The sequence below is a fragment of the Pelecanus crispus genome, chromosome 18 (assembly GCF_030463565.1).
Source record: "Pelecanus crispus isolate bPelCri1 chromosome 18, bPelCri1.pri, whole genome shotgun sequence".
NCBI classification, from domain to species: domain Eukaryota; kingdom Metazoa; phylum Chordata; class Aves; order Pelecaniformes; family Pelecanidae; genus Pelecanus; species Pelecanus crispus.
In genome coordinates this window covers 3,926,873-4,497,387 of record NC_134660.1, presented here as the reverse complement: position 1 = coordinate 4,497,387, position 570,515 = coordinate 3,926,873, and the positions used below count along the sequence as shown (strand labels likewise).

The 570,515-nt window shown below is 46.1% G+C and overlaps 11 protein-coding genes across 23 annotated transcripts in view; 8 read left to right on the top strand and 3 right to left on the bottom strand.

Annotated features, from left to right (window-relative positions):
• MRC2 (mannose receptor C-type 2) overlaps positions 1-10,110 on the top strand; it is a 15,620-nt gene extending 5,510 nt beyond the window's left edge. Inside the window, exons 10-30 of the mRNA XM_075723029.1 lie at positions 1,872-1,987; positions 2,143-2,291; positions 2,414-2,631; positions 2,874-3,016; positions 3,431-3,533; positions 3,650-3,788; positions 4,086-4,121; positions 4,435-4,595; positions 4,907-4,974; positions 5,220-5,320; positions 5,439-5,584; positions 5,922-6,036; positions 6,119-6,282; positions 6,498-6,606; positions 7,073-7,311; positions 7,398-7,566; positions 7,764-7,913; positions 8,196-8,315; positions 8,736-8,915; positions 9,329-9,355; positions 9,890-10,110. Coding sequence (XP_075579144.1) covers positions 1,872-1,987; positions 2,143-2,291; positions 2,414-2,631; positions 2,874-3,016; positions 3,431-3,533; positions 3,650-3,788; positions 4,086-4,121; positions 4,435-4,595; positions 4,907-4,974; positions 5,220-5,320; positions 5,439-5,584; positions 5,922-6,036; positions 6,119-6,282; positions 6,498-6,606; positions 7,073-7,311; positions 7,398-7,566; positions 7,764-7,913; positions 8,196-8,315; positions 8,736-8,915; positions 9,329-9,355; positions 9,890-10,110 — 2,874 coding nt within the window. The remainder of the gene's footprint in view (positions 1-1,871; positions 1,988-2,142; positions 2,292-2,413; positions 2,632-2,873; positions 3,017-3,430; positions 3,534-3,649; positions 3,789-4,085; positions 4,122-4,434; positions 4,596-4,906; positions 4,975-5,219; positions 5,321-5,438; positions 5,585-5,921; positions 6,037-6,118; positions 6,283-6,497; positions 6,607-7,072; positions 7,312-7,397; positions 7,567-7,763; positions 7,914-8,195; positions 8,316-8,735; positions 8,916-9,328; positions 9,356-9,889) is intronic.
• A 121,739-nt stretch (positions 10,111-131,849) lies between these two features.
• TANC2 (tetratricopeptide repeat, ankyrin repeat and coiled-coil containing 2) lies at positions 131,850-343,983 on the top strand. 3 transcript variants are annotated; one of them, XM_075722712.1, is made up of 28 exons: positions 131,850-131,916; positions 183,834-183,905; positions 185,845-185,847; positions 189,353-189,532; positions 217,157-217,267; positions 235,242-235,390; positions 242,200-242,386; positions 257,221-257,484; positions 269,816-269,941; positions 279,287-279,568; positions 281,911-282,044; positions 293,290-293,521; positions 296,644-296,810; positions 298,849-299,456; positions 313,386-313,494; positions 317,861-317,983; positions 318,738-318,974; positions 320,730-320,915; positions 323,090-323,183; positions 328,616-328,749; positions 329,210-329,333; positions 333,617-333,792; positions 334,443-334,575; positions 335,130-335,159; positions 336,067-336,158; positions 337,618-337,764; positions 339,854-339,954; positions 342,024-343,983. In XM_075722712.1, the coding sequence occupies exons 1-28, from the start codon at positions 131,850-131,852 to the stop codon at positions 343,981-343,983; spliced, it is 6,228 nt and encodes a 2,075-aa protein (XP_075578827.1). The 3 variants fall into 3 exon arrangements, with proteins under 3 accessions (XP_075578827.1, XP_075578828.1, XP_075578829.1); XM_075722713.1 differs by lacking the exon at positions 217,157-217,267 and having other exon boundaries at positions 189,353-189,421; XM_075722714.1 differs by lacking the exons at positions 217,157-217,267; positions 335,130-335,159 and having other exon boundaries at positions 189,353-189,421.
• A 7,041-nt stretch (positions 343,984-351,024) lies between these two features.
• On the bottom strand, positions 351,025-352,837 carry CYB561 (cytochrome b561). The gene is made up of 5 exons (XM_075722930.1): positions 352,633-352,837; positions 352,313-352,411; positions 352,138-352,241; positions 351,902-352,059; positions 351,025-351,223 (listed from the first exon to the last, which is right to left on the bottom strand). The coding sequence occupies exons 1-5, from the start codon at positions 352,832-352,834 to the stop codon at positions 351,025-351,027; spliced, it is 762 nt and encodes a 253-aa protein (XP_075579045.1). The 5' UTR covers positions 352,835-352,837.
• Positions 352,838-363,527: 10,690 nt separating this feature from the next.
• ACE (angiotensin I converting enzyme) lies at positions 363,528-380,748 on the top strand. 3 transcript variants are annotated; one of them, XM_075722818.1, is made up of 25 exons: positions 363,528-364,110; positions 367,339-367,506; positions 368,899-368,986; positions 369,233-369,376; positions 369,629-369,820; positions 369,981-370,078; positions 370,611-370,783; positions 371,076-371,299; positions 372,705-372,849; positions 373,160-373,258; positions 373,490-373,612; positions 374,086-374,297; positions 374,834-374,970; positions 375,273-375,431; positions 375,828-375,915; positions 376,116-376,259; positions 376,491-376,682; positions 377,027-377,124; positions 377,418-377,590; positions 378,059-378,282; positions 378,521-378,665; positions 378,869-378,967; positions 379,385-379,507; positions 380,085-380,272; positions 380,552-380,748. In XM_075722818.1, exons 1-25 carry the CDS (start codon positions 363,901-363,903, stop codon positions 380,746-380,748), a joined length of 3,843 nt encoding a protein of 1,280 aa, XP_075578933.1. In that variant the 5' UTR covers positions 363,528-363,900. The 3 variants fall into 3 exon arrangements, with proteins under 3 accessions (XP_075578933.1, XP_075578935.1, XP_075578934.1); XM_075722820.1 differs by having other exon boundaries at positions 363,901-364,110; positions 380,561-380,748; XM_075722819.1 differs by having other exon boundaries at positions 363,901-364,110; positions 380,085-380,281; positions 380,561-380,748.
• Positions 380,749-388,975: 8,227 nt separating this feature from the next.
• KCNH6 (potassium voltage-gated channel subfamily H member 6) lies at positions 388,976-421,673 on the top strand. Its single transcript, XM_075722894.1, has 14 exons — positions 388,976-389,051; positions 392,170-392,400; positions 400,604-400,759; positions 407,496-407,707; positions 412,262-412,690; positions 413,463-413,862; positions 414,167-414,366; positions 416,405-416,657; positions 417,151-417,344; positions 418,330-418,429; positions 418,699-418,986; positions 419,446-419,626; positions 420,795-420,993; positions 421,386-421,673. Exons 1-14 carry the CDS (start codon positions 388,976-388,978, stop codon positions 421,671-421,673), a joined length of 3,207 nt encoding a protein of 1,068 aa, XP_075579009.1.
• A 2,763-nt stretch (positions 421,674-424,436) lies between these two features.
• On the top strand, positions 424,437-436,355 carry DCAF7 (DDB1 and CUL4 associated factor 7). Its single transcript, XM_075722911.1, has 7 exons — positions 424,437-424,574; positions 430,800-430,958; positions 431,378-431,489; positions 432,566-432,684; positions 433,305-433,514; positions 435,018-435,135; positions 435,668-436,355. The coding sequence occupies exons 1-7, from the start codon at positions 424,437-424,439 to the stop codon at positions 435,838-435,840; spliced, it is 1,029 nt and encodes a 342-aa protein (XP_075579026.1). The 3' UTR covers positions 435,841-436,355.
• Positions 436,356-456,301: 19,946 nt separating this feature from the next.
• Positions 456,302-493,384, top strand: MAP3K3 (mitogen-activated protein kinase kinase kinase 3). 4 transcript variants are annotated; one of them, XR_012831744.1, is made up of 19 exons: positions 456,302-456,378; positions 456,743-456,832; positions 459,905-459,945; positions 464,032-464,131; positions 465,678-465,791; positions 469,254-469,374; positions 473,183-473,316; positions 474,000-474,061; positions 475,721-475,788; positions 476,029-476,121; positions 476,959-477,150; positions 478,779-478,927; positions 480,741-480,872; positions 481,583-481,712; positions 483,358-483,535; positions 485,964-486,758; positions 490,710-490,772; positions 490,901-490,993; positions 491,911-493,384. XR_012831744.1 is itself a non-coding variant. In XM_075722899.1 (16 exons), the coding sequence occupies exons 1-16, from the start codon at positions 456,307-456,309 to the stop codon at positions 486,190-486,192; spliced, it is 1,905 nt and encodes a 634-aa protein (XP_075579014.1). In that variant the 5' UTR covers positions 456,302-456,306; the 3' UTR covers positions 486,193-490,540. The 4 variants fall into 4 exon arrangements, 1 of the variants encoding a protein (XP_075579014.1); XR_012831745.1 differs by lacking the exon at positions 491,911-493,384 and having other exon boundaries at positions 485,964-486,596; positions 490,901-491,022; XR_012831743.1 differs by lacking the exon at positions 491,911-493,384 and having other exon boundaries at positions 490,901-491,022.
• Positions 493,385-498,455: 5,071 nt separating this feature from the next.
• LOC104034281 (potassium inwardly rectifying channel subfamily J member 3) lies at positions 498,456-509,305 on the bottom strand. 6 transcript variants are annotated; one of them, XM_075722901.1, is made up of 4 exons: positions 508,655-509,305; positions 506,527-506,535; positions 501,873-502,080; positions 498,456-500,018 (listed from the first exon to the last, which is right to left on the bottom strand). In XM_075722901.1, the coding sequence occupies exons 1-4, from the start codon at positions 509,303-509,305 to the stop codon at positions 499,417-499,419; spliced, it is 1,470 nt and encodes a 489-aa protein (XP_075579016.1). In that variant the 3' UTR covers positions 498,456-499,416. The 6 variants fall into 6 exon arrangements, 4 of the variants coding, with proteins under 4 accessions (XP_075579016.1, XP_009485506.2, XP_075579017.1 ...); XR_012831746.1 differs by lacking the exons at positions 498,456-500,018; positions 506,527-506,535 and adding exons at positions 500,620-501,061; positions 501,211-501,342 and having other exon boundaries at positions 501,873-502,089; XM_009487231.2 differs by lacking the exon at positions 506,527-506,535 and having other exon boundaries at positions 501,873-502,089.
• Positions 509,306-523,386: 14,081 nt separating this feature from the next.
• MPP3 (MAGUK p55 scaffold protein 3) lies at positions 523,387-545,828 on the top strand. The gene is made up of 18 exons (XM_009482411.2): positions 523,387-523,460; positions 524,704-524,822; positions 525,319-525,396; positions 527,463-527,543; positions 528,112-528,249; positions 529,189-529,270; positions 530,741-530,826; positions 532,327-532,401; positions 533,449-533,645; positions 535,478-535,542; positions 536,724-536,744; positions 538,477-538,518; positions 538,935-539,099; positions 539,826-539,906; positions 540,929-541,022; positions 541,847-541,955; positions 542,822-542,944; positions 543,848-545,828. Exons 1-18 carry the CDS (start codon positions 523,436-523,438, stop codon positions 544,025-544,027), a joined length of 1,761 nt encoding a protein of 586 aa, XP_009480686.1. The 5' UTR covers positions 523,387-523,435; the 3' UTR covers positions 544,028-545,828.
• Positions 545,829-551,520: 5,692 nt separating this feature from the next.
• LOC104030653 (ras-related protein Rab-18-B-like) lies at positions 551,521-557,457 on the bottom strand. The gene is made up of 7 exons (XM_075722919.1): positions 557,393-557,457; positions 557,268-557,323; positions 557,081-557,142; positions 554,870-554,942; positions 553,775-553,893; positions 552,845-552,911; positions 551,521-551,956 (listed from the first exon to the last, which is right to left on the bottom strand). Exons 1-7 carry the CDS (start codon positions 557,455-557,457, stop codon positions 551,781-551,783), a joined length of 618 nt encoding a protein of 205 aa, XP_075579034.1. The 3' UTR covers positions 551,521-551,780.
• Positions 557,458-557,682: 225 nt separating this feature from the next.
• On the top strand, positions 557,683-570,004 carry DUSP3 (dual specificity phosphatase 3). Its single transcript, XM_075722924.1, has 3 exons — positions 557,683-557,822; positions 564,907-565,133; positions 568,710-570,004. The coding sequence occupies exons 1-3, from the start codon at positions 557,701-557,703 to the stop codon at positions 568,913-568,915; spliced, it is 555 nt and encodes a 184-aa protein (XP_075579039.1). The 5' UTR covers positions 557,683-557,700; the 3' UTR covers positions 568,916-570,004.
• Positions 570,005-570,515: the final 511 nt, after the last annotated feature.

Below are 570,515 nucleotides of genomic sequence, written 5' to 3'. Positions count from 1 at the left end.
GCCTCTTTGCAAAGTCTTGGAGCGGCAAGCCTGGCATCGCCGCTGCTCTTGAACGTCTCCCAGCATTTCAGAGCAAGCCAGCGTGCGCTCGCGCTTGGACTAGCAAACAGCCCCTCCGGGCCGGCTCGCAGAGGTGCCGCCGGGCTGCGCAGGCGGCTCCTCCCAGCTCCTTACAGAGCAGAGACAAACCCTGGCAGCAGAGACAAACCCCAGCAGCCGCCTGGCTCTGCGTGAGCTTGCGGGGAGCGCGGCTGGCAGCCGGGTGAGCTGGCGCGCCGGGCCAGATTTGGGGGGGGCTGCCAGCCGGAGCTGGAGGAGCCCCGGTGTCGGCAGGTGCTGGGGATGAGGCGCTCGGTGGCAAAGTGCCGCCGCCACCCGTCCGCTTGTCCCCGCAGCAGTCCTGAGGACTACTAGGATGTCCCCGTGCAGATTTAACTCCCTCCTGCCTCTCCAGCCACAGTCTTACCCTGGCCCTTGGTGCCCAGCAGAGAGATGCACCTGCTGGGGAACAAGCTGAGAGTGGTAAATGAACTGAGGAAAGACCTTTTCCCATCCTTCCTCCCCCTCCTCATCCTCAGCGGGGCCATTTGCCGCCCAGATGCAGAGGCTGATGGAGAGGAGGCAGTGTGTTGCTCGGAGGCCTCGCCCCGCTCCTCTCCGCCCACTGTGCTGGTTTTTCTTGGTGGCTTTGCTGCTTTTTCTCCCCCTTTGCAAACCCCCTTTATGTTTGGAACAGCCTTAAAGGAAGCGATGGGAGATGGAGGTTTGGGCAGTGGGGAAGGCAGGGACGGAGAGGGGTGCAGGGGCACACCGGGATCGGGAGCTGGAGGCAGCAGTCGGGCTTGACGGTGCCGTCCTGGCCCCTTTTTGGATCACAGGGGCTTGCTGTGGCACTCGGTGTGTGGGAGAGCGCCTGCGTGGTTTTAGTGATGCTGAGGCCTGGGGCTGGTTGGGGACCCGTCTGTGGCCATCGGGGACCCGCACTGTCCCACGCCAGGCCCCTTTCCTGGCTGCTCAGGGGCGTCCATGCTGTTCCTGGTGGGACCCGGCTGGTGGGTCCATACCTGCGTTTGCTAACTTTGGGGAAAGGCTGCAGGAGCAGGAACTTGGGGGGAAAAAAATGGGATTTGGGGTAATTTTCCTCTGGGTCTCCCAAAGCTGCGCTCCTGCTCCCCTCCCCACCGTGCTGATGATGCTGCGGATGGCAGACGTCCCCCGCTGTCCTTCCAATGCCCGAGGTCCTGGGGGTAAAACCCTGGCGATGCTTCCCACCGTGCCAGGAGGGTCCCTGAACCTGGGGCCGCTTGCCCCACCGGCTGAGCCCCTTCACCCTTCACACCCCGGCTTGCTCCTCCATCACCTGGGTGTCCCCTCTCGCAGACGAGCCCCCCTGTCCCTCCCCGCGCCACCGCTGCCAGCCCCGGGGCCACCCCGCTCCCTGCTCTGGCAGAGAACAGGCACTATTGTGTCTCCAGCCCCGGAGAGGCTCCAACATCAACAAGGCGGGGGATTAAAGCAGGCTGCGGTGGGACTCGCTCTGGACTCGGCCCCGCGGCGTATAGAGGAGGATTGTGTTCCCCTCCCCGCGCCCCGGCCGGGGCTGGACATTGGCAGCGAGAGCTGTTTCCCTGCCTTTGAAGCTGCCTGGGTGTTTGTTTTCCTTGCAGCCGTGTCCGCTGGGGCCGGGGGCTTGTTAGAGCTCAGAGCTGAGCGGGGTCAAGCCAGGGCAGCGGGGGCAGGAGACCTCCCCGGAGAAGGCAGAGGCGGTGGCAGGGGATGTGGGACGATGCTCTCGCCCCCCGGGTTCGCTCCTGTCCTTCGGGGAGGGCTGGGGTGAGCGGTGGCGGACGTCTCCTGTCGCCCATCCCCAGGGCTGGAAGTGGCACAGCCCCTCCTGCTTCTGGCTGGGCGAGGACCGCGTCCCCTACAGCGACGCCCGCAAGATGTGCTCCGACTACGGCTCCACACTGGTCACCATCACCAACAGGTCAGTGCTGCGCTGCTGGTGGTGGGTTTGCCCCAAAACGAGCCCCCCGAGGAGGGGGGTGACCCAGCAGCTGGGCATCGCACGCATGGGCTGGAGCGTCGCGGGCTGCTTGGCATCTCGGCTCGCAGCATCGCCCGCTCTCGCCGCCCCTCCAGGTTCGAGCAGGCCTACGTCAGCAGCCTCATCTACGGCTGGGATGGGGAGTATTTTTGGACAGCGCTGCAGGACATCAACGAGACGGGCGCTTTCCGCTGGCTGAGTGGCGACGAGGTCACGTACACCCACTGGAACCGTGACCAGCCCGGTAAGAGCGTGGGTGCGGGTGGGATGGGGACGTCCCCTCCATGCAGGGCAGGTGCCGGCTCTGCGCTCCGGCGCGGTCCGACCCTAAGGCTGCCATCCTCCCTGCTCCCGTGAGCGCTCCAGGTTACAACAAGGGCGGCTGTGTCGCCCTGGCCACCGGCAGCTCCATGGGGCTGTGGGAGGTGAAGAACTGCAGCACCTTCAAGGCCAAGTACATCTGCCGGCAGAACCTGGGCACGCCGGTCAACCCCGAGCTGCCCGGTCCCTACCCCACGCCCAGCCTGGCCGCTGCCTGCCCCCCGGGATGGAGCTCCAACTCCAAGCTCCATCACTGCTACAAGGTACAGGGGTGCTGGGGGGGCGTGCCGGGGCCGTTGTGGGGGTGCGTGTGCCTCCCCACTGGTGCAGGGCGGGTGAAGCAGTGCGTTCTGGTCCTCGCGAAGGGCAGCCCGGACCCCACGAGCCCGGTTTGGGCTGGGTGGTGGCAGCGTGCCGCAGGATGCTGCTGCCTGCGGGGCGGGGACGACGCTCCGCTCCTCTCGCAGCGCTGAGCCCCCTCCGCTGCCGGTTCCTCCCTGCCCAGGTGTTTACCTCTGAAAAACTGCAAGAGAAGAAGACATGGATTGCAGCGCAGGAGTTTTGCCGGGAGCTGGGGGCCCAGCTGCTCAGCCTGGGCAGCTACGAGGAGGAGCACGTCGTCGCCAACACCCTCAACAAGATTTTCGGGTGAGCGGCTGGCTGCGCCGGGGCACGTCCCGCTGCCTGAGAGTGCCTGGCACGAGCCTACGCCCGCCCCCGTGCTCTGGCACACGTGGGTGCGTGGGCAGGGCGTGGACGTGGCGCTCTGAGCACGAACTTGCGTGTAGGAGGTGCATCAGTTGGTGCGGCTACAGTGAAGAGGGGATGCGGGAGAAGTGCAGGAAATTCGGTGTAATTTGGGGACGGAGCTTGGGTTTAAAATCCTTCAGCCCTGAGCCGGCGTGCCGTTATCCGAGCTCCTGCCTTTGGGTGTTGTGGGGACAGCGGGCTTTGAAAACAAACAAAAAAGGCCAGATTATAAATAGGTATCTGTATATAAATATAAAAATCTCCTGTTTGGAGGCGGGTTGTGTTCTCACCCTTCCTCCTGGCTCCTCGCAGTGAGTCGGAGCCGGAGCTCCACGAGCAGCACTGGTTCTGGATCGGCCTGAACCGGCGGGACCCCACGGGGGACAGGAGCTGGAGGTGGAGCGACGGGCTGGGGGTGAGTCCGGGGGGGTTTCGGCAAGATGACTCCGGTTGGCGTTTGGGGGGGGGGGGGGGGGGCAAATCCGGCGCTGGTGGAAATGCCCAACACTGCCCATCTCTCTCGACCCCCAGTTTTTCTACCACAACTTTGACCGCAGTAACTACGATGACGATGACATCCGGACCTGCGCGGTGCTGGACCTGGCCTCCCTGCGGTGGATGCCAATGCAGTGCGAAGCCCAGCTGGACTGGATCTGCAAACTGCCCAAAGGTACCCGGCGAAGAGGCCCCCAAACCCTTCGGCTTTGAATAACCTGGCAGAGGATGGGCTGTGGGATGGGGGAGCAGGTGCAGGGGCACCCTTTGTCACCTCCCTTCCGAAGGTTGCGCTTTTATGGGAGGATGAGCCCAAATTCAGGGGCTGGGAGAGGTGGGAGAGGTGCTGCCCATCCGGGGGGATTTGGGAGGGCATCTCGCCCTTGGAGCCCACGGGCGGTTTGCAGGCAGGCATCAGCGGGAGCATCCCAGCCCACATCCCGCTGAGAGCCTCTCCTTGCCCTTTCGCCAGGTGCTGACGTGAAGGAGCCGGAGATCACGACGCAAGGTGCGTTGGCCACGGCCGTGTGTCTGTCCGGTGTAGACCGTCCTCAGGCATCTGCCACCCCGTTGCGTGCGCGAGCGGGGCGTGGTCCGTGCGGGGCATCCCTGCAGCGTTATCCGGAGGAGGACGGATCTGGGTAGGGTCATAGGAGGGAGGGGAGCCCGTGCAGGGACCAGGCAGGATCTGGCCCCTCAGCTGCAGGAGAGGAGGAAAAGCAAAGCAGCCCAACCCGTGGAGGACCGAGGGACCGGGTGGCGGGCGCTGGTGGCGGCAGGGAGTGGCACAGCCGCGGCGTGACACCGGTCCCTGCCTGCAGGCAGCAAAGAGTGGGTGAAGTACCAGGAGGCCGAGTACAAGTTCTTCGAGCACCACTCGACGTGGGTGCAGGCGCAGCGCATCTGCAGCTGGTTCCAGGCGGAGCTGGCGTCGGTGCACAGTGAGGCTGAGCTCCGTTTCCTGGGCCAGAACCTGAAGAAGGTACCAGGGGGACGGGGACTTCCCTGGATGCCGACAGGCTCCGCTCCCTCCCCAGCTTCTTTCATCCTTTGCTGGAGGGACGTTATCTGGGGACAGCTGGGCTCTGCTGGTGTCACGATGGGTCTTGTGCGGTGGTGGCAGGTCCCGGTGCCTGGGTGCGGGTTTGGGGCTCAGCAAGGTGATGCTTCTTGCCGCAGTGCAAGCTGTGGGGGCCAGGGGGGCCGCCTGGTCCCTGTGCCTGGGTGGCCGCGGTTGTCCCCAGGGACAGCGGGTCCCTGCAGGGCACTGACGTGTGCTCTCCGGGCGTGCAGTTCTCCAGGGGCCAGGAGCAGCACTGGTGGATCGGGCTGCACACCTACGAGAATGACGGGAGGTTCAAGTAAGTCAGAGACCGAGCCACCGCGTCCCCGTGCATCCCCGTGCGTCCCCCGTGCCACCGTCCCCGGCTCTCAGAGCACTGTGGCTCAGTGTCTGCATCTCGGGGGTCTCATCCTGGGGTGCTGGGATGGAGGTTCCTCACCCAAGAGAGGGCAGGGGTGGGGCACGCTCCCAGTTAGGGCGTGCAACTGGTCCCATTTGCCAAGTCACCGCTCAACCTCATGCTCCCACTGGTGCCTTTCCCAGGTGGTCCGACGGGTCTCTCCTCAACTTCGTCTCCTGGGCGCCGGGCAAGCCCCGGCCCATCAACAAGGACAAGAAGTGCGTGTACATGACGGCCAGCCGAGGTGAGGGGCCGGATCCGGCCGTGCTGGGGCTCTAGAGGGTCTGGGGGCCGCAGGCTGAGCAGAGACGCCCCTACCCCGGTGCAGCGGGGGGGTCATGGCAGCCTGTCCCTCCCTGCAGAGGACTGGGGGGACCAGAAGTGCCTGACAGCGCTGCCCTACATCTGCAAGCGGAGCAACGGGACGGCCGCGAAGCCTTCCCTCCCACCGCTGCCCGCTCCTGTGAGCGGGGGCTGTCCCCGCGGCTGGTTTCCCTTCCTCAGCAAGGTATGGAGGGGACGGAGAGGGGACGGAGAGGGGACAGCCCCTCCTGGCCCCCCCCAGCCCTGCTGAGGCAGAGGGAGAGGGGACTGAGAAATGGTGGGCTGGGGAGGAGTTTGGGGGGAAATGCTGGAGGCTGCATGCTCAGGGCTGCGGGAGAGGTGTGCCATGGGGTGTGGGTGCAAGAGAGGGTGGGGGGCTGGCGGGGTCGGGGTGCAAAGGGGAGAAGGACTGCTGGGGCAGAATGGGGCTGCAGGGGGTGGGTGCGTGGGGAGGGTGCAGGGCTCGGGGTGGGGGGTGGCGGCTGCACCCCCTGGACCATCCCGTGCCCCTGCCCGCGCAGTGTTTCAGCTTCAACGGCCGCGACAAAGCCGAGATAGTGAAGTGGCCAGAGGCAAAGCAGGCGTGCGAGAGCCAGGGCGCTGTCCTGGCCACCATCGCCAGCCCCCTGGAGCAGGGTAGGTCCCCCCCGGCCCCCCTGGCCCCACTGGCTTGGGACCTGCCAGGGCTGGTCCTCAGCGCCTTGCCCGTCGCTTGCAGCTTTCATCACGTCCATGCTGCCCAACATCTCCTTCAACCTCTGGATCGGTCTCCACGACGCCCAGAGGGAGTTCCAGTGGGTGGAGGGCGAGCCGCTGCGGCACGTGAGCTGGGCGCCCGGCGAGCCCTCGGGCTGCGGCGCCTCCAGCCCCCGCAACAAGCCGGTGAGCGAGACCCCTCCGTAGCATCCCTCGTCCCCCGGGAAGCTCTCGGCCCCGTGTACCACCACGAGGGTGGAAGGTTTTAGCGTGCCGGGGTGGCTCTCCGAAGGCAGAGCAGGGTCTGGCCCTGTGGGGTGGGGGTCCCTGGGGTGGCGGTGTCCACGGGGGTGGGATGACGATGCTGAGGGCAGCGCTGACCTTGCGGCTTGGCTGTGCAGACCAACTGCGTGGTGGTGTGGCACGGCTTGCCCCCCCACTTCACGGGGCGCTGGGACGACCGGAGCTGCCTGGAGGAGAAGCACGGCTACATCTGCCAGCGGAGCATAGGTAGCAGAGGGACGGGGGGACAGCCCCAATCTCTGCTCCCTGGGGACCTGCCACCGCCGCCCCATGCTGTGGTGGGGCTGTGGCTGGGGGGCTCAGGGCGATGGGCTCAGCCTGGGGGGAGCTCAGGGTGCTGGGGGAGATGGGCTTGAGCTGGGGGGGGTCCCTGGTCCCAGCAGTTTGTGGGGCACCCCCAAGCCTGTGCACGCTAGCCTGGCTCTGCGTGTCCCATAGGGCCGTGCATCCTGAGGGACAGCCCCAAGGTGGGGGTGGCACCGGGGTGGCACTGCCCATCACCCCTGGGGACGTGGACTCTCTGCCCTCCCCGGCTGTATCCGGAACGTCCCTAGGGGTCTGTGCCCTGTGCGCAGTGCTGCCAGGGACACCCCAGCTTGGGTGGGGGGTGGATGAGGGGGTGACCCCCTGGGATGCCAGCCTGTCCTCTCACCATGTCTCTTTGCTCCCCCAGACCCGACCCTGAGCCCCGCGCGGACGCCGTACCCCCCTTCGCCCACCGGCACCCTCTTTTACCACAACAGCACTTACCGCATCCTGCAGAAACCCCTCAGGTGGCACGAGGCGCTGCTGCTCTGCGAGACCCTCAACGCCACCCTGGCCACCATCCCGGACCCCTACAGCCAGGCTTTCCTCACACAGGCTGTCAGCAGCCTGCGGGCTCCGCTCTGGATCGGGTTGGCCAACGATGAGGTTAGGGAAGGGGGCAGGTGCCCGGGGCGGGGGTTCCCAGGGGGTTGTGGAAGCCCCCCCAGCTTCTCCTCCCCTTGGTTCTCCAGGGAGGCCGGAGTTACTCGTGGCTGTCAGAGGAGAACCTCTTCTACACCAACTGGCAGGACGGGGAGCCCCAGCAGCTTGCCGGCTGCGCCTACATGGACGCGGACGGGAGCTGGCGCACGGCCGGCTGCGACACCAAGCTGCAGGGGGGCATCTGCCAGCTCCGAGCAGGTGCTGGCCCCGGGGGGACACAGGGGCTTGGCGGGAGGTGGACCGGGTGGAAAGCGCCCAAGGCTTGGAGATGGCATCCCACGGGGGACCTTCTGGAGCTCTGTGCGCGTCCCTGCGGGGCTGGGTGCCCCAACATGCTGCGGGACCCCGAGACCCTGTGCCCCTCCGCCCCCGCCAACGCACCGTGTGCTCCCCAGGTGCCCCCCGCACGCACAAGTGGAGCTACAGCGGCAGCTGCCCCAAGTCGCTGGAGGACTCGTCCTGGATCCCCTTCCGGGACCACTGCTACACCTTCCACATGGAGATCACCCTGGGGCAGAAGGACGCCATGAGAAGGTGCCAGAAAGGTATGGGGGGGCTGTGATGGCCGGAGCGGGGTGATGCACCCTTGGAAATGGAAGAGGATGGGGTCCCCAGGATGCCTGTGGGTGCATGAATGGGACCTCCTGGCCCTGCACCTGTGTCCAGCCTTGGTCAGCCATCCTCTCCTCCTTGCTGTTACATGTTGGTGTTCCCCAACTCCCGTGTGGTTTGTGCATGGTTCCTCAGATTTGTCCTCTCGGGCACTGCTGCTCCCAAGCTCCATCCTCCGAGCTCTGGGCTCTTCCCTGACACTCCTTCCTCCACAGTTGGTGGCACAGTGTTGTCCATCCAGGATGAGATGGAAAACGTCTTCGTGTGGGAGCATCTCCAGGCGTACGAGGGCCCATCCAAGGGTGCCTGGCTGGGCATGACCTTCAACCCCAAAGGTACAAAGAAAGGAACAAGTTTTATCCCCTTAGGCAACACCATGAATTCCCACCAGGGCTGTGGTGAGCAGAGGAAGCCCTTGGTGGTGGCATCAGCATGGGGGGCTCACGCCATGGTGCAGCCAGGAGCCCCATTGCCTCAGGCCATGCTGGACGTGCCATGTGTGTCCTTCTCGGGCTTGGTGGGGTGGGAGTGGGGGCTTTCAAGCCCAGAGCCTCCTCCAAGGCGCTGGAGCCTGCAGGTTCAGGAAGGTGCCCTGCAGCCCCTGGTCCTCCCCATCGCCCCATCATGCCTCCTGTCTCCCCGTCACCCCATCGCGTCTCCCCGTCGCCCCATCACACCTCCCCGTGCTTTCTGAACTGCAGCAAAGATGGGGTGTCCCCTTCAGCCTCTCCAGACCTAATTCTTCCATTTCCCAGGTGGTACCTTGGTTTGGCATGACAACACCGCCGTGAACTACTCCAACTGGGGTCAGCATGACACGGGGCCCAGCATGCTCAGCCAGAACAGCTGCTACTGGATCCAGAGCAGCAACGGCGTGTGGCGCCTGGGCTCCTGCACCAACGTCACCATGGGGGTCATCTGCAAGATCCCCCGAGGTAGGGCCCCCCCGCTCCCCGAGGTGCCTGGGCTGATGTGGGGTGAGCTGGGGGTCCAGGCAGGGTGCTGCAGGGCAGAGCTCCGTCCCGCTGGCAGCACCGGCCACGTGCGTTGGGCAGTTCCAGTGTGGGGGGACAGTAGGGGCCAGTGCTGGGGTCTGCAGGGCCCCACTGGGCTCTGGAGCTTGGGGGGGCTGTGCACATCTCAGCGGCCGGGTCAGCACCTTGGGGCAGGATGAGGCTGGTGGGGGGGTGGCAGAGCAGAACCAGAGGACCCCCGCAGCTGCGCGTCACCCAGCGCCTGCGCGGTGCGGCGCTGGGAGCAGCGGAGGACGCGGGGCCGGCGGTGCTGGCGTTGGGAAGAGGGGAGGGTGCCGTGGCTGCGCGCTCATCTGTCTGTGTTGCCGTTGCAGCGGAGGAGAGCAGCTTTTCCAGGGCAGGTGAGTGGCACCGTTGGCCTGGGCACAGCACCGGGACAGGCACTGGCACGGGGGGGCCGTGCTGCAGCTTGGCTTGCATTAATAACCAGAGACATGGTGTTTGTGGGTGGGAAATCCCATTGCCAGGTGGCTTTGGCCCTTGGCTAGGACTCCCCAGCAGCAGGAGCCGTCCCTCCGTGGCGGAGTGTGTCCGGCCAGCCCCTTGCTGGGCTCTCCTGCCCTTGCCCGCGCTGCCTGGCCGGGCTGGGGGACAGGCACCGTGTTGCTGCGGCGATCCCAAAGATCCATCCCAGGCAGCTGCCAGGTGTTCACGCGCATCAGGAGCGACCCAGAGAGGCTGCCCAGCCCTGGGAGCTCTGTCACGGGCAGGATGTCCCCAAAACACCAAAGCAGACTCCAGTCCTGTCCTGCTCCAACCCCTCCTGCCTGAGAGCCCCTGTCCAGCTGGAGACCCACCAGCCAAAGCCCCTCTTGCGGGATGAGACGGTGGGAGACGGCAGGCTGCCTTTCACCGGCCGTTTCCCCTCCCTGCAGCTCTGCCGGAGAACACGACGGCCATCACGGTCGTGGTGCTGTCGACGCTGGCGCTGTGCGCCGTGCTGGGCGTTGCCGTCTACCTGTACAGGCGTCGGCGGAGCGCGGAGCGGGGTGCCTTCGAGAGTGCCCGCTACAGCCGCACCACCTCCAACCCCAGCGAATCCGCCGAGAAGAACATCCTGGTGTCGGACATGGAGATGAACGAGCAGCAAGACTAACGGCAGGGGGGACGCTGGGGACGGGGACCTGGGGAGGGGGGAGGACGGAGAGCATCACACACGCTATCCCCACGGCGCACGGGGCAGGGGCGGCAGCGGGACCGTTGCAGCAGGGCGGGCAGAGGGGCTGGGGTCGGGGCTGGGGGCCGGCCAGGCGGGCGAGCGGAGGGAGCTGGGGCTCTTCCTGCCCCGCGCGTCGCTGCCACCACCTCCGGGCTTGTCCTCGGCGGCCGGGAGTTTGCCTGCAGCAGCTGTGGAGGCAGTTTCAGGGCTAAAAAGTTTTGAGGAAAGTTGCCCTTCCAGTTCAAGAGCTTTCTGGTGGCGTGAACAGGCTCCGAGACACCTTCCCCTCGGGAGAAGGCAAGCGCGGGCGTTCAGGGCCCTGCGACGGGCTCGTTCCCCCAGGAACCGAGCTGGTGTCCGAGGTGACATCCTCCTGGGCAAGAGGTCTCTAAAGACGATCTACCTCCCCTCCGCGCAGCGGCGAGGGCCCTGCCAGCCCCCCGTCCCCGCCGCCGTGCCGCTCCTCTCCCCCTCCTCGGCCTCGTCCCCCACCTCCGGCAGAAAGCAGCGGAGACGCCGTTGCAGCAGTCGGAGCGTGGACCCCCCCGGCATCAGCGATGGGACCCCCTCTCCTCCCTGGCACATCCCTAGGGCTGCGTCCAGCCCCGGCGAGGCTACGGCTGCTCCCCCCGGGCTGGCAGCCGGAGCCCGCCCCGCTTTCTGTCACTTTGGTGTGTGTCCCCCCCAAATAACTGCACGTGATGGCACCGGAGCAAACCGCTGGCCAGGCCCCTCCCCGGCGGGAGCTCCCTCGGCACCCCAGGCTCCGCCGGAGGAGCTGGGTGCTGCGGCACAGGGCGCTGCCGGAGAGCCGGGGCCGGCCTCCGTCCCTTGCCGGGCAGGGCCGCCACGCGGCTGCGGTCGCTTGCCGCCGGTCCCTTGTTCGGGCCAGGAGGGCGAGCGTCGGGGCTGTAGGGTGGGGAGCGATCTGGAAGCTTTGGTGGATACTTGGAAAGTTCGGTGGTTGTTGGGTTTTTTTTTTTTTTAAGGAAACGATAGCTTTTTTTGCTATACTGTATTGAGTGCGTGCTGAATATATACGTTCTTTCACACAGCTGGCTGGGGTGTTTGTGGTTGCCTGTTTTACGCGTAGGGTGTAGTGGAGGAGGAGGAAGGCGACGCGGGGTAGGCCCTGCCCGGGGCTGAGCCGTCCTCCATCGGCTGCCTGCAGCGGCATCCCCGGGGCCGGGGCCGCGACCGGGGGTGCCTGGAGACAGCGGGAGCCGTTCGGGCCCCGAGGGGGGTTCCCTGCTGGGAATGGGACCCAAAGAGCCCCGTAGCCCTCTGAAGGGGGGCGGCGCAGCCCCTGCGAGAGACGTTGCATTTAGCCCTCTGCCTCTGAGGCTCGAGTTGGTTTTTTTGTTGTTGTTATGACAACGGGAACTAGCTAATTCTTGTTACTCTCCTTTTTGACACCTGTGTGGATTTGAAAATCTGTTGGTTTCACTTAAGCTGGACATTAAGTGTTTAAGAAACTGTTGGGGGGTGGGCTGGGGGAACAAGGGATCATTGGGATTTTGTTTACTTTTTGGCAATGTCCAAAAGCCGCCGTGACGTTTCAGGGCAAGCGAGAATCTGGAGCGCATGGAGCTGCCCCGGCTCCGTTTCTCTCTCTTGGCTTTCTCTGCATTTATTTTCTGAGGTTCTTTCTGGTTTGGAGCTGTTGATTTTGTCCATGGGCCCATGGCTTTCTGACGTGGGTGCTGGATCCTGAAAAGCCGAGCATGAATTCCTCCTCATCCCCAGCAGGCGTTGATGTACAAGCAGGAAGCTTGGAGTGCGCTGGCATCCCCGCTGCAGGGATGGTTGGAATAGCAGGAGGGACGCTGAGCTGGAAGTTGTGCTGCTGGTGGGGATGGGGGTTCTGGATTAACTCCTCCTGGATGAGCAGAGCTGTTAGGAAGTCCTAAAAAATGAAGGTTGAGGTTAGGATTGGTGGGAAGGAGCGGGCGAGGAGCGGTGCTGAGGTCGAGGGGTGCAGTCGGGCAGGCCTGGGGCTCGTCTGGAGAAGCGCATGAGACCCGGGCAAGGTGGGTGCAGGGAAGGACGGGGGGCATGGCTGGGGCGGTGGTGAGTGAGCGGCGCCGGAGGAAAGCCCGGAGGAAAGCCCGTGCCGCGGAGAGGCGGGGAGCGCTGCGGGCTGGGGAGGAGGTCCCGTAGCCGTGCGGGAGGGATCGCGCCTGGCTTTCACGCAGCCCTGCCTGGGAACGCCTCGTTTAAGAGAGTTTCTTTTTTTTTTTTTTTTTTTTTTCTCCTTGATTAATTTGTTCTCTTTTCTTCTCCTTTGCTTTCAAGAAAAGAAATCTGTACAGTCTAGGGGAAATTTTGTATGAAAAGAGTTTTGTCAGCTGTCGGCAGCGATCAGGATTACAGGAAAAACGCATATATGGTTAAGTGGTATCTCCTATCACCATTAGAATAATGTGAAGAATTGCTTACACAGACCTTGTCAATTATATATATATATATAATATATATATATATATATAGTTTTGCATTTTTTTACTCTCTGTGGTTTGTAAGATCCTTTTAGAAGCTTGGAAATAAAATTTCCTTCCCCACCGATTTTCTTCCCTTTTTTTTTTTTCTCTTTTATTTGGGAAAAACCAAACTTGTCTTGCCCTGTGTCCCTAACAAGTAGCGAACATAAAGCTGAAATTGCAGCTACGTGTCTTTAGCGGAGGAGACTCAGAGGCTGCCCGGGTGAGGGGGGTGCGGTGTTAATTCCTGGGTGTGCGTCCCGTGGGTGTGGGGCTCTCCTCTGCTGGGGGCTGTTCGGAAGAGTCGGCCGGAGGGAGAAGATGAAGGAGAATGGGCAACGTTTTCTTGCGGATGACTCCTAAGCTCAAGGAAGACGCCAGATTGAGTAGAATCCTTGAAAAAACACTGAAACTTCCGTTTCTCCCCAAGGCTTGGGAGATGGGGCTGTAACCCAGCTGAGCCTGCTCCACCCCGTAGCTTGTACCGGAGCGGTGAACGGCGGATGCGACCGTCCTAGCACCAAACACCCTGGCCGGGCCGTGGCGTTCCCAGGCCCCGCCGAGGGAGGAAGCCCGCGGGCGCGAGCTGCACCCACGCCGTTGCAGAAGAGCGCTTCTGAAGCAGGGAGGTCGGCAGCGTCCCGCGGGCACGGGCGTCGCACGGGGGGCAGCTGCCAGCAGCGTTTCTGCACGAGGCTTCGCCCTGCTCGCACCGCGTTCGCGCAGGGTGCTGTTTTCTCACCTCCCTCTGCTTCAGGGCTTCCCCCCGACCCTTCGGTAGCCTGGGGCTGCCCGCGCCCACCGCTCCCTTCCCTGGGGTACAGACCCAGCGCCCTCCCCCCCCACGCCCCGCGGGTGCGGTTGGGAGAGATGGGATCTCAGCAAGGTTTCCCTCGGGTTTGCCGGGGCCATTTGGTTTTGCCTTTCATTTGGTGAAGAGCACAGCGCTTGGAGCAGAAGCTCGCGGGATGTCTTTGAAGGAACAGATGATTTTCCTCTTTTGTTTTTCACCCAAGAGGTGAGGAGCTGGCGGGGGGGCAGCGAGGGCTGCTCCGTTTAATTGCAAACAGCAGTGGAAATAATGCTGAGCAACACCGCACTGCAGCGGGGGCAAGGACGCTCGGGTCATCCTTGTTCTGGAGCTTGAACGCTCTCAGGGTGACCTGACCTGAATTCAGGTATGCGGCTTCTCTTCAAAGGAAGCCCAGGGAAACTTGCACTGCTGATTCTAAACAGTAAAGTGCAGAATGCACTTCTTTTTTTTTTTTAAATTTAAAATAAATGCGGCCTTTGGAGAAGATAATAGTTTGTAGTAACCAAAGACCCTTTCTCACGGAGATGAAGTGTCTCTGCCTTTTACCTGGTCTTCTAAACTTGAATTGAGCACATCCATTTTAAAGGAGTCATTAGAAAATTCCATGAGGTCTGGTTCAGGCTGGGTTCATCTGGAGAAGGATACGAAATAGCATCATTATTTTAATCCCCTTTAATTTCCCTACCGACTACTTAGGTATTGGACAGAGGGAAGGCAACACCTCTGAGGCTGGCAACTAGGACACTCTAAAATTAGCCATTGGCAGGTGTGCTTCTCGCCAGCCCCTGGGCTGCGGACTAGCGGTAAGGGTTTTGAAGAGGAACGTCGGTTTTGTTCTCAGAAGGGATTTATAGCATGTCTGAGAAGCGCAGCACATCGCACCTAGACTCCAATGCGGGCTTCATCTGATAAATCTGAGTCAACCTGGGCTGCGGGCATAGCCTTAGGCTCCCGTCGTAGTCAGCCCTGGTGCGCTCACTGGGCACTAGCAGGTCTGAACTGGGTCAGATGAATGGTGACCTGAAATGCTCTTTTCTCTTGCATATAAAAAAAGAAGGCTGAGGCAGCTAGCCGAGCTGCAGGTCTACATCGCACCTGATGTTAGGTGAGCAGAATCCTGCCCTAAGAGGCCAATTCCTTTGATTTTTGCCTGCACTGATAGATAAAAGCAGACCTAAGCTGCTTAGGACTTGCTCATCATCTGCGTTGAATACTTTCAGCCCTGCACTGAGATGGTCCCAGTATCCAGAGTGTGTGGGAAGTGCTCAAATATATTTGGGAGCCTTATGGTACGCGCAGTGCAGAAGCAGTTGTGCCGTGCTTGCCTCTTCTAAGACATGCCGGCTGTTTTGGCTAAAAGCTGTAGCAAGCAGTGTGCACAGAAAGGGTGAGGAGCCTGCTGGGCTGAGCCTGCTCTTTACCACTCAGATGTGACACAGCGGTGTTTGCGGAGGTGAGAATTCAGTGTTAAATGTTCAGGAAAAAAGAAAACGCTCAGTGGCTGTAGCGTATCAAAGATCGGGGCTCCTCAGCCGCCGAATGTGTATGACATGCATGGAGTGTGACCAGCAGACCCTGCCTTTTTGAAGCAAATTGCAGTTGGCAGCTGCTTCCATTTCACCCCATGGTAAAAACCACTACTCTGAGAAGAACCAGTTTGTGCAAAATGAGTAACCACAAGATCTTTGTTTCCTCATTCCCAGAATCTAGGCGTAAGTCTGACTCAGAAGTTACTAATCTTTGCTGGGTAAAGAAGGAATGCAATGTTCTGTGAATACAGTGCTTAGTAAGTAATTTTGTTCAGGAATAATCACAAATATGCTAGGTACTCTTCACTTGGGATGGTTATCAGTCACATCATCAAGTATAGTTCATGTTTAATACTTACCTTCTAATTCATGCAGTTAGTACATAGTTCGTAAGGACCAGCCTGGAGACCAGTGAGCACAGCCACACACGCGGATCAGGTTTCCAGTGACGGACAATAACCAGCACAGTGTTAGCAAGGAGCATAGGGGATATTAAGTGCCTTAAAACGTGCAAAATTATACCCTTTCATCACACACAATAAAAAGAATTGTAATTTATTAAGTAATATATTTCAAGTCTATGTGGAATTGAGAAGTTAGGAAATGTGTTAATCAGACAAGAATTCGGAAGGTTCATATACAAATCTGAGCATAGCTTAAAAGAATTTATACAGCAAATTTGTACCAATCAATCCAATTTTTTTTCTGAGATACAAATACTCGGGGCTTCTTTCTGTACAGTACAGCAAAGCCTTCAGGCTCCTTCCTATCTTCGCTTCCAAACAACAGCAGTATTTTCTAGTTGCTTTGCATGGGTTCAACTCAGTGTCTTTGTATGTCAGCATTCAAGTCAAGATCTGAGTAACTGCTTTCCTTCTGCCTTCATTCTCGCCTCCAAAACAAAGGAAAGACCCTCTTTGCTCAGGCCATGTTAGTCGTTAAAGACAGAGAACATTAAATACAAGAACTTTACTGAAAGTTCATCCCACTCAAGCTGAAGGCAATGCACTCAGCGGTTTGTTGTCATGTGCATTCAATCAACAGATGTCAAAGTGTGCTTTGGACCTTTTGGCTGTAAGCTGTGTACGGGATCACAGCACTTCATAAGCTCAAGCTCTAATCAGAAGAAACCTCAGAAGCAAAGAATGTCAGTATTATATGTGACTCAAAACACACAGTAACGGAACCACAGGCATCTCCGTAGCTTGTGATTTTAAAGGTTAAAGGAGGTCAGTTAAAACCCCAACTTTCTAGCCAACTGTTTCCAATTAGGTGAGGCTGTTTTAGGCCATAATCAATAGAAATGCCATGTTGACTTCAGTACTAGTTACCTTGACCTATGGTCTTTTAAAGTAATTAGCAATCAGTGTTTGGACTTTTAAAGACATCAGCAGGACTACAAAAAGGCCTGTGTGGCATAAACACACTGTTTTGGCTTTAATTAAAGTAGGAGAAAAGTGGGGGTATAAAAAAACCAATGAAAAGGGTACTCGATATGAAGGCTTCTTGGTGGAATACTGACATCACGAGAGTTTTATCTGGTTTTCTCAGAGCCGGGATCTGTAAATGAAGAAAGAAGGGTGTTTTCGAATACCTTTCTTCATCAACAAGAAAAATACTAACTGAACTTAACAAGATGAAATGTCCCTGCTTTCTCTTAAGCTTGGAAGTAGAGAGCAATCACTGAATCAGTATTTGGATCGCCAATTATCTGCACTACTAGCCTGCTGTTCTGCTTTCAGAGGCACCTATGCAATTCCTTCTGCACTCAGTTTTGCTGCCCATCTGAGCATACAACAGCTTCCCCAACATTCAGAAGATATTTATTCTTTGACGTAGCCTTCAGATTTATACAGTTTGAATTACTGCGGGAAAGTACGGGAAGGCGGAAAGTATGGTCTCTCCTCATTGCACGTAAACATCTTCTAAACACTGTGGAAATCATTTTCCTAAAATGGGAATTTTGTAATTCTTACAGTACTGTTGTTAAGTTTTAATATGTGGAAAACCTTTTCAAGTCACTGGTTGCAAATCATGCAAAAACTGCCAAGTCCTGCTTTCTCAGATTACCTTGTTGGTACCTTATTTATTGGAAATACAGCTGAAAATGCAGCTTTCTCTTTTGATGGGACTGTCGAATCTACAGTATTTGAATTGTTATTTAACTCAAGTATCACATAAGAAGTAAATCTAGTCTGTTCAGTAAGATAGCTAGCAGATGCATTTTGTGTAGGGAGTGAACTGCTGGCATAGCGGCCGTGCGGGGCATAATGTAAAATGTAGAAAGCGTGCAGGCAGGACTTTAGAGGTGATACTGTATCACTAATTAATTAAAGTGTCTGATTGACAGCATGATTTTACACTGTAGGGAGCGTGTCAGCATAAGCAGGGGACGGCTGGCAGCCGAGGGTGCTGTGCTGGGGGGCGAAGGCAGAGCCTGGGGCAGAATTCCTGACTGCTGGAGCCGGGGGAAGCCTGAGCTGTAATTAGCCAAGCAGTTACTAGGTGTCACTGTAGCCCCAGCTGACGGAAAGCAAAGAGCCTTCCTTTGGCAAAAACCCATGGAAGTGGAAGCAAGCCCAACAGAGAAACAAAACTCGCTCCGGCTGAAAGAGGTTTGCTATGAGAATGTTAGCTGTGTTATAAACATAAGATCTGAAGTCTTCCCCTAGAATGAAATAACTCATTTGGCATTTAGCATTGTTTCCAGGCACTACGAGCCTTTTAAATCCTGTTTATATGTGGTAATTTTCCTGTAACTGGTGTGTTGGAATTCAGAGAAACCTTTCTTTAGCAGCAGCATCACGATTTCACACCTTATCGTCAGCTCCTCAGTAAACGGATCCGCAAGACAACAAATACCTGTCTTTCACTGGTAAAACATCTATTTAAAATATGCATTCTCGTTTTTCTGTTCGCTAATCCCAGACAATGAATTGTACTAGGACCTAGAAGGTGAAGGACAAGTGGCTGGCTTGGCCAAAGAAGGCGATTCACATCTCTGGACAATATTAACCTGCTAAGGTTAATAAATGATTTACCAGAGAAAGTTTCCTTACCCTTTTATTTTCATTTCATTTCTACCTTTGAGAGAAATGCAAGTCCTTCCTATTGGCTGAGGGACAAGAGTCTCTGTTCTATAATGCAATTCAGCAAGCATTTACATCAGAAACGGGGAGTTAATCTCTTCTTAGCCAATAATCACTGTCTACTCAACTTATCTAAATACGAAGTTTACTTTGTTTAAATACCCATTACAAAATCAGAGTGGAGACAAAGAAAAATATCTTTGTAATGGAAAATGGATAAAATATCTCTGTAATGGATAGTTTAACTTCGAGGTCAAAGTCAAGGTTGTGACTGGAAACTTTGGAGGCAGTAGTTTTACAATTATAAGGCAAAAACCAAATGTAAACTGAGTTACTCTCAGATATGGGAACTGGATGATCCCTAACTTACCAGGTGATAGCAAATAAGTATAAATAAGTATCTTAACTACCTTTTAAAATAATTATTCTCAGTAATTCCTTTAAAACCCCCATTGTTCACAGAAGATATTCCAGGGATATTGCTATAAACTGAGAAGCACTGTAGGGTTGAAGAAGACTTGATTTATCAGGACTAATGTTTAGGAAGAAGCTGCAAGGCGATACGGAATTTGAAAGGGTGGGAAAGGGGGCCCCAGCCTGAAACTTTTTGTTGAAGAACAAAGACTGTTTCAAACTGCTGAAGACATATTTTTTTAATCAGTAGTACTAGCACCTCTTTAAAATTCCTGTCTGGAATGTTTTACTAAGGTAAGAAAAATTAAAATTGGGGATTTTTTTTTTTTTCCAGCGGGTTACTAGGAGTCCCAGCTTCCTTCTGAGCTCAGCAGGGGCAGCCACCTAAAAATCCAATGGCTTAGTATGGTTCTAGATCTTGAACCTTGAAACAGCAGAAGCAAATGCAGGAAGCTGTCTCAGAGGATGAGGCTTCACTCGCTGTTTGTTCAGACACTGAACGGAGCGTGGCAAACAGCTTCGGGCTCCTCCTCGATATTTGAGGTAGACATGCTCTTTGACATCACAGGGACCAGCTGCCTGAGGAAGCACTCCATTTTCTAACCCACAGAATCCAGGATTATTTTGCAAGTAAAAGCAAAGCATTTTCTTACAGGCTGTGATTACATCTTAAAAAATAATCCAGTTCATTGCCCTGTTTTACATATGTCAATGTCTTGCTGTTGGCATTTGTCTTTTAAAACTGGATGGGTATGTAGAATTTCCTGATCAGCTCAAAGGAAAGAAAACACAGTGACTTTGTTAAAACAAAACTAGATGAAAACAAAAGCCTTATTAAATGAATAAAGTCTTTAACAAGATGCCAGCCTTCTTTTTAGATGTTCCAGAAAAAGCTCATAAATGCTGGTAAAGGCAATTTAACATCTTATTGAAGCAAATAATCAGGGGGAGTGCTAGCACACCAAATGTGTAACAAATCGAGTTTTACTGCAATAGACTTTTAAAGAATTAAAGGACTAAAGCCCAACAGCTAGAACTTGTACACCGTGGGGTTTTTCTTTTTTCTTTTCATTGCCCATTATTTTTGTGGGGAACTTTGATTAAATATCTTTACTGTACACTCGATATCATGTAAATTTTCCTAATTTCTGAAACTTGCATTTCCTGAATTTTTTCCTCCCACTTTTTGATGTTTAATGTGTCTCTTTTATATCTAAGGCCCTCTTGCCAATTCATGAGATCTTGCATATTTAATGAGAACAATTAAACAAGAATTTGGTAAAAGTGAGTTTTAAGCACCAAAGCTTACTTTTATTTTCCTCTGCTTTAGGCTGTCTTGAGCACTAGGAGAAAGGCAACCAAGATTAATAAAGCTTTCCCATTTTAACACTGATTAGTGATATGATTTAATATAGCTAGAAAAAGCAAGGAGAATGCTTTTTAAAAAAAAAGAAAGCATGGAAATGCTTAAAAAACAGGACAAGTGAGGAAATTAATACTTAAAATAACAGTAAAGCTTTCCATTACTCTCAATATCAAAATGACTTGTAAACAGATATGACTGTCTGGTTTGCCATTAAATTTTACTCAATTCATCTATTTTTATTGTATTTTTTAAAAGACTTGTTTCATTTAAGTAGCTAGTCCTAAGACAAGAAAATCTAGGGTTGCAGCTTAGTTTTTATGATTTCTGATCCTGTTTTTTAAATTGTTGGCTTCTAAAATAAAATTTATACATGGGGAAAAACTACCAGACCCTCGGAGATTTATATGGATTTAATCATGATTTTGTGCTAATAACAGTCAAACTTTCAGAAGCGCGATTAAACTCAAACCTAGGAGTAATGCGTTCTTCTGAGATACGTGTGGGAGAGAGTTTGGCATCTGGACTTGGTATTTGTAATTTCCAAGAGACTTTGAAAGAGGAGGGATGCAAGAGCATGGCATCTTCCTGTTGCAACTTGTGTGGTCGTTTCAGCCAAAGGCTTTTGCCTCTTCGTGGCAGGGTGGCACCTAGGGTACAGGAAAGCCTCTGTTGTCCCTTTGAACTTAAGAGAGACACTGGGGGGTGGACAGGATTTTGTTTCAAAGCCCAAAGGTCTCGTATAGCCGGAGGCTCATGTGTTTCGCTTGCTGTTCCCCATCCAAACCATATTAACACGGACCTGCGTGGGAGGGAAGGTCAAAGCATCCAAGCAGCCCAAGAGCAGAAGAGCACTGATGGTAAATGTTTGAAAAAATAGGATCAAACACTCATTAATTGTCCATCAGTGACACAGGACGTTCTACCTCTGTGCCACCTTTGGGGGACTGCTCGTTTATTTTTCCTGCTATGATCTATTTACATTAAGTGGGCTGACTCAGCTATCAAAACGCACACATACTTCAAAAATGAATGTACATGATTCTGTATCAAAACATTGGACTGACTAACTAATGAATGATTGTGAAAAGCTTCACTGAACTCCTCCCATGGGTCTCCATTTTAATTCAGTATTCCCTCTGAAGTGTGTGTTTCAAAGTAGTTTCTCTTTCATGTTTGCCTGTTGCTGATAGACTTCTTTATAAGAGTTTTTAACAAGGCCATCTGTAACCTCTGACTGCTGCAGCATTGTATCATTTGACACTAAAGCTGTCACTTCAGTTCCTGAAGGTTTTAGGAAAATGACGGCAAATAAAAATTTTCAGCATTTTGCACTATTTATCCTGCTTGCAGTAAATGTGCCACATCAGATGAGCTCGGCTTATATTACAGGAGAGGGAGTTGGACTAATTTAGAGCACATTTGACCATGTAATGCTGGGCCATTAACAGATAATTGAGGCTGCTCAGAAACCAGACTCATTCTAGCTGTAATTCTGTCCCGCTACCCCGCCATGCCAGAGACCTACCCACAAGAGCAGCTTCCGTACCTAATTCTCTCACTTGTTACGTGATTTGGTATCTCGCACCTGAATGCAAATTTTCAGTGGTTGAAAATTTTGCCTATGGGTTTGCCAGTGATTTTAGGTGACTCTCTTTGATTCACTTCTACAGTAACCAGCATGAATCACTATGACTGTGATCTGTCTGCTCCACCTCGTGTCTACAAGACAGGTATTCATATATAACCTAGTCATGCCTTTAAAAAGACAAGGTTCTCTGCAGCGAAGCTCATGTGACCAGTTTAAGCCATCTTTCCCAAGGTAAGATGAACCATATCTGGAATAGAATATTTCTGTATCTCAGACTTACCTTTTTCTCTACACAGATTATAACAAAACCATGGCCAACTGATGTTGCCTTTGTACTGGGAATGTCTAAAATGAGCAGAGATTAATCCCATTCTTTTGCCCGATTTCTGGAAGTGCTGAATTCTTTCCTGACTTCAGCTGGCACTGTGGCTGCATTCAGCTTTCTGAATGGCAAATGGAAAGTTTTTAAAATTATTTATTATAATAGTCAAAATGAGAGGTAGCTCATGGAAATGCCAGGTCCTGATGCACCACAGACAGGTGGTTTATGTGCTACATCCGAAAGTATTATTTTACTTTTTGTTTTCTCCTCTGGACCGATGATTTGTTAGAAGAAAACTGTTGCTTAGTTCTTTGGGGTTTGTTGGTTTGTTTTTTTTTTTTTTTCAGTTGTTTTGTCTTGTCTTGTTTTTAATGATGTTCAGCCATAACTAAGCCAGAAATACCCACTAATTGTAAGGGTAAACATATCATAACAACAACAATAGAAGAAAAAGAAGTATTCTTATCACTATGTTAGTATTATTTTAGACTGGACATTTCAAAATGGCAAGACTAGAAAGGAAACACAAGAATCCAGCATCTCATAGCCTGGGTTCTAATTAAAATCCCTCCCAACCTCCAGACAGTCCTGCAGTTTCAAGATGACTGATGAAAGACTTCAGACAAGCCACAAGCAGCCACTGGATCAGTTGATGTGACCTTTTTTTAGATCAGCTCAACTACAATAATAATGCTCCAGTGAAAAGATGTTCTATGAATTTAAAAACATCAAAAATGTCATTCCAGAGAGCTTTGCAAGGTACAGAACACAGTCCCAGTTTCATATAGAGTTTGCCTGACAATTAACTGGAAAGTTTCATCTGCAGCTTTGCAATTCATAACAAGCTAAGACAAGGGATATATGTTTTAATTTGACATGTCCGTAGTGCTGACCCACTGACTTGGTCACAAATGACAGCACCACAAATATATTCTAACTCTTCCTGTCTGCACGCCTGAAATGAGCGGAATAATGAAGTATCTCTGAAGATGATGGCAATAGTATTTACCTACAGCCAAGAAAACCTTTCACATGGGTTGAGATCTTACCATAAGAAGGAGTGCTGACAAAAAGGCCTCATCAAAACCCTCATTTTCACCCTTAGTTTAATTAGGATTCCCTAATGCATCGCTGCCAAAACTATTGGAAGGAGTTGGCAACTAGTTATCATCAACCAGAGAAGCTGGTGGGGATACGTCTGTACTCATTTAAAATAGCACTATCAAAAAAGTCATTGTAGTTCTTATTCCTCAGTCATTCCAGGTGCCTTTTCCAGGCATGTAATACTATACAATCCCAAAAGTTACTCAGGATTTCTTCTAAACATTTTTTTAATGCTATGACTGGTGAGCAGGGTGAGCACAGGTGACTTTTGTTAAACTGCCAAAACCACTGTGAAGATCATTTAAATAATTGGAAGACAACAAGGAAATTAATTACCTGGCATTAGGATGTCGAGAAGGATATAAGAATCAGGTGCAGTTACAGCCTACACCTGTAAGGAAACTGCATAACAGAAGTTTGCTGGCTGGTTTTTGAAAAGGAAGGTCTGCTTGGAAATACTTTGCTAGTTCTGTGTAGACTGAAGAGTTTGACAACAAAAGAGGAATGGTAAACTGCTGCAGTTCTCAGAAGAAAGCAGTGAGGATGAGCCATAATTACAAGGTAACTGGAAGCACTGTTATTTTCACTACTGTTCTTACCCTTGGTCTGGTGACCAGGATGCAGCTTAGTCTCATGAGTTCTGCAAATCTCTATTTGTAAAGATGATGCAGTCCAAGCTGGAGACCTGAATCTGTTAGTTCATGCTGTGCCTGTATGTAAAAAACAAATCTGTATTTTCACTCTTGGTGGCTACCCTGTGCTAAACTACACAGAGATGCTAGAACTGACTTTGCTCTCGGGCGGTGTAGTAGTGATGACCTGTCTACTGGCTGGGATAGGCTGTCTAGTTATCTATTCCTGTGTTAAACTGATCTTTCTTAAATAACGTGACTAAAAAGCAGGTGCCCTGTGGTTACGTGCTAAGCCTGTGAGTGAGAGGAGCGCAGCGCAGCCTGGCCAGCCTGAGCGGCAGCTGGCACGCTCCAGCGCGCGGTTGGAAAGGCGTGACCAAAGCGACGGCACCGCTGTTGCGAGGCGTGCGAGTGACAGTTCGCTATGCATGCATATGTATGTTCCTGTCACAACTCGGCACGTAGCACATGGTTTTGTATTTTATTTCTCGTACTGTAATGGGATTGGAACCTCAAGAAGGAGGCTAGGATGGAGGGAGGTGACCAGAACAATTTACTTAACGTGTTGCTGTTCCTGTCTGCATCCGAGAGGCCTTCAGAAAGAAGGAAGCTGCATATGAGACATATTCAGCTAAAAAGGCTATGGGTTGAGTATCTCTGATTTACTGAATGCAATTCACTTATTAACTCTGGCGTCTTTTCCCAATTCATGTTGTATGTGAACATCTTTCTTACTAGCAATGCTTACAGCTGTTGGCCTATTGCGAGGATTCAGCATCCTCACAGGAGGGAGGATGCTGAGGGGGTTCTCTTAGATTTTGAGTCCTGGCATGCAAAAACGTGTGGTTGTTGGTTTTACTGAGACAATGTCCTGTTAAAAAGAAAACAATGAAGGTTTTGAACATAAGTAACTAAAAAAATCGACATTTAGTCTGGCCTCAGGTATAAAACAGAGCATAGGATGTAACACTGTACAATACCTATCTAGAATGGAACTTGGCCAAGAGAAATGGGTCTATTCTAGTGAATATTAGTAAAGATTGGTATAGCTCAGCAGGAAAAAAACTGTGAAATACTGATTTGACACGAGCAATGACAAATACCAAGCAGCAATTAAAAGGAAAAAAAGACAGTGCAATTAAAAGTACAGATGTACTATCCAGAGCTAAGGTGCGTGTGTGGGTTTTGGGAGGAGGTGGCTGCTTCCTTTCTTAATCTAGATCAACTACAATGTAGATAATAATCACTAATATGAAAAACAAGGAGTGAATTTTCTGCATTCCTAGATGGAAGGTCTCTAAGGAAAATCCTGGCACTGCAGGGAACCAGGTGCAGAACTAGACGGTGTTACGCTTTCCTAAAACAGATCGTGAAACAGGGATGAACTGCTTCTACAAGTGTCAATTCTCAGTGAGATACAGCAAGAGATCTTGACCACCTGTAGGTACTGAAGACTTCATGGCACTTGTAACTGTCATAAAATAAAATACAGCATCCTGGCTGCATTCCACTGGGGGTAATTGATTTTGCCTCCCCAAATTTCCACTTTATGGTTCTAATTGAATACTTTTTTTAAAATAGTGAATCTAATCAGCCCTCAGGACAAAACACTTATTTTGTCTCGCTCTTGAAAAACAAGTGTTTTGTTTGCATTGTGCCTCTGTAATTAAAGTGCCAGCTGCCAATAGTGAAACGAACTATAGAAATTAATAATTATTTCCCCTTTAAATACACTGTACAATATTGCTGGCGCAGAATAGCAGCCCTCATTCCAAGTCAGGGATGGCTGTATTCCACTGATTAAAGACAAAAAATGATGTGTATACGTAAGTGCATCTGTCGGGGGGGAGAGGGAGAACAGCAGAGAGGGGAGGAAGGGATTTTTCTATGTGTGCACTTCCAGAATGCACTCTGGATGCTGAATGTAAATCCAAGCTTGCTAAAAGCTCCCTCAAGGCTACTAATAGTGTTCCTGAGAAGTACCATCATCTTTTTAAAAATTGTAAGTAGGAAGAGGCAGGACCAGCCAGCATGTGAATGGAAGCTGCATCACCCTTAACCCTGAATTATTCCTGCTCCTGAGGACTTTGATCAAAACACTTTTTTTTTGGTTTGGTTGGGTTTTTTTAGTTTTTTTCTTTGTTTGTTTGTTTAGGTGGTTTGGGGGTGGTGGTGTGTCCCTCTCATGGGTTAGGTATTCTGGCACACCTGGGAAAGGCTCTAACTGGGGTCGCATCTCCTTTGTGCTATAGTATTCTATGCTCTAGCACGTTTATAACTTCTCCTCAAACTGTTCTTTTAATTGTTGCATCTTTCTCCACCCTTTCCCCCTAAATTTCTGTATTCCTTTTGGACATCTCAAGCCATGATGATGTTCTCATTTAGGCTTTCAATGAGTGTCTGCCAATCTCAGCCTAAGTAAAAAGCTTTCTGAACAGAAAAGAAATATGTATTTTACAGCACAGTGGCAAATTGATCATGTAGAAAATAGTTTGCTGGTGAATGCTTCTGTCAAAGCATTCTGGGAGATAATTTGCTTTTTCTTTTTTTATGAGTAAGTAAGGCCTGAAGCCATGCAGATGGGGAAATACATACTGTTTACTGCAAATAATTTGAGAAAGACACTTCTACCAGATTATGCATCTTCTCCTAGTTGATAGGCAAGACTATGGCACATTGAATTATTTATTTAGATGAGTAGAAGTGCTTAAAAGGGCATCTAACCATATGTTTTAGAAGCTTCTGGCACCACTAGGAAAGTATCACAAATAATACCTTAAAAGTACAGCAGTATAATATGATATGAACCACCTCAAGAAAGCAACACAACCTATAATCTTAATTACTCTGAATACCCTAGCAATTACTCACCCTTGCAATTCATCCCATTTTACAAATGCCTGGGGGGTGGGAATGAGCCTTGCAGTTTCTCCTTGTGTGGAATGTGTAAGCCCGATTGTGCTAATTTATCAAACTAGACTCCGATACAGGCATCAGTTCAAATTCTGTGAAGTACTTAAAAGCTTCCAAACTGAAATGTGTGCCTGTGGTTCACACGCAAGCCTCGTTACTTGACTGCTAGTACTAGAAAGGCTGTGTAGAAGTGGGGACTGAAACTCCTACCAGGCACTCTGAGGAAAGTCAAGACATTTGCAAGACTTCTGGAGAAGGCAACTTCTACTGCAATTAGCTAAAAGACCTTGTATTTTCTTATTTACTTACAGCTTGCATAGTGGGGTCCTGTCCATGACTTGAACTCCCTAGGGTCATGGAAACTTGTCAGTAACAATGAAGTAATAGAATTTGTGCATTAAAATTCAATACTAGTGTTTTGAAGTCTTACCAAGAAGACTTTCTTTGGTTGCCGAGCATGTTGATCTCTTTCCTCAATACTAGCATCACCTTATAATGAAATCAGTCCATCAGGCTTTGGTAAGATTAATTTCTCAGAAAACAGGGTGTTCTTGGCTATCACTAGAAAAGGAGACTCTTGGTTCCAATATTTCTGTCCCTCATTCCTGTATTTCATTAAAACACCATGCTCATTTAAGGGAAAAAAAAAAACCAACCCAAACAAACCCCACACTAACGGGAAGATGTTCAATTCTTCTGTTGCTTAGTTTGCTAAAGTCCACATCTTACATAATGTTGTGAAGGACAAACAATTAAATCCTTGGATGCTCTCCCTTAATCTGCTTCTCTCCTGCAATGTTTTATCTACATAACAGACAAGAATTTTTTCCATTGTCACACCTAATTACAGATTTTTTTCTCTATGCAAAGCCTCCAGATATTGGGCGGTTCTGTGAAATGCTCTAGGATTATACAATCCAAGCCCAAGATGAATAAAGTCTCTTTACATCTATTGAAATCTGCATAAGTAAGCATATCTCTTTCTCACAGTTTAGCAGGTTTCAGTTGATGTTGACATTTCACTACACACTGAAATATTGCAAGGCAGCAAAATCAAAATAGGATTATGGACTCTTATCTGAGGAGAGGCAATTTCTTACCCATGACTTGGCGATTTCTGTAATGTGCATTCATGTTAAAATTGTCCACATCAATTATCAGGTTCTGCTTGCATAGCTCCCAGGTCTTCACAGCCTCCAGATCAGCCCCTGCAATAAGGCAAAAAATTAAGTCTTTAACCTTAAACTACGTCATGCCTGTTATAAAATTGGAATGAGGAAACTGTTTATTTTAAAGCTGTTTTCTACAGATCACTATCTTTTTGTTGGAATTCTGCTGCATCACTTAAAGCCATGGCATTTTTTATACTAAACACATGTAATAGTAGGGATAATTGGAATAGTGTTCTGTTAAATTCTGCGTGGTATATGACTGCGCTTGATTTTTTTGTTTGTTTGCTTTTAAATGACAGAATCTGTAGCTTTTATGGAATAAACCTGCAGGGATCATGAGCCACACTGATGTAAAATGCAATAATGGGCTCCATACATAAACCTCCGTCTAAGGCCTTGTCAGTACCAACAAAGCCAAGGAATGGCCTGGAACTGTTTACTTGCATCTTCCCCTTGTTATTTTTAAGACAATGAATTTCAATTTGAGTGCTGTAAAACAAATGGATACACCCCCACCCTATAAACTGATTCTCTTTTTCCCCTTTTCTTCTAAAGGAAGATGTGGAACAAAAACCTCTAAAGAGGAAAAAGCCCTGCTTCCCATGTGCACAGATCGCCTGCTCAAAAAACCAGAAACAAAACAAAAAATACAAATAAAGGAACCCTCCCCATGCACTTCACTAACCAGAAGCAAAACTTCTGCTTGTTAAGATTAATATCTCATCAAACATGCTTCTTAGGACATGGTTCCGCTTAGTTCTTTCATTGCTTAACATACCACCGCCTCTTTTCTTGTCCTGGCACCCAAGCTACCCAAGGAACTCTCTCTGAACAGGATCATGTCCCTGTATTCTGTCAGCTAGCACTGAGGGGAAACTTAAATTATTCTATGAGGACAGGATTTGGGGAAGGTTTGGGAAATGTGACTCACTTCCCTAAGCTGGGGGCAAGCCAGGAATTTAAATGAACAAGGCCTGGCAGGGAACCAAGTACACAGGATTTCACTGCTATATCATCCGCCTTTTGAGACTGAAGAAACAAAGCTGGCATAAGCTATTATCTTCCCGCATACAGGACTGGCATTTTACACAAACTACACTAGGTTAGGGTGCGCGCACACACACACACATATATATATATCTCAATCATATACCTACTTACATCTTTTTTGGAGGTTAACTCTCTGGTGGTTATCTGATGGTGTTTTTTTAAATGTGTATTTTTAAGTGCTGACTTACAAGGAGTAAGTTGAAAATTATACAACTTAGGAACTTCAGAAGCCATAGTATACCTAGGTGCTTAACAAAAACTGTAGAATGCATCTTTAAAAAAAGAAAAAAAAACCAAACCAACTTGTTTTGTAATTACTTTCAATCTCTTGATAAAGATAGGGTCCATATTGTGAAAATGCAGTTCTAATCTAAACTTACAGTAATGTAACATCACCGATAATCTTCATTCAGAATGGAACTAGAAATGGCACAGCAAGAATAGTGCTTAGGGGGGAAAAAAGCATGCTGACATAAGTGAGGGTGAAATCAAAGAATAATCAACAAGACTGTTCTCTAGCTGGGAGTCACCTTCCTGAATGCTAAAATTCATTCTGCTCATATTCCTTCTCCCCTCCCCATATGAACTCTTCACACATTTAATCGCATTTTATGGTTTTTGTGATTCAAACGTTTCTCTTACCTATTAGTCTTACGTGCGCAGTTTATGATCCCTGCAAAACTTGATGTTCGCCTGATACTACTAATTGCTGTAGATTGGCTCATTAAATCTTTCAGCACTTAATATCAAAGATCTTGTTTTAATCTAAACCAAGCACTAGAAAATTATGGTTTTGGTGATCTGCTCATTACATACCAGTAGCCTCATCAAAGACATTCGTATCTACTGTTATTTCACTGGGAATGCTTGTCCTACAGAACAAAACCCTACCATAGTGATCAAGCTATGAGTTAAATGTGTCTTTTGAGTAAATTTAAAGACTTAATCTTGTTCAAGTCCATTAGTATAGTGGAATTAGCTGAGAGGAAAATCCGGTAGAAGCATCTCAACAGTATGTTATATATCTTGTGGGTCTCTCTCTCTCTCACCTGACTTTTTTAGCTTTGAGCCATTTTTTGAGACATTCCTGATGAACAACCTGCAGGCTTCCCACACAGCCACGTGGCTCTAGCAGTGGACTTGTAGAAGAACCTCCAGCAATCTGACAGATACGACACTGACCTCCTTCCTCTTGTGAGTCTTCTGCCAGGAGACTATTAAGATATAACAGAAGAAATCAAATACTGCTCTTGGCAAAGTCTACAGTTGAATGATGGACAGTATCTTTGCACTAAAGTTCTAGGATTTGGAGAAATTTTACTAAGGACCTTTATCACATGATGGTGACCTGAAAGTCTAATATCCAACAGTTTAGAGTTAATACGTACCTTAAAGCTGACAAATATTCAAAGGAAAAACCTTATAGTCTCCAAATCCCCTGTATGCTTTTGTGCAATCCAAATCTGATGATGCGTTGCTGAGAATTATCCAGCCACTGTTCTTTGAGAGCAAGTGTGTTTGAATACTACCTATCAAACATGAGAGGAGGTATCTGCTGAATACTCTCCCCTCTCAGCTGTGTGGGCATTGCATGAGTTTTGAATATTTGTCCTGAGTGGCTTGCTTTCTAGAAACCTTTCTAGATTTGTGGTGATGCAGGGGAAGTTCATTTCTTGGTGAAGAGTGATATTTTGACTACACAGGGGAAAAAAAAAAAGTCACATTACAAAACATTTCAATGGCTTTGTATTTATGACTGATGGATGAAAGTATGCAAAGTATTTACTGATTATGATCTAGCGCTTTTTGCATGAAATCTGATGAGCAGATTTGGTTCCTATTTAATAAATAGAGTACTAAACAAAAATGTTGAGCCTTGGATTGGACTCTAATACTGTAAAAGTAAAAATATGAAAATGAAAAAGCAATTTGTGACTTTGACTTCACACATTCAAACCTTAACCACATGGAGTTACGTGCCCATCCTTAACTTTGCCTGCTAATACCCCTAGGTGCTACATATATAACACCTCAGAAAAACAGACTCTTCAAGTTAACGTCACCAGCAGAATGTTGTTTTGGTTTGGGTTTTTTCCTCCCTTTTTTCCATCCCTTTCTAGCCATGGTTTGGTTTGCCTAAGTGTTTTGTGTTGAGAAAGAAGGAAAAGGCTTTTGTCTGAAAGCTGGAATAACAGGAGAACTGTTTACCCGTAGAGCCTTCAGTTGCTTTCTAGCCTGCCTTTTGATTATTTTCTCCCATTTTTCTGGCATGTCTCCCCCTAAATTTCTTGGACAGAACAGGTACCATTACTAATTCTAACTAATGTCATCAGAGATTGAGGAAATTCAAGAGAAGGGAGGCTTCCTGTTGGCATATCAGGAAAGATTAATATTTACAACCTTTCAGTGCAAAATAAGAAAAACCTCTAGATGTTCCTTCCACCTAAATTGTTACCTCCACACAGTGTGACACCCCTAGTCCTGAATTTCCTTAACTTTTGAAGAGAAAAGTTTCATTCTGAAACTTCTGTCTAGCTGTCTGCCACGTCCCCCGGGATAGCTGACAAACTTTGAAATACAGACAGTTGGTTTATTTGCGGTGAAGCTGGGAACAGAAATGTTTTTCCTGATAGCATCTCTGAATCTAATTGCTTAAGCAGTTTCTTGAGACAGAGTGAGCAGCTTGTTGATTACAATGAGCAGCAGGGAAACCTATTGCTCCTTCATTCTGCCTTTACTTGAAAGTCTCTGCAGTCAAAGAAATTGCTGTATTTAGACCACAGATAGAAAATAGGACAAGCAAACAATTAAAAATAACTTTGATGAACAAAGCTGTGTCTCTTAACTTGAGCTTCTGATTATGGCTGGAATACATAAAGAAGCTGAGCTTAAAGGACTCAGTGCTGGTTAAATGGGATCTATCCCAAAGGGAAGCCTTGTAAAGGAATGAAAGGGCAAGTTCTATGACTATGCTATTAGCCATGTATACCAGAGCCCAAAGAGCACACTTGTGGGTTGTGGTGGACTCTGTCACACTGAGGAATCTATTTTTTGCCTCCAACTCTGTGACAATAAAACCCACAAATCTCCCTCGCGTCTCTGCCCAAGAAAGCTTGGTTAAAGCTTCAGTGATGTTTATTGATGTTCAGGAATAAAGCAAGTGAGTGTGTGACTTGTAGAAGAAGTGTCATGATGCGAACGCCATCTCCTCGCTGAGCGGTTTTCAGTGTCTCTAGTGGAACCATCTGAAAGTCGCAGCTGCTGTGAATTATAAGGATGGAGATACAGATGGAAGAACTATTAACTTATTTTTGTATGTTTCCAACTGTATGGAAAACTTGAAAGAGGAAAATGTAGCCCTTTCTTTATAAATGAAGTCAAGTATCAAAACAACGTATGATAAAAATAGAACTTTGAAATCTACACAGTTTGTCACTTAGCTATGGTGCAGTTTCTTGCAATTCATGATCTAGCCACTGTGTGTTTATGTATAATTCCAGAGTTTGCACATATATTACACTCCTCACCTTTCATGTTGTTTAAGTTTTCTCTCGATCTGCCTGCAGCCTCTTCGTTTCCTCTGTGCTTGTTGAATGGGAGGTTGTTGTGTTGCTTACTGTACTACTTTGCTTTGGTAGATAAGGCACTGCTAGGGAAGTGAATGGCACCTGATCGTGCAAAACACGAGCAATACGAAGATCAGGAGTGAATCTTGTCTGAAACAAATTTGAGCTGGAAGAATCTAGGGATGAAGACCTAGGTGAACTTTTTAAGTTCTCACCAACATATGAGGTACCACTGGAAGATGAAACATTCCAAGTGTCATTGATGCTATCCTCCAGTACGGTGCTGTCTTCAGGTGTATTGTGAATTGGCAGTGAAGAACCAAAACTTTCTGAAGTAGAAGAGTCCCTATAGTGTATAAAGGACAAGGGTGTAGGTGTATTGAGCGTTGAACTATCATCCAAATCCAGTGTTTGTGGAGAATATGTTGCTGAGTTCCAGTTTGTTGAGGACTCGGGTCTATGTGCAGACTGAGCTGAGGATCCTGGGCTGTTAGGTGCAGAGTGCAGTGGTGGTCTGGGAACAGCTGATGGGATCGACGTAACAAAGCTACCATGACATCTCAGATTGCTTTCGTAAGAATGCCATTCTTTGCAACAAGTATGGGCTCTAGCCCTATCTCTGTAATTAGCATTATTAAGCATCTTTCGAATAGATGAATTACTTGGCCTATCTTCAAATTCAGAATGATCTGCATCTTCTAGACCACTCCCATCTGGAGGGTATAATCTGTCACTGTCCTTAGACTCTCTCTGCTGTAGTTCTACAGAGGTGACCATCATCCTGTGCTCTCTTAAGGGCCAATGGGAAGATTTACCTGCTCTTGATGATGCATTTTTGTCATTTCCACCTTCTTCCAAGCTCTGTCGCTCACCTTGTGCTAAATATACTTCACTAAGTTTGTTCCTGTGTCCCAGAATACTAGGAAATTGGCTAATGCTCAGGGAAAGACTTTTCTTTAACTGATTGGCATCTTCAGTATCTTCCATTTCTTTAAAAGAATCTTTGATGGTTAAATACAGAATAGAACCAAAGCCTTTCCCTCTGGACCTAAAAGGGGTTCTTCTATGGTGCAGAAGGGATGAGCCACTCATTTTTTTTTTTTGCTACGGAGGAACCAATAGTTCCCTGGGAGGTCAGTGTGGATGGCTGAGTTAGAGATGACTGAGCTCGTGCCTGTGCTGGAATGGTTCCTGTTTTGTTTTTTGTCTCAAGGCCTCTGCAATCTAGGCTGAGATTAGAGGACTGTTATACTTCTCCTTTGACATTGCTTCCTGTTCTCAAACGCGGTTTCACTTGATTTTCTTGCACAATCTTGTTGAACTCCAAGATCTGCATTTGAAATAAATAAATAAAACAAACAAAAAAAACCCCAACCCTGTCAAAATACTGTTTTACTTTTTTATTGAGTGTTTAGCACACATTTGAAGTGGCTTAAGAATATTATCCTGGTATTGATGTTATAACACAGTCAGTTATTGGTAATTCTAATTCTAGTATGTTTCGTGTTAAAAAAATGAATTTATTCATGAGCTTCTCTAGAACACAGACAGAAAATCAATACTGCTTGTCTGGTAGGACATGTGTAGGAACATGTGAAGAATGGTAATAGATACTACTAAATGATGCAGTGGCACGTAGGAGGCCAATTAATATTTACCTCCTTCCTGGAATGCGTTCTGACCCACCTGGTCCTTGCTTTGTTGAATACGTAGTTTCAGAAGAAAGCACCTCTATGTAAGCAACAGGAATTCCATTGCCAACTTGTCTGAGGGGGTTTTATTATGTAATGTAAGAGATGGGATTTTCAGTTTTAAGGATTTTATCTTACTTGCTTATTACACGGTAATGTAAACTTTCAGTGAGCACTTTGATCTGCCCCAGTTTGAATGTGAAGCTGAGCTGATTTTTTTTTTTTTTTAATATGTACTCTGGGGGAGGTCTGCTGCTTGTTCTAATCCTCAAGGGCACCCTGCAACAGAGCTTGCTGTATGTTAACATTTATACACAAAACCATATGTAATAAAAAAAAGCTTTAGAGATTCTAATTATTATCTTACAAAAAATGTCACATAAAACATTAGGAAATGTGATAGAATCATCGAATCGTTTAGGTTGGAAAAGACCTTTAAGATCATCCAGTCCAACCAGTAACCTACACTACCAAGTCCACACTAAACCAATCAAGGGCAGACTGGACTAAACCATGTCCCCAAGTGCCACATCTGCCCGTTTTTTGAACACCTCCAGGGATGGTGGCTCCACCACCTCTCTGGGCAGCCTGTTCCAATTCTTGACCACCCTTTCTGTGAAGAAATTTTTCCTAATTTCCAACCTAAACCTCCCCTGGCACAGCTTGAGCCCATTTCCTCTCGCCCTATCACTAACTACATGGGAGAAGAGCCCAACACCCACCTCACTGCCCCCTCCTTTCAGGGAGTTGTAGAGAGCGATCAGGTCTCCCCTCAGCCTCCTCTTCTCCAGGCTGAACACCCCCAGCTCCCTCAGCCGCTCCCCACCAGCCCTGTGCTCCAGACCCTTCCCCAGCTCCGTTGCCCTTCTCTGGACACGCTCCAGCACCTCCATGTCCTCCTTGTGCTGAGGGGCCCAAAACTGGACACAGCATTCCAGGTGCGGCCTCACCAGCGCCGAGCACAGGGGCACAATCACCCCCCTGCTCCTGCTGGCCACACTATTCCTGACACAAGCCAGGATGCTGTTGGCCTTCTTGGCCACCTGGGCACACTGCTGGCTCGTGTTCAGCCGCTGTCGACCAACACCCCCAGGTCCTTTTCGGCCAGGCAGCTTTCCAGCCCCTCTTCCCCAAGCCTGCAGCGCTGCATGGGGTTGTTGTGACCCAAGTGCAGGACCCGGCACTTGGCCTTGTTGACCCTCACACAGTTGGCCTGGGCCCATCGGTCCAGCCTGGCCAGGTCCCTCTGCAGGGCCATCCCACCCTCCAGCAGATCGACACTCCCACCCAGCTTGGAGTCATCTGCAAACTTACTGAGGGTGCACTCAATCCCCTCATCCAGATAAATCTCATGAGATGACTGCAAGTCCTGTTGTCTTGTTTAGTGCAAAAATCTAAGTTGGCTGGGTAAAACCAGTCTGCTCATGCTTCATGAGAGATCACTGACTTCTCAGCAAGTGAGAGGCAGCCTACCTTCTTGTGTTGTCTTGTGGAATTGCCTCATGCAGTACAATCTTTAAACCACAGGAAAGAATATAACTTACAGGTAGAAAAATAATCTCTCTGATGGACTGATTTAGTTGTGGGTTAGATCACTCGGATCAAACCCACACTACTACCGTGGTAGAGGATACAACTGTACTTGCTGGTGTGGAATTACAGCCTATGGGATTCTCCCAGCCATGCTTTATCCCTTGGCTGTTAAGTGTGTGTTTGCTTTTTATCCCAAGGAGATATTTGGACTGCTGTTCTGCTTGGGCTGTCTGCTCATTCATACAGCACATTTTTAAATTGCGTGGGGCTGCTTTATCACGTTTCTTCTTGCTACATGGGTTCACTTGAATGTATTTATTTCCTATTTCCAATTGTAATGCAGTTTTAAAAACACGTGTGGTATATCCGCAATTGCCATCCCATATTTCACTGTGGCTATGTCCTTCTGTCTGCTGTGTCAAGTAAACTGCTTTTACTGTGAGAAACAATGCAGAAACTTAGGAGTAACTTAAGAATTCACTAAGACATGGTGCAGAAGCAACATTTCCCATTACATTTAGTTTTTCTTGTACTTCTTTTGGTCTACTATACGCTAAAATATGGTCTAGATGATAAATATTTCACCTGTAACTCCAAGGCATCATAAAAAAAAAAAGTGTAAATTGGGACCATAGCTATCTCATTGGTCTTGAGAAGTTTGAGTATTTCTTTCTCCTCTTCAAAACAAGACGTTTATGCTCTAGATAGCCATCTCAGAGTTGCTGAAGTCAATGAAAGTGGTAATTCCAAGGTGGTGACATCAAAGACAGAAAAATGGCTGTGTTATTTCTCACAGTTGCCTCATTGCCCGTGGCCGCAGCAGAAACAGAGCTCTCCTAGCCTCAATCAAGTGTTGAATGGAAAATATAACCAGTACTCAGGACCTTCATATGGAAGATAATATGGCTGGATTCAGTTTTGTGCTCTGCTAAAACTTACCCTATAAAAATCACTTACTATGCCTTAGCTTCTCACTCAAATATAAACAAACCAACCCACGGGTGCCGTAAAGATAAAGCCATTGAAATGGTGGGGGATAGTCAGAAACAAATAGTGAGGGGCAGATAAGTATTTAAAATAATCAGGCAGCATAGCTGCGTGCATGTTAAGGATGTCAGAGAGAAATAAAAGATGAAGATAAAATATATTAGGAATGTGATGGGCAAGTAGGAGAGAATCCATCCTCAGTCTAATGCAGTATGAAAAGAACAGACAGGAAGGCCACAGGGATAGGCCTTTAAGATAAACTTTCCTTTGAACTACCTGTTGCTGATAAAGGAAAGTTTGAGTGTTTTCCCCACAGACAAACAGCAAGTTACATAGAATCATAGAATGCTTTCGGTTGGAAGGGACCTTGAGAGATCATCGAGCCCAACCCCCCTGCAGTAATGCATGAGTCCATAGCAATATTTATTTTTGCTTTATTTCTATGCTGCTATCTTATTTTTTTTTCTTTTCCCCTCCCTGGCTGGAAGGACAGGGAAAGACAACCGGTCCTACTCTGCAAATGACCGTCTGGCTAAGTAAAGGCAGCCCTTTACTCGGGAGACTCTGTGTTGATGTAAGCGAAGCTTTGAATGGAAATAAGATTTTGTCCTTATACGGTTACAAGGTCAGGGCACTAGTTAATTTTGACTATAGTTTTTCCCCAAATACCCGAGGCCTATTTTTTGTTCTAAATTAAGTGAAAGGCATGAAATAACGCTGATGTAAGTGGGATTACCTCAGTCCTACATGAATGCACACTTAAATGGGTTTAACCTTAACTTTAAAATGCTTGTTTTTGCTGAATGGTGTTGGTTTTGAGTTAGTGGAATACAAATATGCAGTAAATCAGAATTAGGAAAGGACCTATTCCATTTCCTCTCTAAAACTTAAAAAAAAAAAAAAAACCCAACACCTGAGTCTTGAATATTCAACGGCATTCTTAATTGTGTGGAGAGCCCCAGTTTAATTATACATGTCAAGAACAACATCAAAATAGTTTTGTGCTTATGCAAACTATTTCTACAATGATATAAACCTGCAAAGATGGTCATTCCTGCAAAACGCTCTATCTGTATGGGCCTGGTTTTTGTCTCCAGAGATGTAGCTGTGTTCCCACCGTCTCCCTCAAAAAGAGAGAAACTATCCATCTGCTATGATATTTAGTGAATAATCTTTGTTCTATAAATATTTGGAGCTTTGTGCTTAAAAATGCAATATCACTTTAAAAAGCAAGTTGCTGGCATACATGCTGACTGACTTCACCGAAACAATAAACTGATTAGCTAATCCTGGCAAACTTCATATTGTTTTCTGAGAATTTACTCATACACATTGTTAGATTGGAACTTGTTTAACAGCTGCTATGTAAATTATGGAGGATTTATTTGTTGTTTTGATAAAATTAACTATGGTAAGCCACTTCCCTATTTTATTTTAAACACAAATAATTCATTTTAAATTACTCTTCTTATCTTAACCAACTGCAAAGCTGCATGAAATATGGACTTGATCCTGTTCTTATTAAAAGCCCAGTGAACATGACTGCAAAACTTTGCCTGCACCCTGCAGGAACAGGGTGATCGGAAGACTTGCGTTATCTCTGGCCTTTGATCCCATGTTTCACAATTAACTGAAAGGCATGTCTGCGTATCCTGTGATTCCTTATTCCAAAAGTAATTTTGGGTGTCCTGAATAATACCACTACGCCAGTTCACTTAATTCACTAAGACAAATGTACAGTTGCAAGTGTAATTCCAATTTAAATTTTTCATTGTGTGGCACTTTAAAAATTACATAAAAATGCAAGCGTGAACTCTATTTTGAAACTTTTTTGTTATTAAATTAATTCATTTATATGAAGAAAATAAAACAAAGTAGTATAAGGATGATTAAATTACAAAGCATCCATCCAGTTTGCTCTTTCTAATAATGGGACAAATGACTCAATTTCAGGTACCCAGTACTCACCTGAGGTGACTTTATTTGGGTCAAGTATACTTTTCTCGACTTTTTCTAGGCTTATGTTGTGTTTCAACTTCTGCTTGACTGATATATTATCTATAATAGGAAATTTAAGGCCTGGTCTGTTCCCAGAAGATTTGATGACAGATCGTGTTTGCTTCCAGAACTCTCATTTGTGAAGGTCTAGAAAAGAAAAAGAGGTGACTGAACATCACCAACTTTGAGGAAAAAAATTTGCAATACAAATAAAGCAGTATAAGAACAAATCTTCTAAATAGGAGAAAGAAAACACATGCACTGTCCATAAATAGAAAACCCCTTTGTCCTCCTCTTATCTCTTCTCTGATCTCTTCCCCCAAGTTGTTTAACATGTACTGAAATCAGATTTTTTTCCACATAACGTACTATGTTCTTAAATTTTTTGTTTGCATTTTAGTCAGGTTCTTTTTTGGAGTATAGGACACTTCACTATAGAAATCAAGGCCTTCTGTTAAAAAATCTTTATTTTGCAGAAGACTTGCCAGAGTGATATCACTATTACAAGAATAAAACTGAAAGCTGTGATTCTGTAATGTAAGAAAGTACCAACATGACATAAACAGATATACAAGTGGAGTTGCCAGTTAAGTTTATTAGATTTGTTAACTTGCAAGTCTAATTTGGACTTGTGACCTTTTGCATGTTAATATCATCAGGGGAACTACAATGTGAACCATTCAAACCAAGTCATGGTGGTTCACTTATGAAACACTTCATATGTTCCTGTTCCACAAAACAATTCTGCCTTCTGTATTCTGGAGGACAGGCATGACCTTTGTCATTATGATGTTAGCATTTTTCATTTAGACGTAGCCGTTTGTCAATAACACTCAGAAATTAATTCTGGTCTTTAAAAATTCCTTGTAAAGAGATAAAACATAGCAACTTTTTATGTTACTCGATGCTCAAATATGAATACAAATATTGAGTGCTGAAGAGTGAAAATAATTTTCAAATTATCACATCTCAACAATGCTTACACGGTTTAGGGTAAGACTATAACAAGCTCTTGGAGATACTACAGTGTCATTCGTAGAGTAGCTACACTTGAAGCATTAAGTCTAGACTAATGTGCAAAGAAAAGCAGAATAACTGAGGTACCGGTCTTTCACCTTCTGAATTTAAAGACCTATGTTAATCCAAAGTGGAAAAAAAAAAAAAACCAAACCTGAAAATAATGTAACAAACTTTCATGCACATCCAACTTTTTACACCAGTCGTAGACAAACATGTTTACATAATTTGGCTTAGTATCTTTGGATACACAGAAAAAGCTGAAGGAAGAGGCATGTCACATGTTGAGACAAGGGTTTATTGGTGGAGTCATGTAAACACCAGATTATGCCTGATGACATTTACCTACTTCATGAGAATAGTGCTTATTTGGATTGTTCTAAAAAGCAGTAACTGAAAGTAAAATCCTTTTTTCAGGAGCTTGTATAAGGGTAGTAACCTAACATTCTCCAATATAAGCAGGTTAATCTTGCTTATGTTAATCAAATGCTACAGGGAACTCCTAAAGCCCTTTTTTTCTTGCAGATTCATAAAGTTCATGTATGGCACTGGTGAAAGCTTAGATCTACATTCATTCCCTGAATGACCATGGGTTTAAAAAAAAAATATATTTCCTACTACATATATCTGTGTAGGGAGAGAGGAATGTAAAAATTACTCAAATACAGAGACTATGCTGATAGTCTTAATTTTAATGGCAGTAAAAATGGGAAAATCTTCTTTCAGAGATCTTTAGTACAGTGAGTCAGAATAGAATATGCAAGAGGAGGGTTTGAGTTTTGTTTATATGTACATAGAAAGATCGAGCCAAAGAGCTGTAGCATGTACCAACATATCCATTACTCACAACCTGGCAAACTCTGTATAAATGTAACCTTCCTTTTACATGCTATAAAGAAAAGATTTCAAACCTTCTTTAGAAAGAAAGAAGGAAAACTTCTGTGGAAGAGGATAAATGCCTAACGATATAGCTAAAAGGCTAGTGTATTAGCTGAGATTAATAACTAGAGAGAAACATCTTACTGTTGGGCCACGGTCAAAATGGCGATCTATATGAAAGCATCTCAGAATGATAATATTATTGTTAATTCTTCCTGAAGCGCCATCTCCTAAGATCTCTCTGATCTGATTCTGCCAAGTACTTTCCTGATTATAATTGTTTTCTGTAGTAACTTGCATATTTTAAAGAAGATTGTTTCATTAAGCTGTACCACCATTGTACATTCAACATATATTGCATTATTTGTTAGTACTATAGCAACATTTCAATCAGAAATAGAAAATATTGTCATGCAGATTAGTGAACTGTTCCTGGTATGTTTTAAAAAAAAAGCTGATATGTTGCAAACCTCATAAAAGAAGTTTAAAGGAAAAAAATACTGCAGTGAAAAAGATTAGCACACCATTATTGTTATGAAATTAGAACCTAGGAGATAAATTTTTATATGCTCTTTTAATTTCACAGAATTTCCATCTTACTGTATCATTGATAGTTGGTAGTTAAGGCCAGTTTTCTTAAAAAATATTCAGATAAATTTCTGGTTTTCACTTCGTTCTTGGAATATGATTTCATTTTTTTTTTTTCTGAGAAGGATATCATTTTATTCACCAGTCAACTATTTGCTGGCAAGTAGCACAGCAGTGGAGGAGATAACCATCTAGTCTTATATCCCACAGATCAGCTACAGAGCTCAAAGCACTGAGGCAGAAAGTGGAAGGGACTTGTTGAAAGGCAACGCTTGGTAGCAGTTGGAACCTAAATACAAAATAACCTTTCTGAGCTAAATGGTATTTCTGCCATTGAGCTCACGAAGTCACTGCTTACTAACTTTGTTTTTTGATTTTGTGCTGTGTGGTGTTGGTTTGGTTGGAGAGTATTTTACTTGTTTTTATGTGCAGTTTTTGTGGTCTAAATATTATAATATAGAAAGATATATCTTATTTAAATATTCTGAAGGATGGAGTGTTTACTGCAATGTTAACAACTTGTTCAATGATTAACTGCCTATCATAAAAACTTTGCACATTTTCTTCACATTTTATTTTTGTAACTTAAGCTTTCAACCACAGATCTTGCTCTCTGGCAAATAAAACAGCTAAGAATAGATAGCTTCTCTTTATGTAGGTTCTCCACAAACTGGAATGCTAACCATAGGATTAAGTCTGGTTTAAATGTGTTGACACCAAAGCAGGTCTTTAGTACACCCTACCATAGCTTCGCTCTTCTATTTAAACATCCCAGAAAAGTCTAGGTGTTCACTGTCGCTTGCTACTGCGGAGCTAGAGGTCTCCTTCGAAGTGTTTGATGCTGGTTCAAAGCTTTGCGCAACACAGCTGTAAGTTTGAACAGTCAGTGAAATGCAGTGTAATTTCTTGTGGCATATGGTATAAATGAGAGGCAGAGTAAGGATGAAAAATTCCTAAAAGCTACATGTGCTCAGTTGCTAGCTTGTATAAGCTTTAGTCAATGAAGACAAATAATTATGCTCTGTATCCTCAGATTAGAAAATAAGAACCACATTATTCAGCTTTAAAATTATTTAGATTCTTTTCTCAGGGGCATTGTAATTTCTTTTCTTTTTACCCAGATATTTTTAATGTTTGTTTAAGCTGAGGCCATAAAGTGTGCATAATCTTCTAATCTCACAGTCCATTTTAACAGACTTAGTTCCACTGTTTTATTTGCATTTGGCTTTCAATTTGGGATAAAAATTACAAACACTGTATTTCAGAATGTAGAAGTAAGACACCAAGATCAATCTTTGTGTTAGGGGGAGATTTATTATAGTTTCAATTTCCTATTGGCAACAAATAGAGCAGAACAAAAACTAGAGGGAGCTGTTCACAAATAATTCACAAATAATCTCCATTATCGTTTATTCTGAAATAAATGAAAAAACTACTCTTTTCACAGGAGGAAAAAAAATTACTGTCCAAAATATGTAGCAATAACATGGAAGGGAGGATAGATAAGGCAGAAATATGGACTACCTGGTCTAATGGAAGCACATCTATTGCCTGTATCAGGGAGAAAGGGAGGGAAGCAAACGTGAGGACAAGGAAAGACTGAATTCATCTGTCCTGTGCGTTAAAGGTATAAATGTATACATTTTCATTCAGTTTGTAATGCACAAAGCATTCCCATTTCACTTCTGAAACAGCGGAACAAATGCCTAGACAAATACTATACATTGGAAATTAAAAATACTGAAGCTTTGTTTGATAAAGGAATGATAAACCAGTAGATAGCTCCATTTATTGTGAGGCTGCTGAATTAGCTCAACAACTAGAAGAAATCATATTTAATAAACAGAAATGTTTCTTCTGGAAATAAGTATTAAACAACATAAATAACCTGAACCTTCACCAAATAGTTTCAAAGTCAGATAAATAAAAATATCTGGAGGGTAAACTTTGTTTCATGATGTAAAAGAATTACCGTGTAGTATAATACGTGAAATATGTACAAGCCAAATATATTTGTTGGCACAGAAGTCCTCTGGCATACTGAAGTAAAACATCCACGTATTTCAGGGGTTATCTGATAAGACTCTTGTGAAACTCACCAGTCATCAGATCACTCTGGACCACTGTCTGTCTTTCTGTTCTAATCGTAAAAACTGTGAATTTGCTCAGTTCACCACCCTTTCCTGTGAAATACTGAGCAAACAGAATGTTGTATGTCGTTGAAGTCTTTCACGAAAAAAAAGGCTTGAACCAGCAGATACTCAGCCAGGGGGAGTTTGCTTGCTTGTTTCTCCAGAACAAGTTCAGTTACGCTAGAACGCTTCCTTAGAGATCTTACTCCATGTTACTCCACCAAAAAGAGCACATGCAAATATTTCTTTACTTTTCATTTGAGAATCTATCTTCATGAATGCAAAATAGGCTTCACAGAGATTAGTGGTCTCATGGACTTTATATTTTATCAAAAATTGTAAAATTATCATCTTTGATTATTCATGCATTAAATATCAAGGATCTGTTGATTTTCAGTATGTACACGCAACAACAAAATTGTTATATATCCCTTCCTTGTCTGCAATGTGCACAGGGCTGAAAAAATATTTCCACTTCAGCTATTTGAATAGATGATTAGTATTTAGCAAAGAATTTGCATTGTGAATGAAGCCTTCCTCAGTGTGCTACTCTGTGCTAGACAGAAGGCCTTAGTCCGTCCTGCACCTGAATGAACACCAGTAACACCGCTTTAGCTGGGAACCACCCAAATGAATTTAAACACAACTAAGGGGCTGACCAGTGGCAAGACAAATCTTCTAGGTGAATAGTTGTCTCAGCTTCACTTTGTAAAACCAACAAAAAAACCCCCAAACCACCCTAAAAAAGCAAGCCCATTCAAGAGCAACTTACAGGAGTCATTTAGAGGACAGAGGGTGCATCTGCAGTAGCAGTTTGTTCAGATCTGGGCCTTGTACTTCTGAAACAACTCTATAGTTTCTACTTACTGTGAGGCAGTCTGGGAGAGCACGTACTAAAATTCCTTTCAGATGGAACTTAACTGGAAGACAGGCTCCAGCTGGTCATTAGCATTCATTCATGTGATCAGCTGAGCAATAGGCAGGAGTAAAACCTCTGACAATGCATATAATGTGGATGTCATGTCCTTGACTCCAACTCTTACTCTGTAACTCTACTTCTATCAGGCTGTGTTACTGCCTGGTGAAGATGTAATCCAGAGTTACCCAAAGACCAGTCTAAGATGGTACAATGAACTTCCATGAAAGCAGGGCCAGTCATGAACCCTTTTCTGACCTCCTTACCAACACTTGGATGCTCATTTTTGACTTGGTCTTCTCTACTATGAAGCCATATCACTACAGGCTTTGGGCAGGGGGGAAAAAAAAGGGGCGGGGAGGGGGGGAATCAAAACACTGTAGTATGTAATTCTGTCACTGGAAATATGATGGAAAAAACCCATGAGTCAGAAGTCATAATTGTGTATTAGTTTGTTCACTCAATACACTGATGATGGCAGTATAACAACCAAAATAGAAATGAGGTTGGTAATTGAGCAGTGTATTCAAATTACTATCAGAAATATGCATCAAAACCTAAATACAACTATTACAAAAGCAATGTCACTTAAAAGAGAAAGTGTATGGGAGAGGCATGCACACTCAGCCAAAACATTCACCCATTGCATGTTTTAATGTTTGGCAAGTTCAAGTAAGATTGCTTTGCTTCATAGAATAGGAAAGCCTGAATCCAGCCAAGTCAAAGTAATATCATCTGCAGTTGCCAATAGTATGCACGTTAGGGAATGACCCTGACCTAAATGTAATGACCTGATTTGAGAACAGACTCAACCACATAAGAGAGTGGTGAGAGGCTTAATTTCACGTTGTAGAAGACACAGTTTTTCCACATCTGAAACACTGCAACTCACACCCTTTTGCCCTCTCTGGGAACTATGTCCGCACTCTCTCCCATAACACAGGAAAGCACGGAAGCAACATCCCAATCCCATCTTTTTACTAAGTAGTTTAGTACATAGACTGCTACTCAGGATGTAAGAGAACTGGGTTTGCTTCCCGTTCATACGGAGGCTCTAGCCACTAAGCTGTTGTCTCTAGAGGGGGGGTTCTTGAGTTTTCCTACCTACAGTGTTCCCTTTGCATGCAGTATAAACAAATACTGGTAAGGAGGAAGTTAATACAGCTGTAATCTAGCTGTTGGGGACTGGCAAAGTAGTGCAGGGATCCGAGTTTCAGCAGATTGGAGGAAACCAAGGTTTCCTCCTCCTTTTTCTGCCTCAGTGAAATTTCCTCCCTGAAACTCCATTCCCCAGACATGTAGGCTACAGGAATATGTAATGTTTATAGCTCTTGAGAGGATTTAGACACAAGTGAGAAATCTAACTGTCCTGAATGCTCAAGATACAGCTGGGCACGGTCAGTATTGTTTAGCTCTCCTGGGAACTTTACTGGAAGATTTAGCCCTTCTTGGCTTTTATTCTCTGGATTGCTAGCTGGTAAATCAATAAATAAAGCAGTGATTTCTCAAAGAACTCCTTGTGTTAATATAATTTTACTGGTTTTCTAATGTCTAAAGCCTATCACACAGCTTTCAAGGGTACTTTGGATTAAGACAGGAGTTCAATGGAACTACCAAATAATGTTTTGGAAAACAGATTAACCTTTGCTATGAGCCATGTCTGTTTTGAGAAATATCATACTCTGATGAGAGATACAGCACTAAGTTTTTGTGTTTAATGCATTTTAACTCTGAGAATCTCCTTATGGCGATGACAGCAAATGGAAAACAGACTATGAACAGCAATAAGCACAGATATCCTGATCTCAGCAGATTAAAAGATATTTGGGAAATAGCATGATGATTGCAGCAGCAGACTCTGTGTTCTTACAATGTTCTTAGGAAAGCAGGTACCTGGTGAGATACAATGATCAGACATGGTATACTGTAGCTGCTCATCCTACAGGTGGGTGAAACAAGTGGAAAATTCTGGCTGAGGGGGAAGCAATTTACTTTGCAACTCATCTTGTTTACAGCTATCTGACTTTGAGATGAGGTTAACTTCTACTCATTGGGCTCATGCATGTAATTTCTAGCACTGATAGAAAATTTCCCTAGATTTTTCTATAAGAGAAGACCAGAGGATTTCCCTGGTTTATTTTGAATCTCTAAGAAATCTGTTTTTTCTGTAATTTCTAGCCTGCAAAACACAGTAAACTGGTGGCTGGGAAGGCTTGCACAAAACCTGTATCAAGAAAAAAATTAGAAGTTGTGGTAGCCCCCTCCATCCTGACTTGGTTTCAGTGAAACTCAAGACCAAGGGAAAAGCAAGCTTTTCTATTAAAGAAAGGCAAGTATTAACATAGCTCAACATGCTATAATCATTTGCCTTTGCCACCTGTAAAACCCAAGAAAAGTTTCTGGTGTGCACTGTTCTGTGAAAAAACCTTGGGAGTGTATTTTGTAATCTAGCTTCATAAAGGAACCAATCCTTATGTGGTCATAGTGGGTGTTTTTTATGCCAGTTTACCTTTGCCCCAGTTTTGTATTACGGATGAACAACTATATAGGATAGAACACTCAAAATAACTAAGTTTCCGTTAGTGTTGTAACAGCTGGTGGCTATGGATGACTGAAACTTTATTAATACCTCACAAATAGAGAAGTATTTGAGTTAACAGCATCTTACATTAAGAAAAAGTTCAAGCAAAAACATAACCAAGCTTCTTTTGATGATCACTGAGATTTCATCCCATAATGCAGATATTATGAACTGCAGTTCTGGTCCACAAGAGGGTGAACAAATATAGAGTAGATAACAGAAAGATAATATAGGCAGCTCTGCATCACTATTGCATTATTGTGATCCCTTGGATTTACTGATGCTAATCCAGCCATTACGTAAGTACTTTTTCCAACATGTAACATACGATGGCTTCTTGCCTTATTCAGCAATAAGGGGTTTAGGTGAGCTTTATATTTTCCTCATTCTGCTGTGGAAGCACAGTACAGCTTTGTCATGAACACAAATCTGACCCGGGCTTGAGAAACTCAAAGATGCAATGGGTGCAGGCACAGGCGAAAAATATATTTGTTACCTGAGTTAATTTTTCTCAAATTAGTTCTCGTGGCTTTTTTATTGTTTTACTTTTGGATTTTTAAGGTAGGTTCTCTAAAATGGAATCTTTTGGATTGCCCATTCCGTATGACCACAATTCAGTTACCTGTCTGATGACTTGTATGCTTGATGGCCACCATGTGTCATAACTGCCTGTAGCAAAGATGGAATTTTGGGTTTCCCCAGTCTGATTTTCCCTTGTGTGGTGGTTTTATCTCTCTTTAGCCCATTCTCTGTTCTGCTTCTGTCGTCTCAGACATGCCTAAGGAACAAAAAAATATTTGGCTGGAATAAGAGAAATTTTTCTGTGTTGTGCACCTGGGTGATACGATGTCACGTCTGAGTGCTCATAATCCATATTCTTTATGAGTTACATCACGTGATAAAAAAGTTAATCCACTGAATGACTAAGCTCACCACTGATGAAAATAATTATCTGACCTGGTAATGTAATAATCTTGGTAAACATAAACAACAAACACTGCAATGGTCTATTGGAGCTCAGTGTTGTATTTAAAGATGCCCACTTCTAAACCCCAGAGATAGAATCTATAAAACAAGGGAGCTAATGCTTTCCATGTTTTCTGTTCTCCTTGCCTTACTTGTGAGGAGAACACCTCCTGGACAATAAAAATTGCTTGTACTTGTTTTCCAATCATCCTCGTGCCAAAACACTGTGGAAATGCTGCCATCAATGCAAGCGGTCTTGCTGTGCAACCGCACAGTGGTCTTGATGGTCAGTCTGACTGCACAGCTATTTGGTGTTTAGTTTGGTTTTCCTATTTTAATGCTGTCATCGTTAGTTGGATCAAGTGGAATGACCAGAGCCGTTAGATTCACCTGCTTTGGCATTCTCCCAAGAAAAAAAGGAATCTCTGGCTAATATCAACATCACGTAGCAGCCTCTATCCTCCACAAACACTTAGTGGAATAAAGTGGAAAAAGCAAGCAGTGGCAGAGCGTGTACCAGCAAGGCATAAAGCTTGCTGTCAGCATGGCCTATAAAGCTGAACTATTATGTGCCAGATTCTGAAGCACTGTCCTGCCAACTGTAACAGGTGTAAAGACACCTTCTGCTTCTGGCCTGTTAAACTTCCCCCAAAAGCTACTGGACCAGCCCAGATCACACATGACTGGGAATTTAGTGCCAGACAAAATCACTGTGTGACACCAAGAATTTGCACATTATTCAAACATATACGTTCTGTGTTACTGTGGCTCTGAAACCAGAGTTAAGCTTTTGTGTGCAATTACTAGAAAAACTATTGTAGAAGTTAAAAAACACTTTAAGCTTTAGTGTGCAATTACTAGAAAAACTATTGTAGAAGTTAAAAAACACTGTTTCCATTATAAATCAGGAAGCTAAAATACAGCTCAACTTAAAAAGCAAGCAAATTCTTGTAGTTTGGGTCTTATGGACACATGTTTGTATGATGCATAGTTTGTCTAGCCTTTGGATCTTGGCTGGGACTCATAGCGCTACCCCCAAAAGAAGTGAATAAAAGAAACGCTACATTTTTCTCACTGGGTCTTTATTTGAACGTATGCTATGAAGTTTGCCCTTATAGCATTTAGTTAGTAGTCTAGTTTGGTCAGAACCAAGTTTTTTCTGAGGTTAATGGAAACACTTGAATTTGATCCAAAGTCTTCAAAAAATGTTAATTCCTGCAACGTTTGTTTACTTACAAAAACTCCTTCTGCCAGAAATTGGGCTGTCAGACCCAGGTTGCAAGCCCCTTGCAGATCAGCAGTTGTTTACAGAGAGTGAACAACTATAATGAAATTGTTGGTAATAGTTCTGTATACCTTCTCAAAAATAGAAGCAATAGATTCACAGTCTTACCCATAAATATTACAGTTTGCACCTGCTTGAGTAAGTAGACTTGCCTGCCAAAGAAACTATCTTAATTTACGTACTGGAGACAGACTGTATAGTGTGCTGTTCCTAACAAAAGCCCCTACGCTGCTCAATTTTCCCTCCTCCCCTTTAGGCTTTTAAATTATTGAGAATAAGATAGCAGCTGCAAACAGATACACTTATTTCAGTATATCATATTCTAGCAGTCTTTCTGGATGTTTCCTTTACTGCTTTAGTTTTCCCATTTTAGTTAGTTTAAAAATCTATTAAAATGTAACAAGTCAATGGAGGGACTGTATAAATGGTTCTGCAGAGTTCTAAATTTACTTTCAGTGACTCCGTATCAAACTGGCCCAATCGGCAAATCAACAGATGATTTAACTGCCATCTTTTCAAATCATCTTGGCTCTAAAATTCATAATGTGATCTCTCTGCCTCTTACATAATTACCAGTAATAAAGACTAGCATTCAGAATTTAGCTGAGAATTATTTTGATGATGCATGAAGCAGAAGAGGCTCCAGATGCTCTCTTGAATAGCTATCGCTGCTTAGTAAGCAATTAGAAGCAGTCACAGTCTTTTACTGTATTTAAACAGCAAGTGGGCTACTGGGGCCTAATCCTTATAAAGGGTTGTAAGTGTTACTGACTTGTAAATAATATTTTAAGGCTAGAAGCAGGAATTCTACTTGTGATAGTGCAGTAAGCAGATATGACTTTAATATATGTATTTCAAATGGATCCTTAAAGTATTGAAATATTATTAAGCCCTGTGTAAAATAAATGCAGTTCTGTACAGAACAAAGATGCTGATGGAAAGGCCGCTGTGCGACTTTCTGTTGCTTTTTACAAATGCTATGATATAAGATAATGAAATAAAAAGTTAAGTAATTTAGAAATAGCCATCTTAAAAGAACTACTCTCAGACTTAATATATTATATATATTATATTATATTAATATATATATTATATATATATATATATCTCAGACTTAATATAATATATGCTGCAGTGGTTTTCTCTATTGCTTTCTGGCCTACCTGAGACTCTGAATCCATCTTGTATGGCGTTTCCCTCACATACTGAGCACTGCTGATGAACTTCTGTCTTTCCTGTGCTTCATCTCTCACACCAGTTGATCAAAGCCTGTACACAAAGCAAGTATATTTGTTTTTGTAGAATTGATGCCATTCAAAGCAAAGGCTGTCTTGCCATTGGTGGCAAATTAAAGCTTTGTCTTACTAATTCTAAACTTTGTAGTTGCAAAATTGCCCACTACCTTAAATAAGCTCAGTCTATTCATCAGCAGGAAATTAGTGGCGGCATCAAGGTCTAACACAGTATTAGTTCAATGGGCAGGAAACTTCAGTAATGTAAGATATTGTCAGAATCCAAAATACACTATGGACAGAATTAGTGTTCTTTTCTGAGCAATATCTAGACCCTGATGATTCCTCAAGTCTTTACTAGGATTAGTATGCCAGCAGATGTCTTCAGCCTCACCACAATAACACAGGGAGCAAGCTAGGAGTACAGAGTCATAAAGACAACTTGAGGGTGGACTGAGCTTCCTTTTGGTAAGCTTGCTTAGACTACAGTGTTACAGCTTTATGGGATAAACCTCCTCCTCATCTTTACTCACTTTCATTTAATCATAGAATCGTTTAGGCTGGAAAAGACCTTTCAGATCATCCAGTCCAACCATTAACCTAACACTACCAAGTCCACCACTAAACCAATTAAGGGGAGAGTCATAATTAATTTCATGTTTCCTGGCTTGGTGGCTGGATTATTCTTTTAATGAAAGTAAAACTAGGAATCATTAAGGTTAGAAAGGAGCTCTAAGATCATCAGTCCAACCATCAACCCACCCCCACCATGCCCACTAAACCAAAGTACCATATTTACACAGTTTTTGAACACCTCCAGGGATGGGGACTCCACTGCCTCTCTGGGCAGCCTGTTCCAATGCTTGACCACTGTTTCTGTGAAGAAATTTTTCCTAATATCCAATCTAAACCTCCCTGGTGCAGCTTGCGGCCATTTCCTCTTGTCCTATCGCTAACTACTTGGGAGAAGAGACCAACACCCACCTCACTACACCCTCCTTTAAGGTAGTGTAGAGAGTGATAAGGTCTCCCCTCAGCCTCCTGTTTCGTCACTCTGTTTCTCCTTAGAATGATAACTATGTCCTGGTATTTGTCATTCCAGACTGGATATAAAGATTGTTTTAACAAAATACATTGTTATCCCAACACAATGATCTCTGTAGTTTGGTTTAATTCTAATCGTAAAAGGAGTATGTGTTCTGTGCCAACTATTATTGAAGGCTAAGTCTTGTCTTAACATGTCTGAGAACGACATTACAACGTAAGTACAATAACTGGATGACTCAATATATGCAGAACAAAACCATGTTCCTGCCTATAGGGAAGGGTGTGGAAGAGGAGAGAGAAGGTACCTACCAGACATTTTCCCTATGGTTGTGTGAACCATCCAGAAATAGTTTGGCAGCTTTGTGGTTTCATATCGTGATTTCATCTGTACAAGTCATAGGATTGGTTAATTTACTTTGATTTACTTTGGGGATTTTAAAGTTGCAAATACCAAAGCATTATCTTTCTAAGTGAAACATCTGGTCACCTTAGTGCAACTCTACCTTGCCCTCTATTTGGAGCTGCATGTTAAAGAGCAAATCCATCTCTGTGCTTAGAAGCTCTCTGCACACCTAAAGATTTATTTGCTACCCACTGTGCCATCTTACCTTCTGAACGCATCCAGAGACTTAATCGCTTGTATTCAACTAAACTGGAAACAAAGGAGAGGTAATGTGAGAGAAAGATACAGCAGCGTGATCCAAGGAGCAGTATGCAAATTTCTGGAGAGAATATTCCAACTGCCCTGTAAAAATAGATGTGTTCCATACACCACAGAAGACAATGTGAGCTATATTCATAGAGAACTAGGGAAATAAATCAGAAGTGCTAAGAGCAAAACTCATAGACTATTGAGCACAATGCAGTCTTTAAAAAAGTACCATGACAACATTTTTCTGAAAGAATCAAAGATATCTAAGGGGATGTCAAAATCAAAGTTTCTTAGATTCAAAATATATACTCTGAGAATGTATTTCAAAAATTGATGTCACCAATGATCAAAGGAATCAAGAAAGCTGATAGCAAACTGTTAGTTAGTAACCATCTTGAACTACTTGCTGCCTAAACTATTTAGCATCTGTAAAAGAAAAAGAGAGAAATGAACCTTATTATAGCCCGTGGGGAAAAAAAAAAAAAGAATAGTCAACTTGGGTATTTTGATATCCAAAAATATTATATAGACTTGCTAATAACCCAAAAAGATTATCAGAGAGAGATTGTTATAGAAAAGAAAGCTATTTATTTTCAAAGAGAGGGCTAAATACGATTTTAAAAAAAGTTGACACCAGATCATTAATTGCAACTGCAACTCCCGCTCTGTGAAAGGCATGAGGTATTCCTATTAACATAGTCTCTTTCATCGTTACACAGTGATCACGGGCAAGCTGTAAGTATCTCAAACACCACAACCTATGCAAGTTTTGCTCTCAAAATTTGTCAGAAAAACCTCCTAGCACACTTCCATACTTTTGCTGTTCTCAAGCAACAAACTGCAATGTCACCCGTGTAAAAAGCCAATGTAACATTGAAAATACGTCAGCTAAGCAGTGTAGCAGACAAACAAAATACCTCTTTCTATGGCATAAATTGATTGTTGGCAATCTCAGGAAATGAAAACAAGGATTAAGACAGATGTAAAGAATGACCTTATGCTTTCCTTTTTATAACACATTGGGAAGATAGCATGGACAAAATTCCACTGATGCCATTCATGTCCTACATCTTTAATAACTGAGAATAAAGATTTGGTGTTTTCTGCAGGACTAATATTTACATACAAAAATTAATGATGACTTTAGAATTATAAAGAGAAAGGAAGGACTTGTTTCCACAAAATGAAAATCATATTGGCTAATTGTAAATGTATGCCATTTAGTAGCTATGCTGAAAATATGTAATGCTGTTTCTGCAGTTCATCAGCTTCCATGTCTGAATGAAAAATGCAATCAGAGCTGTACTCAGAACAGCTACTGGTGTCCAATGGTATTATCCTTTGTAAAACAGGTTCTCTGAAGGTAGGACTCGTTTGCAAGGAATAAGGTAAGGGAAGAGGCAAAGAAGGAAAAGGGAGGGGAAAATAGGCTGTTGGAGGCTGAATGGTTTTTAATAAGAAGAAAGAGCAAGAGGCTCTGAAGCCAGAAGCTATGATTCTCTGCTTAAGAGACACTGTTTACACAGGCATTTTCAGTGACTTAATATTTTAAGAACTGTGACATGCCAACACTTGAGAATATTTTTCCATATCAGATAGCCTAAGTCAACCTCCTAAAGTTATTCCCCAAGGGCCAAATTCAGTCTTGTTGCATCACTGAAAGTCTGCTGCAGTTTGTCTGTATGCTGGTATTAGTGAAAGTGGAATACAGCTTGGAAAACATGAATGCCTTCCATTTTTTCTCATTTTGAAGCTGATGCTGAAGACTATCTGGAATTCAAGAACTGTCCATGTTTAGGCCACATCCTGCAAAACACGTTAAAGCATAACTTAATGATTTTAATTTTTGAACAACAAGACTAGAATTAAGTGTTATGTGGGATTAAGGTTTGTATTTAAGATTTAATAATCTATCATCACAAAAATATATACAAATCTCTATTTTAGTGTCATGATTATAGAGACAATACAATGTTCGTAGTACGGTATATGAATGTATTTCCATCAGTAAGACAGAAATGAGAGCTAGGTCTGTCAGTTGCCTAGGGACCTAAACAACATTTTGTCTCCATATTTTTCCTTGTAGGAGATAATACAGCGAATAAACAAGCGCAAAGCCTGCAATCCTATATGCATATCAGCGTTGTACATACTGGTATCGACAAAACTACTCATAGAATGCCAGCAAATACAACAGATGAGAACACAGATCATATGGGTCATTTTCTCTCCCTCAAATGATTATGAACTACTAAAGAGTGACTTTCTACTATGCCTACTGCATGCCAAACCGAATGAAAATGCTGTACTGAAACAAATTAAAATATTCTCTATAATACAGTACTGCCTCAAAAAGAGGAGGGCGGGGGAAGCTTAGCATGGTCCTTGGATGAAAAATGAATATCAAGAAGTTTCTCTTTTGCTTCTGCAATGAATTGGTGAGATGAACAAGAGGACATTGTATCTGGTTTTCACCCCTTTTCTTAAAAACGGATGTGGAAATGCTAAAGAGAGTTCAAAGAAGGGCCACAAAAATGATCCAGGTCCTGGAAAACAAGCATTAATGATGTAAGGTTTAAGGGGCTTAACTTATTCAGCTTAATTGAAAGGAAGGTTAAGAGGTGACTTGATCACTGTGGGTATCTACACACACCTTTAACGAGCACCTGATAGTGAATGCTCTGCAACAACACCGACAAAAGCAGAACAAGATTTACTGCCTGCAAAGTTGGCAGGCAAGTTTTAAAACAACTACAATCACACAATTACCTAGTGATGAGGATAATAGAGCAGTGGAACAGCTTATCAAGTGACGAACTCACCATCACCTGAAATATTCGCAGCTAGTTATCTACTTAAAAGGTACTATTTCACCCAGCTTCTGGGATAAATCCCGTGGGCTACGAACGTAAGGAGATTGGTTGAGTTGGATGGTTTTCGTAGTCCTTTCTGATCTTAGACCATGTGAATCTATGAGTTTTCCTGTTCATTCCTTTAATTCATGGGTGTCACATGGCCAAGGAAATTGCCGGCAGCTGCAATCAACAGGCTTGTAACACTCGCAGCTTTGTATCAACGGGACTCGGATCTCATGTTCCAGGGTATCAGCTCCTCAGCCATGGAATTGCGCAAGATTTACCCTGCCCTAACGCTTCAGTACACGATTGGCTAAACTTATTCTTAGGGCTGTTTGTCTTCTTTTTAACTACCAGAGCCTGGCGAAAAAGGAAGGGGCTGGGCCAGGGTGGGCTGATGCAGCGTAAGAAATGGCAGACCACCTCATCTTTTTTGATGTCTGGCTAATCTTCCCACTTCATATGATTAAGGTCAGACTGATTACATGATTATTTTTCTTCAGGCGGATTATTGTAGGGAAGCTTTATTCTTCCTCAGGAGCAGGGGCACGGCCTGCAAGCGGGGAGCATCAGGGTCCGTCGCGGGCGATGGGCATCGCCTGCGTTGCGGGCTCTCCTCTTCTCTGCTTCGGGCCTGCGACGCGAGGTTTCTGGAGGACTGAAATGCTTAGGCCTGATGATACCCACAGCTTAGACAGAGGGCTATGAGCAGAGCGTGTTGTCTTGCGGTATAGGCGCGGGGAACAAAGAAACTTTTGTTCACCTCAGCTTTACGTAACGGGGAAATAGGGTGGGAGCCGCGCTACCCGCCACCTGTCCCGCCGCCACGGCCCCGCCGCCGGTCCCCACGTGAATCGCGCCGGTCGATCGCAGCCATCTGTCGCAACAGCCCGATATGAGGCAGCCCCTCGGCGGGGACGGCACACGGCGGCCGGGGCAGGCGGCGGGAGGCAGGTGGAGCCCGGCGAGGGGCGAAGCCGCCGCCGGGGCGGGGAGGGTCGGGCAGCACCTGGAGCCGGCACGGAGGGAGGCGCGGCGGCCCCCGCCGGGCTGCGGGCCTGAGGAGCGCCGCGGCCGAGCTGCGGGGCCGTTCCCGGCGGGAAAGCGCCTCGGTGGGTGAGTGCGGGGGGCGCCGCGGCCGCCGCCCCCCGGCAGCGCTGAGGGCGGCGCCTCCCCGTGAGGCGGCGGCGGGGCCGGGGGGGCCGGGGCCGCTCACCGCGGGGCGGGGCCAGGCCCTCGGGCGCGGGACGGCGCCTGCCGGTTGCCGCGGCTACCGGTGCCCCCCCCCCCCCCCGCAACGGCCGCTCGGGCGGGGCGGGGCCGTGCTGAGGGGAGCGGGGGGGGCTCCGCCGGGGCCTTCCCGCAGCGTGCCGGTGGCCGGCTTCCCAGCAGCGGGGAGGCCGCGGCCTGCCGCTCCCTCAGGCCGCGGGGGACCCCGGGGCCCGCGGCATCGCCGGGCCCTCAGGCGGTGGCCGCGCCTCTCCCCGCGGCCCTCCGAAGGCGGCCGGGGCTGTCCGCGGGGGCTGCCAGCCCTTCGCCCGCCCGGCGAGCAGCCAAGGGCCGGCGAGCTGTGGGTGTCCGGGGCCTGCGCTGCCCCAGCCCTGTGCCGGGGCTGCGGGCCCGCTCCGGTGCTGCTGGGCGCAAGGCCGCGGCCGCATCTCCCGGCGTTTCTGTGAGAAATCTCCCCGTGGATGTCGGGCGTATTTACACGAGAGCAGAGGGGATACGGTGAGCCTTCTGTCCTCGCTTCAGAGACCGCATGTTGGGGATTTTTGGTTTGGTTTTGAAGAACGCTTCCAGAAGACTAACCGCAGAGTTGCTGTGGTTTTAATTCCGAACGGAGGCATGATTCAGACATACCTTTTGTTAGTTTGCGTTCTGTCTTGCCCGGCTTTCAGAGGAAAACATACTCGGTGCAGCATCAGGCTTGGGAGTTGTAAGCAGGCACAGAACTATACGTGCTCCTAAACTCGGGTGCATCTCTTACTTTGCTATATAGAAAGGAGTTTTATTAGTATTTTGGTAAACTATGCTGCCGTGCTGCTGTAGGTGCTCCACTACATGTCATGGTACACATATCAGACGTTGCTCTGTGACTCTGTCTGGCACATACTAACATTTTGTGGTTTTGTCCCGCTAACAAGGACAAAAAGAACAAAAGGGCAGAGTAGATACTGGCAAAGAACGGTTATATTTAAAGCCTTTACTTTGCCCTTAGTTCACCTCCACTGTTCTTAATACTGTCACATTTCCAGAGCTCAGTGGTATCTCTTAATTTGGAATTTCCTTGTTCGTTGAGGTCAGCCCATGAGGCTTATTTTGATGATTTGTTTCTTTTTTTTTTTTACTGTCCGTGCAATCTCTTATTGCAAACAGGAAAAAAATAATTTTAAAAAGTTGAAAAAAATTAGGTAGAGAGGTAATACTGCCCAGGAGTATGAGGTTTCAGAGTAACAGAAATGTCTTCCTTGTGTCAGTGTAGCCATGGCTGTTTCCTTCACTTACTGCCATCATTGTTCTGGTTTTGGTTCATGTGGATTCGTGAAGTATGCAAAAATAAAGCACTCATTGCCCTGGAGAAGTTAAAGAGACAATGTCAGGAGAATCTCCAACTGCTATGATAATATAACCTAAATAAGAGGTGTAACCTTGTTTGGCATTCCTGCCAATCCCATGTGACATGTAGTAATATGCTTAAATCCCCAAATACCATTGTAAATCTGGCCCATAATCTACAGTGCACAAGCAGCAGGGATCTGGGAGCAACATCTGCTCAGAGCGTGCACACCAACTACCTCTTCATACGTTATGGTGCTGAACGAGGGCCCCACTCTTTTTTTTTTTTTTTTCCACTGAAATCAAGCTGGTTTTAGTAACAATTTAGGTGATCACAGATTTGCTTCCATCATGGATGTGGAACTGATCATTTAACCATCAATTCAGTTTGGCTTTTTTTTTATTGACTCTTTAGGTGCTTTTTTAAAATTATTTTTTCTTTTTTGACCTTGCCTTCCCCTTTCTGTCTGTATTATTTCAGGAGTTTTCACTGCTGACTATCTTGCTAATGTAGCAATTGTGCTGGGCAAACGACAGAAGCAAAGAACTAACAGATAAAAGCCAACTGATGTTACCCGTTAGATTTAAAGTTGCTTTTTCTTTATATAAACAACATGCCTGAGGTTGCTGTTTCAGCTTGCTTTATCCCACCCATGAATCTCTGGATTTACATGTCAGTCTGTGCTCTGCATTATATCTTTTTTCTTTTTCTTTTTGTGTGTGTGGTTCATTATAGTTTAGCATCATAAAGAGAATCTCTAGCGTGCAACACGTACAAGTCAGAGATACCATTATAAAATTGCTGTCCTGCAGTGCATGTAATCAGGAATATGCCCTGAGAGGAAGCTTTGGCTTCCCCAAGATGCTTTTAGAATTCTTGTGTGGCCAAATATCTCCAGCATGCCCCTGAGTGAGCAATATCAAATGATTTTCAAAGCCCGGGTTTCTTCTTTGTGCAGTTTTATTTTAGGAATAAACACTGCAAAATCCAGCTCAGGGCTATGAAAACGGGAAGGTCTCAGCCTTACCGGTCCCTTTGGAAAGACATGTATTTAAAATGTCATACCAGGATAATGGTTAGGAGATTCATGACCTTGTTTGCCAGGGTGTACCTAAACAGTCAACAGTGCCTCGCAACACACTTGCAAATTTTGATTGTAAAGCATTATCAGAACAGTATGTAATCTTCCATAACAGCAACAAACCTCACCTGACTCACTGAAGAGTCGCATTTGAATTCATTTGAAGTGAATTATTTCTGAAGTTGAATAGTCTGTTATTTTGTTCAAAATTACAGTGTGGCCACGACAGGAACTTGAATGAAGCTGAGAATAGTGGTATTTGGGAAAACCAGAATATCATGGTATTTATGTTCATGCTTTTTGCAGGCCTCCACACTGCCTAGGGGGAATCTTTTAAGAGCTAGATCTTCACATGATGATCTGGTTTCATTTTTTTTCACTATCTGGGAATTGATATATTCTTAGAGGATCGCGACTTGTTTATCACGTTCAAAAGCTGGATTCTTTTGCATGAACACTGAAGTGCGGATATAAATGAGAATAGGTGGAGTTCAGAAACACTGGAGATGAATACAAAATTGAACAGCAGCACTTCATCATAGGACATCTTAAAATCAGGTACTGCTGGCTAAAACCAGAACTATATCTTGGTACGTTAGTTGTACTAAGCTTAAAATTTGAACAAGAAGAAAGCAAAGAAGGAGCAAGAGTAAACTGATTTTAAACATAGTTCATTATAATACAAGGCACAGTGTTTGGAATTAGACGAAAGATGTTCATGTATGTCGCAAGGTAATTAAAGTGAACCTATGCTTGATCTACTGAATTTTATCCCAAGAGTTTTTGTTCATATTGATGAATAAACTAGTGAAATGCCATGCAATTAAAATATGGAAGTAGTTTCATGGAGGACAAAAGCAGAAATAGGTTGAAGAAGGGATTCTACACATGAATAGAGGATAGGTCCATCAGTTACTACTGAATAATACAATGGTCTTAATGTAACATGCAGCTCAGGAAAACTGTTAACTGGTTGTTGCCAGAAGCAAGAATGGCAGATGAGCGAGAGAATCTTCTTGTGCACTGCAGGATCTCTGCTGTCTGTAGCTGTCCATAGCTTTTGCTGCTGGATGTAACCAGGACGGTGGGCTAGGGGTCTGTGCAGAAGCTCACCGCAAAAACTGAAGTTGTGACAAAGAGCCTTTATTTGTCAGCTCTGCGTCCCGTAACATGATAAAGGTCATTTGACTAAGTTTGATAATAACTCTAGTCAGGATTGAAGCAATGAAGGCTTTTGGGTTTTGCAAATTAAAGCCAAAAAACTTATATGCTTCAATTTAAATGAGTGACACTTGGCAGGTCTGAATTATGCAGCTGGAGGAGCTCCAACACTGTCAGACTCCTAGATATGGGCTAGTAATTGCCTCCGGTCTGAAACTATTTTTTACCAGGGAAAACACATAATTTGGTGATGTTTGTTATAAGCTATATTTTACTTTGAAAACCACAACAATCCTTTGTCCTCTGAGGAATGTGGAGTTGCATTTGTGCCCTTTTGATGGGGTTTTCTGTTTTAGCCTTTGTTCTTGGATTTGCTGTGCAGGTTAATGTCTACTTTGCAAGGACGGGTGCATCGTGGGTTGGCCCCAAGCACCAGACAGCCTGTATTTGTGTAAGCCCTGCAGCAGATGAGGAATCCAATTCAGACCTTCAGTCTGTCCTCTGGTTAAAGGAAAAATAGCCATGGTCAGTCCTCTGTAAGTAGCTATTATAACTGCGAAACTGAAATGCAGAACCACATCTACTTCTTACACCCTCACTTGCCCTCGCAGGGGTCAGATGTGAAGCAGAATTTCTTCAAAGGCTGTTTCATCTCTGCACCGTTTCCTGCGATGAGAATCATCAATGCAAAGAAATGCTGCTGCGTTAAGTCAGGACTGTATTGCCCGGTGGGTATAGCAAGACATTATAAATGTTGATGGTGCAAGCCCAAAGTAAACTTTTTTTCTCCCCCCCCCTAAGTCCTCATGTTACAAATTACATATTCACAATGTATATTTGAGTGGCCTTGTTACCCTGTTCTGATTGCTGGCAGATGCTGTACAGCTAATGGTGTCATTTCTGTTACTACATCAGTTGTTAAGTGGGCCAGAAAACAGCCTTTAAGATTAAAGTTTAATCAATCCAAGTATTTTGAGAGCGAGCAAGTATAGACTTTATTCTTCTTGAGAATTACAGTCTACTTTTTGAAATCCCTGGCAGAGATAGAATGTTCTGTCAGAAAATGTCTCCAGTGAGAAATAGCAGGCAAAGAATATTTTCTGTGGGATGGCATGAGCAACCTTGTACTTTAAAGCTTGTATATTAATTGCTTGTTAATGGGCAGCTTTTGGCAGAATTTCTTTTTGGTTTGGCCTCAAGAATTTTAATGGCGCATCAGTCAGTGAGTGGAGAAAATATACTTTAAAAACAATAAACAGGATATGCAGTGGTTGTGTCAGTTTGTGACATTGGCTGAATCAGTGTGTTCTAGTTTTGGTCAATTATAAACTCTGCATTAACTTCCTAAGAGCAGAAAGGTGCATTACATTCTTCCAACCTCAATGCAGTATGTTTTTCTGGATTTTTTTTTTCCCCTGCCTGACATAAGTGTTTTCAGAAAGGTTATAAGGAGAGGCAAACAGGAACGTTGAAACCCCTGTGGATATTGAGGAGTTCATTTTCTGTGTCTTGCTTACAGGCCTCTGAAAGTGATTCCCAAAATGTTTTCAAGCTCACCGAATGTTTTATAGGTAATGTTTTCACAAGCAGAGAGGCTATTACAAGCTTGAGTCTTACAGGCACGCTAATGCGTATATGTAAATATGCACAAAATGTCCTTTTCTTTGGAAAAAAACCAGTCTATTTATCCTCTACTTATGAAAAAAACAATGCTGCTGAGGCGATTGAGCTTCTTGGTTTTGATTGCTATGCTTTCCCTTCTTTTAGTGGTCATTGGTTGAAATTTCCCCCAAGTAGGGTATTCTTCCCAGAAAAGGAGGGAAAGATAGCTCTGTTTAACAACATGCCTTAAAACAACCAAAGGTAATGTTAAAAAAAAAAAAAAAAAGTGGGAAAACTGTGAAGTGCAGGAAAAGCCTTCAGCTTACATTGAGCAGTCTGTCGCTTCAAAAAAAGGAGCCCTCAGCACAGACAGGCTTTTCTGTACCCACCCCTTTGCTGTGTCGCCTCCTCTCCTGTGTTCTGGCCACCTCGCTGGAGAGGAGGAAGGGGAGTTCCGCATTGCTTGCATGAGCTTTAAATTCTGTCTCACAAACTGATGCATGTTTTGCCAATCCGATAACTGAAAAGTGAGAGCATAGGGCAAGTTCTCCCTTTCCCTGATGCGGCACATTCCCATTCCAGCTTGCTGAGCATCATTCCCACAAAAATGTCAGGAGTAACTCCCCTGTAGAACAAAGGAGGACTGGTTCTTCATTTGCCTCACCTCTTCTAGCTTTGCACCTCACTACTTCTGTTTCCAAGAAGTAGATGCAGTAATAGTAATTCTATGGGACGCGGGTTGTAACAGGGGGACTGGCAGACTTTCCTGGGGCAAAGGGCTCCAGACTGTCTTTTTTTTTTTTTTTTTTCTGTCCCAAATTAGATGTTAAATGTGTTGGGAGAAACTTAACAGGAACATAGAGACGTCGTCTTTCAGAGAGGGAAGGTGGTACCAGTCACTTTACTGGTGGTGTCTTGCTTTTTGTGAGAAGCAGAGTGTCCCTGTTGCTCTTACACTTAGAATTTGGTGGCAGCCCGGAGACAGGAGCTATTGCCTTGCACAGATGCTTCTCTTGGGATGCTGCAGGTCTCAGGTCCTGGACCTGCGCTGGCTTTCCTGTCTGCCACTCAGGGTCTACCTTGTGATGCCTTTTGTGTCAATGTCAACAGTTGCCAATCCTTTTTTCCCCATTATAGCGCATCGTTCCACAGTATGCGATCAGTAGAAAAATATTGTGGAGCCTTTAGTATTGCCGTATACCTAATGCAAAGTGACACTAGCAAGAAACTGGAGAGTTAAGCTACTTAACAGATCCTGCTTTTCACCTTTAAATACACACCTTATTGTATAAGCATAAGTACTGTACACACAGCATGCACTGCAACCTTAATTCTGCTGTGTCTTTGCCCTTCTGTACACACCGTTATTGCTAGATTGTATTTTCCTTAATGCCAGGAGCTCTGCATGCTTAGCACAGAAACGAGCTGTTGAAAGATCACAGTTTAACAAAGGTTTTTATGCAGAGCGGAGATGAGAGAAGGTTAACATCTTCAGGCAGCAAAGATAATGCTGTAGTCAAGGTCTTAATCTATTGTAGCGATATTGCTCCCCATGAAGAGGATTTTAGGTACAGTCATCAATTGTGCATGTATCCCACTCACTCGGGAGGAGGGGCACCACCAGGTTAGTGAAGGCACCAAATTAATCATGCTTTCGCATGGGAAGCCTCCGTTAATCAAGTCTGTCTGTGTAGCACACAAGGCTTTATCGAGAATGTGGAAAAATACTTGAAAACACCCTTAGCATCTAGCGTTGCAGAATAAATCTACTTGTTGCATTGTACCTGTTAAAGATCTTCCTCTCCATCTAGTTTTAATGCTTGGGAGATGTTCTTAAGTAGTGAAGATTATGACAGCTGAGGCTAAATTTTAGTCTGAACCTAATCCTAACAGTTCCTTCAGAGAGCCACACAGAGAGGAGACAAAACCACATGGAAAATATGAAAGTTTGAAATTAATCCTGTATGGCTAGATTGCATAAATTAAAATGTCTGTGCTACTGTTTTTATTTTGAAATACCATTTTATAGCACAACTTTAAACTCCAGATTCACTATCGGGTATCTCTCTAGTTCAAAATTGAAAGCAAAACACCATGCCAGGGTTCACTTCACTTGGGCACATCCTTTGTTTAAAATAATCTTGTGTTGCTTTGTTTATCAGGTTCAGATTCTTGATCCATTCCAACTCCATTGAGGCGCTGTTGAGCGCTCTCTCCCTATGGATCTTCACAGCTCCTTCAGCTTCCTACGTCCTCTAAGCCCTGTACAGTTCATGATCCTTCTCTCCCGCTCTCCTCACTCTTGCTGGCTGTGTGCTTTTCCTTTGTTCTAAGGCTTTCCATGTGCTTGGAATAGCTGTCCAAGCAGAGTTCACAAAGACCCATTTTCTTCTCAAAATGGTTCTTAAGACTGAACCTATTTCTAGCCACTTTCCAACTCAGAATGCCATACATCATCCTGTGTACATTTTGTATTGATTTGTGTGCTCCTTTGGTGCCGTTAGACTGTAAATTTTTGGAGCTGACTCCTATTTGTACAGTACATTTTACCTAGTGCACATTGCTCTGCTCATCTAAAGCTCTATATAAATAATGAACAGGGCTTGCTGGCACAAGTCGGTAGAGAGCTGCATTTCCTGAGGCTCTGCTTCAGAGCTCTGCTTTGTTTCCGGGAGCTCTGCTTTGGTTTTGAGTCTGTTGTGCAAGTATTTTACATAAAGCTTCATGTGAGCTTCAGTTCTGAGGCTCATCTGTCTTGCACGTTACGTGAAGCACACACAGACCTGTGTTGCACCAGAGTATGCAAAATGCAAAAAAGGCTTAGACAGCTTCCTTTCCACTCCCATCTCTTCCTCAAATGCCAAAATAAAATAACTGTGAACTCTGCCTAGAGCATGGGAGTGAATATTATTGTCCTGAAAGCATGCGGAGCTGTGTGAGGAAGGTGTGTCACCAACCCACAGAACAGCTGGTTTTGGCCAACAGGCAAGCTGTGTGAATGAGCTCTCAGGAAATACCTGCCTAGAGTGACTGTAGTTGTAACTTTAGGATATAAAGCAAATTTGGGTTAAAAAAGCATGCATTAAGGAACCCATTTGCAATACAAACGGTGTCTTAAGGCATGGTCAACAGCAGCAACCCTCCTGGAAGTTTGCCCAGTTGAGTTATTTTTGCATTGTAAAGTGCCTTCAGATAATTTTTCTGAAGGGTGCTATATAAATAAAACAACTGCCTGATTGATTTAAAGTGAATCTCTTGAATTTTGGCTCCCCCTTCTACAAATTACATGTGTCTAAATTTCCCTGCTTCAAAAATTAAACCAGATATATCATGGGTGGAATGAGATTAATTTTATTACACACAATAGTTCATTAGTGAAGTAGGAGCAATTTCATGCATTTATGCATAGCCTGCCCAGAAATTTTTTACTGCAGCTCTTTCAGATGTAAATAAAAATATAATGCTCATTGAATTGCTTATTAGACAGCATACAGTAATAGAAAGTCTTTATGGTATCGTGCTGTAGGTTACATTTCAAAATTCATAGGGAGCATCAGGCTGAAATTGGCACTGGGGACCAAGCCCATGATCGAGGGCTGACATTTTGGCCGGCGGCGTGGGCTGACCAGAATAACGACAGAGGCGAAAGGTTGAATCGTGGCATCCTAGATCTGGGCTCCGCAGCGTGCTGACAAATGGCTCGCACGTGCCCAGTGGAAAGCAGAAGCTCGAGCTCAGTTCTGGAAGCCCCAGGAATTCAAGTAGGGGCTGAGCCTTTGCAGCCACCATTCTGACCGAGTCCCGTGAGGACTTCCAGAGCTAAGACCAGAAGCCTCTATCTGTGTCTTGTGCTAAGGAGGCAGCGCTTGTCACCGAGAACAGCGGCAGACTGCGCTGGGTGCAGAGGAGAAGGTATCAGCGTTGCAGACATCCACGTGGGGTGGCAGCCGTACGTTCGTGGCTGCTTACCGAAGAGTCTCCCTGTTTCAACTGCACGATGTTTATGTGCCTGCATCTGTTTTTGTCGAGTAGGTACCATATGTGAATATGCTTTTTTTTTTGACGCCACAAGTATCTTTGTAGCCCAGTTTATTCCTCCATACATAAGAGCAGCTGGCAGCTGGATGAGACTAGCAGACCTGTTAATGTCAATCCTGAGTCAGTCAGCAGGATCAATGTTTTGAGGCAGTTCTTTCTCCCAAGTGGCTGATCACAGGAGCTGCACAGAGATTTCTGCTTCTGGAACTGAATTCTTTTTCATTATGCGGTAACATCATGTTGCAATACAATTAGAGGAGCTATTCCTAATCCTGCCTGCCTTTGCTATTACATTCAGATCTCTATCTACTTGGTAACAAATACGCGTCCTCTTGAAAGACATGCAAATGGTGACAATTAAATTGTGTATTTTCAGCTAATTACAGCATAAACCTGTGCGGCTTTGTCTGGTTTAGTGCAGTTCTCATTCTTTTCCGCTCCAAATTGTTGAAGACTATGCAAGGTGACCTTCTGATATGAAGCACTGTGCTGAGGCCATCAAACTCACCTCATGTTGGGCCACAGAGAAATTCATCTGTATGTTCAGATGTCATAACTGGTCCTGCTAAGTCCTTTGGACCCACTTGAGCGCTTTTATAGAGCCTTTATACGTTTATTTCCCTTAAAAAAGATTTGTGTATTTTTACTTAAGGAGTAAAGTGGACATTATCTTCCTAAAAGATACAGCGAGGGAATGGTTAAGTCTTTCAATATCCCTAGGTGGGAATTAGGGAACAAGAATGGATGCTTTGTAAGGAATTACTGGTTATTATTACAGACTTCTGAAAAACAGACATGAAATTAACAGTTGTGTGTCATTTCATTACTGCTTTGGCAGTCTGCTTTCTTTTTCTTTAAGGGTAAGATGGTTGCTAGGGCTTTGTAGTGAATAACCTTTTTGTGTTCAGCTCAAGGCGGAGTATAATTATTTTATAATTTTGGTTCGTGGGGCCATTTTAGGCATTTTCAGGAAAAAAAGAACTCAGCTTCTGTTAACCCCCCTCGTACTCAGTTGCCAGTCATTGGCACGTCACAGCAACAGAAAGAGAAGCTCTGTGTCTGTCCTCATCATTTGCACTTGGTATTTGCCTGAGGATCTGGCTACCACCAGTGAGACGAATGCGGACTTGACATTGTTACAAGCTGGTGCTGATTGACTTTGAAAAGTGAAGTTCCCTGTCAAGGTACGTGTCTGGTTTAGCGGTGTAATCACTGCGCAGAAATGAGGTGGTGGACAGCAGCTGCTGGAAGTAAAGGAATTGCACATTGGGTTAAAGCTGACATCCTGCAAACCCGTGTGAGTCTTTGGCTTCAAGGGGAAAACTTACTTGGAGGAGTCAACAAACTTACTCTTCCATGTGGTCGTAGTAAACTCCCCCTTCCCATCAGACTGGTTTTTTAGGACATGACAGGTCTTTAGTCTTCTCTGTCAGATGGTCTGATATAGCTGTGTGACAACTGCGCACAGTGGGGCAGTGAGATGGCATAGGGTAGGATCTGTCAGATCGAAAGTGGGTGTCTCGAACACGGGTATCTCCTGGATCACTTGACAGTCCTGGAGAGCAAATTCATGGTCAGTCACCAAAGCTGTGATTCCCCCCCCCTCTGACTACAGGTCATCCCTGCTTGCTCAGCTAAATCATGCTTTAAACTCCAGACTACGTGGGCTGTCCTTCTGTGGGCTGAAATGGCAGCAGACACCTTGCTCGGATGGGGACAGCTCGCGGGGTAGGCGCCTGCAGTCGGAGAGATCCCCGCCTCCGGCTGGCCTGCAACGGCACCGGTGGGCTGCGGCCCCACTGTCGAGCCCCGCGCTTTCTGAACGCGCAGCCCTGCTGCTACGCGCTACCTCCTGCAGCTTCGCTGTAGCTCGCGTCTACCGGATATAGCACCCTCCTCTTTCTGCTCTTTAATGCGCTGTAAGAATGCGGTTACACGGCTGCTGTGCCTTGTACCTTATTGTTTGATGAACTGCTTGTGATCCCGCACTGCAGACATTATGTTTTGGGTTTTTTTCCTTGCTAATTGCTTTGCTACGTGTGCGAAGTCTCAAATGATGCGAATGCTAACAAAAAACCCCATAAGTTAGCCTTGCTGGGAGCTATTTAGAATTGCAGACTCCATGTATTTTTATGGGTTGGAAAGTGTTTAAAATGAGAGGAAACATATTCTTGCTTAAGGTGTGTCTCTAACTTGGGATCCATCACTTCTGCGCGTTGCCGTAGCAACGCTGCAATGGCATGGGAGTTCCTTTTATGGCTGATTTCCGAGCGGAGCGTGGCTGGAGCCGGCAGGCTGTGTTACCAAGCAACCCGGTCCTATGCTCCCATAACTAGGAAATGCGGCCGGTGCTTTTTAATATTGCCCATGATTTTGATCTTATGTTCATTCTGTCAACTTTTGTCTTTTTGGTGTGAAATAATTACTGTGGAGTACTACAGAAAGATCCCTGTTTTGTGGGGATTTTTTCCCCCACCCTGCTTTCCCTCACTTGAATGTTCAATGTGGGAACATTCACAGGGAGGCAAAGACAACAGTCCATTTATTTTAAAAAAAAAAAAATGCTCTATTCAACACATGATGCTGGAGAGTAATTAAAGTGATGCCATCTGCACCATGTGAAAAGAGATGCATCCTTAGCTTCCCAGGTTTGCAGCTGATCAGATGTCATGTTTCAGGACAGGCCTCCCGAAATGCAGGTGTTGAAATGCTTTTTGAAAGTTTTTTTTTCTAGTTCCTGCTCTGATACTGGTTCCTTTTGTGGTTTTATCTTCCCTGTACTTCAGAGGGCTTTTGATAATAACCTGCCTCGTGGAGGAGGATGTGAATTAGTAAAGCTTAGGAAATCATTACGGAGACGGATGATGGAATTAAAATGTAAAGTTGTGTTAAATATTTATACTGTAGTCATATCCTACCCGAGGTTGCCTGTCAGGTCTCCCCTGACAGACAAACAGATCCAGCGGCATGGTCCACGTTGCCAAGACCAGTCAGTCACCTTGATTTGAGCAAGAGGAAATAGTTTATGCAAGGATTAACTTCAAGCACACAACCTCTCCTAGTTAAGCTAATAGAACTACGCACATGTTTCAAGTTAACTTTAACGACTTTGTTGTGTCAGAGGCCTGCCAAGGGTAGGTACGACAGACTGTAGATGGGGGGTGTCGAAGTAGGTGTCTCTTATGAGACCGCTGAAGTGTGTGTTGCGGAGGTGGGATCCTGGTGAGGTGTGGAGTTGCACACCCACGGATCGAGGCGTGCAACATAGCGCCCGTGCTCAAAGCAGCAGAATAAGGCTGAGATGAAATCACAGGGAAATGCTTTGATTTGCTGGTTCTGAACTGTATTGTGGATTTCCTTGCATTTTATGGATCTTCTTAACACTGGCAGCTGGAGAGGAGGAAAGAACGTGGCATGCTATCCCCAGTGGTTACAACCTGCCAGCGTCTTGTTTTGAGCCGGCTCCTAAACATCCACCAGCAAGCTGATTGCATGCTTTTTATGACCTCCTTTCCTATGGAGTAACCCATTCCTTCTTGTTTCACGTGCAACCTATCAGTGCATAGATCTTGAAAACCACAGGGGCTGATATGTCAGCCTCTCAGTTAGGTTATTAAGCATGTAATGTTCCAAGAAGTTAGTTAATGACCTGTTGTGGGGGCGATTCTTTCTGTCCTCTGAACAAGGAAAATGAGCAGTGAGGACTTATTTGTTACGTTTGGTGTTGCAGAGAAATTGTGACTTCTTGTCTCTAGTAACCGTCTTTGTAGTGTATTTCAGAAGACAGCATGGACAAGCATACAGAGGATGTACTGCAGTTTGGATTGCTAGGCACTACTTGTGAAGGAGGTCAAAGGTAGTCTGTGAAGTACCAGATTTGACGTTGTGTCCATCTTTTCTGGTTTGCTGGCTCTGGCACTGATCAGTACTTTTAACTGGGGTAAGAAAAGAAAAGGAAAAGCAAACCAAACCTAAGGCATCTGTTTACTTTTTCAAGGGCAAACCCCTAACCTTGGCTGTAGAATTTGTATATCACAAAGCCTGAGATTAATTTGTGCACATACGAAACAGATGCAAACATTATTTTTGGTTGCACAGTTTTTATTGGGTTTGGTGGTTTTTTTTTAACAGCACGTAAGAATTCACTTGGATACAGCAATGACAGGTTCCTGGATGATTTAATTTGGCATCACTCCGCTGTCCTGAAATGGGCAGTACTGACTTGTTACACCAATTGTAGATGTGGCCCTTCATATCTTGTATCAATTTTCTTTTAAATAACAGTCACACCTGCCCACAGTGATATTTAACATTACTCAATCCTTGTAAAAATGACAAACTTAACATCAACACTAAATTGACTGTGATTAGTCACATATGTCAGCATTAACAACTGATGACACTTAAAAATGCCCTGTGTGCTTTTATTTCAAATTTTCTGTTGTGTTGTGCTGTACATTTACTATTCCCCCAGGAATGCTCATTGTCAGGGGAAGTCATTTCACATCCCACCTATTTAGCAAATAGAATGTGAAAGTTGATCTTTGTTGTTTTGAGAGAATGGATTTTATCACCTTCAAAATAACTGACCATCCTTATTTTAATCGGGTGCATGTGTCCCCGCCTTCACTGAAGCAGACCAGATTCCAAGTTTTCATACTTGGTACAATTTCAATCCAGTCTGTTGTCAGCTGTAACTGGTTCCTTTAATCTTTTGTAGTAAATGTCAGGTGAGGAACTGACAGTTCTGAAGGTAACAATTTCCCATTTACCCACCGTCTGTGTGATACATGAGTGGATACTTACTGCCTGTGAATGACCGTTGCTGTCAATCCAATTTAAAATCTGTTCTTTTCTGTACTTCTGGAGGGATTCTGCCTGTATAATTTACCTGTAGATTATAAGGGGTAGAGTGGCAGTAGGTTAAAGTCTACATTCAATTTATTAGTTGTGTTTTAAATATTTGATCACAGCAAGGCTAAAGATTGAATACCAACACGATATGGTATGATTACGCATTACAAATGACTGCAGTGTTTGAAATGGATCAGATGGGAAAAAAAATCCTTACATTTGTGAGAAAATTATAGCTACACGTCTACTGCATTTCAAGCCTAAATATCATGCCTTGTTTACAATTCAGGAAAGGGATAGAAACCTCCAGATAGGAAAGAGAAGAGAAAGATTAAGATCATCTCCTTGGCGAACATCCGCAATAGCTGGGCGAGGCCAGAACGGAAGGTGTACCTGGGCCAGGAGTGCTGCCCGTGGGACAGACAGCCCGGGGCGGAGAGCGCAGCTGGGGCTGGTGGCAGAGGACCCGTGCTGACCTGCGTGCCTCCCGGGGCCTCCCTTCCTTCCCTGCGCGGTGCGCTGCGCCGCGTCCTCTGGGATGAGAGGGCACGTAACTAAGCTCTCACAGCGCCGAAGAGACAACTTGTCGTGTTTTAAACTCTTGAGCTGCCTTCGGCTCACGTTCACAGAATGAAGCTTTTAATACTTGATTCCCTTTCTTGCACTCCCTTCTGCACAGGCGTGAAGAAACAAAGCTGAAAAAAGGGCATGAAAAGGCATCCTGTATAAAGCAGGTCATGCCTTTATTGACTCTCGTATTTTCACTCTATGCAATGAGCTTAATGCGGCTTCAGGTGGAATGAGGCCTTACATTTGTATGCACACATCTGCCGTGCCGTGTTCTTTGTCATTCCTCTGCCTGTATTCCCGCTGAATAGTAAGAACCAGATTTCAACAAATACTCCAAACATCTGGTAAACTCAGGAGTCTACGAGTTTATTTTAAAATATTTGTTCATGAGTGTCATGGATTTGCCAGGTGGTAATCACTGTTGAAAATCTGTCCCTAATTTATTGTGTAAATTATTCCATTAGGTTAAATGGCTCCACTTGTAAGTTAGCACGCCACCCAATATGAGTTATGCTGGTAGTATCCATCCTGGTAAGACATACACATTTGACTAAATTATATTTACATTCTAAATTATATTTACGTTCTTTGCTCTCTTTATGTGATGGTCATCCCCCTGTGAGTCATCTGAATGCATTCCAGGTTAAGTGGGAATCTCTTAATGGCAAAACCTTGATTTAATGAATTTTGAGGAAGAGAAACGCAACGTCAAAAGCCAAGACGCACAGGGAATAAGTGACTGGAAGTGAGAGCACTTCATCTAAGGAAAAAAACCAAAAGAACCAGGACAAATATTTATCTACTGTTTTGTTAAAGGATTCCTTTTCTTCTCAGACGTGAAGAAATCGGTGTAAGACAAACATGCTAGCAGCTACTATCCGTGTTAGCTCCTTTTTGTGCTCAGTATGTCAAAGAAAGAAAAAAAAGATTTATGAGTCATTGTTTTCCAAGGATGCTGCTTCCTCTGCAGATATTTACAGGTTGTTTTTCAGGAAAACTTACAGTTTACAGACTGCCCACTGAATTTCCATTTTTATTGCAGGGTCATACTGCATAATTCATCATATAATCACATAGGTTCTGCACTTAATGCTCGATTAAGGGAAAAAATGCATTAGCTACTCTTATTATATCTTTTACCATAGATCTTTAAGATAATGTAGTGATACAGCCTGTATCTCTGTATGGTGGTAAGGCTGGTGTTCTTCAACCCCACTGCTCAGTTGAGTTGACGTCCCCTCGTAGAAGCAGTCTTCTCTTTCTCCATTCTAGAAACATGGCTGTTGGTCTTGAAGAGCTCTAGAGTCTGTTTTGGAGCAGGAACCTGACATTTTGTACCGAAATAGCCTAAAAACAGCCTCAGGGTCATACTGTCACTTTAAAAATTAACGTACGAAACATTTAACACCTGGCAAGTACTGCAAGTGTTACTTTCAAAACTGAAAGTTATTTTCATTTGGAAAGTGTTCCAAAGCTTGACAGTGTTTCCCACACATTCGTCCTGTCTTCCAACTGGAAAAATTTGGAAAATAGTAGTGAAGTGTGTGCGTATGTCAGGAGGGAAAGCTCACTCTACAAAAGCCTGAAAACGTGTTTGGAAGCAATCTTTTTCCGAGTACAGTTGAAATTAAATGAAATCTTATTTTTCTAACAAAAATATTTTTGTCAAAATTTTCTGACCTCTTCAAATTTTCCTACTGGTGATGAAGCATGGAGGAGGGCAAAAGAATTTGTTTTTTTCCTATTTCCTCCAAACAACAAACCAAAAGACTATAGAAAATGACATTAAAACAAGGAAAATGGTGTTAGAATTGCAAAGCCAAGGATTTAAGCAACAGGAAGTGAGGGAATTGAGGCTCCTATTGTATTTTATTCATCATTCATGCCTGGGCTGTCTTTGCCATGGGCCTCATTTGCTTTTGCATCACCTGTTGGGTTGTTCTTAACACTGAGGCATAGCGTGCATCAAACACATTAACATTACTTCTTTAGAAATACTGCAAGTTGGCTGCGCAAGAATAAGTAATGGCATAAAGCAGAGGGAACAATGCGCTGGACTCATGTCTTCCAGCTGTTATCATTTCATTATACTTTTAACTTGTTTGCCTGCTGTTGTGTGTTTACACTGTGCTGTCAAAAGCCCCAGCAGTGGAGCTGCGATATTTTCAATGGAGCCATGGCAGACGTAGCTAAATTACTGGTGTAAAGAACCTTTGGCTTTTTTACAGTACTGAATAGATTTGTCATGAACACTTAGCGAAAATAGCATCTGGAAGGCCAGTTGGAAGCAAGGAAAAGGGGAGGACCTTTACTTCATGTGAATAAAATGGTTAGCTGAAAGGCAAAATTCTCTTTAGATCGGCAGCTCCTACCCTCAACAACTGTCCCGAGAGCTCGGCAACACTCATCCGCTCAGCTCGCTGGTCCAGAAACCGTGATTTTTAGTCCTGTTGTTGCTGATGAGGTTAATATATGGCTCATGGTAATGGCAAATGAGCTCTTGAATATTCCCCAGAAGGTTTAGCATTTGTTTTCTAAATAGAGAGAAAACCAAAAGGGAATGCTGCTGAAGTTACCCTTTGTATTATAAACAGCTGCATACAGCTGTGGGAGCTCTGGGTGGCTTTGATGGCCGGTTGTAGCTTCAAAAGCAGGTTAATTTGCCCCACTCTCACCTATGGGTGTCACTGCCGTGAATTAAACAAGCTATAGGAAATATCAACGGCAACTGAATAAACAAGCTGCATTGAAATAGTGTTGGCTGAATAAATGATGAGTTTAATGGCATCCACTGGAGAATGGTTTTGTCAATACCAGCAATACTCCAGTATTGTAAATAAGGAGAGCTTGGGACTATAGTATCGGCATTTGTCAGATTATGGATTTTTCCTGTATTGAAAGGGAATATAAAAGAGCCAGTATCGATGCAGGACAATTGAAGCATGGTCTGCATGGCTAGGAGGCACATGATGAGGAGCGGGTTGCACGGTGTTGCCTTTATCGTGTGGCAAAGGTAGAGCCTATGTTGGGAAGACTTAGTGCCTAACCTTACTCCGCGTAATCTCTGTCCCTCCTCCAGGAAAGTTACCTCTGGGTTTTTATGGCCAGTTGTAAATGTGTGTTTGAGAACTTACTTTGGAGAAATGTCCCTAATTTTTGAAGTTTGCCTGTAGGGAAGGACATTAGCATTTATTTTATTTAGCCATTATGAAGCCTATTTATAGGATGGCCATTCAAGTACCCCTACCCGCTATCCAGTAGATGCTCTGAAAGCTAATGAACTAAGTAACTAGAGCAAATCCACTATTAGGTATGCGGGGAAGGTAATGCTGACAGAAACCAACAACAGGGGCAAGCTGTTAAGCAGATGGACAGTTCTGCAAATGACTCTGGAATTTACAGTGGGAAATGTCTTCCGAAGGCGAGGGAGTTTTGCTATTTATTTGAGTGCAGCCAGGATTTCACCTTGAGCTTTTGAGGCCAAGAGGGACCGCGGACGTATCTAGTGTGACCTCCTGAAAAACCTGCGTACCACAGGGTAGAACGGCTTAGCTGGGATGCAAAACCCCTGGAGAAAAGAGTTCAGAGGACGCAAAAGAAGGAAGATTGGGCTAGGGTGGTCTCGAATTAGGATCATCCAACCCTTTTTCTTGTGTGTTTTTTCTTGTTCCTGTGTGAAGGTGAGGAAAAGGTTATGCTGTGCCCTCAGTCTAATATGGTTGAAGCCACATAAGCTGTGAGAAAGGTTAATTTGAACAGAATCATTCTTTTCTGTACATGATACAAATGGTTTTTAAAGCTTAAGCACTTATTTTTAGGATTGACAATACACAGCTCTCTATTGGCCCACAAAAAAAGTAAAAATAGATGGATGGGGATTGTGCAGATGTATGTGAATAATTCTTGGCAAAACCTGTTATATATTCCTCAAAATCTTAAGACATTTCACTCTTTCCCTCATTTCTAGTTACACATTTTGCTGCACTTAATCTTTTTTTATATGAGATCATTCTCAAATATTGCAGTTTGTAAATGGTTTTCCTGGTGCTGGGCTTTTTTTTTTTTTTTTTCCTCCTTTTTCTTTTCTTTCTCTTAAAGCTTCTCGAGTGTCATAAATATTATTTCTATAGCTGAACTCAAATGGATTACTGGAATTTGCAATTTCTGTGTCCTCAGTCATTTGCTGCTGTTGTGCTATGTCCTTACTGGCAGACAGTGCAAAGCATGTTTGAAGAATGTTTTCCTCCTTAACTTGCTCAGATATTTTTCTGTTCATGCACACAGGTTTCATAGCTGAAACTTGCAGCATGTTTTGAAGGCAGCCAAGAAGGAACTTTAATGGCTCTCCTGGAAGTCGTTCAGAAACCACTCCCATTGACGGCATCAGACATTGTATAAGGCCCCAAAAGCAATTTCCAGAGAGGTATAAGGTAAGGGATGATAATGTGAATACTGAAGGCCTGTATTAAGAATGCTTTTGGAAGGTGACGCTAAAACTTCCAAGTGTAGCTTTTTGTCATACAAAAAATTTATCTAAATCTTAAGCTTCCTGGGTCAGTTCTTTTCTGCGTTAGTTTGGGTCCAGCACGTGTTGTGCCCTGCTCTGTGGCTTTCCAGAAATTCTGGTACCCAGCCATTAGTTTAGATCATCCCTTTTCCCCAAGGTGTAAGAATTATCTGCCTTATGCTCAAAAGAGTAATAATTGAAAAAAATATTTCAAACTCCAGCAAAAACTGGCCCTGTGCACTTCTCAGTGAACCTCCTCTCTCCCATAAATCCAACTTGGGCTCCATGTACCTCCTGCCAGGGTCTCACTGTCCTCCAACAAAGAAAAATTGTCCAGCTGCCTTGACAAATGACTGTTTCCCATCGGAGTCGCTCGGACTCCGAGGTGTTTTTTTACATTTGCTTACTTTTCCAATTCTAATAAATCCAGCCTTGATCAAATCATCTCACCAAGCTACAAGGAGTCTCTATTTATTACCCATGTGTAAGGAACAAAGCACAAAGCAGAGATAATGCTCCAGCAGGACACACTGAAATCACAGCTTATTGTCTATAGGAATATTCTAGTTCCTGCTCAAATCTGAATTCTTAAGCACTATTTCAGGCTTCTTCCTTTCAGGACTACCTTAACTTTAAGCTCTTGAATGCCTTGATTTCGGGAATGTTTCTTTTTTTTTGTCTCAAGTTAATTGTTCTCACCTTTGATTTAACTTTTAATCTTCTGCACCCAAACTTTTTCAGGACACAACTCCTGAAGCTATTGTTCCAAAAGCTGGACTACAAGGTTACTTTTGCCTCCCGGGTCACACTCTTTTGCAGGTTCATTAACAACATGACCTGAGGAACACTTAAAGAGTCAATCATTAACTCAATATTGGAATGTAAGCCACTTCTGCTGGAAATTACCATCTGAGGGTAGCCTAAGAGGTAGGATAGAGACAAGCTTCAAGCACTGTCCACGGAAGAGCAGTAGTGTTACAGTGGGGTTATACTCTCGCATCTCTAGATGTGAGGACTCATCATGACCAATTCAGGGTGACCTTTGTCAGCCACCGGTCCAGTACCCCTGCTGCTCTGGAGTAACAGGAGTCCTTGGCGTTTCCCTAACGTGAGCAGTTTATAAATTTCCTGTTTGACTTTGCCTTGGTCTTGCCTTTCCCCTTCCTCCAGACTGCACCTTTGAGCTGACCGTATTATCGTAGTGTTCTTTGTTTTGGTACAGTCAACATTCCCTGTGCGTCCTAATCGTGGGTGCTTGTAGTAACAAATCGGACAGATCGCTCCTCCTTCATACCGGTAGCCTGGCTGCTGTTTTTCATTCAGCAGAAGAGTGTGAATGATCTCCATCGGTTATAAAAGTGAGCATCATTTGTGTTGTGGGGAAAGTGAATCTACAGGAAAAACAGGCTGTTTTTTTACTGGTCTTTCTCCTGATTCTGACTGGAACAAACTAGTCAGGGGTGTTTCTTGTCTGTTTGAGGTCCAGATGAAGAAATGAAGTTTATTCTCTCTTCGCACATCGCCTAGTCAAGGGAAGTGTCTTTATTTTGCAAGTGGCAAAGAAAAGATTCTCTTTTCATTTTGCATACAGGGAGGTTCTTTGGTGGAAGAGGAATTGTTCCCTTGGATTATTTTCATCTCTGTGTGCTTAAAACTCGCTTTCACCATGTCTCATGCTCTGCCCAACTTTGTTGCCTCTGTGCCATACCCTGTTGTTTCCTCAGGGCCTTTACTGTGACTCTCAGTATTCAGGTCCTACTTGAAAGATACCTCCTAAATTTGAGAGACCAGGATGCTGTTGGACGAGCATTTTTACACCTTTGGGAGAAGTGTCCTGGTGTCATACGGGCTTTAAAATCAAAGCAAACTCTTGCTAATACTTTGTGCATGGAGTCTGTCTTTATAGACCCGTGGAATGTCTGTGTGTTAGCCCTCCCTTACAGATCTCTGTAACCTCCTGGTCTTCTACCTACGTTCTCAAGACTTGTTCTTACGCCTGGGGAAAAAAAATCTACATACTGTGTTGACATTAGCTGAACAGGTAAATACAGAGCACTTCTGAAAATGTTGGCTTCTCCTCTGCATCTGTGTTGTTGCTATCCTTTGGGCTGTACTGCCTCCACTAGCTAACTCTTAAAAGTCCTTCTTCTTAAATATTGAAGTCCGTCTCCCTAAATCTGCTCCTAACGTCTTAAATAGCAAGAATTATTCAACAGTACGAATTTGTAAAAGAAATAAATTAATTCAAGTGAGAAGTTGACTGATATTTCTTGTGAGGGGCTGTTGCTGTTGAGTTTGATATTTGCACCAAAAGAAGAGGTGGAAAAAATATGATGACCCTCTGCCAGGGTGACTGCGTATAGAAACATTTTTAATTCCAAACTGGAGTGGATACAAACAGCAGCTCCACTTACAGAGCCTCCTCGAGGGAAGCAGTCTGCAGTATGCCCTTTCACAGGAGAGGGGAAAACCTGGCTGGCATTAATTTACGCTTTCTAGACACAGCAGCCAGTCTCCTTCCTTTAGCTTATGATGGTGTCTTTGGGCAAAGTCACTCATGCCACAGTGCACTGAAGGCACTGTATAAAGGGTATTGTGTTACTGTATTGTCATGAGTTTAGAGTGTTTTGTTGCAGCGGAAAGATTACTAGGAAGTTCCTAAGAAAAAACCTAGCTTCAGCTGCATCAGGTCTGACTGATACAACAGCAGATGCCCCCATGGCTATGGCTGCAGTCAGAGCTATCAAATAGCATTGTCGTTGTTTATGGTGGTTTAGGCAGGTTTTGCCACCTTTTTTTTCCTTTTCCTTTTGCCATCTTTTTTTTCTTCTTTTTTTCCTTTTTTCCCCTTCACACTACCATCCTGGCTCTGCCACAGTACTTACTTTCAAATGCCTTCAGAACATCCAGTGTAGCAACGCTTGTCGTAGGCGCAGTGATTGTCCTTGACCACAGCACTGTGTTGGAGCTATGGTTGGGTTTTGGGGTTTGGGGTTTTTTTTTTATTTACATGCTTGAAAATGGCATGCAGATTACTGGTGAACTACTAACTTTTTATAACATGAAAAAGTAGTCACTTCAGTTCCTCACAACACACAAGCATTTGTTAATGCTTAAGTTTCCTGAAGACCTTATTTTATCAGAGAGTGTCCTCACACTCTGTACCCATTCTGATCAGGGCAGTGACTTTTGAACTCTTTTTATAAGAGTTCAGAAATGTTCCAGTGGTGATGCTGGTCCCTTGGGAAATGCCACAGAAGCAGACTGCTGCACGAACTCGTCTGTAGAGGCTGGTGCCTGTTATGGGGTTGCCAAATCCACGAGCCCGACAGTCGAGGCTGCTGCAGCTCCCTTTTCCCCGGCGCAGCCAGTAGCACTGGGAGGAGCAGGGCTGGGTGCTCTTTCTCCCGTTAGCTCACTGGAGGGGTTCTCTGCCTGCCCATTTTCCTCTGTGCTCCTTTCTTTCTGCGGAGGCGAGCATTTTATCGCATAACCTGACGCTGTCTACATGGATGTGCAGAGCTTGTCCATGTAAAAGAAAAGCACTTGCTTAGTTAGCTTCTGCAGTACCTGGACATCCATGGTCAGGAGGACGACAGTAAATAGTCGCAGGTTAAAAACCCCAGACTGAGCTGCATTGCCAGGAAGAGTTACTAACCACTGGCCTTTCTCAGCTGTATGTCATGCTGTAACCTCTACCAGTTCTTGCCCCCTTTCTGCTTCGAGTTATCTGATTACTTATTTAAAAGACTTTGTGGAAGAAGAGTCAGGAGCTGTATGTAGCGTTGCACGTGTGCCTGCGTGTTTCAACATAAGAGTGATTGGAGGTTAGAGTACTGATAGCAGCACCAAGTGCCCAACGCTGACCAAATGTTTTCTGTACTTTTCTTGCTGTGCTTTGCTTGAGTAATCAGGACAATTCTCTGTTAGGCATAAAATGAAAGTAAATGATTAGAATAAAGATGTGCTGAGCTACTTGACAAGGCTCGAGTACAGGGTACAGAATCTGTGGGTGTTTGGCACAGCCCCAGCACTGCAGATATTTTAGCTCTTGCTTATTTTTGATTCTGTTCAAATATGACTTACCTTAAAAATTAACTGCAAAGTATCTGATGTTACACAACAGATACTCATAATGGAAGAAATGGCATGACAAAGCTATAGGCACGAGTTGTAGGGCTCCAGCGGTGTTCTGAATTACCCGGGCTTCAGCTCATTCTGGAGCACTCAGGCAATAATAAACCAAACAGAGCGGTTTGTTCTAGCAAATACCCTCTTTCAGAGGAGAAACCCACAGAAACGCTTCAGCCAGCCACACTGTCGTTGGTTCCGTTCACTTATGATCCCTTGTAGATTTCAAAAGCAACCAGGATGGGATGCTGAGGAAAGCAATAATATTCCCAGAGGGACTTATGCATGGAAATCCTTCCTAGGGACAAAGCAGCAGAGCGCCTCTATTACGTCTCTTCCAGTTCAGTACCCAGCCCCCAGATTGTCTTTTCTTGGGATCCCTGTAAGATGACACAGTGATGTAGAAACTGCATTCTGTATTTTTTTGCATCCTAAGGGAGGGATACATTTCCTTTAGGTGAACATTTCACTCGCTCACTCTGCTGCTTGCTAAAACAGTAGTGAAAGGGACTGAAAGCTGTGGCAGAGCGCCCTTCCTACCCCAGGATGCATTTTAATGCAGATAATTTGGAGATATTCCTGGGATCCTTTGCCAGGAGCATGTACACAGCGAGTCCGGTGGTAGCAGAAGCAATCTGTAGCTCTCCAGGGTTGCCTAGTTAAGCTGTAAGTCCATTACCAAACTTTGTTTCTCAGTTGCAGGTCTAGGCTGCAGGCGTCACATCTGGACCAAGAGGAAGAAATGACTCTCTCATGTGTGGGCTGCTGTTAAGTATCAGTGCAAAAAACAAGAGATGAGAAAGAGGCAAGGGTTGGGATAATAACTGCTAGCAGCCAGCTGGGATCAACTGAAGTAAGGAAACCGTTAAAAAGGAATTGCAGCATCAAAGCATCATTTTTCACTTTGTAAATTCAGCTCAAGTATGTCTATAGTGTCATTTGTCCTGAAGATTTGGATTCCTGTGCCGCATCACAGAGCGCTAACGTCTCTAGCAGAGGGATCTGTCGCTGAACTGCAGGCATCTCTAGGGTGTAAAACAACAACAGCTTGGTGGCACGTAACAGCAGTTCGGGAAAGCGTAAGAAAGAAGTTTCAGTAAAATAACAGAGCAGTTGGGAAGGACTGCAGGAAGGGTGTACAAACAGAGCACGGCATAATAGGCCAAGCAAGCTGCATCTTGATCACATTCTTGCCTTTAAGATACACAATTCTGAAAAAAATTGCCGTTAAGTGTTATCAGTACTGCACTGGGGTGAACACGCAAGCTTTGCAGGTCTTCAGAGCTATAACCTGGTGATAGGAAGCTGTCAAATAAGAAATGCCGTCATGGCTATGGTAGACGCTGAAGAGGACCAGTGAAAATGATGAGCATTTTCGTGAAAGGAAAGACCCGCACTCCTTTTGTAATAAGAAAATCTTTTGAGTATAGCCCACACTTGGTTCGGAGGCAGCTGCTTTGCTGATTACTGCAAGCCAAAATGTTGTATCAGTACACACCTACTTAACAATACCAGTTGGGTTAATTAAGAGAAGGCTACATTTTGGTTCATATGCCTTTTGAAAAGTGGAATAAACAACAATCTTTATTCCCTTGGGAGGAAAAAAAAAAGTGCAAATTCTGCCAGCTGGTTTGTAATATGAGAGTGCTTTGCATGGTGTATTTTCACAGCTGTCTTATCAGTTTCCTAAAATGAATCAGGGTGGAGCAAACAGTTTAGGAATGTCATGAAAAAAGGATTGGGAGCTTTGCTGTGGTTCATGATAATGATGCCCTCTTGGGATAGAGTATCAGAGTTGGAAGATCCTACTGGAGATAGGAATAATGCTTTTAAAATATTCTCACACAAAATTCAGCAGCTATTGTGTCTAAGCTCTGGATGGAGACATCCTCTTCACTCTTTATGGCAGTTTGACTTGGAGCAATTCTCAGACGGGAGGCATTTCCACATCTCCTGCTGTGAGATTCACTTCCGCAAAACGTGTCCGTTTCTATCACTATGGCTCATTTCAGTGGGAGCTGAGGGATCTCGAAACTTTGTGGGCCTGGGTGCTTGCTAGAAATTAGTTGAGATCATCATCTCTGTCTAAACCAACTGCGGAAGGTCAGGCCTTTCACCCGCTGAGGACGGTGGGAGAACCCTGACTGATTTCAGTGGGTTCAGTATCGTAAACTAAAAACCAGAAATACAGGGGAGGAACCATTTCAGTGCTGTTATGTCCAGAAAATGTTACTGGGCTGTTTCCCCTTCATCAGCGTTGCTGTTCAGTTAACAAAATAAAACTGCTCAGACCAGCGCTCTCATACAGTGCTTTGGATTTTGGTGTAGGCAAGCAATAGAGAAAAATCTATATGGATTTATTGTGTGAGGTGCACAGGAGGCATGCTCTGTTGGAAAAGAATCTGACATGTTCTGTTAGCACTGCTAGGGGTTAATGCAGTACATGGGACTATTTTAGCAGTTTCACTAAATATCATTTATTCCATCACCGCTAAGAGTTACAGTGCATTTGACAGAAACAAACTGAGTGAACCAAAGCTTTTTCCTTTCATAAAAATGACTATGACTAAAACTGTGCTCTTTAAAATACAGCATATTAAATCACCTTATCAAACTTCTGACGGTTTTACTTTAAGTAGCCTTACTTATTTTTTTGGCTTGTGAAATACTTTTCACTGCTTTAGAATGGGTATTTTTCTGAAGATTTCCCAAGTCTGATTGTGAAGGCGAGCAATGTTACCTTCCTGACAGATATCTCAGGCGTCTGCTGCAAATTGTTTCAATGGCCTACCAACACATGCGCAAAAGAACGTACGTAATTTACATCAACTTTATAGCGTCCCGAGTTAAATGTTTTAATGTTAAGATTCATGATGACCTGGGAGAAAGTTTTAGAGTTAATAATTTTCTGTGTACCTGAAAAGCTTGAGACATGCTGATCTAGAAACCAGTAGTTTGCAGGAGGCCTTGTGTCTTACTTCATCCTGCGTGCAAAACACTGCTGCTCCGATTCCTGAGTCGTGTCTGTTTTTCATAGGCCTGCTGTGAATTCCACAAGGAACGTCCAAGTCGTTGCCCCAGTACCCCAAATCAGGCCCAACTGTATCTGTTTTATTTATGATAAATGCTTGCTGTTCTTACAGGTCTCCATTGATGGCGACATCACAGTCCTTACACGCAGTCCATTTCAATGCTTAACCATCCTTGCAATTAGAAAATTAGTCCGAATTTCCAATCAGAATCATCCTTGCTGCATTTTAAGCCCTTGTTCCTGTTCGCTGCAGTCACGGAGAATGAATGGTTCCTTGCGTCTCCTATTGACCTATGCATATGGGAAGGTTCTTGACATTTCTTTAGGCTGAACGTGCTCATTTGCACACCCTCTCAGGGGTTGAGAAGATAGGTGGGATAGGCAGAAAATAACACAGAAACTGGTCGTCTTTTTCTGGCACTTCAGTTCGGACAAGATTTATTAGTAGAAGTCTTGTCTTAAGCTGATTGGAGTAATTAGAACTGTGAGGCAAGTTTCTGGGGTGCGCAACCCCTTTAACAGCAAACTTTGTCTGAACTCTGCAGAAGTAGCAAAAGTTTAAAAAAAAAAAAACAAAACAGAAAAGCTTTTCTAATTTTTCCAACTATACTAGCTGGTCTGCCAGGGAGTCTTGCCCTGCCTGTGCCTTGAGACCATCACAGCAAAGTGATATATATAGTCCATATATAGTATCCTTCCAGAATGCTGGAACATAAATTACAAAGGATAACGTGCTGGAATTTTAATTAATGGACAAACTGGAAATGTGGTTTTAGCTGCTCTCAGTGTATCTTTATCTTTATTCAGGACCATAAGCATCACATGTAATCCAAAATTGTGACAGTAGCCACTGAACCCAGCCTATAAATAGCTGTGCCAAAGCTGTAGAAAATGGTGTGAAGCTTTTCCTACCCGAAATGAACATTTGTCTGATTGCCATCTGCAGTCATTAACAGCGATCCTGCGAACTCTTAAAAACTGAGCTAAGCTGGCCCCGGCATAATCAAACGGGGGAATACCCAGAGCTGGTACTCTAGTTTGGTCTAGCGTATGTACAAATTCTGGCATCTTTTGTCTACAAAGAGCATACTAATTCTGTAACATTAACAAAGCAGAAGGTACAATTATGAAGGTTTTTCTTTGTTTCCAACTGAGCGCTCTCCACCCGTACCTCAGTGTGCCAGAGGTGCGTTATTTCAGTCGATGTTATCCTGATCGCGTGCAATCATGAAAGCTCCTGTAGTGCCTCTCAAAAGGAAAATGGTGAGACTGGTATTGTTGCTAAATTATGATCTGCATAAATATGTCCTCTCTTTCAAAATTGCAATTATGGTTTGACATACAATGTTCTTTTTAATAACGGGTGTTTTCTGTTAAACAGACGCAGAATTCTGAACTGAGGCATGCGCATCTGGTTGGTGGATTAAGGAATCTCACTCAGTTACCTCTTTTGAAAAAGAAAACATAAGAAAGCATCAGGCAGCATTTGAAAAGTTTTAGGGTAGGAGGAAACACTGGCTAGACAGGGGCCACGATCATCCTACTTAGAAGCCCTTTTTGCTCGCCACTACCCGAACAACGCTCCAGCACCTTGTCTAACACCCTTCTTTCACAACGTCATTTGTTGAAATGTTGTTCTCACAGCAAATTTCTTGAGGACACTGGGCAAGACCTTCTGCGAAGGGTCTCTGATCATGCAGAATTAAATCCTTCTGGAGGTCAGTAATCTCCCGTTCTGACAGACCTCCGGCGCACGGCTCACCATCTCTTGGCCAAACACCTTTTCACTTCGTCCAAGACCGTGGCTTTTTTTCCTGTGCTTCCATCTGCTGCAGGAGGGAAATGGGAATGGCTGCAGTTGCTTCCTGTTACAGGCAGGCCCGTTTGATGTGGGTTTGATATGCCGTGGCATATCTCACCCGCTCTTTGTTTCTATATAGCCTTTAACATTCTTCTTTTCGGTGTCGAAGGGAGTTTCGCGGTTTGCTTATACAGATCTCTGAAGAGACAGAGCTCTGCAAGCAGAAAAAGTTTTGCCTCTGTCAGCTTCTATTATTGAAAGAACTAGACTTGACTCTGGGATTCCCACAATGCAATTCCTTTCATGTTGGCTGGTCATCTCACTCCAAAACAGGTGTATACAGGAAAATAAAACTCTTTTTGCTCATCCTGTTACTTGTTTCTTCTCTGAAGCTCTGTTAGCAAGCCCCAAGTTCAGCTGTTGCTCAGATGAAGGGCAGCGCTGGCGATAAAATGCCACCGTGGTGGTAGAAGCGCACGTTCATTGAGATTTAGACAAGCTAGAGTCAGTTATCCACAGCTCAAGGTGCTCTTGCCAAAAATTGCAAAAATTACAATTAAACAGCCAGAAAAACAGAAATCTCCCATTCCTTCTGCAAAAAAACGAATCTATTTCAAACTCCCCGGGCTACAGAAATAGAGATGTCTTTCATTCGTTACTGAAGGGATGGCAGACCCGGTGTTCTTTTAGACTGCTCAAGTGTGAAGAAAATCAGTGTCTCACATTTACAGGATTATACAGCAATATTTCTCCATAGGCGTATACTTCTTAGTTAACAAATATTGTAAGCAATGTTTATTTTTTTATATGGTCACACTTAATAGAATCCATCTAGGAGATGATCTGCTGGTATATATGATATAAAAGACTGAGTGTTTCTATAATCTTCCTGTAGGGATTCTGGCTATTTAAGAGACAACATCTTGTTTATTACAGCCAAATTTTTTCTTCGCTGTTGTGCAAACTTCATGTCAGCTTGCAGTACAAACACACAAAACATAAAGAGTTGATTGAGGTTTTACGTGCATTTTTGGCTCCCTAGTTCACCAGAGAGATGTTTGAAGGAGTGGTTGTAATGCCAAGATGTAACAAGGCGTGGATGCGACCAAAATGGAACTTGGGTTGGATTTCCGGACCAAAGCCAGGAATGGTGATCCTGAAAACTCCCTCCTCACCCCTTAGCTAATCTTTGAAGACTTTAAGTGCTAGAGGTGATTTGTGTTGATATTCTTGAAATGCCTACAGTTGTGCTTCTGCATAGGCACAGACCCAGTCCCATAGGTCTGGGCAGTTTGGTGCTTTGGTTATACCGAAGCCTGAACAGCCGGGATCCGGAGACTAAGCGTGCCTGCGTGTCCCAGGCGGCACTTTCAGAGCAAACTCCCCATGTTCCAGCAGGATCCGGCTCCTTGCAAAACACAGGGGAGGCTGTTGCTGGTGGAGAACAAGGCTGCTTTCTTCTCGGGGACTTCAGACCCGAGTATTGCCTTGAAGAAGCCCCTTGCCTGCTTGGGTTCTCCCTCAGGAGGCACCCAGCTTACGTCGGCACGCCTGCGCGTGTAGCGTAGAGGCTTAGGAATCACACGTGCCTCAGGAGCCCCGGAAGCCGCCCAGGTTGTCGGCTGCCATGGGACTTGGGGGAGCCTTTCCTTCTTCCACGCGCCTGCCCGCGGCGAAGCGTCCGCTTCTGGCCGTGGCCAGAGAGGGCAGGGTGGGAAGCGGACCCTGCGGGCTTGCTCGGGTGTTCTCGCAGGAGACCAACACAAGCTCTGGGTTGGACGTAAATGACAAAATATTTAGATGCTGTGGCTCCTCTCTTCCTATTTGGAAGCTGGTCTTTTATCTCCTTCCCTTTGACTTCTCAGCTCTGCACTGGAAACGTCAGATCCTCCCTCTCTTTCACAAACCTATGTCTTGAAATCTGTTTTCTTAGGAATGATACGGGTGCACGTATAAAGCAGTTGACATCAGTTCTGAGAATATTTTCTTGTAGGTGGAACTATTATTCCTCCTTGGTACTGTAACTGTGCACAGAGTCATTTGCTATGCTAATAAGCTGCTGAAGGAAAAATGGGGATTATTCTGACTACGTATTCCCCTCTAGTATATGTGGTTTAAAAAGACTAAAGGGCAGCAGAAGATAAGGAATTACAGAAAGCACTTCTGCTGGAAGTAATGAAAGAGACAGGAGGCTACAGATTTAGATGAAAATATTTCTGGAAGATTTCCCTACTGTGGTTTTGGTTTTTTTGTTTTTTTTTTTTTTAAGTGCTTGTTGCACTGTTTTATGTGATGCCTCTCTCCCAAGAAAGCAAAACACGAGGCCTGCAGTGATCGATGATATAGATGACATATATTTGCTCACTCTGATCCAAGCTTAATTCCAGAAACGTGGCATCTTGTTTATCAGCTCTGGTAACAAATACACATAAAACCCAAAACAGAGCTGCCTCCAGTTTCTATTAACACTTCCTGGGTAGGATTCTTTCTATTGCAATTTATTTTTTGTACAAGTAATTTCTTGACTCACAACTGAAGATTACCCTGTTGCTTAATTTGTTTGGTCATTAATTTGGCACCGTGGGCAGATGTGACGTAAAGCTCTGAACCGTTCTGGGGTTAGATGGAGGCAAGCAATCTGCACCCAGAAGGTTTAACAAGCATCCATCCCAAGGGAGTGTAGACACTTTTAATTAATTTAATTAAAGGGAACATTTTGTACTGGACTAAAAAGATTATTTTCTTGACTTAAGACCTAAATATTAGTTTTCTTAAAGGGAAATAACCAGATGAAAACCGAAATTCTGTTTATCGTGTACTTTTTTTGTGCAAAAATAACGTTGCTTTTTTGGTTTGGTGAGAAAACCAGATCTCTGTCGCTGTCGTATTTCATTCAGAGCGGACAATTAAGCGATGCCGATACGCTGACTGGCTTGCTCGCTGCAATGTGCATCCTAAGCTACTGAGGCAATTTCAATAAATGTCTGTATCGGATGTAACAGGTAACGCAGCTTTCCTCTTCCTCCGGGTTCCTTTTGCACCTGGTCTTCCACGGCCTGCCTGATCTCTTGTAGGCGAGGATGAGCGAAGCGTTTTGGGTTTTCGGGTCCGATTCCCAGGAGTCTCCTTTTCCACAAAAACCCCACCGTGGGGGCCGTGCGGGCGTTGGGCCGAGCGCCGCGCCTGCCGCCGCGGGAGGCACCGGGAGCGGCTGCGCCCGCGATCGCCAAATTCCCTCTTCGGGGAGCCCCGGCCCGGGCCGCGGTGCTGCGGGAGCAGGGCCGGCCTCCAGCGCTGGCGGGGCCGGGGCCGCTCGGGGGCCGCTCGGGGGCCGCTCCCCGCACCGCAGCGCAGCCCGGCCCGCGGGGCCGCCCGCCCTCGGCTCCCTCCCCCGCGGCGAGCCCGCCCCGCAGCCCCGCAGCCGCCCGGCCCGAGCGCGGGAGCGGCTCACTCGCAGCAGGGCCCCGGGCCGCCGCCGCCGCCGCCCGCTCTCCGCTGGAGTTTGTGCCGGGCGCGGCCCCGGCCCCGGCCCCGGCCCCGGCCCCGGCCCCGGCCCCGGCCCCGGCCCCCCCGCAGCGCTGCCGGCGCCCTCCCGCGCGGCCGAGCGGGGCTCACCGCGGACGTGCCCGAGGCGCGTGCCCGCCCCGCGCCTCCCGCAGCGGCCGCGCCGGGTCCGATCGGCGGGGGCCGGGCCGCGCGCCGCGCCGCGCCCCGCCCGTCCCGTCCCGGGGCCCCCTGCCGGCGCAGGTTGCGCTGGGGCGCAGCGGGGCGCGCGTTTGGCCTGGCCACGCCCCCTCATGAATAGCGAAGCGGCCCCGCCCCCCCCGCGCGGCTCAACCTCCTGAGGGAGCCCGGGGGCGCGCGCGCGCCCGCCCGCCGCTTCCCGTCCCCCTCCCCCCCCCCCCCGCCCGCCCGGGGGGCCAGCGCCGCGCGCCGCCCCCTCCCCCCTCCGCTCCGCTCCGCGCGGCCCAGCGCGCGCGCCCGTGAGGCGGCGGCGCGCTCCGGAGGCGGCGGCGCGCTCCGGAGGGCGGCAGCGGGCGGGGGGGCGCCGCTCCCCGGGGCTGGGCCGCGGCCCGGGGGCGCTGGCGGGGGGGGGAGCGGCGGAGCCGGCGCCGCCGAGGAGGGGCGAGGCCGCCGCCCCCTCCCCTCCCTCCCGCCCCGCCGCGGCCCCGCCCCCTTCGGGCGCGCGCTCAGCCCGGCGGCGGCTCGCGGCGATGTGGTGAGCGGGAGGCGGCCGCGCTCGGAGCCGCGGCGGGGGCTGCGTCCGTGAGGGGGCGCGGGCCGCGGGCAGCCCCGCCAGGCCGTGCCGCGCCGTGCCGCGCCGTGCCGTGCCGCAGGTAAGGGGCCGCCGCGCCCGTCCGTCTGTCTGCGCGTCTGCCGGCCCCCGCGGCGACACATGGGGGGGGGCGGACCGAGCGGGGCGACGCCCCGGCGACATGTCGGCGTGCGGCGGGGAGGGGGCGGCGGGCGGCGGTGTCTGGGTGGGAATCGCGGCGAGACCCCCCCGCGCGGGGCCGCACACGGGTGGGGGCCGGGCAGAGCCCGCACCGCGGCGGGGGGGGGGGGGGAGCTGCCCGCCCCCATGTCGGCGCTATCGTGACAGCGGGGCGGGGGGGCGCCCCTGAGTGCCCGGTAGAGGCTGGGGCCGCTGGGGCCGCTGCACCTTCGCGGCCAGGAGCCCGCCGGCTGTAGCGCGCGCACGCCCTCCGCCGAGGCGGGGCAGCGCTCGCGGGGCACGGCACGTGCCGCAGCAGGCCGCTCCGTGCCCCTCGCGCCGGGGGGGCTGGGGCGGGCGCGCTGCTTGCAGCGGCCCCGTGCTCACCGGCGCGCGCCCGCCGCCCCCTGCCCGCTGCTGCGGCGCTGCGGGAGGAGAAGGGTTAACCGGCCTCCCGCGCGCTCCTGCCGCGGGCCGAGCCGGAGCGTGCGGCCCGATGACACACGGCGTCTGCCTGCTGCGGGCGGGGGCTGGCGGTGGGGGCTGAAATGCAAAAACGAAACGCGAGATGATGAGGCAGGCAGCTTCTCTGGGATGCGCGTTTGCAAGGGAAAGGCACATTCCCATCCCCGTTTGTGCCGGGAAGTTCGGGAGCCTGTGCTAGACAGTAAGCTGCCGTAGGGAGGGATGCGTCGCTGTGGATTTTAGCCTTTTATCCCGGTGAAGAGAGCGTAAGCAAAGTGAGATATCTGGAGAAATTAAATAAATTATGAAGGCTGCTTAGCGCTGCTGGGGAGTGTAGCGTAGCAGAATTTACTGAATGAAGGCAAATTAGCGTTGAATTGGGAGAAGACCAAGAAGAAATACAGCGAACGTGCCATAGAGAACAGCACCACGGCCATGAAGCCCTGCTTGCAGCATTTCCCAGGTTGGAGCTTGCAATGATTTCTTCAGAATGCCGAAGGTTGGGTGTTGTCTATTTTTCTTATTTAATCCTCAAAACTTAAACCCGCAACTGAAAACATCCATTCCTAATGGGTGAATTAAAAAGAAAAAAGAAAAGAAGCTAGGGAAATAAGTGCCTTTTGGCAGGAACGTACTGAGGAGAATTTGCTAGCTACAGTCACATGAGGCTTCCTTGTGGAGTGGTGAAAGACACCTTAGATCACGGATACTGTGTGTAGAGGTATGCTTATCTAGAAAATGTATGATGGACGTGCAGTGGAATTACGAAAGTACAAGATACTGCAACTTGCCATAATCAAAATCCCATGTTTTTGGCTCTGCGAACAAACTGTCCGGGGGGGTGGGTGGGGACGATGTTAGGCAAAGACTGTCTCAAGCCATTTGAGGTCTGTGGCCATTATGACTCTGGGGCTTCTAAAAAAAATATAAACTACGTAAAGCTGTGCTGCTTTTTTGTAGTAACTCTTGCTAAGCGCATCGTAAACGCAAAAGGCTGCGTGCCCTCCAGACTTGCCAGCAGTTTCATTTGAGTGGAGAGGAATGGTAGGGCCGTGTCCTGTTTGCATCTGCACTGTGGTCGTGGGCTATTGAAGCGCACTCGCATGCAGGTTTAGTCTGGTAATTACGATGTGAATTACTGGTTACGTACTCAGTGTAACTGGATGACTAATATAATTTTATAAAATAAACTCCTTATCGATACTGATTGCGTTGTAGCGATTCCTGTCTTGTTTTCGTCTTTCTGTCTTTTCCATTGGTTTTCCCATGACCCTACGTGAGTTCATGTTTTTTTTTTTTAAATTGAAATACATATTCTGAACAAAAAAATGTCTTCTGAGGTATGTAACAATTACATTTTAACGTTTCAGGTTACATACACTAGATTTACTTTCAATTAAACCTTTAGAATCTAAGTGCTACGTATGTTGTTGTTGAGAAATCCATGAGCATACCTGTTATGTGCAGTGAATTTTTAAAAGACTCATTTTTTTGTGCAACATTACAGGCAAGCATGCCTAACTTTCTGCTTGTAAATTCTCATTTATTAATATTAATGTGCATAAATGCAGACTGGTTTAGGCCCAAATGTGCATCACGTACAGTTTTATGCACTCTGAACACTGAGTTCTGCAGGTTTCATTTTTATATATACATATATACATATTTCCAGAAGAACACTTTATCTGCAAGGTCTTCTTTGGTTTGCCCATGACACGTTTAAGTTCCATTACTACAGAATCTTGCACTTTCTTTAATTTCAGGAGGCCTGTTAAAATCAGTATTATATTTTACTTTTTCATTAAATAGCAAAGGGAAGACAATAAGAAGGCAGCCAGAAAATTTGAAAAAGCACCCCTTGGTACAATTGAAAAGGAAAGAAAGAAACCTGTAACCCTCCCAACTTGGCATGGTTTTTCTTTCTTGTTCTTTAAAAAAACCTGATTATGTTCCTCCTTATGTTTTATCTGAATTTACCTTTTCTAGAGGTGGTTAAACTTGTGAGGTTTAGTAACACCTGTAATTCCAGGTTGTGAAATATTAAAAAAAAAATCTTTTGCTTCAAAAAAAATTTCAAAAAATTTTCAAAAAATTTTCAAAAAATTTCCAGATTTTTGTCTTTCTGATGTATAAAGCCATGAGTATACACATTGATTCTCTTTCTTTAAACTTTGGAGTCTGGATTCTCTTTAAAGCAGAATCATACGGCAAGATGACTTCCCTTGACAGCCAGACAATCAAATGGCTCTTAACTGTAGTTTCTTGACAAGATTAAACTGGTGTAAAGAACTGGTGCAGGATCAGCGACCTCTTGTCTCCGTTCTCCCCCCCGCAGTGGCGTGCCGTCGTAGCCCCTCTCTTGTACCAAGTGAAATGCTTGAGCAGCTGCTGGGTGGATGAAAACTGTTTATTTTTGCAGAGTTCATTTCTAGCTGGATCAATAAACTGAACTTGACCTGTTGAGCGTGAGGGTGACAGGAGGAGGATGCAGGAGTTTGGAATGGAGTGGCTGGATGTGTCCTTCATGGCAGCCGTGAGCTCTCCGAATGGTTGATGCCAGTTGTGAACTGGTGCCTGGAGAACTTGCACGAAGCCTTAAAAATGGCTCTGCAAATGCTACCTTCGGATGTACCGTGAGTGCCTTTCCCCGAGTGTGTTTTCTTTATGCTTAGGACTACACAAAGAATACTTACAGCCTTACTTACGTCATTAATTATAATCCTTGCGGTCAGCCTGATCAATAATTCCAGGGTTTGAAACATTTGCCAGCATCCGTAGAATGTGCAGAAGCTGTGTGGTCGTACAGGACGTAGTGACGTTACTGAGTGACTTCCACTGAGAGCAGAACAGCCTGCTGCTTGCTCCTGGCTCTTGAGCCTTCAGCTTGGAATAACACGTTCATTTTGACCTCAAGGCAGAGAGGTACCTGTTGCGATCACTGGCGATAAATTAGGGTTTAAAGCTCACTGCATCTGCAAATATTTGCAGCGGTGGAGTGAAGTAGATCATTCGTCTCTGGTTTATTTGCCAACTGGATTTTATGAGCTTTAAAACACAATTTGTAGTTATGTTACTTAGAATTATTCCAGTCCCATTATTTTATGGGGCTGAAATGCAGTTGTTTGTTTTGCGTTCATTTAAAAAGTAAGTACTTCAAATACAAACCCTATGTTAATTAGAGAAGACAGTGGCTTGCTTTGTGTACTTACGTTAAGAAGGGAGAAACGGGGCGTTTAGAGCCCAGTCTTGGAATTGTCCCCTGTGAAGCCGGCCCATCCAGTTCAGTTCGTTGAGGTTCTACTGAAGTGACCTGTGACGAAAGGATCTAGTTTAATGGTGAGGGTGATGGACAAACTGGAGAGGAATTTAGGTTGTTGTCCTAGCGTGGAATTGGCTGTGGGATTCTGATGAGAGAGCAGAAGTTACTGTACTGGATTTCGAATGAAAATGCTGTATGTTGTAGGAGCTGCAGTGATGGGACTGCAGTGTTTCAGATCTTCAGGAAAAGAAATCTTTGGATAATCCATAGAGTTCCCTGAACAGTCTGGTTTTCTTCCTGGGCAGCATTTATTACCTATCTTTCCAAAATGTGTCAAATAAGTTAATTTATACTGTGGTGTGAGAAACTCCATCTTGAAAAACAGTCTTTAAGAGAACATTAATTAGTAATGATGAAACATAAAAAGTATAGTACGCTTTTTTTGACTTAAATTTGGTTTTGTGCCACATTGCGTGATTGTTTGATTTCAAAGGAATCATTACTTAGTCAGGGTGTTTATAAAATACGTGTAATAGTTGGTTTTGTTTGTATTCTGCATAAAGCAAACCTTTGCTTCCTTGGTCGGTTTTTGGTAAAGCTTTTTTTTTTTTTTTCTCTGAGTGGAGGGCTTATTTGGTAAAAATACTGCTTTTTTTGAATTTAAAATTTGAGAGTGGCTTCCCCCCCCCCCCCCCCCCAACCCTGCTGCTTTGTAAAGATGAGAGTTGTTTAGCTTTACCAAGGAAGTAACCTTAGGTAGTAATCCTTAAGAGCCAATTTGGCAGAGGCACACGTAGATACTTCAGGAACATGAAGAATCCCGGTGAGTTCATGTTACTATTCCTATGCAGGCAAGTCTCCGCATGCCGCCGGCTTCTTGAGCTGAGGCCCTTGTGCTGATGAGGAATGATGTTGTATGAGCTAATGGGTAGGGAAGTAATCTGTTAGAGTGGTGTTCTCTTTTCAACTGGTAAAACGAATGAGGGGGTGATGAATCATGCATGTTGACATTTCAGCTGTTACCAGTATTTGCTATTTATTTGTCCTTTATGAACAGAACATATTGGTGACTGAAGGAGTATCTTCCAGAGCAGACTGATGGCTCTATGGTAGGAAGGCTGGAGTTGCTGTTAATTTTTGTGTTTGGCTGGGGAGTGATTTGTTGTTGGAGGTCTTTCATACTCATAATTTCGAAGTCTTGGAGCAACTTGTTGCTCGTTAGTTGTTTGGTTGTGCTTAATGAGAAGAAATACGGTGGTGTGTGTCCAAAGTGAAGATCCTGGTATGTATGAATTATCCTTTCTTGCGTCACAAGCAGTTCCATTCATGTTGCCTCATTTCACATAAGTTATTGAAAAGTCATCTGATTAGCATTTCTGACCTTATTATGCTGATCAAAGCAGAGCAGGCTCAAAGCTGTGTTTGTTCCTGTGCGGAGCTGTAAGTGTATGCAAATAGCAGATGTATATCTTCCACTATGCAAGCCTTTCCAAAGCTTAGAAAGATGGAGTCAAGCTTTCTTGCTTTTCTTTCCTCAAGTTTTTTAATCTGGAAGTTTGTGATCTTTTCTTTTAGAGTAGGTTGCATGTAAGGCAGCAGAGATGTGGTCATCATGATGAGTTATTTGTCTTTACATCCTGTTTTCCATATCTTCTTGTTTTTTGCCATTGGAAGAGGTGATTTGGTTTTTAGAGATCAGTGACACTTTGCAGATTTTCATTGTGTAATACTTAAAACCTGAAGCTTGTATAAACACATCGCTAATGAAATTCAGCTGAGTAGTTGAACTGCATCTTTCACCCTAATCTGTAGGGAATATTTTTAAGATTAAAATATGAAATAGCTTGACAGAGCAGTTGAGGTAAAATTCCCAAATAACAGTGAATAGGGTAAATGCGTGTCTTTTTTCTCTGAGCCCCTCACTTTAATGGTGAATATTCTACTGTCTAATTTTTACTTACATCAACTTCAATTGCTAATTATGGTTGAATTGTAGTGATCTCAAATTTGAGATTTGTAGTGATCTCGTTAATGAAAAAAGTATTTTGGATAGGTGAATTCTTACTTGCAATACAAGGCACACTGGGAATTTGTTATTAATTAGAGAGGGTGAGAAAAAGAGATGGTTAATTTGTATTTTATGATAGGGGATCTTCCTATTTATTTACTTACTTTTAGATATTTTGGGTGTTTATTTCGTTTTTCCCTTCATACCTGTATGATTTCCAGGGCAGGCAGAATAATATTTTGGCGGATTGCTGCTATTTTTGTGTTAGATTATTTAAGTAAAATGCTTTTGTAAAGCAGTCAGTAGGAAACATCACTGCTGCAATTTGTATTTTTTAGATGCCTTAACAACTGAGGTTTGTATATGTGTGTGAATGGTTCCCCCCTTTTTTGAACATGTTTTTTTAGCTGCCTGTCTTAAAAATTTGTCTGTCTTTCTTAGTTTGGATGAGAAACTTGATGAATGCATTTGAAAAAGAGAAACCATCAGTGCAGATGAAAAGTATCAAAATTAAAGACAATGTAAAATATCTCTTCAGAAGGGGAGTATGAGTATTTATAGTGTTTGTGGTTCCAGAAAACTCCTGTGCATTGATTCCAATTGCTGAAAAGCATTAACTGATACTCTTGAAAGTGTCTTAATATCTTCAGCCTGCAAACAATTATGGTCTCTCTGGTTCACTGCCAGTCACCTTGATGGTAATCTGAGGTTCCTTGCAGGTGAATTTTCCATCCTTGAATTGCAGAGCATTAAGCTGGTTGAGCTAGGTCCTGTGGTCAGTGTTTTAATGGCTGGCTTAAATATTGGTAAGCCGTACTTCTGGGCTCTTACGTCACGCTTAGCATTTTTAGTGGGCTGCTTCTGTCTGAGTCTGTGAAATATTATTATTTCCAATGAAGTCAAGAAAAAATACAAGGAAAACTGGGAGGAGACTGTAAGGAGAAACAAACTGAGTAGCTTCCTGGTCATGTATCTAGAGGTATAAATGCTAGAGGATTTAGGTTCTTTCTGCAGTTGTTAAATGGAGACTGGTTTGTGGCTTTAATGTTTTAGGGAAACAAACCAGAACAGGCTTATCTTTTATTGCTCTTTGAAGAAGTTTTACCTGTCTGTGCCGTCACCCAGCTGTTGTTCCCTGCTCTCTTCATCCCCCTGCTGAAAGCTGCCGCTCTCTCAGCTGTGCTGAAGCAGATGTCTGGGCGTAAGGTAAAAAGAATAATCCCATTTTACTGCCTTCCTCCTGGTGTTCCTGCCCGGATGTTATTTACTGGTGGTGCTGATCGGGTGGAGTTAACGGCCCTGTTTTGTCCCACCAGTTTGGCACAGCAGATTCTGGTGATGCCTTTTTCCGTCAGAAAAAGAGCTTCTGCCATCTTCTTGGGTTGTGGTCCCATAAAGTTAGTATTTTTAACAGAGAAATATTATTAGAAAGTAAAGGAATAATGTGCAACCGGAGTACAATGAACGATGAAGTGTGCATCTTTCCTGTCGTCAGAGCTTTTATTTACCTCTTTAGTAACAGATGATTTTCCCTTTTGCCTTATCTCCCATTCTGTCCCGTGGGATTATTCTGTGTCGAGAAACTATTTCTGATGGTAGGGTGCCCTTAATGTTACAGATGGTGATTTGAAGAGGCCCGGTAACTATAAGATGAAGGTACCTCATTTCTACAAAAGCGCTGTGTGCATGGTTTTAGTGCTGAGAGATGTCGACAGGGAAGCCTCCACGTTCTGTAGTTCACCAGGACGCAGGGAGGCGCAGGGGGATGGCAGCATGGTGCTTGTAACTTGGCAGAAGTTGGTCAGAAGAGTCATGTCCTTCAGGCCCGAGCCCCCTGTTTGCTCTTCTTTCTCTAGGTTCCCTTAATAGTACACAGATTTTTGGGTTCATGTCTTGGCTCTCTTCTCAGTGGCTGGTGCGTGTCTGTGAACATAAGGGGTCAGTCGCTGAGCAGATAATTGGGATAGGCTTAGGCAGGCTGTTTCTTGTAAGTGTTGCAGAAGAAAGTCTTTAGCAAAGGGGAGATTAGCAGACAAACAGATAAACAACTTTCTGTCCTTCAGCAATTTTATGGAGTAGAATATGGAAGGGTTCCGCGAGAGGGAAAAAACCCAAAGTAAGATGTTGGGAGGATAGATTTTAGACATATGTGATTGGAGGAAAGAGCCAAAAAGAAGTGTGTGTCAAACTTGAGTTGTAAAACGGAGCCTGTGGAGGGGTGCACATGTAAGTGGATATAGTGACGTGAATGATCCAAGTAAGTGTTTGTGCTTGTGGATTTTGCTGGCTTGCCCCACGCTCCCAGGCCACATTGTTCTTCACGTGACTTTATTTTTAAGGATATTTGCAAAATGATATGGGTTCAGGCAGTTAGCCTGTGCACACAGCTGTATGTTGCTTGATCTCTTACTTTCTGTAGTTACTTAAGTTGGGGTCTAATGCTTATTATCTCTTCTAGCAGCTTTTGCATTTCTAAATAATCTTAGTTTAATAGCTAATTTATATTTTACGAAGGGAGAAATCTCCCATTTGATAATTTAATGGTTTTTTTCCCCTCATATTCAAATAATTCTTTCCTATTTCATTTTCAATGTAAGATTTGATTGAAGGACCCCAACTCAATTTTCTGCTGTTTCACACAGTTATTAGTATGAGATGCTCAGCTTCACGGTTGGAACATTAGTGTTTGCTTGAAATCTTTGTGAGCAGCTTTCCATTGGCACCAACCTTTGGTTAATATTTGGGTGTGTGGCATGGCATGCCTTGCTTTTTTGTCTTCAGAAGTGGGGATTTAGTGTTACAGGCACCATTAAAGAAAGGAATATTGTTCTTTGAAGGCTTAAGCTGTGATGGAGCTGCATATGCCCACCCGCTTTCTCTTCAGACTGGTAATATAATCTGTGCCTTGATTTAAAAAAAAATAAAGAAAATGCAATGCTGACAGCAGGCAGTGCTCCTACACCTCCTCAGCAGAGGTGGAATATACCATCTGGCACTATGTGGGTAGTAGTTATCCCAAAAAGTAATAACAGTGGGAGTTCTTGCCAGTTACAAGTTGTGATCACAAGCCAAATGGTGTAGTTCTAAATTAGTGTACATTTCCAAAGAGAAAGAGATGCAAGTATTTATTTTTGCAAACTTGAGAAGTATTTTCAGTCATGGGGGTCTACGCTGAGGTTTTAGTTGCTAGCATTTGAAAGAAAGTGTGAGGGGAGTAAGTCAGGGGAGTATGGGCTGTTGATGCCTGCTAGACCATCTTCTAGGCACGAAAAAAAGTTGGATTTTTTTTTTTTTGTATTATGTAAGCCTCAACTTGGTTAGTACATGCAAGGTTGAAACTGAGGAATTATTTTAAAAGAGTGAATAATGGAGTCATCTATTGATTTGATTTTGACTTTGCCAAATGGAACTGAAAGATCTCAGTTCTTTGTCCTTTGGCACTACTAACTAGTCTGGAACAAATTGCTGCTACCTGCTGTAAGAAGATGAGAAAAATGTTGTAACTAGGTGAAAAATTCCCTATATTGCTTTTAGTAGTTCTTTTGATATGGTGGCTTGTGATATTTTTGTCTGCAAAGTTAAACATGGCATAATCAGAACTGCTGTAAAGTGGATGCAGAACTGGTTAGCAAGTTGCTTAGTAACCTGGATGATAGAATTGAGAGTGTACTAGTTAAACCTGTGGATGACATCAGCTTTCAAGGCGTTGCAGGGATAGGAAGAAAGGATTAGATTCAGAAGGATCTTGAAAAATTGGAAACTTAAAATACAAACAAATTAATTTCTCAGAGTTTGTTCTGAATAAAAAGAATGGTCAATAGTATAAATATAGGAAAACAGGAACAGGGGAGTTTAGAACATGCAAAGCTCTGTAAAATGTCCAAAATGAAAATTAAAAACCCTCAATGTCATTTACATGCGTGCGTGCTTGCATGCACACGGCAAGGGAAATTCATAGGGAATTGTGAATTTGTGACTTTTTTCAGATCTGGATTCTTATTGCAGACTTGCTCAGACCTTGAAAGTCCATCAGTGTGGACAAAATTCATGCACAGACACAGACAGGTTTTCAAAGAGGGCTTTTGTTGTTGTTTCTCAAGTTACTTGGGTAGATGATGTAGCTTCTCTTATGTCAGCATACATTGTCTGTCTGCTAGGGGACTTTGCCAATATCTCCCCCCCCCCCCCCCGGCACAGCTATAACTACAGGGGTCCTCATCAAGTAGATAAGCTTTGCATTAGAATCATTGAATGGTTTGGGTTTGGACCCTTTAAAGGTCATCCAGCCCAACCCCTGCCATGAGCAGGGTCGTCTCCAACCAGATCAGGCTGCTCACAGCCCCGTCCAGCCTGACCTTCAGTATTCCCGGGATGGGGCATCTCCTCTCTGGGCAACCTGTGCCAGCGTCTCACCACCCTCAGCATTAAAAATTTCTTCCTTATATCTAGTCTAAATCTACCCTCTTTTAGTTTAAAACCATTACCCCTTGTCCTCTTGCAACAGGTGCTGCTAAAAAGTTTGTCCCCATCTTTCTTACAGGCCCCCTTTATGTACTGGAAGGCGACAATAAGGCCTCCCCGCAGCCCCCTCCTCTCCAGGCTGAGCACCCCCAGCCCCCCAGCCTGGCCCTGCAGCAGAGGGGCTCCGGCCCTCGGGGCATTTCTGTGGCCTCCTCCGGCCCCGCTCCAGCAGCTCCGTGTCCTTGTGCCGAGGGCCCAGAGCTGGGCGCAGGGCTGCAGGGGGGTCTGCCCAGAGCGGGGCAGAGGGGCAGAATCCCCTCCCTCGCCCCGCTGCCCACGCTGCGGGGGATGCAGCCCAGGATATGGTTGGCTTTCTGGGCTGCGAGCACACATTGCTGGCTCATGTCCAGCTTTTCGTCCCCCAGTATCCCCAAGTCCTTCTCGGCAGGGCTGCTCTCCATCCCTTCATCCCCCAGCCTGTGTTGATATCAGGGGTTGCCCCATCCCAGGTGCAGGACCCTGCACTTGGCCTTGTTGAACCTCATGAGGGTCACACGGGCCCACCTCCCCAGCTTGTCCAGGTCCCTCTGGATGGCATCCCTTCCCTCAGGCATGCCAACCGCACCGCTCAGCGTGGTGTTGTCTGCAAACTTGCTGAGGGTGCGCTCGATCCCACTGTCCGTGTCGCTGATGAAGATATTAAACAGTGCTGGTCCCCATAGGGACCCCTCGGGACACCACTCATCACTGATCTCCATCTGGACGTTGAGCCATTGACCGCTACCCTCTGGGTGTGGCCATCCAACCAGTTCCTCATCCACCTCTTATTTCTTTGTGGATATTTTTAACTGCTTCTGCCTCTTGTAAGTGTCCGTAAGACTACCTAACAAATGTAGTCAATAAAGACTTTGTCTAAGTCTACTGAATGCATTCATAGTCCTCGCGCTGAGTGAGTTTTCCATGTTATGTTGCTATAGTTTTGATCATTGGAAATGGAGATCAGCGCTGAAGTTGGTGGATGCATACACAAATTTTTAAAGTGAGTTAATGTTACTTAGTAAGCACCTGAATATGCTTATTTAATCTGTTTACCAAGCTCTTTCTATTCAGAAATACAGTTTAAGTCAGATAGGTATGAAGGCACCTTATTTGAAATAGTTGCCTCAATTAGATATTTTTTGTGAGAAATTTCAGCATTCACGTAAGCCAAATCCATTATATGATTTTTACGTACCTGATGTAACTGTATATTGTGTATTCTCTTATGTGTCTTGGTTACAATTAAAGTTTTGCATTAAAGAAGACTATTCTGATTAACTTCGAACTCTTGCATTGCATTTGTCCTCACAAACAAACAGTTTTGCAGTCAGAAACGCAGGTAAGGCTCTGCTACGGGCTGCCTTTATGGCTTGCATGTGCTAATGCTTTTTTGTGTAGTCAAGGTTTTTCACTCTAGCATAAACACTGAAAATCATAGATGCAAATTAATGTTCTTCATAAATGGGGGTGAATGAAAAATCTCTTGAAGTTTGGATAAAACCATCTTTAAAGAAGGATTAGATCATATGACGTGAGATTATTTAGCTATTCATCACTATCAGGAAACTGAATAACTGCAAAAATCTTCCAAGCGATGCATCTGTCTACAACGCCGTGTTTTACATGAGTACGGTTTGGGTTGGTTTTCTTCAGTTAAAGAGTAATACTGTATGCAGAGTAAATCTTATTGTATTAATTATTACCCATTTAGCTGCGGATATACTAGAGCTGACTCTGGCTTATGGGGGGATTTACCCTTCTCAAATGTCACATGCTACCACTTGTGTTCTTGCATCTGATGCATGCAAGCGCTTACTGAAATCTGCAGTTTTGGAATTTGGGCAGCTTAAATCTATACTTGTCAAGCGTCTGTACTATAAATCCCCAGATTTATGTCTGGTGGCAGTTTGTTCATAGTCTAGACACTCGTGCTGAACTTGTGCGTGAAGCTAGTCTTGACTGCTTACATTCAAGAAGTCGTCTTTCTGTATTGTATTAAGAGCTTATCCATATGCTACGAGCTCTGAGTGCAGGAAGTCTACTGGCAGCAGTCCCGCTATTCCATATTCTGATTTCAGGCTCTTTGTGGATCGTCAGGGAAAAAAAAAAGCATAAAGCGTGACAAGTTGTTGGCTGACTGATTTCTAGTTAAGTTTTGCGAGAAAATGTGAATAAATATTAATGTTATGTGTAAGAAGTGATGGCGGCGTGGCTGGTTCTGGTGTGAACTGCAGGATGTGATTAAAGTAAGATTGAGCAGCACATGGGGGTCAGTCTGGAGAACAGTCTCCACTTTGAGCCTCCGCATCGCTGCCGTTTAGGAGCAGAAATGATGGCTGCTAGTTGGAATGGCTCAGAAAGCCACGAGAAACTATATACGTATTCCCTTTTGACAATAGATGTGCTTTGTCGTTTATCATTTATCGTCATGAGAAAGAACATCTGATTTTTGCAATTAGTTTGGATCAAGTAATAGTTTTGATGTGTTCTCCTATTGTAGAACTTTGTAGGAGCAATACAGAAAAGAATGTTTTCTCACTTTTTTCCCTGGACATCTCTCCCAGAGGAAACAATCATTTTGGTTTCACATAGGTCATGTGTAGTGACTGTTGAGTTCTCGGCAAGAAACAAAACCCAAATCTCCTTGAAACTATGGCTGGCAAAACTATGGCTGCAGCAAAGTATTTATTTCCTGACTGTCAAGGCTGTTTTTGTTTGTGGAATTTCCCAAACCTGGGCTAAACTTTCAGATGGTTTTGGTTTTCTGAATATTTTTGTTGTGTTGCGGCACCAGAATAAAATGGAAAACTGAGCTGAAATTTGTTCACTAGTGTCCATTTTCTTCTTCCTAATGTAACTGGTTTACAACAGTTTATTTGGGCTCTTTGACACATGAAAATGCTTATAAATGCTAAAACTATAACTTAGCAATATTAAGCATTGATTAAAGTAATCCAGAAGAATGTCCTGTATTTCATAAACAACAAGAGAGAGAGTAAATTCTGGAGGCTTTTCTAACTCCCTGCAAGGGCACAGACGCTGGCTCCAGCACTTCGGCGCGTGGAATAAGAGGTGTGGCTAGGCCAAGCTCGGAAGAGTTTAAAAAATACACCCACAGTAACATATATAATGTTATATGTAAAATAATCTTGGACACATCTTTGATGTGTTTGGGGAGAAATAAGTTTGAGTTTGATGTAGTAGGCGCTTGTATACATTAAGGCGAATAACGACGCTTTCAAGTTTTCTGGAGTGGCTGTGTAAGAAGGAAGGTTCAGCTGCAGTCTGGAATGATTTCTGATAATTCAAAGAAATGACGTAATTGTTATGTAGGAGGAAATTTTTTGGTTTTTTAAGATGCCCTGTAACACATCATTAAAATATGACTAAAAAGAGCCCAGTAGAAAGCACTGTGTGTCAGTGCTCTCTCTTGTAAAAGACCGAGTTGACATTCCTTCATGTTTGCTCCTGGTGTCAGAGTTGCTGCATCTGAAGCGCTTGTGCTGTTGGGAGTTGGATCTGATCCCCCCCCCCCCCCGAAAAAACACAAATAGGAAATTATTATTGAAAGTATAAATACTTTGTAAAATTTAAGTTTATGATCTCCTTCCAAATAAGAAACCACTTAAAATATTAATAGCTTTGTTTACATGTTTGATGTGCCTAGTTAGATTGAAAGCTTCAGTGTTTATAGTTGGTTGCTTTTTAGATAAAGGAAAGAAGTCTCCAGGTTTCATATTGTGTTATTTGTATACCTCTGTGAATTCAGTGTTTTCCTTTAGGAAATTGCTTTTATCTGTCTGCAGCTTGCTAGCAGGGTTTTACTAAATAATGCTTAGAAATACTGTAGACAAAAATGTGAAATACTCTGGAAATATTGTAAGAAAGCTAGAGAGAGAACCTGGTATTTTTTCAAATGTGTTTTGTTTGTTTTTCTACTAGGGTTGTGTTTACCTCTGGTATAGATATCAGAGGGTGAGCTTTTGCATATTACTCATTATAGGAACATCAGGTTGGTTTTCCTTCCTTTATTTGCGCTCTTCCTCTTCCCTCCCCCTTCTCATCCTGCTGTTGTTTTATCTTTGCAGCATTGTTGAATTTGAGTAGCGGGGCCAGAAATTGATCCCTCGTCCCTTGAGTGTAGCAGGAGCTGTGTTTCATGTGCTGGTTTTCAGCAAAGGCTTGGGTAGGATCTGCGTCACAAACACCATTCATCGTCGTTCACATGTGGGGAAGTCTTCCGAAATGAAACTTTTAGTATGAAATGAAGTCCACTGCCTTTTCACGCTTAAGCGATTTTTATGGTGCTTTTCATTAGTAATGGGAAGGATTTAAGTAAATGATCGCACACGCAAACATTCCTTCCCGTTTCTCTTTTCCATCAATGTGGAAAGCTTTAAATCATTAAAAAGCCGGCAAAAGCAGCCATGAAGAAGTGTTTGTACCTGGTCTTGAGACCATTGGTGATTGTATGGGAAGTCCTTCTTCTTCCGGAGAGGCACCAGTCCTTGCCGCTGTGCGGGATCGGGAGGCCTCGAGCGGCGCGTTTGCGATTTGCAGGGTCGTGTTGCAACGCAGCTTTGGGCTGAGCGAATCTGCGCTGATTGTCCTTTATGCTGTTAGCTGCAACAGCTACAGCCTCCCCAAAAGATGTCTGGTTGGCATCCCCATTCCAAGCGGATCTGTTTTCTGGGAGCCCTGGCTTCTGCTCTGTGTCTTGCAGTAGGCTGGAAGGAAATCTTGCTCTAGGATGGCAGTCTCCATCTTTTGCCAGTGTCCCTTGATAACCTTGCGGCATGAGAGACGGTGCATGTCGTGGTGAAGCTGGGTCTGCACGTGTGCCGAGTGGTCAGCGGGTCGCCAGTGTAGCAGAGCAATGTTGCTTGCTTGTCCCTTGCTGTGAGTTGCTGGTGTAGGTGTAGGTCTGTAAATACTGGGGCTTATGTTTCTCAAAACTGTCTTGTGAGTTCTCAGAATGAAGATGTGAAAATAAATTATTGGAGGAGAGCTAAGTGAAGATGAAATTGAGAAACAGAACAGCAACAAGACGTTTCCGCATTTGTAAATGTGCTTCCTGCATAGATAATTGCATGTAAATAAGTATGCAGATAGGCTGGTGGGAAGAGTAAGTGGAGAGCGGTGAACTCGGTAATAATGTATTTTGAAAAGCTTGTATGAAGAAGGCTACCAATCTCATAATGAAGATGTTAGAGGTAACAAAAGCTTATCTGAGGGATTAAGACTGACTTGGTTGAGTGGCTTAAAAGTCAAACAGGATTTTGACACATTTGTACCTGTGCTACTACAAATGACAGTCAACATCCTTTCGAACAGAACAGATAATTGCACTTACGGTGACTGGTTGTCCACAGACGGACGAGTGTGCAGCTGCTTTTTCTCCTTGAATGCATATATATTACCTTTTCCTTACAGCTTGGATTAAAAATTTTAAACATAATTGTTTTAATGTTCAAAGAAATGTGAGGAAAAATATTTTAAATACTCTTTAATAATACTTCAGTATACATTTATATTAGCATTATGTATGTGGGGCAGTGGGTAAGGGGAGTAGGTATGTTAAGGACTGAGTATTTCAAAGAGTTGTAAAGAATGTATTTGTTTCAGATGAATATCAGCTGATATTACAGATGCATTTGTTTTATCTGCAAGGTTGACAAACTTGAGATTGAACTGGAATGCTAAGCAGCATTATTTTTCTAGACATCCTTGTAGCAAATATTCTGTAGGTCATGTTTTGCTCTAAGCAGCATCTTTTCAGTGGATTTGTAGTGGACTTTCACATATGCAGTTATTAGCTCAGTATTTAGAAGCAGGTAGATCTTCATGGCTATATTTTTTTCAAGTTGTTCTGAATTTACCATATTGTTTAGGTATATCTGTGTTAAGATCTTTGGGACTTGGTGACTAGGTTGATTGCAGACTTTAATACAGAATTTTACGTGATTTCCCTTTTTCTAGTAAATTGATCTACTCACTTTGTTTAAAATTTTGTATGTATATATATGTGTATGTATTTATAGCCATAATTTATATTTCACTGTAGAGTTGGGAAAATGTAGCAAGGGCCCATTTGGAGAGGACTAAATAGCACTTCTTAGATGGCAGCATGGAATGTATTAAATTACTTTTCAGTATTATACATTAATCTGTCTAATTGCTGCCTGAGTTTTCTACAGATGTTTTAGAGCAAACTAATAAAATGTACCCTGAACAAATATTTTTATATAAACAAATATAATTAAGAATTAGGAGGGGGTATTGCTAATAGTATTAAAATGCATTCCTTATCTTCCTCTGTTTTAATTACTTCAGTGGTGTAGTTATTTTAATTTTGCTTACATAAATTAAGCTAAGTGTTCAACTTTACTGCCAAGTATAGTATGAGTGCTTAAAGCACATGGAGTTTGTAGCAGAAACAACCTGTGAAGAAATTTTTTCTGAACCTGCTGACAGTTCTTATTTATTCATTGATGCAACAGAGTCATATAATGGTAATTTTACAGTAGTAATCACTTTCTAGAAGGATTTCAAGTTATGGATCTAATTCTCTACTCTTACATGACCTAGAACTAACACCAAATCTGTATCACTTTTTTTCCTATTAATACATTACTCAAAGCTATGTAGGGAAAGTGTACTTCCAGGTATAGTTTATTGTGGTAGCTTTTGAACCCAGTCTGCACAAATTTGAGATGAGCAGAAAGAATTCAAAAGTTCTTTTTTCTGTTCGTTTTGGTGCTATGGTCAGAGCTGTTGTATAAAAGAATAACTTCTTTGTCTCTTAACCAGAGAGATAATATGCACCTCCTCTACAAAAGTTTCATTGTCTCCATCCCTGTACTGTTCCAAATAATCTAACGTACTGTGCTATGCCGCTAATGAAACTTTTGCATCTTAGTGTGCACAAAGCTGGGCTGTTACCAAGCTTATCTTATGCATGTCTGAAACATCAAGCGTCTTGTATTACTCTCTTAAAAATGATACTCAACATTAAAAATGCGTAGTCTAGGATTTGGGTAGGATTCATGTGGTGACAAACTTCAGCTGCGGATGGATGGAAATGGTTTTATGCAGATAGTTAATGCCAGATAACAGTTCACATTATATGTAAAGAGAAAGTGGCAACATTTAATTGGACCTTTAAAAACAGGGAGTGGGAAGAATTTCTTATATTCTCTGGCAGTAACATTTCTGAAACAAGCAAGCCAGTTGAATCTGAAGGAAAGATATTCTCGACATGAAAGAGAATTTTTTTTTAAAACTCACAGTGCATTCCATTAGAGCCTTTTAAAGCCATTTTAAATGTTGCTTTTCTTACACAGATAAAGTCTGCAGGGATGGTTTTGGAGGGGGGGTCATCTAAGGGGACAGAATGGTACTGTACTATTGTATTTTAAGCAGATAAAGTTTCACAGAAACTTAACCCGTTTCACGTGCCATGGTTCTCAGGAGGTCCCTCATTCGCATGTCTCTCCTAGTCTTCAGCATGAGAAAGGGAAGATGTGATGAGAATTGGAAGTTACAGAAACCATTATAATTTTACACCTGAAATACTGTTCTTTATGGCATTTCACTGTCACTTGAAAGGTCCGACTTGTAGGGTGTAGGAAATGGGAATGGTGGTGTTTGATATCATTATGTGTCTTTGCACCAGTTTTATTTGTGTGGCCATGATTTCACGCTCATCCTGTTAAATACTGCATTGTCCTTGCTATGGGCTTCCCAAAGAAAGGCTCAGAGGAACGTGGAGAAGTTTAAAACTCGTTGAAAACATGACACGGGCTCTGAAGGGAACTGTCGTGTTACCTGTGGTGGGGGATGAAAGCAGAGACTTGGAGAGGAAGGGCAATTAAAGAGGAAAAGAGAAATAGGGACCATAATGAAGTAGATACAGGTGCTGTTGTTGAGGAAGGTTATTTAAACCATCCTCCCATATTACTTGTGTTTTCTCTTTTTAAAAAAAGTTAATCTAGAAGTATGTTACCCATGATAGTTGAAGAATTGAATTGCAGAGAATAAAAACTAAAAGCTAGAATATTGTTCCAAAAGGTAAAAATTCATTTTTGTGGGTATGTATCATCATTTAAAAATGGAATAATGGAATACCAACTCCCAATTCTGAGTTTTTAATAACTTTTTTCTCAGATAGCCAGTAGTTACGCACAGAAATACACTGAATGCTCAGTTAAAACTTTAAATTCTAGTTTTTAGGATAATTCTACTTTTTAAAATAATTAGTTACCTGATGTGTTTCTTAATATATGCTGTGCGTTTTTCTTTACTAAGCATAGCTCTGGTAGACTGGTGGTGGTTTTTAACAAAAAAGTAGCTGCTTTACTGAATTCAGTCCCCTCCAACCCATCCACTGGGATCACTCTCAACTTCCAGGGGAAGGAGATACTTGCGTAAGGACCGACTGCTCTAATTTGGTATGTAGGAATATCTTTTGGCCTGTGCTTCAACAGCATTTTAGACTGTGGAAAAGTTGATGTTTCATCCATTTTATCTTTCACCTTTAAATATGAAGTATGTTTCAGGAAGCCTCTTTATTCTGATGCAAGTGAAATGATCCGTATTTTTCTTGAAGGCTGAGCGCAGGGGCTACAATGAAACCGTACTATTTGTGTCTGTATGTATTAGTGTATTAGAAGTAATTACTGTACAGAAAGTCACTCCTGAGTGGAGTCACCTTTCAACAGGAGGGGCCTCGCCTGGAAACCGACAGAGTAATTTTAGGTTCAGTGTCGACTCAGTTGACATTTCCTTTTTTTTCCTTTTCTTTTTTCTGTTCTTTGTTGCTGTGTGAATATTTCCTATGAGGGGCAGTGAGAACAGCTGAGGAAATGGACTGACTATACCCGGAAAACCAAACGCAAACACGGTGCTATCAGCTCTGCAGAATAAGCTAACTGGGAGAAGCAAGATTTTTCTTTCTGCAAGCTTTATTTATGATAATCTTAACTGCCTGGACTTCATAGAGGAGAGAAATGATTTTTTTAGTTGGCAGTTTTCCTGTGTTTTGCCTTATTATTTTAATGGCTTCACCTTAAAGGAATTTTTGAGATATGTATCAGTCATTATGGAAGTATATTGTAGTGGCTCAGTGGTTTGGTTAATCTAAAATGACTTGATCTTATAAATAAATTACCTTTATGCCTTTTCAGTTACTTTGCAGGACTTTCAATGACATGCTTACTTGATGTAGAAAAATTCTGCGTTTGTGTTTTAAGTGAAAGTTGGTGTGAGTGTTACATTTTTGGTTTTTCTTGGGGAAAGCGGGTGGCGTGAGAACCTTATTTCCATGTAGCACTGGCAGTGCTAAGAGCAGCATGTTGTTCCTCAAGGCTTGCTTTTTGTTGTTTCCACCTTGGGTAGTGTATGAGGCATGGCAGGCACCACCAAGGCTACACATTGTGTAAGCAAGGAGTAGCTTGCTTGTTTTGGGTCTAAAGCAGAGAATATAGTGTGGAATTCCAGGGTGGAATAATGTTATTGGGGACGATAACTGAAGGAGCTCAATGTGAATATCTGAATGTCTCCTGATCGAGTTAAGGTTTTAAGCTTAATTGATTTTTTTTTTTTGTAATGAAGACCTACATTATTGTAATCATAATAGGTGCTGAAATATCAGTTCTAATTAGCTGAAGTCATAACACTTCCATTACTTTAACTTGACTCTTACTGCATTGAAAATGAGAAGTTGGTTGAATTCTGCCAAGCGCAGTCGTTGTGAGCAGCCATTAGGACAGCGGACTCTGTGGACAGGTTGTTGGGTGGGTAACAGGTTTTTTTGGGCTCTTTATAGTCAAGTGCTAAAAGCCTTATAGAAATTCTTTTGGATTTATCAGTTTCTTCTGGGGAAATGGAAAGTTATCTTAGCAAATGCAAACTGTTGGTCTGGCTTGTTGGTTTAGAAAGATGGAGGTCACGTACTGCCTTCATGTTTGTGTATTACTTTGTACTACGTGAAGTAGCACTTCATGCTACTTTGACAGCTGGATAAATACAGGAAGGGTCACCATGGCTTTTGTAGAAGGAATTCCTGCTTTATGAACTACATGAAGGTCTGCTGAAGGGGCCAGCAAATCATGGAGGAGAGGATCCAGTTGATATAATCCACCTGGATTTTCAGAAGAGCTTCACACAAAGTTTTTCACCAAAGACATTTTAGAAAACTGAGCGGGCACAGCATGAGAGAGTGTGTCTTGTCATGGAGAGCAATGGGCTAAGATAAAAATGAGGATAGAAAGAAATGGTCAGCTGTCATGGCAGAGGGGTGTTACCTGTAGAATTTGGCACTAGGCCCTATACTGAGGATTGTGCTAATTAATGGACTCATACATGAAGTAGGCTGGAGGTAATCAGTCTCGCCAGTGATACAGACTTAGTGCAGTAAAAGCAAGGGATAACTGAAGGGTTGCAGAAGGGCCTTAAGTCTTTAATTACCATTTAATAACAGCGAATGAAATGCAATTTAGGAAAATGTAAGTGGCGCATGTGCAGGAAAAACAAGTCCAAGTTACAGAAAATTATGATTCTAAACTGACTGTTACCGCTCAGTAGAGAATCTTGAGATTATGACTAGTAGAGCAATGAAAACATCAGCTTAGTGCTTGGCAGCTTTAAAATCAAAACAAAGAAAAAAAAAAAATCTCTATGTGAAATGTTAGGGATGAATAGGAAGGAAAGAGTGAATAAAGCAAAGCATCATAGAGCCATCTTAGAGATTTGTGGAATGGCTGCATCTTGAAGACTGTGAATTTTGATCTGCTCATTTTCTAAAAGATATTTTAGAGCTGGAGGAGACAGAGGCAGGCAACAAGGATATCAGAGATACGGAAGGACTTCTGTAGAAGAGGAGTGCTTGAGTAGACCGGAACTATCTATCAGGGGAAAGAGATGCGTGTTATAAACAATTGTTTGGAAAAGAGTAAATTAAGTGCAAATTTCAAGTGAAATGTAGGCAAATGCCATGTGTATCTCTCAGAACACTTCTGCAGACACCCTTAAATCCTCATTTGCCATATGCCCTTTAAATCACTGCTGAAAGTAAGGTTGTGCCAGTTTTCTATCATTGTGTAGTATACGTGTCCATCTTCTTGACCTGGCTGCGTTCCTGGGAGGTGTTACTGAGCCCGTGAGTTGCTTCACTCATGGGTTAATTGGGGATTTGTTCATCGGTCTTATGATCTTTAAAGGCTAATGTGTTAAGTGAACATATCACATAACTGGGCAGTTGGGATTATGAGTATTGCTTTAATAGCAAGGTTCCAAAAGCCAACAGCAGAGTTCTTCCTCCTTCACTTTCCTTGTATGTGTTTATACAACATAAAAGAGCTTTGTGTGGTAGTTGAGGAAATATGTCTGGTTTGGACTTGTGGTAAGAATGTTCTTAAGTGGTTTCTGCACTATTCTTTGTGTTATTTTGCTTTAAAAGCAGTAAACTTTGGAAAACGTGATATCCATACCCAATTTAGCTTTAAGATAATCCAATCTAGCTGCCACACTGGTAATACTAAACTATTTTTCCTTTTTCAGACTTGTTAAAGAAAAAAGGCTTCCTGATATGGGTGGTAATACAACAGTAGAGATTACTGTATTTTCTGTAGCACATCTTGATGTCGGAAACGTTTTCCTGCAGAATGCCTGAGGAAATTTTAGGCCATTGTTTCTTAATAGACATTGTTCCAGAGTGTAATAAAGGTGAATCGGAGACTTCAGCTTTGCGCTGCAGCCAGGGTGAGAATAGGCTGCTTCGTCAGCCTAAGACAAAAGAAGTGGCAATGTATACCAAAAGGGAGGGGGTTCCTCAAGCCCTAAATTCTCCCAACTCTGGAATAAGAGTTTGGGTGGAGGCGGAGCGTGTGTATGAGAGGTATATGTACATAGGTGGATACAGTATGGAAGTACTGCGGTGGAATACAGAAACGTCTTTATGAAGAGAAGCTTTGGACCCCTGGGAACACTTCTCTTCTGATCCTCCTTCCAGGTACTTACTGTCAGGGCAGCACCGTGAGTAGTGATGGTGCCACAGCAGAAAGGAGATGTAAGTAAGGGTAAGGCTTAGGTCTCCCTGTTCTCACCAGCAAATCTACCTAATGGCTTTAGAGAGAAAACGAGTTTGAGTCGCTTTGTCTTATTTCTTGACTGATCTTTTCAGTTCCTTAAGAAGTATTCAGATGCTGTAGTCTTCAGAAGGAAAGCAAACCAGTTGGTTTTGCTGTTTCTTCTTGTTTTCACACAGGAAGAGTTTGTGCACAGTCTTCAATGACAAGGGTTTTCATTTAGAAATGGATAGGATTTGGGATTTGTCTCAATGAATGATGACATAAATTGTTCTAGATTATACATGGCAGTTGCAATCATTTACGTTCCAAACGTAGGGAAAAACATACATCCTCTCTGTCTCTAGAAGGCATTTAGATTTCCTCCATATGACAGGCTATAGATAATAGTTAAAAAATCAAATTGTTTTTATAGTTACACAACTTTATGAAGAAATCTCCCCCTTCGCTGCCGATGTTTTATTAAAGCTAAATGGGGGAGGGGGTGAATGCTTTGTCTAAAAAACCAAACCAGTGCTGCTGTATTCAGCTCTGCAGCATTATCTTTAAGCTTTGATACACAATTTGTGATACTCTCTTGACTCTGTCCATGAGTCATGGATAGAGCATTTCCCTTCCCAAAATGAAAGAGAACAGTGTTCCCAAGCATTCCAGTATTAGAGAGACTTGGAAAAGCACCCGTACTGTAGCATCGCTCCCACTCATCTTTACTTGGCTCTCTGTGAAACAGAATGAACGGACCAAGCAGAAGAGAAGGTAGAAGCGATATATGATACACCCTGAGCAGAGCAAACCAAATTTCAGGTCAGGTTTTTCGGATGCTCCTGTACCAGTCTTCCAAGGTGACTTAAGTACACCTGAGCCAAAGGCAGTGGCTCCTGTGAGCTAACATGTTTTATTTTGCAACTGGGGTAAGTTAAGAGGATACTCAGTATTCTTGGCTGACTTTTTAAGCCATGGTAATGTAGTGGATTTCACGAGTCACGTTGAAAGTAGCTAAGTCTGGGGTTTGGGAAGTGCCCAGCTCACTTTGGTACTCTCACTGTGACCATTTTCTGCCTGCTACTATTTATTTCCTCGTGGCTTGAGTTCTTTATGGACCTGTAACAGTTTGCTTTTAGGTTAGATCATTTCTCCAGTTAAAAAAAATCTCACTGGGTTTTTGGCTCTCACGTGCATAAAGCTAAGGAACCCAAGTTCTTCATACCAGAACTGTAAGACTTCCTATCTACAGTTTCGCTGCCCATTGCAGGATGAAATCGGAAACCTTGGAGTTGTTAGCTAACAAGAACAGTATGAAGCAGAGCTCATATATACAACATTGAATTCTTCTGAAGTATGCTATATGCTGTAATTTCAAGTGTGCTCATACAATGGCTTCATTTATAACTGCTTGTAGTCTGAATACGTTGTCTTAAGTAGTCAGGCCTATTTTAAATACCACTTTTATACTTCATAAAAGATAAAAGGTGTCTAAATATGCCCTTTCCTTCAAGTACTTACTCATATGTATGTTCCCTTGTTGGAAGGTTTGAAGAAGTGACTTAAAGCGGAATATCCACTTCTGCTAAGTCAGTTTTCCTGCATGAATATAGTTAGCCAGTTACCAGAAAAATGAAAGCCAAGTGAAGCAAACTATCATTTAAATTGCCTTTCTCTTGCTGTGTTTCACTCGGAATCTAAGATACGGTCTGTAGTGTTAGCAGATTAAGTTAAGAACTTAAATGCTGTTCTTTATAATATAATTATGGTTTCACACATGAAAAATCCTTTGTAAAGTATGTTTTTTTCTTTCTTTCTTTCCGTCTTTCCTCTTTTGTTTTAACCCAAAGCCCGAGTTGTTTGTGTATGTTAAACCTTAGTATTATTGATTATATCAAATACAAGAAATGTTGGAAAAAGAAATGTGACTATACACTATGTTTGAGTAATTGACTTTTTATAGGGACGCATACTTTTCACTAAGAAAACTGTCAGTAGGATATTACTTTTGTTTCATTCAGCTGTAGATAATTCTGTCCTCTGGCAATGTAAAAACAAACGAATTCGAATAAAATATTCAACCTACTTGTAAGACTGTTGTTAAAAAAATAAGACCCCCAGTGCCTCATGCAATGTTTTTACCGCTCCGATTTCCCCCCCGCCCCCAGTTATCTGTTTCCTGGCTGTCATGTTTCGTGTCACTTGCTTGCAGCACATGAGATTACAGACATTCTGGTAGTGCAGTCATGTACGTGCATTACGGTGAAAGCACCGTCACGTTCCTTCTCTCGGTAGCTTTCCGCGCTGAATTACAGAGCTCTAATTCGGTCAGCCGGCGCCGGTACCGACCGAGTCTGCCGGGTGTGATGCAGAAGTGGGTCTTGGTGTCACACGCAGTCGGTGGCACGTGCCAGTGCACGTTTGTGTCATGGCTTCCCTTTTATCTCTTGCAAGTTTCTTCCTAGATTCTCTTTCCAGAAACTTTTTTTGGTCATTGTTACTTGTATTTTTTTGTCTTCTGTCCTTCATTTTCACTTGTACTGCTTACTTGGGTTTTTTTCAGTCTTTCTTACATTCTGTGACACTTTTACCCGGTCTCTCCTTTAGAGATTCCCCTCTCTGTTTCATTTTTCCAGTTTCTTCCCCCATCTGCACTTGCTTTTCTGTCCTTCTGGTAGTTGTTTTCATCTTTGCATTTTTCTGCACCATTCCCACATGGGTGTATTTACAAAAGGGAAAACAGGCTGGGAAGAAGAGTTGTGTTTCTGAGTACTTGAATTCTGGTTGCGTGCTTCTGAGGGAGCAGAGAAAAGGTTTTGACTGTCTGTCTTTGAAATTCGTTTGCTCTGTAGGAGCTGGTTAAGGAGGTTTGAGGTGGTTATTTTATATCTCAGAAGACTCCGTGATACTGAGGATAAAGCGGCGCAGTAGCAGCTATTCAGGTGCCGCCTTAGGTTCGGAGCAACAGAAGCAGCTCCCCTGCTAGAGGAGGGCCCGTGCAAGTGGCCTTTTCACACTCCAGAGAAGAGTCAACTGAGACAAACTCGTGAAAGTTCAGCACACTTCTAGCAGGAATTAAAATAAAAAGAGAGCCAGGGGAGGGGGCAATCTTTAGAAGTCCATTCTGGCAGCCAGCTCCAAAAGGCGCCGGCTGATCCTTGCTGCTTCCCAGACTGCTTTCTTACCAGTAGCGTCGGAAGCAGCGTTAGCAATGGTGGTGTATGGACACAGGAATGTAAACGTGATCCTTGGGATAAAGCTATGCTGTAACACTCTTGGCATTTTATTCATTTGATCCTTAAATTTGCTAGGTTGCGTATGTTTGGGCAATGTTGTCAGAATTTTTTGTTCAGTTCTTGCTGAAATCCCTGGCAAAACTTTCAGCAGCATTGGAAAGACTGGGATAGGTGGGGTGGTCAAAATGACTGCTGTGTTAGATGTCTTTTCAGTGTCATGATATATGGGGGCCATTAAGTCTCCTCTTCTAGTTATTTGCTGACATCTGTTAAAATAACAGATAATTACAATAAGTCTCCTAACCTTGAATTACTCTGGAAGGAAAGTATTTTTCTTGGTGCATACTTATCATAACCCATCATTTTATGGTCACGTTGGCATGTGTATTATGGGTGCAGTACCCAAAACAACTAGTTAATAAATAATGACCAATCTGTAGATAGAGCAGAGAGGGTGAACAAACAGGTTGCATTTAATGTTATTAAACATGTTATGGTAATTAGCGTCTGAAGGCGTTAGGAAGGTGAGGGCTTTGTGGCACTGGTCTTTGTAACAACAAAGCAATGACAGCTTCTGCCCCCAAAATCACTGCGCTAGTAGATAAGCTTGTAAATTTTGATAAACATTATTAAGATGCTGAAAACCAGGATACTTCATTAATAGCTTGGAACTATTCATTTGTTAAGTAGGAAATAAAATGGAAGCTCATTATAATTTTCATATGAAACCAGGAGCCTGAGTTGTTAAGATAGCAGAATGTAAATGTCATCTGTATTTAACACAGAGTGGTAGTTTTTGTGGGTATTTTGTGTTGTGGTGGTTGGGTTTTTTTGGGTGGGGTTTTTGTTGGGTTTTTTTTTTTTTAAAGGCATATGGGGTGAGCAGAAAAATGTTAATTTAAAGCATGGACAGTTTTCTAATTTTTTTTTTTTCCATAATTCCATTGATATCTGGATGCTTTCCCATAGTTATGCAGAGTGACGATCATGAAGAAACTGTTGCCAAGTTAGAATGTGGTAGAGTGGATGCTTGCTTAATGCTGTTGAATATCAGCCAAGACATGTCTAATTACGGACTGAAATGTTATGTTGTGTGGTTTTATTTGTAGAATTCTTGATTTATCAATGGTATACGTTCCTGTGTAATGAACTCTGTAAGTACAGTAATTATGTATGCTAACATATGATTCAAACCTTACTTTTAATTAGAGAATAAGAAGTTAAGACGACAAACTCTTTATCAAGGTGGAAACATGAGACTTGTTTTCCAGATTGGTCCCTAATAAACTTAGGTCAGCCATATTTATGTTACTATAATTTAAAGAATATTGCTATTTCCTGGTCTTCGATTTGTTAGATGACAGCCATCATTAAAACACACATTTTGCTTAAAACTGAATTTCTGTGAGTTAAACTGGAATCAAGATGATTTTTTTGTCAGTATGTATTTTGTTTCCAACATGTATGTATGCGCAGGGAATTTAAACTGTGATTTTATTTGATTTTAGAATACCATCCAAGCTTACTCAGTTTATCAGATGAATACCAGCTGGTGCAACTGACAGCCAAAACTAGAAAAATAACCTCATTTAAAGATGGAAATCCCTATTCATGAGACCATTTCAGAGATTTTTCTTTCCAGCGGGACTGGTTGAGCAACATGTTCTGATCATTGGTGTAGTGTATGGTTTTCAAAGACAGATGGTCATTGTGTTTAATGTCTGTGTATTAATGTTCTGTTGATAAAAGTATGAGTAAGTTGTTAATTTCTCTGGGAAAATATAATTAAACTGTTGAGATCAAGGTACATGTGACCTATACTACGTTTGGTTAGAGGCTTCAAATTCAGTTAGGTTTGCAAAACTGCTGTGAATTTTCACCTCAAATGCAACATCTGCTTGCTTAGATTGGGGGGGGGGAAAGATTGCTTTCTTTATTCTAGGATGAATAGAAAGACTAGTCTTAAATTTCATACTGTTAATTGGAAGTTTGCTCAATACTGATAAATATTTTCAAATATAGAACGGGTGGTATTCATCTCGATATCTCAACAGGCTTCTCAAACTTGTTACTGTGAAATCAAATGATACTGTGCAAGTATCATTTCATACTGTACCTCTTTACAGCTGTAGTCAAGTAGCTATGGAAGGCAGGTTGTCTGTTTTGCTTCTTAAATCTTAAAGCTTTAAGTCTTCTCTCTGTCATGGATTTTAGCTTGACAGGAAAACATTGCAGCTGGAACGTGCACTGCTGTACCCGAAAGTATTTGTTCCTTTTGTAGGCACTTGTCTTCTGGGTTAGAACAACGGGAGGGTGCTTAATTCTGTCAGCTAAAAGTGTGGACAATATTGTGATTTTTTTCATAAAATGTTCTTCTTACCTGTTTCAATAATTCTTACATTAAGTCGGAGCCCTTCTTTAGGGTAGTCATTTTAGCTAGCTTTTGGTTTTATGCCTTTTTTTGGTGCACTCATGCACTAGGGTGTACATACTTAGAAATTGAGCTTAACTTGTGACCAGAAGATAAGAAAAGCTCTTTTTAAGAAATCATTTGAAGCTAGATGTGAAGGATGTTAGAGGTATGGTGAATGCGCGTCTTTTTGCTGTTTTACACTTTAGTTGTTTTTTAACACATTCTGCAGAAGAATTCAGTACAGTTATTACCTACACAGGTATAACCAAGAAATATTTGGGATGGCAAGTCTGCAGATTGACTGCTTTGTGGCTGAATTACTTAACTACCTCATCTACGGAGCATGCTAAACCTTAATTGTTGTATTTCTTAACTTTTTGTTTACTTGGCTTTGTGATGTTATTACTAACTTGTACTTCTTAATAGCATTTCTTTGTTTTCTTATTTTGGAAATTACGTAATGTCCTTTCATTCACTACCGTTTGAGAAGCTTTGTCCATGATGTATTCATTCAGAAACTGTCTGAATCAGTGAAAAGGTCCCAAATGCAGAGAATTATCAAAAACTATTTGAAGAGGACTATTTCTGTTATACTGGATGAAGTTGAATATCAAGTGATGGGTATACTGGAACAGTAAACGTAGTATAGGAAATGTATAGTTGAACTGATGTTGCTCTGGGCTGATGGTTGTTCAGAAGACAAGACATCAATAGTTGGATGCAATGGCAGTGGATGCAATCAGTGGGTGAAGCGTTTTTTCATGCTGTTTTGTATCACAGAACAGCCTTGTGAGATTCTCAGTGTTTCTGTTTGTGTTGTTCCTGACATAAATTACCTGATTCCATTGGCAAAAAGCATTCCTTAGGGTTGGGTTGGTGGTTGTTTTTTGGTAGGTTTTTTTTGTTTGTTTTGGTTTGTTTTGGTTTTTTTTCTCCTGACGTTGTGGAACTTGGGAATATTGCTATTTCTAGGTCATGTTTTAAATTTGCAAACTTGGGTGGCAGTTGGAAGTTGTTAGGTGGCTATTCCTAGTTGGCTTTTACGGGCAAAAATCCTGACTGACAGTAATTGGCTTCTTCATTGATGGCCAAAGGCAGAAGGAATATGAAGACCGAACCACTTTTTGCAGTTGGTAGGAGAGTGCTGGACGGTTGTTCTGCGTCTGTGCCTGTTTTACCGGTGCCCCACCGTGTGCTTGTGGGGAGCAACAAGTCAGTTAATTGTATTGGTTTGGAGATGAGTAAGAGTTAAGAAGTAGGACTGTTACCTTCTCCCTGACAGGTCCAAGAGAGCTGGCTTGGAAAAACCATACTGATATAATAATTTAAAAAAGGAGTAATTTTTAAAAATATATTATTACTTACAGCTGTACCACAGGACAGAGGCTTTAAAACCCCAAACTCTTAGAATATCTGGGGAAATCCTGACTGTATGTTGCTTCTGATTGAAACACACCACAGTTGTGATTTATGTGTTTAATCAAGAAGGAATAATTCTAAAATTGATCCCCCCCCAACTGTTTGTATATTAGTCTCTAAATATATTTGTTATGACACAACATGTCAGAATTTATAACTTTCATACAGTTAAATAGTGGAATTTACAACTATAATTAGAGGGTTAAAGGCATTTAACAAATAAAAGCACTTTAATGACATTCAGTTTTTATTGACAACCCACTAATATCTGCTGCATTCACATAAAGATTTCTAATGTAATAATATGAGCAGATGAAAGCTCTGCTATTTAAAAGCTCAATGCAGAGCATATTCATCAAATATGCTCTCTGAATACAGATGGAAAGTTATTGAGCAAATTACGGGTAGTCAGCACTCATCTACAGCCTACACGGCATAAGCCATATTCTCCTCTTTGTTTTACAGGGTATCATATTAAGGAGATGTATTAAGAAGATAGATGGCAGCAAACTGAAACGTTTATAAGGAGCTATTTTTAGGTATTCCAAAACACCATGCATGCTTTCAGTTTTCCAAAAATTGTAACATTGCTGCTTTTGAGACAAACAAACAAATTGTCTTCACTCGGTCACCTGCTGGAGGTGTTTGCGAGTGCCTAGTTTTTGACCGTTAAAAGAACTGTGGGGAATGCCAAGTAAATGTTTTAAGATCCTTCCTTCTTCTTTTTGTTTGGGATCTAAGGAATAGAGGGGTTTTTTGTGAAGTAATGTCTTAATAAAAATCTTCCTTGATCTGAACATGTTTGGGCTTGGCCTCCATATGGGCTCAGTTAAAATAAGTTCCGTATCTGTGGTCTTTTCATAGAATCGCGGAACGCTTTGGGTTGGAAGGGACCTTTAGGGATCATCCAGCCCAGCCCAGCCCAGCCCCTGCAGTGCCAGGGACAGCTTTAACCAGCCCAGGGTGCTCACAGCCCCGTCCAGCCTGGCCTGGGATGTTCCCGGGGATGGGGCCTCCACCGCCTCTCTGGGCAACCTGTGCCAGTGCCTCACCACCCTCACTGTAAAACATTTCTTCCTTGTAGCCAGTCTAAATCTATTCTTCTTTAGTTTAAATCCACTAGTCCTTGTCCTGTCCCAACAGGCCTTGCTAAAAGCTTGCCCCCCCCTTCCTGCAGCCCCTCTCAGCACTGCCAGGCCGCACTCAGGCCTCCCCGCAGCCCCCTCCTCTCCAGGCTGAGCACCCCCAGCCCCCCAGCCTGGCCCCGCAGCAGAGGGGCTCCGGCCCTCGGGGCATTTCTGTGGCCTCCTCCGGCCCCGCTCCAGCAGCTCCATGTCCTGTGCCGAGGGCCCTAGGGCTTTTGCTATGTGTGGTTAGACGCTCATTCAGAAATTTTTAGCTGGGTCTTTCTAACCGTATAGTTCCTACAAAATGCAAACGGTCAGGCAGGTGGGTGCAAGCAGAAGTTTGCAGAACCCAGCAAGGGAGTTTGAAGACGGGGCGTCACCTCGCAGCTGCTGCAGCACAGCCTGCGGCGCGCGGTCCGGTCCCGGCTGCGCAGGAGCCGGGGAGCCCGGCAGAGGTCGGGGAGCCGGGGAGACGTCGGCTGAGCAGAGCCTTCCGCGCTGCGTCGAGAATCTCTCCTGGTGCGGTGGGGTTGGAGCTGCGTTTGCGCGTGTTCCTTGCTCGGCTGGTTGAAACAGCCGCGGTCCTGGTGAGCGTCGCATGCTGGTTACAGCTTTTTAGTTACTTTTCCACAGAAGTGAAAAATTGAAAGCAGGGAGGTAATTGGCAACCCTGAGAAATAAGACAGAGTCACTTCATGAATTTATGCAATGTCTTACAGTTTTATGTACAAAATTATTCATATAAGACCGTCTGAGAAGTTTCTGTTAAGGTTCTGGAGAGCAGTGTGAATTACAAGTTAAGCTGTCACTTACTTTTCAGTATCCTCTTGCAGTGGAATTAAAAAAACCCTACTGAAGTGGTTCACTGTTACTCTGCTTTAAGCTTTCAAACTTAAGGTGGTCTCAAAAAGTTTTACTTTGATTTTTTGTTGGGTGGGGTTTTGGTGGGTTTTTTTGTTTGTTTGATGACAGATAAGATGTGTCTGTATTTCCTTCTATTTGCTGTTTCTCGAATGAGATTTCTAAAAGAACAGATTGGTGCAGCCCGTACCACAGTGTCGTCAGCACAGATAAACACATGGTGGTACTCAAATAGGTGTCTGGTCCTTTGCAGTAAGTAGCAAGATACCTTTCTCGTGGCTCTCTGTTGGTGAACTTGTGTAAGTATGTGATGACAGAGCAAAGGGCCAAGTACTGAACTCTTGATTTAGTGCTGAATCCCTTCATGGGAGTTGTGCTTATGTAAGGATTGAGTTTTAAAAAAACCACTAAGGGGAGGTTGCAAGATTTTAGCAGGAGAGCTTGCTAGGTTGAAGGAAAATATTTGGAAGTAACATATTACTTTTAAAATAGCGTACTATATGGTGTGTATCAAAATAAAGTGTTACCTGCTTTTCTCCTCCTCCCATTTGAAAAGTGGTGAGAGGGAAGAGTCAAGTGACCCAAAATTAGTATTGAGTAACAGAGATTTAAAAGCATGACCATTAACTTTTTAATTGTGATGATAAAGAGTGGGGGCTGTCTGATAGCTTATACAGCAGTACTCTGGAAGAAGTTCTGAGTTTATTCCTGGGATGAGATTATCATAGTTCTGTGCGCGCAACTAGACAGCGTGGGACACGGTAGTGTGTTGAGAAGATGCTACTAAATTCTGTTGGGTTTTTTTTTTGTCTTTCAGGACTTCCAGTGAATGGAGGAAGACACCTTTTATTAGAGATTTAACTTGTCTAAAGATATCAAGGTAGGAGGATTTCTTTTTTCCACGGTCCCACAATTTTCTTTGCAGTAGTTATTTAATTGTTTAAATGGAATTGAAGTTGCCTTCTGTTTCTTTGATAATCCGTGATCACCTATAATTGGAACATGGAGCATGGGCACTGTCTTCCTATATCAGCTGTACCGATTTTTAGCCTGATTGTTTCTGTTTGTAGAGGAAAAAGGTGTAATAGCTTTCACGTATTAGCGTTTGATTGTTCTCTATCTTTTCCTACTGGAGCTGATCAACTGTATTTCTTTTTGTAGGGTCCTACGTTATTCATTGAGTATAATCTAATTGCTAATTAAAATTTACTTTTTTGTAAACAAAATGTATAGAATCATAGAATCATAGAATCATAGAATCATCTAGGTTGGAAAAGACCTTTAAGATCATCCAGTCCAACCATTAACCTACACTACCAAGCCCACTCTAGACTAATCAAGGGTAGACCAGACTAAACCATATCCCGAAGTGCCACATCTACCCGTTTTTTAAACGCCTCCAGGGATGGTGACTCCACCACCTCTCTGGGCAGCCTGTTCCAATGCCTGACCACCCTTTCCGTAAAGAAATTCTTCCTAATCTCCAGTCTAAACCTCCCCTGGCGCAGCTTAAGCCCATTTCCTCTTGTCCTATCGCTAGCTACTTGGGAGAAGAGACCAACACCCACCTCACTACAACCTCCTTTCAGGTAGTTGTAGAGAGCGATAAGGTCTCCCCTCAGCCTCCTCTTTTCCAGGCTAAACAACCCCAGTTCCCTCAGCCGCTCCTCATAAGACTTGTTCTCCAGACCCTTCACCAGCTTCGTTGCCCGCCTCTGAACACGCTCCAGCACCTCAATGTCTTTCTTGTAGTGAGGGGCCCAAAACTGGACACAGTATTCCAGGTGCGGCCTCACCAGCGCCGAGTACAGGGGGACAATCACCTCCCTGCTCCTGCTGGCCACAGCATTCCTGATACAAGCCAGGATGCTGTTGGCCTTCTTGGCCACCTGGGCACACTGCTGGCTCAAGTTCAGCCGGCTATCTACTAACACCCCCAGATCCTTTTCGGCCAGGCAGCTTTCCAGCCACTCCTCCCCAAGCCTGTAGCGTTGCATGGGGTTGTTGTGACCGAAGTGCAGGACCCGGCACTTGGCCTTGTTGAACCTCATACAGTTGGCCACGGCCCATCGATCCAGTCTGTCCAGGTCCCTCTGCAGGGCCATCCTACCCTTGAGCAGATCGACACTCCCACCCAATTTGGTGTCGTCTGCAAACTTACTGAGGGTGCACTCGATCCCCTCATCCAGATCATTGATAAAGATATAATAGTGATACAGCATTGTATATAAATATACTTTGGTGTTTTAATTTTTCAAGTTGTTTTTTGTAAAATCCCAAATCTTCTGTGTTCTGACAAAATCTCCAGTGCTTGCCAATGGATTGAACTTCAGTTCCATATCGAATGTTCTTGAGACTTGAGCAGGTTTGCAGAACAGGGTTGCAGCAGCTCCTTAATTAGCTCTGTATTTTTAATATGCATTTTTGATCATTTAAAAATTAAGAAAATAATTCAACTTTCCTTTAATCTCTTGAAGTAGTCAAGTGCTGTGACATCTCCTGCCACTTTATACATTGCCTAGTTTTTTGTTTTCATTTTCTGTCATACCACTGTATCTTCAAAATTAACTTAAGATTGAGAGGAGCCTCAAATAGAACATGCAGTATGTAGCTGGGTTTTTTTGAGTGACGGATTTTTGGCTGCTCCATGTCATAGCTAAAAGTTGAAATGCAAGCGGTTCCTGATGGAGAAACTTGCCATGCTTCAATCTTCTGGTGGTTTGGGGTAGAATCAGGATTGTTGGCCCTGGCAGAATGAGGCTTGTTGATTCCAGCTGTCGAAAGTGCCCTAAAATTTCTTCCAAGGCAGACAGTTTAGCGAGACTTAACTTCTGCAGAACAGTGCCACGTTTTATTTTGAGCTTTAATATGTATTTCAAATGGTTGTTGATGGAGGCAGCTACTAATAATATTTATAACCAAAGCAGTAATTTTAACTACTATGGGCAACACAGAAGACACTAAAAACCGTGAAGATGAGTTGATGAAAGTGAGGTGATCGTATTCCTAACTTTTCCTTGGTTATAAGTTTTCTCGGAGGCAGTATAATTGACATTGTATATGGAGAACGTAAGTGTCCCTTATGAATTCAGTCTGTATCATTAATCTAGAATTAGAAACCAGGTTATGCAAAATGATAAAGCCCCGTTCAAAATTAAATTCCCTTAATTTCAAGGTCACCACATTTTCATGTTCAAGAGAGAACTGGTTCTGACTTTTAACTCTTTTCTAGTGAGTGATTGCATTCTTTCAGTAGTGTTCCTGATCTCATTTTAAATAGCTATTTAGTTTTTCTGGTGTTAAATCCCAACACTTACATAAAAAGTATTGTTGGAGAAATTTTTTTCCCCGAAGAATAAATTCAAACCTTGACCAACAAGATAAGGTTGCAAAGTATATTTTTGTATTCTGTGATCGACAAGCTTATCTTACCAGAATTATTGTTGTTGGAGAATGGTAAGGTTATCTAGATGCAAAGTGAATCACAAGCTGCCTATCAGTGGCATATCTCTCTCTTAGCAGTCGTGCTTTTATTCTTCATCCTTCGTACAAGAAGTATGACTATATTCTAGACAAAATGAAAAGCAAACGTCTCCTGTTAACGGAGGAGAGGGAGCTCAAGCCTACGCAGAGTACGTCTGTGCTGAATTATGGAGAATTGCACCTTTCTGGTGGTGTCCTGCTGCTGCCTTACAGCTCCAGAAGCAGCTAGCTGCTTCAGCCTGGCACTGTTGCCAAGCTAATTAGCCCTCTGGAAGTGCTGTTTTCCAAGCACAGTACCAAAATGAGCTGTTCCTCAGTGGGTTTTCATAATAATACGGTACTTGTCTCATTCCTCTCAGGCTCTACCTGTGTAAAAGTTACTTCTGAACATAAACACCACACACCTTAAGTGAACATAATCACCAGACTCATCAAGAAATACGTTTGGCCGCATTCACCTTAGGGCTACTCTTGGGAACTCCACGTACATGGGAATATTACCGTGTGATCCGCTCAGAATTACTTTTCAATGGTAGCGTTAAAGGTTGCTTTATTTTGCTAAAATAAAAGCAGAGATTGAAGCTGACTTCCCGCTTCCTTGTGAAACATCCTCATGTTGACCTGCTGCATGCTTGTCCAGTGTGAACGCTGTTAGTTATTTTTCTGTATTTTTATGTATCTCCATCAAGGATAGTTGGAGAAGCAAAGACAGTAGGGGCGTATCTAGCTGCTCACAGGAGGAAAGGAGAGAACAAATGCAGGGGCTCTTGAGTTACGGGGTTTAGTGGCAGGATCTGTGGGAAAGGTAGTCAAGAGATCTCTAAGTATTTTGCTGAGGAGGGGCCAGAGGGGATGGACAGATAGACCTTCATGTCAAGCCCCCCCCCCCCCCATCATAATGATTAGTGTTCAGGCTTTCATGAGGGAACATAAAATGATTAATTTTTGTTCGTGTTCAGCTGTTCTAAAGCCTGTTAGTTTAGAGAACTTTGTCTAATGAACTCTTCAATTGCTTAAAAAGCTGTAATTAGTAGGGTTTAGTGCTTTTAATTCCTTTTTTATTTTCCTTTTCCCAAATGATCCTAGAAGTTCTTGGCATTTTTGCTAGATTACAACAATGCTTTTTTCATTCCGAAAGTTCCTGGAAATACTTAATCTCTAAATTTTGCTATGTTTTTAAATGTGCATGGACCAATCTTATAAATGCAAGTTTCCTTTGACTTCAGAGCTGTTACATCAGTTATTCACACTCCTGTTGTGAGTCAGAGCTGTTACGTGAGGCAGAGAGTTTAATGCATTTGACCGTCATGAAGTTTGCGGAGCTTCTGACATATACTGACAATTATCAGTTACGACGCGTGGCAGTCTAGTCTTTCTGTGAACGCTGGAGCGCTGCTTAAATGTGCTCTTCTGGGCTACTAGTCCTCGCCATCAGGTTGTCTGCAAACATCCTCTTGAATTTCAGGGCAATTTAAAATAAGAGTGTAGGTTAAACTTTGAATTATTTATTTGAGGAGCATGGGAAATTTCAGTCTAGCAGCTGTTACGAGCAAATGTGGAACAGATTTCTGTGTACAATATACATTATATGTGGAATAAATGCTTGAAAGCCTAACTCGGTTTGTGTTGGTGTCTTCCTTTCATTTTTCAATTTCTTTCATCTCGTGATAATTAGCTTCATAAATCTGTCACTTGTTTTAAAAAAGTCCTTGTTACCTATTCCTTTCTGAAGTTTCAGTGCTCTTTTAACAGTTCACTAATTTGTGAAAGGTTAGGTTTTTTTGTTCACAGAATGTTAATTTAGTCTTTACATGTTGTTAAATCCTGAAAACTAATATTCAGAAAGGTACCTTTTTTTGGTATCTTAATATACGCTTCTTATTATACACACTTCTTAATTGCTAATGTAGCGAGTTCAGCTTCCCTCATGAAAACAGAGGTGCTACCAGGAACTTCTAAATAGAGTATTTTAGGAGCAACAAGCTTTTCTGTTATTTTGCATAAATGAGTGTATATTTTCTGTCAGAGGACATTCTTCTTTTTCAGAAAAATACATGAGGAATTATCCTTTTAAAAAATCTTCTTTCCATCATCCCTATTAGGAATTAAGGGAAGATGTACTAAAGATATGTGATGCCTCGGGATCTTCTCTAAGATAGAAGCAGATGAATAAAGGAGTAAGCAGCGAGATACGGCTGGCCATTTTCCTGCTTGTCCATGCAGAATATTGTCATGCTATTTGTCAGCAGTAAAAGTACAGGAATTAAGGCTTTAATGAGTTTGTTTTTAAAATTTTGTTTGTTATTATCTTCTGTGTATATTCCATTGACTTGGTGCTGCCAAGTCCCGATTCCAATTTACAAAGTTTTGTTTCATCTTTAATGATGAACTTGATAGAAATGAAGTAGGAATGCCACCAGCCTTCTGGACTGAATGATCGAAAGTGGTTTGTCACAGGGGGCTTTCAGCGTTCACGTTTGGGTGGGACTGTACCTCTAAGCAAGGCTGTAATGCTCCCATCTACAGCTTGGCAAAGCGTTGTGTGGAGGTAGGATGCTGTAAGATTTGCACTTCTTACGCTCTTCTGAATTTGGAAGTGGTTTGTCACTGATGCATTTAGTGATTTCTCATTGAAAAATGTGTTTTGATAGACATTTGCAAATACTTATAGATACAATGTTTTGAGAATTTTTCACTAGATGGTGTTCATAAACTTCTGCTGAATGTTATGGAGGTTCTGGGAGTAAATTCTGTCTTAATTTGCTGCAGGATGAGCTGCTGCCTGAACCGGACAGTGAGCTAACGGGATCTCACGGTCTGGCACAGAGGTGTTCTTGTTTACAGGCTTCTACTTCATTTATTTTTCAACCACAGATTAATATATGAAGAGGCAGCTGACAGAATTGTTGAACCACCTCCAATTTGGAAGTATGGGCTTTTTGTTTGTTTGTTTGTTTTAAAAAGTTTTCACACATTCAGTTAAAGCTGTGTAGTGGCTGTGCTCTGCCCGTGCTCACGAGTCTGCCACTTTGAACGACTAAAATCTGTGAACATCGCTGTAATGCACGGGCAGCCTACCTGGGCTTTCTCCTGGCTGAGGTTTCAAGGAGGAAAATCGTGAACTTGTATAAAGACATCTGTTTCTTCTAAAATGTTTGGAAGACCAAAATGTTTACAGTTATTTTACTTTCTAGGAAGGACTTTTGAAATGTTTGTCCTTTTTCGTAGGTATTCACTGTGGAGGCAAGGAAGGAACTGAAAACTTAAGGGGGAAATACAGTTCTTAAGGAATGTGCATCGCACATATGACTTAGATGGCATTTCCTTAATACTTTTACAGTTAGAAACTTTTAATTATTGGAAAAAACATAGATTAGAGTTCTACTCTGAAAAGTATATATTTAATAACTTCTAATGCTGACTTTCACAAAACTTGACAGCAGTGGCCAAGCGATGTTTGTACGTCTCATTGGACATCAAACGCTGTTCTGAGAAAGAGCTTAGCTTTACTAATCAGCTTTATATTAAGAAAAATTTTATTTTTAGTGAGGTGATCATAGAAGAGAAAAATAGTGGGATGTAGCTGTTCTAGTGGTGGTATACGGGGCAAAAATAATTTGCTTTTATTTTGAAATTCCGTGTCTGACAGACAATCTCTTTCCCTAGGAAATCTCTAAAAAGAAGCAAAAATTACTTCTGTGGGCTGTAATAATGTGTAGCCACCCAGAACATGAAGTAGTTTTCACAGCCTGTCTACAAACTCTGTCGTAAAAAGAAAAGAAAACTGTTGTGGTTTAGCCCCGGCCGGCAGCTGGGCCCCACGCGGCCGCTCGCTCGCTCCCCCTCGGTGGGGTGGGGGAGAGAATTGGAAGAGTAAAAGTGAGAACTCGTGGGCTGGGATAAGGCCAGTTTAATAGGTAAAGCAAAAGCCGTGCGTGCAAGCAAAACAAAACAAGGAATTCATTCCTTGCCTCCCGTCGGCAGGCAGGTGCTCAGCCATCTCCAGGAAAGCCGGGCCCCATCACGCGTGCCGGTGACTTGGGAAGACGAACGCCATCGCTCCGGACGTCCCCCCTTCCTCCCTCTTCCCCCGGCTGTATAGGCTGAGCGTGACGCCGTGCCGTGTGGGACATGCCTTGGGCCAGTCGGGGTCAGCTGTCCCGGCCGTGTCCCCTCCCGGCTCCTTCTGCCCCCCGGCCACTCGCTGCTGGGGTGGGCGAGCAGCAGGAAAGGCCTTGGCTCTGTGTCAGCGCCGCGCAGCCGGGACGAACCATCCCTGTGTGTGTTACCAGCACTGTCTGCAGCACACGTCCAGAACATAGCCCCATGCTGGCTACTGGGAAGAAAATTGACTATCCCAGCCAAAACCAGCACACAAAGAAATGGCCTCAGTCATCCAGGAGGGTACTGCAGACTTGTTCAGGCCCAGCACTTGGTGTAAAGTTCCAGCGTGCAGCATTCGGTCCGCCTCTACTCCCTTGCCTTTGGTTTTTTTCCCCTCATTGTATTTGTACTACTGCTTTCTCATGGCTTCTCTCATTTTTCAAAACAGAAACTGTTTTGTTTGTGTATTTCGTTGAAATCTAGCTTTGTTAGAAGATAAAACGACATGTGGCAGAGTCAGTCTGTACATAAACCAGAAGATTCTTGAGCTGTTTTTAAAAAAAGGCTACTTTTATGAAGGGCTATTGATTATGTAAAACAGAGTTCATAGAGATAGTACCTTTTTATTTACCTGCTGATACTGTTTGGAGACTTTTGCTCGCATAATATCTTCATTAGATTTGGTAAAGTTACAAATGACAAGCTAAATGGCAAACAAAGTGTAGTAGCTCTTGGTTGCCCGGTTTGGTGATAGAAGCATCCCATGGCAATGGGAGTGCAAAGGATCCCCATCAGCATGCTGTGTTTCTGGCTGCTGGCACAGCTGCTCGCGAGACTGGAGAAGAGAATTAACCGGGACTGCAAGGTGTATTGAGGAGTTCATTGGGGGTATGAAAAAATGCCTGATCCAGCTCCTCCTAGTACTGTAATACTATTTGCTATTTAATCCTTCTAATTCCATGAACTAATAGGACCAACAGAATTTTTAATTTAGAGTGCTTATTCTTAAATATTATTTCTGGCTTAGTATTAGCTAAACAGAGGAAGAGCGGTGACCGCATTTGCTCAAAGCCACAAAATAATGTGGTTGCGCATGCAAAAGAAAAACAGCAGTTGATTTTGGTGACCTCCTGATTCTGCTACTCTGTATTGTGAAAAGTACTTACACTTGGAGTACTACAGCGTTGTCTGTAAGATGCAATGAGAAACCATGCCATGAGTTGATACTGAACTAGATCTATTACTAAAAGGCATTTCTTTCCATCCCACCTGTGCAGGTCACTGAAGATCTAGCAGTCTTCTGAGGCATCTAGGTGAGCTCTGAGAATATGGAATTAGTCCTTGAGACATCCCATGGCTGGTAACTCGGGGTCTTAATGCAAGACATCAATTCTTTCTTTGCTCCATGGTTCTTTGGAGCAAATTAATGGAGGCCCCATATATGCCCTATGCAGAGACTTAATTCAGTCCCAGTAGCAGCACATCAATTTCTGGCACAGTTTGCCGTGTGAAGGCTAGAGGTAAACATCGTTAGCGAACTGTTGTCCTCACCTTTGGCGCTGTTCAGGCGCAGTCCAGTTGGCTCCTACAGCATAATTAGGTTTAATTAGGTTATACGTCAGCACTGACAGCACAGCTCCACTCAGCTCTCTTCTCAGTGCAAGGGGGCATGGGGGTAGTCCCTAAACCGCCTTCTTAATTCATAGGAACTTTGAAGTTTGAGGCTGTCCACTGCTACCATGAGAGCTTGATTCTGAGGAAAATGTTATTATAAAGACTGATTGTCTTTCCAGGCTTAGGTGGGACTCAAAATGGGTATCTGGAGAGCTGTTTTTTTAAAACAAACAAACAAGACAAGAAAAAGAAAAAGAAAATACCCTACACTTTTCTGTATTGGGATTTTAGCAGGCTCTTTCTCCTCTACCCTAGTCTCACCAAGTGCTGTAAGAATGTTACTTATTTACCCTCTTTACCTAAATCTGAAATGGCAAGCCGAGCACTTTACAATCCCCTTTTGCCCTTCCACCTGCATTGGCTAACAAGTACACTTAATGCCACAGATAAAAGATGAAAAATGGGATGTTATTCTTGGCGGGTGATAGTCAAAGTCTGATGTTACTCTGTCGTCAGCAGTGGAGGTGATTCTGATTTACTGTAGTGTGAATAGAGAATCAAGCCTGTAACTTCAGTCCACAGGTTGCAAATGGTACCACTGCTGAATTCACTGGAGTTGCACGCTCTGGGTATGCCTTCTGCGGGAATGCTTTCGGGACCTCACTCAGACACGTGGCACTACAGTCGCTGCGCTAGGGTAGTTAGGGCAGGTAAGTTAGGTTTGGTAGAGGAGCTCAGTGCAGGCGGCGTTAGCTGCCTACAGACGGGATAAATTCGTAATCAGGCTCGCCTTTGCTCCTCGCTTCACTGTTGCAGCTACGCTCAGTTTGCTGGTTGAAACACAGCTGTGTATTCTTCCAAGCATGGTACGTTGGTGTGAATTGTTATTAACCCTAATAGCTGGTGAAACTTTCTCTCTTTATTCTTATATATTACTATCACAGAGCACAAAGGAACTGACTCTTCTCGTTTTGCCTGTCTTGGAAAGATGTTGCTAGGTGATAGCTACATTTTTTTCTGTTCATAAACTTTTAGGAAAAAATTAACTTTATTGTGGCTATGACACTTGGCTTAATATAAGAACCACTCGAGTCTGCTTTTTCTAAAAAAAAAAAACACCAATAAATTGATCAATCAAATGAATCAACTGTACACGTTATCAGCATAGTGCTCAGTATTGTAGAGGAGGAAAAGATAAGTCACATTCAGACTCAAGCAGTTCTCCAAATAGTAGCAGGAGGTGTTTACTGCTTTCTCATTGTCTTGCTCAAAGCCTAGATGAATACATTTGGATTGGTGGGATGTTGGAGGGATTATAATATTACCAAATAACACTTTTGAGTTTGGTTGCTTCCTCTTTACATTTAATGTCTACTTCGTATTTTCTCCTTCTGGTGTTGCAAAGGGTGTTGTATATGAAGGAGTTTATTAATAACAGATTGTAAGAGAGGAGGGATATGTAAACGCAGTTGTTTTCTTTCTGTGCTGTGAGCTGGAACATAACAGCCATCTAAAGAAACTAAATAAACAGAATTCAAATTTAAGGCAATTGTGTTTGTGCCCAGATGGAAGGTTTTTTTGTAGTCATGTAACAGTAGGATGCTTCGAAGAGGGGCCTAAGCTTTGTTTAGAAGCCCTGGGAATAAGCCTAAATACTAGCTCGTTGTGCTTTGATGTCGTTATGCAAGGCCTCCAAAAGATGCCAGATGATACTCAAGCGATTCATAAAACTCTGTTTGTGGAATCTAAGAAGTGAACAGAATCTCCTGAAAGTCAGGAAGGGCTGAAGTTAAGGTGATCCGAGCATGCTTACTGGTGTTTGTAACGTGTGTGCTCTTAAGTTACTGCCCTGGACTGTAAGTGTCTTTCAGTAAGTCACATTGAAAGGACTTCCAGTGACTTTAAATACACGTACAAAGCTCTTTGAACTGGGTATTATTGTATTAATAGACTTGAAAATACTAATAAAAGTGAAGAAACTCAAGATTGCATTTATTGAGCATCCTCCAAGAAGAACCTAATATTGTTGCAAGAAAAAAATTCATGATGTATTTCTATAAGGTGAATGTGTTACCTTGTAAGTATGGAATATTACGTGTACAATAGAAGGAAGGTTGTGGTTTATTATATGTCCTGATCAAAGACTCTATACTGTTCTTTTGGTCTAGTTAGGAGCTGCTTTTGTTGTTGCTGTTTTGATGGTTTACCTACTTTATTAAGAGGATGTTCCACCAGAACAAGCTGTCAGTGTGTCTGGTGAACCCAGAAGCTCATTCTTTTATCTTCACCAGCACAGAGACAACTTTTTTTTTTTTTTTTAACACGTATAGAGCGAGGAAAATATATGGATAATGTTTCTGTTTGATTTTTTGCATCCGTTAACTTTGGGTTTGAGTGGCTTTCCTCCTCATGACAATTTCTTCAACTCGCAGGAGAATTTGACAGTCAACTAGCCCAGGAGCTGAAGACATCAGCTTTTGTAGTCTGTGCGTTGTTGTCAGCAAGATTGACTTGTTCTGAGCGACGTGAAGGGTAGCAACTCTTTCTGATAGGTTTGGCTTTAATAGTAACGAGGAATGGAGGCAGAGTTTGCTAAACGCTGTGTCTTTCCCAGTTCAGTGAGATAATAATGGAGTAAAATCACTTGACAAAAGAGGTAGGTCATGCTAGCAGTGCTGAAATCGTGTTGTCCTGGTAATAACCTGGATGAATGACAGCAAACAGAACGGTAGGCTTTATATGGATGTTGATTTCTGTTGTTAGAAAATGTATTGGCAAAACAGTTTTTCATCATTCTAAGTTTTTTTATCTTGTGTTTTTGGGTTTTTTTCACTTTCCTACTGTTTCTCTGTAATGTTTTCCTGTTGACCAAATCACAGCATTGATTTTTTTACACCTACTGTTCTTTTGCTTTACCCAGTTTTTGGGATACAGAAAGTGGAACAGGATCGCCATGTTTCGAAACAGTCTCAAGATGCTTCTTACAGGAGGGAAGTCAAACCGCAAAAACAGGTCCAGTGGTAAGTAAATGCCAACTCCTCGTGCATGTGTTTTATTTACAGTTTTTGAAAGTATTCCTTTTATGTGTGTTTTGGTCTTACTGGGTCTTTCTTCTTTTTAATGAATACTCAGTTGATGATCTTGTAGACTCAAAACATCATCAAAGGTCACTTTAATATTGTGCTGTAATTTAAAAATATCTGTATATTTATTTAAAAATGTATGTAAACCACAATCTGTTTTTATTGGGAAGATAAGATGTAGGGAAAAACAAGTAATAGTTATACATAAACCTGTAGTAAACTAACATCAAGGTTCATGTTTCAATTATGGAAATTAAGAAAATAAAAATTTTTCCTCGAAAATGACTCTGATTACTTGTGGCAGTGAAATCTTGATTACAGACAATACTTGTGATAGCAGTAGCAATTTTTTTTTTTGTTTTTTTTTAAACAGGAGGGAGTGAGAGGAATGGGAAGAGATGGAATTAAGGAGAAATTGCCCAAATTCAATCACCATTTCTGTTGGTCTCCTTTTTCCACCATGCCAGGAGAGGAGTTTACAGTTAGCACTGGTTCATATGGCTTGGCCTGAAGGAGGTTAGGAGAGATTGTAATTGTGAAGCAAACCATTACAAAAATATTGATACGCTTTGAAAACGTTTTTATTTAACTTTTGTATTTATTTCCAGAAACGGAGTGCTGGCAGTGTAAGGGCTTTTAATTAGATCTTTCATTTTTCTTTTTAAAGCCATCTGGCAGCACACTTTGAATATTTTGGGATACAGTGTTTATTTGTGCTTGTGCGTCTGTGTAAATAGTGCATATGTATATTCCAGTGGAAACCACAAGTGAAGACGCAGAGATACAGTGGTGATAAACGCAATGGAAAAAGCTGGCTGTTTTCCCTTGGTTGAAACGAGATAATATGTGCTTCTCACAGTGCCAGAATTCCCCCCGCCACCGCCTTCTGATATCTTACTACCCCGCTTTTATTTGGGGAAGAGGAATTACGTTTCTCAGCAGTTCGGTTTGCTGTGCCCTGAAGTTGCCTTGCAGCAGCGCTGAGTTTGTTCTGGTCCTTGGACACGAGTAACCCGTCAGAGTGTGGTTTCTCTGCCAGCCCCAGTTGCGTTGGCATCCTGAGGACACTTGTCGTGAGAAGCTTAGGCAGCGCATCGTGCTGTTGCCTCCCCTGCGCTGGCTGCTGTAGTTAGTGCGCATCTCGGCTAGCGGGGAAAAACGTCTGTTCTGCAAAGATACCCTTAGTAATTTGAGCCCGAGGCTGTGCTTGTCATTCAGTGCTTTTATGAAGGAGATTTTCTTTCCTTATGAACTCCTTAGCCTTTTGTTGCAGGAGTGGTTAATCTGAGGCAGGTACCTGCACAAAAAGACACGTATGTTTTGGGATGGCTCCATCCTCTTGACATTTTGTATGTCTGAAGCATCACATCTACACTTTGAAGCCCAGGAGAGTACAAGCCCTCTGATGATACTCGCAACCTTTAGAAAACTACATAGACAAATAATCTTAAATGGTGGTTTCTGTACAAAGCCGTATCTTTGTCAGATGTTCCGTTATCAGTCCCTAGTATTCCTTTTGGCTTATCTCCCAAAGTGATATTAAGGATCTTGTATATGCAGAGCTTTGCAAATACATGTATCTTACTTTGTGAATGAAGACTGTTAGTTCTAGAATAACAAGATTTGATAGGGCTGTACTGTCTTTGAGCAGAACAGAAAAAGAGGGAGGTCTTCTTGAGAAACAACATTTAATAGATGAGGTTTTCTCTAATGCCTAATGACTATATTGTATGTTTAATATAATTTATTGCAGTTGTGCCTTTGAAATAAGTTGCTTTATTGAGAAGTTCTGTTACGGTGTTCGTCAGGGGAGGAGAGGGAATCAAAAAAGGAGATGATAAGGTTTGTTATATTAAGTGTCTAGATGGAAAAACAACCCTCCACTGGAAAATAATTTTTCAGATAAGTGTTAGTCTACCAAACTATAGCATGACACTAGATTAATTCATTGCTGCCTAGATTTTTTAATAAATATATTTAGTTCTGTATTTCTTTGCAATACAGTGAGGAAAAAATCAATAAATCTTCCATGTAGATTTCTGTGTAGCATCCAGTATTACAAGCCTGAAATTTGCTTTATTTGCTTTGCAACTGTGGCGAACTACAAATTTGATGCTTTAAAAGTTGATAAAAAAGGAGAGTACTTATCTAATAATATACAAAAGGAATTTGTCACCCTGTCACTGACAGTGACAGAGCAGTCCTTCCGTGCTGGTCTGAACAACCGGACTTGATGCCCATCCCCTTGTTTGCTTTGCTTGCCCTAAACCTCCCCGCTCCCTTTCTTGTCATCCTCCCTCCCTTCCCAGTCTCACGGTATGCGAAGGAAAAGATCTTGAGGAATCCTCCCACCCCCTTGAATAAACATACATGTTTAACAGCTAGGTCCAAGTGCTTCATTCTGCAGAACATTTTTGCACAGTGAGTGCATACCTTCAGGTCACCTACATGACTGTTGCCTTCGCTGTTACGATTTTGGGGGGGCTGTTTTTGCGGAGGCATAGGTGGGACACTGGGCGTTCTGGATTTTTTCTTTTTTTAAGCCAGGCGCTTTAAAAAGATCAGGTATTTATTGAATTTTTAAAAATTATATTTATTAATGATATTTTGATTGCTGCATAGAGGTTGGAAATGAAGCTTCCCTGATGGTCTTGGTGCTCTGATTTGCGCGGCGGCCTCAGAAGCTGTTTCACCGCGGGAGGGTGAGCGTGATGTGGAGGGTAGAGCCGGCGGAGAGGGAGCGTGAGCTGCCCCCACAGCAGAGGCACATGTCTCCGGAACAACCTGTTTTCACAGGGAAACTCTAACACAGAGCTACACCCATTTCTGGGAACTGGGAACAAACTCAAAATCTTAAGTTCTGTGTTGTGAAAGTCATCTGCTGGAGGTTTCAGGTCTGCTGTTGATTCACCTTCCGTGTAATGATTTTAAATTATGTAGGTAGGTGACCGCCCACTGGGGTGTCTCTGGCATGCGTGGGTTCGGATGAAATTGCAGTGTGTGTCTTAATTTCCTGCACTCCAGTCATTTTGCATTCCAGTGCGGGAGCAAACCTTTGAAGCAGGGTTAAAGGTACTGCATCTTTTTTCTTGGAGAATCCAAGTGAGCACCCTGGCCTTTGAAATGACTGTTGTTGCAGTTTCTCTCATTTGCAGTAACGTAGTTCGCAAACAGGGTCAGTGAAGTCAAGCTAACAATCCCTAGATGTTGTGATGTGGTTTTGATAATTCTTCATGATTAAAAGAACACTGGTAGTGGTAACAGTAAAATGCCTTCTTATTATTCCTCCTTCAGAAACTGCTGAGGAACTTCTCTGAAGAACTGTGGTTAAAATTTATTTTGACTCAGCTGGGGTGTTTTTCTTTTCCTTTGGTACTCTTTCTGGTATTGTGGTTCAGGAACACACAAAATATTTATAAAAGAAGAATACCAATTACGTGCGTATGAATGTACAGTTACATGCAGTAATGCCAATTAAAATAAATGAATTTCTACTGCAGCATCAGATTGTGTAATCTCCTGTGGTTAATTTTGTGTGTGTGTACTTTCAAAACCCTACTGATAGGATTTCATAGCAGCGGACTGTATGCAGTACAACTCTGTGCATGTGTATTTGTGCACATATTTAATCTCTTGTCTTAAGAAAAATTCTCTTGTGACTCAAGGGCACTTGGTATTTTACAGTAATGCCTTGAGGGCACATTATGACTGCAGTAGTATCTTGATTAGGCTCCGTTTTCCTCTGTCATAAATGGATATTCCACAAAGCTACCAGACAATGTCTTTAAAGCTGAAATGTGATTCAAGTATAGTTAAATACTACCTTTATTTTTCTATCCTAAATTAATTCACAGAGGTATGCAGCCGTGTAAGTTTTCTGACTCGTAAGTTTGTATCCAGGGCTAAATTTACCTAGAATATGTTTGTTTTAAAGCGTAGAAGAACTGGGCTTTGCGCCATGGTTTTATTCCTTCTGGCTGAAGGTCCAGCACAGTGATTGTGGCCAGAAGCCCCGTGGCTAGGGCAAGCGCTTGCATTAAAACCTGCAGGTAGGCACTCCTGCCTGCTGCTGCTTGTCAGAAAGTTTTTTGAGTCTTCTTTACCCCTAATTCAGCCCTTCCAGGGCAATTCTGTTCTGTTTGCTGAACCCAGAGACTGTAAGGTACTGTTGTTTGTATGTTTTGTCAAGGACCCGTCTCATATTTATCTGCAATTTGCTTGCTTATACTAAACATTCATTGATCTGGGTGTGTATTTAATTAGTTTACATCAAATCAATCCACTAATATATTCATTCCAGTATCGTGTTAGTGAAATAAGCCTGTGTAACGGATCCAGTCTTTCCACCTATTCTAATTATCCTTGTTTCCAAGCAGACGGACTATTTCCTTCTTACGTTATCAGATTAAATTAATACTACTGTAAGAGTTCAGATTCCCTTTAGAACCTAGTAAAATTCAGCTGCAAAACTGCACATTTTATTTGGTTTTATATTTGTCTTCACTTTGTGAGGTGTAAGTCCAGGAATTTGTGCCTTTTATTTCTGGCGGAGGCTGAGGTAGATTCTTAAAGTACTCTTGTCTTTTTTTTTTTTTTTTTTTTTCCCCACGTTAAATTTATCTGAGGCATGTAATCCTTTATAAACTAGCCCAAAGGGTCTGCTTTTTTCTTCTGAATTAGTTAGGAATTGTATCTTACTTGTTCTTAACTGATATAATGCACGCAATTTTTATCTTGAGCTTACCAGCTAGGAGCCTGCCTGTCATTCGTAGTATTTTTGGTGTAGGGTTTTTAAAACTTTCAAAATTTCTTTCCTGGTTCATGGCAGAGCCAATTACTTCTAACTTCCAATGTATTTATAGGGCCTTTTGGAACCTGCCACTTTATATTTTAATTCCAGGACTAGAAGAGCCCCTGTCAAACGCTCTTCTTCTGATTCTTGCCTTTCTAAGATAAAAGGCATTTCTGTGAAGGTCTCACCACTGCTTTGCCAGAACTCCATGTAGTTTCTGATCTATCTGATCTCTTTTGGAAGTCCAAGTCTAATTTTTACCCCAAAAGAGTTTTAGAGGGTCACAAATGCTTTTTGGATTCCATTTCAAGAAATTGCCGAGTGATGAGATCCAGGTGGTGGGCCCTATAGATGCTGGGATAACTTAATTTAAGAAGGTATTAGAAGTGAGATACTCTGTAAGTCTGATAGGTCTTTTAATGTCTTGTGGTACTGAATATCAGATGATCCACATGTTCGAGGTATTCCATCCAAATAATAATTCAGACCATTTTCTTCAAAAAAGTTTGCTAGCTTTTCATAACTGTGTTTTTAAACAAGTGTCAAGTATGTGGACAAATCCATAGCGCCTCTGAGCACAGTGAAGTCTTGTCCTCCAATTTATTAAGAATTAACTGACCCCTCCTGAGAGTTACGTTTTTCATTTATGTAATTTAACGTATTTCTTCTTTGGAAGGAAATACATTGGGAAGATATGTGCGTACACATGCACACATTTTTATTCTTAGTCAGGCATACTTATTTGGTCAGAATCTGTCTTGCTCATATACCAAGCTCTCTTCCCAGACAAATAAAGGATGCTTGGACGGTAAAGTTTCTGCCTCTCTCCTGCGCAGCTATCTTAGAGAGAATTTTAGCAGCTAGTGCCCATATTATTCTAATATTTATTTCTTTACTTCTGATCCACAAATACCCTTTTTTCTTATTATTTACAACACCACAGATGTTAACCTAACTTGCTTCGTAGCTTATAAATAATTCTTATTTGCCAAGTCTGTTCAGTCCTTTAGTGTGTTTACAGTTTTCTTATTAACTGACTCAACTGTTCCACTGGAGTTTATCAGCCTGTATTGTTTTATGCTTCTGTCTGTGTGTGCGTGGGGGGGTGGGGGATAATCCAGCTCTGTCAGCCTAAGCCTTGCCAATACTTTCACAAATCTGAACATCACCAGCTGTAACAACAAGCGTGTTGACCAAGGCTGCCTCCGTCCTGCGATGAGGAACAAGCCGGGGATATCCTCACCCCACCCAACGGCGACCTCAGCACCTGAAGCACCATTCTCCGAGTTTTGTTCCCATGTCCCTTTTGTGGCTTTTTCCACCCTCTTGGGGTATCATTTATTGTTTTATTCTTTATCTTTTTTGTTTTTATCAGATACAAACGTATAGGCTAATCTCTTTCTGGAGAGGGATTTTTAGTCCTTTCTCAGTGTTTTCTGCTTGTCATCTCAGGGTGTTACATGGTGTTCCTAAATGATTTGCATATGCAGAGCTTTTTCAGAGCCATATTTCAAGCCTTCCTCCTTGCCTCCACCCTCCCTTCTAGCTTCCCATATTATGGTACACTTATAAAACTAATTTTTTTCTTTGCCCCTGTTTTCAAACCTTAGGATATGCCTTTCCTCCACTTTTTCTCAACATTTCAGCCCACCAGATTACTGCATTTTACTGCATTAGTTCTGGAATCTGGAATGGTTCAACTTCTTATGCCTTCTTTGAGATAAATGTTCTTGAATACTCTTATCTTGTAGTTCTCCTTCTCAATATTCCCAATTTTTTGGCTTTATTTTTTGTGAGGGAATTGGAAGAATGTTGTGTTTCTTACTGCATGATTTTTTTTTTTAGTGATAGAGCCACATCTCTGTCTTTGAAATGCTGTATTTCGGGCTCTTTACAACGAGGCTTAAATTTTGGGGACTTCTAAATCCTTTTCCCCCACTTACGTTGTACTGTTCTCTTCAATATGTAACATTGTTTGACAGGCAGGCCCTGTGTATCATGTATATTTACTGTTTTGGTACAGATGTGGTTCTTACTTAGTTCCTCCCTTTTCATTAAAGTAGCCTGTATCAGAACTTGAAATGTTCTTTTTTTCCTCCCCCAAAACAAAATGAATGAAAGAATCTTCAGACTCTGTCCCATTTGTTCAGAAAGGTTAAATTTTACAATTAGGTACGTGGATTTGGGGAAGTGGGAGAAAAATGGTTGATGTATTTCTTCTACGCCCATTGCTGTATTTGTTTCAAATAGCTGAAAGAGAGAGGAAGGCGTGCCCTGAGCATTTGACAGGATTGTCTGCTTTACAGCTGCTGGGAGCTAGCTCTTTTTGGTTTGCTCTTTCCCCATGTTTTATTTCTATCAGTGCATCTACAAGCGCTCCTTTTTCCTCAGTCATCCACATCTTCTTTTTCAGACATATTGCTACTCGATGGTTTTTATCCAAGACGTATCTCTAGGTCAGTGAGGCCATTCTCAAGTTCTTCTATATAAGCTTTAATCCTTCTCAAACCTTTCCCTTCGTTAGTGGTTCTACAGAGCTGATTGCTGCGCTTAATTCACCGAAGTCCCTTCTGATAGCAGGGGTTGATTTGTCCTCCTGCTCCGCTCTGACTGCTGCTTCCATTACGGCATCTCCCCTTCTGCTGTCCTCATGCATCGTTCTGAGCTCTTTAACCTCCAGAGAGTTTCTTCTCGGGAAGAGAAAAAGGCTTTTTAAAGCGGCCCTTTATGTGGGCATCCATTCTGCAAACACAGGAATCGATTTTTGAAATTAAGGGGGTCATGGAGCGGTAATGTTTGCAGGTTGTGCCGTTCCCCCTGCAGAGCCTGCCCTTAGGCAGTGCTCGGCTCCGCTGACACCGCGCCATCCACCGCCTGTTCTCACTGCAAACTTCTCTGAAAGCCTCCGCTCTGCCTGCTTGCTTTGAGCTGTCAGAAACGACAGAAACAATGATTTGCCTTTGTGGATTGTATGGAGTACTTTCCATTGAGCGTTGTACTGGCAGAAAGCAGTATTTGACCGGAGCTCATGGAATTTGGTCTTCTGTATAAGCTTTGATTTCATGCAGGAATGAGCAAGATGAGAAAGCAAGGGGTGCTGGCGATGGATGTCTGGGGCTGTGACTAGAGCTGTGGAAGCTGCTCTTGTTCCGTACCGGACTAGGAGGCCTGGAAGAAAAGAGGGAAACATGCTGCTGGGAGTGCCTTTCTTCTTTGTATTACACGGTGTTTGTTTCTACTGCATTGGCCAACAGTTTTAATGGAGCTGCGTAATGAATGTTGTAAGAAGTTTCAGAAATAATTTTTAAATTTCCTTGTGGATCCTTTTTTTTTTGTCAAAAAGGTATTTTTATAAACAGAACCGCTCAGTTGTGCAACCTAGCTGCTTTAATCCCTGTTGACTAACTGCTGAATGCTGCTTAAAGAACACAGCTGGCTTTTTACTGTACTGATAACTGCTAATAAACCTTTAAAGAGCTTTGAACAGCCTCTTCATGCAAAGAATATCAGTGTAGATAGTGTTGTATGAAAGCTGTAATAAGGTTGTTATGAATTGGAGCTCCCCAGTCATTCTCCAGATGCTTTCCACCAGAGCGTGCTTCTGGCATCTCTCTGTCTTCACAGGAGAATGTAGGAGGCTGGAAGGTACGTGCCAGGAAGCACGAGGAGGTCCCCGGCGTCTGGGAAAAGGCAAGCGTTACACCCATCTAAGAGAAATGGGGGGGTCTGGGCAAATAATGGGCTTGACAGCCTCAGCTTAGTCATGGGAAAAATTATGAAGACTTCTTCAAAGCCATTTCCAGGCATGAAAGACAGGAAGGTCATTGGGAAACACTGACACACAGAGATTTATCGAGTTACGAATTGTGCTTGAGCAGCCCGATTGCCTTCGATGATGAAGTGACTGGCTCTGCAGCTGGGAATGGGCTGGTGGACACCGCTTACCTTGGCTTCAGCAAGGCTTTCAACACAAAGACCCTTGTGGGCAGCTGGAGGGGGCGTGGGCTAGAGAGATGGACTGCAGCCCGAGAGGAGAGCTGGCGGGATTGTCACGCCCGAAGGAGAGTGGTTAAAAGTTCAAAGTCGTAACTGGTGGCCGCTTCTGAGGGGCATTCCTCAGGGGCTGGCACTGGCGTCAGTCGTGTATAGCAGCTTTAGCAGCGGGCTGGACTTGGGATGGAGTCAGAATCGTTTTGCTGCGCACTGTGTGAGTCAGCGTGGTGAGCTTTAAAATGCAATAGTGCTTAGGTGCTAAGCAAGTCAGAAGCATCAATTCTGTTATTAAATCTAGCAGAATTTTGGGGCTAAGGAAAGAAATAGATCAGAATGCTATTACAGTCAGGCTGTAGCGACACAGATGTGTAAGGGGAGTGGAATAAAATACGTATATTCTGTGTCGTTTTGGATACATCTGGGATTTGGTGGTGGTTGTGACAGCCTTGCGCTCGCTGAACCAGTAGAGGGAGTAGAAGTTTTCTGACGAATCGTCGATGGAAAGCTGTGATGAAATACACCATGCTGATACGCAAAGGAGATAAAGTTACATTTTTCCATGTCAAATGACCTTGCCTTCTCTTCTTCCCCAAAGAAAAGGTTTCTCATACACAATTCAAAAAGAATATGCACACTTGCTTCAGAAGAAAATAACATAATCAGTTTGAGGGATTTGTTAAGCCAAACTGTTGGAAAAGTGGAATGTCCTTTCCAGGATGTCTGAGGAAACCTTAATAATTACCATATCTAAAATAGCTTTAAAAATACAAACAAGTCAGTTAAGAAGAAAGGTTTATATCTGTGAATTCAACTATTTCATCTGTTAAATCAGCATGAATGAGTACAATGACTGATCTTTGGCTTTCTCTACTGGAACAAGCATAGCCCAGTTCTTAGGTAAGCAACAAACTTGGATTCCTTAACTTTCAGGACAATTTAAACAAATTGAATCTGTAAAATAGATTTCTGGGGTTTTTTTATGCAAGCAAACTAAAAGTAACGTTATTTACGATTCTGGAAGCTTATTAAGTATCAAATGTTTCTAAATAAAGACATTGTTTTAGAAATACTCAACACTTGTGTGTTGATTTTGTCATTTTACCTTAGTGTGTTGAATATATAATGCCTATTTTCCTGTAATCAGAACTTGATATGGCACAAAAATAAGCAAACATCTTCATGTGCAGGAAAAATAATTAAAATGGAGAAAAGTTCAAGCTAAATATCAGGCTTTGTATTTTTATTCTTTTTGAATGTTGAAACTGTAATTTCTGTTTGTGGTGAAATTCTGCCTGCGATCATTTCACATTAATTGATGTCAATCATAGAAAGCTGTAGGTAATTTCCTTCACTAATTAGCTTGTGAATTTTCACATCACGTGGCTTGGCACAGTTTCAGGAAGATTTTCCAAGCAATAATGACATCGATAGATGAACCGGGCAGATCTCTCTGTGTGACGTGCGAGTGTGCAGTACTACGGCAGGAGCCGGTGACTCATGGGGGCAGGCGAATTGAATTCAGCTCGTAGGGATGAATTCAGCTCTTTGGAAAACGTTCTTCCAAGGTGGCTTTTCACGACTTCTAGTACTAAATTTAGCTTTTTTGGTGTCTACGTTATCAAGAGATTTGTGAAAAGCTTATACTTTGTGTTTTCTCTGATGAACTTGTAGCAATAGGTTCAATGAGACCACAAGCGAATACTCTTCTGGCAGCAATATATAATTTTTTTATGCAGTGCAGGTAATAAAATGAATATAAAGTAGAAACTCTGAGTGGCAGAGCATGTGGCACAGATGCTACAATGCAAAAGTTGTGCTTTTTATACTTGTTTGGGGAGGGTGAGGGAACATTCTTCTAGGTATCCTTTCAATATTATAAAACAGTGTGGAAGGAAGAAATATTAATTGCTGTGTGGGATAGAGGGAGTCTGTTTTCCCAGTTCTACTGTAAAATCTCAATGCAAAATAAGCCTCTCGTCTCATAATTTCATTTTGTGTTAAGCTTCTAAATGTGATGATAAAAGTCAAGGTGAGGCTGTAACTGGATGGCAGAAGGTGTTATTAGGTTGTTACTTTATTAAATTTCAGTTTCAATATGTTTGATTTTTCAACTCTCCAGCTACTAAGTAAGCAGCAAAGAATATAGAAAAAGATGGATGAGGTGTGATGACGGTCAGGAGAGCTGTAGTTACTGCTCTGAAAGAAGCATTAGAATACGGCTGCATGGCAGGGACAGCTCTGAGTGGAGAGATTAATGTACTCTTCGGCTACGAGGCAAGCCGGAGTTGCGTCCCGAGGTGGTTCCAGCTTGATAGCATCTGAAGTGCTAACCTTGCAGAGCTGCTGTTGTGATAGCAGTTGAAGCAGCTTTAGCAGAGCTACGTCAGACGATCGTGAGGAAGTTTCTTGGACTTCACAGTACTGCTGGGTTTGGGGGTTTTTTAATTTTAATTTTGGTATTTAATCACTGTTAAGAAACAATCTGCAGTTTTGTACCCTTTCACAAGAAGGCTCTCCTGAAGCACGATCAACTGCGTGCTGATTCTGTGCTCCACGTTCAAAACATTTTTCAGATATCGAACACTTCTGCACCGGCTGGAAGCGTTCTCTCTTACAGCACGGTAGGAGTATTCCCCAACAGAATGAAACGAAGCCTACTTCATGAATTATTTTTTATTTCTTTGATAAATGAACGGTCATGTTGCTGGATGCTGCACGGAGCGCAGAGAGTTAGCACTCGGGGCCAGGGCAGCGCTGCTTGTCTTTGCCCGGACCGTACTGTTGCAAAGGTGACGGAGCCTCTTCACGGGAGCCGCTGCCGCTTTCTGTGCGCGTACCCACTTGCTGGATCCCTGGTGTCCTTTAGCTCTTTGGAGCATGACTAGACACGCTCTGCTGGCCTGCGGTGGGTGTATTTTGAAGGGGTGGGTTTGTCTTCAGTGCTGGCTCCAGAGAGCTGAACCCTCTGGCCTTACATGTCTGTTAACCGGAGCCATTTTCATCACTCTTTCCTCAGCATTAGTAATCCTTATTAGTCTAAGCATGCCTTTACTTACATTTCCACCAAAGATGTGGGATTTTTCCATATCACAATTTTTTTCAGTACCTAAAGATAAATATTATTTATATTCAGTGTGACTGACCCCTGGGAAGCGTTGATACAGATTCTTGCATTTGTTTATTACATTGACAGATATTGAAACCATATTGCTCCATCCTAGAATTATATTCCAGGTATGATTCATGTTTTTATTTTTCAGGGATTTTTGTGCAGTAAGTATTGGCTAGCTTCTAGAAAACGTACTGATCTACAGTGAATTGTTCTAACGCGTGATGTATGCACGTACGATCAAACACAGTTCAGTGAAGGTTAAAATCAGCTCCCTCCTGCGTCCTCTTCCCAGCCTCCAGGGTTTTTCTGTGGCTGTGCAAGGGTGGCTTCTTTAATGTGGCTTTTGCAGCTCCCACTTCTGCACTATGTATGTAAAGTTACTGGTTTTGCGAAAGCTTATGTTTAACTTCATTTGTGTAAGCACCTCTTTGATGCATGAACTACCTGTACTAAGTGCGGGCGAATCCGTGTCTGTAAAGTCGTTATTACATTCTCTGCACTGGAGTTGCACTTGCTCTTCTTTCTTTTTTCCTTAAGGAAGAGTAAGTGTCTAGTACTTACTAATAGTTTTAATGGAAAAATTATCTTTTCTTTATAAGAGGATTGATTTTTGAAGCTGTCACCTTCTTAGAACTTTCTCCTCTTCAGACCATTTCTATTGCATGCACAGAAACTTTAACTCACTCAATATGCGTATGAGGACTTTTTTTTCTCAATATTGGATATATTTTTAGATAACTCGTGGATAATTTTTGCTAAAGCTTCCATTTTTAAATGACCTATTTGAGGGAATTGTGGAACTTTTTGCTGCAAGATCTTTCTGATGTGGAAGGATTTATTTTTCCTTTTATGTCATCGTTTTGGGTTTGAGGATGTGATCGGTACAGAAACCGACCCATGCTCTCTTAGCGTACAACCCCCCCCCCCCCCCCCCCCCAAAAATCTAAGCGAGTTTAGGGACATGATTTTGATTTTACAAGAAGCTTTGACAAAGGTGTCCAGATCTTAGCACAAGGTGTTTTGGGTCATTTAAGCAGGTTTGAAAATCAGCATCTTCTCTTAGGTGAATTATAATAAGTAGTGCATGAAACCATTTGTTGTGCTTCAGAATGGTTATCAACCCCCAACTCTCCTGCGAGACCTCTGTTACTGAGTGCTGATAGACAAAAAATAATCTGATGAACTGGACCTTTGGTCCATTCTTAGAGTAAGAAATGAAGATCACGGATAATCTCATGATTCCAATATACTGATTTAAAAAGAGGCATTTAATTTATATTTGAATTTTGGTTTGTTACAATTTCAAGTGGAGTATTAGTACATGAATTTATTTTTATACTGAATACAAATTAGTCTGCTTTTAACTTATATTAAAACTTCCTTTCACTGATACCACAAGAATTAATAGTGCATTTCAGTGATTGATTTGTTGCATTGTTCTTGTCTGATTTAAATGATTGACTTACCTGCTTACACTTTTTTTTTTTTTTTAAAGTATTCCTTGAAGTTGTTCACAGTGAAATATCTCATTCTGATCATTGAGTTGCCAGCACTGTTTTACTGAAAGGAACAGAAAGCTATGGAAAGCATGCTAGGTGGTGTTTCTGCATTTGTTTTGTTTAGAAATTCAAGTTGAAAATGGCGCCTGTATTTTTAATTAGTATGTTACATGAACAGAACTTGTTTGAAAGGTTACAACAATGCTGTGTTATTAAATACAGACATCCAAAAAGACTTCAGTAGATCAAAGTTCTAAAATGTAGGAAAAATTTGAATTCTAGGTCTCTAAACATCAGAGCTGCCTTTTAGTACGGTCTGCTGATCCACATGACTGATAAATGATCCTTAGCTAGGAAATGCTGCCCTGAAAGCTGACCTGCAACATAAAAGCCCACTAACAGTTTCTAAGCTGGATATCCAGCTATTCGTTGTTTTCTCTTCATTGACAATTAAACAAAGCGAGAACTTTCTGCTCACTGCACGTGCCTGAGACACATCCTTGCTATGAAATGAGACGTCTGTCTCGCTGGTCGTTTGTACGGCCAGCAAAGTTCATCTCTTTCCTTGACACGCTCCAGAGGAAGATCAGCACTTTACAATACATGCGAGGCTGTGAAAATAAAACTGCTCCCTTTATTTTCTGAAGCGGCTCGGGAGGGAGCGTAGTGTTTGTACCCGCTCAGCACCCGCGTGGGGAAGGCTGAGACAGGTTAGCTGCAGGAGCCGCGCCTGAACGCACTTCAGTGAAATTAGGGCACAGCGAGACAAAAATCAAGTGAAACACAGGCTACTGTGTAAGTACATAATGACAATGAAGCAGGTCTTGTCATAATAATTTGCTTATTAATTCAAGTCAGTTTTCTTAATTTTCTTCCTGTTTGCTAAGAGGAGTATTTCCCACGCTGCATGTTGTAGCACTTCCAGCGTTACAGTTGAGGACAAGTATGGTGTACTGACTCTGAGCTTTTTGATTCTGTATCTTACAAACCTATACTTTAACAAGGCAAGGATGGCTGTTGTAGTCACAGTGTGACAAGCTCAAACTGAAAGTACTTTTCATTTTGCTAAACAACTTGATCCAGTTTTTAATTGGGGTAAATAAATTCTTCAGACGTGGGCCATTTTAAAAAAAGTATTTTTTACTTTACTTCTGTCAGATTTTTCCAGGAGTTCTTAACTATCGAATGAGGAGGGGTACGCAGGCTTCTCGGGCACTTCTGAAAATCCTGTTGTGTGATTACCTGCATTTCTAAGTGACTAGATTATATTAATTTGAAATCTGTTCTTCTACCTAGTTCCTTTTAAGTTCAGTAGGATAACAAAAAAGAAAAGTGTATTCTAGAAAATTAAAGCAGCGTCTTTTTTCTGACTTATGCAACTGTAATGCATTCATGTTGTAATACACCTGTTGAACAGTTGCTCCTTGGTCGCTTTGCCAGTGGGTAGGTGTTCTGCGTACAGGTTCTCGGCCATCACGGTGCACAAGAGGTTAACGTCAACTTTGGGCTTTTCCTTTCTTTTCAAGACAGAAAGTCTGTTAGTATTTTGTAACTATACTTGGCAGCAGTCATGATTTATCACAGGGTGCTTTTTCCAAATGTGTCTCTTCAGGACACTGTGCATGAAAGCAAGCCAGGCGGCTGGCCTTACTCCAGCTTCTCCAGCAGAGAGAATGAACAACGTAGGAGCTCAGGGCCAGGGAGCCCGATTAATCTCCTCTGAAAGGAAGAGCTCTTTCGGGCTTTGGAGGGGAGAAGGCAGGGAGAAAGGGGACTGGTAGATTCGCCTTGGCTATGTGCAAGGTACCCTTCTGGCTTGTGCTGCTGCTGGCACCGTTGCCTTTGCCGTGCGCTGCGGACAAACCAGCGTTGACAACGGAGAGGATGGCTTGGTCATTAGTCTTGGCCAGTACAGCAAGAAGAGTACATTGTGAAAGAGCTCCTGCCTTTTACTTCCTTGATCGTAAAAGCCCCTTTCAGTGAGTACGGGTAAGCTTCCTTGGGGAAATACTGTGTGCTGTCAGAGATGTCCACAGGTCTTGGCTGCGGATTTGATGGAGGATCAAAGAACTTCACAGAGCATGGTTTCTTTGTGCTGATGCTTTACCTCCCCCGTATCTGCAGGTAAGTTGGGGAGTATCTTCTGAAGTCTGTTGGCTGAATCCTAGAGATGAGTGTCTCTGTAACGGGAATGGCTCCCTCTTATTTCTGAACTTGGAGGTATCTAAAGAAATCTGATTTTTTTAAGTTTACAGGCAGCTGGTTTGCAAGCAGTTCTATGTAAGAATTGTAATTAAGATGACTGGACCTACATTAATGTGTTCTTCTATTGATGTGCATATGAATTTCTCGTTAGGTATGAACAAAAAAAATAATTATCAAGCAACCAGTACATTCTTGACATAAAAGTTACTTTTTTACCTTGCCGCTGCCTTTTTTTTTTTTCCTTATGATCTAACTAGCGTGGATTCCTTGTTCATGTAGTATTTAGCGTATTTGTGAAGTTACAACTAACTTACAGTTAAAGTAGCATTGCAGAGTTCTCCAAAGTCTTAACGTTTTTAATGAATTTTAATGAATTATCAGTATTCTGAAGTTAAAACTAATTTTAAATTTCCAATGCATTTTCCAGTTTTAGAAGTCAGTAATATTTCACATTTGTTACACATTTGTTTGCGCTCATCATGTGTTCTATTTGTAGTATAAATGCTCAGTCACATGGGCGGTTTTTCAGGCTGGAAGTGTCTTTCTAATCAGCGAGTGCTTTGTGCTGTGGTACTTGGTTTTGGTTGGACAGTAATGTAAAATATATGCAAAATAATGGCAACGAAGAGGTAAACCCATAAAAATGATCCGTTTTCATGACACAGATGATACCAAGTCACCAAACATTCTCTCTGAAAATAAATTCAAAACCCCATCTCCTAATTTAACCTGTACATTCCAGAAAACGTTTTGATTTTCGGGTACCGATGTGAGCTGTAAGACAGGAGTGAAGCCAAGAAACCTTTGCCAAGAGTGGTTTGCTGCCAGCTTGGTTGTACTCAAAGACCCCTTTTATTTCCTGCCATGTAATACCGATATTAAAATTTCAGCCATTACTTACGTGCATCAGTGATACTGGGAATGTTCATAAAATGTGGAAGGTGACTTTTACAGTAATTTAATGGAGTGTACATAAAGTGCAGGGTGACTAAGATGACACTGCTGCTTTCTTCATGCAATGTCCCAGACCTCTGCAACCGCTGGGCGAATCAATAGCCCATAGTTTGAAGTGCTTAATAATTGAGTGTATGAGGAGCCATACCACTATGATGATTTTAAAGTAGTAATTTCTGTAAAAACCTGCCTTATATCTAAAAATCTTAACTCAGTTACCTAGTTTCCTGATTCATTTTGAAAATAAATGTTTCGGGTTAAAAATTACGTACACAAACTTGCATTACAGACTTCCAACGGGGAGGTTAAGGTCAGGCTCGCTTTCCGAATTGGATGCGTGGGCTCGCGCGAGGGGCGCGGGTTCACGTGCCCCTGTGGGGGCTGTGCCGCGTACCGAGGCAGGCGTTTGCTGGGGTGGTCACCGAGGAGCCCCCAGTCCCCTCCCAGCACCGCGAGGAGCGATCCAGGGCTGCCCTGCAGGTGGGAGGAAGGGCAAAGGATCTTTAAAACGTGCGTTGAGCTGGATTTGTAGGTGTGAGCAGGATGCGCGAGAGTCCCGATGCTGGTTTGGATGCTGTACTGTCACCTTCCCATTGCTTACCGTAAGTGATAAAAAGGAAAAACGTGGATAATAAAAAGGTACTTAAGACTAGCCACCAGGAATTTGTTTAAAATGTCTTTCTGTGTAGAGAAACCTGCTCAGAAGTTTTCCGTGTTGTTTTTCTAAACTTGGGGAGGGGATTAAACAGCAGTTACAGAGAAACCTGCTCATCAGACTTGTCGTGTTGAGCCTTGGCTGAGGCGTGCTGTGGGACAGCGTGGTGATTAACCCGCAGCGTGGCCAGTCGACTTGAGTGGTGGTCAGAGCTTGACTGTATATTGCTAAACCCCAGCACAGTACCTAGGTGTAGTTTGTTTTAAACGGGGGTAACGGCAGTCGATAGCAAGGCGGGTACCCACTTGAGTAACGAGCTCCGTGGCAGCTCTGGCTAACCGGCTGGCAAAGCCAGCGCCTGCCCTCGGGCTAATTGCTGCGCCGAATTGGCCAAAAGGTAACGGAACGCTACAAATAACTTTGCATTTTCAAAAAGGTCAGGATAACTTTGTGTTTCATTCTCTTTAGTGCTATCGGTGACTTTCTTTCAGGTTTTGAAACCAGAGGGGTGATCTATAATAGATGCAGAGTTCAAAGGAAATGGGAGCTTGCAAAAGAGAGATCCTCCGCTGGGTGGTAATGAAGGACGGGATAACCTGAGCGAGGGGAGAGGAGAGCCCGAAAGTCAGTGTTGCTCTGAAGGAAGAAGAAAATCGCTTTTATCTTGCATGTGGAGACTCGTAGTAATAGTGGACAAAGGATTTTACCAAATAGCATTTGTATGAAGAACATATGTCAAGTATATGTTGACATAAGTGACTATGCTTTAACGAGCAAAAGCTGACGAGCACATGGGCACAAGATGAATGCCCTGCCCCGTCTCGCGCTCTGCAGCAGGTCCGTCAGTCACCGAGTCCAGCGCTCCGAGATTTCAGCACGAGGCGATCCCTGAAGCACCAGACCCCGCGGCGGGGAGACCGGGCCCCGCGGCAGAGCGGAGCCGTGGCGAGGCGGGCGGCCACAGCTTTCGGGGCTGGCCCCTTTGGCATGGGAGAAATCCCCGGACGTTCGCAAGCCCCGTGCCGGCTTCGGGCAAAAAACGCCGCCGAGCGGGCCTCATACGTCGCGGCATAGGCAGCACAGGGGAGACCGCAGCCCCAGGCTCTGTGCTGCCGTGGAAGCGGCGGCAGTGGGCGCCGAGGGCTGGCCACAGCTTTCGGGGCTGGCCCCTTTGGCGTGGGAGAAATCCCCGGACGTTCGCAAGCCCCGTGCCGGCATCGGGCAAAAAACGCCCCCCGAGCGGGCCTCATACGTCGCGGCATAGGCAGCACAGGTGAGACCGCAGCCCCAGGCTCTGTGGTGCCGTGGAAGCGGCGGCAGTGGGCGCCGAGGGCTGGCCACAGCTTTCGGGGCTGGCCCCTTTGGCGTGGGAGAAATCCCCGGACGTTCGCAGTGTCGGAGGTGTGCTCGGGGAAGAAGCGGACCGTGCATGCGAGAGGCGTCGGGGCCGCTGGCTGAGCGGGCGGCCGCGGCCCAGGACCCCGCGCCTGCACCCCGCTGCGGACAGCTCGGCGAGCTGCGGGCGAGGGGGGGGAGGCCCCAAGCGCCCCGGGAGGCCGTGCAGCGGGTGGAAATGCCGCGTAAGGTCTCGGAAGTACGGAGGGCAGAGATTTTTGTAACTTGGAAACGTTGTTAGTAGGGAATTGGTAACTAAGGGCCGAACCGGGCGTTCTGTGTTAGGAGTTCTTCAGCTGAGGAGAGCACAGATGTGCCCGCTGCTCACGCTGGAGAGGATCTCTGGGCAGGAGGCGCCCGTGACACCAGTGATACCCTCTGCAGAATCCTGTGGGCTTGTCGATGGCGCTCGTTTTTCCCTAAAACGGGAAAAATACATGACACGGGAAGCCCCTGTATGCCTCAGTTTCTGCGTCCAGCTGTATAATCACTATCTATATTTCAACTAGATAGATATGGTGGGTTTATTCGTGAATAAAACATGCTGTATAATTTCGAATTATTATTAGCAACACAGTTTTTTACTGCAGGTATTTATCTTGTCATACAGTCATCTTCCCACATTAAAAAAAAAAGGCAAAGGGTATAGTTTCTGATTACCATACACTTTACGCGGTAAAGTAAATAGTGATTTGTTATCAACGGAGAGAAGGAAGGGAGCCGCTTTTTCCGCATGAAGTAGACACGATGAATTGCATCCCAGATTAGATGTGCCTGCTTCTTTCCAGTGACAGAAAAAGGGTTGAGATGATTAAGGTATAGATATCTCTGTCACTGATGCCTAAACTTATTTAGGATTCATTCTGCTCCAAAATAACCCAAATGTTGGTTTATCTTTGGAAAAGATGCCACTTGTCCTTGTGTCTAAAATTCATGGCAAGTAATGCTGACAGTGTATCTTGTAGGAGTAGGGCTTAAGCTAATAAATTTATTATGATGAGCTTTTTCTTACTGTGTTTTCGTACAAGCTGCCAACACAGTAGGACCCTAATTTCAATTCAGGCTTCCAAGCACTGCAGTAATAAAAATAAACACAAACATACTTGCACAGAAAAAAAAAAAAGTTCTTTCTGAATTCTGCAGTTGCTCTTTGTGAGCCTTGTGGCCCCTGGCCATGTGGGTGGGGTTTTTTCTCTTTTTTTCCTAAGCAATACGGGTAGTTCATGCAGGAGATCTGATGAGCGGGCAGGGTACCTTTCCGGTTTGAGGTACATAATGAAGCGCGTGTACTATCATACACCCTCCCAGCATGTGTCTGTTCTGTGGTCCTAAAGAGATCGAGTATTGCCGTAAAAATGTAGCGGGAGGAGGAGGAAAAAAAGCCAACTTTTGGAAAGGTGCTGAGGCATTTCAACAGCGCGGGCGCTTGCTGGGTGATGCTTCGCTGGATCCGCGTTGCAGCTCCCTCAAGAAACAAGGCAAAGCCATAGTCCCTGCTCCGCCCAAATGACCTTGTTGAGAGAGGGACTTGTATGATAAATGGATGGACTTAAGGATGTTTATGAATTGCCAAAGCCTCTTAAGCTAAATGGCCGGTTTTACTTCATTAATTAGAATGTGTCCGTATTGCAAACAGTGATGGTTTTACCCCAAAACAGATGGCTTGCTCCGTAGGAAATCTTAACAATGTGAAAATACCAAATGCGCTATTCACTGATTAAAGTTTTACTTAGGTTTTGAATGAGTTTGCATCTCTTTTCCATTGTAAAATATGAAAAATTACAGCTTACATTTAAAATAATTTAACAGCTAAGGCAAAGCACAAAAAGTAAAACACGTAATAATCTGCCTGGCGTGATTTTGCATGGCAAGGTTTACTAGCTTTATTTGGTTTTGGGGGTTTTTTTTTGTTTGGTTTTTTTTTTTTTTTTTTTTAAAGTAATTTTCAACTTTGTTAATTTAAGAAATGGCAAGTTGCTAGGGGTGCGGGGATAGGAAGGCGGCACGTACGGCTCGGGCGGGCAGCTGCCCTGCCTTCTGCCCAAGCCACGGCTTTGGGGAGAGCGGGAGCGGAGCCCAGAGCGGCGCCAGGAGGGACCAGGTCCTGCCTGCGGCTGCGGGCGCTGCAGCAGCGCCGGGGGCCGCGTGCGCTGGAGCCGCGGGCTGCAGCGCCCGCCTGGCACCGGCGCCGGCATCGCCCGCTCTGCTGCCTCAAGGCCGGCAGAGTGGTGCAGGAGGCTTCGAGATGCGAAAGGGATAGCCTTGAGCGCAGTCAGACGTGGGTTTGCATCGCTGGGCGAGGGAGGAGAGGACGGGGAAGCTGAAGAGGTTCGTACTGCTTAGGGGATCTTTTGGTTCTGCTTGCTTCAGGGTGCAGTTGTAGGTGTTAGAGCACCGATGTTTAAAAATCCTTTTTCTGAGCTTAAAAGTACATGAAAGCGTGTGTGCTTCTTGTGTTTAAATGTTTACAGAATGTCTTCTGGAAGTGTTGATTTGCATGTAGAAAAGAGGTATCTTTTAAGTTACTAGTTATGGCAAACAAATACAAGATTTTTTTTTTTCTTTTAAAAATGAAACACACCCTGCATGTCTCTTCATCCTTTCTTCCTCCTCTTCTCCACCTTTTTGTTGGTTAATTTGGTTTTGCGTGTAAGATAATAACAGAGCATTAACAGAGGAGTCTCGGCTGAGATGTGGAAAATCATGGGAATGAACACCTCATCTTTTATTGATAAGCATAATAGACTGTTTAGTTTGCGTTGTAGAGAAAACGGCTTTAAATTACCACTGGCTTTCTTTTTCAAAGAAATACTTAGAAAAATACGTCATTGCACGCTGTGGGAAGGAGGCAGGGATGGGGATGGGGTCATGAGGATCCCAAGGACGCAGAGATATGAAGGCTTAGTTAAAGGTGGCTTTTTACATTATGGTGTGCTCATGTACGTGTGTATTTTTAACTTTGTGTTATTTAGATCATTAAGCAGTGGCAGTGATAATGTTGCTGTGAAACTTATTAACAACAAGTAAAAGTGTAATTCTGTTCTACAGCCTAGGTAGGTCTGTTCTTACATTGTACCAGTACTAGGGAGAGCTGTTTATTTTAGGAATACCCAGATCTCAAAGAGGATTTGGTATGTGGGTGCGTGGATAATCAATGCTGATGCACAGGCTTCGGTCATGGGGCGCGCTGAGCTGAGCGCGTGGGAGAAGGGGCCGAATTCCCTGGTGCAGCTGGGATTTCCGTCACTGGACGTGAAATGCGTTGCTGGTGCAGTCGACGTCTGCGCGGCTCTCACCTGAACGTGTAGTGCACGATCGTTCGGGGAGAGAAGTTGCTGGATTTGACTTGTAAACTGCTAGGTTTCTGGTAAGCTGTCTTACCTTAAAACATATGAAAATGCACTATCTACATCGCCACAATGTAGGGGGAAATCTGTATTTATTGTGACAGTGCTCTTCTCTTTAGGCTGTTAAACTTTGACTCTGGAGAGGGAAGGGAAGGAGGGCGGAGGGATTAACGTCATGAGGGTTTGTGCGTGTTCGTGAACTTGAATAAATAAAATGTTGTTTTGCGATGAAAAGGTTGACTTTTTAAGTCTGGCTAATGCTTGGCCAGATAGTTTTAATATTGTATTTAAGGAGTTTGTTTTATTTATAAATGGATGATTGCATGTTTTAATATTTTTACTTGCATTACTGGAGTATAATCATCTATTTATTAATTCAGTTTTGTTCTGTTTGGTTCATTTATCACGCATACCTGTTCCCCACCCCTTATTTATTGCAGTGTAAACTATAGTTCAAGGAAGAAAGCCCTAGTTTGAATTTAATAATGCTCTACAGTGCATATTTCTTGGTTCAATTAAATATTCTGAATATAAAGGGAGACATCCCTGCTTCCTCTCTATGCCTAAATCATCATATTTTTTTCAGATGCCACTTAGTGGTAACTCTGGCATAAAATTAGAATCATGCATCAGATCTATAGGTGCTAAAAATAGTTTACAGTAGCAGCAAGGGTACATCTGAAGGTATATTCTGCGTATTGTTGGAAATCTGCTTTCCCTTTTTCTTAGCCATTTCGTGTCTCTTGGTTGTCATATAACTGAGATTTGCAGATGAAACAGAAGAAGGTGAATTATTGCCATTACACATAATAGCAATAATGAGTTTATCTGTGTTCTCTTGCAGCACTGCGAAGGAATGGTAACAGCAAGGCTATGAACTGACTTGTCTTATTTAAGAACTAAAATGAAGTTCATTAGCAATAATGGCTTCAGTTAGACATCTCCTGCAGACTGTTACATCTCCCAGTTTCGTCTTATCTGTGAAAGCATCCTCAAAATTTTCATCCTGGTCCTTCACGGTATCACTGCACAACCCTAGCACGCTCTGCAGGACCAGACTGTACCAGGCGTATTCTCTGGGTTATATGGGTGAAGCAAAGATAAATGGCTTGAAATCTTCCGGGGGGGGGAGTTAGTTTCAAGTTTTAGTCTATTAGATGTGAAATGATCACAGCTCCTTGAGATTTTTTAAGCGTGGGCTGATGAAAAGCCTTGCAGCAAAGACAGAGGCTCCTGAAAACAGTGTTCACCATCAGTCTCAGAAGTATTGAAATTTGGCTTTAGAAATTTGTCATTTGGGACTTCAGTTGTACTTCCTACGAGAACGCTTGGCAGTTGGCGTTCGGACGGCGGGACGTTGCCCTCGGAACAGGTGATGAACTGTTCTCTGTCCGCTCCCTGGTGTGGACACCCTTGAAAAGGGGAGAATAGTGCCTCTTGGCCTTTACATCTTTATTATTCCTGGTTAGGTGCTCCAGTGAAATCCAGCTGTAATGACTTGGTCAGATGAGTGCCCGCTTCCCATTAATTGAAAATATAAAAAATACTAGCTGTACGGTGCAAATGCTTTATTCTGTTTGAAATCACAGTGTTTCAGCCATCTTCTTCATAGTTACCTACTCAGGAAGTGTGAAAACAGCACAGGTACGTTAGTGATGGTGATTTAATGAGGAAAGAGAAATCATCTCGCTGAATCAAAGCCAGCAGTAGTGAATCAGAAAAATCAGGTAACGGTCCTATCTGTGCAAGTATATTTCCCGTGATAAAAATCAGCCGTTAGTGCTATGTTCTTCTACTTAGCTGATTTTTCTAAATGATCTGATATGCTAATAGAGAAGTAGGCTGGAGACAGCTGTTGCTTGGTGTTACATGCTGAAAACAAAATGGCTGGTATACATTAGTGCTGCAAAATTGCAGATGAAGAGCTAGCTGCAATTAAGTTATTTCTATTGAATAGAAATTAAGCAAAATACAATGATTTTGACTGGTTGTTGGGCAGCTATTATTGGGATGGAAGAAAGGGAAACAGACTTAAATTAAGCAAATTTGCAAACAAGTCTGCACTTACTACTGAAAAATAAAAGTTTTTCTATTCAGAAGTAGATCCTAGATGTGTTTTCATCTATGCGATGATGGAATGTTATTTGTGTTCTTAAACTCATGTTGACCGAGGCCTAGAGCCGGGTGCTCTTGCAAGAAAGATAGTGTATACAGTATGTATAAGAAATGCTTCAGTGCTTTTTTTTTTTTTTATTTAAAGTAACTGTCCCTTCCAAAAGAATTGTCTTCCCTTTTGAGAAGCCTCCACCTAGAGATTTACATGGCCACCTTCTGGAGAACTGATTTTTCATCCAGTGAAACAGAATGGTCATTGCTGAGCTGCAATACGGAGAGTTGGATGATTTGGGATTAATAATCTTACAGTACCTTTAATTTTAGGTCCTGGCCTGGGTCCATCTCAGATGAATTTGCTGATTTTGTTTGTAAGGCATAGATCGAGCGCTGCGGCTGAAGTGGCATTTTTTGCAAATACCACATTTGGTGAGAACATAAATGCTTGGGCCCTTGCATGTGCTTTTATCCGCAGCCTTGTGAACATGCCTTTTTATCCTGGGCTAAGGAGCCGCGTATAGTTTCCTAAAGGACAAATAGAAAAAGGTGAGAGAATCACAGGAATTGGCCCTGTAAAACACTGACAGGTGGATGCTGTGGCTTTAAGGCTGAAGTGTTTCAAAGTTGAAGTGTTTCAGAACATGAATTGTGGTAAAATATTTTTCTTTGAAGTTTGCTTTGTGCAAAACTATGGGCACAAAATTTGTGGGACTGTGAAGTCAAGAAGGCTGATTGAGACTTTTGTAATAACATTTCCTGTAATGGGCCCTGTAATGTAAACTCTGGAGGTTCTCACGGTGCCTTTGATATTTATCCCTTTTGATCTAAAAAGCACAGGCTATATAAAGATTTTAGATTTTAAATGTTTTAATATGGTATGTTCATAATATTGTGAGCTTTTAATTTATTTCAAAATACTCTTGAGGGCTGTGCATGTTTACAGGAGAAGCAGAGCCTGTTAGTAATAGGGTGTGCTGTAATTTTAGGTGAAATGATTTCGTAGGTGTGATTCTCACCAAATTGTGAGAACCGTTTGATATTTAGGGAAGTGAGGTGCAGTTCCTAGTATTTACCGTGAAATATTTCTGGACAGGCTATCAGAACAGGGATTATATCTTTACCATCACTCTGAAGAGTTGATTTGCTGCTTTCTGCTGGTCCAATAATCACATTTTACATGGGTAATATTTTTTAATTGTAAGTAATAAAATAAAAACTAGAGTTTTTTGAAAGACTTGTAACATGCAGTGAAAAATTCCAACAGCTAGACTGCTCAGAAGGACGTTGACACTTAATTTAAAACCACAGTCTGTGTATGTGTCTGTATAGTGCTAGGAAGATATCCAATATGGTAAATAATTTTTAAGGTTAAGTAATAAAAGCTATTATATAGGATTATTTTCTCTGGGAGATGCTGATTTAGTGGGATGTAAGGCAAGAAACTCTTATGTTATCCTAGTGCCATTTTAAGGATAAATCAAGCATATGTCATTGAAAAATAGTTGCTGGATATACCCCAATAAACATAGTGTAAATATCAAAACACCGATGTTAGCTATTACGTATTTTCTTCTTTAGCTAGATTCTGTCAGGATAATGTAGAATATATTCATTTTAGAAATTATCATTTTCAAGACTTCAGATTTACTGGAGAGAGAGAGAAAATGGTATATCTGCTTTCTTAGAAGTGCAAAGACTTTCGTAACAGAAAAATTTAAAAGTTAGATACCTTGTCTGGAAGTTCTTTAACAGTTCTTTGGTCAGCAGTTTTTTAATATTTATTATTTGATGTAAATTTGGCAAAGTGTGGAAGTAATCTGTGAAACGAAAAATGTAGCACGTAATGTCACTGTAATATGCCGAAATGTCACTCGGCAGCACATAGTCTGCGGGAGCAAGGCTTTAACTTTTTTTTTAAGTGTACAACTCATCAACCTTTAGCTGATAATTTCTCCATCGTGCACATTCCGTACTTCCAATGACCTCAGGTGGTTTTCCTGTGTGGAGAAGTTTCTCGACCTCTCGGCGGTGCCCGCGTAGCCCTGACCAGAGGTGAGATGTCGTGTCCGCAGCGTGTGCTCCACCTCCGGCTGCGAGAATGTGCTGCAGAGACAGCTCGCCCACGCTGCCGTCCTGCAGCTAGGCAGCGGGTGAGCTGGCTTTCTTAGGGAAATTGGCATTATTTTGCGTTTCTGTGATTATTATGACTTTATGAAAGTGGCATCAAAGGACGTGTTCACTAGACTGGATGCTTCTTTCTTAGCAATGGAAATGTATTTAAAAAAAAAAAGCTTCTTTTGCATGCTTCTATTGTCTTCATAACAATATTGTTTGGAGAGTTTTGTGGATGGCCAATATAACGCGCCAGGGTGGGAGGTAGGGATGGTTTGATAGAAATAAAACTTAATTTGCCCAGTAGCTAGTGAGGGATTGTAATTAGAATTACCTGGGATTAAGAATAGTTTGGCACGTAACCCTTGTCACTCTGGCAGCTAACTTGGGAGATTAAACCTACTCGTCTTCTGGAGGTGGGGTGTGAGGGGCTGTGGGCAGAGACCACAGAGCCCATCAGGGAAAGCCAGCGGGAGCTCACCTTGGAGATCCTCTGCGCAAGCTGCTGCCTGATTTGGTTTGGATCATCCAGTGCCAGGCAGTAAGACAGAAATCCAAAAGCCTTTCTTACAAGGGCTCTCAAGGGACAGAGTGTTATCCCTGATCACGATGGGATCAGTGGACGCTCATGAGCATTACTGGAGAAGTGGGTGCTTTTATGTCTTGAGTTTCCTGGTTGTGAATGAATCGTCCAGGTGAGAATCAGAGCTTTGGTGTGGCACTGGTGGTGGTAACAGTTCTCTTTCCTCGTTTGGAGAGCTGTGGCCCAGCGTTACGCCGCAAGCAGTTCCACATGGCAGCCTGACTGCCCCAAAGTGTCCTTCAGATCAGCTGCCTGAGCAGCGCTAGCTACAGACCTTGCTTTGGGATCTTGCTTTCTAGGGACCTTATGCAGAGTGATGGTCTGCTCGGGTTTCAGGGTGTGGGGGTGAGCTATGATTGCATTTCTCTGGTCTGGTGAAGCTTTAGCTGAAGGGTTTCCATCCCTGTCTTTCGTTTCCTCTCCCCAGGTGTCAATACATGTATTTCAGCTGTTCGGGCTTCACAGCCGACCAAGACAACGCCCGTTTGCACTGCAGTACAGACTCTTGTCTGACTTGTACCGATGCAGGTGGTTTTTCTCTCTCAAGAAGGTTTTGGGACGTGAAATAATTCTTTTGTTTCTCTGGTAGGGTGATTCAGTTTTTGCTAAGACTTCATTTTTATAGCAAATCTTAATGTATAATTGTGTTTGATAACTCTGCAACCTTACAAAAAACAACCGACCAACCAAAACTAAAAATCCAATGTACCTAAGGACTTTCTTAAAAAAAAAAAAAAGTTTCTGGAATAAAGGAATGCCCCTCTGTCATTCCCTAGTGGCTGCTGTAAGCAAGAGGGCAGGCTCCTGCTACAGTAATAAACAAGTCTTTGGTTTAATCTGACGCAGTAAAAGTTCATGTTTTCAGGGCATCACAGCCTTAAGCTGCGATTAGCCCGCGTGGGGAGATGGCGTGTTCATTCCTAACTGTGCTTCGTGGCCTCAGGCTTCCACATGGACCATGAGCATCGTGTTCGGGATGACCTGGGTCGGAAGAAATCGCCCCTGAAGGACAGGAGAGCGGCTTCCTTGCGGAGCGCCGCAGTTGGCGCACGTCGGGGGCCGAGCAGCGCCGGGTGCTGCTGGCTGCGAGGAGCCCAAGGGGAGCTCTGCTAAGTCTGGGCTAGGAAGGCCCGGATAATCCGTCTCCGCTTTTGGTCGCTGGGCTGGATAAGCCACGCGGCTTCCTAGGGGCTGCTTGTGGAAGCGAGCAGGGACTCGGCGCGGGTTTGCAGCAGAGCTGCACAAATAAACCCAGCTCCCTGCCAGAAAAAAAAAACCAGCCAAAACCTTCACTGCTGTGGCTGTTTTGGGTCAGGCACTGTTGCTGCCAGGTTTTGCCTATTATTATCTTGTGTTGAAAAGTTCAGTTTTGTTTTTTGGGCTTTTTTGGAGTGCGGGGTTGGGGTTTTTTTTGGTTTGGTTTGGTTTTTTGATTGTGCAGTAGAAAATAACGGGGGCCCAAGGAACGGCTTCTCTGGCATCCCTGAGAGCTCGTAATCTTACTCAGGTTCCCATTGGGACAGAAGACCCACAGGCATGAGTCTGCAGGCTTTATTTTTAAAATTAGAAGTGTGGGGGGAGAGATGATTAGAAACACTTACACCTTATTCATAGGTGGGCATGTGGAACAGCAAGCCAGCTGGGAGAAGACCTGCGGATGGAGGAGAGGATGAAGTGGTTTGGCGAAGCATGCTTCCTTCGGAGGAGGTGCGAGGAAGCGGGCAGAGTAGGGGCAGTTATACTGGGGCCAGAAGAACACTTTGTTTTGCAAAGAAACAGAGCAAACAAAAGTGTGGTGAGTTGATGATGACAAAAAAATAAAAATCGATGAACTCAGTAGAACTTACACATATTTTATCTGCCCTCCAGCATAAGACTTCTTGCATCAGCTGAAATTTTTTTCCCCCAATAGCTTCAAGTCTTGCAGCCCTCTCTTTTTCCCTTCAGAACAGCAGTGATCCTAAAAAATAAAAATCATAAAAAGAAGCAAAACCCTGATCCGTACTGTGGCATTATAATACTTAAGTTCTTAAAATTCGCTACATATTCTAGAAGGCAAGTCTGGGTCTTTCCTGCTGCGGAGCGTTTCTCGCAGCGCAGATGCCTGTGCGTACTATAGTTATGATATACGATGGTCAATTATTCTTCTTGAAACAAAATTCCCTGAAAGTAATGTATTTCAGAAAAGCTGTCTGAGCACATAGTTTTGCTCCTATTTCTGTAGAATCTCCTGCCTGTACTCTGGGTGGTATAAATGGCATTTGGCTGGGGTGGTTGGGAGGGTGGATGTGCAAAGGCACAGCCACTGGAAAGCAGTAAATGGAGGCTTTTGCTCTATTGCCTCTCTTTCTCACATGTTCGTAATTCTCACCTTCTCGAGAGGGATCAAATTTGAAAATCCATTTTTGGGGCGGGGAAAGACCCCTTCACCTGTTGTGAACAATGCTCCACTAAATGCCACGAAATAATTAAAGTAATAAAACATATTATTGGTTTAACTAGAACATTGTATTTTTGCATGGCACTATATAAACACAAATGTGGTAGATAAACAAACCAGTTTTGGAAGAAGCCAACAAAACTTTATAGGGAAGTTACAGCACGTGTGTTCAGTACAGCACTGAGTTAGTGAACGCGTATTTTAAATAAACTCCGATATGTGCAATATTTTGCAATGGTTGTGCAGGCAAATGTAGCAGTGTGTATACAACTATATTTTTTTTTTTTTCCCCCCCTTGTGTGAGATTCAGGTTGAGTATCTGTTAGCAACTCGAGGCATCAGTTTCTTCCCTCTGCGCTCATGCAGGGTTTCGCGGGTGCAGTGCTGTTGGTAACTCGCAGCTGTCTTTGGCACGATGTGCAGTTGCCCCCTTTCTGTTGGGGGGGTGATTCCTTGCTGAAAATGAAACTACTTGGGGGGATTCTTGGGGATCTTACAAGTAAATCCTTCCTTTCTTTATTTTAACCTGGAGTTAATCTAAAAGGTGCTCTAGTGGGCACAGTCTTTATGTAGGACTTCTCTTTGACCTGTAAGGGTTTAAGAATAAACTAATTGAAGTTCACGCTTTTGGGTTGTGCCACATTAAAATGAGTTGCTAATTTGAATATAGACATTAGGAAAAATGAATTGTAATTAGGCTACTTTATTGACAGTGATTTTCTGTTACTTACCTGGCCTGGACAGGCTTGAGGGGCTCAGCCTGGGCAGCCCGGGGCGCTGAAGTGGGCCGGGTGCTGCAGGAGGGGCGGTCTGCCGCAGGTCCTGCTGGCTCGGCAGACTGTTTAAGCAATGTTTAAACCAGCCAAAAGGGCTAGTTAGGCATCTCCTTACTAAAGAACATGCTTTATTATGTTTCCTTCAGAATATTATACCTATTAAGAAACCGGTTTAAAGATGGTTCTCTGCTGATGAGCCCTTTAGCTCTAAAAAGATTTTTGTCTTTTTGAGAGGTAGTCAAAATGTATTATAAGCTTTGAAATGTCTTTAAAGCAAAACTGGTTCTGTCTTTTTTTTTTTTTTTTTTAACAGGTGTACTGTGTGTTGCAGTGGGGTTGACACCTAGGTTATCCCTACTGACAGGTTGAAAGATGTATTATCACCCTTTAAACTTCGGGCTGGCTATTGATGTGTGCTCCACTTACAATTAACAAGTATACTTGTCTGTATTCCTGCTGTTAGTCATTGCGGGTGACACGTAGTTACATCATGGGAACCAAAACATTTCCTTTGAAATAAGACGTTTTCTTGGAATATAGATGAGTCCTTTTTGGTGGAATGCAGCTCAGTTGCCTGGGGCTAATGCACTTGGTAACTCGGGCACATTGCAGACTATTTTCTTGCTATTGCTTCGATGCATTATAAAAAGATAAGGAGGAGTGGCGGGTGCTGGAGAAACTCTGTGGCTCTGTCTGCTTTAGTGCCTTTTAAGTTCATTTTGTTGCAGCTTCAGACATAGTTTGGAGCTTTCCTTTCAGCTTTGGATGAAAAGGAAAAAGGCGAGTCATGCAGGTAACTGCTTGCTCTGTGCAGTTTCTCATAAACATGTTACAGAAGGATAAAAATTAGGAAGAGCAAAGCTCTAAGTGACCTGATCTAAATTGGTGTTGCTTTGAGTAGGAGGTGTTGGACCTGCTGAACGCCAGAGGTCCCGGCGGAGATTGCTCTGTGAGCCTTGGTTTCTGAGGTTGAGGACACACAGTCCCAACGTACTTAAAAGACAAGAAAAAAAAAATTCTAGGTTAAAAAAATAACAACAACATGCATTTCTAAATTCTGCTGTATGTGACTCAAGAAAAGGATAAATAGAGATCTGTTCAAATAAAATTTTTGGAACCCTAAGTGGTTTTTTTTCCTACTGTTTGAAGAGTGAAATGGAGCTCTAGAAAAGGATTCAGGGATTGATTTGTTCTTGTTATACTACCAAGAGTGATAAGGAATATGTAGACTGAGCTATGCAGCCAGTCAGTATCCCTCTGTCCTTTAATGGAGATGAATAAATATAATTACTGGCCTGGTAATGCCTGATGTCAATTAAGAAGAAAGGATTGAGTTTGGTTGTATAACGATTTGACTGTTCTAGCTAACCTAAATAAAAGATGTAGCTATTCGAAAGACTTAATTTCCATTAATTGCTCAAGCAGCTGCGTGACTTGACAAATGCAAGAAGAATTAGGTATAAGGAGGTGCTATTTTTATGTAAAACCAGATACACTAAAACTGAATGTGCACAAATTATTATTTTTCCTTGTTATCTCTCCTCCCCTCCAATCCCCAAGGAACTCAACGTATAGTAGTATTATACCATGTGTAGAATTTAGGAATAGGATGGATCTTAAACCCCAGGGAAGGGATTCTTTTGTCCTTAGAAAACAAAACAAGTATACTTTGCAGTGCACTTTTACCTGGAGAGTGCAATTCGCGTATAGCTTAGATTGCTATAAAAATTCAGTTCCTGTTGGGTTGTGAATCACATGTGTAGGACAGATGTTTCTGGAGCCCTTTGGGTGGAAGTCCAGCAAAGTCCGCTGCAAGAACAGACTTCTGCACCTAAACGAGTATTTACAGAATCGGACTGCAGTCTCCAGGAGTCAGGGTACGCTGGAGGAGCAGCAGTGCTTGCCTGAACGCCGAGCCTAGGGCGATGCTGCAGAGAGCAGCTACGCACGCACTGATAGCCGTGGTCTTTAGTCCACGGCCTTTAAACATGAACCGCGTGTGTTGGCAGGATCTTAACCCGTGTACCGATACTTCAGAAGGCTGCCAGAATCGCTTGCATTCTTTGCTCATAGGTAGCTTTAAAGGTAGTGGGTAATTTGCTCTAAAAGGCTCTGGCTAGGACTGTCTAACGTGTTCCCTGCACAGCACGCGGTGGTGCAGAGGCGGCAGGTACGTGTTCCGGGAGGGCATGAGGTAATGGGTGCTATGCAAATAGCTTAACTTGCCAGGCAACCCGGGGCTGCTGTTTTGTCCATAAATGTCGATGCAGGGCTTAAGTGTGGGAGGTCTTATCTCTACAGAATTGAATTCTCCCAGGCAAGCGGTTGGACCGTATCGCTACAGCGATGCAGTTGGATTGCAGGGTATGTTTACTGTATAAGCAGTTCAGTTCCATTAAAAGGCTTGGGGTTTTCCTGTTGATCCTGGGAGAACAGCAACTTTATCGTTATTTGCGGCTGTATTATTTACTTGAGATCTTGCCCGGCTTTTTGGCACTAACATCCCCAGAGATCATGAACTGGGTGAGTCTGTGTTTTAAGGAGCAGAAGTGGCAGCGTGCTCATGGTTTATAGTATGAACTACTTCAGTTTTGATTGTTCAGTGCTATTTAAATTCAGAAACACCATGCAATGACTGTGAAAAAAGAAGGGGTTTATTTGTCAGGGTCTGTGTTTAAAGCCTGTGTAAACAGATTAAAGATGCGTATACTTGAACAGAATAAGAGCACAGAGGTACAGAGATAACTCTGGCTCTCCCCGCCTCACCCAGCTGATTGCTGCTACCCGGGCGCTCGCAGGTTTTTACGAAGTCTCCCCCGTTTGCTTTCCTGAAGCGCAGTTTGCCTTCAGCCCCTGGCCTGGTTAAATACAAGCGTTTACCTGCAAAGCAGCCTGCCCGGTGAGGGAAATGGGGGGCACGCTCTGCCTGCCCGCTTTCATTCACGTATACAGCTGCACTCAAACGATCAGTGTAGTGCAAGTTAACACTTCACAGCTAAATTCTTTCACTTTCCTCCATTTGTAAGTTTTACACATTCCTTGTACGTGCCAGACTCTGTCCTTCACGTGCTGCAGCATGGGGTGCTGGGAGCCGTAGGAGAAGCCAGTTCGGTGGCAGCTCCCGCCAGTCGCATAAAGCACCCGGGCGTAAAACGCCTCCGAAAGCGGATGCGCTTGTACTTCTCCGTAAATGCACGGGCTGTGGGATTTCTGTTGTTGGAGGAGTTTGGGGCTTTAAGTTTTACTTTAAAAGATATTTCAAATGGTCTGAATTTAAACAAATCTCTGGAAGTCAGAATTAATGCAAAGCCCGACTGATATCACATGGGGTGTTTTTGCTGGGTTCTGTATGGATCTGATTTTGATAAAATTGACAGTTTTCAAAGACTGAGAGTGCTGAGTGCAAGGGAAGGTAAGTTAGGCACAGGGGGGTGCGAACTGTTTGCTCGTACTGTCAGTGGGATAATTAATACTAGCTAATGAGGTTTGAGGTCACGTGCACAAGCGTGCGTACATACACTTGCGAATGGGAAAATAATGTCTTGGACAGCAGTGGTGGTGAAAAGGTTGCGTTTCCAGTCGGACACTGGGACGGAGAGGGCTGATGAAGTGTACTGAGTACGTGTGCAATAAGTTCTTAAGTAGGAGGAGTGAGAAGGGTTTTTTATGCAAGACATGGGTGAGGTCAGTAGCGCCGCACTACAGTCAGCGCGGAGGTCAGCGTTTCAGAAAAGGGGTTGCAAAATTAGGGAGAATACGGAAAACCACAACGGGTGCAGGGAATGAAACATCCCACTCTGGGAGATGAGGAGTTCTGGGCGTGAAGGTTATCAGAAAGGGGGGAGCTGGCCTAACTGTGCTGCACAATGCTTTGATGCAAATAGGGGTGCCATAAGGCCACTCAGTCTAATACAGGGAAATGTGACATGCAGCATACAGCGCAACCTGAAATGAGAATTGGAAACGCTGAGGACAGGCGCAGTGCTTTAACAGGACAAATAACCATTGACGCTAACTGAACGGAAGTGAGTTTTTTGGCAGCAGAGGAGCAGATCGCTTCAGTCAAACATAAATGAATGAAAATATGTGGCTTCTACGCTGCAGGAAGTCAGGGTAGGTCATCTAGCACGCCTTCCTGGATTTTGACGTTAACCTTCTTTTCAGAGATAAATAATTCTCAAGTAGAAAAACAGCAATACGTGTCTACGTATATACGCGCGTGTGTGTAATATATATATATATGTAAAAAATTATCACTCAGTTGTCTATGAGGAAAAACTCTTGCAGAAAATGCCTTGCCTGATGGTAACGTGCTAGTTGCTGGCTTCTTGCTGGGCTGCTGTGCCCTCTGTTTCTGAGAGGCTTGAAAATTGCCTCTCAGAAAACAAATATTTGTTTCCATTAGCTGCAGTCCTCTCTAGATCTGGGAAAATAAGGTACGCTGTTTCCTAATGTTTCTATTACAATGCGCAAAGCACTTGAGGAGTTACGTGTTCTTTCTTTTAAAGAAGCTGGATCTGTGAAAGCCTGAAAAGAATTAGATAATCAGATGAATTTGTACCTGCCCATAAAGCCGAATACTTTGACATACGATTCGGTCATTATGCATTCAGGTTACGCTTCCCTCCTTTTGATTTCTGCTCTGTCGTTGCTGGAAACCTTTCGAGTTTATTACTGCCGTATCAAATCTTGTTTCATCTTTATGGCTAAGCTAAGCTTAAATGTGCATCAGCCCATCTTGAGGCATTGCATGTTTTTTCTCTTGACCTTACAGCGCTGGCTGACGGCTTACGGCTCTCTGTGCGGGTGGGTGATAATGCCCACGGCCCAGGGGAGGCTGGCGCTGGCCTCCTGCCTTCAGCACTGCCACCGTGTCTGGAGCTTTTTTGTGGGGCAGAGAAATAAATTGGGACAGTTGGGGTTTTTTTTTTTTTCTTTCTTCTCCACTTGTGACCTACTGCGAATTTGGAAATGGGGTACAAAGCTGAAAAACTAGCTTTCGTTTCATCAAGGACAGCTTTTTGTGCATTCCTAATTTGCTTGCTCATTTAAATTTTCTGATAAGTCAAACTCAAATAGCATTAAATATTCTCTTACCTGAAATCTGTAGGTTACTTTAAGTCAGGTCATAGTGTTAGGAATTCTTCAGAATTTTTCATCTGCATCTCCAAACAAATAGTAATTTTTTTTTTTTTTAAAGTCTCAAAGCCACTTAGAATAACGGGCGGTTTGAATTCTGCTTATAATTCCACTTGTTTGTATAATATGCGGTGCATCTTTCTGCATTTGTGAGTTTTATAGAATTAGTCTAGCTTTTTAATAGCTGCCTGCTCGAGGAAGCTAACACGAAAACTTAGTCATAATTTATTTAATCAGCAGAACAGCTGTTTCACTGCAAACTTTCATTAATAAACTTCAGAGTTTGTCTACATAAATAGAATAATTTTAGCACTAACAGGTTTCTCCATAATCTTCTGTGTAGCAGTAATTTTTAAAGTGTAATTATTTTACATAATGTAATGCTATGCAAAACTTGGCCTCGTTAAATTAAATGCTCAACAGTCTCAGTTTTAAATTGCCAAGCAAACCATGAGAAGTATAAACAAATTTTTTAGCAGATAATTTACACCTCATCCAGGTAGTGGGGCAGCATGAGGGAACTATAACAGCTAATTAAGTAGCGACAGCAAAGGCAGATGAACTGAACGTAAAGTCACTGCTGAGCCTGGTCACAGGCAAGATTACAAATGTTTTTAACAACATAAATCAGCACGCAAGTGAAATGTATCTGTGCGTGTGGTCTTGGAGTTAGTTTAAATCCTGAACTGCGGGTTCGGGTTGTGTCGATGCCTGTTCAGGTGAAAGCAGCTTGGTTTGGCGGCAGTGGATGGAGGGGAAGGGAGTATCTTCAGAAGGCTATCAGCAAAACCACTCTGGTGAAAAATTGCACCCTGTAGCCGATCTAGTCGCGCTGAAGGATAGCTGGCTAGATGAAGAAGAACAGAATCGAAAGTGAGCCAGAGAGATGGGGCGGAGAGGCCCACGTGCAGCATCCCGGGGCTGCGGGGTCCGGTCTGCAGAGGGTCTGCTGCCTCGCCGCTCCCGGATTCGGTCTCGCTCAGCGTTGACAGCGGGTCTCCTCGGCCAGGCCACACCTACTCTGGGGCTGTTCTTGCGGCTTCGCATCACGCCGTGCCCGAGACGTGCCCGGTTCGATGGCGGGTGCGTTGGGGCTGTGCTGGGCCGTCGGTGCTCAGGGAGGGGTCTGTGCTCTGCCTGCGGCCACGAGGGCGTCCGGCACCCGCCAGCCCTGGGGCGTCCGGCACCCGCCAGCCCTGGGGCGTCTGGGACCCGCCAGCCCTGGGGCGTCCGGGACCCGCCAGCCCTGGGGCGTCCGGGACCCGCCAGCCCTGGGGCGTTTGGGACCCGCCAGCCCTGGGGCGTCCGGGACCCGCCAGCCCTGGGGCGTCTGGGACCCGCCAGCCCTGGGGCGTCCGGCACCCGCCAGCCCTGGGGCGTCCGGCACCCGCCAGCCCTGGGGCGTTTGGGACCCGCCAGCCCTGGGGCGTCTGGGACCCGCCAGCCCTGGGGCGTCCGGGACCCGCCAGCCCTGGGGCGTTTGGGACCCGCCAGCCCTGGGGCGTTTGGGACCCGCCAGCCCTGGGGCGTCCGGGACCCGCCAGCCCTGGGGCGTCCGGGACCCGCCAGCCCTGGGGCGTTTGGGACCCGCCAGCCCTGGGGCGTCCGGGACCCGCCAGCCCTGGGGCGTCTGGGACCCGCCAGCCCTGGGGCGTCCGGGCATGGGTTGGCAGATCATAATTTCACCTGAAAGACTCTGCCTGTCTGCCAGCCGTCTGTCGAGGCGTAGTGCTGTTCTCCAGAGTTTTCTGCATCTGGGGGTGTGCCAGGTTGTTGGGGCGGCATGGCCTGCTGTTCTCCAGGGAGGGAGGAGGGTGTTTGTCTGGGTAGGAAGGCAATGCAGCAACACCCCATGGCTGAGGGTTCTGGCTTGTCCCGTGCCATCTCTTGACTCTGTCTTGTTTGTCCTGTGAAAGGTCAGCTCGCATTTGGGAAATTTGACGGTTCTTTGCCATGCTGTGCATAGTCTGATAAAGTAAATTTTCCTCATGAGCTTTCCACAAAAAAAGTTTGTTCATGATTCCTTATCCCCGTTGCCTGCTGGAGTGGCACCCCAGCCGTGTGATTTCTTGCTTCTCCTGTCTTTTCCTTGCAAAGTTTCCTGACACTGTAAGGTTCTAGCTAACCTCTGACATGGATTCTGGGTTTGAATTTTGTACCATCTGCTGTCGTCAGATGCTCACTCCCGTGCTGGTAAGATACGGACAGCGCATGTGAAAACAAAGCATCAGAATGTTTTTACCAATTTTTTAAATGACTTTTTAAAAAAACAAAACAAAACAAGAAAAATGGCAGGGTGTTTACCATAAGGCAGTTAATTTTGCTTTAAGTAATTTTAAAAGATTTTGCATTTGGGGTGTTGGTTATTTACCATATAAATAACTTAATTGTTTCCGATTACATTTTCTATCTCTGTAAGAATCCTTATTTGTAGTTTTTTATGTTTTCTCTATTGAGATGGGATTTTTTTGTTGCTGTGCACATTAATAGCATCATATGATCAGGGTAGACCTCCGTTTCCTTTCGATGCCAGGTTGGGTATTGATCTGTGCTCTGACTTGCGTTTCTTTGAGGAGCGGGTTTCTGACTTCACAAAATGCTCCTTCAAATGGATAGCTTACGTAGCAAAACTTGCTGGAATATTGATGCAAGAGAAGATCTCTGTTTCTAAAATTGTTTTCTTTGACTTGAGCAGCTTTTTGCCCTTGTCTGTGAATATTTCATCCTCCTTTAAAAATGTTGGAGGAGAAGGGAATGTATTCTTACCTTCTCGGATGCGAGTAATCCACAACAACATTTTAATTGGCAAAAAAATGTTTATAAGCCATCATGTGTAATGTGCTAGTACTAGATTGATTGTACCTCCTGGTTGATAAATCAAAAAAAATTACTATGAAGAGCTTCTGTAATTGTATTAATTAGCGAGATTTATGTCTGGTCTCTGCAAAGCAGTTTATGATACTGTGTACAACTCGGCAGCAGCTTGCTTAGGCTGGCGCTGCAGCGAGAGGCTGACATGGCAGCCCTTGGCATGGACTCGTTCCTGGACAACCAGAGACGATGTACTGACACTTTGCTGTTCCTCTTTTGCCGTTTGTAGACCCTTTTGTATTGTTCCTGACTAAATTCAGCATTGTGCAATACTTGAGACAAGCCTTTCATAGCGGTGCAGGGATTGCTCCCTGACTTCAGACTGTGCAGTGTTGTGAAGTGCCACCCAAAATTAATGTGGGAATATCTAGAAATAGATCAATGGACAGGAACTCTGGTACTGGTACAAAATGATACTACATATTTGTGAATTGCTTTTCCTTTTGCATTTTATCTTTCAGGCAGAATTTCTTGAATACTTAATAATTTCTTTAAAGCCCTGTCAGTCTTTATTTGTAAATGTGTATGTACGGATATATTTCTACTACTGCTTGAGTAGTATCTTGAAAATAATTTTTAGAAATAATTACTCATTCTTCCAACTAAATAGAAATGTTAACCTCTTTTTATATTTTACTGTATAATTGCCTTAAGTAGGAGAGTGAGTGGTATTTATGATCAAAGGCCATAAATTGTGACTGCATACATCTGTGAAGTTTTTTCCGTTGCAGTACAGAGCCGCAGGAACCAGAAGAAAGATGATTCCTGAGGGTGTTTGGGTGGCATTGTTACTACTTCAGTGTTTAAGCATAACTCTTAAAATGTAGTTATTTGGATTCCTGGAGGTAACAGACTGGACGAAGGATTGTGGTTGCATTTGGTAGAAACACCTTTGATAAAAAGTTGTAATGTGTTTCTAAAAACACCGGTAGGGCATTCACTGGCAGTGGAATGGGAGAATTAATTCAGCTGCAGTATGAGAGCGCGGACTGCAACAAGAGCTGATGATGGAAAATAATACTCAGTGTTCCACCTGTTTGAGAAAACAATGAAATGCTAAGAAATACGAGGTTTTCAGATGGGATTTTTTGTTTTCTTTTCCCTAGTTATCTTACCGTAATTTTGCTAGCGCATCCAGACTCAGCAGTTCAATGACTGTCTTCAGTGCTAAAAGACACATCATTGGAGAGCGGTAACAGTTCTCATAGCAGCCTGTCCAGGAATGTTTCATTGTGACAGTGCTGCGGCGATGATCACATGCCCACGTGAAGCTGGAAGACCTCCATTTCAGACTGCATGTTAATTGTGACAAGTGCTAATACAGGACGGATGGTACGCTCTGCCACAGATCAGTTCCCTGCAGGAAGTCGTAGGTGAATCAGTCGGGCTGGCCAAGGGAATTGGATCGGGTACGTCTGGGTGGGAGAGCGCTGTGGTCCGCGGGTGAAAGCAGGGACTCGCGGTCGGAACGCCACTGCTGACCGTCGCTGGTTTACTCTGTGATCTTGGGAAAATCGCTTAAAGGAGCGTTAGCAACAGTGCCTCCTTAGCTTTTGTGGAAAAATTAACAATTTGGTAGCTATGAAGCTCATCGAAGGTGTAGGGAGGACACATGGGCTAGAGCGGTTCCACCCATAAAATACGGTGTATTAGCTGATAGAAGAAAAAAGGTTTTGAGTTCTAGGACAAGGTTAACTTAAACCTTTGCAAGCACTTGAGATACTTTGCTTGGGCTTTTGGTAGGCTGTACTCGTGCTGTCCCAGGTGCAGCCGGTGAGCAGCGCGTCTCGGAGGCGAGAGCCGGAGCCGGCCTGGGGCGCGCAGCATCCCCGTGCCTGCGCGCGGGCTGCGCGCGGTTGCTCTCCCCACGCAGTCGCTGGCTCCTGGCTGCGGGCGCCGCGCGGCGCGTGGGGAGCGTCCCCCGGCCTGGGCGGTGCGGTGCTCTGCTTCTGGGTTCCCATCGGTTCAGCCAAGGCCAAAATGGTACTTTCAGCGTGTTGGTTATGGGTTTGGGGATTTCAGAGCCTTTTTCCTATGCAGGAGGGCTTTGAATCCACGATAAATCCCTTTCACTGCTCTCTTCCTGTCGTTGAAGGATCGCTGAGTGCTAGCAGCAGACTGCCTGTCATAAGAATAACCTATTCTCAGCTTCAGTCACTTGTACCCATTTCTCAACTAATTTTAGGACAGATGACCACTAAGCCGTTCTAAAAATGCTGTTCGAACTTTTAGAGGAGCACGCGCAAACGTAAAGACAAAATTTGCCCTACAAAAGAGGTAACTCTTGTTGTAGCTGTTACGAAAAGCACATGTTGTATAGAGTGTTAATTGTTTTTAGTTAATTACATTTTAACATATTCAGTCACTTGGAATAATTAGTCTATCTGTCATGCTTTTTATCTGAAGCTGAAAATGCTTGTGGTTGCTAAAGGTCCCAGACAGCCTTATTGGAGTATGCAAGTATTTTATAATTTGCAGATGGAGAGCAAAAGCATGTTGAGTCAGTGATGACAAGGAGGGAATTTGGAAGTCAGTCATCGCTGATCCTCCTTCGCTCTCGTCCCCTTCCCTCGTCGCCAACATGCGTACGCGTCCCCACCAGACACCGCAGGCTCTCGCATGCAGAACAAAGGGTTTTCCCACCTTGGAATGAGTTTTAAAAAATGCACGACTGGAGTGTTTGTGGACTTGTTCTTTGATTGCCTTTTGAAATACTATGGTTTCCTACCTCTTTCCCCTCTGTTACACATTTGGGTATTACATCTCTTCAGACGAGAAGGTGTAACAACTCCTAACTCGTTCTGCTTGTGTGTGCTAACACCAGATTCAATTCTCTGCTAATCCAGTTTGAAAGACCTCCTTATCCCAAAATATAGGAGATCATGTCTTTCAAACGGCTAGAATGACGTTTTGTTCCGCTGCAAGAAAAGAAACAATTTGCGCTTTAATGTAAATGAAAACATGTTTGTTTTCATATCTTTCTGTTTAACTTTTAGCTCTTGATTATGCCTCGCAGGAGCTGCTGGGTTACTGAATAAGGATAATTGAAGCTGTTTCCGTGCTGTGGAAGCTCCTCTGGGTGTTGGGTCTGAGGCACGTTTATGAGCTGGAGAAAGCCTGGGGCACGTTTGGGCAGAGCGGGAGCCCGCGCGCGTCGCGGCCGCTGGTGAGGCGCACGGGAGGTGGCGAGGCGTGGGAGGAGCGGCGCTGCTGGGGGGCTGAGAGCAGGGCGCCTGGAGGGGCCGCGCTTCCTCCTTCCAGGAGGTAGGAAGATGGGTCTCCATTTCACCGCGGTCATGACCGAGGGGCAGTCGCAGCAGTAGGGGCGAGGCGGTACTCGGAGAAGGGATGCTCCCATCTCTCTCCGCTGCACCGGAGCAGGGTTGCGGCAGCGTCCGGGGATTGACTGCTTCAGAGCGGCCTCGCCGGCTGGCTGGCTCTACCCAAATGCCTACCTACGGGCAACCTCAACCACGTTTCTTTTGAGACAGCACGCGGTCACTCCAAGCTGCAGATTCTAGTACGCTAGATCAAATACCCTGCTGTGGCTCAGACTGCCTGCCCGGTCGAGAGCAGCAGCGAGGAGCAAGCGCGAGCGCCGACGTCTCGCTCGGAACGGTTTCTTTCCGTACCGGTTGTGCAGCGTGAGTTGTCTGCGCTGCAGCCGGCGGAAGTTTGGGTTCCAAGGTGTGTTCCTCAGGTTGGAGTTACATTTTTGTTGTGTGATACAATGCTGACTTGCTAACGAAGAGCCTGTCATTTGTGACAGAGAACTGCTTGGGAAAGACCCCTTGGGCGTGGAGAAGTTCCCCGGGCAGTGGTGGTGATGCAGTTTGCTTTTAAGAAAGAAAAACTTGGGGGAAAGAAGGTCCAGGTTAAAGTCCGTGGAGGCAACATACCTCATTTACCTGTTAACCTCATTTATCTTCTGGGTGTCATGGTTTGTTAGCAAAAGGTCTTCATCTACTTGTCAGAACAAAAATAAAAGGTAGAAGTAAAATGCAAAATGGTGCAGTTATTTTGCTGGATGGTTCTGTGAGTGAGTTATCAGGTCCTCTGATTTCGATAGCAAAGCAGGTATTTTGTCTGAAATAAATGTCTTCTCATTGACTGGGTTGTCCATCTCATGTATATAAGGATAAATCTTTGAATTTCTTCCAAAACAATTAACAAAATACTATTTTGAGTGTTTGCTCACAAATCTGGAGAAAAACATATTTTCTATCATCAAATCAATATTACATGCAATTATTAAACCTATTTATTGTCTTGTTTAGTAAAATAGATAATGCTTACACTTAATCCCATGTCAGGGGAGTAACGTCTGACTGTGGTGGTTTGATCAGCTTTCTCCAAGCCATCCGTCGCGGTCCCTCAGCCTTTATTGAGTGGGTGGATAAAATCCCATCTCTCGTATCCACGTTTGTGTTTCCTTACAATGAGTTCTGAAGAGGCGAGTGCTTCTTATTTTTCTCCTCTCTGGAAGTGGTAACTGTGGTTCTTTTATCTGCTCATCCTGGGTGATTCTGTATTGCCCCCATAGGAGCTTGAAACATAATTTGAGAAAAATAATTATAAGTTGATGCACATAGATTGCCGCAAATTAGTACCTTTCTGATTCAGTGACAGTAAACATTACATTCAGCTGATTACTTCCTACGCTGCCCCATTAACTTTTATGTAGTTTCCAAAAAGACCAGCTTTACATTTATTTAAATGATTAAAATAGTGAACAAGTGAGGCTACTTCCATTCCTTTTAGTGACTAGATTGAAAGATTGTTCATCAAAACAGTTTTGGGGACAAGTACTGAAAATTTGAACAGTAAATCTAAACAAAATTAGTCAGCTAAAATGCAGTGAACTTAGATGGCTTGTTTGGCTGAATTTTTAGAAGCACCAATGTGATTTAACCCAAATCTCACTGACAGTGAATGGAACATTAGAAGTCTGAACAAGTCCAGCTCTCTTGGAAATTAACTTTGCTAATCTAATTTTGTATTGAGATTCATCCTGTCATTTTTTTCTTGGTCCTGTTTTTAAACAAAGTATGGGTTTTTAAAGGAGAATTATTACAGTGTGTATTTGGTCCGTTTAGGGATGTCTACATTAGAGAAACTCTCTAAGAGTTATGGTGAATTCCAAGTTTTATTCTAGCTAAAAGATCATGGATGTTTCAGACCTTTTTTAATAAAAAGGTTATGGATGAAAATAAAAAAAAAAAAATCACTGAAATCTTCAATGTGAAAATGTATGCTTCCAATGTACATTTTTGAACGACCAGTCTTGAGATTATGAGTTGAATAGGATGATCTTTTGTGTTCATCTTGGCGATTCAGAGTCCCCGTACATCTGCTTTTGCCCTTTCTCACAGCTATTTGGACAAATTAAAGAATGCTGTTTTCAGTGCAGATTGCTTTCTGCTCTCGAGATTGTTCCTTAATGAGCTCGGATACAGTGCAGGTACTGAGGGTAGCTGGCCTTTGTTTATAAATTTAGATAATGTACTTATTAATGCCATTTTAAAGTGCACAATGTATAAAGTGCGCCCATCTTTTTATAGTTATGGATAAAATCTGTAATGTAATTTCATAAGCTTTAATGGAATAACGAAGCCAGAATGTGTACTCGTATTCTGGTCTTTAGGTGTATTAACAAAGTGGCAATAATACTGGGTTTCTGAACTGCATTGTGCTGTTATAGCCATGACTCCAGAAATAATTTGTTCATAATGTTGAACATTTTATAATATTCAAGGTTATTTTCAAACCGTGACTCAGTTGGAGTCGGTGCATACCTTGTGTCAGTACTGACTCCTCATTTGCTCACTGCTCTGATGTCCAGTGGGACTATATTTAACGTATAACGAGGTAACCCCCCATATATTAATTTTCCACTTTAGCAAAAGTATTTCAAAACACAGCCTGGCGCTTCCATGTTCTTAAATACTAGCATTTTGTTTGCAAAAAGGAAGAAAGTCTTTTGATGGCCCATGGATTAACAATTACCAAATGTAATAATATATTTATGAAAACATTTCTGCAACTTCCAGCTCCCATTGCTTTGCATTATAAAGTGTACACAGCTGAAAAGCTTTTGCCTTTTTTTTTTTTTAATTGGGGCAGTGATGTAATTGAGGTGGACTCTTCCCTTTTTGACACTTTGAAATTTCACTGCTCGGCTTACTTCTGAAAAATGGCTTTTGGTGTGTGCTCTTGGCCACTGAATGAAGATCTATTTATCTGGTGTGCATAAAAGTCTAGGAATTAGAATTCGTTTAAATAACATTATCTTTAACATTAATTGCAGAAAAATAATTCTGCACAGAAGTAGTATGCCTTGGATGCCTTTTATGACTTGTGTGAATTATCAGAGCTGTTCATAAGGGATTCAACATGTTGGAAAGTGGTTGGGGGGCTCTTTTTTAATGATATGGCCATTAATAACCCAGGTGTGTCCCGTAGTGCCGTCGGTCAGTCTCCCACCCTCAACACCCACGGCCGCCCCCCCCAGCACCCCCCGGGGAGCTGTTTTGGTGGGGGCAGAGGCTTTCTTCTGTTAGTAAATTAATGGAGTGCCTAAAAATCTATCATAAAGGTTTTAATAATACTCATTTTAGCGTAGTAATAATTTTTATATTTGTTTTCTGAAGCAGAAGACCCCCTCACAAACGAAATAATCGGGAAGAATTTTTGATTAAAATGATTCTTTTAAGTGCCAGACTCGGTCCACTCTCCCCTCTTGCTCCGTTTGGGCACGTTTTGCCTCTTTCCAGGCACAGATCCCCCCTGGGAGGACAGCAGGCGGTTGCGTTTGGCACATGTCATTCCTTAGCCTGGCTGAAATCCATCGGGATTGCTGAGAGCGAGATTTGCAACTACCTCTCCTACGCTGGGCTGAGCCGCGGCGGCTCCGGGGACGGGACCCAGCTCTCCCTCCCGCAGCAGCGATGCCCTGAGGTCCCGGGACCGGTCCGGCTGCCGTCACCGCGCGCTTTCATCCGGCGTGCTTTCATCCCCTGTGGCAGTTTGATCTTTATTTATTTCCTTTTTTTCACGCGTCTGTGCTTTGGGAGCACGATGGCAGTTGGGAGCCACCTTGCCGTACGTTACGCCGTGCACAAGGCAGACCTTTCCTTCCGCAGGGATGCCCGGCTGGGCTGGAACCGGATCAGTTCCTAACTGCTGGACTGGCTTTGTGTGAGTCTTCTGTGTTTTCCAAATACAATTGTGATAGGATGCAGATTTAAAGTATTGATTTATAAGCTATCCTAGGGGCGCGTGCTCTGTCAGTCGCTGTTAGAGCAGCGGCACATCTAATGCAGTCAGTTCTTGCAGCAGATTTCCCAGCATGCGTAAAGCAGGCTGACCCACCCTTTTATTTTTCTGCGTTAAAAATTGCTTTGTCAGATAAAAGAACTGGGAAGACATTTAGTCACGTTGTGTGTGGTAGACACCGTTTTAATTAAATAGGGGAACAGGAATAGGGGGCTGCTGGCACTTTATTTTATTTAAAACTTGTCGTCTTTGCCTTTAATGTGAACACCTGGCAGCGAGGTGATGCTGAAGGCGCGGGGTTATTTGCTGACATCAGATCGTGTTGTTGCAGATGCATCTTGCTCGGATTTGCAGACCCGTCTTACTAATTGCGATGCGGTGCTTTGTGCAGTGGATTCGTTTGGTAGGATTGCTGAAACCCTTGCAATTCTCTTTTCCCTTCGGGAGCGGTGTGTTCAAAGGATACAGTTCCATGCGTTGGAGAGGATTTGTTGTGTCATTGGTTTTAAATGGAGAACTGGCAGAATAGAGGGGGGAGGAGGGAAGCAGGCGAGGAAGAAGGGGAAGCCGGCGTTTCTCAGACCCATTTATAGTAGGGGAGACTGCTTTTCTGAAGCTGTTACTAAACATGATTGTGGTGAGATTACTTTAATCCCTTTGGAATTGAGAGAAAGAATTAATAGCTAGTACTTGTTTGCTGTATGCTTGCCACATCATCAGCCACTCGGACGGCCTCCTTTGGATTTCTGACCCCAGTTTGTCTAGTGCAGTTGGTAGCTGCTGATGAGACAGCATCTTTCGGAAATTAAAATGATGTGTAAATCTTAGTGGACTTTCTTACCATTGATATATTTAAAAATACAACAAAGTTTTCCTTTCTCTCATTGCTAGATACAAGAGAATATGGATTACTGAGTCAGTATTTTCCTATGTCATTCATTTCCCTTGGGACATATACAAAAAATAACTATTCTCTGTTTCTCATTGCACCTTCTGTAGAAGCTCCTTAACCAGGCTTACCTCCTCTGTTCTGATGTTTATTTTAAATTAACACACATACCTGTGTTTTCTAGCAGTGATTTCACAACCAGTTTACTTTTGGTGGCCTCTCTTAGATGTTGGGTCTGAGGCTTTGTCAGTAACTGTGGTGTTCCACCGTGCTGGCAATCGTTACAGCAACCGAGGCAACTGCGCTTCCATGAGTGATACTGTCTGCAGACTGTTGTCCAGATGGGTCGTGCCTATGAAGAGTAGGTATTGCTAAAGCAAATACTAACTACCACCTAAAATCATGCATAAATAAAATAACTAACAGTGTTGTTGGGACGAGAGTCCTGATGCACAGAGGGGTGAGCACTATCAAGACCGGAAACTCGAGCACTTGGAAGTTTGAAAACGTGAGAATTAATGTTCCCTTAGCAACAGTAATTTGCCCCTTTTTTTTTGCATGTATATTAAGATAACTCTTTAATTATGTATGGTATTGTTCCCTAGTAACCTTGCTCCTCCACTGCTGGGAATGGAGTCTGCTCAAAATTTTGATTTGTAGCAAAGAGAGGAAAAAATTAAACAGTTCAACTGTTCAACTCTTAACTGCAGGCTGTTCCTTATCTTCCTGAAGTCCTCTGCCTTTTCACCACGAGGTTTAAATTCTGCAGGTACCAGCCTTCTCCCTTACCTGGCATTGATTTGTTTGTATTTATTTATATCTTATTGCAAGTATTCATCATTTCACAATTCCTGCCTGCGAGGGAGAAGGTGCCCACTCTTGCCCCGGAGGATCCGTACTGCCTGGATCTGCTTGCGGGAGGCTCCGTGTTTTCTGCTGCTTTTGCTGGATTATACAGGGCATGGCAGATGGGAAGGGTCGGTGGTCCGCAGGGTAGAGGGTAGAGGGCTTCCCAAAACAGCCCCTAGCCTGTCAGGCTGCCTTATGGTAATACAGTGAACCTGTGGTTTTATTTTTGCACGTTAAGTGTGCACACACATGCACTTCTGTACGTTTGTGAGAGGCACAGCTTTACGCTGGCTGTGCTTCTTCTCAAAATACTCCTCATTAAAAGCCACTGAATGGTTTCGAGAATACCCGTTAGATTGCGCTGTGTTGCACCCAAGCTACAGCCTTTGCTGCAACTGCACCAAATGCAGCAGCAGCGGCTGAGCACAACTGAATGCCGATTAAAGACGTAATATATGCTGAGTCATCAGATTTCTTTTTTCCTTTCCCACCCTCCTAAATTGATTCGGGAAGTTAATTTACTGGGATCTTTCTCTCCCCCTTAATATATCGTGTAACTTGCAAATTACCTGGGAAATCCGTACCAGGCTCTGAATCCTGTGCAGCAGTTCCTGTCCCCAAACCCGATGGCGTTGGCAAGGAGTTGTCACCATTTTGCATCCCACTGTTGAGCGTTAGAGAGCAGGACCACCGGGTCTGCAGGCCGTCAGCCCTGCTACCGTGGGTAATGCTTGCTCTCAAAGCATGAGAACTGTTTTTGCTATGTCCAAGTGACTGTACAGGAGAGATCCTGTCCTGCCAGGTGATCTTAAGTAGATTAATTCCTCCTTGGGCATGAAGTACCCAACAGTACGGCTGCTGGTGGGTTGGCATGGTATCTCATTAAGCTCCCATCGTTGTATTTTGTAAATGTACCACGCTCAGAAAATGTCTGCTTCACTTTGGTAGGGAAGCTGACTTCCCAGAGACCCAAATCTACTTGTTCTGGGCTAAAAGCTAACAGCTTTTTTTTTTTTATTTTAAAATAAAGAACATGCTTGTCTCTTAGATTTATTCCATTGTAGAAAATCCAAGTAGGATTTAGATTCCCAGTAAAGCTATTGGTAAAAGCCGCCTGTCTTCCAAACAGCAGCTTGTGTTTCCTCCCTACCAAAAATGGCGTCAAGGAAAAACCTTGTTGCTCCCACTAATGGGAGAACCAAATTTTGGAAGAGCTGCAAACCCGCTGTGGTGAAGTGCAGGTTGGTGCTGTGGTGCTCTGGTTTCCCTGTTGCCCCTCACGCCATAAAAGAGGCGCTTTCCCGTCCTCCGTCCCCAGTCCGCCCCGGGTGATGGCGGCTCTTGCTGCTGGCCGTACTTCAGGTCCCCAGGGAGTGATGTTTTGTTTTTCCCGAGTGCTCTGAACGCGGGGGTAGGGGGTGGTGCCGGGTCAAGCTTGGCTGAAACAAGCAGGTCTGAAGCGGGTGGGCGCGTCAGCCCGGCTGGGTGAGGAGGGAGCCTTCGGGAGGGCTGCGGGCGTGGGAGCGGGGCTGAGCTGCAGCAAGGCCGTGCTGGGGATGTGAGGGCAACGCGAGTTTTCAACAGAGCCCAGTTATACGGAAAAAAAAATAACTGGAGTGAGCATGGGTTCGTACTTGGTCTGTTCCTTCACCTCCGGAGTTCATCCCACCCAGCAACATTGACTGGAGAGGTCAGGCATCCCTTACTATCCTATTATTTTTTAAGCCAAATTTAGTCCTTAAAGTCCTTTATTAATTTTTTTTCCCCCTAATTTTCAAAACTCTTCCATCTCTGTCAGGCGTATATTAGAGGGTTTGGGTATTATGTAGCTCTTTGAGGTGAATTAGGAAGAGGGCATTTTAAAGTTAATTTGGAACATCTGTTTATGATAGTGAAACTGTATTATTAACGTAATGAAATATTAGCTGCCTTTGGTGTTCAAAAGTATTCAACCGAAATGAGAGCTAAGCTGTTGTCTAAATCTTATTGCAAAGCACCATGGAAAAAGCTATGGCATGTATTAAAGAAAAACTTACAAACCAGTTTCATGTCACTAAACATTCCCCCATTTTATAGAATCATCGAATCGTTTAGGTTGGAAAAGACCTTTAAGATCATCCAGTCCAACCATTAACCTACACTACCAAGTCCACACTAAGCCAGTCAAGGGCAGACTGGACTAAACCATGTCCCAGAGTGCCACGTCTGCCCGTTTTTTGAACACTTCCAGGGATGGTGGCTCCACCACCTCTCTGGGCAGCCTGTTCCAATGCTTGACCACCCTTTCCATAAAGAAATTTTTCCTAATATCCAACCTAAACCTCCCCTGGCGCAGCTTGAGCCCATTCCCTCTCATCCTACCGCTAACTACGTGGGAGAAGAGCCCAACCCCCCCTCCCTGCCCCCTCCTGTCAGGAGCTGTAGGGAGCGATGAGGTCTCCCCTCAGCCTCCTCTTCTCCAGGCTGAACACCCCCAGCTCCCTCAGCCGCTCCCCACCAGCCCTGTGCTCCAGACCCTTCCCCAGCTCCGCTGCCCTTCTCTGGACACGCTCCAGCACCCCAATGTCCTCCTTGTGCTGAGGGGCCCAAAACCGGACACAGGATTCCAGGTGCGGCCTCACCAGCGCCGAGCACAGGGGCACAATCACCTCCCTGCTCCTGCTGGCCACACTGTTCCTGATACACTATTCCTTACCGTAGTTTGAAAACCAAAGACGGGATTAGATTTTGAAGTCTTATTTCAGAGGGGTTTTTAAATGTCATTTAGCCCCGTTGTGCTGCTGCCTTCCTGTCCGTGGGGTTCTCCGGGGCTGTTCTCACGGGAAGGGCCGGGTGCCCTGCGGGCCCTCGCCTGCGACCCCTGTGAGGTCGCGTCCCGCCGGGAGCCGCCATCCCGCCCGGAGCAACGCGGCGCGTGCCAGCTCCCTGCCGGCGCAGAGGGGAGCCGGGAGCCGCCTGCGGGTGGGCCGCGCTGTCCCGGCAAGGGTTCCTCTAGCGTCGCGCGTGACAGCTCTGCCAACAAAAAAAAAAGTTTCTCTTTTGATGATGATTGTGTGGCTTTTGATAAATACAGGGTTTTACTCCAACTTTCTGTTTGTAACCCTCGTCTTTTGAAACCGTCAGTCCTTATAATTATCTGTCATTAAGCATTTATGTTTGGAGCTCAAAGGTGTTTTCTTTCCTTCGTAACTGAGAGGTTGCCCATGCGGGCTCGTAGCTGAGGGGCCTGTAGCGATGACGATTATACCTGTACGCAAAGCAGCCTTCAAAACCCACCTTGCGTATGGCAAGCAGAACCACCGAGAGCCAGCTGTCAATGCTCTCGTGCGCCAGCCGCGCTGCAGGAAGGCTCCGTGTAACTAAGGCCAAGAGGGTGTCTGCAGGCTAATAATTCCAGGCTCCTGGAATACGTCGGAACTGCAGTCGTATTTGCAACGTCACATCCTTCTTGCAACCAGAACAGACAAGTGAGCAGGAAAGATGTCGTGGTCTGTGCCCTCCTTGACACCTGGCAGTTGTGACGGCTTGTTGGGGCATGAGCAGCTGACAGAAAATGGGGGATTTTAGTTTAGAGGCTTCAGCTGGCTTCAGGAGGCTGACCTTTACGTGCAGCTGTTGTATGACCAGGGCGAAGCGCAAAGGTGACAGAAAATTGCGTTGCTGGCACCCGTTGGAGGTGCCTGAACGTTGCTTCGGGGAAACTGAGGGCTGGAAGTGTTTTGCCAAGGGAAGAGGAAACCAAAAACCTCTCTGTAGCCTGGGCTGTGGGCCTGCTTTTTGGGAGCATGGTGGTAGACCTGAATTTTTGGGCACCTATCAGTTCTGCTGGCGTGCTCCAATACACAACTTACCTTTCAAGCCAGAGTAACAGATGTAAGTCACATGTAGTTGATAAAGTTGAATTACTTCATGGCTTAACAGGCCCATCCAGCAAATAACTTTGGGGATATCTAGATATTCATAGATATAAACATATCAAAGTGCAGCTGCTTTTAGTGTAATCAAAAAGTATAAAGGGTAAAATTGACTATTGAGTTTTTAAACAGCTATTTAAGAATTTGCTTATTGCAAAAATATTTTTAAAGATTCTGAAAGTTTCTCCCTCCATAAGGTGTAATAACCTCTGAAATACATCCTGCATTTTAAATGCCTGGTTTGCTTTTTCCAATCTGCATAGCTGGACTTCTTTTTGCTTTCAGCTGGCATAAACCCTGTGTACTCAAGCATCTATATTGATGTGCATATCTATTGTTTCTAATCTGGTCAGTTGATCAATGAAGACCAGCATGTAATTAATTGTATGATATTGTACACAATGTCCCACTCTACATTTATCCAGATGGATTTGTTATTTGTTAACTATAGCTGCTTTCCTAAACAGTTTCAAGGGGATATAATGAGAGTGGTTTTGTTCTTCCCAGCCTTCCCTGTTTTAGCTGACAAATAATTTTAAAGGGAAACAGTTTCAAAGAATATTTTTTTATTCTTTTTTTTTTCTGGATCTCTTTCTTCAAATGCTTAATATTTTTTACATTTTGATATAACAGTCCGAAGTGAGGGAACTAATGGAAGATGCACGGTTTGGTTACTATTTCATTCAGAGGTCTGTGGGGTCAGTAGGAGAAGTTAGAAGCCTCCTTACATCCTGAGGACCTCACAGATTTCACTTGCAGCGAGCTGGGGAGAAGCTGGAAGGAGCAGCAGAGGAGTCAGTCAGCAGCTCGCCCCAGTCTCCGTCTGCAGGAGGGACTTTGTTCTGCTCTGCTACAGATAGGTGATGGTACTCAAGGAAAAGTTGCATCTGCCTGACCTGTCCACTATGATGTTCTACTTGTGCTGTTTTGGTTCTCATGCAGATGGAGGGAACGAGGAGCCACCAGACCGAAGACAGGCAAGTGTAGACTCCCGTCAGAGCCGATCTGGGCAAGGTAAACCTTAGTGTTGTTCTGCCTCGGTGACTCGTTTCTCATCCGTTCACCTTTATATATACGTTTTGTGTTTTTCATAAGACTGTGTGATCTTACGGAGTTTTGTAACCATCGTTATTACCCACATAGCTACAAATTTACTAACATTCACAAAAGAGACAATCTTTGCCTAGTTTGAAGGAGTTCAGACTAATTCGTGGCCCAGCGCGGGTGTACCGGTAAGAGCGCACGGCATCTCCGTTTTGCTGGCGGAGGGATGGTTTTACGCAAGGGCGGTTGCTGGAGCTGGTGGTGTAAGAAGTCTTCAGCACATACCAGCACAAATCGGCAGGCCGCTCGGGGGCCCCTTGCCTTCCCCCCGATTGCAGCAGGCTCTCAGCAAGCTTGCCTTCCTCCCAAACCCCACGGTGGGGTAGAGGGGACCTGTGCCTTCCTGCTGGGGGGCTGAGCAGCCCCCGTGCTGCATCTTTCGCTTTGTTTTGTTTCATCCTACAGGAACAGGGTAAAAGGTCCTAGGAAGAGAGTAGTAAAAATAGTTTTTATATTATTTAAATAACGATTCTGCAAACCGTTTTATTCAGCATCCATCGTTCACAATAGCCTTGGTGGCTAAAACCACCGCTAGAGCCGTGTCACGGGGATTTCCAGCACTGACAGCAGCAGCTCTAAGGTCTGTGCTGGCTTACGTGTCCTTTGAAGTAGCTTACTTAAAACTTTCAGCATTTGTTCATTTGAGAGAGTTGTGAAAATGCTGGTATTTTCACACAGCTCTTGAGACTAAGAAGCATTTTTCGGAAGCACGGCTCTGGTAGGTGCTATGTGCATTGACTTATTTTCTCTTTGGGATTGCAGCAATAATTTTCCTTTCATTTAGGTTCAAGTCTGTTGTTGTCATGGTGTCCTAATGACTTCTTATGGAGACATTTTCTCCAGAGCATTGTTCTTTCTTGGCAGTATTCCAGTGTTGCCCGGGCAAAATTATTGCAAGTGATTGAAGCCTGCGATCAGAATTAGGGGGATCGGAATTTAGAGTTAAATAAAACCCTGAAGCCCTGCGAAACGTCAACAGCCGAAACTGCTCTGTGAACATAGGATCTTTTTATTACTATTTTAAAATGTATTATTTTAAATTTTCTTATTTTAAAATAGAACAGTTAAAATTAGGAAGGAACAAGGGAATTTATAACTGCGTGTAGCCCATGATAGCTTGCATACAAGTAGCATTTCTGTGCTTTGAGAATACGGAATGAATGGTTGCTCTTTTCCAGACACTGTTGGCTCAGTTGAAGTTGCTGTTGTGTTACTTCTGAAGGCTGAGCCTTGCGTTCGCTGCTGTTGGTCCCTGTGATGTCCTTTCATTTGTCTGGGTTTTGTCCCTTGGTTTGTTGTTACAAGCTACAGCAGCTCAGATGCAGCTGCTGATGGGAGCTGCCTGCTGGGTTTCTGTCCGCGTGTTTCAGGCATTCTGTTCTCTCAGGTTACGCTTCAGCCTATTTATCCAGCATCTCGGCTGCTGTGGAAAAGTACCAGTTTTGGGCAGAGGACATGGCGCTTTTTTTGCACATACTTACTTGCCAAAGAATGACCAACCTGTATCTGTTTGCCTTAATAAATATGACTCTAGGAATTGCAGTAGCTAGCGAGACGTTTCAGCATGAGAGGGAGTAGAGGGGGAAACGTAAAAAAATACTTCCAAATTCTTGCAGAAACAAGCTTCTGTGCTAAATGTTTCCATTTGGATCAATGGATGTGACTGTAGACGCAGGCTTTCTACAGTGTGGGAGGGGAAGTCTCTTTGCTCCATGAAAGTATTATCTTTAGCTTTGCCCTGTTCTGTGTCCGTAAGATGCTCTCTGTCTGCACACGTTAACGTGTATTTTTCATAGTGAAGGGCTAAGGGGTTTTACTGTGCTTAGATAAACCAGCCGAGTGAAATGAGGCGGTCATCTTACTCGTGTTTAAACTTTCATGTTGCCATGTGTGATGCCCAAGTCTAACAGCTGTCTGTAAAGCTTTATTATCTTGCAAAACTTCAAGAAATAGTTTATTAGTTCAAATATGCACTTTGCAGTAACATTTTATTTAAATATATTTTATAGACAAACTGTCAAAGTTCAGCCATGAATGCTCCCGAATTTGAGGGCTTGATAAACCCCATGGTCTGTCTGACTGAAACAAATTTAAGACTGTTTCCAATTACCTTGTTTGTGTGTTTGTTTACTCTGGCAAGGATGAGAGAGAAATTTTGACATCTGTGGAATGAAAAGAGTATGTTGTGGATATTTTGTGAGTTCACTGGCTCTGTTGTAAAGCATTTGAATTTTAGGAGGGAAAATACCCCTGAAGACTTTGCAAAGATGTCATGACTTTTATTTCTATGTAAGATACTGCCCCCAGTTGCCTTCAGTTTTAGGAAAAGATTGGTCAAAGATGCTGTGAACTTACACTGTAATAACCACTGAAATGCACACAGACTTTAGGTCTTTCCCACACCTTGCGTTGCAGAAGATGCCTACTGTTTATAGTTCCCTCAAACCCCAAAATCTAGCCTGAGGAAATTTGAACTTCATTTTTAAGAATCAAAATCAATGATGGCAAATCTTTTTTTCATGTCTGGCGCCAAATGTATTTTGAAAAAAACATCGTAGCTTGTTTCTGCCGATGCCAGTGCTGATTTTGGCGCTGATGCTGGTTTGCCTTTCCTGGCACTCGCAGGTGATTATGAACAGGCTTGCAGAGTCAGCAGAGGTGTTCAGCTCGCCAGTAACCCTGGAAAAAGCAAGGTCCTCGACCAGCTTATGTCAAGTAAGCTGTATATGGAGCCAAGAATTACAATTGGTAATGCAGAGCTGGAAGAAGTCAATTTTTGCTATATTAGCAGCATGCTATTAAATTATGCCTTCCTGGAAGAATTACGCCCAACTGCACTAACAAAGGCACTGCATCTTTTGGCTGATAAGCAGAAAAACTTAGAAAGAAGATCATCAAACTTGAGATTTCGAGCTCTGCTGAGCAGTAGTGCTGTCCCGTGTGCTGTGTGTGTGCAAGCCTTGGGCTTGCTCTCGAGAGCACGTGCGTCTCTCCAACATACCTCCCTTGTCCCGTCTGCCTGATGTGCTGTGTGACGTCCGATGGAGAGGGATCTGAGAAGTGGCAGCGTTCCTACCTCTGAAGCTCTGGTCGTGTGTGGCTCAGACCTGTGTCAAATGGGAGACCCCGGGCGGTCTCAGCTGGCTGAAGGTGGGTGGGTGCAGCGGAGCTGCCTGTCGCCCTCAGCTCCCTTCGTAGTCCGCGGAGAGGTAGAGGATGGAGTCAGTGTCCAGAGTAGGATTCTTCTCCTCCTGAAGCAGAACCCTGAAATGTGTCATTAGATGAATCTGGTCCCAAACTCCCTGCCTTCTAGGAGCGCTTCTAGACAGCTTGCTTGGATGTAGACATGTCTTCTGTGGACACCGAGATTACGTGAGAGGAATGCAGTTTTAGCACACCAAGGTGCTGCTGGTGTGTGTGACTGAAGGGGACTGATGAAATGCTTTGCGGCCGGCCGTACGCACGGACTCTGTCTGTAGCGAAGCAGTGCCGATGGTGGGTGGGTCGCAGTGGCGCAAGGCTGAGCTGCTGCTCACGTAGAAATGGGATTAGCTGCAGGGGAAAGGCGGTAAGCAGTAATTCTGGTTTTCTCTGACTATTGCCAAATATATTTTTTTTATATATATATATATACACACATATGTTTGTGTACATGTGTACACATATATTTGGCTATATATATATAAAAAAAGGCATGATATTGTCAGCAACAGCATCTTTTAATTAAAAAAAAAAAAAAAAGAAAAAGAATAACAATGATCTGTTCCCCCGTACAGGGATGTACTCTGTTAGAGCATTCGTGTGCACACTTAATTAAAGCAGCATGAAATGAATAGAAAAACATCAGTGTCTGGCTCAGAGTTTGTGGCAATAATGAAAGTCTCTGATGAATAAAACATATTGAACTGTAGCATACTTACTAGAGCATACGGAAGTTGAAGAAAATCACCTCTGTAAGGATTAGACTTTGACTATATGTTCAGTAAACTACCATGAATGTAGCAAGCGTTCAGTAAGCAAGAGAGTAAAAGTCCTATTTTGAACTGTCAAAAATAGCGTATGTGTAAAGCGCGTTAGTGTTTGTTTTGGTTCCTTGTAGAGAATGATACAAAAATGCTGAGAGATGTTGCCGAAAGTTGGCATCAGTAACAGATGGATTTTAGCCACAAATGATACTACCTCTTAGTACGCTTCAGGAGCTTGTCCAAGATTTTTGACAGTTATTTCAATATGGGTTTTTCCTCCAGTCATAAATAATACATGGGGTCGTTCACATCGTCCTTTGGCTGTCTGGAATAGAGTTAGTCCATCGTCTTCTCTGGAGTATCACGTATTTGAGGCATTTACCCTTTTGTTTTCTCCCCACTTTTGTCTGTCTACCCTTCCATCCAGGACTTACATTTTCTTTTAAACATATTCTCAGAAGCCATTGAGAACCACACAGCTGTCCAATGGAAATTAAATAATAAATGTCTTTATGGAGGAAAAACATTAGTAGGCACTAAACGCTAAAATCCATCTCTTAAAGGTGTGGCATGAATGTAATCTTCTTACATTATCTGTAATGAAATATTAACGTTAACAGTTTTAAGTTGGTTTGCAGATGAATTAGTTGTCTGTGTTAGGTTGTTAATCTTACTGACTAGAGGTGGAGAACCAAGTGTTCTTGACCAGCGGTTTCCATCTTCTGCAGCTAACAGGAGGAACCGTATGGCTCCCAACTCTTGCGGATCTGGAGCACCTGCCCTTCATTTGTCATTAATATTTATTGCAGCAATTAGCAATGTGTGCCTTTATTGTTCTGTCTCCACTCGTTGTCATGTTATTTGGTGTCTTCCATGTGGATCCGTAGTGATGTGACCCCCACGCAGGCTTTGCGCGACTCTGGGTGCTTCTGTGTGTTTGTTGCGGGGGGAGTTGGAGGTGGCTGCTTTTGGAGGCTTTTGTTCTTTTATTTTCAGGGGTTTTTTTTAAGCTAAAGATCCTCATGTTGAAATTTAATTCAGCTGGAAGTCTTTAGAAATACACCATCTAAACGCACAAAAAACTTTCCAGTAAAAGGGCTATTGCTTTGTCTGAACTCTAGAACTCTGAAAGACACAGTAAAAAAATCTAAAGAAATTCTTCATGGTTATGCTGCTCGTAATCTAAAGAGGTGCGCTGAGATGCTGTTCCAGAAATATAATTTCCTCAAGGGAAGTGCCAAGACCGTGCAAGATGAACGCGAGAGCGCTGTGCGGCGAGGTGGCTCTGCGGCTGGGCTCACCCGAGCCAGTCCTCTGCCTAGGAATGATAAAAAAAGCAGGAGGCTCCCTTGTATTCTGACCAGTTCCTTTTTCTTTTTGTATTCCCGCCAGGCACCTCCACAGAGAACGACTGTGCTTTTGAACCAGACTACGCTATTCCGCCACTCCCAGTGACCGAAGGTATGCAGCACATTCGGATTATGGAGGGCATGTCCCGCTCCCTTCCATCCTCCCCCTTACTCACACATCAGTCTATCAGTGTTCGGCTCCAACCTGTGAAGAAGTTAACTGGTAAGGACTTTAAATAAAGTTCACTGGGGCTTTTAAGGTCCGTTGGTGCAAAAATCTGTAAGAAAACACTTTGAACAAGCTTCTGTATACAAGTCATCGTTTGTTTGTTATAGCAGCTACTTTAGGCAAAACCAGGAACGGATTGGATTTCATACTGACAGAGAAATCTTTCTATCCTGAAAATGATCTCTCTGTTTTACAAATACTCTCTAGGTTTCTGAGAAATTCCTAGCAGAGCGTGTTTCAGTTCCACTTTGTATTGTGGTTTATGCACAGTGGAAGTGTTACGGTAATTCTGAAGAATTTTATGCTAAAATTTTGAATGTCAAGAGATTACATCAGAAAAATGATAAACTTATACGGCAAAGTGATTTTTTTCATAGTTCATGCATATTTTTAAACTGTTTTGCTTATCTAATCTGCTGGGATTGTGGTTTGAACACGTAGAGATTTTAAAGTAGTTGGATTTTCAAAGGCACGTGGAGTCCAACATCCATTTTAAAAGCCTGACATCATATTTCGACTGATAGCAGTTTTGGGAAACTTGCTTCTCGCCTAAAATCTGACATCCCTCTGTGCCCATCTTTAAAAACGTTCAGCCAGCGTACTGCGTTTGTACTGAGAGAAACCTCCAAAAAGATTTTTTTACCCCGTATAATCAGATCTGTGCTTACAAAAGGCAGCTCTGATACACTTTGTACCTCGTTTTCCCTGCCCTCTGGTGAAAGGAGAAATTGAAAAGGCCAGGAGGAAGAGATTGCCAGTCGTGACAGTCACCTTGCAGGGTCTCATGGTGCTCCGAGCGCCTTCGGTAGCAGTGGGGCTCACGAGGTGCAAGAGAGTCAGGCAGAAGGAGATATAAAAGGACATAAAAATAGCTTAGAAAAGAAGTTTCAGTGCCTTACTCGTCTGCCTTCAGCACGAGTTTCCCATCGCTGAGAACTTCTAAAGTGTGGCTGAAGTTCTGCCTTAAAACGTGAGGGCCTAAACCAGCTTCTCAGTGGAAATGAGAGGAGCTGTGTCGTTCAGCGGCCGGATCTTCAGGAGCGTTGGTGATGTGACACTTGGAGGGATTGTGGGGTTTTGTGGATGTGGGGTTTTTTGGATACGCTTCTTTCTTAAGAGTATCCTTCCGTTTGCAGTCCTGAGTCCGGGCTGCGCAGCTGGATGTTCAGAGCTCCTTTCTGTTTGTCCGTCGGCATTTCCTTCTCTTCCGCAGAACAGCTAAGAACATGACGTACTCTGCTTTACCAGACTAGCTGCTAAATCAAGCTTGGCTTTTAAAACTTCGGTTTTGACTTCTAGAATCATAAAATTCAGTAGCGGATTACAACAGCAGTTTCAAAATGCAATCCATTTCAGCTTCGTGTCTCTAAAACCTTGCTAGTTTTTGTTCTAGTTACCAGTACTTTCCTCCAGTATGAATACGCTGCTTGCAGCACTTTGCAGGGTGGGAATTCCATGTGTGCTTGCGATGAACTGGGGTTTTTTGGGTGGTTTTTTTTTTTTTTCCTTGTCATACCACATAGTAATGGGGAGGTGTGGAATCCACAACCTTCCTGCCACGAAAAACATAGGTTGTGAAAAACGACAAAAATAAATCAAGTCTATTTTTTCTTCTCACAGCATGTCTGTAGTTGTCTAATTCATTGTGTAATGTATAGCTAGTTTGTTCCTGCTTCTCCTGAGTTTTCTCCCATGATCCTCACACACATCCAGTTTCCTCTTCCTTTTAGTTTTTGAGTTATGTGCGGGGATTTTCTTCTCTGTTTTGTGTGGCTTCCTTAGTAGAGGCAGGTAATACTAGCCGGTTCCGTAGACCTTTTTTCTGGTTAGAAAAGGATGAAAAGCATTATATTTTACAAATAGTTTAGGCCTTTGCAGTATCTTTATCTCATTCATTACCCATCTGTCCCCTTCTTTTGACTATAATCCTTTGTGTTTATACGATCTCCCGTTGTAGCTCTGACTTTCTATTCATGTATCTACTTCAACAGTTCATTACTCTTCTCTGAAATATTTGCAGAGGGTTTGAGCTGTACCCCATAGAAAGAGCAATTTTTCTTACACCACTGCAGCTCCATTCCTCTAGCAGCTTGCAGCCTGCTCAGCAAGCTGCCTTGGTGTAGATCTGCTGGACCTCTGGCTTGTTGGCAGACGTTGACCTCCTCCCACTCCTCAAAATCACAACTCAGCCTAGCAGATTAAGCTCCATGCGTTCATAATTCTCTTTTTCCAGGTGGAAACAGGTCAGACTCCATTTAGCTCCAAACTCAGAAAGCTTGTGTTGGATTTGGCAAGGCTGCTGGTTGGAGTGTCCCACTAGTGCCTCAAAAGACCAGATACTGGAATTCCAGCAGTGGCTTTTGCAGGCAGTAATTGAAAGAAAGGGATGGTGATTCTTACAGACGTGAGGGGTTTGGGCAGCTCGCTGAAACGTGCTCCAGCGCCAGTGAGGTGGTCCTCTAGAGCCATGCTGTAGACATTCAGCTGGTGGGAATGCACACGCCTCTGTTGGTCTGGTTTGGAAACTACGCGATGAAATGCAGACTTGAACAAGACGTGTACAAAACAGGGTGACGTGAATAAAATGCTGATAATTGTTATTACACAAAAGCAAGAGAAGAAAAGTGTAGGCTCCTGGTTTTGTTCGGAGGTCATTTTGGGGCCACACACAAAAATCTGTTGGAAGTTGATTGGGAAGATGACTATGTCTGTCTTCTACTTGCATACTTTTCCATCTGTTCTAAATACCCTGTTCTGGCTAGACCCAATCCGCTGTAGCATGAAAACACATGATAATGTTTTGCACGTACATGTCTTGATGGCTCCGGTGGAGCTCCTGATATACTTAGAATTCAAAGTGTGTTTCAGTGCGTTGGTGGATTAGCATGATTTTTAAAATTATTAGTTTAATTTACTGTTGATATTGTAAAAGGAGGGTGTTTGTTTTACATCCTCGTGCAGTCATTATAGGAATTTGTTTGCTTGTATTAAGGTAAGGAGAAAAGGAACTGGGAAAGTAATGCTTTCTGCTCTTTATTATTCATAGTATTTGCCATGTTCCTTCAACTATTCCTTATCATCTGTCTCTCTTATTTACTACTAATCTGAGAGATTTAAAAAGAAAAAAAAGAAAAAAATCCCTCAGCTGCAGAAAGAGATGGCTGTTGAATGACCATTTACTATATCAGCAAATAAAAAGGTTTTTTTTCTTTTCTGGTGGACATCAACTGGCAGTTTGTAAAGACCCTCCTCATTTTTATTCATTAATAAAGCAGCATGATTCGTAAAGTAAAGAAAATTTGGAGTTCATACTAGATTTGTGAAGACAAATTCACAGCCTTGCACTACGTTTTGGTGTGTTTCTCCCCAGTTTCACCCAATACCCCTCTCTGATTTTACAGAAGTCTTGTAAGTGCCATCGTAGCATACTCAAAATCTGGTAGAATTGATAAGCAGCTTGGTTCAAAAAATCTCCACGTGACTGTGGGAGCTTTCAGATAAAAATAAGCAGCCAGCAGTTTGACAGTAAGTGCATGGAGACATTTCACGAAGTCTCGCTGGCTGTGATGGTTTCCTCTTCTGCTTTGTCTCATTGTGCTGTCCAGTTGTTAATCCTACACAATAACAGCAGTGATTCCTTTTGGAGGAGGGATGAGGGTGATTCTGGGAAACTGAAGTGTTACAAAGAGAGGCTTTTGTCCGTCTGACAGTTGCCACATGGATTTTTCAAAGCGACCTTCAGAGCATAGAAAATTGTTGAGAAATTATCCAATTGTAGGGGCTTTTTCATGCTGTTCACTTCTTACATACATTTGTGTGTGACTAACCCATTCACGTCATAATGTCCGTATCTGTGGAGTGGTTGGATAGCGGAATGCTACTATTTGTTACAGAAAAAACTTTGTTGCCTTTTTTTTTTTTTTTTAAAACTAAAGATTTAATTCCTGAGACCACTTGCAACAAAACATTGCCAGCTTCTGCATTTATGCTTTCTGGAATTCTTGAGAGGTGAAAATTTAAATACAAACTACTTGTTAGGCTCTTGACAAGATGATTTGCTGACATTCGAGGGCTGGAGTATCTTGGGTCGTTCTGGATCTGCATGTGCCCCTTCCAGTGTGGCAGAGTAGGTTTGTCAGCTCCGACGGGGAGGGGAAAGCAGCTACTGAGACGGCCCCTGCTCATGGGCGTCTGGGGAGTGGCACAGTGATTTGGGGTTTAACTTAGCCCTTCAGAGAGGAAAAGAAACCTGGATGGTGCAGAGAAACTTGCCTGGTAGGAACGGCCATGCTATCCATCTATTTCTTTCTTTATAGAATCGTTTATGTTGGAAAAGACCTTTAAGATCATCCAGTCCAACCACTTATCTATTTCTTTCTTTATAATATAATCTTTTAAAGTTCTTAACGTGGCTGATTTGTAAACAAGTCAGCTTTTCGTCCACAGAACTGTTAAAATGTCCGCTTTTGGTAAAAAGCCGTAGGAACATGTAACAGGGTTTCTTTCCAGAGGAACTGAGGTCACTTGCTAACGTGTTGATATCTGGGTTTTCTGTGTATGGAGACTTGGCTGGATTCGGGGGTTGATAAATATTCAGTATGGTTGCAATTTTCACTCTGCTGAATAGTCTGGTGATTAAGAAAAACTAAGGGCATTGTGGCTGTAAAGGGTGAAGTAATAGTAAGCATAAGTAATCAGCTCTTCCTCTCCTGCCTGTCTGACCTATTGTTTAGCAAGTGGCTAAGAACGTATTTTAGATCAGCGTGCTCAACCTCAGTTTATGCTGTTTAATAAATTTTTTTATAACAACAGTGGCTTTATTAGCAAGCGTAATGTGAAAAATACATAATAAAAAGAGAAAAAACTAAAAGAAAAAGACCCCTACCAGCCCGGGATAAGTATGTAGAAGACACCATTTTGATTTCTGTCTGGAATAAAATTAGCACTTAAAAGTGACCGTGCTTACTGCACAAAGAGAGCAACCATTTTCAAAACCATCGGGTAAAATATTCTGCTATACATCCAAAGTGTATCACTGATGACTCAAAGCCATGGCTGCAATGAAGGTAATGCAATTGCATTGTATGCCTTCATTCAGGAAAGCATCGCTTTTCAGGAGGGTGCTTATAGAGATGAATGTATCTAAGTGCTTTCCTGAATCAATGCCAAAAACAGTACCCGGCGTTGTATTAGGTTAAAAGATGAGATATTGGGCTGAAAGCCTCGGCTGCCGATGCTTTATTCTATTACTGTGGAACCCACCGCGTGCAAAGGGTTTGCGCAAAAGCCCTGTGCTGCACCTAACTCCTCCTCAGGAAAGATTTTTAATTTACATGCTGTAAATATATATGTGCGGAGATAATTTTATTCAGCACTGTACTTGGCTATTTCTTTTTTTTTTCTGTTGAATGACAGATTGCAAGCTTCAGGATTCTTTCAGAAAGAGCATGTGTGTGTGAGTGCCCATGCACAGAGGGAAGAGAAGAGACTATTATCAAGAAATTTAGGAAATAAGTCATGTTTTTCTAAAAGTGGCCTACGTGTTTAGGTTCGCATTCTCAAAGGCCTCATTCCTCCTATATCCAGTGAGAATTAGATGCTTCCGTGTCTTTGAAGACATGGGCTGGAGGAATTGGTTTCATTGCAAGTCATAGAATCATAGAATCGTTTAGGTTGGAAAAGACCTTTAAGATCATCCAGTCCAACCATTAACCTACGCTACCAAGTCCACACTAAGCCAGTCAAGGGCAGACTGGACTGAACCATGTCCTGAAGTGCCACGTCTGCCCGTTGTTTAAACACTTCCAGGGATGGGGACTCCCCCACCTCTCTGGGCAGCCTGTTCCAATTCTTGACCACCCTTTCTGTGAAGAATTTTTTCCTAATTTCCAACCTAAACCTCCCCTGGCGCAGCTTGAGCCCATTTGCTCTTGTCCTATCGCCAACTACATGGGAGAAGAGACCAACCCCCGCTTTGAGAACGTTCCTCCCTTGCGCTTTGGGAATGTGGGAACTTTCTCTAAGAGTAAACTTCAAAGGAACGAGTAGGAATGTTCGAGGTGTGTTCAGGTAATTAATAGCGTTCTCTTTCCCAGAGAAAGTACTCTTTCACTAGATGCTTCAAAGGTGGCGAGCGCAGAGCTAAGCGGGATGGAGACTCGCTCTTCCCTGTGACGCCAGTGAGAACCCACCGCCGTGGTTCTCAACGCCCTCCAGATCCAGCCGGGCAGTGTCCCCTGTGCCACCGTCACCCCTGTCACTTGTAGTGCTGGAGCTGGGGGTCTGGGGTCTGGTCGTCACCCCGTCCCTCTGCGTCCCCCTTTGTATCTCTTGGGAGCAGCCATAGGGATTGTTGGTTCTTCCTTCTCGGAATCTTTAGCAAATGGTTAAATATTCTTGATGCTAATTGTAATTGTGGGACTAAGCAAGCCGAGATCTCTCTGCTTGAAAACTCTAATTGTTTCTTGTTTAATGGTGACAAACCCAGATTAATAATTGCAGCCCTCTGGGACTGCTTGTTCTTTGGAAACTCCGGCGCTAACTCAGCTGGGTGTGAACGTGGGAGAGGAGGCGGCTGCGTCAGGTGTGTGAGTGCTGCGGAGAAGCTGGCCATGCCACTACACGTTGGTTTGGATAAAATAGGTTAATAAATGGAAAGGATTTCTAAAAGTTTAAATTTCGATTGCTGAGCAGAGACTTCAGAACTACAGTGTTGTGTCGGCTTCTGGTGAGATTGTTGCGGTTCTCTCGATCACGGTGTTTGGGCTATTTGAGCACGTGCGTGAAGTGAAAAGCGTCTGATGATGATTGCGTACAATAATGTGTTTTGTTCCCTTCTGTGTTAGCACGGAATAGAAACCTTGGTCTCGTTTATAGCTTGCTATGGCAACTGCGTGTGTGAGTTGGCTTTCGGTGCACCGCTCTACCTGGAGAAGCTTCAGGGGCACTGCCAGCCTCCCTTGCGCAGCAGCCACTGGCTTACAGGTCAATTTGGGGATATTTGCCTGCCTTGGGGAGGAGCGGCTGGATCTCTGGTCGGTGGCACTGCCGCTCAGGCAGTCAGCCACCTGATGGTGCTGCAGTTTGGTTCATCTCAGGCTTGCTCCCAGCAAGGCAGAGCTTACCTGCACGCAGCTGCCTGGTGCCCCTGGGTCTCACTGCTATCCTCGTTTTTCACAGCTGTTACTTTGGGTCACTCTTACCATCCTGCCATTTCCTTATGTAATGATTTCAATTGTTTCCATTTCAATTATTATAAACCGCTGCAGAATCGTGTCGTTTCGGTGCATTTTGGTACAGTGCTCCCAACGCAAACGTGTCTGGGATTGATGCGCTCGGGCGTGCGATGATTTGTGCCGACTGCTTCGGTCTGAACAATGAAACCTGTATCCAGCCGAGGAGAAGGGGATGCTGCAGCTTTAAAGCATCCAAGGGCTTACAGCCTTTTAGTATAAATTGTTCCCAGAATCCATGTCACGACTCCTTATATGGTGCTGCTTTTTTTCTCCTAGTTGCCATGACAACAGCAGCACTGCACCATTCATCAGCTCTGGTCCTGGGCTGCGTTGCTAGCCCTTTGGCTTACTCCAAAATGTTGGGGAGAGCATCAGTGAATCATTCACTCCGGTATACTGCGCCATTATTTACCTACTCTTTCAGCAGTTTGCTCTAACAAAAGAGCAAATTAAACTGCGCCATAGAAAGAAAACAGTAAAAATACTTCCTTTTTCCCCCAAGGGAGGCGTATAGTCTACATTTGCTGCAGCGTTCTGGAAGGCAAGGCTCTTTAATGCCGAGAGACTTAACGAAGAGAGAAAGCTCTGTGTCTGTGAGCTTTTCTGAAATCACCTCCGAGCCTGCTCCCTGGGGCAGAGAAGATGCAGGAGTGATGCTCGTTGGGGGCAGTGGGCGCCGCAGGGAGACGGTTGTTGTGCTTTTGGGACCAGAGCTTGACATCAGCAGCGGGAGGTGTCACCTGTAACATCATCCTGACGTGGCGAGCGGCAGCGCGGGGCTCGCGCTAGGGAGAGGAGTGTGCTCGAGTGCTGCTCTCCCGGCATCGGTACCCGTGAATTCACAGGCTGGCGACGTCCTGCTGCGAGCTTGCGCGCTCTCAGGTGATGGGGAGACAAAACAAAGCCTTGTGAGTATTCGGACAATTTGTCTTGCGTGGACTTTGATTTAAATCGCGCTAGGCGTTCTTCGGCCTCTTTAGCTCTGCAGAAAATCAGTGTAGAGTGAGGGATTCTGATGCTCCCAGTTTACAAGGAAGCCATTATTCGAAGGTTTTTGGTGTCGGTAAGGGTTGTGCTGCTTGGGCTATTTTGCTTTTAGTTGTTGCAATACTTTTACATAATCCGAGTTTGTCGCCTCCTTGCTAGGATGGGCACGATTTCACATACAAAAATGTAAAATGAATGAGCAATGAAAAAATTCCACTTCTCAGCATTGCTAAAATATAGAAGAACTCCTGAGGAGTGTATTGAAAAACACTACAGATATCAAGAGTGTTGTTTTTTTAAATTTGAGAATGATGAGATTGAGACAAGGTTTTTCTTTTGTATTGCAAAATGACCACAGATTAGATTTGAGTAGATTATAAAATCTCTGTGTGCTGGGTGAGGGATTTTTGCTTCTCGCTAGGAGAGTGAGATTTTTAATTCAATGCTACTAGGAAAAATGCAAATATATAACCAATCACTTTCAGGGTACAATATGAGGAAAACCTGTTCAATTGCCTAGCGCTCACGTTGCACCTCATCTCTGAGGAGTGTTGTGCTTAAAATCATTGGTGTCAGGACAGGCTTTCATCCTTTTTAGGTATTTTTATATCATACTGTTTGCAGTACGCTTACATTTCTTTTTGCTGCTTTCTTTAACTGTCATACTGTCAGCATGACATTGATGTGAAATTCATGTTTTTCGTGTGGGAGTGGAGGTTGGATTGGAGGCCCACTCTTGCATTTCTGAACTGCACAGTAATGCCAAGGACTGAGTTATCTGTAAAGTGCCGTTAGAGTCGGGGTTTTTCAAGATGCGTAACGTGTTCTGGGCAGAATTCATTTTCCATTTAATTTTCCCTGATGCATTGCAATCGGCGGCTCTCCAGAGGTTGAACAACTAGAAAACTTGTATTTTGTCAGAATTATTGTCGTCCCTTTTTAAAAAATGACGTAAAACACACACACACGAGCACCATTTGATTGTGGTTTTGGCACCTGCGTTTTCAGTCTGTCTTGTACTCCAGTGTGGCAAAACCCTAATGTCTCCAGCAATGAAACCTGCTGGAGAAGGAGGATCCTCTTTCATTTACAAAAACGTATGCTGAATATTTTTTTCCTGTTGTGTCAATTTTTACTATTCATTTTTGGGATGCTTCATCCATTATTTTTGGACTTGTGATTTGTTTTGACAGGCGTATACTTAAATGGAAACCAACTGGGCTTGCAGAAATAGAACAGGTGGATGAATGTGTCTCTGTGCCTACCCACATATGTACATTTATCTTTATTAAACAAAACAAACATAACTCTTTATGTGCAATTGGTAAATTTCCCATGTAAGTTTTTTGGGGCTCCAATACTGTCCCTGAAATTTATACAGATAAACAGTGTATCTATTTGTAGCTTTTTTGAATTAAACCAAATCCTGTGTGGAAGGCTTTTCTTTTGTTGGAGACCTGTCAAACTCGTGACGTTTCTGCATTCATTTCAGGATAGTTTGGATGTAACTTTTTTTTTTTTTTAAATGGAAGGACGGAAAAAACTGGCATATCCTATTTATTGGCTTTTGAAAGTCACTAACCAATTTCAGCATGGATTTTCCCAAATGCTGCTTACAAGATGAATCCTATTCTGTCTTGTTTTGGCACACAGCTGCCTTCCATACTGACAGAGTAGACATCGTAAGGGATATGCAGAAAATCCTACGTGCTTTCCCTTGGTGTTTGCGTGAGATGCCTGCCTGCCTGCTGGGCCTGCAGAACCTTTATAATTTGCTCTTCCCCAGGTTTTTCGGGTTTTTTTTTTTGTGCATCGAGGCTGTTCAACTGCTCAGACTTGCCGAGGATGGGGTAAACACGTCATCGCAGCACTGTAGCTGGGAAAAGGTGATAATAGCTTTTCATTTCAGATATTTGTGTATATGCTTAAAGAAAGGGAGAACCCCAAAGGTTTATATTTAGTGCAGATAACATTAAAAGGCAAACAAAATAGCCCTGAACCTCCATGACTTTTCAGAAGCTCAGAGCTAGAAGTCTGTCCTTATTTCACACTGGTGCTGCACAAAATGGAGCATCTGTCACGATTACACTTCTGATGTGTGAGAATTTTAATTTTTAGACATAGCTAAGAGGTTTCTATAGCAAGAGAAGGTGGTGTAGGAAGCCTCCTGTGGAGTTAAATCAGGCCATCGCTCTTCCCTTTGCTCTATCTTTCCTCCTCTTGCTCCTAGAGCATGCCCTCAGAGATGTCCTGTGCACTTGATTGTGCCTCTCCTCGTGAGCAGGGGGGCCTTCACGGGACGCTCTCTTTCGGAAAAAGCCCTTTTCTCCAACTTAGCTGCTTGTTTGTTAATCCTTTCCTACTGCTATAACAACAAGAGAACCTGTTTTGGAAACTCTTCTTCCTGTGTCCTGCACGATCCCACTGGGTTATTGGGTTGGACCATTCGTCCAAAGACTGACCATTGCTTTTGCAAAAGTTAATTTCTGGTGTCATCTGTACCTGGTTGCCTCTAACCATGTAGGGTGCTTTGGTCAGGCTCATCACGACTAAGTTTGGAGTGATGCCACGTAAATTAAAATGCCCACAGCCCGTGTACAGCTGTGCGTTGTGATGGGGTCCCATACTGCAGAGCTGCGTGCTGGGTTCTCATCACAGACCCCTGACCAGTGCCCAAAAGAGAAAGTTGAGAACTGAGATTGATCCGTGGCTCTGCACCATTGCTTTGGCCCTTGCTCTCTCTTTCCTTGCTCCGTGGTGGCTTCCCTTCAGTAGCTGTTGGTGCTGTGTAATTCCATTCCTGGATATATTGCTGATTTAACCACATGCATATGATGTGGAGTTGTATCACAGATGTCTTTGGCCCAGCATTCAAGCTGTATTCCTATAGATCTGCGTACCTTCTGTAGACAGAAACCTTTAGAATAGAATCATAGAATTGTTTAGGTTGGAAAAGACCCTTAAGATCATCCAGTCCAACCATTAACCTACACTACCAAGTCCACACTAAACCAATCAAGGGCAGACTGGACTAAACCATGTCCCAGAGTGCCACGTCTACCCGTTTTTTGAACACCTCCAGGGATGGGGACTCCCCCACCTCTCTGGGCAGCCTGTTCCGATGCTTGACCACCCTTTCTGTGAAGAAATTTTTTCTAATTTCCAACCTAAACCTCCCCTGGTGCAGCTTGAGCCCATTTCCTCTCGCCCTGTCGCTAACTACATGGGAGAAGAGCCCAACACCCCCCTCCCTGCCCCCTCCTGTCAGGTAGTTGTAGGGAGCGATGAGGTCTCCCCTCAGCCTCCTCTTCTCCAGGCTGAACACCCCCAGCTCCCTCAGCCGCTCCCCACCAGCCCTGTGCTCCAGACCCTTCCCCAGCTCCGTTGCCCTTCTCTGGACACGCTCCAGCACCCCAATGTCTTTCTTGTATTGAGGGGCCCAAAACTGGACACAGTATTCCAGGTCCGGCCTCACCAGCGCCGAGTACAGGGGCACAATCACCTCCCTGCTCCTGCTGGCCACACTATTCCTGATACAAGCCAGGATGCTGTTGGCCTTCTTGGCCACCTGGGCACACTGCTGGCTCGTGTTCAGCCGCTGTCGACCAACACCCCCAGGTCCTTTTCGGCCAGGCAGCTTTCCAGCCACTCTTCCCCAAGCCTGCAGCGCTGCATGGGGTTGTTGTGCCCCAAGTGCAGGACCCGGCACTTGGCCTTGTTGACCCTCACACAGTTGGCCTGGGCCCATCGGTCCAGCCTGGCCAGGTCCCTCTGCAGGGCCATCCTGCCCTCCAGCAGATCGACACTCCCACCCAGCTTGGTGTCATCTGCAAACTTACTGAGGGTGCACTCAATCCCCTCATCCGGATCGTTGATAAAGATATTAAACAAGGCTGGCCCCAAAACAGAGCCCTGGGGAACACCGCTCGTGACTGGCCGCCAACTGCACTTAACTCCATTCACTACTACTCTCTGGGCTCGGCCACCCAACCAGTTTTTTACCCAGCGAAGACTTACGCCCGTCCAAGCCATGAGCTGCCAGCTTCCCAAGGAGAATATTGTGGGAGACGGTGTCAAAAGCTTTACTAAAGTCCAGGTAAATGACATCCACAGCCTTTACCATTAGCCTTTACTAATGGTTCTTGCACCTCAAAATATGCATTAGTGTAATCCATCCCTCTTCTGTATACTTCACTAGGAAAAAACACATTGTTTGTTACCAAGATACGGTTCGTGATGATTTTTTTTCCCCCAAGTAGATAATATGCGTACACATTTCTAAATGAGCTGCTTTCTTATTCCAGCATCAGCTTTTTTAACAGTTTAAACAATAGCCCTCTAAGTACCCAGATTGCTGAACTACAGCTACAGCTGACAGGCCAGAGATTTTTATACTGCATGTGGAGATGGGTATTTTTTTCTGTCAACAAAGAAGAGACATCTGTCCTGGTTTCGGCGGCTGAACCACAACATCCTACAGCTAAATGAAATGAGAAAACAAATTAACCCAAACTGGTTTGAAATGGTACTTTGACCAAAGAGGGGAAAAAAAGACAAATCAAATCTTTGTTTCCAATGTTTATTGGGTTGAGTACCTTTGTGTTCATTAAACCAGATATTCAGGTTCCATGTCGTGACTGAAGGCCATGCAGCCCCATGACGTTAATGTCCGAGAGCTGCTTCTTCCCATCTCATGGGACCCACGGGTCTGGTCCGTGTCTGTCACGGTCCGAACTTGGCTGGGGTGTGTGGTGGCTGCCCGAGTGCCGCTGCATTCGGGACTTCGTCCCATGCAGACGCTGAGACTCGGATAACTTGGTGGGTACCAGCTTGGCTGACGATCGCAAAATAAAGGCCTGATTTCAGCAGGTGGTTTTGAAAGGGTTACTGCTGGCTTGTTTGAAGGAGCTCTGTGTGTGACAGCAGTGGCAGACTGCCTTGAGCCTGGTGCCTCACCAGCTGCTGCTTTAGGTCTTGACGGTCAATTGTTCTTCAGCGTTTTTTACACACACAACTATCACTTCTTTATCCTCTCCCTCCCTCCCTTCTACACAGCCCCAGTTAGAAAAGGTCCTTTTGGAATCGTATTCCTAAATCAGCCTGGTTATATAGGCAAGAGGGCAATGTATAGGCAATGGGAAATGTAAGTTTTCTGAAACATTAGAACATTTCTAAAAGCTTTTCTGTTTGGCACAAGGAAAATGAGTGATGTGGATCCATACCTGTTGCTGGTACTGCTCCGGGAAACAGATTCTTGCTGCCCCCTTCATCCGGGGGCAGGTTGCATGAGGGGATGAGAATGAATTCCCCATTGTCTTCTAGCAAAGGAATCCCTGCTACAGAACATACGGGCTTACTTTTATCTCATACCGTATTTGTTAAAAGTTTATATTTGGACAGAAGGCATTTGTGCATGTACAAATACATTGTTGTGCTGAAACGTTCTTTCTGATTGCCAGATACCCAGCGCTGCTATGCAATAACCATCTAAATATTGCACATTTGATTTGTTTATACACACAAGATTAAATTCCTGCTTTCATGTTTGCATCAAAATAGTACTTAGTATGTAGCATTGTGTTACGGTTTGATTTCCAAAATAAGTGGTTTTGCGCTATAAATATTTCATTACATGATAATCATGCAGTTATAACTTAGCGTCATGTCAAGTTTGTTCTAAAGCTGTAGTGCCCTTTCTTTTACAATGTCAGATACTGTAGAATTTAAGCAGAGGAAATGTATTGGTCAGCTTTTGTAAATCTGGAGTGGCAGATGCTAATTTAAACCTAACATTGTTCTCTCCCAGTGTTTTAAAATTTCACCTCTTAGGCAAACAAGGGCTTGTTGATGTACCTTTGTTTTCAGCAGGGTGTGTTTGAGTATCACGCTCCTTCCTGCAGAGGTGAAAGATCTGGCTGTTGCTTGCTCTTCTGCAGTCTTCTGGTTTTGCCTGGTTTATTCTTTTACAGTGTTTCTGTGACTTTTTTTCTCCATAAATGTATCCTAGACAAATTTTTTGTATACAGATTCCTGTCTACCCTATTTCTTTGGGAAGCAAGACTTACTGTTTTCTTTCTGTTCAGTGGTAAAATCTTTCAGACCAAAATCTATTTAGACAAGTTGGTGGTTTAATTTCCTTGTGGGGTTTTTTTTTTCCTATTAGAATGTCCAATTTTGTATTTAATGAGTGTATGATTACAGAGAATTATTTCTAAGTGAATTTAAACAGCCCCTTAAACTTTAGCTTTTGTCAAAGCTTTGCATCTTCATTTCATTTCATGGGGGAAAAAAAAAAATACTAAGCACTTTGCTTTCTGCAGTTCTTCCTAGGGTATGCTTTGAAATTTCTTGAAACAGTTTGAACAGGTGAATAAGCTTGTCCAGCACTTAATTCATATTACTGTTGCTCTTATGAACAATGTAAATCTAAAGGAGCTATACCAAAAAGTAAATCCAACCTCTTGCCAAGCTGAGCTTCTACTATAACCACTATTTATGAACAAACCAGTTACTTTTTAAAAAGAACTGAATGCAAAGAAAAATTAGCTTCAACAAAACCAATCAGCTGTCCCCCTCCAAAAAAATCCCCAACCCTACCTTTAAATAAATTACAATGAGCACTGTAATTCTGTATGCTCTAACTGTTAAATTATTATTATTATTATTATTGGTAATGCTGTTCCTGGTGCTGGTATTAGTTGACAGCTGAGGAAGCTTTCACACTGTAATGCTTAACGTGAAGATCTTCCAGCAGTGAATACACGAACCACTGGGGAATTGCTGCGGTTGGGCACCGGGACGTTGCACCAACTAACATTGCTGTAGGGAAGGTTGGTGCTGCACGAGCCAAGGGCCAAGGCAGTGAGCTGCCGGACTCCGTGGGATCTTCCCTGTTGTCTCAGCAGTGGTTTTGGAGCTTTTGTATTGAATTTCTGTCTCTCTCCATCTTTTCTGATTCTGCAAAGTATGGAATTTGTTCAGAGGGTCTGGAAGAGGGCTGTAGAAGCAGCTTGCCTGGCTTGCTTCTCCTGATCTGCTTTGGAGCCCTTGAAACGGGCAATAGGAGAGTGAGCAGAAGGGGAGAGATGGTATGATAGGGGCCGGTGCGAAGACGAAAGCATCGGCGTTGCGAGGAGATGGGACAGCTATCAGATACTGTGAAAGCTGGATAGGGAGAGAGTGTAGATGGAAAAAATGACGCTTCAATTCAGAGGGGGAGAAAGAGCACTCAATTTGACAAAGGATAAAGATAAAGTGAAAAAGGGAAGATAAGGGCGCTGAAGATGCGGAGAAGCGAGGCAGGTGTGAGCTGGGGTAAGGCGGCGCTTCTGAGGCAGGTTATGAAACAAGTGTTTGTTCTGGGGGTTGCCTTTGTGGAAAATAGCACGCGCAGGAGCTTACGGAGGAGCAAGGATATCTTTGATCCTTCCGTTTTAACACCCTACTTCAAAATCTCTGTGATGGGTAGGAAAACCGCTCAGTGGAAGGAGGAGCAGCAGCCATGCCCGGTGTCGCCGCAGGTCTTCAGCTGTCAGAGCTGGATCAAGTGTTGCTCTTGCATTACAGACTGACTTTTAATTTCTTTTTGTTTACCCCTGCTTTAAAAGATCTGGCCCTAATGGAGCTCGATTCTTACCTCAGGCACAGGGCACCTGCGGCTGTATTTTGTAAAATCAGCCAGCCGCCACAGGTGTGCAGACCCAGGGATGGATGGTGCGGCGGGGAGGGAGTTGCGGTCCTGCGCGTCTGCGAGAAGGGTGCAGCTCCTTGGTTTGGCACCATTTGCAGGTTGTAAAAAGTTGAAACTTGGAATTTCTACAAGGATTTCCTCTGCAAAGATGGAGCCGGGCTTAGGAGAATACAGGTTTTTTTCCCCTGTTATACTTTTCTTTTTACCTTCTCAGTCATGGAAGTGAATTGGTGTGAGAAAATGTTTTTTGAAGGGAAGTCACCAGATGGGTGCATTTCTTTCAATAACTGGTCACTGGCCTTGTTGTGTGCCATGACTTGCTTCTTCAGCTCCGAAACAGGTGCTGAGAGCGCTGCCTTCTCAGCAAAGTCAACGTTGTTTTCACTTGAAGGGCTGGACAGGACCTGGTCCTTCGTGGGACGTCTCACTGCTGTCGCAGGATGCACGAGCCACCGAGTCTCGCAGAGGTTGTTGGGTCTTAAATCCCATTACACTGAGAAATGTTGCTCCCCTGTGTCTGCCCGTGTCGTTGACAGAGGCAGGTCCGGTCGGTCTGCTTTAACCATCTGTGTTCACACAAATAGTCACATGTTCATTAGATGTTTTAATTAAATCACTTAGGCACGCCATGTTTCCTTGTCCCTGTTCCTCTGTAGAAGGAAAGGCTGATGAGCAGTCATCATTTCTCAAAACAGACGGTTCTAACAGCTCATTTACTTCTACAAGTAAAGAAAGAATTTTAAAAGCAAAGAGTAAGTTACTGAAAACTAAAGGTGGTTGAATGGTAGGAATTCCCCTAGGTTAAAAAAACACCTTGTAAACACAGCATAATACAGTTTTTCAAGTGTTAACAAACAAGTTCAGCTAATTCAGGCTCGTGTCTTGCCAGATAAGCAGCTTCGTTTTAAGGATATAATATTCTGTGAAGCTCCCACCACCAAAGAAATACGGATCCTAAATACAGTTTCATATCAATTGAACGATTTTGCATACATGTCAGTGTAATTACAGGTCTGCCTTTATCGGCTACACCAACTAAATTAGTTTTAGCGTAGCAAAATTTGAATGACTGACACATAAATGCATAGATACGCCTTATCTATTCACATCTTTTGCCTTCATTTTAAATGCGGTTATCAAGTAATGAATTTATGTTCATTGTATACTATATAGCCCTGGTCATACACAACGGTATGGTATAGTGAACAGGATCTAGTCCCATCTGTGCGTTCACATGGGATTACTCGGGCTTGGAACGGTAGGGTATTTTACAAGTTAGCCTTCTCTCTTATTGTGGTTACAATATCTTGGTATGATCTTAAGGATATGGCAGGAGAATGAATTAGATTTTGTTGATGTGCAACTTAGGCTTACTCCTGGCCTTGGCCTCTGCCACTCCTGTTCAAATTTAATTTGGCTATATAATTTGATGCCTGCCTTTGATCATTCTTGGCTGCTTGTAAAATACTTAAACAGCTTTCTCGGAGCAATGTCTAGTGTGAATAATTCCTTTTTGTTGTTCTTTTTCAGATCCCTTGCAAGCCTAGCGCAGTTTGTAATTTATTACGGCTATAATAGCAGGGGAGCAGTAGAATTCAGAACAGCCCAACCTCACGCGCAGCCTCAGCAGGGCGGCAGGTACCAGCCTCGCAGGTACAGGCGCTGCGGCGAAGGAATGGCAGAGCTGGCTCTGTCTGGGATGGCAGGTCATAAAAACAAACTGTGGCGAAGCACGAGGAGCAGAAGGTGTTCAGGGATGCTGAATGATGTCTTTGCTGCGTACCCTCTCGTTTATAACTTCCTTAACACCAGGCGGCTGAAAGGTGATTATTACGGCATCAAGTACTAAAAGGGCTCTGAGGGAGCTCTGGGGAACTACAGAGCCGTTGGCTTGATGTCTGCACGGAGCAAGGTAATAGAAAGCGGTCTGAAGGGCAGACTTAATGCTCACCTGGATAAACAGAATATGTTAGGAAAAGTTAACGTGGGTGTTGCCTAGCAGCGTTAGGCTCCACCGGTCTGCGGCGATGTCTTTGGGAGAGTCGTCGCCGGTGCGGAGGGGCACCCAAGTTGATGGTATCCCGGGGTTTTCAGAAACGAGGTCGGCAGCGCAAAACGAGCAAGCGGTTTTTCAAACTTGCGTAGTTCATGTGCGGGAAGCTGTGCTGCGAGGTACTGTGAATGCGGAAAATCTATCTCAAAAAGTGACAGGTTTTATTAACGGAAGGTGAATTTGTCGTGGGCTTTGGGGGTAGCACCCCTGGCTCGACGTCCCTGTGTCGCGGCGTGCGAGGGACTGTACAGGGCTCTCACCAGCCCCTTTTCCATGCTCTCTCCCAGGTGTCTGCTGCTCGCTGCTAGAGACAGGTTGCTGAGCTCAAGGATCCCGGTACTTAGGGGAAGCACAGCGCTTCACAAGGGCTCACCATTTCCTGAGCTCTCCTGTAGCCTCGCGAGCACTAGAAAAAATGCTGTGATGGGGTAGGACAGTAGTGATGCTGAACACTTTCTAGTTTAATGTGGCTTCACAGCTACACGTTGTGATTCAAATATTATTGTAGTCAAATCTCAGTGTAATTAAAAATGGAGAGAAGAGCTGTAAAGAAGAGGAAAACGTACGCTACCAGGAAGATCAGCCTTATTTTGGAAGTGGTTATATTACACTTGCTCTTTTCCTCTGTGGGAAGAATCTTCAGATAAATGTATTTTCTTTTTTTCTAGTGACGTGAGATAAATTAAGCTATGTTAAATGTTCAGCCATGACTTTTTCAACATGTACAATTTAAAAAAGCCCCATAAAACAAAAGCCCCTTGTTGGGGACACTGTAGCAACCAGGCATTTTTTCCCCAAGATCTGTCTTACAATCAACTTCATACAGAAAAGAGGAAAATGTGTAGTTGTTTAATTAGTTTCTGATTTCTCTCATGAAAGTTTATCTTGAAATCTGAGCGTTGTGTTTTGATGAGTCAGGCTTTATGTTTAGAAAATGGTGAAACCGTTTCTTTCTAAAGAGTGAACTAACGGGGTTACCTATGATTTGATTAAAGTGACCAAGCTCTTTGCTCCTTTCTTTAGAATAAATGTCCTTTACAGTATATCCAGGTCTTTTTCTGACAGTTTTTCTCATTTTTAGTGCCAGTGCAATATCTGAGTCACTGAATTGCTGAAAGAAGAACTCCAGTATAGTAGGAGATTGAATGGGAATAACGCGATTCAGCACTCATGTTTTGTTGCATTCTCCTCCCATCTGTTTTAAATTTAACATTTAATGAAATAAAACTGGTGGGAAAGGGGATGTGAAGGGGGGTGAGGAATGCTTTCCCCTCCAGCTCTGCCCCGTCCCATTTTTGCCATTTGGGAAGATTCTTTGGGTATTTGAGCAGATCTTACGTAAGCTTAAAATGTCGATGACGTGATTTTATTCTGTAGTCCCAGGTCTTCGTTCACTCTGGGTGTTTTTTAGTATAACCAAAGTCTGAAATGTGAAAAGGAAAACTGACTGCAACAGAAATGTATGAAAAATGTTAGTGGGTGAATTGCTTATTTTCGTAACAAGATGGCTTGGACAGCTGGAGCAAGTGATGCTGACTTCCTTTCTCTTCTTTCATCCTCTTCCTCTTACACACAAGTTTCTACCTTGAGTCGCACATGAGGAATTTCTGCTGAAAGAGGCAATTTTAAAAGACTTCAGAAGATGCTGAGGAAAGAATTTTAGATGGGAAATGACGTGGAGTAGTCTACTACTGTGACACAGTCCCGAGGAGTCAAAAACAATTTGACAAGTTTGAATGGAAAGATGAAAGTACCATGTCCTCCTCCTGCCATGTCTATATGTTAATTAAATAACTTGCTTCTCCTCAAAGCTGTCTCCCCTACGGGCATAAAGACTTTTTGGCAGCCCACGTTGGAAATAAACTTATCTGCAGGGAATGAGGGAGGGGTTTTTTTTCTTTCTGGGATCATTAATAGGAGCAACTTTCTTCCTAAAGGCTTGCCAGAGTATTCTAGGCAACAGCTGCTCAACAGATTCATGCTGGGACGCTCTGACTGGGCTAACCAAAAACTAAAACATTGGGCTGAGCCGGGAGAGGGCTGGTTTGCTCTCTGTTGTCTCCAGCGGTGATAAGTTTGGTAACAAATCACTATTCCATTCGCTCTAAGTGACAGAACATAGTTGCATAGTAATAAGCAAAATGGAAATCGAGCTGAAATTCTTTTCTGGAAGTGCAGACTGCGTACAGGTTAGTATTTTAGGGGAAATTATTTTCTTTCTGAATACACAAATTTATTGCAAACATCGTTGTACTAGCCATTATTGAACACCTCACACAGAAATCTGTATTATTTTATTCCGCGTGTATTGAAAATACATGTAAGCCTTTCAAAACAAGTTATTTTCTCCCTTGAAAATGGATTAGGAGTGCCTATTCACACAGAAGTTGATTTTGATCAATTACTTGTTTTTATTTGAGAGAGGTTGTAATAATTTAAGTAAGGTGAGTTTGATTTAATTAAAATACTTTCCTGGAAGACTCCTTTCTGATGTCACTGAACATCTTTTGGTAACATTACTGCTGTGGCTTGCTACTATTTTCTGTGCCCTATACAGAACTGTTCATCTGGAGAGAGACAGAGAGGGTGAAATAATTTTCTAGTAGGTCTCTGTGGTCCCAGAGGATCACAGAATCCGCTCCTCCAGAGAAGATTACTCCTTGTTTTTATAAAAAAAGATTAAAAGCAGTAAGAGGCAGAACCTTCATGTTACAGACTTCTTACAGTTTAAAGAAGAATTTTTAAATTAAGACAGTTTTTGATAGTTGCTTATTTTAACTCTCCTTTTCCCTTGCTGTTCTTCCATTACCAGCTCGCTGGACTCTCTTCCTGCTTTTTTTGCTCTGTTCCTCTTTCCACCTTCATTTCCTTCAATTTTCTTGTTTCAGGACCTTATCTCCTAAACTAAACGTGTTTTCTGAAAGTTTTGGAACAAGTATGATGTTTCCAGACAACATATTGTTCTCACTGCTTGTATGTTCTGCCCTACCCACGGTGCTCTGATAACCGTGTGATGAAAGGAGAGGGGCTTTAAAACGTAATTAAAAATGCTTTTGTGTTCTGAAATAGCAGAAGGGAAAAGCCTGTTACTGTTACACAGTGGCTTCTGTCAAATAATGATGGGTTATCTAAAGAAAGATGTTAGCCTGTAATTTCACTATTTTAATTTTAATGATTTTTTTTTTTTAAATTATACCTAAAAATCCTACGTAGCTGGTATATTAGTGCCACAGCAAAAGTAATCATGTGGTCTGTAATCTTCTCCTTTTACGGCTCTTACCTCAGCAAAATCAAGAGTCATTTGGGATGGGAGGCAGCGCCGAAAGCTGCGTCTCTCATGTTCTGGGTGTAGTCCAGCTGTGTTGAATCTGACAGTTGTTTGTTCCAGGAGCTCCGTGGATCAATAGCACTGCAGCACTTAAAACATTTTAGTACAGGGGAGACTTCAATAAAGTCCACTCTCCGCAGCATTACGTAGCCACTGGGCAGCTTCCAGCACGTGAATCAGCCTTTGGCGCGGCAGCCGTCGCTGTTAACTAAAGACGGGGAACGGATGACGTGCAGAGGACCCACTTTTACTTTCTTTAAATACGAGTTTCCAAAGTTTGCTCTTCAAACCCGTGCTCTGGCTCTTCCCATCACAGCATAACTTGGGCAGGATTTTGTAAAAGCTTGCGCATGTTGGGGATTGCATTCTCTCCATGCAGAATAAATGTTATGATATTGTGCTTACATTTGTATCTACAAATACAGTGTTTCAGTGCGAAATTCGGCTGCTCTTCAGCAGAACCAGTTGCAAGAGATGAGCGTGCCGTACGCAGAGCGCTTCACTCGTTTTCGTCATTCGTGGCGCTCTCAGCCTGTGATAAAAGCAGTATTTTTACACAAAGATAGCAAATTTCATTAGTTCATCCTCTTCTGGCAGAGGAAGGCTCAAAGCGTAGTTGAAATTCAGCTGTACTTGCGTGTAAGGCAGGGAGAGGACAAAACTGGGGCAAAAAGCTGATTTTCAGCTGGGCTCCTTGGCCGGCCTCTGCTCAGGACCTGCCCCGTAGGAGCGAGTCAAGAGAGCTGAGGCGTGGGGCCGCGCTGTGTTTGTATTTGTAATGATGAATGCCTGTGAGTCTGTAGTAAAAAGCCGTAGTGGTTTGCGTTAATGCAGTTCAGGGCACCATAACGTGCGTTTCTCTAATGCTTGCAAGGAGCCGACGCGAGGAGAGGCTCCGGGCACCCTGGGGTGGTCAATCCATCGCTCGTGCCATGGGTGAAGAGTTGCTCCAGCACCTTCCTTGTCCGTAGCTAGGCTGGTTTCTTGCGTGTCTTTGTGGGTGTGTGCACACGCAAAGGTATAGCTACATGTATTGTAGCCAAACTGTGGAATGAATTAAAATCTCCTGAAATAACTGCCCGAAATAATGCTTTCTTCAGTCAGGTCATGAGATGTTAATAACCCAGTTTTAGTGAAACGTTCCTTTCACAGCTGAAGCTGAATTTAGTAGATGAAGCCTTTTGCTGATCCATGATACTTTCCTTTTATCAATGCCTTTTAATCTAAAGAAAGCGTTTCTTTTTTTAATTAAAATATTAACATAAGTTATGTGACAATGAAATAGGCTGAACTAGAACACAATGCTAATAGAGATAAAATTATTCCTCTGAAAGAATAAACACATCCTGGTTTTTCTTTGGTTTCCTTTTATTTGGTACTAGATTAGATGCTTGGCATTGATCATAAACAGCACTGGAATTGATCCCAGTGCTCCACGCAGATGTCCAAAAGGATAAACCACCAGCAGCTCCCGGGATGTGGAGCGTTTTCTGCGTCGGAGGGCCCACGCAGCTCTCCCGTGCTGCTCATTCCAGCCTCGGGAATGCGAGCTTCAGGAGCCACTAGTGTGGGCATACAAGGTTGAGGAATGCCGGGAACTGGGCTGTTGGCTTCTGTTCCTCAGGTGGGCATACTCTGACTCTCTTTTTTTAAAGAGACTCTTAAAAGCCAGTCTGCAGACTGCTTGACATTCCAGCTTCTACTAAAATATTCTCCCTGGTGTTAGTTTAACAGGGCTTTATTGCAGTCCTGTGCCTCTGTTCTAAATACGTGTTTGCTTATGTATGCTTTTTAATTCACACCTAGCTGTAGTGTTAGGTGACGAGGTTATTTCTCTTCTGTCATCAGAGGAAAGAAAACGGAGCGTCTCCCATCTCCGCTGGTGAAGAAGCGTTGCTGGGGCTCAGCAGGTCTTTGGATTTTATCGACTGTATCTTCCATTGTATGGCTCTTGTAGTCTAAGAAGCCGCCTACGGGTTAATAATCAACAGGCAATCCTGAAACCCAGATAACAGAATTCTTCCTTCTTAGAAGGGCAGTTTCTCTCAAATGTATACTTTTCCCAAAAATACGTTATATACCGTTTTTAAACTGGTTTATATTCCTGTCTGTTTGGAAGACTTCAGTCATTGGTGACGGTATAGTACTTAAAGTGTCCGTGTGGATATTAAGAAGAATTAGCACGAAACCCAGGAAAGAAATCATTTCTGTCTTTGTCCCCACTGGAAGATAGACCGCCTGCTGCAGAAGGTGTCATAAATGAGCCATCTAATTAAACTTTCTGAATGCTTGCCCCGGTAATTGTTTTGCATTACGTGGTTAATTCCTACCCTAGAATTAGCATCGGTTTCCTTGCGCGTGAAAAGTTGCTGTCAAAGTCGAATGAGAATTTTATTTGCACCGAAGGAAGGATTTTCAGTTTTGCTCTACTGGCTTGGATACCAGTGGGGATTAATCTCGCTAAGAACTGCAGGAACGAGCCCCAGAAATGTGCGGTATTTGTTTTAAATAACTTCTCTAGCTATTTAAATTTCAGATCCTACATTAGTAGTAGCAAGTCAGTTCCTATGTGACGCCAGCGTTACGTTTGTCGTCGAGCCCTTGGGAGCAGGACCGGCTCGTGGAGCGTACGTACGGCACGGGCTGCTGCCGTCAGCTCCTGGGCCATCACCGGTGAGCGGAGCTGGGACCCGAGAGACGAGGTTGTGACTTCAGGCCACTTGCAATCAGGATGTTTTTCTGAATTAAATGTGCGTTTTGCAGTTCTAGAAAGACAGCGTTACTAACTACTGACATCTTCACTGAATTAGTTATGCTTTTATAATTGGTTAGTGCAAATATCCTTTTTTCCCAGTATTTTTGGAAGAAATACTGTTCTCTGCTCAAAAAATTGCAGTTGTATAACAGAAAAGGCTATTTCGATGCTGTTTAATGCCTAGACTTGGTCTGGTTTGTACAGAAACCTTAAGAGAAATAAGAGGGCCAACGGACCGAGGCAGGTATAGAATACTTCAAATAACTTTTTCATGCTTTTGTTAGTTTTTATAGTATGTGCCAAATGCTCATCCCATGACTTTGATCATAAGTTTTGCCTGTGTTCACGGGAGGATGTTCAGGACCGAGGCAAACTGTTGTGCGAGGAAAGTCACTTTTATAAAAAGATCAATGTTATCCTTTAACGTTTGGCTAAAAAATGGCAAAACAGGTTTCTGAATTTATGGCATTTCCATTTGTTATTTATTCCTGTAGAAGACTAATGCCCAAATATGAGTCTGTCAGGATAATCTTCATTTGGACAGGAGTCAGGAGTGCTTCGTTCTTCTACGTGAAAATCCTCCTTTCACGTAATCGGGTTACATATGAGTTAGGAGGGCTTTTTGTCTTTTCCAGGTTCAGAATATCTGAAATAAAAGAAACAATTGCTCTGTGGCTTTTTCCTGATCTGCAGTTACACCGAGGAGATTGTATTGACTTGAGCCTTTTAAAGTAAACTGTTGTCTTTAAGTCATGTTGACATAGCGTATCTTGTCTGGTGGTAACATGCGTTTTTAAGACATAAGTCATGCTTTTTGGGGAACAAAAACATAAATACTGTAAAATGACGGCTATGACTAAACTTGCAGTACATTGAGAATTCACCACGTTGTTAATACAAAGTTCTTTGTTGCCCTCGAAAGAAAAACTGGTGGATCAGCTTGTGGAATGCATGAGCTGATCGCTTCTGCTGTCGTAGGTCAGTCGTTTAGAGAAGGCAGGAATGAGTTGGGCGATGGGGTCAGCTCTTCAGTGAGGAGTCAAGAAGATCCGGAAGAGATGTAGAAATAAAACCCACGCTGAAATGAGAGGTTGCTGTATTGATTCCGTACGGATGGGGGCTGACCTGTTAGGTGCTGGTCTAGCGAAACATGCAGGGTCTGCATCTTCTGCAGGCTTCTCAGTCTGCACAGAAAGTGGCGTAGTTGGTATCGTCAGCCCTCTCTTTTTAAATTCCTTCTTCCTCTTCGGGTTAGTAACTCAAATAATCTTCAGTGCAATACCTTCTGCTGACAATCCCACTGCAGTCATTAACGTCTCTTAAGCTATGAAAACCATGTTTATTCTGTATTTCAGAACAAAATGAGCATTGCTAAGTGTCGCATCGGGTGATTTATGGTTCTAGTGTTAGCCAGACATGATAAAGAAAGAAAAGATGAGCTATTTCTAATATATATTATAAAAATGACTGTTAACTGGGGCCATGGTAAAATATTTGAAATAAACATACTGGTGAAAACGTCAATTACAAATGAAATATTAGCATCATAGAATCATCGAATTGTTGAGGTTGGAAAAGACCTTTAAGATCATCCAGTCCAACCATTAACCTACACTACCAAGTCCACACTAAACCAGTCAAGGGTAGACTGGACTAAACCATGTCCCGAAGTGCCACCCATGCAGAATTATTATTCTAAACAATTTTCATGCCATAGTAATAATCTTCTCAATATTTACATGTTTCCATTACATCAGTATCTGGCACAAGATCGTTACTATGAATAATTTTTTCACTGGTGTTGGCCAGTTTGCAAGCTGATAGAGTGCGTGTGCGTGCATGTATGGGGCTTGGGGGGGTTCTGTACGTTGACCACTGGCTTGCGGCGTTCAGCGTCGGGTTGGGCGTTGGAGCTGGGCTGCACATCCATGAGCTTCGTGTGCCGGTGGGCCGGCGGCCGGTCCGGGGGGAGAAGGGGCTTCAGGCTGCCCTTATCTCCCATCGGTCCCTCTCGCATTCCTCTTGCCTGGCATGGCTCACGTTACACCGGCCCCTATAGACTCCGGAGGGCAGCGTGCTGTAAATACAGCTCATACTCATCCAGGATTTTCTTGTGCAAAATGGGAGTGTGGTGCCTTTTTTTCCTCGTCGGATCGGGTCTCCTGGGGCAGATCATTAGGCGGAAGAGAGTCAGGAGGGAGTTTGGCACCTACTTGGGTACAGGGAGGAGGGCTCTGATTCCTTGCCTATATTCAGCCTCACAAGGACTTGCTATTCAAAACCCATACCCTAACCTTTATCTCTGTTTTCCTCACCCCACTTTTAAGAATTCCGGTGATCCTTTATGTACCAGCGCAGCCAGCGAGAGCCAGCTAGTTGTGTGTAGTCTTTCTGGTTCCTCATCATCGGAATCGCTAATCCTTTTCCAACTGCAGGGCCAACCATGTTGGCTGCATGCAGGCGCCTTAAAAAAGCAAGAGATTTATTGCTGCCTTAGAGGTCATCATTTGACCTGTTGAGCTTTTATTACAGGAGATGCATGAGAACAAACATCCCCCCCCATCTTTAGTTTCAGATCCCAAATTTAATTTGCAGGACAGAGAACTATAAATATAAATTATGTAAATGGCGGCTATTATGCTGAGAATCAGAGAGGCATGAAGCATGCTGACCCATGATACCGTCTGTAGAGTGGCTTTTCAAATTAGCCTTTCACTTTAATGGGCATGTGAGTTTAACTTTGAAATGTAATATCATAATCTCTGCATATAACTTATTTGCTAGTTCTGTTTCTGGCAGAAATATCTGTTTAAAAACTTATTAATAACAGTGTTTTAGTAATTACTTTATTACAAACAAATGTTGCACAGAACTTCATGTCTTTTCGAATTCAGACTGTTAAAACATGCGGAAAAATCCCATTTCTGTAGCGCTAGTGGTCAATACTGCTTTGTTACAGACAGGTTTACCTTTTCCCTGTTCTTCATTTAAATCTCTCGAATCTTTTCTGGATTTGCAAGGATAAAAGTGGAGTGCTCGTTTTTTGTCTCGGACAGCATTAGCTTTACTCTGATCTTTTGTGTTGAACACCAAATCTGTTTGGTCGGGCATTCAGAATGCTTTGCAATTGAAATTTTATGTTCAAAGGAAGCAATTGCTGAACGCAGAATTTGTGTATTCATTTTAGATATTTATAGTTAAATATCTTAAACCCTGATGGGCTCTGTGTACCTCTCTCTGATCTTAGTTTTCCTACAGTTGCTGAATCCAGACCCATTTGCTTCCTATAAAAAAAATTATTTAATAAAGTAGGAAAAAGGAAGTGTTTAAGAGTATCAAGAATGTGCCTCAGTGCTCGCATACTTTAAAGTAAGACTGTACGGTTTGAAAGTTTTAGAAAGAGCCATCTCCTTTGTAAAGAATGTAGATAATTTTTTTTTTTCTGGCTAAAAAAAAAAAGAGTAACCTGATATGAGTCTGACAGTGTCGTTTAGTTAAGTGCTTCCATCTGTTGCTTGCTATTTCCCTTACTCATGACCTCTCTTTCTCTTTCCCCCTCCTTCTCCTTAGCCCCTTTGAGGAAAGCAAAGTTTGTTGAGAGCCCTCGAATCCCAGAGTCTGAGCTTGGCTCACCAACACTTTCTTCAGCACAGAAACTGGACGTTGATGCATACTGCCCTGGTAAGCTGCATGCAAAGGCTCTGCATTGAGAGGGAGAACAGGCAATTCCAGCCCAGGAGTGTTCTTAAATGTAGTAGGGCTCCTTTTTCTAGGTGGTTGATTGGACCTTCCCCAGCCAAGTTTCATTGACTTGGAATCTTGAATAAGTATTAGTTTCTAATTGATACCCATTTACATTTATTACTTGCAATTTTGTATGTGGTCACTCTTCCCTCAGAATGATTTAGAAGATGTAGAGAGTTGCTTTTGAGAAGATAAAAATGGTCCAATAAACATATTACTTCAATTTAATTTTTAATGCTGGTCTTCATAGAGGCTGGCATACAACCACATTTCAGAAATATCATTAAATCAACTAATGCAAAACTGTGGGATTTGGTGTACCTGCATCCAAGAATATTGCTTTTCTTATTTATTTTTTTAAAGAAATATCTTCTAATTTATGTATCCTGTAGTAATTGCTCTTAAAAGTATGCCTCTTGCTAGAGGCCTCTGCTTGAAACATAAATAGAAGTGGGTCGTGTCCCTCCCTGGCTTAACCCCGTGTGCGCCTGCGGGGTCGGGCAGGCAGTTGCGTAAATGCCTCCAAGCTCAGACAGCCCTCGGGCAGATGTGTGAGCGCGTTAAACCTTTATATAGCTGCGTCTCGCCGCCAGCTCGCTCTCCTTTCCCACGTTCTTCCTAACTTGGAAGTGGCAACCTGGGGAGGGCTGGAGGCTGCGGAGGTGCTGCCCTCGCAGGAGGCTGGGACCGGCGGCGTCTTAAAGCAGCAGCAAGTGTTTCAGTGGATTTTTTGCTGAATTCTGCAGTTTCCTCCCCTGGCTTTCCCTAGCTCATGAACCGAAGGGACCCATATTCAGCGCAGGCTTTGCGTGGGGTAAAAGGATGTTGAGTGCTTTGAAATGGCATGTAAATGTGCGACAGCTTCCTCTTAAATCTATAGCTACAGTAGAAAAGGTCACAGTAATAAATGATTCTCTGAAATCAGGGTATCGTTTATTTCGGTGGATGGTGAGCTTATAGAGCGTTCACAGTTGGAGGAATTAACTGGATGTTGTCCAGATTTTGAATGTGGGCTTTCTTTAATGTATTGTGTTTGAAAGAGGGGTTGGCTTAGAAAAAAAGACAGTCCCTGCACTTGGAAAAGCCTCCTTTGAGGCCATAGTTGCTGTGAAAATGCTCTTTCTTCAATCATCATGAATTACAATTAAAATTTTGCTGTTGCAGCCCTTTCTTCTTCTAACTAAATAGCTTCTACTGTCATGTTTATAATTGTTAATAATTATAAACTTATTATGATTGCATCCACAGAGAATTATAATTGAATTGTAAATTTGGCTTAAAAAGCATAAATCCCGCCTTCCCGTGTCTTGCGTTACGTCTCGCAGGCGCGCTTGCGCGTGTGTCTGTGCCCCAGCCTCTCTCGCCGGGGTGTTCTGAAGGGCAGGGCTCCTGCCAAGCCCAGGAGCGGGCTCTGACAGTGGCATCTGCGATTTTTTTTTTGCCTTTTGATCTCCTTCTCTTGCTGATAGTGTGGTGATCTGAAAGGAAAAGTGGAGTTTCCTACTGCCTTGAAGTATCGGTAAAGAAACATGGAGCATCATTAAGGAAGGAATAAAAGTGAGAGCAGGGAAGAGAGTTGTCATGGTAGGTGCTCGTGAACGGCACTAACTTGGAGTAAAGGCAGAAACTTTGGATTAGGGGTCTCGGATTGCTTCAGATGCCTAAAATGTGCGTGCCGAGGGAGCCCCTCTCTGTGTTGTGTCCATGCACGCTTGGTGCCAGGGCCTCGTCCGGGAGCCCTGCGCTCGCCCAGGCCCGGGGGCTGCCGCTTGCGAAGGGCCCAGCCGCGTTTACGCTGGCAGCGTGGGACGGGCAGGTGAAGGAGGAGCAGAGGAACGCGCTGGGGAAGGGCTTCTCATCCTCGTCGTAGAGGGGAGTTTGTGGCATGCGCAGTTTTCCTCTTGCAATGCTGCAGTCCCTCCCTTCTTCCCCGACTCGGAGCTGCAGCGAGGGGCTGGCGAGCGGTCGCCCCACGACGTTTGCTCATTTTCTGCCGTAGAAATGGATTATGCCTTACCTGCCTGGATTTATGGTTCCCGCTGTGAAAACAGCGGTAACGGGAGGGCTGGAGGTTTTGCTGGGCTAGAAGGCTGGATTAAAGGAGCTCAGGGGATGAGACCTTGGAAGGAAGTCGGTGGCTGGGGAAGGGTCTTTGTGTGAAGAAGAAGAGAAAGAACAAAGATCCGGACAACGCGTAAGGACCAAAGGACTTAGAGCCTGGGCGTGGCGTCCAGCTGCTGCCAGGAAGGTGGAGGAAGGGGGGCCAAGTCCTACCCTGGACTGTGGCAGAGCCCGCAGGCGCTCTCTGTAAGGTCTTCCAAGGAAATACGGCTAGCGCCTTTCTTCAGCGCTAGGCTTAGCTTAAGCCTCTTCTGAACTGTGTGCATCCTGTGAAGGAGGATGTCGGCACCCAGTGCTAAATCCCGAGTGTGTCCAGGAGGGATGATGATGAGTTGAAAGAAGAAAAAAAGAAAAACCAAGGCTGAAGGTGCGCTAGAGCCTAGCAATCGAGTGGAGGTGGAGTGGTTTGTAAAGTGATCCCTGACAAGTAATGTAATTAATTATACACTTAAAGGCAGTTTAAAACACTAAATAGCAATGAGGAGAGAACATTATCTACTCTGCATATAGAAATGATTATTTCAATTTGCGATGCCTAGAGATGAATTTTTGCTTAATGCTAAAATGTTTATTTTGAGGCTTCAGGCGGATTTCAGCACATTCCAGGGAGGTGGTTTCCTGAGCAACCACTGTGCCACCGCTCGGCCTCTCGTGCTGCTGCGGGGAATTATTGCTCTTGACATCTTGCAGCGTGAATCAGTGTACGAGGTGATGCACTGTAGACATTTTAACTTTGAGGAAGGAAAAAGAGGAATCAGGTGGCTAGTCTCTTTTGAGGGAAGTTCTAATAGGAAGGGCATGGTAAAGCTTTAAGCTTGATACAAATCTTTTTTTGGAACCGTATTCTTTGTTTTGCCAAAGGTGGACATTGAATTCTGTCAGATGAATTTAATCTATTTAAGTGAAAGCCGAAATTGGCCCACATTTTATAGTTGTTGCATTTAAGATGATGACAAAAGAGCAGTTTCGTGGCTTTGAGAAACCCAGTTCTATTGGAATTATATTTCTATAAAAGTTTTTGTGATTGGAGTGGTCATTCAGAGTTCAGTCGAACCTTTTTTGACTTGGAGTGTCCATGGCGGAGAAGAAGCTGTTCCTTGACTTAGTGGTGACTTTATAACACGGGTCTGAAAGCAGCTTGAGCCATCCTCCCTCCCTGTCTCTGCTCCGATCCTGCAGGCACTCTTTGGCAGAGACGTTTGCATTTTCCTTCTTGTCAAACTTTCTGAGACGGGGGACAGCTCGGGGATGACACCTGCACGGCCGTCATCGCTCTTTAAGGGGGATAACATGGAAGAGTGGGAGTTGACCTTCAAACCTCTGTTCTTCAACCGCTAAACCTTTTTTGTAATGGTCTGGTGATTCACAATTTAATGTGTACACCTTATCCTTCTGCCTCGTGGCACTGCTTGTGTAGTGAATGGTGTCCCGGCTTCTTGGTTCTGCTTAGTTGTGTGTCACGAGGGCATCTGTCTTTGAACTGCTTTTTGGTTTTGGCATGGTAGCTAAAACATGTTTTGACTTAAAAGTGCTCAGGAAACCTGTTGGACACAGTCTGAGATGGGTGGTGCTTTCAGGTAATTGCCTTTTGTCTAGATGAACGTTTGCGGTTGCATTTTGCGTGATTTATTACCTCGCCATTATGTTTCAAAGGCTAGGGATGTTACGACGTTATCTTTTAATTTGATTAAATTCTTCAGAAATTTTGGGACACAAATCTTAAATGCCTGGTCAGGGGAGGTTTGCTTGTTCCGCATAGGCTGGCAAGCATCTGTTCCCATCCCTAATCGAGTCAGGTACCACAGCGGTGCCGCCGCCACGAACAGCGAAGGGTGATTTACCATCGCAGCGTCATTTATGTTCATCTCGCTGCTCCTTTTGCTCTTTCTTTGAGGTTGAGGTTGACTTCTGCTTGCTGCTGCTTCTTTCTTTTCATCGTGTGAACTGTATATTTTTCATTTTACACAAACCATGCTCTTAAACACAACAAAACATTTCTCAGGTGTTAGAAAAAGCCCTTTAATGCGGAATGCATGAAACAGCGTTGTACTCTGATTTTTCATGGTGGAAATATAGGCAATGAGCCAAAAACCCCCAGGAAACGCCAAACAAAATCAGCCAGCAGGACCCTTGTCCAACCTCTGTCATATTGGACAGTGATGAATTGGGAGGAAGGCAAGGGAATAATCAAACCATCCGTGGCCTGACAAACGGTTTTCACTGTTGAATCTTGTGGTTGTCCCGGCATTATCAAGCCCACTGACCTGAAGGGAATGGGAAATCGTTCTGATCAGCCCTAATTGCAGAAGAGAGTCGTGACAATTCGGTACGTTGGTTGCTATGGAAGCGATTGACTTTTCTCCTGCTTCTCTTGGGAGGTCAGTGCTGGTTCCTTCTGCCGTATCGAGTGATGGAGACAGCTTCAGAATAAATTCCTGGATTGACCATCCAAAATGTAACCCCCAAAAATAAAACAAAACAAAACAACCCCCACCCTGGTCTGAAGTTCTGCTTCTGAGAGAGGAATAGTGAAGGCATTTTTAGACTTTGAGACGTGTGTGTCTGTTTGGGAATAGCCACAGACCACTTGTTGTTAGGTATAGTTGGGTTTGCTGCAAACTGAAAGTTGCAGCTTGGAGAATAGCGGCTGGGTGTACAATTTAGGGTTTATTGAACCTTCTTGTCGAATGGGGGATGCTCAAGAGAACTGAAAATAATACAAATTCCATACGCTATTGCTGTATGTTTTAACTGTGAAATAATTTCAGATAACATCGTATTCTTGAAGCTTCCTGATGTGCTCTACCAACAATCAGCTTCCCTTTACAATCTAGGTTTTGGTTTCATCTATTTTGGGGAAAAATAAAAAGGGAAAAAGAAGGGAAAAAGGCTTTGAGTGATCCAAATTCTGTGTATGTGAAGAGCTGTCCAAGTTCAAAGTGTTGTGGCTACTGCCAAAACACATAACCTAGACGGCCTCTGAAGTGTATTTCATAGCAGATACTTCAGCAGCAGAATTTCCTGCAGCTTAGCAACTCTGGCTGCCCGTCCGGATGGATCCCGGGGAGTCTAACAAGTTGTTTTGCCTCATGAAACAGGAGTGCTTGCTTTCAGTTGGCCTATTGGGAAACAGTAACTTTCTTCTGCTAATACTTGGGCTTATTGAATATTTATAGCTTTCTGTCTTGCCTAAGTAAATACGTACACAAGCAAGCCAACCCTGTTGATTTTGAAACTGTCGGTGGTGGGCCTGCAAGGATCAGTGTAAAGCCTCCTTTTCCTCTGCATCTGAGGAGATGTGACGAGGTGCTTGATAGGAGACTTTCTTGTATGGATGGAGCATCGGAGACCTTCCCTGTGCTGTGTACTTATCCTTTTCATTGCTGATGGACAACGTCAGACAGGGTCAGACTTCCCCTTGAATGAGTGACTCCTGGCAGAGGAGTTTCCTCTTGTAGTATATTATTTTCTAAAACGAGGGCAGCCTGCCACTGGTACTCCCAAATACTGCAGCTTGGGCAGCATGACTGCAAGAGCATGATGGTCTTTGAAGCAAGGCGCTCTGAGTTACGCGGATTAGTCCGGAATCAGCTGCGTTGGGAAGCTGATGTGTAGGGATTGTCTTCAGTACCAGCATGGGTCACTGTGCTGCTCCAGGATTGCATTCTGATGACCATCCATGCCGCTCAGCTGTCTTTGGGTGGAGAACGTCATGCTTTGGCTGCAAGCAACACTGAGGGTTAAGGTACATAAAGGGACTGTTCCAGCAGGCGATGTACGTGGAACGATTGCAGGTCTTGCACCCTCAGCCCAGCCCAGCCCCCCAACATTGTCCCGATAGACCTTGCACACTCAAATGCCCTCTTAGCACCTTGTCTGCAAATGGCTTCATCTTTGACTCCTTGGTTGGCCTAACACATCCATCTGTAAAACGAAAGTACCCATTAGGGATGGGACAAGGGCATGCCTAACAATGAAACGGAAGCTGCTGTATTTTTCACCACTGTCACTGGACCTTCTAATGACAGGTAACTTAGCTAGAATTTCAGTCTGAAGCAACTTCAGTTCTGGCTTAGATAACGGGACATTGATTTATCTCTAACCTAACGTATTTTGCAAAGGTACAAAATACCCTGAGTCAGACCAAGAAATGATTCATATTGAAAAGTAGGAATGGATTTTTTTTTTTTTCTTCCCTGTAGGTAACAGGTAACAAATCTGTCTCTGTGCTTGCCTTCTGCTTAATTTCTTTTGGACTATTTATTATGCTTGGTCATCAAAAGCATCTGCTGCCAGTGTCATCCTACTGAAATCTTCAGCCATTTCTCTGCCTTCAGGATCTCGATTTATTGCTGACAGAATGGGTAAAATGTGCCTTTTGAACTCCCAGCAGTGCTGCTCACCTGTTGCTAAAGACTCTGGTGTTTCTCAGTGTCTTCATGAACTGTCACAGGAGCACTGGTCTGCGCTTGCATTTTATAATTATAAATTCTAGCCAAAAGTAAATCATTGTCCCCAGATTTTCCTTTCTTTGGGAGAAGAGACCCTTCAGTACTTGCAAGTTGGGGAAGATACTACCTGTCGCATTAGATTTGGGAAATCATTTCAACTTTTGTTCATCTTGTGGTAATACCGTTTCCGCTCAGCATCTGTCAGGCGGCGTTAGCTGGGCGTGGGCACGTGTTCGCTGTTAGCTGAAGGGCAGCGTCCGAGGGTCCCAGGGCCATGGCAGCCCCCACCTGTCTGTGACAGCGCCGTCCTAGTTGTCTTCGGGCTCCTGTTGCAATGCTGTTGACGTCTTTACACAAACCTTGTCTTCCGTCTTAGCTCCTGGAGCTACTGAGTTCTTTGGGAGTTCTTTAGGCTGAGTTTACTTTGGTGTTAGCCATCACCTTACATTTATGTCTGTCATAAGTGGAAATAGTGGGATGCTAACTGAGGCAAAAAGGAAGGAAATAATGGTCGCTGGGGTTCTTCAGCATGTTTGTGCCAGTTAGTCTCCCCTTTTTCCTTCTGGCTCAGATATTTATTCCCAAATGCTTTACAGTTAAAGGAAGTGGTCAATAATTCTACTTTTTTTTTTTTCCCCTCTCTTTTTTGTTTTCCCCTTTCTACAATGTTTTGAGATACTATTACTTTGTTTCAACTCTTGATGGAGGCAAAACCCTCAATATTCCTTTTACCAGCTCTAACAATAGAAGAAGGGGTTGTTGCATTTCTAGAAAACAGCTCAATTCTTTCCTAAACTTGGTTCCCATGTCTTAATGTGTACATGAGGCCAAGGGATGCTTTTTTTTTTTTTTTGTACTGTGCAAAAAGTACTTGAACTTCAGTGATGCTATGGAGAGCTTCTCCTAAGTGAAAATATGTGGCGCTCTGAAAGCCACACCATTACTTCTGCTCTCTTACCAGTTGCCTTGACTTCCTAACCCTCCTCAGGACTGCAGAACAAGTATTTCTTTATTCTTATCTAGCGTGAATATTGTTCCCCTTGCTGTAATTTGTTTTGATCATCGGTATTCCCCCTATCCTGTCTGTTCCTTTCTCCTGGGCAGCACAGCTGCACTTGTACACTGACGAAAGGAGATCAATTTGCTCATAACCTCCTGCACCACAGTAGGTTGTCTGCTTTATTAAGCAGAATTTTTGACATTTTATGGCACTAATTATTTGACTCCTAATTGCTTGAAAAATAATTGCTTTGAATGCAAACATGAAAATTTTGGCCAGCTGCCAGTTTGAAAGTACAGCCTTGCTGGGATTGCTTGCATTGATCACACCTCCATATCTTCACATTCCTCCAGTGGTCTGTAACATACTGCAGGGCCCAAAAGTTGCTGTATTTGGCCTGAGACTGTAGCAGCCTTCCTCTCAGACTCCTCTACTTGCTGTCTTCAGTTTTCCCTGAGTCGAGCCCCCGCTGGCTCTTCTATACGTTCCCGTGGGGAGTCCCCGACGCTCGGGGGAAGCGTTGTCCCACCGCACATGTTGGCTCCTGGAGCAAGTCTGGTGCTGCTGGCTGCCAGCAGAGCCTGCCTGCAGAAACGTGTTGGGCACTGCGGCGTTCCTGGGCTCGCTGCTGTACTCCCGTCTCTTGGAGGCATCTGTTCCGCTTGCCCCGCAAGAGGAGATGTGATGGTGCGTGCGGTTCCGCCATGGCTGTCGCCCGTGCCTTCCCTCTTTGGGAACTTCAGTGTTGTATTTCCACTCAAATTATACGGGTGAAATTGCAGATCATACGCTGTGTAAGTTAAATGCGCTGTGGGGACAGTGTGGTTCATTTTATTTTTTGAGTGGTGTAAGATTTTCATTAATATGGTTTACGCTTTAGAGAAACAAGAAGTTGTAAATGGATCTCATCCAAACGGACGGTAGGGTTTTCCCCCCTCTAATCACTGAAGGGATGCTGGTTAGCAACAGCCCTAGACGTTGGCTCTGTTCGAAAATAGTACCCAAAAGCACAGAAAATGTTACATTTATGGCTGCTACTAGAATTGCCGATAACACTTTTATAAAAGTCTGGGCGAGTACTGGAAGTGATGGAGTTACTGCATCTTAGCCCACACTGGATTACCCAAGAATATTTCAGTTTGCAGTTGCACCACATTAGAAGCATGCCCAGTCCTTCCACTGCGGATGGTGTGAACGTGCCGTCTCTCAGCTTTGTGGGATTTTTTTTACATATGTGAATTAATTTATGATGTAGAAAGTAAGAATCCTCCCATAATGTTTTTACGCTTGACATTCTAATAAGCGGTAACAGTAGATTATTACATCTGTGTAGTAGTTTTTATATCCAGACAGTACTTTTGAAATGATATTTAGGTATGTAATGGCAGTAGGTTTCAGAGATTGTTGTCAGTGTTGTAAATGCGAAGGTCATAATTTAGTCTGGTATGCTTTTAATAAAATGTATTCTGGGAATGTGCTAATATGCCAGATACAGTAAAGACAAGCCTTTATACTGGCATCGTCTCTTCTTGCTCCGTTATAAACCCACGACCTCTCATTTAACAGTGGTTAAGGGCTACAGCGAAGTGTCATCATTTGCCTTACTAAAGTTATGTCTCATTATAAGCTAGTTGTGCTTTGACCTGGCAAAGCTATCTTGGGAGAAGAACAGGTATTGGTAAAAATCCTCTTCTGCTTATTTTTCTCCTGCAGAAGCTCAAATGCTGAAATTGTGGCTGGTTGCTGCCTTGGGGGTGTGATAGAAGGATTCTCAGCAGCCTCTGCCACTGTTGTAGCTGCTGAGGGTGGAAATGAGTACGCTCTTTGCCGATGAAAACTGAAGTTGATTTTATGCAATGATGGAAAGATTACACGCATCCACATATATGTCTTTCTGAAGGGTTGCTGCAACTTTATTTTTGCCACTGGTAGTTGCGCAGGGTTGGCTTGGCCGTGAGCGAGCCGGGGAGCAGGCTGCCCGCGGGCAAAGCTGCCGGCAGAGGTTGGGTTGGACGCCCCCGCTGCGGAGGGCTGCACGCCTCCAAAATTCCCGCTGCACCTAGCATCGTCCCAGAACGTTCAGGAGGAGAGAATTGTTCCAAGCTTCTGGTGAAGCCACGGCGCCCTCCGGTCGACTGTGTTTGCACCATGAGCGTATTTGGTACTCCGTCACAAAAGTAAAGCTTGGTACTGAAGTTGCCTGATGGCAGAGATCAGCCGGCTGCTGCTTTTCTTTTTCTTCCTGGTTCTTAACAGTAGTGATGGGTAATACGCGTTTGTGAGATCTTTATCGGGTTTATGATGTGAAAAATGGCAAGAGGAGGGAATGTGAGAGGTTTTGAAAAACAATTGCTGAAATGAAAAAAAAAAAAAAACCTGTTTGGATGGACGCTATGTGGCATGCCTAATATAGCAAAATAAATGTGCAAAATACTGTTTAAGTATTTTGCAGATTTTAGCAAACTAATAATACTTGAAGGGAGTAGTTGTTCTTTTTTGATTGTGAATCACATTAAAAAAAGCCCCTCCACATGAATAAGTGCGTAAGATGCCATCCTCAAACCTGTCTGGAATAAAAGGTCAGTTCAAAGAGCTAAAAAATAAATACCAAACAACTCTCTTCAAGAGGCAAGCCCATTGATCAGCCGGTGTTGGGTGAGAGGCTGGCTGGTCAGAGCCGGGAGAGCAGCCCCTGTTCATGATCGGGTGATGTTTTGGAGAGAAAATGCCAAAGCTGTAAAGGAAGAACTAATTCCACCTCTGCTTCCCGTCAGGGGGGGGACTGGGGACTGCCTGCCCCGGTCATGTTGTCCTTGGTACGTTAAGGAGCTCGGGAACCTTTTCAGCGATCTAAGAGTAATCCCGCTTTTAGGAAATGTTCCGCATACCCAGGCTCATATTTATGATAACTGTGGCCTTTTTTTTATACATACATTCAGTGATGAGCGCACTGAATGTCCTCTCATTTCCCCCATTCCCTTTTCTTTGGCACTTAAATGGGAGCTGAAGTCCAGGAAAATTCATCCCCAAATGTGCATGCAGAGGGTTTGTTGGGTGGTTGGTTTGGTTTGGGTTTTCGGTTTTTTAAATCTAGAACATGAAACGCATTGAATTAGATTTTGTGATAGCGTTGGAATTACATTTACTGCCTATCTCTGGCTCAGTATGGTTTCCGATTAAAAATAACTGTCTGATAATCTGCTTGAAGGAATATTAACGGGCACCATCAGCAAAGGCAGCGGGAAGGACTGGTTAGGAAGCAGTGTTTCTATGCGGTGCAGAGGAGGATTTCTTTTGTTTGAATTTCTTCTTACAGGAAGTGTCTGTGGAACTTGCACAAGAGACTGACTTAGTGGAATTAATGATGGGAATTTTTGCAGTTCGTTACAGCAATTACTGGACAGGGCAGCAGCGGCCACTAAAGCCGGCGGAGCTGGAGCCGTTCGCAGGGCACAGCGGGAGTCAGAGCGCAGTGTGAACACCTTCCCAGTTCCATGTTAGTTTTTTGGCGAGCTAGAGGGCTTTGGTGTCAATATACAAGGAGAATATATTTACTTGGCCACTTGTCTGTGGTGTGATTTAAGTTGGGACCGTTTTCATTGCGCTCACAGAACGACTAGGTATCTGAAGAGTGGCAGTACAAAAACAGAAATTTAAAGCAATGTGTATGGGGTAGCCTTTGTCCCTTATTGGTTAAATTTTTAAAAATCTCTTCTTGATGTAAACAAGATTAATGAGAAAACCTTCCATTAATTCTGAGATTAGGGGGATATGCAGAAATGGTCTCAAGGGCATATCCCAAATATAGCTCAAGTGTATCCAGAATAATTTAAAGCAGCTGTACACAATAACGGGACAGATTCAGGTCACATGGAGAGGGGGAAGTCGTTAGATAAAACTCTACAGTTATATAATTGAAGATCAAAATCATAAATGGTATCATTTATTTCTGGCATTCCATAGATGCTCACTCTTTGCATACAACTGTTCTAGTTTTTTCTTTGCTAATACAAGAATTTTTGATTTTTAAGACAAATGAGTTTCATATTCAGGCAAATTCTGTGATGGGTGCCACTAAGTGAACTGTTACCCACTTCTTGTTAGACACTCGCTGAAATAGATTTCAGATGTAGCTTAAATTATATTTGGAGTCTGGTTTTGGAATAAAAGTATAACCGTTAAACCAAAAATACCCGCTAGAGTAAAGACACGTTGTTAGTGTCTCCCAGGGGTGCTACCCGACATCATTTATCTGAAAGATTAGACGACGGTAGCTGTCAAACAAGTCACAGAATTACAAAATAAATCATAAAGAAATTTCACTTGCTTGTAAGCAATTGCAGCTGAAATATGTGGCAGATTTCATTATAGGAATTGAAAGGATGGAACAGAAACAGTATTTTAAAATGATAACATTCAAAAACATTGGAAGTTTTGAATGCTCTCTTGAAAAGAGCAAACCTAATAACTGTGCTTATAAAATGATATATTTGATTTTCAAGGAAATGCTGTGAACATTTATGAGCACTTGTGAACTCCATCCTACTGCATATGATGTTAACAGAGGTGTTAGAGTGGAACCCTTCAGAAATACTAAGGGTATATGTAGGTAAGACATCTGAGCGAGCTGCCAGGATCCATAAAATTGCTCCTAAAGGGCCTAAATCAGGTAAATTCCAGGGCGAATTGCAGAGGTCTTCTGATGTATTTAAAGTGGGTTGAATTTTTTGAAGGGAGGAAGGATTAGAGGTATTAAATTGCTTGACAAGCTCAGGTTATTATGTTTCTAATTTGCATTTTTGCAGTTCAGTAAAAAAAAAAATTGTCATTAACTTAAAAGGGTGGCAAAAGTAACTGGAAAGCGTGGAGGTGCGCACTGCTGAGATCTGGTGCAAGTCTGGAAGCTAAATTATTTAAAAAAAAAAAAAAAAGAAAAGCTGTACGTGTGTGCCTTAGGCATCTGCAGTCTTTTTGAAGCCCCTAAATCACTGAGTGCCGGATTTAATTATTTATTATTACTCATTACTTGGGTGTAATATTTGAAAATTGTTTTTGCGCTGTCAAATGGGTGAAGAGCTCTTCGGCAGGGCTGTGGCAGAGCGATGCTCGCTCTGCTCCTGCATCCTCCCTCCTCCGCCCTTCACCGCCCCGGAGCCTGGGACCTTCCCGCTCGGCTGCGTCGGCGCCCGCCCCGCTCCCAGCCCTCTCCCGGCCGATCCATCGATCCATCGATCTCCTCACCCGGCGCTCCGGTCTCCGCCTCAACAGGCTGTTCCATCCCACAGACCGCCCTGCCGTCGGCAACACGAGCTCTTCTTAGCAAAATGACGCCCCAGCTTTCCAGACCCCCGCCCTAATTAACCTTCTGTTTGTCTCCCTGTCCATCCGATCCTCCTGTGGCATCTATTCCAGTATAATTCCAGCCAGAAGCAAAATAAATAAGTAAAAAATCATAGTGTGCTCCTCAAGGGCTAGAGATGGACAAGTCACATATTCTTGTCGTCTTCTTTCTTTTACTTGGTCTTCTGGTTTCAGAGTAATTAAGTCACATTTATGTTGGATTTTTGAATTTTTTGCCATTACCATGAAGACTGGCCTTGTCCTAAGGGAGCATTGGGTACAGGTACAGAAGTCTGGGCGACTGGTGCTGGCTTGGGATCTCCCTTCTTCCCTGGGGCTCCGTGCTGGGGAACGGGAAGCTCTTGCCTTGCTCGTTTTTGCTTCTCTTTGTTCCACTTCTGGATCGCTTTGTGCACGCAGCGGTGTTAGACTGTAGGGTCTGATTTACTGCTTCCAGCATTCTGCTCTCGTAGATAAAAATGCCAGATAGCCTAAACACGTGTAGTATTTTAATCTAAAAGGACAACCTGTTTCACATCTGTGTAGGAGCTTTTATTTATTTCTGTCATACAATGCTGCAGTTACCTGTCTCTTCTGAAGATTAAGGATTAGAAGAAAGTAGTATAATTTAGTATAGCTTTTTGGTGACTACCTAAAATTCGATTGCATATTTCATGTAGTCTTTTGAATATTGTTCTTTTACTTTTTAGAAGATACCTTTAATTTATGTATAGCTCACTGCAAAAGAATCCGAATGTCTTATTTTCGAGTTAATTTGTTTTTGCAGTGCAAAGTAAGGCTGGTTGCTTACATTTTTCTTACAAAAAAAAATAAAATTCCCTGTACTGCTTGGACAAATTACCTCTCCTTCCAACCAGGCTACAACTTTTGAGACTAATCTGTCTTGGAGCTGTTCATGGGTTTTTATTTATGTTATTAGAAATAAGCAATTCACTGCAATATGTTTGTACTCTGCAGGCTATATCTGTGATGAAAGTCCTTGGACTAGTGGCAAACATCTAGTGAATCTCTTTCGGTTTTGACTCCGACTTCAGTACCTGAAATGCTGACTCCACGGTTGGAGCGCTTGCCTTGAAATGAAACACAACGCATTCCAAGTGGGGAAAAGTTGCTCTATTAAATTGTTCGGAAATAATTTTTAGTAAGATTCAGAAAAGGCATTTATCGCGTGGGGGTCGGTAAATGCAACGGCGTGTGCGAAGGCGACGCAACCAGGAGTAGCTTCACCTCCGGCTACGGCTGAACACGGCCCGGCTGGGGCACAGCGCGATGGTCCGCGGTTCCTGCCGCCGCCATTTCGCCGCAGCGGGGCTGATCGTTAAAACCAAACAAGACGTTAACGCTGAACCGGCTAACTAGCGATGGCAGCTGGCAGGGAAGCGGGAGCCACGTGGCCTGACGGCGGCTGGGGAGCTCGCGGCCGCTCGGCTCCGCGGCCCAGCCCAGCAGCTCGCCAGCTCCCAGGGACGCTTCCCCTCCTGCTGCTGCTGTACGCGTGCGTACAAAAACACCTGCCGAGCGTAAAGGGACGTGAAGTTGCACAGTCTCTAGAACTCCGTGAAATACTCATGCGCGTGCGGTGAGTCAGGGAGTTAATGGTTTTTTTTATTCTTGCTTCAAATTCCCAGCACTGAGCATTTTGATACAGCTTTTAGTATTACTGAATGTCTACGCAGAAGCGCGTGCACTGGTGTGGGACGGTGCAGCAGCCTCAGACCGCGAGCCGCGTTGGGACCTCTCGGACGGGCTGGTTAGCTTTAGCTTTGCGTGTGTGTAGGTGAGCAGTTTGTTACTGCTGCTGAAACACTAGAGGTTGCTTATTTGAGTTGACTGTAGTATGTGCGTTTGAGCTGCTATACTTCGTTACAGCAGTAGTGTCAGAATACCTAAAAATATCTCGGGCCGGTTCTGTTATCAACTGTGCGCTCAGATTTCCCCGGTGAGGCTGGGGGAACCGAGCGTGCTGAAGTGTGTGTAAAATTTGGCTGCGGCATCAACTGGATAGCACACGTGGCAAGGGAGGAAAAAAAAAACACAGTTACGTCCTTCGGTTGTACTTAGAAAGTGAGTATTCGGTCTTACTGTCAATTTTGAAAGGCAAGTTACAGCTTCTTTCCATAATACCCATTCACAGGCATCTCAGAGCTCTTATGTCTCTTCTTTGACACTCAATTTAAATGACTGCACTTATTTTTAAAGACCTAAAACCAAAAGAGGGAATAATCCAGTACAATAGTGCTTTGCTCAAGTTCAAAGTTATCTGTACTTTGAAAGCCATGTTATAATAAAATACTTGGTAGTTCTACACTGAACGTGATGCTCTGGAGCTCGGTCGCTTCAGTTGCGGCTGCTGGTGCCTTGTGCCACGAGCAGCATCTCGCAGGCAGATTAGGGTTGTTACCAGAGCAGACAGTTATTATCCTCTGTATCTTAGAATCATGGAATCGTTGAGGTGGGAAAAGCCCTTTAAGATCATCCAGTCCAACCATTAACCTAACGCTACCAACTCCACCACTAAACCAATTAAGGGCAGAGTCATAATTATTTTCGTGTGTCCTGGCTTGGTGGCTGGATTATTTTTTAATGAAAGTAAAAACTAGGAATCATTAAGGTTGGAAAGGAGCTCTAAGATCATCAGCCCAACCATCAACCCCACCCCACCATGCCCGCTAAACCATGTCCCCAAGTGCCACAGCTACACGGTTTTTGAACCCCTCCAGGGATGGGGACTCCCCCACCTCTCTGGGCAGCCTCTTCCAATGCTTGGCCACTCTTTCCATGAAGAAATTTTTCCTAATATCCAATCTAAACCTCCCCTGGCACAGCTTGAGGCCTCTTACGCAGTGACCTGGGATAAGCTTGTAATTTTCTTTATTTTACAGGTGAAAGACAGCTTTGTGCCCCTTGGAGGTATTTTAGGGGTAGTATGAAAGAGGGGAGGTTTAAGGGCAAGGTTAAGCCCAGCCTTCAAGGAGCAAGTTGTTCTGTTTGGTTTGGGAGCGGTTCCTAACGCGGAGCGGAAGGAAACGGGCTGTGCCCAGCGCCGTGCAGCCTGCCCCGGCATGGTCCGGGCACTCTCCCTAAATCCTCCCCTGGGTGGGCAAGGCAGAGAGCCGGCTTTTCCTCCCTGCCGAGAAGGTGTAAGTTAGCATGGTTTGAGTGTTATTAATATCATGTGTTCTGGAAACAGAATGGGGAATGCCTGATAAACTTCCAATAATTATGAATGGAGCCACATCCTAGCTACAGATATCTAGGATAAATTCTAGAAGTCTGCTTTTTTAAAGAAAAAAATAACCTTGGAAATAAAAGTCTATATAATTTTCATTTTACGTAAATGTATCTGTTCTGGATTTGACTCCCAGAGATAGTAAATGCCTACAGATTGAATGTGGGTGGTCAGCAGTTCAGAAAATTGGGCCATCCATCTAAATTTGTCTCTATCTTAAATCTATCCTATTCACGTCAGCGTTGTTTAAAGCAGTACAATAGGGATTCAATAACTTCAAGACAGCTTCTGTTATCACACTGTATAATGCGTTTCCATAACAGTGAAGTCACTGTGTAAGGAGGGCTCCAGATGCTCATCTCCCGGAGTTGACGGTGCTTAGGAATGCAGACGCGGTGGCATGTGAGATGCTCCAGGGTTTTTAATTTGCGGTAGTGCAGGTGAGACACCGAAAAATTGCTCTAAGCTTCTGTGAGATGTCCATTATGAGTTTAAATGGGAATTTCTGGAAGCAGCTGGCTTAAATTTTCTGAGGTCTCGTACATATCCCAGATTCTGTGATTTGTGGTTTTCAGTTACAGTTATCAAAAAGCGGTATTTAAAGTAACATCTTTTTGCTGTAGCTTCAGGCTGAGTGCTGGAGCACCCCCGAGCCAGGATGGAGCTGGGAAATGGAGATGGGCTCTTTTCCAGACTCTGCATTATCAGATGAATAATTAACTGTAGACTAATTGCAAATCCTAATTAATCTCCTACAACTGCACTAACACAGTATTGCTTCAGCGTAACGTGGAAAGAACTTGACCTTCAGGCTTTAATAGTGCTGCTGGTGTGAGCAGGGAAGAACTTGACTTTCAGAACCCGACTTACCTTTGCGATACCGAGGCAAAAACCTCCACAAATTTTTGTTATAAAATTAAAAAGATACAGAAATTCCGATATAGACGCCTAGCCTTTCTCTCAGTGCGGCTTGTTAGCTGGAAGCTTGTCTGTGCCGCTCTTCCTACAGATGGTGGAAAAAAATCAGGAAAAATTATCTGGAATGTTCTTTTTGACTTGTTTTATGGAACTGATGGGGAATTGGCAGTTGGACTCTGCTTTGTATCATGGCCCATTCAGCGACTGCGCGAGGAGGTTTGGTGTCTGGAGAGCGGTGCTTTCGACCTGACCGTGAGCGTGTCGCAAGCAGCAGGCGACAGTGGAAGGTGCACACGGGTTTTCTGTCCCGGGTTTTCTGTCCCAGGTTTTCTGTCCCGTTCTTTGCCGTCAGTCACTTGGGCGCGCAGGTCGGCTGCTGCATCTCGTGGAGTGCTTTCGAAATGGCACTGTGGCCTTGGTTTCCCTGCGAGTAACTCGGAGGTAGTTTCTGTGCGAGAGAGGAGAGGGAATGCTCTCCCTTCTCCACTGTCGGTCCAGGAAATCTCGCTCCCCGGTGGCTCTGCTGCTTCTGGTACAGGGAAGGGGAGATGGCTGTTTGCTTCCATGGGCAGCGCTGAGAATATAATGAGCAATGAGAGGAGAAGTAACAGCTAATGCTAGAAGAAATGTATCTTGGCAGCTGGAGCAACGCCTAACCTAAAATTCATGACCAGCACATAATGTTAAAACAGACTTGAATAACGTGAATAACCTGAAAACCTGGATACGGACGTTGCAGCGTGAGAAGTTTGCGGTGTTTCGTTGGTAAAAACACTGAGCAATAGCCAAGGTAAACAACTCCTGTCTGAATCTGGTTTTCTCCCTGTTTAGGTGATACTGAGCAGGAGCTGGGACCCCCTCCATCCGTAGATGAGGCAGCAAATACACTCATGACTCGCCTGGGCTTCCTCCTCGGAGAGAAAGTCACGGAGGTACAGCCAGGGCCCCAGTACAGCATGGAGGTGCAGGACGAGAACCAGGTACGACCTCTCCAGTCCTTCCTGCTCGGGCAGCAGTGGCTGCACGGGTTACGACCCAAATGCAGCATGTGAGAGTGGTGGCTTCCTAATGATACGGCAGCTGAGCGTCTCATAATGGTGAAATAATTGTTACGAGGTAAAAGGTTGTATCTCCTCGTTAAACGGTGAAGCATTGTTACGGTGCAGCAGTGCATGTTTCAGGGATCAGCTGCTACCGTGTGAAACAGCTTCTGCTGTTTTTCTGTTTCTGCAAATGTTGTGGGAGCGGGCAGCATTTCTAATCAGATTATAGTGACCAAAATAATCTCTACTTCCATGGCATCTTGTATGCAAGATTTCAAAAGTATTCTAGCAACGTTACATGAGGGCTCACAGTTTCCCCTGGAAGGACAGGTAAGTAGTAATAGCCTGATTTTACAGACAGTCACAGTTTTTGCTCACGTTTGCCGAACAAGGTGATTTCACGCTTGAAAACAGATACAGAAAGCAAATCATAAAATCTTTATTGTGATGGAGTTTGTTTTGTCCCATCTGGATGGCTGAAAAGCAAAATAAGAAAAAGCTCAGGGCTACAATGTAGATTTTGTGGAAACTGCCTGAGTTTCTCCCTCCTGGTTCAAGCTTGGGCAATATACCCACTCCCAGCAGTGCTGGTAAGGTGAGAATGAAACTGGGAGAGAGGGTTCCTCCCCCCCCGCCTTTTTTTTTTTCTTTTTTTTTTTTTTCTTTTAAATTGACAGATGGATAGCAGAAGTATGTAGCAGAAGAGCATGAAACCCAGGAGCCCAGCTCTAATTGTCTCTCCTTTTAACAGAGTCATTGCATGGCTCTCCAGAAGTCACGCAGATATTTAGCACAGGCATTGTTCAGAGGACCTGCCCTACGGTCCTGAATTCCTTAAAAAAAGAGCCAGGGAGAAGTGGCAGCCAAGGGGATGGTTTCTGTGCATTCAGGCTGAATGCCCGCCGTGGCCGTGGTGGCACAGGTGAAGCTCTCCCGGCCTTGGAAGGAGACTCGGAGGCGCACGGATCCACGGAGCCCGGGACTGCTCCTCGCACAAAGCAGGGAGTGCTCTTGGCGAGCGGGGGGGGCACCCTGGGGTCTGTCGGTCCTGCGCCGCGGACCGAACCAAAAGGGGTTTGATCCTCTGCATGGGCTAAAATATGCTTGAGAGCCAAGAAATGTGTTTTTGTAATGTTTTTGCCTTTAACACGTTCGTTAAGCTTTTAACGCTTTCATTCAATTTTTTTTTGCGAGTTGTGGTGGATTTGAAATGTACTTTACTATACATTGTGCTAGAAAATGTACTTTTAACAGGCACCTATTTGAACTGAATACTTCAAAGCCAGGCAGAGCTTTCTACTCTAAATGGTTCCTTTTGTTGTTGCCTTTTGACAAAAATTAAAATCCCATCTTTTCTCTAAAGTAAAAGATGTCTTTGGAGAATAAATAAAAGAAAAATCTAAAGAGAAACAGCAGAGAGTTGTCCTCTAAAATAGATTGATATGTTGGGCTGTGTGCTAATTTTTGCATGAAAAAGTTTTACAGGGCCTTTGAATGCTATTCATGTGCTGGTGAAGATAAAGAGAGGCCGGTTCCTCAATTACCAAGTTAATTTTTTTTCTTTCTTTGTGAGCATCTCCTGCTGTCAGCACTTGCCTAGAACTGCAGAATGCTCGAGGTTGGAAGTGACCTCTGGAGGTCATCTCACCCAGCCGCCTGCTGAAAGCAGGGCTGGCTTCAAAGCTGGGCCGTGTTGCTCAGGGCTTGTCCGGGCGAGTTCTGAGGATCTCCGCCGATGGAGAATCAACAGGCTGTCCGGGCAGCCTGTTCCGGGACTTGACAACTCTGATCGTGAAGGACTTTTTGCCTTCTACCTAATAGAAAGTTTCCTTGCTACAACCTGACTGTAGCGTCTTGCCCTTCCCCTTTGCGCTCCGGAGAAGAGCGTGGTTGTGTCTTCTCCAGGCCCCGCTGCAGGCAGCGGACGGCTGCAGCCATCCCTGGCTGCGGTTTCGCTCTTCCCCGGGCTGAGCCAACCCTCCCCACCAGCCCCCGCCACGTCGCGCGCTCCAGCCGCCTAGCAGTCCTGGGGGCCCTCCGGCTTCTGCCGTCGACCGCCGGCTGCCTCGGCACAGGAGCCGCGCACAAATCCCGTCCCAGCTAAAGCTGCTTCTGAGCTGCAGCAAATCTTCTGCAAACCTCTCCGGTTCTCCTTCCCAAATTGAATTTCTTCAGCTACCCTACTTAAAGCGGTGTTGAAAATCATGCAGTGAGACATTTATGGGATTTGCAAAGATTAATTCTTCCATTAATCATTGATTAATTAAAATCTGATTGAGATTTTGACTACTAGTTTGCACTTGAATTTAAAAATGAGAACAATTTTCTAGGTTTTAATGCATTAATTTACATGGCCTGGGCAAAGAAGACATTCTTTGTATCAAAAGCTGGGACTCGGCTGCTGCTTGTTATTCTAACCATGCTTTGCCTTCTCAAGCGAGAAAATAATTATTTGCAATCTCGCCAGTGCTTGAGCTAAAGTGAAGATAAGGAATAGAGGTGTTTTTGGTAAAACTGCCCCAATCTGTAAATCAGCACACTGCATTTTCATTCAGTTGCCTTATTTTGAATATGTCAAAGGATATATTCTCTAATCCAGACTGCTATGAAATTGCGTGTTTTATGTGCTGTCTCTTTCTTAATCATGCTTTCCTTAATGAGAGATCACAAATGCTGACGACTAAATCCTTTTTCTCCGACTTTTTGGGAAACTGTTTGTTAACTGCAGTGGCTGCCAGAGAAGCACAAAGGACAATGAGACTATGACAGAACAGTTTAATTTTTCAAAGCTTAGTGAAAATGTGACAGATGAAACAGCAGCAATAATAATACAGAATGTTCTGTCAGTGGAAATTTATATTTAAAACTTGCACAGAGGAACATTTTTCTCTATCAATACAAAAATAAAACATGTCAGTCAATGCCGAGTGATACACCGTGTTATTTAGTAATTCCCAGTTGCGAGTATCTTGTTCTTATTGATAACACGACAAATAAAAGAACTTATAAGAATATCACTTTTGGCATTTCACGAAACAATAGTGTTATCAGCTGGAGGGAAGATGAACGTGCTATTCTTGCACTGAATTTTAATTTGCTTTAAAGTGTAATTTTTCTGTGTTTTAAGGTTAGCGGAGGTTATTTTGTTAGTACTGAGATAAGTTTCAGCAAGGATTTGTTTAAAACAACAGTTGAAACAAGGACATAGCAAAACTTCACGGTAAAGAATTTATAATAGTAATAATGCTTCACACTCTGAAAGGTCCCACAAGTGAGCTGGTTAAATTGTAGACGCTGTAGTGCGAGGTTGGCAGGCACCTCTGGAGGTGGTCGATCCCAGCGCCCGCTGAAGCAGGTCAGCTCGGAGCAGGCTGCTCGGGACCGTCTCCGGCTGGGAAGTGAATATCTCCGTACCTCCCGCGTCAGGGGCTCCGGTCCTCGGGTCATCTCTCTGCTCCGTTGCTGGGCTCGCTCCGGCGTGGCCAGCTGCCCTTGCGCGGGGCAGCCCAGCTCCGGGCGCCGCGCTCCGGGCGCGCTCCCAGCAGAGCCGGGCAGGGAGAGGCGTCGCCTCCTGCACCCGCCGGCACCGCTCTTGCAGGTGCAGCCCAGGAGGCCCTTGGCCTTCCTTGTCCAAACCTCAGAAATGACATTGCCTGAAACTTGGTGCAGTTCGTTGTACTGTCAGCGAGTTAAAGAAAATGAGTATTAGAAAAAGCTGATTAAATAGCTCAGGTGTACTGATGGAGTCTAATCAGCTGAGATAAATCGGAAGAGACGGTCCCACTGTAGTGGGTAGCTCAGTGAAAACATCTGCTTGATACATAGCAGCGATCCAGAAGAAGCCCCACGTTAGGTTATATTAAGAAGAATAGTAAACGCCAGCAATTTCAAGGGGAAAAAATAAAGGAAAATTTTCATCGAATGCTGACATACAAGTAGTTTTTCATTTGGCTGCTAGAATTAATGAGTTAGAAATGGGTTTGCAAAATTAAAAACAGATTTACAAAAATCGGTACGGTATTTAGACATCTGAAAAATACTGCAGTATGGGAAGATGAAAAAAGTTCCTTGAGAGAGAAGGTGCGTGACGGGTGACGTTACAAACGTGTGAAACCAGAACGTACGGGGAGCCGGAATTTGCACAGCGGTCCGCTCGCCTGCCGTTCCTAGAAGGCTACTGGGGAAAAAGAGATGTTTTGGTAAGTACCCGGAACATGAGAGAATGGAAAATAACAACGCTGTGATCCCCTGGTGGCCCCGCAAATTGGGCGGGGAGAGGAAGGCGTTGGTTTGCTTCTCCTTAGTGCTTCAGAAGACGACGATGTGGTGGCCGCCGTCTCATGCGCCGGTGGATATTTCGGATGGATTCTGGAGGGAGGTTATAAATTATCACGGCAATACCCACGCGGTTCATTTTTACTGCGTTGCAGTCTCTCTGTTTAATACAGAAACGCGCCCGTGGAGCTGTCGCATTAGCACTCCGTCCCCGGTTTGTCGGGGTGCTAATCCGCGGTCAGGGTGCTCTGGAATTAAGTTAGGATGGCAAGCAAAGGCGTGGGGCGCCGGGGGGGTCCCTGCCTCGGCGCCGCCCCGTCCCACCGCCGCCGGGACGCTCCCTTCCGCCTCGGACGCCGGCGTGGTTGCACTCCCAGTAAGGATTTTTTACAAGGCCCGTTGGGATACCTTGGATAAATTAGATTGCTTCCCGGTAGCTACGCATGGTATCTGCCTTCTAATTTAAAAACCAGTAAATCTTTCACGTGTTCTACTTACAAAAGCCCGTCCCAGGCATTTTTTCAGCTTCAGGTATGAAATAGCGAGGAAGAAAGAAAATGAGATGTCAAAGCTGTGCTGCGGTTTGCAAGCACGGTGCTCTCTGTGGTCACCTTGGGTTCAAATGGCATGGAAAAGGGAATACAGATCCATGCAGTTATTAGGGAAGTATTCACACAGGGTAAAAGAAATGTCATTTAAGCAAATTCGAAATGGGGAATTAACCTCTGCTCTTCCTTCCTTGGGCCCAGAATCGTTTCACAAGAGCGAATAAAGCACTGTCCGCAGGGGCTGGCTACCGGGGCGTTCTGCGGCGTCCCCTGAGCGAGGGGGAGACGGGGTCACCTCCCCTCTGCGGAGGCCGAAGGATAAATTTAAGGGAGGATCACACGTTCAAAAGCCCTTTCCTTTTTTAATGCTCGCTTTCTGCATCCTCATCTGCTGGAGGGGAGATGGACCGCCGGCCCGACGCCCCGCGAGGGAGCTGCCTGCTCTGGGGCGTGCGGGCTGCCTTTGTGGAAGGGAGGTAGTGAAGCTGCCCTTTTTAAAGTTATTTCTAGCTGATCGCTCTGAAGTCCAGTGCGAGGGTGGTGTGGGTTGCTGCGCTGAGCGTCCTCCCAGCGGCGCGGGCGGCCAGCCATCGCCTGCGCGTGCCGTCCCGGCGCGGGCGCAGCGGCTCCTGTGCCTGCAGACGCTCTAGGACGTTGTCTCCGGAGAGGAGGGCCTTTTGCCAGGGGAGCTGGTGTGGCCAGTAGCCCGTGCTGGAAACAAGGGTTCTGTCTTCATCGCAGCTTGTCGCAAATGGAATTCAAGAATAATTTTGTTTTCTTAATAAACTAATCTCCGTGCACAGCATCAGACGTATAAACTCTTCCAGGTTTCTTACACACGGTATCTTGTAAGGTCTTTCCAAAATTAGTTTTGAAACACCATCTTCTTTGTGCTGCTGCATTTTTTTGTTTTGTTCTGCCTTTGGAGAGCAACCTTTTCCCTCTTACATTGGTTCTTTTTTAAACTTCATCTGGCGGGGAAAGCCCGCCTGGGCGGGGAAGGGCCGTCTCATATCTACATCAGGGATTTCAAGCTTCCTCTCTGCAAGGGCGTGAAACCGCCGTTGTTTTTCTTGAATGGAGGAAACATTTACACAGCAAAATACAAATTGCGGCCCCAGGGAGGTTTCTGAGCAGACGGAAACGGCCCAGAGGTCTTTGTAGGATTTCCTGTGTATGATTCTTGCTGTAAGTAAAGGCGAGCTCCTGCCATACGCTTACCGCCCTGGAGACCCCCACTTAGAGGCACAGAATTTACCTCAATGTATCACAATTTTTGCTTATTTGTGCCTTTTTTTAACTTTCAGTTCAGTATTAACAAAATTGTCAAAATTCCCCATAAAGCATAGAGCCAGGCTTTTGGGAAATCCCACTTTATGTTTTCTGTGTTTCCTGTTGAACGTGGGAGCTGGAATCTGTTCTCTTTAGGGAGCGAAGTAGCAGCAGGCCCCGTGTCTCTGCGTTTTCCACAGATGTGGGGTGCCACGGTGGACGTTTTCATTTTGAACCGTAAAGCACTTTTTTAACCTCACCATCCAAAGCAAATCCTCAGGTGTGAGCTACAGGAGAGGGCTGTTTTTCCCCAGAGCGAGTGAGTGGCGAGGACAAGAGGAAATGGGCTCAAGCTGCGCCAGGGGAGGTTTAGACTGGAAATTAGGAAAAATTTCTTTACGGAAAGGGTGGTCAGGCATTGGAACAGGCTGCCCAGAGAGGTGGTGGAGTCACCATCCCTGGAGGCGTTTAAAAAACGGGTAGATGTGGCACTTCGGGATATGGTTTAGTCTGGTCTACCCTTGATTAGTCTAGAGTGGGCTTGGTAATGTAGGTTAATGGTTGGACTGGATGATCTTAAAGGTCTTTTCCAACCTAGATGATTCTATGATTCTATGATTCTATGACATGTTCCCGGTTCCCGCTTTGCAGAGCTCGGCCGTGACGCAGCGCATCAGCCCCTGCTCCACGCTGACCAGCAGCACTGCCTCGCCGCCCGCCAGCAGCCCCTGCTCCACCCTGCCGCCCGTCAGCACCAGCGTCACCGCCAAGGACTGCACCTACGGCGCCGTCACCAGCCCCACCTCCACGCTGGAGAGCAGAGACAGCGGCATCATAGGTGAGTGCGGTCCCCCTCCTCCTCCTCGCCCTACTGCGAAGCCAGGTAGCCATCGGCAGTGTTGCTTGGACAAGCTGTGTTCTTGTAATCGCCATGCGTTTGCTAATTAACGGGGTGGTTTTGCATTACTGAAGTGACCGAGGTGAATTGTACCCCTCCATCTTCCATTTGTCACAGGTAAAACTCCACAGAGTTGGTGAAAATGGCGATGGATGGATGAGGTTGATAAGTAAATTATTTGATGCAAAGTTTTGGAACTTGTTTAAATGGTGAAAGAGGAAGAGTTTTCCCTTTCTTCTTCTATTTTTGCATCCCATCTTCACCTTTTTGCTTCTTGCAATCTTTCTTCCCAACACATTTTTGCCTCCTTTAATTCTAGTGAGGTTGTTGGGGTTTTTCTACCAAGTTTTTCTTTTGTTCTGTATCCTCTCCTTCAGCTGCTGTCCGTGCCCATTTATGAATGTAGAGATGCTAACTGAGAGAGACGCAAGCTTTTTGGTCCAGTACGGAGGATGGGATGGCCTCAGTGCCAGGCAGTGGCTGTTACTTGGGGCTGCCACCCCCACCTACTACCTCAAGTAATTTGAGGCATCTGGTTTTTCAGCATTTTCCTTCCCTTATATGCCGTTTAGTCCATAGCCACTGTTCTTTGATGTCAGAGGAAGGAGAGTGGATGATGGCATCACATTCATAGTTCAAATACTGTTGGGTTATATTATTATAAACATAAAAGACCGATTGTGTTCTGTGCCCTATGACTGTCACTGCCACCTTATCGGTGACTCTGTGCCTCAAAAATGACTGCTGCTCTTAAGCTCAGCCTTGGGCAGGAGCAGGATTAAATTAACACAAATTCCAGTGAATTTCTGTAGCCAGTTTTTCATTTGAGTGATCTGTAGGTTGCAAGTGTAAAGTATCTTGAGAAAGTAACTGTTCAATAACTGTAAAGGCACAATGGGGAGAAGTAAAGTTTACGTAACATCAGGCAGGATGGTCCTCACTTGGTTGTCCTTGCCACATGTTTTATTTTGAATATTTCTCGAGCTAAGAAGATTTTACTTTGCCAACAGTTTACGTACTGCTTAAAAAAAAAAAAAACAACCAAAACAAAAAAACAGGGAGGAAGGTTGATAATTTAGGGAGGTTAGTTGTACTAGTGATTAATATTTTGCTTAGCTGATCAGGAAATCTGGGCGTAGTTCAGCTCCTGTATGCCACAGCAACCTTTGTAGCACTTCTGCCTGCGTGATCTTAAAATGCAAATATGCAAGCTATTCTGAGCTGCATAGCGAAGTAGGTTAATGAATTCTGGAAAGAGTCATTGCAGTATCGCGCACCCTTCGTTCCCTGCTCACAATGTCCCACGATCGGAGCTTCGCCCTGTCCAACAGCAGCCCCTTGAAGCCTGGTTGGGCTGGAGGATCGTGGTGAGTAAGAGTTGGACGCTTGATTCCAGCTGGGTTTTACCTCCCAGCAGAGCTGTGAATTAAGCCTAAGACTTGAACGAAGCCTGAAGTGGAGCAGCAGAATTGGCAAAAACGCGTACGCTCTGCTTTTACGAGCTGCTCTTACTAATGAGATTTGTTGGTGCGTGCTGTGCTGTTGTGTCGGGCTCGTCTGGCCCTCGTGGTCGGTTGGCAGGTGCCAGCCTGAAGACGATGAAACCGTAGGTTGCCACGGTTTGGTTTCATCTGGAGCTTCTTGTCCACGTGAAAGCCAGAGGAGGTCCGGGCGGCCTTTGTGGCACACCTGTGTGTCAGAGAGGCGTCAGCATCATCACCCTGTCCTTTTTTCAGCAGGTCTATAGTAATTAATTTTTAAGTCTGAAACTTTTTTTTTTTTTTTTGCTTCTCACAAGGAGGATTCTCTCTTAGAGGTTCGTCTGTTGGGAACTTAGATTTTCCCATGGAAACTTTGGAAAATAAAAGAAGGTGGCTTATCCCAAGGCTATGTTAATGTATCCCAGATGGAAAAGTCGTGCAAAAATATGTTCGTGTGGAGTAGGGGAAGCACTTTTCAAAGCTTTCAAACAGCAAAGCTTTCCCCTGCTAGTGTTCGCACTCAAAGGAAAACAAGAGCCTCTTTCTCCCCTTCTTTCCTCCCCCCGCTTTGCTTTGACAATAACATTTTCAACACCTTCTTATTCTGCCATTTGATAAAAGCTGGACAGCTGTAACAAATTGTGGGGAAAACGGTCTTCTCCAGTCATACTTTCCAGCAGCGAAAAAAATTCGGAGGTTTTCCGCTAAGCCTGTTTTTCTGTACCGCGGCTGTCTTCTGCAAGCATCAGGTCCGTTCGAGCAAGGGGAGGCTGTTTCCCCGCGGGAGCTGGATGCGCAGTTCGGTTGTTACGCTCCCGTTGGGATGGGAATTGGGTGAGCAACAATTTTGAAAGGTGCTCTCCGCATGACAGCAATTCCCTAGAATTATTTTTACTGCAGGACAGACCAGACAAATTGTCCACGTGTAGGAAGCAAAGCCCACCTCGTGCTCGGCTCTCCCCTTTAGGAACACGTCAGCTCCTTTGTTTCTGGAGGGTCAGGGATCAGGTTTCCCTTTCGGTTGCATTCCTCGAATATTGGATACAGATCTTCTTGCGTGCGGATCCCTTGCTCATGTCTGTTCCCTGCAAGGTTGACTGTAATGACGTGGCTTTTCGTCTGAGCAGCTTCACGTGGTACCTTAAAAGTGTGAATCTGTCGGAGATTTCCTTGTCAAGACTGTTTACGGTTTTGCGCCATTTTTATGTGTAGAAGAAGAGTAAACATGTCCGTAGGTATTTTATGTTTCCTGAGCCATGGTGGTTCCTCCTCCTCCCAAATAAGTGATTTAAACTATTAGCTCATTAGCTCCAAGAAGGTGTATTTTTACAATAGGCATCTCCAATATATTTCTTACTCATCTCGATAAAAGTTATGGTTTTGGGAAGATCTCATGATCCTTGCCACCTATCAGTCCTGAGCTGCAACAAGTATCACCTCCAAATCTCGCCATCATGAATCACCACCGAATTTCATATTTTAAAAAGACAAAGGCTTTAACGTGTGTCCCAGAAGGTTAATGTGCTATTTGGAAAATATTTGAGAATTAGCAAGGGACAGAACACAGTTAATCAAGGTGGGAAGTCGATCCTTACACCATTATGCATAATTGCTTCTCTCCATGTGTTTTTGCTTAGCATAAAATGTTGTTGTACGTGTTAAGCTCATTTTACGTGTCTGTATTGCTAGACACAGCATTCGTTTGTCAAAGTCAAATCAGAGTGTGGCTCTTCAGACTCTGAATTGACTGCATTAAGAGCGTAACTATCCACTAAGGTGTGTGGAGCGGGCATTTCGGTGTTCTAATCTGGATGTAAAGACCGAATTTTAAAGGTTTTCTCTGATGTCCTGTCCTCTTGGAGTTATTCCTGTCCATGCGTATGTCACCTCTTACATAATTTCAATTATTCGAGAAGAAGCGTGTCGTATCTCTAATCTGCGCGGCACAGGGACTATTTCATGCTTACTGATGACTTTAATAAACGCATCACTTGGGTTAGAACAGACTTATTTTGAAATTTTAGATCCTCTACAGTAAAGGGAAGCTCAGTCTACTTACGTTGAAAGGGTAACAAAAAATGTTACGAGGTCCCAATCTTCAACTTCAGACGCTATTTTTTGTAAGAGAAGAGGGATGGGGAGGGGGGGAGAAGGAGAGAGGAGGTGAGCCAAGAGGAGAGGTGGGAGCAAGGCAGCCCTTTCCCCTGAAAGGCACGCAATCCTTTTCATGTAAACCAGAATGGCTGGTGAAAATGCTGACCTGACTTTAACCTCTGAATAGCTTCCAGGATTTTTTGGCTCTCACTATGTAAAAGCAGCCAACTGTTAATGTTCAAAACCTGCTACTGAAAAGAAAACTGGTCAAAGAATCACGTGCTGCTACGGGGGAACTTTGCACTTCATGTCCCCACAGAAGCGGACTGTAAAGTTTTGCTGCTTGAATGCAGCAGAATATAAGAGAATCTCCAGCAATCTTAGCAAGCCTGCAAAATAAAAGAGAAAACACGTCTTGCCAGTATGTAAAGCTTACCCAGGCGCTTGTGATGTTCCAGCAGCACTTTATGTCGTTTAGCAGCAGTCTCCCAAGGGTATTAAGAGAACGGCTGTTTTCCATGTTGAATCTTCCCCTAGAAGTGCTGTAATTCACCCCGATACGAAGTGGGGCCACGCATTTCCTTAATGGCGAGTCCTGTGATGATCTGCGCTGTGTTCCCCGCTTAATTGTTAGGGGGATCATCTTGAGCAGGGAAATAGGTATGATGTTAAAGCAGCTTAAAGAGAAACCAGTGAGCTGCAGAAATCCTCTTGCGCCGCTGCTGCAGTGATGTAGGTAGGTCTAATATCATGTGGACCAGTTGCCTTCACTTGAATTTTGTGGATTTTTACAATGAAGAACGGCATGTAAGGACCCCTGTCCCCTCCTGAAGGTCCCGGGCATGCAGCTTTTTTCACATTCTTTTTTTGCTGTTTTTTACTTTGACTCCTGAGCTTTTATCAAGTTGCTGCTTTCTACAGATTTATGTGTTCGTGGGTTAAAAATAGGTTTGTTAATAAATTCGTCTAGTGCGTGCTAAGCAGAATAGATGCTGCTGACAATAAAACAAGATAGATTTGTTTGCAAGTTTAACTGCTTTGAGAAGGGAACAAAGAGCAGCTCAAAAGGCACATCAAGATAAATTTAACTCAGGTTAAATATTTTTGTGATCTTGCAGCTAACGCATTTGAATTCTGACATTCTCATCAGTATTATGAAATGCTCTGTTAATAATGAATAAGATTTCTAAGAATTACAGATCTTTTTTTAAATCAAGCCAGCTTCCATTTGGGCTCATTCCCCAAAGGAGGAGCTCCCTGAAAAATGTCTAATATTGATGAATAAGGAGCTTTAGTTCACTAATGCATCTGCATATTGCAGGTGATGGGGCTGACAGTTCAGGAGGTGAAAAGGGAGGCTATTTATCGGGCATCTCAGCAGCTCTTGAGCAAAATTAGTGGGGTCACAGAACCCCAACCACACGACGCACAGGAGGACACCATCTCTGGATCCCAATTCAATTCTTTTTCCATTTCATTAAAAGGACGAATTAAGCAGAAAGCAAATGCGTGCGTGCATGTGACATGATTCATGGTCGATGTCAGGGGTGAGAAGCCATGAAGTCATGGTACAACAGTTCTGCCTTCCACCAGTTAAGCCACTGAGGTATCAAGGGTTGGATTCAACACCGAAATCTGGCCCTTAAATACTAGATAGATACTGGGTCAGCTACAGGTGTTTGTGACATTACTGGGAAAAAAAAGAGAAAGATGAGTGTTTAAAGCTGAAGGAAGCGGCACAGAACAGGTATTGTACTCAAACTGTGAAATTTGATTCGGTTTATGGTCCAGCCCGGTAGACGGAAAAAAAATTGAGTGACAAATTGAAAGAAAGAATAAACTGAAAAGACAGATCAGAAGACAGCTAGAGGAAAATTCAGCATTGTCAACTCCCACAGTGTTATTTTGGATACTGTGAAAAGTGACTTTTCTTTAACGTTTTAGCTGTTGATGGCATGAGATCACATAGGACTCTCAGCTTTTATTTTAAGAGCAGCAAGATTTTAACCTTCGTGGTTATGAAAGGCTTCACAATGATCCAAGCTTGCCCAAAAAGTTAATGCCAAGTATACAAATAACTTCCCTCCCCTTGTGTACACACCCCCACACATGCCTCCTTTCTGCTTTCTTGTTTAAATCTTATAATTTTAAAACCAGTTTCAAGACTCTGGTGGACTTAAAAAAAGAAGAAAAATTGTCCTTGCTGATGCTAAAGAAGGAAAAGAAAAAAAAAAGGTGAACTGATGTTGATGAGATGGGCAGAAATAAAGAAGGATCCAAAATGATAAAATGTGGACAATGCAGAGAGGGCACTGAATCAAGAAGGTGGTGGGAGTTCATGTAGGGTTAAAGGGATGTGTATGTACAGGACCTGCATTTCTTCTTCTGAAATATTAACAGCCCCACTGTTACAATCCAGTGGGTGCAGGTAGCTGACACATGCAGCGATGTCCAGATTTTTTTAGAGGGGAAGCACAGCATGCAGGGTCAGGTTGGGCAAGGAAAAGAGCGTGCAGCTTATGGCCACTTCTGCAGTAAGCCCTTGTCATAATTTTAGGGCTTCACTGTTGCAGAGGTGTTACTCCAGATGTGCACGTGTGGTTTTGTAAGAGGGTTATGTTTAAATAATAGTACTTAGGAGCATGTGGGGGTTTTTTGATGCTTTGGTAAATCAGCCATCAAGATTCCTGTCTCTCTGTTAGGGTTGTAGCGAGGTGGGTGTTGGGCTCTTCTCCCAAGTAACAAGTGATAGGACGAGAGGAAATGGCCTCAAGCTCCGTCAGGGGAAGTTTAGATTGGATATTAGGAGAAATTTCTTCATGGAAAGAGTGGCCAAGCATTGGAAGAGGCTGCCCAGAGAGGTGGTGGAGTCCCCATCCCTGGAGGGGTTCAAAAGCCGTGTAGATGTGGCACTTGGGGACATGGTTTAGTGGGCATGGGGGTGTTGGGTTGACGGTTGGGCTGATGATCTTAGAGATCCTTTCCAACCTTAATGATTCCTAGTTTTACTTTCATTAAAAAATAATCCGGCCACCAAGCCAGGAAACCTGAAATTATGACTCTGCCCTTAATTGGTTTAGTGGTGGAGTTGGTAGTGTAGGTTAATGGTTGGACTGGATGATCTTAAAGGGCTTTTCCAACCTAAACGATTCCATGATTCTACGTGGAACACTTTAACAGATTTCTTTAATGTTTACAGTAGTGGACATTGCTTGAAAACATGTATTACCTTGTTTCTGCAAGCGATAAACTGACGTTCATAAACTAAAGCTTTGCTGATCCTTTCTGTCTCACAAGCAGGGTGTTTGCAGGGAGCTGGGCTCCGATGCTGGGAGCGTCTCACTCTGTTGAAATGCTGTTTTACCCAGGCCTTACATTGCTAGTCTGAGTAGCAGGCAGGTCCGGCCCCTTCGAGGCATTCATACCATTCTTCATCCCGCTTGTCAGCCGGCGCAGCAGGGAATTCAGATTTAGAACAGGATGGGCATAGGGTCAGCATGATGCTACTGTCAAAGTATTTTTCATTATGTTTCAAGACCTTTTGTGTGCTTACCATGATTTACAATACCTCCAGGCTTGACACAGAAATGGGTTTACCTGTTTAATCTCTGTCTTTTTACAGGATTGTTTATATGAATTAAGCCAGTGATTCCACCCTCCCATCCCCCCATATTTGAGACCAGTGTTACACGAGAAGTTAAACCCACGAAGAGCAGTGTGGGTTTTGACCTCAAGCCTTGAGCAGGGCAGACTTAAGGTTTTTGGGTTTTTTTGCATGGATAAGCCTTAAACTCACTGGCTGATGGTGTCCGGCAGAGAATAATGTTCTTCTAAAAGCACTGAGTGCTCCAGGGGCTGTTGGGGCATGGTTGCATGTGACTGCCCAAGGCTGCTGCCTTCCCCAGGGAAAGGTTCAGACTTACGCTTCCTGCCTGCCAAATTTCTGTTTGGCAGCCGAGCTCCCTGGAGCGGTCTGGGGCGACACGGCTATATTTAGGTGTGTCCTTCTTTGGCTGAGTTTGTGAAGGCTTATGTAGATTAGGGTGAAAAATTTATTTACTCCTTACCAACTCATACATGTTAGCTAAGACATCTCTAATGCGATAAGGCAAGTCACGGTTTAGTACAGTACTGGAGACGAGTGAAACGAGGTTAACTTGCGGAGTTTGCACAAGTGTTTTTAATACCTAATTTCAGTGCAACGTATGAAGCTCGCTACTTTGCTGCAGTTATTTCTTTAAAGCAGCAAAATCCCTATTTCCTACTTGAGACATTATAAATCTTTACATATAATTAACGTTACAGCTGTTGGTCATCATAAAGTGGTAACTATAGAAAACTGCTTTCTCGTGCAGTTCCTTATGAAGGGTGAACGTAAAGGTAGACATTTTCCAGGCATGATCTCTGCCTCAAGGAGAGTTGGATGGGATGGTAAAAATCCCCTCATGTGTTTAACTCGAGACAAGTACAGTTGAAAACCTCACGCTCCAGGGCATAGACCAGCTTGCAGCTAAATGAGAAATAATATTTGCTATCCTGTAAATAGATGAAACCCTCTGAGAAGTGTAGTACTGGCTGCAGTGACATCTACGGTGCTATCTTGGATGAACTGCTGCTTTGATAGAGTTCTGTTTTTTTCCCAAAGAAATAAAAATATTTTAAACCATGTTATTTGCAAAAAGTTCTAATCAAAATATTTCACCAAGGGAAACGAGCCAAGTTTGAAAATGAAAGCGTAGCATAGGCAAGTCCTCTGCCAAGGCAAATGCAGGTGTAAATCTTGAATACTAAAAGCTAGGTAGGACTGTAAAATGACTGCGGCATCTCTGGAGCGTATCCCCTTCTGGCATCGAAGTCCCCGTGTCTTCATGGTCACCCGGGCCGAGCTGCTCAAGCTGGGGCAGTGGGGCTGTGGCAGAGGGCACGGCTGAAACCTTGCGGAAGGAGATACGGCAAACCCTTGGAGGAAGCGGCGGGGGGATTGCAAAGGGGCCCCGTGCTGCCTGCATCCTCTCATTCGAGGGTCTTCCCGTGTTATTATTCATTAATGTGTTTTACAGCGCTCAGATGTTTGAGATGCCTCAAGTTCTGTCTGCGTTCATGTTAAATGGCGTGAGACTGCGTGCCAGCTGGGGCTGGAGATACACATATTTATAAATACATGCATATATACACACACGTCTGTATTTATATACATGCGATATTACTTCAGTGCTATAGAGAACCTGGGATGTTTAAGCACGGCTGTCGGGTTTCGCACGTTCAGTGCGCGACGTGCACGGCTGCCCCCGTCTCGCTCCGTCCCTGCCCCGGTCCTCTCCGCGCCTCCACGAGGCAGCGACGTCGCTCCTGCTCCCGGCAGCCGCTGGCGCGTGCCGTGGTCTGTGTGACCGCAGCCCACCCGCCCCGGTGTAGCAGGGCCCAGGCGCTACCACGTGCTGCTTTTTTTCACCGGGGTTGTTCTTTCTGGCTGGATCCGGCAATGAAGAGAGCCTCACGCAGCTGCGTGTTCTCCCGCGGCTCCTCTGCAGCCCTTCCCGCGCCGCGGCGTGCTCCTGTCGTGGCTCCCCCAGCCTAGCGTGCCCCGTCACGCAACCTGATGCGCTGGGGATCGTCTGTCAGGCACTCGGGCTTGAACGATCTGCCTCTCAGCAGGTGGCTTAAGGCAAAAATTCCTGCTCTTTGATGGATTTGAGGTCATCAGTTTATCTTTCTCAGAATGAGAGTGAGCTATCTGTTAAGAGATTGCTTTTTTTTTTTTTTTTTGAGCTTTTGGTTCATCAGGTATCCTTGGGTTTAAAAATCTTAGAATTATAGAACGGTTTGGGTTGGAAGGGGCCTTTAAAGATCATCTAGTTCTAACCCCCTGCCATGGGCAGGCACATCTTTCACCAGGTCAGCTTGCTCCAAGCCCCGTCCAGCCTGGCCCTGGACACTGCTAACGACGGGCAACACGACGCCTCTGGCAACACGTGTCTCACCACCCTCACCGTAAAAAAATTCATGGGACCCATGAGAAACTTTCTGGTAATGCCTGAAGGGCCATTTGTTTCTTTCTCAAACCTTGTATTAGGAAAGTGTTGATTCTGTTGCCTCCGTCAGTGTGACGATCCGTTGTCATTTTCCAGTTTTCCAGTGGCAGGGATGCTGTGAGCCCCCTCCGGGACAGGGGCTCTCCTCCCGAGGCGGTGACACCCCTCCTCTGGCAAACCCCTGAACGTGTCCTGCGAGCCCAGATGTTACCAGCGACAAAACCCTCAGATACCGGGGTTCTTGCCTGGGGCTTGGGCTGAGCCCGTGAGCGCTCCTGCAGCCTGCTTTAGCACTGATGCCATTCAAACAGCGTCTGTTGGGACTTTCCATCATTGGCACCTCCTTTCCACAGGCCATCAGCTGGCTCAGCCGGAGTCGTAGGTACCAATTACAGAGCAAAGAGATCTCAAAGGACGAGCACAAAATACTTGTTTTGTGCTTGAGATGTTCAGTCTAACCCAAGTAGTAATACCAGAAGGAATCTTAACTTGAGAGCCAATTTTTAGTATAATCCGATACTCCGATGCTCTCCTCCTGTATTCTGTGTATACAAAACTCTCCTTGGCGACAGAAGTCTGGGCAGCGATGTCGTGCTAGTTTGTAGCTGCTCTTGCCTGTTTCAGCTGGCTTCTCTGCATCTGGATTAAGGCCCAGAATATTTCTAACATGTAGGTATCATTTCCATATATTAACGATGCAACAAGAGTTGTGTTGTGACTGTGAGTGGGCTTCGTCCCGAGGGTGGGCCTTCGTTCCCCGTGCAGCGCTCTGAAGAGATGGCTGCTGCAGAGCACGGTGAGTGCCCCGGGGGGCCCAGCGCCGGAGCTGCTGGGGAGGGGGCTCGCACGCCGGAACCGCGTGAGCACACACCCTGTCCTACAGTACTGTCCTGGTTTCGGCTGGGATAGAGTTAATTTTCTTCCTAGTAGCAGGCATAGTGCTGTGTTTTGGATTTAGGATGAGAAGAATGCTGGTAACACACTGATGTTTTAGTTGTTGCTCAGCGCTGCTTATGCCAATCAAGGACTTTTCAGCTTCCCATGCTCTGCCAGGGGCACAAGGAGCTGGGAGGGGGCACAGCCAGAATAGTTGATCCAAACTGCCCCAAGGGCCATTCCATACCATACAGCATCATGGGCAGTATAGAAACTGGGGGGGTTGGCCGGGGAGCAGCGATTGCTGCTGGGAACTGGCTGGGCATCGGTTGGCGGGTGGGGAGCAATTGCATTGTGCATCACTTGCTTTGTATATCATTATTATTATTATCATTATTATATTGTTATAATTATCATTACTATTTTACTTTATTTCAATTATTAAACCGTTCTTATCTCAACCCAGGAGTGTTTCTCACTCTTACTCCTCCGATTCTCTCCCCCATCCCATCGGGGTAGGGGGAGCGAGCAAGCGGCTGCGTGGTGCTGAGTTGCTGGCTGGGGCTAAACCACGACAAATACCCTCTGCAGCTCTGGAAAGCTTCGGGTATGACTATGGCAAATTTGCAGAAATAATGTTATTTTGCAGATTTCCTTCTGGTTGCAGGTGTTCATGGGCTTGATCCTATCAGGGACTGACATGAAGTTCTTCCTACCCAGGAAATCTTGGCACTTTCCTTGTATAAGAGCATGACCAACTTTTTGCCCCCAAGTATCAGGCTGCATCAACCTTAGTTGGTGCAGATAATGGGAGTTTTCTGAAATGAGATGTTGCTTTCTCAAATTTTGATTGTTGTCATGGTTTAGCCTCTGTCGGCAACCGAGCACCGTGCAGCCGCTCGCTCACCCTCCCTCCCAGGTGGGGTGGGGGAGGGAGTCGGAAGGGCGACTCGTGGGTTGAGATAAGAACAGTTTAATAATTGAAATATAATAATAATAATAATAATAATAATAATAATAATAATAATAATAATTGTAATGAAAAGGAGAACAATGAGAGAGAGAAATAAAACCCAGGGAAAAAAACCAAGCGATGCAATTGCTCACCACCCGCTGACCGATGCCCAGCCTGTCTGCGAGCAGCAATCGCAGCCCCCGGCCAACTCCCCCCAGTTTCTATACTGCCCATGACGCCGTATGGTATGGAATGGCCCTTTGGCCAGGCTGGGTCAGCTGGCCTGGCTGTGCTCCCTCCTGGCTTCTTGTGCACCCGGCAGAGCATGGGAAGCTGAAAAGTCCGTGACCAGTGTCAGCACTGCTCAGCAACAACTACACCACCAGTGTTTTATCAGCGCTATTCTCACACTAAATCCAAAACACAGCACTACACCAGCTGCTAGGAAGAAAATTACCTCTGTCCCAGCCAAAACGAGGACAATTGGGAAGCTGTAATCCCTGAGCAGCTCTCGGGGTCGCACCGTTGGTAGGCTTTAGCCCCCCGGGAGATGTGCTCTGTGTGTCAGTTTGTGTTGCTGGCTTGTAGTGCGCCTTATGCTTTTGCCTTTTAAATAAAGTCAAAATGGCTTTGGTCTAAAATAGCTTATAGAAGAGATTAAGTCCATAGAGCAATCGCTTCCAGCCTGTGTAGCAGTACTTATATCATCCAGGGCTGTTCAAAAGGTAAATTAATCCGCAGGGAACAATCCTAAATACCTGATTCAATGAAGAGTTTGCACATAAAACATCTTTAGTGTAAAACAGTGAAAATTATGTTGAAAATGAACACGAATTGACAATTAGAAGAGGGACCAGCAGGATTTATTAGCTGTTTTTTCTTTTTTTGTTGCTTCATTTAGAGAAAACTTATTTTGACACAGTTATTTTGCTTTTCCTCGGTTTGATGTATTGGAAGGTGACTGATTTCAGCTGCTGATGTGTTTCTACAAAGATTAATTAGACCTTTTTTTTATGTCTAATAGAGACATAATTTTTTATGTCTGGTAATGAGATAGGTTTTTTAAATTAATGGATTTTAGTGGATCAATGGATTCTTTTTTTCTGTAAACAGACAACGTAGTATGCCTAGCACTGCAGACCCAGACTTTGAAATGGAGATTTCTAGAAACCAGTTTAAAACCTGTTTCTCAATATTAAACAATTTGAGGGAGCAAGAGAAATCTGTGAACATCTGTTTCTTGTTTTTATCTTATTTTGCTGTGCTGAAGTGTGAATGTGTTTACCTGACAGCAAAGCTTCGTTTAAATGCCAGCACCCAAATACCGGGTCTTAGCAGTTGCATGTGTTGGTTTTAAATTTCAAAATATGTTACAAACAACTAAATTTTGGAACACTTGATGAAATATGAAGATATTGATCCCACTGCATAGACAAGAAACCCAATACTGAGAAATAAAATGATAGAAATAAATGTTGAAGCTGCCTGGAGTTTGTTGGGATGGATAAAGAAGAGGTGCAGTAAGGTCTTGATTTTTTTTTTTTTTAATGACAATTTTGTGACTTTAGATGTAAGCTGGTAATTCTGGTTCCTATTATAATGTCATTTAACATGTATAATTAAACCGGATTAGTCCTTGGACATTGAAGTTCATGGGTTTGCACTGGGGATAGAGTCCAGCAGTCTGCTTGGCACCTCCAGAGCCCCTGGCTTTAAGTGTCATCGCTTTCGTATTTTGTCAGGTCTGTACGGCTATTTCTGAGCCTTTAAATCGAATGCCTAATGTTAGCCAGTGAAATTATTCCTGTAGTCAACATGTAAACAACTGGCTAAAATATGTAGTTCTCTGCTTCTGGATGCATTTAGAAAAACAAACGAAATAAGCCTTACCCATTTGCAATGAAGCCGCATCCTCCTTTAGTGCTCTTTGGCTGGAACTTCTCGGCTCCTTGCTCTTAAACCTTGGCAAAGGTGCAGCCTAAAAGCATGTGAGTCTTCGGAGTAATTTACTGTTTGTGTTTATCAGTATAAAAATGAATGTGGTGCTGTTAGTTAGTGGGGCAGCATCTCCCTTGGTTCCGGAATGGGCTTTGGTCAAGGCAGGGAGGCTGCCCTGAGGAGACCTTGCAGCGCAGGCAACAAGCAGTAGATCCCCACGGTTGTGTCCAGGGGCAGGTGGCGCAGAAATGAGCAGAGAATTTGGCCTGGGAAAGGTATTTACCACGGCTAAGTGAAAATGACGGATTTCCGTGGATTTAGCAAGTAGATCAGCAAGCACAGGGCATGCCCGGGGCTTCAGAATATTCAGGGTCGAGTTGAATTTCAGGGGTTTGAATAGCAGTGGAAATGTGTGTGACTGGGGCAATGAGAGGCTACTGAGCTCTGGTTTCTGATCTCTTTTTTGGTTTTGTATTTTTCTTTTTTCATTTTTCTTTTTTCTTCTTTCTTCTTTCTTTTCCTTTTCCCCCCGCCCCTCCCTAAGTTAGGGAGCAGGCAAGTTTGACACACTCAGATAAGCTGGTATGGGCGCTGGGACCTTCTCTCAATACCTAAGAGGTCTGCTTATGACCTTGAACGAATATGTGGGAGACTAAAGATGAAAGGAAAGTCAGCAGCCCCAAGGGAGTTACAGCCAGGGGATAACTGCATCAGAATTCAGAAGGGAAAACACCAACGGGGAGAAGGTGTTGCTGGTGTGGATCAGTACAGTGTTGTCACTTCCCAATGTGAAAGTCAATATAGCAACAATCCTGATCTGTAAACTGAACAATATAAGGGAAAATGTGTGGATTACAGTTAAAGCTTCATAAAAACCTGGTGTCAGTCAAAGGAGATAGTGGGTTCAGTTTCTGAACCAAGCTAATCCATGAGAGCTGGTTGTTCATGCAAGTCAGGTCGGGGCTGTCTGTGCCTACGGCTTTTCAGTGTCAGACACTGCAAGGTCATAAACTTCTGCAAACGTTCCCTGAAAAGGTAACTGCGATGCAAATTAAAAGATATGAAGAGCACTGATAATGTTTTTTCCTTAATAATTTCTGCTCTTTCTGGAATTGTGTATTCAAATACAACGCTGCACATAATTTTTAATACTCTTTGTAACTACAAATGGCTTTTGACAGTATGAGCCAAAACATTATAGCCTAAATGTTCTTTTAGAAGTCATAAGCAGAAACAGCATCACTAAACTAAATTCCATAATCTCTGATTTATGTGAATGTGGAAAATAAGATGAACATCATTTTTTGGCTCTTGCATTGCACAGCTCGGCGTAGAGCAGCGTGTGTGCAAGCCATTCTTTCTTTGTTACTCATTTTGTTTATAATTTCTTCCTTCAAGCTACTTTGACGAGTTACTCCGAAAATGTGGAACGCACTAAATATGGAGGGGAAAGCAGTAAAGAACTTGGATCTGGAGGAAACCTGAAACCTTGGCAGTCCCAGAAATCCAGCATGGACTCCTGCTTGTACCGCGTGGATGAGAACATGACGGCTTCCACCTACAGCCTGAACAAAATCCCGGAGAGGAACCTGGAGACGGTCTTGTCCCAGTCAGTGCAGTCTATTCCTCTTTACCTTATGCCACGGCCAAATTCAGTAGCAGGTAAGGAATAAACGTTTTTGCCTTTAGGTCAGAGCGAGACACAGTACGTGCACGTCACAGCCTTTTTCATGTTCTCATTATCCGAAGTCTCCTTTCTTAGTCCTCATCATTAAGCGTGACAGAAATTGTCTTTTCATTTGACTTATTGCTTCTAAATGGAAAATTCCTGTGGGGAAAACTGTTTCTGATGGTGTTTAATGGTTATTTCAGCAATCTGTGGTCTCTTTTTTACAAAATTCTACAACCGTAAGATTATTGGAGAATATATTTTAAAAAAAAAAGATTCTTTGCTATCATTAAACCCAAGATCATTTGCTTTGTGCAGTACCACATAATTCCAAGACATCATAGCCATTTCTATTGTTTCAAAGGATTCAGTGCAGGTAAAATCAAGTGTCTGATCTTCTCTGAAGGTCTTAAGAACTTTGGAGTTAAAAGAATTGTGATACTTTCTCTCTACAGAGAAGTTGCTATGGATCCCATCTCTCTTGGTGGATTTTGCCCTGGACAGCTTAGCACACGCGTGTGCACGCACTGGTTTGGCTTTTGCAGCATCTGGGATTTGCTGATGACTGAAAGTTTTTCATTTGGCATAATGTCAGAATTTTCTTCATTTAATTTCATGTCTGCTGTTTGAAAGATTCCTAAATGATGCTGTGACATCTTACTGATGTCTTTTAACAGTCTGCTGAGTTCCCCCTGAAGTTGGTAACAGCAGGACAGAAACAAGAGATCAGATTAAAAATACTAAAAGTTTGCTGAAAAGCTGCTTGCCTGGAATTACTCTCCTTTGCTTTGCTGCCCCGTGTTTTTTTTCCTTCTTCTGGGGTTAAGCATCCTGTTGAGGTGGTCTGTATGTCTGTCTGTATAGGCGCATGGAGAAATACGGTCTTCATCTTTTTGTAAGTCCCTGCAGGATTCTCCCGCTGGCTGGCAGCATGATTGCTCCAGAAAGTCCAGGCTGCGCAGAGCCTGGGATACTGTCTGTTAAAACAGCATCTCTTGGCAACCCAGGCTACATCGCATAACTAGATTGGGTTTCCTTTTTAATCCCACTTTGGACAGACACAGGCCTACAAGCGATGTAGAAATGAGATTTTATAGATGCTAAAATACGGGCACCCTAAGCATGGAGGTACAACAACATGCGCTACTTATGTCTGAAAGAGTAAAAGCATGGGATTTCAGAATGGAAAGAGGGGACTGGAAGAAAATGGGAAACTCCTTTTGCATAGCCTTGTTACTTTAGGTTCGTTTCTTATAAATGATGCTGTGTAAACACCTTCAAAAGAAAACAGGGCAGGCCAGGTACGATAAATGTAGATACGCGTGTGTATTGGTGTAATTCACTTCGGAAGTCGTTGGTTTGCTTGGTGCATTTAGAGGCAAATAACCATTTCAAGAGAAAACTACCTAGCAAGGTTCAGGAACACCTTTTCCTTCTGGCTGGTTTTGTTTTGTGGGGGTTTTGCTGCTTTTAAGTAGCATGTCAGCTAACATAGTTCATATCCCCAAAAATTGTTGTGGTAGTAACTATGGACAAGAATACAAGACTTGGCTTAACCTTTTATCATCAAATGATCACATGTGATCTCCTGTAAGTTTATGGCACCAGCAAATTACGGGGTTTAGGTAACAGATTTGTATGAGGTTTTTCCCGACCGGTTGACCTCGTTGTCTGTGTACTTGAATGATGGGAGAGGGAAACCAGATGCAGTTTCATGGTTGACTTAAGCCTATCTGCAAAATGTGCCATTGCCCAAAAAGTTAATTCTGCGCTGTCTGCCAACTCCACATCCTTGCACCAGCGCTACACATTGTGTAGCCATTTGATAAATCAGATTACTACACTAATCCCACTGAAAATTAACCCTCTAGAAAATACGGATATTAATTTTGAGCCACAAGTTCGTTAGTGTGGAGGCAAAGAGTGTGTGGGAGCGGGGCAGAAAGCTGCCTTTCTTTTAGTGGTATTCCACATTTTAAGGTAATCATGAAACCACAGCTTTGCTAAAACAGACTGTTCTTTTTTTTTTCAAATGCAGTTGAATTTATATACAAACAGTCTATTTTTGGGCACCAAAAGTACCATGGCAGCACTTGTACCTTGTGGCTTTTTTCTTTTTTTTTCTTCAGGTTTTTTTAAAGGTTCTCCCTGTATATCTTCCAAAATGGCACAAAATGTTCATTCTTAGAGCAGGCTTACAAACAGCAATGACTGCCATGTACGCTTCCCTTCACTCACCCTACGGCTTACAACTGGAAGCAGTTCTCCCAGCACGTATTGATCTTGTCTTGCACTTCATTGCATAATATTTCTTCAGAAACAGTTAAAAGTACTTTTTCTGGTAAATACCTTTTCTTTAAAAAAAAAAAACCCACCACCCACTGGAGACTCTTGTGTACGTTAAAATGCCAAAGTGGGATGTTAGATTTGGTAGAGCACTTCTGGGTCTTGGTAAATCACTGAGATTCATGGGTAACCCTGTATGTGATAAGAGTTTTTTAAAAGCCCAGTTGTGGGAGCAGTGAGAGCCCGTCTTTCACATCGGCTCGGTGGGAGCACCTATGGTGAGCAATACTGAGTGAGATACTGCACGGAGTATAGAAGTTGTTAAGCAATTTTATGGCATTAAGTCAGAAGCAGCTGTGAAGGGCAGTGCTGTTTGCCTGGGCAGCGAGCGTTGCAAAACAGACGTGGAAGAGAAAGGGGAACTGTGCTGCAAAAGGCTCAGAGCAAATTATCCCTCTTGCAGCAGCAGGAGAACATAAAGGTCTCTGGGTCACACATAACTTATGGGCAGCAAATTGCTCACAGCTTGGCTGCGGGGTAAATTGCTAATCATAAATTAGAAGAAAATTAAGCAAAATGTGAGCACAGTCTCTATGCTAATACCATGTTTGAAGGGGAAAAAACGTAAGGAAATTCAGGGACCAGAGCTGCTGGTTCTCTTCTCCATACCCCAGATGAACATCTCTCCCTTACATTGAAATGAGTGCCACCGCACGTCAGAGCCAGCCCCGCTTTAAAGTCAGCGGGGACAGCTCAGCCACCGAGTCCATTCCTCCTTCACATTTCATCAAGTCTTTTCAAAGCTCAAAATGCAATTCAGCTCCTGAAATTGGTTTCGTGCACCATTCGCAGACTGTCTTCATAAATGCAGAGAGGAGCCCAGCCTGGCTCCGTATTGTCTTTTTTGTCTTTTGATATAGAAAAAGTATATTTGATCTCCATAGGGAATCTTCTAAAGATCTTCTTATTGAGTTAGCACTTCTCGTGCACTTTCTTCCCCGCAGGTTGATGGAGCTAAATATTCTTTCAGCATTTTTTAGTTATGTCTCTCTGGAATTCCAAGGGTTTTTTACAGTCTTGAGATTTTTTGATATTTTCTAGATTATACTGTTTCTGTCATTTTACTTATAAAGTCCCTATCAATTCAAAAAGAGAAGTGGTTCCCTCGATGAATCCCTCTTATCTTTGGAGAATGCTTGTTGCCACAGCGCAGCCTGAGAAATTTAGATTTTCATCAGCTAAATTGCATAAAACCAGCTGGAATGAAACGGTTGTATGGCTTTCATTTTGGAAACCGAAATGTATCCCACTCCAGCTAGATGCAAGGAGTGGTGGCCCTTTGTGGACATTGGCCTCGGTTTCTCATAGGCTCTTGGAGAAGATTTACTGGGACTTACTGAAGATTTTTTTTTAATTTTATTTTTTTTTAATGTCATGGATTTAGTAGCTTATAATTTTACCAAAGTTACAGTGCTTGAATTCAGAGTTTTAAGGTCAGATAGTTGAATTTTCAGAAAAGCTTTAGCATAACTGTTGAGCCACATTGGACATGAAAATAAGGGGGAAATGCAGTGTTTTGCTGGAGGTAAATTCCTGTACTTGCTGCGCTTGGGCCCAGCTGCATTTTCTTGGTGTTACGCTGCTTTTGTTGAGCCCCTCTTGAGGCTCTAAATTGGAGTAAATTCTTGTCATCTTACTGCCTTCAGTGATCTGAGACTTCATTTACATGATGATCATATTATTGGGGAAAGAGTTGTAAAAATCAAGTTTAGTCATGGTAGCCTTATACCTACCCTTATTTAAAAATTCACTCTACTGTGGTGAACTCCATCCCTAACTACGTAAAATGTAGAGTATTATCAGATTAGAACCACAATCAGTCACATGAACGTTTCAGCATTTTAAAGCAGTATTTTAAATCATTTGCATGCAGGGAAGTGATTATATTTTCTGTTAACCTCAATGTTATAACTCAAATGCATTAATACACTTTCTTCTTTTGTTTAACGAATGCTGTTATACCGTATTAATTTAACAGGGGGGAAACACCCACAGAAAAGCAAATTAAAAATTCTCTTGGTTCTAATTAAGGAAATTCCCTTCGTGTGTAGTCAAGATGAGGGAGTGTTGGGAGGTAGGTGTTCCCTCTCCTGAACACGGCCTTTGCAGGACAAAGAAACGTCGCTTCATTCTTCCAGCATTAACAGCAATTTTTCTTGCTGTGTGGCATTCAGAAAGCGTGACCCAGCAATCACCAGTTCTGACTGAAACCCCGAATCTTGAAGCTTTAAAAAAAAAAGAAAGAAAGGCAGGACATGGAAAGGAACAAAGAAATGGAGGCAAGGTAACAAGTGTCCGCGTTAGGGGTGGTGGTATGGAGAAATCTCTGTATTTCGGCAACGCGGCAAAGCCGCGTGTGCGCCAGCTGCAGTGTGGGTCTGAAGCGGGCGTTGCCAAAGGCAAAGGGGACAAAGCTGGTCTGGAAACGCTCCATGGCTATGGCACTGACAGCAGCAGCAAATTGCCAAAAAAGCCATTAAAATTCCCTTTTTTGTTGCGTTCACCTGTTCTCCAGTGATTTGGATGACAGTTTCAGGAAGATAGTCAGGAGTTGGTAGCAAAATTCTTTCAAAAAAAACCCCAAAAGCAAAAAAACAAACCAAACAAATAGAAGTCTTTACTTCTGTGTGGTGCAGAGCCTTTTACCTGTTGGGAGAGATGGTGCGTGCTCTGAAAAGAGAGAGGGCTGCAATTTTTGAGAGGTTATGATCCAAGAAAAACGCCTATAAAAATAATCCTGGGTCTTCCGATAATGCTTTAAAACTCACTTTTACAGTTCAGGCGCACATGAATCCATTTGCTTTGCTGTTTCATTGTTCCCAGAAACTGAAAGCTTCAGCTGCATTTTCTTCCTAACCCATCCCAGTCAAATACGCACGATAATTCACTTTATCTTTCATAGCAATCGTCAGAAGACGCTTGGCATTGCAGTGGGGCATTCAGATTTTTGAATGAACACAAATTTCTTAGGCAAGTTTGCGTTTCGTGTGCACAGTGAACGTCTCGTTCTATTTCCGTTACCCGTGAAATGAAACATGAAATCTTGTGTGTGTTAGACCACATGCATGGTTTATAAGGTCTGTTTAAAAGTTAATAGAGAATTAAAATGCCGTTGTATAATAACAGCTCCTCTCTTTTTCCTCTTAGAGAATATAAAATAGCAGCAAATATATCATTAGTTCTTAAGTTCTTTATGCATTAGGAAAGCGTGGCGCCGAAGGCGAGGGCAGGGTTTGCCTGAACGCCGGTGAGCGGTGGCTTTGAGAGCACGGCGCGCGGCGCGTGTCTCGGGGAGCATCCTGTACCCCGCTGGCTGGCAGGGGTCCTCCGAGGGAGTGTCTGGCAGACCTGCCTACCTCTGCCTGCACCGCACAAGGGCAAAAGCACAAGCTAATAGTACAAGAAAGGTTATAAACTGTGGCTTGAAAAGTGTGACTTCCAGAAGAGCAACTATCTCTCTCGGCTAAGGTCAGAAAAAGAGGAGGTCAAGCAGCGGTATTTGAGCGAGTGATGAAAGTGATTGGAAGAAACTGGTCACAAAAATGGGGTTTTTAATGTTGAAATATGTTCATATTTCCCTCTGTCCCATGGTTTTCCTGGAGGAATCCAGGAAAGGTCACAGAAACCGGGCGAGAGCGGTGATCCGGTCCGAGTGACCAACCTGGGAGACGTGAAGCCGCAGTAAGACCCATTGAAGACCACACAGGAGGAAGCAGAGCAGAAGCTTTTTAAGAACACCTTTAACTCTGCCCGAGGGAGAGAGAATGGATACAGAAATAGCACAGAGAGAAATACGAAGTTAAACAAAATGCACTGCAACGAGGGGAAAGAAAGCGCTAATGAGATCTGCCACAGAGCGCATGCTTTTCCGCGAGCCCTGCAGTGGTAGCTGTGTTGCAGTCTAACAAAAAACTTGCACCTTTCTTCTTTTTTTACTTTCATTATGGGGTATGGTTAAACTCTGAAGTAGATGCAACTCTTCATATGAATTATTCCAAGGAGAGAGATGAAATGAAGAACGCTCCGGGTAAAGCCCAAAACTTAGCATTGTCCTATTTGTGCTTGACTGTTTCTTGATAGCTTAGACTTGGATATCCAGCCAAAGTTATGTCATTAAATCCGAAGCATATTTATTAATACAGCTATAAGGAATCTGAAATTGGGGTCCAGAGAGAGTATTTTACTTTGAACAGCGCGATCTGATCGTGCATCAGCCATGGCAGGCTGAACCCCTTGACTCAGGAGAGCATCTCCCCCAGAAGACCCTGTCTGCAAAGTCCTCCCCCTCCCTGGGCTGCCAAATATCAGTTTCAAGTCAGGTTGTTTTGTGTTCGTTGTTCAAACAGTACATTGAAACTGAATTATCTTCCACTATTTGTTTGCCATTTCCTTGGGAGAATCGCATCTGCGGTGTACAAATATTATTTTTGAGGAGGTATTTTTTTTCTCCCTTGTGTTTTATCTGCAGTCACTGCGTCTTAGTACATAGGATGAGGTTCAGAATTGAGGGGAAGCTTTCAACAGTTTAATATTATATTTTCTAAGATAAATCGGTCTTGCATAATTTTTGAAGTACTGAAGCATATTCTCAGAAGAAATTACTTCTAGGTCCTCTGGCCTTAGATCTCTTTAATTATTCCTCAGTTCTAAATCAGGAAGATAAATCTCAGTTCATCAGCCTGAGAAATAGCAGGATAGTTGTACTGACAATTGCAAAAATAATCCGTGGCAAAACGTGAAATGGATCTGGCAGCTCACGCTGACTGCACTTCACCACGTACGAGTCTCCTCAGTTGCGGCTGTAGATGATGATGAAGGTGGGAAGAGAGCTTGGCTTTGGGCTGCTGAGGAGTAACTCCTCGCTTCTTGTAGGACCAACAAGAAATCAGGCCACTGGCCGTCGTCATGCTCTTCTCTGGCAGTGCACAAAGTCCACCCCTGCAGAGCATCTGGGATTGCAGCCGGCTTCTCGTTTCACAGGCAGGACAGAGGTTGAAATGCAAACTCTTTAAATAAATAAAATAAAAATAGAGAATGCTGGCGGGGTTGCAGTTCTCCCCAGGAAATGAAACAATTCTTCTTCCAGGAGGCTGCACGTGTATTGTAGGGACTGGAAGAATGTTGAGTTGTCGTTTGCTTCAGAAACTCCTTTCTGCCCATTGCGCAGTAATTAGTGTCGTCGAGCGGCCGTCGGAACAGCCGGATCGTCGCGCCTTTGCCGTTTGCTGGTTTGGAGCAGGCAGAGCGGGCGGTCTTTTCTTGATCAGCAATAAAGGACTGACTGCTGCCGTTCTGTAGACTTCAGTTACTGGGCGAGCGTGCAGAACAGCTCCCAGGCTTCGCTCCTGTCTTCTCACCGAAATCCACATCCGAGCAGATTAATGCCATTTTGAAAGATTGTTGAGCCCTTCGCATTAGAAAAGCTTTTTAATTAGACAAGTGCTGGCAAAATTATGTTCCTCAGAAAGCACCGTGAGTCCCACCACTGCTAACCCTCCTTCTAGCTGCTCCCGGTGTGGACACAGCCTAGAGACCCGTTTCTAAGGATGTCTCAAGGTCCGGCTCCGCATTGACAGCTGTGCTCACCAGCTGTGCATCATTTAGGCTCCGGAAATCTTGGCTTCATGGTGAAAACCTTTCCCTGCGTTGTAAATAGGCAAATGCTGCAGCCCGTAAGTAGGTGGTAAGGAGAAGATAGGACTGATGCGTATGAGGCACTCGGCGCGTTATCTGTTAACTGTGGCTTTTATCTAAGAGAGGAAATATCACAGAACTCCATTCATCTGAAGCTACTCTAAAAGCAGGTTTGGAGACTTAAAGGGGGAAAAAAAAAAGGAAAAAGACCAACAACAAAAACCCTTTAAAGGCAGCCTTCTTGGGGGAAAAAAGTAGAACTGCCAATATTGCAAAGTGAGAAAATACACCCATGCTGGTTTTTAGCCTCTATTTTAAAGAAAGCGATGTACTGAGTGGGAGATGCCATGCTTGGTTAGACCAGCTGATAGAGCTGGAAAAACTGGGCTTGAAAACCTGGGTGGACTCTCCCAGCCAGTCTCTTCATCACTTTTTTTTTTTCCCCACAAAGTTTTAAATGAACGCGATCAGTGCTGATTTGAGAAAGCTACGCGCTAGCTGTGGAGCTGCCACTAGTTGCTGCTTCTGAAACAAAGAAGTCACGCGTGTTTCGTGAGTCAAATACGGCTTGGGCGGTACGGGTTGCGCACGGCGTGTGATCCGTGCCTCAGGAATAACAACGGGGCATTGAAAATCCTCTGCGATGAACAGGAGGCTCTGTACCGCCCGCGCGTGGTGCAGGTCTTGCTTCTTGGACGTGCAGCGTGTTTATGGTGCGGTGTTTTCGCGGGGTGCGCGACATTGGCTTGCATGAGGGTGTTGTCCTGGAGACTGAAGTCAAAAAAATTTGCTAATAATCATATTATTAGCTGATTCTCTATTCAAAGACTAATGTGAATTTTTAAAAAAAGAAAGGGTTTTTTTTTTATTGATGAGTAATTGGGGAGGAAATAATTTTTGCTTTTAACTGTTGTTACATAAATTGGAAGACCAAGCTTTTATCAGGCTGTTGCTACATTGAATGATCTTGCATAAAGAAATTAAATTACCACCAAGATTAATGTTTCTGGTCATCCTTGATGGCTCTATACGTGCTTGATAGAATTAAAATGGGACTGGAGCAGGAGTGAATATGGAATTTAGAGGGAGGAAATATTGTCATTAAGCAGCTGATAGAGAGAGAGACATACTTTTTTTTTAATATATATATATATATATTTATTTAGCAATGGAGCATATGCACAGTTGTGCTCTGCTGTGGGTGCTCGGTTCTCCTTGCAGCAAGTCCAATACGGGGAGTTTTGTTTTCTTTCCTTTTTTTTTTTTTTTCAGAGAAGCCAGAGCAGCTTCAACAGGGTAACTTGAACTGAATTCGTGAGGACATTTAACAGAATTCAGCAAAGAAAAAGTGTGGTGTCTTCACAAAGAAACAGTAGTTCTTTCAGCCAGCAAGTTTGTTTATTGTACGCAGTGAAGCCTTGGTGCAGCAAAACTGCTGAGCTCTGTGTGTAACGCATTAATAACTCTCATTGAAGGGTAGAGGATATGCCTGGGAAGGATGATAATCCTTATCCTAATTTAATGGTCTGCATAAGCTTGCTGCAGTGTCGTTTACAAATATGAAAGAAAAGCATTCAGACTTTGATTTTAAAAAAATCTTTTTTTTTTTTTTTTAAAACGGGGGGTCTCCTTGGCCTGAATATTCCTTTTCTAAACTCTCCCAGGATCAATTAGGGCTGTTTCTGGTGTGTTTTTTCAGCATATCCTAGATGCACTAGCCAGTGCTAGGCAATCCTGGCCGGCTGCTTTTTATCGTGTTGCCTGACAGTCGACTGAAGTGAAAAGGGATTTTTATGGAACAAGAAAGGATGACCTGTTAAGGTCCTACTTCTGGTGAGAAGGTGGCAGCCACGCGTGCGAGCGCATCGTGTGCAGGCGCAGCCCAGCTGCGGCTGGCGAGGGCTGACGTGGGCGGCTGACCTGCCTCAGCCGCCGCGGTGCCGGTGCCGGTGCCGGTGCCGGGCCAGCCCCAGCTCTGTCCCCGGGCCAGCTCCCCGCAGCGCGCGTTGGGTCTGCCTCTGGGCGCTGCAGAAACAGCTGCTCTTCCCCTGCAGGTCCTCTGGCGCGGTGACACTGCAAAAAGCGGACAGAAATTGCACAGGTTTTACGCAAAAGGCACGTTTCGTTGGCCTGCGCCACCGTGGCGTAAGTGCAATCTGGAGCGGGACGCTGGAGATGCCGCGAGCGACCCGCAGCGGGTTTCTGCTTACAGAAAATAACTTGCATCCACGCTAAAGCCGCATCTTTCTAATGGCAGCATTTCAGCTCTAATCTGCTCCTCCACAGTGAACATCTAATCAACTTCACAAGAGTAGAAGAGCATGAAGGACTTCTAAAAACAGACTTTGATGGTTTTATCTCCTCTTTTTTCTCACTCCTGTTGTTTACCTTTTGTCCTCTCTCTGTCATTCTTTTTCTTAAAACTTACATCCAGAGTTCAGGCCATTTTAAGAACAGCGTTAAAAATTGCTGCCAAATTTAAGCCCCTTCTCCCCACCCCCTGGTACAGTCTCTGAATCTTGCTTAGGTTTTGCCTGCAACAAGATCTTGTAAGGATTTTTACATGGTCATTAGGCATTGTATGAAAAAAATGTTTCTCCTAGTTTTGAAATGTTCTGCCTTTCAGTTTTGTTGAATTGTTACATCTTGTGTTGTGTGGCAAGGAGGAAGGATGCAAAGTCCAGTGCCGTGAGCCACTCGAGAGCTGTATCAAAACATTTACCCGTTTCACAGCGAAGAATTAATGTCAGCTTCACAGGCAGTCTTTGAAGAAGTCATTTAATTAATTAGTTCAATTTAAAATAATAATCTTGTTATGGTAATTGACCAAAAACTAAAAAAAAAAAAAAAAAAAAAAGCAGTATCAGATACAGAGTACTGAGCAGCCGAACATTGAACAGCATGATTTCCATCGGTAAATGTTTACTATGATATTTTGGAAATGGTTATCAGAATAAGAACAGAGCTGGTGATCTGTGAAGGCTGTTTTTTGGGGGGAAGCTTATTTCATGCCGTGGAGTTTTCATTCCTTTGTTTTATAATATTCTGTAAATTACTTGGCTGAAAAGTTTTCTGACATGGTAGAAACAGTGGGTAAATTCAGATGCAAGTGACCTGAATTTGTTTTGTTTAAACCACATTTTGTCCTGTCTTCCAGTCATCACCACTAAAAAAAAATGGATTGATGCAGCTTTGTGGCCAGTGTTAACTCCAGTCATTCCCCTCTGATACGGCCCCGAGACATTTCCCACCGAACCATGCAGCACCCATCATGAAGTTCGGTTTAAAAAACTGTTTGTAATTGTTGGGCAGCTGTAGAAAAAGTGTTGCTTAAAAACTCGTCACTGAAATGATGGCTGTAAGCGTCACATCTCGGTAGGAAGTGCCACATGTGAGGAGATGCTTGAGGCCAGGGGGCTGGCGAGAAATACCGTCAGAATCGGGCTGGTCGTACCCTTCGTGCTTCTTAGGATTTGCTGTATTTGCCCGTAGCGCCTTGGCGATGGCTGCTCATAGCTCTGCCCTGCAGAAGTCCCCGCTCGTCCGGAGGTGCACGCTGGGCTGGTGGTGGGACGATCTATGGGCTTCAGTTGAAAAATAGAATAAAATAGAACTTGTGCTGTCTTACCTGCAAGTTTCCAGGAGGGAGAGAAAGTTTCTGCTCCAGCCACTCTTATTCATGTAATGATGGCGCCTTCGGCAGAGACCAGTGCATTATTTGTATTTAATCTCGCATTGTCAAGAACACTACATTCTCCCATGAGCAAGTAACGTTGGAATAGTAAAGTTATCTTCCTTAGTTCAGATAACATTTTTCACATTTATTTGTGTATTTTTGCTGGTCTGTTGAAGGTTTAATTTTTCTGCTGCTAATTCTGGCTTTATGAACAGATAAATGTTAATATTCAAGCTAAGTAGCTCTAAAATAATTGGAGACGAGATTGTGGGCTTCAGCGTAAAATGCACTATTGAGTTGTCTTTTATGTAGTAGGAAATGCCGCCCGCCTCTATCAAGCTTTCCACACGCACGATTGAGTAAGTTTTGTGACTGGCAGGGCTGAGATCAGATACGAGACTCCGCGTCTCCTTTTTCCATGTGTCTTTTTTATTTGTGAACATCAACTGGAGAACAAACCAGAGCAAATACTGATGGGACGTGGGAAAAACAAAAAAAATCACTTCTTTACTCCTTCCTAGGGGAAATTAGACTTGGTTCGCCTTAGCTGTGTTGACTCAATGTAGTTACAACTCTGTGTATTTTGCTTAAAAAAGGGAAGAATGCATTAACCAGAGGATTAGATCTGAAAGCCAGGTGTGATGTAGCTGTTTGCTTTCTCATGGCAGCCACCAGCTCAGCCCACTTAGAAGATCTCGCTTACCTGGACGAGCAGAGGCACACTCCGCTGCGGACGTCCCTCCGAATGCCGCGGCAGAGCATGGCCGGTGCCCGCACGCAGCAGGACCTGCGAGGTAGGAGTGCGCCGGAGGCTTCGGGGGCTCGCGCTTCGCAGGGGTCTCCGGGGTGGGGGCTTGTTCTGCAGCCGCTTCGGCCACGTCCTCGTGAAAATGCTGGAGCAGGACTGGCTTATGGACAGGTACTAAGCACTGCCTCTCCGCGAGGATGTGAGCCAGTCTCCTTTATTTGCAGCATCCTTCTTGGTGGCGTGGCCAGGTTGGAGGGGAAAGAAAGTAAATGAAGTAATGAACTAAGTATTCCTGCCTTCTGTCTGATGGTAGCTGCCACGCTCAGTGAAGTGCTGTCGGTGTAACATTTTGGGGTTGCTTTTCTGGGCTGACTTAGCTATCCAGTTTGCCAGATGCACGCTGTATGTAGCCGTGGTGTAACGATGCATCCCCCATCACAGTCCTGTAGACATTGATATTAAAGAGGTTCCTCCCCGACTTTCCGTAATTACACGGTTTGGAAGAGCGTGCGCTTTAACATGTTGGAGCCTCGAACTCTGTTTCAGATGGATTATAGAGAAATTGTGTTATTGAATTGGCCTGGATTCTGAGTGGCCTCATTTTTCAGGAACACGAGTACAAATCCGCAAATTGTACATTGAGAACAGCGTGCTGCTCTGCGCCCCGAGGCGGGGTGATGGCCGTCTCCTCCACACGTGTCCAGCTGGCTGAGAGCGCTGCTCTCCTCGAGCCCAGCAGCCAGGTCCGCAGCAACGGCACGGGCTGCGTGTGCCTACGGACAGCCCCGGGTCTGAACCTGCGCCCCCGGGCTCAGGAGCATTACCCTATACATCCACCCCTATATCACACAGGCATATTCCCGCAACAGATCCCCAGCTTCCCTGATTGCTCCCCTACCAGCCCTCTGTCAGTCTCTGACCACTGCCTGGCTAATAATTTGATAGTTTCTAAAAAATGAGACATTTTGATGGGCTGCTATTGTTTTTCTTCCTTTTTTGAACAAAAGCAAAGGATTACGGCCCCCGCTTCGCAGCTTGCAGCATACCAGGAGGGAAGGAGCCAAGCGCAGCGTACGGGGCCACCGTCCCGATGCGTCCCTCTTACGGATGCTCACAATGCTGGTATTCAGGCAGCCCTTTGACTTCTGAAAGGCCTTTTGAGAGGGGAAATTTTTGTGGGTCTTCCTGGCAAATTCCACAAAAAAGACGTTAGCAATGAGAAGAGGAGCCAGGGCTGACATTTTAGTACTTTCTTTATTTCCAGGCAGCTCCAGCTAGATTCACCCCATGTCCTTGGGGTTTCAGCCCACCCTACAACTTCCATCCCCCCTTTAATCTGAGCACGGTCTTTGGCTGCGTCCTCGAGCGTTGACCGTGACAGCCTTGCATCTGCAGCAGATCGCCAGGTTAATGCCACACCTGGAATGCTGTGTCCAGTTTTGGGCCCCTCAATACAAGAAAGACATTGAGGTGCTGGAGCGTGTCCAGAGAAGGGCAACAAGGCTGGTGAAGGGTCTGGAGAGCAAGTCCTGTGAAGAGTGGCTGAGGGAACTGGGGTTGTTCAGCCTGGAGAAGAGGAGGCTGAGGGGAGACCTCATTGCTCTACAGCTGCCTGAAAGGAGGGTGTAGTGAGGTGGGTGTTGGTCTCTTCTCCCAAGTAGATAACAATAGGACAAGAGGAAATGGGCTCAAGCTGTGCCAGGGGAGGTTTAGGTTGGATATTAGGAAAAATTTCTTCACAGAAGGGGTAGTCAAGCACTGGAACAGGCTGCCCAGAGAGGTGGTGGAGTCCCCATCCCTGGAAGTGTTCAAAAACCGTGTAGATGTGGCACTTGGGGACATGGTTTAGTGGGCATGGGGGTGTTGGGTTGATGGTTGGACTGATGATCTTAGAGATCCTTTCCAACCTTAATGATTCCTAATTTTTACTTTCATTATAAATGATCCAGCCACCAAGCCAGGAGGTGTGGGGTTGCTACTCTCCCCTTAATTGGTTTAGTGGTGGACTCGGTAGTGTTAGGTTAGTGGTTGGACTGGATGATCTTAAGGGTCTTTTCCAACCTAAACAATTCTATGATTCTACGATTCTATGCTTCCTCCCCATCGTTTGTCATTGCGCAGATGAATAAATGGCTGAGAAAGCTTGTTTGGGATTTTTTCTGTTTGTTGCTGTGCTATGAAACTAGCTGTTCACCACTGTACGTAGGGAGAGGGCGTTCTGTTGGCAGTACATTAAACTTTTTTGTCCTCTGGGGTGAGCAAGTGCCCACCATCCTCAGGTAAGGAAATCAGGAGCCGGAGGGTGGCAGCTTGGGTTTTCGCTCAGCACTGCAAGCACGACCTGTTACAGCCTGGTTGGGATTTCTACCAAATACACAAGCCCCCGACTGGAAGAAATAAGCGGTTTTGTGTCACTTTGGATTGCAGTCTGTAATGAAATCATATTGGCTGGTGAGGCAGTTATAAAAATGTATTAGCAGGCAGTAAGTGAAGAAAGCAAAGTTTGACAGACAAAATTTCCATATGTTCGAACAGAGTAGCTTGCCAAGGCTTCGTAATTTGCAGTGATTGCATCCAAAACATTAAATTTTATTGTAGGAACAGAATCAAGTTGTTTTCCAGACACACTTCTAAAAACCATGTAGCACTACATATTTTCTTTCTTCTTTTTGGTTTTGGTTTTTTTTTTTTTTTTCTCTTTTTTTTGTGCAGGTTGCATGAGAATAGCAGCAGTGTTTCAATTTTTTTGGAGTTTGCTTCTGATCCTAGTTGAGGTGCCATGCTATTTTTAAAAAATGAGGGAGAAGAGGATGTGAAAAACCCAAGCCACCACTATTTGGAAATATTTTCATTTCATTGAATATGTGAGGGGGTTTTTTTCCCCCTAAATACTACATGTTCCAGATATTACAGTGAAATTGCAGCGATCTGGGCTGTTATAATCACCAGCTCTTTGTTCCAACTGGAAATCCTAAACTTGGGTTTAACTTTAATATATCTAGTCTTGGCGCTGGGCTGAAATAGCAGAGCAATTCCTGGCCCTGTATCAGGGGGACACGTTACAGCCCACTGATTTGTTCCCAGTGTTCACGAATCCCAGTGCAGAGAAACTAAATGGGAGACCGTCCCTGCTATTTTTTGTTAAATCAGTTATTTTAACCAGGGGAGTAATTTAGCAATCCCAATGGCTAAGAGCATGACAAGTATTCGTACCAGCGGCAGGTTTTTAATAGGATGGGGAACACAATTTTTGCCTTTGCTATTTTCAGCCAGCGGGATTTGAAGCTGTTCAGGGTTGCTGTAACCCGAAGTACAAGATGATGGCTGTGATGTACCGGGGAGCAGGAGCCAGATGGCAACCAAATTATATGGTATTAGAACACCATGACTGTTGCCATTGTGATTTTTTTTTTTTTTCTCCAAAAAGCAAATGTCAGCGCTGATGCAAGGTGTGAACAACTGTGGTGTTTAGGTGAGGGTTGGAGTGGAGGAAAGGATGGCTCGGACTCCACCAGTATATTGGTTACCAGTATAAGCAGTGTGGCAGTAGTATGTTTTCCTTAAACTGTCTTTTATAATTTTCTGGGTTTTTTTCCCTCATGGTATGTGTTTAATGCTGTCACCTTTTGGGTAAGAGAGTTTCACGCGCTTCTTAAAAAGGCTAAAAAAATAGTTTAGCCTTTTCAGGCACACTGTGAAAAATAGGCAGTGGTTTCATCCTGATGGATGCGTACGTTTAAGGTGACACTTGAAAGAAGTTGCAGTCTAAAGCAAGTAAAGGAAATAAACTCAGGCATTTGGCTAATTTATGGGTTCTTATTTAAGGAAGGACACAGCAGATGCTGATTGATACTGTGTTATTCAGAAGCACATTTCATTGTAATAAATATTAAAGCGCTTCTCACCTGGGCTTCCTCTCAACATATTGGCAATATCCAGGCTCTGCAGCTTAGGCCTGTACGCCTTTCTTTGGACAGCAAGATGGATCTTCCACCGGGGGATACTAAAATGGCAACAAACACCATCTAGAACAAAATGTAAAACAACTAATGAGCTGTGGATGCTGATTGCCAACATAGCTGAGAAAAAAAATCCTGTTTGAAGAGAGGGGAGTCTGTAAAACAAATGATTTCTGAACAGGCATTTTAGAGTCTTTCAACAACTAAAACAACTACAAATTCTCTTTGTGTAGCAGAGGGTGACCTACGTGGTAAAGCAGGATGAGCCTTTCTCCGACTTTCCTCTTGCTCGTCTTCAGCCCGATGGCTTTTTTTCAATCATGCGCATAATACAACCAGCTTTGGTTTGATTTAATTGAAGTTTTAAGCCACAAAAAAGAGCCAGGATGGGTATGGTAGGCAGTGTTTCACCATGGGATTTGAATTTATTGCTTGAGCTCTACAGAAGTTTGCACAGTATTTCATCAGCTCTCATGAAAATTTTATGCTACCAGACCTTGTTCTGTCCCACTCCGCACACTAATTTCCAGGGAAAGTATGGGTTTAATTTATGTTAAGATATTATCAGAAATTCTGGGTAATTCTGTGGTACTCTGGCTTAAGTTCTATAAAAACGTTTCATTAAAAAGGAATATAAAACCCAGGAAGTGTTTGACAAATTTTCAAGGATGGGAAGGCATCTTGTTCACATACTTTGATTTTCACAAGTACTGAAGTCAAGTGGCTAATAGAGTTCATCCAAAACGTGTGTGCGCATCCTCACCCCATACTTCTGAACCTTCTCATCCTCTTTTTCAGAGCCCTTTCCATTAGCTTATCCTTTAATTAATTTCTGCCCTGAATGTTGATGCTCTGGTAACAGCCTTCCTTCTCTCTGGTTCTCCTTTCCTTATGATGTGGGGTATTTTTTCAACTCTTTGAAAAGAGTTGAAAAACTCGCCCAGGGCTCTGGGGTCTTTCCCCGGGATCTGTGCCTTGCCTGCCTGTGCCTGGGGACCGCTGGCTGCTGAGGGTTGTAAAATAAATAGTAACGGGAGGATTTTGGCATGGTTCAGCAGACAATATCGGGAATTAATGAGGATCTGGCACATGGCTTGCAGATAGTCAATGACAGTCTTAAATTATTCATCAACGTTTTCGACAGTCCAGCTAGGAAAAGGTTGATGCTTCACTTGTCTTCCAAAGATGGTGTGGTGAAATAAAATGTCTTCTGCTGGCACATGGAGGTGGTTTTGGTGGCTGGTGGGACAAAAAGCGTGTTCTGAGCGCTCATGTCCAAACCAGTGTGGCAGTGAGTGTTTCCTTAATGATGAGACGTTTACCAGCACCCCTGGCCCTCCCGGGAGCCCTGAGATTACGAAGCTTGAGGTTGTGGAACGTCTTGTCAGGAGCAGACGTTTGCTCCGCTCTGGTCCATGACCGCTGGTGTTGGAAGGTCTGGAGGGGCAGGAGGGCTGGGTATGGGTAGATAAGGGGGTATGTCTGTTCCTGGGGTTTTGTTAAACCTTTTTTAGGACAGGATATGCTATTCCCAGGTGACAACCAAGGTGTATATATTCTTGTCTACTCAGATGAAGACCAGTAGGATATCATTTGTCTATTTGGGGTGCTGCAGTCAAAAGTGTAGGTGTCACGCAGCCTCAGAGCCATTTGCACCTCTGAAAAGAAACAAAGATCTGAGTCCGGGTCTCCACCATGTAAAGCAGGAGCTTATTGGATCCCATAGCTTTTATATTTAATCAGTCTTGTCTCTGCATTAGCCCCTGAGACCATTTGGTACCTGTTAGGCTTCTGGCTTTCAGAAGCGCATTATTGTACATTTTCACTCACTAACACAACATATCACGTATATACACGCACGCACAAGTGAAGTAAAGCTGTAGTTTATCAAGCACAAATCTTAGCTTGATGTTTTCCAAATGGAGTCTTTTTATTTTTTTATTTTTATTTAATTTAATTTTCTATATATAGTATTAGCGGCATAACGGAAACAAGAAACTTCCCTTGTCAAGTGCACTGCTGGAACGCTTAATTTGCATCAGTCGGACAACTACAGCTGGTTATCTCTGCCACGGCCATGTGCTGTTGCTCGTGCAATACGCCGTCCTCCGGCGGGGAGCCCGTCAGCCCCGCTGACGCCGAGAGCCAGGCTGGTGCTGCCGCAGCCAGGGGCTACGATGGGGACGCGCGGCCCCGGGGCTGCCTCGGCACCGCCGGCTGCAGCAGCCCCGCTGCCTCATCCCCTCCCACCGCCGGGGATTTTGCTTCTCCGGCATCTTCCCGTGCCAGCACGTCCCGCTGCGCTCGCGTGACAGACCCCAGCAAGGGGAATCAAACGAGCTGCTTGTGAGCTCATGCAATTCAAAAGCCATCTCCACCCTAGGACAGATTTAAAGCACATTCATAATTTTCAAGTGGGCATGAAAACACAGCTTCTGTCTGCAGCATTTTTCTGTATCAGTTAAAAAAAAAAAAAAAAGAAGTTCAAAATACCTAACATTTTTAAATACAAGCTGTTTTCCTTAGCCATATCTGACGTAACAGTAAATCCCAGCCCCTTTATCCACTCTGGTTTAACAGATCAGCTGCCTGCTCAGCTCTGTGCAGGGTTTCAAGGTGATGTGAGCTGTGGGCATGGGCTCAGCGGTTCCCTGGGGAGGGTCCTGGCGCGGGGCCGCAGTCGGGGCCCGGGGCCGCAGTCGGGGTGCGGAGCCACAGTCGGGGCGTGGGGCCGCAGTCGGGGCGTGGGGCCGCAGTCGGGGCGCAGGGCCGCAGTCGGGGCGCGGGGCCGCAGTCGGGGCATGGGGCCGCAGTTGGGCACAGGGCCGCAGTCAGGGTGCGGGGCCGCAGTCGGAGCCCAGGGCCGCAGTCAGGGTGCGGGCCCGGGGCCGCAGTCGGGGTGCGGAGCCACAGTCGGGGCGCGGGGCCTCAGTCGGGGCGCGGGGCCGCAGTCGGGGCGCGGGGCCGCAGTCGGGGCCCAGGGCTGGAGTCGGAGCCCAGGGCCGCAGTCGGTGCGCGGGGCCGCAGTCGGGGCCCGGGGCCGCAGTCGGGGCGCGGGGCCGCAGTCGGGGCCCGGGGCCGCAGTCGGGGTGCGGAGCCACAGTCGGGGCGCGGGGCCGGAGTCGGGGCGCAGGGCCACAGTCAGGGTGCGGGGCCGGAGTCGGGGCCCGGGGCCGCAGTCGGGGCCCAGGGCTGGAGTCGGAGCCCAGGGCCGCAGTCAGGGCGCAGGGCAGCAGTCGGGGCGCGGGGCTGCAGTCGGGGCCCGGGGCCGGAGTCGGGGCGCGGGGCCGGAGTCGGGGCGCAGGGCCGGAGTCGGAGCCCGGGGCCACAGTCGGGGCGCGGGGCCAGAGTTGGGGCGCAGGGCCATAGTCGGGGTGCAGGGCCGCAGTCGGGCACAGGGCCAGGGCGCTGCTGGGCCAGGGCAGCCGGGCTGCGGGGAGCGCTCTGCTGCTGCTGGGCTGGTTCGAGCGAGGGAGGGAGGGAGGCTGGGGGGCTGGGAGGGAACAGGCGCCGGCGTGGTTTGTAGCTTCCAGAGGGATTCGTTGCCCAGCCTGGGAGTGGGGCTCATCCCAAAGCGCAGAGTTTGACACAGCACGCTGGTCTGTTCAAAAAACCATGTGTTTATATTTACAGTAAGATCTTCAGGGTGGTAGCACATCTATAACCTCTTCCTGTGTAGATAAAGCATCCTGCTGTTGTAATTTGATAAACTATTTTCAATGAGTTTAGTACCAAGTCTGGTGCGGTAGCGTTATCTGTACCCCTGAGGCCTTCCGGCCAGGCCGGGAGGTCCGCGTGGGGGTTAAACCACCACCCGCAGGTCCACAGCGGAGGGAGAGCGGGTGAAGAAATGACAGACGTCAGCAGTTGCCAAATGATGTTTGTGCTTTTTAAGTGTCTCGGGGCTTTTAAAACTTCAAAAGAAACAAAATGGTCTCCGCTGGACGCAGCTAATGTAAATGATGGGCGTGTGATCATGCCAAGACATAACGCTGAGCAAACCGATGGGTTTTTTTACTTAAATCCTTCTGCAGCACTGCTCGGGGAACTCCTCCTCTGTGGCTTCATGGGATTTCTTTTAAAATATGTTATGAAGACATCTAGATTTTGTATGGTTGTTTTCATTTGCAGTGTGCCATATGATCTCAAATCAAATTGAATGCAACTTCTGTGATCCACAGTTCAAATTTTCCACCGCTTACCGCATCAGCTTAAATACATGTGTTGAATATCAAGTACGATGCACGTATTGCAGTTGGAAGGTGTGTTCAGAGCTGTCATACCAGGACCAGCTCTGAAATCATGTCCCACAGATGTAGCTCCATCCTCTTAGTCACTTAGCCCCGACTTGAAGGAATTATGTTCTAAAATTCAAAGTTTGCAGCTAAAACACGCAGTGTGACTAACCTCCCCCTGAGTGGGAATCACCTGCTGTCTTTGTGGCCACCTTCTGAAATTTTTTAATTAGGAAACCATTTCGGTGCTGAAGTGGGAAGATCCAGCAGCTGTCTCTGCCAGCACAAAGTGCTTCCATCACTTGTTAAAATTTTTGTAATAGGTTTACGCGTATCGTCTCCCAGTTAACGCATCTCATAGGCAGAACGCACCATATGAGTTGGTCTTTTTAATCACATCTTTGCACTGGATCTGTGCATAGCTGTTACTCTTTTTAGGTGTGCATTCCCTAGATAGCTTGTGCCAAATGGAAAGATCAGCAAATACCCTCTCCCTCCACCCCGCAATGTTCCTGAAAAAGTTTCAAGGCTGGTTTGGATTTAGTTGTACATTTTATTATAATCTAATGCATTAAAAAAATGGGAAAAGTAACACGATCGCTATCCATGTGATATGTTGGGGAGGTATTTCTTGCACTCCTTGTTAATTTTACGTTGCTTGCAGCACCGCTTGTCCTTGTGAGAAGAGAAGACGTTCTAATTGCCATACAGGAAAATCCTATCAGCGATCTGGTTTCATTTATATACTTTAGAAGAGTTGAAATAACTTTGCTTAGATTGATTTAACACTTCTAAGTGCTAATGTGCTCCTTGGATTGAACAAGTGAACAGACATACATCTATATATTGAACAGACATACAGTACTGTGTCGCAGGGGTAGCTGCCTTGGAAAGCGTACCGTTCTGCTTGTGGCAGGGCCTTTAATTATGGAGACTTTAAGCAAGAAATTTCATTTCTCCAGCTACACTTTCCCTAGCTGTAAACTACTTCTTCCTGTAAAATTCTCTGAACTCCTTTGGTGGAAAAAGCTATGAATGAGCCAGATGCTTTTAACAACAAACCTGTGGGTAATAAACAAGCTTGTATTTTTTTCACCTTTTGCAATGAAAAGATTTCTAAGGAAGATTAAACAGCAATTTCCGAACTATAGTTTTACTGTTATGTTTATGTTCTTTCCCTGTTTTTCTTCTCTGTAGTACGCTTCGCACCTTATAGACCTCCTGACATCTCTCTGAAACCACTGCTCTTCGAGGTGCCCAGCATCACCACCGAGTCCGTCTTCGTTGGCCGGGACTGGGTGTTCCACGAGATAGATGCGCAGCTGCAGAGTTCAAACGCCAGTGTCAACCGAGGCGTAGTGATCGTTGGGAACATTGGGTTTGGAAAAACCGCCATCATCTCCAGACTGGTTGCGCTCAGCTGCCATGGCACACGTATGAGACAGATTGCTTCTGATAGCCCACATGCCTCTCCGAAACGTAAGTACAGCAGTACACGGATCTTCAACAATCAGAGACCTTTTCCATCAACTTTTATAATGGTTTTGGCTGAAAAGATCCTATTCCTCTTCAGGCCTAAGAAAGCAGCTTAGTCTTTTTTGCCAAGCAAAGGAAGCACCTGTCAGCAATATTTATACTGCTCCAGTTCCAAATCTACTTTCTGAAGAGTCAAAATAGTCTGTCTCTTATATCTCTGACTTAGAAACATCACGGATTTTCTCTGATTGGGAAGACTCCAATTTTAATTGCCAATATTCTATTATTACAAATCCATGCCAGTGCATTTTCCTTCCCATATGATTTGTTTATCTCAGTTTATCGTGATATAAATGCTTAGGGTGGGTTGCAAGCCCATGTAGGCTTGGCACCCAGGATTGCTCTACCTCGTGTGGTCCCATCCAATTCACATCACTCTGTGCTGACATGTTTGCAGGTGGGGATGACAACATTTTAAAATCATTCAGCTCTCAGTAAGTGAATAAGACAGGACTAAAAATACTGGGTTAGATACCTAAAGGTGTCTTTAAGGATCTAGGTCACTGTATCTCAGTGAAATTGTAGTTAAATCTGTTTACTGGAATCCGGTGCTCTTAGCCATGTTGAAATATCTGAAATGTCACCAAATGTTGGCATGTTGAATAGTGTCACTTGTCAGAGCTAAATGAACAATGTGTAGTGAAAGGCAGGGCTTGTTGCTATATTTTAACTGCAGCTCTGCAGTGCACCAACTGTATGTCTCCTCAGTCTGCTTAGAGGGATTGTGGAGATTAAAGAGACTACTGTGCTTAACTGTTTCCAGACTAAAAGCTTGGATATTTCAAAAGAGAAAGTGCCCTGCATCTTTCATGCACAAAGGGCAAAGATCCTTGGTCGCACCTAACACGCTGTAGGTTAGTTTGCACTCTGGTTTGTCCATGAAGTTGAAAGCTGAGTGATTCCTTGGTGTTAGTTATCGGGATGGAGATCCTCAGGATCAATCAACTAATTTGACTGTATTTCCTAAAGAGATCACAAGTCCTAGTCTAGCAGTAGAGGATAATAATTATTCTGCAAACTTCTTTGATGTTTTTCTTTCACATGCTGGAAAAAAAAAAATCTATTATGCTTAGTAAAAGCTATGTTTAATAATAAATGGTAATCAGGTGACCTGACTATACTACAGCAGTTGTGCTATCAGCATTAGTAAATGGGTATAAATACAGCCTCGTAGTCTTAATTCCTGTCTCTTACAGATAATACAGGTGAAGGTGGTGTTGCATGCTCAAAATCAAGAATGTGTATCATTGCTAATAGATTCAGGGTTTAATTATGCAGGCAGTAGTCATCCTCCTTTGTTGTTTGCCATTAAATGGGTCATTGTTTGCATTATGATTTCAAGTCAAGCTCAAGGATGCATTGCAGCAATCCATTCAGGAAAATCCTCTTCTAGTACAGACTGCGCTTAAGAGGACAGTTGCTTTTAAAACGGTCCTAAAATAAAGAAATTGGTAATTACACATCATCAAGTACTGCATGTCTTAGTGTCATGCAAAAATACTCTGTATGAGTACCTACAAGTGTAAAAATGAGTGGTTTGAAAATGTTATCTACAAAGGCTAGGTGAAAGGACTGCTGTAGCAAGCTACTGGTAAAGGCAGTTTCTGCTTTGCCAGGCAAAAGAACTGGCTAAAATGCAATAGGCAGCAGTTAAACTTGACAGAGGTGATTCCAGTATAATTCATTATTTGCTTGCAAGCCTTTTCCAGATCCTGGTGCTACTCCTGCTTCTCTCCCTCTGATCACATTAAGGGCCTTCAGATAGATTAGCTACGGCTCTCCATTTATTTATGTTATAAAATAGTTACATAATTCAGAAAAATTGTCTTTCTCCACTGAAGGAGGACTCGGAACCAAATTAACCAGCGATTGTTCATAATGAGGGAAGATCTGTGGGCAGAACTGCGGAGTAGGAGACCACTGCGCTAAAATACACCAAACTTGAGGATAGAGCATACCTTCAAGAGTGCACAATTCACTTAATTATTGTGATTATTTTAAAGTCTATGAAATTACAGTGGAGAAGATGAGTAAAACAAGTTCAATGCTTTATCTTAGTGGTCTTTCTCAAAAGTGCTGCTTCTAAAAGAAGTTTCTTGGGGAGCCTCTGGCCTGGCTGGACGGTGTCACAGTCTCTTGCTGCCTGAAATCCTAACCAGAGCATTTGTGGAAAGTATTTTAACTGCCATGCATGACCTGCTAGAAAACAGCAGCTGCCTAGTCTGTAATAATAATGTTGGTCGTGCTTGTCCTGTAGCAATTCATAACCTCTTTCCTTGGGACAGATGTGGATGCAAACCGAGAGCTGCCCTTAACCCAGCCACCTTCTGCTCACTCGTCAATCACCAGCGGGAGCTGCCCGGGGACTCCCGAAATGCGCCGGCGCCAGGAAGAGGCCATGCGGAGACTTGCTTCACAGGTACGGAAACATTCATCTCAGGATTTTTTTTTGGGTCCTGGGAAAATGTCAGTTTTAATGGAACCTGTTGGAAGGTCTCCTGCCTTACACTTGGTGCGCTGGAAAATGTGTGCATTCAAATGCTTACTGGGAGAGCCTAGAGAAAAACTTCTGGAACAAGTTTTATTACCCTAGGAAAGTTATTTCTGTAAAATGAAATTCCCATTACATCAAATACACTCCCCTTCTACTCTGAGAGTTTATCTTTCCCAGCCATCGTACTTCATCCTTACAAATGTTATGATATGACATAGTTACCAGAATAATTGTAATTTTTCTTCAACGGTGAAAACAAAATTGCCGAGTGTTTGACCAGAGTTTCATTTTGAAAAGAGCAGGTATCATACGGTGGGTAAAAGTGCAGACTGTGAGTGTTACTGCTGTGTGTGCGCTTAGGCATTTTTTGGAAAAGTCTACAAAACAGATCATAGCCTTTTGAGCGATACACAAATCGTTTGCTGCTGTGGCAGGAGTGGATTGTATATAACACTATCACTTACTGTAGGTGAGATTTACAGCTTCAATTTTATTGTGTTACTGAGATTTAGCCCTACTTTGGTGGTGGTGGGAAGGTGCCATTATACTGCTTTGAAATCCGAGGAGCTTGCTCCTCCTACACCTTTTGAGAGGATGTGAGCAGTTAATGCTTTCCTGTTGCCTGCTCCCACTTTGGAGAGGAAAACATCAAGCAAAATCTTTGTTCTAAATTATTGCCAGGATGTGTTTTGCTTGGCTTTTTGTGCCAGATACTGTCTTGTCCTATCTGCTTTCTGCTGCACCCAGATGGCAAGGCAGAGAGCGTGTGATATCTGTGTAAATAAATATTAAGACTTGATACTCATGGAGGTCTTGAAAAGAATGCAATGGCCAGGTCTGCTTTTGTTAAGGACACATTAGTCATCGTATTCTTTGCAAATCTTAAGCATTACAGACTACCAGAAAGGCCAGTAAAGTGTGCTATCTCTGCTTAAAATACCTCATCTATCTCAACTTTCTTCCCCTGAGTGCTTAAGTAATCCTGCTGGATACGTAATTGATAAATGGATACGGTTTTAGCTTCGGTTTCCTCCTGAAAAAGGTAAGGGATATGACTCTTTCAAACAGCGTGTCACATCCACTGCATAGATCATGCGCTGAAGCTTTTTTTGCATCTCTGATCACTGGAGAAAAGAGCGAGAAACAATTTTTATAGCCAAAAATAAAGTAAAAATATGTTGTTATACCTTGGCTGCAGACCCCTTTAGGGAAAGGGATTTAAAGCCCTGCTCATCCCCTAGCCAAATTTTTTTTGCAAAACAAATCCTGTGTTTTCTGGTCAGAACATAACAAATGAGTTAGGAAGTCCTACCTCTTGTGCTAGCAGCAGGATTACAGATATTTAGTATGATTGTTAATCTCCCAATAAATCTCAATTACTGTAAATGTAGGCAGATTCCAGAAATAACTGTCACCAGCTTCCAAATGTTAAGTCTTTATGAAAAGATCAGTGCCAAGGCTGATGAGTTGACCTTAGAGTACTTGGAATCGCTTCTTCCACCCGAATAGCTGACACAGCATGCGAAACTTCTGAAAAGCTCTGTGCTGTTTAGCAAACAGTTCCTGGGATGAGTCAGAGCAGCAGCGGCATGGCTTAATTCAGCATTGGGAGACCTTGGGTCTGTTCCCAGCTTTGCTGTTAGCCTTGTTGGGATCCTTGGAGACCAGCATGTCATCTGCCTGCCTCCGTTTCCCTGCCTATTAAAAGAAAAGTGATCCATGCAGATAATGGTCCTTTGATACCTGAAGTTGGAAGGAATGCGTAAGTAGATGTTACTTGGTTTTCTCAGTTTGGAAGAGCAGTTGTCTTCCAGGTGGTGCTGCATTGTGTGCCTGGACGAAGCCATGCACTGAAATAAAGCATGCCCTTAAATCCTGATTAAGAGCTTCATTTCCTACCACAAAGGGAAGTTTTTCTGAAAGCATAGGAGTGGTTTTGGTCTGTTTGATTCTTTTTTTTTTTTTTTTTTTTTTTTTTTTCTTTTCTTTGAGCTCCATTTTCCTGCTGGTGATTCTTGATCATAAACAACCATTCTGCTTTTATTGCATCAGAGCCTTTTCTAAAACTACTGTGCAGCGTATTACAAACAGTAAGTTTGATGGATTATCAAGCCTCAGGAAGGGAAATAAAGGCAAATAAAATGGTTTAGGATGTTTGTCAGATTGATAGCTGGAAGTCGTGTGCCTAGTGCACTCTTAGTAACCTCCTGAGTAGTACAACTCAGCATCACCACTGATGAATACTTGCTGTCAACAGCAGATAAATCGATTTGCTTAGAAAGAACCATGCCGTATGATGTCCTCCTAGATAAAACAAACACTGACTGTTCCACCCCAGCTGTGGTTTTTGAAGTCTCTGAGTGACGCTGGGAGAAAAAGGATTACTGACCTGGCAACAGAATTGAAAATCCATTAAAATAATAGCGTTGAGCTCTTTGTTCTGTGTGCGATCGCCTCATTCAGAAACTCGATCACACGCATCTAACTTGCCTTTGAGAGATCATGAGAATTTGTTGTTCATAAGAGGCTTTGAAGATGCTGAACTGTTAAACAGAGCAAATACACTGAATGTCTTGGTAGACAATAGTAAAAATAGTTGGTTAAAATAATTTAGCTACCTATCAGAATGTCTGATACCACATTCTCCAACAGGCATTCTTGGGGACAGTTTAGGAAAACCCTTCACATAGATAAGCTAAAGGCTTTCCAAAGTCTAATCTAAAAAAGAAAAGAACAAAAAAAAAAAAAAAAGGTGAAATGTCCTTTGGTGCAGGAGGAAGGGAGAAAAGAGCAGCATATTCCTGTATCAGTAGCTGTGGAATAAAAAAAGAATTGCTGATGGCCTACTTAAAACAGTTTTTGTTCAACTGGCTGAAGAAAGAAGAGCCCAAGGAAGTGAAGACTGACCTGTAGGTTAGTCTGGTTGGAAAGTTCCTGGACATGCATGTTTTATAGTTGCATTAAGACTAGAGTCATAACTCAAGTAGGGAAGAAAGTGTTGACAGTGATGGACAACCACAATTGTCAGGAATATTTCAGGAGATGTATGAAACATATGTGAGGAGCTAGATGAAGCTATGTGCAGATGTTCCACCTCTGCTTGCGCTGAGCAGAGTGGGATGTTTTCAGGTTGTGCTGTGGTCATTGTGCTAGAGAAATGCAGATCATTATGAAAGCGGATTAATAATATACTGAAAGGCTTCAGTAATGGTTGGCGCAGGCTCCAGAATGCTAGTGGGAAGCACGCTGTCCCTCTCACCCACTCCGTTCCTTCTGAAAATGTCACTTATCCCAAAACTCAGAAGTTGTGTGTTTATGATGACAGAAATGAAAGGTGAACAGTTGCTTTTCCTCCTCTGGATTATTCAGGGTTGTACTTTTCTGTCTGTTTTTCATGCTGTAAGTTCTTGGGGGCAAGGGTTGCTTTTAGCTCTTGCTGTCAGAGATGAACAAATCATTAATTTTAGAAATACGTAACTGAAGACTGCCTAGCAGGAGCTCCACTCACTGTCGCTCCAGCTTCCTTGCCATGCTGGAAAAGAGCATTATTTCATTGTGTTCTTAGGGAGCAATTTGAAGTCGTCCATGATTTCTAGTTCAGTATTCGTCAGCAAACTAATGGAGAAGAAAAATGCTTAGAAATGAGGCAATTTAGAAAACCAGTATCAGGTGTGATTTTTCTCCTGCAAAAACTGCACCAGGAAACAAGCTGTATCCAACTGGTTCAGGAATTACCTGAATTTATCCTCATGGGTGGGTCCTAGGAGGAGAAAACCATCAAAAACAGGGCAAAATTCCCTTCCTCTCAGACTCTGGCAGGCAGCTGTTGAGGTTTCTCATGTCTCAGTCCCTCTCATTGGAAATTGAGTCTTTTGCCATTCGAGTACCAATCATGGTAGGGTTGGATACTTTTCAGCGTTTACAGTAGTTTCTTCCTGAAAGAATGAGAGAAAACAAGGAGCTTGAAATTGCGATTGCTCTGTTCCTTTTGTCATTTCTCTTCCTAACAGCCCATCTCACTGGGATTTTGTAAGTGGAGACAGAGTGATTCTGCCTAGCAGAGAAAATACTGGAGGTACAGTAATGCCTTTGTGTAACTTACCTGGAGCATCACCTCAGTCTGCTCTGACTGTCCTGTTCCAGCTCCTGGTGATCATTTTGGATGTCTCGAGGGAGAATATTTTTAACAGGGAAAGATCAAAATCTTGCTGTCACACCAGGGTCATGTTCAAGGTTGTGGTTGGCATTGTGTTGAGGGCTGTTATTTAGACAGGGGAAGAAGCCTGCCAGGAAACTTGCGGCATCAAGAGGTAAATGCCTTGCCTTCCATTTCCTTGCAAGGAAATATTAAGTATATGGCAATGTTAATAGCTTCTTAGCAGAGGTTTCTGTGAATCTATTTCCTAATTTTAAAGGTAACATTGATCCTCTTGCTGGGAACTGAGCTGGCACAAGCCTCTTTTTTCCCTTTCACTCACGGGCTTCTCCTGCCTCTGAGGAGTTGCCAAGGCAGTGGCTGCTGATGGGCTTCCCACCAGTCACAGTGAGGAACGTGGGGACGTGTGTCAGACCCCAACTCTCAACAGTGGAGTTCGGAGCTGTCCTTGCTGGGGAAGTTTCTCTGCAGCTTTTCCTCCATCCCTGGTCTCAGCAGGGTTCGTACTGTAGGGTTTGTACTGGAGCGTGGAGTAGAGAGACCTGCAGGGAAGGAGGACAAAAGAGGTTGTCTTGCCAGATCTGGCAAACTCTCAAAAGTCATGAATAAAACTACTCACATTGCAACACCCATCTTGACACTTGCAAATAAAACATAAGCATTTCTGGCAAAACTGCTTGGTTAGTCTTTTGTTTTAATATATATGCATGTATTATGGAAATAAGTTTGCAGGATTCCTGAATTTATTTCAAGTCTGCCCTCCGACAATGAACAGACTGCCAGTTTTTCTGCAATGCCAACAAGTCAAGCTAGACTTGGCTCCTTCGCTGTGATAGATGCATACCAGCTTTCCTGGTGAGCTAGCTACGTATAGCTGAATACGTAGCTTCGTGTAACTTAAACCTATCTACTGTTGTTTAGGGCTTGTAAACATATTGCCTGATATCACGGAACGATGGTAAGGTGAAACTGAAAAAAAAAAAAGTTGTGAATATGAACAGTAAGGTTTTTAAACCTAAGATCCCATAAAAAGGCAGTACTCCACACCTCTCCCATGTTGCGCCATGTTTTTTCTGCCTTTGTTCTGTTTCATTTTTCATCCATTAAAATAATTCTTGACTTGACTTGCTCTGGCCAGAGGAGGTGAGTGACCATCACTAAGTCATTGCTGTCCTTGCAGTGCTGCCTTTCTGGGTCCAAATGATGCCGGGCAACGTATAACTTGGGCTTACGCATCTCAGCTGGAGCATGACCTTGCTTGTCCAGAACTGGTCCTTCACCTCAGAGAAATGAAATGAGAGGCTTTCCCACCCACCCTGGCCTGTGCTGAAAAATACTGACCCAGAGAGACGTGTCCTAGGTGACCTTTGCCTTTTAGCAAGGGGCACCAGCCCCGTTCAGAGGTTCGATTGCCCAAGGTGAGAGCAGCTCAGCTCAAAAGCAGCAGCCTGGACTGTGTCCCCTCTGGTTAGGGTCACTTCCCCATTTTCCCTGAAGGTTCTATCCTTTACTCACAGAGAATTTTAATGGATTGCTACACAGTTTCAAATAACCCATTGAACAGCTATATTCTTTGGGTTTCTGGATGCTGTGTGTGGTTGCTTGTGGTAGCAGCACTTAAACAAATGGACCTGAAAGCCAGCTTTGCTGCGCTAATGGGTTGTACCCTACGTAGAGCAGCTGGTGGAGGAGCTGCACGCCCATTGCATTAGCGCGCTCGGCTGATGCTGAGCACGGCTGGTGGCTTCAGAGGCTCTTCCCCCCTCCATCCTCCAAGCCGTAAGCCAAAGTGTCGTTGCTGCAGGCGTGTAAAAAGAAAGGGAGTACTCCTACCTTATGCAGAGGTGGAGGGATTCATTACTTCTGAGCCTTGATGCCCTGCGACACTAATGAGCTTAGAGGGCATTTACTGGCGTACTCAGCTATGTAAAAGTAATGAACGTTCCCAGTAAACTGGGTCGCCACATACGTGCACAGTCATGTGCGATGGATAAAATACAGCAGTGCTGATTTCCATTTACATTATTACAACCAACGTTACGCCTGGCAAATGGCATTTTGGCAGGTAAAAACATTACACTGAATTTATTTGAAGCTATTTTGTATGGGTCAAAAAGAGATAAATCTTACTAGGTGCGGAAATACGGTTAAAATACAATGTTGAACCCTTTGAAGAGCACTGGAGGAACCAGGGTGTTGCTGTGAGCTCAGAGATAAGCAAGGTTGGCCCTTTTAGGGGGGTTGGCAGAATGGCCTCCTTGCGCGACACGCTTACAGAAGGAAACCGAGACAGATCACACCAGAGGCGTGATGTCAAAGGAACGCTGCTAATGGAAGATACTCTTTTTCACAAATAGTGCCAGAGAACTGCTTAAAATTGGCCTGTCCTATTAAGTAAAAATAACTTATTTCCCTTGAGCCATCTTCAGCCCCGCTGTCTCCTTTGATGTTCACACTGTCCTTCCAGTCTTTCCCATATTACTGTTACCTCCTGCCTCTCCTGACATACCATCTTCTCCCCCTTCTCTCTCTTTTTCTTTTCCCCACTGCACAGTTCAGTCTCTTCTCTCCCTCTGTACTTTATAGGTGATATACAATCTCTTTTGCGCCTCTTCTTTTTTTCTGCTCTCTCTGCCCTCTCCAGCCTCTTCTTCCTGCTGCTTTCATGCAGCTGGCCCCAGCCTCATCCACTGGTGTTTTCTATTATCCTTGGAACAGCTGTTTTGCTTTTAACACGCACATGTCTTCCTTTTTCTTCCAGCAGCTGTTTTCATAGGTCCTGACCTATATGAGGAGATCTCCCTTTTTTTTCTCATTTCATGGAATGCTTCCATGCCTGATCAGCTGAGCCAAAATCCCTTTCAGGTTGGGCAAATACAAGTGCCAGTGTAGTACAAGCCAGATGAAATTGGTAGCTTGGCCTTCGAGATCTGGGGTGCAGTTTGCATGGCCGTGATTTAGAAAAGCATTTTGGCGTGGGGAGGAGAACTGCAGGAAAGGTGTACGGCATCTGCATGTCAGGATGGGACACTGTTGCCAAGTCCTGCATCCAAGAAAGGGGTGGGTGAAGGAGTGAACCCGATTGGAAGGACAGTGGAAAGGGTGGTAGGAAGGTGAAGGTTACGTGAGGCTGGATGAAGGGAGAAATGGAAGTGGTTGTGGCAGAGAGAGTGGCATGGCTGGTGGTGGAAAGGTTGGGAGAAGAGACTCCTGAAGACCTATTGGATTTAACACCTGAAGAGAATATGAATAATGTCTTTCATAATTCTGCTTTAGCAGTTAAGAAGATGAAGTTTGTGTCATTTCTGGGTAAATGAGAGCTTTGGTGCTCCTTGACCCCAATTCAGGAGAGAATGGGGTCACGTTGAACGTTGGCCATGATCTCTTAGAGGCAGTGCTCTCTGCCTTCGTCCGCGTCTGGTGTTTCTCAAGCCTTGTAACACATAATTAATGTTTGAAACAATTGGCTACCAAAAAGCTCATGATAAATGTACTACTTTGGTGTGTAGCCAGCTAGAGTCTCCAAATCATTTTAGGAGAGGAGGTAATCATTGGAAGTAAAATATGCACCATACAAGTGTGAATTATTTTGAAGCTCCCTTTCAAGCCAGAAAGGAAATTATACAAGTTTGTAACTTTTGGCATTTGATATTTAATATGAACAACATAATGCCTTGGTTTCTCAGTGTAGAGTCACTCAACTTGTTGAAACTGCATTCTCAACCCTTACAAAAATGACATAAACAGATATTTTGAACAGTTCTCTTGATCTAGGTGTTACTTTTCCCATCCTTTGTGGTAATCCACTTCTCTTGCGTTAGGGTTGCTTATAGGTGTTGTATACTTACTGTTTGCAATCCAGTGATTTAAATTCAATCAAACTTTAGAGCAAGGAATTTTTCAACTTCCAACTTCATAAATATTTAACAAACCCAATAGCTGAAATAAAGGTTTCAAAGTTTTGGAAGTCCAATTTAGTGTTTATAGTGTTTTGTGCTGTGGGATGACAAAGTTCAAATTGAAACTATGATTAGAAAAATTATGCTTTGAATTGTATCAGGCAAAACTAAATGTTTCCTGGTGACAACATCCAGGCTTGCCCATACTTTTGGAAGAGCATGCTGTTCCCTGGTGATTTCATTTATTGTAACAGAGTTTCTAGATAGAATTAAATGTTTAATTCAAGGATTTTGTTTATCATGAGAGATGGTTGGAACTTTTTCAAGCAATTTTTTTTAAAGCAAAGTAGTTCGATTTATGGAAAATGAAGCTTTTATTGCGAGCATATCTTTTTCAATGAAAAGTTTATTTCCAGGCTATACAAGTTCTTATTTTTATTTCTTGGACATACTACTTGGCTTGTCCAGCCAAGCAAAAGGAGGAGAGACTAATAACACCCCAGAATTACATTTAATGTACAGAGTGGTCATTTCAGATGTAGAGCAAGGTCTGGACATGGTCTCCTGTATCTTAGAAGAGAATCCTAAGCAGTGGAGGTGGTAATCCATCTCTCTTGCTGGATCCTTGAGCAATAGATAAAGTATATAAAGTGAAATAATTGGAAAGAGACCTTCCCCAGAGCATTAGTGGCCGTATATTAAGGGCATTCACCTAATACGGGGGAGAAAACAGGATTTGAATCTATTGGGCATGACCCTGTCCACACCAACGCGTTGGTTGTCCTGAAGTCTCTTTCATTCACTTTTCACATTAACCTCAGTCTCATTCCCAAGAGTAGAGCAGGGAGATGCTTTGAAACCTTGAAAAGTTTTACAGGATGATAAAACTGTTTCCCACCCAACTCTGGTTGTGTAAGTGAGGAGCCTGATTTCTAGCACCAGGCTCAGCTTGCGGCACTGGCTTTTGGCAGTCTCTCTTTGATTTGAAGATAGAGAAAATGTCACGGAGAATAAATAACATCAAGCTGAAATTTTGGCGCAGTTGCATTTCAGAGAACATTGTAATGCCTTTCCTTTGGTTGCCTTTCCAAAATCTTCCTTGCTTGCTGGTTTAGCTTCAGGTCCACCTATTAAGCATTGCATTTATCCTACTGTTTTAGACTTAGTCAATAAACCAGTAAATCCAGCACCAGCATCAAGAATGTACCTGAAGGGGCTTAAGTTAATTGAGTTGTAACTCTATGACCCAGTACCTAGCAGTGACCATTCCCTTAATGGGTATTAGGTATGTCCCCTTTTCCATGATGTGGCTCTTTAGATTCCTGGAAGAAGTTAATTGGCCTCTTGTAAAAAGGAGACTTTATTTTTGTGTCTACACACCTACTGTGTAGGAATAAGAGCTCTGCGTCCAGCAGTTTGGTTTCTGTTACTGGGAACCTGATATCAAGGGACGGCCGCTTAAGAACTTTATACTGTGGAATCCACAAGTTATAATCCCTAAATAAATAGGATTGTTGAAAAGAAATCACTACCTTTATTATTACTTTACCCAGCGCTGTTCTCTAAGGGACTATGTTGTATTTTAACTGGCTGGTAGGAAAAATTCTGTTAGGAATTTGGAAGTATCCATTAAAGCTTAGGCACATGTATTAGGGCTTGATGCTTGAAATAACAGCCTAGCTTTATCGTCACTGTATGCATCACACCTCATTTTGACTGTGAAAGGAAATTATTGCATTATACCCCATTGGTAATTTCATATATTTCTGTTTAAAATGAAAAGCCAGTGCTGAGCCAGCAATGTGTTAGGAGCCCACAGCCTGATGGTTTTGTTTCTCAATACCATCCTTCGCCGTGGCAGAGCTCAGAGGCTGGGTACGCTACCCCCGGCCACCTTGGAGCCTGCTGCGAGCCAAGGGCTGGTTACTGCAGGTGGAGAGCCAGAAAGCCTTAATCACAGCCAACAGCCACGGGCCGTGTTTCATCCGAGCTGACAAGGCACCCAGAGAGGCCATGGAAGTCTCGTGTGCGCAGTGTCCCCATTATATTGTCCTTTCCAAGTTCAGAAATGTGGTTTATTTTGCCGTATTTATATTCTGTGCTGCAATGCTTCAGGGCAAAGGTGTGTTTGGTAGAAAACTGATCCCATCTGCCTTGCCGGGATATTTTTGGATACTGTCAGTGACATTTAAAAAGAAAACCCGGTGAATGGGAGCTGGAACAAAGCTTTTTGACCTGGCAGAGGCTCGCACCAAATGGCCAGGCGGTGCCACGAGCAGGCTGGTGCCAGCAAAGGAGCAGGGGGAGCGGTGGATGGAGCGGTACTGGAGCAGCCTGCAAGTGCTTTACAAGCAAAGAGAGATTTTGTGGGCCTTTTTTTGATATTGCAAAAGAAAATAGGAAAGTTGGCAGACTGAACTGAGAAGATATCACCAGTTTTCTGCTTATTAAAATAAGTAGGCAGAATATAGTGGGTTCTAGCAGAGTTTGAAGAGCTGGGAAAATCAGGTGACCGGGGAAAAGAGGAAGGTTGTGTTGTTTTTCTTTTTTTTTTAATTGAGTTGATTTTCTGAATGAAGAGCGGGATCACAGTGGATGAGTAATGTATGGTAAGCCTGACATTCCCCCCGTTCACGGGAATCTGTTGTTTGCAGATGCTACCTTGCTGTAAGGTACTCGGCTAGTGCTCTCTGCCTGCTTCTACAGAGCTTGACGTTTGAAAACAGCAAATAAAAAATAAGTTCAAGAAAACAATCACAAGTTATTGCCAACACCAAGTCCTTTAAACAGAGCTTGGAGCACAATCCTATCACTCCCTGCTCAGCGCAGTGCTTCCGATATGTCAGTTACTGTCACTGTCCGTCTCTGTGAGCAGCTACAGCTTAATTTCATTTATTCCTCAAGTGGCAGGTCCAGTCATTTTTCAGGATCAGTGCCTGTTTTTACCAACTGGTTCATCTGGATTCTTGTCACGGGCTGTTAACACTTGGTACTCTTAAAAGACTTTGCCCACCAGAATACATAAAACTCACCAAACAAAAACCGCTGCTTTTAACAACTTGCCTGACTCGCGTCTGAGGAAGATGCATTTTTTTGTTCTTTTTCTCTTTGCTAGGTTGTCGCGTATCACTACTGCCAGGCTGATAATGCCTACACCTGCCTGGTGCCAGAGTTCGTGCACAACGTGGCCGCCCTGCTCTGCCGCTCACCGCAGTTCGTTGCGTACAGGGAGCAGCTCCTGCGCGAGCCCCACCTGCAGAGCATGCTCAGCCTGAGGTCCTGCGTGCAAGACCCCATGGCCTCCTTCCGGAGGGGAGTCCTGGAGCCCTTGGAAAACCTGCACAAAGGTATTGTAATGACACTTCCTACGCTTTCCCTGAGCTCCCACACACCTTTTTTTTTAATCGTTATTTTTAAAATACTGCTTAGTTGCATCTGGGCTTTTAAATGAAGCGATAGGTCAATCCCGCATCGCATCTCAGGAGCTGCAGGGAAGAGGTGGGATCTGGAGAAGCTGAGAATATGCCATCGTGCTTGTCTGGAAGCGAGGGGTTAACCACCCCTCTCCTCCTGATGTGCATTTCAGGGCCATAGATGAAACGCTTATGACAGCATGCGTTTGGCTTTCTCTTTTCTTGCTTTCTTCCATATCCCCAAGCCTGGCCTCACAGTTCTGAAGGTGAAAACAAGCAACAATTTCCATGCACAGCTCTGCTTATGGCAATGTGTTCTGATTTATTTGTTTAGAGGGTGAATGTTTTTCCCTTTCCCTGCCATTATTTAGTGGACTTTTGAGAATTTGAAGCTTTCACCAAAAGAGCTGATACCATAAAAGCCTACAGATACCCTGTGTAAAGCTGCTAGGGGAACTGGTAAAAAGCCTTATCCTGATTACAGATTTCAGAGCTTTTTCTAATGCAGCGTTGGTTTTGTCTCCTTTTCTTTCTTTCCTCTGCAAGATATAACTAATTCGTTGTGACAATCGCTAAATTTAAGATCTTTGCTCGTTGCCATGAAAACTGTCAGAGCGTTGCAGAGTTCAGGACTCTGTTGTCCTGCAAAACGATGTTTATTAAAATGACATGCTGCAAGTTGGCTGCAAAAACAGTTCAGATAATTTTCTGTTACCACCCTACATATGACAGTGCAGGAGCCAACATGAAATAGATGCACCTTCTACCAAATTCAAAGCTCTGTCGTTCAAATCAGCTCTTCAAAACACAGGGTCCAAACTCTGAGCGGCAGCATCTGGGTCCAACACACGTGGTTCCACCAGGCACAAAGCACACGTAGAGCCAGCACAGCTCGACAGCAGTTGATTTTCCTGGCATGGAGAAATGTCACTGTAGGAGTAGCATGGCTACTCTTTCCTACCAACACTCATGGCAAAAAAAAAGATACATTTGGGAACTGCTGCTCTAAAGGAAAATAATTCATGGTTATTACAGTAACTCATTGGGAGGTATTCCAGCTATTGAATTCAGAGCATTTCAGAGGATGCTTATTTTTCTTGCAAGCAGGTTGACCTTCATCTGGTCCTCAGTCCTGGGGGGTGAAAAAATTTTATATGAAAGCTTTTTTTTTTTCCCCCCTCTTGGGCTCGGCACTCAACACAGCTCCAATGGAGCCAATGATCTGGATTCCCATCGTTCAGCCTTGCTGATCGGGGGTACTGGCAAGCTAATTTGCACCAAGTGTTTTGTAACAAAATGAACAGTGTCTGGAAATTGGTTTTAAAATATATAACATTTAAGACTCTGTAAATATATCAGCAGGCCTTTTATAAGGTGCTGCTGAAGCTTTAATGCTACTGGGACAAAATTACAGTGCAGCCGTTAATGGTGAATGTCACTGAGAAAGTTAGATTCATGTTTTTCAAATACATTTTTTTTTTTTTAATCTCAAGGAATCTAAATAATGTATAGGAGAACAAAGTTCTGATTCTTCCCCTGTTCCCTGCTTTCTCCTCTCTCCCTCAGGCTTTATAAGAAACATGAGATGTGGGTATAAAACTCGGGCGCTGCATTCACTCCAAGATTTCAGAGAGTCATAAAGTGTATTTTCTAGTGTACCCAATAATCTTACCAAGAAGTTAACTGAAAAAGGATCTATGGTAATTTTAGTGCAAAATGGGTCTTTTTCATATGGATATTAACAGTATGTTAGGAAATAAATGCAGCTTGGTAACGTAAGGCAAGGATGAGATGGGAATTCGATGCTCAGCAGTACCGAATGCAGGGTGTTTACAAATTTCTGTTCTCCCTGGAACACCACAGAGACAGACTGTTCATGTCATGTCATCAGTGAACATTTTGTGCTGTTTTTTTATAGAAAATTTCCTGATGCAATTTAAAGTCAAAGGGAAAAGCTAACCTGCTATTGGGAATACTGACCTTTTGATAGCAGGATTTTTCCACAGTACTTTGCAAAGGAGAGCAAACTTTATACAGATCAGAATCTGTAGTACATGTTAATAGCATAAGCCAACAGTAGACTCATGTTTCCCACCCGTTTCTGAGTTTATTAGGCAAGATTACCTTTGAGAAGATACCACTTAAGCTCAAAATGCAAGTCTAAAAGGATCTGTATCATTGGTTATAAAGCTATGCTCAGCTCTAAGCGTCTGATGTAGAAACACTGACTTCATTGTCCTCGTCCATTTGGTTACTGTATTCACCAGCAAGAAAAACATCCTGTTTAAAAAGTCCATGATTTGCTTTTTGTACGATCTTTTTTACTCCTCCCGACTCATTTGTAAAAGAGGTTTGGTTACAGACTTGTGATCAATCTCCTTTACAACACTGGAAGTTCAGAGTCCTTTTGAACAGTCTTTGCTGAACAGAGGTTGTAACCTCCAAAATGTCGAATGACCAGCCCCATGCGTGCAGATGATGGTTTACTTTCCTCAGATAATTGTTTTGCCTGTGAATCAGGTTTGCTTCTGTTTGAAAACACTTGCCCAGACCTCAGTTGAGGAAGAAGCCAGTGCCCAAAGTTCAGATCAGAAGGATCTGGAAGTGTTGGGGAGGTGAATTTCTTGGTGAACGTTCATTTAGCAGGTGCAAAAATTAAGACATGCTGACATCAGCGTGAGAGTTTAACACCAAAACTACGGAGAACCACTAATAATGTGTTTATTAAAACTTACCAGAAAGATACTGATTCATATCAAATAACATCAGGCTTTGTGGAAGAGGTAATTTTTAAGAAGAGGACGAGCTGTTTTATCTGTGGGATATCACAGTTGTGTATGTCATAACTAAAATATGTATTTTACAAGAATTGAAATAGCATATGCGTGGGCCTACCTCTGTGTATATGCAATTAATGTATCATAAAGGTGCTGCTGCTGTGTCTTTTTTCTTCTTTAGCAATGTCTGATGATGCTTTAAAACACTGTAATGCCTTTGCAGTACATGATAGTCGTGTGTCTAGCCTTTCAAATAAATGCTTTTTCTTTTTCTCTCAGAGAGGAAGATCCCTGATGAAGATTTCATTATATTAATTGATGGTTTAAATGAAGCTGAATTTCACAAGCCAGATTATGGAGACACTATAGTATCATTCCTGAGCAAAATGATTGGAAAATTCCCTTCCTGGCTGAAGCTGGTAGTGACAGTCAGGACAAGTCTACAGGTATGCCGAGATCAAGAATTGTGATAAACTGCATCACTGTCACGATGGGCTTTGAAAACGAAGATCTTAGTGGATATCTGGATTTGCTTAAGACCCTTTATTTCAGGTTATCCTTTTGGCTTTTTTGTCCCCAAACTCACTCTACAGCGTTGCGAGGATCCAGCATCACTTACTCATGTCAATAAATGTTCATCAGCAAATAGTGTAGTTCACTGGAGTGAGACGGCTCACGTGCCAACAGGCTGCTTACTCGCTGAGCGTATTAGGAGGGCAGGGCTTGATGTCTGTCAGCCTGTGCTGCTCGAGAACATCCTCTCCTCCGTGGGGAAGGGTGAGGAATGCATATCTTCATACCCCTTCTGCGTGCCCCAGAGCGTGAGAGTGTGATTGTTTCAGTCAGGAGGAGTCAGTGTTGGGCCAAGACATTATTCAGCTCAATGAAGAATATCTTGAGCAGGTGCTGAAGCTCTAAGCTGAATGTTGTTTGGGTTATTCTTAAGTATTTTTATTTTAGTTTGCAGCTGGGCAGGTTTTTACCTTCAACCTGTCCTTAGCTGCTCCTCACCACTTTCTTGGCATAAGGATTAAGCTGACCTTAGTTTGTTGGCTCAACTGCTCATCTGAATGGAGCAAGCTGGGAAGCAAACACAATGACCCAGTTAGGGCAGATCTGCTCTTTCAACTGTTTCACAGTAGAGCTGGTTGATTTGCAGCATCACTTGTGGGAACATTCACACTGAGCGTTGGAGCCAGGAGCCCAGAGGAGACAGACATCAGAGGGACGAGACACACATTTAGGAGCCAGCTCAGAGCCACTCTTCAGCTGGACCAGCTGGTCCAGGCAGAAAGGCGTGTCTGCAGCCCTGCGTTTCTCATTTTTTCATTATTAGCCATTTTTTCATTAGCACAGGGCTGCACAGTTCATTTTTATGGAGCTCCATTAAGCAGTTTTACTGAGATTTGCTAATATTTACTGAGATCCTCAGGTTGATTTACAGTGGTCCTCCTGGCAGGGAGCTGAGTGCTGGTTCCAGCTCCATCAAGGCAGCCAGCTGCTGCACGCTGCCTTTGTAGCTGGGAACAGCAGCTGCTCCCCAAGACACCGGGAGAGCACAGCCTATCTGCTGGTTTGTGCTGCAGTTCTTTTTTTGCTCAGTAATGGAGTAGATTAAGTATCATTTGGAAGAAATCTTTTTGTAATTGTAGGTAAATTGCATCCCTATGACTTGAATACCTCATTTAATTAGGGCTTTTGCAGCCCTACAGTTTTCACTGCAAGCTTTAGTTTTGCAGTGTGCTCACCCTCTTTTTTTTTTTTTTGGAGAATTGATGGCTTCTCCTGCAACTGCCTCGTCCAGCTCTATTGTATCATTTCTCCCTGGTTCACAGTGACCGAGAGCCCATGACGCAAGAATTGCTTTAGAAAGGCCTTTGATGATCTTTGGTTTATGTTGCATAAGCATCATCAGTGAGCTCAGCAGATGAGAGAATCCCTGGCCACACTATCCTGCAGCAGATAGATGTATTTGTTTTGCACTGGAAAATACACTCTGTTATCTGTCCTGATGTTTCGGTGCATTGCCCCGTTACTAGCAGCCCTGTGATACGGGAGCACGCTCCTGGGGAGGTACTTAGCTCGGCTTCAGCAAAATTTCTTCTGGCCTCAGACCTGTCATCTGGTTGTCAATTCCCTCTGACATGATGGCAGAATGGGTGGCATGTCGATACGTGATTGGGATGGGGTAGGGATAACAAGGCCACTGCTCTGTGTGAATTTCCCAGCCCTTTCCATGGACGCGGTATTAGGAAGAGTGTCCTTCATTTTTATTTCAGTCATGTTTCACATGCAACCTGCTTGATTATAGATGAGATTGTGAGGTCCTGAGGGCACAAACTGCCATCTTGTGTGCTTGCCCTGATGGAAGATGTCTTAAAGGAGTCTCAAAGGTGCTATTGTAATATGAATTAAGTTTACTTAATGAATAATAAACACTGCCAGCATGAGTATTCTTCTTTTTTTTTCCCTCTTTCTTTGTAGGAAATAATTAAGCTGTTGCCCTTCCACAGAATATTTTTGGATAGACTGGAAGAGAATGAAGCCATAGACCAGGACCTGCAGGCGTATATTCTTCATCGGATACACAGCAGCTCAGAGATCCAGAACAACATCTCGCTGAATGGCAAAATGGACAACACTACATTTGGCAAACTCAGTTCCCACCTCAAGACCTTGAGCCAAGGGTCCTATTTGTACCTAAAACTCACTTTTGATCTCATAGAGAAAGGATACCTAGTACTAAAAAGCTCCAGCTACAAAGTAGTCCCAGTGTCTCTGTCAGAAGTTTACCTGTTGCAGTGCAATATGAAGTTCCCAACGCAGTCTTCCTTTGATCGGGTTATGCCTCTCTTGAATGTGGCAGTGGCATCTCTGCATCCATTAACAGATGAACATATTTTTCAGGCCATTAACGCAGGTAACATTGAGGGCACTTTGGAGTGGGATGACTTTCAGCAGAGGATGGAGAACCTTTCTATGTTTCTTATCAAACGTAGAGATATGACGCGAATGTTTGTTCATCCCTCTTTCCGAGAATGGCTTATTTGGAGAGAAGAAGGTGAAAAGACCAAGTTTCTTTGTGATCCTAGGTAAGCAAATGCTCTGAGAAATCAGAGTTTACAAATGTGTTCATCTCATACTGTTATCTGAATCATTTCATTTTACAAGGTTGGACATGGATGTGTCTCACCTGACTTTGGTCTGTCTACGCTGTAGATCTCTACATCTGTACTAGTCACCTTAGATCTTTATGTTGTTCGTGGAAAGAAATAAGCACCCCCTGGGCACACAAGTGACCTGGCACACCTAATAGTCATCTTCAGAATGAGATCGGCTGTTCCTCAGAAGGCCCCAAGTTGACTGGCTCCCATACAGGCATCACCAGGGATGTCTGCATTTTGGCAGATTACTCCTGCCAGCTCAGACTGGAGAAGGGGAATCATCCTCCCTTTCTCCAGAGGTACCAAAACCACATGAAGCAGAGGATAAGGAGATGAAGGATGAACAGTGTGGCTACGTCTTTTGCGGTTGGCTTCTTTTTGAAGCTGTGTTCCTTGTAGTCCTACTAAATGTCTTTTTGAAAGCAAAATAAGGAACAGAATCAGGCCCTAGCAATTTTGGACTGTAAATGCATCCATAATCTCTGTCCTGATAGCAGCTGAGTTCCTGGCTTAGCTCACAGGGAACGGAATTTAATCACGGTTAGATTTATATTCTCTAAACCAAATGATCACTATTAACAATGTTATCTTTGTTTCTACTGAAGAGTGGAAACAGACACTCTTGACTGTAATTCTGGCAGTTTATCCCCATAAGCTTTGCTCCATTTGGCCTGTCTATTTCTTAAAATATGATTATAAAAATCAGGGAAACTCTTGGATTCAAGGCCATGTCAGTGCATCTCCCAGACACTATGGTCAGTCTGAAGAAAATATGATGGTATCGGCTGGAACTGAATGGCCACCTGGCTGATTAAAGCAGCTGTAGCTGTTAGCAGTGTCAGAGTAATTTACCACTTTAAATTTTGTGGTAAACAGGCTGCATTAGAAAAATACTCTATAACTCATCCCAATGGGCGTCTTCTCTGTTTTAGTAGGTTCTGCACAATAGTTGTATCGAGCGAACCCTTTGTAAAGCGTCTCACAGCAGCAAGTGTCTTTATATCAATCAATGTTAGTTATTTAATACCCTTCCTCGGAGTCCATAAGTACTTGTCACTGCGTAATGCTTTTCCACCCTGTTTGCAATGCTGTGCGGCACTTATGTCTACGGAGCTGAGAGCTTTCTCCCTCCCAGTCACTCCCATCTGGTGCTACTGGTTTTGTCTGGCCCCCACGGTTTTGGCTGGCCCGGCTGTAAGAGAGCTCGTCGTCAGCCGGGCGAGGGGACAGCAGCCAGCATGCCGGGCAATTACCACTGATCACACAGCACTTGCCGTAACGAACCATAGCGAGAGCAACTCAGAAAAATCACTACTTTCCTTTGTTACCACGAAAAGAAAATTAAGGTGCAGGATGCTTACCTGGTGGGTAAGACACCCGCATGTGTTGGGTGCTGTGTGTGGTAGTGATGCATACGGCTAGGTAACAGCGGGGGCTTTGGTCCTCTGGGTGCAGAAATACTCCTCTTCATTCTCACAGCCATGGGTAAGGCATTCTCAGAATACCAAATTCAGAATGAAACTCAAACGTGCTGCATTTTAGGTGGTTTCACACTGAAACCAGGCATGCAACCGTATGTGATTTTAGCACAAAGGCACAAATCAGCCCATATTTGCTCCACAAGTCACCAGCGATGTGATAGATCTCTGCTCAGGGTTCGGGTTTGGTGCTGCCTTTCGTGAACATCACAAACACATTGCGCTGCACTCCAGAGCATTCAGGAGACTTTTGGGCGTCACTTTTCATCCCGTCTGTGCCATTTCACCTGGTAAATTAATGGTGACTTTGCAGTGTACAGGAAACGCTCATGCTCTTTGCAAGTAGGGAATCCCTGCAGAGCTAACCTGAGTCAGCTCCTTGCCACTGGTGAAAAAGTTGAAATGCATATAACGGGCTCCCACTGCCTTGAGTGTGAGTCCATACGTACTGGAGGACTAATAAATATCTCCAATGTATAATGTGCACTAATTGCATTATACTCTGATGGTAGATAATGAAACAGGATACGTTTCAGTGATTAATAGACTGGACCCGCTGAGATTCAGCTCTCGTTCTCCTCAAAGTCCTCCTGTCCAGCTCTCGGGGAAGAGCTAATATTGAGATGTTGAGCTCAGAGAATGGTAAACCCTTAGCAACGATTAAGATAAGTAATGATTTTTCATTTTATTTCTTCTAAAAGAAGCACAGCTTGCCACTGATGGAGCTCATAGGAGTAGCCTATGAAAATTTGCCTGCGTCTGGTTTGTTCACAGCCAGTTTGATGTCTTTCTGCTTGCTTGGGAACTGAGAAGACATGGCAACTCTACAGACCGCTCCCGAAGTTCATCGTCTGGCGTTGCAGAAATGCGCCGTTCACGTGAAGCTTGTTGACCTTGCCATGTTGATACGTAGAGTCAGGCTGCTGAGGCTGAATTTTTCCCCAGGAGAAGAGCTTTGAAGTGAATTGTGGTTTTGTGAAGCTGCTTTTAATTGACTTACCCTGACAGAGTGTCCAGGTGTGAGGACATTACAAAGGAAATTGGGATAATGGGCCTCGTGTCCGCGGCACTGCAGCTGGGGTAATCTTCCTCGTTTCATTAATGGGAATGAGTTCCCATGTTCTCAGAAGCACAGAAAAGAGGGGAGAGGAAGAACACAAAGTCCAGAAATTATGATATTTTTCTATGCTTCTAAGATAAACAACAGATCTCCATCCTCCAGATTTTTGGGTTAGCCTGTTGAGGTGCTAACCCCCTTCTTTGCACGCTCACCGTGCGTTTGCTGTCCAAAGCAAAGGCTAATTGGCAGCGAAGAGGAATGCTATCGCCGCAGGCTCTCCGGCAGGGACCCCCCCCAGCATCCACCGTTGTTTAATAACAGGGCACCAAAAAAGCGTTTGTCAGAGCATTTAACCAGCATTGCAGTAATGACTTCCCCAGCCCGTCACTGTAGCACTATTAACCAAGCATCTTAGTTGACAAATAACATAAAACATTTTAGGGAAAGACCCAATCCGTTGTGACTGGTGCACGGAGAAAGTGGTTATTATTGTACGTTCGCTCTTACACTTGTATTTCTTAACCTAAATTCTGCTATAATGCTGTGCTGTTTTCTGCCTAGACTTAATCAGAAACTTCCATGCAATTATCTTCCATACTTTTACAATGCTAATAAAATGTTTTATCCCCGTGCTGCTGATGAAGGGACTGTGAGAGAGACAGAAGTGAAGTGATTCGCCCTGGCAAGGCAGTAAAAGAGCTGTAGTCAGATACAGACCCCAGAAGTGAAATTACGCTATCTGGATTTAAGTATCAACATCTGGGTTACTTGTCTAGACTTGCTTTATGGTCAGAGGAGAGAAATAAGAATGATTCATTTCATCATGAGCTAAAAGGCTAAAATAGGTCAGATGAGGAGTGCCTGGGAAGCCTCTCCTCCTGTTGATGTATGAAGGGAGCTCGGGGTGACGGGCTCACCAGGAGATGTGTCCAGTATTGACAAATAAAACTGGATGAGATGCATCTGTCCAGGCTGCTCTTCTAACCAGTACACAGGGTTTTGAGGTAGATTCACAGATGTTCTTTTCTCGTACAGGAAAACTGAGGAAGGAAGAAGATACTCTCTATGCTGTTGCACGTGTATGTCTGAATTTGGGCTGCTGGTTCTCAGGGTGGCAGTGGACCACCCAACCTTGTGCATGCTGGTGGTGTGTCCCCTATTATCGCCACTCACTCTGGAGCAGGGTAGAAACAGGCTTTTTCTCTGCACTGCTCGGGAAGCTTTCCAGCATCCGCGGGACCTTAGCAAAATGAAGCATTTAGATTTTCACCTCAAGCGCTTCACCTCTGGCTCGGATTCATCTCACCTAATTTTAGATGCTTGCGATCCACGCATCTGTTCCTCAGGCGGTCACTCTGGTCTCCTTTAATACTCAAAGCATTTCATCTGGCTTGGTTTAGCCATTGACTTGGATGAGCTGGATCCCGTACCTGATCCCCTCTGCTGCTTGGAGGGCAGTCCGGGGTGACTCGCTCGGGCGTGGGCGTGCCGCTCCCAGGGAGGTGACCTGCACCGGGCTAGACCTCAGAGAAGACGGGAAGCTGCAGAGGTGGTGCCTTGGGCGTAGGCTTGCTCCTCTTTGCTGAACTCTGGAAGTGCAGCCCAAGTGTCTCTCCCACCCGGAGCTGCAGTGTTGGATAGGCAGAGCAGAAGCTCTGCTGAGCTGGGCTTTATTAAGGCCAGTCCGCAAGTAAGCGTAACAAAGAATGCTTTTTGTCTGCAGAAATTAAACTGCTCCTTAACACGACGGAGGCTCTATTCTGCTTCTGGCTCCTTGCTGTTGCACAGATGTTTGGTTAACTGCACTTAGCCTGTGGTTTACCATATGATGGGGACAGAAGCTTTTTTCCTTCCATAAGAAGAGCGAGAGCAGCGAGGACAGCAGTCACCGGTGCGATGATGGAGGAGGGTCTCCTGGTAGAGGACTTTGGAGGATTGTCCTGCTGCGTGCAGGATGTTTTCACTGCGTGGAGATGCAGAGCTGTTCTCATGGATACTACAGATGCAGTGTTAGTCTGAAATCCTGAACATCTGTGACCGGGTTTCCAAAAAAGCTGAATGCTCAGGTATGGAGAGAGACCCGCCAGGCATTTGGCATCTCTCAAAATCAGGGCGTTGGTGCCTTGTTCAGCGATGGCACTGCTGGGATCTGGCTCTGAAACCCAAGCTTGGAAATACTGCATGAGGAACCGATACTCTGCAATAGATGTTCTCTTCAGTGCACCAAGACTTTATCAGGCAGCTCCTGTTCATTAACTTTATTAGAAGATATCTAATAATCGGGGATATCACCAAAAAAAATCATCAGGGAGAAGTCCTGGTGGCTCCATTGTTGAGGTTGAGGGCATCTCATCTCTCCCCTCCTCTTCTACATCCGCAAACCAAATCTGTCCCTGTCCCTGAAACCCCACGTCAAGGCACCCCGCCTGGATTAGCATGCAGCAGCGATCCAAACAGAAGTATGCATCTCTAACCCAACACGCTGAGTTGCCATGGTTTCTAGCAGAGCTGTCTTTTAATACAATACAGTGTAGGTATTTTGCGTTTTCCTTTTTCTCTCGGGAGGTATGCTGCAAGTGGAGACTTTCCCTATGCAAAATTAATGTTTTTATGTATTACCCAGCAGAATGATAGAGTGTATACATTAGAAAAAAATAAGGGTGGTTTTTTAAATTTTGACAGAATGCTTAATCTGATTGACAAATAACAATCCCCAGTCAAAAGCTAGTTAATTTAGAAAGTTTGGAGGAAAAGTCGTCAGTGAAAATGATATTTACAAGAGTTCAGGGATACAACAAACAGCTTTAAATGGGGGAGTGTCCTTACATTACACATCAGCTTCTTAAAAATTATCCACAGTTAGCTCCTCCGTACATAGCTCACTTTGTCATTACAGTGCATGGATTAGTTGTCTTTATTCCTCTTTAATATTATAAAATTCTGAAAACACTCTGCCTTATTGTTAACTGAAATGATCAAGTGTTCACCAAAACTCAGGCTGTCTTAAGTGTTTTCTCTGCATTCACATGGGATGGATTTTACTCAGCGAAGCAAAGGTGCTATTTGAATTCAAGGTGAGGCAAAATAATGGGTTTAGCGTTTATTTGAATCCCTTATATACTCATGCAGAAAATGAAAAATAATGCAGTGCCCGCTAGCGCCTTGTGAAGATGGAGATGGAATAATCAGATTTTCACAAGCGGTCAGCAGTCAGTGGCAACCCCAGCTCTCGAGGTGCAGCAGGGAGCTGAGCACTGCTGCTTCCATTATTATTTAGCATTGCTTTACTGTTGGAATTAACTCTCTTAATGTGTTTTTCATGGCTCTAGAGTGCCAGCCTTTTAGCTCTGTGTGTATTGTAGCTCACACTGGGCTTTTCTGAGTGCCCCTAGGTACAGATACATGCCAGCACTCGGTGCATCAGCAGAACCAGGAGGGCTGTGTTGTAACTTGTCGTTTTGCTGTCTCCAGCTGTGGGCTGGATGCCACATGTCACTGAAATACATGAGGTCAGTTTTTTTCCTTGCCCAGCCTGCTGTCCGGTCATCTGAACTTGTGCAAGGCATGTGCTGAGTTAGTATAATTAATTACCAAATCACCACAGGATGTGGTGTTTTAAGATCATTTCCACAGCTGTAATTTTGGCAGAAGTGTGGAGTGTGGTAGAAGCAGTGGCTTACCTGTGATTTGGGGCAGGGCTTCGTCTATACCCATAGCATAAGAACGAGAGTACAATGGTTCTTGCTCTTTTAATTTACTCCTCAAGCGGACCATAGTGAGTGCCATATTTTTGGATCACAAAGATGAATCCATCATAATGTTCTCCATTTAATTGGAGGGGCAAACACAATCTGTTCACCAAACGGTAGGGACCTGATGGAGTGCTGACTCTGGGAATACAACTTTTAGGCTTCCCATATGACTTCCAGAATAAAGTTTTCCTGATTCCGTGACTTGTAACCTAGTACATTTTGAAATATAAAAAGAGTGGGCAATAGCTCAACAAAATGAATGTAGGAAACTTATTTTATGCGAGTATCTATGTCGCCAGCATCTCTAGATGTTAACTCTATTCTCATGCAGAAATACAGAGCCAAAAAAATAAACAATTAAAGCCATTGGTAGCAGGTTGGGCAGCCGCAACAGGGACTTCTCTGGGCGTCACAAGCCAATGCTTGTGTAATGCGGGGTTCAGGACAGGGTGCACGCAGAAGACAAGGAAACTTGAACTCATTCGTGTTGTGGCTCTGTGTCTAGCGAAGTTGCTTAGCTGCAGGTTTTTCCTGTGAAATTTGGGCAGGGCTGCAGCATCAGTTGGAAGAGAAAAGGAGAAATGGGAGACAGATTATAAATCATGACAGATGAGATGGAGAGCAGATGTGATTGCTACCACCATAAAGGACATCAGTAGAGCAGCTTGTTTTAACTGGCTCATTAGACATGCAACCTAAGCATTTGGATGCAGAGAGGTTTTTGAATATATTTAGTGTCTTGAGTTACTGTCCTTATAAAATCTTTCTCTTTTTTTCTGGACTGTACTTCTGTATGCTGTACCGTTTTCACATCTAAATGGAAGAAAATATTCATGGAATAATCCATTCTGTGGCACGGAGCCACCAAGAAGAGAGAAGTGGAGTTAATCAGAGGCAATATCAATGCTGACCGAAGAAAGAAACGTTGCTTAATTTGTTCCTGTTGTTTCATAGAATCATAGAATAGTTTGGGTTGGAAGGGACCTTTAGAGGTCATCTAATCCAACCCCCTTGCAATGAGCAGAACCATTTCATTCCACAAATCTTAAGACCCACTTACGGAGCAAAGCCATCTTCCAGCAGTTCACTAGAGAGTAGCCCTGCCGTTGTTCCATCTTGCTGCTTACATGGTCATTTACTCCTGGTCAAAGCGGCAGTAAAGCACTTCCAAATCACATTCCCGTATATTTTAAATTACGTCAGGTTGAATGAGAACGGAAAGTGTATCACTGTTGGCCTTTTGAGATCTTCTCTGTATGTTAACTGTGTAGTCACTGGAGAGCTTACTGAAAGATGTTGTTATTCATTTTACCCATCCAACATATTTATTAAATATGCCAGCAGTCTTTTCACACTGCTCTTGGACAACACTTCTTTTCTCTGAATATAAAGTAATCTCTTCCTGGCAACCAGCAGATTTTCTGAAAAGCCTTATGAACTGAACGGAGACAAGGGAATTGCATCTTTACTCTCTGGATCTGTTTTTTTAAATCTCATTAAGTCAGGGCCTGTAAGCATTTGGAAATGCTTTTTTCTCTCCTTTATCCTTCCTTTTTTGTTCTGTATTTTTAAATCATTGTGAATACCTTTTGTTACCTTCAATCTGAAGGGTGCCATCAGAGTTGTCTGGTTTTCCTCTTTGCTGCTTCTCTTGGCAGTTCCCAGCGCCCGACTGCTGTTGTTTCATGTAGTGTCGAGGTTCTCCAGGATGAGCTCCTGACACGGATGCAACTTTATTATCCCGGATAAACTACAGATGAACTCTTTCTCTGTGATAGCCAAGTATGTAACATAATCTGAGGCATGTACTCCCCATCCTTGATAAAATATGGGTGCGGCACTATGAAGTGCAGTACCTATGAAGTTTTTAATAGACGTCCTTAAGAAATAAAAATGAGACCAGGATTGCAAGCAGGTCTGCAGCATAGTCTCAGACTCAGCCGAGCGCTGCATCAGTGAGGTCCTTGCTATTGCATCTCTGGAAGTTACTTGAATACAACTTTCTACCTGAATGATATGGCTGCGGCTACTGTTAATACCTTGTCAGAGGGGTAAGAGGCTTCTCAGCTCATTCAGAATTAGGAGTCATTTAAGTACAAATGCTCTAAAGCATCTCTTAATGCTGCAGATCTTGTTAACTACTGTTTGTTCCTCTCCTGGCTGCGTCTCACGCGCACTCAGTCAGCCTCCCGTGCCTGCCTGGGGCTGAGGACGTGGGGCAAGGCAGCGCTGGCTGCATTTGGAGCTTGTGTTTCTTGAGCACGTCCCTCTAGATGCGAACAGGATTGGAGCTGTGCAGATGGTATTGGTTTTACTGGTGTTCAGTCACACCCTGGCAATGAAGAAGCATCCAGTGAGCCTATTGATTTTATGAGATGTCAGAAACTTCAAGTCCTCCATTGCCAAGATGCTGTTACTTAAATTTAAATTGCTCTTAAGGATAGGCCAGATGCCGTTAAGTGATTCCATTTCTGTTTTTCAAACACTCATAGAGTGGTTCGTGCAATTCTTTAGCTCTCCTTTACACAAATCACGGTTTTGCTGCTGTTACTGCTTAGGCTACGCGAGGCCGCATGGGATGGTAGCGAAGCACTAAGAGTTAGGATGATGACTGGGTGTGGATTTTTGTGCAATGCTTTGTCTCCTGTAAACCAGAAATAGTCTAGTACTTCTGCTTGGTGGCAACAACATCATGGTTGAAATACTAAATTATGATTGGATGTCTAAGAGACCTGCTTCAGTGAAACAGGGCTGCTGGACTTGGCCTGCGAGTCTGTGGCTCGTGCATCTGTGACACATGGGTTGAGCCTTACCTGGACTGGACTTGGTTTGCAAGTCTAACCCACGCATCTGTTGATGTATGGATTGAGCCTTATCAACTCTGCTGTAAAAAAGTAAGCTTAGATAATTGTGCATAGCCCCTTTTAGCTTGGAAGTCTCATGTTTAATACCCAGAATGATGGCTTTCTAGTTTACAGTTGAGGCCATTAGGTGTTCCTCTGCATAACGAACAGTTGTGATTACGGTAGGAGTGGGTCAGTGCAAATAAGACAGCTGCTGGGTGAAGAAAGCAAACAGCAGCCATGCTGGCATGAGTCTCTTGTCCCACTCATGGGGAAGTGTGTCTGCAGTTTCCTAAAGCAGCTAGAGTTGTTAGCACACCGCCGCTCTGTCCTCGGTTACTTCTAGGCAGGTTGATGGGTTTTGATCAGATACTGCATAGCTTGTCTCGCTGCAATGAGATCTGACCCGAGGGAGCGAAAGATTTTTCTTGGCTTTGAACTTGGCTGTCCCAGTTAGCTCAGCAAATTAAACCAGCGTTTAATTCTGTAGGAAAGAATATCGCGTGCTTAAGAGCATTCCCTATTTTGTTTGAATTTTCTTGTAAAATGTTAATTCCTTCCAAGTTAATTCGCAATTATAACATCAGAGGGAAACTATGTTACAAAAATCAATAAATCAATTTTGGTGATTAAATAATCCTTCAAGAGGAGCTCACTGAGCTGAGCTTGGCCTTTCTGCAGCCTGGACAGACATCCTTCTGAAAGCAAAGGAGGCTCCGGGTTTTGTCAGAGCAGACATTATTCTCTGTGCTGAAGTTATGAAATTGCGCTCTGCAGAGCTGAATAAAATATGAATACACATCTCTTGGAAGACCAGATACACTGGGCACAGTGTCAAACCTCTGGATTTTGGGATGGTTTCATGGGATTAGCTGGAAGAAGGGAGATGTGGGTGTAATTCAGGGAATTTGGACTTTGGTAGGTTCAGAAGTAAATGGGACTGATTCTCACTTTTTTGCCTGCCTTTTACTCCGGTAGTGCAATGCCTTAACACCAGAGTAACTTTACACCCTTTTAAATCTCTTTTACTTTGCCTGAGTATAGCTGAAACACAGCTCCGGGAGCTTTCAGTGTTTTCTTTTATGTTTCCCCATGCTCCATCACAGCTCTTTGGTCACGCTGGTATTTCATTAGCGATGCCATGTCCCCTTCCATCTGTGGCACGAGGGACGGGGGCACGGTGAGGGTTGTGCTCGAGGTACCACCTCCCTGCATCGCCTTGCTCTGCACCCACGGCGATACGTGCCTCAGCTTCGGGTGAATGAGGGAGCAGATGTGTAGGGACCGCTCTGCTGAATCCAGCATCTCCCCTTGTGCCCATATAGAGCCTTTGCTTACATTCGCCTCCCTTATCGCTGCTGCGTGTGTGCCCCAGTTCATGCTGTGCGGGGTCTTGCAAGGATGAGGACTCCTCTATGGCTCTCCATATACACGTATGTGCGCATCCACGCCGGCACACCTGGCTGCTACGGGAGCCGCACTGACACGGGCAGCCTGCGAGAGCAGACAAAGGCTGCCGGAGCTGAGCTGGCAGTGCTATTAATTTTTCATAAAAAGAAATCTTACATTAAATATAGAGAAATCTCTGATGATAAACTCTGCAGTGGTGAAATTCAAAGCAAATCATTTCGCTGAGCTCCTTGATGTAGAAATCATTACTGCCATCCTCTGCTGTATGGGGAAAAAAAAAATAAAGGCAAAAAAGCCTGTGCTGTTGGAGTCTAGTTTAGCATGCAATTAACGTTGACAGAACAAGTGACTGCAAGTATTTATCAACAAGTCCAAAGCCAAGGTCTGGGAAACATTGCAGAGGTAACAGATTACTCATGAATACTGCACTTTATTCTGGAATAGTTCGTACATGCCTTATTCATAACAGCCAAAGTCATGCATATAATTAAATTTAGGTAAATACCCTACCAGCTGCAGCTGAAAAGCAATTTAGGAGCTAACTGTGGAACCCGGGCCTGTGTGTCAGACGGGAGCTGCACTTCATCTCTCACTGTGACGAAAAGGCATGTTAGAAGTTTCTGGATCTTCAATTCATGCTTACAATTAATACAGTTACGGCTCCATTCAGAGCCTTCCCAAACATTTTTGAAGAGGTTTCCATCAGCCCTGCTCAACAAGCAAACAAGTGGCATTATTTCCTCTTCTGTGATGTGAAGGATAGAGGTCGAGGGGGTGGCTGCAGGGTCCCCTTGTGCAGCCGCTGTGGGATCTGGAGCAGAAAGCCACGGTTCGTGAACGCCAGCCCGATGACTCTCCCCAGAAAGGAAATGAGTTGATGGCTCCGAATGAACTTGCACCACCAACCTTTTAGTGGAGGTAAATGCACTGGCTCTTCTCCAAACCATAAGCGCAGCATTGCGCATCTGATGAGCTATTGAGATGCATTGAGTGTATTAGAGTGATTATAGGTTTTCATAATCTGGCTGAACGGGGACGGATGAAATCTAGCAATTGCGTCGCTCCTTGACTTGCAGCTGTATCTAGCAGCACTCAAGCTGCGTATCATTGTTACTTGTTTCCTTCTGATTTGTTTCTCCTTTCCGTGGGCATTCCGGGAGGTTAATCAGCATAATGAGCAAATGTATTTGTCTGTCTCTTTCAAAAGGATGTGACCTGATGTTCTCCTCCCACTCAAAAGATGGGGAACAAAGAGGGGAAGAGCGAAAGGAAGGAAAGGCAACAAGCTGTAGATAACTTAAGGTGCTACAACCACTTCCAAGGGCCTTCTGTTTTCCCAGCTTTTTATGTTTTGTCCCTTCTGTTGGTGCTATATGGAGCATTCTCACAGCGTGGACGCGTGGAAATCGGTGGCACTGCCCTGTGCACAAGGCATCCTGCCTAATTTTAAGCACTTAGGCTGAGGCATCTAAGCTACGTTGATGGGCTGAGTCACCATCTGGAAGAGCTTCTCCTTCTCCAGTGATGGGACCACGGAGCTACGGGATCCCAACGTGGGCATCTCGCCATGTGCCAGGCCAGGGTGCGGAGAGGAGCGTGACAGGCAAAGCATGCAAAAAAAGAGTTTTTCTTCAGTTTCTTTCAGCTCAAGTCGCCCTAAGTATGAAAGGCACTATCAGTCAATAAAAACATTTCAGACAACAGTTTATTATTTCAGTTGATGGTGCCTCTGTAAATTTAATTGCATTTTGGAGAGAGGCACAACAGAATTACCAGGGAAAGAGTTTATTTTATTACATGTAAATGGGATGTGGTGCTCTTTCACCTCTGAAGACCTGGGGATCAAGTCTTGCCTTGTAAGAAAAAGGTGTTCTGTTTTCCATCCTGCTCCTCCAGCGGGCACATGCCCACATCCTACCAGTACCACGAGGTCTGGCCAAGCATCATCGGGCTCCACTAAAATGAATCCGTGTGTTATCGGTCTGAAAGGAGGCTCATTGGCAGGGCTTGGGGAGACCTCGCCAAACACCTGGCTGTGGCATTGCAAGTCTTTCACTTTTATCCTGAGTTTATTTTGAGACAAGGGTAATCATTCTTCCTGGATGGAGATGGCGCTGGTAAATCTCCACCATTATGAAAACTTCTTCCCTTCTGTAATATTTGCTTGCCATTTGGCCACGCAAAGCGCTTTTCTGCTTTACCAAATCATGATGAGCGAATAACATTCCCTGTCCTTAAAAGCCCTTTTAAAGCCACGGTTGAGATCATATTTTATTTTCTTTGGCTGGAAGGGGTTTGATTGCTTTTATGCATAGTCACATTTTGATTTAGTTCCACAAATAAAGTGGGTTAAAAAGGACTCCTTTGGGAGTACCCAGGGGCTTAAAGAAGAATACAAATTTGTTGGCAGAACCAAGAAAACTGCAACTCCCCAGACCACTGAGGTCCAAGAGTGGGGCCTCGGTGGCCTCCTCCCCTGCTTGCTGCATCTCCTGCTGTTGAATCCACGCGTGCCCACGGGGGCAGACATTTGCCGATCTCATCCACAAATGGTTTGCCATACTTCAGATTTTTACACTGCATGTGTTTTGTGCGTGCACAGAGAGTCAGCTTCTCACATGTTTGAGAAGACCCAGCCATGCTGAACTTTTCGGTGTTACGAGCTGGAAGTTTGTATGTTTAAAAATGTCAGTAAAGATCACCGTTTGTGATGAAAGGTAGTACCTCTTTTATTATGTTTTGCCTTAAACAGGGCTCTGTGTTAATTTGCTTTGGTTGTCAACCTGGTAGGTTGCTGCCAGAAGCATCTTTATTACTGGAAATGCTGGAGAATGTGTTTAGAAGGAGTTTTACGTGGAAATGAAGTTGCTTCACTCTGCAGGATGTGTCACAGGGTGGAGAATGTAGTTGTCATTTAAAGGATGTTTTTTCAAAGTGCGGATATTTTAAATACGTCCTTTTCTAATGACTTCAGGATTGGTGGCATGCTTTCAAAGTACAGTTCTGTTCTGCAAAATGATAAAAGTAGCATTCCAGTTTTCATGAAATTGTACCTCTAGTGTTTCCAAATCTGTGTCTGCTCATAGAAAATATATTGGTTTATTTTTGCTGTCCTCCAATGTTTGGGTTTTTCTGAACTATCAGTGATCGCCAATAACAAAGGATTAGTTGGTGGTGTACAAGTGAGAATTAGTCCAGCTCTGTTTCCCAAAGCTGGATGAGGTTGAAGACTTAGCAGGAGCAAAAATTGTTGTCAAAAGTTCTTTTGTCAATGTAACAAGCAAATACTAATGTACTCTTTCTTCTGATTTTAGGAGTGGCCACACATTACTTGCCTTTTGGTTTTCCCGTCAAGAAGGAAAACTAAATCGACAGCAAACTATTGAACTGGGACATCACATTCTCAAAGCGCATATTTTTAAGGTAATGAAAATTAAAATGAAGACTTACACCTCAACCTCATCCCTGCTGTGTATAATCTGCCAGCTCTGGCAGCATTCAGCCTCTTCTTGTTTTAGGGTTGCTGTAAGAAGTGTGATTGCTTCAGGCTGCTGAAACATGTAGAAGTGAGCTTTAGAAAACTGGCAATGGTTTATAAGAAACCCTTGAAATTAAACCGTCCTTCAGACTGTAAATTCAGCAGATAGCCTCCTTACCTAAAATTACTCGTCTACTGTAAGAGGTTTCTTCCCATGTAAGATGAGTTCCTTGTAACAACATCTAGAAAAACCACATCATTTAAAAGGAGTGGTTTTGAAGAATCCAACCCAAAATTCAAGTTGTAAAGGGAAGATCTGATGGTCCTTAAAATCTGATGGTAGGTCCATTTTACTCTTCACACAGACATATAAGACCTGGGTAATTGAAAGGAAAACTTGGATGTGAGCATCAATATGACCCATAAATTAAGTATTATTCTTTTGCCTGTTGGCCCTTATACCAGAAGATGGAAATGAGAGGATGGATTTGTAAGGTCACAGGAAATAGAGAATTTATTAAAAGTATTAGGATCTGTGGGTGCTTAACACTGGCAAAAATGAGGCTATATTTTTATCTGATCTGTATATGATTTTACAGAGTTAAGAGCTTCAGCACCTCTGTATTTCTAGAGCAAACAGATAGCTGTGTCTTGTGTCAGTCCTGTTGGATTTATTGATTGAGTTCCCTGTGCTGAATTCACCATCAGGTGCAGTAGCAAAGTCTCCTTGTTTGGGAAGGCAATGGCTGGAGCCAAAGGGAAGAACCCCAGATCGGCGCATTACCCAATCAGTGTATAATTTTCAAATTTGGAGTTATGTTCCCAAGGCCAAATTCAGCAGTGAGTTTACTATTCAGCTGCCATTTCCATCTAAATCTGATTCCAAGTCTTCTTCATTTCACACTTCCACGATAGAAACAAATAACAGGGTTTCAGGCTCTAAACAAATGACAATTTTCATTAAGTGGACAAGTTGCCTGTACATTCCAGATTTAATTGAGCAATATTTACAATAGTAGAAAATGCCAATTAGCATATGAAAAATGTCAGTACAGCCTTCTGTTTCTAATCACTCGGCAAAAGCCTTGGTTTTGCAACACTGCAGTAAGAATAGTATGTCTTGGTGACAGCTAAGCATAGCAGTATGTTATTTGGAAGTACTATAAAGTTTTGAAGGGGTTTGGATTAGCTGGATTAGAAACAATGTAAAACTTAGTCTTTCGCTTTTCCTTGAATAGGTTTATTTTTATTCCTTTTTTTAACAAGTGTTTACTGAGGATTTGTGAGTGTTTACTGAGTGAAACAATAGCTGCATTAGTTTTTGAAGGAGGCATTGAGCTGGAATATTGCAGACCGTGTTTAAGATCTTGAGCATGCTTTTAAGATAGTATTTCCAAGAGTATGTACACAGACTCCTTTTCCTGTTGTTACTGACTGTATTTGTTTCTAAACAAGCTTTTTTGGGTTTTTCCATTCAAGCTTTTCATTCTGAAGCCATTACCAGTATGGCATGAGTTTTCTGCCAAGTAGGGAGCATGTCAGGTCATCAGTTCAGTGTGTTTTTCCTGAAGTATCATGTTATAACAGCAGCTTTCTGCAGACACAAATATCCTAATTTTGAAGGTACTTACGGAGGCCTGATGCCATTGTCATTCCATTTTATTTACCCATCACGAAGCCAGGAGAGGATTAGAACAGGGCTAAAGCATTTTGTCCAGCCAGGGAGTACTGAGAGCTAGGTATAGAGACGAACTTTGATTAAACAGTGCAGAAAACATATCTGTCCTTCCCCAATCCCGATCAGTTCGAATCCACCCGTACCTTGTGCAAGGTCATGATGGGACACTTGGAATTTCCAGGTGTAAAAAATCAGTGATGCACAGACACAAGGCGATGACCCGATAGATAGGTGTAAAGAGGCTTCCATGCTCTCTGCTTTGCTTGATGGCTGAGATCTGCTCGTTTTCTTTTTTGACACAAACATCCTCAAACAGTTTGGGGGGGGGGAAAGTACAAATGTTTTAGTCTTTTAAAGCAATTACCAGTCTTAACAGGAGCATATGGAAACCCAGCTTGGAAAGCCTGGCATGGAATGAAAGGGCAAGAAGAGAAATGTGCAGTAATGATACAAGAAGACCCAAACTTCAAGCTGACGTATGTTTTGCAAATCAACCAAAGAGAAGTCTTCAATTTCATCTTAAATTAGTTAGCTAAAATGTCAGTAATCCAGAAATGGGTGTCCCTTGTCCCCAGATTGAGAATGTAATGACAATTATAGGCAGAAACACTCACTTTGACAGCTACGGGTATGTAAAGGGTCTGATATTCCTTGAAAAACAGCCTTATAAAGATCTCATGTTGCAGGTGCCAATGGCCAAATAGCAGAGGAAGCGGTAAGTTAGAAATGAAGGGTGCTGACAGCTGCGTACCAGAGTGCAGGGCAAAAAAAGCAAGCGTGTTTGAAAACTGGGGTTGTGTGGGGTAGGCAAAGTTATTCAACTGAAGCGTGCATGGTCAGGCCATGCCTTGGTCCTGTGTCGGACAGTCCCAGTGAAGTGGAAACCACTCACGGCGTTTCAGTTTGATGTGGTGTCAAGTTGGGATTTGCTTTTGCTGAAGGATTCAACCTGCTTTACAGTTCTGGGCAGAAAAGGGAAATAGAAAAGGAAGATGCGATGTGTAAAATGAGAAATACTGTGGTTTTGTTTCAGCAACTGAATGATAATGGTGCTGAATGTATCTATTCTTTAAAGGATAGATGTCATCTTTTATGTCTTGCACTAATATCTAAGTCTATATGTTCTGATACAGCCGTTAAGATTTTTATAGCCTATGTGATTATCTTCAGATGGCTATTCTGAAAATACTGCTCTTACCCTTGGTCCTGATGGTGACTCAAACAGCTTATTTATGGGTTTGATAGTAGTATGACTATTTTTAAATTATTTTAACTGTTTATTATAAAATTGTTTTCCATTTATCCAATTATACTGTACTGAGTTCACTGAAATTTAATACTGACCTCTAATGTCCTGTATTCTGTCATTTCAAAAGCAGCATTTAATGGTGGCCAAAATTCCTGAGGTCTTTTTCTGCCTCTTAACACAAGCAGATATTTTTCTCTATTTAGCTCCCTGAATTTTGAAGGAAACAAGCACATGGGGTTGTTATTTATAAGAGCTTGTCTAATCTGTTGCTTCTTTTTACGGTAAAACCGTTTCAAGTGACAAATCTGTTGATGGCTGGTGCGATGCTTCAGAATATCTTTCACATGTAGGTATTAGAGGTCCGCAACTGAGTCCAGGAGCGGGCTCAGACGATGATTCCTGCACATCTTCCTTTAGAGGAAACAAATCCCGCCTTTTGCTGCTGGTTTTTCTTGCCACCACCCTACACCGTCCGTGTCAGTCTGTCATGCAAAAGACTTACAGACTGAAATGTGCTCCTGCCGCTTTGCACAGATAGACATGACCACACGGCATGCAAGGAAGTAGAAATCAGGGTTTGCATATCAAAACAGAATTAAAGATGTCTGTACGGTTTCCATGGAAACAGCAGGCTTTAATGGTAAATCAATAGCAGAACAGCAACGTATAGGGCGTACCCGCATCACACAACAGAGCACAACACACAGCGAAGCCCGGTGCTGGAGTTGCAAACCCATTCCTCTCATCTTCGATCCAGCTGTTTGCTCCCATCTGTTGGCTGCAGAGCAATTATTGCTCCTTCGACAGGAGGAGGGGAAACTTGCTTAGCAGTTGTGCGCTCTGCCAGTTAGTGTTGCTGGAAAAGGATGTCAGACCTTCTATATATTACGTATAGCCTGATCACGGACGCCAGCCAGAAAGGTTGGAGACAGTCTGGTATGAGATTTGGGAATACTGTTCCAGGCTCTGGTGGAGACTTCCTTAATTTATCTTGTTGTGAGCAGATATTGTCATCTAGTTTAACTGTGTGAATAATGAGGAAACTTTGTGAATCAGTTCTGCCAAAATAACATGTACTTTATTAAAAAAGAAAAAAAGAAGCATGCTGTGCTCCTGAGCGTGCTGTTTTCTGAGGGCGTTGAACGGATTCAGGTTGCTCACAGTTTAGTCCTGCCTTTCCTAGACCTTGGAGATGGCTATAGTAAGTTATTTCCTACAAGCTTATTAATGCACTGCAAAGGTCAGATGTGGCAAATTGTCACATTACCTTGTGTATAGCTGTTAGTGTCTTGAAACTCTGTGAAGTCCAAAGGCCCAGGAGGATCTGCCCAGTGTAATTGAGCATATTTGTAAGCTTGCATCTAAGTCATCTTCTCTTTTTTAGGGGCTGAGTAAAAAAGTTGGGGTATCTTCCTCCATCCTGCAAGGGCTTTGGATCTCCTACAGTACCGAAGGTCTTTCGATGGCTTTGGCATCTCTGAGAAATCTCTACACCCCAAACATAAAGGTACTGGAGGAGGAGGAGAGCTGGGGTGGTTCAGAGCTCACGTGAGAAGCTCCCAGCAACGCGCAGTAAGCGTGCATAGAGCGTTTGCTGTAGCTGCCTGCCCCTGGCCCTGGTCCTCCCCAGGCAGTGCTGAGCAGCTTGCTGGACGTTCGTCCCGAGCTGGGGAGAGGCCATCAGTTCAGCTGGGATTTTGTTACTGTCTGGGATGATCCCTCAACTCTTCTACTTTGACCCAGGATCTCCCGGGATCTGCAGCGAGTGAATAGTGAATTTGCACCTGTGCAAAATGATTCACTTGCGTTTTTCCTCCCCAAAGATGTGAGGTGCGACAACTGGTGTTGAAATTTGACAGCCCCGTAAAGGGCTTTGGCTTAGACAGGCGCTAACTCGGAGGCAACGCCAAACACAACGGCACACGCTAGTTCAGGCGCTATGTGCCCATTTGCATTGGTAAGGATGAATACGTCAGCCTAAGTAACTCATCCCTACAGCAAAAAGGATCTCAGACAGTGATACAGATGTCAAATTGACCTTCACCTGGAAGGATGTTTGCCCCAGATCCTTCCCATACGGGCAAAAATGCCTGAAATGGGACCGTATATTTGGCAAGTGTTTTTACTGGGCATTTTATGTCCTTCGCTGTTTGCTTGGAAGCATGCAGAGGGCCCTGGTTTAAATTCTTTTGTTGCCCTGAAAATAAACTAATGTCTCTCCATAAGGCTCAGCTAACAGGAGCGCTTCTTTCCCTGTGCAGGTCAGTCGGTTGCTGATTTTAGGAGGTGCCAACGTGAATTATCGGACCGAAGTTCTGAACAACGCCCCCATTTTGTGTGTCCAATCTCACCTGGGTTACACGGAGATGGTGGCTTTGCTCTTGGAGTTTGGGGCCAACGTAGATGCCGCTTCTGAAAGTGGCCTGACCCCCCTTGGCTACGCGGCTGCTGCTGGATTTCTAAGTATCGTTGTGCTGCTGTGCAAGAAACGGGCCAAGGTAAGGTGACCACGTTCCTCTAAAAGCTGATTGAAACTATTCCACGTTTATGCCAGTCCTGGCATTAGCTGCAGGCAGGATTTGTAACCCCTGCTAAAGCATATCCTCCAGCACACGGAGCCAGGGTGCTGCGCGGCGGGGTTGGCTTTTCTGCTAAAATGTAGTGGCTTTGAAAATCTTGCATTGACACCAAAGCTAAGTAGCTCCTGAGAGCCTGTAATTAGTATTCTGGAATTCAGGCCTGAGGTAGGAACTGCCTAATCACACTGCACTGATGGCCTGCTGAAGGACGTTCTGGAGAAGTCCTTGAACCTCACGAGGTTAAAATGGCAACGTTGCCTTTGCAGCACAGAGCGTTCTTTAAATATCTCCTCGAGACACATTTTCCAAAAACTGCTATCTGACTTGTCCTAGAAAAATACCCTTTGTTTAGCTTTGTGGTGAGTGTTTGGAGTTTTAATTGTATATAATGAGTCAAGTTTAAATATTTTGTTGAAGAAAAAAATTGGGCTGATTTTTGAAGTGGAGCCTCCTGGAAACAATTTGTGGTTTCTCTATATGTTTAGCTTCAGTTCAAAAAGCAAAATATGGGTTTGTATAGTTCTGGTATGAAAGTCGGGATGACTGAGGGACCCGTTTAGATCTTGCCATGTTGTCTGTAATAATGTTAGGACAGTATGAAGGCAAAAAAGAATTCTGCTTTTGTTGGGATATTTTGAGAGAGTTGGGTGACTCCCTGACACTCATTGGTAAGAAACAGCATTCCCTCTCTGAGAAAAGGAATATTTGGGCTACAAAATGCAATGCAAAAGTCCTGCCACTCATAGCTTTCCTTGAGTATCCCTAACTGTATTGAGAAAATACCCCAAAACTAGCTGGGTTTAGTTTGAAGGCTGAGATGTTTGATTCTGGCATGGAAAGTTGAGAAATGAGAAATACAAGAAATACTTCTTATATTATAATGTATTACTATTATTAGTATATTGATATTTTCACATGTATTGATATAATTTGTCTTATTAGACTATTAATATAATAATTATTTCTCATATTTATAATATGAGAAATGAGAAATAGTATGTTGTAAAGCACTGAAGGGGTTAACCGGCAGGAGGATGGTATTTGATCTGCCTGTCCTGTTTTCTCCAAGTTTCTGATGTTGGGACAAGACCTAGAAATCCCAGTTGATGTATTCAGGCATTGAGTGAAAACCATGCCCTGTCCTGAAAAGCCAACCAGCTAAGTTCCTACAAGGCTGCCAAGCACGATCTCTGTTTCCTATTGACTTCTTCCTGCATTGGGTTCGTGTTGTGAGTTTGACTGCGGGCTGAGGCACTTCTGTCTCTCTCGAAAGGAATGGTATCTGGAAAACAAGCTCGTTTTCCTTTTGTGGATTTGGATAAAGGAGATGATACCAGTGTGTATGATTTCAGTCCGCAAGAAAACACGATTGCTGGACTTCGGGACACAAAGGGGAAAATGCTTTTGCAGCCTTTGAGTCTGAAGAAAACTGAAGAAAGCTAAAAATAATGGTAACTTACCCAAAGCAAACACTTGTGGCCAAGAGGATGCCTAAGCCTGGGGCAGAGTTGCTTTGGGAATGGTTGTTTTCTGGTCGTGAAAGGGATAGTTTACCAGAAAAATGCACATTTTGCACATGTGGCATTATTTTGAAACCAGTGCTGGAAACTCTGAAGAAACGAAGACATTTTGCCCGTGATTTGGCTTAATTGTGTTTTGTCATCTCTTTTCAAGGTGGATCATTTGGACAAAAACGGTCAGTGCGCTCTGGTTCACGCTGCTCTCAGAGGACACTTGGAGGTGGTGAAGTTTTTGATCCAATGCGACTGGACCATGGCTGGGCAACAGCAGGGAGTGTTTAAGAAGAGCCACGCCATCCAGCAGGCACTGATCGCTGCGGCCAGCATGGGTTACACCGAGGTAAGACCCACCAGCACATCATTGTCTCTGTGGGGTGGGAAACCAAGGGCTGACTACGTTTCCTAGCCAAAACATTGACCAAAGAGGGTCTTGGAGGTGGAGTCAGTACCCCTGTCCTACTCTTCCTCCCCTTCCCATCCCAGGCAGTGGGGTTCACAGATCCCTTGGCAAACCCTGTGGTCTGGGCAGGCGTCCAAGAGAGGAAGTGTAACAAGCCTTCAAGTTGTTGGAATAAACCTTTAAGCAAGGGTGGATAAACAGTGTTTTACTTACACCTCTCCTCCAGTGCTGTTAGGGGAGTGTGAGGCCACGTAGGTTTGGACTGGATGCTGGGGGGAGAGAAGAGCTGAAGACCTTGCTCTTATCATGCTGATAAAGATTTGTGATGTGGAAAATGATGTATGTTTTCCTACCAAGAAGCAGTCTTTGAGGATTTTTGCATTGGTTGATTTCTTTGCTAAATTGAGCTCCTCTCATTTACTGGAGTTTTGATTTTGCTTTTGTTAAGCATAATCCATGAAAACAGAGGTAACGTGCTCAGATCAGAGGAGCTAATTAAAGAAAGCTGGGAAATTCTTATTGGCTAAGTGACTGTGAGTCGAACCGATCAGAAGCAGATGTGACTTCAAAACCCTAAAGATCTTACATGTAATTTGTAACAGGGCGCAGAACTTTTTAAATGGGAATTTCCCCCCAGATAATACTGGTCACCTTTATAATGTATAGAAAAGAGTTTTGGAATTGTTTAATATTTCTGTTGTACCGTAAAAGGTACATGGCTGCTTATAAGAAAATACTCCAAGTCCCTGTTTTGAGGTGCTTGCACTCATAGGAGATGCAAGCTGATGGTTATTCTGCTGTTTTTCTCCGACTTTGGTGATAAAACAAATACTTAACATGTTTATAAAGTGATCTTAATCTGGAGTCTTTGCTGCGATTGTACCCTTAGCGTAACTGTACCGGACTTAGCTTTACGCTTTACTCAGGCAACACGAGGTCCGCTAAGCAGGTCAGCACTCGGCTGGGAGGTCAGCCGGGTGCACGGGGTGTTTGTTACACCAGGCTCGCACTCTCCCATCGAGGCAGCATCACATACACAGGGCATCTACTGTGGAAGGACCACGGGCATCACTTCAGCAGCATCTTTCGCAGAGGCGCTCTCCTGGGTTCCCCGCTCCCCCCGTGCTGCTGTCATTCCCCATGTCCCATTTAGCACTAGAGCATCACTGGCAGGACATGGGAAAACAGCACTTGTCACCGAAATCCCTGCTCCCCCGTGCTGCTGCCTCTCAGTCTGTGCCCGCAGGCAGCTGCAGGCAGTGGAGCAGGCAGGGCTTCCTCCCAGGTACTCAGAAAAGGCTTGTAGTAGCCTAGACCCCAGCAGATAACTGTTTCTCCTAGAATGAGAAAAATGTATCTGTCCTTCAGTCACTGAAGTAAAAATCTCCATTTTCTTCTTAGCCTCTTGCTTCCTCACATCATATGATCCAAATGCTGAAATTTTCTGCCAGTTTTCAGTCAATTAATTCCTTTAATTTACCCTTTAAAGAAGTTAATTTGCTTCTCTGGGGTTTCAAGCATCCACAGCTGGAAGAAAAGCATAGTGGAAGTCTGCTTAAAACAGACTGTTAGACAGTCTGCTTAAAACTGGTATTTGCTAGAAAGGAGCTAACAGTTTCTGGAAGTAACTTCATCTTGGCTGGAGGTTAAGCTAATGGAGAGGCTAACGATTATAACTGAGCCATTACAGCACTTGTCCGTGACTCAGTTTCCCCAGCAGTAAAGGAGACGACCATACCCATTGCACCCGGTGAGCACGGACACAGACGGACACACCGCTGTTTCCTCCCAGGTTCCGGCAACTGTAGCTGCAGGTGAAGGCGCGTCCACTGCACACGCCGGGTCATCTGCAGCAGGACAGACACAGTTATAAGGAACTGACGCTACAAGGGCTTATCGTGTGCGGTTGTATCAAGACGCTTGGGTGGGTTTTTTTGCTTGTACAAGGCAGCAGGTTCAGTGATTGATCTCTGGAAGAATATTTACTTGAGTTCAGGGTGCCAGGCAGAGCCTGTTCCTTTTCCTCTGTGTATTCAGAGCAGCTCGTGCTAAGATGTCAGCAGTTTATATATAATGCATCCAAGCTCGTGAGCTGACATGTCATTTTGTTTTAGATTGTCTCCTACCTGCTCGATCTTCCAGAAAAAGACGAAGAGGAGGTGGAGCGAGCACAAATCAACAGCTTTGACAGCCTTTGGGGAGAGACAGGTGATTTCTGTAGATGCTGTAGCTTCTTCTTGCGTGTTTGTGTTTGTATTTATGGGCTCTCAGTCACCTGAGGCATCCCTGATCCCTGGCACTGTTTTGATGAAGGGAGAAGGATCAGTTCCTCTGATTTGATTTCAGGTGATTTACAGGTGTCAGGGTGGAGCTTGCACTCAGCTTAAGTCAAACAGAGAAGTTTGGCTTCTGAAAATCCTGAGCTTCTGCAGCTCCTGGCACTTTTCAGGAGCGTGCAGGCATGCACCATCTCTGACGACCAGGCCACTAATTTCTCTGAAACATCTTGCATTAAGAGAGATGGACGCAAAATTCTGCTCTTTCTCACTTGGTATTTGGCATGTTTATCAAAAGCATCTCCCCTGTTTCTCTCTCCCCTTCCCCGTTACATGCAGCACCATGACTGTTAAATTATCCATTGGTTTTCTGAAACCTTCTCATTATTTAAGACCTGATAATTAAACAGGTGGCCTTTTGTGCAATACTGTATTTTTGTATTGATGGGTATAATACAGAAGCCCTACTTTCCTAACTTTTACCAAAACAAAAGCAGTCATTCACCCTTTCCACTTCACACAGGTGAATCGCACTGTCATCTTCATTTCTTGAGATACTCAAACTTGGAGTTGTTAGCTTTTAACTCCAATGACCTCATAAATATTATCTACTGTCGTTTGTACTCAACTCACTAATCTACTTGCATCACTGGTAATGTTCCTGTCAAGTTAATACACCAAGGTAATGTTCCTGTCTGGGTAACGGAGCACTGATTTTGATTCTGTCAGCTCTGTTTAAAAATGACACGATCCAAGGGTACAGACAGTGGCTGGCGTGTAGGTCAGGTTGTTTCTGGTTAGAAGGGGGCGGGGGGAGAAGCAGGGTTATATTCTGAGCTGGTTTGTACACTGTGCCTTTGAAAATGTGGCCTTATTAGAGCCTTGTAATGAATGGAGACTATCAGAAAGTATCACCCCTGAGCTTTAAAGGACAAAGACGGAGGGATGAGTTGTCCCACCAAGGAGCCTGGCGGGTGGCCACGCTGCTGTGGGCCACTCGCGGGGCATTTGGGAAGGAGTCAGCCCCTGCACCCGCAGGGACATAACTGAGTAGCAAGGGCATTGTGCCATTATTAGCAGCAATAAGGGCCATTGTGCCATTATTAGCGGAAATAAGGACAACATATACAAATAAGCAATTTAAAAGTGCCCCTAGGTTGTCACGGGAGAAAAAAAGAAATTGGATATGGAATTAGCCAAATGAAATGACTGAGCATTGGTAATAGGACAACGGCTTTGCTACCGGTGCGCTCACAGTTTGAAGTGGTGACCAGGCCAGAGACAGCTCATCCAAAATGTTCTCTGGTGTTTGGGTCCTGAGGACTCTTGTAAATAGGATGGTGATCGAGATGCCTTCGGAGTTTGATCAAAAGCCTCTGCAAAGTGTCTCCCTGCAAAGTAACCTCATGGGCAGCATCAGACACTGCAGATCGGCTCCTTGAGTTAAGATAGTCCTGGGTTGTCTGGATGAATCTGGCAAAGCCTGGTGTAAGGCATTTGCTGAACTGGTGTCTAACCCTGCCCGTCCCTGGGGCTCTGCCTTTGCCGGTCACGCCGTCCTTCTCTGTCCTGCTCAGCTGTGCTCTCTGGTCTGAAAGCTGGGCACCGCACTCTTCTCCCTGACAACATCCAGCTCTTCTCCTTCCTCTTTCCTTGTGTCCTGGGCAGCTCTGCTGTTCCCCGCCTGCCCGTTGCCTCGAGGACTCTTCAGCAGAAACCTTTTCCATCTCTGTTGTCTCCCTTCCCATACCTTGGCCCCCAGCAGTGCCAAAAACTGGACTCTCACAGACATCTGGGAGTTTCTCTATCTAAGAGGGGTTTGTGAGTAACTGGGATAGTTGGGAGTGTGGATTTGTGATTTGCAAATCTCACGCAGATTGAAGAGCCATCTCAAAGGAATACCCATTTATCCCATTAAAGTTGGTGGTAGGTAAGATGGGAAAAAGAGCAAAAATGAGTTAACGACCAAATTCAGCAGTCTTTGGTCCTGTCACAGGCAGGACAAGTTTATATGGATCTCACGACTCCCTTTCACATTGTTTTTTTTGTTTGGTTGGTTGGTTGGTTGGGTTTTTTTGTCCAAAAAGTCAGTCATGAGTTTAGATAAATTTGAAGAGAAACACCGGTTTCCACCTAAAAATAGCAATCTGCTCTAAAAATCTGAATCATGTCTTGTCTGTTTTTTGATACTTGTTGCTTGTGTGTCTAATCTTCCGCAGAGCAGAGCTGACTGCTTGGCTTAGTGATATCAGCCTGATATCATCCAAATGGCAGTGCCAAGTTACATCATAAGCTTAGGAATTGCTGACAGCACACTATAGCCAACTCCAGATGGAATATTTCGCCCTGGGACAGGACTAATATCAAAACCCAGCACAAAAGTATCTGAGTCACTCGTATAACTCCATCAGAGTTGGAGGTGCAAAGAACGACTCCATCAAACTGCATTTGTCCTGCTGCCAGGCTGTGAAACAGATACACGTGCCGTATAGGAGTGATTTAATGATTCCTTCTCCAGATAAAGTTGTTTTCTCTCTAAGAAAACAGACATGCTCTGCAGAACAGCAGAGGCAGAATGTGCTGTTGCAGATCCCTGGTGTTGGAGACTGTGGCTTGTCTGACGTTGCTCGCTGACACAGGGGGCATGTCCACACCTGAAACTTGTCTCAAGTTTTGTTTGAGCCATGTTTTGAGAAATGCAGCAACTGGTTTTTGGCTTTTATGCCAAGACTTTGTTATTGCACGGTGAGCTGTTCTCCTGGCAGTTCATCCTCATGGAAAAGCTGCAAAATGAGCATTGCTGTTTTTCAGCCCAGGATCCTGGTCGCTGCTCCTTGGCTGGGTTGGGTGGACTCGCCTCATTCATGCTGGGCCACAGGAGCTCTCTGACAGACAGTAAAACTTCAAACAAAACCATTTCCATTTCTCTCATTTCCCCCCGTCACCTTTCCTTGGCTTTTCCAAACTCCTTTCAACACACAGGCACAGCTTTACCTTGTGTTGTGGTTTTTTAGAGACTAACGGCTGTTGTAAGGCACATTGGTGATGTGAGAAGCAGGTTGGTACGTCCATCTAAGGAGTGTTAAAAGGCTTAAATATGCAGGTACATCTAGAATTTTTCCTCAAGTAGTTTAATTGAGCTTACCAGCCACAGGATAGTGCCCTGGGCTTGAGGCGACCAGCAGTGGAGCTGGAGCTTGGGGATGTCAAAAGCCGCTCTGGTTAGAAGGCTGAAGGTACGCGGGTGAGGCACCCGTATTCAGAGCAGCAGCAGACTGTCCAGCTTACTGCAGCTGCAGGGACCACAGGGGGTTGGTTATCTGGTCCAACCTTCTGTTCAAAGCACAGGCACTCACGAATTCTGGGTGTACCGTAGTGAGCTGGTCTCCTAGGGTCCAGCTGGACTGAGCTCCTTTTGCCCCTCGGAGAGTTTCTCCATTTCTGGGGATAGATGCTTAGATATCTGTGCGTTATACAAGATGAGCTTGGATAGGTTTCTGTCAGCAAATTCAGGTCATCAGTGAAGGTCTGACTGCTCAGTAGCACAGAAGCTCTGGAGCTTCCCTTGAGCTGGAGCCGCAAAGGAGAGGCTGGAGGTACATATCCGCACCACTTGCTTTGACCCTGAGGAACAGAGTAGCAAAAAGACATGTCAGTCCAGGTAGAGTGGGTTGCAAGACAGAGTGGAGAAGGGTATGGCTATGGATCAAATCATCCTGTTTCAGTAAAGTCTTTTCCAAAGAACATTTCATGGTGAACACCAAACACTTTGGTGATTTACAGTATTTTCATTGCTGCAAACATAAGTCATTTTGACGTGAAATACCTCAAATTAACCTGCAACATTTCAAGTGCAGGCAGGTTTAGAAATAGAACCCAAAAGCCTTGCATACCGATCCCTCTGCCGTGCACATTACACACAGTCCTCCTTCTATATTTGTAGCTTACGTTTAAAACCCACATGGATCTGATTATAGATTTTGCAGTATGTTCTGCCTGTGGCAGCGAGATGATTTTTCTTTTAACTCTTGGTGTCTCTCAACCCCAAGAGAAGAAAACTCAACCATAATGTGGAACAGAATAGAGAATTAATTAAATCTCCCAACGTTAACAGTGTTGCAGTTGGAAACCCATCAACACCTCGTAATCAGCCATCCCACAGAAATGTACTGCAAAGAAAAAAACAAGCTACGTCAGTTAGAAATAGACTCCCACCTTCTGCTCGAACTCCTTCTAGAAGCAGCAGAGCATCGAGCCAGAGGAGCCGTGCTGAAGTGCACAGAAAGTTAGGGAGAAGGGGGAGGAACCAAAAAGTCTAAAATTAATACCAAAGACGAGTCAAAGGCAGGTCCTGCACTTGGAACTATTTTCAGATTGAATGTGCCTTTTCCAACCTAGCCATAGCTTCTGAGTTAACAGAGCACATTTTGTCAGGGAAAGAACAGTCAGGTGTTACTGCTACCCACCTGTAATATCGTGAGCATCTGTAATACTGGAAATGAGAGATAATTTTGGTTTTGCACAAAGACCCTTGCTGGTAGGATCAGTTCTGGCCAGAAACAAAGCCTAGAATTAGCGTTTTTCTTGGAGAACAGGTAAACATATTCATACCATTTCTGCTTTCCAGCTGTTTCCCTGGATTCAGAGATCTACAGGTTAACGTGGGGTATTAGAAGTCCTCCATCTGAATTACGCTGCTCTTGTGCTTGTTCAGACAGAGAAAAGCCACAAATCTGTCTGACATCCAGTGGCTGCCAATGATCTGTCAGTGCCTCCAGCTTGATCCCTCACTTGCTCTCCTGTAGTCATGGTGGAATGAGTCAGGGACAGGTTGCAGAAGGTCTTGTCGAGATAGCACGTACCTGTGTTTTCTCATTGTGCCCCTACCAAGCACACTCAGTCTTGCAGCCTGTGGCTTTTGCAGTAGGGAAACCTGCAGGAGGCACAGGGGAAAACGGTGAAGGTTTCATGTGACAAGGCTCTACGTTTCCTTGCAGCAACACCTTGAACCTCAGTCAGACGTGCCTGTAGGTTATTTTATGCTTACTGCAGTTTTCATCTGGTTTCACTGTGACTTGCGGAAAATAATAAAAAATAATAATAATAAAAGCTGATTGTCCTCTTTCCATAACGTTACGAGATCTTTTCCTGGAAGAGCTGACCTTTGAAGTAAACTAAAATGACAAGTACGAGCTGGAACTGTACTGATCCAACCCGTTTTCTTTGTTCATTTTGCCTGTCGTGAGATATGTTTGGCATTTCAGGCACCATCACTTTGGTATCCAGCAGAAAGACCTATCTCCGGATAGCAAAAAGCTCCGCGGAGAGCGTGGCTTTCCCTTCACTGCTTGTCTCTCTCTTCAGCTCTGACGGCAGCGGCCGGGCGTGGGAAGCTGGAGGTCTGCCGGCTCCTCCTGGAGCAGGGTGCTGCGGTGGCGCAGCCCAACCGCCGCGGGGTCGTTCCGCTCTTCAGCGCCGTGAGACAGGGCCACTGGCAGGTGAGCGGGTTCCTCGTGCCTCCGGGATGGCCTGAAATGTAGTGTCAGGCCATCCCTTCCATCTTGCTGAAATATGGGTGGAGAAGACAAACCCAACTCTTCTGGGGAATGGTTGGAGTGAAAAGAAGTGATATTGATGCTTCAAACACCCTGAGCCCTTGGCTGCAGACAGCTTTTGCTTAAGTACTGCGTTATCTCACCATTTGGGAAGCAAAGGGAATGCTCTTGACTGAAAAGGTCGTTTTTCCTTGTCCTTATACCTCTGTTGCTTCTCCTGTGCCCTAATTTTGCAGCAGTAATCCCAGAGGGCACCGTGCCTTGGGGGGTGAGGTGTCAAGACATGGAGACCGCTCTGCTCTTCCTTGGCTCTGGTTTCTTCCCGGCTGGGTCTGTATGTATGACGTGTGTTCCCAGCTGGGTCTCTACATACTATCGTGTGTTCTCACTTTGTGTGTTGTAGATTGTAGATCTCTTACTCACACACGGCGCTGATGTGAACATGGCAGACAAGCAGGGGCGGACGCCGCTGATGATGGCTGCATCTGAGGGACATCTGGGCACGGTGGAGTTTCTGCTCGCACAAGGTTAGAGCACGTGCTTGGAAGTGTGTTGGAGACTGGCCACGGCGAGTCCCACCGCACTGTCTCCTGCACAGCTGGAGTTTGTAATGTCGGGGTGGGGATTGTAATCCCACTGCTGGATCAGGCGGTGGGAGAGGTCCTCAGCACCGTATCCAGCTTATTGGAGAACAAGACTAGAATAGTCGTGGCGTTAATCTTGACTATCCATTTTGTTGTCTGTGTTTAGTGTTCACAGCCTCAAAACCACGCATTTGAATTAGAAAATAAAATAACATGTCACAGGTGCTTTGAGCATTGAGTTAAGAATATGCCCTTGAACCACGCTTGGAGCTTTCCCCTCAGACAAAAAAATCAACAAGTGATGTGATTGAACTGTCAACGTCACCATGGAACAGGCAGGCAAGACTCAACCACGGGACCAGAGTTTGGGACACGTTTTAACACTTCCGTTTTTAGTGCTAGTATTGTTGCCCACGTTTTTGACACCAACATCAGCGGGGGGGTAAGGCCCCGCCACAGACAAGGATTTGGTGTATTTGTTGAAAATAAACCAGAATTGTTTTGAAGGTAGTCTGCTCTTCAGCTTTGCACTCACAGATTCACCTTGCTCAGTATTTTCCGTGTCTAATAACTCTCCTTCACTAGGAGTTACTCAGTCAACAGGAACATGTTTCAATTTTACTCATTTCTGCTGTACATGTTTGAGGTGAGTCAGAACAACACGCTGCCTGCAACCTGTGTGAACACGATTATTTCTTATTTCTGTAGTTCTTTAGAGACTTTTTTTTTTTTCTTTTGACAAATAGCCAATGTTTGCTTGGTTTGTTTGGGTAATTTTCTATTATTTGGGGGGACTAGAAATAGCATTTAATTGTTGTATTGTTATTTGATATTTTTATTTCAGGTAAGATCCCTCTTTGGGAAGGGATATTTTCTTCATATCGTAAGTGACTGTGTCTGACCCCTTAGCCAAAATGTGAGACACTTGAATATTTTACGGAGTAGTTGTAAGAACATTTTCACACTGTAAAATGGCCAGTCTTACAGGAACGAGTTTCTCGTTGCTTTTCTGTCTGTCCTGAGCCACAGGCCAGTGGGATCGTTGCTGTTTGGTGCTGTAACCTGCATAGGGATGTGACAGAGATCAGTTTGAGGCACGAGCTTCTTATGAATTAATTCAATTCTTTTCTGATGTTCTGTTTTCTTAAAAATTTCAAATTAACACTCTCCACATGTTTGAGTTGTACTGTGGCCCCTTTTGCAGCTTGACTGTATCTGTGTAAAAGGCTTAAAATAAGTGATTTATTTTGCTAGACTTGAGAACTGTGCCTGTGGCTTAAGACTGGTTCAGTGGACAATGAAAATACCAGATAATCTGATCCTGGCTATGGGATCGCTAGCAAATGAGCATAATGTTTCCCTGGCTCCTTGGACACTGAGAGCCCAAGAAGTCAAAAATATGAAAACCTTTTTTACTTTAAAAGGTCTGTTCTTCTAAATAGCTTAATAAACTCCACTAAATGTGCTATAACACATGGTCCTGAAAAGTTAGCTCAAGCTTGGGCAGAGTACAGTGATATATGGTGTATTTTAATTAAACTGGCTTTGACAGTCCTGTTCAATGTTTCATTAAAATCAAAGTGTGTGAATCATAAGCCATAAGCATTAATTAGTGTGTTGCAAAGCAAATCTCATTTGACTGTACTTGATTAACACAGTCAGTGTTTGTAAACACTTTTTATTAACAGAGTTGCAGTCATCAATCAATTTGGAATCCAAATTTTTAGAGTCACCTACTGCTCTCACTTAACACCCAGAAGCAATGGACGTGTGAATAGTGAATTAAACTTCCCGGGTAGCAGCTCTGCTAAAGCTGATATTTATACGGATCTGTGTTACACAAAGCAAAACAATTCCTGATGCTCATTCCATTTGGAGAGAGCTTAATTCTGAATCTTGTTTTCCTGCAAAAATCAATCCCTTGATGTTTGTGCTGCCTTGGGGTACATGGTACGTGCGGGTGCTGCTCCTCGCTGCCTGTCTTGTGCCGCTGACACACAACACTGAGCCTCGTCGCTGCGGGGGGGTAACCCTGCCCAGGCATGGCATCTTCAGGTACATCCCCTGCACAGAAAGGATCCGACCATCCTGGCCACTCCCTGCTTCTTTTTGATGCTCCAGCAGCGTCAATAGTTTCTTTTCTTCTGTAGCTGGCTCATTGTTGTGTGTCTGCTGGGTAGCATATTAAATCATAAACTCTTGCATTTAGCCAGTTCATTTTAGGGAAGGAGCAGCCCAGCCCTTCTCAGAAGCAAGCTGGGTTTACCCAGACAAAATCTTTCCCACTGCAGCAGGGATCGGTCCCATGAGGTCACCTGTAGCCACTTGCCCTCGAAACCACCAGGTTGTTTCATGTCCGACTGCCTTAATGCTGAGCGGGGCAGAGATCCCCGAAGGAGCGAAAGATGCCTTCAGAGTCAAGCAGAGGTTCTGCTGGGAGCCACGGCTGCATCAGGAGCTCGGTGCTCCTGCGGTCGTGTCCAGCCTGCCTCAGAGCAGCATTTTGGCATTTCTGAAGTGGTGTGCATTGTCCGCTCACTTAGACCTTCAGCTTGCGTTGCTGCAGTGATGCCCCGAAGTCCGTGCATGTCACCCTGTGGTATGGTGCGTCTCTTCCGCTGGACTGGGAAAAGAGTAGGAAGGTTGTGCGATGATGCGGCTTTCCAGCCTTCCCTCTTATTGCAGGAGCTTTCTCACCTGCTCCAGAAGAGTCAGGGAAAACACAAAAGAAGACTTGGACAGTTTAAATGGAAGAAAGTAGGTGGTACAAATAAGAAGGAATGAAATGAGGTTTTATCCTGCTTTGCTGAGCAGAGGCCAGCCTTGGGTCAGCTGAGGATCATTTGGAGGGCTTTCACAGAGCTTCGGAAGGGTTCCGGGGTGCAGTGTGGGCAACGTGAGAGAAAGCTGGCAAGATGTTGGGAATTCATGTTGTCATCCTTTAGCTTGTACATTTGAGCTGCCTTGCAGCCAGTGTCCCTCCTTGGCACGCCAGATTGCCCCAGACGTCGTTTGCCACCTCCCTCGCTGGCGCTCCGCGCTGCAGTTTGGAGGCATGCAACGAGCAGGATGCTGCAGCTGTGCCGAGAGCTCTGGGCGGAGGTTTCTGAACATAGCCTGAGCAAATGTTCATGTGTTGTGCTCCTCCACAAACAAAAAGCTGTGCAAGCTGGAAGACCTGTCAGTTTGCTATCATCTGGGTGATGTGTGCTAACCGGGGGATATGTCAGCTGGGATGAATGGGAAGGTTCAGGAAATTCACGTTACTCCCCCACTTGCTGAGCTTTCTGGAGCCAGTAAAGATCTCATGCTGGGCGTTTTAGAGTTTACCTACAGGAGAAAAATACTGCAGCAGCAATTCATCCCAGCCTGCTGGCAGGAGCATCCCACAGGTAGCTGCAATTCCTAGGAGGAGCAGAGCTGATACGAATCTCTTCTGCACACTCGAGCCGGAGCCCTGCCTGTGCCATGGCAACAGGAGTTGTCTTCGTGCCATGAAGAGGAGTGTTCACTTAATGCTGCTGTTCAGATCTCATATGCGTATCCATATGCCGTATGAAGCAATACTGACCCGTTGGTATGGCAGCGTGATTTCTTCATCCAAGAAAATGTCAAGTCCCTCTCTCCTTGGCTTGCAGTTGGCAGTAGTTTATCCCACAATGTTGTATTTATATTGGGTAAAGTTCAGGGAGAAATACTGCTGGAAATTGTGTCGATCTGGGTAAAGGGGAGGGGAGCGAAGAGGGGAAAATACGTGCTTTTTTAGAAGAACTGAGCTGAATTAACTTAGTTCCCCTTGGTACACCATGACCTGCTGAAACAGCAAAATGGTCTTCATCTCTGACTCACCCAGGCTGGAATGGGTTTTGATTGGGGGAAAAAAAAGAAAAACCAAACCACTAGTTAAAAAGAAAGATTGATGTCTCAGATGAGGGATGTCAAATCCACCCTGCTGCTCAAATGATGTTTGCCAGAAAAGCCTACAGAGCTAGGTGCGAAAAAGTTTGCAACTTGGTGTGAATAAACTCATTTGCCACAGTTCCTGTCGGTGCATTTGAAGTTGCCGTGGAGGGTAGGATCTGCGGTGGGAGAAATGTTAATAAAGTAATTAATAATTATGTACATAGCTCTCTAAAAATAAGCTGTCATCACTAAGCGGATGGTTTGTTATATCATAGTGCTTAACAACAGAGAGCTCTTAAGTGAACTGATGCTTGTTCTTTCAGGTGCCTCCATTTCTCTAATGGACAAGGAGGGCTTGACAGCCCTCAGCTGGGCTTGTCTGAAGGGACATCTCTCCGTGGTGCGTTCCCTGGTGGAGAACGGGGCTGCCACCGACCACGCGGATAAGAATGGACGCACTCCGCTGGACCTGGCAGCTTTTTACGGCGATGCAGAGGTGGTAAGTAGCTGGTAATAGATGCAGAACAAAAAGGATAGTTAGCATAAAACTCTCAAAATAGTACAGTTCAGCTTGATGTAGTAATAAGCATATAGTGTCCTGGCCCTCCATACGTGCAAGCGCTTCCATAGCGGACAAAACGTGAGACTGACAGAATCATGGAATCGTTTAGGTTGGAAAAGACCTTTAAGATCATCCAGTCCAACCATTAACCTAACACTACCAAGTCCACCAATAAACCGAGTGACAGTTAATCTCATGTTCCAGGCTTGGTGGCTGGATTATTTTTTAATGAAGTAAAACTAGGAATCATTAAGGTTGGAAAGGACCTCTAAGATCATCAGTCCAACCATCAACCCAACACCATCATGCCCACTAAACCATGTCCCAGAACGCCACGTCTACATGTTTTTTGAACACCTCCAGGGATGCGGACTCCACCGCCTCTCTGGGCAGCCTGTTCCAATGCTTGACTGCTCTTTCCGTGAAGAAATTTCTTCTAATATTCAATCTGATGAACCCTCAGACCCTATAGAGGTGGTTTTAGCCCAAGCAGTGGAGCAGAGCAAGCTTCTGCTGGTTGTACATCACCAGCAGCACGCAAAGGTCTTGCCCACGAGCAGAACTGACTGTCGGGCTTCTCGTTGCAGGTTCAGTTTCTGGTGGACCATGGGGCCATGATCGAGCACGTTGACTACAGTGGGATGCGCCCCCTCGACAGGGCAGTGGGGTGCCGCAACACCTCGGTCGTCGTCACTCTCCTGAAGAAAGGAGCAAAGATAGGTAGGGACAAGGGGACAATCCGCCGTCGGCTCTGTGCTCAGGCAGGACTCTGAGCAGCGGGGCTGGCTTCCTAGAAAATACAAGCGTAACACAGAGGCAGCCTCAGCCCCAGCTGCTGCTTCGTACTCCGAAAGCGGCCAGCGAGTCATGACTGCCTTGTTCTCTTTATTAAAATGGGGAATTTTTTTTTGCTGTAATATTACTTAGCAAAGTTAATCAATAAACAACTGTTTCTTTGGCAAGGTCTTTCCTCTGGTAATGCTTTTTCTATCTTTACTAGTCTGAGTCGACAAACGTACTATGTCCATGCATTGCTGTGAGCTGTTGCATTCACTTGCTCTGTGTATGCTTTCAGATCTTAGTGTTACCTGCACTGCGCCACACAGCTGCTCACGTTACATTTTCCTGTGAAAGGGGATTTTGCTGGTGCATTGGCTTCTTTGCTGCCTGCCTCTCACAGCTGCTTTTTTCCTTTCTTTTTTTTTTTTTCCCACCTTCATCCATTTTTTTTCCCCCTCTCTCCTACAACTTTTTGTTTTCTCCTTTCTTTGAAGGTTGTCAGACGTTACCGAGTCGCCCACGAGGTATATCTCATTGCTGTCAGCATCAGCTTCGATCTGATAGCTTTGTCAGCCTTGCTTTCTCCTGTTTGATTTAGCCTGCATGCGTCCCCAACACCTCTAATCTTTTAATTTACCTCACCTTCAAGTAATTTTTTTAATGACTGTTGCAGAGAATAACTTGAACTCAAAAACTAACCTCCTTCCCCCAAAATGTACTGAATCTACTTATAGAATATTGTTGACTTATTCTTCACCCGCACTAATGAGTTGTCCCCAAATTTTTGCCGCCCTTTCCCTCCCAGTATTAGTCCTTGAGATAACGACTGGCTCTGCGCGGGCAGACCCCTGTGCAGAGCCAGCGTGTCCCCAGCCCAAGGGACGGCTCGGCACCGGCAGCACTTAGACATGACCTTTCCTTTGTCATATTTTCCACCTTAATGGATTTTCTACTCTAGTATTTCACACCTTGTGAAGCTGGAAATCACAATCTACTTAAATACAAAATGCCTATCCACAGTCGAACTGCAGATTTCCTAGGACACTTCCAGAGATTTTAACTTAGAAATGCTTTTATGTAACCATTCTGATTTTTCCTTTTAAATATGTTTTGTTTCCCCCACCCCAGCTGGTTCCACAATCGGCACTGCCCTCTTGTGGAAACAGCTCCCATCATTTCCCAGAGCATTGTGGTGGTGGTGATTAGGATTAGCCTTAATGACTGCAAAGGAAAACCATTGCAATGTGGAGGATGTTAATTAAAGTGCGAGAGGAATTGTCAGCTCAATCATTTGGAGCGCTCCACCCTTTGACCATGCCAAGTTGTTCTCTCCAGCAGAAATTCCCACCCCAGGATATTTTTTCCACCCAGCTTCCTACCACCCTTGCATTGTATGAGTTCTTTACCCATCATGCATCCTGTACACTACAGGTCCAGCAACGTGGGCGATGGCAACCTCCAAACCAGACATCATGATCATCCTGTTGAGCAAGCTGATGGAGGAGGGAGACATGTTCTATAAGGTGAGAAGAGTGTTGTTGGAAAAATTGAACAGATGCAGCATGACTTTGTATGCAGTTTTGACTGAACAATGCTGCTGCCTTAACCCATCACAAGTAAAAGCTACTGCTCGCAGTGTTCCTTGTGTTGCAAACTGTTTGGTTGTGGTTAGGGGGGTTGGGGAGGGGGAAGTGATTGCCCAGATCTGTAACGAAGCTGAAGCAAAGCCAAGTCTCTCTGTGTTCTGGATTTGAGCCAGCACTTCATTTCCTCTTTGAACACACCAGAACCCAAGTGTTTTACAGAGATTTGGAGTGCTGATGTCATTGCATCAGATCTGGCAACGTTGTCATTACCTGGCAGGCTCACTGCTGTGGAACAAGGCAACAAGATAGTATATCCCAGAAAAAGTCATGGAAGAAACTTTTTGCAATGAAAACAGAATGTCAGGACACAGATGGCTTTGTCATGTCCTTTAGCCCATGGGAGATGTTCCACCATTACAGTTAAGAGAGTCTTTTCTGCTCTGTGTTTATTTTAAGCCGATCTTTAAAACCTGGAGATTTGCACACACACACAAAATGTGCAAGTACAACAATGATTCACTGTTAGGCTCTAAGGGTGAAGCAGAAAATATGCAAAGCTGGCATTGTAACTGGAGTTATCTGCCAGAGATCCATGATACAGCTGAGAAACCTGAGTCTACAAGGTTTTAAAGCTTACTCTTCCTAGCTGCAAAATTTATGTCTGGGTCATCATGAATTGCATGCGTCCTAGATCCCGTTTTGCCCTCTTTCTTTCACCCTAGCTGCCATGTCTGCCCCCCTCCAGGGCGCAGATCATCCCATCCCAAAAATAGGTGCCCAAAATAGCAAAGATGAGTCACCCTTTGAAGGTGACTGTTGTGTCCCAATAACTATAAAAGGAACCCAGTTTACCGGCTTGGATGTAGACACCTAATTTTTAGATATCTAAAATCCAAGGAGATGAATCTCAACCCATTTGTCCAACTTCAGAGCCACATCGGTGCCATAACACTATCTGCCTGTTGCAGAGGCTTCTCTGAGCCCCAGGAACTCCACCCACAGTCCCCCACTTCGTATTCTTTACCCTCCCTTATTAAGCTTTGGGTGTAGGGTGTTCTCCAGAAATGGGTTACTGATCACCCAACTCAAAAGACCGTCCATCCAGAAACCAGATGGAGTTGTACCAAGTTAACATAACACAATTTCTGCTGTGTTTCCCACTGTAGCATGACAACTCTGTACGAAGTGGGAGAACTCAGCTTGCACAAGGCATCTGCATTTCCAGATCTGATGTTCCCTTGATCAAATGTTCTGGCTTTCCTTTCTAGAAAAGAGCTAAATAGTGAAGTCGTGTTCCCTTCACCACCCAAAACGTTCATGGGGCTGGTGAGTGAGTTCTCTGCAGTGAAGTAAACTCAACCCAAGGATGTGCTTTGACATGTTCTCCTTCTATTAGAAAGGTAAAGTGAAAGAGGCTGCCCAGCGCTACCAGTATGCTCTGAAAAAATTCCCCAGGGAAGGGTTTGGAGAAGACCTGAAAACCTTCCGTGAGCTGAAGGTGTCGCTCCTTCTCAACCTCTCCCGATGTCGAAGGAAAATGAACGTAAGTCTCCCCACTCTTCATGGCCTTAAGCGCGAGATGCCAGCTTTCTGCCTGTGCACAGAGACGTGTCCATTGTGTAATCGTGCTTTGACCTCTGAGATCTCTCCTCTGTGTAACCTGGTTGTCCTTCACAGAGCACTGACGTTTTATAATTCAAAAGAAGTAATGATTTAATATGCATTTCTGATTATTAAAAATTCATTGCTATGTTTATAGCTTTTTGAATTTTTTATTACTCCCTTTTGATGATGATGTGAATTGGGGGTGGAGGCATTTTCCAGATTTCTAGGGCAGCGGTGAGGGAGGAGCCAGGAGATGTGCTCCTTTGAATACTAATTAATTTAAAATGAAGGAGCATATGCTTAGGGGGCTAGCGCTTCCCCAGGGCAGTGACTCATCCAGAAACACCCCCACATACTCCCTCTCCTCCCAGCACTGCCAGATCCATGTCACTCTCCCCACTCCAATCTAGCAGCATCTAGCGACCAACTCCTGCAGAATGTCTGTTCTTCAGCAGACAAGTGCCACCTCCCCCTTGCTCTGCATGCAGAGACTTTCACCTCTACAACTTAAAGTCTCCATAGACTTGAAAAGTGAAATCTCTGCTGAGGCCACAAGCCAGCGAAGATTACACTGGAGGGGAAGGGATTTTTGTGACACCTTCAGTTATTTAAGCTGTGGGGGAGGCAGATGAAGAGCAGTGGAAGTAAAATCTTAATGCTGGTGAACAAACAGCACAGTTTGTAGAACAAGTGTGAACCTTCTCTTTAAACAAGCCAACTCACAGCTAAGCCTGCTCTTTAAGGACAAGTTTTTCAGTTTACTGTTAACTGGGGGATCCCAGGTTTCGTGATAGAAAATTTCAGGGCATTGTAATCACTCCTGCAGTTTTTGCATCTATAGGTGAGACCATGAAAGGTACCTGCCTCTTGCCTGCATTCCCAGTTTAGTCTATTTAGACAGTGTCTCTTCAGTCACTGCTGCTGAAGGTACAAACAGAAGTATGCGCTTCCCCAGGCAGGGCACCCATTTAGCAAGCTCCAGTGTGGACACCTTAGGGGAGATTAAACCTCACCCTGGGTTTTGCCAAGGTCCAGCTGGCCTTACTCACTCGCACATGGCTGCTCAGTGCGGTCCAAGTGGCCACTGTGTGCTCATAAACTGAGGTTTTCTACAAGGTGGAGTTTGCTTACTGACTTTCTGAACAAATCAGGAGTGCTTTGGTGCTTTCTCTCAGAACTGCTCGGGGTCATAGCCCAAGTCAGCAACCCAAAGCTGTGTTTGGTTGCAAAATGAAAGCCTCTCCACTGGAAAGAGGTCTCCTTTGCAAGTGCTCAGTTGAGCTTAGCGGTACATGAAGCATTCCGGACAAGGCAAGGGAGGACAGCCGGCAGGGTTTGAACCGTAGCTGCGATAGTCTCATGGCACTGCCACTCAAAACCACCCAGAGCAGTCTTCATCCCATGCTGTTACCTTCTCCCTCTCCACTCCCAAACGAGTCTCCCAAGTGAGGTGTAGGGGAGAGACAAAGAACAGTGGAATGGGTGGCACTGGTAGGAGACCTTTGCCAGGTGAGTCCTGTTTGTAGCTACGGAGGTATTGCAGTCCCTTCCTTCGTGTGCAGTTTTATTCAGCCCCTTCAAAGTATGTCAGTGTGTTGCAGAGTGGGAAGCAGAGGGCGTGGGAAAGGTTTCCTATTGCTTTCAACTATGGAAAAAAATCCTTCATGAGATTACATTCCAGCCTCTGCGAGACCAGATGTTTCCTCAAGACTGTACGTTGTTGGGGAGGGATTGCATGCGCTTGTTGGGGACACAATCGGTGAGAACTGAGCCAGTGGCACACTGGCCTCTGTGGGTGCTGACAGCATCTAGCGTTATGAGAGGGCTTTGAGTCTTTGGACCTGCCATCGTAGCTCTCTGGCTGTAAATGATGTTGAATCCATGTGAAACATTCCAGTACCATCAAGTTTTCCATGATACATGCAAAAAAAAAATGTCCATATTAAGTTTGTTTTCTTCCCAAACTGTATATATTTTTATTTCTACATCTATTCAATTACTTACCTGCACACCTATTGTAATGACAGGATTTTGGAATGGCGGAGGAATTTGCTACTAAAGCACTGGAGCTGAAACCGAAATCTTACGAAGCTTACTATGCAAGAGCAAGGGCCAAACGCAGCAGCAGGTGAGGAGAGAAAGAGAGAAAAGTGCGAGGGGCTGGTCTCTTCAAGCCTGGCCACACCGATGTAGGCATCCACCGTGCAAAACCTTACCAGTGTCCCCATGGGAAGAAATGGCAAAGGAACATTTGTTAATGAGATTACAAACCTCTCAAACTCCAAAGTATCACCCTCCCTCATTTGGTAATTTCTGGAGACAGCTGAATGCAAACGTTTTGAGAGGTTCAACTTAGTTGAACTTTGTCTGAACATACTACACTGGAAGCCTTTACATGAAAGTTGGGTATTCTTTTTAAAAACACACTTTAGTTCAACCACAACTTCGACTCGAAGCAAAATATGACTCATGGAAGCCCTGTGGCCTGTGTTATGCAAGAGGGCAGACTCATTCATCACGGTGATCTCTTCTGGCCTTAAAATCTATGAATCTCTCTGTCCTACAGCACTTTTTGCAAGGCAGAAACTGCTGACTAGCTGCGCAGTGACTGTGCAGGCAAGCGCCAGCCGGTGAGCTTTCAGCCATAGCTTGTGCTCAGAGCACTGCAACCAGCTGCTAGAGAGCTGCAGCACTGGGATCTCTCTGCATCTCAGATGGAGCCTGGAGGATTCCCTTGTTAACCTCCCTGAAGGCTAAGAGATGTGAGATTAGGTTCATTTCAAAACCAATCAATGCCATTCTTAAATGAGCAGGAGGGCTTGCTTTTGAGTCATACGCTCAAGGGCTGGGTGCACTGTCACCTTGGTTTTAAATGGCAGCCAAAATGTCTTGCATGGCAGTGCAGAGAATCACCAGTAGCCAAAGGTATGTCGAGTCCTCCTGTGCAAACACCGTAGCTCAGCAGACACCACCACCATTGGACCTTCCATGTGGAGGCGATGTGTGGAACCGGGCTCCTGGCCCAGCTGATGCTGCGCTGCCTGGCCCACCGGGTCTTGGTGTGGGAGGTGCAGCCGTGACCTTCTGTTCTGCAGAGAAGTCCTGCTAGCTGTGCCACACTGACCTAATGCCTTTCCTTTAATGGTTTTCCTCTCCATTGTTTCCAAAATACTTGTAAGGAAGCATAAGAACTGGGTTCCTTTCCAGATGGTGTCAGCCTCCCCACATACAAGCATCCTTTTCTCCCCAGGTCTCTCCAGCAGAAACCACCACCACTTTGGCTTTTCTTCTCTGTTTCCCAGTTTGTGCCCAGCAGCACCCCTGAGGTCAGCACAGTCTGAGGAACAGGAGACTTTTCCTTCCTCCACCTGGTTTTGAATGGCTTGTGCAAAAGCTTAGGCTGGTGTTGGGACGTGCTGGGGAGTTTTTCTCTGTGATCATCCCCCAAGATGATAATCATGTTGAAACAGATCATTTTGCTCGAAAGCGAACAGTGTCCCTGTAAATGACAACCCCCTTCCTCGAACCCTCACCTCCCTTTTACTCCTCACAGGCTGGCCTTTCCCTTGCAAAGGCTTCCCCGGGGGGCTCGCAGGCTCCCTAACGTTGCTCTGTTCCTTCATCCTGAAGAAGTTAGCCAAATCCATTGCAAAATTGGAGAGACAAGCCTTGCCTAAAGCGCTGACCCGTGGGAGTCCCTGAGCTCTGGAGCCAGCCCTGACGCTGTGTGGTCTTGGCATCAGGCAGAAGTTAAATTTTCACTGGCGTAAGCGGTTGCAACTTCGTCAAAGCTGCACTTGTTTACAGCAGTGGTGAGCTTGGCTCTTAGTTATCGCTGCTTTGGTTTCCCCTTTGCTAATGCAGGGGCAAAGCTCGTGGTGATGCTGCGAGGAGTAATTAATTAGCCTGTAACGTACACTGCGGAGCACAGGCGATTTTCCAAGTCTGGGTTTTGCCATCTCAGGACTGTGTTCCCCTCTTCTCTAGAATGGCTGGCAGTGTTCTCCTTCAGTTTGGATAAAATAAATCCGAGGGAGGCACATAAGGCAGAGTTTGAGAGATGCAGCAAGTGGTAGCAATCACAGACGTCTCCCTCAGTAACACGGACAAGCCACTTAACCCTCAGGAGCCTCCTAGAGCGGCTCCGTTCAAATCCAGAGTAATTTCAGTTCTCATTTCTGTCCCTTTGTCAAGCAGGCAGTTTTCAGCAGCCCTGGAGGACCTGAACGAGGCCATCAAGCTGTGTCCCAACAACCGTGAGATCCAGCGGCTGCTGATGCGGGTGGAAGAGGAGTGCAGGCAGGTGCAGCAGCAGCAGCAGCAACAGCAGCAGCAGCCGCCGCTCCCGGTGGAGCCTGAACCTGAAGCCCAGCATGAAGAGCTGTATTCTGTGCAAGATATCTTTGAGGAGGAATACCTTGAGCAGGATGTAGAAAACGTTTCCATTGGCTTGCAGACAGAGTCCAGGCCAAACCAAGGGCTGCCCATCATCCAGAGCCCTCCCCCATCCCCAGCTCACAGGGACTCAGCCTATATTTCTGGCTCACCTCTTGGCTCTCATCAGGTCTTTGATTTCAGGTCCAGTAGCTCCGTGGGTTCACCAACCAGGCAAGGGTACCAATCCACATCTCCTGCTCTGTCTCCGACGCACCAAAACTCACATTATAGACCCAGTCCTCCGCACACGTCCCCTGCTCACCAGGGCTCCTCTTACCGCTTCAGCCCACCTCCTGTCGGAAGTCAAGGGAAGGACTATCAAAGCCCACCACCTTCTCCTCTTCGTAGAGGTCCTCAGTATCGCGCCAGCCCCCCAGCAGAAAGCATGAGTGTTTATAGGTCACAGTCCGGTTCCCCGGTTCGTTATCAGCAGGAACCTAGTGGAGTCAGCCAGCTCCCCGGTAGACCGAAGTCTCCGTTATCCAAGATGACGCAGAGGTCTTTCCAGATGCCCCAGCTCCCTGTGGCCGTGCCGCAGCAGGGGCTGAGGCTGCAGCCAGCCAAGGCGCAGATCGTGAGGAGCAACCAGCCCAGCTCAGCCGTCCATTCGAGTACTGTAATCCCAACCGGTGCTTATAGCCAGGTTGCCCACTCGATGGCCAGCAAGTATCAGTCGGCGTCAGGGGAAATGGGGGTTAGCCAGAGCAGGTTGGTCTACCAGGGCTCCATCGGTGGAATCGTAGGTGACAGCAGACCGATGCAGCACGTTCAGGCAAGCCTCAGCGCGGGAGCGATCTGTCAGCATGGAGGGCTGGCTAAAGAAGACCTTCCGCAGAGACCATCCTCAGCGTACAGGGGGGGGATGAGATACAGCCAGACGCCTCAGATCGGGCGAAGCCAGTCCGCTTCCTACTACCCGGTGTGTCACTCAAAGCTTGACCTGGAACGTTCTTCCCTCCCTGCCAGCCAGCTGGGCTCTCCAGATGTGTCTCATCTCATAAGAAGGCCCATCACAGTTAATCCCAGCGAAATAAAGCCTCACCCGCCGACTCCAAGGCCCCTGCTCCACTCTCAGAGCGTTGGCCTCCGCTTCTCTCCTTCCAGCAATAGCATCTCCTCCACCTCCAACCTGACTCCCAACTTCCGCCCTTCTGCTTCGATTCAGCAAATGGAGATTCCTCTCAAGCCAGCTTATGACAGATCATGCGATGAACTTTCTCCGGTCTCTCCCACGCAGGGGGGTTACCCCAGCGAGCCAGCCCGTTCCCGGACCACGCCGTTCATGGGAATCATAGATAAAACCGCTCGGACTCAGCAGTACCCCCATCTCCATCAGCAGAACCGGACCTGGGCTGTGTCGTCCGTGGACACTGTCATTAGTCCTACGTCTCCTGGCAATCTCCCCCAGCCAGAATCATTTAGCCCGCCTTCTTCAATCAGCAACATTGCCTTTTATAACAAAACCAACAATGCACAGAATGGCCATTTGCTAGAGGAAGACTATTACAGCCCCCATGGGATGCTGGCCAATGGGTCCCGGGGAGACCTCCTGGAGAGAGTCACCCAAGCCTCCTCGTATCCCGACGTCAAGGTGGCAAGGACACTGCCTGTGGCACAGGCCTACCAGGACAACCTGTACAGGCAGCTCTCCAGGGACTCCAGGCAAGGGCAGACGTCCCCAATCAAACCAAAGAGACCGTTTGTGGAGTCTAATGTGTAAAAGACGCTTGTTGGAGTAAGACCCTCATGTTTTCAGCACACACTTCCAAGCTTGATTTCCATGCATATTATTATTATTTTTATTTCTCTTTGGTAGCTACATGACCAAGTTTCTCCGGTACTTTGTGTGGTGGTCAGACAGCCATGCACGTGCTCCAGCCCTTTCGTTCCCCAGCTGACCGTGAAGCCAACATCAGCCGAGCCAGTATCGTTTGCCCGATTGCAGCGAAGTTCCTAACCAGGATAGCTTAGTACGTGGTGCGGGGTGGTCCAGAAATATCCCCTACGCAGCGGGAGGTAACCAGCTCTTTTTCAAGAGTCAATCGCGTTCGATGTAAATTGGTTTCTTTTGTCTCGATGAGCTCTTACTCAATTCTGATGGGAATTCGTAGCGGGAGCAGAGCAGGGATCACAGGAGCCCTTCCCAAGGCTGCATCCGTCGGTCCCCATGCCAGCTGGGTCATTTGGCTCTTTGCCCCCAAAGAGCAAACTACCCGCAGCGAGCAAGGGCACGATGTGTTTTAATACCAAGTAGCTATGCACAACAACCATCCTGCTTCATCTGGTTTGTAGCGTTTCAATCCGAATTGGATTCCTGCGTTATTTAATCGCGCCACCGGCCGGAAGGGGTGGGGATCACAAGATGCTTTGCTATTTCGCAAGCTACCTGCCGGGTGCCCCGACACTGATCTGCTCCGGGGCATCTTGCAAGCATTGGGAGATGAAAGTTGGCCCTTCGTATGCATTTTAATCAGCCAGGGGAATTGGCCAGAAACCTGTTGCGCGTGAACTGGGATTACAACAACTTCTTCACGCCATTAGCGGACGACTGCACCTCACACACGCACCGTGTTTTCACCAGGAGGGTTTAACGTTGGGGCTTTCATTTGGTGGGGTTTTCTACTTGCAAGTAAAAAAAAAAACTGACTTAGAAAATGGTATTTAAGGAGGAAAATTGCAATTTTTAAATTTTTTTTTAATTATTTTTTTATGATGAGGATGCATAATGTGGCACGATGGTTCCCGAGACAGGAGGGGTCCTTCAGCAAACCCAGCCCTGCAGCACCCCTTCCCTTCGGCTCGCTCCCGCCCGGGCGGCCGGTGCCATAGCGAGGGCTGCACTCCGCTAAGATCCGTTTCCGAAATCTTGGAAAGCAATTGCCGTGTTCTGTACCTGTAAATGGTAGAGACCCTGTTGTGCTTTTTAAGGAGCTGTAGTTAAAAGAGAGATATTTATAATTTATTTATGGGATCTATTTCAGGACATTTTTTTGTTTGGGTTGTTTTTTCTATTTTTTTTTTTTTTAATCAAATGCAAATCACATCAAGACAGTGTGAAAAGCAGGGGACGGTTCCAAAATCCTTTTTTATAGGATTTTCAATAATTTTTCAATTATTCTCTGAAATTTTTTGGGGGGGTGGAGGGACTTTCTCTACAGATTCATTTATTACTGGGGGGGTCGTAATCTGCCTTTTCGGGTACTGAGGGCGAAGGGTGGGACGATCCGGGGGGAGAGCGATAACCCTGTAGCTTGTTTTAAAGCAAAACAGTGCCTGTTGCCCATGCTGAACCTCACTCATATCAACTCTCAAGAGCGATTTCAGTGCCGAGCAGGAGGAGCGATACGTTTCAGTGTTTCCAAAGGGCTATGTGAATAGATGGCAAGACTTCTTGAACCAAATCAGGGGCCCAACCTCCGCTGGTGTAAGTGAGCATATCCCCAGCGCAACATCCGTGCAGCTACATCCATTTACGCCAGCTAAGGACTTGGCCTGAAACTCTTTAGCAAACCCTGGCTTCAGTGGGGCTTGTGTTTGTTTTTCTGCATGTGGATCAGCACATCTCGTTGCCATTTCGTTGCCTAATTTGCTCAGAGCAAACTGGGACATCTGCACCTCGGGACGCTGGAGGGCTGTGTCTCATAGACACGTTGAGAGCATTCGGGGGGGAGATTCCTCCGTGGGGTTTGGAGATTTTTGTGCTCTTTCGGGCTATTTGGTATTTGTCCAAGCCAGTATTTGGATTGAGGTTGGTGTTTTCTTTCTTGAGGTGCAACCCAGTGCTGACTCTTTGCTTTATTACAGGGCTCAGTAAAGAGGGGGGTAGACCGGGGGACCCCTCAGTAGGGAGGGCTCCCCGCGGCCGCGGGGACACTCAGCTCCATGCACTATTTCTCTCCTTGCAAAGGGGGTGTGATGACTTTTTTTTTTTCTTCCTCTCTTTTTTTGAAGCAGCGTGTTCTGCTTTGTAAGGTATAACCGATTTCTCCTCCGCATACAGTGCGCCTGTATCTAGGACGTGCATATCCATGGGTCTGGAGTAGCACCAGTCGCTTTGCTCAACACCTCCCGTCCTCCAGCTTTCTGATTGAGTGAGTGGCTTCCTACCTTTAGTTGCTTCTTTGAAAGGAAAAAGTAACCAAATTCAGCCCCCTCATTTTATATGGCCGAGCAAGACGCGCTATGGCCGTGAGCCAGTTCTCTCCGCTGAGATGCAAACGGGACGGTCCGAGAGCAGCGATGCGAGAACTGCCCGTGCTTTGCTTTCGCTCTTCACTGCCTTGTGCTCCCAGTACTGTCCTTCCGAAACGTCCCCACGCAGCGCTTCTGTGTAGAACTTTTGGGTTTATGAAGATGTTTTAAGGGAAAAAGAAAACAGCTCACACTTTTAACACACCAAGCTGAAAGAAGGCTTAAAAACTGCGGCGTGCAGGTTTTTTCACGATACCACATTACATTTTTCACAGGATTCTTGCACTAATGGTTTTCCATCTGTTCTCTCTGTAAATGGGTGCACTTTACTGTTTGAATTTGTTACTATGATAAATACTGGATATTTAAGCGTGAGTAGTGTCTTCATTAGAAAATAGCAAAACAGCTCTTGTCTCTTAGTGTATTTTTAAAAAAAAAAAAAAAAGAAAAGAAACGAAGCAATGAATCATACCATTTATAGCACAAGAACCAACTCCTGTATATAAGCATCAACAGAATGAGTAATTTTTAAATACAAAATTATTTGCAGTGGTTTTAAAGCGCTTCCCCAGCAATTCTCTTTGGGACAGCTGAGGCAGGATGGCTGCTGTAGTCCCCGGGAGGGTAAGGAGCACGCCTCTCCCTGGAAAAGGCGTTCTTTACACAGTCCCTTGTGTCCTCAAAAGTCATGATTCAGATTTGGCGTGGACGAAAAGCAGAGGCCGTTTCATGTTGTGCTGTTGTGCGTGGTCCTGTTGTGAAGCGCGCTGCTGTACACGTGGCTTGGTGGAGCATGAGGCTCAGATATCACCTGACGTCCCTTCACCCTCTCATCTTAGGTGTTGCGGGAGTATGCACAGAGTTTCAGACACGGTGCTGTCTCACCCGTCCGTGCTACGCATTTAATTACTCTTTGAGTAATTAAGATGTGGGACGATGCTGCCAGCCGGCACCCGGCTACAGTGGCACCGCTGGTGAGCCCCCGTCTTGCGAGCGAGTAGGATTCTTAGGTGCACCAAGTAAACCAGGTTCTCGATGACGTGGAAACCTCCGGGTTTGGTTCTTGGGGCGCGTTGGGTAGGCGACGCTGAAGCCGACCCCTGCATTTAGCCGAGCTTCCCACCAGCTGTGTCTCATCCTCTGCCCGCAGCTGCTCCGAGAGCTGGGTGCGCGGCCGCAGAGCTGAAGTCTTCTCTCCCGGCTTCGGGTGTGGGTGTCTGCCACGTCCCTCGGTGGGGATTCACCGGCTCTTGCTTTGTCTCCCAGACTGGGAGGATGCGCTGGTCCCAGGGGAGGGGACACCCACCTGGTGGCGGGGTCCGCAGGAGTCCCCACCGGCCAGGCCGGGAATGGCGTTGGAGAGCTTTGGGAATGGTCTTCAGTGGGCTCTGAAGCGCTTAGGAAAGGGAGGGCTTTACAAAGAGATCCCTCGGGATCCGTCTCCAAAGGCGGAGGCACCGCGCAGCCTGAGCCACCTTCTCTGCGTCGCTGCTTGGGAGGGCGCCGGCCGCGCCAGCTCCCGACAAACTGAGGCGTGCGTCTGTCCGTCTGTCTGTCTGTCTGCTGCCCGGCACCGGTGCCCGCAGGTGGGTCCGTCTGAGCACTCAACTTTTTGGTTTTTCTTTTCTTTAACCTGGCTGTAAAGAAAACCACTTGGCTAGTGTGAACATTTGTGTGCGCGTATGACAAATACCTAAGCCATACTTGGATTAGGTCCGGAACCAGGGTGGCTACTAAATTTGGAGCGATTCAGTCCCCTCGTACAAAGGTTGCTGTATATTCAGGGTTACCCAGAAGAAGTCTAGCTAAAACCGAAGTGCCAGCTCCGCCTTATCTAGAGAAAAGCAAGCCAGCGTGCCTGCTCATCGTCCGCCCTCCTTGCAAAGGGGGGTCTGCCGTGAGCTGTCGTGAGCTCTGTGGTGGTTGTACTTTGCTTTAGTCTTGGGATTCAAGATAACTCTTCTACCGGGATTAACGGTGTTTAACCAAGGGCTTAGGGGAAGAGCTGTTGTACCCGCTGGGACCTCTGCGGATAAATGCCTTCGCCCCATGCCGGTTGCTCTACGCAAAGTCTGGTGGGGTGCGTGTTGGACACAAAGCACAATGGTTGAAAGTTAATCTCCGTTTTTTTCAGATTTGTGTGAATATTTGCTGGATTTTCATTCAGTCAAACTCTTTTTTCTAATATAAACCACTAAGGGCTCAATTCTTTAGCAAGATGCGTTCGTGTCCAACTCCTGACTATACAGCTGGATCTCACCGCAACTGTTACAGACCTCCCCGAGAGGAAGCACAGCTAGCACGACTGTCACCGGGAAAGCCAACGGACACCAAACCCATCCGCCGTATCCTTTCCTCCTGCTCATTTTCTAGCTGTCACGGTACTGGGGAGTCAGCAGCCGGGTCCCGTCCGGCGGGATCGCATCCTATAGTCGCGGAAACGGAGGGCTGCTTTGCCAAAAGACTTTGTCCCTTCTGGGTGACGCTGTCCGGGGACGGCGGCGGGGCTGCGGGTCGTCTCCTCCGGCGGGTCGGGGTCGTGCTGGGTGGGAGGGAAAGCCTCGCGCCCAGGGAATTGGGTCACTTCGCCGTTGGTCTGCCTCGCTCTGCACTGATAAGCCAGACACTGAGAGCAGCACTGTGTGCTACGCAAAGTCCGTTGTGTTGCTACACCGATAACCCAGAGACTCGTGTGGACTCTGCCAGTACTGCCGGTGTCATCCCTGTCCAGCCTTTTCTTTCCCATAGTGTTGCATTCAGCGTTTCGTCTCCCTTCTGTCTTCACATCCAAGAGGATCCGAGTTTGGTACAAACACGTACAGTACACCCACCTTGTGCTTCGTACAATTCCCTGGTTGCCATCCTCCGAGACACTTGCTGGGAAGATCTTTAAGACACTTAAATTTTCCTTTAGCTTTTCTATAATTCTGATGTAAAGGACTTTCTCTCTGTACAGTATATTATTCAATGCATGTTCTGTTCTCTCTACTGATATATTGAACACCACACAGTTGTGATATTGTGCAGTGGGAAGAGCAGCCCCTGCCGACAGCGGAGGCCTTCGCCTCTCATGTATAAGGAAAGAAGAAAACATATTTTTTCCTTTGCTGTATTTGCTTGAGCAGAGTTTTCTTGTCTGTACATGTGAGCTGTGAGATAGATGTGAAAAGTTCAAAAGAATGCATTCCCCCCCCAATGTATACAGATTGTAATCTGTACAATGAAAACTGTATGTATGAAAAAATGTACTTATTTATAAATGGTTAACACTTGGAAACGGCGTCTGGCCTGGTGTTTTTCCCACGCTGCGGTGAGCAAAGGAGCGTGCTGTGGCTTCTCGGCGTGGAAATAACCTGGGGACAGCGGGACGGCGCGAGGGTCGGGTCTGGCTGCCGCTGCCTGGGGATGGGGAAGGGGACGCGGCGCTGCTGGGAGCAGGAGGGGACGGAGGCAGCGCTGCTGCTGCCGCCATTAGCAATGGGACGTTAATGAAACGGGAGGGAACCGCATCGGGGAGTTTTCTGGATTAAATTGTGGAAAGCACAGCTCGGCCCTGTGGGCACTGCAGCCCTGCAGCTCCCGAGAACCAGAGTGTCCGCTCGCTTCGTCCCTGCCCAAAGCCAGGGCTCGGTTTTGCAGCTGAACGCCCCTCGCAGCCGCGAGCACCCCTGCCTCCAGCCGCCGGGCTGGGTGCGCAGCGCTGGCAGGACACGGCGCCTTGGGATTGTGGTGAGCAAAAACCCCCGGCGCTGGGCTTGTGCCTTCACTGGGGCTGCGCTTGCTGTGCAGCGCTGGGATTGGGAGCTTCCAGGGCCTGGACGGGACAATCCCATCCCAAATACCCACCCTGCCCACCCCAGCCCCTCGGGCAGCTCCTCTCCCGGCTGCCCACGGCGCGTGGGAGCTCAGGGGTACCCCGAAACCATGAGCTGGAGGAGGACAGGGTTAGCTGCAAACATTTATTAGGTCGGGAGCATCCACTGAGCAAAGAATGCATCGCACAAGAGGGAAAAACATCTCGGACACGAAGACGCTGAACCTGCACAGACGCCGGGTCGCTCCAAGCCCCCGGGGAGCCCTTTTGGGGGAGCAGCCCCCACGCACGGCCGCGCTGGAGGGCGACGGGCTGCCAGCGAGTGGGAAATCTCGGTGATGGCAAACATCCCCTCCGCCCAGCGGCATTGAGAAGGGGCTTTGGGCTTGGGCCGCTCGCAGCGGAGAAATCTGGGCTCCCACCCCCAGGTGCCCGGATCAGGGCAGAGCCCGGGGACCCCCGTCCTTCGTGCCCCAGTGCTGCTGCCAGCCCCTACCCCTGCCTGCGGCCCCCCAATCCCCACAGGGCCGGGGGCAGGCTCAGGGGTCACCGGGGGTTGCGCGGGGCAGAGCTGAGGAGGAGTAAGGCCAAGCGAGGCTGAACCCAGCGGGCAGCGTTACACCAAGAAGCGTGTCCTTCCCCAGCTGCCCCCGTCACCCTGAGCCGGGCAGAGCCGCAGGACGCCGGGGACAGGCAGGCAGAGCGCCCTACAGACGCCCCGAGGTGCCCGTGCTGGGGACCGGCGAGCTGGGGACGTCACTGGCTGCCGCCGCCGGGGCTCTCGCCCTCCGTCAGGGTCTTGAAGTCCATGGAGAGGGCCAGCTCCTCGGCCAGCGGCGGGCGCTTCCAGTCGTCCCGCGTCAGCACGTAGCCCACCACCAGCCCAAAGGCCACCAGCAGCACCCCCAGGGTGTTGGCCAGGACACCCTCGGGCACGAAGCGGCTGTAGGAGTCCCTGCGGGGCGGAGGGGATGCTCAGGCCTCAGGGTGCGGGTGGCCTGTCCCTACCCTGGCTGGGACCCCCTCCTCATCCTCATCCTCGGGGCACGCACCCCGGGAAACGTCCTTTTCCCCCAGATCAGGGCAAGAGGCGACTGCCCGGGTGCTGCTTGCTTTGGGGAGGGACGCTCTTGGTGACAGCAGCGAGAACGGGGCACAGTCCTAAGGCAGGGCTGTAGGCAGCCCAGCACCTCCCCTGCCAGATGTGCTCCCGCAGCCGGAGGGAGGTGGCTCCTGGGCTGTCGCATAGCCGTGTCCCCACGGTGCTGGGGCTGGGGGGACCCCGAAGCGCAGCTGGGGCCGTGGGCAATCGCTCGTCCTCCAGCTGCGAGGGCAGAGGCCTGGGGGACGTGAGCGTCCCAGGGAGGCTCTGAAAACCCCTTGCTGCGGAGAGGCGACGGCAGGTATTTCATCCCCATCCCCAAAGCAAGCGGTCGCAGGATCCGGCCCTTGTTAAACGTCGTCTGGGAAGTGACTCAGCAGCAGCAGAACTAAAGGCCTCGGGGGAAGATTTAACAGCCACGGAGCCATGGCCTGAGCAGGGGCCAGCCTCTGCCCCACGGGGCTGGAGCAGCCCTTGGCTGGGGGTCAGGGGGAGCTGGGGGGCTGCCACCCCCCCAGCTCGGTCACCCACCTGATGTTGAAGAGGAGCATCTCAGTGATGCCCAGCAAGCAGGTGGCGATGGAGAGGGCGAAGAGGGCGACGCCGAAGAAGACGTGCTGGGGTTTGTACCGGCCGCGCAGCGAGAAGGAGGTGCCGGGGAGCAGGAAGAAACCGCAGCCCAGGAGCCACTGCGGGGCCACGGGGAGGTTACCGGGTGCTGCGGGGTCTCCTCCCCCCCGGGGGCCCAGGGGCTCCCCCGCCCTCACCTGCAGCAGGTAGAGCACGAAGGCGGCCATCCCGCACCAGCTGTGCAGGCTGTACATGTCGGGGATGCCCTTGGTCCGGTGGGACTCGAAGACGGCAGCGATGCCTGCGGAAAGGAGCCCATTACCCCCGGGGCCGGATCCGGCCCCATCCGCCCAGCCCGGCCCCGGCGCTCACCGACGAGGGCGATGACCAGCGCCAGGCCGTGGAGCAGCGCGTGCAGCGCCTTGGTAGAGCGCTTGGCTTCGTGCCTGAAGACCCGGTAGACCAGGAGAGCTGCCGGAGAGAGGGCGGATGAGCATCCATGGGGGTCCCCCACCTCCCCGGCACCCCGCATCTTCCCAGGGTGCTGCATGCACTGGGGGTGGGGGGTCCTGCAGCTTCTGCCCGGGCTCATTTGTCACCATTTTGTCCCCTTTGATCCCTGCCCAGCTACAGCTCCGGGGCCTTTGAAGGCTGCAGCCGGGACAGGGAGCTCGTCCCGCGGCCCCGCTCACCGTCACCTTGGAGGAACACCATGCCCAGCACCATGCAGAGGGGATGGACGTTGAACTGGAGGGAGCTGTGCCAGGCCACGCCGCCCCGGTAGCGGCCCAGCCAGGCGCCCGTGGTGGCCAGCAGCGTCAGGCCCAGCAGCTGCGACACGGCCACGTACGCCGAGAGCCCGGCTGGGCTGGCAGGCAGCGGAGCCCCGTCCATGGCGGCCTGCGGGGACAGAGAGGAGGGGGCAGCGAAGCCCTGCGTGGCCCCGCGTGGCAGTGGGGGCCCCGGGGTGGGGTCCCGCTGCGGGCAGCATCCAGCGCCGCCGCTCCGCCCTCACCTGCCACGGGGCCGGACGCTTCCTGGTGCTGCCGGGGCCGCTGCGTCACCTGCACCCGGAGGTGGCTCCCGGCCGCCACGGCGCACCCCCCGCGCTCCTGTCGCTTGCCCTCCTGCCTCTGCTTGCCTGTTCCTGCCCCATTCCTCCTGCCCACCCTATTCCTCCTGCCCCAGCCTTCCAAGCACCCCATCCCTCATCCCCATCCCTCCCACTCCATCCCCATCCTTCCATCCCCACCCCGTGTCCCACCCTTGCCCCCTCCCCACCCCACGCACACCCAGGGCCCCACCCCCCCCCCAAACCCTGCTAGACGAAGGCAGCGCAGGGACGAGCGAGGCTGCTCGGGCCCCCCGCCATGACGAAAGCGATGGCCCTTGGGGACATGGGGCTGAGCAAACCCCCATGCTGGGGGGCACAGGCGCACCATGCTACCCAGCCCTGCTGCAGCCTCACCGGAGAGCTGCCCCACGGCCCCCATAACCCACCTGCACCCGCGCTGTGCTTCGTGCTGGGTTATCCCCCGATGCTCCCCGCCGGCCTGGGGATCAGCACCGCCGCCGCCACCGGCACGGCTACCTTCCCTGCTTCCCCGTCAGCCAGGGCCAGCAAGTCCCAGATCCAGGGGCCAACGTCCCACCTCTGGCCCCGCTGCGGCTGCCTCTGGGGAGGAGCACCGAGCAGACAGACCCACGGTGCTGTCAGGACCGGGGGGGCCATGGGGAGGGCGGGGGGCGATGCATTAAGACCATGCACACACTTTATTCCCAGCCACCTTTATTGGATCAGCCGGATAAGTGGGTTAAGGGAATTGGTTTATCCCATTAGGCTGCACTGCAGAGGCCGCCTGCCCGCGCCCGGCCCCACTGCCCGGGGCCATGGGCGGCTCTGCGGGGACTGGCACGGGGACCAGGCCAGGGCGGGGGGCAGCGAGAGGCACTGGCTCCTCCCTGCATCACAGCAGCCCCCCAAAACCCCCACTGCTGCCCTGGGGCTGCCAGCTCCCGTGCCCACAGATCCCAAATGGGCACCCACAGGCCCCCATCATGCCCCCCACCAGATGCAAGCAGCTGCCCCGCTGGCACTCGCAAAGGGGCCCAACCCGGTCCCCATGCGCTGGGGACAGAGGGACAGGGAACGACCCCCCCCCGACCGTGGGAACCGGCAGCGGCACGCGGGGGTGCCGGCTGGGAACGGGCGCTGCGCGTTGCCCCTTAGCCCTAAAACTGCCCCATCCGCTGCGCCCGACCACCGCCGAGCACTGGCAGAGCCGGAGGCAGCCGGGCTCCTTCGCAAAGCCCCCCCGTGGTGGGGACCTGCCTGTCCCCCCCAACCATGCCTCTGCACCCCTGCACCCCCAAGTGCACCCCCAGTCGTCGTCCCCAGGGCAAAGCCGGTGCTCCCTGCTTTTGGAGGGGGGTGGTTCTCCAGTTAAACCCTCCCCACGTGGGCTGGCAGGGGGGGGTGGTGCATGCACCCTGTGCACCCCGGCAGCCCCTCGCCATGGCCTCTCCCTGGGACCCCCCAGAATCCCTGTGGGGTCTCGGGGGCGTCCCCGCTCTCGATGGGGGCTGCAGGCTCATGCAGGGGAGGGGGCTCGCTCCAGCTCAGAGCTGGGGGGGGGCCGAGTGATGTATTTGGGGGGGGAGGGGTTAGAGGCAGACACCCACACAGCCCCCACCCCACCCACCCTACCTGTGGGTGCCGGGTGGTGCCGCCTGCGCCAGGCCCAGCGGTGACAGTGTCTGAGCGAGGGACAGGGCCAGCGCGTTGGCAAGGCAACGGCGCGATGGCGAAGCGGGGGGGGGGGCTGCACCCCCAGCATCGCTGCGCAGGGAGGGTGCCGCTGCACGCTGGGGCTGCACACCCGGGGGGGGGGCTCACCACGGGGTGGGGGGGCTGGGTACTGTGGGGCTGGTCCCCAAGGCATCTGTGACCCCCCCCAGCTGTGCCAGGCCCTGCCCGCACCCACCTGAGCCCCTGCCCCCGGCGACACCCCAGCCCCAAACCAGGCGGGGACCCCAGAGCCTGGCTGACCGGCCCCGTGTGCGGGGCCCCCTTTAATTCCTGTTTATTTGGGCAGTGCTAACGAGGGCCTTGGGTGGCTCTGGCTCAACTGACCCCGCTCGTCCCCTGCACCCCGTGAGCAGCGCAGGGTGAGGTGCGGGGAGCCTGCACCCCCCCAGGGCCCCCGGCCGGGCTGGGGGGTCAGGGGGTGGCAGCGGGGTGCCGCATCCCCAGGGACCCCCCGCCGCTGCCTGCCCTCCCCCGGGGGTCCCTCAGGCACCCCCGGCCGCACCCTGCGCTCCACCATGGGGTGCTCCGGGCCGTAAGAGCCTGGAGAGGGGAGGTGGGGGGACATGGGGGGACATGGGGGGAAATGGGAGCCCCCCCACCCCGGCTCCTCTGGGCCCGGCTGCGGGCAGCGTCCCCCGGGGGGCCTGCAGCGCTGAGCACTGGGGCGAGCAGTGGGCTGGGTGTCTGTGTGTCCGTCCAGGTGTCTGCCCACATGTCTGTCCGGGTGTCCAGATGTCTGTCCGGGTGCCTGTGTCTGTCCGGCTGTCCATGTGTCTGTCCGGGTGTGTGTGTGTGTCTGTCCGGGTGTCTGGGTGTCCAGATGTCTGTCTGGGTGTCTGTGTGGTTGGATGTCTGTCTGGGTATCCAGATGTCTGTCCGTGTGTCTGGGTGTCTGTGTGTTTGGCTGTCTGTCCAGGTGTCTGCCCAGGTGTCTGCATATCCGGGTGTCTGTCCAGGTGTCTGTCCAGTTGTCTGTCCGGGTATCGAGATGTCTGTCTGGGTGTCTGTCCAGTTGTCTGTCTGGGTATCCAGATGTCTGTCCGGGTGTCCGTGTGTCTGTGTGTTTGGATGTCTGTCCGGGTGTCTGCCCACGTGTCTGTCCAGTTGTCTGTCCGGTATGGAGATGTCTGTCCGGGTGTCTGTCCAGTTGTCTGTCCGGTATCGAGATGTCTGTCCGTCCGTGTGTCCGTCCGTGTCCCGGCGCCGCTAGGTGTCACCAGGAGCCCGCCGTGCGCAGCGCCCGGGGCCGGGACCAGCCGGGGGGGGCCTGGGGCACCCTCGGCCCTGGATCGCCCGGGGGACCCAGGGGGCCGGGTACGGGCCGGGTGGGATCGGCGGCGGCCTTGAGCCCGGCTCCCCAAGGCATCGGGCGCCAGATCACCCACGGGAGCCAGCGCAGCCTCGCACCTGGCGGGGCTGGAGCAGCCCCGGCCCGGGCCCGCCCGGGGGAGCCGGGGCCCCCTGGGGTCCGGAGTGCCCGGTGGGAGCCGGTGCCCCCCGGTGCGGCTCAGGCGTACCCGCCTCTGCTGGCACAGGGCTGCCCCACCAGCCCTTCCCCTTGGGCAGGCGGGGCTGCTCTCGCCTGCCAGACCCTCCTGAGCGAAGGCACCCCAAAGACCCTACTGGGGTCCCCCCATCACCTTCTGTCCCCCACCGGGGACCTGTGCCGGGGGGCACAACTGCCGGGAGCTGAACCAGCCCCCACCCCACCGTGGCGTGATTCAGCAGAGCCGAAATCCCGCTGCAGCCCGGGGGCTGATGGCGACCTGTCACCCCAGGAGCAAAGTCCGGGCGCCGCTGCTGCCCGGGGCAGGGTCCCCGGGCCACGGCCCTGAGCCTTCGCCCACGGGGAACAGCCCCGCTGCAGCGGGCACCACGTGCGGCACTGCCGTGGGAGCCGCTGCCACCTCCCAGCCTGCGGCTGGGCTTTGTCACTGTGGCAGTTGTTCACCAGAGATAATCAGCGAAGCCATAAAAGCCACCATAAACTGCAAACCTTGCGCCGTTGGGCTGTGCATCGGCTGGAAAGGGCTGGCCGGGTTCTGGGCGGAGCGGAGGGAGGGTTTGCCCCACCACGGTCTGGCTGAAACCCTTGGAAAAGCCTCAAGGGGGGTGAGATTTGGGGGTTCGCCCTTTAGGATACTTGGCAAGACGAAAAGCTTCATCCTCTGCGGAGAGCAGCACTGTTGTAATACAATACAAAACGGCTTTATAAATGTTTATAACCGCATCCAGCTGAAGTGTCTTGACTTTCAGCAGCCAAAAAGACATAGCAGCCCTCAAGCCTACACGATTAAATGGACGTGGTTGCTTGCCCCATCCACATAGCAGGGACAAACCCAAGGGTGGCACATGGCAGGGTTTGCCGAGGGGTCCCTGCACCCGCTGCCACGTGCAAGGGGACTCAGCGGCAGCCGATCCGGGGACAAACGAGTCCCTTCAGTGCTGGCCAGCACCCTCCTCTTACTGGGGAACAGCGAGCCATTTGTAACCAGCTCTTTAATTAAAGACATTACCAGGGGCATAATGGCTTCATTAAATCTGCCTGAGCTTTCCCCAAGCTGGCAATAATGAAATCCTTCCCACGCTGCCGGTGCAGTGACATGCCAGGCGGGTAGCAGAGCCAGTGCTGGCTCTCCTGGCACAGACCCGCGGGGCTCAGGGCTGCTTGGGGGTGCTCGGGGCTGCTCGGGGATGCTCAGGGCTGCTTGGGGATGCTCAGGGATGCTCAGGGCTGCTTGGGGGTGCTCGGGGCTGCTCGGGGATGCTCAGGGATGCTTGGGGATGCTCAGGGATGCTTGGGGCTGCTCGGGGATGCTCAAGGATGCTCAGGGCTGCTTGGGGATGCTCGGGGATGCTCAGGGCTGCTCAGAGCTACTTGGGGATGCTCGGGGATGCTCAGGGCTGCTCGGGGCTGCTCAGGGATGCTCGGGGCTGCTCGGGGATGCTCAGGGATGCTCGGGGATGCTCGGGGCTGCTCAGGGATGCTCGGGGCTGCTTGGGGATGCTCGGGGATGCTCAGGGCTGCTTGGGGATGCTCGGGGATGCTCAGGGATGCTTGGGGCTGCTAGGGGATGCTCAGGGCTGCTCGGGGATGCTCAGGGATGCTTGGGGATGTTTGAGGAGGCTCAGGCCTGCCACAGCTTCCTGCAGATCCATGAGTCGAAGCGGCTCAGTGGGTGCTGCTCCAGCTCCCTGGCTATCGGCCGAGCCCGGCACCTGCTCCGGGTTTGTCCTGGGCTGCCAAGTACCTGCGGATCAATAGGAGCGTCATCGACTGATAGTTCATGGTAAAACCAGAAGCTCCTGCCCTTCCCCGCTGCTCACCCCCACCCTGGTGCAGGCAGCTTCCCCTCCTCCACCAGAGATTATCAAATTACCATTTTGCTGATCTAACATCTTTTGGTTTGGGTTTTTTTTTTTCTTTTTTTCCCTTCCTAAATCAAGTTTTTATCGCTAAGAAATGCTAATTTGCAAGATGCCTCCCCAGAGGATTGTGATTCAAGAGCCCAGCTGCCTCGGAGGAGCTGAGCTGCTGCCTCAAACAACCCCAGCCACTGCGGTTCCCCGTCAAACCCCAAACCTGGGGCAAAATTCAGTTTTTCCCTGAATATAAGAGAAAAAAATAAAAGTCCTATTGGAAGGTTCTGTGGCTGCCTAGGGAGTGGCTGTGGGGTAGCTCGGGATTAAGCACAAATTGTCCCGCTGGGTCACGTTGCGGGGGTGGTCCCCAATTCCCTGGGGTCTTGTGAAGGCTGAAAAATGGGTGATTCCCAGCTGGGATGAAGCTCCCCTGGGAACCCAGCTCCTTCCCGAGCCAGGGATCAGAGCAACCCAGCTGGAAAAGACCCTGGTTCTCCTCCTGGCAAGATTAAGCCACCCTGTCCTCCTCCTCTCCAGGAGCACAACTTTGCTGAGCTGGGCCGGCGATACAATCGGTGCAGCCAGAGCAAACCCTTAATCTCTTTTAGAAGAGGCTGAAGGTGCGTTTATGGCAATTTTTTAATAGCAGCTTGGATAAACAGCCATGATAACCTGCACTGGGCTTGCAGCGGATGATTAATGCTCCCAGAGCAGTCACGCTCACTTGCCTGGCATTCTTTTCTATTATTAAGAAGCGGGGGAAAGGGGAAATAATGGACTTTGCCATGTTTTATTGGGCTGATGGGTGTGGAGGGAACACGTTGGCCTCTTTGCTCACCCTGTATCAGTGCCCAGCTCTGGCCAGCTGGTGAGGAAGGGGGGATGGAGGGATGAAGGACGAGGAATGAAGGATGAGGAATGAAGGATGAGAGATGAAGGAGGAGGGATGAGGGATGATGGAGGAGGGCTGAAGGATGAAGGATGAGGGATGATTTCTGGCTAGGCTTTTACTTCTTGCCCCAGGATGGTCCCAGCCACGTGCCTGGTACTGGGCACATCTCCTGCACTGTGGCCGGGGGCTCCCCAGGAGCTGACTATTGGGGTCTTGAATTTATTTACAATGCTCCCAAGATGTGGGCATCATTTAGGGGCCCTAAGCCAACAGCTGCCTTCAGCACGCTGCATTTTCAGGGCCTTGCAATGTCATAGCACATCCTCAGGCTGCTGGTGCTGGTCCCAGCCCAGGGGATGGAGCCTGAGGAGATCTTACAGTGGAAACCGCAGCTCCATCCCCTTCCCATCCACCACCAGCCCCACCGAGCCGCTCAGCGCTGAGGCTGGGGGAAACATATTGTCCCGCTCGGGCTTCCCCATGCAGCCAGCCCGCACCAGGACCAGCCTCCCCGAGGCCATAAACCCTTGTCCTAGGGAAAGCGTGTGCTGGGAAGCGTTTTTACGAGCCCGGGTAGAAATTGTGCTGATAAGGAGCGTTTCTGCTGTGTTCAGCCTCCAGCAAGGGCTGAGTGTGCACTTCTGGTGATAAAGCAGCAATCGTTGCTCTGGGGCTGGGGGTGAGCTCCCCATGGCCCATTGCACCCTGTCCCCATGCAGAAGGGACACGCCAGGCTTTAAATACATCCTTTAGCCAGGGAAAAGATGGAAACAGCCCCGCGGTGTTGACAAAAACCCTCAACAGAGATATTTTGCAGTGAGGACTCCTGGGTCCCCTTGCCATCCAAGTCCCCAAGCCCAGGTGACATTGAGGGGCTGCACTTACTCTAACGGTTCATAATTATTTTAGCAATCACAGATCTGAAATAAATGGCAAAAAACCAGTTGCTTGGGGTGTTTGGGGTTTTTTTTGGGTGGGCAAGGATCAGAAAAATCTGTTTGTTTAGATGAAAAATTTGGGCTGGAGACGTGATTTTTTCCCCTCTCCCTCCCGGCTGTGTCACCACATCTGGGAAAGCAGCTTAGCGAATTACATGCTATGATAATTGATTGAATTCATCAGGAAATAAAGCAGGAGCCTTTAAACTTGGGGTCTGGAGAGGGAGGAAAAAAATTCTCCACACAGTGATTTGTACCAACGGGCACAGGAGCCGTCATGCCCACAAAACCACAGCCATCAGGAAAAGTAACACACAAAGCTGCACACCCAATGAAATAATCTCTTTTTGGAGGTTTAAATGAGGAAGGAATCCTTTCTCTCCCCTCCGGAAGCTCCTTGGTTGCTCAAACAGAGCGATCAATAAGACAGGAGCTTTGAAGCACCCTTGAACGCTTTGAGAAATCGATGGGGAAGCCAAAAATGTGGTTTATAATAAAAGAAGGGAAAAATGGGCTTGAGCATCCCCAGGCAGAGGCCATAGGGCTGGGATATACCCAGAAAAATCACCAAATCTTCCCATCCAGCACCAGAACCATCCCCAAATACCTGCTCCTTCCCACAAACACCCCTGCTCACCATCTCCCATCACACTGCTACCACGGCTGATCCCTTACAGCTCCCCTAAGAAATATTTGCTGTCAAACTCCTTATTTCCTTATTTTGGGGACTCTGGGGCCAGGGCCTGCACCAGTGGGTGTCCCCGCCAGAACTGCCGGCAGTGGGCAGGGAGATTTTACAGGTCTGGCAAGCCAAGGAGCTTATCCAAAATGCTGAGACCAAGTTGTGCTCCTTCAGAAATGAGGCACAGCCACGGCTGCACCCCCTCCGCCACGCTGCCGTGGCGGTCCGGCCATCGCACACATGTCCATGCACGTGCACTCCGGGGAGGGGAGGACAACCTCGCCATGCAGCTGGGATGGCGATGCAAGCCGATGGGAAGCATCCTCCCAGGCCAGGGCAGCCACTGGGGACACCACATCTCACCCGGCATCCCCTGAGCTCGCGTCCCCGTGAGCGGTTCAGCATCCATTGCCGTGGCAACACATTTTTCACATCCTTTGATACCTCCTGTCCCTCTGGTCTGTGGTGCCAGCAGCCCTGGGCAGCCTGCATGCTGGCAGCAGATGGGCACCCATCACCCACCCTGGAACCCCTGAGAGGGATGGGGAGAGAGGGACTGGTCCCCCTGCTCTGCAGGGTGTCCCATGGGTGTCTCTGAGCCCGTCCTTGGTGGGTGCTTGGGCACAGCATGGATTCAGGGCAGCACAGAGGCACCAATGGACATCTTCAAGCCTGTAGGCATCTCACCTGCCTTCCTGGGTGTCGTGGTTTAGCCCCAGCCAGCAACTAAGCACCACGCAGCCGCTCGCTCACTCCCCCTACCCCGATGGGATGGGGAAGAGAATCGGAGGAGTAAGAGTGAGAAACACTCCTGGGTTGAGATAAGAACAGTTTAATAATTGAAATAAAGTAAAATAGTAATGCTAATAGTAACAGTATAATAATGATAATAATAATAATGATACACAAAGCAAGTGATGCACAATGCAATTGCTCACCACCCGCTGACCGACACCCAGACAGTTCCCGAGCAGCGATCGCTGCTCCCTGGCCACCCCCTCCCCCCAGTTTATATACTGAGCATGACGTCATATGGTATGGAACAGCCCTTTGGTCAGTTTGGATCAACTATTCTGGCTGTGCCCCCTCCCAGTTTCTTGTGCGCCTGGCAGAGCATGGGAAGCTGAAAAAGTCCTTGACTAGCATAAGCAGTACTCAGCAACAACTAAAAACATCAGCATGTTATCAACATTCTTCTCCTACTAAATCCAAAACACAGCACTATGCCTGCTGCTAGGAAGAAAATTAACTCTATCCCAGCTGAAACCAGGACACTGGGGCATCTTCAAGTTTGCAGGCATCTCACCTGCCTTCCTGGGCCAACAGCCACCTCACTTGCCAGAACTCTCCTGCATGTAGGATGTTCTTCTGCCTGATCCCAGCTGGAGCTTTATAGGACAGGGTGCCACAGAGCTGCAGGCATCCTTGGAGATGCAGCCATTGAGAGGACCTCTTGCCCAACGCAAAGTCCCACAGCAGCAACATCAGCCCCTCTTGCGCCAGCCTCAGAAGATGATCCCATGCCAAATGATGGAGAGCTGCCCTTCCCGTGCAGGGTCACCCATCAGAAACACCAACCTTGGAAAAGGCCTCCCTTGCTGGGATTTCCAGATGCCAGCACCGCACTGAGATTGCAGAGCCCACTTTGGCTGTGCTGCTCACCCGAGACGCCCACCAGCGTCGGAGGCTGTGCCTCAACACCCTGGAGCCGGGAAACCCCCTCCCCGGTGTAGCTGGGAACAGAGGCTGGCGGGATGCAGGAAATCTCCATTCATCGGTGCTTGGTCACCAGCCAAATTGGAGCCAATCCAAACATTTTTTCCAACTTCCCAGTAAACTGGAGTTTCACAGACCTGGGGGGAAACTGGCCAGTGAGGAAAGGGATCAGCAAGGGGGGGTCTAGGCGGGTGCTGGCTTCACCCCCAGCTCAGTGACATCCAGGCTCGCAGGCAGCGCCAGTGCTGTTGCACCCCCGTATGGGGTCGGGGCTGGGGGGGATGAAGGTTGGTTGTGTGCCCACGTCAGCCAGTGCAGGCGGTAGGGCAGGGTGGGAAGCTGTGATTTTTGGAGGGAGGCTTAATACACAACAAAGGGTTGCAGGCTCCTAAATCCCTTTCTTTTTTATTTTGGAAATGGCTCTGCAAACCCCGTAGGGTCCCCAGCCCTGGCAGGAGGATTCGTCCCTTGTCAAGGGGCCATGCTATCCCCATGGCGTCACCCCGTGGGCTCACGCTGAGGTGCTGTGGCGGTGCCCAGCTGCTCTGCAGTGCCCGGGGGGGCAACAAGTCAAGGGGTTTCCCTCTGTCCCCCCCAAAAAAAGCTCTCTGCTCCATAGCAGGTGTCCACTGTGTCCCCACGGGTTGGTGGTCCCGGCGAGGGGTGATGGACTCAGCCAAACCAGGGCTTAAGCTCAGCCTAGGTGCAGATACCAGGGCTGGGGCCAGGCCCTGGTGGAAAGGGATTTAGATAATTAAAAAGAAAAAAAAAAAAAAAAAAAAGGAACTTTCAAGCCCACCGACATGGGTCTAGTTTTCATTTTGAAGGAACTTTTTGTTACTCATTTGTCATCAGCTTAATTCCTCCAAGTCCAAAACACTTGGTGTGGTATGATGGGATTTCCTTCACAGCCAGCAGAAATACCCCGTTTCTCTGAAAAAAAGATGGTTTTGCCGGGAAGGGTCACTTTGGCAAGAGGCAGCAGGGGATGGACCTTGGCAGCTCCCCAAGTGAGCGCTTCCCCCGCCACGCTCACCCTCGTGCCCTGTGGCGGGTGGCCAGGGCAGTGCCGAGGGGTGCTCGCCACGTGATGCCGGCATGGGGAGGGGATGTCCTGCCCAGCGCCATGCTCCGGTTGAGCTGGATCCCCCTGCGCCGAGCCGGGAGGGGACTGGGACACTGCAGGGATGGAGCTGCCTCCCACCCACCCCGTCCACCCCAGCCTTTCTCCTCCTTTCTCTTTTTTCTGCCTTTCCCTTGATTCTCCTCCATCTCCTTCCCTCTCTGCTGTCCCAGCCCCTTACTCTCCCCTCCAGACGCAGCCAGGCGCTAAAGGGACTTTGCACCCCAAGGCAGCGCTCGCTCCTTGCTCCTTCCCACAAGCCCGGGAGCCGCCGAAGGGAGAGCGAAATGCTCCGGTCTTATCTGCGAGGAGAGGCAGGCTCGGTGGGCAGGGTTTGCGCGGAGGCTGCTGGCTTATAAGCAGCCGGCAGCGGAGGCAACGCTATCTCGCAAGACACCGAACGGGGCCCCCCGCCTCCGTGCACCGCTCCCACCACGATGCCCCCGGCACTGGGGCTGCTGCTGTGGCTGAGCCTGGCGGGTGCCCTTCGGCCCGGCCTCGAGCCCCCCAACAGTAAAGCCAACGAGCAAGGGGCCGCCGAATTCGCCAACGCCTACAACAGCACGGCTGAGATCGTCCTCTTCGAGAGCGTCTCGGCCAGCTGGGAATACAACACCAACCTGACAGCTGAAACTGCCGCTGCGCAGGTGGGTGGTGGGACGGGGGCGATGCCACCGTGGGGGTGTCCCCAGCACCGGGGACTGGGGGGGGCTGGGGCATGGTGGGGACACTTGGCGTGGTCCCCTTCCTCCTCTCTGGCTCCTGTCTTGGCACCCCAGGATGGCAAACCAGGGCTGGGATTGTAGTCTGGGAACCGCAGGGGTTTGCCCCAAATTGGCCCTCGGAGAGGCTCTGCCCTGGAGTGACAGCCCTGGTCCCAGCGCCGAGTCCGGGTTATTTTTAGAGGTGGTTCCCTCCTCCCAGCACCTTCCACTTTCCTTCCCCCCCTTCCCAGCCTGGGGTCAGGTGTCAAGTGTCCCTGTCCCCGTCCCTGCCTGCTGCCACCACGTCCCAGCGCTGTGCCATGCCGCAGCTCCACCGCGTCCCGGCACTGGGGGCTTTTGGTTTGGGGCAGACACCAGGAGCCCAAAGTGTGCACAAGCAACAGGGTGGCATCAGGACCGCGGCTGCCACCCCAGTCCCTGTGTCCCCAGCCCCTGGGGATGAAGCCGGCTTTGGGGAAGCGCTCCAGGCTCTGGGGAATTTGCCATCAGCCCAGCTACATGCGGGCAGAGCCGCGGCGGGGAGCGATGCTGTGTGCATCCCGCAGGCATGTGCATGTCTGGCTGAGGGTTTGCATATCTTTACGCTGGATTCAGTGGGGCAAGGAGTTCAAGCTCCCTGGGCTGCTCTCGGTTGGGTGAGCTGCTGCACAACCCCTGCCCGGCACGGGCCAGGGAATCGTGGTGCCTGGGCAGGCTGCAGAGGTTTCCCCGGCTCTTGCTGTGCCCAGGGAGCTGCTGGCTGCCCCAGTGCGGGGGGCATGGCCACGGCACTGCATGCAGCTCGGACATATACCTGCCGCCCCATATAGCTAGTGTAGGGGTGCGGGGGGGTCAGTGCAGCCGTTATGTGCGTTCAGGGACCCCAGCATCACCCCCGTGCCCCAAGGGCTGCCATACCGCCTCAAAGCCCTCCAGATCCCACGGGGACCGGGGGGCACAGCGTGCCCTGCAGCAGGAAGGAAACGCGTCTTCCTGTGTGGTGGGAAGATTGCCACCAGGTCCAGCCACTGCCAACTTGGCAGAACACCCAAGAGCACCCAAGTGCCCCTTCAGCCTTTTTTCGGCAAGCTGATGCGGTGTCTGGGTAGGCACCCAGCATCTGCTGCAGATATTGCAGCGCGGCTGGGGACCTTGGGGCAGAGCGGGAGCATCCAAGGGTGAACAGCTGGCCAGCACGACCCGAAAAGCTGAATCTGGGGAACCCTCGGGCCAGGCAAACCCCACACACATCTGTAACACCTGAGCCAGGCCACCATGGTGTGGGCTCCTCCAGGACCTGCCATGAAAGGTGGCCCTGGGACAAAGTGACACGGAGGGACAGGAGGCTGAAGGCAGGGCAGCAGCCCCCAGCCATGCAGGGATGGACAGAGGGACGCTGGAACCACAGACAGGGAGCTCAGCCGCAGGGCTGCAAGCTGGGGCTCTGGGCGAGAGGCTGGCGATGGTGTTTGGGGTTCGGAGGCTGCTCATGGGTGCGGGACTTCTCCGGGTGCGCGGGGCAGAGCAGCCCCAGTGCCCTGGGCCTCATCCTGTGCTGCTGAATCTTCACTGTGCAACCAGGAGCAGGGAGGGACAGGGGTGTGGGGCTTTGGTGGGGACACTTGGGGGCTGTGGGAGTCCAGGGGGCTCTGAGCCCCCCAAAGGGGCACCCCCACAGAGAGAGCTTCCAGCTCCAGCAGCAAAGGGCCAGGGCTGGTGGGCACGGCTGCGGCAAGGGGGTCTCGGGCAGCACCCCCAGCCCCTCTCGCTCCGCTGGAGCTGTCAGGAGAGCTTAGGGTACAATTTGCCTGACCAAACACAGGTGCCTGTTCAAGGAGAAGACAAAACACAGCTGTACCCTGCTTCCTACAGCTCCCCCAGTTCCGCAGCAGGGTCTGGGAAGGGGTAAAGATATCCCTCGTTTAGCAGGGCAATGCAAGAGCATCTTTCTCCAGCGCAGGGTGTCCGTGGGGCTGGCACATCCCGGCATGTTGGGGCATCAGGGCCAGTTGGTACCCAGAGTGGTGCTGTGGGTGCTGGGATGTCCGAGGGAGGCGGTGGGTGCACCCGGCACTTTTGGCATCCCCACCCCTGTATCAGCCTCCAGCCCTGGGCAGCCTCCAGCCCAGCCGCAGCATAACTCCCTTCCCTCCCCACTGCCAGCTGAGGGAATGTGAAGATTAAAATAAAACAAACCAGGCTTGTTGGGGCCAGGCTAAAAATGCTACAAATAACAGCTAATGAGCTCCATAAATCACGCCGGGATGGTGCACGGACAGCGAACAGGCGCCCTGCACCTTCTGACTCCTTCCTGCACATTGCCCAGGCCAGGACACTCTCGAAAGATCAGTGTTTCCTAAAAATACAGCTGATGCTGGCCGGGCTGGGATGCAACCTCCTGCAATACACCCCGTCCCAAAATCGTGGCCATCGGCCATGGCTCCAGCTGCCTAAATAACCCCCGTGGCGCAGACAGCTCCCTGCCGTCCCACGGCCCTGGGAAGGGAGGTCGGGGCTGGCAGGAGATGGGTGACAGTGAGAGACCCAAAACTGGGGGCTCGGTGCAAATGGGTGCTCGTCTGTAAGGTGAAACCCAGCTATGGCACTTGTAGCGCGCAGGCTGCAGATAGCCAGAGGAGAAATGTATAGATCTAGCAAGGAGGTATAGGGAGGAGAAAAGTAAATGGTGCATCTTTGTAGATTTCCTTTGTGCTTCTGCAAAGGTGAGAAAAGGCAGGAATAGGGATAAAATTAAGCCAGACCTCAGAGCTCCTTCTGAAAACGGGGTCTGGCAGCTGCCAGAGCCAGCCTGGGAGCACCCGGTCAACCTGCCTGCGTGGCGTGGACACCCCCGTCCCAGCATCCCCACCCCAACCAGGCCATGACACCCCGGAGCCGCCTCCAAAACATCCTCAAAGGCCACCTTGGCGGGTGCTCGCCGGGAGCACCGCAGGCAAGCGGGGGCTGCAGACGTTGCCACGTCATCTGGAAGCTGATGTCTCTATCTATGAATGTCACGGACTGGGGACAGCCCTGCCTGCCACCTCATGTTCCATCCCCTCTGGCTCCCACAAACCCTCGTGGTTCTCAACCTGGCCCCCAAAGTGTTGCCTGGGTGGTGGCATGTCCCAGGGCTGGTCCTGAGTCCCCGTGTCCCCTCTCGCTGTGCAGGTCGAGGCATCGCTGGAGGAGCAAAACTTCACAGAGCTGTGGGGGAAGAAAGCCAAGGAGCTCTACGGCAACATCTGGAGAAACTTCAGTGACCCGCAGCTGAAGAAAATCATCAGCTCCATCCAGACCCTGGGACCCTCCAACCTGCCCCTGGCGAAGAGAGAGCAGGTAGGGGAGGTGCTGGCGAAGCCCTGGGCACTGCTGGGGTGCCGTGAAACCTCTTAAAGGGATTTTTCCCAAGCCTCCAGATCTGTTGCTGGCCCATTGCCCCTCCATTGCATTTTGGAGGGTCTCCCTGGCCTCTGCATGGGGAAGACAGGGATGAAGGGGGGAGATAAGGTGCTGTCTCGGGGAGATGTGGTGTACCTGCTGGCCCCATTATCCAGCCCTAACCTCATCTCAGAGCTATACTAGTGGGAACCAGAGATTTCCTGCTTACACAGAGCAGCCTTGGGCGTCACCTGGAGACCAGCCAGGCTATGCCCATGGCTGGGGGCCAGCTGGCTCGACCCCCTCACCCCTGGTGCTCCGTGGGGAAGCAGCCAAACTGAAAAGGAGGGCTGCTGCAGCCACCCGGCTCCTCAGCCCTCTCTGTGAGCCCAGAAATGCTGGGTCTTGGTGACACAGATACGCACTAGGGACATGGGGACATCGGGGCATCCTGAGCCTTCCCCATCACAGTCCTGAGCTTTCAGGATCGTTTACCTAAATGCAACATGATTCTGATTTCCATGCATGAAAATATCACCCAGGCTGAGGCTGGCAGCCACTTGCCTCTGCATGAGCGCAGGGACGCTGGCACTGCTGTCCCCTCCAGCCTGGCCCACGGCTCCCTGACGGCCCTCCCCACCGAAACCCTGGCAAAGCCCAGTGATACAACCCCTTCCAGAGAAACGTCGGCCCAGGTTCCTTCCAGGAAACCCATCCCCGCCCTCTCCCAGATAACAGACAGCATCACATCTCCTCCCTGCACATTGGCCATGTTTCGCCTGTCCCTGGGCAGCTCCATCCTGCAGCTGCCACCGTCCCCCGTCTCTGTTCCCTCCGCCCGGCCAGAGCAGAGGGATGGGAGCGTAGAGAGGGACAGAGCAGAGGAATTTCCTTCCCTGGGAATGGGCTCCCCAGGCAGGTTCCAGGAAACCTCCTGTTGCTATTGTTTGCTGTTGTTGAAGTTCACAGAAATAAATCCCCCTTTTTTTTTTTAAACGCGCTTAGATAAACAGACTGTGCCGCAGCCCCACTGACAAAGAGCTTTATAAATAGCCCTGCTGCGGGACACCACGGTGCTCGCGCTGCGTTTGGCGGGGGGGTTGGCGAGTGGCTGTGTATGGTTTGTCTGTCCCAAAGAGCCTCCCTGCTCCCACCATGCAAAGGGTGTAAAATTCTGGGTGCTAACACGCTTACCTCACCAAAAACACAGTGCATAAACACACTAATCCTCCTCCACATCCCTCCAGGGACACACACACACGCGTGCTCCAGAGCTGGGATGTCTGCAGATCCCTCCTGAAGGGCCGTTCCCATCCCCTGCCAGCCCCAACATCTTTTTCTTCCCCGCAGTACAACACCATCCTGAGCAAGATGGACAAAATCTACTCCACGGCCAAGGTGTGCCTGGCTAACGGTACCTGCTGGGACCTGGAACCAGGTATGGGCCTTGTCCCTCCACCCCTGCGGGCTGCTGAGCACCCCATGGCCATGAGTTTGTGCAGGTCCCCACATCCCCAGTGTGTTGGGGTTGGCCCATCCTACCCATGTTCATCAGGGTTGTCCCGGGGCTAGACTGGCTATCTGGATCTGGTGCAATGGTGGCGGCACCTCTGCAGAGCTCCTGTGGGATGTGACCCGCCTCTCCTGCCCCTCTCTCATGTCCTCCTTGTCCCCTCTGTCCCAGACATCTCAGACATCATGGCCACGTCCCGCAGCTACAAGAAGCTGCTCTACGCCTGGGAGGGGTGGCACAACGCCGCAGGCAACCCGCTGCGCACCAAGTATGAGGAGTTCGTGAAGCTGAGCAACGAGGCCTATCAGATGGATGGTAAGAGCAGGATGGGGGGGTGCAGGGAGCGGTCAGGGATCAGGGGTGGGAATTGGAGCTGGGGCAATAGGGTGCCCTGCTGCTGTCCCCATCCTGCATGCAGCCAGGCATCCAACTTCCATTTCTCCAGTGCTAACACTTTGGGGAAGGGGGAAAAATCTTACTGCTGTTCCCTGGTCCCAGCTCTTGGGGCTGGGTCAGGGGGTAGCCCCCAGGGGCTGCAGCCAGAGGTCATCACTGCCTCCCTGGTAGGATTCAAGGACACAGGCAGCTACTGGCGCTCCTGGTATGACTCAGACACCTTCGAGGATGACCTGGAACAACTCTACAAGCAGCTGGAGCCGCTCTACCTCAACCTGCACGCCTTTGTCCGGAGGAAGCTGTATGACCGCTATGGCCCCAAATACGTCAACCTGAAGGGTCCCATCCCTGCTCACCTCCTAGGTAAGAGGAGGGACCCCCACCCAGCCTGTGTCCAGGGGTGCTGGTGGGGCCAGAGGGGCACATTCAGGGCCATAGTGGGACAGGGAGGTTGCAGTTACCACTGTGTTTCTCTTCCTCCCAACCTACCACCAGCTCTGCTCCAGCTGTTTTCTCTTCTCAGGCAACATGTGGGCTCAGCAGTGGAACAACATCTATGATCTGATGGTCCCCTACCCCGCGAAGCCCAACCTTGATGTCACGAGCACCATGGTGCAGCAGGTGATGGGCTGAGGGACTCACTGGTGGCACCAGGGGGACAAAAACAGGGGGTGTTGGCCAAGGCTTGCCCATAACATTGACTCCATAGGAGTGGTTTCTCATACCTACATAGGGGAGAGCAGAAAAGCCATGTCCGGGAGGCGAAGGGACAAAGAAATGACCCCACTCCCTCTCTGGCAATGACCAAAGAGGCAGCAGGTGGGCAAAGAGGAAGGACAGTGGAGTGGGATGGGTGCCAGCCCCTGGGCTGGGGGCTGCATCCACTCCATCACACAGCTCCCAGCGCTCCTGGGGCATCAGCCCTGCTCCCTTCTTCTGTCCCTGCTGGGCACCAGCACCATTGTTTGGTGCTTCTTAGGGATGTTCACACCAATTCTGGGGACAGAGCTCCCCATCACAGTGAGAGGCGCATGATCCTGAACCCTTGGAGGTACCCGCTGCATCCCCATGGTGCTGGGAGAGCATCAGAGGCAATGCCCAGGGCATGGGCAGCCCCTTCCTCAGCCATAACCCACTGCCTGCTGCCCGCCAGGAGTGGAATGCCACCCGCATGTTCCGGGTCTCGGAGGAGTTCTTCACCTCCCTGGGGCTGCTGGAGATGCCCCCCGAATTTTGGAACAAGTCCATGATCGAGAAGCCAACAGACAAGAGGGAGGTGGTGTGTCACGCCTCGGCCTGGGACTTCTACAACCGCAAGGACTTCAGGTGTGTGGGGGCACACAGGGGCCCGGGGCTACAGGGTAAGACCCTCCTCCAACCCCCTTGGTGCTCACCATTTTGGGTACCCTCAGCCTGGCTGTGCAGCCCAATCTGTCACCTTCTGGGGTAAGGTCTTGGGGCACCATGCTGCCCTGCCTTCCCCTCCTTTGGGTCTTTCTCCTACCCCATGGGGTGCTGCCACCCTCTCAGGGACTGTGGAGGGTCCTTCCCATCGAGGGGGTGCACAGGCAGCCGGGGTGCCTCACTCAGCTCAGGCAATGCTGTTTTCACCCGGCAGGATCAAGCAGTGCACAACAGTGACCATGGAGCAGCTGTTCACGGTGCACCACGAGATGGGCCACGTCCAGTACTACCTGCAGTACAAAGACCAGCCCGTCCCCTTCCGCGCAGGGGCCAACCCTGGCTTCCATGAGGCCATTGGCGATGTCATGGCCCTGTCTGTCTCCACTCCCAGCCACCTCAAGAAAATTGGTCTCCTCAGCAGTGCCACTGAGGATGCAGGTATGGCAGCCACCCTGGGAATCTGGGTGGCCTGGTGGGCTCAGGCACTGGCTGTGGCACCAGAAAGGATTTGGGACATGCCATGGTGGGCTGCAGTCTGGCAACACAACCTAGAGAAGCAGGCAAGACCCCATGGCTGATGTGTGATTTTCACCCATGCTTGGTTCCATGCACAACCCCTTCTCGTCTCTATGGGTCCATGTAGGACCCTTCATGGCTCCATCTTCTTCACCCCTGAGGGCAGGAGGGATGCTCTCCAGAGCTTGTCTGTTCCCTTCCTTTCTCCATCAGAGCCCCAAACCTGAAAGCAGCATCTCTGTGCTTGATCGGCTTTGACATTTCCACCGTTGCCCCTTCCCTCGTCAAGAAACATCCACCCTAGGAGCTCCCGGTGTAGCTTTGTGGAGGTGGCACTGAGCACTTATGTGCTCAGTCACGAGGACAGTCAGAGGGTGATGTTTCTGCCTGCCAGCTGGTGCGGAGGAGGAGGACTTGTCACTGCAGGGCACTGCCCGGCTTGGCAAGAGTCTCTCCCCCCGCCCAACGTCTCTCAGCTGACACATCAAAGCAGACGGCAGCAGAGGAAACCAAGCGTTCGCAGATTCCTGCTGCAGGCAGCTGCTTTGTGGAGGAGGGACAGTCCCGGGATCTTCCTGCCTTGTCATTAGATACGTTTCATGACGGGGAAGCCATCGCGGCAGCCAAGAGCATTGGGCTGATGCTGCATAAACACCACGGAGCAGATGGTCCCTGCCTCAAGGCATCGCTGCCTGACTAACCAGCCCTTGGCAGCCATGCCACCATCATGATGGCAGCCAATAGCCCCTCAGGGCAGTGCTGCCAACCCCTCTCTGACCCCACAGCTTCAACTGGGTCTCCAGCAGGTCCTTCTCAAACATTCCTTCCCTGGGTTTCCTTGAGGCGATGGGGAAAGCAGATGTCACCATACCCTGTGCTCCCCATGATATGGTGGTGGCTGTCCTAGAGTTGACTCCAGTTCTGGGTCTAAACCATGAGAGCCTTTGCAGTGGTGTGACAGCCCTGCAGATCAAAAGTCCTTCACCCTGAGGCCCCAGGGTGAACGTGTGAAGAGGGAACCATTAAAGTTACACTCACCAAAGCCCTTCTTACTCTGAGAGCCAGGCTGAAGGCAAGGGGACACCATGCTTGTCACTCCCACTATTCCCACACAGTAAAAAGGCACATGTTGCCCCAAGTAGGAGCTGTATTTAGGAAACTCCCTGTGTCCTACACAGCCTTCTCTAGGGAGCAAAAGTATATGTTGAAATGCTGTCCCCATTTCTCATCCAGATCTGCTCACCCTCTTGCCCACAAAATATCTAGTGGTCATAGTGCTGTCCAGCCAGACTCCTTCCCAACCTGGTTCAGGCTCTGTTTCATGCAGAGAGCAACATCAACTATCTGCTGAAGATGGCCTTGGAGAAGATTGCCTTCCTGCCCTTTGGCTACCTCATCGACCAGTGGCGGTGGAATGTGTTCAATGGCCGCACACCCCCGAGCCGTTACAACTACGACTGGTGGTATCTGAGGTAGAGGACAGTCACCAGGGGGAGATCGGGGTGAGGAAGCTGGGGGTGTGCAAGCAAGGAAGACGGCAAAGAAGAAAGGAAGGAAAAAAGGAAAAAGTAGCCATGGAGATGGCTGGAGAACGATGGATAGATGGATGGGTGGGTGGGATGGATGGGTAGATGAGTGGGTGGGTAGGTGGATGGCTGGATGGAAATACATAGAATCGCACTCTAATTGTGCAGATTTCTTAAGCCTTCCCTAGCCATTCCCTGCCTTGGTTCATCTGCCTCCCTCTTTCCAGCTCATGCTCTTGTTCTCTGTTGTCTGCAGAACCAAATACCAGGGTATCTGTGCACCAGTTCCGAGGAATGAAAGCAACTTTGACCCTGGAGCAAAGTACCACATCCCTGCGAACACCCCTTACATCAGGTAGAGGAGGCACTGATGAGGGGATGGAGGCTTGGGGAGCAGGGGGCGTGGGGGCTCAGCTCTGTGGGCAGGATCTGGGATGCATTGCTCCTCTCAAGACACAGATACTATCCAACGCTTGGGAGCACAAATGGTGGGGAGGTGACATGTGGTCGGGTGCCTTCCCCGCACCCTAGGACTTGTCTGCTTCCCTTTGTCACCAGCGCTCACCTTCATGGGTTTCCTTGGCAGGTACTTTGTGAGCTTCATCATCCAGTTCCAGTTTCACAAGGCGCTGTGCCAGGCGGCCAACCACAGCGGTCCCCTGCACACCTGTGATATCTACATGTCCAAACAAGCTGGAGACAAACTCAGGTGGGGACAGAGGAGGGTTGGGACAATCGCCATGGGCAGATGTGTGTGTGGAAGCTGATGGTGTGCAAAGGAAGGAAAGAAAGAACAAAGGAAGGAAGGAAAAGTGGCTGGAGAAATAGCTTTGCAGATGCATAGATGGATGGATGGAAATACATGGAAACATGGGGGTGGGGTGAGTGGTCCTCACCAGAGTACTGCTATTGTCCCTGTCCTGAGCTCCCACCCAGACAAGAGGTCACTAAAGCACATTTGGTTCCTATTGACTCCCTGGGTGTTAACAAATGCATGAGTATGTGATGGGGAGTCATCATTCCCATATGCAGGACAGATAGGGGCTTCAGAGGCAGTTCCCAGGTTCATGTCCCACTCAGGAACAGCATCTTCAACCCTTGTGATGCTGAGATACCATCACCACTTTTCTCCCATCCATGCCCTGGCCTCATGCCAGCTATTGCTGTCCCACTTCTCTGCAGGGAGTTGTTGAAAGCTGGGTCTTCCAAGTCGTGGCAGGAAATCATGTTTAACCTCACTGCCACGAATAAGATGGACGCTGGACCACTCCTGGAATACTTCAGCCCAGTTACCAAGTGGCTTCAGGAGCAGAACAAGAAGACCAATGAGGTGCTGGGCTGGCCTGAGTTTGACTGGCATCCCCCTATCCCTGAAGGCTACCCTGAAGGCATTGGTAAGGCTACAGCTCCATCCTGGCTCTGGGGAGGGGCAGGAAGAGGTCTCCCAAGGGACATCACTAACCCCCAGGCAAGACAGTGCTGAGAGAGGTCTCTGCTGTGGTCTCCATGCCAGGAAAGAGAAATAACCATCTCCACATGGAGTGTCATTGGATGTTGCTTCCTAGGAAGCAGGTGCCATTAGCTAACCTCTTGACAAATCATTGTCTGAAACTGGCCCTGCTGCTGTAGTAATGCCATCAGTCATGGTGTGACAGGTCTTCTGTTTTCAGCTGCATCCTATCTGCCCAAGTGGAAGGGTCTAGGGCATGCAGCATGTCCCATTATCCCATCCCCTGTCCAATGGAACACCCCCAGGAGGACCCCTCTGCCCCCATTTCTTGGCTCAACCTGCACCCAAGTTGTGGCATCCTTCAATGGACCTGCAGTTCTGGGAAAAGCTCAACCATGGCTTCTGTATGGGGTGGTGCTCTTGCAAAGAGAAGGACTCTCCTGACTCCCCTTCTTTTCCCCCATTTATCTTCTTCTCTAGAAAAAATAGCAGACGAAGCACAAGCTAAAGCTTTCTTGTCCGAGTACAACAGCACAGCCGAGGCAGTGTGGAATGCCTACACTGAGGCATCCTGGGCCTACAACACCAACATCACCGACCACAACAAGGAGATCATGGTATGGGAATGACCTTGGGGCTGTGTGGGGAGAGACAACAGCCAAGGCAGGCAGCTGGTACCCAAGGCATGTTTCAGATGAACTCTAAAAACCAGGGCAGCATCTGCCCTGAGCCAATGGGTAATGCTGTCACCCAGGAGGTGCCTTTTCCATGAAAACCCTTGTCATGCCACAAGGTACCGACAAGGGCAGCCATGGGGAGGTTGCCAGTCATGGCATGCCAGGTGGTGTTTCTAGTGATGGCCTGTGTCTCAGGGATCCCCTCAAAGTAACTCCTCTTCTGTCCCCTCCTGTCCTTGCAGCTGCAGAAGAACTTGGCCATGTCCAAGCACACCCTTGAGTATGGCAGGAGGGCCAGGCAGTTTGACACCTCCAACTTCCAGGACCAAAGTGTCACGCGCATCCTCAAGAAGCTGAGTGTCATTGAGAGGGCAGCCCTGCCTGAGAATGAGCTGAAGGAGGTGAGCTGCGAGGGGACAGAGTGGGACAGGGTGTTCCTTGCCACTACCTTCTGTGAAGACACGGGCTTCTCCCAACTTTTAGGAAATGCCACTGGGCAGCTACCCCTTGTCCTTGAACAAGGTGATAGTTTGGTACCTTCTACACAAAGCCATGATCCTTGTCTCCAGGATTTCCCACCCAAAGGTTTCCTATTCCAGGCTGCAGTGGGGCCTGGCTGCTTGGGTAGCAATGGCACATTGCTTGCTGGCCCTAGTCCCTCCTGTATTGACTCCACCTCCATCTGGGGTCACACTTGGCCTTGGAAGGAACCAGAGGAAAACACCTCAATAGGCTGTGACATTCTCTAAGAGCAGAAGCAAGGATAACCAGCTCACATGATCTGATTTTCTTTGCAGTACAACACCCTCCTCTCAGATATGGAGACTGCATACAGCGTAGCCAAGGTCTGCAAAGAGAACAATGTCTGTCACCCCCTGGATCCTGGTAAGATCTGGCAGGGTGTCCAGAGAGTCATCTGCAACAGGCCCAAAAAGGAGGGATTTTTAATAGGGACATGGAGAAAGGTCATGAAGGGACCCTCCCACCTTCTCTCTGATGGCCCCTGAGCAGCACATTGGGTCTAGCACCATTGTCAGTTCAGCCCATCCAACAGCATGGTTTTGGCTTCATTGCTCTCTCTTCAGACCTCACAGACATCATGGCCACCTCACGGGACTATGATGAGCTCCTTTTTGCCTGGAAGGGCTGGCGGGATGCTTCTGGGAAGAAGATCAAGAACAACTACAAGCGATATGTGGAACTGAGCAACAAGGCAGCCGTGCTCAATGGTCAGTGTCCCACTCCCTTAGAGACCCATCATGGTCTTAGCACCCTGTAAGCAGAGGATTGGACTGATCATCCAACTCAGGGCCAAAATCTTGAGGGTGTGGAGGTCCCACCAAATCCCATGAGATCCACTGTCTCATAGATATGGAGGGACCTGGGGTGTCTGAGCAGCAAGACAGACTCTTGCCTAAGAAGGACAGTGTCTAACAGCTTCTACTCTTTCCCTACCACAGGCTACACGGACAATGGGGCCTACTGGAGATCCTTGTATGAGACACCCACCTTTGAGGAAGATCTGGAGAGGTTGTACCTGCAGCTGCAGCCCCTGTACCTCAACCTGCATGCCTACGTACGCCGAGCCCTATACAAAAAGTATGGTGCAGAGCACATAAACCTGAAGGGTCCCATCCCTGCTCACCTGCTAGGTAAGAGCTTTGCTAGGCCCTCAAGCAGAACCGTGTCTCCCACCAGACAGTTTGCTCCAAGTCATGCAAAAAGTTGAGGCTGGTCCCTGTTTAGCTCTGGCTGAAGGGCCAAGGCCCCATGAGATGGGTCTGCAGAAGCCAGTCTGCCCCAGGGAAGAGCAACACACTTAGCATGACTTGACCTCTCCTGCATGGATGGGCTCCTGCTTGCATCACCCTTACGCAGGCAGGGCAGGGACCAGGCAGGGTGAGCCACTCCATGCAGGAGTCACGAGTAACTTGTTGCCTTTGCTCTTCTCTCCCTGCCTCCCTCCTGCCATGCATTGTCTTTCTGTGCTTCCCAGGCAACATGTGGGCCCAGTCATGGTCCAACATTTTCGACCTGGTGACACCTTTCCCGGATGCCACCAAGGTGGATGCCACCCCGGCCATGAAAAAACAGGTCAGTGCTTTTCCAGGCTGCTCTGGGGAAGCCCCATGGGACCCAGCACCCTTTGGCCGCTGCCACCACCCATGTTGCCAAATGCTCTGGTGCTGCCAAAAACCTCCATGGTTCATCCGTATTCTCTCCCCACCTGGATATGCCAAGGGCTGGATCCAGCTCTAGCTGCCCCCAAAAGATCTTCCCTGCACAGAGGACAAAGCTGTCCCGGGTCTCCCACCCTTCCCAGCCCCCGGCACCCCTAGCATCCCCCCATTGCCCCTCACCAGGGCCTCTGCCTGCTCTCTCCCCAGGGCTGGACACCCAAGAAGATGTTTGAAGAGTCAGACCATTTCTTCACCTCTCTGGGCCTCATCCCCATGCCACAGGAGTTCTGGAACAAGTCTATGATTGAGAAGCCAGCAGACGGGCGGGAGGTGGTGTGTCACGCCTCAGCCTGGGACTTCTACAACCGCAAAGACTTCAGGTGCCTGCAGGGAGCAAGTGGTGGCCTCAGCTGATGTGGTGCTGGGGCAGATAGCAACGTCTTGGTAGAATAAGGGCACATGGCCTGATGCCACCGCGGTGTCTGTTGTCCTATGGCTGTGGCAACCCAACACTGGCATTGCCACTGGCACCCAAGATGCAGGCATTCCTGGCAGGAGCCCCCATGGTGGATGGAGGACAATCAATGCCTTCCCTGCCCTGCCATGGAGAATGGAAAAGCCAATGAACAAGGACAGGGAATGGGCAGGGGCAGCAGAAGATACAGGAGAAAAGAGAAAGACCAACCCCATGGAGCAGGACCAGCCTGGCCTGGCATCAGATGTGGGGTGGGGGCATGTGGAAAGGGAGACCAAAGGGAAAAATGTCTCAAGGGGGTGTGATCGTTCCTGGAGATTTTCACCCAAGCCCTGCCCTCCCTTCTTCCCCCATCCCACATGTCCTGGTCCAGGATCAAGCAGTGCACCGTGGTGAACATGGATGACCTAATCACGGTGCACCACGAGATGGGCCACGTCCAGTACTTCCTGCAGTACAAGGACCAGCCCATCTCATTCCGTGATGGGGCCAATCCTGGCTTCCATGAGGCCATCGGGGATGTCATGGCCTTGTCCGTCTCCACCCCCAAACACCTGCACAGCATCAAGCTGCTGGACCAAGTCACAGACAACACAGGTGAGCTGACAGGGGAGCACCACACAGCAAAGATGGGGGGCTGCTGGGGACAGATGGAAATGCAGAGGGTCAGGATGGGATGGACAGGGTGGAATGGGTCAGGGAAATGCATGGTGGCTTTGCATGCATGGAGGGGACAGGACCTGATAGGGACACCCTGCTCTTGGGCAGAATGACCCATACTGGGTGGAGAGGTGGGTACAGTACTGCCTTGCTCACACCTTCACACCCTGGGCAGAAAGTGACATTAACTACCTGATGAGCATCGCCCTGGACAAAATCGCCTTCCTGCCCTTCGGATACCTCATGGACCAGTGGCGCTGGAAGGTGTTTGATGGGCGGATCAAGGAGGATGAGTACAACCAGCAGTGGTGGAATCTCAGGTGTGCTTGAATTCAGACCCCTCTGGTGCAAGGGCCTTGGCCATCATCCCACTTGGTGTTTTCTCCCTGTGGTCCAGTTGGCTGCAATGGGACACGATGGGATACATGAGCCCTCACCCTGTCCTCACACCCTGCTGTGTCCCCTCCCACCTTACCCCACCTTCTCCTCCCCATGCTGGGCTAATTCTCCCTCTCCGGCCCAGGATGAAGTACCAGGGCTTGTGCCCACCAACACCAAGGTCTGAAGATGATTTTGACCCTGGAGCAAAGTTTCACATCCCTGCCAACGTCCCCTACATCAGGTGAGTAACCAGGGCCGGGGCAGGAGGAACACCACTTGGTCACAGAAGCAAGATCTCCAGTTCAGATGCCAGCAATGGCACCTTGTTTCATGGCTGGTGGGATACTTGGTGGTACCATCCTGAGGGTGCTGGGCAGCTCTGGGGACCCAGACAGAGCCTTGGAGAGGAAGGCTGGATTTGGGGGAATTTCCCCCTATCCAAGGGGGATGGACTCACCCACCCAGGCAGCCATAAAACACGTTAAAGGAGAAATGGCATCAGCAGACTGGACTGAGTTGATGCAGGTGTAGCTCCAAAGCCAGCGATGCTCCTCCAGACTGGGAGGGTGCAACCAGGGGAGGAGGGGGACCACATCTTCCCTTGCACAGCCACCAGGAGGGTCCATTCCCATGTCCTCACCCCTCTCCATCCCTCCAGGTACTTCGTCAGCTTCGTGATCCAGTTCCAGTTCCACCAGGCGCTCTGTGCGGCAGCCAGGCACACGGGTCCCCTGCACAAGTGTGACATCTACCAGTCCAAGGAAGCTGGGAAGATCTTGGGGTAGGTGTGGGTGCAGGGCAGAGCCAAGACATTTATGTCCCCAAATACCTTAAGGCCAGCCCAGCAAGACAGGAGGCAACGCAGCCCCTGGTCACCCGTCCCCTCCCTGTCCCAGCACAGGATGCTCTGGTCCCTGGCCCTGGGGTGCGGGCAGGGGGGACCCCGGGCAGGGGCACCTTGGGCTGGGTGCTGGGGCTGTGATTGCAAAAGCAGCCACTAGATGGTAGCTGGGACCCTGGCAGGTGGAAGGATCCCTCCTCCTCCTCTGCAGCCCCCTGTTCCTTATGGAAAACAACACCCTTGCTTCAAGAAAAGCAGCTGCGAAATTAACCCTTTCACCCAGGAACTGCTCTGCATCAGGCTGGGTTCACTGGAGGGCTTTAATCCATGTAAACCCCAGCTTTTCCCCAAGCAAAAACCTCCTTCCCTGCACTCTGGGCCGGCAGTCCTGCAGTGCTGGGGGCACAGACTGTACCCAGGGCTGCTGACAAAGAGCCCCAAGGCCTGGGGAAAAGGGAAGGGCTGATGACCAGGAGGGCAATGGGGAACCCACTGGAGCTGATTTTTCCTGTCACAGGGAGGCCCTGAAGCTGGGTTTCAGCAAGCCATGGCCTGAAGCCATGAGGCTCATCACAGGGCAGCCCAACATGTCAGCTGATGCCCTGATGAGCTACTTTGAGCCACTCATGACATGGCTGACGACGGAGAACAAGAAGAACGGAGAGGTCCTGGGCTGGCCTGAATACAGCTGGACTCCTTACGCAGGTACGCAGGGCTCAGCCAAGCACAGCAGGTCCATGTCGGGGCAAAGCTCAGCCCACACCAGGGCCAGGATGGGGCACATGGGAGAGATGGAGCTGCCTTGATGCCCCTTGGCCACCCCAAAAACCACAGGGTGTTCGGATGCTTCTCCTTGATTTCCCATGGAGTTGAGTCTAGAGGGGACACGGCATCCAAAAGACCAGCAAAGGGAGAGCTGGTGACCCAACACCCCCGTCCAGAGCTACCAGTACCAACCATGTCCTTCATTTCTCCATTTTCCAGCCATTCCAGACCAAGCCAGCTCCAGCCGAATGGATTTCCTGGGCATGTCTCTGGCCAGCAATCAAGCCACAGCAGGCAGCTGGGTCCTGCTTACCCTTGCACTCGTCTTCCTGATCACCACCATCTCCTTGGGCGTCACATTCTTCTTAGCCAGGAAAAAGGTCTCCAAATCCAGCTCAGAAATGGAACTGAAATAAGGCAGCCATCAGCAGGGGAGCATGGACGGGGTGCAAGCATGGGCAGGCTGGCAGCGACACCATGGGCACATTTGCCAATGAAGCCATGGGTTTCCACAGCCCAGGACTCCTCTCTCCAATCAGGTCGGACGTTTTTTTCCACTATGCAAGAGCCAAAGCAGAAAAGAGCTATTTATTTGTCAACGTCTGCATCAGGGGAAGAGAAATTCAGGCACCGGCAGGCACGGAGCCATCACGGGCTGCCCCTGCGCCCAGGGCTGGGAGCTGGTCCAGCCTGGGCACCCACCAGCCATCTCTGACCTGTGAGCAAAGCCACAGGGACTTCAAGTGACAGAGGGCAGTCTGGGGAGGGACAGAGCACATTCCCTCCCCTGGTTTGCCTACTGCCAGGCTGTTCGCTTGCACAGATGAAAAATAAACCCATGTCTTGTCACCCCCAGAGCAGCAGCTTGGCTCCTTCTTGTGGGTGGGCTTGGATCTCAATGGGGCAGGGCTCTTGAGCAGGAGAGCTGCCACCTCAAGCCAGTGCAACTACAAACCCTGGGGACCAGCCTGGCTTTGGGGCAACACACATGCAGCACCCAGCCTCCCCCATGCCCATCATGAAATTCAGCATCCCCTTGCAGCCTCCCCATCCTTGCCTAAACCATGGCTCCCATCACAGCTGACAGCTCGTGGGTCCACCATGGAGCACGTGCCTAAGGAAGGGGCTGAATCAGGGCCAGAAATCCCCAAAGTCCAGGCCGGATCTGTTCAAAGGGTTGGGGGGTCACCAAGCCCAAGCTGGGACAGGGCTGGACCTCGCAGCTGCTGTGGTTCCAGCACGGGAATGACATGCATTTACGTAAGAGCCGGGGGGGCTCCGAGGTCAGCGATCGCCTCCCGCCCTCCAGCTCCTGATTATCTTGGGATCAGCCATGCTTGAGACTTTTTTTCCCCTCCCCTGTCTTTCTTCTGCTTCTGTAAATAAAACTTTTTATTTGTTCCACAGTGATTAGGTGCAAAACTAATCCCAGGCTGGGGATTATTGCAGCCTTAAAGAGCCGTGATCTGCTGCAGCCCGGAGCAGCAGGGGAAATGAGGGGATCTGGGATGATCCACCCTTCCCCCTCCCATCTGATGGCCTCTACCCTCGGTCATGTCTTACATGGGGAAACTGAGGCCTGGGAGAGGCTCATTGCACCCAGGAGAGGAGCAGAAGGCAGGTGTCTGCCCACCCACGCTTGGGTTTGTGTTTGCTTTCAATCCTCCTCCGAGCACAGCACGCCCACGGGGAGGTGAAACCCCGACCTCTCGTCTTTCTGCCATGATCCACAGACCCAGGGAGCAGCTGCCCAAACGCCCGTGCTCGCCCCATGTTCTTCCCATGGCCGTATCCTCATGCATCTGCTTTATATCCCAGCACACCGGGCACCCTCCTCTCCCCCCTTCCCGGCAGTGCAATGCTCACAGAGCAGAGACCTGGCACGGTGAGAGCTGGGTTTGGAGCCAAGTATATTTTCAGCCTGGGAAAGCAGGCTGGTGCAGGTGTGCTCCATCCAGCTCAGCTCCTCACCAGCAATTTTGAGCCTCCTGGCTCCTTTTTGCCCTATTAGTGGAGGAAAAGAAGTCACCAAGATCATTGAGATCCTACAATTTTAATGAAAATTGCTTTTAGGGTAGCAGAGAGGGCAAAGAGCCACACTGAACACTTGCACTGAGGGACAGACAGCAACAGAAGTTTAGCCCTAATTAGACATCAGAGAATCCACACAGGAGCTGACTCTGCCCTGGAACAGACACTGCTACAAGAGCGAGTGACGGGTGCGCTGAGCTGTGGCCTCCTGCTCAGAGAGACACAGACAACCCAAGCCCACAGTCCACCCAGAAGACAGGGCTGGACACCGGGCTACCTTCAACACGGGTCCAAGGTCCATGCAACAGATAGGATTGGGCACCGGGCTACCTTCAACACAGGTCCAAGGTCCAGGCAACAGATGGTATGGGGCTGGACACCAGGCTACCTTCAACACAGGTCCAAGGTTCCACCCAGGAGATGAGGCTGGGTACAAGATTATGCCCAGCCCAGCTCCAGGGGAGACTGAAGGCCCCACCTTGACCTTAAATGGAGCTGCTGGGCCATGGGTGGGAGGGGGCCAGGTGAAGCTGTTCAGGGCGATGAAGGGCTGCTGGTGCCCCAAGGGCTCTGCCAAGCCGGCAGCAATGTTTTACGAGATACCTTTAAAACGAGGATGATTTTTCTTCCCCGTTGTGATAACATCTGGAGAGTTTTGCTGCCTTCTGGCTCCTGCATCACGCTTTCTGCTGAAATTAGGAGGCTTGGCGAAATAACTCCCTAAGGAGGAGAAAAAAAAGGAAAACAAAGGAAAAGAGCAGAAAAAAGAGGAGATTCCCCCTCAATTCATGTAACTCCTCAAAGGGGAGCTCAGGAAGCAGCGAGTACCCCGGGGCTGGCAGGGGGCTGCCCTGCACCACCCTGCCTCTGCATGAGGCTCCCGGAGAGGAGATTTGCTTTAAAATCGCACAAATTTAAAGAAAGAAACACCCTGAGTTCCCTTTGCCGGCTTGGGGGCCCTTTGGGCACCACAAAAACCCATTTTCCAGGGGTTTTTTACGTTCATTATCCGCTGCGGGAAGGTGGCTGGGGGGTTCCCACAGCCCGCAGCCCCCCGGCGCTGGCGGGGGCCCAGCCGAGCCAGGTCTATTCTTAGCAGGCGGGTGGCCGGGCAGGAGCAGGCAGGGTGCACGGGGCCGCGTTCTTCGCATTCCCCTTTCCCGGGGACAAGGAGAGCCTGGAAATATGCAGCCACAGCTTGGCAGCAGGCAGGGGCCACCAGCGGGGGCCACCCCGGGCGGGGGAGATGGGGGGAAGCAGCGTGGGGGGGGTCCCGGGGGACAGCAGAGCTGTGGTAGGGAGCAGGGGCTCCCCGTCCCTGCCAGCTCCCCACCCGTGGCTTCGGCCCCTGCAAGCCCTGGCTGGCACCCTCCTTCCCTCCCTGCTGCTGGAGCAGGGCGGAGGGGGGTAAAAGTGAATTTGGGGGTGAGGGGCAAGCGGGGGACCCCAAAGACCTCCCCAAGCATGCTCAGACTCCCCAGTCCCGGGCTTAGCTACGATTCCCTACCATGGGGGACAGGGATCAGGTCCAGCCCAAACGACACCCCCACCCTCCCGACGTCCCCTCCAGCCTCCACGGAGCATCAGGCACCCGGGCGGTGCCACCCTTGCCTGCGGACGCATCACACCGGGCACCCAGCTGGGTCCCACCCTCGCTGGGGGGATGCACCCAGGGGTGCGAGCTGGGCTGACGCCCTCCCCAGCCCCGCAGAGCACCCACCCCGCACGGCAGCATCCCCCTGCCCTGCTTCCCTAGGGTGCCTCGGCGGCGGGACCCCAAAGCAGGCTCTGCCCGTGTCCCCACGCTGCTGGCGACCGTCCCCCCGCCTCAGGGCTCCCCCTCCAGCTGACCCCGTCCCTGCTGAGGCCTCGCAGGCGGCGGGGAGAGAACTGCCGCAGACCAAAAGTGCTGCAGCCCTGAACGACGGGGGAGCGTGTGGCCAAGCCCTTGGTACTCTGCTCCTCTCCCCCCATGCCCAGGAGGGTTTCCAGCCAAACCGACCCGCTGCAGCCGCTGCCAGCACCGCGGCCGCATCCTGCCCTTCCCCGGCCGTCCCTGCAGCACCGCCGTGACTTACGGCGGCCGCCTGCTCGCCCCATCCATCCTCCTGGCCCCAAGGCCGCGGGTGAGACACGAGCCTGCCCCACGCCTGTTTCCCCCGCTGTGCGGCCAGCGCGGGCAGGATGCCAGCGTGGCTGCCGTGAACCGAGCGCACGACATCCCGGAGCCGAGTCCCCACGGCTTTTGCTGCCACTTCCAAGTGGGAAGTGGCTTTTGTCGGGAAACCACATCCATGATTTGGTTTAAAGTCACCAAGACCTTCCCAGGTTTGCAGCCTCCCATCGGGCCTCCCCTGGGATGGCATGGCGGAAAGCCCAGGCTGATGAGGGTTAATTTTGGCTGCACATTTAACCATTGTTTGTTTTGCGTGGGTTTTTTTTTATATATATACTTGGCAAACAAACAGTGCAACGGTGAAAGACTGGAAAAAATACATCAGGATTTGGAGTGGTGGGCGGAGGAGGGAACCAGGACAAGGAGCATCCTCCCCCCTGCAAAATCCATTTACAGTCCCAATTCCTCCCTCCCCTGTCACATCCCTGGAGCATCTTCCAAAAATGAAGGGCAAAGCAGGGCCGTGAACCGTGCCAGGCAGCCGGGACGCCCGAGACCGCCTGGGGACAGCCCTGGTGACTGTGAGCAGGTTTGGGGACCGCGAGAGCCCCGTCTCTCCCTCACCGGCTGTGTTTGCAGTGCAGCTCTAATTACAGAAACGTGGAGAAACGCCGTCTCTGTTGGCAAACATTTCTCCTTGCAAGTGTCAGCCGGCAGCTGCCGTGCTGGGATTGGAGTGGGCGCCTGTCCCCTCCATCCCACAGCTCCCACCCCAAATGCACACCCCATTTCACAGCTGTACCCCCTTCCCGACGCGCCTGCCCCTGCCCGCGGCAGCCACTCGCCGGGGGGGTGATCGTTTCCTGCACAGATGATCATTCCCTGCACAGATCAGAATTCCCTCCCCTCCCAGGTGGCTCCTCAGGCACTTGTGCTGCAGGAGCGGGGAGGACGCCCTTGGGAAGCACCCAGGTCTCCTTGGCCCTGGAAATCAGGTGGCTTTCCACTGATTCCCTGGGGGTGTGGGAAGGAAGGAAAGAAGGGGAAAGGAGCAAAACCTCAAAACCACTCATGGAGGAGGAGGAGGAGAGGAAAGAACTGAGCAAGCGAGGAGGAGGAGGAGGAGGAGGAGGAGGAGCAGGAGGAGGAGAGCAGGGCAGGGAGAGAGAGGATTACTGCTTGCTTGAATTAGAGGGAGCCCTTCAGCTGCCTTGAACAGCCGGAGAATTTGCGCAGAGACCCCAATTCTTCCTATTTGGGATAAAATGTAAGCACAGGATTAACTGCAAGCATATGCTTAAGACCCAGGGAATTGAAAGAAGACTGGGCATAAAGTGCTCCAAGGAGGGCAGGGAGGCAGGACACGGACCGGCAGCCTCATGGATGACCTGGCTGTGCAGGGAGGCACTGGGGGGACTGGGAGAGCCGTGGGGGGATTGGAAGAGCCATGGGGGCACTGGGAAGCTCCTGGAGCTTAGTCAATAATAACGTGAAAGGGAATGACATGACTCAGCTCCATCTGCGAGGGCTGCATGGGGAAGACGGTCAGTAAGAGAGGCTCTTCCACCAGCCACGTGACGGGATGAGACTCCCTGGCCAGAAAAAGGGGGATCGAAGTGGCACCACCGCCATGCCCTGAGCAGGACAAGCCTTCCCCGGGTCACTCCACAGACCCAGCCCTGGCAGAGGGGCTGGGGAGGCCGGGGCTGTGCCCTGCCCCGTGCCCAAAGTCCCGCTGGTGCCCCTGCGCTCCTCTCTGCGGACCCGCTCCCCGCCGGGGAGGGCTGCGCGCCGGCACGTGCCCTTATCGTCAGACACATCCGTGTCCACGTGATGTGTCCGTGAACATCCCGGACTGATTTATGGGATGAGAGAAGGGCAGGAGGCCAACCTTAAATCCTGACTGCCTGGTGATTAATAATCATAATTATGATCATATTAGCTGTAGTAATAATAGTTTGCTTTCCCTTGCAGAACTGGTCATCCAGGAATCTCAGAGCGGTTTCACAAGGCCAAGTGACCAGTGTCCCTATTTTCTAGTGAGGAAATTGCGGCACAGAGCTATCTCCCTCGAGTCACCCGATATATCAACAAGAAGACAGAGAAGGCAGGAGCCTGGACTCCGTGTCCCTCTCCCTCCCCCATGCTATTAAGCCGCATCTGTGTAATATAGAGCAAAACATCCTCCACGACTCGCAGTAAATCACGGCAGAGGCAGTGTGCAGAGTGGATGGGGGGAGATAATGGGTTTTTCACCCTCTTCAACAATAGAACAAGTTTTTCTCCGCTGGGGAAAGACGACTTCTATGAGAGATGGAGATAAAAGCAGCACCAGGGCTCCGAAATGGGCCTGAAAGGGCACCTGCCTTTGCTCACCCACTTGCATCGCTGGCCCAGGGACAGGAGGCAACTCCGGCAGGCAGCGCCGCGGGCCGAGTGCCCCGTGGGCACGGCCCGGTCCCCATGTGTACTGCTGAGGTGCACTGGAATATTAATTGAAAATCCCAGCAAAACACTCCCGCTGATGATAATGGACCATAATCCTCTTAGACCAATTTCATGCCTGAAAAGTCGTGCGTAACAAAATAACGACAGAAAGCGCCTCAGTGGCCACTGTCCTCAGCCGCAGGCCCAGGAGGAGAGGGCCGGCCAGAGGGGATTTCTCGGGAAGGAAAGGGAGCTGGTCCCCTTGGCCATCACCCCTGAGGGGCACGGAGAGGTGGGCAGGAGAAGAGCTGAGCCCGGGGCGGGGGCCGAGCATCTGCTCTAGCAGGGCGGCAGCGCCATGGGACCCCTACGTCCCACAGAGCCCGGGGCCCCCCCGGGGCCCCCCGTGCCCTACGGAGCCCACGGCACCTCCTGTGAGCCCAGAGCCCCGGGACCCCCTGGGCCCTCCGCGTCCCCCAGGGACCCTCCGTGCCCGCAGAGCCCTGGGTCAGGCCGGGCCCCCCCCCCGGAGCCGGCAGCCCCCCCCCCGCCGCCCGCCCCGCCCGCCCCTTCAGCACCGCCGCGAGTGGACAGCGCCGGGCGTGGGGCCCCGCCCGCCCCGCGGCACCCGGCACCCCCGGAGCTCCTCCCCGGCCCCCGGGCCTGCACCCCAGCTTCCCCCTGCACCCCAGCTTCCCCCCTGCAACCCCCGGCACCCCCTACTCTGCCGCCCCACGCCCCTCTCCCCTGCTGCACACCTGCACCCCCTCCTCTGCTTCCGCACCCTTGCACCCACCGCCCCCCCCCTCCTCCGCACCCTGCACCCCCTCCTCTGCTTCCGCACCCTGCACCCCCTCCTCCGCACCCTGCACCCCCTCCTCTGCTTCCGCACCCTTGCACCCACCGCTCCCCCCCGCCTCTGCACCCCTGCATCTCCTCCCCCGCCCCTGCACCCCCCCCACCACCCCCTGCCCCTCAGCACCACCTGCACGCGCCCCTCCGCCCCCCACCCCCTGCACCCCTGCATCCCCTCCTCTGCCACCCCCGGCACCCCAGCGCCCTCCATCACCCCCTCCTCCACCACCCCTGCACCCCATCACCACCTGCCTTCATCACCCCCCCCCCGCTCCCAGCACCCCCCAGCACCCCTCCCCAGCACCCCAGCACCCCTTCCTTCACCACCCCCTCCTCCAACGCCCCCAGCACCCTTCGCCTGCACTCCCACCCCCCCAGCACATCCTGCTGTCCCAGCACCCCAATCCTCCAGCACCCTCTGCCCCAGCCCCCCAAGGACCCCCCCCTCCACCCACCCATCGCCCCCTGCCCCAGCACCCCAAGGACCCCCCCTCCACCCCCCCCAGCACCCACCTGCTCCCCCCCCGCGCCCCGCCCCGGAGCACCCCCAGTCTGCGGGGCCGGTGCCAGGCGGTGCCGTGCGGGGGCCGGTGCCGGGGGGTGCCGGCGGGTGCCGGGGGGTGCCGGGGGGCACAGGGGGGTGCCGGGGAGGCTCGGGGGGCACAGGGGGGTGCCGGGGGGCACAGGGGAGGCCCGGGAGGGTACCGGGGGGTGCCGGGGAAGCCCGGGGGGTGCCGGCGAGGCCCGGGGGGTGCCGGGGGGCAGCGGGGGGTGCCGGGGGGCAGCGGGGGGTGCCGGCTCCCCGGCCGGCAGCTGTTGCTGCTGGGAGCTCCCCCGGAGCCTCCGGCGGGCCGGGGCAGCGGTGACTAAGCGCTTTGGGGATTTCTACTCCTCTTATTTCAGTCTATTATCTTCTCCCCGCTTCAAGCGGGTCCTCCCCCCTTCCCTCCCCCCCCCCCCCCATCCTCATCCTCCCCGGCCGCCCCCGCCCGGAGCCGGGCGCGGCAGGGCGGGCGGAGGGGTTCCCCCTTCCGGCCACCGGGAGCATGGGAGCCCCGGGCCGGCTGGGCTCCAGAGCTCGGCCAGCCCTGGGGTGAGGCGGAGCGGGGCCGCGCCGTGCCGGGCCGTACCGAGCCGCGCCGGGGCCGGGCCGCGCTCCCCGCCGCCCCCGCGGGAAGTTCCGCCGCTCCCGGGGCGCGCAGGGCGGCGGAGCGATGCCGGTGCGCCGGGGCCATGTGGCCCCCCAAAACACCTACCTGGACACCATCATCCGCAAATTTGAAGGGCAAAGTGAGTACCGCACCCCCGGCCCCGCTCCCGCTCCCCCCCGCGGCTGCGGGCGGCCCCCACCTGCGGGGCACGGCGGGGGGGCAGAGCGGGGCCACCCGCGGGGTGTCCCCGGGGAAGGGAAGGCGCCCCGTGACCTCCCGGGGCGGGGGGAGAGGGGTGGGCGACAGCCGGGCAGCGGCCCCGCGGGTATTTATAGACAGGGCGGCACAAGGGGGACGAGCGGTCCCAGCCCGGTGGTCCCCCGGGGGCCGGAGACACCGCAGCCCCCCCCCGCCGGCAGCCCCCGGGCCGGGAGGGGGTCCCCGGGGTGGCGGGGAGGGGGTCCCGGCTGGCCGGGCTGGGGGAGCGGGGTGCAGACGGGCTCGCTGCCTGTTTGCCTTCAACTCCGCGCTGCTCGGAGGCAGCCGTCCCTGGTGAAACGTTGCCATTTGCTGTTGCTCGGAGTAATCCCTTTATATGCATTTTTTGGGCTGGTTTTCGTGTCAAATATAGCAAAGAGTTCGTGCGCATCGGGGAGCTGCTGGGGTTTGCGTGCGGCTGGGTGGGGGCCGTGGGGGCTCCGCTGTCTGGGCACTCCGATGGGGCTGGGTCCCCCCTACGCAGCCAGGGACAAGGGGAGGGGAGTGGGGGACCGGGGTCCCCCCCAAAAGCTGTGCTCCGGGGTCTGCCACGGGGTGCCGGGGCTGTGCACCCCCCACCGCCCCAGCTCGCTGTGGTTTTTCTCTGGTGTCCGAGTTTGCCGGGTGGGCAAACGTCCCTGGCACTGCCATCCCTGCCGGATCTGCGCTGTCTGCCCTGGCAGTGAGTGACGTGACCCTGGGGACGGAAAGCGAGAAAAACTGTCCCTGGTTCCTATCAGTTCCCGCTGGGAAGCGGCGGCTGGGGAGCAGCGGGGGCACGCGGCAAAGCGTGCCAGCGGGGAAGCAGCCAGGCCCCCTCGTCCCTGCCCGCTCCCTGCCTACGCTCTGCCAGCCATGTCGGGCACCAGCTGGGCTCTGCCGAAACATCGCCCCGTGCTCCCCCGCGGCAGCTTCATGGTGTGACAGGTGTTGGGAGACACCAAACCAGCCCCCCTCCCTGGTCACATCGCTGTCACTGGCAGCGTGTCCTCCCCTGCTTGTGGCTGCCTTCACCCCCACCCCGCAGCTCCCGTGGGTGCAGCTGCACCCGCTGAGTCCCCGCTGGAGCTGGAGAGGCCCAACGCTTCTCTCCCAGGGCCGGTGCAGAGCCCCAGTACTGTGGGAGCAAGGGCAAAGCTGCAGCTGAGGACAGGGCAGGAAGCAAATCTGGGGTGCAAATACCCCCAAGGAGACCTGGATCTGCAGCTGAGGACAGGGCAGGAAGCAAATCTGGGGTGCAAACACCCCCAAGGAGACCTGGATCTGCAGCTCCTTCCCACCCCGGCCTTGGTCACATCCCCTGCGCTGAGCACAGCTCGCTCCGGCACCCTGCCAGCCCCGTAAATCCTGTCCTGCGCCAGCCCAGCCTGGATCCAGCCTGCAGGGCTGGCACTGGATGGGGAAACATTGATGGCAGGTGGGGAGCGTGCCCCGGGAGCGGGGCTTTGGGGGAAGGTCCCCTCCTTGTGCCGCCTGCCTGCTGGCAGAGGGATTTGGATAGAGAAGGAGCGGGAAGAAGGAACGGGGAAACATTTGGCTGTGGTGGTTTGTGCTGTTTGCAGCGCTGGCACTGGCATCAGCCCTGCGTGGGAGAGGGAAAGGTGTGGGGGTGGGAGTCCCCCACAAAGGGCCACCGAGGGCTGTCTCAGGGTGCGATGAAGCAGGATGCCTCGGTGCAACATCCCTGGGGGCACTGGTTTTACTGGGAAGCATCCTCCAGAGCTGGGACTCTGCAGGTGACATTAGGGAGAGCCCCTGATGTGCCAGGGAGGGGTCCCCCCACCCCACCGGGCCCCGGCGCTGGGTGCTGAAGCCGTGCGGAGGTTCCTCCCGCGTTTGGGTGAAATTCCCCGCAAGGCTGGAGCACGGCGGGGCTCTGGAGCGCACAGGCTGCAGATGCCATTCCTGGGTAATCCAGGAGATTAATTGGGGTCTGGGCTGGGAGGCAGCCTCCAAACGGACCCTCTGCTCCGACCTGCCGCTAGCTCCAGCCCGGAGATGCTGCTGGGGGGGGCACGGCATCCGTCGCATCAGCATCCGCAGCCCCCCGTCACATCCCAGCAGCCCTGTCCCAGAGAGGGTCCTCCCCCAGCCCAGCGCCCCCCGATCTCCTTGAAAAAAACCAAAAATCAAACCAAAGCAAAGCTCTAGGCTGGGTCTCCCCCAGGATCAGGGTGGAAGCGGCTCCATCTGGGCTGGACGAGGTGGGCTGGGCAGTGCTGCCACACACCCCGGCACGACAGCGAGTCCGGCCCCAGCCCAGCCCAGGCGGCTGCAGCACCAGGAGGGGATGGGGCAGCACCACTCCCTGCCTCAGTTTCCCCTTTCCTCCGCCCTTTTCTTCTTGAGCACAGGGGCCACGCAGCCCAGCCGGGTCTGGATTTCAGTTTCAGCCTGAAGGCACAATTATCCTATAAAACATTAGAAGATTCATTAGTGTGATGGGTTTCACCCGGCTTCCCACGAAGCCAAGCCTCACGCTCACTCCTCCTCTCGCCCCTTGCCTGACTTCAGTCAAATCTCAGCAAGGGTGGGAAGTCTCCGAGAGAACTCAGGTCCCTGATAAGCTCCTGGGGAGGGACGGACGCTGCAGCTCTTCCCTCTGCCTGCAGTGCCGGTCAGGGACAGATTGCCCATGTATTAGACAGCAGCGAGTCCCCACATGCGAGCGGTGAGACATCGAGGCTGAGACATCGAGCAAAAACTGCCTTTACTGGGGACCCCCCTTTGCGTCCCCCTGTCCCCACAGTCACCAAGTCACAGGAAATTGGGGGAATTTTCTCTGTCTGAAGAGCAGGGCAGCAGCCGGGGCGGTGTGGGCTGGCACCAGCCATCCTCCCGCCAGACCTGTCACCAGTGTCCCCGGGGAGTCCGACCCTGCACAAGCCCCACGGCGGGTGCCATCAAAAAACCCAAGCACCCCCCCCCACCACAGCTGTCCCCCATCCCTGTGGGTCCCCACCACCCCCTAAGCCTCATGTTCTCCTGCCTCCCCGCAGACCGCAAGTTCCTCATCGCCAACGCCCAGATGGAGAACTGCACCATCATCTACTGCAACGACGGCTTCTGCGAGATGTTCGGCTACTCCCGCGTGGAGGTGATGCAGCGACCCTGCACCTGCGACTTCCTCACCGGCCCCGACACCACCAAGAGCTCCATCGCGCAGCTCACCCAGGCCCTGCTCGGCTCTGAGGAGTGCAAGCTCGAGATCCTCTACTACCGCAAAGACAGTAAGAGTTGCTTTTTCTGGTGGTGGGAGGTGTCACCTGCCCGGGATTTGGGCTGTCGGAAGCCGGGGGTGGGAGGCAAAGGGGGTCTGATGCTACCAGGGCATCGGGATTGCACCCAGACCCTGGGTTTTGCCGAGGGCGAGTCCATGGTGGCTACTGGCGAGATGGAGCCGTCTCTGCTGTCATGGGGCATGGGGGGCATTGGGACCTCGAGCGATGGAAGTTGTGGCCAGATTGTTTGGGAATCGGGTCGTTTGCGAGCCCTTGGTGATGGCTCAGAGCTGCTAGGACGAGCAATGGCATCTCTCGTGGGATCGCTGCGTCATGAATGAGGATCCCGTGGGAAGTTCATGGAGGAGCAGGGCTGGGACATGAGTCTCCCGGTCTGGGCTCCGAGATGAGATGAGACAGACTCCCCGTCTCTGCCGAAAGCGGGTGCAGCCGATGGCCTCAGAGCCGCCTGTCTGGCGAGCAGGATGCGGCTGTGCGTGCACAGATGGAATTATGTTAAGATGAAAATGAAGCTTTGATGGAAAATACTAGTGATTAGTTCTAATACCGCAGGAAGTTAAATAAATATTTAGTGCTTGATGCTGCAAACCAGCAGCGGCCAGGGCTCCCAGGGGTGGGGGAATGCAGATTGGGTGCTCGCTAGAGGTTAAAAATATTAAGTATTTCCTTTTTTCAACCTGTGGAGCTTTTCCATCGCTTTAGATTGTATTGATGGGAGCTTGGCCTGAGCAAGGGGCTGCACCCTGCTGCCGGCAGCTCCCGGGGCGGCAGGGTGGAGGAGAAACAACTGGAAGCAAAGGGAAGGAGAAGGCAGGAGCCCTGGCTCCCGGCCCGGCACCCTATCTCCAGGGCTGGGACCCGGGTGTCCTGGCCTCCCTCCCAGACCCTATCTCCCGGGCTGGCATCCAGGTGCCAGCGTATCGGCCCTGGGAATTATCCTCTGGCAGCACCCCCGTGCGTTAACCCGCACGGTTAACCCGGCGGGGCTGGACCCTGCGCGGTGGCAGGATCAGGCCGCTCACCAACCGCGTTTCCCGGATGATTTTCCTTCCGTCCTCACCGAGGGACCCGGTCGAGGCTCTTCCCCACGGGGCCAGCCCCGGGTGAAGCAGGGCCAGGGAGCGGTGCCAGGGCTGGGCTGCGCATCCCCCCTCGGCCGCTGCGGTTTGCAGGGGGCTGGCTGGAGCCCAGCGCAGCCTGGGAGGCACGAGGAGAAGCAGGCACATGCTGTCCCCCTGCTCCCATCCCAACGCCAACGCGTGGCCATGACAAGGACAGCGTGTGCAGCCCTGTTCCCTCGGGATAGCTTCCCCATCCATCCCCTGGGGACCGCTCAGCTGGCAGCCCGATCCAGCGCCATCCTCCCCGCTTTGAAGCGTTCCTGCCGGGCTCGCGGGATGCTCGGTGCTCTCCTCGGAGCCCTGCTCTTTCTCTAGGCCACGGGAAATTCTCAGCACAGCTCTGAGGTGCTTTCTTCTCTTTTTTATTAAAAAAAAAAAAGGGGGAAAAAAAAAAAAAGCCCAGAAACAAGCCCTTCATGTCTATTTTTAAAACCCAGCCCCACCAGCAATATGCTTTCCAATTGTTTCCCCCCAGCACTCAGCCTGCAACCGCTCAGCCCATTATAAATGGGTCTTATCGGCAAAGAAAAGGCCTTTGCATTATAGGGAGCTGCTGCTTAATTAGCCGGCGGAGGCTCCGAACCCGCCTGTCCTCCTTTTCATACCGGCGGCACCAATCTCCAGCCTCAACCTGCTGTTTATTACTGCGGTATTCCCAGCTCTGCAGCTCGCGGGGTTGTTTCCTCGCTTCTCCGGTTGCAGGGCCAGGGTGGGATGGATAAGTGGGTGCGGCGGGGGGCACCCACGGGTGTCTGGGCAGGAGGCTCTGCCCATGTACAGGCAGGATGCTGTATGAGGGAGTGATGCCTGTCCCTGGGGACAGCCTTGCTGCTCAGCCCTCACCCAGACGCCCGTGCTGTCATTAGCTAATTATAAAAGGAGCCACGGGTGCTGATGGCGAGCCCAGCTCCGGGCAGCCAAAGTGGAGCCAAGAACCAAGTCCAGCTGAGGGAAGACAGGACCAGCCCAGCAAGGGCAGCTGTCCCTCCCTGCCACGGCAGCCCCAAAAAGGCCTCGGAAAGAGGGGAGAGCCCGGCCATGGTGCGTGTGGGCTCTAATCCCCCGCTCAAAGCCAGGGGATCAGTGAAAAGTTAATTTCCTTACGAGATGCCACACAGCTGGGCTGCCCCAGCCAGGGCGTCATTACGGGATCAGCTCCCGCTGGGGCGAGGAGCAGCCACGGCCACCAGCCCCAGGGGCACGCTCCTCGCGGTGCCCAGGGCTGAGCCATCATCCGGCGTCCCCTGGGCACAGCACCGAGGGGCTGGCGGGGCTGAGCTGCAGCCAGGGTTGGGGTTTTTTCCCGCCAGGGTTGATGTGCTTTGCAGTGAAGCCATCGGCGAGAGCCCCCGGGGACCCCGGGAGCGGGGCCGGTGGCCACAGGTGCTGGGCACAACGGCGCTGGCACGGCCCGAGAGGCAGCAGCTGGCAGTGCCCGCCGAGCGTTTCGCTGTTAATCTGCATGAATGTGATGCTTATGAATCTGAAAGGGGAGATGCAGGGCCGAGACAGCCGGAGCAGCTGGTGGGGCAGCCACCGCCTGCGGCCCCAGCCCCTGCATCCCCGTCCCCTCCCCAGGCAGAGCCCGGGCTTGGTCCCCTCCCGCAGGAGCAGTTTGTGCCGCTCCCCTGGGGCCGGGGGATTAGGGACCAGATCCGCCTGGCAAACTCGTTGCACTGGTGCCGTAAGCCGGGATTTCCCCTGGGGGTTTCCAGGAGCAGGGGGAGGTCGCAGAGCGATTGGGGCAGCCGGTGTCACCCAGGACGTGGCCCCCCAGCTCCCCATGGAGTGCCTGAGCAGGCAGCTGCCTGCGGGGCTGGCAGCCACAGGTTGTGGGGTGTCACTGCACCTGGGGGGGGACAGGGGGACTCATTTGACATGGCCCCTCTGTCCCCAGCCCGGGGCACATCTGTGGTACAGCAATCACCTCTCCAGCAGCTGCTGCCAGGGAGCCCTGGCTAAGGCAGGCAGGGATGGATCCGGCCAAAGTTTCTCTGTACAGCTTTATAAACAACAACGTGCAACGTGCCGACAGGCTCGCTGGAAGCAGGAGGGCAAATCCTGCCGGCAGCTGCCCGATCCTGGCACCAGCGGGGCTGGGGGCCAGTGCCGGTGGCTCCAGGGAGCCTCTGCTGCTGCCCCATGGGGTGGACAGGGCAGGATGGAGGGGACCTCCCGGGTGGCGGTGGAGCAGGGAGGCACGGCCAGCTGACAAAACCCCAATCCCAACTTGAGCTCTTTGCTTGTACAAAAATGTGGGTTTTAAGCCAAGCCGGGGCCATTTGCTTTGCGTTCCTTTAAGGGTCGGGCTCGGCAGCGCTGGGCTGTGACCTCAGGAAAGGGACAGGCACCATGGCCCGATTCCAGATGGGGACATATAAACATCCCGCCTCGCAATGACAAACGCTCTGGTCCCGGAGATCCCGTGCTGTGGGGCCAATTCTGCCATCGTCGGCACAGCTGTGCTGCAGCTCTGGCTACCACCATGCCCCAGCTCTGCCCCGGGGATGGCGCGATCGGGGCACAAAGCTGGAAGAGACACATTTTCTGTTTTCTGCAGCTCCTTGGCTGCTTTGTGCTCGGACCAGATGTCCCACGAATGGAGGGACAGGCCCAGAGCATCCCCAGCACCCCCAGGGATGCTTCCCAGGAAGCTTTCTCCTGAAATCCCTGCCCTGGCAGAGCCTCCAATTCCCACCCCAAACCCTCCATCCCCAGCCTTGCTGGCTGCTGCATCCCCAGTGGGAGGTGGCCCCATGTGCTGTGGGGACAGGGCCCTCGGGATGGCCGGACAGCCCCGGGAAACATCAGCGCTGCAGCTTTGGCCACACAGCCCTGTGCTAAGCTGGACTAATTCCTGTGGCCGGCGGGGATTTAGCAAGGGAAGGACCACGGGCCTGGATGTGGCCGCTCGCTTTGCTTGTGGTGGAGGTTAAGCTGCATTTTGCCAATCCCCTCTATTGATCCGGGACCCCCTTGGGCTCCTGGGGATCAGAGCATCCTCCCACCTGCACCCCAAAACATTCTGCCGGGCTTGGAGGCATCCTTCTCATGGCCACATCGTCTGTGGGTACCCTTAGTCTCCCGACCCTCCTGGTTTTCCCCCTCCGCTGCTGCCTCCGACCGGCGAGCTCCCTGCTAAGTGGAGAAATCCCTGCTGTTCGTCACCGCACAGTGGGTAACCTCCGGCCCGCCACCATTACTTAATAAGGTCATTTTAGCACTTCGGGGGTTGCTGCAAGGAGCATTTTTGCCAGTCTGGTGTCACAGCGGGTTTCAGTCTCCTGATGCCCTATTTGGGTGTGGGGAGAAGGGCCGGTGCAGACCCCACCAGCAGCATCCCCTCTGGGCGCAGGGGGATGCAGACCCGGGTGCGGGGGCTCCCCAGCACCCACCGCTCACCCCAGGCCCCAAGGGACACCCATCCCCACCGGCTCAGCCCCCAGTTCCGTCATTTTCCATCCCGCCTCAAGGATTTGCTTTAGGGCCTCCCAGCAATCTGCACTTCCCTTTGAAGTTTCTACTGCACCGACACTGATTTATTGCCGGACAGGAGCAAGGCTCAGCCCTCCCAAACGTCCCCCCGGGCATGCCAGCCAGCCCCGGAGCACAGCTCCGTCCCCAGCTCTCCCCTCCGCGCCCTTCCCAGCCCCTTTCCTCTGCTCCATTATATAATACCACTATAGATTTAGCCACTCTGCCATGAGACCCTGCAGATTAAATCTCCTGGCCGGGGGGAGGGAAGGACTTGGAAAGAGCTCCGAGGGGAGATTAATAGCTTGCTTTTTTAATATTCATAACAATACTGGTTTGTGTCCGGCTCTTGGAAACCCCCATGTCCTGTTGATTAGTTTAATACTGATGATACCAACAAATGCATTAACCACAAGCCGCAGAGGATAAGAGGGCCAGGGAGGGAGGGCCCCTGATGATGACATTTTTAATGTTATTAAGTGTTTGCTTTTATCAAGGTCAGAAGACAAGATGGGTCGTAAACCACAAACCTCCGAGCACTCGGCCTGGGGGAAGATGGGCTGGGTGCTGGGAAGAGCGAACCCGGCCCAGGGTTATAGGGAATGAGCTGTTTTTCCCAGTCCATGCAAACCCATCACATCGGGTGTGGGACCCTCCAAAAGTGTTGCACCCCTCCTGCCGAGCCCTTTCCGCAGCCCCCGGGCAGGGTTTCGCCCCAGACGGGTGCACAGGCAGCCCCACGGAGCGCAGGCAGGTTGCGAATGCCCCCAGGGCTCCTCCAAGAGATCATTTTGGCAGCTGGATAAAATTAGATGGATGGAGACAGATTAGCTGAACAGCTGAAGGGAAGAGACGGGCAGATGGATGGGGACAGTCGATGGAGGAACGAGGACGGGAGCGCAAGGTCCCTCCCGAGGCCGGCTCAGCCCGCCGGTGCCACAGCAGGTCTGGGCTGCCCGGTTTTTGCAGGGAAGGATGGGGATGCTCGGCACGTGCAGAGCCCAGGCTGGCTCCCTGTGGGGAAACCGAGTCAGGGCACAGGGTGCCGGGGTCTGCCAGCTGCAGCCTCTCCACAGAGCCAGGGGCACCCCAAATCACAGCTGCCCAGAGACCCCAAATCCTGGAGGACTGCTCTGCCTTTGGGCCAGGCTTAAGGGAACGCGCAGCTCCCACCCCGGCTCCATCCTTGATGCTCCATTGTCCCCCGATGCCATCCGTGCTGCAGGGCACGCGTCCAAGCCGGGCGCCGAGCTCCTGGCACGCAGGGCTGTGCCTGGCAGGGCCACTTTTGGGGCGATTCCCCTGGGATCAGCACAGGGGCTCGCAGCAGCACCCCCCAGATTTGCAGGATCAAACCAGACACCAGCTGCCTCCCAGCCTCCTCCCAGCTGCTCCTTATATCCCTCCAACAGGGATGTAACTGGGCCCAGTTTGCAGCTGTTCAGCATCAGCCTGGGATTAACCCTTCCCGTGCCACGTAGGGCCTGCCAGGATCTGGCCCCTGTGAGAACAGCTCGGAGGCCATCCCCTCCCACCACCACGGAGGAGCTTAGGAAGGAAAAGCAAAGCAGTGGAAGGGATGAAGCAGGGCAGAGCGCATGAGCCAGGATCAGGCCGTCTGGATCAGGATTCCCAGTCGGGGGGGGAAGTGTGGAGCTGATGGCTGCCCATGGAGATGAACCCCACTGGTCCTAGGGCAGTTGGTGATGCTTCAAAATCACCTGTGGGGGGGAAAAAGAAACCCCTCATTTTATAACACACCGAAGAAGAAAGCATCTGGTGCCACTGGGCATCACACGCACAGGCGAGCGGGCACACAGCCCCTGCACACACCGACGCCGGCACAGGCACAGCATCCCAGGGATGGCACCGGGTCATCCCACCGGCCACGTGCCTCAGCATCACACAGGGCATGTCCCTCACTCAGCATCACCTAAAGGCCACCGCTCGCCTTTTAGGTCCCTAAAACTCCTGACAAAGGGAGGGGAAAGGGCTCATTTCTTCCCGTCCCCACTGGCTCCGCACGCGGGTAGCCCGCAGCGTGCCCGTGCGTCCCTTCGAAACAGCTTTATGGGCTGAAAATCCCCCCCTGCCTCCTCCCCAGCTCACGCGTTTAAGTGGATTTCCTCTCCCTGTGGTGAACAACAATGAAATAAATAAAGGAAGAAATAATCCCAGCTGCCGGGCCCTTTAAACGGATTTCACCGTATCCATTTCTTTCCCGTTCTTGTGCGTGTGTGTGTGTGTCTGTGTATGTGCACATCCCTGACGTCACGGCAGATTTTGAAGTTGCCCGATGCTGGCCATCTGCTCCTGATTACGGGAGGCCCTGAGCTCCTTAAAATTATACGCAGAAAGGCCAACATCCCCCTCCCAGCCGGAGCCCGGCTGTGGTGAGAACGGGAGAGCACCGGATCGGTCTGGCAGCACATCCCTGCCGGAGCCGCTAATCCTTGGTAATCAGAGAGCAGGGGAAAGGCGAGATCAGAGATCCGCACCCGGCAAAAACCGCTGTGGAAGGAGGTCGCTTTGCTGTGTACCGGCCGGGCAGCGGTACCTGGTTGTCCCATCACTTCTAGGAGGTTTGGGGTAGGAGCCCAGGGTGGGTTCCGGGGGTTTTGCCACGGGGGCTGTGGCAGCGGCTGCGGCTCGGGGGCTCCCACTCCCACTGGTGCCAAAGCAACAGGAGACAGCTCAAGGAAGGCACCCGCAGTGATTATACCTTCAGGTAGGGTGTTTGAAGGATTTTTGGGGCATGAAGCTGGCAAGAGGGGTGAGACACCCCCCCCCCCCCCCCCCATATCCCCCACTTGCTGCTTTGGGGAAGGCCTGCAGGTATTTTTGGGTGCCCCTAATTGCAAACTGGTGCCTGGCTGCCAGCAGAAGCAGAGCCGCGGGGTCGACCTGGCATCCAGCATGCAAATCCATACGGCCTCGTGCCCTGTGGCCAGGTTTGGGGTCCTCCCTGCATCCCCCCTTGCTCCCAGGACACTGAGCCGGTCCTTGTGCCCCTCTGTGCCTCAGTTTCCCCATGGCAGGAGTGAGATGAGCCTGCACCTGACTGCTCCATGCCAGTGCCTTTAGGGGATGTCCCTGGGGACTATCACACCCACCCCACCACATCCCGCTGCCCAGGGTCAGGACAGGGCACGCGGTCGGGCTCACCCCCATTGCCCACATCCAGGACAGGAGACAGCTGAAATCAGTCCCCAAAAACTGCCTGGCGATTGCAAGGCATTTAACTACGGCGTGATTACAAGCAGAATGCTTAATGAGGTTAAACCGCTACCTGGGATTTCTTAGTTCTTAATTACCTACTCTTTAATTGCTGCTCTAAAGTACATTAATATAAATGATTCTGTGGGACAAAAGAAAAAAAAAGGCACGATGCGATCTGTGCGAGCTGGGATGCTGCAGAGATACGGCCCTTTCCCAGGGCTCAGATCGGCTTCCAAATCCTCCAGTCCCCACCGGCAGGGATTGCACCCATCAAAATGCTTAAAAAAATACTTTTCTACCAAAAGTGTTTTGTGCTGGGGGGGTGGGTGGGCAGAGCCCCCTGCGCGGCCCCCCCTGAGCCTGTCTCTGCTCGGCAGCCTCGTGTTTCCGCTGCCTGGTGGATGTGGTGCCGGTGAAGAACGAGGACGGCGTCGTCATCATGTTCATCCTCAACTTCGAGGACCTGGCACAGCTCATCGCCAAGAGCGCCAGCCGGAGCCTGCACCAGCGCCTGTCACAGAGCTGGCGCGGAGGTGGGTGTCAGCGGGGACGGCGGGGGTGGCAGGAGGGCAAGGCAGCATCCCTGGCGCTGTCCCCATCCCATGGTGTTCTCGGGAGCTCGTGGGGGCTGAAGGATGCAGGATCCTGCGCCGTGGGGCTGAGCCCCACAGAGTGCCCAGGAGCAGAGGTTTGTGTTTCAGCACAGCCGCAGCTCCGCCGGCTCGGGGACTGATCCAGCCAAACACTAATGGGGTGAAAAAAGGACTTTTGAGCTGGCTGTGCTCCCCGCACAGTCCCTCACATGCACACCAGCCCAGACACCCCTCCCGAACTCCCGGGGACCTGGGGACATGGTGGGGACCGACTCCCCCGCATGGGATGGTGCATTTTTAAGGCAAGGGCATCTCGCTGTGAGCGGAGCCGTGGAGCCCCTCCACACACCCCCGGCCTTGCTGCATCCTTTCCGTATTTAATGCTGGGAGGATTTTCCAGCAGCGCCTTGGGCCCCTCCTGTGTACGTGCAGCACCGCGTTGGCCGGGGCAGGAGGTGCTGGTATGGGGCAGCACCCATGTGCGGGGTCACCGGGAGGGCCGGGGGATATTTGGTGTCACCGATGGCAGGGCTGTGCTATGGGGACATCATCGCAGGCGACTGGCACAAGGATGGTTGTGCTGGGATGGCTCTGAGCCTGCCCCGGCTTTGGGCTGTTCCCTGCTGTGCCAGGCTCATCCCGGGGTTTTGTGGGGCTTTTGGAGGCAGTGGAAAATTCAAACTCCCTTTTTTGGGAAGGTTGGATCAAAGGGAGAGCCGCGGTGAGGCTCTCAAGGGGATGTGTATACCCAGGGATGCAGATGTTAGACCTGACCTCGGGAGGGAGAGTTGTAGCTCGTATCCTGCCGTCTGCTCCTCGGTACCAGTCACCTATATTTTAAGCAGGGAAATAATCTCACGTATATCTTCATGCGAACACTCCCTGGGGGTGCCGGTCGCTGTAGGGAGGCTTTGGGCAGAGCTCAAAGTAAAGCTGTGGGAGCAGCCCGGGTCTGTCCCCTCATGCCCCGTGGGGTGGCACAGCGGGACCGGGACCGGAGCCAGAGCCAGGGCTGCATCGGGGACTGACAGGGACCCTTCACTCTGCCCATTGTAGCGGTACGGTAATGTGAGTTTTAAGGCATTCATACTCGGTGCATACATACATTCTGGAGCCATTAAGGTGTTTGCGTCCGTGGCAGTGGGTGCTGTGTGTGGCGACAGGATTTATATATCGTCAGGCCAACGCACACGGGACTTACAGACCTGTGTGTGTGAATGTATATATATCCTGTGCATGTGTTCCTATGTCTATGAAGCGATGAGGTTTATATTTTTGGTGTATTGCTATAGTACCAGGTAGCCTCTATGCACGGGCTGCTGAGGAAATCCCAAATTCCAGCACCAGTGCTGCTTTGCAGCCCCCTCAGCTCTCAGTACATCTTGACATATGATGCATCTGTACCCCATCCCACCCTGAGACATACCTTTGACTGCAGAAGACACCCAAATAAAAAGGGTACTTATTGCTTTCCTGCGCGTTGGAGTTTGCGCTGCGCATCCCGAGGAGCGTTGCTGGGGTTTCCCACTCCAGCTCCGGGGAGTGTGGAAAGGCCAGAGCTGCTGGCGCCAGCCCAGATCGGTCTCTCGTGCACGGGTTTTCTGACTCAGTCTTTAATTACACGGCCGCAGGCGGCTGCGTTGCCAGTCCCTGGCTCACTGATGCACAGGGAAAGTCGGCTGCTTTGCTTCTTCCAGCTGAAAAGCTGCTCTGGGCAGTGGGGATGGGGCGAGCAGAGGGACCCTGTGTGGAATCCCCCCATCGGCCGGGGCATTTTTGGGGAGCTGGGCAGGTCAGGAGCCTGCGGGAGCGGCTCGGTGGTGTGTCAGGGCTCGGTGAGGGAGGCAAATCTTGCCAAAACCTCAACATGCTGCTTTTTCCCAGAGGACAATGCCTTTGCAGAGCTCATGTCACGTCCCACGCGCCCTAGGATTTAGGCCACTTTTGGTCCAGTTAGTGAGTACAGCTGGTGCTGCTGGGGGTCGGATGAACCCCAGGGCTGACCTGGGCCCCGAGGCAGCAGGGCACGAGTCTGGGTGCTCAGGCTAACCCTGCAGTAGCAGGCGGCCGAGGTCTCCCCTGCGGACCAGCACTAGAAGAGGACGAGCAACTTTGTACCGGGTGTCACGGCCAGGGCCATTGGGTCCCACTGTGGGCACTGCCGGTTCCTCTCCACGTCTGGTCCCTTTCCCTCCTGAGCCCCTTTCGCAGCTCCTTGCAGCTCTGGCTGCCCTCGCCTTGGTCCCAGGCTCCGGCGAGGAGGTCTCCTGGGCCCCCAGGATGGCAGCAAGGGACCCCCCCACTTCAGTCCAGGATCCCTCACCTAAAATCCAGAACAACTCCAAGAACAAAATTGCTAAAACTACTTTTCTTAATGCCTTGCTAACTTGCTGTCTCTTTTGCGCTTTTTTTTTCCTCCACGTCCCACCAAGGAGATTTAGAGGCTCGATTTCCTCCAGGTCCAAATCCCTTAAGTGGCTTTAACATCTTTAACTGGCTTAGGGATGCTCTGCACCTTTCCTGTCTTGCCTCCACAGTTGCAGGGGACTCTCCTCCAGCCCAGTGGTGCAGAAAGCCAGGTCAGGGTTTGCCTTGAGCACACGGAGACGCGACAGTGCAGGAATAGCGAATGTGTTGGAGGAGGAAGGCCTGCGTGGCACATACGTCCCCCAAAGCCACCCGGAATTCTCCGTAGCCTCTTCCCCTGCCACCGCCCCGACCCATCTCACTCCAGCCGTCACGTGCAGCTAGGTTACATCTGTCTCTCTTGTGTTTTGTTTTTCTTTTTAACAAGGTCAAGGTAGGAGGTTGAAGTTTAGTCTCCCGTCCCTGCGGCGACTCAAAATCCAGCGGAAATCTCTGCCCACCAGTGAGTTTGATGGAGTAGCCATTGACTATGGAAAGGTAACCGTAGCCTTTGTCTGATATGAGCCCATGCCTCAGGCCAGGTCCCAGCGCTCTTCCTCCGCTCTCCCCATCCCGCTCCTCCCCGGCTGCTGTGGCTCGGGCCGTGTCCGGCGGTAGGGGCTCCGGCGCTGGGTCAGCGCTGAGCACTGGCCCCAGCGAGGGCTGGCGGCGAGCAACGGTGCTTTGGTGGCATGGGATAGAGCTAGATGGTGCTGCTCCGTGGGGTCAGCCCGGTGCGGCACGTGCCGTGGCTCACGGGGAGCGGGAGATGTGCCGAGCCGGCGGGTACCGCTGCCGAAGCTGGGAGGAAGGTCTGGCTCCGTAGTGCAAGTTGTCTGGGATGGTGGAGCTCCAGGGAGTTGTCCCCTGCCCCGAGGAGGGGACGTGCTGGTGACTGCAGGAGACTGGAGCAGGTCTGGTCTGAGCAGGGACTGGCAGGGACTGGCAGGCAAACCTGGAACGGGCACATTTCCCCACGTCATCCTGGCAGGGGGCAGGCAGCGCAGGCAGCTCTGGCTTAGTCCTTCAGCAAAGACTGTGCTTTCCATGATGGACGGTGATGCTGTCGTTGCTGATATGATGAGATTGGAAAAATGTTGGTGGGACCTCTTTAGAGGTTGCTGTTCTTGGTGGCTTCTTGACTCTCGAAAGTGCTCAAGGTACCTCCGGGCAAAGACGTGTTGTTTTCTGAAATGCTGCAGGTTGAGGCACAGGGCTGTGGGCAGGAGGCTTTTTGCTCTGCTAGTGCATCCCCAGGCGCCAGGTTCTCGCTGTGCTGGGTGTATCCAGACAGCCTGGATAAAGCTGCTCCCCAAGATTACAGATATGATGAGGTGAAAGGTGCCTGTCTTCTCAGAGGTTGTGCTTATGGCAAGTTGAAGACATCTGTAGCACTATCAGGTGCACTGGGTATGTCACTCCTACAGACACCAGCGCTGCTAAAGGCTCTGGGTAACCCCAGGTTGAAGCTGCATGGTGCACTGCAATGTTTCAGGTCTACACTCATGGAAGATGTGCATTGAGGACAACCTGATGACCCGCCATTTTGGTGGAGCTTGGTCCAAGTTGGGGCAGCCCAGCAGATGCAGGGGCAGCCAGCAGCCAGCCCCTCCAGGCACCCCATCCTAAAACCTGCAATAAGGTCCTCAGGGACAGTGAGAAGCCACAGTGTGCCTTGGGCATGCATGCAAAATCCCAGTCCCTCCTGTGGGTATGACTGGGATGGGCACAGACCCATGGGTTTCTGCCCCAGAAGGTGGTTGCTTTGTGCACTCCATTGCAGAAGTCGTTAGAGGCTGGAAACTCTTTAGGTCTCCAAAGAATAAGGTTTAGCAATGGCCAAGAGGTGCTGTAGGAGAGGGAGGACCAGATATGGCCCAATTTACAAGCCCAGCAGCTCCTCCAGTGCTTGCAGTGCAGAGCACATCGCCTCCCATAGATGCCAGCACAGGACCCCGGGCACCGACCCTCGGTGGTGGCCTGAGCTCTTGCAGCAGGTGAGGGAAGGGCAGGTCCAGTGGGGAGACATGGGGACACCTCGGAAAAGCGCATGGTAAGGCAGGCACTCCAGGCAAGCCTATCCCTAGGGTCTCCTCCTCTCTTCTTGCTCTGGCCTGCTTCCCAGCTCCGCAGCATCACCTTGCAAACCGCCCCGCGGCCGCCCAGCCTCCGGCAGGAGCTGGTAGGAGGTAGGAGCTGCCAAGTCCCCGAGGACTCGGTTGCCCCACCGCAAAGCAGGTCCCTGTCCCAGATGGAGGTGACCTCAGGAACCGCAGCGCTTCCCAGCCCTCTGCCCCTTCTCCTACCTCCCCCAGCTCCCCCTCCTTCCCCCCCAGCACGCGAGGACTCCTTCTAATAAAACGCTTTCTCCTGGCTGTCTTAAAGCCTGGTGGTGACTCCCTGATTTTGAGGGACTTGAAGACATCGCCCAAGGAGAACTGTGTGCAGTCAGAGACCGAATCCCTCCTGGAAAAGGAGCGGAGGCCGAGCCTGGAGGCTGACCCCACCCTACAACACTCGTCCCCGAAACAAGAGCCTCCCTTGCTGGGCCCACGAGGGTCGTACTCTGCGTGGGGTTTCTTTCGGTCTCGCCCTGGGGGCAGCTTCCACAGCCTCCGCAGGGTCTCCTCCTTGGACAACTTTGAGGCTGCGAGGTCTGAGTTCCAGAGAAAATTCAGGGAAAGGAGGGCAAATTCAGGTAGGGGAAAAACCCCGGAGTTGTCGGTCCTACTGCGGGAGCCACGGTCCCGGGCGATGGCCTCGGCACATCTCGGGGGGAGGTCTCTTACCCTGTACTGCTTTTCCCTGTGCAAAGTGGAGATAAGCTGGGGGTTTCTCCCCAAAACCCGCTGGTCTCCATGTGATTCCCTGCATAGGCAGGTCCAGCTCTTTGGGTAGAGCCATCCGTGGTGTTGTGCGTGAGATGCAAGACCGTGTGAGGTTGCGTTTGGCTGCCCCACATGAAGGGGCATCCCGATGCTGCCCCACCTCCCTGGGAGGGAGGGAAGGGGTCTGCAGGCATGCGCAATGTGAGCTGTGTCCATGTGTTGGAGGTGGATGAGACACCGGCCAGGCCACTCTGTAGGGCTGGAGGAAACATACCTCCACCATGGTGTTCACATCCAGACCTCTTGTTCTCGTGAGAGAGATGCTGACAAATAAGATGGAGGTCAGACAAGAGAAGCCTCAGTAACTGGGGATGGAGAGAGATCAGTCTGTGGTGTCTGGCTTGAGAAAACAGGGCGGGGGATCATGATCCTCAAATAGTCACAGGCTACGGACCCTCAGGAGGGGACACAACGTAGAGGGAGGGAAGGGGAATGAGCAGGGAGGAGAAGGGCAGCAGCAGGATGGCTGGTGCTAACTGGGCACCTTCACAGTGTCTTCAGACACCTCCTGCCCGTGACACCTCTTGGGTCAATGTCAGAGGGCAAGGGATAGAAGGGGTAGAAAACTGAAAATATAACCCTGCCCTGCCTGTAGGAGATAGAGAGGTTGGGACACACTGGCTGCGGTGCTTGGGGATGTTCCTGAAGCCCTGGGTGTGGCTTCATGCTCCCTTCCATGACTATACATTGCCACAAGCCTGACCATGAACTGACCACCTCTGGGGCTTCCTCCCTGGTCCTGCACTGGCATGACCCAGAGAGGCAGGTCCCCAGGTCCCCAGGCAAAACTGCCGGGATCCAGCCCCACTACAGCTCTTCTTCAAGAGAAAGCTCTGACCTCCCTACCTGGAGCCTGGGGGTGGAGAATACATCCGAGAGGGGACATCATCCAGCTCCTGGCTCAGTTTGGTGGCCAAAAACCAAGGCAGCAGCTCAAGAGCTATGTTGGTCAGGCTGAAGCATGCAAGGGTGGAGGAGACCCACCTCCTCCTTCATCTGTTTTGATGCCAGTTTTGGCATCCCTCCCTGGTGGGTCTCATTGGGGCTGGTCCCCAACCCGCCACAGTCTTCAGGGGTAGCAAAGGATATTGGGTGCCTCTGTATTTTGGCAGCTGGTCTGAGCCCCCTGAAGGAGGTTTAATGGTGAAAAGATGGGTGACGTGTCTGAAAAGCAGCCCCCTCTCAGGCATCTCGGGTTGGGCATCTCATGTCTGAGCCACCCTGAAGAAGCCAAGCCCTTATGGCCAGGCAGACATTGGTACCTTCTGGTGGCACTTTGTGGTGGTCCCCAGCTCCTGGATGTCCTACTCTGAGTTCAGGGCTCTGCAGATTGGCTCCTGCTCACTCTGCCCTTCTCAACGTTCCTCTCCGTCCTTTTTCAGAGGCTTCCCATGTCAAACCCAACCCCCCAAACTCCACCTCAGACTCGGACCTCATGAAGTACCGGACCATCAGCCAGATCCCCCAGTTCACGCTCAACTTCGTGGAGTTCAACCTGGAGAAGCACCGCTCAGGTTCCACCACGGAGATTGAGATAATTGCTCCCCACAAGGTGATGGAGCGCACCCAGAACGTCACCGAGAAGGTCACACAGGTATGTTGGTGGTGCGATGCCACCAAGGCAGTGGTGGGGTGGTGGTGCTGCCACTGGGGTATGGTCACAACATTCCTGTGGCTGTTGGAGGAGAGGAGCAGAGAGGGCAGTGATACCTGGAGTTTCCACCCTAGGAAATGCCAGTATCCCTGTGTTTGATTTTTATTTCTTCCTCTGAATGGTTGAAATGCTCTTTTTTTCCCCTAAATCAATATTTCTGGTAATCTGTGGCTGGGGGAACACCAGCATGAACTGCTGATGGTGCGATGGTGGCCTTGAAGGGGACACACGCGTGTGCATGTTTGTGTGTGCATGCGGCTTCCTTTGTGGGGGAGGCTCTGGCCATTTCCTGCCCCCCAATGCCAGGGAGGGAGCCCCTGGGGCACCGCTGGTCCTGAGGCGCTCGGTCGGGGACCCCACGCCGGGAACACGGGTGGCCAGGCCACAGGATCCCCCGGGAGACAGCAGGTGGCACTGCACTGTCACCGCACCGTCACCGACACGTGTGGCACTGCCCTGGCACTGCCGCGGACGCTGGTGGCAGTGCACGGACACTGAGAGGGACACGCATGCACTGTACTGTCACCGTGGGGGGCACACGGATGTCAGTGTGTGTGAAAGGTGCTGCTGCATCCTGCAGGCACGAGTAGGGAGCTCTTACCAGTGGGGAAACTGAGGCACAGGAGAGCCACGATGTACAAAATACATCTAAGGGCACCTCCCACTGTTGCCAGCAGCAGCCGAGGGCCAATTTCATGAAAATGCAGCCATCTGACCCCAGAAAAGCCTCTGGGCTTGACAGCTTGCCCTATCAGAGCAGGGTGCTCTGCAGGATTTTCCGCCTGTCTCGGTGCCGGCAAACCTTTACCCTTGCGGCTTCCGTGCACGGCAGATGGGCTCCCCACTCCCCACGGCACGGGGCAGTTTTTAGGCTTGTTATCCCCCTGGCTTGTCCCCTTCATCCCGAAGTCCGCTTAGTCCCTCTGATCTGGGGAGGACCGCAGCGGCCCGGGATCGGCCCCTGAATGCCCCAGCAAGCAGCCTCCGTGCTCCCGTCCCCATCACAAGGGACACCCACACACAGGGGACCGCTGCTGCACGCTGGGGTGACGCAGGCACGGTGGTGTCAGCCGCTCGATGTGGGGTCATTGGCTGGTGGTGGGGTGACGGGATCGGAGCTGACGGGCGGTGGCTGCAGGGCCCCGCGGTGCAGCTGTGCGACACCCACAAAGGTCGATCATCCCTTCACCTTGAATTTCCACATGGGATGGGATGGCATGGGATGGGATGGGATGGGATGGGATGGGATGGCATGGCATGGCATGGCATGGCATGGCATGGCATGGCATGGCATGGCATGGCATGGGATGGCATGGGATGGAATTCTCCTTCCTGCCACACCTCCCCATGGCCTCGGGGGACCCAGGCATCCTGCCTGTCCTCACCCCAACGTCCCCCACACCTCCCACCAAGCCACGGCTCCCCGCTCCTGGCTGCTAAATAATTCACGGGTGAGGCAGAGACAGCGGCGAGACGCCGCTAACAGCATCTAAAAATACCAGCTGGCAGGCAGGGAGAGGCAGACGTAGGCTGGCCAGGGTGGTCCAGCCCCGCAGCGAGCAGGCAGGGAGTGCAGGTCACAAGTGCAATGAATGTGCCGGGCTCAGCTTGCCAGGGCTGCGGCTCCGGAGCACGGCTGGAGGCACATGGGGACACCGTGGGGCCAGTGCCACCAGGCTGGGGTCCTGCCCTGCAGGTTGCATCTCTCCCAGTCCCCACGAACTGCCCCGTGGGCAGCGGGTGGTGGTGGAGCTGGGCAGAAGGGTGCTGGGGACAGGGATGGGGGGCTGAGTTGTGTCAGGATACGTGCTGGGAGGGACGCTGGGTCAGTGGCTGCCTGCAGCCAGCACCGTGGGCCTGATCCTGCCCAGCCGCTTGTGCTTGAGGGTCTCCTGGTGACTCTGGCGTGGGCCCCCCTCCCCAGCTCAGGGTCCCCATCCCCATCCCCAGCATGGGGCGAGGGAGGAGGAAGGTGCATGGCCGCTGGGCCCCGTGGGGCATGAGCAATGGCCTGGGTGAGCCAGGGCCATGGGAGCCTCCCCGCTCCGTTGCCCACAGCCCGCATGCACCCTGCTCCCTCCTCCATCCCTCCTCCTCCTCCTCCTCCTCCTCCCTCCCGTGGCTCCCTCACTCACCGCCCGGCGCCCAGCACCCCACTGCCAGCACCCAGCACCCCGCACTATGAGCCTGCGGCTGCAGCTGAAGCCGGTAAGTGCAGGGGGAAGGGGAAGAGGGAATGGGCACCCAGCAGGATCGCCACGGGGGGCACCCGGCACTGCCACCCGCGGAGACTCCTGGGGCCACCCAGGCCACCCAAGGGTGCCACCCCCAGCCCTCCCCATCCCTGAGGGGCAGAGAGGGACAAGGCTGCAGCTGCTCCCTGGCTCTGCATTGGTTTGGATGCTCTTTTGGGGGTTGTTTCTTTTCCCTTTTCTGCCTCAAATCTTTGCAGTTGTGGTTTTTTATTAATTCCTGCCTGGAAAACAACAGGGCTTGACCTGCTCTTGCTTCTGCTGCAAGAGCCAGGTGCCAGGAGCAGGGACAAGGGGCAGGGCAGGCGTCCCAGTGTGGGGAGCAGCATTTGGGGGCCTGAATTCAGGACTGGCCCCACAGAGCTGCTTCTGGCCAGGCAGGATGGGGGGGTTCGGCTGCTAAGGGTGGGAGCGTTGCTGGTTTTCCCAGACACAAGGCGTAGGAGCCTGTCTCAGGTCTGCTGGGCACGCCTTGGCTTTGGGACCAAGCGTTTTACCAGCATCGCCTTGTCCCCTTCCCTGCTGTCCCTGTGGGAGCCGGTCCCCAAGCCCAGCCAGTGCCTCATTCTCCTCTGCAATGATTGCGTTTGGGTCACTTTTTCCAATCCCTCCCCTCTCCATCCGCCAGCGACGTCGGCGGCTCCTGCTGCCCCATTGGCGCTTTCGTCCCCACGGGGGCCCCAGCATCGATTGGGTTTGATTAATCCACGCTGGGCTCCCAAATGCCCTTCGCAGCCGCGTGTCTCCCACCCGCCCAGCCGAGTGCATGCGTGCCTGCATGGGCGATGCTGCGGCCCCGGTGCTGCGCCCGCCGTGCCAGTCACTGCCTGGGCGCACGGGGTTGGGGGCCCCCATGGTGGACACCCGGACTTCGAGGGTCAGCTGCCGCCTGGGGCGCCGGGCAAGCTGCAGGCAGGTAGGAGCCGGGGGCCCCCCGCGCGTGGGACACAGCAACATCCCGGGGCTGCGGGACGTGGGAGCAGCTGCTCGTGGTGGGACAGGGCTGCGGGGCTGGATCCACTCTGGGTTGCAGCACCAGGAGCCCTTGGGAAGCCCCTGAACTCTTGAACAAGATGGGTGTCAGTGCAGGAAGGATCAGGCCCTTCTTCCAGAGCTGTTGCCGGAATTGTGGTGGTGCCCATCACCTCAGGGCATGTGGAGCCTCCTCTCTCCTCTCCTCCGCAGCCAGGCAAAAAGCACCCTTTTAGCTGGGGTCTCGGTGCAGGGAAAGGGCACTGAGGTGCCCCTCGCCCTCCTCTGCAGGTGGCACTGACGGCCAGCGCCGTGGGGACACGCGGGGGACAACAGAGCAGCAGGGGCAGGCAGGGAAGCTTCGGCTGCCCCCAGCTCCAAATAAGCCCCTTCACGCCAGTGTCTCTCAGCATCCACAGCAGGACAGCCCCAGCCCTCCCTGTCCCCAGCACCTTGCATTGTGTCCCCAGGGTGGCTTCAGAGCCCACCAGGAGCTGGCGTTGGTCCTGGAGGGGGGAGCTGGGACGTGTGGGGACCCACTGATGCCATGAGAACGTGTCCCCATGAGGACAGACAGACCTAGGGACACACAACAATATGGGAGGGTGCCTGCACGCATGAGATGGTGTTTGCACGTTGGTGGCCGCAGGTCACCTCCTCCCTGGGGATGCTCAGATGGGAAATGGGCATTGCCCGAGGCCAGGCTTTGCTGTGGGTGGCCCAAGCTCTCTTCTCTGCTTGGAGGACAGCTGTGCCAGAAGGACATCAAGGGGAAGGTCCCTGCTGGGGCCGAGAAAGGCACCGTGTAAGGCTTGCGGGATGCCTAACGTGCCATCACCTTGGGGTGATGCCATCACCATGGGCCAGGCCATGCCACAGCCATGGATCACCTGGCCAGGGACACCCAGCAGCTCCTGGGCTGGTGGCACAGAGCTGAGGGCACAAGGAGACATGGCAGGAGGCACTTTCCTCCCTGCCAGCATGGTACGGTCTGAAAGGCATGAAGAGGGTAAACACTTGCCCCAAGGGTGCTCTGGGCGTTAGAGATGGACAAGGATCCAGGCAGACCTTGGTGTCAGCCATAGTGGGCAACTCACCTCGTGGCCTCCTGGACAAACACACATGAAGGTGACAAAGGTGAAAAGGGTATAGGAAACCCACTGCATGCTCCTCGCTGCCCTACCAGCGCATGGGAGCCCCTCGCCTGACTCCTGGCCTTATCCAACCTCTCTCCTGGTCTCCTGTCCTTCTCACACACGTCTCCTGGCAGGTGCTGTCCCTGGGTGCTGACGTCCTTCCCGAGTACAAGCTGCAGGCACCGCGCATCCACCGATGGACCATCCTGCACTACAGTCCCTTCAAGGCTGTGTGGGACTGGCTCATCCTTCTGCTGGTCATCTACACAGCTGTCTTCACCCCCTACTCGGCTGCCTTCCTGCTCAACGAGGAGCAGGTGGAGGAGAAGCACTGGGACTGCAGCTACTCCTGTGACCCACTCAACATCATTGACCTCATCGTGGACATCATGTTCATTGTGGACATTGTCATCAACTTCCGTACCACCTATGTCAACATCAACGACGAGGTGGTGAGCCACCCTGGCAAGATCGCCATCCACTACTTCAAGGGATGGTTCCTCATCGACATGGTCGCTGCCATCCCCTTTGACCTGCTCATCTTCCGCTCCGGCTCTGATGAGGTACAGGCAGGGCCTGGAGGTCCATCGGGACAGGAAGAGACTCATGGATGGGTGGCGAGAGATGTATGGGAGAGAAAGAGAGGGATATGGATGGCTTGATATAAGCGGTAGATGGCTAGATCTGCAAGGAGAGGGGTGGTTAGTCAGAGGGATGGGCAAGGATGTCATTATAGGTTTTTATTAAGCAGCTGGGACCTGGGATTTTATTTAGTAGGGTTAGACAGACACACAGACCCTACTGTAAGTGCTAAGACAGTGTCTAACGGGACCCACTCCCCTTGCTGGGGCTGACCCAGCAGAGCAGGCTGGGACTTCAGTTTAGGGACTGGCCCCACACACCTGCGAGGCCAAATTTGGGGTTGCATTGCCAGCCAGACTCAAAATGTCGGCAATGCAATAACCTCTGTGGTTACTGTGGTACCTGGAGGACCCACCTCAGCCTCACCCCATGGGATGGGGTGAAAGGCAGCTATTTTGGGAGCAACCGTTGGCAAGGTGAGGACCTATCAGGAATCATGGGGTTGGCCTTGGCTCCTCTCACTTGCTCACCTGTAATCCCAGGACTTGTTCCCTTTATTGTCAGCGGAGGGAAACTGCCCTTTCTGTGGCATGATTCATCTAACCTATTTCAGATTGCACCTCCAGGACAAGGTGATGCATGCTCTAGAAGTGCATTTTTATCCTTCAAAGGGAGCACGGCTAGGCTGGAGACGCGCCTTTGGCCAGATTTATCTCCTGCTTGTCCCTGAGGTTTCTCACCTCTCCCCTGCAGACCACCACACTCATTGGCCTCCTGAAGACCGCCCGGTTGCTGCGCCTGGTCCGCGTGGCCCGCAAGCTGGACCGCTACTCTGAGTATGGAGCAGCCGTGCTCTTCCTGCTCATGTGCACCTTTGCCCTCATCGCCCACTGGCTGGCCTGCATCTGGTATGCCATCGGCAATGTGGAGCGGCCATACATGAAGCACAAGATTGGCTGGCTGGACAACCTGGGCGACCAGATCGGCAAGCGCTACAATGACAGCGACCTCTCCTCTGGCCCATCCATCAAGGATAAATATGTCACTGCCCTCTACTTCACCTTCAGCAGCCTCACCAGCGTGGGGTTCGGGAATGTCTCACCCAACACCAACTCTGAGAAGATCTTCTCCATCTGTGTCATGCTCATTGGCTGTGAGTGCCTGCCCATGCCCCGCTGTCCCCATCCCTGCCTTGGAGGTTGGAGGGGCTGCTCTGAGGAGAAACAGGGAGAAACCCACCAGGCTGTAGCATGTGGGGTTTTAAGAGAGCATCTCCCTCTGCCTGTGCCTCTTCTGCATGGGCAAACCGATGGGGAGATAGACAGAAATGCAGATTTCAGAAACCCACTGTTTTCAGATCCATGGTTAGATACGGGCTTTGGAAGCCTGCTGGTTCCAGGTCTGAGGCACGACACGCATCTCCCCACGTCCTGCTGAGTCCTTCCCTCTCATTGCAGCTCTGATGTACGCCAGCATCTTCGGCAACGTCTCCGCCATCATCCAGCGCCTGTACTCAGGCACGGCCCGCTACCACACGCAGATGCTGCGGGTTAAGGAGTTCATCCGCTTCCACCAGATCCCCAACCCCCTGCGTCAGCGCCTGGAGGAGTATTTCCAGCACGCCTGGTCCTACACCAACGGCATCGACATGAATGCGGTGAGTACAGGGCGGGGAGGCCCCATGTCCTCACAGCACCTTGTCCTGAATGACCCAGAGTCCAGCTCTGGGTCCACCCAAACATTTCCATCCTTTTGACCAGAGGAGGCAGGAGAAGATTTGGGAGGCTAGAGACAGGTCTGTCTGCCCGTCTGCCTCCTGCATCCCCCTTTCTCCTTCTCCCTCTGTCTGTCCATCCCTCCACATGTATCCAGAGGTTTTCCGGGGCCATGATGGCATTTCTGGGCAGGAGAAGTCTTGGGAGGCTAGTGACAGAGTCTGTCTGCCTGTCTGCCTCCTGCACCCCCCTTTGTCCTTCTCCCCGTGTCTGTCCATCCCTCCACATCTATCCAGTGGTTTTCTGGGGCCACGATGGCATTTCTTGGCCGGAGAGCGGTTTCAGTGCTGGCGCACTGGTGAGGAGCTCAGAGCCCCCATGGCGCCGAGCACTTTCAGGCTGGTGTCTGTCGGTGTCACAGAGCCGCGGAGCCGGTATCGATCCAGCTCCTCTCCACACCGCCGGTTGCTAAGCAAAGTGCATCCCGCTCTCCGCAGCAGGGAAAGGAGGGCATTTAAATAAACCTCGATCCATTTTAATTAGAGCCCGGAGAGGCGGCTGTTTGTTAGCAAAGGGAGGATCAATGGCGGAGCTGCACTGGAGAGGCAGCGTGTCTCCGAGCCTGGCGGGGAGGCTTGTGCCAACGGCGCCAGGGCAGTGCGGGGGTGAGGAGGGGGCTCAGCCGGGGAGTCCTGGGCTGGGGCTGGGGTGGCAGGTCCAGGGCACAGACGTGCTGGCTCAGCCAGCTGCAAGGCAGAGAGAGGAATGAGAAAGGACAAGGCAAGGAGAGAGATGGCACCTGGTCCTCCCCATCTCTCAGCCCTGAGCAGGCCATTAGCCTGCTTGTTCCCAGCTCATGCTCCCTTTTTTCCTAAGACTTGATCCTTCTCCGTCCCTGGGCACTATCAGGAGATGGATTAGCATGAATTCAACCTCTCTGTCTTCAGCTGCTGCTGCCTTGTTAAACAACGGGGCAGCATTTGGGGGTTTGCTGCTGGGAGAGCTTCGGTTAAAAACCTCTCTCATGGAGGAGTCACCCTGGGCTGGACATTGGTGGCAATAACTAGAAGCAAAGCTGTGGCACCCTACCAAGCACAGGTTCTCCTGGCTTAGTGCAAACCCAGGTCACAAATCTGCAATGAGCTGAGCTTGTGGCTTGGAAGTGCTGCTGCTCACACCAATTCCTGCTGGATGTTGCTGAGATGCAATACGATCTAATCAATCATCCCACGACCCGATCAATTCGTCCACCCCTGATTTCCCAGTAGGGAAACTAAGGCACTGCCGCCAGCCTGTGAGATCATGATGGAGCCGGGAATGAGCCGCACTAACCGGCCCCAGCCTGGTTGTCCCAGATTTGGCCACCAGCGGAATGTGAGAAGAGAGCAAGGGGGACCCCATGGCCATAGGCTGCTCTCCAAAAAAAAAAACCAAATCCAGGTGGATTTTACCCTGACACCAGGAGCCATTGGTGGCAGCAGCTTTCTCCATATTGTGAGTTTTACCTTGATTTCACCTTCAGATTTAGTTTTTGTTCAACGCGAGGTATTTGCCACGGGTATATTTAGCTGTTGCTGCACACAACTGGCCCGTGCTGCTTCTTGGCATTCAGGCAGGTGCTGTTTAATTAGGACAGCACCTCGTTACCAGTTTGTGCTCTCATTCAGCCAAGGTTAGTGGGTAGAAAGATGAAAAGGGGGATATGCCACCAGTGGGTATAAATAGATTGATCTGGTTATTATTATTTATTGCTTGGGAGTGCTCTCCTCCCCGGCCACATGCAGTACAAGCCAGGGACAGGCAGGCAGGTGTCCGCCAAGGGAAAATCAGAAGATGTCCCCAGCTTTGGCTTTCTGGGCTTGAGGGCTTCCCATCTGGCCCTGCCGTGTCACCCTGCATGTCACACCGCCTCCCGGGGCTACCATGGCAGCCCTTCCCAGGGACAGTGGCATGATGGCATCTCTCCCTCGCTCTTCACAGGTGCTGAAGGGTTTCCCCGACTGCCTGCAGGCAGACATCTGCCTCCACCTCAACCGCACGCTGCTCCAGAACTGCAAGGCTTTCCGAGGAGCCAGCAAAGGCTGCCTGCGTGCCCTGGCCATGAAGTTCAAGACAACCCACGCGCCACCCGGAGACACCCTGGTGCACTACGGAGATGTCCTCACCACACTCTACTTCATCTCCCGGGGCTCCATCGAGATCCTCCGGGAAGACATTGTGGTGGCCATCTTAGGTGGAAAAGTCCTTCCTTCTGGGGGGGCGACGGGCAATGGGCAAGGGGCAAAGGATAATGGGTGAAGAGTGATGGGCAATGGCAAAAAGGTGATAGGTGAAGGATGATGGGCGATGAGCAGTGCACAAAGGGTGACAGGTGAGGGGCAAAGGACTTCTCCATGTCCTGGAGAAGGGAAGGCTGTTCCTCAGCATCTGTCTGGTGACCGCACCAGTGGACAGGGGATGGAGGATCCCCTGTAAATGCCAGGGAAAGGCCACAAAGGAGTGAGGAGAGCAGAGTATGGCTCAGCAGTCCCCAGCCATCACTGATGACCCACTGCCCCACTGCAGTCTCCCCATCAGTGATGGCTTTCATGTTGTAATCCCCAGCGTCCACAATCAGGGTTGGGGTTGCTGAGCATCCCCTTGTTCAAAGTGAGGTCTGCTGGTCTAGTACCTCTGGAACTGGGGTGGGTACCCACCTCCCCCTAATGAGCTGTCTGTTGGCACAGGGAAGAACGACATCTTTGGGGAGCCCATCAGCCTCTACGCCCGCCCAGGGAAGTCCAACGCTGATGTGAGGGCCCTGACCTACTGTGACTTGCACAAGATCCAGCGGGAGGACCTGCTGGAGGTATTGGACATGTACCCAGCCTTCTCTGACAACTTCTGGAGCAACTTAGAGATCACCTTCAACCTGCGAGATGTGAGTGCCAGGGCTGTCCCAGGGAAGGATGTGGTCAATGCCTTAAATTTGGCAAGTAGGGGGGCTGAAGTGAGGATGTCAGCCTGTGCTCCTCACTCAGTTTGGTGCTGGATTGGCCAACAGCCACATTTCCCAAGGCACTCTCCATGGGGTTACAGTTTTCCCCATAGCCCAGCAGAAACATGCATACTGCCATTCCTGAGCTCTTTGGAAAAGTTGGTCCCACAAGCCATGTTGGTAGTACTCTGCTCTGCAGCACCTGTAAATCATCGCTGGGACTGCTCCAGCCTGGGCAAGTGGGTCACACACAGGTTTTGAGGCTGCTGAAGTGAGAAATATTCTCAAGCTTCATTGAGTTGGGTACCAGCTTCCTCTGAAAATTCCTTTTTTAAATAATCAGGTTTGCACTCCATGAAAGGCTTGGAGCTTTTTTGTCATTGCTGTTTGACTCTTAAACTTTATGACTGGACTTTGTCCTTTCCTGATATTTTTTTCTGAGACACTTGCCTGATAAGATAGAAAAGAAAGTCAAATTCCCTCTGTGTCCTGTCCCACCCCAGGGCGTCCTTCTCCACCTCAGGGTGCTCCTTCCCTCCCCGTGGCCCTGACACCCTCAATTTGGTCTCAGAGCACTGAGGCCAGCCTCTAGGATCCCTTGAGCTATGCCACTGGTCCTGGAGTCACTGGGTGGGAAAGGGCAGTGATGGGGAGCCAGAGCTGGAGACCAGCCCTAGGAGGATGCTGAATGGGCTGTAGCCCCCATGGCACCCAGGGCCATGGTACTGATGGATGGGACGTGGCACCTATGGGTGGGACATGGCATCCATGGATGGGCCTTGGGCCTTGGTGCTCATGGATGGGACATGGGATCCATGGATGTGCCTTCGTGCTCATGGATGGGACATGGCATTCATGGATGGGCCTTGGTGCCCATGGATGGGACATGGCACCCTGGCCCTGGTGACCAGCCCCTCTCATCCCTCAGGCAGACAGCGTTCCCCGCTCACCACTCAGTGAGGAGTATGACTGCACCTACCGGCAGGCACGTCGACGCAAGCATTCCCTTTGCCAGCCCAACAAGCCTGGTGAGTCCCACAGCATCGGCAGAACCCAGCTTGCAGGGCTGGGGAGCGGGATCGTCATTTAATTACTGCCCTAGCAGGTGCCCCAAAGCAGAGGCGGCTGTCAGTGCCTCTGTCCCTGCAGACCAGTGTGTCCCCACCCTGGGGGCACCCACGCTGCCTTCCCTCCCTCTCCTTGGGATGCCCCAGCCCTACAAGCACCCTAGAGGGGATGGGGGCTGATTTTGCCATGTGTGGTACTCCCCAAATTAACCTGTCGTGCTGCCCCACAGACCCAGACACGGGCATCTCTGATGCAGAGCAGTATCACACCTACTCAGAGCTCACCAACCCGCAGGAGCCACTGAGCAAGGACCAGTGGGATGACCTGGGCAGCAGCACCTCTCCCTGCTCCCAGACCAGCGATGACGAGGCCAAGACTGGCAGCCCTACGAAAGCTGAGCCCTTCCCCACATCCAAAAAGGATGACTTTGCTCTGCCCACGCTCAGCCTCGTCACCACCAGCGCTGGCAGCACAGAGGTCGGCAAGCAGGCGGCAGAGAGCAGCCAGTCCTACACAGGTACCCACAGCTGCAGCCAAAGCTGGCAGGAGGGTGGTAAGAGATGCTCAGGCATGGTGGCCTTGTCTTGGGGCAGAGCCAAGCAACTCATGCAGATTTGAGGGGAGCCACACTTGTGGCCAAAGGTCCTTTCTTCCTTTTGTCCCCTGCCATGCCCTGCAGTTTCTCCTAGCACTCAGGGACCCCTTTGGGGCTGCCTCAAGTTGCCACATGCTATGTGGCTTCCATAGGCATGTTGCGTGCCAGTGTGATGGACTGTCCATGAGCACCTTGGGTGCCAGGGTGATGGATCCCTGTCAGCACCTCAGGTGCTAGGGTGATGGACTCTCCCTGAGCACCGTGTATGTCAGGGTGATGGCTCTCCATGAATGTGTTGGGTGATGGACTCTGGAGCACCTCCATGAGAGTGGGGCTGGGGGATGCAAGACAGAAGTGCTGAGATGTCTCCTCTCCTTCCAGCCACCCCCCTGGACATCCCCAACATGTTCACCTTCTGGGAGGACCGAAAGCCGAACCACCACCTGGAGCCTTTGCAGCACATCTCCTTGGTACACAGCTCGCGGGACATCCCCCTGCACAGCGACTACAGACCGGGGCAGATTGAGTCCAGGCTGGAGCTCCTGCAGGCCCAGCTCAGCAGGTGGGCAGGTCCCCAGGGCACAGGGTTGGAGAGCACCCAGGGGGGCCCTGGGCCATCACTGTCTCCTGCTCTCCAGGAGTGGCTGCAGTGGGCTCTGTGTGCAGCAGATGCAACCTCCTGACCCCCTGGGACCCTGCATTGCTTGGGGAGGTGGTGGGAGCATTTTGCAAATGCAGCGGCTTGTCAAACTGCAAGTCCTGGCCCTGGCTGCAGCCCAGCACCTTGTCTGCCGCTGTCCCACCACACCCAGGATCTGCCGCTTTGCCACTACCTCCAAACTCAATGCAATTGCAGATGTGAAACTACCCATGGGCTCATGACCTGAGCCCTTTGCAGGCCTCCTCTTCCTGTTGCAAAAAGCTGCAAACATCCTTTTGCTCGAGCAAATGAGCCTTGTGCACATTGTTGCCCTCTAAATAAGAAAAAAGACATGATCTTTGAATGAGAAGGGAGAACCCACACCGGAGACGTGCAGGTTTAAAGGCCCCAGGCAGCACCCACATGAGTGGCTGGCTCTCCCGCCCATGGCTGCTGCCCATGTTTAGCTCACCCCAGCACAGGGTCCACGCACGTATGTCAGTGTCTCGCCAACGTGCCATCGCTGGCAGCAGGGAATGGATCTCCTACCCACTCTGTAAGCACTGCCAGGACTGTTGCCTGTGAGGGGGGCTGTGCCCCCTCCTGCTGGAGCTGCTCGTTGCAGTCAAGGACAAGGCAAAAGGAAGGGACTTATTCTACTTTTCCATTTCCTTCTATTACTCAGATAAAAATGGTTGGCACCAACCTGCCTTGCTCCCATCTGTTAGCACAGGCAGCTGCCCTGGAGAATTGATCCAGATTAAAACTAACCATTGCAATTTTTTCCCCCTCTGGGGTAGTTTTAGGTTTGTTCCGTTCCCCGCTCCAGATCCCACTTTGGCTCCGCAAAAAATTGGGCAGGCGATGACTGAGTGTGGCGGGAGAGAGATGGCAGAATTGATCTCTCTGTGGCAGTGCTGGTTTGAAGCTCTCTAAAAACCTCGCCAAGCAGCACCAGGCAAAGCATCATCACCCTCGGGCAGCTGAATTGGCACCTCCTCCCCAGTGCCTCCCCTGCCCAGCTGTGGGTCTGGCTCTCGTGGGACACAGTGGGATGCAGTGTGCTAACACCAGGCTGCTCTGTCCCCAGGCTGGAGTCCAGGATGTCGTCAGACATTAATATAATCCTCCAGCTCCTGCAGCGCCAGCTGTCCCAAGTGCCACCCGCGTACAGCCCCATCTCGCCGTCCTCCCACAACCTGGCCATGTATGGCATCCTCCCACGGAGCCTGGAGCCGCTCACCCCCTGCGCACCCTTGGAGGACCAGGAGACGGCGGCCCCGGAGCAGGTAAGGCCACCCCTCCTTGCTCAGCACCGCCTGAGCTTCCTTCTGCCCCAAGCAGATGGGGCCTGGAGAGCCAGCACTTCCCTCCAGCCTCCCTGCGAGCAAAGCACAGCCAAGCGCTCGTGGGTCGAGGAAAAGCCCAGAGGTCTTTGAAATGGGAGTAGATCTACCTAGAGATGCTTCTGCCCAGTGCATTGCTGATTTTGGAGCACAGCCTGCGATCTCCAGCACTACCAGGTTGCCCCATAAGTAGGGAGGGGAGTGGGTTCCTCTGCTCTGAGGTTTCCTCAGGCAAAAAATAACATCTGGGGGCTGAGGGCCTGATGGGGTAAGGAGAGTATGGCTACTTTGTTTTGCTTTTGCCATAACCCACCTGGTTCCTCCTTTCCCACCAGAGCCCGAGCTACACGGAGGTAGAAAAGTTCCACTTGAAATCCAGGGACTCCTTGTCAAGCGGGATGCACCTCACTGTGGCATCTGACGAAACCATGACGGTCTACTCCGAGCAGGAGCACCATTCCCCACCTCTCCCAAAGCCAGAGCCTCCCCACCAAAGGGCACCAAATACCCAGGGACTCTTCTGGGGCTCTCGTTTCCCTTCCCTCCCTGAGCACTTGGAGGCATCTTCTGAGCACCAGGACATTCAGAGACACCTCTCCGACCCAGTGCTTCCTGGAAGTTAGAGATGTGGGGGCTGCGAAGCAAGTCAAGAGGAACCTCAACTGCGAGCTCAGTCAGTTGATGTTGATTTTGACTGCAAGGGTAAGACGGAGGACAATGCCATTGGCTCAGGGGTATAATTTGTAGCTGTCTTCTGCCACCATCAAAGGAAGCGTAGAGCGGCTGGCTTCCAAGGTCAACGTTTTCCAGCGGTTCCCATAGAGTAGATTTCATTTGCACATTATAGTGAACCCAGAGCAGTTCTTTCTTACGGCCACCAACAAGCTGGCTAGGCCAAACGGTAACCACTGCCTCTTCCTTGCCAAGGCTTCCTCTCGAGAACGGCGCAAGCCAAGTGAGCCACAGCGACTGGAGGAGAGCAAATCCACGGCTCTTAGCTGCAAGGCCACTTTGCCGTCAGCTCTTTGGAGCAGGGACCATTGCATTGGTACTGGGCTTAGCCCAGGAGAGCCTGTGGGCATTACAGAAAGGGTAGTCACCAGAGGAGGAGGAGGAGATCTCCACAGTGCAGTACTGGGGGGAGCTGCAGGTGGGAAGCCCCGGACAAGGACAGAGGACAGAAGCTGTCCTTGTCCAACTTGACTGCCACTGAGAAACTAAGGGCCAACAGCCCCTGCCACTTCAGCATGCTTCAGCACGAGTCCTAGGGCACTGACTTCTCCAGCAAGGCTGATCGTGCCTTGCAAACCCCAACACGCATCCCACGACTTCCCAGATAAACCCAACTGGTCACCGGCCTGGGCATAAAGCACAAAACTCAAAAGCACAATCCCAGAAAGCCGAAAAGCCCCAGACACCTCATCCCCAGTCCTTCCTCCCAGCTTCTCCCTTTTGATAAAGGTTTGATAGATGCTTCCTCCTCCCCAGCCCCTTCCCCGGCAGACTCCCGCAGCATCCCCAGTAGGAGAAGACCACTTAGCACTGCCGCCTTGCCGTTCGGTTAGATGCTGTGACAGTCCTAGGCCGCCTGCTCAAGTAATGTGTCGAGCTCCCTTTGAGAGTAGTAAAACTGTGAGCATCTCTTTCTCTGGTTTTAGTGTACACTTTGCTAATAAAGATGTTTTTGGCACCTAATGTGAATTACAGCTGTGTTTGTTGGGACCATCAGTGAATTCATCTCTGGCGGTACAAAGTACAGGTGCTAATCTGCAAAGACCCCTGAGAAGGCTGGGGTCGAACCCCAGTTGCTTTGTCCAGGGAGCGTGGGGCTAATGGAGCCCATGTGCAGGTCTTACAGGTCAAGGATGGGGCCTGGGGGGCTTTGCTGAGCAATTCCTTCCCAAGGGGATGCAGTTCAGGCTCAGCAGCAATTAGCAAAAGCTCTTCTACAAGACCAGCCTGCTGCTGTTCTGTGTATGGTAAATGAGCTTGCAAACACACCTCGGGCAAAGGTTACACCAAGTGTTCTTGCAGCAAGCAGGACTTCAGATGAGCACAGCGATACCTAGCGCCCAACCTACATCCCTTGCCGAAGGGGACACGGCTCCTGTCCAAGCCGGACTGCTCCTTCGGGAGGGCTGCACCCACTGTCACCCCTAACAGATCCTGCTTGGCCCCCGAGAGGCGAGGACAGACCCCGTGCCCTCAGCAGGGGGTTAAACCTGCCTCCACCCGGCTGATCTCGGTCTGTGGGGTGGCACAGGGGCTAAACCCAGCCGGCAGCCCCTGCCCAGGCCCCAGGCAGGCACCGTGCCACAAAGGGGCTGTTTACTATTTAAACCCCAGGCCAGCTCAGGCTTCGGCTGCCAGGGGCCGGGACGCCTCCTCTCCATCCCGTGCCTCGGCCAGGAATCCTTGAGGCCTTCCCGGGATGGGCACAGGAGCTGGGGAGCCCCCGCACCCCGCGCCAGGGCCTGGGGCACCCGCCCGGGCCTGCCCTGAGGGGCCGAGCTGCCCGCGGGGGCTGAGGGCAGACGCTGGGCCTCTGCCTGCCCTGCTCCAGGCAGGAGCTCCCGAGGAAGCCGCACCCCGTCCCCCAGCTAGGCGCCGGGCACACGCCAATGCTGCTGCGCGCTACCAAAAATAACCCCCCGTAATTAAGCTGCAGTTAATTAGAGCCAAGCCCGTCCCTAAACGCCACTCGGCGGAGGCGCGACTCGAACGCGCGGCACCGCCGTGCGCCTGAAGCGCCCCCCGCCCGCCTCGGGCTGACGTGACTGACACCGCTTCCAGCCAATCGATTATCGACAAGGACTCAAGATCCCGCCTCGCGTCACTGCGACCCCTGGTAGCCAGTAAGATGTCGCGAACGAGCGTGGCCTCCCTCCGGGGCGGGGTCAAACGCAACGGTAGGTTATCCCAGCCAGAGGGTGAGCGTCCGTTTGGAATGAAGGGAAAGCGACCAATAGAAGACCGAAGAGGGCCAAACGGACGGGCGAATAACCCAATAGATGCCCGAGACACTAAGTGACAGGCGGTACAGCCAACCCGCACCCAGTGGGCGGGGCTCCCCGCGTGGCTTCCGCTCCCGTTGTGTGAGGGGCCGAATCCCAAACGGCCTCCGCGCTGCTCCTGCTGCCGCCGGGCTCTGGAGCCGGGCCTGGGGGGCGCGGCGCCGTGCTGCGGCCTCCCCCGCTCCCCGCCACCCCTCCGGCCTCGCTGTGCCCCGGCCGGCCGCGCTCCTCCTCTCCCCCGGCCCGCTTCGCCATCCCGCTCCCTTCAGGCGGGCCCATCGCTCCCCTCCGAGCGCAGCTCGGGCCCCCCCCTCGGCCAAGCCCGCTGCCCCGCTCAGCCCCGCCGCTACCCGGGGCCCCCTCGGCCGAGCCATGTCGCTGCACGGGAAGCGGAAGGAGATCTACAAATATGAGGCGCCCTGGACCGTGTACGCCATGAACTGGAGCGTCCGGCCGGACAAGCGGTTCCGTCTGGCCCTGGGCAGCTTCGTGGAGGAGTATAACAACAAGGTGGGGAGCGGCCGCGGCCGGGCCCGGCTCTGCCGGCGGCGGGTGGCGGGCCTGGGGCAGGGTGAGGGGCAGGAGGGGGCCGACCCTCTTCATCCCGGTGGTTCAAGCGGCTCCCCAGTCCCGGGCACAGCTCCGCGGTTGGTGTGGCTGGAGGGAGCCTTCTGCCTTGCCCTCGGCCCTGGGAGCTGTGTAGAGCCTGCAGATGTTCCCCGAAGTGCGGGGTGCTGGCCTAGATTCAGGCTGGTTTCCTTCCTGCGAGTCCTCAGCTGTTGGGAGACTGAGGGACTAGGGGTGGGAAGAGCACTGGGTGCTGCTGCTGGCTGCTCCTCAGCCAGGACCGTCCCCCTAGCTTGAGCATACTTGGCTTTTTTTTAGTGTGAAGGAAAGTTTATGGCCAGAACTAAAGTTTGCGCATATACGGGGTGTCTGAAACTGTGTTGGAAATGTGCTGTTCTCGTTATACTTTCTTGCTGTGGAGGACTCCTGTGCGATAACTTTTTTCAGAAGTATATAAAACACTATTACTGATTCCTCAGTACCTTTACTTTTCTCTGAGAACAAGGGTGTAATGAGGCATGAGATTATATCTTCAGTGTTTCCCTGCCAGATATAAGCAGAGAACCTTACACTGGTAATAGACTACATGTTCACCTCTCCAAACACTTGTGCAGTCATTTCTGAACAGACTTTAATGTGCTGGTCTGATATAATGAATCCATATAAATGGAAGAGAGATGAGGAAATGGGCATAGCTGTAGAGCATCCTGAATTTTGTGTGAAACTAAGATTGCAAATACAGCTTTGTGTGTTTATAGTGTGTGTGCTTTGTAGCTTTGACAAGCTGTATAATGGGGATTGCAGAAAATAACGTCAGAAAGTTTGGGGATTGGGCTCTGTTCAAGGATGTAATGAGAGGGAGTGACGGTAAGGCAGGGTGACATCTCTTACAGTGGTTAAATGACTACACTTGCAGCAGTCCTAGACATGATACTCCTGCTGAGCACTTTGTAGTTCAGGCAGTATGAGTTGGCTGCGTATGAGCTGTCTCCTTACACGGGTGAGCGTTGTTGGGGTTCTGGGAGTACTGCTGGGGAAAGGCAGGTCCCTGAGCTTGAAAACTTTTAAAGACCAACTTGAAAATGTTTTTGTAGTCTGTACTCTGAGAAGCTAAAATAACAAACTTGCAAACAGTTTTTTCTTTAGAGGTGGTAGAATTGGTTAATAAGGGGGTATACATTTACGCTGCCTTTACCTCCTTAAGTTTGGACCATTCCCTGGGTTGCTCTCAATTGCAGCATGATCAGGTCTGCTTTTCAGTTCAGGCTTCAAGTGTAAAGCAGTTGAGTCAACCCCCTCTTTCCTACCCTTTACGCTCACAATTGTTGCAGACAGAAATTGAGCAGGGCTATGTAAATTACTGCTGTCTGTAAATATTCCCCAGGGCTTCTCTTGACCTCTGAGCTTCAGGAATAACTATTCTGCTGACTTCAGTGCATATAAGCACCACATGCTATGAGATCTATGTGGTGTAAAGAGCTGGAAACTAATTGTATGGGAATGAGATGTCAGTCTGGATGCTGCTGCTATAGAAATAAAGATGATGTATGATTAAAAATTAAACTTGTACAATAACTGCAGTGAAACCTTTACTTTGCTGGGAGGTTTTGCTGTGTGTGTGATATTTCAAAGGGGGGTGGGGTGGTTTTCTTGTTTGATGCTTTTTGTAGTGCTTTCAGTACAGCCTTCCACTGTAGGAAGATAGTTAACAGAGCTGTCTTGGGTAATTGCAAGTGTTGTTATTGCTTAGAGTATTGATGTTGTCTCCTTTACTTTGGGGACCAGAACAGACTTGGGAGTGGTGTTCCATCTGCACTGTCTTTATGGCATCTTACTATGACTCTCACAGCTTTGCTGAATCTTCTAGAGGATACTGAAACATTCAGGGAATAGCTTTGTGCTCCGGGTTGGGAACTCTTGGACAGATACGTGCAGTTGTGCTAGGTGCACGCTAGCTGTAAACTCTTCAGCTCCAGCTTCTGTCCATGTAAGTGGTATAACTAAAGGAATAAAAGGAAAGGACTGAAGTTACCCTGTTTAAGTAGTCCATAACATTGTGCTGCAAAGGGTCTGGAGCAGTTGGTTTTATAGCCTGACTTCTGGGGTAAACAGAAATTTAAGATTTTTACAGGGCATGTGTGAAAGCTTTGTCCTCCTGCCTAAGTTGCCCTTCACAGTTGAGATGTTTTATATTGCCAGCTTCTGACATCGAAATACACTTATAGGTACAGTTGGTACTAATTAAAAGGATAATGAAAACTCATTTTCATTTAAACTTTCTCTTTGCACTCATAATTTTTAGAGGTTTCTGACAAGCTCCAAACAACATTTCTGTTCCTGATGTTGCAATGACTTGTTCCAAATAACTGCCTTTCTTCCTTACCCTTAATATACTAAAAAAAGAATAGCCTGGAATAGCAATTCTAGCTTGCTTAAAATCTAGCCAAATAGGTGAATATACATTTTCCTTATTACTCTTCTGTTTTAGGGTTCCTTTTAAAAAGATGTTTTTAAAAAGAGTTAATGCACTGTTTGTTGCAGCAAAAGTGCTCACTGTGAGGGAGTTAGAGTGAAAAAAGGAGAGATTCTTGTATTGCTTGTCTCTGTGATTTTCTGTTTCTGTAGTCATTACCAGAGCTTGAAGTACTTATGGGTTACATATATAAAATGGCTGTTTGCACCTCTGTTTCATGGGGAACTCAAATCTATTGACTGCCAAACCCTAATTTACTGCTCTCCCCAATTCCCAGACTCTTCTAACCTCTGTCAACCCCCACGCTAACAAGCTGTACAGCATACCAGAAAGCTAGTTGCCAAGAACTGTTTGAACCCTAAAGGAGTTTTGTTTCAGCTTCTATACCTTTGCTGATCGAATCACTGGTACAAGAAGAGAGATGACTTGCTCCAGTTGGAAGAACTAAAATTATTTGGGGTAGTGTTTCCTGAACTTCGTGGGTTAGGAAGCTGCTGTCAGCCTTTATAATGGATCACTGGTGTAATGGGAGAGAATGGAGGTGTTCATAAATCTCACTGTTAACGCTGTTCCGCAGGCTCCTGACTATGGCTTCATGGATTAGGAACAATCTGTGGAAAACATCAGGAAAGGCTGATTTGGGGATCTATCTGCAAGACAAAACTGGAGTCCAGTTTAGAAAACAGTAGAGGGTGGTGCTGTACACTGCCTGCTCCGGTCGCTGGAGCAGACTGGCAGGATATGACTGCATGCTTCCCAGGTTGTCACCTTCTCCTGAACAGTGCCTCGAATCAGAGAGCGTTCAGGGTGGTGGTTTTACCAGAGGGTCATTTCTTCTGTGAGGTTTACAGTTGTGAAGAAAAATTGATTGCATATTGAAGATCAGTTGGTGCAGTGAGGTCTTTCTGATTGTACATGACCCTAAAATAATTGTGAAATGTCATTCTTAGTAGTTACTAATTAGATTAAAGAGATATAGTTTAAAAAAAAAAAAAAAGTACTGTGAACTTACTTCACTGTTCTTTAAACCATGCAAGAAGTAGTAAGCTGTTACCAAATTCTGCATTGTTTAATTCTGTGTTTGATTCTTTTGGATCACGTTGAAGAGAGATGTAATTTTTTTAGAAGTTAAGGAATGCTGATTAAAGGCACATCTTTACTCAGATGCACTGTGGCAATTAAACCTTACCTTGGTAAAGGCTTGAATTGTGATAGGAAAATCCACATCCAATTTTAGCATATCTTGACGTACTGGAGAAACAAATAATTATTTAGCATTCCTACCTACTGTCATAGCATAATTGCAAAACTAATGGAGATCGAACACACTGGTCCTCATTTTCCCACAGGAGTGAGTTACAGGTAGATGTAGAATGGTTTAAATTGTATCCAGGCTGACAGACTTTCCTGTTAGCATCACCCCCCAGTCTTATCTGGGCTGGACTTCAGGCACTCGTTCGTGCAGTAGCTGGCAGCAGCAAATCTTGCCTCACTTGCAGGAGGGAGAGACAGGGCTCTAATACAGTCAGCATCCTGAAAATAATTCCATCGTTCCATCTCCTCCTGTTCAGCCTGCACAGGAGGATGAATAGAGGGATTCCGCAATCACTCTGTGTGATCAAGTCTGAAGAGAAAAGTCATCCCTTTGAATATGCTGAGCTAGGAAAGAATAGCGCTTCTCAAGCAGTGTTTTCTGCTTCTGCTCCTGTCTCTGGGCAGATCAATGCCTCCTGCTCAGAGTTATCACAGGCTGCTGCCAGGCCTGACAGGCAGTGTCAGGCACCTGATCGGCAGCAGTTGCCAGGAGCTCTGGTGTTGCTAATGCAATTTTTGTTCTCTAACCTGGCCTGCACCTACAAATGTCAAAGATCACAAAGATACCGGGCTGCTACACAGTCATTGCTTTTTGTTCAGATCTGAGGAGGTGTTAAACATGAACATGCAGTGCAGGAATATATAAATTCACACCAATGAAAGTGGGTCCTTTGCTGTTTGAGATTTGCTTCTGGTTATGAGTATGTTGATTGCTTTGTGTAGGCTTAATACACTCATATTGAGCTGAAAATAGCATAAGCAAAGGAGAAGAAGTGATTAGAGGTCATTTGTCTTCTGATCCTGACCTTGCCACAAGATTTCCTATCACCAAGGGCAATTCGCTTCCTTTGTAAAATCCGCTTAGTATTTCTGATCCCTAAAGGAGTTAGAAAGCTATTTGTCAATCACTTCAGAAGACTGGGAGATTCCTGACTGATTCCTGTTAAGAATATGAAGTATAATAAGGAGTAGCTGTAATAAAGAGAGTGCAAGGCAGACAATTGCAGTTTTTAGAAGCGTACTTGGATATGTCTTTTAGGGTTTGTTATGGGGTGAAAAGGATGCATTTTCTCATTGTGGCAGGGGGTAGGGTTTGCATTTGTTAAGAGCACCTCTAAATGGGCTCATAACTGCTAATGTTATAGTTTAAGATCCACTGAAACATTTGGTTTTTTTCTGTTACATGGAAAAAACATGGTAGATTTCTGATCTAGTTTAAATGTGTTTAAAAAAAATTGCTTATCCCAGAATAGTTAGGATTTTTCCAGTAAACATCTTTGAAAAAATCCATTGGGCCACTGTTTCCAGGAGGAAGCTGCTGTGTGGAAAGTACTAGGAAGTTCCTACCATGACCAGCTTACAAATTAATTGTAGTGAGTTGTCCCCATAATGTTTGTGTTTGAACAGCATTTAACACAGTGGGGCTTTCATCCTGTTTAGGTCTTGTAGTCACTGCTAGGTTAAACATATCCTCCCAGCACCATATTGTTCTATGAACACTTTCTGACATGTCAATATTTTTCTAATAACATAATGTCTGGGACTTCAAGCATTACTTCAGGTGTTGTCATGTCTAAGCTATGTGGAGATAGTTTCTTGTCTGCTCTCTCTTGCATCACTCTCACAACTGGGCAAGTTAGCCCTTCCCACTGCCACACTACTGTGCAAAAAACCTAATTTGGAATTCAGTTACCTAGAATCTTTTGGCAGACCTGCTTTTGTGGTCTCTTCACAGAAAACATTTGAATAATTATTTAAATAATTTAGCTTCCCAATTTTTTTTGAGTTTGAATTCTATTTTAGTTTCTGACTCTGTGATGTGAATCTGTACCGTAATTTTCTGCAGTTGTGACAGAATGTTTTAGTTAATGTGATGCTGAAAACAGCTTGATAGCTAGCTGACATGATCTGTCACAATCTGCAGGGTTATGGCCAAGAGCTCCATGATGTGGGCTTTAATTGGGGTGGCTGTCATGCAAACTACAGCTTGTCCTGCTCTCCGAAGATGACATTGTCGGCATCGGTTCAGTTAAAGATGACTTGGAATAATGTTTGTGCAGTTGAAGTCTGTGATTTAAACTAGGCTTTGCAATGTGGAAAAGAGAAGGGTGGTCTTTAATCCTTTAGGATTGGATTTCGATTCATTTGAGATCATCTCTTCAAAGTAAAGTACTGTGGTGATTATGTATACTTCACTTTGCTTACATGCCCCAGCTAGGAAGCAAAGTTTTAACCATTTCTCATTCCATTGACATGATGATCCTTTTGTATTGTCCTTGAGACTACAGAAGGTGTCCTTCTGAAATACACTCAGTCTTCATGCTGTAATTATAAATGAGTATTTTGATAAAATGCTTTCTTTTAAATATGGCTTCTTATAGGTGCAGCTTGTTGGTTTGGATGAAGAGAGCTCAGAATTCATTTGCAGGAACACCTTTGATCACCCCTACCCTACCACAAAGCTTATGTGGATCCCAGACACCAAGGGAGTATATCCAGACCTGCTAGCAACCAGTGGTGACTATCTGCGGGTGTGGAGAGTGAGTAAATCCTCCCTAGAAAAAGATAAACCATGATATGAATTGTGTTGCGTATTGATCTCACTTTCACTCAAGACCAGATTTTTTTTTGAAGTGAGTTATTTTCCTTTCAGGGTGTCTTCCTCTTGCTACAGTGTGGAGGTTAAGACACAAAATCAAGTCAGAGCACCTGATAATTTGTTTTCTTAACTGCAATAATGTGACTAAATATGAAGATTACAGGAGAAGCAGAATTATGATAGTAGTTGCTGTTTTAATCACTTTATTGAAGACAGAGATGGTGATTGTGTTTTCCAGAGCTTTAGGATGTAAAGCTGAGAGGAAAGAAACCCAGGATTAACACCTTATGTTTTGGAAGTGCAAGTGGAACAAGTCCTGTGATGTTGCTATTTAAGTCAGATGTTTCACTTTTTCTAAAGGTGGGTGAAACAGAGACCCGGCTGGAGTGTTTGCTGAACAATAACAAGAACTCTGATTTCTGTGCTCCACTAACATCATTTGACTGGAATGAAGTGGATCCTTACCTTCTAGGTGAGACTGACAAAATGCTACATTTTCAGCATGGAAAAGACACGCTTTTGAATTTAGTCTGGTGAAGTCTGGACTCGGACTGACTGCTGTGTCATTGCATATCACTGGTTAATTTGATAACTAACCAGTGGACAAACTTCTACATTAGAGAAACTGCCATTGTCTTGGGTTAAAAATAACAAAACAAAATGGAAAAAAAGCAGCTCATGGAGACTCTTTTGCATTGAAAGGTGCCCTGTCCAGTACAGAATGGGTCGCTTAGGTTGGATTAGGGGTGTTCCTTATCTGCAGATAAGGGAGTCTCAGTCTTCAGGGCTGGTGAGCTATTGTTGTAGTGCGAAGTAATGATGTAAATGAACTCTGCTTATTTTGGTGTGTTCTGGAGTGGATAGAAAACTATGTACTAAGCTTTTTCTTTTGTGAAGGTATTTCAGCAGCAGGAGTAAAGCCAGGAGCCCTTAAGTCAGTTGGAGGAGGGGGCTGAATGCCTAAGGTTTAATTATAGCCTATGGGACAAATTGTGAATCCGAGATGACTGATCCAGCAGAGGTTTGTTTCCCAGAAGAGTACAGCCATTTATGCCAGGGGGATTTGCCCAGAGACTAACAGTGATAATAGGTCTTAGTAATTATTTACTACATGATTTATTTTTTGTGTGTTGCATCTCTCATCTCTTAAGGCTTTACTGCTAGCCCTACCTTCAGTCCACAGAAACAATCAATTAATAATAATATGCTATCACAACACTATGATTAAATTTTGGTTTTGGCATGCACATGAGACTTACAGGATGGGAAAGTTCATCTTGGCATTGCATCAGGCTTCTGAATAGATTGAAGTAGACATGAGCTATTTACACTTTATTCCTGTGTGGAAGACTGTTTCTGCAGCTAGAAGGTTTGGGTCATTTAAATGCATGGTAGACTGTTAGCTGTTTGACATTCTTGATTTTAATTGTATGCTGTTCTTGTAGCTATTTTGATCTGTAGATGTCAGAGGATATTACATTAATCCAGTAAGTGATTGAAGAATTTGTGGGAATATTAATTTTTCTAACCAAAGTGGTTTTGTTTCAGGTACCTCTAGTATCGACACAACCTGCACTATTTGGGGTCTGGAGACAGGACAGGTTCTGGGAAGAGTAAATCTGGTCTCTGGCCATGTGAAGACCCAGCTTATCGCACATGACAAAGAGGTGACGGCTTTTTTTTGATGGCTTGCATTGCATATTTTTTAAGCGGTAGAAAAGGAACAGAACTTTTCTGTTTTCCCCCTTTTTCTTGAAAAACCTAATAATCCAAAAAGATAATTTATCTAAGATTAAGATATACAGTTTTGAGTACCAAACTAAAACTATACTATTGGCTATCAAAACTACTCTGTTTACTCATCACAGAATCTGGACTTGAATATGCTTGTTTTACTAGCTTATGCTCCGGAATATTTTAGAAAAATGAGGTAAAATGTCAAACTGGAATTGAAAACGAATGTGTATCAAAGGCAATAAACAACTTGCAATATTCTTTCATTTTAACATAATATCACTTTTCAGCAATTAATATAAAAAAATCTGAGTCTGGGAAATGGATATATTTAGTTTCGGTGAATGATCCTATAATGACATAACCCTTTTAAGTTTTTCCGCCTCCTTTTGTCAAGTGTAATAACTGAAAACTTGCTAGGAACATCAAGTATTTGACAGAATGTCGCAACTAGATCTGCTATCCATATGTAAAATCCATTTTACTGTGAATTAGGAGGCAGTGTGCTCACTGAAACTAAGGTTATGTTTTTCTCTGTCCTGTTACTGAGCAGGTGTATGACATAGCGTTTAGCCGTGCAGGTGGCGGGAGAGATATGTTCGCTTCAGTTGGTGCAGATGGCTCAGTGAGGATGTTCGATCTCCGTCATCTGGAACACAGCACCATAATTTATGAGGACCCACAGCACCATCCATTGCTGCGTCTCTGCTGGAATAAGCAGGATCCCAACTATCTTGCTACAATGGCCATGGATGGCATGGAGGTAAGGTGGCAGCTCATCTTCCGCAGGTGCAAGTGGTTGTGGTTTTTTTTTTTCTTTGGAGGTGGCTTGGTAGTAATTAGTAGTCAGTTCTTTAAAGTAAGGGGGCAGTGTCAGTAGCTGAACTGGAGTATGATGTGCTGGGTCCTGCACTTGGGTCACAACAACCCCATGCAGCGCTACAGGCTTGGGGAAGAGTGGCTGGAAAGCTGTCCGGTGGAAAAGGACCTGGGGGTGCTGGTTGACAGCAGCTGAACATGAGCCAGCAGTGTGCCCAGGTGGCCAAGAAGACCAACAGCATCCTGGCTTGTGTCAGGAATAGTGTAGCCAGCAGGAGCAGGGCAGTGATCGTCCCCCTGTACTCGGCACTGGTGAGGCCACACCTTGAATTCTGGTCCAGTTTTGGGCCCCTCATACAAGAAGGACACTGGGGTGCTGGAGCGTGTTCAGAGAAGGGCAGTGAAGCTGGTGAAGGGTCTGGCGCACAAGTCCTATGAGAAGCAGCTGAGGGAGCTGGGGGTGTTTAGTCTGGAGAAGAGGAGGCTGAGGGGAGACCTCATCGCTCCCTACAGCTGCCTGAAAGGAGGGTGTAGTGAGGGGGGTGTTGGTCTCTTCTCCCAAGTAGTTAGCAATAGGACAAGAGGAAATGGGCTCAAGCTGCGCAAGGGGAGGTTTAGATTGGATATTAGGAAAAATTTCTTTACTGAAAGAGTGGCCAAGCATTGGAAGAGGCTGCCCAGAGAGGTGGTGGAGTCCCCATCCCTGGAGGTGTTCAAAAACTGTGTAGATGTGGCACTTTGGGACATGTTTTAGTGGGCATGGGGGTGTTGGGTTGATGGTTGGGCTGATGATCTTAGAGCTCCTTCCCAACCTTAATGATTCCTAGTTTTACTTTCATTAAAAAATAATCCAGCCAGCACAGCAGGAAACCTGAAATTATGACTCTGCCCTTAATTGGTTTAGTGGTGGAGTTGGTAGTGTAGGTTAATGGTTGGACTGGATGATCTTAAAGGTCTTTTCCAACCTAAACGATTCTATGATTCAGGACCAATTCTTAGTGCAGGGACTTCAGTAGGAGTTACTACTTTAATTTTGGCGTTATAAACTTGAAGATCTCTATGGCTCGTATACATTTCAGCTGGTGTTTGAGGGGTCTGTGAGCCAGTTGGGCAATAGTTTTCGCATGAAATCTTAACTGTAAGTGTTTTAGTTACCTTGTTCTTTCTCAGTTCAGCACAAAAGGCAGCATATCTTGTGCTGCTTCAGGGGAGCATAATTCGTCTGCCCTTGTTGCATAACTTGCAAGCCCTCACTGTGAGGTCTGACTCCTTTTGAGACACACTAACCAACTAGAAGCTATTCTTTGTGAACAGTATTTGCTTGCCAACTGCATCCTTTAGGAAAGGGCTGTATTTATAGTCTTGGCTCAAAATACTTGGTTTTCTGAAGAAGCAAATAAAAAAAGAAAATGCAAGTTATTAATTTAGTTGGGTTTTGTTTCTCAAGGTTGTGATTCTAGATGTCCGAGTTCCCTGCACTCCTGTTGCCAGGTTAAACAACCACAGAGCATGTGTAAATGGAATTGCTTGGGCGCCTCATTCTTCCTGCCACATTTGTACAGCAGGTAGGTGTGATCCATTCCTGTCCAGCTGTGTTGGTGAACCTCTGAGAGTCTCTCACTGCATTTGCAAAATTCTCTCTCTCCAAAAGTTTATGCAGTTCTCTGCCTGCTTTTTGCTAAAGAATGCCTGCAGTTTAGAAGCCCTTTATTAATGACTTTCCTAAAATTTGTATGGAAATAGACACCGACTGGAGTGGAAGTAGTGAGCCCAGTGCCCAGACTGTGCATCCGCTTTGGCTAAGCTGTATTATTTTAATGCACCTTATTTTTTTTGCAATCTAGTTCTTAAATGTTTTCAGTTGATATGAGTTCCACTGATCATTTGTTTTTTCAGCTCTGTCCTGGATAATGTATAATGATCCAAGCTTATTTTTTTGGACCATAGTTGTGTCATTGTATCTCTGGCCTGAATACGCACTGGGACTGCAACAGGCATATCGTAGTAGCTTCTTGGACTATGTGCCTGTTAGTACTGTCATGTATGGTGATCTCGTTATACGTTGATTCTACTTGTGATTTTCTCTTCCATTTGCAGCGGATGACCATCAGGCTCTCATCTGGGATATCCAGCAAATGCCTCGTGCCATTGAGGACCCTATCTTGGCCTATACAGCTGAGGGAGAAATCAACAATGTACAGTGGGCATCAACTCAGCCAGACTGGATAGCTATCTGCTACAACAACTGCCTGGAGATTTTGAGAGTGTAACATTACTGCTTCATGCCACATTGAGGCAGGGCTGTATAATTTCCCCTCCCCTCTAAAGTAAGAACAACACAAGTCAAGTGGCCAGTATCTGTTGTTGCTTTCCATCTACTGTTACAAGAAACTGTTACAAGAATCCATGGCAGGTGTCTTCTGTCTCTCCAAGACTCTCAAATGCAGAGACATGCTGAGCCTCTTGGACCTTCTGGGTTCTGGTTTCCTTTCCCCCCCTCCCTGCCCCTCAGTTAAAGTTCTGTATATTTGTTTGTTGACTGTATTAATAAGCTTGCAGGCTTCTAAGTTGCTGCATATGTCCATGTATTTGTCAGCCAGCTGAGGCAGTGCATCCAACTAGTTTAATAGATGCAAGTGCAAAACAAGGTGGGGAAAAAGACACTGATGTTAACAGCCACCTTGGCAGGAATCTTTATCATTCCTGCTGTTGCTGCCTCTAAACTGTTTAAACATTTGTATGTTTTTTATATATTGGGCTAACTTTCTATTGAGTAAGGTTTTTTCTCCCTAATTCTTACTTTTGATATGTGATTCACTTCCATGTGCCCAAGCAGGATCTATTCGTTGATACAAATCACAGTAGCACTGCAGGCTCCCTGGCAGTAAAGGCCTGCCAGAATTAACTGTTGCCTTGGCTCTCTATACCTGGTTACCTGGGCAAAATTTTCTGGTGCTGTGAAGTACAAATACTTGTTGCACAATTTCGTTACACTTTTCTGATGCTAGAGGCAGTTATTACTATGGTAGTCCTTATTTTTAAATTATAACTGAATTTGTGTGTATCCTGCAGTTGTGTTAGCTAACAGAACAGTAATAGGTTTCAGAAAGAAGATACGTGCATGACTTAAGCTCCCAGGAGGTAAACGACTCCTGAAAAAATGTGATTGTAATGGACTTGGGATTGACACTTCCAATCAAACGATTTCCCCTCGGAAGACTTACTATCTAAACCAAAATAAAATGGTTTCACACTTTGTAGCTTGCTTGATTGGCAAATAATATGAGCAAGATTTTGTGGTTAGCCTGTACCTTGGAGCTTCTTTGCGTTTGGCCTGTGTTCCAGGGAGTTCTTGAAAGGAGTGCAAAGCAATCTTTTTTTCCAAAGTGTATTTGCTTTGTACTGTCAGGTCTTGTTGAATGAGCGAGATGAGTTGGAAAAGCTGGTCCGCTATCCAAATGAAAGCTGTTTCTCTGAAAGAAATTATTCCCTAATGTAATGCACAAAGATGGATTTAAAAGGGAAGAAACCGTGCCATAGAGGCTAAGGTTTAGCACTTGTCATCCTCTCATCTTTTGGGGATGTGCCCAAGGGCTTCTGTTTCTGTTTTGACTAGTGGATTGCTCTACAGTTATACTTTTCAATCAAAGCTGAGTGGATTAGGCAAGATAAAAATCTTCGTTGATAGCATAGCTACTTGGATGAATGCTCTGCAGTACTCTCCCAATGAAGACATGACAACCGTAGCTGGTCTGTAAGGGTATACCAGCTGAGTTTTGATGTAAATGTCAGAAACTATCAAAATTGTATTTCTACCTAATGAGTATTCACCTGCAACTGGAGGCAGCATTATAAATAGTAGGACACTGGCAAACTTGAATCTTGTCAGTTTATGCAGGAAAGGCAAGTTGGGAAAAGCGATTACTGTGAAACAGTGAAGCTGAAGCTGACACTGAAAGCGCTGTCAAATACAGAACAGAATCTGAAAAGTTTTGTCATTCTGGAAATGCAGAAATATTCTTCTACAGGCAGCTTCTCAACATGGAGCTCAGAAAAGCACTGCCTTGTGAATTTGATAGGAATTCATTAGGGACAGCTTTATTCCATTCACCCATTTTAGTATTGGAGAACCAAGAGACTAACACAGTTCAAGCTCATGTTTTGTCGATGACATTCTGTGTACAGTTGTGGGATTTTTGACAGAAAGCTTGATTTGACTTGAAGGTCAGTTTTGCTTATTAGCAGCAGTGCTGAGAGTAGTGTGTTCTGCAGACAGATCTGATCTAGAGGTCAGAACAGTGTTAGCCAAACAGTTAGGTTATCGCTTTTTACAATAGCACTTCATCTTAAACTGGAAAATACTTATGCAGAATGAAGTGAAAATTAGGATTTTCTTAACAGAAGCATGTAATGGCATTCACAGCTTTAGATACTCATATAAAAACACGTACACAGGCTTGTCATGTACCGTTTAATTACAAACGGTATGCATAATATACTGTGTTACTAAGAGGGAACTACCTGTAATATTAGTACTCTCTGTAGTCCCCTTAATGCTTCAAAGTCTCATTCTTGTATAGATGTCATGAGTAAAAGATGAATGCATCTTTTGCAACTGTAGCATTGTGCTTTAAAAAAGACATAATTTAGTTGAAAGTGAAGTCACTAAAAGACTCCATAGGCTATACTAAATGGCAAATGCGGTGTATTCCTCTAGGAATAAAATCTCTTACGCTAAGATGATGATAAGAGACATGCATAAGGGGGCTAGTAGTCTGAATAGCCAGGTAGCTTTTGCTGCTGTTGGAAAACAATCCTTTTATGAACCTGAAGAGAATCCAGTGTCAGTCCTTCCACCCATAAACCTGCTTGAAATTCATTTCTGGAATTGGGTGCTCACCCCAAACTTGTCAAAGGCAAGTGAAAGAATCTTGTAGGCTCCAGTGGATTCTAAATAAAGCCTATATCCTGTTTGTTTAGCTAGTTGGGGTACCTTCTGGATCTACAGCATATTGCTTTGGGCATAATCCATTGTCATTCTTCATACAAAATTACATTTGAAATCACTAGAGGCTGTTTCGGAACAGGGAAATGCTGCTTAAAATAGCTTCTTTTCAGAGAAGTCACTTGAAAGGTTAATGACTGAAAAGACATGAAAATCCTCATGGGTGAGATGTTCTGTAGTGCAAATGGCACTTCCATATAGAGCAGGAAGTGAGAGGCTTTGGTGCCCTTTTGCCAGCACCTGCTGACACAGTGGCAGGGAGCTAACTGTCTACTTGCTGGTTCAAGTTTATTTTCAGGGTAAAATAAAACCCCGAGACTTGTCACTGTAGCCTGTGAATCAGAAGATATAGTTTATCATAGTTCACCTGCTTAACATTCAATTATGTTGGGTGTAAAATCCCCAGAAGTGTTACTTTTTCCAAAGTTTATGAAAATAAATACTTTGATATTTGATTGCAATTATTTTGTGCTTGGAGGATGCAGAGCAACTGCTTTCAAGTGCCTCATATCCCTTGAGTATAAAGTAACATAAGGGAAAAGTCTGAGCATCAGTGAGGTTATCAAAGCAGAAAATCACATGCTGTTGTTGGTACAGACAAGACTGGGACAGAAATATTTTTCTCTGACTTGAGTAGTTCTGTATCACTTCTCCGGTTGATTAATTCAAGATACTAAGCTATTGTTTGGTTGTTATGTTGTGTTTAAACCAAGCTTTCTGTAGATTCCTACTATTATGTGGAGAACCTGTTGATAGCATATTGGCTTTCAACCAGGAGATCTTGATCACGTAAACCTCATTAGTGAGGTGAAAACCTGCAGAAAACAAGTTGGATGTCGAATTAAGTGTGTAGTATGCCAACTCTGTTAATTGTCTAAATGAAATGGGCTGTGGTAGGTTGCGTCTATGGGAATTGTACTTCTGTGTGCAGGGGTTTAAAAGGCAAGGATTTGAGTGCTTTGACAATCTATTTAGAAAGAAAACAGTGGTTTCAAAGAATGATATGAAAAGAGACTGATAATACAGGTTGTTCCTTATGGAACCTTGAAATGTACTTAACGGGGGAGGCATTGCCTCTCATAAGTCAAAGTTAATGATCCTTTCAAAACTTAGCTGTAATTACTCTCCTGAATGTTCTGGATAATAGTAAAAAGATCTATTTTTGCCTGGTGTTGCAATGAGAAAGCTGCATCAGGCTCGACTGTAGATCACTGCCTGCCAGAGACTAGGTGAGGGGAGGAGTCCAATATATTGGAATTCACAGATGCTCTTGTGCTTGTTTTAAATGTAAATGAAGAAAGCTGAGTGTGTCTGTTTCTGTTCTCTTGCAGATGGCACTTTAACAAGTACATTTTTGGTAAGATTAGGGGGAGAGTCATCTTTTCCTCAGCCCTTTTATGGTAGGCATTTGTCTGTGTTTTGTATAAAATGTTAAATACAACAGTCACTGAAATCCTAAACTGGCTATGGTTGTCAGTATCTAGTGCACCCTCATCTGTTTCTACTGAACAACAAAAATGTGAGCACTTGACAATACTGTTAATGTTAAACTGAAGCTCTGTATTCTGAGACTGACACAATCTTGCAAGGCCGACCTAAGTAATGTAGTGCTGCTTGTCACCCAGAGTCCCTTTTGCTTTGCTTAGGAACTGGACGGCGTTTGGGGAAATCCTCTTTTCTACCGTCTGAACATGATGGCAGTAGTGGCAGGTTGGTTGTGTAAAGATGTAGCTGGATTCTTTGGGTAACTAATTTTTGTGGTAGAAAAAATGCAGCTGCTGTGTGTAAATTCACACAACCTAAATTCTTGAACTTGTCAGTTCCTCATGTTAGTGGTGTTTTAAGTCTTTCAGGACATACTGAAAAGGATGAACGGCAGCAAGGGTAAGCTCTTGGCTCAATCGATTGCACAGTTACAGTTCTGTCAGTGCTGGAGGGTCTTCCCACTGCTGCTTAGCAAAATGGTTCTACCACCTCAAATCCATGCTGTGTTATCCTGTCAGTTAACACAAGTTCTCTCTCATACGTATTTACTGCTTTCCACTGTCAGACCAATATGCCAGAGCAGGCCTGTATTTATTGTACAGCAGACATTAAAAGGAGTTGTCCAAAATCAGTCCTGGAATGGGCAAGGTACTGTCCGCTATGTCCCCATTTCTCTTCATCTCTGTAGAGAATCCAGGGAATTAATTGTATGTGGCACTTAAAGAGCACTTTCTCATACTTACTAAAGAGATGCAGCTGTATTTCCCCCTGCTTACCCAAGAAGTCAGACATGTCTTGTTCTCAAGGATATTGAGAGGAATTTAGCATGCCCCTGACTCCTTTTTTTTTTAGGAAGAGATCTCCAGAACTTCTGATCAGCACCTTTCACCAGCACTAAAAACAGTAATTAAAAATGCAATAGAATACCAGTCACTGAACGCTCATCTAGCAATTCATGGCAGACCCCCGAGTCAAAGCCACTTGTGAGACTGGCTTCCTGCTGCTTGATTTCAGATGATAAATTTGCCTGCCAAGTATCTTAGTGGCCTTTTGTGCAACCTCTGATACTCAGCATCAAGCTAGAATTTCTATAATTATAAAAATAAATAAAAAAAAATTGTGTGGCTTCCATCAAGTTTATTTCTTTTCAGAAAATCTAACAAAATGAAGAAATAAGCTTTTTTCTGAAAAATTATTGTGGCCCTGAGTAGGTGTAAGCCCGTGTTCCAACTCTCATACCTTGGAGTTTTGCTTTCCTGTTTGCAAGACGTGTGACTCCCAAGTCTCCGCTGTTAGAGATGAGGATCGGGCTGTCAAATCTGAACAAAGGCAGAAATGCAAGAACCAGTGAATGAAAGAGTCCCAGTACAGCTGAGAAGGGTTGAGTTAGTTTTTTTGACAACCTGGTAAATATGAAATCTACTATTTAAAAAGAACCTTTTTTTTTTCCAAACTTGGGTTGCTAGCAGTGTAAAATGTAATTTAAATCTGTTGCGCCGAAGCATTTTTCTTACCAATAGTCAAGTAGGAGATGTTTACTTTTATGTGTGTTTTCCCTTCTGCTCTTCCCATTCACAGTCCCGTTGTGGTAATTTCCTGAAGGTGTAATCTTTGTAGCATGATTGTACAAACATCCATATGAGATTCCTGACTTCTTGTTCTCACTAAAATATGTTAAAGCAATAGTAGTTTTACTTCTGTCCTTCTTTTCTCCACCTTCCGTATTGAGATTTGCAACTTCACTACTATACTGTCCTAGAGGAATCCTAGTATCCTGCTATTCAACAGACATATGTTGTTGACATGGATAACTGCAGTGTCCCTATATTCCTTTATTTTTATGGAGAAAATACAAAAGGTTTTGTTACAATGGATTTTAACACCTGAGTCATGGAACCATATTGTTGAAACTCTGTAAATTTTAAGGCAATTTTCTGAAATCGCTTGAAAGTGGAATGTTGCATCCTTTTATGCTATTTCCTGCTTCCTATGTAGTTTTATTCGGATTTTTTAACGTTCTTTCTAAGTTTCAGCCTCCTGTGTATTAGGTACAGTATTTTCTGCCTTTCATACTTTGTAATAAAAATGAAACATTTGTAGATTGACTGCAGTTCACTGTGTGGTGAGTTAAAAACTGGTACCTGTGGGGGTGAGCAGTGAACTACTTCAGATATGCTTCATGTATCCTGTGTGAAGTTTATTGCTGTAAAAGGGAGGGTGATTGCTTTATCTTGTCTCTGCAAAACTGGTGAAGTGTATTCATCTCTCATCCTACTCATACCCAAACAAACTTGATGATTCTAGCAACTCTAAGTTGCAAGTTACTCTGAATAATTATGTTGTTAGGAACCCAGTCACAACAGAACTTGGTTAATATTTAAAGTACACCCGCATTTACTTAAGACAAACCTACTGCGTGGTCCCTGTATACTAGTGGTGTTAGTGCTTGTTTTCCAGCTTCTTTGCATAGTGCTTGTTCTCCACACAACAAATGGTAATTATCTGCCTGCATGTTTTTGGGTTTTCAGATGAGGGGAAGAGGGATTTTTTTTTTTTTAATTTGAGTAATTGGTCTCTAAGGCTTTTTGAATACAGGCAAACTGAAGACAAAGCAATTACACACTTACTTAGCTTCTAAGGCTCTCCTGTGTATGGCTGACGTCTATTACAGGGTGTTTTCTTTACAGGCTCAGTCACTGGTGAGGTTGTTGCTGGAACGAGGACCTAGAGGGGAGAATAGGGTGGCAGAACTTGAAAATTTTGTCTTTATCTTAGACCTTGGTGAGCAGGACTGGTGACTTCAGTATTTAGATTAACTCTAGTTCAACTAAATGGTTGTCTGACAACACTGGATTCTCTCTTAATTCTTTGTGTACTGGCTTTGAAATAAAAGCTCATTAAGCTTCATGACCACAGTGGAAAGAGCTGCCTGTAAAGATGCTACAGTGTTTTTAAGCTATATATGGACTTGGTTCTAGTAATCCGTATTTGGAAATGACTCTTTCCTTCTATGAATTGTTTGTCTTTTACCCTAGAAATTATTTATGTCCTCTTAGATTTTTTCCCTTGGATCTGTGCTTTGCAATTCTCCAAAGAAACTTTCTCAGCTTCCACTCTGGTGGAAGAAAGCAAATCCTGCAAGTTGGAGCTGCTAGTGCAAAAAGTCAGGAACTGGTAGGTGATATGAGAAACGGATTGCCTGTCAGTGTGGCAAAACAAGTGCTATAAAGTCCTGTAGAGGAATACGGATAGAAAAAGAGACAAAGAGAGGTTCTCTGCCTTTTGTAAATATTAAGGAACAGCTGACATCCGGCAGGGCTGACCTGCTTGCTCTGTGAACCCTGGGAAAGCCATTTCTCTGATACCAATTGTAAGTGAAAAAAGCACATAATTAATCACTGATCAGTAGGTGGCTTGAAAATATTTGAAAATGAAAGAAATTCTCCACAGTAACAAAATATACTACCCATAGGTGTAGAGAAAAAGTGATCTCTGGGATGATTTGAAGCCCTGACACAGTAACAAGCATTTAATCTTGTGCTTTTTCATTAGTACTGCTCTATAAACAGTCCAGGCTCTGCCAGCTCAGAAGCAAGGAGTGATCTAAACGCATATAATATTTTTAACATCCTTCCTCCTGTTTCTTCTCTTCAGTCGTTTTGCCCGCTCCACAAGCAGAATGGTTCCTATTTTTTAACCAGACAGGTTCAGAGCCCCCTCTACTGGAGTGCGCTCAGCAGCAGGACAGGCCAGGCCAGGCCAAGCAGCGGAGCAGGACAGCCACGCAGCTGCTCTTCTGGGGCTGGGCAAAGAGTGCTCCAGGCATGCTTTTAAAGAGTTTCACATGGCTGATGTACTCTGCTGGAGGTGAGGTAAGGGTTGGCCAATATATATTCTGCCACGCTGTCCTGAAGTTGGATGATGGTGTTAGTTTTCCATTAACTTTGTTTTCCAAGCTGAGAACACAACAAGAAGAGCGTTAGCAGAATCGGAACTGCCTGGAATCAGTGAAATTACTCTTCTCGCAGATCTGCAGAAAAGAGTGCAGAACACTTTCATGCATCCTTTGAAGATTTACAGGGTTTCTCCTCCTCTGCCCCTTCAATTTTTATTTTTTCTCACTGCTCCTGTTCAGTGTCTCTGGCTGTGGAGTCTGAGATGTAGAATAAGGATGTTTTGGCATGGGACGAGGCTCGGCCTGGAGACTGCTCAGCTCCCCAGGAAGGATGTGTCTACCTAAACAAGAAGGGAAACAGGAAGGAAAGAAGAAATAGTACATCTGATAGCAAGGAGAAGAGGCTCTTTGAGTCAGACAGGTATGCTTCAGAAAATGGAAATACTACCAAAATAGAAAATAAGATGATGGCATAGTGATTAAGAGAGTGGGAAAGGATGCCAGGAGTTAGAAACCCAAAGGTCTACTCCAGACTTCCTGTGTAACTTTTAACAAGTCACTGGCTCCCTGTGCCGTGCTCTTGAATCCCTAAAATAGGGATTACATTTCCTTTTCTTACTTCATGCTGCATGACAGCATTAAACAATTAGGCCTCTATTATAAAGTTCCTTTAAAACAAATGGGCTAACTATAAACATAATAGCTCCTGGAGAGTCTTAGTGAGTATCTATTACTGATGATTTTGTATTAAATGGCCTCATACAATCTAAATAGCTTTAAGTTGAAGAATTAAGTATGTTTTCTAGTTGCTGTTTACAGCAATTAAGTTGCTTTTCTGGAAAGATGCAGCTTTGAAAGGATGTGGGCAATCTGGGTGGAAAACCACAGAATATCAGTTTGTACCATAATGTTATTGGTAAAACAAATAACCTGATTCTTATGCACAAAACTAGTACAGCATTAAGTAGACAGTAAAGGTGAATTATTCTTTTTTTTTTTTTCCTCAAGTTATACAAAGTAGGGGCACCTATTTTGGTAGAAACTTTGATTCCAGTTCAGGAAGGGTATACCAGTGTGTCTAAGGAAAAAAAGAAAAGGTGAGGGGGGCTCTACAGTGGTCCAAAAAAAGGCATAATGGCACTTGCATACAGATAGTGTTGTGATAATGTCTGTAGAATGAGAATAGAACCACAAATCGACAGATTAAAATTGCTGGTTTAGACATTAGGCTTGATAGGTGGGTGAAGTGATGAACTGTTAAGGACAAGTTGTTCTATTTTCAATTTGACAAAGGGGAAGGGAAAAAGCTTCAGTGAAATCCAGACATCCTGGGCAGTTGGAGATGAAAAGAGCGAGTTTTACTGGGGTGGCTGTCTCCTACCATCTGCTGGGAACTCCTGGCTTGCTGTCACAAGCTGTGACTAGCTAGCCTAATGGCTTTTGGATTTAAGGAAACCAACTTTCTGCACAAAGGACATGCAGTAGGTCTCATTTCACAGGACTTCAACTGAGAATTTTATGTGCAAACATGTAAGAACTGGAAGACAGACAAAAATACCAAAGAGTAAGGTGATGATGGACTGTTTTGACATCAGGGCTGGTGCAGTGGGGAATTAATGCTGAATTTCTCCAGTTCTGGTCCCAAGAGCAATCTCACTAAAGCCTTTTTATAATGACCTTGGCACAAAAAGCAAGTGTGATAATTAAATTTGGTGATGAACAAAAGAGGGAAGCTTCAATAATATACAAGGGAACTAAATATCTTAGAGAATTGATGACTTTGAAGAGTGAGAAATAGAGATGAGATGAAATGTAGCAGCAGAAAGTGCAAGGCCATGATTTTAGGGGCAAGGAGAAATTTGTGAAGGGTGCAAAGAGTTTATTACTTCTCGGAAATTAGTGAGGAAAGGAAGCTGGATTTATTAGGACATTGATAAAGGATAGTGATGAGCCACCATGAAGCTGTGAAAAAGCTTGTACAAAGCTGGTCCAAGAGCAATAATGATGCTGTCAAACAAGAGAGAGGAATTCACATTGGAACAGGGGCAAAAAAGGCTACCAGGAAGATACCACAAATACAAAGCCTGTATTATGAAGGGAGAGAGAGTGGCTTGTCTATTACAGTGAAGCCTGAAAGGAGAGATGATTATCTTCTTGATGTATTTAGAGAGAAAATACCAGGAAAGAGGAAAGGATTATTTAAGTAAAAGGATAATCTTGACATGAAAACAAATGGTGGTAAGCTGAGCATGAAAATGGGATAGAATAGACAGGAAAGCTAGAAATACTTTTCTAGCATCAGAGCTGTAAGACAGGAGGGACTGGGGGGGAAAGTCTAAACACTAACAGCATCATTCTGGTTTTAGGATGGGAACTTCAAGATGGAAGTCATCTAGTTCGACCTCCTGCTTAAAGCAGGCCAGCTTCAAAGTTAGATTATTGGCTTTGTCCACAGCTTCTTGCTCTAGAGAGGCCGGATCTGTTGATCTAAGCATTCCTTCACAGATTTGTGTGTCTACCTAGTATGACATTGCGAGATCTTTTTATTATCCCATCTAGACAGTTGGAAAAATAAATTAATGATATCACAGATACTGTTGTCATGCTTTGGCTAAGTCTTAAATTCCTCCTGGTGTGTGAAGTTTAGACTCCTGCGCTTGCCCACCCTTTTGAGAAATTTCCCTCTCCAGTCTAGTTTTCTTCTTTGTGTGGCTTATCCAGTTGATATAACCTCTTTGACATTGCCGCTCTGTTGCTTGCGAGCAAAACCACTTAAAAAGCAATACACTTGCTGCTAGATGTTTGCCAGATTGAAAAGCAGCTGCTAAAACATCTGCTGGAGGTGGGTTTCCCAGCAGCAGGGTGGCCATTGCTGCGCCAGGGAAGAAGGGCTGTACTTTTCAAAAAAACAAAACCCCTCTGCTGCTCCTTTTGTGGAAAAGATGCTATAAAAATATCATCCTGCAGGTGGAATGGAAGCAGAAGCTGGGAAAGAGCAGCTGAAGCCTGGATGTCACTTGAAAAGGTATAATTTGATTTAAACACAATTTATCAACTTTGAGTAGAATTCCTGGGTTAGATTGGATGATCATAGTAATCCTTCTTTGCCCTAAAATCTATGAAAATCTGTTGTGTGGTATGTTTGTTTTGTTTTGGGGCTTCCCCCCCTCAAAGTTGTTTGTATTTAGTGTCACTGGTGAGCTTTTTAGCAAGAACGTATTCTGCTTATGGTCTGTGTGGTCAGGTTGGCTGGACAAGCCAAAATGCTAAAGCTGAAAAAAAAAAATTGTCATCAAGTGTCTTATGTCGAGTGAGTGAATGTAGCAGGTCAGCAGTTCCACTTCTAACAACAAAAACACTTTCTTGTTAAGATACACTCCTAAATGAAAGGGGAGGAAACGCTGAACTGTAAATACACCAGGCTAGAGTTCACTCCTGCAGATTGCATCCAGAACTTCACTTTCACATTGAGTAACTTTAACAGATAAAGTATGTGATTGCAGCGCTTGGAAACATCGTGATTGTGGAGAAACAGTGGTTTTGAAGGCTTAAAAAGCGGAAGAGCTGTTTATTCTGTAACTTTGACATTTGCCACTTAGGAGCTGTGATGGCCTGCGGACATGGTCAAGGCAGGGTGGTAACAGGATCTTTTATTGCAACAGCTACTAAAGGTAACTCCTCTTGCCACGGGTGGCCTGGGTGATGCCCTGGGTAGTTGTCTCATGCTTTCCTTTTGAAATCAAAGAATCCTGCTTTCAGCGTCTTTTGGGCTTTTTAACACTCTTGAACTGTGGATGGTTGGGCTTTCCCCCTCCCCCTTAAGAAGGTGCTTTTAAAGCAACAATTAAACTCATTGCCAAGCTCTGCTCCTGAGGAGAGCAAACCGACAGGGTCATGCGCAGGGGATGCTTTTATGTGCACCCAAAATAGCAGCTAAGGGCAGGCCTGGATTTGGAGCCCATGAGAGGCAGATGCTTGGGACCACGTATGGAGGAGCAGGCAGGGGGAGAGCGGCCCGGTGCGGGGCGGTGATGGGCCGAGGCTGGGTCCTGGCTGCTCACAGGGGGGGACTTGCTTCATGCATGTGCCCAGGTGGCCAAGAAGGCCAACAGCATCCTGGCTTGTGTCAGGAATAGTGTGGCCAGCAGGAGCAGGGAGGTGATTGTGCCCCTGTGCTCGGCGCTGGTGAGGCCGCACCTGGAATCCTGTGTCCGGTTTTGGGCCCCTCAGCACAAGAAGGACACTGAGGTGCTGGAGCGTGTCCAGAGAAGGGCAGTGAAGCTGGTGAAGGGTCTGGAGCACAGGGCTGGTGGGGAGCAGCTGAGGGAGCTGGGGGTGTTCAGCCTGGAGAAGAGGAGGCTGAGGGGAGACCTCATCGCTCCCTACAGCTGCCTGACAGGAGGGGGCAGGGAGGGGGGTGTTGGTCTCTTCTCCCAAGTAGTTAGTGATAGGACAAGAGGAAATGGGCTCAAGCTGCGCCAGGGGAGGTTTAGATTGGATATTAGGAAAAATTTCTTCACAGAAGGAGTTGGCCAAGCACTGGAACAGGCTGCCCAGAGAGGTGGTGGAGTCCCCATCCCTGGAGGTGTTCAAAAACCGTGTAGATGTGGCACTTTGGGACATGGTTTAGTGGGCATGGGGGTGTTGGGTTGATGGTTGGGCTGATGATCTTAGAGCTCCTTTCCAACCTTAATGATTCCTAGTTTTAGGAATCTCATTAAAAAATAATCCAGCCAGCACAGCAGGAAACGTGAAATTATGACTCTGCCCTTAACTGGTCTAGTGGTGGAGTTGGTAGTGTAGGTTAATGGTTGGATTGGATGATCTTAAAGGTCTTTTCCAACCTAAACGATTCCATGACCAGCCGGGTTAGCTCAGTTGGTTAGAACATGGTGCTAATCACGCCAAATTCACAGGTTCAATCCCTGCTTACTGCAGGGGGGTTGGGCTCGATGATCTCTCAAGGTCCTTTCCAACCCAAAGCATTCTATGATTCCCTGATTCTATTCTGTGCAGCCCCGGGCGGGCTCTAGGACCCGCCGCGTGCCCAGGCTCTGGAACCCGGCCCATGGGGCGTGGCCCCCGGGCCGCCCGTCACCCTGATTGGCAGCCCGTTAGAGGGCGAGGCTAACGCGCGAGCGGAACGGGCCCCCGTGATTGGCAGCCGGCGCGGCGGTGGGGCGGGGCGGGCGGCGCGGCTGTTCGCACGCCGATTGGCGAGGGGCGCCGTCGGGTGGGTGGCTCGGCGGCGCGGATTGGCGGGCGGCGGCGGGTCGGCCCCTGTGATTGGCAGGCGGCGGCGGCGGGTGCGCGGCGGCCGCCGAGCGGTTTGTTTTGCTCGCGGCCCGGGCGCCCTGTGGCGGCGGCGGGGAGCGACCGGGACCGCCCGTGGCCCCTCCCACCCCCGCCGCCGCGGCGGGACCCGGAGCGCGGCCGCCGGAAGGAGGCGGCGGCGCCGGCCCCGGCGCGGGCCTGGGAATGTGGCGGCGGCTGTGAGCCCTCCCCCTCGGCCCGGCCGCCATGGAGCCGCGGCGGTGACAGCCCCGTACCTCAGCGCGCCGCCGCCCGCCGGGCGCGGGCCCGACGCCCGCCGAGATGGGTGAGAGCCGCGGCGGGGGCTGGACGGGCGGGGGCGCCTCGCTGCCTCGGCGGGGCCCGGGGCCGCCTCACGGGCCTGCGGCGGAGGGGGGCGGGCCGCGGCGGGGACTCCCCGCCGCACCGGGGCGGGGGCGGGGGGGGCAGCGGGTCCCCGGGCCTGCCGCGGGCTGGGGGCCGCAGCCCGAGGGAGCCGCACGGCGAACGGGTGCCTCAGCCGGGCGCTGCGGGGCGAGCCGCGGCCTCGGCGGTGCGGCCGCCGCCGCCGCCCCTCGGGGGTCGGTGCTGGAGGGGCCCTGCGGCCCGCGGGGCCTCGCTGTCCCGGGGCGCTCCCGGCGGGCGGTGGCGGGGCCGCTCGGCAGCGCGGAGACCGCTTGCCATGCAGAAACAGAGCGGGCCTAAGGGATTGCTCTTAAACGGTAAAAAAAAAAAAAAAAAAAAAAAAAAAAAAAAACCCAAAAGCCCCAAACCGTTTCGTAGTCGAAAGCGTGGGGAGCCCCGGGCGCCTCGGTCCCTGCCCGCCCGAGCCGCACGCAGCCACGCACGCAGCCGGCTGCAGACTTTGACTAAAATTGGCCAGACCGAGTAACTGAGGAGCAGGAGGTCAGGCTTGGGACTTGAGCGAGTTTTTGCAGCCTGTAAGAATCAGGTTGCTTATTTTTGAGACGGGGAATTTATGTGCTTAAACTTAATTGGGAAAAAATTGTGCTGTGGTATTAATTGCAGCTTGGGAGTCTATCAAAATAGTTTTTTTCTCTGTGAACCTTCCGCTGAGTTCTCATTTGCCATACGTCACCCAGACGGTAACACGTAAAAACAGGCAAGGGCATTAGAGGAACTCTTTTTCAAGAGTAACATGTCGCTATCGGAAGTTGCCGTGACTGAATTTGAATGATTAATTCTTTTGGACTGTGTGTCCTGTATAAAGAACTGCTTGTGGGGTGGGTTTTTTGGTGTTACCTAGTTCCCTTTTCAGTTTAAAGAGGGGGTCTCCTGTACTAGAATTAAAAATATTAATAGCTCTAAACCAGAACTTAGTCATTTGCGTATTGGTAAGGGAATTACTACCGTTGTCCTCAGTGCGGAGTTGTGTTGCTTTGTGGGCTACCACTTTAATGTTTCTTTCCTCCGACTGAGTTTAGTTTTCTAAGACTGTTCTTCATTATTTAGTCTGTATGCATAATTAGTTCTTATATTTGTATTGTAAATTCATGAAGTAACACAAGTGTTGCTCAAAGCAAAAGTAAAGCAACTTCATTTCCTTTGTACTCTGATTTGATTTTGTAAATACAGCAAATACGTGCAGACCCATCGTAGACTTCTCTCTTGCAAAGAGAGGCGCAGTATTTTCCGTCTGTATCTTCTAAAGGAACCAGCCAGATGGTACCTAAGCTTAAAATAGTTGAGAAGGAAGAAGTTGGATTTCCACGGAAGTGTTTTCCAATGGCACTTGGATGCCTGTTTGTAAACATATGAGTGCAGAATGAAAACATACAACTTCATAGACCGCTCCACCATGGCGTTGTACGCTTGTGCCGGAGTAATCACGGTACAGCTGCAAGCAGATCACTCGTGATAGGAAAGATCTAAATTCATTAGGCAGTTGTGATCAAATAATCTAAATAATAACAGACAACAGGCTGTATCACACTCTGCTTTTCTTCCATCTTGTTTTTCGTAATCTAGTCTGCAAGATACGTGGGGCGGGTAATGGTGAGAGCTTGGCGTCCCGGTTGGTCATAGCTCCATTGGGACAGCCAAAGCTTGCTGAGGGTCATTCTCGGGCCCTTACAGAAGGGGCTATGACTGAGGTTTACTTCCCTACAGAGAGCTCCTCGGCAGCGTTTAAAATACAGATAATTGCTTCTAATACCGAGAAATACGTAGATACCTGGGGACCGGAGGGGTGAGCGGTGTTCGGGCTGGGTGGTATGTGGCAGGCCTAGGCAAAACGCTCGCTGCAGGCCCAGCTGCAGTTGAGTCTTTCCCTCGATCTGCTCTTTTTTTCCTGCCTGTGTCACTTCCTTCCCTTGGCTCTCACACGCACCCATAGCTGAGCTCGGAGCTCCCGGCTTCAGCGGCAGTGACACCCCCGGTGCGCTGTGGGGGAGGGCAGCCGGGCTGCGCCTGCAGGTTAGGACCAGCTTGAATCCCAACCTTTGGGTTTTTAATCTGTGGGTGAGAAGAGGTACCCCAAATATATACTGCATGGATCTGGTTCGTAGAGAAGCTCTGATTTTTCTTTTAAGTCTACGATGCAGGTCACTTGCGATTTCCTAAAAATTGGGCAGAACAGCATTTTCTTACCACTAAGACTGTCCACAGTGAAAGACTGCAACTTTTTCAAAAACTTTTTTCAGAGCTTTAACGTAGACTCAGTTTGTCGGCCTAACTTGTGAAATTTACTCATTGCTCCTGGATCTGCTGCTCGCTCGCACAAGCAATCGGCTTGGCTGTTGTGGTGGTAGATAAGACACATGCTTATTTGTTCACTTTTTTCCTTTTTTAAACAAATGTGGCATCATGTCTTCTGTTATCATGCTATATAAAATAGCATCCTGCTTTATAGGGGTTTACAGACTTCCTGTTTTTACCAGTGTGCAGATGCTTTTACTCTGAACTTCATGATTTTTTTTTCAAAACTGTTTCCATTTCTGCCACAGCAAATACAGTGACTTGCTCAGACCTGTGTAATAAACCACCTATTAGTTGAAATAAATGCTTTATGCAGAGGAATGGCTTTCTCTGTGAGTAGCAGTTCCCTTTTATCGATGTTATAAAAATCCTTGAGTGTAGTTTTTAAAACATGAAAAGCATTTCCTGGACAACATCTTTCCCGCACAAAGCAGAACTGTGTTTCCCAGACCTACTGGAGACCTAGCAAAACAGGGTCTCTCAGTATGCTTCAAAAATTGCCTAGTTTTTATTTGTAATAACTTTTGCATTGTGTGATTAATGTGATGCTGCTGCACGTGCTTCTATGAAGTCAATCTATGGAAATCCTCTATTCTGATGGAAATAAAGAAGTATTCATGCTTCTTGACATTAAATCCATCACAGTCCTGTCCTAAACGGAAACATTCTTTCCATGCACAAGTTCAGATCAATATTTGGCATTCATTTTATGTTTTGAAAAGATAAATACTCCTTCGTTTCTTACCAACGTAGGGTTGAATTACAGAATGTATGTTTTGGTACTAGGGAGCCAATAGCTTAGTGTAAGGCTATTAAAATGTATAATCACGTAAGATTCAAATTCACCTGAAGTTGTTCCATTGGCCTCTGATAGCACGTTAAGTGTTCCTTTTTGCACGGATGCAAAAGTTCAGCATTAGCACTTGTCTACGGAGGAGGCTGAGTTTACAGTGAGTGAGATGCAGACCTCGCAGTGCACTAGCTGGGATTTAGACGCTTGCCAGATGCTGCCCTGAAGAGTTTAATGTCTTAGCGTATTGTAAATTCACAAGTTGCCCTAGCTAACAAATAAATTCACTGTGTAGATGAGCTACAATCTTTACTAAGACATACATAAGTGGTTAGATGCGTGTCCTCTTTGCCCACTTCTTCAGACAAATGAGACACCGTAAGCCAGCTGACTTTATACAAGCCTGGGCTTTGGGATCAAACACCTGTAGCCTGTGATTACACCGTAACTGTTGATCCTCATATTCAAGTGATGTGCCATACTGTTTAGATGCAAATTCTTATTTATAGACGTATTCTTTGATTGACTTGATTCCTTGTCATGAGTGCTGAGTTATAAACTGCTTTCATAGCTGTTTTGCTGCTTGCCCAACGGAACTCTGCCAAGACAAGCTCTTCTTCATCCTCCTGGTATCTGGCCAAACCCAAACTGCACTGTAGTGGAAAACTTGTATCCCGGCTCTTCACAGCATGTTTTGGGTGGTAGGCACTCCAGGGATATGCCAGTCCATAATTTGTAATACTTTGTTGTGCGAAGTTATAGTCTTTGTCTGCCAGGTGACCCAAAGGCTATGCTTAATACCAAACAAGATTAAAGAATAAGAGTAAATTGGAGACACTCGAGTAAGGTAAAATGTTAAACATTCAAATGTAAGTAAAGTTGGAAACAATTTTAAAAAAAAGAAAAAAAAATCATGCTGTTAGCTACCTGGAACTTTAACTTAATTCACAAATGTTTTTTCACATTTTCCTCCCGCAAGGGGTTACTTAGTGCTGAGATAGATCCTAGTGATTATTTCCTTTGGCTGATGTGCTTTTCAAAAAGCAACCTCTTGCTTTGGTTGTGTTACTTATACCCCTCGCTTCTTTTGCATGCAGTTAGAATTTCAAGGAGTACTCTCCCTTCTCTACTACCACAATGTAGTTATTGTCGCATTTGGCTTGTCTTGGACAGCAGAGATTTGGTGGGTTTTGATTTGGGGTTATTTTAAGTAACATTATTTGCTCTGCTCTGCTTTCCTTTTTTTTAAGAGTTTTACTCTAATTAGCACCTTCTGCTAATGGATTGGGGGATTTCTTTGCGTTCCCCTCTATAGTCTGGCCTAGGCTTGATGTTTCTGTTTTTCTGGTAGTACATGCTGAAGTCCGTAGTGGACGTACCTCTGCTCTAGTGTTTAGTACTCTCAGAAAGCTAAAGCAGACCTTCTGGGCAGAAGCTATTGGTTGTACCAAAGATAGTGTTAGTGTGACTTCTGTTCTGACTGGGACTTCTTTTAGATGTTGCCCCCTTTTTTGCTTCTAAATTTTGGTAGCATTCACTCCCTCCACGCTTTAGAAGCTGTATGTGTCCCACATCTATCGTCTTTAAGCATTGCGAAAATCTAGCCTGTTATTCAGACATTGATTAATTATGAACCCAGGCTTCTGCATAAAACATAAGCTAGCTTTTTTGAGAGACACTCATGAGCAAATGCGTAACATGAAATTGAAGAAACATAGTCCCAATGAGCCCCTTTTACACAGAAATACAGATGTGAGACAGTCCGTCATTTAATGTACAGCAGCTGTTCCCAGGACAACACTTCCAAATGTAAGCCGTTACCCATCCAAACCAGTGCCATGAATTGAGAACGAGTGCGTAGCCATGCTGGATTTTTAAAATCAACTTTCAGTTATTTACGAATTGGCTTCAAAAATGCTCTCATTTACAAATTGGCTTCAAAATGTCTCAGTTTAAACACATCAAAGTGACACGTTTGTGCACTTTGGGAAGAAAGGGGGAATCTAGCATATCAAGCACTGCACCGCTGATACGCTGTCATATGAGTAGGGTTGTGATAACCTCCTCTATGCATTACTGGTTCACGTTGCTCCAAAAGTTCCAATTGTCAAAGAGGAAAAAAAAAAAAAAAGTTTTAAATCCCAAACTGGTGGTCAAGTCCAACCAGACCCTTTTAGAAAGGGCACATTCTTTTTCTGGGCATGTTTGGAGCTGATCTAATCACTGCTTCAGATTTCATGCCTAAATTATGCCTCAATATCAATTTAACTGGACACGTTATTTGCCAAGGAAATGACACTTTATCCCTAAAAACTCTTGAGTCTTGATACGTGAGATGGCAGCCCGGCAACTCAGTAGGCATGAGTGTGCCGATAGCAGATGCTCCGACTGATCGCATCTGATGCTGCTTTGTTACGTTGGTGGCGCAGCGCCTAGGAGCAAAGCGGCTGGGACAGTCCCATTTTGAAGCAAACTTCACGTGTCGACTTTTTCCACCTTTTGCTGTATTGAGGAATTTAGGATTGTTATGCTTGCAAAAGCAAAGGATTCTTTTCAGCGGTTTTTAGACACTTTACTTTATGCTAGCATCCATCGCAGCCCAGCTACTATGCGTTTCTCGCCTTTTACGTCTTTTTTTTTTTTTTTTCTTTTCCCCTCTAGATTTCATACAAAGTTCTGCTAAATATCACTCTTCTCCTCAAAACTAACAAGCAATGGAAGAATGCTTTAAATTGGTTGCATCAGGAATCTTAGCTTCAGAAAGTAATTTGCAGTCAGTAGTACGTATAAGAAAAATTTCAGTGTGTGTTTTTTATTTTCTTGCGTTTGCAAGAAGCCTTGAATGGAACCTGCTGCATTATACTCTGCCAGCAGACAGTGTTCTTAATGCTGTGTGATTTGAATCTGTTCAGTAGATCTTGAGGTCTCATAAAATGGTTTGAACTTTGTTCCATCGGCTTGTTTGGGGGGAAGAGAGGAATGTGTTGGGGAAATCAGTGCAAGTGGCTTTGTATTCAGAGATATTCTAAGATGACTCTTTGTCCAGATTTTCATTTTTCTTTCTACTGGCTGTGGTTTGTTCCACTAGCAAGCAAGAATTCTAAGTTAACAGGATATAAAATTGGAAGGAACAGATTCTAACCAGGTTTTCCTTGGCAGAAGCACATCAGTTTGCCCTTCCTAAATGACCTATGATGATCTAGCAAATCTGTGCAAGTTGTACTGTTTGTTGTGAAGCCGTTTTAACAGAACTAGGGGATATTTATTCTGAACCTTACTATGGCCAGATCCTTTTGTGACATTGGACAAGTGACTTAAAATTTATCCATTTACTACTTCATGATAGTAAGTTTGGGCTTTTTATGACTAAACGACAGTACAGTGTATTTGCAAAGATCCTAAAAAGGATTGTCTTTCTATGAGCCAGCAGAAATAAGTGCAGAAGTGTCACGGTTGATACTCACCCAGGCAACTTACTGCTAAAATTCTTGTGCATCACAGATGAACAAGAGGCCTTGAAATCCATCATGAAGGACCTGGTAGCACTCCAGATGAGCCGACGTCACAGACTGACTGGATATGATACCATGAAGAATAAAGACACTGCTCACTCCAACAAACAGGTAATAGGCTATTTAGTGAGAACCTGAAATCGTTACCTGGAGGCAGAAGGGACAGAGTAGGTCGACAGTGGGTCTGCTGCCTGTGTTCTGTCTTGGGCTTCTGACTGCTGAAGCATCACAGGTGCATTAGCTCCCTATTCTTGCTCAGACTGTGTTGCCAACATGGTAGCTTTGATTTGCTTACCTTTGTGGACCAGGGAGGGTGCAGTTTTAATAATTCGCAACATCTCGGTATTCTGCCTTCCTCCCCCACGTGTTTCTGATGGGGTTTGGTCTGTGTAGATTAGCTAAAAAGTTTACCAAGTGTTTTTCTGGTTTCACAGTCGTATTACCATTTTTTTAAATGACTTTATTATTTTTAAAGAAAAAACACAATGCCAGCAGTCCACCCCTCTTGGGCAGCCCTGCAATAACAAACCAGTGTGCCTCTGCAGTGGAAGAAAAAAAAATTCCGGTAAGAAAACTAGCTTCCTATTCAATATTAGCAGTTATAAATTAGGAGCATGTTTTAAAGTTGTGTGCAGTGACCTTTACAGAATTCATTTAAGCAGGTGCGGGAGGCCAGGAAAGCTTTTCTTTACTGACTCGGTCATGATGTAGCAGCATGATGCACTTCTCATTGTAATGGAAATAATAGTTAAATTCAAAGGGAAGCAGGGAACTGAGAAGCATAACGATGAAAAGGAAACAAGTATTTCCATCTCTGATGCAAAAGCAGGCTGCTGCAGTTTAAAGCTGCATAGGGCAGTCTGTCAGATAATGAACTAATGCGGGTCTCATCTTCACATGATTCAGACTGCATGTGGATACAGAATGAAGGTCTCGATAAAAGGTGGTCAGACTGAAGTTGATCCAAGAACAGGGAAGGGGACTGTCTGAAAGGACTGGCTTTAGTGAAGCTGCAATAAATCTTGCCTCAGTGAAAAAGGAAACAGCTATTTACAGGTGTCTGAATAGGGGCAGCATCCTTAAGAGGCAGGAGTGTCTGGAGTTACCCAGTCATAAGTCACATGAAGAGGGGAATGAAACTAACCCTTACTTGGGTGGGTATGGAGATGTGAAGTCCATTTTCTGAGAGAACTACTTTTCCCAAGTTAATAAGTGGCAGGGTCAATACTTTAAAACATCTCTAGGTTCATTTTACATTGCTAGAGACATTTTTTTATAGAGAAAACTCTTGTATTGACCTTCTTTTAGAAGGAAAGGACAGAATAATACCGCTCAGTCAATGTATGCTGTATATCATTTGAATGAAATACTTGAATGCAAAAGCAACAATTCTGTTCAAAAATTCTTTGTCTATTACTGTCTTAAAAAATTAAATCAAGTTACTTATGGTTAGACTAACGTTAGCAGGAGAAGTTGCCTATATCAGTAACATAACTCTTCCCAGTTATATCCTTATTACAGGCTTAAGCTTTTTGGAGCAGGCTTTAAAATTCAAGTCTGTCTCTTTCTTATGCTTTGTCTGCTCATAATCTACTTGTTCAGCTGGGATCTGGGATTTCCTTGAATGTGCTGGACAAATCTGTAGATGGAGCAGTACAAAATCCTCTCCAAATCACTTTGAAACGTAAATTCAGAAATGTCTTAAAGGAAAATCTGTAATCATTATTTATGATATCACATCACAGAACTGGAACACTAAAGCACCAAACTTGGATTTGCTTTCTTGCTCATCTCTTAGGACAGTTTATGTGAGTTGCTTTAAAAAGTGGTTTATATAGGTGATAGGTTCACTGCTTTCAAAGGAAAAGAAAAGCAGTAGTGTTTAACTCCTCTAGGTTCTCTCTGAAATTTAAACACTAAGATCACTTTGGATATCTTTCCTTGGATCTTTGAAAAATAGACACAAATGGCCAGTGTCGATCCTTTTGGAAAAATCATCAGGAGATAGATGTTAAATTCTTCCCCCCCTGTCCCTTTGTTACAAATTACAGGTTTGAAAGCATGCAATGCTGTTGGGAAAGGTATTTTAGCTTGCTTAGGTACCAGCAAGTTGAAGAAAGGTTTCCAAAGAGCGCCTAAGATGTTTTAGTGTTGTCTAATTTTAACTAGGAGAGCTTTGTTTCATGACCTGGAACACATCTTGAGGTCAGAAATTTAATCTGAAAATTTACTTTAATTCAATTTAATCCAAACAGTCCTGTTTAGTTCCCATAGACTGGGCTGCTTAGAACAGTGTAGCCTTCCTTCCCTGAATATCCCTAATACAAAGGGATCATTCCTCCATCCATTATGCCTAAAAACCAACTGTTTCAATAGCGGTTGGCTGGTGGACATCTTTTATAGTTTATTATTCCTATGCTGTTTGTTGCATTTTTCCTTTACTGTTCAATTAAAATGAGTTCTCTAGAATTTGCTTCATTTCTGTGTCATTCTAGAGTAAGTTCTTTCTCTTCCCGCATCTGAGAAAACATCTTTGGTAAAGTTAGATTGGAAATCACCCACCTGCAGATGGTCGTTGCTCTGATTGGGAAGCTCGTTTGTCATGATCAATTCTGTACCTACAGTGTTGCTGCAGGAATGCTGTGTGCTCGCAGTGATTGCATGGGTCCCTTTGAACTGCATTCTTGACCACTAGGCCTGCCAGATACTTCCTCCAGCTAAAGAGCATTTCCTGGCCACATTTTTTTGAAGTTCCTAGATGTATGATTGCCTATTGTCTAAGGCTTTCACAGATGGCTTAATCTATTCCAATCACATAAATTGTGCAGCAGAAATTATGGAGTCTTATCAGAGCAGATTTTTCCCTTTTATTTTTATCTTTGTGACCTAAATTGGGATTTGAACTTTGATCTCCAGAGTTGAAAGTTCAGCATGTTGACTCTTCTGTGCTACGTTACATCTTCTGAGTTTACAGTGAAATGCACAGGTTGAGTGGTCAGTGCTTTTAACCATCTGCCAGATATGGATGATGACCCCTTTGCGCTTTAAAAGATGACACATAGTTAACTTGTTTGTAACTTCATAGTTGGAGTTTCAGGGGCTGCATTTTTGCAAAAGCAGAGATTTAGTCTGTGTCTCAAGAATAAAGAATGTAGCACGTTCCCTGTATCTCTCTCTTTTTTTGCCATAGAAGAAAACATGCTTGCTTTGAGAATGCAGGAAGAAAACTAGCTTCAGTTCAGGTGAATATGTAGCTGGACTTGATTTCAGATTTTTGCCAGGCAGTGTTAAAGACGGATTAATTTTCCTTAAAGTATATTTCAGTGTCCTCTCTTTAAGTGACAATTAATAAAAATTACAGCTTAGTTTTTTACCCCTTCCCTTCTCTTTCTCTGTTAGCAATTTCTCCATTCCTCATGGTGTGTGTTCCCATGTCAGCCACTTGTCCACCGTCTGCTTCAGCTTCCATGGAGAAAAGTTACCAGACTTGTTGTGTGCTGGTTAGCCTTCTGAGGAGTTGATTACAAATGGACCTGCTTTGTGTTTGGGCCTTAAAATCATTATATGATCCATTTGTGTGCCTTTTATGTATGCCAGAGTTTCATTGCGAACTAACCTTTTGCTCTTTCTTCTGCAGAATGATGTAAGGATAAAGTTTGAACATAATGGGGAAAGACGGTGAGTCTGTCTTCACTACTTTGATTCTTTGCTGAGTGGAGTAATTTAGTCATTAGTAATTTAGGTTAAATATTTTTTTGGCTTCACTTTCCTTGTTCCTGAACGAAAACCACACAGCAATGGCAACAGCAAGCAGGTCATACACAACTTGGTTAGTTTTTAAAAATCAGTGTATCGTATAACACCTTCCTTTGATTTATTTTCATAGTATCTATTTGTAAGTGAATTGCAGTAATATTAAAAAAGCTGTCCATCCTGAAATAAATTCAGCCTGATAGCCTTATTTCAGATATGCTCCCTATTTGTTTCACTTAACTAAAACCAAATGAAACTCATCAAATCAGTGTCTGCCTTTTCTATGTTCTCACTTCTTGATGACCTATCGCTGTCACTGTCCTGCTGTGACTGAGCAACAGATACAGCTAGGGAAGATTTTTTTCATTGATCAAAAAGTTTCCTTGTTATTTCTTCTGATACTTAGTTTTGAGATGCTTTCTTTTATGAAAAAACCAGAATTAACTGAATTAGCATTTTCGGTGTTTACAGTGTTGCTTCCAATGGCTAAAATTGCCTAGAGGTTTCAAAGTAGGTCTCAAAAAAGCCCCTTATTGCCATCTAATTGAGAGGAACTCTGGATACTGGTATGGCTGTTCAGTGGCTGTGTGAATGTACAGAAAGGCTCCAAACTTGTTTGCAGCCTCTTTGAGGCTGCTCTTGAGCTCTAGTTGAGGGAGGAAAAAGGGATCTTGATGCTAGGTTCCAGTTTCCTTTTTCTGAAGAAATTAATTGGATTGTAAGCATGAATTCATATGCTACTCTTCACAAACGTCCTATGGGAATCCTGTGGTTTCTCCCGTCCCAGACAGTACTTTCAACATGAAGTAGTTCACAGTTTCATGATAAAATGCAAATTTAATGTTGATAGCACAACAGTGCAAGTTGTATGTAGTGATCCTAACAGCCTGTTACTAGCAAAGGTTACTGGCTGAGCAGCTTAAGCTCCCCCTTAAGTATCGTCCTTTGTCAAATTAAGGGATTTTTGTTAAAACAGAAAAGCAGAGGCATTCTTTGTTGATAAAGCAGATGGCAGAGGATAATTTGTAAAGGCTTCCTCAAAAATTGAACTGTTTCATTCACCACAGTGGTACGTGTTGAATTCTCTCACTAAAAAAACCTGACTTTTGGGCCTCAAGGAGAAAATCTAAACGTAATCATAGCTGGATCTGCTGCCTCCTTTGTCAGCCAGATCTTCTCCGCACTCTACAGTGTCACAAGCATTGTGTGGACAACAACAGAGCTGCTGTGTGACATGTCACAATTTCTTGTCATACCATGTCAGGACAAGGTAACTTGGAAGCAAAGTCTTGTCACCACAGTCCTATCATCTTGCATGTCTTCTGTCTGAGCGCATTTAAGATGGCACAGAGCTCAGGGGAGAAGAAAGGGTTTTTTTCTGAAGTAACATTAAAATGAAAAGGTTGATTGTGTGTTAGTCTAATTATGCAGTTACGCTCGCCTGAATTCCCCATTCCCAAAGTGGTATGCAGTTACAGACAGCAAGCTTGCACCGAGAATGTAAGTGTGTGTGCTTGGTTTCAGAGGAGCTGCCAGATCTAACCACAAATATTTAAGGTGGTCGGGCAGGAATGGGCTCCTTAAACCCTGCAGTCCATGATCTTGTGTTAGAAGAGTGCACAGAGTTTTTAAACTAATAGAATTTGTGGCACCTGAGAACAGCTCTGCTTTTTAATGCATTGAGTGTAGAATAGAAGCCTTTGTAAGGGACTTCGGCTCAACTGAGAGCTGAATTACATTTGTACAGTGCCAGAGTACTATAATTTCATGGATGGGTTTCTTAGTAATATGTAGAAAATTTTATTGTGCGCCGCTTTTTAACAAGGACAATTATTTCTAAATAGCTGAACGTTGTAGGTCTGGTAGCAAGATGAACCCTTCCTGGGAAGGGGCTAAGGAAGGCAACTAACGCTAGAACTGTTTAAAACAAAAGCTGCATATCGTGAAAGGATACTGAGCACTGGCGAAGCAGGCTGGCTGGACGTTTTGGAAACTAAGCCTTCTATCCAAAGCATGGGTTCAGCATGAGCTCGTGTGAGCTTCCCCAGAGGTGATTCAGGGTTTCACTCAGAGAGCTGCCTCTGTGAGCAAGATAGGTCTTGAGTTTCTGTGGTCCCTTCAGGTCTTCCTGTTTCTGCCTGATGGCAAAATTGTTAAGTGGCGCTAATAATCAAGCTTTTTGGGGCAGTATTTCAGCTGTGCCGAAGCAGAGTTGTTTCAAGGTGCAGCAGTGGGGTAAGCAGCTGTCGCAGTGGTCTTAAGAGCTTTCAGAACGATGGTGGCCGTCAGCTGAGTCCCAGAGCTGTTTGGTTAACTTGCGGGTAGTGGAGACGCAGCGTGGTCTCGTGGCCCATGGAAGCAGATGGCCAGAAGTCTGGTTGCAGGAGCCCGAAGGCGGGAACAGCCAACCATCTGGGCCTTGTGCAGCAGAGAGACGAAAAGTGGGTTTCTCAGCAGGTTTCTGAGCAATAGGCATCCTTGGTTTGCTAGAGTAGTGGGTTGTAGACTATAGTTCACATTTGAATCCTCCAGTTCTTGACCCGGGATATTTTACTCGCTGATTCTTCTGAAGAGGGTGAAAATCGTCCTTTTCCATGGCCGTCAAGGTAGCGACTTTCTGAGTACTTGGCAACTTCCTGCAGAAGAACATTCCACCAAAATAAACAGTTTTAGATGCTTTGCTGGAACTTCATATTACTACTTTGCCTAAAGCATTAGAGTTTCTATTCCAAGGTAGGCAAAACAGTAATAAAAACAAAGAAAAGTATACAGTCGTTTTCTGAAAAGCATGCGTGTGCCACAGGATTCTGCAGGCTTCCCCTAGGACGGCTGTGCCTGTTGCCATTTTGGATTTCTTGAGGCTGTTTGTGTATGTGAGTAAAACTGCTGCCGTTCGACTGGCAAGGAAACGGCTGAGTGCCAGAACTGGGGGTTTAGTGTGCCACAAGGCCTGGGCTCAGGGAAAGCGATCAGAATAATTTACATCTGTGCATGTTTTGTGTGTCAGTCAGTGACGGTGCCCGGAGATGCATTACATCTGCAAAGTGCTCATGAGGGAGGAAGGATGAGGGTATGAGACTGATCTGTTTTATACGAATATTCTGCCTTATATGAATATTCTGAATTATTCTGAATTACTGCAAGTCAGCTGTGCCACTGCTATTACAGCTGAAGCGGTATTTAAGTTTTGACCTATTTGGCCTCTGTAATTAAAAAAAAAAAGCAATATTTTTTAAATAAAGCAAGCCATGAGTGACAAACAGTTGCTCAGTTACAGTTAGATTTGACTCGGCTCTCGAGAAAAAGCCCCTGCTGTTTTGCACAGGATTTGAAGGATAACTGCAGAGATAGCGTAGCGAGGCTGTGATTCAGATGTTTGGAGATGTCCGAGTTGAGCGTGCAGAGGGCTAACGTGGAGCTAATGTCACAGATCACCTTTGGGAAAGGGTTTTCAGATTCCTTTGTGTCCTCCTGCTGATGCCTCCCCTCAGGAGTTCAGGACTAACTTTGCTGTGGGAACGCTTGTTGAAAGCTTTCAACTGGAACACGGTTTAGAAATTTTTAGGGAGTGAGTTTTGAGTTCAGGTATTGGAGTACTTAAACCAAATACTTTTTTGTTCTTGCGGCTTTTAATTCAGCTCTCGCTGAATGTATTTGTTTGTGTTTTGTGCCTGAGGCAGTATTCTCTAAGCCAAAGTGCACAGGAGATTTGTATTCTGTTATGTGGAAGAAATTTATTCAGTAAAGGATACTTTTCTATCCAGGGACAAAGGCATTCTATTTGAAATGTTCAGTTGAATATTGCATTTTGACAGACCATTTGGAAATGACCAGAGATCAGTAATTCCTTGCTCAAATAATTAATATCAATTCAAATTAGAAGGGTTCAATACCTGCTTGGGGATGAAAGGAGAACATTCAAATGTGTTTTTAATGGTTCAGCCATCTAATTTAATGATTGCATTGTCAAGTATTTCTCTGAATTCAATCAGCGATTCTCTTTTGTTCCAGAATTATCCCATTTGTCCGTCCTGTGCGTTATGAAGACGTGCAACAGAAAGTGAAAACAGCCTTTGGCCAGCCACTGGACCTCCACTACATGAACAACGAGGTACAGAGCGTTGTTATCAGTGCTCAGAACATGTAACGCTCTCTGGATGACACCTCCTTTTCCCACCCCAAGTTCTGTACCCTTGAATTTAATTTTCGGTTCTTCCCTCTAACACAAACCATAGCTGAATCACTCTGCTCCAGGGAAAACATGCTGATGCTGACAAAACGTCACACTGATGTGTGTATTGTACGAACATCAGCATCTTACTCCCTTGTACTGGTGGTGTTTGGGAGACTCTTGGGGAAGTAAAAAAAGGTATTTGATGTATTTTGACTGTTGAAAGCAACTATTGCAGGCCAACATGCGTACAGTCTGAGGGCTGCAGGCAGTCCCAGAGTCGCTTTGTCAGCTGTCTGATAGCAAAGTCAGTATTGTTTGTGGTGTTTGATTCCTGACTGGCAGCGGCTGTCCAGCCATTTGTAACACATTTACCTTCTGCTGGCTGCAACACATCCTGTGTATTGCCCAGCTGTTGGGCGAACAGGGGAGGCTCTCTGAGATGAGATGCTGTAGGGAGGCTGTGGGCACTGTCATTGGTAAAAGAAAGTGGCATGGGGAATAGCATTTGTCTCTGAGGAACTGGGTAGTCCGTGTTAATAATCTAAAGTATTTTGTTGGCTTTCCCCCTCTGGACACCCTGGCCTTTCCTTGGGTTTGTTGTTGTGGTGTTGCCCTCCCACCATTTGGGACTGCATCACTAATGAGAGCGATGCAAAACCCATTCACCAGTAGGAGCTGGACAAAAATGAAAGGGGTTCTTCAGTGTTAATAACGTTCATGTTTTGAATTGTGAGGGGGATGTAGAATAGAAGGTTTCTGAGCATAATGGGCTCAAGCTGCGCCAGGGGAGGTTTAGATTGGATATTAGGAAAAATTTCTTCACGGAAAGGGTAGTCAAGCATTGGAACAGGCTGCCCAGAGAGGTGGTGGAGTCCCCATCCCTGGAAGCGTTCAAAAAACGGGTAGACGCACTCTGGGACATGGTTTAGTCTAGTCTACCCTTGATTGGTTTAGTGTGGACTTGGTAATGTTAGGTTAATGGTTGGACTGGATGATCTTAAAGGTCTTTTCCAACCTAAACGATTCTATGATTCTATAATTTCATGGGATCTTACCAGCAAGTTTTAAATTCTTTGATTCCCTCTTTCAAAGTCTTAATCTTCTTTGTACTAGTCTATCTGAAACCAAATTTTCACTTGATCGTTAGCTCTGGATTCGTAAGTGTTCTGAGACAATGTTCTCATCAGGGAGTCAGGCGTGCCTCTGACTTGTTCTTTGCAAACAACAAATTCAGGTAGCAATTAATATTTTTGTGGATGGTGCCTTAGAGAAATTTGCACAGGGTCAGCCATTTCTCTGATGGCGTGGGAGGAAAACCTTGTTAAAAAGGACAGTAAGACAGTATTGTAATGAAAATTTGTGGAATATAAGATCTTATATTCTGACTTTTTTTTCTAATGCTTGTTTCGATACCTATTGTGGAAGTAGACTTATTTTTTCTGTCTTTTCTAATGATTTTTTTTTCCTGTTCTTTATTTTGCAGCTGTCTATTCCTTTGAAAAATCAAGATGACCTGGATAAAGCAGTAGATCTCTTAGACCGAAGCTCTAATGTGAAAAGCCTTAGAATATTATTGCTGTCTCAGGACAGAAACCATGTAGGTAACAACTTCTGTAACTGCAGCAAAATGAAGGTTTTTACCCTTAAGTCTCTGAAACATGATGGTAGCCTTATCTGAGAATAACAGGGATTAGTAAAATAATTTTTCACAGACACAAATGCATATGTTTATCCTCTTTGCTTTGGCTTAGCTATAGGTATCTCTTTTTTTTCTTTTTTTTTCTTTTTTTTTTCCTGGCTTCAGCAGCTGTTCAGGGACTAAAACATTGCAGCTTTTTAAACTGTAACATGAAGGCCATTTTATTTCAAGTACCCAATGACTGTATTCAGAAAACACTTAATGAGTTTGGTTCGCAGAGAACTTTTTTTTTACCTTTGATTAATAGCACAGTGTTGAAAGTGTGTGTAATTATCTTGTCTTTAAGAAAGCACAGGTTGTCCTTGAAGACAAGCTATTAGCACTTTTTTCCTTGGTGAGACGCCTGAGGACAGCTCCCAATGATTTTGCATTTCTGTAGCCTAGTGCATTGAATCCAGCCTTACTCTATAGAAGCTAAGTTGCCTTTAGCTAATAATGGTGTATTCACACCTAAGGTGAATTTGATTGTGTCTTGGTTCACTTTTCTGTACCACGGCAGTGAGTGTCAATGTAGTTTGCACTTTTCAGCAGAAAAGATCATAACATGGGAAGTAGGTCTGTAAGTCAAGCTCCCAAAGCTGCCCGTTTTGGACAGTGAATTGAACTTCAAGCTGAAGAGGGCAAAAAGAGTGAGAAGTTTCCCTTATTCCTGATCTGTAACTGGAGAACTTTGTTCAATCAACCAATGTGTTTTTTCCCCCCCCCCCCCAGAGTTAAGGTCATAGAGCTTTTCAAGCCAAAGACCTTGATAGCTTAGATATTTTAAATTACCAAATTCTCTGGAAGAGTGTGAGACAAAAAGCTACTCTGTCTTGGAAGCTCTGTTGGTAGTGGCTTGTCAGTCTTGGATGTTCATCTCTATTCAAGTTCTGCAGGCTGTGAGCTCAAACTCTTGAAATAATCACACCTGTAATTCTTGGAACTGTCAGGAGAACTTAAATGTACTTCTTGCTATTTTTGAATTCGATCATCCATGTTAATAGAAATACAAAGACCTTCAGGAGCATTAGCAGCCCTTTCCCAAATGACTGGATGCCAAAAGCTGGAGAGGTGTAGGAGGGGATGATGCTGATCCTTGTCCTATGCCCTTTCCCTCAGCATTTGTTACTGGCTGTTCTGAAGACAATACTTGGCAAGAAGGCTTTTGGTCTGACCTAGCGTAGTCAGACTTTGTTCTGTGTTGTCAGGAAACAGTCTGTAAAAGGTGGCCTCAACTTTTGGTATAACACAGTAAAACAATCCTCTTTTACAGCCCTCTGCTAATTTCAGTGTCTTCGGACTGCAAATCAGATGGTAAATGACATTGTCTAAACTTTACATAAGCCACCTATGGTAAACACTTAGTAAATCTCATCCTACACCAGCCAGTAGCCAGTACTGTGGTGTTGTCCTTTTATTAGCTGTTTTTTCCTCTTTTGCTCAAAGCAGAAACAAACAGCGAAGTCTTCAGTAAGTGCCACTGTTTCCCCCCTCTCCTCCAACTTCCTCTTCAGCTCTGAGTTGCCTGGCAGGAGAGCCCTACATGTGATAAAGCAAAAGCCCACAAGTCTGAAGGAGGTTTCTTGGCTGCATGATCTCATCCCACTGAGGGAGCGGGAAGCATTATTTTTCCTGAAGTACAGGATGCAGATTTTGTTTTGGTTGTGCTCCTTTCTTTTTCTGGGGATGGAAAGGTAATGCCGTGGCTTTGGCACAAATATGTATATAAAACAAATTAACTTTACAGCAGTAGCTGTGTGACTAGTACTGAGAGCCTGTGTTTGTGAATAGCGTTTATATTAATTTTCTTGTGCCTCTTCCTGTGGCTCATTTGTGCTTTCTTTTATCAAGCAGCTCACTTCTGTTGTCAGTCCTTTCTTTGTGTTTAGAAACTAATGGGAAGAACTGGTTAAGTTGAACACCTAGAGTACTAAAGCCAGACTGTCCACAGAAATGGTGTGACCTCTGCACCCGCTATTCAGCTCCCATGAATCTGTTCATGGTAGAGTTTATGTAATTTCAATCAGTCTCCCTTCTTACTCTGTGCAAGGGTAAGTGCTTAATAAATGAGCAGCTATTCTTTGCTTTTTTGATCAAGTGGCCTCACACCTTGTATGCCAGTCATATTCAAATAATTTTCAGAAGACAGAATTAATTTCCTTGGGGTCTCTTTGGTTATGCTCATCTCAATAAAATAAGTGCTTTACAAGCATTGGTTAAATTCTGTAACACACAAGAGGAAGGGGCTATTATATTCTCTTGTAAAACTAGGTACTTTGGGACAAGAAGATTAAAATTTAAAGTGTCCACTCGTATCGAGCACCTGCTTTGACATGCACAGGATCTCATTTGCTTGGGGGAGCTTGGAAGTTCACAGTATGTCATGTGCTCAGACCTTAGTGCACCGTCCTCGGATTGTTGGTGTCCTGTTCAGTCCTGTGTTAAGAGCCCACGTTCCCTGTATCATCTGTGGAAAGAGCACAGGGCTGTTAGCTGCCTGAAGCTGCAGTCTAAACATTTCCCAGTGAGCACCCTCTGGAGTCTGAAGTGTTGCAGCTTCTCATGGCAGAGCTGTGCTCAACTGCTGCGCAAGGAGGGCAACAGTTCTCCTGGGCAGCATCCTACTGCCCTAAATCGCAAAACCATCCTGCAGTTCCCCTTCATACAAAGCATGCTGGAGTTACCCCTTCCATCTTTCTCAACAAACTGGGGAGAAGTCCTTGGACATGTCTCCTATCATTCCTCTTCCTGCTTTGAATGAGATGAGGGCACTGGAAAAATGATCTTTAATTAGATGGCATCTATGTAGGTTCAGGGAAGGATGAATAAAAGCAACTCAGGCAGCATTCATCTTGGCATCTCCAAACTCTTTGTGCTCTCAAACTCTAGAATTTATTTTTACTTCGACGGTCTGAATCGTCAGTTTACTTTTTAAAGATTGTGAGGAGTCAAGTTGCTATCTAACTGCTTCTGAAAGAGTGCAAGATCCATAATTTATCTCTGCTGGCCAAGATGGCTGATAGAAATTGTAGGTTCTTCCATGGGCTGGTCTCCGTGAGTGGCATGAGCCCCTTCTTGTTGGTTTCGTAGGTGGCTGCTAATGGACAACAAACATTGAGACCTGTAAATCCTGCATTCGATTTGAGGCTGGAGGGTAGCATGCTCTAGATGTTCGACTCCTGTTTTACACCATAATTGTAAAGCTTGCTCTTTTGCTGCCTTTATTGTTTGTGTTCTGTGAAGTTAATAAGCTAGCAGGCTCTCGAGCTATTTCTCAGCTACTTTCTTGCTACTAAACATAATGATATTTTTGAAACTGTGGCCAGACTGCTTGAGCTCCTCAGTCTCATTTTGTTTTATCTTTTTCATTTTACCCAACAGACCAGTTCTTCACCCCATTCTGGACTGCCCAAACAAGTCAGGATTAAAACTTCCCAATCTGTGGGGGATGTGAACACACCTTATCAGCAGCCAGAACCCAGAAGTAGGCATCTGTCTGTCAGTGAGTATTTTTGACACTTCTGCTTGTCTTTGTTTTTTTAAAAACGTATCTTTTGGGCACTAGTGTTTATGGTATAGCATTTATGAAAGCCATGAGAAATTGAAAGGTTATTCTAGGACAAGGCAGTTAATTTTCAAAAGCTCTTAATATGTTTACAATAGAATGTTTCAAAGTTCCTTACTAAGTTGTTGAACAGCTGAGGAGCTGCTAAAGGGGATGTCCCAAAGCCAGATTCATTGAGGTTAGAAATTTGAAAAGCTTACGTGAGTCATGAGGTTTTTATTTAGATTGGCAATGTCAGTTCATGAAACCTAGAATTTTTTTTTATTATTATTATTTATGTTGGGCTTTGGAATCTGTCCTCACTCCTGTAGTCAAGCGTTTTATTAGTAGCACAGGAATTGCCACTGCATATCTAACCAGTGCCCTATGTACTGAATTTCTTAACCTTTCACTCTCATAATTACCAGATGAGTAGAGCACCAGGCTGATATCATAGGTGACTGGCACAGCTGCACAAAAGATAATAAGAAAAGTCAGAGTAATAGGTACCTTTGTCTCATTTCCTTTGTGTTTCTGTCAGCTTAGTGAACTCGTGTTTAGTGGAAAGGTCCATGTAAGACTCCTGTAACTTCAGTGACTTCTATCTCTGGTAGGTTTGTCTGAGTTGTCCCAATTCCTTTGTTATAACCCCCTACATAACTATGCAGTACTATTCAAATCTGTGCTTGAAGGATGCTGAAAGCTGTTAACTTGTTATATGGAGAACTAAAACATCTGAAACTGCTTCAAAGACTTTTGGGTCCCAAAAAAGAAGGTCTGTGGTTTAGAATCTGGCTCCTTGGTGTGAAATTCAGTGAGCAGTGAAAGAGCAGGAAGAAGGTGAGCAATAATAAGGATCTGCAGTATGAAGGCTAGAGCCTAACGTGGTGTTCTGTGTAAATGATTTGCTTTAGAAGTGAGAAAAGGTAAATCTTGCTGGAAACAGAAGCAGAGCATGGCTGTGTTTGTTGCAACAGCTATTTTAGGGCTTGTCAGACCTGATGCTTCAGATGACAGGTGCTGCAAATCACGAGAGCAGTACTAGGAGGTGGAAATGTCAGAGTTGTTTTGTTTCCAAGTTCGAAACCAGCTCCCTCTGTGGAAGCGGAGTGCTTCAGTTTCATTAACTGTATAAACCTGAGGCATAATCATTACAGGACTTTAGATCAGTATTTGCAATGCAGTCTTAGGGTCAAATAATAAATCGGACTACACTGGAACAGACAGTCTCCATACTGAGGGGGGGGGTGTGTCTAAACCAGAGTCAGATCCACGCTGTTCTGACCAAAGGTAATTGGGAGAGCAAGCCCAGTAGAGAAGGACTTGAGAACTAGACCAGTCATTCCCAATACTAGACTTGTCCAGCAAACCTGTTTGCATCCTGTCTAGAGTCTGCTGATCTCCTTTTTTACAGTTTGCTTTTATGAAGTAGCAAGCAAACGAAGAAGTGCTGAAAGCTTGTGAAGTATGTGACTGAAACTGGGACAAAAAGAGTTTGCCCATCCTTTCTAGTTTGAAGTTAATGTGCATAAAAAGAGCAACATTCCTCGGTCCTATGAAGAAGGCCGTGGTATCCATACATGTCCGAACACCACGTTTCTTTTTTCACAGACAAATTCAATGCCAACAATATTTTATTTAAAAAAAAATCTTTCTCCTTCATTGGCATTCTAAGGTGTCCAACTAATGATGCCAAAGCTAACAGACTGTACCGAGTGTCTGTCGTGGGTAAACTGTATAGTAATAAGGGGCCCCTTCTGTATCCCAGTTGTACAGACTCTTTCCTCTTATCCCAGCTCAGGGACGCTTTCTGATTAGCCTGTCATTCATCAGTCAAGAAAGCATTGGTTTTATTTTCTGAACATGTCAAAGTACCAGACTGTTAAATTATTAAGAGGTCTAGAAGAGTTCCAGTTCTGTCAGAGGTCTGATGGTAATTTGGCAATAGTTCACTCTTGAGTCAATTCTTTCTTCCTTCTCTTCTCCTATCTTTGATTTGAAAAAGGAATGTACCCCTGTTTCCTAGCATTTCAGGCTTAGAGACTTTCCTATTCAAACCACGTCATGCAATGAAACTCGAAAGTAGCATTCAGCAGAAGTTGTTTGCATGCAGGAGATACATCTGTGTAGTTCCTGTCTCCTAAAGTGGACAGGCCTCAAGCCTGCTGTCACCAATTCAGAGGTTTGGAAGTAAAGATAACTTTTTTTTTTTTTTAAAAAAAAGGGTTGCTAAGCATTCTGGCAGCAGTTGTGTTTTTTCCACTCACTTCCTTTGATATACATTGATTTAGTGCCGACTTCCTTTTCCTGCCCAGTGATGGTGGCCTTTCCACAATAGCGGCTGGGCTGACGCCAGCAGGCCTTGGGCTCCCTTTGGCCAGCCATGGCATTGTATCGGAAAGAGTGAAAGTGTGCTCCCGTGACTCAGTGCAGCCCCGAAGCACGCTCTCTTGTTTATCTCCACGCCAGTTGGCTTGTAATGTCACGTGAGCCCCACAGAGCTACTTGGAAAATCAGATGGTAGCTCTAAGCAATAATTTTTTTGGCATGTAGTTCACCCCCTATGCACTCTAAGCCATGCCAGTGGTGGTTTTTTTTTTTTTTTCCTTCTGCAGTCCTTTGAAAGGTGTGTGCACTGGTTTTCAGTTAGCTTCTGCTGATGTTTGCCTTCACTCTTTATTACAATAACTTCTGTAGAAAATATTTTCCTTGGGAGAGTATTTGCTGATCTTCACCCATCTTTCATAGCACCTGAGTACACACACTTAATTAAAGATAGCATCATAAAGAGCACAGCTTGAGAGCTGATCTTAAAACGCTGTCTCTGACTTCATGGGTGACCTTGAGTAGATTGGCTGGACCACAGCATTTCTTGGACCTCACAGTTTGACTTGATGGGAGCTGCAGGTGGGCAGGTCACTGCAAGAAGGGATTTTGTTTCTTCCTGTTTCTAAAGTGTCATCTTCTTTGAGATCTGTGCAAGGAAAAAAAATAATCCTAGGGGTGCAGTTTCTCTCAGTAGGTAGCACAACAGAAACTCTTTAGGTAGTACCATTAACAGATGAGTAAAATATTTTTCTTATCCTTTGGTCCCTAAACATACTCTCTGTCCATCTAGTTATCTCATCTGATTTAACAGAAATTGCAGAATTGACCTCCATGTGTTTTCACCCAAACTAGTCATACAGTTTCATTTTTCACACAGTAAAACACAAATTTTGGCATTATTTACAAAAGTAACAGTGCTCCTGTGTGAGCTCAACTCAGTATAATTAGCTCAGCTGATGATGACAGCAGGGATAGTGCTGTCACTCAGGGTAAGTGATACTAGTTGAGGCAAACTTACAATCAAGACAGAAGATCAGTTGCCCTGACAAGCGTTTTGTTCAGTGGAGATTAGCAGTGAAGTGAAGTTCATGCACAAAAGCCAGGGATTCCTGGAGTCCTCTGCCTTCCCTGAGATACTGAAATTATGCTCAGAAGGTTGAGCAGAAGAGGTTAGAAATAGGTAACTGCTCTGCTAGGAGCTTCACCAATAACCGTGTAGTATCTAAAATGACAGTACAGGTGCTCGTCGAACAATTTGCTTTTTGACGTGGCGTCTCCTGGTTCTATTTCTGTCCAGACTATAAGGTTTACTCCAGAGTTGCTGTGATCATAGAGGTCTAGCATTAGAGGTGAATATTTGGATTTTGTGTACATAGAAGCATGTGCAGTCTCATTTCTGTAAGCATAAATATCAAAAATGTCCTTCTTTCTGGCCCAGGCTCCCAGAACACAGGCCGAAGTTCACCACCTCCTGGGTATGTTCCAGAGAGGCAACAGCGCATTGCTCGGCAGGGTTCCTACACCAGCATAAATAGCGAAGGCGAATTCATCCCAGAAACGAATGAACAGTGTGTAAGTATGAGCATTAGGGTGGAAAAAAAAGTAAGTCCACCTGTTAAGCAACTTGCTGCTGCTCTCTGGGCCCTCTTTTTCACTCCAGAATATTCACCAGCTGTAGTTGCATTAGCACCTACTAGTACTGCTTTGTTCGTACTTCAGACTTGTTTGTAGTTGTGTAAGTTCAAAGCCTTTGTTGGACTGCCAGACGCAGTTACCATGCATGTTGGGCATTGTCTCTCCACCTCTGAATGAGCAGTTTTGGTGTGCGTTACACGTGTGTGCTCAGGTTTCCTATTACCAGGTTTGTGTGACCCTCTCGCATTTGAAACTGCGCTCTCCATTCAAAAAAGTAGGAAGTAAGGCCAAAGGGCAACTTGCAGGTGGAGGCAACAATGCAGTAGCACCAGCAGAGACTCTGTTCCTGAAGTCACTTGGGATCAAAATGCAGCACGAGGCTGACTTAAACTTTCATTTTCACAGCAGAGTCCTTCGACACCTAGAATAATGTCTCAAATTTTATATGTCCTTAGCAATTTCTGTCGGGGAGAAAGGAAAAAAGTACATTCTAAAGCTTTAGAATCCCCTTTTCATCTGGACATCCTCCGGGCAAGCAGTAGTGGACTCTGATCCTCTTGCACGGCCTTTCAGGCATTAGATGGAACTGATGTTGCCATGTGATTTCTTCTGTGTTGCAGATGCTGGACCCTTTAAGCAGTGCTGAAAACTCGGTGTCAGGAAGCTGTCAGTCCTTGGACAGGTCAGGAGACAGGTACAAATGTACAAGCTGGTAGGAACTTACGTCCTCAAATCAAAATGCCAATTGTACTTATGCAAAACTTTGTTTTCCATCTCATAAATTTTCTTGGAGAGAAGTAGGAACTTACAGAGCCACTTTTGCTAATACCTTTGACGGTGATTCTTTAAGCGATCTAAATCACTATGTTCACTACACCTACTAATATCCCAATGTATTTCTTAGAATTAACTACGTCTTAAGGCTGTTTTATTTTCTGGCAAAACCATGCACTGACAAACTGGTACTTCAGTAGCTCTATGTTATAAATACAAAGTTCTAAAGCGGTGCCGTCTCCGTGGAGCCTAGACTCCAAGAACATCTGGCTGCAGGGTATTTAAATCTCTTTTAGACAAGGCTCTACTTGTTCATTAAAGAAAAAAAAAAACCCAAACCTAACAACCTATTCTAAGGTTACAGAAATATGTCGTTACACTAGATTCTTGTGTCCTGCAAGATATACTATTAATTCCAAAGGTAGACAGGAGGGCTCTTCCTTTGATGAAGAGTTTGTCATAGTCTGATGATCCAGATCTTTTTCTTCCCTTTCTTTGCTGCTAGTGTTGTTTGAGGTGTTGGTGGGCAGCTGCAGGTCCTGTTAGCTTGAATAGCAACTATGGCTTCGCAGCAGCTGTAATACTGGGCTGCAGCATGTTTTTAAGATTCCTCCAAGCTGATTCCTGTAGGTAGTGTATGCTTTTATGTCAAGCACTTGAGGTTTGGTTTTGTAGCCATTCAGTTCCTCCGGTTTATGGAGTTACAAGGAAGCACTTTTAGAGTTAACCTGTGCGTATGCATGCATTCATTTATTTGGGGGTGGGGATGTTGCTAATTTGTTACCTGTCCTTCTCTCCCCTTTCCCTGCCCTAAGTGGAGGATGGGGGGAAAAACAAAGGCTCCCTGGTTGTTCCTTGTAGGAATGGGCATCATCTGGGGAAGCTGTTGTTCTTTGTGTAGTAGGAAAGGAATCTCATTTGGGAGTCTGAAAGCTGTATCAGGTTCACTCCATTTACACCGCTTAACAAAAAAAAAAAAGTGCAAATAACATGGCTTTGGCACAGATCGAGTTTTTGTAGTCTCTTAAGAGATGTTAAAGGCCTTCTGCCAAACAAGGGGCCATACTTAGGCTTGCCTGAGGAGTCCTGCTCATTGGGGAGAAACGCGAGGGTTGTCAGGAGTGCTTGTCAGGAGTGCTTAGGCTCATCTGTTGCTGGTCGAGAGGAAAGTGCACAGAAGTTGTTGTGAGAGGAACTCTTGCCCCTCATGGTAAATCACTGGGGGCAGTGGTCCCCATTGTCCACTGCCCTGTGAGCAATGTGCTGCAAGCAGTACCCTGTTCTGCTCTTCCTCGTAGCCTTGGTTTTAACCTTCTATTTCATGTGGCTGAAGGAAGGACTGGGTCTCAAACCACAGGCTGGGGAACTGCTAAATAAATGGCACGAACTGAACAGAAGGGATGACTGCCCACGCTGGGAAATAGTCTGGTTAGCTGGGGCTGAGCCTGACTTCAGCTTCACAGGTGTAGCATGAAATTATTGTAGGGACACAGATTTGAGAATCACTGTTACTTAGGTTTCTCTCCAGTAGATAGCAAAACTTACTCTTGCCTTCTTTCTTTAATAGTCCTTCTTTTCGGAAGTCACGGATGTCAAGGGCACAAAGCTTTCCTGATAATAGACAGGAGTTCTCAGGTATGTCAGTGTCCAGTATAAAGATTACTTGATCTAGACATTTGCTGCTGTTTGCTGGCTACCCTATATGTTTGCTGGGATTATATAAATAGAAGGACTGGGGATATGTTGATTGAAAAGCAATGGAGTCATTTATTACTCGCCTCTTCCTAAAAAAAACCTGCTGTTACAGGAAAACTCTGTCATTAGAACATGTACTTTTTGAAGGAGCCTCACTTCTGTCTTTGCGTCTCCTTCCAGACCGTGAGAATCAGATCTATGACAAAGCAGGGAAAGGTGGGACCTACCCTCGGCGCTACAATGTCTCCATGCAGCACAAAGACTACAACGATGGTGAGTTGTTTTCAGACCTTTGATTCCAGGCTTGAAAAAGAAGGTGAGGCGATGGCAACCTCCAGGGGCGAGTGTAACTCCTAGTTGAAGAGTCTGGAAGTGCCCTGCCCCTTGCAGTTAGCGCGGGAGTTAATGCTACCATGTGTAATGCCACATTTTCATAGCAACCTGCGATGGCTGCTTGTAATTCTTTGTTTACTTTGCCCTTTCTGGGGATATCCAGGCTGATCTGGGACTGCTAGGGTTGAGCAGTGGCCATAGTTATTAGCCTTGGTCGTATATAGTGGATTCCTACCTCAGGGATTCATTATGCTTTGCTAATTTGCAATGCAAACTTGCTTCTGGGTATTTTCAGTATACCAGTGACTTAAAAGAATCACATCTCTGCTCGTCAGATGGCTTTATGCGAATTAATTTCTCAGAGTTTCATAAGAGGCGTAAGTTGTCATAATCTTTATTTATGTTTTTGATTTGCAAATCCGGGCATGTTATCTGGAAAGTCATTCTGTCTGTGTAGTTGTTAGCAAGCCTCGGAGCTTGTGTGTTAGCCTGTAAACCAGATTTTTGCCTTGGAAGGCAAGTTTAGATCTTGCACTACTGCACTGAGGCCATTACAAAGTGTTCTCTCCCTTCTACTTTGGGAATGATCCAAAGCTGTACTGAACTCGAGCAGCATCAGCCCTGAACTGTTATATTTTTGCATCTTGTCTGTTTGGCAGTAGATTCTACTCCATGGGAACAGACCAGAACACATTTTTTGTCTCCCTTCTCTTCATTGCTCAACCTCCAGCCATTACCTTCCACTTTGTTATTTAAAAATTTTACTTTTTTCTCCAGGCCGGAGGACATTTCCCCGGATACGGCGTCACCAAGGGAATCTTTTCACCTTGGTCCCTTCAAGTCGTTCCTTAAGCACCAACGGAGAAAACCTGGGCCTGGCATTGCAGTACCTGGACCCCCGCGGGCGCCTGCGCAGTGCCGACAGCGAAAATGCCCTTGGTGTGCAGGAGAGGAACATTCCCACCAAATGTAAGCAGTCACCCTGATGAGAACTGGGGAAATGCCTCCTGGGGTTATGGGCAAGAAGGGCTTTTAGAGATGAGCTCCAGACCCGGTATATTACCATAGCTTGATTTTTAACAAGCCATTCAAAACCAAATAATTACGTGGCTGTGTTTTGAGACCGGTCTGTCTCACCTATAAGACAGGTCCTCTTTTTCTTCTAAGAATATGTAGTCTTGCACTGGGAGCTGGACCTTCCTTTAGAAAGCGTTGGAAATTCAGCAAAGTAAAAAAAACCCTGTAAGTTGATTGGATCTCGATGATCTACAGGGTTCTTAAGAGTGAGACAAGCTTGTTTATTTTCTTGATACATTAACGTTTGTAGCCAGGCGTGTGGATTACAGTTATTTTACTAGTTAGGGGCTGTATTTATTTCACTCCTTAGTAGAAAGATTTACTCCTGTATTAATAGCATTCCTGAGTTGTTTTTTGGGGAACTTTATATTATAAAAAAAAGAAATGGAACATAAATCCTTACTGATGAACTTCAGATATCCCATACAGTAATTTAAGGATCAAAATGAAGACATTAATGCAGCAAAGTAAACAACACACTAAAACACCGACTGGCAGCAAATCTGATTAAATTAGACATGGCAAAGCTAATCTCTCAGGTCTTCTGTATTTTCATGCTGTACAGATGGCTGGTTCCTGTCTTTGTTTTTAGACTTTCTTGTTAGATAAAACGCAATTGGATGCATTGCACTGCATGAGTCTGGCAGTGTTGTTTTCAAAATTAGAGCTAAAGCACTGGTCTTTGGGTAATATGCTGGGGTATGAAGTGCAGTCTGGAAAACTGGGCTCAGGTGTTAATCTCTGGGTCAGGAGACTGCTGCTTGTGCAGTGCCCTCGCCAGTGCAGTAGAACAACGAGAACTCCTAACTCCCTGCTGGCGTAACCTCTTGCTGGGGTATTGGAGATGGCTGCTTCTTACCTGATGTTCAGCAGGTAAAGGTACCCACACTGTGCTTAAGTTACAGCCCCTACCTTATCAGCGTCTAGTAGGGAATTATGACTTCTAATTTTTCTGCGGTAGAGATAGCCTTGCAGTGAAGTCCTTACCGCAGGAGAAGGAACCCCAAACTAACCAACGATTGGCAAAGAAGTCAGAAATAACGTCCTTCAAGTTGTCCCAGAAGCTTAACAGTCATTCCCACCTGGGTGGGATTGATTTAGCAAAGCTGATCCAGCTCTTCTTAGTCTGATGCGTGTAGTAACTGCAGATCAAGGGTTGGAAGATGCTGTTTAATTGCTGCCCCATCTCTTAAGATAGCGATGTTGTAGAATCCACCCTGCTGGTGGAATGAAATTTCATCAGCCTCATGGAATAATTTGTCTGTAGTATATCTTTGCAAAATGTTTTGCAGTTTAATTTTAACAGGACACCAGTCAGCAGGTCCTGAGAGTCTGAATGGTTGGATTCTGTTCAGGGTTCTGCCACTAACTCCCTTATACTGGGCGAGTGCCTCATGTGTCTTTCTTCAACTGCAAAATACCTGTTTCAATCCCAGTATGATGGAGATTGATCTTTGAAAAGATCACTGTTATCTTTAAATAGTATAATGAACAGAGAAATTATTACTGTTCTTTTTTAGCTCCGAGTGCTCCAATAAACTGGCGACGAGGAAAACTGCTGGGCCAGGGTGCCTTCGGTCGTGTGTATTTGTGCTATGATGTGGACACGGGCAGAGAGCTTGCAGCTAAGCAGGTCCAGTTTGACCCGGAGAGTCCTGAAACAAGCAAGGTAATTCACATCGCAGCTTCTAAAATTCATCGTGCAGAGTTTGAGATCCTGTAAAGTGCCTGTATTTGTCTGTCCTCGAAAGCTGGCATCTTAGTTAGTTTGTACTAGGGTTTCAAGTCATGTGGAGAGGAATAGGAGTCATTTAAAAACTACTTTTCCGTATTATTAACTTCAGCCTGAAACTAAAATCCATTTTCTGGCTTCACTTTTGGCTCTCCCTTCTCAGCTTTTTGGTTAGTTGCCAGGTTACTTGAGGAATACTAGACTGCCCTGTATTCCTGGTTAGACATGGATGTGAATGAAACTAAACCCAGAAAAAGTAGGACTTTTTTTTATTTTTTAAACAAAAAAGCTGCATGTGCTTGCAAAATCCACTTTCTGGGCTTATATGTTAGGCCCTGTATCAAGTATATTAATCACCGGTTTCCGCTTCTGCATCCTCCCTGTCCTCAAAACAAACTGAACTGTGGTGTGTAAATTAATCAAGAACATTGATGTGACAACGATTAGAAACAGTGGAGATGGGAAGGGGCACCTTGAAATTATAGGATAGCACGCGACTGCCTGCACAGTGGATGCAGCTGGAATGGCTGTTAGGTTCTTTGCTAGTGTTTTAACAGTGTACCAGTTTCCCAATATTGAACAAATTCACTTTGAGCTGGAATAACCGATTCAATTATTCTGATTTTATATGGGATATTGGTGCCAAGATAAGTCCTAACTTGGTAAGTTCTAAGTTATACCATGTCTCTGTTATAAATCAGACAGTAACTCTGAGCCAAGGAAGAACAGGCTGGAATGTATTTTGAAAGCACTGAAACTATAGACCTTAAACTATCAGTTGGCCTAATTAAGCAGCCTCCTCTGGTTCCATGCATCTCCGCAGCAGCCAAGTCCTTGCTCTTGAAGAGCTGCATCCTCTCCCAGAGCAAGAGAGGTGAACCTGGCACCTTCCAGTGGCAGGAGTGGAGAGAGCTAAGTGGGACTAATTTTGAAGAAACAGTCACTTCTTTTTCCATAAATCTTTGTGCTCTGGTACCTTTGATGTTCATCCTGTTCATTCCCTGGATTCAGCAAGAACCTGATACTTTTCCTGGGCAACAAACATTTCTGATTCAGCCTGAAATTGTTGGATAGCCTTTTTGCCTTTGCGCTATGATACCCTGTTGTCTGTGGCAGGAATAAAGCAGAGAATCGGTTTCATGTGCATAGCTGCAGATTCTTTGAAGTAAATAAGAGAGGAAGCCGTTTCTAAGGTTGATTCAAGTAAAATCATCAGTGTGAATCAGAACAGGACTGGGTGACTAAAGAAGTTAGGAGCTCTTAGCACCAGTAGTCCTGCTGTCTAACGGGTTGAGGTTCCTACTGAAAGATTGCTAGCAATTCTGCAACTGTGTATTCGGAGCTTTTTCATAATCAAAATTAACGCTCGCTGCCCTCAGCTTAGGGGTGAGAAGTAAGGTTATGTCTGTGGTGTGCGTGAAGAATGCTTTCAACCAACTTGGCTAAAGCCAGTTAGTTGACAGAATCTAGACAAGAAACGGAGTTTTTCTGGTACTAAATCCATATATGATACTGCCTGTGTTCTAACTGTCACAGCTTCTGCACCAATACTTAACCTGCTTGTTATACAGTAAGGATTAATATGAAGCCTTGGTAATGTTTGCCTTTCTCAAGAGGGAGGTGAACCAGTACCATGGATTAGACTTCTTCAGTGTAGTTGTGGCCTCATTCTTCCAGTGACATGGACAGATTTATTAGGACGGACTATTTCCTGGGGCCGGAACCTTATTTTCTCCTTCAACATCCATAGGAAGTGAGTGCCCTGGAGTGTGAAATTCAGCTGCTAAAGAATCTCCAGCACGAACGTATTGTTCAGTATTATGGCTGCTTACGGGATCGAGCAGAGAAGACCTTGACCATCTTCATGGAGTACATGCCAGGGGTAAGAGCTGACACGAGCAGCACAGTCACAGATCATGAAGTGAGATGGGTGGTTTTGTTTGTTGGTTTATTAGCTGCTGTGATTACACTAACTATTTAATCCACCTTACGCCCTCCTAGGTATGCCCCTTTCTCATACTGGCTTTATAATGCCACCACTTTCTTTTTATTTATGCCCAAACCACGTCTTTAGGTTTTTTTTTCTTAGTGTCTTGTACTTGAAATACATTCTTTTCATTAGTCACTAACACCAGTTCTTTTCTTCAGTCTAAATTTGTTCTAACAAAGTACCTCAGAGGACTTGGGCCAACTTGTAAATTGGGCTAACTGAATTAGCAGTCGTATAGTATAGCAAATTAGGCTAAAACTGATGCTGCAAAAAGGGAGACTTTTGACCCACGTCAGTCTGCTGAACTATTTTATTGCTTGTCTTCACAAACAGTTGTACCAGCACAGCTCAGGGATGGAGGAAGCAGACAGAACCTCCTTAAGCTATTTCTGCCATAAACCGTGTCCTTGCCTTTCTTAAAAGGGGCTTCATAGGGCAAGATGCTCCAAGAGCCTCACAAAAGGGCTTTAGAAGCGGCCAGAATTCATTCCTGTGCGGGTTGGGTGTACAACACAGTCACAGCTCGTGGGAATTGAATGGAGACTGCAAGATTTGTGGTTTGTCATTTCTTTGCCAACCCCTTCTGTTTGCTTTTGGTGCAGGGGTCAGTGAAAGACCAGCTGAAGGCATATGGTGCTCTCACGGAAAACGTAACCCGGAAATACACTCGCCAGATTCTCGAGGGAGTCTCGTACCTTCACAGCAACATGATTGTGCACAGGGACATAAAGGGTGAGATCAGCTGGTGATTTATGTGTATACCACATGCTAAAGGAACTCTGAAAAAAGAAGCCAGGTGTTAAGAATTCAGTATCTGGCTGGGGCTTCTGGATGTTGCTTTGCTCAGTCATCCCTTTTTGGTCTTACATCTGTGTGCAGGGCTTAGGGAAGGTTGTGTTCTGGGCTGGGCAAGGGAAGTTGGGCTGTTCTCTTGACAGGACAGGAAAGCGTGGTAGTCAGCTATAGTAAGGAAGACTGGAAGCCTCTAATTCTTAGGAACACTCCTGTAACTCCTCATCTTTCTCTCACACCCCAGCAAAATGAGGCCGAGTTGCCACCTGACTTGCACTGCCCCCATAAGGCATGCTCATTTCCCTGTGGATTCCCCTCTAATTTCTTCTCTGCTTGGCCAAAGTACCATTTCTCAGCTGGTAGCCGTACCAGTTGCCATAAGAGCTCCATGCCTGCTCTTGACAGTCCTGCTTACCTCAGGTGCTTGTGACTGGCCTGCATCCTCTGTGTAAGAAACCTCTGATATTCCCTGTAGAGCCTCTCTGATTAGTCCTTAATCTTCCTCTTCCCAATATAACTCCATGGAGCCAGCCAGTCTCCTTAAGAGTTAATGTCAACAGATGTGGCAGACATGACACAAAGTTTTCTGTGCTCGAGAGGAACCAGGAGGGTTGCTCGCTGCAGGAAAAATACCCTCTTGTTGCTGCCTGTAAATCTTCATTGCATCCCCTCTAGGCTGGCAAAGGGAAATGAGCTGCTGATTCTTGAGTAACACCTTACATACTGCTTGTGCAGTGCTCTTTACCAAATTATTTCCTACCTGGTGGGTTATTCATTAGTTTGTACCCATCTTCTCAGCCAAACTGTTAACTTGCATCCAGGGTGCTGGGTGGACAGACTTGTTGCTCTGAATTCAGCTCTTCCAGTGGGGAAGTGAAGCGATACAGCTATCTCCCAGCACAAGTGCATTTTATTTGAGGGCAGAAGGAGTTCACATAGGCATGTACCAGCTAACGGCAACACAGGGTTCTTGATCTTCTTGCGGCTTTGGAGGAAGAATTGTTTTTGGTGTCTAAGCCTTAGTTTGTGTCCACATGCAAGCTGAGCTCTTGCTCCAAAAAGAGTTTGCTTTTTTTCCCCGGTGCTTCATGTTCAGGACCTCTGACCAAGTAAAGTGGAGATGGACTTGTTTATTGTAGGCGTTCGAAGTGGTTTAATTAGCTACATCTGTTACCCAGCTGACCAGAAAGCAATGGTTATACTCACCAAAGCAGCATCCCAATAAAATCCTTTTCTACACAGCTATGTACTGTCTAAGCCGTTGGCCTGGGGGCCCTGCATAGGCTGTCTGAGCTGTTTACAGGCAATGTAACAATGATGGTGCTGACTCAGCTCTCATTTCCCTTCCCCCTTCACTTCCTTGTGTTTTTCCCCTGAAGTTTTTCCCATTTGCAGCCATTAGCAATTGGCTTGTCTACAGCCTGAAATAAAGAAATGATGTTTAGCAGGTCACCTGAGGCTTAATGGGGAAGACGCCATACCATGAGCGTGGGTATTTCTGGGTTGGATATCAGCTCTGTAGGCTGCAGATCCAACAGCTGGATTGCATGAAAACAGCTGTCTCGATTCTTTGTTTTTTGTCCAGGAGCCAATATTCTCCGTGACTCTGCTGGGAATGTGAAGCTTGGGGACTTTGGGGCCAGCAAACGGCTGCAGACAATCTGTATGTCTGGAACAGGCATCCGCTCTGTCACTGGCACGCCATATTGGATGAGCCCGGAGGTGATCAGCGGAGAAGGCTATGGAAGAAAAGCGGACGTATGGTGAGGCTTTAACCTCCTGTCCACAGATCAATTTACAGCTTTTCTGGAGCAAGATAAGACGTACACATTCTGTCATCCATGTATCCAAAATCAGATTTTGTCTGGATCAAAAGTTTAAGGTGAACTGAAGTAGTTGATTTGAACTCAAGACACGACCTGCTGCAGGCTGTGCTTTGCAGTGTCAGCACACAACTGCTCGTTTTGATTTTTGGGAACAATTTCCACTCATTCCTCCCTCGAACCGATAGCTGATTTTCTGGTTTCTGAATCTTTCTGGTGTGAGGTTTTCATCCTTCTTATATCCCTTGAAAGAGAGAATGGAGGTTGTTCAGGGAGCGTCTATTCATTTTGTTACAAAATGAGAAGTATGCTTGTAACACTGTGGAAATGAAAGGAATAGAATTTGAGTATGTTGACAAAGCTTTAAAGGAAAGATGCCCAAACCTGGAATAACACAAAAGATACAGGTCAGGTCAGAGGTGATCTGAAGTATGCGTGAATGGAAACTGTAGCCATGCTATTATTGGCATAGCCCAGAAACAGCCTCTATCAAAAGGAAAAAGCAAAATGGTCCTGTGTCAAAATGTTAGTTTTGGAGGCCTTAAAAAGGTGAGATTACAAAACTAAACTAAATGACGGCAACAAAAGCTGTGTTTGTGTCTCCACAGTAAAGCAAGGCCTATGCTGTTTCCTGTACGAGCAGCGAGTGGAAACGTAGCTGAAATTTGTCTCGTATGCAAAGAGTTAAGTTCTGCAGACTCTCCCAGCTAGGATGCTTGGGGAGCGAATGGAGCACGTGCCCTTCCCCCTGGGTTGATGCAGTTGTGGATTTCCTCTTGGTGCTGACATCGGTCCATTCCCATCAAAGAGACGCTGCCGTTGGCTGGGCTCCAATTCCTACAATCCCGATCATTATTCAGGGGGGTCAGAATTTTCCAGTGCAGCGCTAGTCCCAGGGTGGATGCGTATGGCCAAGAGGCTCAAAGACGTAACAAATCTAGCCACCTGGCTTTCCGCCACTGCTGCAGGCCCCTCTCCATTTTTCTTTTTCCTAAATAGCAGAATATGTGAGCTATTTGTTATTGCTGGAGTGACTTGACATGAAAAACATTCCTGCTGTTTGCTGAATATCTTAAAGAAACCGGATCTGCTTAAACGGTATAAATCAGTCTAAACAATAATATATCCCTGCTTGCTCTTGAGCAAACCCCCAGCACTTCAGCACACATGGTTTGCATTTTCTGTACTCTCTTCTAGTAAGTCTTAAATGGCTGGAAACCAGTGTAAAACTTTCACGTTGGATTTTAAACTTTGTCAAGAAGTCATTTCTTGCATATTCACTGGATTTAATTCCTTTCCTTCCTTGTCTTGGCAATTGATGCAAGTCTGCCTCTGAAAATGTCTTGTCTTTGCTTTTCACTTCAAAAGACGGTTTAGTTTAAAGGTAGAAGAGGCAGTTTTACCTTTTTAATGAAATGATGTGATCAAAACACAGGACTGGATATTAGACGTTTGCTAACTGCTTTTGCCTAATCTTTGGCCTGGAGGAAGCAGTTAATCCTTTTTGAACAAAACCCAATCACTGCAGTGCTACAGAAATGCATCTTCCCTGTGAAAGTATCAGTGTCACACTTGCTTCGGGAAGGTGGCTCGGCCATGTCCGTCCCCACGATCACATTCTTGCCTTGAATGAGCCTGCAGGGCGCCGTTAACTTTACTAGTTTTGCCTTAAAGTAACGATCCATCTGCCCCACTGGTGTTTTAACTTACTGCCTTCTCAGTTTGGAGCTGTTAAGACTTTGATTATTTTTTGACTGTCTACGGTGCTTGGTTTCTTGTGAAGCGGAGATACTGGGGTTTCTGTTTTCCCACACAGGCATTCTGAGGCTGTGCACTGAAAAGGGATTTTGCTGAAATGGCTTTGTGGGGTCAACCAGCTCTGATTGACTGGACCTTAGATAAAAAGTTTTGGTTTCTACCTTGCAACTCATCAAGTGCCTTTGAGATACACCAGTAGCAGCAGCACCTGAAATACCAGTGAAGTCAAACAGTGCCTTCGGGGACCTCTCGTGTGCACCTCTTGTCCCCTGTTGTTCATGCAAATGCTTACTGAGAGGAGAATTTGAGCAAAGGGGAGCTGGACAGATGGCACTTCACGGTTCTCGGTGCAGTGAGAACCACAGTGGCAACCAGCCTCCCTGTCTCAGCACTTACTGCTGGCCTGGCAGCAGTAAAAGCAGCGACGCTGGCAGGCCTGGCTCAGAATCTGTGCACACGTGGGGCTTGCTGAGCACAAAGCCATTTTATAGCTGTTTTCAGAGCAGAGCTGTACCTTCATGTTGGCTGCTTGGAAGTTCTCTCTGAACACTGTGCGCTATTGTGCGAGTCAATTCTCACTTTTTCCCCCCTGCCCCATCTCTTTTTCCAGGAGCCTCGGTTGTACTGTTGTGGAAATGCTGACGGAGAAACCACCCTGGGCAGAGTACGAAGCCATGGCAGCCATTTTCAAAATCGCCACCCAACCGACCAACCCCCAGCTCCCCTCTCACATATCAGAACATTGCCGGGACTTTCTAAAGCAGATCTTTGTGGAAGCCAGGCACAGACCCTCTGCTGAAGAGCTGCTCAGACATCAGTTTGCACAGCTCCAGTACTGAATTACCTCCCTCGCTAGCAGCTCCTGCTGGGCTTTCGGTGCCCTGTCTGGTCTAGTTGCAACTGCCCGTTGTGGTGCTGCATCTTCAAAATGCCAACTCAGCTGTCCTAGTCCTTTGGGGAAATTATGCCAAGGAACCTAGGGTTGCTCTTGTGCCTGATGCCTTTGTTTGCTGGACTAATGTTTATTCTACCGACAGCTGTCCAAACAGAGCTGCATTTTTGCCCTAGTTACCTTGATGTGAAATTGCAGCTGGCTGCATGTTTTCTGCAGGCCCAAGAATGGGAATATAAGCGTCGTCTCACTGGTTGAACATAGAAGAAATCTGAACCAAAGTGGGAACTGGAAGAGCTACACTCTTCAGAACAGAAACGTGCAACAGCCATCCAGCCCAGCTCTCTACGTGTGGGTCACTGTTTTCCAGACTGCTGGGGCTTTAGAGGCATCTGTAGTACATGAATCCAGCAAAAAGCCATGTGTCATTGAGCATGCGCTCGCTATATAATTATATATTTTTCTTCTTAAGTATTCAGCATCTGAAGGTGTTCAGAAAATATTGATTCAAAAGTATGTGAATAGTGTTATTTTATAATGAAACCATGGATTTTGGGGTGGGGGCGAGGGAGGTCTTTCTAGCTAAATGTCAGGATAATCAGAAAAGTTTCAGCAGAATGCAATCACTCCAGGGCCCAAGGTAAGGGCTCTCCCACTGATGTTAGAAAATCCAGCGCTTGATTTCCAAGGCTTGATCTGTCCTAGCATTATCAAGACAGCATCGGTTAGTTTGTGTCCTCGTAGCCAACAAATCTGTGCTCCTGCTTCATCTCCCTGGGACTGCTGGGTCGAAACAAAACCCTTCGGGAAGGGAGTTCTGCGGAACAGCTTTCTGTTGCACCTATCTTTTTGGCTGGTAACTTCTTACCATCCCTTAAACCAAAGATAGTTCATCTGGTGCCCAGGAATTTACTTCAGGAAAAGCTTACGTGTTTCTTTGAGGACCTGGCCTAATGGAAAATTGAGTTTTTCACGGGGAGGATTTGCTGGACACTAGTTTTACTTGTGCAGAGTAAGTTAGAATCAAGCTCAACCCTTCAGTGTGTGTGTGTTTTGTTTTACAGGTGTGCAAGTGTTAGGTTTCCATAAACTATTAGGGTCCTATTTAAATAAGCTTTTGTACGAGTTAAGTCAAACAGTGAAGCAAAGACAACATTTGTAATGCTAACATATTTCTGAAATTAACTGGAGATCCCCATACAGGTACCAGCAAAATGTATCCAAGTGATTTTGCATTTGGAAGGTACCCCATCTCTGAGAACCGCGTTCCTGACGGCTTACGGGCCTCAAATACTGTCTGTTGAGTGGGGCACTAATAGCCCTTAGCTCGCTCAGAAAAGACTAGCAGTTTTTAAGGGCTGGGGATTCATGGAGTTAAGTTATCTGTGTGTAAATGAAACTAAGAAAAGCAAATGTATTATTAGCTAAAATATTGCTTTATAGAGCAACGCTAAAGCTGTGCTGCTCTTGTATTGGAAACCACATTAAGCGTCCACATGCCTCCACTCTTCCCCCCCATAGAAAACTTGAAAATTGCTTTCATAATGCAGTAAAATGAACAGTTTTAAGTGAATGCTGATAGCAGGAAAAGGCAAGTTTTAATGAAACCAAGCTCCTTGAACACATGATAAATAATGTGTTTAATTAAAAGAGGGGAAAAAAGAACCCTAAAAAACCCAAACCAACCAAAAGCCCTGAAAGGGTTTAACAATCTGAAGTGTTTTGTCTGTGCCAAACTCAGAGCAATGTGTAATCGGTGAAAGCAAGCTCGTGTTGGTTTCACTTTCGGGCTCTCCTGCATTACTACAAGGATGCACTGTTTAGGTTGCAGGCACTTAGGGGGATACCTTTTATGAAAGCCCTTGTTCCGTAATTTATTTAATTCTAGTGAGAGCACTTCTATTGATCTTTTCCAAACCTGGAACTTGACTCCATGTTGTCAAGGCACGTGGCCTGACTTTGGGCCTGCACTTCACTGTCGCTTGCACCAAAGGGAAGCGAGGGCATGACACTACTACTCTGTTTTAGGGAGCGTTTTACACCACTTTGCTGTGGTGTAAACGGCTGCGTATGCTGCAGAGGAATGTGAAATCATTCCTGTAGTCTTGATGACAGAAGTAGGGCGGTCAGCACTCTTCGAGCCTTGCAACTAGCACCTAAATATACCAAAGATTGGAATCTTCTATTCATCACGCTTTACCCTGCAGACGTACAGCAGCAATCAAGAGCGCGGTGATCCTGTCTGCGTAGGTTTCTCTCTACCCTTGGCTTGTCCTCGCCAAATTGAGACCTTCTTCCGTGGTCTTTCCTTGCTATCCCACACGTTGTGTTTTGGGAGAATAGGGCATGAGGAAACGGTGTAACTTTTAATGTTTCAAAGCAACTAAATCCTCAGGATCTGTTGTGGCTTTTACCTCATATGCGTCATGGAAGGCTGTTCCAGAGCAGAGCAAAGAGCAGCATGGACTGATGGGCTCAGTCCTCTCCCCGCCAGAGCTTCTGGTCCTTCCCACCACCTATGCTGAAATGTGCCTACTCTGTGTATACACTTGTATTCCAGTCTGTATTAATGAACGTAAATAGCAATTGTACAGTGACAGAGAACATGGGGTGCCAGCTTGGACTTCTTGTATTCTAGTACCTGACCCAATGCCACCCGTTCGGCACAGGAACAAGCCAAAGCATTACTTGTATGTTTGGAGATGCACTTTTATGAATGTAGTTTATATCGCTCTTTTTTAGCCCTTTTTACATCATGTAAACGGTGATGCCTCATACTTTTTTTTTTTATTTATATCGTAAAAGATCATATTTGGTGATTTTTATATATATCGACTCGACTGTTACGGGGTAGGGGGGGAGGATGGGAATAAATTTGACGCCTTTATGAATTTAAAAAGGAAAAAAAGCAGCTGGTTTTGCAGAGAATTTGCTGATGGTTTATAACAAGTAGAGCCAAGCCAAAATGCGTTTTTTGTTTCCTCACAGCCCTCTTGATTACGGAAAAGGAAGATCTGGATTCCTAAGTCCACTGCTACGGCAAATAAGCTTGGGGCCAACACTGTGTTACAGTCTCTTAACAGGGCCCTGGCAGCAAAAAAGTTTCAAGTGGACATAAATGTAATTATATCTCTAAATAGAATTACATCTGGCCTCTTTATCCTGGCAGAATTGGAAAAAATGGGGAATAAACTCATTTAGGGGAGAGTGGAGGAGGAGTGCCAGGCTAACAATAAGCTACTGTGTCCATTCCAAATGTCATGTTGTGTTTTCTGCCGTTCCTTCCAGGGAGGGATACATAGTGAATATTGAGTATTGGGATCCTTGATGGAAGGTGCTGCAGAAATGGAGAATATTCCGTTTGGAAAAAAATACCTTACAGGAGTCTCATCCTGAAACAGCTGAAACTGAGCAGGAAAGTGTCTGAGATTCCCATCAGAGAGGAACTCGGGGGAATTTGGCTGTCCCTGAGCTTGTTAGGAAACAAACTGTTGGCATTTTGGTCTTGGTGTGACGATTCTGTGCATTCCAGGTTATTTGCTTGTTCTCCAGTAAATCTGATCTTTGCCTATTCTAGTGGCGGTAGGTTGCAGGAATTTGGATTTTTTTTCATATTTTTGGAGTAGTATTCCTAAAGACTTGAAGATGCTCCAAATGGTTCCCTTTACCATTAATTACCAAAACAAATTGACCGAGAGGGGAAACTGGTACCTGCTCAGGTGACATGTTATTTCCAAGTGCCCAGAGAGCCAGGACAACTTGTGAAACCTCAGTAAATACGCATCCCTGCTGTACAGGCTTTCTCTGGTAGGCAACGGCCAGAGACTTAGGGCTGTACAGGGGGGCTGAATGAGATCCCGGTGACTGGTGCTTTGGTTAATAGCTGCTGGATGGAAGGGGTTTATAGATTTGAATACATACAGTCCTGTGGCTGTCACCTTGGTACCTGCCCTTGGAGCTGCAAGTTTGCAGTTGGTCTTCAATTTTCAGAAAAAAACAGGTGTCCTCTGTGGTTTAATGGCATTTGGGGCTTCAGGTCTTTAAACCCCAGCCTTGTTTAGGAGCAAATCTCACTGAGCAGCTCTTAATTTCCCAGTTAGAAAAGGTAGATGTGCCCAGGGGGCAGTTTGGAAATGAAGAAATGGACTTTACTGTCTGTCAATACCTGTCTGACGTAAACTGTGCAGAGCAGGGAGAAATTGCTTTAACCTGGATTGTGCAGAAGACCTTGAACCAGTAGTCTATATATACCGACCGGGGGCTTGCAGTGCAAAGCCAGGCCAATGTATCGTTTTATTTACAATAAAATTATCATTTATATGAAAGCCTTTTTTGGTGCTTGTTTGCACTACAGTGTCTCTTTCCTCCTGTGTAAGTGGTGCCTCAAGATAAGGGAATAAGACAATTAACTCGTTTGCCTTCTAACCAAGGACCTTAACTGAAAGAGGAAATTTTTCCTTTCAGGAATTTATTCTTGGGGACAGATGGAGAAGTGTCCTGTTTGTGAAGCATTGCTTCTTGGATCAGGTAAGTGTGTGTCCTCTACAAGGCTGCCTCTGAGGAAGGTCACATTCATCCATTTTCACTCAAAGAGAGAGGTAGAATGGCTCTGTCCCTCTTGTTAGTGTGTAAAAAATATTCATTTCACCTTGCAGGAGAGTAGCTGGACTGGTTTGTTGGCTCTTCATGTTGAGATCCTGCCGACGGAGAGCAGGAGCCGAGGTTTGCATTTGGATTTTGCTGTGGTGGTGAGTTCTTTACGCCAGGTCTTGGTCTGCAAATGTTCTTGGTGCATCAGCACTTAACGGGGTGGATTGTCACCAGGTGGGGAAAAGGCAGTTGGTAACAAGACCAGGAGGAGGTGGTTGGTGTGGTAATGTCTGATTCCCTGCTGTGTTTTGCTTCAGCTGGGAACTCTCTAGGGAATATGCCAGAGTAGCTTGCCAGGTGGGGAACTCCAGCTCTAGCTTGTGAAGCTCAGGCTCCTTGAAAATGTATTATTCTAAATACCTGGAAACAGTTACAGGTTCCTGAATTGTTTCTCGTTTGAATGTGGTGGTGTTTTAGAAAGCAAAAATTTTAAGAAGTAAGCACTCCAGACTTCAGGCAAATGAGCTCCCTTCCAGAACTGAAGCCTCCCAGCAGAAGTGTAGGAATCTGGATACTCTTGCATTGAGCGTACTTAGGGGTTCGGGACAGGATAAGTTTCGCTGTCCCAGAGTAGGGCAAGGGAATGGATAACCACACTTCCAAATATTTTCAGGCTTTTTTTTTTTTTTTCCAGCATACTATCTTAGGAAAGGCCAGAAATAGTGCTCCTATAAAATTCGTCTACACTACTTGCTGAAATGCTCATTTTTTCCCTGGAACTGCTCTGTCTGTTTATGCAGCTCCTAGTCTTTGGTGTCACAGTCACTTAAGCAGTGGTTTGAATGCCACCATGGTCCCTTGAGATGGTGGCCCCCCAGGGCCCTGACCGCAACTTTCCCTCAAATCCCCTTTTCCCAGGCCACGCTATAGCTAGTTGCTATGTCAATTAAATACTGGAATAGTTCTTAATGTAAAATGTGAGCAAATAAGAATAAATGGGTTAACAAGCTGATGCAATAGAAACCCCTGCACATGAAACAAGTACATGCGTGGCGCTTGTGTGCTGTTCCAGAAGAGATGAGAACCAGACAAGTGAAGTTGTCCCAGAACAAAAATGTCTTGTGGAACCAGAAATAACCACCTCCCGCTGCTTCCTGACACCTTCCTCGTGTGTGTTCGAACCTGAAAATCCTGCCTTTGCTGAAGGAGGAACTTAGAATCTCTTGGTTACCTCTGCTTGAGGAGCTTTCCCAAAGCTGATGCCTTCATTTTCCTTTCCACTCGCTGTCTTCAGTGGTAGCATTTGCTTTATGAACATGAGATTCACACCTTGGGCTTGTATGTTTTCTCCTGGACTCCCCTCCCACTCACCCCTCTCGGAAGTAAGTAACTCTGTAGTAATTCTCGTTTCCGTAAATACGGAGCGTGTGGTCCTGACTTGAGTCTTCACCGTGCCAGTCTGTAGGTGGTGGTTGAGCCGGGGCTGGGAGAGGGAAACGTCTGGAGGCTTGGGCTGCAAGTGGAAATTGTCAGCTACGGACCACTGACCATTTCTTTTGCCTCAGAGATAACAATTAGGAACTCCAAAGGGGATTTCAACAAAGTACAAGTGTCGTCAGGGGGCCGGGGGCTGGATGAAGGCATCCTAAATGGCAAAGAGTAAGATAAGAGTGCTCTGAAGCGCACAAAAAAACCGAAAGGGAGCTAAAGTGCTACAAGAGTGCTGCGGAGTACAAGAAAGGACTCGGAAGACATTGTTACAGAGAGGAATTAGGAGGGGACAGGGTAAGAAAAGAAGGCTTGGAGACACAGTGAGGGCTTTGGTGTCCCAGAAGGGCACCTTGGCATGCCGCAGCTGACAGTGAGAGGCACCAAACGGAGACACCCTCGATGGCAGAGAAAGATAAAGGAGTGCTGCGTAGCAAAGACAGACAGGAGGCTGATGGAACAAGAAAGAAAGGGAGATAAAGTGCTACAAGGAGCTGTGGAGAGCGAGGAAGGTGGCGGGAGACATCATGACTGCGAGGAGAGGGGTGCTGAGGGGGACTGAGGGACAAAAGCAGGCTTGGGGCAACAAGGAGGAACTGGGGTGCTCATCTGAGCAGAGTACAGATGGTCTCGGGTGGCCGGGGACGGAACACAGAATCCTAGCTACGCAGAGGAACAAATGAGTGCTCTACAGCTCGAAGTGCCACAGGATGGATGTGGAGCACAAGAAAGGTCTGGGGAGGCGTCGTGACTGGCAGAAAAAAATGTCCCAAGGGAGCCAGGGAGACAGAAAAAGGATTGGGGACACAAAGATTAAATCCAGAGGGGATCTGAACCAAGTAAACATGTCATCAGAGGGCAGGGAACAAACAGGCACGGCTGGAGGGAAGAGAAATGAAGACAGAAAATTCAAAAGGCGAGGGCACTAAGGAAATAAAGATAGTGAACTGGATAAAAGAGGACATAGAACATTTTTTAAGTGATGGGTGGTAAGACAAGAAAAAATAGGGATAGTGAATTTAATAAATGGACACTGAGCAATCCAGCGGGGTCCTAATAGGACTCAAGCATCACTGCAGCCATCGTAGAGGGGATACAGGGTGGAGACAATGCTCAGGGCAACGGTGAAAGTCTCCAAAAGGGTTGGGAGGAAAGTAGAGGGGTCCTGAGGGGACAAGCAGCGCAAGAGCTGCTTCGGGGGCACAACAGCAGCTTCAGGAGAGGGTTCTGGGCAGTAGAGGAGCCCTAAAGGGGACAGAGCAAAGCCAGCATGCTCGGTGGCACAATGAATGCCTCGGGAGGAGCTCTAGGGGAACTAGAGGGGTCAAAAGGAGATTGCAGAACTAGAAGAGGGCTGTGGCGCACAAGGAAGGTTGCGGTAAAGCTGAGTATCCCAAATGGATCCTAAGGGGCCCAGAGGGACAATGGATTCCTCTGGGGCACGAGTGCCTCGGGGGAAGTTTTGAGCCAGGTACAGAGGCCCTGTGAGAGCGAGGGTGTCATCGGGCGGTCCCAGGCTGAACGGCCGCAAGCAGGCTGCTTGGGGAACGATGGCCTCGGGCACAGCCCTCAGCTGCAGGCCTGCTGTGAGCCAGCCATCGCTCAGGCAGAGCAGAGGGCAGCACGAAGGGTGCACCTCAACACACCGCACCTGGGAACAGCGCAGCAGCAGCAGCAGCGAGGCATCGCCAAGTCCCTGCCCTGGTGAAGAAAAGCAGCTGATCAGCGGTGACTGGGGACCCTCTAGCAGCCGGCACCTTTGCAGGCTCGGTGCAGTTAAAATGTCCCTGAAGGGGGTGATGCTGGAGCTGCTGGGGGGGTGTGGGGGGCTGTTCCTGGGTGTCTTGCGCCTTCTGGGGGCTCCTTATGCAACCACAGTGCTGTTCACGTTTCCCTGGGGCCTCTCCCTTCTGCTGCCGTACCAGGACAGTCCTGCACCATCCCCTCCCGTATCGCCGCTCCTCACAGCTGCTGCCCCGCAGCTCCGATCTCTGGCAAAGCCGCCACCGCCGACAGCCCCCCCGCCCCCGACGCCCGGCTGCACACGGGTGCTCGGATCGGGGGGAAAAACGGGGAAACCGGCTCCCCCCCGGTGGCTTACGTGGCCTGGCACCCGAGCGGCAGCGGCAGCCGGAACCGCAGCTCCCAGCCCGGCGCAGGCCGGCCCCGCCCGCTGAGCGACCGGCTACGCGTCTCGGCACGTCACGGCGCACGTCAAAGCCTGTATGACATCATCACGCAGACCGGCGTGCCGCGCAGACCAAAATGGCCGACCGGAAGCTCACGTCTCCCGGCATGCTCCGCAGATCAAAATGGCCGACCGGAAGCCCGGGGCCGGAAGACTGCATCTCCCGGCCGGCCGCGGGGCCGACCCCGACCGGAACCGGCTACCGGAGGCCTCACGGCCCGGGCGGCCGCGGGCCGCCGCCTCCCGAGCGCTTTGTGCCCCTGCGGGGACGCCCGCCCGGCCCTTCCGCCCGCCCCTCCGCCCGGCGGGCCCGCCCGCCCCCGCGGGGCCCAGGCCCGGGCGCCGGGGTCCCCAGCACGGCGGCCGCCTCCCGGGTCCGCTCCTCCCGCGGCCGCCCCCCGCGCTTCTCCGACGCCGCCCGTGCCCCGCCGCGGCCTGGCAGCGCCCCAGCCCACGCCCGCCCGCCCGGCCCTTGCGGGGCTTTCCCCGGCACTGCCCTTCGCCGCCCGGCCCGGCCCCGCCGCCCTGCGCTGACCGCGGGCCGAGCCCCGGCGCTGGGAGCCCCGGCCCCCTGCGGATTTGCAACACTGCCCGCACAGCTGTGGCTACCAGGGCTTGCCAAAAGCTGAAGGGTTCTGGGGTGCATGGAAAGGAGAACCGAGGGAGAGCTCTGGGGTGCAGTGGGGGGGGGGGGGGGACGGGACATCAGCAGGTGAGAGGGAAAACATAGGACTCTGGGGGCACAGAAAAGGCAAAGGCAGGGGGAGCGGGGCACACCGAAAGGGAACCGCGCGCACCAGGAAAGCACCGGGAAAACTCTGGGATGGGAGAAAGCGAACCAGGAACCGCTGCGGCACACTGCAGCGCACACACAGGGCTGCACAGCAGGACTTGGAGGCAAACTGAAACAGGAATTCGGGAGTTCAGAGGGCTCTGGGCACACCCAAACACAAAGGGCCATGGTGCGCACCAAAAGGCCGTGCTGCCTGCTGGGAAGTGGCCTGCAAGCCATTGCCAGACCCTGTGGCAAAATCCCATCTCCCGGCACTGCTGGCGCTGACTCCATTCTTGACCCCGGGTGCACCCAGGGCACCGACAGCAACCAGCAGCAGCTTGGGGACCTCACAGAGCCCTGGAGGGGCCCTGGCCGATGGCAAACGCTGCCAACAGCCCCAAGCAAGGGGCAAGGCAAGGGAGATCCCCTGCAGCCCTGTGAACGGCACCGGGGCTGTCTGGGAACCCCCAGTGATCCCAAAGGGGTCAAGAAATCATGGGACCAGCTCCTCCCCCCCGAGACACAGCAGGTAACCTCCTTCCCTCGGGGACTGTCACCAGTGCTTACCAAGTCAAAGGAACTGCAGGAGCCACAGCCATGAGTACAAAGAGTAAACCAAAGCATTTATTAATTAGTACACAGAAACAACACTTGGGACTGAGGCTTCCACAGGGCTTGGTGCCATTAAGCTTTCCCCATCTGTGAAACCTGAACGGTTGCTACGGGACAGGCGTTCGTCAGTCTGGAGGGGAAGGGTCAGCGCCTGCCCTTGCCCTTGATGTGGCAAGTCACTGAGCAGCTGTCAGGCTCCCTCGAGCTTTCTCCTTCAAGGATAGAATTCATTTCTGGTATTTGAGAGGAAAAACCCTGATTGCACCCATCTGAGCTTCTGCCTCAGCCTTAGCCCAGCAGCCTGAAAGCACATTTCACGCCTCGGCTCCCTGCCACCTCACGGGTCTGGCACGGTGTGCCATGCCCGCACGGCGTCAAACCGAGACCTCAGATCAGAGCATGGAACTGAACGCTGGGTGGTACAGGGGAAAGTTTGTGTTGTGATCTTGACGGCCTGCATCACCCAGCACCCAACATCAGGTGGCAGCTGGCGGGCAGCCGAAACGCGTGAGCCTGGCTGGGCCGGCCCCATGGGTAGGCATCCCCCGAGCCCCAACGCTTGCCATGCTGGTGTGGCACGCTCCACTGGAGCCCCCGGCTGCGGCATTGCCTTTGTAGCCACAGAGTGGGCTCAGAGCTGGGCTGCCCACCAAGAAAGTGAGGGCATGTAGTGCTCCCTGCTCCTGCGCGGTCTGTCCTGCGTGGTCCTGGAGCTGGGGGACGGTTCGCTCCCACCTGGTTTCCAGTTCGGGGCCTGACCTGCCCCCTGACCCGGCCTCCTGGTGACCCCTCGGTCACGCACGGCTCCGCAGTCACTAGGGGCCCCTTGGTGTCCTCCCGGGGCCACGCAAAGCCGCCTGCGTTCTTCCTCCACACCCTCCTGTATGTCTGGGCACCCTGTTCCGTCATTTTGCTTTTAAGAGTTTGCTTTCCTACTCCTTCATCCTTACTCTCTTCCAGAGCAAATACACTCCTTGAGGAGTAATAGTAACAGCGTTATGAGAGGTGCACACCGGAGCCCTCAGTCTGAGGAAAACATCTTTCTGCTTCATGCAGTAGGAACAGTCGCCGTAGGCTTCCCAGAAGTACTTCAACAATTATTTTTGTCACAGCGCGCATTGCAGAAAACCACCATATGGCTCGCAAGCTCTCATGTAATACATTTAGAGCGTGACGATTCGGCTTAGTGCTGAGACTGGTCTACAGGAAAGTCTCGGGAGGCCACGACTAAATCTACTGTGCAGCTACAGGAGCAGCCCAGAACTGGGAAAACTGGAAACAGCTGAGGACCATCCTCCAGAACACACAGCGCAGAATACTACTGCCTTACATGTCCGACAGTTGCATAACGTGTGCGAAACACCCTTTCACGTAACTGGAAAAGCAGGTACGGGGTACTTTCGCTCACTGTTTCTGTGTCTATTAGAAGTGCACTCTGAGCTGACTGACTCGCCAGAATGCTTGAGACCTAAGCTGGATGCAATTTTATTTTATACTAATTCTGGCTGTTCTGAAGAGCGGGGAGGGTCATCATCAATCCAGACTTCACACTGTCATCTAAATATCCCATACTAAATACATTTAATAAATGAAAATACAAATTTCAGCACATAAGTTGAAATCATGTTGAAAACAAACAAGAACAACAAGCAGCAAATTCTACCCCTGTGCAAAATACCATTTTCCAGTTTCACACCATAGGCAGGAGACCAAAAGCAAGAAATAGCGATCTATGCAAGCCAAGCCACACCTGGCTTGGATAGGTCACTTCACCGCTCCGTTCTAGTCATCGAGGCACGCGTTGGCAATTGATATGGCCACAACAGCCCCTTTTAAATTTGACTGAATTCTGTCCACATAACAAGAGCAGAATTTGATCCTTCTGCCGGGCAGTGCTCTGCTAGTGATAAGCACCCTAACGCTGAGCTACTGCCCATCATATTTTACAAACTAGCAAGTTCTGATTACGCGTGCTCGCTACCAGCCGGAAAAAAACAGACCTCTCTCACAGATTGAGATGGACAGCAGAACAGCTGAATAGTAACGTGATTATCCTGGTGTAGAACCCCAGGAAATCTAAGAAACTCCGCGTCTAGTTCTCGCCATTTCCTGATCATCAGTAAGGCAAACAGTACTTTCGGTTATGCAAGATCTGTTTTAAAACCAGAAGAGCATTCTTCCCTCTTGTTCAGGGCCAGTCACTTAGAAAAAGCTGTATGACATTTAAAGAGATACCGAATACCAAAATACCAGCACCTCTGTGTAAACCTTCACTGACATCTTTTTGGTCATTTGGTTGCCATATTCCAGGGATAATCTTCTAAAAGAGTCATTTAACAACTGAAAGTAAATCACCATTATTAGCAGAAGCACTTTGAGAGAATGCTCCATTATGCTCAAAAACGTGAAAGCCCTCTCTTGGCTGCACACTTAACACGTTACAGACATGTGCTGCCTTTTCTTTCAGTATCTTATTTATGTTAAAACTACCCTGCAATAAATTGCATAATATTAGAAATGTCAAATCTACAAAATTATTGAGAATCATACATAAATGGAGAAGGCATTCAAAAGGCAACAAAAAAAAAAAATTAGCAACATCAAAGACCCTCACCATTCATTAGTTAAACTCTGAGATGTGTACGTACTATTGTCCCTTCCTGTAATGTCTGAGCATTATCCAGCACTTTGCTTTTATTTACTTACGAGGAGTCTGCAAACTAAAATTTCATGAAGTTGAGGTACGAGACATACCATTAAGTCGAGCTACCGACCTCAAGTTCCCTTCACAGCAAGTGGTGATATGGTTGTTAAAACTCAACATGTGATCCACCCGATCGAACGCTGGGGTCTAATTTTGGACAGGATAAGTAATCCTCACGTTTATGAGAGCTCGTGTGAGTCAAACGACACAAATGGCTATCGCAAGCCACCTCCTTTACCTGAATGACAATGATCCAGATTCTGGGGGCACGGAGCTGGCGTGCCACAATCCTCGAGAAAGGATGCGTGCCACTAGGCTGCACAGAAGGCCACCGTCCAGCGGGGTCACTGAGAGAACTGGACTACGACCGAGCAGCATCACAGATTCTTCCTGCATTCTGCAGGAACAACCTATACATCAGGAACAGCCCGAGATCTGAGCTGCATAAAACTGTGCTTCAGCTGGTTTTACACCCTTTTTGGCTTGATCTCTGACCATTTCACTCTGCAACTAAGGATCTGGTCCTTGCTTCATGGAAAAGCATCTGCATACATGGAAGACAATGTAGATTTGCAACGAGCATGCCGATAAACATCATTAGGGCAGCGATCTCTTTGGCACGACAGTCTAACCTTACTGCCCCTCAAAGTTCTATTATGCTACCTAGGTTGGATCTGTACAGAACAATTATACAAAAAGGATCATTCTTCCTGAAAGTGGCAAAACCAAATTATGACTTTAGGTGTAAGACAACTCTTTCAGGTCAGCAGTCTCAAATGCAGTTTATCAGCAACAACTCCTGTTGCTTCTGCTCTTAAGAGAGGCCATCAGAGTTCATTTTTCGAAGTTTGGCAGGAAAATTATCTTCCAATTTCATCTCTAGAGCGCACATGCTTGGAGGGTTCTTCTGTAACTCCAGATCACCGGTAGACTGAGTCAAAGCCTCAGCATTTAATTTGAAGGCTTTCAGCTGTATCCTATCATCGCTGTCTTCACCATCAGAGATGGGACTTATTTCTTGAATTTTCAAGAGATCTCCGGTACTGCAAGTCTTCTCTGTGTTACTGGAGCTCATTCGCAGGGCTCTTCTTGGAAGGTTTTCCTTTCTCGAGCTAATCTTCTGAAGTTTAAAAGGGAGCTTGTTTTTCTCTCCTGCAATATCAATACAGTCAAGTGAACAAACCTGTTCTCTTCTGGTTTTGTTGTTATCGACGGGACTATTCAAAGGAGATGATAGGGACAGGTTTTCTTCTTGCTCTTTAACACTGTAAGGAGGCGTGGGGACTTCAAACGTAGCATGAAACTGAGAATAATCGACACGGAAAAAGCCATCTTCTAGGGACATTACCGGGAGGAATCTGTGACCCCAAAGAACTTCATCTTCTGTATAAGAGGTCCTAGCTTGACACGTCATTCCTACAGAAACAGAAACAAGAGCATGGCATTCTAATTTGAGCAAGTAGACCGGCATATGGAACAAAAAATACAAGGTAAGGCTGACAGATAAAAGTCAATTGTAGCCTGTAAGCTAACAAATGTATAGATTATAAAATAAAGCGATTGTTCCTAGTCAATCTCCTGACAGTCAATGCCTCTAATTGATTGACTAGATTTTTATACAAATCTTGGATTAAATATTGCAACTCACACCGAGCAAATGGCTTGTGATAAAAGCAAACCATAAAATTAAGAAAGTATTAGCTCGCTAGCAACAACAATCTTATAGTTTGTATGTAATACTGTTTCTTGGAAGTCACCTTGGGAGAAAGAACCGTTGCTTGGCAGAGGCTTACAGAATTCTCTGCCAAAGCTAAATGAAAAATTTAATCTTCCATTCCTTCTATAGGCTACGTTACTTTTTCTCCAAATAGTATGTCAAGACAAAAGCTGTGCAGAGACGCTGCAGCTGTCTTCCATGCTAAGACATAGGTACCGCTGTAAAGCTTGTAGAATTTGTTCCACTCAGTGCAAACATACATCATCGGCAGTATTTACGTGTGTGAACTGACAGCTAAAATGTGTTCTAACCAAGCCAACAAATCTGTTACGCTCTCAGCAGAACCATGCTGATGATAATTAATACAAATATCCCAGGTGAGTAGCACTTTAAGACTTCCTGTCATGGTACTCTTCAGAGGCAGAATTAGCAGTCAGAAAGCCCAAACTCCGATTTGCTCTTCAGTTACTGCTACATTAATTCTCAGACAAGTGTAAAATGTTTCCCTTGCGGTACCCGGTTAGGTAATTGCATTACGTGCGGTTATGAATGCACGCTTATCTAAGCTACATGGTTCAGTTGCGGGATGAGAAGAGGCTTCTGTGGCGATCTGAAGACTGCTGCACTTGACACAAAAGAGTGTTCTGCGCCAGCCAGCGGACTGTGTATTTGTTTAGGTCCAGCACGTGGATAGTAATGGGTCAGTTCTGTTTCCTGTCCGGCATGAGATGACTGCACTTGCCTGCGACAGAAGGACATTACTGTTTCTAAGGCAGGAACCGGGGAACCGGTAATCTTGTTGAAAGAAGGATGAAAATGCTCCTTGATTAATCAAAGTTTAACAAATCCTCAAAAGAAGGGAGAGGAAGATCAGAATATTGATGAACCTACTGAATGGTTTGGACTTCGACAGTACACATCGATTCTCGACGCAGAGCTTCTTATGTAACTGCAGCATGTTGTCACAGCATTCATAAAAGAATTAAGTCCTCAAAAGACTAAGGCCAGAAAGTCAGCTGTCATCTGGACAATGCCGTATCAGAATTTAAAAAAAAAAAAGTTAAAAAGTTAAAAAAAACAAAAGCCCTGCTCATATTTGCCGATAACCACATGTCCCTACAATCTTTGCAACTATGTGGTCTCTATTTCTACTGTAAAACTGGATTTGTTATTTTGCATTCCATTTAACGCAAGCTAGGCTGAAAGTGATTTTGCAGCACTGGCAATCTTTAATGTTCAACGTTCTTTCGGAGTGGTGGTCCTTAAAACAGGAGTCCGTAAGGGTGTTGTACTATATGCCATGCTCAAGAGTGGCAGGGTGCATCTCTTCTTGGATGTATTGGCCACTTTGGGCATCGGCAATGCAGACTCCTGTGGGGAAGGGAGGTCTCCTGTCAGCTGGTGAAGTCCACTGAAGCTCTGTAGCACACGGCAGAATATTCTGGAGCATCCAGGATTAGCATCCTGAAAGGATTAACAGCTGCCTCGCCAAAAATATCAGGACTGAAAACAAAGACTAAAAATTAGAGCATGCATGTTATTCTAAATCTTACCAGTAGTTTCAACGATTCCTTCAAGGATGACAACTATTTCAAATTGCTCGCTTCTTAGTGATCTTTGTGAGAGACAAAAAAAGGGGCTCTTTGAGTTAATTTCGTGACAGATGGTTAATGGGGAAACTAAAAACAGCTGGTCAGCTCCAGTTCCAAATCCAACATCCAGTTCACACTGGTCTAGCGGCAGAAATTCTCCCTCAGGTGTCTGTCGGGACTAAAGATGAAAAGATGATTTAGTAATCACCGTGTGAGGCAAAACATGAAAAGCAATGCAATGAAGTTTAAACCTGCCTCTTTCATAACATTATCATCTATGTATTAGGTCTGGGGTCTTCATAACAGAGATATAAGTAATGCCAAATATTATAAGGCTACTACATATGACCAATTTTGACTTTTCTTATCATGCCACTAGATCTCATCATCATCTACAAACTTTACTACAAGAGAGAGATATATATATTTTGACAAAAACATCAGGTACCACACTGCATGCCTTATAACAGATGTTCACCATGAACGTCCTGTGGCAAAAGTTCCCGTTAATGAGAACAAAATCTACAAGCCAGGCACATTTTAATTCATTGTGTGAATTCACATTTTGTTATTTTTATACATTACTAATTTTTGTGTGGCAGACACTGTGATGTACTAACTCAAAGGTAAGCATCACACTAATTGTACAGTATGTCTGGTAAGTGACATTTCCACAAAAGCATCTGAATTGACATTAACAATGCCGTCATCCCGTGCCAATTTGCACGGACCACCTACTGTACGTTGATCTTAATAATGAACTTATGATCATTATTAAGCCAAGTGCCCTGTTTTTATTCATGTCATTTCATGGGTCCAATAAAAATACCGATATGATAGCTTCCTCCCGCCCCTAGTGTTCCCCTCAAATTTTCTTGGTATTCAACGTGTAACTAAAAATTACATCAGTTGGCCAGGCAGCTCAGCTGATCGCTTTAAAGGTCTCTGGTAGAAATTGCCCATTAAAATTAAAAGCTTTGCAGAGTCTGTTTAAAATCCTATTTTAAATCCTTTCTGCTTATTGCTTGATTAGAAAGCACTTAATTCTTTAGCAAGCCGACTACTGATAATAAATGACAGATTATTCCACAGTTACTAAATACTTTTAACTGTGTTGCATTGGTATTGGCAAACGTATTGGTTCCATTGCTTGGGAACTCCATCCGTTAGTCCTGAGAGCAAGCCGAAGCTAGCAGTTTTGCCGCTGACTTAGATCTGATTGGTACTCTTTTAAGAAAGTTTCTGTCTTTAAAAAAAAAACCCTAAGCAACTAGTGTACCTTCACATTGTCTCTCCGCTTCACCTCTGTCTTAAAAATGATGAATTTTCAATTGCTTGATATTTACTGGTGAGTACATAACCAGTTAGGTAGCTGGGAGAGTACAGCTCCTTATTAAATACAATGCGTTATTTCATTCATGTGCTGTGTGTCTGGTTTTCTGCTGAGGAAAAGAAAAAAATTCTTCCTATCTAAATAACCAAGTCCTCCCTTACATGAGAGCCAGTTTCTCCACTACTGGCGAGGGCAGGGAAAATACCAGCTGAGGGCCTGTAAAAGCATTCTCACAGTTTATTTGTGCTTTGAAAGGTAAAAGACAGTGCTATACAATAAAAGCGATCAAAATCACTACTACATAGCAATCGTGACAGTCTCTGTTATATGCAAAGGTGTGATCAAACTACTGCAGAAACATCCTTTCTTTCTTCCTGAGGGAACCTGCAGAACTAAGCTGCAGACTACGCCACTGCTTTTGTTGCCTGGCTACTGTTCTTTCAGCGGGTGCAGAAAGTGGTTGGCAACGTATGATCTTTGCTCCAAGGTAACAAGGCTCAACCTGAGCTGTATGAACCAACACCTAAACCTCACATTTCCCAAAGTTTTATCAAATACAATTACCTAGACAAAGATGTGCATATTTGCACAAATTGCTGCCTGAATGACTTAAGAACTGTTTCATCTACAAACCATTTTTCTCTGTGGAAGAGTCTTCGATCAAATCCACCCAATAGTAAACAAATCCAGCGAGGATGATTAGAGGTTACAGATCTGGGAGAAAGCAAAAGGTTGTGTTTGAGGTATTCGGTATCTTACATACAGGACTGATTTATGCAGGGCATGGAGAATTTTTAAAGGAAAATTATTTGTTAAATAAAAAGAAATTAACCTGAATGAAGATAGCTTAATAGCCCTAGTATGTTAAGACTCCTAGCCAGCAACCTTTGTTGCATATATACAGCTTTAGTCAAAGGATCACAGAACAGAGCAGAGGACTATAAACTGTCAGCAATGTCTGGAAGGAACACTGGTGATTATTTATTTTGACCACCCACATAACACAAAGCCAAATAAATTCCACAGATTAATACATGCTTGAACAAGGGCACAATTACTTAGAAACGCCCCAGCTTTCATTTTAAATGTGGCCAGAGGTGGAGATCCAAAGGTCTGGATGAGTTGCTCCAAAGGTTAATTGCCTTGCAGCTAAGGAAAAAAAAAAAACTCCTTCTGTGTCCCGACTTTTCCGCCTTTAACTTTCTGCCACTGGATCTTTGTTTTGTTTCTTATTACTAGACAGACTTCCATTACAACATCACTTGGTCTGTTTTTATGTCTGACCAAACATTTTATGTCCTTCGAGTCTTCACCCCTATCCTTTATTCATTCTCAGCACTTTTTTAAACCCTGTTGCTTATGCACACCCTTCTTTAACTGGACACAATGCAGGTTTTTTATTATTATTATTATTAACCCTCTTTCAGTTCACTTGTTTAGAGAGCTCACATAATTATGTTTTGATACCCAGGTGGACTAATTAAGCATTGGAGTAGAAAATGCAGGATACAAAAGACAGACGACCATCGAGCTTAATATTGCAGTACATCGTAGAGAAACTCGGGAATCTAGAAAATGCTAAACTGGTATGTGCTAATTTGCCATACAGTACTACTGTATTTTCAGTTCTGGTATTTGAGAGGAAAAACCTCTGATCTCACCTATCTGCGCTTCTGCCCCACTCTTAGACTAGCAGCTTGCAAGAACATTTGTTATATATTACGTTACTGAAGTAATACGAACTTGTTACTTTGATACCGCTGTTAAAGAATTGTATGGGTTTTTGGTAGTGACGCTATACCTGGAGCTCTAGCTTAGATAATTCTCAGGATGACTGCTACTTTTTAATACAGTCTAGTTGCCCCAAGCTGTAAATATGACCCAAGTGAGCTGAGCTTGTTCAGACCAGAGAAGAGAAGGCACAGAGGGGGATCTAACCAACCTTCCAAAACCTAAGAGGAAGGTAATCAAGAAGATGGAGCCAGGCTCTTCACAGCAGTGGATAGTGGGAGCAAGAGAGACAACAGGCCTAAGTTGAAACAAGAGAAGTTTGGACTGGATGAAAAAAAAAAAACTTTTCCACCATGAAGACAGCTAAGCAGTGGAAGAGCTTGCCCAGCAAGGCTGTGCAGTCTTTGTCCTTAGAAGTTTCCAAAACCAGACTGGAAAAAGCCAAGAGCAACCTGGTCTGACCTCCTAGCTCCCCACGCTTTGAGCAGGAGGTTGGACTACAGACCTCCCAAGGTCCTTTCCAATCTGAATGATTCTGTGATATTAAAAAATATATCATTTGCACTTTCCACACGTGCCCTGCTTATCGAGTTATCGAGATGACAATATAATGGGTTTTCTTACTTATTTGCAATGCCTGTCATCTGCCATCTGCAAACTTCCTGTTACAATTTTGTTTGCTTTCAGCTTATTCAAAGCTGTTCACTAGTACAGCTCAAAGAATAGGTGCCTGCTGGTCATAACCCAAAGCGCACTGGCTCTATGGCTACTATGCTTCACAATTCTATTTTTAAAACTATGATTTAGCACATGTTGAAAACAGGTTATGATGATTTTACAATCCTCAGCTTTCTGAATCAACATGTCCTACACTACTAGCTGAAACATTTTACAGACCACTTTACACACCAACAGGAGCTTGTTTATCAGTGACATATGTAGTCCCATCAAGAGAAGATAAAAATAGGTATCGTAACTAATTTTAAAGAAATCAATACTGATCGCCTTCCGGTGGATGCTGGTTACTGCTGTTATCACCAGATCGCTCAGGCACACTAGTGAGGTCCAGGAATTAACAGGCAGAAAAATACAGCTCATTGTGACACTGAAAAGGCCAGGACCTGGAACTGCACATTTTCAGCAGCTAGTTCTAACCAGCTTCTTTCTATTTCTTGCCCCCAGAGTTTGCTTTTTCCTGCTTCTAGAGCACTCAATGTAAAATAGAAAGACTCAGGTTTCTGGAGAAGTTTTTGCTGAAACATGCACACTTAGTCTTGTAACTCTGTTTTCCAAACTCTCCACAACTCAGTCCAAAAAGGGCCCCAGACTTTTCCATGACATCACTACACCATGCTGCTGGGCAGTTCCCTGGACCAAAAAAAAAAAAAAAAAAAGCCAGCAGAGTGTGGTGGCACCACTGTAATCCACCAAATATCCTGGGGCATATATCACGCTTTCAGTAAACGCCATTCAGACAGACTTAGATTGGTGTACTTTCTTTACAAATGTAAATCCTCAGGGCTCCACTGGTCCCACTGCAACGCTATGTACTAAATATGGCTCCTATCTCAAGTACAGGAGTGTGATAAGACATTTCTTCACATTCTTTCACTGTGACACAAGTAAAAAAAATTCTAGCTATCTAATTGAGTGCAGGAGAAGCGTAGCAAGATCAGCTGTCAAGAGCACTGCACGAAGCACAGCGGAAAGAGCACAAATCACTAAAAGGCAGAACTCGCTGAAGATAAATGGTAAGCGAGTTCCGGCACATTCACCGTAAGTTTACAGGACACACAAAGCCACTTCAAAGCAGCTGATGTAAATTCACACGCTGCCGGAACGGCCGCTATGACTGCTGCAATGGTGTGTCCAGTTCAAGGGGCACCTCAACGAACTGAGGAGGATTTACAGACATGGGAACTAACAGCACGCCTTGCAACAAGGACTGCGGGGGGCCCCTAGTACACAAACATTCACTTTTAAACTTTCCTGTGTTCAGAGCTTGTATTTGCCACAGGCCACAAAGCACCGTGAAGACAAGTCATGGGCATGATGACTGCTCGAAAGAAATCAAGTATTACTCACTGATTCATTGTCTAGTCTATGAAACAGCTATCGTAAGACGAATTGGTCAAGCAGGTCCATTAAATGTCCCTGTGTCTTCTGCCCAAATCATCTGCATACCAGCACTGTGTAGCAACAGAATTAGCAGCATAAAGCACACCAGGTTGTGTGTTCAGTGTCTTAATTCAAAAGAAGTTTACAGCAGATTACTATCACTGTAAAAACACAGCTGTGACACCTCTTTTATTCCACTTTGACTTGCATTCTGTCTTGGATGACAGATGGAATTAAATACTTTAGAGGAGGCTTTCTGCTAGTTTTTAATAGTTACAGATCAACAAAAATCATGGTTTAGCTGGCTTTCCAATTCCTACAAAAATTGCTCCATTGTAACTCCTGACAGCTTGTTCCCATATATATACACAAACATATATATACGCACACATATATATATATCTCCAACCTCTGTTAGAATCTTAGCAGATTCTCCATTTTAAATGGTATTCTGCGGCAAGAAAAATTAATAGCTCAGTCAAGCGTTCAGCACAGAACAGAAGGAAAACTGCCTTTCGCATTTACCATTGTCCCGTCACCTACTGTATCATGCTTGTTTCTGCAGGTTATTAAAATGGCCGAACAGTTGCTCCAAAGAGAGGATCACCATAGAGAATACAGAACATTTAGGACATTCAAATATGATATTCTGAAATTAACGTCATCACTGGGATCAGCTTCTGATGCTCCCCATCAAGCTTGCTCCCGTGACAAGACGTAGGTGCTTTAAGCCGCTACATTGCTTCGTCTCGGCATGCCGCATGCAGTGTTTTCCTTCCATTCTACTCCTGCCCAATGCCTCTTCCAGACTTCTGTGCATGCCAAACTCTACTGTCTCCTGACGATTTCCTTATTTTTTTGGTCATGATCTTTGAATTCCAGTTTTCTTGCATTCTGAATTTCGCTGACCATTGTCAGTGATTAATAAATAGATATTGGTGACAATCAAAGGGCCTTTCCACTAAAGCACCTGCACAATCCCTCTGAAATGCTGAGAGGCTACTGGCTGGAATCATGGGGTAAGAAACTGCAAGTTAAAGCTCCCCAAGTTTCCCCAAGGGGAAGAGGAGGTCAAGGTTGATCTTTGTCCTAATTTAATGTCACCACAAAAGGGGTATAATCAGTTTCTTATTCCCAGCCATCACCTGCTAAGGGGCATGCCTTAGTATCCCTCCCTGCAGCTATCCTGTACCCCGACACATCCATCCTTCCTGACCAAACTGGCTTCCTGCCAGCCTCACAATCCACTGGAATGCACCTGGGAGCTCTCTGATGAGGCTGTCTTTTTCCCTGTGCCTGCTTGGTTCTTTCATGGCTCCCACTACGGGCAGCCATGGCAAATTTTTCCAAAGCCCTTCATAACCGCCCCGGCCATGTCCTCTGGCCCACGTGCCGAGGGACAGGGCAGCTGCCCCTGGGGCAGGGCAGAGCCAGGGGCCGGACAGGGGAAGCCCCATGCTCCCGCACGATGGGCACATGGTTGTGCCTGGCCCCTGCCCTGCCTGCATCGCCCACCGCAACGCAGGTGCCCCGTCCCGCCCGCTGTTGCGCCAGGCCTCACCTTGATCAGCTTGCAGCGGATCTGGGCAGACACCATGTGGCTGTTGCGGAGGTTGCCGACACGGAACATGAGGCAGAGCTTGCCATCCCGCTGTGAGACAACCGCAGCACGGCTGAACATGAGGGTCTCGGCTCGCTTCTTGGGCTGGGACATCTTGATGAACATGCAGCCGATGAGGAACGCATCGACGATGGAGCCCAGCAGCGACTGGAAGAGGAAGAGCACTATGCCCTCAGGGCAGCGCTCGGTAATGTAGCGGTGCCCGTAGCCAATGGTGGCCTCGGTCTCTATGAAGAAGAGGAAGGCGGAGGGGAAGTTGTACACGTTGGCCACGCACGGGCTGTAGGCATCATCGTGGGCCCGGTGCAGGTCACCTCGCAGGTAGGCGATGCCCCACCACATCGAGGCCATCACCAGCCAGGCGACTGTGTAGGTCAGCAGGAAGATGAGCAGGTTCCAGCGCCACTTGAGGTCCACCAGCGTGGTGAAGAGGTCGGAGAGGTAGCGGCTGCTCTCGCCACCCAGGTTCCCGTGTTGCACGTTGCACCGCCCGTTCTTGTCCACGAAACGCTGCCGCTCTCTGCGGGTGCCGCTGCGAGCCGGACCCACCACCTGGTACTCGTCCCCAAACTTCCTACGCACGGCAGACATGCTGCCGGCCGCCGAGGCTCTCCGTGGGCACGGTGAGGATGCAGCGGGGTGACGGCGGGGCAGCAGCCCCTGGGAAACGGGGCGCACACGGATTCCCGTGGAGCGGAGTCAGCTGCCAGCAGAGCAGGGGAAGACCGGGCGGAGCAGCCGTGACGAGCGAGAGAACACGCCGGCGGGACTGCGCAGCTGGCGGTGAGCTGTGCCGGTAGGCAGAAGCGGGGCGGAGCTCACCGGGGACCGGGGCGGGGGGCAGAGCTGGGGTCGGCTGGCTGAGCCCCGCGGGGTCTGGCGGCCGGGGCGGCGGGCACCGGAGGAAGCAGAGCAGCGAGTGCCGGCCGGGGCGGGGCGGTGGTGGCGGGTTTTTGCGCCAAGCCGTTTGCAGCCAGCGCCTTGCTCAGCGCTCAGAGACCCTCAGGCGAGGATGAGTGGTGACTTTAGAAATGCCATTTCTTTACAAATGCCGTTTCACCATAATGCCCTGGTAGCGGAGTTCAGGCTGCCGGAGATAGGAATAATAACATGAGCGGCACCGAGTCACCCACTGAGAGCCGAGCTGCCGGCAGCGCTAGGGATTTTAAAAGGAAATCCTAAGATAAGTCAGCTCTTAACAAAGGAGTGTGAAGATGCTGCTCCTCAGTCCGCATTTGAAAGAAAACAAGTATTCCAAGTAAACCACGCTTAGCCCACCGGAGTTCCTGCTTACCGCCGAACCAGCAGAGAAGCTGTTCGAAAGACCCTTCCCTAGAAGCGTAAACGATTTCAGTGCAGCTCTTGTGTTTCTGATGGACAGAAAAGATTTGAAATCAGCAACATTAATTGCTAATGGCATTAGAAGCTCAAAGTGGGGCTATGCTACTGACTCCCCCCCCCCTTATTATTTTTAATGTCATTTCTCAAAAATAATCGGTATTTGAATTTAATTCTGTTATATAAGAACAGTATTATCATTCAGGTCAGTCATTTCAACACCTAATTTTCAGCAAAGCATTGTCACTACAAAACCGTAGCCCGCAGTTGCTGAGTTTTTAGAAAATAAGTCTGTAATAACTGGCAATTGTGTTTTGCTTCAGTTCTAGACGGAGAACTGAATAAACTATTAGTCTGTCTGAAGTTTAATTTCAGTATTTTCACCAAATGCTAAAGCATAAGCAAGTATTTTTAAGATGTTCACACTATCAGTCTTGACATTACTTCATTAATGCTTTCCAAGAAGGCTCCGTGCCTAGCTGCAGTAGGTGCTTTGTGCTATTTCAGAAGCCATATTTTCCAGAACTCAAGAGGATTACAGTTCTCTTCCCTCTAATTTCCTCCCAAATCAAGCACACCACTTTCACTGCAAATATGGAAAGCAAGTATCAGATGGGCGGAACGATTTGAGATTAATTTCACCGGTCAACCAAACTTTATCAAAATATTTCCTTGTCCCTAAGTATCCATTACCAAAAGAGTATTATACTTTCGATATTTCTTGCAAAAAAAGGACTACAGCAGTGGAGTCGGTGAAAAGGCATCATCCAAGATGTGGATAAAGCCCTTTCATTTATTTTTTAACAGTCAACAATAATTGTATATCTCCAGGCATGCGCCCGCTGGTTGGACAGTTTCTTAATACTCAGAAGGGGGAGACAGTAACAGAAGAGTCTACCTTCTAACCCTACATTAATTTTTAAAAGCATATACTGTGTCTTTTGGAGGGAGGTTTGCTGTCTAACGCACACTGAAGAGAAATTTGATTACCTAGCTGTACAGGACACAAATATCCAGGTTTGCTAATTCCACACTCCTCCTTCCCCTGCAGGTTAAGTGGATGATGCCAAGCCTTACCACCACTTGTTAAGTGCTTGATGTGATTTCACGCGTATCTACGCTGCACAGTGGAGTAAGGTGGAAAGAATACCCAGCTCACATCAGTGTTTCAGCACGGCCGGTTCAGCACCGTACAGATGCTGCAGCTTGTTGGCTCTCAGCGGGGCTCGTTCATCTGTATCTAGCACCACAGTTACGCTCCCATTCTGGAGCCAGTTCAGACTTTGCTAGTTGCACAGCATACGCCTGATTTTTAAATCCTACTCCACTCCTGGGGAATAATGTCTGCATTTCTCTTATTGTTCTCTAATGGTGCAACATTTTACCGCCCTGTCCTCACTCACCTATCTCCTTGAAGTAAAAAAAAGCCCCAAAAACTCTCAAATGCCCTCAACCAATAATTTCCAGAATAATCCGCAAGCACTAAACACATCGGCCTTAATGGTTTAATGATTCTTAAGACATACACATGGCTGTATCAGTATGCACTGGGCATTATGGATGTAACTCCTCTTCCTTGTCACCCATTCTTTAACTTTTCCTCATTCTTTGTGCGCTACATCCAAAATTAGAGTACAAATACATGGGGAGGGGGCAATATTTTGCGTTTTATTTGTTGTCAGTGGCATAAACCTCAGCTTAACTAGATTCCTTGCAGACATGCTGAACAGAGAGCTGATGGAGTATGCCTAAAGATTATGGGTTTCATTCACAAAAGGCCATAGGTACCAAAGTTGAAACTTTAAATCCTGCGTAGCTCCCTGCCCATTCCAGAGGCTATCAGGTTTTTGAAGAATGCTCCTGCATTTTGCCTCCTGAATAGACAGATGCCTTGCTCCCATTGCAATCTGCACTTCCCACGGTCACTCACCACGCCTGATCTAACAGTCTCAGTCTGTGAGACTGCTGTGTTTCCTCCAAGTGCTCAGCCAGGGCAGAAACATACAGTTTGAATTCCCTTTAACGAAAATCTTCAGCTTGCCAGGGAAATGCACTGTTCAGCAAACTGGCTACTTGCACTGTACAGATCTGCCACATCTTAGCTTATCCAAACAGCAATACGCTCATTATGAATTTGTTTACCACTACAGGTAGTAGAGAGCCCCATTGCCTGGAAATATCTCCCTCGTGAGATATTAAAAAAAAACAAAAAACACCCAAACACTATACCTGACAGTCAGTAGAACCATTTCTGTTCACTGATCAGCTGCAAATAAGTTATTAATTTATGCCTCAAGTGTTATTAAGGATGGTTTGTACCTAAGAATTCCAGTTGGTAGCCTTCATTTGTCAAAAAATAAATAATCTTACAGAATGTTTTTCTTATTTTATGTTAACTGTGTATCAACATACTTCAAAGGCAGTGAGAAACTTCAAGTCTTTCAAGGCTAGACTAGACATAAAAAAATTTCTACAAATGACTGTTCACAAACTGGATAACCCTGAGTGCATTTTCCAAATCATTTTGATTTTTGAATGCATTTTGATGGCATGCATAGGAAAGGACGTTATCCATAACTAAAGCGGGTATGATGGAGGCCAGTTCTGTGGACTCCATAGCAATATTTGTCTGACTCAGCTGCTGCTGAAAAAAGCGAAACAGCCAATAGAACTCAACTCTTCTATTCTCTAGCCAAAGGAAAATGATTGTGAACTTTGATCTTTTTCAGCCTGTTTTCAGCCTGACACTAGTGTTTGAAAACATAATCATCTGAGGTTCAGAGATTTTTATCTCCTAGATTTTAGACAGGCTTTCCTTCAGAAACGGGAATTTGTCACTTTGTTATTTTATTACGAGCAGACAAAAGACATGCCTTCACCTTGGAAATACTTGCTTACTTTCTGCATGAAAGGGTAGTTGTGAGGAGAAAGAGCAGTCTTTAAAAGGGCAACACATTCACCTTCAAAATTTTAAGTTCTCCATTTTTGTAAGAAAATAGACAGTTATTCTGTATGACTGACAAATCATAGAAACAGTACCCTGCTAGCAGATGTTTTTAACAGGGGTTTCCTACCTCCCTGCACGATGCTTCCCTCCAAAAAAAGTAGTTACTAAATCCATAAAATCTGTGCAAAATACAGTATTGTTTAAAAGAAAACCCTCCAACTGTCATGCCGTAAAATAGTCTACAGTATTCAGAATCATGTTTGTATTCAGTGATGCAATCATAGCACAGTAGTATAACTGCACAGAACTGAAAACTAATTTGTAGGTTTTTGCATTTCATGGGGTTTTCCTTCTTTTTGTTGGTTTTTTGTCATCTTTTTCTTTCCCTCTTGTAAAATAAGAAGTGAAAGTTGCTTCAATAAAAAAAAGGTCAAAGGATAGAAGAAACAGCAATTAATTTGGTTTTTTCTCCTGGTAACTGCAGCAGACTGGTAAAGTATTATCAGCTGTTCTTGTAACAATTAACTTATATTTGAAGAAACCAGCTGAGCCTGTATGCATTTAATAATATTGCTGCCATCATATCTGCAAAACCACACTGAGTAAATCCTTAAACCATCTGCAGCGAAGAACTAACTGGAAAGCAGTAGAACAGATTTGGCAACTACTTGTGTAACTGTGACTTGACTAAAGAAACTGTATTCATGTATGCATTTTTACAAATGAAATTCATTTAACAATGATCAAAGTAGCCTGCTGACAAGTCTCCACATGCCTTTCTCACTCTATTTTGACAAATTTTAGAAGTTTTCCTATACTTTTACAATCACAGCAGCAACTGCTGTTTGTACCCTGGCTCAGAAGAAGGAAAATGTTACTTTCTTTCACGTTATTCTTTGTTCAGGTGAACCTTAGGAGAATACTGGGAAGCATTTCTACTTTGTTTTTAATTAATGCCATTTGTCACCATAATGACATATCACTAATGAATAGCTTTGGAGAAATTAAGATTTAATTATACATTAAATTCTATAAAGCATAAAATTATCGTGAATGTTTAGTAAATACTTTCATAAATAGCTTGCCTGTTCTTTCCAGAGTAATGTTCTGTGCTGCAGACTAGCCTTCATATATGTACCTATTTTAAAAGGATGTTTTACTCCTAAGAGCTTGACTGACCAAAGTAGCTATACTCCTAAATTATTATTTAGTATTGCATCTGGTAAGCGACTAATAGAGTGTCGTATCCTTACTGAGGACTTTTAAGGATTGAAGAGCTAGAGAGAGGACTCTGCAAGCTAAAACTCATCCGTTCCTAGCCTATCTCCCAAATAATATCAGTTTTTTCTAGAAAAAAAAAGACGCTACCTCTGTAGCGGATCTTCTGCCATACTGCCGTGATTTTTATCGACCCCCTCTTTTTGCCTCTCCGCCGGCTACCCATTTTACTTCATCGAATACAGCTTTTTGCCATTACCTTTAGGGCCTGGATGGCTTCTTGTGCGTGCCCTGCCAGCTGTCCTATGCCACCAGCTTGCTCCCTTGACGCCTGGCCACCGAACATCCACCAGCGCGATGTGCCCCCGGGTATTTCTGTACACGTTCCAATGCCGCGCCCCCCCTCCTGGGACGACTCTCCCTATGAAAAAAAGAATCCAGACGGCCACCGCAGCGTCCTCCTTCAGCCTCCCGGAGCCGCCGCACACCGGACGGCAGCTGGCGAGGGGGCCGGGCGGCCACGCTCGCCGCCGTCGACACCCGCTCCCCAGGGGTGACTTCAGACGAGGGGGCTCCGGAGCCCGGCTGCCAGAGCGGGGCTGGGCGGCGGAGCGGCCGCGCTCCCCACGGCGCCCGGAGGCCTCCCCAGCGCTCCTGACGGGAAAGCCGCGGCCGGTGCCGCCACCTCTGGGGGGGAAACCGCGGGCCGGAGCCGGCAGCCGCTGGGCTGGCGGGCGAGCGGCCGCCCCGACTCTACGCTGCGGTTTGGCGGCGAATCCCCAGCGGTGCACGGCGAGCCAGGCGGGCCGCCGCCGCCCTCGGCCCCGGGGAGGGCGGGAGGAGGGGGGCGGCGCGTAAGGCGGCTCTGAGGGCGCATGAGCGGGGCGGGCAGCGGGCACGGGCACGGGCAGGCAGGCGCCGGGGAGCGGCTCCGCGGCCGGCCGGGGCAGGCGGCCAGCACCCCGCGGGCCCGGGCTTGCGCCCGCAGCCGCAGGTAAGGGTCGCCCGGCGGCAGCGCCGCTCCCGGAGCGCGGCGCGGCTCCCTACCTGCCGAGGGCGACGCCATTTTGCAGCCGGGCGGGGCGGGGCCGGGCCGGGCTCTGACGCTGCCTTCGAGGCGCGGGCCCCGGCGCGGCGGGAGCCCGGGGCTCCGCTGGGGTTTGCCCGGAGGGCTCCGGCCGAGGCCGCGGGGCCGGGCCTGGCGGAAGCCCTGCGGAGGCCCCGGGTGGCGGAGATGGGGCCGGAGAGGCGCTCGCAGAGCCCGGCCGCGGCTGGGGAAGCGGGTCTGGAAGGACGGCTCGCTGCCGGCGGGCGGGAGGGCCGGGCCGGGCCGGGCCGGGCCGGGGCGGGGCGTAACCTCGCTCCACACCGCTGGGCCGTGAGGGGGGTCGGCCGCGCTAGCCTTGCCGCTCGGTGGGGCGCACGGAAAGCGCTCTCCGGGGCGGGAGAGCCCTGCCCGGCGGTGCCGGGGGAGCTGGTCCGCCTCGCCGTGCTCCGCCCCTCGGGTTCCCGCCGAGCCGCCTGAGGCGCTCCCGCGGCCGGTAAGCGGCCGTGGGGCTGCGCGCTGCGGGGCTCGGAGCAGGGGCCGGTGCCCGTGGGGCCGAACCGGGAGCGGGGGCGGTGTCCTCCGCGCGTCGTGCAGCCCTCGGAGCGCTCCCTCGGCGCCGAGGCGGTGTAGGACCCGGCGACAGACCAGTGCGGTCAGGCTTGGGCGCGTCTCGCACACTCGAGCAAAGGGAGAAGCCCGGTGTCATCGCTGTGATCTTACGAGCGTGCAGATGCATCTTCTGGCCGGATCACTGGGGTGATCTTCTCCTGGAAGGATGTTAAAATGCAACTGCTTTCCAAAATGAGGTCTGCCGCTTTGACTGGTATGTCTGGATTACAGCAGCTTTATGTTGTATTAGGCTGTGAACTGCGCTAGGTTTATTTTCCGAGGTAATGGGGATATGCCAAAGCATATTAGGCTTCTGTTTAATCCCCTTCTTTGAGCCCATGTACAGCATCGGCTCAGTTTATTTAGCCCTTTCCAAATATCAACAGTCCTTTTCCTAGGCAAGGAAGGTGGCTCAAACATTCTGTCTTGGGAACAGCTGGGCAAGGATATGTGGGAAAATAGATATTTTTAAAGCAGAAAAGTGTATTTGAGCCTATTCATACTACAGTGATGAAAGGGCAGATTCATGGTTTTGAGCCCCTCTTGTAAAATACCACGTGCTGGGGCTGAATTTAATACCTTGAAGCCAGTCCTTGTTACCTATAATTTGAAGTAACTCCTGAAACACACAAAGTATGTTTAGAGAGGAGACGTTGCTTTATTCTCTGCAAGGTGGAATATTTCCACAAATCAAGCACATCTATTGAAAGTCTTACATCGTCATTTATACGTTATGACTAACCAGTCTACGCCTATCTAATACATACGCATACTATCTATTACAACACTTAATTTCATTCACTCCTAACCATGGCAAAAACCATCTAGCAAATGAGTGAAAACTAGTATGCCTAATCACTAGTGGATTTAAAGTTTGCTTCTATCTAGTCATATAGGATCTTATCCAAAAATTAGAATGCAATGAATCCGCTATCTTTATTCTTGGTACTATAGCTCCTAATGTACATACTCCCATCCAGTTAGCTGGTAAAACTTTTCAAGCCTGGCCTCCACAAATCCAAACCCATCCCTTCCCTGCCGGAACCGGCCACGGTAAAGTGACATGTTGCGGATTCCTTGTACCATTTCCAAATATAGGCCATTTTGGGGTCCCTATTTTCTTAGTTTCGTTGCATTTAGTATAATTTCCAACAAAGCTGTAATTCATTTTTCTTGTACTATTACTGACTCTTCTCATTGTACACGTGCAATAATGTTATGCCTTCTGGCAAAGCTACATCCCAAACTATTTTGCTTGCTGCATCATTTTTGAGAAAAGAAGTATTTACCCATATAGTTGGGTCATGCCATGAAATATTGGCTGGCACCAGAATCCCCACTAAATAGGTCTTTTGTCCATAAGCGGTGGGAAATTGAGCACAAATCCAACAGTTAGTTTTGTTAGCTACACTCACAGTTTGCTGCATTAATTTCAAGTGCAGGTTCTGATTCTATGTCTTTACTTTCCAACTTAAACCAAACAAAATTGCTACTACGAGGGAAAAACAATGCATGTTGTAACAATATCTGTCTAAATGCTATCAAGCCTATGCTAACAGAGAATAGCAATATAAAAATAAAGTGATCACATCGGTCAGCAAAATATGACTCGGGATTTTTCCAACTACAGTTCACTGAACTCTCTTCAGCTTAAGATTCAAAAGGTCTTCTTTCTCTGGGGAAACAGTCCACTCTCGTGTAATGCACCCACGGAGTTATTCCAGTCAACTTGACTGCAGTCTATGTCGTTAGTAAAACTTGGAACGGTCCTTTCCACCTTTCTTTCAACAGTTTGCTGTCCCACGTTTTGAGATGCACCCAGTCTCCAGGTTGCAAATTATACACAATAGTATCCAGTCCAATCGAGGCCCAAATCTGTAAGTACTTGATCCAGCTGTTTCGAAAAGTATCCTACCAGCCTTTTCCAGGAGCCCCAATTTTGAGTTAATACTCCCAACGCGGTATGTTTCCGCTCGTGCACAAACAATTCAAATGGCTTTCCCAAACTGGGGAGTCCTAAGGCTGGAGTTTTCATTAAGGCTTCTTTTAACTTTAAAAATGCTTATCGACAATCTGGAGTCCATTCCCTCAGTTTTTCCTCCCCCTGAAGACAATCATACAATCATACAAAGGTTTAGAGATCAATCCAAAATTTGCTATCTGCAGGCGACACCAACCGGCCATTCCCAGGAATGCTCGTGACTCCCTTTTTGAAGCCGGATCCGGGATCTGACAGCCTCTTTCCGGTCAGCTCCTAGACCCCTTTCTCCTTGTGTTATTGTAAATCCCAAGTAAGTCACCACCTGTTGAGCAATCTGTGCTTTTCTCTTTGATACTCGATATCCAGCTCCTCCTAAACAGTTCAAGAGACTAACAGTACATCTTACTATCTTTTCTTTGCTAGTAGTCCCAATTAGAATATCATCTACGTATTGCAATAAGGTCACATCTTTGTTCTCTATTTTCCACTGTTCTAATTCCCAAGCTAATTGATCCCCAAATAAAGTGGGGCTGTTCTTGAACCCTTGTGGAGTACTGTCCAACATGGGTTTTCCATCCCGTTTCCAGATTTTCCCACTCAAGGCAAATAATTTCAGACTTACTTCTTCTAACGCGATACAAAAGAATGCATCTTTTTAGATCTAACACTGTAAACCAAGAGTCAGATTCCTTGATCGCTGTCACTAAGGTATATGGATTTGCTACTACTGGATGTGCATCTTGAGTAACTTGATTAATTGCTCTCAAATCTTGAACTAGCCGATATTCTTGCAAATGAGGCTTTTTCACAGGCAGTGTAGGAGTATTATATTCTGACTGTCATTCCTTCAGCAATCCATATTTCATAAATTTCTTAATCAAAGGTTCTAATCCCTTTTTACCTTCTAAACTCAAGGGATACTGCTTTCTTCGCACTGGGCGACTTCCTAGTTTTAATGCTACGTGCACTGGTTCTGCGACTCGCGATCACCCTGGAATTGCTGAAGCCCATACTAAGGGATTTACTGCATCTAATACCTCTTTAGGTATCTCCTCATTTTCTTTTTCTCCTAAAATCATCATTAAATGGGCATTTAAAACTTGATCTCCTGGAACTATTATTTGTATCTGATTTCCAGTAAATGTTATAGTAGCGTTAATCTTACTCAATAAGTCTCTTCCTAACAAAGGGACTGGGCATTCTGGCACATACAAAAATTGATGAACAAATGTCTGTACATTTCATTGTTTGAAAGAATGGCCTTATTTCTCTTTTCCCTGTAGTTCCAATTATTGGGGTATTTCTTTTACTCAAAATTCCTTTACATGTATTTAGAACTGAATATGTAGCTCCTGTATCAACCAAAAATTTTACCAAATCATTCCCCAGCTTTTAGGGTAACGAAGGGCTCTGCTGGGGATTCTTCCAAGTCCTCCCCTGGTCCCCGTCAGTCTGATTCATCTCCTAGAGTTAATGACCTTTCGACCCTAGGATCTTCTTTTCATTCCATTTTCCTCTGATTTTGAGGACACTCCCTTTTCCAGTGCTTGCTCTTTTTACAATACACACACTGATCCTTAGCTAAATCTTTGTTTTTACTTTTATTCTGATTCCACCCTCTCTGCCTCTGCCATATCCTCTGCCGCTTTTGATTCCCTTCAGCAATAGCTGCTGCTAATAATTAAGCCTTACATCTTGCTTGCTTTCTTTACTTGTGCTTTCTCTTGCCTTTTCTTTTCTTCTTCATCTTGGTTATTATATGCTCTCCAAGCTACTTCTGGCAATTTATCAATTGATCTAGCATCTGCCCATTCTACCTTCTGCAACTTTTTCCTCATATCTGAATTAGACTGTCCTACAAACAATGTCACAAAGGTGAGCGTGTCAGTCTCCTTTTCTGGATCTAAATCTGTCCACTTCCTTGCTGTTTCACGAAGTCTTTTGAAAAAGGGAGAGGGAGTTTCATCTTTCCCTTGTATAACTTGGTACAAGTTTGACAAATTCTTTGGTTTCGGAATCATATTCCATACCCCAAACAAAGTCAACCTTTGATATTCCGTTAGCAATAATCTTTGAGCCTGATTGTTTGGGTCCCGATTGGGATTAATTGTGGGAAAATGATCTTATAATCTCCCTGCCTGAACATCTTGAGCATGCACTCCTCCTCCTTCTTCTTGAGCTTTTACTACAACTACCCTCTGTCTTCATAGGTTAACAAAGTATTTAAAACAACTTGTATATCTTTCCAGTCTGGGTCATGATTTTCTATTATTGTTTCTAACATTATAAACACTTTCTCTGGATCTTCCCGATATGTTCCTGCCATCTCTTTCCACGCTCTGCAATCCGTGACAGAAAGAGGGACTTTTACCCAGACTGGCTTTCCCTCCAGTCCCACTGCCTGCCTTAGAGGAGCTTGTACAGCCGCTTGTGTGTTACCTCTAGTCCATCTTGCTGCCGGACTAAATTCATTTTCATCCTCACTAGAATCACATCATTCTCCCCTTCTGAGGGGCGACTAAAAATCCCTCTTCTTCCTCTTCTTTAAATTATTACATCTTTTCCCTATACTGCAAGCTGAACAACACCTTTTTGGTCCTTTCTGATCTTTTTCCAGCAGTAACACATTACCATCTTTCATGATTAACCCACACTCTTTCCTTGCTTTCCAATCATTTCTTAAAGTGAAAAACAAATCAACATACGGTACCTCATCCCATTTGCCTTCTCTGCGGCAAAATAGCATTAGTTGTAAGATAGATAGTATTATATTTCAAAGTTCCATTCTTGGGCCACTTTTCCTGATCTTCTAATACATATACTGGCTACCATTGGTTACAATATTCTATTCATTTCTTCCGTGTCAATGGATCTCCCCCAAACTTATTCCAATGTTTTAAAATACAACCCAAAGGGGAGGTTTTCGTAATTCCTCCCTGTGTCGACACATAGTTTCCCATTATTGCGATAACAATCAATACAAGTACTTTAAAAGAGAAAGTACACCACCAGTGCGACGCAACAATAAACCAATTACCAGTGCATGCAATTATAAAACCCAAAGCAATGTGTCACCAAAGCTTACTCTGGACACCTTTACTACTCACCACCCCTGGGAACTTCGTCGGTGAAGTCCCTGGAGAAGAAGTCCCAGTGCGCGCTGGAGTTCCCATCAGTCTTGCTGGTTATGGTCAGCAGCAGTCAGATGACGGAGAGGCTGGTAGTCCCACCTGGGTCGCTAAAACTGTTACCTACAGTTTGAAATAACTCCCGAAACACACGATGTATGTTTAGAGAGGAGACGTTGCTTTATTCTCTGCAAGGTGGAATATTTCCACAAATCAAGCACACCTACTGAAAGTCTTACATCATTATTTATACATTACAATTAACAAGTCTACGCCTATCTAATACATACTTTCTATTACAACACTTCCTTTCCATTGGTCCTTAAATTTCTTATTTTGCCTTAAAGCTATAGCCTACTTTTTATTTAGTGTGCCGGTGTATCAACACCGGGGGTAGCTCCTTGGTTCCTCAGTTGAGTCGGTGGTCGCCATCTCCCCTAGCCACAATTACCTTTCCCCTAGTTCTGGCTTATCTTGGTCCTCCAGAGGACAGTTTTTGTTTCCTTGTCCTTTCAGTATGTTCTTTACTCAGCAGCTTCACGTTATCACGAACTAAGCACTAAAACATCTGATATGAATCTAAACAACTGTCTTCTATTACCCTAAACATACATACTCTCATATTTTAACCATGTGGGGCAACACCCTGAGTATCGACATGGAGCATGCTGGTGACAAATTATTGGATACGGAATGCTTTTCATTCTTCTGACTGTTCATTCCAATCGGTTCTGGCTAACAGGATTTTTACACAGTGTGGGAAGTGCCTCTAGGGGAAGCCTCCATTTCGATTGCTGTGCCTAATTCGTCTAATTCTGGTGCTCCTGAGTTTGCTGTCAGGTTTTTGAGATGTTAAAACATGTATTTTGCAGATTCCTGTGTAGGATGCTTTTTCGCTAGGAGTCTGGAAGATAACTCGGGGTTTTCTTGGGTTTTGATGCGAAATAAGTTTGACTGTGGGAAGCACACTTTCTTACAAAGACAGAGCACACAATTAAAGTTCCATTTCTTGATAATTAGAGATTTTAAATACGTGTCAAATGAAATGCAATAGTCAAGGAATCAGAGCGGTTGAATGAATTGCCTATGCATTTCTTTTGGCATAAAGTTTGTGGAGGCGTGTGTAAAATGTTTATTTCTTCAAAGCAATAGGTAATAAAAATGCTTTTGAAAGTTAATTAAATAAATATGTAGTATATGTAATATACTTGAGTACAATCCATGAATTAGAGTGAAATTTCAACACTCAGTTCACTTGCTTGGAGATCTCAGTTATGTTTTGATACCCAGGTGGACTAATGAAGCATAGCAGTAGAAAATATGGGGCGCAAAACACAGGTGACTGAGCTTAATATTTCAGTACGTTATAGAGAAACTCAGGAATCTAGAAAATGCTAAACTGGTATACGCTAATTTGCCATGCAGTACTACAGTATTTTCAGGCAGCTAATCAAAATAAAGTTGAATCAGAAAACCATCAAACTTGTGTCATGCAATTGAAATAGCAGAGATTTATCTACAAATAGAAACAAGGAGCATCCTTTATTGCATTTAGCAAAGAGCTGGAATATCCCACATTTCTTTCTAATCCTTTTTGCGTGCTGTTATGGCTGTTTATTTTTCTGCAAGCATTAGTCTGATGAATTTTGTGAGCATGATTGAGATTTTAAATGCCCTGGAACACATAAAGTGTTTCATCTTGGACTGGCGATTGTAAGCATAGATGCAGTTTTGCAGTTTGAAATGAAATTGCTCTGGAACCATTTGCTCTCAGTGACAAGAAAAATCTGCAATAAAAGCATCTAATGGAATTTTTGAGCAATGGAAGCAGTCTTATTTGTTGTAGCATCTTTAGTACCCATCACCAAGGTTGATGGAGTGACGCTCCTACTAGCTTTAATAAGTTGCACGTAATTGTAGCGTGGTCTGCATCAGAATGCCGGGGGGATGTAGATTCCTTTGTGGTGTGCTTTTAAGAAGCCGATGAACATCTTGTTGTGACGGCATCTTCCTGCATGCTCTCTATTTCTGTGCATATGGTGTTTATCGGTGCTTTTAGACATCCATTCTGCGGCACGCTTTTTTCTTTTCTGTCTTTTCAGACAGTTACAACTGTCTATCTTGAGAATAAAATAGGGAAGCATCTGTTCTCGTCAGCATCAAGCTTTATCTAAGATACCATATGGTTATTATATAACATAATATTTTTCATGTTGTTACTTGCGTAGCAGAGTAACTGCAGGACTCTGCCTGATTCAGGTTAAACTGAACACTTGAGAGAAAGATGTACTAGGAATTTACTATTTTTACATGATTGCCATTTTTCTCGCATGCTTGAGCTTAGGTATTATCTTTGCTCATTTCAGGACTGCCTCTGAATCGCAGTCCAGAAAGAAGAAACAATCGTGTTGATTTAAGTTGAACATTTGTCTCTAAGAGTAAGAACAAAGCCATGCCAGTGCTTTCGGAAGACTCAGGTAACTAATCTGCATGCTTTCAACAGACCGGTGACTGAAATCTTAGTGTATGTGTTGCACACAGGGAATGAATTCAAACGGGAGTTAAATAAAATAGAATTAAGATAGTTCAACTAGATCTCTTAGCAGTTACCTAAAAGAAAATGAGGAAGGTGGAGTATAAAGGGTGGAAATGAGTAAATTAGTCAGATTTCAGGAAACACCTCGTTTCATAAGAACCTTAGAGCCCCTAAATATATGCTGGCAGCCAGGTTGCTATGGACAAACTTGGACCTCTCAGTGTAACACTGGCTTCTATGCATGCTTATTAAAGATCAGCCCTTATATCTCTGCTGCTTGCTGTGCCACTTCTTAATATTTTCTGAATAGGTGTTGGTAAGCTTTGTTAATATTCTTCCTTTTGACTTAAAAACCAGTGATTCCATTCAAGGCTTGCTAACCAGCTTCTCCAGTATGCTATCCAGGGTGAAGTCATGTACGCTAATGATACTGAGTTTTAAAGCAGAAGTGAGTTTGAGTCTCCTGGATCCAAATGCACTCTAAAGATCACGGAGAAAATAGCCAAAGAAGCAGATTTTAGCCCCCACCTTTTTTAGGGGGAGGGGAGCGTGTTTGTTTCGTTTGTTTTCCCATTCATGGTCCACCAGGAAAAACCTAACATTTGTCTGTCCCTGTGCACTGCAAAATTGGGATATTACTGATTTAAGCACTTCTTAGAAAACTAGCCACAAGGTTTGCTTCCACTGCAGGGGAAATCTACACCAGTTCTTTCCTCCTCTGGTCAGACCTGACTTCTGCCAGGTGCCTCAGAGGTAGAAAGGGCAAGATAACACTTGGAAGCAAAGTTGCTTTGGAAGTAGAGCTGGTAGCTGTGCAACAAAGGAGGTAGTTCAGTCATTTTGTGAGTCTGCTGCGGCACTCTTAAAGTTTGTTAGAAGGCTAGCTGTTCTAGAAACAAAGAGTAATTAACATGAAAGGGGAAACTTCAAAAGTAATGTCTTTAAAATACATATTGCATTGGTAGCTTTTGCCTTAATATGATATACGTTATATCTTAGCTTTGTTTGCCACTTAAGAAGGGAGCATTACAAAATGAGCGGAAGATAAGCACAAATCACTCTGCAAACCTAATGATCACCAAGATGGTACCCAAGTAAATGTAGCTGATGTTAAGTCTGCAATAGAAGATCCCATGAGACATGCTATCTACAAAGCTTTTGTTCTGTCTTGAATTTAAATTTAGGATTGCATGAAACTTTGGCCCTTTTGACATCTCAGCTAAGACCTGATTCAAATCATAAAGAGGAAATGGGATTCCTTAGGGATGTCTTCAGTGAAAAGAGTCTCAGCTACCTGATGAAGGTAAAAGTTCATTTATGAACGTACATTATCCTTACAGGTTACTTATTCTCTGTTCCCTTGATTTCTCAACCGTTTACTTTGCCAAAGCTTTTTTTCTTTTTTTTGGTAGACTTCTATACTGACCAAAGCATGTATTTATTTAAGCACAAACGTTAAGAACATTCGTTGATAATTAACATATTTTGTTCAGAAAAACCATTTCTGCCTTGATTGCCAAAATGCAGCTACAATGTCCCATAAAAAGCAGTGTGAGATGGCTTCACTTTTCCTGTTATGCTGCTGAAGTCTTAACAGATTTTCTGTCAGTGAAACTAGCATGAGCAAAAAGAAAACTAAAAGACTCCTAAACAAAACAAAAATAACCCCAAGAGAGGTTATTTTTCTGACACTTATCTCAGAAAGATTATATTCCTTATATATAAAAATATTCCAGTGCAGGTATATTTAGGAAGTTTTGTATCTCTCTGTAGTAATCTACCTGAATAATCTTTTTCAGATTCATGAAAAACTCCGTCATTATGAAAGACAGAGTCCAACTCCTGTTTTACATAGTGCAGCAGGATTAGTTGAAGATGTGAGTAAAAATTCTTGTCTCCTTATTTTCCTATTATTTAAGCCTGCTTTTCTAACAATCAAAGCTTTACAATTGTGCTGTATGTGTACATATTCCCCAACTGGTTTTGGAATCTGTTGGCTAGTTTCACTCATGATTGATCAAGGAAATGAGCGCTCAAAAATATCATGTTATTAAATGTCCAGTGAAGACAGACACAGGCAAGTAGAAGAAAAGGATATTTTTTAATGGCCTTCGCAAGGGAGAGGCTGCAAAAAGCATTCAGTCCTTTTTTGGCAATAGACTATCCCAGCTAAGCATTCAGTCTTAAGGACTTAAATCTATTACAACCCAACCAGCGTTGCTGTTCACGTAGAATGGTTTGGGTTGGAAGGGACCTTGGAAGATTATCTAGTCTAACCACCCTGCCATGGGCAAGGCCACCTTTCATTAGATCAGGTTGCTCAAAGCCCTGTCCAGCTTGTCTTTGAACAAAAGTTTTTTTCCAATGGTGGGGCCATCCACAACTTCTCTGGGCAACCGGTTCCAGCATTTCACCACCCTCATCGTAAAAAATTTCTTCCTTATATCCAGTCTAAATCTGCCCTCTTGATTCTCTATGATTCTCTGTCAGTTTAAACTGCTGCCCCTTGTCCTGTCACTACAGGCCTTGGTAAAGAGCTCTTCTCCATCTTTCTTTTAAGCCCCCTTTATAGGAAAGGCCACAATGAAGTCTCCCTGGAGCCTTCTCTTCTCCAGGCTGAACAACCCCAACTCTCTTGGCCTTTCTTCATGGGAGAGGTATTCCAGCCCTCAGATCATTTTTGTGGTCCTCCTCTGGATGCACTCCAACAGGTCCATGTCTGTCTTTTACTGGGGACCCTGGAACTGGGTGCAGTACTCCAGGTGAGGGGGTCTCACGAGAACGGAGTAGAGGGGGGGGATCACCTCCCTCGACCTGCTGGCCGTGCTTCTCTTTATGCATCCTGGGATACGATTGGTTTTCTGGGCTGCAAGCGCACATTGCCATAACGTATCTGATTTTTTCATCCACCAGTATCCTGAAGTCCTTCTTGGCAGGGCTGCTCTCAAATAATTAATCCCCCCATCTGTTCACAGAGCAAAGTTGTGTCTTAGATTTGTTTGTAATGTGCCATGTACCTGAAAAAGTGAAATTTATACTGCCTTTGACAGCTCTCTACAAGTGGTTTGTGCCTGTTTCCTTCCAAAGCATAGCAAAGGGCTGTGGAAGGTTTGGGAGCTAGAATTCTTCCCTTTGCAAAGCCAGGAGACCCCACTGCCCCATCTTAACCTGCAGCATACCCCCTCTCCTTTCACACAAATAGCCTACTGCCTCCATAAAAGTTTTGGCACTGCTGCTTGTCAAGTCATACAAAATTACCATCTTCTGAACAGCAGGGGAGAAGTTTTATACAGGACTACACGACTTCCATATCTAGAACCCTTTACAGGGAAAGGAAATCTCTCTTGCCTCAACCCCTTCTCCCTTCTTCCTCCTTCCCCCTCCTTCTCTCTCCTCCCACCCAACCAGCCTAGTCCAAAAGTCCCTCTATTATTTCTCTAATGTTTTTGTTTGGAAGGCTTGAGACTCCAGGGCACATTTTAGTATCCAGGCTTTGCAGGGTTGCAGGGGAACAAGGGAACTTTTGCATGTTCCACATGGGTAATGGTACCTGGTTACAGAGAGGATTAAACTCCTTTATCATCGTGCAAACACAGGAGTGGTGTTTCACGTATCACTTACAGATTCCATATAGAATTTAAAATTTCAGAACTCATTCCTGAAATTATATTGGCGGAATCACTCTTAAAATGTATGCTTAGGGGCTAGGATCCTGATTTCTGATGATGCCTTCCTGCACTATCTAATGAAAATAAAATAGATGAAGAAGCTTTCATTTCTTTTAGGTTTCATGGGCTGTTGATTGGGATTGGTTTTGATCTGTGCACACTGCTTTGCAGGATGACAGAGGTTGGCAAACACTTACCGGAAACACTCACTTGCAAATATATGATCTTATTTGGAGGACTCCTTTTATTTTGAGGTTGTCAATTTTATTTTAAAGGTAATAGAAGAACTGCAGACTGCACCAGTGAATAATGAAGAAAAAGAGCTACTTCAGCTGTTGTCAACACCACATCTCAGGGTAAAAAACACACCAGAGACCTTAATGAAATTCCTTTGCAGAATTCCAGCAGAACATTTTGTAATGGAAAGTTACAGTCCCTAAGAGAGCAAGTCCCTAAGAGGGACTCCCTAAGAGGAATAGTCCCTAAGAGAAAGGAAAAACCTCCTACAAACTGTAGTTCTGTGCCACTGTGATTTCCTGCACAGGCTTTAGGATGCAAAGGGGATTGAGAAGACAGAGCGTAGGCCTTTCATGCATAATGCACCATGTTGTCTTCCCTCCCCTCCTTAAATATTTTCTGAGGGAGGAGAAAAGGATGCCATTTCTCAACTTTTTGCTTTCCACAGTCCACCTCCATTCTGTAAGTTTATTCAGGCTGAGCTTTGTTATTGCCTGGATTTACTTTAAATATCGACATATACCAATTTATAGTTTACATGATGGTTAAGATAATTGCTAACTCTTTTTTGGGGGATTTATGGTGAGGGTGTGAAGGGGTTTAAGTTTTCTGTAATGTTGGAAACATGAGAACTGGAAACTGTAATATTACCCCATTACCTTACTGTTTCTTATTTCCTTTATGCAGGCAATGCTTGTAGTACATGACACTGTAGCACAGAAGAACTTTGACCCAGTCCTTCCACCTCTACCCGATAACTTTGATGATGATTTTGATGAGGAATCAGTGAAAATTGTTCGGCTAGTGAAAAATAAAGAACCCTTGGTACATATAAGATAACCCATCTCTAGTCGTAAGACTCTAGTACAAAAGCATTATTGTGAGTATGGAGGAGATACCTGAAGATGTCATCAGATAGTCTGCAAAAACTAGGAGTGTTCTGAAGCTAGTAAAATAACATAAAAAGAACACTTTGGTAAATACACCTTCACAATTTTGCATGAGGCACTTTATAGGCATGGGTTTATAACACCAGTTAACACAGGAACACGATCTCTGTATGCTTATTACACACGTTAATTCTTTTCATATTGTAGCTAACATTCAGTGAATTAATACCTTCATTTGCATGAAAGTCAGTGATGTATGGTAAAAGTATGTTTGATAGCTGTATGTAAACATTATATTGACAAGGTACTAATTTTATATAAATGGAAATGGAAGAATTGATTTCCTAAGAAGAAACAGTTGTGTTGGGGGAAGAAATCTGCTAACGTGCTTTTTGTGTATGATGGTAGTAGAAGAGACCAGTGATTTAATTCCTGATTAAAGCTTTATATTGCCAGCAGAGGTAGGAGAAGGGAAAAAAAAAATCTAATGACTTTGCTTTCCTTGCTTTTACATGTAAAAGTGCTGGCTGTATTGTATAAAGATTCAGAAGACACATAGGGAAAGCTTGTTTTAAGAAATTCTGTTTTGCACACTTGAGTGACTTTGATCACCGCAGTAATGTAGGTAGTGTAAGCACTTGGCAAAGTTGGCAGGAAGGAAGGTGTGTGCACCTTCCCACGATCGCATGACATGGGCACAGGCAAAAGCTGAATAATGGTGAAAATTGTCAAGGAGGAAGACAAAATTTATAGAACGAATTAATTCCAGTTTAAAAGACACATTAGCTTACATGTTATTTCACCGCTTACTATATTCTAAGCAAATTTCTTATGATGGTTTCTTGGGGGGGTGGGGGGATATGTTTTATTTCAGGGAGCTACCATCAGAAGAGATGAGCATACAGGAGCTGTGATTGTAGCAAGGATCATGAGAGGTGGTGCAGCTGATCGCAGTGGTAAATTTCTGAAGAAAAGGGGATTTAAAATTGCATTTGTAAACCGTTTTTAAAATTTCCAAAACTATGCATGTGCACACGGACCATATACATGTACCTGGAGCGACAATCTCTAACTAAACCAGTCCTTTGGACAAGGGTGTTTAATATATGTATAGACTATTTGTTAAAAAAGACAACAACCTATCAAAATCTTAATAGGCAACTGTTAGATGTCAAGTCTGAACTAGTATGTAGGCTCTCTGTGTAGTCCGTGGAGGGAGATGGACATTGCCGGAGAACAGATCGTCCCAACAAGCTTTAGAATGGGATAGGTCACTGCTGGAATTGCCTTTCTTCCTTATTGACTGTAAAGGGAGCCTACATTCAGTTGTCACTTGACAACTGAATTTCAGGTGTGTAGTGGCAGGAGACACTTACGTGCATAGGCTGTCATTCAGCATGCTTTCGGGATCTACAGGGTTAATGCATGCAGTATTTTACCTTCCGTTTTGTAGAAGGTGATCATCCAGATTTTATTAAATAAGCTGAATTGGCCTTATATGAGATTTATAGACTCCAAGGCTCATGCACTTTTTTTAATATACAGGTAATGCAATCCCAAAATTAATTACTGTGATGAAAAAATATTAGCTAATTACAGCTTCTTGATCATTATCATTCTTCAAATTAGTGTAATCTGATAAATGTAATGTGAAATGATGAGTATGCACTTAGCATTTCTGTATTTCATCAGTAATCTACTAATTTAATTAGATACGTTTTTCTCTGAAATAGCCGCTAGGAAAAAATGCCAACAGGGATGGGAGAAGTAGGTCTAAGCTTTAGAAGAAAGAAAAGAAAACAATGTTTTTTACCTTTAATCTAGTATCTTGGTTTATTCAGTATATTGTGTTGTTTTCTGTTTGTTTTACTGAGAGATTCTTTTATGTCAGTTAACAGTAGTTATACAACACAAGTACAACATTTCTTACTGAACTGGGTAAACAAACCTAAAACTTGCAAGGGCTTCTTCATGGCTTGCTTAAAAAAAAAAAAAATAGTCCAACATTCTTTCTGGGACTGTTTGATCTGTCAGTTGACAGCCATGTCATTCCTGCCTTTTTAAGTCAGCAGTGTGTCCCCTGACTCTACAAGATTTGATCACCCTCATGAAACTGTGCCAGTTTTGCATTCTTAGTGCTGATCCAAATGTAGAGGCAGTAATTTTTTCCAGAGTATCTTGCCACATGTTCTCTATTTCCATGCTGGTCTCCTGTGAGACTGTGCTGGGTGAAAAAAAAATGCCGTGTGGAATAAGGGCAGGAGACTTCAGAGCACACTGCCGCAGAAGCATTTGGCTCTGGTAGGAAATCCATTAACCTGGGGGAGGGAGGAGAGGGGGTACATGCTATTGACTGAGGTCGGACATCAGAGGAGTGGTGCTTTCCAGTCTGTAGCCTTATTTTAATTTCCTTACCATCTTTTCAGGTCTTGTCCATGTTGGAGATGAACTAAGAGAAGTCAATGGTATTACTGTGCTTCACAAACGACCGGAAGAAATAAGTCAGATTTTGGTCTGCACTGATTTGCATTTCAAGATTTTTTTCTGTTGACTATCTAGTAATTACAACAGATGATGAAATTTAACCATGAGTTCAAAATATGTGTAGAGCTAATGCAATCCCTGCTTGTCTTTGCATTAAGAGTTTTTCTTCTCCCAGTAGATTAGTCTTCTCCCTTTGACTTCAGAAACTTCTGTGAACTGAATCGGTACCAAGTAAGACAGAAATAGAAAGTTACATGTTGCTCTGTCAAGAACTTCCCTTTCATGCTTTGTTTATGACAATGAAATTGCAATAAGCAGTCGGTTCATAATACGGTACGTTAGGAAGCTGAAGAAAGTCTCAGCTTTGTGTCCAACAGAGCTGTCAGTCTGTTCTTCACCAGCAGATTCCTTGCAACATTAGCAAATTCTTGCTTCAAGCTTCTGTAACATTAATGCCCGCAAATCTTGGTCACTCTTCCTAAACCTCCCCATCTGTGGGCTGCGCGCTGCGTTGCAGGAAGCGTTGTAGCTCTTACGCTTATTTGTCTCTGACTCCCCTCTTGTGGCTTAGTTCCCCCTTGTCTTGGTGTGGAGTGGAGTTAGGGACACAGTAAGGAGAACGGCAACACGGGGAGACGGAAGTATCTGGCATCAGTTCCATCACCTAATTTAAATCTAGATCAAAATAATCCTGAATAAGGAGAATGACTGCTTTTAACTTGGGGTGGGAGGAGATCAAAATCGTATTTTGAAATGCTGTGTAGTTTTGTTTGTGGGGACCCTGGGGTGCTATTCATCTGTCCCATTTTAAATGCCTGCAATGTAATAGTTTCCTTTTCATGTTTATTTTTTGAGGAAGAGCTACAAATGGTTGTCCAAACTGATTGTCCAGGTTTCCTTTTTAATCTGTGCAGAATAGCAGGCTTCTCTAGGGCACAGTTCATCTCGTCCAAAATGAGGCATCCCAAATAGATCAGATAAACCTATTCTAGCTTTCCAAAGCACGTAGAAGTGCTTTTTAATTTACTATAACTAATAATTGAAATTTACTAGCAAAGATTTTGGGTGAAAGTAGATGTTTACTTTGTAGATGTTTACATTTCACCCTAACCAGTTAGCCACTATGTGAGAAAATACAACAATATTTTTCAAAGGAACGCTTTCAAACCGTTAGTCTGCAAAAACTTGTTAGTGTCGTACTAAACGCCACAGAAGTATTTAATGCCCTGCAAACTGTAATCCAGAAATTAATGCGGTTGCTAAAAGCAAATGAAGGAATTTTAATGCAGGTCTTAACTGTGTTCTAGCCAAGTAGTTACTGTGGATGTCTCCATGGGGAAGACACTGTTGTGGAGGATTCATGGAACATCATGATAGTCTCTGTAATGAAGTTAAATAGTGGATTAGCTTGGCCTGTTAAAGTTCTGAGAAAAAAGAGACAGACGCTGGCTCCTAAACTGGAACTTGAATAGCCTGCATTGCATCCTTGTCCTGCTTTCAAAGTAAAAAACATTTCTCTCTCTCTCAGGCTCAGTCTCAGGGATCAATAACACTAAAAATAATTCCAGCCATCAAAGAAGAGGATCGTCTAAAAGACAGCAAGGTATGCAACATAATGAAATACTGAAGCACGTGTTTTCATATTTACACAATGCTGGCATCTCTGTAAATGGAAGATTCCTGCTGTTTCAGTGAGGAGCGTCACAGACCCATAATTGAACTAGAAAGATAGTAGAGCAGTTTCTTGTTGTAAAATGCAGTGCCCATTTATTCAGTAGTATTACTTAGATGACTTCTCTCTTCTTCATCATCTTGGCACACGTTCTTTCATAGCATTTCTGAAATCTAGCCTCCCCTTCTTGCTGACGTAATTAAAGTTGGTGTTCCTGCCAGTCTCCTCTTTCCATGACAGCTGCTATCTGTCCATTATCTCTGGGCATTCTGCCACTCGCTTGAGTCAAAACAGACCTATTGGCAAACAGAGCTGTGTTCATCGTTTCACCCCATTAGCCCACTGCAAACACCAACACACCTCCGAGTGCTTCATTTGCCCTCCTTGATCAGCAATGACTTCCTGTGCAACTGGTCCCTTAGAGGGTTCCTCTGTCAACCTCTATTTCTGCTTCCCTGCTCTCGGTTGCCAAATTTTTCCTTGAAGCCCTGCAAATCACTTTTAAAAGTAGTTCTACTGTGATGTGTTAAAGAGTGGTAAGATACAAATCCAAGTCGAATACTAGATTTGATGCATTAAAGGAATATTTTAAGGACAGTCTTTATAATTGGGCAACTTTGCCATAAATCCCTTTTTATTGTTTTCTCCATCCCCTTAATTTTTTTTGCCTTTGTTGCATTTTGTACTTGCATAGACTGTGAATTGTGTTTCTTGGGACTTTGATCTTTGAGTCTTACGTTCCACAATGCCAATACCTAATGACTGGGTATGTGCTTGAAAGTTAGTTTATTTTTCTGCATAAGTAAGTCAAAATACAGATGCAGCTTGCTAGGTTTCAGTATTTTTGAGTACCGTAAAGCATAAAGGAGAGATGAAGAGTATATACAGTTAGCAGTGTAAGCATTGGGGAAGCCTTTTAAAGTTAGTTTGAAATTCCAAATAAGACAAGAAGAAAGGATGTGTTACTTTCTTTTAAAGGTGTTTATGAGGGCGCTTTTCTGCTATAATCCCAAAGAAGACAGAGCCATTCCCTGCCAGGAGGCTGGGCTGCCATTTAAGAGACGACACATCCTAGAAGTTGTAAGCCAAGATGATCCCACATGGTGGCAAGCAAAGCGTGTTGGAGATACCAACCTCAGAGCAGGCTTGATCCCCTCAAAACAGTTCCAAGAAAGGTTTGTCAATGAAGATTACAGAATTTTTTTTCACGCATACAGTGTCACACTGGTTTTTATGCTACTTTTTTTCACAGGAAATGAAGGGCAGGATCATGCCCGGGTGAATACCAGATGCTTAGAGGAAAGCGCTAAACCGCTCCATCTTCTCCAATTATACAATAAACTTCCTAGCTTTCCTTGGCTAGTTTGCCATAGACTTCTGCTTTGTAGCATGAAGACAGAAGCACTTGCTAAACAAACATGTATGAAATGAAATGTGTAATATCAGTCTCTTGACCCTCTTGGCTTATGGAGACGCTGTATTTCACAGACTTGTACTTCCATAATATAAGAGGAAATGCTGATTTATTGTAACAATTTTGAATTTATTCATGTGGTAGTAGTCAAAAAAGTGTATCTGATCTTTCTTCTGGCTCCCAAGAGAGTATTTAGCTTGGACCTGGATACCTTCTAGAGCTTGAAGCTTCTTTGTTTTTGCAGCAAGATATGTGTATCTTCTAAAGCAAAAATATCCCTCAAGTCTTGTATTTACAGTACAAAGTCTTATATTTAAGACGGAATCTGATTTAGGCCACTGGTCTCATTGTGTGATTCTTATTCCAAATTACTGGATGTGTCTTCTTTGGATTGTAGGTGTTACAAAGGTGGGCTGTCTAAGAATTAAACAGGTCTGATTCTGTTGCTGGCCCCCAAGATTTGCATAAGGTTTCTAATATACTCTCCACTCTAACACACACTTCACTATAGGAATGCTTCTTTGAAATACTAGGCCAGTTCCGTCTGAACAGCTGTATCCCTCTTCCTGTGCGTGCATGTATGTCAACAGATGCTGCTGCACTGCAGTCCTTTGGGTTTTTTTTTCTTTTTCCTTTTTTTTTCACATGTTGTAAACTACGTTTCAGTGTGTGCAAGAATACAGAAATTTCTTCAGTGTCTGTTTCCCCTGAGTGACTGTGCAAATGCCTGAGCATCTTCTTTAGTCTGTTGTGGACGCTGGTCTGTTGCAAAAAAGCACTTAGGAAGGAAATGTGGTTTTCTTTGCCAACTGTGAGGCGTTTCTTGGGGGTTGGATTTTTGTGCTGACTTGTTGGAGGGGTTTTTTTTTTTTGGTGTTGGGTTTTTGGGGTGGCGGGGTGGGGTTTTTTGAGCAAATTCAAGACTGGGAGATTAGGAGTTGAGCTCTGGTTCATGATTTTGACACTTCAGAAAATTTTACTTGATGCTCTGTTCTTACATTTTCACACAAGCTGGGTAACTTGGTTTGTTTACTAGAAAAAAACCCAGAAAACTCCAAACTGATCTGGAAGGCAGTGGGTAATTTCTGAGTATGCATAGCTGCAGTGATCATTTTGGACAAGGGTTATCTACTTTTGAGTTCTCTTTGAGGTTAGTAATTTTAGGATTGTGGCAGGCAGGAATTTTGCCCATCCTTTGTAAAAATGGCAAATAGAAGTTGGATTCTCAGCAGAATTAGAATAATAGAATAGAATAGTTGTTGTTTTCTCAGTCTTTCAAAAAAGATTGGGTAGAGGAAAGGAAATAGAAAAAAAATTACACTGATAAAAGTAACATGCTGTTGATTTCTGTGCTCTGATGTACGAAAACCTAAAATGTTTTAGAATCTTCTCTCTCAGTCACTTACCAGTAGCAATCTGGGACTGTCATAGTTTTAAAGAAAAAGTCTTAAAATGTTGAATTGGAGACATTTTGCATTTTTTCAAGGAAAAGCACTATTTCATTCTTTATTTTCAATGCTATATGTATAACATGCTATAAATTCTTTATAATTCTGAGCTTACATGGCTAAAATATAATTATTTTCTATTTAGACGGTTGACTTACAGAAGAACAATAGGCACTCTGCAGAATCCCAGAACTGTGAAGAAACCATTATGTAAGTCTGTTCTGTTCTTTCAGTGATGTTTTAGTCGATACCAACTTCCGAATATTTTTCCGTTATTTCAATAATGATGTGTTTGAATATGTTTTGTGTAATCTGTCATTGATTGATTTGCATGGATGCAAGCGGCCACATGAGAGGATTTGGGTTTGAGCTTTATCCAGTGTTGCTAGTGCCTATTGTTTTGAAAAAAACATGGCCACCCCTCTCTTCCTACTTTCAGGAACATGAGGCCTTACACATTGTTTAGATGCTTTAAAACTTGCTAGTGTTCACATTTTTACTGCGGTGTGAAACTTGAAAGCTGCAAAAGTAACTCGATGCACACTACTTGAAATTCTTACATAAGTGCATAAAATGACTCTAAGCTGGTATGAAAATAAACTGTAGCTTTAAGGAGGATAAAAATCACTGGAGCTGACAATACCATCTGCACTTCAGGCTTAGCGTTGCAGAGCTGGTCTTAAGTAGACTTTAAAGTGATTCATGTTTACAGCTCTGAAGCCTCTGTCAGTGAATTATTCTCACAAAAACTGCTACTTGTGATGAAATTGCTAGTCAGTGATGAAAGGCAGAAGACGTTCTGTATTATCCCAGAAAATAATGTTCCTGTTGCTCTTGGGTACTTCAGCACAGCTATTATTGATGTGTGAGGCAGCCCTGTGACTGTGTGAAGCCAGACATTGTGCTAGGAGTGCCACCCTCATGTAGACTAGGAAGCTGGAAATTGTCCCTCTTCAGTGATACAAGTGAACTTCTGACCCATGGTGCATGGCACATCTCATGAAGAGATACAGGTATTCTTATGCTACGAAGAGGAGGGAAGGTGCTCAACCAAATTATAAAATAGCATTACTCATTTAAATGAAGCTTTTCCAAATTAGTTTCCATTACATTCAATGTTAGGAGGCATGTAATGAGGATTGCTACTTAGGCTTTTTGTCAGGCGTTCTCGACACAATTAAGCTGATAACTGGTTATAATACTAAATTTTAGCAAAAAAGTCTTTAATCAGTTGATAGGGGTACATTACTGCATTATTTTTTTGTTAAGATAGAAAAGCCTGTTAAGCAAATCAGACCAGAAGAACCTTCCTTTCCATTCCCTCTAATTTTACTCAATCATTTGCCAGTCTTTTAATATCATACCAACTCTGCCTTTCATGCTAACTACAGATGATCAGTCTTCTGATAAAGGTAGGTACTGTCCTCCTAACTCATTTTCTGTCTGAATATAAACAACCAATGCATTTTCTAAAACACTTGCTAAGCCCCCGAGCAAAGGGGATGGTAGATATATCTTGTTCCTACCGCTGTTTCTTCCTGAGTTATTATTTAAGCTAATTTAATTTGGATTGATGACTTAGGTAATGATAACTTCCAAATTTAATCCCGACTCCAGAGAAAAGATTTGTGTCTTCTGATAATGCATTTACATGTTCTGTGGGTTTCTTAGTGAGGTTGATAGAGTTACAAGTTAAATGCAGTCTTTGTATCTGGTATTTTTTAAAAAGTAAATAAATACTGGGGTTTAACATTTTAGAGCACCTGTATCAATCCAAACTGACTTTTCTTCACATTCATTTGGACTGTTTTCTGTGTTATTTTCATTATGAGAAACTGTGTGGGGCTCATGCAGTTTATATGTCACTGTACCACGTGCTTTTCCAAATATCAGGTATTCTCTGCTGAATTCTGCATGCTGTGATTTTTTTCGCGTTACACGTGCTTCTTGAGAACGATATTCCAAGTATCGGTACTCCATCAACTTCGGTGAAAGTACTAATCATATTCTATAATTAGCTAGCCGTGACTGGCATACCCTATCAAAGCGCAAGTGTGAAACTAGAGCCTACCTTCAACAACAAAAAATAGCTCTGGTCTCAGCTATGGATAGGCATATATTGCTACTGGTATCTTCTTTTAATGTGGGCATAATGTTTTATGAGTATACATTGGCATTGCTTGATTACATACCTGCATGCAACTATTCATTAAAAAACAAAGCTCTTCCTCTGGATTGGCACGTTTTGTTAAAGGTTTAAGCTGCATATGTTTTTGCCTATGGTTGGGCTTGTCCCAGAACCACACGCCTCCCTCTTAAAATGAGTAGAGTTCTGTGGATATTGCAGGGCACAGGTGCCTAAATTTTAACAAGCCAGGTAGCCCTCTTTCAGGAAGAATGAGAACTCAGTATTTATCTTAGGACTGCAGTACAGTGTTTTGCAGCTAAGTATTGTGGGTTTATTTTGCATACTTCTAGGGGCCTTGGCAGTGGTCATAGTTTGAGGAGGGGTAGGTTGGCTTTTTTTAATATAGATTTGCATATTATTTTATATACATGCATTGACAAAAGCATCAAATCTTTACCTTTTTAATAAAGAATTAATAAGCAATGATAATTTAACTTAGTCAAAATGAAGGTCTTTAGAGCTCATATTTCAGTCATCTCCAATTTCCTTTTCCAAGCCCAAATGATACTGAAATGTTAGAAGAGGCAATATTCTTACACAATCCTACCCATTTATAAAGTCATACATTAAAAAAAGAGCTCTGTGTTTGCAGAGTCTTCTTTTTTACTTAGGTCTGAATATTATACTTTTAGCAGCGGCACTGATCAAATGTAATGAATGCCGAAGAGCATAAATTCTGGGAACCATAAATACCAAGATGTAAAATTCTCTTGTGCAATATCGATATCAAGGATTTTTTAAAATATAAACCACTAGCCAAGGCAAATAATTTTTTGTGTCATTAATATTTGTGTTAGAAAAGCATGTGCATATAATGCAGGATATAAAATTTCTTCTTCCCTCACCAGTGAGCCAGACTTGTATTGCAAGCACTGTTTAAGATATCTCCCTCCTCCCCTCTCACTCTCCTCTCCCCTGTGCCCTTACCCTCATCCCCCCTGCTTTTTAATTTACAGAAGACTGTGACTGTGAAGGATATTTCAATGGACAGTACATAGGTAAGAAACCAAATTCCCTTTCCTCTTTCCTAACACACCCCTTAAAAAAAAAAACAAACCCAAAAAACCCCCACCACCCCCACATTAAAAAAGAAAAACTAGCTTATATACTTTAGAGTTAATTTCCCATACATTCATAAACTAGATTATCTTTGTGCAGAGGCATAATTGAACTTAGGCATAGCCAACACTTGGCAGCTCAAGGTGATATGAGGGGCGTTTTATTATAGATTGGGTGCTTGGTTTTCTACCGGCATGCAAATTTTCCATCTGTAAGATATGTGCACTGATTTGATTATAAAAAAAAATTGTGAGAGTAACTCCTATTCAAAGACAGAGTAACTTCTAGCTGAACAAGCTTGAAAATTTAGGTAAGTGGAGACATGATTTAATAGACCTTTTGTTTTCCTCTACAGCTGGCTTACGCAGGAGCTTTAGATTAAGTCGTAAAGAGAAAGAGAACAGTCTGAATGAAGGAAAGCAAGCAGAGCAGGCAGACACAGCAGAGTTCCTAACATACGAAGAAGTCACGAAATACCAGCAGCAGCCTGGTGAACAGCAGAGGCTGGTGGTTTTGATTGGTAAGGTACACAACTGGTTCAAAATCTTTCGCATATCTCCCTCTTCCCTTATCACCTGCACTCCAAGAGGTTTTCTTTAGGTGTTTGGGTTTGGTTTTTGTGGTTTTGGATTTTTACTTTTTTTTTTTTTTTTTTAAGGTTTTTCTGGTTTGGGTCAGAAGTTGTTCTCTTATTTTAAATGACATTTAAAAAAAAAAAAAAAACAAACCACCCCCCCACCCTCCCCGAAAAACAAGGAAAACTCACCAAATCCTCCTAAAAATAATGATGCAGGCCCACTTCTCATTTTTCTGATTTGCTTTCCATTGGTTCTCACTCAAACATGTGCATACTTAGGCTGTCAGAACACTTGATGAAAAAGTAGATGTTAGAATTATCTAACAAAACTTTGCAGGCAATTTTAATTCAGTGTGCTTAACAGCTTTGTGTTAAGCCAGTTTCCCAGGATGTCATAGAAATCAAGGGTATCTCATAAAGCTGACTGCTAAGATTACAGATTTTTCTGACTTAGTGCGGGACAAATGCTTGTCCAACAGCTGTTCAAGGATTCAGTTTGTTCCTGATGACGTTCTTCAAAGCAGAATGTGGCAGGTCATGAGGTCTCTCATGTACAGGTTTCTTCAAGCACATTCCTGTATCATATTGTTAGGGTGAACTTGTATTATTTATTCTCTTTCCCGTATTTCAATCCACACAGAAATCTGTCAGTCAGTTCTATTTTATTAGGTTGTTTGGGAGCCAAATTAAGTGAGCTCAAGCAGAAGGTTGTGTCAGAGAACCCACAGGAGTATGGTGTTGCAGTTCCACGTGAGTAAAATTTACTGACTTCTGTGTTGCCACTTTATTTCATAAATGCTGTCTAATAGTGTAGTGCTAGCTGCATTGGTGAATGGTAATTTGTGTTTTGACTATTGATTATATGCATATTTTAGAAGTACTTGAAATTGTTTTTCTCGTTGTAATATACTTTGTTGGCCGAATAGATCACTACATGACTTGGCACATATGCATTTCAGAATTCTGTCAACTCAGTTGATTTGTTTTTTAATTGTGTTTTCCCAAGTGAACAGATTGCATTTTCTCAGTGTCCATTAAAAAATGAGAAACTGAATACAGGAAGAAAAAAATAAGGTTGTAAATTGCAAGAAGAACTAGTGTGAAAAACTAGTATCTTAAGATTCAGCCAAAACATTATGTGTGTTTAAAAGAGGATGATTTTTTCTTCAGAATATCATACCAGCTAAAGCTTTTTAAAAAAAAAAAAAAAAAAGTAGACAGCAATAAACCAAGTCAAAATTTTTACAAGATTTTACATTGTTGATTAGTATATCTAGGCTGTTCAAACAAGCCAGTCACAGTGATAGAGAAATGAATGATTCTGCTGCATGGGTTTGTGGCTAGAGTTTCACTGAAACTTTTTTGCTGGATTATTTTCTAAAAAAAAAAATATTGGACACAAAAAAAAAATCCATCAATATTTGTATTCCCCGTCAAGCTACTTTTGCAAACCAAAAAAATAACATTGAGAGCACACTTTATATGTTATTTAAGACTTTCAATAAACATCTGTCAGACAGACATTCAATTAGTTAGCACTAGAACTCATGGGTAATTTTTATTTGAATTTAAACACGTACACAAAAAAAATGGCAGACATCACTTTTATGGCCAGGCATAGATTTGTAAAGTGATCACCAAAGCTTCTCCTACAGTAATAACAATTATTAAAAGAAATTATGACATCAATTATGACTGGAACTAAACAGAGAAAATATAGTTGTTTGCAAAGGCTGATCTGTCTCCCGTGTCTTGCTTCCATTCTCTTCTAGATACAACCAGGTCAAAGAAAAGTCATGAGAAAGAGGGAGTAGAATACAATTTTGTCTCTAAGCAATCATTTGAGACAGATGTGCAGCAAAACAAGTGAGTTAATCTTAAAATACTGGCATAATTGACTGTATTTCAAAAATATTGCTAGTTAAATCTTACATCATATGAATACCAAAATCAGGTGTAAAGTTGGACTAGCTGTATTTGAAGGGTTCAGCTTTCCAAGTAAAAAGCTCTTTATTCAGTCTGGACTGTTAGTGTGAACTCGGAAATTTAGTAAGAAGCCATTTAGAAACAACACAGGACTAGTAGGAGGATCATAAGTTAGAATTTAAGCCTGCATATCTTAAGTCGTATGATTGATCAGAATCAAATCTAGTGAAAGTAACACTTTCCAAGTGTTCCAAGTTTCCAAGTAACCAAGTATTTAGTTGGGCCTACTGATTCCCTGTTTAATATGATGGGTAACAAGTTTTATCCATAAGGCAACTTTAAAGTGTGTTGTAGACTGAATCCGTGGATATAAAGGACTTTCTATAAGATTGAGTGCATTTCCTGAAAGTACAGATTTTTGGCTAGTCTCCCAGAAGATGGAAGAGTTGGAGTCCATTTCCTTGCCAGCTTTGTTCTATTTTCTGTGAAAAATATCCTCTTTCTCCTAATAGGCCTGAACATCAGTCAGGTGAATTAATGCAGCTTCTTCCCCTATTTGTCAGTAGTGCTGACTAGCTATTAGTGACATGTGAAGAAGACTATTGCTACTAAGAAACCAGAAGGAAAAAAATAATCTGAAAAAAGAAACCCCCTTTCCCCCCTCCCCGCCCCATTTGACTACTGTGACTTAAGGAAACAGCTATCAAATGTTGTAAGTTAAATATTATTTATGGATGGTATTTAAAAATGTATTGACTTTTTAGATTTGTGGAACATGGAGAATACAAAGAAAATTTGTATGGTACAAGTCTTGAGGCAATCCGGTCCGTGATGGCCAAAAAGAAGGTTTGTTTGGTGGATGTGGTACCTGAAGTAAGTTCTGCAGCTTATTTTAAAGAAAGCAAGTATTTCTTACTAGGCTGCCAGCCTGAGTATTATTCACCATTTGTGGCTACTTGCTCTGCAAAGAACAGTGATGCTCTCAGAACTTGTGTTTGTAGCAGGTGGCCTGACTGCTAGCTAAGCGGAGTAGGGCTCTTTGGAAAGTAGTGCAGTGTTTACAGTTCCTAGATGTCTTGTTGATACAGCCTAGATGACACTTTATCAGTTCACACTGTGGGATTTTTCCCTTGCTGATGCACAGGAGAAATGTGCATCACTGTCCTAGCCTGCTCAAGTCCTAGAGAGAATACTTAGAGCATGGATGGGTTTTTCATTCTTGCTCCTTCCTATTGCCTCTGAAACATTACTAGTGTAACCAGTGCCAGTATACCTGCTCTTAATCCCTCCATACCAGGTGTTAATCTTTAAAATTTTTATTCCGATTTTGTAACTGGGCTAGGAAAAGACTTGTAATACCACTCAATTCCAGGTTTAAAGTTTCCAGTGTTTGGTCTCTTAAGCGAAGCAAACCATAACTTGCCTGTCAAGTCAATTTTTTTTTTTTAATACTTTTTGTCAGTATCTCTTGCCATGTACTTGTTCCTGGTATCGCAGTGCATAGCAAGGCAAGTATGTAGTTAGACCATGCTCTAGGAAGCTCATGTACTCTTGTAAGCTAGCCAGGACACTGACATTAATCTTAAGAGCAAAAAGTTACTGTGGTCAGATGTGTAGTACACAGGTCTTCACACCAGTGTGTACTAGTGAAACTGTTGAACTGTTGAGTAGGTCATTGACATAAAACAAACAAACAAACAAAATGTAAAAATGGTGTAACAAAAAACATCTGTTCACAGGCAGTAAAGCACTTGAGGACTCCTGAGTTTAAGCCTTATGTTATCTTTGTGAAGCCTCTCATTCCAGAAAAGAAAAAACATGTCCTAAAATCTCCCATGTCAGAAGAAATCTCAGCCCCCCTTGTAAGTATTGTAACCTTAATCTCTTCTTTTTAGACATGAAAGAAGTATTTGGGCTAGCATTTCTATGATATGGAAGAGCTCCTCTTCCATGACAAGAGTCAGAGTGGGTCCTGTGCACATGTAGCCTTTCAGCTGGAACTTCAGAATGAGATGAATGACTCCCTTAAAATTTGACTATATAAGTAGCATGAAGCAAAGTGCACGTCTTCCATGTGGCTCTGTGCACATCACTGAAGGCTGCAGCAGGGGAAGCTGCTACTGAACTCGGATAAACTAATAATCATTTTACATTTCTGATGAGCAGCCCCATCAAATGATAACCTCCCGAGTGACACCCACCCAAGCTGTTAATCACACAAAATGCAGCATGTGGATGTCTTACAAGGACCAAACCTAGACCAGCTGCAAATTAGTGATATGTAAATGCGAGCAGAAATACTGAGAGTGCATAATGTCATTACTTTGGGTAACCTGCTTGAGTTTATACATAGCAGAACATGGTTCACTTGGTAAGTTTTCATGTAAGCCCCTAAAATTATTGAACTTGGGGACAGTGGGTCCAGCATTCCTTTTCAACTGTTGAGTAGTATGATCTCCAGGTGTTAGGTTAGGCAGCAACTCTAAGGTCATAAACTGCAGTGTCACCATCTTACGTCCCTCCTGTAACATGTTTTTTCCCCCTCCCTATCATCTCTTGCATTTTTGAAACAGCCTACCAAATTCCAGCAGTAGCATACCGCTCCTTGATCTCAGTTGTAATATCTCACATACCCTTTCCTAATGGTAGCAGCTCGTTTCATTTCCTTTCAAAGTAATGAGTTACTGTGCTAATATACTTTAAAATGCTAGTAATTAAAAAGACATGCTGTAAACCTCATACCATCTTCTCATGTTGATCAGCAGGATGAAGAACAGCAGGAAATTATTAATTCAGCAGCGTACATTGAAGATCAGTATGGCCATTTAATTGACACTGTACTGGTGAAAGAAGATCTCCAGAGTGCGTGTAATCAGCTGAAAACTGTGTTAGAGAAACTAAACAAGGATTCGTTTTGGGTGCCAGTCAGCTGGGTTAGGTCATAGCTTGTTAACAGCTGTTTAAGGGAAAGATTGTATAAAAATGTCTTGTAAATACATGGATTAGAAAAGGGAAATATGTCAAATTCACTTCAAAACTGCTGGTCTATCTAGAAGGTAATACATAAAGACTGTATGAGAAAAACTAAACAAAGTCAGAAGCTGACACTGCCTTCCTGAATCAAAATCTTGAATAGCAGCTGTCACTTAAAAGTGAATCCTCAGCCTAAACAGATCAGTGAAAGATTGGAGTGACTTTTAGACTGTAAATAGTGCATTTTGTACAGTACAGTTTCACAGAGGGTCCCACACTTCCAAAGCATTTAAGTAGTGCTAGGACACTAACCAGCTAGAGTTGCCATCCTTTGGCCACAAATTTTGTGACTAGAGTTAAGGCATCTGAACGAGGTAAGTTTCAGGAACCAGTCTGCCTACAGCACAGGCTGCTTCAGCTAGGTGGGAGGGATGTCCTTCGGAGAGTGCTTATTCCCTGTCAGTTACGCAAAAGTTCAGCTGGCTGACAGGCCAGCAAAACATGGTTCCCTTCACTCAGGATCATGAGTTGCAAATCCTTTCCAATTAGGCACTAAAACTAGGCCAGTTATATAAGTCGTATATATTTTAGTGGCTGAGAGATGGGTGTTGTTTTATGTCCATCCCACGTTTCCCAATGCTTCCAAGTTGTCTTGCACAGGTATGAGTCTGCTCAGCCATAGCTTATGCCCATTTTCCCAGTCTCTTCCTATTGACACAGGACAAATGGTAAACAATCTGTGAACACACCTGTATGACTAACCAGCTTATAAACCAGACACATTTTTCAGTCTACATGAAAATAACCGCATGTGATTTAAAATAGGACTTTTAAGAAGCTTATTTTCTACAAGATAGCTTTGCAAATGCCATCTGATGGGATACCACCTTGATGCCAACATAGCAGATCTGAAAAGAAGGAGGCTGAAGTAGCTGAGCTACAGGTCCAAATCATCATCCTTCCAGCATTTATGACTACCTTTGTTCCAAATCAGGTAAAGGCTTCCAGAGTATCTAATTGGCTACATCAAGTCCTGAAGAAGAAATCTTAACTGTTAGAGGATTTTGTATGTATTTCAGGAGACTTGAATATAGAGGGTTTTTAGATGGATGTTAATAAGAAAATGCAGAGACACAATTCTGGAAGCGCCTATGCTTTATAATTATTTGAAAAAATTTATGAGTATTGTACAGGTGCATGTTAGCTGAAACTAGTTCCTGTTTTCCATTGCCTGCTGAGGTCTGATCTTCCCTGTGTACTATTCCCTTTAACAAGACCGGTCTCATTCCTTGCATCTTAACAGTATAATGTTATTCTTGTTCCACTGCATTTAGCAAAACTGACAACATTGCATATTAAAGCACATTTCTTATATACCAGTGTCACTGAATCGACATTAACTCTAGCCCAAAAAGTTGTGTAGGACGGTCACTCGTATCCATCTTCTCCAGACGTGTGTACCCTGGCAACTTTCATGTGTCATCCTGCCTATAGGCAGTGAGGTTCCCGTTCCTACAAGAATAAGCACTTTTCACCATCAGGTATCTGCTCTGGCTTGTCAGAGCAGATGTGCTGCCAGACTGGTGGCCTTAGCGAATGTACAAGGACACCTACGCACGCACGCGGCCCATCAGCTCTGCCATTAACTCTGCAATCTTGACCCAGCACAGCCACCAAAAGTAGCGTGGCTTACTAGAGAGACACATTGCCAAGTGAATTTTGTGACAGATCATCCTTCATCCTATGGAAGAACTGAGTGTAATATTTTAAAAACTAAGTAACAGCATTTCAAACTAAGTTGTATTATGAAAATATAAAACGGGCAGATTGATCTCACCATAGATCTATATTACAGATTACAAGCAAGTCTTTATAGTCTGCAAGACATAAACATGTTTAGAGGATGCAGACTTCATTTAAAGAAAATGAGGTAAGATACTATTTAAGGGTCAGAATTCACTTAAAGCAAGGTTGCTGTCTAACATCTTAGAATATTCCAAATGACTAGCAGTAAATAAATTAATTTGTATGCTTTACGATCTAACAGTCTAATAGTAGAAATACGCATTAAGAGAAGCAAGGCAAATGACATCTAGAGGTACACCTGAAGTTTACAGTAACTGAAAACTTAAGATGTTAAAATATAATATTGCTATTAAAAGTGAGCTGAAATATTCAGTATGAGTTAAATAATCTTTTTTTAAGTGTATGCAGATACTCTGTATTGATGTACAGTCACAGATACTAACTCGGGATACTGTCAAACATTTGTTTCATCTTTTTAGGTTCAAAGTAAAGGTGAGAGGCTATGTATTATATGCTAAAGTTTGCAGGTAGCTAAGATGAGCTTCAGTTGTAGAGAAAAAAAGAATATATTCAACGCTCCTATTTATTCTAAAATCCTAGGAAGAGGGTACATGCAGAACATGGCTGTTACCAGGACAAGACTCAATTCTGACAAGATACTGAGTCCCTGCTGCATTAGCTATGCCTGGTATATGCTTCTGCCTTTAGTAAGGAAAAAAGGTGAGAAGAGATTCTAAAGAAAAATCAGAATGCAAATTTACTTGAATTCAAAGTCCTGCTTTGTAAATAGTGCCAAAAGCTCTAAGTCAAAATACTTCAGCAAACTGAAACTCCTCCCCCTTATCCCTCTCCCCACCTTGCTCACACCTAAAAATTCATGTAGTCTTTCATATTTCTTATGGTTTGTAGTACTGAAGGATAAGCCTTGGTTAATATCTGCAGTTTTCAGGTGGTCTTCCATACACCAGCCGTATTTGAAACGGCTTCCCTTTCTAAAAATCAGTTGTGTACAATACATCCAGGGCGTGCTTCAGTCAGTGAGCTCAAACATGCATTTAGATGGTTTTGAAGAATCTGTTTCTCCAACCAGATTTGCAATAGGATTAAGATGACAATTTACTATAAAAAATACGTACCTTCAACATGACTGAGATGTGCACAGATTAGAACCCTGACACCTCTAACCCAGCTTTTTGTGATATGTACATTTTTATAAAGTGAAACCTGTGTGCAAGCAGCATACCTAATGCTCTGTGAGGAGATCCAGGATTGTGTAGCAGTCTTGCTTAAAGGGTCTGGTGTTCTGCTGTGAAAAAAAATTGCTGTGGGTTTTGTCAGGCACTGTAAGAAAACTGTAATTAATGGAAGTATACTTCATCCTTTTTTTTCCCTACTCTTACACATCGTATTCCCTTTGTACACCAATGACCAACTTATTAGCATTCTCAGTCAAGTCTTCTGTAGGAGAATACATAACACTAGCTGTTAATAATAAGCACTCTTTCTCCAGGAGCCCTTCTGTGGATATAATTGCGTGGGGGGCAGTGCAGCTTTTCAGAAACATTATCAGTGGAAATGAAAGGCTGACAGCTGTAGTTCCGCTTTTGTAAACTGTCAGTCCATCCCCTAATATTATGCAACCCCCTTCCTTTCTATGTACATGCACACCCCTGCCCCCCTGGACCAAATGGAACCAGCTACCTCCTCTGAAGGCGCTCGTTCCAACAGTCCACCCTCCCTGGCCTTTCTTGTATCTCGGCTCGCCTTTCCAAGAGCTTCTTACTGCCTTTCGATCTGGCCAATCTGCTTCTGATCCTCCTGTGCAAGAGGTAACAAGTTTGTGATACCATTCTTGTAAGAATCTTTACTGGGCTGCCTCTCACAGTTGTTATGTTGCCCTATTCATTGCCTATATATATATATAGTTTTGGGTTTTTTTTAAACACCCCACCACCTTCTCATTTCTGCAGTCACGTGCAAAGTCACCATGTTCTCTTGCTGTTCTTTGTCACTACTTCATTTTCCTTTTCCCAGCACTCCCATTTAAATATGCATATAAACAAACTTAACAAGATATGAAAGCAGGAACACATTCGGGTTGGTGTGGATTTGGTTTTGGGGTTTTTTTCCCCCCTGTCCTTACCCTTTCTATCATCACTTTCATTTGGTGACTCAAAGGCTAAAGCAAGCCCCTGCTCTACGTTTACCTGAAGACTTCCTTACCATCTGAGGCATTGTCATGACACAGACTTGGGGGTACCATTACCTAAATCTTGCCCAGGTTAAAATGCTGGGTCTGTGCGGGTGGAGGCTTATTATCCACACAAGATCTTAAGGTAAGGGGAAGCCTTAAGTGAAAACAAGTCTTGCGAAGTTACTCAGCCTCAAATCCCTTCACCCAGCTTTTCCCCTGTCAGCATCCCCCAACAAACCCTGGAACAGCTTTTGCTGGAGAAAGCACTACAAGTCTGCATTGCTTTGCAGAAGCAGTAGAAACAGGAATAATATTTCAGACTTGCAGAGACAGGAAGGGGAGTGCTCTCATTCCAGAGCTACCTAACCCTCTTCCATAATATTTTCCTGTTTATGTGCCAAACTAGTCATATTGTGCCTCAACTCTCAGTGAGAGTTGCAATATTGTTTAAGGGTTTTTCTGTTCACAGAAGCATGAACCTGGATCAAAAGCTTCCTTGATCTATTTTAGCTCAAGCTTCATCAGAAGACAAATTCACTTGACAGTCATTCAACAAGATATTAACTGGCTACAGTTTTAAAACATCTAGTGATAAGGAGGAGTGGAATTTCCCAACAGGATCTCTGCAAACGCTTCATGCTGATAGCAGGTCTCTTTTCTCTTACCTTTGTTCAATTTATAATTCAAATAGTTTAAGATGCTTATTAGCAGTTTTTCAGTTAAAAAAATTACCATCTTGGTGTAAAAAAAAAAAACCAACCAAAAAAACCCCACAAACCAAAACTGTTGACTGAAGTGTGGGGGCACAATAATTTTAGAAACATGTACCAAATTCTAGCTTGTTCTTGCAAATCAAATAGTCAACAGCACCTAGAATTTTCTTTATCGCTGCTCTTTGCTCACAACTGGCAACTATCACAGAGTAGGCTAAATACTGCACAGGGCCTGGCTTTGCCAGAGCTATTTGTTCACGTTCACAGGACTTTCACCATGTCATGGACTAGCTTCTGATGTCATAGCAAGAGTATCTGTGGTAATTTCCAGTGATACCACCAGTCAAATTTGTAATATAGTTTGTTTTCCTTGATATTTGAGGTTAGAAAGGCAAAGCCAGACAATCAGATGATACCTTTTTCACTGCATATAAGCATTCCATAACAGGAATAGTTCGCTCAGACCTAAATATTCGATTTTACATTTCATTTTGCAAATCTGGAACTGTAGGCACAGTTCTTATAGTTTCTAGTAAAAATGAGTGTATATATTTACATTACTACTTTCAGACCTGACTATATTCAAACCTGAATGAAAGACCATTTAGCTCACTTCCCTCAAAAATTGTTATTACTATAAACAACAACAAAAATTAATCAAGGTGGATTTTGCTTCAGGGTTTCCCCCCCTCCCCCAATACAACAGAGGAAGCATTCATTCAGCAGGATTGCATTGGCAGCAAACTGAAGCATGATGCAAAGGAAGATGATGTTACTTTTAAAAGGGCTGCCAGCTGCTTAATTATTTCTAAAAAATACACCATTCTTAAAAGCGAGGCCTTCTAAGGAAGGCAGATACCAACTGTGGCACAGACCAGCTAAGCAGTTTTGCCCACATTCAAGAGGACAGCAACAGAACAGAGTCTTCTCTCCAGTCTCTTCCTTAACCCCAGGAAATGTAGGAAAGAAGTGACTACCTTGGTGACAGGCTCATTGCACAAGAGCCATGCCCATCACCAGAAAAAAACAATACAAACAGCAGAGTGCACCAGGCCCATTGTATGGCCTGCTGATCGCAAGTCATCCATCTCTGTCTTCTCATGGTTGTCTCCTTCCTAGCCTTCCCACCTGGTTTTATGGCTTTGTTACAGTTGCCATGGCCTCCCATCTTTTGAACTTGACTTCCTAGTCTTATTTTCTTGTGTGCCTGCTCTGTTTGCAGTTACCCCTGGAGATTCCTGACAATCTCAAATTGTGGCATGCTCACGTTTTGCTGATAGGCGCTCAGTAGTTTAACAATCCATGGCCTCTGTGATCTGCTTATAGTTTGCCTACCCAGTTGCTATTGGTCACACCAACAGAAACAACTTTCTCTTCTACTCTCTCATAAGCTGATATGAGTAATTATTACAAAGGAACATCTTATAGACCCAAACCAAGATGGAAGTGTAAGAAGCAGTCCTTCAGCTGGCAGTAAGCAGATGTGTTTCTACTGCTGAAGACATTAAAAACTACTGTAAGATCTGACATCTCCCTCAGACTGATTTCAGCAGAGGGAAATACACAGGAGTGATATTCCAGCTATGCAAGCCACTTGCATCCATTGCAAGGCAGACAGAAGCTGATGCAAAAACCCAATGCAGGTATTTCTATTCACTTTAGCAACAATTATACAAGCACACTTTTCACAGAAGAAAACAGCTCCACAAAGAGCAACTTTGCAGAGAACAAGCTAGAATAGTTCCAAAGTGAAGCTGAACTTTATACGCCTTGCCTTCAGCTGTGTTGTAGTATCACTCATGACAAATCACTGGCAGTACTCAGGAAGGCGCACCCACCAATATAAATTAACTTGATAGCAATGAATCATCAAAACATGCATCTTAAGAAAAGGGCAGTTCTTCTGTTCTGGCTTGACAATGTCCTGTAATGAATGACTGTCTTTGGATTTGTCACCCATTTACAAGCACCTCAGTTTACATTTTAAATGCTTTTAATATTGTCCCCAAATCTGATACTTCCACAGTGTTGCAGGCAGCCAACCAGCCAACCTTCTAGAGGCATTGCTACCATGATCGGAGTTTAGGTTAACATCTTCCATGACTCGGTTTGTTTGCAAGAAAAGGCAGCAAGTTTAACAGGGGGAAGGTAAAAAGAGGTGGTTATCTGACAGAACTTCCTAATGGGTTTGACAATATATTGACAGACCCATCCTAGTGGAAAGTCTTCCATAACCAGCACATTTTATATTAAACTTAATTTTAGCCCTGCAATTGCTGAACAAGGGCAGGAACATGGGTTTGCAGAGAGCCCCGTTAACTACAAAAAGGACCCACAGTGTAAACCACCCCAAAATGAAAACTCCATTTCACCACTGATCCTTGGCACAACGTATTTAAGAGCAGCAAGGGGTAACCTACAGCATACTGCACAGGAATTGTGCCAAATGTTAATAGATATGCCTCTTCACTACAACCCTAAAATTAAATAGTAACTCAACTTACTCTCTAGGGACATGTAGCAATTTCGACTACTTAAAACCATCTGAAATAGGGAAACAATGTCACTGCTCAGGGTGACTCCCAACCGTTAACTACATTTAAGGAAACTTGGGTGCATAAAAGACTCCCATGCCATGCTGGGGGAAGAGCAGCTTTTCAGTAATATTCCAAAATGGAGTACTACCTTCTTTTATGCTAAGGCAGGAATTTCAGAAAAAGGCCATGTTGAATGCCATACAGCAAAAGCACAATACTCTTAGAAGCACTATGATTTAATAGTGAGAAATCTGACAGTTACCAGAAAAATATCTGGAGATATCAGTTGTACATAAGGAAGGAGAAATTGTATTTTGTTATTGAACAAAAATGTATTTTGCTAATCAGTTTGGGTTTTGGATCTATGCAACTGGTGGCACGTCAAACAAGGCACAGACTAGTGCTTGGAATTTCCCCCCCACCCCCTTTAAAAAAAAAAGTCCACTCCATTCAGACAGAACAGCCACCTGCAGGTTTAAGAAAGTGGACAGTATGCACCACATAAGCTTTTATCCTGCTGTGCTGAAGATTCCATTAGCTGGACTCCCCGCTTCTCTGTGCTTTTATCCCAAAGACCTGGTGTCTGCAGGATCTTTATGACTAGTTCCTCAAAGGCGTGCTGCACTCCATCCTGTGTCTTGGCACTGGTCTCTGGTGGAGGGGGGAAAAAAAAAAATGATCTTATTTGCAGGGGGTATTCCACTTTCTAAGAAGTTCTCTTGTGATCAGAGAGAAGACATACATTTTTGAAATAAGTGAACCCCCTCTCCATTCTCCCTTGAAGGCACACTTCAGTTGAACATGATAAACAGAAACGCATCCCCGTCAAGCATCTCATTTTTCCACCTAAAAAAATTCCACAGCTCCCCATTCTCTCCATAATGACGGAACAGAAATTGTTCTCAGGTTGTGACAGTAAATCTACAAAATAATTATTCCATAACTAAGCTGGGAAACAAAGAATGCAGAGGGAATTACATCTTGTCCCCTATGTGTTTGTTCCAGTTCCTTCTGGAAATCTTTTCAAGCAGCTTCACCTAAAAGGTACTTTTTTTTTTTTAAAAAAAAAACCACACAATTTGTTCCCCATCTTTATATCTTCACATTGTGCATTTTATTGTTGGTCTAAGAACATTTTCTCTTATGTAGCTGCAACAGAAACCTGGAAATGAAAAAGAGATTACCCAAGGTCCTTGCTGACATAAGTCAGGAGAAAAATTCTAGTCTTCTGGGCTCTGAATTTAAAAAATCCTGCTAGTTTCAAGAAAATATAAAATTCATGCCTACACAGTATATGAAGTAAGTCTCTTTCAGAGAAAAGTACTTCTAATTGCAGTCAATGCAGAGCATCTCCGAAAAAAGTTAAAACCTACATCCATGCGTATGAACTAATGCAGCAAAAGGAACCCATATTAATTAGGTACTATAAAAAAAAAAGGTAAATCAACCTACCAACCTGAAATACAATTGTACACTTCATTCACGCTTAGCAATACCAAAATAAACATATGAATATACAAGTTTTTGGGAGTTACATACCTATAAAAAGCAGTGAGCGTTTCCTAGCAAACTGGAGTCCTTCTTTTCTCTCTACTTCACGATCAGGCTGCAGAGATGAATGAAGAACATAACTAAAATAAGCTATACTTGCCACTTTCAGGAAGTCCCTGGAAAAGCACCACGGCAGAAATGAAGTTTTGCTGAAAAGAAAAAAGTCTATAAAGCCATGTAGTAATCAGCAACTGGATTTTCCCACTCTACAGACAGCTTACCGCTAGGCAGGCTGTTAGGGGGGCAAATTAAACAGCAGCAACATCAAAATAGTAGGAAATTAAATGTGTTGCTACCTTCTGAATCAACCAGGAGCAGGATACATGCCAGTAAGGAGGTTTCAGTAGTCGAATAGCTGAAAAGGCATATCAAAGGATCCAAAAATTGATAGATTTTGAAGGGGGCAGAAGAGAACCTAGTTCAGGATAGCCATGCTGGAAACCTCTTGCAGTAAAGCAGGAATGAAACATCTCGCTATGCAACAGGCATCCAAGAGATGTCAAAACACCCCAGAAACGTACAGCAACCAGCACACCTCACCCCCATACAGATGCATACTCTACAGCCATCTGAAGAGCTGAATTCTCCTTCCCCACCACCTGTCCAAAACAGTCTGGTCAAAAAGCAAGCAGCTGCACTGCAGTTAACATCAATGGTATACAGTGGTTTTTAGGCAGAACCCCTCACTATCTCAGAAGAATCTCTCTCATCAATTGCATGTCTCCAGGAGAGTTTCCATGAAAGTCTTTAACAAGATCTGCTTCAAAAATGAGGTAGTAAGTGGAGCCTGCCCAACCTAGGTTCTTCAGTCACAGAACATATCAGAGATGTGTTAGTTTCAGCACTTATTCACATTTATACTCTATCACGACGAAGTAATCTGTGGAAGAGTGTAAGAGGATGCATTTCTAAACTGACCTTATCAGTTTTATTGCCAACTAACATCTTCACGGTGTTGCTTTTGGTGGTATACATTTCCAGCTCATTCAGCCAGCTCTCTAGTCCTGTGAAAGTGTCTTTTCTTGTAACATCATACACTGGTAACAGAGGAAAAGGAGCTTAACAGCTGTAGAGTCTTGAACAATGTTTACTTCATTATGGCAGAACTTAGTCCCTACTAGCAAACTACTGCCCCCCCCCCCCCCGCCCCCCCAAAAAAAAAAACCCCAAGCAGTATTAGGGAATTACAGAAAGATGCATCAACCATACCCTCTTCCCAGAGCTGGAACACATTGGCTGTGCTCACCCCGAGTCACTAGGGATTGCAGAACATGAGCATCTCTCCAATAGGTCTGTGACTGGAAATCAGGCTTACCAGTTGAAATCTTACAGCTGTTAATAGTTCCAAATTGGGCCACACAGAATATTTCAAAATAGGTATTTTGGCACCTCATTTAATGTGTGACTGCATGCATGCACTGTTGCGAAAAACACGGATTCTAAGTAAAAAGTGACTTTGGTCACTGGTAACTTCACAACTCCACTTAATCACTAAGGTTTAAAAAGCTGCATCGTAGAAAGATTATTTTGTACAGCAAGGTGTTCAGCCTTCACAATCCCCATGAATAAGAATCCCTTCTTTTTCTCATGGGTGTTATCACACAGAAAGGGGCTAGCCATCCATTACTTGTGCTACAAACCTCATGTCCTACAGTAATCACATCAACAGTGTCTGGGGAAAAAAAAAAGTAAAAACATTGTGGGGGAAAAAAAAAAACCCAACACAATACCCAATTTCCCTTATTACTCGAAACTAACCAAAGTAATTTCTACAAAGCTAATAATTCATCCACTGAACAGCTTGCAGCATAACATCTCTGTATTTTTAATTTAAAATATTTTGAAGCGGCATTACTTCCTGCCAGTGTTTGAGCTAATGATGCAGTAATGTTATAAAGATGATAACTGTTCCTCTGATTCTCTCAGACAGCCTCCTTTGTAAATACATGCACATTTAAGTAGTAATAAAGACCACACTTTTTGTAATCATGTTTTCTTCCATATACCTCCTACCTAAAATAACCCCTTGAGCTCCTCGGTAATAACTGGGAGTCAGTGTTCTAAAGCGCTCCTGTCCTGCTGTGTCCTACAGAGGGGAAAAAAAAAAAAAAAAACCCAACAAAACACTACACACACACATAAAATCAAATATACTTAGAACAAGAAAGGTATTTTAAACTACACAAGATAAACAAAGTTAAATTTTTCCTGACCACTAAGGATATGTGAAACCATAAGACAACAGAATGAGGGAAGCAGTCAGAAAACATTAGCAGCAGCAGCAACAGAAAATGGACAAGGAGGGGTAGAAAAGCATGGAGAGGACTTGATGGAGGGTTAAAGGGATAAGCACAGACACCTGTAACATGAGTGAGACAACAAGAAAGTCAATGGGACTCGAGAGAAATACATAAAAGGCTCTTGTTGCAAGCCAAGCAGCTAGGCTTAATCGGTTAATAATCAGCTGGACTGAGGTGAGGAGTAACTGGTTTTCCAGTGAGAGACACTGCAGGAAAGGAGACACAGTGGTTCAGAAAAATCTCCCTTTGCTCCTCCACAGCAGGAAAGGAGAATCCAGTTAGAAAGAACTACTTCAAGTTTACTAAGATTCTAAGCAGATAAGAAATTTAAAATCAGTAGTTTCATTCAATTATTACTGCAGTACGTCACACTTATTCTCACGAATCTCCAAGATAGCTCCTAAGTGCAACGTGAAATTCAAAAACCCTTAGAACAAACAAGGAGGCAGAAGAATTACACAAATATTATTTTTACCAAAAAAATTTATTTAAATTTATGTACATATTACAGCAGACAGACTAACAGCTATGTTGTAATTTATTTCTTCTTTGTTAAAAAAGAAACTAAAATTGGCAATGTATTTACTTAATTCACGTCATCGTTACTAAGGCAATTGTACTCTTAGGCACCCATGCACACATGGACACTAAAGCAGAAGCCTCTTTTTGACCTTGATGCGCTGTACACGCATTAAAAGTTTTTATTCAACATTGTACAACTCCACTGTTTTGGGGGTTTTTTTCTCCCTAATTAGCAGTTTCTCCTAATGCTGTTACAGGCTGCCACAAAAGTGCCTTTTCCAGCTACACAACTTGTGCAAGTCCTGGCCTTGCTTTTCATTTCACAGCAAGGCGACACACCCCGTGTGATTATTAGGGTCAAACCTACCTTGGGTACTCTCAGCAAAGCTTCTCTTTGTGTGCAGCGTGTTCAGAACACAGCCCATACGTACCTTCACTGGCTACAGCAAGCGTGACTTTATCACTCTTGCTCTGCATTCTGTACGCAAAGCGTGAACAAAACCAGGAAAATAATTCAAGTTTTGGCATTTGTATTACTTTTGTTAATACCAGCCCAAGGCACATTTGTGCTCTTTTTCCAATAGTCCCAATTACTTAATTCATAATGGCGTGTTCTTTCTCAAATACCTATGACCGTACACATAAAGTCTCTTCCTTCTAGGGCTCTTTCATTCCATTTAGGAGAACAGAAGTGGTGCTTTAATATTCTAAATAATCCTGACCACACAGCTGCAATCTGATTTTGCACGTGCTGGAAATATAGCATCAGGAAGTGCAGGACAAATGCTCAAGTCTCCCAGTAAATCTGAACCAACCTTTAAATAGAAATATAGTTCAGGACCAAGTTGGGTTTCCCCCCTCCCATGATTTTAACCAAAATAAAGCACCCGGACTGTTTCTGGTATAGTACACACAGAGTCTCAGCACAGTCCCTACAGGAAATCTTGCAACTCATCCCCCAGAACATCACTTTTCTGCAGTTTACTCAAGCGCTGTCTGTCCTGGGAGCGCTGCTGGGCCGTGCGGGCATGGAACGCCCGCCTTCGGGGCAAGGCCCCATCTTCACAAGCCTGACCCTACACACAGGGCTGGAGAAACCCAGGTAAGTGTGGGAAAGAGCAATCAACATCTCTACTGGAATTGAAAGAGCTCCCAAAGCTAGAGCAACGAAGCGTTTATCGGTGTTTTGAAAGAACCGTGCCTGCAACTGCTGTTTGTCGTACGATCACGACAGATGCTCATCCTGTGCGCGCCTGCATCCTAAGCACACAATCTCGACATGCAGAAGACTTCGGGGGGGGGGGGGAGGAAGAGGGAAAAAAGACCCACAAGAAGCAGCTCTTGAAGTGCTCGCATCTGTCAAGAAGAAAAGCTATCCTTATCAGCCTGGCACAAGACCTACCCATATTGCGAGCTGCACCGCATGGCCGTCCACCACCATTCTCTTCACTTTAAAATCAACACCTAAGGCGTGAGAAGGGAAGGCCTGTCAGGAGGAGCTGCCGAATGCCCGCTCCCGCCGCCGCCTCTCGCCCGCGGGACCCGAAGGGAAAGGAGCGCCCAGGTCCGCAGGCCGGGGCCGGACTCACCGATGGTGGGCTTCAGGCAGGGCTCAAAGGCGCCGTCAGTGAACCTCAGCAGGAGGCTGTGGGGAGAGAAGCCGAGAGCTCAGCCCGCTGCGGGGAGCGCCGCGGCCCGCCCGCACGGCCAGCACCTGGACTTCCCCACGGCGCTGTCCCCGACCAGCAGCAGCTTCAGGGTGAGGCCTGCGGCGTCCATCCCCGGGGCCGGGGCGGCGGCGCCGGGCGGGGGGGCAGCGGCGAGGGGCGCAGCCCGGCCCCGCGGACGCTCCGCTCCGCTCCGCGCCCCGGCGATGGACGCCGCCGGCCGAAGCAGCTGCCGGGGCTCCGCCCATCAGGCGGCGGCCGGCGCCGGGCGGGGCGGGGCGGGAGCGCGGCGGGCCCGAGCTGCTGCGCCCAGGGGCCCTGCGGCTGGGCGGCGGGGAGCGGCTGGGGCCCGGCCATGTCCGATTACCAGATCTCGGTGGAGGAGCTGAACGACCTCCTGGCTAACGGGAGCGGCTGCTACAGCCTCCCCAGCGCGCACAGCAACGAGGTGGTGCCGCGCATCCACGTGGGGAACGCGTGAGTGCGCCGGAGCGGGGCCGGGGCGGGCGGCGGCGGAGGCGGGGGGCCCGTGGCCGTAAGCCCGGCAGCGCTGCGCTCCTGGGCGCCTGAGCGGAGGGATGGGGTAGGCGGGCTGCGAGGCCGGGCAGGGCTGCGAGGGGCTGGGCCGTGAGGGGCAGGGTCGTGAGGGGCCGGGCTGTGAGGGGGAGGGTCGTGAGGGGCAGGGTCGTGAGGGGCCGGGTCGAGAGGGGCCGGGCTGTGAGGGGCCGGGTCGTGAGGGACAGGGCCGTGAGGGGCAGGGTCGTGAGGGACAGGGCCGTGAGGGGTAGGGTTGCGGGGCCATGCAGCGCTTCGAGGCCGGGCAGGGCTATGAGGGGCCGGGCTGTGAGGCCGGGCAGGGTCGTGAGGGGCCGGGCTGTGAGGGACAGGGTCGTGAGGGGCGCAGGGCTGCGAGGCCGGGCAGGGTCGTGAGGGGCCGGGCTGTGAGGGGCCGGGCTGTGAGGGGCAGGGTCGTGAGGGGCCGGGCTGTGAGGGGCCGGGCTGTGAGGGGCAGGGCTGCAGGGCCATGCAGCGCTTCGAGGCCGGGCAGGGCTGTGAGGGGCTGGGTTGTGAGGCGGGGGGCTGTGGGGCCGGGCAGGGCTGTGAGGCCGGGGGGCTGTGAGGCAGGGGGCTGCAGGGCCAGGCAGAGCTGTGAGGCGGGGGGGCTGCGGGGCCGGGCAGGCTGTGAGGCGGGGGGCTGCGGGGCCGGGCGGGACTGTGAGGCGGGGGGCTGCGGGGCCGGGCGGGACTGTGAGGCGGGGGGCTGCAAGGCCGGGCGGGGCTGTGAGGCGGGGGGCTGCAAGGCCGGGCGGGGCCGTGAGGGGCAGGACTGTGGGGCTGGGCAGGGCTGTGAGGCGGGGGGCTGCAGGGCCGGGCGGGGGGCTGCGGGGCCGGGCAGGGCTGTGAGGTGGGGGGCTGCAAGGCCGGGCGGGGCTGTGAGGGGCAGGGCCGTGAGGGGCAGGGCTGTGGGGCTGGGCAGGGCTGTGAGGCGGGGGGCTGCGGGGCCGGGCGGGGCTGTGAGGCGGGGGGCTGCGGGGCTGGGCAGGGCTGTGAGGCGCAGGGCGTTCACTGAGTAGCTGCCTGATCAGGAGTGTGAGCCGGAGGCAAGTCAGCCTGTGGGGCAGAATCTGCTGGATCTGACGGGGCCCCGGGATGCCCTCCCGACCCCAGTCCAGGCTGCGCAGCCCGGGGGTCTCAGGCTCAGGGGAGCTGTCAGCCGGGAGGCCTGTGGCTGCCAGGCCTGAGCAGCCGGGCGGCAGGCTGCCCGGGGCTCCTGCTGGCGCCCGACATGGCAGGTGACGAGGCACAGCTCATAAATGGCATCTGCTGAAATGTTCAGGACCCTGTTGAAATCCCAAATCTGAGCTAAAATAGAGCTGAAACGAGATTAATTAGGTCGCTTCAGAAACACACCTGCTCAGTTGTGTCAGCGCTGGGCTTTTGTTTCTCCTGATACTTCCTACTCTTGCTAACAAGTTGTGGTCATCCACACAGAAGAGGGAGGAGAGACAAGATGCCCTGAGGTATATGTACATCATCATCTGCAGAAGCCCGACCACAACACCAGTGTAATAACCATATGTCAGATGAGTGGAATGAGCTGGAACATGAAGGACAAGCAAAGTAGCAATATGGATCTCTGTTTAACCATGTGCAAAATGACCCAGAGGAAGCAAGACTTTAATAGGAATCGCCACCCCTGTCTGGGATTGGTCAAACAAATGTTTCTGCACTCTAAGCCCTAAAAAACCTCATCCTAATTAAGTATTCATGCACATGATGGGAGCCAGAGCGATACAGGTATGGCTATGATGAAAGCCCTTAAATGGGGAAAAGTGTTCAGGGTTCACCAGTGGCACTTTTCTCAGTTGTATGATGTTTATTCTTTGCAGCAAGGTTATGATTTCAGTTATCTGTTCCAATCCTATCAGATCCTGCTGATTCTCTTTCCCCTTTTTGTCCATTTTTGTACACTCTGTGAAACTGGGGACTTTCTGATACGTGCGTAGTATACTGGATCCCTGTTTTTATTTGAAGCTTGTAACTCCTAAAGAAATATGTCAGACCCATAGGTTTTCATTAACTTTCTCCTAAGCCAAACCAAATTATGTTTGTCACTGCCAGTTGATGCAGGACATGCACATCTAGAGATAGGACCGAAATTACTATCTCAATGGCCAATCTGACATCTGACAGCCACCTTCTCCTTCATATTTTCAGCTGGAAGAAATGAAGTCATAGCCTGCAAGGTGATTTGTGCAGTAAATAATTAAAAAATAATTTTGAAGATAGGTGGCTACTACAGAGTAGTTTTCATTGTTCAGTAATTGATTTCAATGACACAGCATGGGCCTTAATACATTCAGATGCAAGGTTGTCTAGGAACAGAGAATGCATGTGTAAGTTGCAGGATGGAAAATGTCCGTCTGGTGGAAAGCTTTGCCACTGAGAAGGGCTTTTTATGTAATAATTGACAACGAAAAATATCTGGAGCACCAGTGCAAAACTTATGCTGCAAACGTAGCATAAGAACAGTTTAACCGTTAGTTGGACTAACGGACAACGTGCAGTTCTACTGTCAGTGTTTTTAAAAGGATTCTGAAAAATTGTGGAGGACAGCCAGAGGTAAGAAATAACTTTGTGGGCTGAAAAAGCTGTCTCACAGTGGGAACAGACAACCTACTTAATTTATCAAGACTTCGTAGGCAATAATATCTTTGAAGCATCCATAGAGAGTTAGATAATGCTGAGGTATAGTTGAATGGGTGAATGTCTATTAAGATTCAATCGCTGCAGGGTGAACTTTGATACTCTCAAACTGGAAATAATACTAATTCTTACGAGGATTTTTTTCTATCAAGTAGGGTTGTGGCATACTGCATTGTAAGTAGCATTTGCTATATTAGTTGTCATTCTGAAAGAATTTGAAACTGTGCAGATCTGCTCTCACACCATTTCCAGCTACATGTCCCTCTTTTGTACTGTCCTTGTGTAGAGATAAGGCTGAAGAGAGATCTGTTTTCCTGACTTGACTCCTTCTCCTACGAACTGCTGGGGAAGCAAACCTCCTTTGCACTCGGCCTCTCAGGCCTTGTGCGTATGTGGGTCCAACTGTGTGCAAGGCATCAATAAAGCCTTTACTACGGTGTGCAAGAAATAAGCCATAGCTTTGTTTGGGGCCTGTATTTGCAGTTCATTAGCCTGTCTTGTTCTGCTTTAGCATCTGCGCGGAGCTTGGAATACATCTCGTATTTGAAGCTGACTTGCTGCACTGTGCATCTGCTTGGCGCTCACTTCATACCTCAGTTTTGGCCTTTGTTGCACAAATCTCCTTACTGAATCTCTGAGGAGTCATTGGAAGCACTTTGCATTGAGCTACGGGGAAGTCCGGGAAGGCAATACAGCAGGAGAACAAAGTAACGCGGTCATTTGATCTGACATTCAGATCTCTGCTTTGACTTGGATGGATCAAACCTTTCTGCAATAAAGGGCCACATTTATGACTACAAGCGGCAGAGATTTTGCAACAATAAGAATTCAGAGTCACCACATCTGTAGAGTTTTAACATGGGGGGATTGGAATCCCAGTGCATGGCATAAAAGCAATAGAATTTGAACAGGAACTCACAGGAAGAAATTCAGAGATTCAGAAACTTCTGCTGGAAACCTTTTAGAATATTTTGCATAGGGGTGCTGCTGTCTTTCCTCATGAGTAACTCATCTTTAGATAAAAGTGACAACGCAGAGACATTCAGGCAGATGAGATTAAATTGGGTTGTAGTGTAGAATAAAAATTTGTTTGTCAAATGACTTCAAGTTACAGGCAGAGCCAAAGTACTAGATCTTCCATGCAATACATGAAAATCATAATTAATGAAAACACAGAGGTAAAATGATAAAATATTTTGAAAATTATGTTTTTGCATATTACACTAGACAGTTCTAACCTCTCAAGAAGATTAGACAAGATTGGTGAAGACGAGTAAAAATGTAATATCACTGGAGGATACGTTTTTTATTCAGAGCAACCGTGTCCTGTCAAAACCAGTGTTTTGCTGGAATGCAAGCAGGTTTAGCTTTCTGAACTACTGGCTAAGGGAATCTGTTTGTGGTTTTTTTCACAGACTCTTGGAAGCCTGTAACAATTCAAGCCATGTCTCCTCCAGAACTGTATTTGGTAAAAAGGATCTGGTTACGAATGCCCAATCAGAGTTTTCTGGCTGCTTTACTGTGTGTGGGTAACCCATGAAGCAATTTTTTGTTCTTAACGTGCTAGAAGCGCAGGTGTGTTGTAAGGAGTATGAAAGGCATTCTCCCAAAATTAATACTAAATTTAGTGACTGTAAGGGAAGGAGCAGTGAGGAAACAATTTTGTGTGAACATAACGGTGTAAATTAAAGTGTGTTAATGTGCTGCCATTTTTTGCCATCAAGGTCTGTTTTCTTTGCTTATAATTCCATATGGCAATACTTTATAGCCTCATGTACGCTTAACTGCTGATGCATGGTTCCTCAAGACCTGTGTTTTGTGGCTGGTAAAATTGTTCATCTCTGTTCAAAAGAAACACTTTTACTAGTGTAACTCACAGGACGAGGAACTCCCAATCTTCCATATTAAGAACAGACAAGATTCTGTGATTTTTTTCTGAGGGAGATAGGAGCAGCTGATGTTAGCATCTCTCTGCATTTGGAGGAACTAGCTTTTCAACATTGAACATGATGCAGCTGAAATGAAATGTTAAGGGTGGGAGAGATCCAAGGACTGCTTGGAAAGGGAGAAAAATATGGCGTACCAATACTCTCACTTCTAGCTGTGTAAGAAAATCATCTATAAAATCTGCAAAAATCATTCACTGGGAATGAGTTTGCCTCCAGGGGAGCTGGTCTGTGTTGCCAGATTCAACCACAATTCCAGGACACAAGTTCCTGTTGGTCCTGACCACTATCAGATGTATACTGATCTATATACTATTACTTAAACAATATACTCACCCCACTAAGCGTAGGAACTCACAGCTGAATTAACACTTTTTGTTTTGGCCTTGCACTGTAGGATTTACTTTTGTGTTGCAAGCAGAATTCCCAAGGCGCTGATACTTCTCCCCTGGCACAGATGATGTCCTGCCAGATGGAAAAACTGTCAACATTTGTTTGGGTAATGAAGACGTCACAAATATTTGGCTCATTGCCATAGTTGTTTGGCACAGACAGCAGAAAATGTGGAAGCTTCACTCATGCATAAGGATTCATCTGCTCACGCTACAATTTAAGGGGTGAACAGTCATTAGGAGAAAGGAACGCTCTAGATGTTCATACAGCCTTGAATTATGTGAAAATTGTGAGTGAATGCACTCAGAGATTCATATAGATATAAACCAACTAAATTGGGTATTTATTTTAACTTTTTTAGAATAGCTAAGTGTCCAGCCAAAACCCTTAGGTGCATTGCCATGTCTTAGAAACTTGTCCAAAAAGATACTGCACAAATACTGCTTATCTGGAGCTCAGCTTAATGTTACAACTCCTTGTATTTGAAATTTAGGACTTGAGCCGTAGGGAGATTTTTCTAGAAGATTTCTGTTTCCACATCCGGTTAGACACATAGTGAAAGCTGCCTTTAAAAACAATTATGTCTGTTCAGGCTACATCTTTTCACAAAGTGTGTAGGAACTGAATTATCTTTCAACTAAAGCCTTCTGTCACATTCTGCTAATGTTGACCAGTGGGCTCAGATTTTACTAGGAGACCACATGGAGTGATAAAACATACGTGGTTTTGTTTGGTTTTTTTTTTTCTTCCCAGGAAAGTGAGGCAAATATTGGGACTGACGTACAGAAATAATCAGACTCAGAATGAAAAGTAGTGGCTTTACAACAAAAGGAGTCAATGGTCTCCTCATATTATTTAATGGTTATCTCCTCTACTATAGATTGCGTTCCAGTGCACAAGTAGAGATTTGTGCATGATCAGTTGTGTTACTAAGGAGATGGATTGTTTGCCATTGTACAACCTGGAGCTTTTATCAGAGCTATGGCATTATTACTGGATCTAATTAGTTGTCATCAAGCCTGAAAAGCATGATTATTATGTATCCTCCTGCTCAATTGTTCACTAATAGGGTAGGGTGCTCTTTTAGCCACTTAAAGATGGAAGCAATAATTTTGCTACAATTATTTGATAGAACTGAGGAGCTGGAAAGGGCTTAGCTGACCTAAAAGTACTGAATGCTTTCTTAAGCTCTTAAGCATCTTAAACATCACGCACCTGGATTCTTTTCCATTTTCCATATTGATTTCAACTACAACACTGAAAATTACACCACTTGTGATGAAAACACTGAGTGGCAAAGACTGAATGAGATCGCTGTATTTCTGGCCTTTGGATAGCCTTGCCACATCTTTCCATGACTTCAAAGACGTTGAATAGCACAGGGACAGAGGACTACACCTCACAGGAGTCTTCAGATGAGACCTTTGAAGGTGCAGGAACATTTTTTACGTAGTTACTTTCTATCTTCCCCTGGCCTAAGGAGCAGACAGTGCTGTTTCACAGTGGTTAAAATTGCCCCTAAAATGTCTGTTTGTCTGGACTGCCTGCTAGAGTAGCAAGTGCTGCTTACCTAGCCCTGCAACACTGGTAGCTGACAGTAGAGGCTTTTTATAACTGTTTTTTAAATTACCTTATGTAGATAATGGTTAATCTTAGAAGTGGCTGTCCTGGGCTTTCTGTTATCTCTAGTATTTTCTTATTTGGGTCAGAATTTTATGTTCAGAAAGAGTTATAATTATATGCCATAGTAGGGTGTAACAGATTAAATTTCATGTGTGCTCTGCTCGGTTGTCAGCCAAGAATGTAGCATTCTCTCATGCACAAGTAGTGAACATGGCTCTAAATATTTCTGTGAATTTATGATCTGTAGCTAATTCACTTCTGGGCACAGTATATTTAGCATCTGTTAACAGAAAAAGCAAAGGTTCTGGTTATCAGTACCTTCTGGGGACATCATAAATACTGAGATGATTCACCAAGTTCTAATCATTTTCTCGACACTTTTTATCATACAGGTTCATAGCCAAGAACATTATGAGGCTGCAGCGTCTGGGGATAACCCATGTTCTGAATGCAGCAGAGGGGAAGTCATTCATGCATGTGAACACTAATGCAGAGTTCTATGAAGGCACAGGCATCACATACCATGGCATTAAAGCTAACGATACACAAGAATTTAACCTCAGTCGCTATTTTGAGGAGGCAGCTGATTTTATTGAGAAAGCACTTTCCCAGAAGGATGGTAAGGCAAACTGAAATGTCTTTCTACCGTGTTTTCTGTGCACTGCATATGTTTCTTAGCAATTTATTTTGCTGTTCTAAATGGTTCTTTGCTCAGATTATTAGCTGAACAACCAAGTCAGGAATTCAGATCAAGGCTGGATCAAAGACACCAGAATACACGATAAGACATCTTAATCTTCTGTCTATACATGTACGTCTCCAGTATATGGCAAATGGAAGTCTGTCACTGTAGGGGTGACTTTGAAAAGTGAAACAGCTGCTGCATCCTATAATAGTGCCTTTTTGGGAAGATGTGTTCTTATTTTTCCTTAGAAGTGGTAAATCACATGAAAAAAAAAATCACAAAAGTAAGTTCAGGATCTAAAAGTTGGTTTAGCACCCTAGAAATTATAAATTATAAAGGCAGAAGTGATACAAGTAATGCATTGCTGAAGAGTACTCATACAACCTGCTATATGGTTTTTATTTCCAAATGTACAGTAAGGATGGAGACTGTGGCCTTACAATTTTCATTACATTGTCATTAAATTATTTTATGTGATGATTAACTCATTATTCCCTATGATTGCAGGAAGGCTGGAGATGGTATTTGCAATCTTGCTGATTGCCACATTTCTCTACAGTGTGTTTCCTCAGAGCAGAAATTCTAGGACATAGTGCAGTGGGCCAGATGGTGTTTGTTGTTGTCTGACTATTTCAGCATACCAGTTATTTCTACACATGCTTAATTTCTTTCTTACTTCATAACTGAACATGAAAAAGGAGGAACAAGAACTCCCACAATTCTAGAAGTTCTTTATCTGAAATGGGCAAAAGGGATACTAGAGCTGTGATGTGCTTGAGACAAGTGGAAATAAATTTTATCTCCAGTTTGGTGGAGGATGAAGAATTCTAAAAATTGAAATGTGAGTCTTCCAGTTAGCATTGTGACTCACTGAAACAGGTTGCAGTAGGAAGGAAGAGTTTAACAGTGCGAGCTGTGCCATGACTGTCCCTACTCAGTTTGATCTAAACAGTTGCAGAGTCAATCTGAATTTACAGTAGCTGTTCTATTTGCTGATTCTTTCAGCCTTAGTCGTTGTCTACCGTGCATGCCACTGTTTTCTTACTGTGGTAAACAAAGAGGAACTTTGTAGCTGGGTGATGCTGGAGCCAGTTTTAAGATTAACTCACTACTGAAATTTGATAGTTTGGTTTGACAATGAAATGTAGAGTAAGGACAGTGAAGTATAGAGGGATGCAATAGTATTTTCCTGAAGTTTCATTTTAGCATTGTAGTTGCATGAAGTTCTGGAAGGCAGGTCTGGTATACTGAAGGTCTGGAAGGCAGCCCTTAAGACACTGCCTTTTGCAGAGGAAGGCTGGAAACCCTTTTGCTTCTGATCATTTGCAGAGGGGAAGTCAATTTGCTTCCACATATATGATCAAGAATCTCTAAATCTTGCTAATTTGTGGCTACAGGCTCTCAAGAAATGTTGAGAATGAATTATTTCAGCTGTTTAACTTGCTACTGATTAGAGATTTGCCTTGAGCTGAGAAGCCTCTGCAGCTCAAGGCAAATGTGATAATAGGCTTTCTGTTGCTGTGGTTCAAAGCAAGTTATGGTTATGATGAAAGTGTGTGTGTATGGTTCATCTGTGCTCTTGTTTCAGAAAAAAAATTACTCTGGAGACTAGCCTGGGGCCATATCTCCCACTGCATTTGGGAAAGGGAAAATTTTTGTGTCTGGAAAAGCAGGTCAAAGAGAAAGCAGCTGAGAAGCAATAAAATCAAGTTAGATTTCTCAAAGGGAGCAGTGACCTGCTCTATTAATGTTGGATACCTACCTACAGGACTTATTCATGTGGTGGCTTGACCCTGGCTGGATGCCGGGTGCCCACCAAGCCACTCTATCATTCCCCTCCTCAGCTGGACAGGGGGAGAAAAATACAACGGAAAGCTTGTGGGTCAAGATAAGGACAGGGAGATCACTCAGCAATTATTGTCACGGGCAAAACAGACTCAACTTGGGGAAATTAATTTAATTTATTACCAATCAAATCAGAGTAGGATAATGAGAAATAAAACCAAATCTTAAAACACCTACCTTTCCCCCACCCCTCCCTTCTTCCCAGGTTCAGCTTCACTCCCGATTTTCTTTACCTCCTCCCCCTAAGCAGCACAAGGGGATGGGGAATGGGGGTTGCAGTCAGTTCATCGCACACTATCTTTGCTGCTTCTTCCTCCTCACTCTCTTCCCCTGCTCCAGCGTGGCATCCCACTCACAGGAGACAGTCCTCCACAAACTTCTCCAGCACAGACCCTTGCCACGGGCTGCAGTTCTTCACAAACTGCTCCAGCGTGGGTCCTTTCCAGGGGGTGCAGTCCTTCAGGACTGCTCCAGCGTGGGTCCCCCATGGGGCCACAGGTCCTGCCAGAAAACCTCCAGCACAGCTCCTCTTCACAGGGTCACAGCCTCCTTTGGGCACATCCCCTGCTCCGGTGCGGGCTCCTCCCCGGGTGCAGGTGGAGATCTGCTCCGCGTGGGCCTCCATGGGTGCAGGGCACAGCTGCCTCACCATGGGCTGCACCAGGGGCTGCGGGGGAATCTCTGCTCCGCGCCTGGAGCACCTCCTGCCCTCCTTCTGCACTGACCTTGGGGGCTGCGGAGTCGTTCCTCTCACATGTTCTCACTCCTCTCTCCCAGCTGCTGTTGCACAGCAGGCTTTTTTTCCTCTTCTTAAATATGTTATCCCAGAGGCGCTACCACTGTCGCTGATGGGCTCAGCTTTGGACAGCAGCAGGTCTGTCTTGGAGCTGGCTGGCATGGGCTCTGTTGGACCTAGAGGAAGCTTCTGGCATCTTCTCACAGCAGCCACAACTGCAGCCCCCCCCCCCCCCCCCCCGCTATCAAAACTTTGCCACGCAAACCCGATACAACCCAACAAATACGTAGAATGAGTTCCCTAATCAGTTAGTGGGAAGCATTTTATTGGTGCTGGCATAGGTGTGATTAGATGTTTCTGGTTCTTGTTGCTGCGCAGTCAGCCGTTTCATTTACTTGAGTGTTAATGTAGCTTCATAAATAGCCAGAGAAGTAGCCAGGTATGATCCAAATCCGACACGGAGTTAGCGTAGGAATTGGCAGCAAAAAAAAAGGCTGGATATATTTGAAGAGATGCAATATAGGACAAACAACATATTTCTCTGTCTTATTTTAAACTTTGCATCATTTATTTGTGCTCTTTGGTACTGGTCATCTTCAGGGGCAAGGCTTATTCTAAACCACAAAAGATTGGAGAGGTGTAGTAAATAGACACAGTTTGCCTCTGTAATATAATAGCAAATATGTTTTAGTGTGAATGTTTGATAGCCATTTTTTTTTCCGCATTATCCTTTGATGACAGACTGTGGCTACTGACAGAGTGATAGCACCTTTCTTCCAAGGTCTGAAAGTCTTCTGTAGCATTCAGAATTTACATTTCTCAAGCTGCTGGAGGACTAATATTATTATGCTTTATATCCTAGCTATTTCATGTTGCTTTTCAAACATATATTACAGTATAACCCAAATTGTGACCTGTCTTCCCTGCAGGACAAGTGTTTGTGCATTGCCGTGAGGGCTACAGCCGTTCTCCTACACTGGTCATCGCCTACCTCATGCTTCGCCAGAATATGGATGTCAAGTCTGCATTGAGCACTGTCCGGCAGAAGCGAGAGATTGGCCCCAATGATGGCTTTCTAAGGCAGCTTTGCCAGCTCAATGAGCAGTTAGTGAAGGAAGGCAAACTGAAGCCCTAGAACAGAGCACCGTAGTATTTTTTTGAAGTTTCTCAAAGCATCAGAGGACATCTTAGGTGCTTTAGATTCCCAAACCCTAACCACCAAGCTAAATCACATAATGTGAGGGAGGCAGAATTCCTGCTCTTGTCTAGTCAAAGTATCTTTCCCGAACTCTGGGTCTGTCTGTCAAGATGGCACAAAATTGTGTCACTGTTCGGAGCTGTTGCAATAAAGAGTTGTTTTTAGAGGGGTAACTCCAGTGATAATAGCTGTCTTCACGTGTATTTCAGAGCCCTCTGCAGACTCTGTAGCATATGTGGTTTGCATTGACATTGAGTGTGATTCATTTAAGCCTTGTCTTGTATCCCACCAGAGCGCCATTTTCTGAGAGCCCCAATGCATCTCTTCGCTCACTCTTAACTGAAGTACTGTATTTTCTAAAGCTTCTTTTTCATGCACACAGGTGCCTAAAGTTTGAGTGTAGGAGCTTCAAGGAATGGAGAAGCATATATACAAATGCACAGATGCACTCGCTTGTAAAATGAATTGTATGCAGTGTTGTGTTTAGTGTGGATTTATGCAATACACAGTGTGTGGTAGTAAAGCCATTCAGAGCCCAATCTTGATGCACACTGTATTTCCAAGAGTATTTGTACCTCTTGCTGTTGTGATTGACATGAAATAGTCTGATATTAAATGCTCTTTTATTTTTGTTTTGAAGTCATACTAGAAAAAATGTCAAGAGCAAATGTTGAGGAAAAAACTTGAGCAAGGAAGAAATAATGTCTGTATTTAGGAGTGCTTGTACTGGATATATGATAAAGTCCTAAGTACCAGAATATAACGTCTCCCGAGACTTGTATTGAATTACAGCGTCTCTCTCACTTCTTTACTACTGCTGGTTATTAACGTAGAATGGAATGAGCACATACGCAGCTTACTTCCAGTAGGGCAGCACAGGTGTGCTTACAAAGCAGTTTGCAGTACACTCAACTTCTTGGATTGCTTGCACGGTATCATTAAATAGAAATGAGCATCGTTACGTACCACATGGAATAGGAGACATTTCCTTTCTATTAAAATAAATCGTGTCTTGACTGTGTTTGACATACAGATGAAGTGAGTCATTGCGATGTTGGGAGAGGGAGCTTTGTTTACAGTATGCCTGACTTCATGTGTAAATGTGTACCTGTGAGTTACCGCACTGTGATGTGTGCGTTCCCTTTTTATCTGTGCTTTAATGTAGCTCTAGATTGAAAATCTTAATGCTATTTTAAACAGAAACACTGTTGTATTGGTAACACATGTAAGCCCAGATCTGGTTGGGTATATTCAGTTCACTAATCAAAAATCACAAAGGACATACAATGTTTTACTTCTAGTTGTTGGGGTAGTGTGGTTTGGGGGGGGGTGGGAGTGGCAGGAGAGAGTTCTGTATAGCTAGATACATTTCGTGAAATTAAACCCCAGAGGTGATTTTTCTGGGTGAAGACCAGGCTTATTTCTGTTTCCTTGCCCAGGATGGGAACTGCCACATCAAGCAGCCTTTTCTTTTTTGTGTCCTTTAAAGGGACAACTGGGGAACACTCTACATGTTTCCTACAGTGACCTCCCTACA

Bases quoted from the DNA above. Each gene is read 5' to 3' on its own strand.
- CYB561 (XM_075722930.1), bottom strand. From the start codon at position 352,834: ATGGACGGGGCTCCGCTGCCTGCCAGCCCAGCCGGGCTCTCGGCGTAC. The intron at 352,412-352,632 runs GTGAGCGGGGCC...TCTCTCCGGCAG, and splicing joins GGTGTTCCTCCAAGGTGACG to CTCTCCTGGTCTACCGGGTC. The intron at 351,224-351,901 runs GTGGGTGACCGA...TCCGCCCCGCAG, and splicing joins ATGCTCCTCTTCAACATCAG to GGACTCCTACAGCCGCTTCG.
- DCAF7 (XM_075722911.1), top strand. From the start codon at position 424,437: ATGTCGCTGCACGGGAAGCGGAAGGAGATCTACAAATATGAGGCGCCC. The intron at 431,490-432,565 runs GTGAGACTGACA...GTTTTGTTTCAG, and splicing joins AGTGGATCCTTACCTTCTAG to GTACCTCTAGTATCGACACA. The intron at 433,515-435,017 runs GTAAGGTGGCAG...TTGTTTCTCAAG, and splicing joins TGGCCATGGATGGCATGGAG to GTTGTGATTCTAGATGTCCG.
- ACE (XM_075722818.1), top strand. From the start codon at position 363,901: ATGCCCCCGGCACTGGGGCTGCTGCTGTGGCTGAGCCTGGCGGGTGCC. The intron at 369,821-369,980 runs GTAAGAGGAGGG...TTCTCTTCTCAG, and splicing joins CATCCCTGCTCACCTCCTAG to GCAACATGTGGGCTCAGCAG. The intron at 370,079-370,610 runs GTGATGGGCTGA...GCTGCCCGCCAG, and splicing joins CGAGCACCATGGTGCAGCAG to GAGTGGAATGCCACCCGCAT.
- MPP3 (XM_009482411.2), top strand. From the start codon at position 523,436: ATGCCAGTGCTTTCGGAAGACTCAG. The intron at 530,827-532,326 runs GTCTGCACTGAT...TCTCTCTCTCAG, and splicing joins AAGAAATAAGTCAGATTTTG to GCTCAGTCTCAGGGATCAAT. The intron at 539,100-539,825 runs GTAAGGTACACA...CTATTTTATTAG, and splicing joins GAGGCTGGTGGTTTTGATTG to GTTGTTTGGGAGCCAAATTA.
- LOC104030653 (XM_075722919.1), bottom strand. From the start codon at position 557,457: ATGGACGCCGCAGGCCTCACCCTGAAGCTGCTGCTGGTCGGGGACAGC. The intron at 552,912-553,774 runs GTCAGTTTAGAA...TCATCTCTGCAG, and splicing joins TTGGCAATAAAACTGATAAG to CCTGATCGTGAAGTAGAGAG. The intron at 551,957-552,844 runs GTATGTAACTCC...CCCCTCCACCAG, and splicing joins ACGCTCACTGCTTTTTATAG to AGACCAGTGCCAAGACACAG.
- KCNH6 (XM_075722894.1), top strand. From the start codon at position 388,976: ATGCCGGTGCGCCGGGGCCATGTGGCCCCCCAAAACACCTACCTGGAC. The intron at 416,658-417,150 runs GTGGAAAAGTCC...CTGTTGGCACAG, and splicing joins CATTGTGGTGGCCATCTTAG to GGAAGAACGACATCTTTGGG. The intron at 418,987-419,445 runs GTACCCACAGCT...CTCTCCTTCCAG, and splicing joins GAGCAGCCAGTCCTACACAG to CCACCCCCCTGGACATCCCC.
- LOC104034281 (XM_075722901.1), bottom strand. From the start codon at position 509,305: ATGTCTGCCGTGCGTAGGAAGTTTGGGGACGAGTACCAGGTGGTGGGT. The intron at 500,019-501,872 runs GTAAGATTTAGA...CTGTTTCTGTAG, and splicing joins AGGAATCGTTGAAACTACTG to GAATGACGTGTCAAGCTAGG.
- MAP3K3 (XM_075722899.1), top strand. From the start codon at position 456,307: ATGAGCCGACGTCACAGACTGACTGGATATGATACCATGAAGAATAAA. The intron at 464,132-465,677 runs GTACAGAGCGTT...TTTATTTTGCAG, and splicing joins TCCACTACATGAACAACGAG to CTGTCTATTCCTTTGAAAAA. The intron at 474,062-475,720 runs GTCAGGAGACAG...TTTCTTTAATAG, and splicing joins AGCTGTCAGTCCTTGGACAG to TCCTTCTTTTCGGAAGTCAC.
- DUSP3 (XM_075722924.1), top strand. From the start codon at position 557,701: ATGTCCGATTACCAGATCTCGGTGGAGGAGCTGAACGACCTCCTGGCT. The intron at 557,823-564,906 runs GTGAGTGCGCCG...TTTATCATACAG, and splicing joins CGCATCCACGTGGGGAACGC to GTTCATAGCCAAGAACATTA. The intron at 565,134-568,709 runs GTAAGGCAAACT...TCTTCCCTGCAG, and splicing joins AGCACTTTCCCAGAAGGATG to GACAAGTGTTTGTGCATTGC.
- TANC2 (XM_075722712.1), top strand. From the start codon at position 131,850: ATGTTTCGAAACAGTCTCAAGATGCTTCTTACAGGAGGGAAGTCAAAC. The intron at 282,045-293,289 runs GTACGGAAACAT...TCTCTTTGCTAG, and splicing joins TGCGGAGACTTGCTTCACAG to GTTGTCGCGTATCACTACTG. The intron at 318,975-320,729 runs GTAAGGTGACCA...TCTCTTTTCAAG, and splicing joins TGTGCAAGAAACGGGCCAAG to GTGGATCATTTGGACAAAAA.